Raw genomic sequence first — 456,149 nt, forward strand, 5'->3', positions numbered from 1 at the left:
GTAGCTTGAGGCCACTAAAGCAGTGCTGAGTTTGGTCTACAAGGGACATGCTTGTCTGCAGCCTGGCAACATCCAACGTCTGTCTGGCCAAAGGATCTTGCAGAGTCACACTCTGAAGGCAAGCAGATCCAAAGCCTTAGAAAAAAACATTCAGTAAGAGCCTTTTTCCAAAAGGAAAGGCATATTTTAAGAATTTTTTTTTTCAGCAGCAGCAGCAGATATACAATTTCCTAGCTGCTGTAGGAGAAAGGGAACAGGCAGCTCCTTTGCCCACTGCAAAGGGGATTTTTGCCTACCACGGTGCCAGGTACAATTGTTGCTTTGCCATGTGAAAAGGAATAATGGGAAGAGCATGCCCGAGCTGGGCTGAAGGGCACTGTAGCCTGTAAAACGTGCTGTGCCTTCACTACTGCTTCTTACAATAACCTCCGCTCAGGAATTAGGGATGCTTGACTTGGAAAGAAATCCTCATATCAAAGCGAACTCCCCAGCAATGGTGCCGGGCGCAATGTCAGACAGCATCAGCACCTCATTTACACCAGCCACCTCACTGTCTAACTAAATTGGTTTAGTCTTCTGCCCAACCACAGCTAAATCAAAACATGGTACTCCGGCTGCTGGCAGAGTGTCCAGGCAAGGGGGCTGTGCCAGTGACACGAAATTGGTTTCTAATTGATGCAGTTAATTCAGGGCATCCATTGTTCAACCGGGTCTAAAATTATGTTTAATTACCCACGGGGATTTTGGGGAACCAGCAATGCCTGCATTTCTTTCCAGTTCTCTAGAATACACAATGCACTTCCTACTCACAGTGCTACACATTTTTGATATGAATGAAATATATTCTCTTTTACAGCTAAAAAGTGTGCCTGTCAGTCCAGATCAGAGTCAGTCCAGGATATAGTCACAAACCTGTCAGAATCAGGTAGGCAACAGGCCAATGTCTAGGAGTGGTATTTGTCCCTGTTAGACTAGAGAAACTCACTGCAACTGCAATTTTATCCCCAAAAGAGCACTGTGTGACCACAGCTGAATGGGGCTGTTTTTCTTCATCCTGCCAGGGTGAACCTCAGGCAAACAGAGAGGATTTGTGCCACATAACAGAAGCCTGGGCAGCTCTGAGTGTGTGATAGAAATGTAGAAATAAGTAAATATGAATGCATCCGCACACAACTAATGCCCCGAAAGGACACCTGAGCTAAACATTGTTGGTTGATTTGCAAGCGTGATTTGGACACACTGAACGCCGATTGTTCGAACTGCTTGGGCAGATAGACTGAAAAAAATCCTGCTAATTCAGGTCTTCTCCAGCCACAGGGATTATAGAAGTGAGCAAACTCTTCCCTGTATGAGGGGTCTTGCTCCCTCAAGTGTGGCGTAGTTTGGTTTTTCCCTTCCCAAGCCAGAATTGAAGCACACAGGCAGGAGCTCAGCAGGGCTGGGGGGATGCTCTCGCCCAGGGAGGAGGCAGCTGCCAGCCAGCAGGTCCGCGCTGCAGCGCTCAGAGCAGGGCTGGCACCGGGAGTAAGAGTGTTGGCACCCCGACACCCTTCCCTGCCTTCCCGCACCCTCCCCCGGCACCCCAAGGATCTGGTCCTCGAGCATGTGTGTGCATGTGCGGATTATGCTACTGATGCTGTTTGTATTCAGTAATTTTTTTAAAGCTCAGTGATTTAGATTGACAAATGTATTCTGATTTCCTAATATGTTTTCTTCACATCTTTGCTGTGTTTTTCCATAAGAATTATTCTGTTCAGCAGCTCAGGAAAAAACAATCAACAGCTAGAAGGTATATTCCACTTCAGATTTTTGCACAGAATTACAATGCCTCTTCTTTTATTTTTTTTTTTCTTCTGAAAAATGTATTTGTGTCTGTGTTTTCCCCACTGGCACTATCCTGTAGCTCCCTGTTTAGCTTGATATTCCTGTACCCCTCATGTTTTTGTTGATGTGTTTCCATAAGGTGTACCAGGTCAGTCTGCCATGATGGCATTACTTTTGCTCCCACTTTTTTCCTAAGAGTTACACTGTTGTTTAACAGCCTCTTCATAGAGCACCTCGAAGGCTCTTGATGTTTGTATTGCTGCAAGTGCATAGCGAAGCCCTCTTCAAACACAGCCGTTAGCCAAGAAACACTGCGAGAAGGGCAGAGAACTAGGGAGAAGTGGACATACTTGCACAAACACTGCAAAAGGGATGAGATATTCTGGAGCTGCTGGGTTGAAACATTTGACTGCATCACAGGCAGCAGATGAGGACAAATTTGTGACTTTTCTGCAAACCTGTGGGTTTTCACTGTAACTGAAGATGAATGTCTCAGTGTGTCAGGAGATGAGAAATCTTAGAAACACCAACAGAATACCAAAAACATTGCAAGGAAACGGAGCTGATTCAGTTTCTTGCCTTACTTAGTAATCAAAGAAGTTGCTTTTGATAGCTTGCTAGTGAAACAGGCTTTGTCATTTTTCTCCCAGAAATTAGCAGCTTTATTTGAATTACCATAAAGATGCCAAAACCATGCAGGCAGTGGGATGACTGCACAAAATGCATTTTAGGACTGATTAGGGCTGGCCAAGCCCCCAGCTCCAGCACATATCAATCGGAGCCACCAGCCTGTGCTCGTAGGTCCCATAAATGCGGAAACCCAGCTAGGCACTGGTGGGATTTCTGAAAAGTGCCCAAGAGAGTGCTATTACATCTATACAAGTTGAGCAGGTTTGTGTGATGGCAGACAAGTCATTTTGCAGTAGGTAATTAAAAGCATTAGACATTGGTATAGAAAGTCTGTGTGATGAGTGAGCTTTGCTGTCTGGGAGCTATTTCCAGCATGACGGATGCAAAGTTATTTGAGCATGCTAGGCAGAAAATTCCTTTTTTAATCCATCATTGGCAAGTTTTTGTCCTGATACTACGAACAGGCTAGATTATTTCTAGAGATGGTGCCTAAATTTCTGTTTAGAGCCAAGTTTCTGGACTCTACAGAGGGACAGATTTGCCCTGCAGGCTCAGGGTGGATGTACGCTTTCTGTTTAGGACGGGAGATCCTGAAACAGAGCACTGCTCCGCGCTGAACCCCGTTCAAAGACTGACAGTCAACCAAGTCTTGTGGCCGGCTCCAAAGAGGAAGAGGGGAAAGAAGAGACACCAAGACCTTCCCTGCAAAAGGCTCTCTGCTCACTGCTAGGGCTTGGCTGCAGAAGGAAAGCCTGCTCATTAACAGTATAAAAAAAGTGTCGTGGTTTAAGCCCAGCCAGTAACTAAGCACCACACAGCACCAAGCTTGCTCACTTCCCCCCCACCTGGTGGGATGGGGGAGAGAATCGGGAAAAAAAGTAAAACTTGTGGGTTGAGATAAGAACAGTTTAATAGAACAGAAAGGAAGAAAATAATAATGATAATAACAACAATAATAAAATTACAATAATAATAATAATAAAAGGATTGGAACATACAAAACAAGTGATGCACAATGCAATTGCTCACCACCCACCGACTGATGCCCAGTTAGTTCCCGAGCAGTGATCCCTCCCAGCCCCACTCCCCCCAGTTTATATACTGGGCATGACATCACACTGTATGGAATACCCTGTTGGCCAGTTTGGGTCAGCTGCCCTGGCTGTGTCCCCTCCCAACTTCTTGTGCCCCTCCAGCCTTCTTGCTGGCTGGGCATGAGAAGCTGAAAAATCCCTGACTTAGTCTAAAAACTACTTAGCAACAACTGAAAACATCAGTGTATTATCAACATTCTTCTCACACTGAACCCAAAACATAATGCTATACCAGCTATTAAGAAGAAAATTAACTCAAAACCAGGACAAAACGTTATTGGGAATTTCCTCTGGACCGGAGTGCTGACACTCCAGTGCTCAACAGTCACGAGAGCACAAAGATTCTCCCTATGCGATAAATCATAATGCTAATGCACTTGTCCATTTTTTCCCAGAATTTTATAGAATGGTCAAGCTGCAGAGAACTAAAGAAATCCAGATCCAAGCCTTCCTTGTCTCAAGTGCTCTAATCGTGCTGCTCTGACCTCTGCTCCTTGGTTTATATGCTAATCTCTGCGCCAGATCCGCTCTGCAGAATTACTCACATTCTTTCTGAACTGCACCCAGCCACCACAGCCCACCTCGTTTACTGTGTGCACCCAAATGATAAGCCTGAGATGTATTGGTGGGTCATATCCAGGTTTACTTACAACATGCATTTTCTATAGCCCACCTGCATGCGCAGAAGGGGAAGTCACTTCACAGGCTGCCTGAAAGGGGAATTGTGACCAATGGAAACAAGAATACAAATGCGTACCAGAATACCAAATGTCAGATTAAAGAATTTTGCACTACTCAGCAGCAGTTTAGCATACTTTGTTCAGAAGGAAAGTTCACAAGACTCCATCAGCTTTTTGGTGAACCTGTCTTATTTGAAATCATGAGGGACGCGCCGTGTGAAATAAGGGCAAAGGATTCAGAAATGTGGAAATCCTGCTTTTTGCCACAGGCCCTGGGTACAGAGGAGGTTTATTTTGAGGAGCCCGCAGCCCCCAGCCCTTGCAGCAGGGTGAGTGGCGAGGCGCAGGGCACCTGCCGGTGCAGGCTGCACAGCTGCCCCTGCGCGGGGCACTCTGCTCCCTGTCCTGGCCCCGAAGGTTTATTCCTCTTCATAAGGTCTTGTAACTCCCACCCAGGGGCAACTGTCTTCATCCACTCCCTTGAGAAGTTTGACCGTTTGCCCTCTCCCAGAAGGCAGGCTGAAGACCAGCCCTTGCTCCAGGGCTCTCAGCAATGTGGCGAGTACAGCCTCGAAGGCAGCTGAGCCTCCTCTGCTGGCTGGTAATGCTGAAACAGAAAATATTGACTGAACGAGGGTTATTCTGAACACAACATGAACGTTTCCTACTTAATCGCACTTCAGTTTTTTGAGCATCAGTGCTACAGATTACAAATACACCTTCCATCCTCCCGGAACAGCCACCAGACAACCTGGGAGGCAGGAAGGAGGAGGGTAGGAAGCCCTGTCGGATAAAAAAAACCTAAGGCATGAGGCAGACTGAACGTGCTTTGGGCTTCATCAACAGTTTTGCTCTCAAAATGAGTCTGAAGGCTGATATCTGCACAATGGTCTTGCATGGTGCCATCAGTCCCTCTTCAGCCTAAATTCTGGGTAATCCTTATTACCAGAGCGAGCTCCTGCACTGACTGCTGACGGCTGCCACCGTCTCTTTCAGTATCACATCACGCTCGAGCAAACTGAGGTACTGCAAGACCTTGGAGATAGGAGCTGTGATCCCTGTGAAAGTGTTTCAGAATTTGGGCCAAATTTTATTTGCCTTCCTGGTAGGAAATGTCTGCCATGGCACCTGTAACCAGGAGAGCAGGCCTGAGTGACAAAGGACATTAATTTTCTTCTTTTAACGGGTGAATAAAAGGAAAAAGACATTAAATAAAGACAAGGTGGAAAAATGGCCGATTTGAGAAGCATAATAGATGTGCGATTTTCTTAATAATCCCACAGAAACTGATTATCTCAGTTTACTGCTAGTTTAAGGTGAAACTCAAAAAAATGACGAAGCTGTAGTCATAACCATCACTTTAGAGGGGGATTATTCATATTATATTATAGGGAGCAGTGAATTACTAAAAAGCCTTCTTCATGTCCGCATTGCTGCAATTACTCCCAATTACTGTCACTCACTCTTGTAAGGGATTTCTTGCTGCTGTGTCCTCTGCGAGGACAGCACCGCAGCCCCGGCTGGCCGCACCAGCCGGGCAGTGCTTCCCGCACGCCGCCGGCCCCCCGGCTCGCTGCTCCTGCCCTGGGCTCGCTACTGTTTGGAGCAGGGCTTAGCCAGGTGACCGGACCGGCTTTGCACAGGTGGGGATGGGTGAAGAGGGGTCAACCCCGTCTCCTCTCACTGCTATCACCCACTGCATCCAGCCTCTCCTTCGTTTGCCCTCGGCCTAATTACAGCTCTGTCCTTTTGCAGGGTTGACCCAACGCCAGGGTAGGGAAGCAGCCCCTGTGCCGCCCCTCAGCCCCGGGAGAGTGGCGGGCGGCACCGAAGCCTCCATTACGTGTGCTCCCGCTTAATCCTGGCCAGAAATGAATTGTCCGCCCCAGGGAAGCGTCCATGTTTGTGAGAAGGTGCCGGCTCTGTAGCAGCTCCCCTGGCTCAGGGCTGGGCTCCCCCGGTGCAGTCTGCTAATTGCCTCCCCTTGTCACGGCTTTCTTCTCCCCTTCCCCTGTTGCTGGTTTGAGGAACTCCTATTAACTTGGCTGATTTCAAGACCGTCAAAAAATTGTCTTGAGGCTCGTCCACTTATTCACCCTGTTATATCTCTCCAGCGTCCAAAAGCTGTGGGTAAGGGTGAAGGAGCAGTTGGAGGACTGGGACCAGCTTTCCTCTGTGATAGTTACAACTCGCCTTCCCAAAGACTCGAGCTCACAGGGGCATGGAGGCTTTTACACCTTGCGATACGCCGCAAATGGCTCCTGCCACCAAGTCCTCCTGCCTGCGGAGCCAAGCTCAGGCGCCGCTGCCCTGGTAATGGTGGTGGCTCTGGCCGCTCGCTGGCCTTTGCAGCTCTCCTGCCATGGCAGAGGCTCACCCGCTTGCAGTCGTGGCCCCGTGCCCAGTGCCGGGGCTCCTGCATCCCCTCCCCATCTGCCGGTGATGGGTGGTAACCTCTGGCATGTGCCAGTGACACGCCGGTGTTTGCATTACCTTGGCTAGGCAAGGCATCTCAGAAACTAGGAGTAATGGACCATTTAACTGCCAATATTTACTGTGGAAAGGCAATTTTTTTTGTTTTGTTTTAATCTGTATCTGCCGTGTCATGACTGAAAACAGACTCACGCTTTTGGAGAGGAAACAAAACTCACTCCTCTCTTCATTTTTTGTCTTTTTCTTTGAAACCCCAGCTCCTCTTTCCCTGGACAGCCTCCTTTGGTTTTGGGAAGATCTGGGCATTGATGGGACAGCAGCAGCTTGGCTCACACTTCCCGCCCAGATTCAGACTTTTAACAAGAGCCTCTTATTAATGACAATCATTACTGGGGGAATTTTTTGCACTTACTTCTGTGGCTGCCCTGGTAAGGACAGTTACTAGGAAATACGTGGCACTGATGTGATTTACCTGGATGTTGCTGCTGCTGCTGATAGATTTGCTTTTCTATACTCAGATGCTGGAGCCTGTTTTTCGAGGTTTGTCCAGGGATAGAGGACAGGAGGAAGCCCTCTGGTTCAGCGAGGTTTGGTCTGCAGCATACACAGCAAAAGCATACACACTCCGTGCTGCTGCCGGAGCCGGCCACTCTCTCCACTGAGAGAATGCCTTAGAAATGGCTGTTCAGCCACATAGGGTCGAGGGGGACAAGCGCAAGGAAAGGTGGAGTCACAGCCTGACACAGAGCCAACAGTTTGACTCCGTGCAGAGACCCACTGGCCAGCCCCGAGGACCTAGGAGCGGCACCTTCCTGCTGACGAAATTGATTTCTTCCACGCATTTACTGAAGGCAGGAGACACTGTCCCCTGCCAGCGAAACCACTGCTCAAACCAGGTGGTCTCCTGTTAACCTCACAAACATCAGCTCAAAAGGTATGAAATCCCATTGGATCCAGGCATCGTCTGCCTCTGGGTGCTGTCGGGGGCTGAAATCAAATGTCCCATAAATGCTGGCAGGGAGCTGAGCCCGACCAGCCCCCAGGGCCTGTGCCCAGGCGTGCAATCCTCCTGCCCTCAGGACAGAGCACCAGCTCTCGCCAGCGCCATTTACTGGGGCGCTTTACCTCTGACTTGCTGTTTTCAGCTCTTCAACGTTTGCGCCGTTGAAGTCCTGGCGTGAGCACCAAGGCTCGGCTCTGGCTCTGGCTCTGGCTCGGGCCCGTCTCTCCCGGCTGGCAGCTGAGGGGCGATGCGGCACGGGGACACCCCTCCAAAACTCACGCGTACGCAGCGCCAACTGAAGAAGAGCCCTTGCCCCGACCTGCGCTCTTTGAAGAAGAGCTGGGATCAGTGCTGCTCACCTCCTGGTGTACATTTTTGCAGGATTTGTCTTTTACCTGTCATTTCCCAAGAGGGCTTGTGAGCTTCACGAGCACCCGATGAGTGTCGGGGTCCTTCCCCTCCCTCCAATCCCTACGCCAAACCAAACCTTTCACCTGTTACCCCAAAAAGTCCTTACCACCCAATAAGCTTTTCCCTACCTCTAATCCTCTACACCTGCAGTGTTATCCCACTCCCGCTTTCCTCAGGGTCTCCTGGTCACCCTTCTGCCTTGCAAGCTTCCAGGCTGTTGTGTGAAAAGATGGGAGAGCCAGGCTGGGATTTTCGGAGGTGCTCAGTTTCCAGCGACACCTCATAGGTATTCAGGCTGCCTTCCTCCTTGCTGACGAGCCTTGTCTACAGAGTTTTCCTGCATAAAAAACTGCACATGTCAGAGAGGAAAGACAAATGACGATAGCAATAATGTGGAAGAACATCCTCTGAACATCTGAGAGGGCTGAATTCATGAACCACTTTTATCAAGGCGTACAAGAGGCACTTAAATATTAGCTGCTGCTTATAAATAATACTGGTATGTTAAATACACACATATTTTCACAGTTCTACAAAGCGAGTGATCTCTGTTTGCTTTCAACAGGAAATCATAAAGTAAAAATCCATAGGCTTATATCAAGCTTATATTATTGTCCTTTAAGAGTCAACTGACTCTATAAAAATGACTGTTTTCTAACGAAGATATCATTAATTGGATTGAGTTGGCAAAGTTTAAGTGGCTTGTCATATTTTGATTGCTATGCTGTGCTAGAGCTTATTGATTTTATAGAACAGCCTGTAGATAAATGTAATGATTAATTTCGTTTGGTTTACAAGACCAGAAAACTTCTATGCAGAACTGGATGCGCTATTTTATATTTATAACCGCCTGTACCTTACAGGAGCATGGGTCTAGCTGTGAAGCCATGCCACGTGGCCTGGCCTTCCTTCATTTCTTATTTACTCAAAAGAAATTCCATTTTCCTCCCAAACCCATGGGGTTTTTTCCCCGCTCTTTCCTTTCAAGGGCTTTGGAGAGATTATTTTTCGATCTTTATTTCTTGGGTGGGGTAGGGTGGGTGTTACTGTTTTCTTGCTGAAAAAAGGAATGGCTGTTAAGTTTTACTCCATGTTTCTCTGTTTGCGAAGCCATCAGCCGCAGGTCCGAAACCTGGGCCCAGCTCATGGACCTGCTTCTAGGTCAGCGCTTGCCTCGGGTATGAAGAAGTTGGTTCCAGGCACCCAGTGCAAAGCCCTGCGTGTCCCGGGGGCCCGGCGCACCCCCTGCTCTGCCTCAACACCCCCGGCCAGGCGGCAGCCGGGGGGGGTCTCCCAGAGGAAGGTGCAGAGGAGCATCGCTGCCAGGGTCTGCCCTCGCAGGCTTCCCCGCGCCCCCAAATCCAGCCCCCGGGAGGGGGGACGGCCAGGCTGGCTGCTGGGGGTCTGGCTGCCCCCCAAATGGGGCAAGCCGGAGCTGCGATCCTCTTCGCACACACCGCAACGGGGCTCTGCTCAGCGCGGAGCCCGGGAGCTGTTTTTCCCGAGGCTTAGGGGCTATTTTTAGCCCTTGCTACTGCACTTGGTGTCGCATGGCTGCCTCCGAATTACTTGGTTTCTTAATTGGAGGAGTTGATGTAAAGGCAAAGTGAGGGGAAAGGAAATACCAGCAGCCTCCCTGGGGACACCCTGCCAAGCCTGGGGGTGACAGTCGTGCTCGCTGTGAACTGTCTCGGCACGTTTTTGTACCAGCAACACGATGAATTAAAAGCATTTCGGGCCTTAATTTTTGTTCAGGTCTGGTGTTCTCCTTCCTTGCTGTTCTAATTGTATTATTGCACCCACTGCTGGCAAAGGCTGAAAACTGCATTTCTAGATGCTGCTGGTCATTCTTCCTATTTGCACAAGCAGCTGAGAGCTTCTGACAATTAAGCTCCAAGCCTACACATTATCTGCAAGGTACTTAAATTTAAATCAAAGTTTTTATTTATATGTTTGCCCTCAGAATGGACTGGTATTGAATTCCTGATCCACAGGGTGTTTAATGCATCTCTGGATATCACCGGCACAGCAGAGATCTTTGAGTAGCCTAAGTTGACAAGAAATAAAGACAGGGAAGTCACTTTGTATGGTCTGGATGGTAACTGCTAAAATCATATCCCAATAAGTACTCGTGCACCTCATTCCTCTGAATCAGCGCTCTCTTCTGCTCCAAACAAACACAGATGCTCATTTCTGAGTGATCTTGGGAAATCATGTACGCCAAGCGTGTTTGAGTAGCTACCTAAAAGAAAGTATCTGGATCGATATGAGAACAAATAAGAGGTAGCTGAGGGTGCTCAAACCAGGCCACCAACAGTACAGTTGCTTAAAGTTAACCCCTCTGAGGGGGCAGTGGGCAAGATCGCCAGTTCTCCACGTCACTCCTAAACCACACAGCTGGAGGGAAAACACCACCCAGTATTAAGCTAAAATCCCCTCTCCCACCGAGAGCCTGAGCCACCCACGTCCCAGCACACACCACAGCCTCCGTGGCACTGCCCTTCCTCCAGCGGTGCCCCGGGTTGCGGGGCCGAGCCTCAGAGGAGCCTTTTGGCTCTGCTCCCCTCTGGCTGCTCCTCAGCCAGGCGCTGCCATGCCCAGCCCCACGGGTGGTTCCGAAGAGCGACTTTTGCCCCGGCACGTTGGTCCCGGTGAGCGATGCTGACCGAGCTCGGGGTGGCTCCAGCGGGCGCGGGGTCGGCACGTTGAGGATGACGGGGACAACGGCCGGGGCGGGAGGCGTCCCCGCTCCTCAGGCTCTGCCTGGCGATAGCTCTGTGCTGCCGGGAAACCCGCTGCCACCAGCTTGCGATTTCCATGCCAGCAAAGCAAAGATTAGCGAAACCACCACGAGAGAAGCGCAGCATCGCCAGGCTCAGGCAGAGGGCATGCCTTCCCCCGAGGGCCTGTAGGACGCCAGCCCTTGCAAAGGGCACCCCATTCAAATGGTTATTGAAACAGCGGGGGTATTTTGTCCAGTGCTTGCACGTCGCCATCCGCAGGCACGAATGAGTCCAGGCTGGAGGGTGCAGCTCAGCGGCAGGCTCGTCCCCCTGCTAGCGCCTGGCCGGCCACGGCCACGCTCCCCACTCCTTCTCGCACTGGCGGCTGCCCCAGCACCAGACCATTTGAAACATTATCCTGAATAACCGGGACGTCAGGAAAATTGTGAAGCTACGCTCGGCCTGGGGGTCGTCACCGCTCAGCTGGGCACCAACTGTGAGCTCAGGGCTGAGCGGTGGCACAGGAGTGGGGCAGAGAGGCTCTCGCCAGCAACAAGGGAGCCGAGGTGAGGAGCGAGTGCCCTGGCAAAGCCGCCTTTCCCAGTGCTTCGCCCCCAATCACACCTCGTCGCTAAAGCTGCCTCCGAACATGTCCATCAACCTGCAGGGGTGACTACCACGGCTGGCACTCGCGCGATTACCGTGCTCCTTGATCTAAAAATACAGTTAAAATTTTGCTTTTGAGATATACTGTAAAAATGTCAATTTTAAGGGCTTTTTCACAACAGGGCAATGGTTCCTGGTAGAGCTGTAATTCAGTTCCTGCTCCAAAGGGGACGGGGAGCGGCAGTGCCTGCGTGCGGCACTCACAGGTGAGCTGGAAGGGGAGGCGGGAGCTCAGCCGTGCCAAAGGCAGCGGCTTCGGCAGCGGCGCTGGACAGAAACCAACCCCAGATATTTATAAATCACTGTGCTTTACAGGCAAATTACTTCTCCTTGGATCAGAGGAAAAAAAAGTACCCAGGAGGGGAAGAAAATCCAACTTTTGGGAGGTTATCATGGTTTCATCCCAGAACATCTGCCAGCCCTGGTGTCAGCGCAAGGCAACAAACACATGGCATGAATCCGGGAGCATAAAAGATGTGTCATTGCAAGAAGGAGTAGGAGGAAAATAAAGCAAGTTGACAGCTCACATCCTGTGCCATAATCCTAGAAATTGTTAATATTTACAAAATTAACAACTAATATAACCGATGACAATCTCACTCCTCCTGGTTGTCATGAGGATATTAACAGTTACCACCCGCTCCAAACTGGAAATATTACCCGTCTCTGGAGCTCCTGCTGCTCAGCATGCATGGGGATGGCACAGACTCGCCCTCCCAGCTTTCATACCAGCACCAAGCCATGAGCCAGTGTGGAGCACCCAAGCATTGCCGGGGCTGGAAATGCCTCCTGACCTCACTCTGCTCCCTGGGAGGGAGCAGGGGGTCTGGCAGAGCAGGAAGAGGGTTTCTCCCTCTCTCCATCTCCTCCAGGAGCCCAGCACCCGGCGCTGTGCACTGCAGCGTGGTGGGGAGACCCCGGAGGATGAGGATGGGGAGGATACGTGGTGCCAGAGGGGGGAGACGCGAAGGCTGCGCTGGCTCGGATCGTACCTCCGAACAAGTTGCCATTTCAGAAGAAATGCCCATGCTGCTGGTGTGATTTGCCAGCTGTAAGGCTGGCAGCTAATTGATGAACAGATGCTATAGTGCCATTTCCTTAATAGGAAAGACCTGGCTAAAACCAAAATAAAGATGCTTGAATACCAGTGACTCCATGGGAAACGTATTTCCAGACTAACATCATAAAAAGGTGAAACTTTAGAATCACAGTGCTGTTGCCCACATCTTTTTTAAATAAGAAAGAGAATAACAGCAATACCCAAGCTCTCAGAGCTGAGATTTTTTGGTTGTGTTTTTTTTTCTTTTTTTAACTGTTCTCTGTCCATCAGGAGGACTGCAGGAGGCAATACAGGCTTAACTGACACTGTAAGTACAAGAAAACCATGGATGGTGCCTGCACATGTGAGATTTCTGGCTTCATTTTGCCCTATCTTTAGCAAGGAGCATTAATTCCCCAGGCTGCTCTTTGCACAGGCACAGCATATTGGTCTTACAGTAATGTTAAAAAGTTTTCTTTGTCAAGGTGCATTGTACGCAAAAAAATTGCCAAAGTCTTTCAAGTTCACCGTATGCAAAATCAAAACTGAGAATTACCTGCATCATTGTTTTCAAAGAGCTCCCAGGTGCTGTAAAGCTGTAAAAAGCAAATTTTCTTCTCACAGGAATCATTTTCTCCCCTTGAAGTGGCATGCTGTTGGCTGTATGAGAGGTTGGCCCAAAGAGACAACCTGAACGAGTGACCGTGAATGAATGGATGGCAAAAAAGTCCTCTTCAAGGCACCCTGAGATCAGGGACCTCATTGTCAACCAGGCCAGTGAAACAATATTGACCAGTGGAGCAAAGAGCTGGCTTTACAGAGCTCCATGCTCCAGCTGGCACAACACAATTGCTCACCTCGGGACAGCACCCAAGGGCTCACGGGAAAGGGCCTCAGTTTGATGGATCCTCTGGAGAAACGACCATGGGGACCATCATGAGCTGTGATGCTCATTAATTGGTTCACTGCAGTAGGACACAGCAATTCCTTTCCTTGAAGTACAGCGGGGAAATAAATGTGACCCAGTAAAATGAAACAAGCTGTTTTTAAATATTAAAAAAGCAATGACTCTAGAGAACAGATACACAAAATCACCAAACTCACATTAAAACTGTTGTGTTGTTTGCTCTAAGAAGCTGGTACCTTTTTAAAAACACTAAAACATTAGCATGTTACATCCCAGATGGTTTGCTTTTCTTCACCATGTCTTTTATTCTGCCCCGAGTCTCTGAAGAGCACTCCTTTTCCCCCCATTTTGTTTTCTGTTTGTAAAGCTTTATACATTTCAGTTTTTTGTCGTTTTCTCAGATCATTATCTTAATTTTTCATCTTTCTTTTCAAGAAACTTCTTTTTTCCCCATCTGCCACCATCTTCAGTATAATACTTCTCCCTTTAGGATTTCTTTTATCCTTCTCATCTTTACGCCTTTCACTTATTCTTCCCCAGACCTTTCATTCTTGCTTTTGCTTGTCAAAACTGTGTTTCTTCCTCCTTCATGGGAGAAGAAGTGGGAAGGTTGGGTGGATTTTTTTGCTATGAACACCCAGGAATGCTCCAATCAATACTTTGAAACCCTGCAGAGGAGAGCTTGCACGAGTCTTTCAACACTTTCAAAATTTGCAACAGCAGTTAATGGAAATCTGACTAATGCTTGAAAATCAGCAGCTTATTTTAAAGTGGTGCTGTAGCTTCCCACCAATAACATTATCAGGCCTTCCCCAACAAGCTTTTATTTTTACATCAAAGACTACTCCATGCTTTGAAACCCTTGTAGCCCCGTAGCAACTTCTCTCTTTCTAAACCCCAAGACACAGAGCAGGTGATGGATGCAGTCTCAGACACCACCCGGATGCCTTTAGCTCTGGCTGGATTTCTGTTCAAATCAAAGGAGAGCCGTATTGCCACCGCGCTCATGGAAAACCATGTCCAGGTGTACCCAGGGAGATTTCAGAAGAGCAGCGAATCCAGTTTAGTTGGCAGTGAGCGACGTAAAATGTCTATAAGCCTGAAAGCAGGGATCTAGCCATGGCTCCAGGCACCTGCCAGGAGAGCAGCGGCTCAGCCCTACGGGCATCGCCACCCCCGAGGTCTGGGGTAGCATTCAGTGCCAGGGAACAATACTGGGGGAAGGATCTGGAGCCTCTTCACCCCTTCCCGATAGATGTGCCCTTGCTATTTATTTTGTTCCAAAAGGAATTTGCAATAGTAGTTTGGGGATCTTCTGACATTTCACTGACATTTCTTCAGGGCTTTTTGTAGGATGATTATTATTGTCATTAGGTACCCTCACGTTTTAATGCCTACACTAGATTTAATTGTGTGCATTCCAGCCGGGGGCCAGTTTTTGCTGTGAATTCTTAACACGCATCCAACCTAGTGCCTCCACGGGCCTGTTTCAGTTGGACCTGTGCCCCTAGACAGATCACTTAAGAGGTCTGAAAAATCCTCTGCAGAGCTTGCAACAGATAGAATTGACTGTTCCTGACAAGTCTACCATTTTTACTGTTTTCCATCTGCCTACCAAGACTGCCTTATTCTTCTGAAGTACCAAAGACCACTTAAAATGTGTCTAAAGCTTGATGCCAACTTCCTATCCCTGCTTGCCAATTCAAAAAATCTGTTGCAAAATATATGTCAATACATTTATTCCCAGACTAAGGCAACCATGTATTACTTAAATGCTGGGGTAATCCTAAATGCGATCAAAAGGCCGGTGCTGATAACAGAGTCTTCAGATACAAAATGGCTTTTGTAGAAAGTATCATTTCTAGCACAAGGCATTTAAAACCTTTTATTCTCTCACTGAGCACAACAGGCCTGTTTCGGCAGTCTGGGCATGTTTCCCGGCTTGCTGTCCCTATGGCAGTCGAACCTCGGCAATGGGTTGCTCCAGTATGAAATTCATGAAATCGGAAATCAAGGCCAGGAAGGTCTGACACGAGCGATCTAGGTATGAATATCTGTTCTTGCTCCTTGAGTTTCCTGGTTGGCTTTTGCTCTGCTAAGACTAAAATTGTTTGGAAATCCCTGTCTGTAGATTTTAGGTTTTTCTTCCCCACTGGTAAGACCTGAAGCTATTTGAGATGTTAAACAATTTGCAGCTTCTGAGCTTGGTTGTGGTGCTGGCTTTGTATGGATGAATATAGAAGCTGTGGCATTTTCAAAAGCCATTTGGAACAGCTCTTAAATACAAGCACTTTCAGTAGAGATTAGATAAATTATTTGGGTTTTCTGCCTAAAAAAACCCCCCAAAACCCAACCTTAAAAAATTGGCAGAAATACCATTTTCTTCAAATGACAAAGTTCTCTTTCCCCAGATTGAGGCTGGCAATTGGCAGCTCTTTACAAAGACAATTTTTTTTTTCTTTCCTCTCTTCCTTCCCCTACTCCTTGATTTCAAAATAACCTTCAAGGCAAAAAAAAGCAGGACATAGCAATGTAAAAAAGAAATAGAAACTGATTAAAATTTTTCACTCCTTGAACAGAATGCTTTCCATTTTAACTAACTTGTATCAGATAAAATGCTATCACATTCCTACACAAGAAATTAACACATTGCAGGAAACTGGACACATACGTTCCTCAAGGAATTCGCTATTCAGAAGTCCTACTGAAGAAACTGAAACACAATACAAATAAAGACCTTTATTAAAATAGCTTGGAATATTATATGAAATTTAATATCATATAATATAGGTGCAAAACCCCTGATATTGACAGGACGTGATACATGTGAAGGGAGGACATTAATATACATATAAATAGAAAAGCTAAAATGTGTTTGACAGTGATATATTAAATGGCTACATAAATGTGACCATAATTAGGAGAATATGTAATTTTGTATTCCTTAAGCAGTATCTTCTAAAGCAGTATACATAGTAAATTGCTTTTACCTCTAGTGTCTGCTTTCTTATGAGTAACAGGAGATGCATAGGAATATTATAGGCACATGCAAAAGCAATGTAAAAGATATAAAAACAGAGGCAGAAGCCACAGACTTATTTGTTCTTGGCTGCCAGAGGCTTACGGCTGATCTTCTTTGACTTGTCATTGTTCTTCTTTGGAGGTTCAGGATTCGCCTGCATGTGTCTGCCATAAAGACTGTAAGGAAATGAGACAAAGAATATTTGTGATACAACCATTAAACACAGGCTTTTACTCTGCAGCATGTTAAATAATGCATCTAGTTACCAGAAATAAAAAAGGAAGGTCATTATATTTATTTTGTCTCAACACACTGAATTTTCTATTATATCTCATGCTGCAGTCCATAATATTAGGTTTTTCATGACTTATCGGGAGAGTAACATCAGGAAGAGCAGGCCTTTGGAGCAGTGAATGAGCAATCAGTTTTGCCTTCAGAAACTAGCAACCTTTATTCTGCAGTTATGGGATTAAGGCTTGGAAGGCTGCAAGGATGTGTATTCAAGTCGACAATAACAAAAATTGGGTTGAACTGGAGAGATAGAGTGCTCACTTAGAGCAAAGTGAGCATCATCCCTAACCAGAAAACCCAAGGGCTTGATAATGTGACAGAGAGCAATGGTGTCACAGCCGCCTTTGCTGCTCACACATGATTGATAGTACTGGGACAGCTACCAACACATCAATGCCACGTTACTAAGTACCACTGATTAAATGTTGACAAAGTATCCTACAATTAAGATGGCTAGCATTCACTGCGAAGCTAAATAGACTACATGGCTGAGAGGATCTTGCTAAACATCACATAGTAATTAATAGATAATTTATGAGTAATCCTGATTAAACTAAATTAAAAACCTACCCAAAATAAACACAGCTCAAACTTAACTTCCCCTATTGACATAAAGTGCTTTTTGAAGACGTACTTTGCGGGGGTGTCAGTGCATCTAGAAGGGAACAGGGACGAGCTTTGTTTCTGCTCATTCAGCTGTATAAACACTGGCAATGTTGACACCAATACTGAAATCCCTCTGAAGGGTGTCCCCCTGCTAATACTTAGGCCTGATGCTGGTGAGTGTCCGCCCCAATCCCATACGAGGCTGTTGCCAGGATCATCTACCACTTGATAGGAATTCTGCTACTAAAGATAATGGCACCAGTTCCCACAACAGCCTTCCATGTGTCACTGCACCTCCACCTTTTGGTGGATTTTGTCAAAAAACAGGACAGATCAGGGGCTTGGGGTTGAGAAACTCTGAGTCTTCCTAGAATTGCCTTTTGATGTGTCAAAATAGGGATGGGTAGCTGTCAGCACTGTCGCCACAGAACCCGGGTCCTGCATTTTCACGTGTCTGGGGCACGCAGAAGGTCCCAGCTGTGGCAGGCGAGCTGCACTGGTCCATCGCACGCACCCTCACGTGCACTCTCCCCTGCTGCAGTCCGTGTATGCAGCTTGCACGTCTGTCCAACCCTTGCTGCAAACAAGGACCAGGTAGAGATCCTTTTGCTACTTTTGCTTAGTCATGTCCAGACAGACTTAAGTTACTCATGATACGTTGGTGCTTATCCAGAAAGCATGACCTGATAGACAGTTCTGCAGCGGGTATCACCCTGAGCGGGTATCTCAGAGATAAACTGACTCTTTATTTACAGTGACCTCTTTTGCTTTGCAGGCTGAAACTAATTTCAGCAGAGGACGGGCCCTCCTTCTTCTACAGGGCCTGACGGACTATACAGTCAACTGTATGCAAGAGACATTGAACAAGGATCCAAACAGATAGAAATACTCTCGAATTACTGTGCTGTAAGCCATGGCCATGGAGGGGCTATTTATGTCAGATACAGAGAGATTTTAGCCAAGACATACATTGCTCTGTAGAGCTTCCTGAGGAGGGGAAGTGGAGAAGGAGGTGCTGAGCTCTTCTCCCTGGGAGCCAGTGGTAGGACGTGTGGGAATGGTTCAAAGCTGCGCCAGGGGAGGTTTAGACTGGACATTAGGAAGCATTTCTTTACGGAGAGGGAGGTCAAACACTGGGACAGGCTTCCTAGAGAGGTGGTCAATGCCCCAAGCCTGTCAGTGTTTAAGAGGCATCTGGACAATGCCCTTAACAACATGCTTTAACTTGGTCAGCTCTGAATTGGTCAGGCAGTTGGACTAGGTGATCGTTGTAGGTCCCTTCCAACTGAAATAGTCTGGTCTGGTCTGGTCTATTCTATTCCATGTCAGGAGGTTAAAAGCTACCACCTGCTCTGAGCTTTATTTCGCTGTATCTGGAAGATACTTCAACCCTGGGGTTCCTGGACTGCTGGGATTAGAGCTTCTCGTAGGGTGGGGTAGAGAGGCAACACTCGCTTTCACCTCCTCAGCAGCTGCAGTTTTACATCATGCTGCTAAACAGGCTGCTGTCAGGGTGCACTGTACCCAAAACAGCCTTGCTCAAGGAAAATACAACTGTAAACTATGACATTATTTCACCTTACTGAAATTTTATGTGTGCCATCACCTGCTGTCAACATGGGATCAGATCCCATTTCCTGATGAACGCAGGGAGCCCTGACCCTCCGTGATAACTGAATGCTTACTATTAGCTACAATACACATATTTTATTTTTCATAAGAGATACAGCCCCAACAGCACAAGGCTATATTTTATCTAAGTACACAGTATGTGTACTAATCAAATAACCATCCTAAATAACTGTCCTGTTTTGGAAGGTGTTAAGTTAGTTGAGGGAGGAAAGACATGGCAGGAGATGTTTTGGTATCAGGAAATACTATCATTGTGGAAGAGCACAGAAGTGTCATTCATGGAGACTGTCCTATCGGAAACCTATCCAGGGTAGAAAAAGTCAGGGAACAAGCACCATCTTGTTCTCAACAATATGCGGCGCAGCATTTGAACCACTGTCAGCAATGATTTTGTAACTCTGAGAAGTTAGCAACAGAGAAGTGGAAATGCATGCTCAAATCTGTGAACACCAATAGTTAGTTAAATACTAAATTAACATTCAAGTTGTTTTCTGGCTCTAGAGAAATAATGCTACATTGGAGTAGAATGTAAAGTTTTTTCATATAGTAAGAAAAGGCCCCTTTAAGAGCTGCGGACTGGGACTTTAAGTACCAAATTAACAGAGAATTGACTGATCCACTGTATCTGAGCACAAAAAAACTTCACAGATGGGAATGGAAGTCCCCTGCCCCTGTCCTGTCTTCCACCTCCTGCTGCCCCACAGCTCCTTTGCCCTGTTAGTGCCAAGCCAGAGAGGACTGTAACAGCAGCTTTAGTGGTTTTCAGGTGTTACATACCCTTTTTTTTGCTCAGGTTGGTTTAGGCTCCACTTTTTTGCTTTGGAAACTATATGAATTTCCCTCTCAGATGACACTTCAGGCATTCATTCTGCCTCTCATTTCCTGCTTTCTCAGGGCAAATCTTCAAGTTTGTGGACTGGCAGAGCTCAGGTTAGTGAACTTTTTCTGAAGTAAAAGGGTGTGGTGTGAATTCCACTGACTACACGGATGCTTTTGAAGTGCAGAAGCTGAATATTGACAATTTTGAATGAACTTCAGAGTTCCGGTATAGTCTACTTGGGCAACGCCTTTTGACTGTGAAAGGTCCAGTGGCCACTGCATGCATCAAGCAGTAAAAATCCCAATTGACCTCTAAGTATTTTTAGTAGCAGTTTTTCTTTCATATTTACTCCTTATGATATTCAGTGCTATTGGTACTCCAGCAATTCCCTCCACCCCATGCAAATACTACGTCAGCAGTAGTAGATGTGTGTGAGGTGCAGACATCTGCAGCACTTTTACATTCTTTTTACTTATTCTCAGGTCCAACCACTTCTATCGGCACATGCACTGAATTTTCATCCAGGAAAATAATTATTGGGTTTTAAAAAAGCAAATCAAATATATCTACTTAGGTTTCTCTGGCAAAATTTCAAGGAAGTTTCAGCCGCACATTGCTATCTCAACTGAAGATAAGTGCTTTACAATCTATCACAGTAGTCTGCTATGCAAAGAGCAAGGATCAGACGTATTTAGATTATACAAGCCTTCACAGACAGGGACTCTCTCTTGTGTTTGCACACATCAAATACGAGGAGACATATGGTGTCACAACAACATTTAAATACAATAATGACTGTGATAATGCCTCTGGGACAGAATTTGCCTTCTGTTACACTAGGGAAAAGAGAATGCACAATTTTCAATGAACTTCTGGTACAACAACAGACACCACTTTTATAGCTCCCAAGGAAAAAAAAAAAAAAACCAAAACAAAACCAGAGGGAAAAAAAACCCAAAAGAAAAAAACTAACAGAGCTGATCCGCACAGAGACGCAACTATCTGAATTACACGAGAACCTATAACCCCTTGGCTGTAATAGATGTGGAGTTTACATATACAGCCCTTAATCTCGATACCTACTGGAAGGATAGAGCCACAGAAACCATAGCTTGCACGTCACCGTCTGTCAGCCAAGCTGTAGTAACCAACTGTGTACATGTTCTTGCTCTGGCATCACTGCGAAGTCAAACGTGTTAGGCAGAGACACTCATGCACCGTCCTCAGCAGCGAAGGTCAGCTTAAGACATACACACAGACAGTTACGCAGCTCAGCTGATGGATGGTAATGTACTAGGAGATGGCACCTTGACATTATCTGTTTGTACAACTAGACCCTTAGCAAAGGCAGACGGCCTCCATAAACAGACAAAGGAATATTGAGGCAGATTGTGGCTACTGTTTCAAGGCAGATTTGTGAGGTAAATGCTGATAATATATTCATGGCAGCACCTCCACACTTGGTAGTTTGGAATGTCACCTGTTCATGGGGCTGGTACAGCTCTGAGCAGGACACTACACACAGCTTGCAGACCAAAACCTCAGCTGAAGAATAAAATCTGGAATGCAAATAAGTATTTGAGATGTTTGTGGTTTGCAGCAACAGTCAGAAGCTAGTTATTACAACCACAGTTCACAAACCACTGAACCTTTGTAGACTTAGCAGCTACAGTATTGCATGCAGCCTTCTCATTATGTTAAAGTGAAAGGGGAGATTAAATGCAAGACTGAAAATGCAGAAAGCCCTCAGATAGAGATTTCCAGTTGCTTTCTTTCCTTGTATATATTTTTCAAAGCAAATATCTCTCATGAACATAAATGTTTCTTCGTATGCAAACAAACAAAATCTCCCTGCATTCTCTATCTGCCCCACTGGAAGGAACAAATGAGAGCACTACGGCTGCTGCAGCAAAACTAACAATATCAAGTGAGAAAGATGCTCATTAAACTTCATCATTCTGTCTACTTTAATGATGCTTTTACTTAATAAAAATTCCCCAAGCAGTTGCAAGGATATTAGGCAAGGTCTTTGGTTATGTATCAGGGGTCTAAGCTGTCACTAGCAAGCATGCAGTTCAGGAGGGGCATTCCCAAGAGGAAAGAGTGAATACAGCTTTCTTGTAATAAATTCAGAGAGAATCAATAACCACAGCCTGCCACATTACTTAAGCATTTAGGCAAGTAGGTGATCCTTCTAAATTAAACTACAAATTGCTAAATGTTGCAATTTACAGCATAAGATCAGGCATGGAGCCTTGTAACTTGAAAGCTTACAGTCTTGCTACCAAAATCTCTGAATTTAAAAAAGAACCATAGTTAAAATTCATAAAGTTCAATAGAGCCACTTTCAAAAACCAGCTTCAGCACAATTGCCTCCAATTTTTTGCTCTTGTACAACAAAACATTCACTATCTGAAGGCTACGTGCTCCCAGAGATGAAGAGTGAACTTGTGTGTAAGCTAGTGAACTAGCGTAAAGTGTTTGATGCACACATTAATTTTCTTGAATTTAAGCATTTTGAAAGAGGATTTCAAGAATGAGCCATAAGAAATAAATTGCTTTCACTTTATGTCTGTCATAGACCTACAGGGTGAGTATGCAGTATGAAAAGGACACACACAGTTAAATACGATCCTGGAGAGATGCCACCTCCAGGTATGTACCATAAGCTGAGAAACAAAGGTGAAACATTCCAGCACTGCTCGCTTGGAGCTCAGGTTCAGGCAGGTATTTAATGCTCAGACACAGCTTCAAATGTGGGTGTTTACAGGACCTCAACAGGACAGTCCCCAGCCCCAGCTGCCGAGGCAGGAGAGGGGAAAGGCTGAATCAGTGGTGATATCACTGGAGACCCAAAGCTGAAAAGAAGTGCTTGCATGACTGATACTTGCTGGCTAGCCTGTATTAGTTAAAATTCTCAAGCGCTTACTGCAAGATGCTTTTGCCTTGGCAGTTTTTGCATGGCTTATTGCTGCTCTGGTATCCCCTCTGAGCTACTGAGACTGGCCTTTTCTCCTGTGGGAGCTGCTAACACGTCACCTCCTCAAACCACATCTTCTCCTAGGAAGGGGCCTGATACTGGGGTTTAATTTGTCAGTAATGTACCAGTGAGAGAAAATAGTGGGGGTTAAAATTACTTTGCAAGTATCATATTATTTTGGTAGTTTACCAATAATTTATTTTTATTCTCTGTGACAAAAGTCAGATGATTTAAATTAAGAGGAACATTGCATGGGTAAGTGAAATGAATATCTGGTTTCCTTGCACACTCGGATGGCAAGCTGCAGTTTTAGGATTCTTAATAAGGAAGAACAGACAAGAGTGACTCATTTTATTCAGCTAATTTTTTGCCCCTTGTTTGCGAGTGCTCTGAGAGCAGATGGCAGCAGTGTCAGAGATGTTCATCATCTGAAGCTTTCTGCAAGTTTCTTCAAAAACTCAGCTTTGGCCTATCATCTGTCTGTGTACCACCTCACTCCTCATGCTCCGACATGGAGGCAGTGCTCACTGGTTGAAGGGGGCAGGCGCTGGCGGTGCTGCGTGCTTGCTACACTGCAAGAGCCTCTGGGCTACTAAACCTGCTGCTCTTAATGTGTTGTAAAACTGCTCCAGTATTTTTAGGTCTGTAACAGTTTGTCTTCCTGTATTGCCCACTCACACTCTGGTATGCCTAATACTTCAGACTGCCCCAAATCTCCACACCCTAGAGCCCAGTCCCAAGACACTGTGAAGTGTAACAACCTGCGGTATCTTCCTGTTCCCTCCACCTACCCCAATAACCTTCATAACCCAAAGCTCCTGCAGTTTGCCCTGGCATCACCCTCCCTAATCCCCCCAAGTCCCACACTTCACTTTTCAAAGAGACTTTCTGCATCACCAGAAATCCCTAGTCCCCTCAAGTGCTTTCTGGGGTCTTCACCCCCAGAAGCACTCTGCAGGGGAACTGATCACCTCTTCCCATCTCGGATTAGCTCTTTTTAGTAGCTAGTTTCAATTATTGGAGCCCAAATTAGGTAAGAAGGAGAGGATTCAGTACAGGTGGAGAGCTGGGTATCCAAGCCTGTGTTGCAGTCAGTGGAGATCTGGCTAATGAAGCCAGTGGAGTAGACAGCTTTTTGGGTGACCAAATACAAGTGTCTGCTGCAAGATGCTTAGTTGCTATACTCTGTTATAGATTTTCACCAAATGCAGTGGACAGTAGGCAGCTAGCTGACATGTAGACACTCACATTTAGATATTTTAAAATACTAGATGAAGTCTGCCCAAAGCAACCGCTCCCCCTCTGTTCCCACTTGGCACGCTCTCACAAGGTGTTAGCTACCTTACATTACAGACTCTGCTGAGTCATACAGTCCAATGTTGACTTACTGCAAATTCCTGCCTAAAAACACTCCAATCTCAATAAGCAAAAAAAAGTATTCTGCCAAAACTGTCCTGGAGCTCACCATCTCAGCAACTGTGTTGAATGTGCATCCAGCAAAATAAGCCCACCCATCCCATGTGTCTCCTACCAGCCACTTCACCATTCAGTTCCTCACAGGGCTCCCTTCTGCCGGATCCCTCAACTCCAGTCTTTCCTGTTTGCATTTGCTGTGTCATATATATATGAAGAAGAGAAAGACTCAGCCTCTACGTGCCATATTTCCCACCTTCTTTCCCTACAGGTTACTGTCAGATGGATCCTGACCAGATGGACCTCTGGCCTGAGCTCAGGAGCTCCCTGTGACGCTCCTCACAATAGCATCATCAGTCCTGCTGTGACGACTCAGCAGCCCAAACACAGCAGTTGTAAAGAAATACAGTCCAGTCGGACGTGTAAGGAGACACCTCAGTGGAGATGTGTCTGTGTGGGAAGATTTGAGCCAAGGTAACTATGATTTACAAACACCTGCTCTCCTATAAGGCTGGCAGTTGCTGGATAATTTTAATTCTGCCAGACACGTCAGCTCTTAAACTGGTTAATTTAACCCCTTGTATTGGTTTTGTGTGGCAAGGTTTTGGTAGTGGGGGGGGTTACAGGGGTGGTTTCTGTAAGAAGTTGCTGGAAGCTTCCCCTGTGTTCGAGAGAGAGCCAATACCAGCCGGCTCTAAGACGGACCCGCCGCCGGCCAAGGCCGAGACAATCAGTGATAGTGGTAACGCCTCTGTGATAACATTTTTAAGAAGGAAAAAGTTGGGACAGGCAGTATACGGCAGCCAGAGAGAGGAGTGAGAACATGTAAGAGAAACAACCCTGCGGACACCAAGGTCAGTGAAGAAGGAGGGGGAGGAGGTGCTCCAGGCACCCGAGCAGAGATTCCCCTGCAGCCCCTGGGGAAGACCATGGTGAGGCAGGCTGTCCCCCTGCAGCCCAGGGAGGTCCACGGTGGAGCAGATATCCACCTGTAGCCCGTGCAGGACCCCACGCCGGAGCAGGTGGATGCCCGAAGGAGGCTGCGACCCCGTGGGAACCCCGCGCTGGAGCAGGCTCCTGGCAGGACCTGCGGATCTGTGGAGAGAGGAGCCCACGGAGCAGGTTTTCTGGCAGGACTTGTGACCCCGTGGGGGACCCACGCTGGAGCAGTGTGCTCCTGAAGGACTGCACACCGTGGAAAGGACCCATGCTGGAGCAGTTCGTGAAGAACTGCAGCCCGTGGGAAGGGCCCACGTTGGAGAAGTTCGTGGAGGACTGTCTCCCGTGGGTGGGACCCCACGCTGGAGCAGGGGAAGAGTGTGATGAGTCCTGCCCCTGAGGAGGTTGAAGCAGCAGAAAACAACGTGTGATGAACTGACCGTAAACCCCATTCCCCATTCCCCATCCCCCTGTGCCGCTGGGGGGGTTGGTAGAGAAGCCGGGAGTGAAGTTGTGCCCGGGAAGAAGGGAGGGGTGGAGGGAAGGTGTTCTGAGATTTGGTTTTATTTCTCATTACCCTACTCTGGTTGATTTGTAATAAAGTGAGTTAATTTTCCCCAAGTTGAGTCTGTTTTGCCCGTGACGGTAAGTGGAGAGTGATCTCTCTCCTGTCCTTATCTCGACCCACAAGCTCTTTGTTATATTTTCTCTCCCCTGTCCAGTTGAGGAGGGGGAGTGATAGAATGGCTTTGGTGGGCATCTGGCAACCAGCCAGGGTCAACCCATCACACCCCTGCTTCTTTGAACTCACCATCTTGCATGTTAAGGAGAACTAATTTTCTTTTTCCAGAAAGAAATTCCAAGTAGGTGTTAGGCATTTCTTTAATTAATATACAGTAATAGAAGAAAGCCTTCTCCTTATATTCTCTGAGGCTAGCAGCCTTTTGAAGCAAGTACTTTAAATGTGAGGCTTGTTAGGGCAGCACAGCTGGAAGCTCATAGAAACCTAGAAAAAAAAGAGTCTTTTGTAAAGGAAAAGGATTTGCAAAACTGGCTAATGACTTTGCATACCCAACTTGAAAGAGCTTGCAAGAAATGTGACTTTTGGCAGAGAGGTTTTGAAAGCACATGGAACACCAGCATCCGTTTTCTGAAAGTCAGACCTATCTAATACCTAGGGAGCCCAGCACTGAAAATCTCAGCTGTGCTACAAAGCCAGACACACACAAGGAGGACCTCCATGAAACTGTCATGAAGATGGGAAGGAGAGGACGTGCTTATGCTTATTTCTTTAAAAACAGAGGCAAACATGAATTAAGATTTCATCTAGAGAATCTGTTATGCTGATAAAACAACCACCAGCTAGCCTGGTATAATGAGACAGCAGACTGAGACGACCAGGGAGAGAACGATTCGTTTCTGCACTTGGATAGTCCTATCAGACTATGTCAATCATGAAGAATTTCTCACCTGGGACTTGCATCTTCAAGTGCATCCAGGAGGGCTGATCTCCCTTCTCACGCTCCATTTCAAATGGATTGCTGACTGGTTCAGCCTACATGTGCAGACCAGTCCCTGGATCCACCCCAGGCACAGAGAAACTTCCTAGGTCAGAACCTAAAGTCCTCACGGCTGAGAATTCCCACAGATTGCAGCGGAATACTTTTCCCCTTGTTTTCTTTTCACAGATCAAATGGTGCTTTCCCACTTATGTATGACCAGAAAAAACAATTTAGTGCCAGGCAGAGGCATCAGCTGTAAACCCTGAGGGCTGAGGTATCCACCAGGACAAATGACATCCTCCACCTAATGAATCAAAAGGAATTAAGAGCCGCAGAATCTGCACAAGCAGGCTCAGCTTCTTTGGCAGAAGCCCGCACAGGTGGCTGCAGAGAAAAATGCACCAGCAAGAAGGAGTAAGACTACTCAAGTGAGAAAGAAGTGTGTTCTGTTCACTGGAGTCATCTGTATCATCACAACCTTTGTCTCTATGTATTTGTAATTCCGTGAGCATGCAGTAGATAAATCAACAGTTTGTTCCATTTCACCAAACCATGTTGCTGGGACCATATTCAGGGCCACCTGCCTGCTCTCAAACTAACCTTGGACAGGCAGCGAACACGGTGCAGAAAACATACTGGCACACAGCACAGACAGCTTCCTGGAGCCAGCCGAACGGATTCTTCATTCTTATGTTATTTTAATGTTGTTGTGCACATGGAGTCCTTTGGGTTTAAGCAAACCAGTGCTCATTTTCCTTTTTGAATGCTACACTAAGGGGCTTGCTGCTCAGATAAATCCCCTTACATAATCTTTATTATTGATTTACTACATGCATTTTGCTGTGCACCTAATTAACATTTAAAAAAAGGAAAACAGAAGGTAAAAATAGCTAAGTGCAAGCCAAGGAACTTTCTTTAAGTTATTCTACATCTGGCAGGTATGTATTTCTTTTCCAGTAACTAGACAAAGTGTACCAATAAAATGTATAGAAGGGACTCTGGGAAAATACTGATACGCAGAGTCTCTTTTTTTGAGCAAAACTGAAGTGTCTGAGTTAATCTGAGCCTTCTCTGCTGCACACTGAGCATGACTGACTTCACTGGCAGTAGCAGGGAGAACATTCAGGGGACTGCAGTTCTCCATACGCAGGGTTTATATAGCTGCCCTGCTCTGCTGGGCTGGCTCACGTGCCTCTGCCAGGGTGTCTGTCTACCTTCATCATCCCTACTGGCTGCAGGGCCGGCTGCCTAATGGCTCCTCAAAATAGACACAAAGACCAAAGAGTGACGACGGACACAGTGACATGGTGGGGAACTCAACCAACCTAACCCTCCTGAATCACCGCTCCCGAGACCCTCAAAGGTGAAGGACTAAGCCCCGGTCCCGCTGCACAACCCACTTGCGTGACTCAACACACTCTTTCTGGAAGGCTGTGCAGGCTCTGGAGACCACTGTGTAAAGGGGGCACAGGACTTACTGTGGGATGCTTAGGGGGAGTCTTGGGATTGAGCAAAAGTATTTAAGGATTATACAGGACTTATGAGATGTTTAGGGGAAGGACCAAGAGAGTGGAAAGGAGGGCTCAAGATGGATGGCAGAGAACAAGCGCAGGAAAATGGAGAGAGGATCAAGTGGGGAATAAATGAGGCCAGTCATATGCAAGCAGGAGGCTGGCCAGCACGCTTGTTTGGCTAAACTGCACCAAATCACCTCCAAGTGGAGGTGTGTTCTACCTAAACCCCGTTTATAACTGTTTTCTGTGTGAGTGTGCTCTCTGTTCTGACAACATGCATGCATGACCCATCAGCAAAGTTCAAGCCAGGCTAGCTGGTCACTAGGATGGACTGAGTCCTCGACACTGGAGAGACCAAGGGCCTGGGATCAGCTCCCAGGGAGGCTGAGGGGCTATAGGCTGGTAAGACTGGGTCTGGGGGCCTGATACTTGAAATATCCAAGATTTGGGAGCCAGGTACCAGAGGGATCCCTGACATAGGGTTTTCCCTGAGCAATGATGCCTAGAAATGCAGTCTGGCTGTTGTTTGTCCTCTCTGCGTTTATGTGGCCACCTGTCCTCCCATCATGCTAATCTGTTCATGGCTGGCCATGTGTACACACATGTTCTGAATTTGTGGTTAGCCTTGCTACTGGCAGGACAAGGGAACAGCGATATGGAGCAGCTGGTCACTGCTATCAGTGGAGAAACCCCCTGGCTCCTCCAGCCCACCGGATTTAGCTGCACAAAAGCACTACCAGGAAAAAGGTGAAGAAATGAGGAAACTCACTTCACCTTTTTGACACAAAGGACCACATCTGAAGTGCTACACATCACAGACAATCCAGTTTCACCCAGTCACCTGAGTCAGCTTTGTTTGACACATTTTGTATATACTTTCCAGAAAGGCTGTTTGAGCCTTCTCAGATTGAATTTTTGAACATGCACAACAGGTCAATGCAAATATTGAATTTTGCCATCTTCCTCATGAAATCTCTTTCCAGTTCCCAAATACAGCCCTTTCAACTCCTCCCTGGCCAACACTGGCACAAACATGCCAATGATGTCAATCTTCCAGATACTCTAATGAGTTGTGCTCAGACAGGTCCACATACGCACAAAGGAGTAAGGAGATTCAAAGCCAATTTCAAAATCATTGTCACCATTCATGTTAAAATGCTGGAATTTTGAAAGCCAGAGATCAAGTACTTCATTATGGAAGCAAAAAATATCAACAGAATGGTTTTCCAGTTATATACATCTACTGCGGAAGACCAAAGACGGTCACACAGATACCATGTAATAAAATGATACAGACTATTCACCCCATTTTCCAGCCAGTTTTGAACAAAGCATCACACCATTAATATTTGGCAAACAATTATTGAGTTTTAAGCAAATCTTTGGCGTTTTTCCATGGCTTTTACTGTGCCAACAAAGCTGTTCCAGAATATTTTCAGGAGGGACCTATGTTATGTGGCAGCCAATAATCTTTATGGTAACACTGCAATGAAAATGTCGCTTACTGTAATGAGCACAGATCATAAGTTAAGCCCCCAGCTACCTTTCTATTATTTTTCATTACAGTCTTTCTGGGTTTGTTATGCTTCAAGAGTACTCAGGGAATTACATCAAACTAGGCTCACTAGTCAGCTCTTCATTACTCAGACCACACTGAAACTGAGCAATCAGCAAACTGAACCAGCTCCTGAGGTAACACAAGACACTAACATTTGTTTGAATATTTACCATTTCTTTTTTAGCTTGTCCTTTCTTAAAGCTCTGTTCTGTAAATAAACTTGCCTACGGTTGGAGGTCATTCTGAAACAACAGGAAAATCACATATTTTTCCATGCCATTAACACCTTGAGCGAAGGGTTGAGCTTCCTTTTGTCTACCAGAAACAAACTGTGTTATATTCATGTTTTCCTGACAGCAGTGTTTCTCCTAGATTTGTGTTCCATAGCACTGGATAAGCTGGGTGGGACTACAAGTCTCACTTGCTATGTGAATCCTTGTCCCTGCCCCATTGCAGATTTTTGCATTGGCTTCCTTCCCTCTTGCAAAGCAAGAAGCTGACCACCCCTTTGGAAAACAACAGTTACACTGACATCAGTAAGTTCTGGTGTCATCCAAACCATACAACTTCCCAAGTTGCTTTCAGTGTATTTCAAGGCTCACAGCGTGAAGAACATAGAGCCTTTTGAAAGGCCACCTTCTTCCCTGATGTCCGTCAAGATGAAATGGTAACACAGTGTCAGCCTCATTTTGATTTCAACAAAATCAATACAAGTTTTGCTTCTGATTTCAGTGGATGCAGCGTTTGGCCTGTAATGTCACACGATCTATTCCTGAGAACTGAAAATCCACTAGTGCACACCGTGCAGCACGGGCTATCCCTTGAGGCAGGTCTCATCACAGTCTTCTTGGAAATCACCTACATTTCTTATTTTAACTCTCTCCTGAACACAGTGACTTGGGAAGTGCAAAGACCTCTAGATTACTTAAGAATTACAACAGAGGTAATAATAATTTCTGTTGCAATTAGTGTTAGCAACTGAGGCATATCTTGGAAACTGCAAAAAAACCCATGGCTTTACAATGTCAATCAAATAGCACATTCTTTGTTATTTAAATCTTCTACACATGGCCATTATTATCCATGCAAGCAAACAGGCAAACTGCACCTGCATTACAGCTTACAGCTCCAAACTGTACAGCAACGTATGAACAACATAGGCTGGCTATGAACACTGGAGTGACAATTACGTCTTCTCATCAAGTGCTAGCAATAGCTAGGGCTAATGAGTCACTCTGTAAACTTCTTAATGCATGCATTAACCAAAATAGTTTCTCTTACAAGGAAGGTGGGATTATGCATACAAATACGATCTGGTTTTGCTGAACATCTTTTTGCCATAGGTAGGCAGCACTCATCCTAAATCATTGGTGCTTACGTATGCTTATGAGTTAGAGGAACAAATACGGAACTTCTACATAAAAGGACAGGAACTAGTTTACTCCATCATCAGACATTTGCAAAAGGCACCCACAGGAGCCTCCAAGAGTGATGCAAAATAAACTAATGGTTCCACCTGCTTCTGGGCAAGAGGAAAAGAAACATGGAGTTGAAACCACTTGCGATGAAGGCAGAAAGAGTGCAACAACGGGGAGCCAAACCCCAAGTTGCAATCTTGGAGGATAAACTGCAGGACAACTACTCTGTGTTGTCTTAGAAACATGTTGGAAAACACATTGCCAGGAGGGCAAACATGGCCCTTGGACTACTGTCCTTACTTTCTGGTTCCTCAACACACAGGCTACTAACATCTTTGCCAAATCCCAGCCTATGCATGCAAGGTAGCAAACAGGCACCCCCCTTAGTTGTGAAACTGTCCTAGTACTCCCCAAGCCTGCGGCACGGAGCGCATTTATGAGAAATGCAGGAGTGCAAAAAGCATAGTGGCAAAAGATTTGTCAACAGCTCTCTGTCACCAAGAAAGCACTTCATTAGCCTGTCAATTGCACAGTGTCTAGGAGATACATTTATTGACAACTCACTGCCAATTGATCCAACATCTATACAAAGCTCTTCTTGTGCAATGAGCTTGCTGACTCACATGATCATGAGCTCTATAGAGAACTAATAGCCGTACTAAGCCCCAAATTGCTCCAATTTCTAAACAAAATGAAACCAAAAGTGGTAAAATCCCACCAACACCTCAGCAGCTAGACCATATTCCCTGCTTCCAGCACAACATTTTTAAATGAGATTCATTTTTTATACACTTCATAGGTGGGGTATGAACCCACGGTGAATAAAAGTCCTTATACAAAACACTGTTTTTCACTTTTATGGCCATTTGTGCTTATGGGATTACTTTTGAAATACAGGGAGCCTGCATCTTCTGCTCCCTCAATTTAGCATGGAAGTACCCAGTGATGTTCTATTCTGTAGGCCAACCAACTTCTCTGTGTGGTTGGGTCCCTCAGCCTCTCATCAGGTTCGGATAATGCTGCGAATGGCTAATTGATCCTGCAGTGGCTTTAACAACTCGCAGTCACTTCACACAGCCAGCAGCATTCCTGCAGCGCACACGCTCCTAACCCTTGCTTGCTTTGCTTTGTACTACCTGTTTTACTACTTCATGATAATGCAGTGTCAAAGACAGCAGGAGTAACCTATTCTAGCATCTCCATCTGGCACTATATATCAGACTTGTGCTGCTCTGGTGGATTAGTTTCAGATCCCCGTTGACAGATCAAAGGCAGCAATAATAACCACAAATCAATCCCTCTTTAAGGCCTAAAACATCTTCTCCCTCACACAGGATGCCTCATTTCTTCACCACCCCAGAGCCCTTATAAATAGCAACTTTGCCTAGACACAACAGTCGTATGCAGATACTCAGGCCCTGAAGAATTTGGCGCTGTGTTTTCAGCTGCTTTCTCCTATTCACTGACAAACAAAATGAGCAGCATCAGTAGAGGGGCTCATGTGGATTAAACACTCAAGTCCCTGAAAATCAGAAAGCTGCTTGGTGCCAAAGTGAGGACATACAGAGAAGATGGCTTGCTTCCTTTGGTCTCATCTCAGGTAACACATTTTCCAGCACCCATCGGTGAGACAGTGCTGTATTTTCACTGAAGCACCCAGCTACCATCAGCTCACTGCTCAGTGCTCTAAGCTGACCAACAGATGTTTTCAGAGCACATGTTCAGATACAGAATAGATGCATCCCCAGTTGAACAAGTGCACTGTGGACAGGCTGCTTTCTAGGGGTGTTTCCTGACAGCTTACCCACTTGATTAGCACATGCTGTAGAAAATAGGACTCACAAGAAAGGGGATTCATGAGGTTTGAGATCCACACAGCTGCTCCAATATAGGGGGAATATGTGGTCCCTTTCACAACAACTGTGCTTGCATTCCTGAGATCGCACTTGATTTCTTGATGGTCATCTGTTAGGTCTTAGCTAAGGCAGTGGGAGTTAAAATATGACTCAAAGGCTAGGTATCAGCTCTCTGCCTGGCTATGCTTTACTGTCAAAATGAGATTTTTACTGCAAGAGAAGTAGCTTTTGTTTGCACCCTCTCTGTGACACCTTCATGGTGACAATGCTGTATTTACCATGATGTAGCTAGGCAGTTCCCTAGGACTCAATTCACCCAGAGATATTGTGGCAAAAAAAAAAAAAAAAAATCTGTGGCTTGGATTTTACGGGAGAACAGCTATTATGCTGTAAAAGATATACCTGCATGGGCAGTGGAGACATAAACTCTTCCTCTTATCTTTAAGTCTTTCAGTCTTGTAACTTGCAGTTTGAATTATGTCTCCAAAGAGACTGCAACATCAGCTAGGATAGCAACAGTTCAACATTCCTACATTTGTCCTAAAATGAAACCCAGAGATAAATAGTGAAAATGACAGCTGCTTAAAGAACTTCTGAAATTCTTAAGAAAAATGTATCAATTAGAGGCAAACAGCCACAAATCCTCTGGTGACAATATTGCATACTAATACAGTTTGCAAAGCCCAGAAAGACCTATTTCAGGGTTACCACATAAGGGTGTGACGGTCGGACAAATTATAGTCAATGTCTCAAACATTCGTTAAAGAACTTTGGTGGAGAAAACGGCCTCTGTAAAAATGCTGGAGTTTTGTGAACAGGACAATGTGGCCGGAGGAGAGGGCCCCCCGGAGGGTGGGACCGCGCTTCTCCAAAGCCGCAATTCCTTATCTTAAGTGACCAGGAGAAGGAGCACAGCATATGCGCCTGGAGGAGGAGGCCCCACGGAGGATGGGACTGTGCTTCTATCTTAAGCAGTCATGCCAGCAGAAAAAGAGAGGCAACTCTGCGATGAACCCCCCCCCCCAAGCTCTCCGACCGATTCCAGAGAACCCCGGGAATGAGACTGCGCATGTCGAGACCATCGACTAACACGCTATAAAAGAAGGGAGAACGAGTTCTCAGCGCGCGCCCTCCAGAACTGGATCTCTACGCTGGCTGGACCAACGCTGGACCCAGGACTGGTGAAACCCTTTCCTTCTCTCTTTCTTTCTTTCTCTCTTTCTCTCCCTCCCTCTTTTTCTTCTCTCTTTTCCACAGTCCCTACACCTCATCCTTTTAAACATAAACCGTTGACCAAGTCTGAGACTAGGAGTGGACCTAGCCGCCCCTGGGCTCCTCTCTGAGAAGGAGTCCAGAAAGCAAGGGGGTCTGCTCTGAACCTCGTGACTCAACGGGAGGGCTCTCCTTCTGACACAGTTTCATGTTCCCTTTTCCATTTCATTTTTCTATACTTCCCTTCTCTTCTCAAACAGCGGCTTAACGACATGTTGCAAGGTTCATATTGATAAGTTCACTTGTACTTGGGCAAGGTTATCTAGGTTGAATAAATGTTGATTGTTGTTTGAACTCCCCTGGTGTCGTTTCACCTTAATTCTGACAAAGGAAATCCACGAACCTGAGTCGCTCCAACTCTGGGACGCGACAAAGGGCCCAATAAACATTTTGTCCTAAAATTCTTCTGAATACAAAGTACTTTGATCCTGATTTTTTCAGTATTCAATTAAGATACAGTTCTACTCAACTGACTGTTTATCACTGATAATTTTTTTACTATACACATAAAACTAGAACATTGTCTCAACATATGGAAAATGTGGATAGTACATATTGCTCATAGCGGCACATAATTTTAAGAAGAACTATAACTGTACTATTTCTAGATAATTTATAAACTATGACAAAGATGCATGCTATTGAAGAAAAATGGCAAGCCTATAAAAAGCTACATGTGTTTGAGTCAATCAGTATAAAGAGTATAATTTTTTTCTTATATTATGATTCTTTTACATGCTAGTGTAAGTAGGAAGTCAGAAAGATTAACCAAAGATGAAGAAAAAAAGACCATCCTCTTCCTCCCACTACTAAGCTTAGAAAAATATCCTAAAAAGAAAAAAAAAATACACTGGCAGCTTCTAAGACAGTTTAATAAACCTTGGGGAATGCCTTAGTGTTGAATTTGGTTTCCCGGTAGTACCTAAAGCACTGCTACTAAAGCAATACAATAAAGTTTATGAACTTGTCTTTACTGCTGCATAACTTATCTCTGAGAAATGATACTATGGCGAACAACTGCTCTCTATGAATCTCTTCGGGGCTTCAGTGAACTGCAGTTTTTATCACAGCAAGTAAACTGGATCAAGATTAAACTCCAAACCAAAATATATGTCACATTTTTTTTATTAATGAAAAATACTTAATTCAAAAGTTAACCACTACTATACTCAAGTGTTTTCTTATCCTCTACGTCAACTTCCCAGCTAAAGTGGTTTTGAGATACTTTACACTGAAAATCAAAAGAAACAAAATCCAAACCCACTCATATTTCTTTCTATTCAAGAAACTTTCCCTTTTCTTTTTTATTAGTTTCCTGCCTAACAAAAACCAAATATATCCCTTCATAAAAAAAACCCAAAATGAACAAAAACCCCCTTAAACCCCAACAAAACCACACTGCAAATTCAAAATAAACTTAATCAAAACCCAGTAATCAAAGCCAAAGGTACACTGACTTCACCTGGTCTAGTGCTCACAGTATAGCTTGCTCAGACCACTCTTCCAGCACTGTAGTTACACTGCTCTAGAAAATGTTTATTTTTGGGGTGCATGCCTTCTGTCAGGACAGCAAGTTAACATGACTGCACAGCTGTTTAGTTACCAGATTTAATGTGATGCAGGCACGGGAAATCCTAGCCAGAGGAAAAAGTTAAAGAAAAGAAAATAGATCAATCCATTTTTGTAATTAAAACAAACCCAAACAAATCAGATGGTATAAATTGGAAGGTGTAACTACACAGAGGGACATGCATACACGTTGCGGAGAAAACGTTGTCGTCACTCAAAGCTCACAAGCCCAAAGCTGACACAAAGAGTGGTGAGGAACCAGCACAATGGAAGGGAGACCCACAGAATAAGGGTCAGCCAGTATCTCCCACCAAGAAAGTATTAGATCAGTCTGTAGAACAGCTTTGTAAGAAAACTGGCAGATATTCAGCGTAGCCTCAAAAAAACAGCTGTGCTGAGGGACTGATGACCTGAGCATACACTGGGGTAGTTTTCATCCCTGGATGTTATGATTGTTAGCAGAGTGGCATTTCTCCATGTGTTTGTCTGTAACAAGATAATTTCAGGATGCTGGATTATTTGATGAATTCCAACATTTCAGGCAATGTTCTAGGCAATGGGCAATGTCATATTGATTTGGTGAAAACAAGAAAACGAAAGGGGAAAGGTATATATACGCATAGGGTTTGTGACCTCTTGCAGTTAGTTAGCAGATTCAGCTGTTTCAGCCATCCAAATCTGTGAGTAATGGCCTATAGATCAAAGAGCCAGTGGATGGCTGCCATCTTCTTCGCCAGTGCTAAGGAACCCCCCTTTCCTCCCATATCCTTGCAGCACTTGCTCCCAGTACAGTTTAGAAATGCTGACACCCAGAACAAATTGCCTTAGGGATGGGAAGAAAGTAAGAGCTAGGGAAAGGACGCAAGAGAGGAAGGAAGAGCTATGAGGACAAAAGAGGGATAAAAAGACACACAAAGCGTCACGTATGGAAAAGCAGCTGACCTTGGCATGGGAAAAAGAGGTCAACACCAGTATATTGCAAGAAACACACAGGCAGCTCTCACTTTGGTGAACAAAAGGAGCATGGAGTGAATGAAGGAAGCGTTCAGACCACGTGAATTCAAGGAACCCTTATGGTATAGAACAGAACAACATGGGGGGTCCTTGACTGATGTAAGGAGCATGCCCCCTAAATGCTGTGCAAGTACTCCTTAGTCTATGTTTTTCAGTACCCTTAATTCAAGACTAAGCACGTTCAGCATGAGCACAGACTGCAGCAGACCCTTCCCCATTTAAACATACATGGTGCTTGTCACTTCTCCACATCCATCTTTCGGTCACATTAGCTCCGTTAATGAAAAAATAAATGTTGCAAAAGGGAAGTATTAACATAACCAATACCAAGGACATTAATTTTAAAAACGCTATTTACTTTGTATCAGAGTGGTCATATATCTTGATCCTGAGTAGTTCTTAGCCTTGTCCAGATTCTGATTCCAGGCTACAGAGACAAACTCTGTCCTGACTCTTCTTCCTGCCCATGATTCATTCACTTGACATCTTTAGTACTGCATCCACTTGATGGGCATCATGTATTTAGTAAAAGACAATAATTCTTATTTAAGCAAAAATGAGTTTTTTAGTGCAAATCCTGGATAGTGACTTACTGTGAAGTGTAGACACAATACAGCTCAAACTATCTTCTTGAAGAGAGAAGTCACCTGGCTCCAAACACAACAGTTGGCCTCATACTTTTTGAAAAAATTTGCAGTTCCATGACAAGAGTGGGTGGGTCCCTGGTCTCAAGGAATAAGCAGTAGGTTCAGTGAGCTGCCTACAAGTATCACTCAGCATCTGGCTTTGAAGATCCATGTTACATCCTAACAGCACAGATGCAGGACCCTAGTGAAGACACTTGTGCAGGTAACTCATCTTCCTAATCTGTTCCCCTAACACAAACCAACCACAGATGTCAACTGCATTTTCCCTGAATCAAGAGAAAAAAAACTACAGAGAGCACAAAACTACTGCCAAAGCACAAGGAAAAGGCCAGCCCACGGCTACTCTTCATAGTTTTTTTGATTTGCCAAGAGAACTAGGCAGCCAGCATGGGAGAGCCTGTGCAGCCTCTGGGACACAAGAGTGGTGCTCTCAAGGCACAGAGTACCTGGGAATTCTCTCCATAGCAGTCACTGTTAGAATTAAAGCAAATATTTTCAGGAACGGGAGAGGAAGCAGAAGCAATTACCCTGTCAGGAAATGTGCCAATAGATAACTTGGGAATAACCTGCATATGTGTACAAAAGGTGAGTTTATTTCTGCTGCGTCCCTATCCATCCAAGCCATGACTTCAGCTGCTCGCTAGCAGACACCGGGCAGCCTCGGTGCTCTCATGCACTCATACCACATTACTGCCCGTCTCCCAACGGGGCTCTCTGGCAGACGTCACTTGCTAAGTTAGCATTACTGAAGCCCCAGCTGATATTCTCTTCAAAACTCCTCTGCTCCTCCCTCTCTCAGTCACTATGGCAACGCCCATCATCCTGCAAACAGCACCATCCGACTGGGGGCTCGCTCTGCACTCATTCATCTAAGCTGTTTTAAGAATTGCCTCTTTTCCCTGTGCAACATTTCTAAAAACCGAGTTTTACTCCCTGCTGATGTCCCCACATCTTTGACACAGTTCCACTAGTTCCACTGCCCCATGTCGCAAACCCACGGCTGCCCCAAATGCAGTCCCACTCTGGACTAGGTAAAAGAGCCAAAATCAGAATCAAACACAGAGCATGTTGTGTGAGTATTTCTAAGTAGACTGGAGGCAGACTGAGGACCTTCTCTTAAAAATCCTGGTTCTTGTAAGCAGCCTTCCATTTTAAAAGCTGTCTCTGCTAAGTAAAGGCATTGAAGATCAGCTGTAGATAGCCAAAATAAAAACAGTGAGACAAGGACAAAATAGCAGGCTTTCCTTTGATCTAGATTTTTTCCAGGCTACATCTTCCTTACTTGCTATTTTGTTTAATTAGGCTGTGACTATATGTTATTATTCCTCACATTACACCCACTCTGTATTTACATTAATCCTGGCCTGAGAGAAACAACACAATTTCATTTAACTTGATTCTGTTCTTACTGATTTTTTACTATATTCTTGAAATATTATTTCAGTACTGGCAACTTTAGATGAGATACTCTCACAGCCTTTCTGAATATTTTTTTTTAATTTGGAAATTATTTTTAGTAAGGAGGGGAATACACTTGTGGTGTATTTTTTAATTCTGCCAGAACAACGAACAACAGGCCAAGCGTTCACAGCCACAAGATAAAATAATCAGCACATAAAATAAAAACAGTTAGAAGGAAGAAAGACACTTTTTTGAAGGAGTTTTCCATAATTTTTTTCAAAATCTAGTTTAATAGTACTGCTGTTTACGTGTATGGGGATAAAAACTACACATGCTACAATGGGAGATCCGTAACTTCTCTCAATACATGGGAGAAAACAACATTTTCTTTCAGAAGGAAAAAGTCATTTTCGTTGAGGCAGTATATAATTTTCCACACACAAATGTGTTCATCCAAACCCAACCTACATGTCTCTGTACCTTATGCTCAAATTTTCTCTCACTACATTCAATACATTAAGTGCTGCCTAACTCCCACCTCCTGAATTCAGCAAAAAAAAAGATCATTTTTTTCTTTAAAAAAACACCCTTTGAAAAAGAATGTATTCTTATTGTTATAGCCTACAAGTTAGAGGCTGAAAACAGCCATTAGTTAACAACCTACCCATTACCCTGTAAAGTGTTAACAACGTCTGACCACTGCTGTAAGGAAATTGCCCAAAGAAAAGGGCAGGGCACACTCCCTGATCCACTCTCTTCTGGAGAACAAAAATGTACCTGGGGTTTACCACTCAAAAAGCCTTGCTCTTTTATCCTCCCATGCTGGCTAACCTTTGCCAGCCGGCAAATGAAAGGGTGGGCCACAGCACGGCCAAGCGTTTAGCATCCCTGCACACACTCATGCATCTCGGTCAGCATCTAAGATCCTGGAAGCTTGTGTACCTCTTCTGGAGCCACCCCACCACCTTATGGACAGAGAGATGCTTGAGATTACCCACCACTGTACTCAGCACACTGAAGACTCCGCACCCCTTATGTGCTTGAGCAATCAAGTCAGAGTGTTTGCTAGTTACTGTATTAAAAGAGGGGAGGAGATGTACTGAAACTTGCACTCTTCTAGAAGCGCGAGGAAAAGAAACGATCCAAAATTGCTCAGAATCATTTTAAAGCCTGTTAGTTCAAGCTATGATCCCAAAATAATATGATTCAAATAATTCAAAGTAGTCACAGAGTTTAGCAATGCAGTGGTATTAAAGGAAGCGTGGTCTACGCGAAGGAAACATGGTGAACGAAAATCACACAAAGGAAACCCAGAGTCCTAAGAAGAGGACAAGCAAGAAAATACAAGTTGGTTGTGCCTTTGACATTTGTCCATCATCCCTCTCTCCCACATACTGATTGGTAATAGGAGGAAAAGGCAGCCAATATCGTTTTATATCCTATCCTTTGATTATTCAGTGTCCTTCATTTCTGCTTTTACTAAATTCTCCATTTTTCTGCTATTGCTGCACTTCCTCCCTATTTCTTCCCTTTGCCTAATCAGCTGATTATCCTCATTTATCTTCCCTGTCGAGAATCTTGGCTCTTCCCATTTCTCTTCCCTTTCCAGCTCGTCAGCCTTTGCCTTCTTACTAGTCTTCCTCCTGTACCACTTTTATGCTTTCTTCCTTCTTTTCCCTGTTTCTCATAATTTTATCACTTCTTTTTTGTTATATAGGATACTCATCTTTCCATCTGTGCTCCCTTTTTGCCTCTCAGGTGGTTGGATCTGAATAAGAGTGACTGTTTTGAAACATTTAAGTAGGAAAATGAATGACTCTTCTTAGTATTTTCCTCAGCAGATGGACACACACTGTACAGAGGGAATCTGCTATAATGTTTTAAGGTATTTCCCTGGATCCCATATCATCGTTCAAAAAATATTTTAAAAGTATTTAAAAAGGATTTCATATGAAACATTTCATATAAATCTTTATGTGAATTGCAATAAATTCCATTTTTTTCCTTAAAAAGTAGGCATGAAATAAAAGTTATTACTGACATCTGTCATATTTTAAATTCCTTTATAAAATTTAGTAGTGGCAGCAACAGATGTAGCATAAAACACTGTGAAACGATCTTCTTAATAGAGCATCCTTTAAGAAAAGCAGCTTCATCATTGACAGTCATTTAGTAACACAGAAGGCAGTTTCCCGGAAGATATTTGCTGCTGTTATATTAGAGGTAATTAAACTATAAAGTGATTTATTTCTTTGCAGCCATGTAATTGAACTTTCTAAAGCCATTAAAGATAGCTTACAAAAGTATCAGCAGATACGGAACATGATTATCCCCAGTAAAACTGCATCTACAACACATAGAGCCACAAAAATTCTACACAATGCCATTTATTGGCAAAACATTAATATATTAAGCCACAAAGGACAGTGCACTAAGAGTAGAAATGCTGTCACCAAACGTATGTCTTTCCTTCAACCTCTCCCCAGCTCTCCCTTTCCTATGATTGACAGTGATTTTCTGAGAGTAGGCATTACCTCCAGGCAAGAAAATCTGTGTACATAAAAAATAGTTTTACATTAGTCCTATTGCAGCACTATTGATTACTAAAGGAAGCTGTAGGCAACAAAATATATATATTTTTTAAAAAATGTGTATTTAAGAGTGGGAAAAAAACCCTATGTATAGAAATTCAAAGGGGTATCAATGTCTCACATATTTTCCCCACCATATTAACTAATCCAGCAAAAAAGATCCTTGATATGTCATTTGCTGATTGATGAGCACAGAGAGCTGAGACCCGAGCACGGAATTTTATTGCTGAAGACATTTTCATCTGCAGTCAAATCACCAGGGAAACACTTTGTCAAACAACTTCATTCTGCAGGGAGACTTTGTGACAATATTGGCAACTTAGGAATTCGTTCTGTTTTTTTCCGATAGCATCTACCTGTCTGTGTTGAGAAATATTTACAGTAGCACTGCAATTCACGGAGATGTCCAGCTTAAGACCCAGGAACAAGTGGTTCACATTTCATTGCAACAATATGTAGAAAATAGATGCTCACAAGCTCTATTTTTTAAAATATCTATATATCTATATATAAACGATCCAATATATTTTTGGCAGAGTTTAATACCAAACCCCTGTACTCTTATAATAACAACTGATCTTGCATTGAGCATCTGCAGGGCTACAAATCATTACTTGTTTCCAAGAGCTCAAGTACCTCTTTTACCCTTTTGGGTTTTTTTTTTTTTGGCAACTGGGGGGACTGAATCAAACAAATGCTGCTAACTTTTATACCATCAGGTTAGGCAAGATGTTAGGCTTCCAGTAGGACACCATGGGTTAATATATCTACACTTTATCCTCTTGCTGCTCCCAAAATTGCTAAGGAATCTGAGTCCTGCTGGTTGTCTTGAAGCTTCTAATTATTTTCTGTGTCAAACAAATTCCCAGGTTTCACAATTTTTTTACTGTGGTGGCAGCAAAAGTGACCTACTATGAAATTTTCTCAGCTGAGTAATAGTCATTCGGCATTCTCAATGGCTCAGCTACGCTGTCCACAATGGGCTAAACCTGATAAATCCAGAAACAGGTAGCCCCAATCAGGATTTATGTATAAAAATCTACGTACAAATCCTTTGTCCATAGACGAGCATAAGAAAACAAATGAATGGCCAAACAAGATGGTTAAGACTACCTGGAATGTGATGGAGTGGGGGAAGCAAAGAGTGTCACAATTTCTCTGTAGATACAGGGTTAGAGTTTCTCCTTGTGATTTTAGGGTTAAATCCTCTAAGCCTCATTGATAATTCTGCATCTGAAAATGGGGGGTTAAGCTGAACAATCATAATTTTTCCCAGAGAAGCTTCCCTAGGTACTGCGATGCCATTTTACCTGGGCAACCTGCCAATGGCATTGTTCCACTGGCTAATTTAAAGGATGGGGGATCAAGTGTTTAATACTAGCTGCCAGTCAGCTTGCAAATAAAAAGGCTTTCATCCAGCACTGAGCAACCATTTCCACCATTCCTGTCGCCACAGGGTCCACTCAAACCCCTGCTGCTGCCCATCTTCCTGATGCTGCCTTTTGGAAACACACACAGATTTATGCTTTTAAAAAAACCCACCATGCCACATTTATACTAAGCAAAAACAACATGCTGAAATATGCTCTGAGCAGGTTACCACCAACTTCATTACCTTTTTTTCAGATACGAACACATTTTAATAGTTAGTTCTTTTGAAACATACCTCTCTGTGTCACCTACTCTTACTGAAATCCTCAGGTCAAGTCCCAACTCAAGACAAATCACCCCCTCTGTTTCTAGATAAATTCTGGCAGGGATGAAGGCTGAATGATTTGGTGTGAGATTTTAAAATTGCAACTCTTCATACCTGCTGTTTAATTTGCTCTTTTTTCAAAAAAGCTGAATTAAAAAAATCCAACACATTCTTTCCTACACCATGAACAGCTTAGTAAAAACAAGTGGGTGGGTCTTTTACCAGCTAAATTACTTTGTGAGTAGAGCCACGTGCCTAACAGTCTTGCCTGAGACCATCTACACATCTTTCTAAATGACAGCTGTGCTCTTCTTACAAGGGACAAGTCCCCAGCACTAAGCTGCTTTTGCAATGGCTGGTGAGGGGAGCACCCAGCACACTATTCACTTTTCCTTGGTGTGAAACGTAGAAATGATTCTTTTGGGAATCAGCCTGACACTGCTGGTCTTTTTCTAGCAGATCATTTGTAAACAATTTTTTTCCCTGGATCTCTGCTTTGTGAACTTTGGCTTGTTGATCTCTAGCTGGTTACTACAGCTTGAAAGTTCAAATGGCAGGCAAATAAGCATAATTCAGACAGCAATGTAATAGTTCTTACACTCCAGAAAACAGAGCGCACAAGGACAGGTTCACTGCACACCTTGTCCAGCTGAAGAGGAAGCACTTTTCCCTTTCTAGTAGAGCATATGAATACAGCTTGTTACAGGCACTGCTGCATTAATGTGACAGGTTTACAACGCCTTGGCTTGCTCAGCAGTAATGATCTTCCAACGTCCCTGTCAGATCAATGCATGGCTTTCCTCGGGACCCACTTACTGGAACACTGGTCAGGAGGGAACGTAACTATGCAAAACAGCGTCCAAACCAGACGGTTCCACCAGAAACTGCTGCAGTGAGAGACATGGGGCTGTTTACAAAGTTCTTTGATTCAGTGTGTTGGAAGGATGCACAAAAAAAGGATGAAACAAAAAAGTGTTTGAGTGGAAGCGGCAAACAAGGGTTTTGATCTTTCTTTTTCATTTTTTTTTTAAACACTTCACTGTTACAGTCTAACCTGGTGAAACTAAATTTCAATAACAATATATGTGGTCTTTTTCTTTTATATTTAAGCCATTAAGTTTTAATCCTCTTGCTCTACTCAAGAGTAATAGCTGTGAACAGCATTGCTATTAGTCCAAAGGGAGTCCAGAAGGTTCTTCATAGTTCATTCATAGTTACCTTAATCACAGATGCAGGCCATATAAATAAGAAGTAATTTCTTATTTTAAAACTATTATTTTTTGGACAGTGGAAAGTTTATCCCACAATTTGGAAGTTGTTTCTCAAGGAACTTCATTTTTGCAGCTCAGAATTACTAACGTGAAAACACCTTCTTTCCACTTGTCACACTGCACTAACACTGCACGCGTCTGAGTCCCGAACATGGCTTCACCGAAGTGACGCTGCCTCTTTCAACCCTACCTTCTCTAAGATGGAAGACATTAATACCTTACCAAATCATGCTAACATTGCTCCACCTCAGGAAGCTGAACCCCAGCTTCTCAAAGAGATGTCAGAAGACTGCTGCTATGGACTTATTACCTATTAACAAGCTTTAGGGCACAAATGCTAGTTTCACCTGAAATGCATCAGTTTAGTCGTAAAACAAGGCAGCTTTACAATAATTCAACAGCAATGTATGTTGCCATTCAGTGCACACAATCTCTTAATAATAATTTACCTTCCTGATCTGTTTTAAAAGAAAGCAAAAGCCGGAGTGCTGGATGGCAAGAGCAGCCAACATCAGGAGGAAATGAACAAAGCCGGTGCTGTCTCCTTGCCAGGGTCCCACGGCTGGGGGCAGTTACACAGTGAAGGTCATAACTGAGCAACTGCAAACGCTGCACTTTCAATCCTGCTTCAAAACTATTATTTAATCCCTAATATATATTGCTATCTCTATCTGAACACCAGAAATAGTATGAAATTAGGACTCAGTACTTATTCATGAGATCAAATTTAAGCAATTTTTCTTTTCAGGATTACAGGCTTAATTCTCCTCTCATTTGCTCACACACAGAAAAGAAGCAATTCTGCTGAGGTCAATGTCAGTGCAAGAAAGGGACAAGTCATTCCTTAACCACAGGTCTGTACTGAAAAGGGAGAAGCAATTCCCAGCCAAAGTAGCACAGACAACAGCAAGCAGTGAAGAAGCAGAGCTATGAGCTTCAGCTGCACAAGACTTCTGAGCCTTATGTTGTTGTATCTTTGCTGTTATTCTTACTCATTAAAGCCAGCTCGAATACATTCTGGCACGCTGAGGATCAGACTTTTCTCTGAAGAACAGACAAAAGCAATGTTTGAAATGTGCTCTGTTTACATGCCATGGGGCTCACCCCTTCTAGGTGTAAGGTGGAACATCATGATGGCGCTTTCACCTCTTACGTCAGTGGGCAATCTCTCTCTATACCTTTAAGAAGTTAAGAGACAGTGAATTTACAGTATATACATTTTTACATGTTACCCTTTTCTTACATTCCAGGGTAAAAGATCTAGCTTTTGACATCAACTGTCAAGACTGTACTCAAGAATTTGATGAGTGGACTGGCTACAGTGATAAACAAAGAAGTCCACAGATGATTCAGAAATGTTACCCACAGAATCAAGTCACATTGGTAACATGTATAGTGTGTAAAGACACCAGCAGATTAGATTAAAATTCTAGGCACTGAAGGCCTACAAGGAGGTTTAAATTTAATTAACAGGATACAAGATTCAGCTGGACAGACATGAACAAAAATAGACAAAATGAAATGAAACCCTGAAGCTCCCTCCTCTCCACTGCAGAAAACAAATGGGGGAAAAAAAAAAGCCATGGATATTTTACAGGTATGAGTAGTAATAACGGTTTCTATATTCCTTTTACTTCCCTGTGAGTGAATATTTTTTTTCTGTTCTGACAGTGACAACTTTTGACAGACAAGAATACTCTTTATCTCTGTAAGGTACCAACTTAAACTGCCTCTTAGGATGGCTCAAACACCGATGAGTACCACAGAGTTCGGGGGGTGCCAGACCTGAAAACCCCTATCAAAATCTTGACAATGAACACCAGAGCCTCACACCTATTGGCAATCAGCCAGACAGATGAAGGAATCACTATGTTTGCAAGAAATTTTATCCAGAAGTACAAAGCCAGGATGATAGTACAAAGAAACCTGTCAGCCCATCAGACAATACACTTCAGAATCAGAAGAGTGACACAGCAGACAGGTCACACCGAGCAGCACAGCAAACAGCAGCAGCTGAACGGCCAGGACCACCACCCCGGGATCTGCAAGTGAAATAACACGTAGGTAACAACTCTTCCCCATACCTGCTGTCACTCTTCTCTGGGAATGACTAAATTTTAACTTGATGGGATCTGAAGAAACCTCACCAGAATGGAAGAAACTTGTTTTGCAAAGTTTAAAACACATTCCAGCTTTAAGGAAAGGAAAGCATGAGGAGGCCTGGATAATACAACAAAAAATGAATGGAGAACTCAGTTTTACCAGTCTCTATTCAGGAAGAATTAGCAACTTTGTCTTGTAAGACACTATGACCAAATGAGCTCTGACCTCAGAGGACACAACTGACCTTGAGTATTAGATCTATCACTAATACACAGTGATACAGCTAGGCAACTTTTTTTAATCAGCCATGCATCCCCAGAATACAGGAACTCACCGACCGTAAGCCGGAAAAAAGCGGGATACAGAAGCCCACACTGGGCCAGAGGATTCGTCACTGGGAAGATCCCTTTGAGACAAGATCTATGTGGTATGAAGTAGTATGCTGGAGTGCCAATACCTCTGTTAGACTTAAGCAGCCTGTGAGTGCTGAAGAACGTGAAGTGAGCTTCTCCTCTGCATTGCATCTGCTTACTGAACTGCTAGGGCTTTAAAACAACATCTCTCCTCTGTCTGCTTGTCCAGCCCACTCCCCAAAACACCCCAGTAACTCCACTGAGGCACGCTTTCCCTCTGCTGGGTGCCCATAACCTTCTCTTGGAATTGACTTGGGGAATTTGTGTCCAATGCTTTTCATCACTTCTTAAGTACTCGCCTCCTCTAATTTGGCAAATCTATGGCACTACATGAAGGGACTTCAAAGGTCAGAGCTTCTAAATTATCTGGATCATGCCTTTGCTGCTTGAAAATAAGCATCTTTTCTTCCTTGAGGATTACTTTTCTCCTCTGCTTGGCTGCTACCAGCATGTAATAACCATCAGGAACACCTGTTGGGGAAACCAGCAACTGCCCTCAAAAATGCAGTGAAATTACTGTTCTTCTGCAAAGAGGATTTTCTAAAAGCTGGCTATTTAGGCCGCTTCCAGCCTGCACAAACACTCTTCTCCAGCAGGAAACGCAAGAATTTTTCTATATCAGGATCTCATCTGTTTCTCTGAAATTCCCCAATCAGTACTTAAGAATGAGGTAATTTTTTAATCAAAAGCCTATTCTGTGAGCTGTCTGCCCTCAGGTCCATCTCATTCATCTCTCTGGACTTGGGTTTCAGTTTTCTCCTCCAAAGAGGTTAACAGATTGCTGTAATTGGATGGCCCCAAGAAAAATGCTTCAAGCACCAGAGTGGCTAGAAACAGAACCCAGCCCATGCTCTGAGCAATGAAAGATTTCCCCCTTATTAAATATGGCTAACAATGTGTTTTAAGTACTTCAGGGGAAAGTATGATCTAAAGAGTTAATTCACTTGTATCTTGCTATGAGAAGGTCTTCCCTGGCATTCAGGCTAAAACTGTCCATATCCCACTTGTAATAAGCTAAAAAAAAATTACTGACTAGTGTTTTCATCTTTTAAACATCTGTAGACTGTTATGATCCTGTAATTAACTTCCTCCCCTTACTGCCTTACCAGCGACTAATACTGCCACAGAAGCACAGCTCCTCATGTGTCTTCTGCTTTATTTGTAAGCCTATCTCCTCAATTATTTTCTAAAATTACTTCATGAAAATGCACAAATAAGAAAAGATGTCTTTACTGACCTCTAACCTTGTGAAATCTGTACTGTATTTTTCATTACTAAGAAAGCACACCTGGTTCTGCATTCTTTCTGTGTTTTGTTTTGGGTTTTTTTAGTAGGATTGTAACAAGGTCACAAGGTTATCTTACTGTAATTACAACAAGCAGAAAACAAAACAACTTTCAACTAATCATTCATAGTCAGTTAAAATGGACGTCTGAACGACATGCAAAGCTATGTGAAGCGTCATCTTTTAAAAAGCATATTTCTGTAAGTGAAAACCTCATCGAATGTCACATATATTCCACCACAATTAAGACTTCTTGAAATTTCAATCTGAATATGCTTTATGCCTTTTAATTCTCAAAAGAGTTGAAATATCCGTGTAGAATTGGTGAATATTTATTGAGAGTTAGCATAATACTGAATAACCAAACAAGGGTAAATATATATGTGCAATCCTCTGTGATGGCTGTGAAAAAGAAACTATTTGAAAACCCCTAAATACCAAATCAGATTAGCTTGTAATACTGAAAAGTCTAAACTGAAGCCTTCCATATTTTAACAAAACTGAATATATAAACTCTGCACTGACAAAAACTCCATTGTTATCTGTTGATACCACTCACAGATAAAAATGGTCCCTGGGATGGCCCAGCACCACACAACGGCAACCTATGGTATGCAGAGTACGGAGAGTAAGTCCCACAGTACCTAACATGCTGAATCGAAGATGATACATCTGGACAATACCAGTTAAATCCATAAATACGGTGACTCACTGGAAGGATAATAAGATATCATCTCTTATTGAATCGGGATGTGCAATGATGGATACCCTAAAGAATGATGGATACGCTTCAGTTAGAGAGAGAATTTCTGCTAGACATAGGCATATCAGAGGCAGATCTGAAAAAAATATTTACAGCCTTCAGATGAAACACAAATATTATATCAAAAGCATTTGCTATATTATTTAACCCAGGCAAAGATATAAAAACACTTTTAATGTGTCATCTTTTAAAAGCAGGTCTTCCAGAAAAATCCAGTTATCCAAAACATGTTTCTTCTCTTTCCTGATGCTAGGAATGCATTAATCACAATTGCTTCTAAGAAGTGGGGTTTTTCTTCTCCCTTTTTTTTTTTAGGGTTGGGGCAGAGTAGCGAGGTGAAAAGGACAACAGACCCATTAATTAAATTACACACACACACATACTCTTTTACATACAGACTGTCAAGGAAGTCAAAAAAGATCACCATCACCCAAGTGTGAATAAAAAAATGTAATTATATTGAGAGTTCCTGTTTTAAAGGCACCAGAATTACCTGTCACACCACAGCACTGTTCTGCGGGTCTGAGGGACAATTGTGAAAGGCATTTGTCAGTGAACCGATTCACGAGAGCTACCGAACCAATTCACACAGGAAAACTGTTTAAACTGGCAGCACCTATAATACAATTGCACTGAAAAGAAGAAATATTTGCTCAATGTTTGAAGTAAGACAGGAACAGAAGACAGCAAAAAAGCTTTCTTAAAAATGTTAGAGCAATCACCTAGGACTCTTATATCAAGCAGAGGGGAGAGCTCTGCGGGAGCAGAAGCACCAGTGAAGCATTTGTCCCACATGAAGCCCTGCTCCCAGTGACATTTCCGTGTGTTGTTATTCACATGCCAAGAAATTCTTGCAGTGTGCCAAACCAAGGGTGCTTACTCAGGAGGACAGACTTAATGACAAATGTTACTTCTGCAAGAACACATCCTCCTTAAAAGCACTGTCTTTAAATCTAACTACAGATCTAATATATTTGCTAGAAACTCTGCTTGAAAACCTGTGATTTCCCAAAACCTTGCTTTATGATTGCTCCTCTTCTCAGACAACATTTTTCAGCAGGTTCTAAAATAGCCTGGCGGCTTCCAACATAAAAACTAAACATATCTCCCAAAGCATCAAAAAATATAACCAATAGATAAAAACACTTTATCTGACTTTTAAAAATACTGTTGTTGGAGTTACAAATCCGGGAAACGTAAATAAGAACTGGGGCCACTAGGTGTTTTTAAAAGAAAACTATTTCATATTGTTATACGGTTGCTTTGAAGCCTCCATAACTCTGTCAAAACAGAGGTGAGAGATTTTATGGGTACTAGAAAAATATTTCTTAAGTTCTAGGTGTTTCAAAACTTGCCTAAAAAAACATATGCATGCTGAACATACATGAAAATGAGATGGACGAAGGCCCCCTATGTTATCTAAGGTGCAGACTACAGTTCCAGCAACTGCACGATTTGATGAGCAAGTCACCACCGGTATGCTGGGCTGTGGATTTACAGCTCCTGAGCTGCTCCCGCAGGAGCTGCCCACACGTGTCCTCCAGCCACGCAGTAAATGGCAGGTGACTTTCACTGGCAGGGTAAAGCACCTTTGCCTCGGGACACAAGGGTGTGTTTTGGCAGGTCTCAGGGAGCAGCTGGTACGCTGGAAGGTGGCGTGACCGTTCATCTCACCCTTACTCCGAGCCTCAGCACTGAAGAAAGGGCAGGGAAGCACGCTTGTAGCAGCTGAGGTCTTCAAAAATAGCTTCCAGCCCAAAAAGCTGAACTGGCGCTGAATTAATCGTAGCCTCTCAGGCAATGCAGCAGTTGCAGAGCGACTCTATGTAGACCACGGGTCAGCAACCTTGCACAAGTGGGATGTCAGATTGCATGTATTCATCCCAAATCAGTAGAAACCCAACAGGTACCAGAAGATGCTGCATCTCAGAGGAAAACAGGGCTCTCCTTTTACCAGCAGTATCTATCCTTTGAGGAGGAGCCAGATCTTCTGAGACGACAACTTGGCGGGGAGCAAGTGCCAGAGACACTACTTCTCTGGGACACCTCTCAGCACACTACAACTGCTAGCACCTCTTCTGCTAAATGCCACTTGAAGTACATGGCCCTCTTTGCAATATACTCTTACACAGACCATGTCGAACAGACGGCTGACATAACATGAAGGTGCATGGGCAAGAGGAAGAAAAACCCACGCAAAGGGGTATTCTCAGCCCCAAGTCTCAATGAATCTCCTCTTTGGTATGTGTCACTCCCTCCTCCTGTCACCCACAGGTGACTTCTGCACAACCTTCTTCTAACTCACATCTTCTCTGTACCACTGAATAATAACAGCTTTTCTGCCCATAGAGCTTTAGGAGGATCCATCTCGAATAACCTGAATATTATGCATTTACCCAGAACACGAGTACTCTGGCTGCATGCAAGGAATGTCCAGGAGACTGAAATGCAGCTCCTTCCCCAAAGCAAAAATTGTGCCTGGGCGGTAATGGTGTAGCCAGATGCAGTGCCTGGGTCAAGTGATGGCATGAGTTACAGACCACTATTCCTACATACACAGCAGATTTCTGTGTCAGTACAGAGGCTGTTTATAAACTGCTCTGCAGATACAATATTGCGACATCGCACCACTATACAAATCAATGTGCCTGTTCCTGTCTGGTCCATGCACCCCAGTTTCTTTTCTGTGGGAATAACGGTGAAGGGGATATGAAGAGAAGTGGTCTTGCCTTGAGACAGCAGCACAATGGGGCTGGGACACACAGCTGGACAGGGAACTTGGAGACTCAGGTATAACATCCAGCACTTTCTCTGGCACACTAGTCTGCACATGTTCATGCTGCTGCCATGGGAATTAAACAGTAGAGGAGATTCTTCACAGCCTAGGTGTTCAACTAGCTGCACACTAAGCATTCACCCTTAATATACATATTTAAAGACTCTAGAAGAAAGAGGAACAGGATGTCACACGTAAAATTTCTTTGTACATCTTCTTTTGTTGAATCCTTTTAGCAGCATTGTGTGCTATGGACTGCAGAACTGGATGAGCCTTTTTTGACCCAGCACAACCATCCATTCCTGTGGCAGATCCTCTTCTCTTCCAGCAATCAGTTTTGGAAAATTCCTGAACTGGGGTCACACCTAGCATATCTTATTTAACAGGACTTTCTTCCACCAGTTTGTCTAACTCCTTCTGGAACAAGTTTATGCTATCCATCCCTACAACTGAATGACATGTGATAAAAAACAATGCACCTCCCTCCTTCCTTCTGTTTGTTTTACGTCTGTCCCAAATAATTTCTCATAATTCTTGGATTGTAAGAAATACTGAGTAAAGTTCCTTATTCATCTCTATCACGCTACTTATCATTTTATAGCTCTCTAACACAACCTGGTTGATCATTTCCTTCCCAGGATGGAGAGTTCAAGTCTATTTCTGCACATTTGTATTTCTTGTCTTATACTTATCCATTGAATACACAGTTTTCCAGTATTAGTTATCCTAATTAAACGTCTTCCCTTCCTAACTAGGTAAAGTCACTGAAAGCCTATAAGCTCTGAATCTGCAAGCCTTCAACTATTTCTGGTATAAATCTGATCCAAAGTTGTAAATTTTGTTTTGTCACCCAGTGGACTCATTCTTCACTGTTCTTTCTATATAATTCCAGGCTGAAGAGATTTTGTTATAGTTTTACAGATGTGTACTACACAAATCACTTTTAGACACAGGTATGCATAATCTTAACCTAATAAATATTTTGAAAGTTATGGAATATGAGAAATTGTTTTACAGGCTTCAATTGGCACAATGACTTCTAAGAGAAAAACATTTTTATCATGACTGCTCACCTAGAATACAATTTCTGCCCAACAAAATCCAACAGAAAAAAGAAAGAATTAAGAATTCTTTTTTTTTTTTTTCTTTTTCTAAATTAAACAAATCCTTATGTGTCACGATCTCCTTGCTGGGCCTTTCTAGGTTGTGCTGCCCTTTCACTCAGGAACAGACTCAAGCTTTTGCTGTGAAATAAACAAAAAGTATTTCCCAGAGGAATAATTTTATCCCTCTCTAGGTAAGTGTCCCCCCCACTTTTACATTCCCCTATTACTCTTGAAAGACACTGACAGCAGACGGAAGGCTCTGTCACACAAAAATTACATTTGCAGAGGACAGGAATTCAATCTTGTAACACCTCTTTCTGACTAGATAAAATTTTTGTAGACCCTCTCCTAAAATGGAAAGTGTTTTTCTCTTCTAATCGGTTTCATCTTTTGGCAAAACAAGCCTCACAATTTCAAAGGAGGATTGCGAATGAGATGGTTTATCGGAGAGGAAGATGATAGCTACTGGCTTTCTGACTGCGAGAAAAAAAGGAACACAATTAAAACATTAGCTACCTCCTACTGAACAGAAAGACTACAGGAGACAGGTATTTGCCAGAATATCTGCTAAGACTAAAACCATAACTCTACCTTGTTAGAAGTTTTATAAATAAAACGAGAAAAAACTGAGTCTGAAAGAGAAATTGCATTAGGTGGAAAACAGTGTTTTAGGCTGGACATAACACACTTCTGATCGTGGAATTGATCTAGTCCTATTGCAAGCAGAACACTTCAGTTAAGGACAAACAGAAATCCTGCCAGGGCTGTCCCAAAATATTCCTGTTCTGTAACAAGAGATCCACCGCAATATAAAACATTCGTACTTCAGAGTTTGCACAATTACTCTGAACGTGCTTCACTAACAAATAAAAACACTAAAGAAAAGTTGATAAATAATTAACCTTTTTTTTTTTACTTAGGGAAGGAGAAATACTACTGAGCAATAAAGAAAACCTGAAATAAAAAACCCAAGATAATTACCAAAAGAATGTCTCCCTCAGCAACAGTGAAAAATAAGAGCAACTAAATACGCAGTTTTCCTATAGATGGCATATGTAAAATTTGTATGCTATTTTTTATATATACTCATTTTACCAAGCACAGTTCCAGGTTAAATAAAATAATGCTATTTGAAACAGTTTACATTTGAAATGTCTTTTTTTACTTTAAAACACCCTGACACAACAGTCAAGTTTTACAAGATGATAAAACATGTCTGTTATTGAGAACTACTCTTGAGAGCATTTCTACAACTTCATCTTTGTGTCCAACAGTGTACCTAACGCTGAAGTCTGACAAACAATACCTATTTGTCCATCTCTTACTGTTTAAGAGGTTTAATAGTATTTTGTGTATGTAACTACATTACATACAAATACTTTGTCGTTTATTTTGGTGGTGATGTATATAGAGTTTACTGATAGCCACAGCAAATACGATATTTTTGGAAAGTAAAACTACAATTGCTTATTCTTGAAGCCTGTATTTTACACCTTTTTGAGCATAAGCAGATAAATTTTCAGTGTCACTGTTCTGAGATTTCCTGCTATTTTTATTTTCTACTGACAGAATATTCAAAGCTGACAAATGTTGTAGAACAGACATAGTTATTAAAAGCTTCAATTTACAGCAAATAGTGACAGTTTGCTTTTGCTGCTCATAAACCAAAAATCTAAGAGGTGTAAATAGAACGAAGGTGGCAACAAAACACTTAGATAGTTCTTTAAATAATTCTACAAGTAGCAGTGATACAGAGTAACACACTTGCTTTCATTGTGTGCATCCAACATCATCAGGTTTATGGATCTTGAAACAGCCCTTTTAAATTTGGCTTATATAAAAAAAAACCCAGGTACCATACACCTAAGTGAACAAGAAGACAAAGGATAAACTGTACAGCATATTTAAGCACACCTCTATGAACTGCTGGGCTTTGCTGTGAAATACCTTTGCTCTTCTTTACTGAGGTTGTGCTTATGTTTGATGAAGCGGTATCTCTCACCTCTCTGGCTTTGGTCCCTAAAATGGTTGTTTCTCCTTCCTCACTCCCCTCTCTTCCCTCACCATAAAATTTGGGCAGCAATTAGTTTTTCAACACTCAGAAAGTTTATATTTATCTTTCAATAACTGTATCAAATACTTTATTTCAGCACACAGGTCTCTGAATCAGATTAATTTTAAGCCCTTTTGTGCAACAGTGAGGTATTTGTCTGAGATGATGAGGAACACTGGGAGCATGGCACTCCCTCTGCTTAGAGATGGCTATTCAGATACATAAAACATTCCTGGTATTAAATACTGAATTGCTGGCTGTATATCCTGTAAATTAATAATATTATAAAGTAGAGTATAAAGGATAAAGAAGGAAAGCATACCTGCCACTTCATGGTAAAGACTGGCAGAACTCAACTATATCGAAGAGAGCTGTAACACTTTGTATTTTGGATGTTGTGGCATTACTGCACTTCCCAGTGCACATGGTCTGCCCAACCTCCACACCTGCATGAAGGCTGAGGCAGCCAGAACATGTTGGACCTCATCTCACAAAGGACCTACAGCAGGTCTGTGGATGGGCAGCATCCCCTGCGGGATGGAGCTTAAGGTGTTCGATCTCCCCACTAGCAAAGAGTACTGGCACAAGAAAAGGCAATTTATGGAGCGGCAGAAGTGAAATATGGAAGACTAAATCATCTTACCCAAGCTGAGATCATAAATGAACACGCTGAGTAACTATTCTGTGATTGCACTGTCCTATGGCCCTAACATGGCTAGTGTGCACAGTCAAACAAGTCTGATGGTACATTTAACTTTTTAAGAAATCTCCCTTTATTTCTTCCCCCTAAAACCTTTCCACTGAGCTGGTTTTTTCCACATATGCAACTCTAACTCAAAAAAGGCCTCCCTGTGCTTGAAAACCCATGTTAGTAAGTCTGCATTTTGCACAACTAACACTAAACAGCTTTGTCTAAGTTTTCATTTCACTGCACTGTGAAAAGTCCCAGCACAAACAAAGCACAGCACACACTGCCTTGCTCTCCAATAACTTAAAAATTCCTAGTAAGACTGTCCTGGTTTCAGCTGGGATAGAGTTAATTGTCTTCCTAGTAGCTGGTACAGTGCTATGTTTTGAGTTCAGTATGAGAAGAATGTTGATAACACACTGATGTTTTCAGTTGTTGCTAAGTAATGTTTAGTCTAAAGTCAAGGATTTTTCAGCTTCTCATGCCCAGCCAGCGAGAAGGCTGGAGGGGCACAAGAAGTTGGGAGGGGACATAGCCAGGGCAGCTGACCCAAACTGGCCAAAGGGGTATTCCATACCATGGGATGTCACATCTAGTATAGAAACTGGGGGGAGCGGGATCACCGCTGAGGACTAGCTGGGTGTCGATCAGTGGATGGTGAGCAATTGCACTGCGCATCATTTGTACATTCCAATCCTTTTATTATTACTGTTGTCATTTTATTAGTGTCATCATTTTAGGACAAGAGGAAATGGCCTCAAGTTGAGGCAAGGGAGATTTAGGTTAGGTATTAGGAAAAATTTTTTTACTGAGAGGGTTGTCAAACATTGGAATGGGCTGCCATGGGAAGTGGTTGAGTCACCATCCCTGGAGGTATTCAAAAAGCAAGTGGTCGGGGTACTTCAGGACATGGTTTAGTGGGCATGGTTAATGGTTGGACTCGATGATCTTGAAGGTCTTTTCCAACCTAAATGATTCTATGATTTTATGATCGTTATCATTATTAGTTTCTTCTTTTCTGTTCTATTAAACTGTTCTTATCTCAACCCATGAGTTTTACTTCTTTTCCCAATTTTCTCCCCCATCCCACTGGGGGCAGGGGGGAGTGAGCGAGCGGCTGCGTGGTGCTTAGTTGCTGGCTGGGGTTAAACCATGACAAAGACTCATTTTCAGTACATCAGGCTTGCAGGAAAATATTTTTTACTTTAGTTATAATATGCATGGTAATTGCTCTGAAGACTGAAACAATAGGTGTTTCAAACAAAACACCAAATTAGTTGTTGATTTCACTGGGGAAACCAATTTAAACACAGATGAGTTCTGACCAATGTAAGTTGCAGCACGTTTCAATAACTAGCCATACACCATCTGTATACCATGGGATGAATAAAAAGGAATACTTAATACATACCTTAATAAGAACAGCAATCTTAAAGTTACATATTTGATGCGTCAATTTTATTTCTTACTTTCTCCTAGTTATATTCTCAGCTCAAAAAAAAAAAAAGTAATGTTGACTAACAAAACAGTGAAATTCTATTTATTTCATCTTTTCACACTGAAATTTTTAAAGATGACCTACAAGAAGACAATCTTTCAGGCTTCGTTGCTGCTTCCAAAAAATCCCCAAAGGAAAAATCTTTTGAAAGCCACACTTGACAAGAGCAGAAAACCACCTCATAAAGTAGCAAGCATGCTGTGGCACATTTCTCTACTTTAAATACTTATTTTTGCTTACTAAGAAACTTGAAAGTTTTCTCTTCACATTCTTTCCTGACAAAGTTGTGTTTTCAGCCACATGAGCAGACTGTAAAAGCTCTTAACTTTTGCTTTAAAGTAAATAAACTCTTCTCCCTCTTCTATGTTGAAGAGTCTTCAGGGTTGGGACAGAAAATTATTTTTTAAAAAATGAGAAAATTTACTGTAATGCGTTATGTGTGGTTCACACCTCCCTCTAGCAAAACATACACTATAAAGCAACATGATGGGCCTGAAATAAGAGGACTGCAGTTCCATGACAGAGGTTAAAATGATGGAGGTATTGACTTGCAATGAACTCTGCTGACTGAGAAAGCTGGAAGCAAACCAAACCTGCATTCCAGATTTCATGTGGCCTTTAGAAACAGTTGCTGACCAAAATTACGATCTCTCTGCTGAAGCACTACCTGCCCCCCCCCCCCCCCCCCCCCCAAAAAAAAACCAAAAAAAAAACCAAACCCAAATCATAGTGTCAGGTCTCTTTTTCCCTTCTGGGATTTGATGTCACTAGTTTAATCTTTGTTCATTTAAATATTATGTATTTACATAATATTTATGCACCTAAAGCACCACGGACAGACCTGAAGATCATCCAATTCTACATAGCAACAAAGAGGGTGCTAATTAATTATCACTTCAGTAGATTTTTAGGGAGAAGGAAAGCACAAGGTACTTTCTTTTCTTCTTTCTTTTTTGTGGGAGGAGGGAGAAGGGGAGAAGAAGGCTGAAGGAAGGCCAGACTTTGAGAACACAATAAGAAATAGAGTCAGAAAAATAAGGCTGACAGGACATTGAGAACTCATCTGCTTCAATCTTCTGCCTCATGACAGGATTAACTCTAGTTTGTCTTGAGATCTTTTTAAAGATCTCCAGTGATGACAGAAGTCAATCTGAGTCCAATTTTTTTGTATTATTCTCACTCAAGACCACACTTTTTTCCCCTTCCTCTTCTTCAAAGATTTGTAAGATATTTGAAAACATTTAAATATTTACTTCTTCAGGGTAAACCCCTGGACTTTGTCCATCTTTCCTTGTAGGTAAACTTTTCTAGCCTTTGACTTTGCCTGTTCCTCTGCTCTGGAGTTTTCTCTAATTGGTTCCCATCTTTCTTGCAACTGGGATACGTACCTTAAAATAGGGCTGATAGAACTGAGTACAGCAGGTGCATTACTTCTCCTATGTCACCTAAGACACTTCCCCAGTGATGTGGTGGCATTTGCTGACCCTCTGTGGTTCCAGAGCTCATTCTGCAGATCCAGTGCTCAGCAGTAATTCCCAACCGTGTATTCCTGCAGCCAGTACTTTATACTCAGCTCTGCTGAATTTCAGGCTATTCTTTTCAGGACACAGTAGTGGCAGTAGTATTTATATTTCAAATATTATTTTATTTCCCAAAATCATCAATGGTGGATTTTTTTTACTGTAACTCTGTCTCCTGTACTGTTACCTTCTCTTCAACTCTCCTAACCACTTTATCATGCTGTCATGTCTACAGAAAAAAATACTTGTCTGCTGTTCTCAAATACACAAGTTCCAAATTTTTCAGATGAATACTTTCTTATACAAACAAACTGTATGACTAAACAGTAAGTAGGCTAGTACAGTAAGTAGAAGAAAGAGAAAGAAAAACAATGTTTGATAGAAACACTGATATACCTTGTCCCTGTTATTCATGATATCATATATGTCTTCATTTTCTTCCTTTATTCTTAGCTAGCAACTGCTTATATTGCAACCTCAGGATCAAGCAGAAGGGAATGTGCTTTAACCTTTTGTATAGTAGAGCAAGAACTTCTCCCAAACAAGCAGGAGTGGAGGAAAGAGAATCTGACTTGCACTATATGAGATGGGGTTAAAGACAGCCTCCAGGAAAACTCTGCTTTGGAGATCTGCTGAAACATCTTACTTCTACAGCAGTACTGGCTATTCTAGAAAAATCAGCCACTGCCTTCCTCTAAGTTTTCTTTACTCAGGTTTGGCTCAAGAAAGAGGCTCAAGAATTGAAAATGCTCTCAAGCATTCATGGTCATTCTGAAGGGTCATTTTCCAATGCAGATACTTACACTGATCCAGTGAAGTGCTAAAACTAATGGCCAGCAGGTATAGGCCTGGCAGCTGTAGGCATCTATAAGGGAATATATAGCTATTAAATGAATTATATAACACCTCTGATTCAGGTGCCCTGTGCAACAAGCATAGTAATGACAAAGAGGGATTAGAGCTCTAGAGGGTGTAAAACTGTCATGAAATAAAACACAGGCTGGCTAATGTGAATAAAGTCTTGCATGAATTAAATTTTGTTGCAAAGCCTTGAAAATTCATCCATCAGAAATTAAACAAATTTTGGAGCAATCAGGAGTTGAATCCTGATGCTGTTTCCTTCACAACACTCTGAAGATCTGGCCATTCCCCACTGTCCAGATAGCAAAGAGCATCATTTCCCTCTGCATATGTCACTCCTTTCCAGCCCATACCAGAAGTTACCAAAAATAGTTTACCCTTCTTCACCGCATTGTGCTCAATTTTCTGTTTCCCCTTAGTTGGTTCTGCCCAACTCCAACCTGATACAAAAGGACCATCTTTTTTTCACCCCCTCTCAATCCCATGTCCTCTGCCCTGTCAATGATGTTAGCTTTATTGTCCCACTTACCCATTTGCCACATAGAAAACTCCTGATGGTCTTCCACCAACCCATGTGTGGACAAATCTCTCCTGACATGCTACGGCAAGGAATTACCCCCTTAAAACCCAGCATTTTTAGTGAGGTCCCATTTATATTGGGAAGCATCTAAACAGCCATCAAAAATGTTTATTCCCTCTGACATTGTTTTGTCTTTCAGACTCCTCAGCTCTCAACATGAGGAACTGTCTTGTATTTGAGTATCGTCCAGGACATTTTGGTAGCATCCAAAATCTAATAATTACAACAGCAATAAAAGCAGTAACACATTTCAGATGCTGTCCTTAGAGATTTCATGTTCCAAAGGGTTCAGCCAATTAATGGAAAAATCAATGTTGCCAGTAATTGCTTTTAGAGTTGGTTGGTTCAACCCCTTTGAATATGATGGTTACATTTCCACCCACTGGGTAAACAACCATGATAGAAAGCTCATTTGCATGATTTTGAGAACACACCAGCACAAACTGAAGTGATCTGCATCATTTGCAAGGCCTACAATGTGATGTTTTTTTCAGTGCATGTGCCAACATTAAAACCCCCCTCTCTTGCAACTCAGTATGGGAGCAGGGTATTAGGAAAAAACCCCTAATAGAACCCTGTCTTTTTAGCTGTAACACATTTTGAACTTCTTTACCACTTAGTCGAGAAAATTAGCAATCAGTAGAAATCCTAAAGCGAGACGGATGGTTTAGTTACTGTCAGTAACATATTTCAGAGGTCTGTAACAAATAGCAGCATCAAATGAATAAATAATGTTCAAAGTCTAACAGCCGGCTTCCCTAACAGTGTGAAAATATGTAAATGTTACATCGCTTTACTCTTCAAACTGGCTCTCCTTTCATTCCTCAGAGACTCTTCTGTCAGAATAACAAGCTAAAAACAAAATATGAATGACAAGTGCACATACTTAGCTGATTAAGAACATAGAGTCGAACAGTAACCATATTAATCTCGTCTCTCAAAGAGGCTGTGTGAATTCCAGGCAGAAATATTGATTTTGATCTAGTCTACTGCAGCGTAGATTGATAATCGGTGTTCAAAATCTATGCGGGAGTGCTTTCCTCCAAAATGGCAATCTTCAGCACTTTTCTTAGTTCAGTTGGACACCTAGAATTTTATACTTAAAACCCATTAACGCTGTCAAAATCCTCTGCTATTTCTATACATCCTTGACAAACATGTGACTTGTGAACTTCCAGTATATACATAATCACAGCCTAAAGACATAAGAAAACTGTAAATGTTATCAGTGACTTTACTCTTGATCTGGATTGTTTCAGTGAAGCAAGTATTTATTACAATGAAGCAAATTCTTTCTCTAGTGCACTATTGTCATGCTGGCTTGCCTGACTGTAGTACTGCAGTGACATTACCCCTCTTATGTCCCCAATGCAGCTCAACAGTGTCACACCATCCCCACTGTCCCCTTCCATATACCACACACCTGCTGTCACGCTACAGGATCCTAAACTCATTCCCAGTAATTCATCATTCTCTTTCCTGCACACCCCCCTGCCATCTCACAAACCACCTCACCAGACCAATGCTCCTGAAGCTGCTGTTTAGCACTTAGAGGAGTAAGATGCAGTGGATTCCTTGGTACACAGTGGATCACTTCTGTACCAAACAGTGGCTCTCACCTCCCATTGCTGTTCGTTTCTACATGATGATGCCTCATCTGAGAAGTTATGGCTGGTCCAGCCAAAGTGGTGGTTCTTTGCTGGTATCCCTACCTGCGTATTAGCAGCACAATTTGATCTTAAGTATAATAAATCCCAATGAAGCCCTCAATGAATCAAAACCAGTTCAAACAGAAAAAAGACCTAGCAGTTAGTGAACTTCCAGAACTTGCTAGTATAGGAGACTGTGCTGGCAGACAGTCTCAGGAGCTTCAAAAAAGAATGTGATAAATTCGCTGACAACAGATCCATAAATAGGTGATAAAAGGAAGAGTCAGGGATGTACTCTCCATCATCACCCCTAAGACAACGACGCTGGATGCTGGGAGAGAACAAGGGGAAGGTACTGCAGGTAGCAGCCAGTCTTGTGTGTTCTCCCTGAACAGTATCTCCTACCGCCTCTTGGGGGGAGGCTGCTGGGCTCGATGGGTCACGGGTCTAACACAGAAAGTCTTTTCTTATGTCCTTAGGATGTCCATTGTAGAACCTGGGAGCTGAAGCAGTCAAACCACAGGTAAGACTAGCCACAAATGAATGATGCTGTAAAGGTTTTATTCAGGAGAAAAACCCAATATATTTGTCTGAAAAGGTCAAGAATCATTATTTTATATGTAGCTATGAAAAACTCTCAAGCTACTAAATGAAAAATGAAACAATTCATTTAGAAGTTTCACTGTGAAAGGTTAGGAAAGCAGTTGCCTAAACTCCAATTAGTACCATATCCCGTGATTTTGACACACTAATTCACAAAGGCCCATTTTAATTAAAGGAAAAACGCCAGGTCGCTTTTGTTGGCATCATTAGGTGGGAAAAAAACCCACAACACCCAACAAACCAACAGCAAAAAACCCCAGCAGGCATGAGCAGCTGTTTACCACTCTATAATGCCATAAATAACAATTACATTAAATCAGACTTCAGGAACAAGGCCCAGAGTTTGAGCTAGCGTTACTCTTTACTGACTTGAAAAGTTTCTGAGATTATAATGGCAAGAGCATTAAGCATTTCCCCTCAATGGAGTAGGTTCATAGGAAAGCAAAGGGTGTAATAAAATTAGTAACAGTATCTCATTGGCTGCTGTTACAAAAGGACTGACCAAGGGTAGTTACTAGCCCAAATTGCGTTGGTTAAAAAAAAAGACTGAAAAACTTTCAGCCTTCCCCGGTAAAACTGATGCCATGTTGTTATGAGGGGGAAAAGGGCTGTCTGCTCTCTGAAGGAGAAAAGAAAGGTTAAGCTTTCCAAGTGGTCCATCTTTCACCTCCAAAACAATTGTGCTGACAGTAAACCTTGAGCCTGACACTGCCCTGAAACCCACAGGTAGTAGGAAGTGTCACTGCTTTAGCAAAGAAATTAATACCACTGGCTCACTATTAGCCTGTAAGCACAAACCCGTCCTGGTCTCTCAGTAGCTTCCAGCCAGTCTGCCTCTTTTTATGTTGGCTACCTAGAGAGAAACTCCCTCCAATTACAAAACTCCCAGAAAGTCCATCAAGTATCTTTTATCTACACTGCTTGTGCTGGCAGAACAGATCGGTGAGGCTGTTTGGACAACTGTGTGCTTCTCTTACACTGCCACCCAACTAGAGGTGTAACATGTTGGACTGCTTACAGAGAAAATCCCTTTGCTAACTGTAGTGCAAATACAATTTCACAGAGGGTTTGAGGCACTTCGTCATGTACTGCTTCGCTGCCTGGCTGGGTCACTCCTCTCAAATTATCAGCACATAGTTTGATGTTTGCTGCTACTGGGCTGTAAGGTTTTGGAATCCAGTCACTTCAGGTATTTGTCTTGTCCGCTTGCTATTACAAAAACTTCTAGTAACCGCCACCTGGGAATTGAATTCTGTTCTCACATCACTTCAGAGAGGCAAACCTGGATGTACACACCATTACAACACAATACCCTTAGACGCATGGGGGTAATTTGTGAGAGGAGTTTTTGTTCTGCCCGTGACATAATAAAGTTGAATAGCACGTTCTCACTGTGATCCTACTGGCATGAACCACAGTATCACACACTTTCTGCATAAGAAAAAGACTTTTCATGCATTATTCTGCTGAAAAGTTAAAACAGAAGGCAGCCCCCAAAACCTGGTACAATAGTCCCAAACATTTGAGTACAGGAATTAAATGAACAAATATCACTATGGAAAGATGTTTTGCTTAGTTTACATAAGGGTGAGCTCAGACAGAAAGTGGATGAATAGGCTGGCTAAAAAAAAAAAAAAAAAAAAAAAATTTCCTCAGATTTCTCCTTATGGTTGCTTACACTTGGCCAGAACAAACAAATCCAGCCAGAAACCTCCCCAAGAGAGATAAAGTAAAACACATGTAGTCGCATTTTCTTTCTTCTAGCTTTTCTTATTTCTCATTTTTTCCCATTTTATTTGCAGCTTATGCCTATGTGGAAGACCTTAATCTTGCAACAAGATTCACTGCACCACTTGGAGTCCAAACAATTTTGATGCTTTGCAAAATCCTTTGATAAACAGAGAGAAACTGCACTTCTTCGGGAACAGAGAGTGCACAGCTGGGACTGTGTCTTCTGTTTGAATGTAAAGCAACTGCCATACCTCAAGCATTCCACAGGCAAACCATGGTCACAGCAGCAGCAGTCACAAAGCGATTTCTCATGGTTAGTTTTTGAACTAACGTGGTTTTTTCTTAAACTGTTTTCTGTTTAATCGTAAGTGGGAATCTGGGTGTATTCCAGCAAGATATAAAATGCTAATGTATAAAAAGGGACTGTTCCTTTATTCTCCACCAAGACGTATTTAATCAAATGGAAAGTGTCCATCTGATGGTTTGTGCAGAATTTCATTAGCCTTTAATTGCTTTTGACAACTAGTGGAAATAATGCTGCATCACCATGCAAATGGCAGTACAGTAACACATTTCTAAGGTATTCACCATAAAGCAAAACATTCCAGTTACAGTATCAGACTCCTTTGGCTTTACACAACAAGCCCCAACCAACTTAAAACTGTTCTACACTCCTATATGTGGAAATGTTTTAAGTTAAATTTTTCTTTCTGAAAACTAAGCTTTTTCTTCTTGTGCTCTTCCAAATTACTTAAAAAAGTTGACACAATGAGATACACAACATGTCTCACCTTGGGTTCTTTCTGGATATTGGTACAGGCAGACTTTTTTGTTTGAATTCTGTTGGAAATAAAGATGTCTTACCTGTGTACACAAATTAGCCAATGGTTCGTAGAACAGCCACCAGATAAGGTAACTGTGACTATCTTATAATCACTCTAACTGCATATCAGGCTGGTGGAATGCCTTCCCGTTTTTTTTTTTTTTTTTTTTTCTTTTTTTTCCAACAAAAGAGACTTGATGCCCTGACAAATCCAGGGGAACAGCTGTGAGGCACCACACACTCAGCAGGTATATAATTGATTTTTATAACTTTGCTGGGACATCTATGAGGAAGGTTATAAAACTGCATTGCGAACATGTTTTGTCTTTAAAAGCAGCAATTTAAGTAAGTTGGGTAAGCTGGAGTATGGATAAGTACATGTAGTTTGATTAAATGCATATTCTAACTTTTTCAGTGTATATCCCTTTTTCATCTGAATAAAACCTTTTTTTTTAAAAAAAAGGCAGCAAACAATTATATGTAGAAAATATGTATTGCTACTAAACCCTTTTAAAGTATTCTTAAATGTGAACTGCAAATATATGTTTTTAAGAGATGCTGATAGGGGTTTTGGAAAATGCCCCATGGATCATTCTAAAACTTAGACAAATTTCATTATAATGTCATGATAAAATGATTCAGATAATGTATTGAAGCAAGACATAAGAATAGAGCAGTTCATCTAGGCAGCAACCAGTTATGAATAATTTTAATAAATATGCAAAGACTACATTCTGCCACATAAAACAGCTAGTCAGTTGTAAACCTGCAATACATTTTTAGGCTATAGTATGTGTATATCTAGAATTAAATAATTAATTATGATCCCCATGAATATAATAATCTGGATTCTGCAATATCTGCATTTTGCATCAGTTCCTCCCATGATTCATTTTGATCATCTCAGTATTTTACCTATGAATATTATTTTTACAAATTTATTTTTAACACCATTCATATTTTTATTTCATGCCAATAGAATTCTACACTGCAATGCCCATTGTTTTCTAAATCTATCCTTCTTCCTAGAAAAGAATAAAATGGAACTGAGTTAATGGATGCATCTGCTGAACAATACATAATTTCAGCACTAAAGTAAATATATACAGAAATATGGGAGAATATTTATGGATAGATGTGAGTGCAGAGACACATACACCATGAACATTTAAACTCACAACTTGTTAGAAGTCTACCTCTCTCCTTCTAGCAGAAACACAGGGGGCGTTTTAGCTTATCCTAATGCAGACTCCCTACTTCTCCAATATGTATACTCATTAGTGCTCATGCATATATTCCCATGCCAATGTATGAACATTTGAGTGAAGCTGGTCTTTCCAATTCCCAAGTCCACTGTCTGTGAAATTTGTTTGTGGAAAGGAAGAATTTGTGTGAAATATGTCCTAGTGTTATCCAATATCACAAACCAATCCTTTACCGGGAAAGAGAAATTACTAACCTTCACCCTTGTTACGAGGGTCCCCTTTTCTTACACATAAACATTAATATCTTTTTCAGTGAGGAAGTAATGAAAGCAACTCACACTACTTACTTTGTGAACATAGGTAAACCTGGCACTAGTAAACCAAGTTTCAGAGGAATAAAACTAAACATTAAACATAACAAAGCAATGAAACTAAGTTTATGAATAATACCTAGATTAGTGGATACAGGAGTTGCCAAGCAGAGGGAATATGAAGTTTTAATTACCATTCACAACATCATAAGCCACAGAATACCAGGCATTTATAAGTCTATAGGTAAATATTACTGAAAAAAATATTAATCAAGCAATGCAATACTTATAAAATTCAACCTTCAGAAAAAGGAGCAAGCACTGGTACTGCCATAATCCAATGGGACTCCAAACACAACAGCAGTATGTAAAAGGAAGACGTTTATCTTTGCAAACTGAAGTGTCAAATATTTCTGAGTGTTCAGGTTACTGTCACTAGTCTAATAAAATGCATCTGTGGGTTTCAAGTTGGTCCATAAGAACCTTAACCTGCAAACTCTCCTCCATAAAGAATGTGGGATGTGCAGAATATTGCAACTCAGACACGTATTTGCCACCTCCAAAGCTATGAATCTATGCAGTGAATCACTTGGAACTGATACACGACTATCAGCCAGATTTTGATCACAGGCACTGCTGAATCTCTAGGGCAGTCTAGTTGGTAGTGTGTCATCATATGAACAGGACTGTACTTAAGAGGAAAGCAGGACAAATCAACTTTTCCAGAAGAGATTAAAATCTCATTTTGGCATGTGTCTATAGAATAGTCTCAAAACTGAAGCAAAGAGTAAACAAATTAATCAAAATCTAAATTGTGAAATGCCAGACTGAATTTCCAAGAATTTCACCCAACTTCAGAAAGAAACTATTTTGTTTCAATTCCCAGACTAAAATTGCAAATTAAAGCCGATCAACAAAGGAGTAAATATTATTAATTAAATAAAATGCAAAATGGCTTGGTGGAAAATTTGTAGACAATATAGCATGATTTGATGCACCCGTGAGTAAAACTGTTTTTGAAATATCCCTCCCAGTTATATCAAAAGTATCACACAAGAGACCACCTCAGATGGCATCAGGTCAGGTACAGTAAGTATCCAAATACACTGAACAGAATTCATCCTCACTAGCTTCTAACAAAAATGCAGGGTATAAGAGACAACCACACAAAAAAGAAAACATCATCTGTCCCTCAAGTTCTCCATACTACTGATCAGAGCAGCTCTTTACCCTTTCCATCAGTGGTAGGTCCTACGGAAGGGGCTGCAGGATCTTGGACCTTAAGAGCAAGAACCCACTCCACTTGAACTCTGTGTGCTGAAGAAAGGGTAGAGCTTTATGCTTTTGTCCCATCTATGGCACTTGAGAAACTTCTAGCCAAGTTATGGAAAATGAAGGCCTGGCCAGATAGATTTTACACTGGGAATGAAGTGAACAGAGTAAACAGAAACTGTGTGCTCTAACACCAGTTTACTATTGACTGGCTAATTTCTTACCAGCCATCTGAACTGCATATTCTCCACAGTAAAATGGATAAACGATTTTGTTTACTGTATATGCGTTCAGTAGCCTGGTATGACCTTTAGGAGCTTATGGCCCTAAGCTAAAGTTACCTTGTGTTGAGATCCTCGAGAAGAAGTCACTGTATAGAAGTCACTAAAGCTATACATGAAATCTGCGACAGACACAGGACTAGGATTCTAACTTACACCTTGTCAGCTTCCTGATACCTCTCCAATTTATAGAAAGACTTGGATCTCAAACTCTCACTTCACTATTCATCCAATGGATGCTTCCAAACTTACTCTGGGAGTGCTCTGAAATACGTATGTATTTCAAGCAAGCCTCCTGAGCTACTGTCCAAATCACAGCCTTTCATCCACAATATTTAACATCTCTATTAACTGTAGTTTTGTATATTCCACCACAAAGCTGTCCTAATCCTGGACCAGTCCAAACTCCAGTCTGCCTTAAAATCAAGACCAGAGAAGATTAGTCCTTTCTATTCTGAATGCAAACGCTACCAAGCAACAGCCATATAAAAGGTACACAGAGAGATGGTTAGTTATTTTGACATGTCAATGACAAATACATCAGCTCTGAACTTTCATGTCTCATTATAGATTTGTCTCAAAAATAAAAAGAAGATAAAAATCTACTCTTGAAGTAAGATTCACACAGATGAAACTGTAGGTAGGCTGGTAAAGAGAGCTAAAGAAAATGTGCAGCTGCAGTCACGTATTAGCATTGATTACCGGATGTTATCATTAGTTTTAAAACCACCACACCTTTATAGCTATATCTGTAAGAAAAATAAGAGAACTATATCTAGTTCTCTTACACCTTACATACACTGCTAAGTGAGCAACCCAGAGCAATCATTTTCAGCCATAACTCACTTGAATTGGAATCAGACCAGGGAGATAAACTTTAAGAGCTACAAGACAACAGTGTTTCTGTAAGTCATTGAACCCATACACAGCCCAATTTTCAGTCATACTTGGGACTACAAACACAGAAAAAGACAATGCTGAAGTTAAATACGTTTCTCCTGTAAAAGCATGCATTGGGTGAAAGAGGGAATAGTAGGGTTTCTTTTGTGTCGTTCACAGTTCTGTATCACTTGGTAGCCATCCAGAAACATCCTTTCTGGTTATTAACACAGAATAAATTCAATCTCCCTTGAGTTATTTTTTTATTAGGCAAAACATATGAAAGCTAGCTACAAGAACTCCACTAATGAGACTCGTGTATTTTCAGCATCACCAGATTCATGTGAAATGCACAGGCTGTCAGGATATTTTCCCTCCCCCTATTTTCTGCACATAGACAAATCCAGACTTGCCATTAGTTCACCGATGTTGGGGAGGTTTTATTTTTAAGTTCTTAAAAGCACTCGTGTTCTCTTCATAGGAGGTTTGCTTCATTTGGTGCATGAAGTGAAAAATGCACGTAAGGATCCAGGTTCTCCTCCTCCTGCCTTTGGACACACTGGTGAGGGGCTGATGTAAGCAGCCCCTGCAACTTAAACTTTTGCCAGCTGGGCTACCTCTTCTATGGCTGTGCATCACTGTCCTCGGGGCTAGTGCTGGCGGTCAGGCGCTGAGTTCAAGGAGATAATTCAGACTAAACCTGCCAAATTAAGTGATTAGTTTCCAGCTGTATCAGCTTCCCAAACCTCCTTGAAACATGGTCACCCAAGAGCCAGTGCTGGCCTGGGCATGCGGGTGGGAACGCACAGCCCAGGGTGGACACACAGGGCTGGCATCACTCAATTGCTTCAGCAGCATACCACCCGTGGAGTGGTGGCCAAGGGCCCAGCCTTCCCCTCTGGGCCTCAAAAGCATGACTTAGTTTTTTGGTGAACTGTCTTGGTCCCTGAGATGCCCTCTTGACTATAGGGACAACCCAAAGCGACTCTTTCATCCTCGTGACTGCTTGACATGCCTACGTTTGAGTACTGAGGTGAAGCCAGGCTCCATAAAACAATTACATTTGCCATTTTCATCATCCCCCAAATACCCGCCCTCCTCTGAGGACAGGGCTACCAGCTTGCACATGGATTTGCCTGCCGACACGTTCACGCCAGGAAGCCAACAGCAATTATCAGGGGAAGGTGAAGCCACCAGCCACTCTCCCCATGCCACCACCAGTATGTTCCTACCACACATCTGTGGCTACATCCCCTTGCTGTCAAACAGGCCAGCCGGGCCAGGGAAGCCCATTGCCCGTGCACAGACTGGGGAGGAAACTCAACCACTCCAAATGTTAAATGCAAGAGCGTTTTGTTAAGACAAGCACTTTGCTTTAACAAAAAGATAGATTTTGGAAGTTTTAAGCTCTGGCTTTACTTGGTTACAACGACAGCCCCAAGAAGCATGACTGGGAAATTCTTCTTAAAATAACAAACAAGAAACATGCAATCTTTTCAGAGAGTAGGAAGATTACTGTATCAAATAAGACACTAGAGGTTTAACTGGAATGAATATCAGAGCTCCTTATGCAACTGGATCAGAGACTGAAGCATATTTGCCCGTACTGCTCGCAATGTACTTCCATCCCACCCTACTCCTGAAGTGCACATGATCTACTTCAACTAACTATAAAAGTTTCAGATTTTAATTAAAGTTCTATATTACATTTTACACACAAGTTTCATGCTTTACAAGAACGGTGCTAACATGAAATATACATACACATATATAAAAAATTGAAGGAAGAAAAGCCTAGCACAAAAGGAAGCAATTGTGTCAGTGATGACTATTTTAATGAAAGTGTAAACAAAACCTCTGACCCTAGCAGTAAATGCAATACACAAGAGTCAAAAACATGTAGTCTTGAATGATCTTTTACATGGCGCTTTGTTCACCCTATTAAGATGCTAGTTGTTTCTTTGATTTATCTGATAATAAATTTTTGATGACTAGTGAGTCTCATAAAAATTGCTCTGGTGCTGACTACATTGATTAATAAGCCCAAAGAATCGAAACTGTCAGAAATTCATGTGCAAGAGTAAATTACTGCCAAACATACATTAGATATTCCATAAAATATAGAATAAAAAAGGTTGATTTGGTAATTTTATCTTGCATCCATTTGCTTGATATAATTTATATTCAGGATCATCACTGTCAGTCCTTGCATACCTTTCCTTTTTTTAAAGTCAACATTAGAGTAAATCTAAATTTGCAGAATATCAAATGCAATAATCAAAACTAACATTCAGAATTTAGCTTGGAAATTATATCCTGTTGAAAGGTGACTAAAATCAGTCTTCTCAGAGTTGCAGCTTTTGTAAGTAAAATTCACTTGTATTTTAGGAGTCAAAACTGGCACACATATTTCCATGCCTAAATCCCATTCTTCCAAAACTGTGGTATCTCCTTATTGGGGCTTCTGGATGCAGCAGGTTGTTGCAATGCATCTCTGAAGAGTCCTGGACTCTGTGGTCCCACTCTCTTTCCTGGGATAACTCCCAAAAACATTTAACGTGCAGAAAGTCTCACAAAACTAGACACTGGAGCAGGCCAGAGGTAGGGATCTGTGTATACATATGAATAGAGATCAATTTCCTCCTCCTGTCAAGGGGAACCACACTTACAGCACTGGGTTTAGGATTTGCTCCATTTACTTCTGCATATATTTAACATCATGTGACAACATTTTGTTTGCATGATATATGATTGTAGGATTGAAAACCTATCTGATTATAAATTTATAAGTGGGCTTTATGGATAACAAAAAGGATTCAGGGAATCACTGTTCCCCATTCAGTGAAATAAATGCTGCTGTTTACATCTAGCACTGGAGCCAGCTTCTTAAACCATTTGGCAAAACTATGAAGAGGGCTAATATCTTTGCATTTATTATTATTGCTTTGGTGAAGCTGGAGCAATTGAAATGATCCGTATCCTAAGTAATTCTACTTACTGCTTATGCTCCTGCATACTTAACTTTAGGCTATAATTTCTTCCCCAATTTCCCAACCAAGTGTAATAAAGACAAAAAACTACAGGATATTTTTTCCTGCGATATTTGATACAAACTGATTTTCAGTATATCAGATTTTTAGGGTTAAATTATTAATGTGGTTAGGTACAGAATAGAAAAGAGCCGTTGCAAAGCTGTAGTCCGAAGGACTTGCCTAAACAGGACCTAAATCTGACTATCCCCAGCTTTAACAGTAAGACATTTCTTGTTTGGACAGAGGAACATGTTGAAACGCAGGACTGAGAAAACCTGTGTCATATACAGTAGAAGCTCCTGATTTTCAGGTTATACTTTTCAAGAAAAAGTTAATTTTAATAACAAGAATTTAAAATTAAATCTGATCACAACCATTTTCAACACTGTGCCTTAGGTATAAGGGGCTGTAAAAGTGCATATAAACCAGATGGCAGTAATACCTGCTAAAATAAAATAATGGCTTTTAAAAAGTTTATCAGAGCTTGCACTACAAGTGGCTCCAGCAAATTATACCAGAATCATTCCCACCTCAGCCTTCCACTGGATAAACAGTTGATACAGGCAATCATAAAATTAGGGACACTTTTCTATCTAACTGATAGCCCTCACCAGGAGGGCAAAAAAATTGCTAAAGATCACACAAAACCCTCAAATAATGCGAGACTGAAATAAAAACTGGAGTTCAATAAAAGCCAGCATGTAATAAAACAAATATGACTGCGTAGAGAATAGAAATTGCAGACAGTTCTGCTTGATTATAAAAGCGCCACTTTTTAATTTATCTCTCAAATAAAACCAGCAAATGTGTGCAGTAACTCTTCTTGTTTGGTTGTAAAGAACCAATCTGAAGAAGAAAACAAGAAAGCAATCAACTGAACTTTGAAGATTACAAAGGGTTAACAGGCTTACCACTACTAACTGTTAGCTACACAAGTTTTCCAGAAAACTCTTATTGCTACCAACATGTTTTCCACATCAGTTCTCAATTAGTATTGTCTGCCATTTCCTATTTATTATTCTCCCTGTTGCAGTCTTGAGGGTATTCTTTAAAATGCTTTATTCTTTTTGTTATCTACTGTAAAGTCCAAATTCTGTTCTCTGCAATATCCTCACCATAAAAAAAAAATAATAATTAGGTGAGGCACCTTCAGAGAACATCACTCAAGTTTCTTAATGCATGCATTTTGGACACACTTGTTGCCTTTGGTTAGCAACAACACTACCCAGAAATGTTGAGAAAACCCCTTGAATCCATTGGAGATGAGGAGCTGGACCCACCATGTCCACAGCAGCTAGAGCAGCAGAGCACACTATTGGATACAAGGCCTTAAAATTGTGGCAGTTCTGGTAACATCTAAAATCAGGCAATAGATCATCACCTTTCGATACTAGGCATAACGTATTAAAAGCCATCATCGTTCATACAGTAACTTTCATATTGAGATGTTGCTCCAAAACACATTTTCCCAGAAAGTATCCTGAAGCAATCAGAGGACACTAAGAGAAAATGAATCTGCTACTTTCCCTGGTAGCTTGCCCTAATAAGCATCCTTTTTACAAGGTTGTACCTTGCCTTCTTTTCTTAATCTGCTTGACGTTTGTTCACAAATAATTTTGAGGCGTCTGTATTTAAACAAATTTTTAACATCCCTTTAAAACACCAGAACTGAATTCAGTATCAGCCCCAGCTGATGTTGAAAATAATAAGTTCCTATTCCTGTACTCACTAATCCAAGGCTTCTTTTAGGCCTTTCAGATATAGCACCGAACTGCGAGCTGACAGCGCACTTCAATTATATGATGTCTCTTAAAACATTTTTCAGAGCCAATTGCTTTCTGGAAAGCAGTATTCACTCCTTTTTATCACCTCCTGTAATCATAACCACAACGTGTGGTATATCCTGCATACCTCATTCACAGATACTTAACTCTTCTCTGAGCTGCTTTAAAATAAACTATGCACAGACACAGTTCATTACGTGATCCAGGACAGCCCGTATTTTCACCATTGTCTTTCACCAACTTCCAGGTCATATAAAATTTCTAGTCAGAAATGACTGTATATTTGCTTCCAAATACCTGAGAAGAACACTGAACAGTTCCAGGTCAGATCTCTGTGGAGCTCACCAGAAATGTCCTTGTTGGTAATTATCTCCCAAGACCTATCAGACAGTTGTTAATTCTTCTTAGTGTTTTAATGAAATTATACAGTGCTCATTTTCTAATGAGAATGTTGTGCAGCTGTACAAACTAAATGTTTCACAAAATTCTATGTAGAGTTGCTCTGACCAACCAAATTTATAATGTTTCTTTAGGAAATAGTTCTCAATCACATTCATGCCTTTTTAAATCTTCACTAGTAGAATGCCATGTCTCTTCCTCACTATTTAACCAAAAATTGATGTCAGAGTAAACCAGGTCCTAACAACTCAGTTTAGTCTTTCGCCTTCCTTGATGTTGGAAGGATACTAGCACTTCTGTCACTTTTTGGCATGTCCCCGACACCAAGCTTTAATTAAGACTGAACTTTGGTGAGACCAGACTCTGTCAGTCAAGTCTCCAAACCTTCTGAGTGCATGTCCACAGGCCTGGAAGTTGAAAACCATTTCTCACAACAAAATGTTGGTCAGGCTTCTATTTAGTGGAGTGAGATATAACTCACCTTCCCTAGAAGATCATCCTGCTTGCACTGAACATAGAACAGAAGCCTAACAGAACATGACTTTCCTTCCTTCACCATTATTAATAATCTGACTGTCATAATTAAGAAAAGGACCCATTTCATTTCTAGGATTTATCATAAACAGATAGCCACAACCAGTCTCTCCAATGACTAAGAGCCTAACAAGATAGATACCACTTTGGATTGGCTGTCTTTCCCACTGCACATACTTTATTCAATCCCACCTATCATTTTTCCTGCTCAGGGTGCCACTTTCCTGCAGCTGCACATCTCACACTTTGCTTGCTTGCTTAGACCCCAACCTGTCCTCTAGGCCAGGTCCTTGACTCTGTTTCTCACCAGTTTCTTTGACACATCCCTACCTGTGTCTCATTTTGGATTTTACCATAATTACCACTGATTTTTAACTCAGCTACTGATCTTGCCTTGCCCTACCTGTAGTTAGACGTAACTTTGTCTTGTTTCCCTACTCAAAGCCTGTATCCTGCTGTCACTGTTTCCCTACCTTTGGTTTCAAAAAGTCCTCAGCTTCTGCACTTTCCTCACTTCTTCATTCCAATTCCGCTTCTAACATAGCCCTAGACATCTGCCCCAGTGACTTAAGCCCTGGACTATCATCCTTGACATGGTAAATGCATTACTGCATAATATTCTAAACTTTATATGAAAGTTCACAGCAGAGGGAATGGTAGTATCAGTAGTTAGACCAGTATTTATATGTGCAGTATCTATATCTGTCAGATACATCACTGATAGCTTTGTTTTTATTACATATCCATCTTAGTAATATATAAACACAAATACACAGAGATACTGTTTTTTCTTGTTTATCTTTCAACATGGGTTTGAGTTTGCTCTTCTTTAGGGAAGAGTTACAGATTTGCATGTAAATGTTGTCTAAAGATGTCAGGACTCTGAGTAATCTATTTTCTCTGTTGGAAATAATGTACTAATATATTTATCAATTTTTAAAATACAGCCAATAAATACAACATTTGGTTGGAATACGAATCAGTATTTTCATATAAAATATACAGTACCATGCCTTTGATACAACAGAACCAAACGTAAATGACATTTTTATATTTCCCCACATCAGGTTGGTAAAAGTTTTTTATTGGTTAATTAAAATCTTTTACTGGTACGTGATCGAAATGCGTGAATCAGAATTGTTAACAATTGTTTATTTCTTAGCTATGATGGATCTTGCTTCCTGCCATCCTTTGAGGGAAGCTTAATTTGCCGTGAGTTCATCTTCAAGGGAGATGCAGCATCTCGGAGAATCTCACCTAAGGTAGATCACTGAGGTCATCTCTTTTCCACTATTTTTACCCAGTCTTTGAAACCACCCTAAATTACATGAGGTCACAGCTACCACTGGCACAGATAGTGCATCTACATCAGGGGCCAAATGGTAAAGATGCCAGGCTAAAAAGTCACTGAGATATAGAAGTGAGCTCCAGCAATGGACTGTTGGACACATAACACCATCTTATTTCTTGTACAGGGCCCAGAACAACCACACTGTGCAAATGAGAAAGGAAAATAAGTACTTACTAAAGGTTCATCCTACGAGCACATGCACAAAAGCAATCCCTCTAGGAACAATGAGAATACCTGTTCTAGAAGTATAAATACTTGTAGAGCTGAGCCTAAGAGAAAACTAATGCATGAAGCCGCCTATTCCACAAATTACCAAAGAATACTAGTGACAAAATAAAAGAAAAATATAGAAGAAGAATAGCATTTATTATGGCCTATTTTTCTAGGGTAGTCAGAGGGTAGACTCACACTATCCAAGTTCTTTAAATCTTCATTGACCTCTGTGTGTCATACGAACAGCTGAGGCATCTAACCATACTCCTTTGAATCAAATCTACGTTAGATGGTTAAAGCAATTGATCTGTGTTCCTCTCTGTGGTCTTCATTTCCCCCAGAGCATCAAGAATACTCACCAGCAGAAATTACTGCTGAGATCATACTCTGCTCAATTTAGTTCTTTTTGATATTGTTAAAAGGTTAGATGACTGGATAATACAAGTTATTTAATTTTACTTAGAGACAGCCAAAGAGAAGCATTCTCTCTATGCATGTCTTCAGTCTAGGTGGAGAAAGGAATATTATGAAGATTTTTATAAGCCCAAATGAATTTTTCCTAATGAATATGTTATTTATATAATAACAAGTAATTATTAGGTTATTAAAAAATTTTAGTAATTTTAAACTATTGCACAAAACTGTCATGCATGTTTATTTAAACAAGTTATTAGATGCAGGAATATGCAAAATAATCTTTTGCCTTATTTATATTAACAGACAACAGAGCTTTGTCCTCCTTAGCTTAATGTCAATTGCACTCTGCAGTTATTTTAATATATGGTGGGGGTGGTCATCGGAATTTTTCACTCAAAAAATCAGGAGACATGAATACAGGAGCACAAAGGTCTGCCTGCATCACAGACATGCTGTCCTCTGCCACAAGCAATCACGTCATATACTCCTGCTCAAATTGATCAGTGCTTACTTTGAAACAAACAAGATTTTGGCCTTCACTTCTTCTGTCAGAAGGCTATTTCTATCAGAAGGTTATTACCTTGCTCCCTTAATAATTAGAGACCTTCCTTTAAATATACACCTGACCAGCTTATTTGTATTTGTTCTTATGTCCACCATTTTTTTAATGCCTTAAATGAAGTCTCTTCCTCCCCCTCTCCCTCCCAATGACAGCAATGATCTCTGTTATCAGTCTTTGCTTTGCTAAATAAACAAAATACCTTTTAAAACTCCTCTTGGCTCTTCATTCCTTTTATCATCCCATTATCCTTCCTCACTTTGCCTGTTCCTGCCTGAATTCATCTTTCTTGAACATGATGACCAGAACTGCGTAATATTTCCTTTTCTGTACTAGAAAATTTCCGCCCTCTTAACCCAGCTCTGGAGGTTGTGCTTCTCTGTCTCTTCCCCTCACTCCGGCACGTCACACTGGTGGCTCACAGAAAACCTGCAACTAATACACCCAAGCCTTCCTCTTCATTTGCTAATTCCTGCTGTGTGGTGTGCTGATTCTCTTCTGTGGTGCTAGCTTTGTGTCATCAGCAAACATCACTTAAATACTCCTGCTTTTTGTGCTAACAAAAAAATTGAATTCTTGCAGGTCCATGACCATGCTGCATAAGTAACACCATTCCAGCACAATCTCTCCTATCAGTTCAACCTGCTGATGCCTCCACCTCAACTGCTGGCAATTCCCACTTTCCCAGCATGCTTCCCAACCACCAACACATGGATTTTTCACTTGTTTGACCTCTTTTCTACTCCGTGATAGGTAGTTTTACTGATCATCACTTTTACGTCTTAGACAGCCCCAATCACACAGCTGAAATAAAACAGGCTTAACAACTGTGGAATAAGAACAGGATTTATTTCAAGATACTATCTGTATTCTAGTGCATTACTCTGAGTATCTTGCCAGTCTCCTCTAGTTGTTAAAAATAAATGCTGAAATACTCTTCATTAATATAACCCAGAAGAAGAATCTCTTACTTCATGACCAGTGTCTGCTGCCCTGGAAGCAGCTGCTACATAATAGTGGGGGTCCAGTACAACAATTCATTCTCAAGAAGAAAGCTGGGGAGATTGTCTCTAAATAGAGGACTGAATCAAGAGTGGATTTTTCCAGACTGTCACTGCCGATGAAATGAGGTTTTCAATTACAATGCTTAGCACAGAGCAGCCTGCCCAGGGAAACCTATGTTCCAATGCTGCCAAACGATATATGCTCAGCATAGCATTTATCAAACCATTTCCTCTGCTAAGAGTTAATGTGTCAGTCTTTAAAATGGCTTGCTCTTCTACTGCCTTTCCTGATGAAAATGTGGAAAGTGCAACTTCCTTTCACAAAACATCTTGTTGAGACTCTTGACTCCAAATTGACTGCCTTGTGTGGAAAAACCTGCTTTCTAGAAACTTAATAAACGGTGACTGTTCTATCATAATTCTGCCTCACTGGAATAAGGAGGTCAAACAGGGACACAGCAATCATTAAATAAAGTGTTAAAATGTGACTGCTGGGTTCAACGGCAGCTTAAAAACGCTAGAAGTCTGAACGCTATTCTAACCACTCAGGACCCAGCAAATTATTTTGTTTTAGCTGAGATTACACTATCAGGTGATGATGACTGCAATAGACTCTGCTGTGATAAAAGCAAAATCACTACCCTTTCTGTTACAAGAACAAACAGGTAAAGAGCAAGTTTCACATGAAGATTGATCAAGAGCACATGATTAATCCCAGAAATGTACCCAAAGAGCAGCTTTCCAGATTGACTTGCTGTAAATGCCAGCAAGCAAACCCACCCACTGGTACCAATTGCACATCTCAGCTTCACCTCATCTTAATGAAATCACTAATTATCTTACAGTGATCCTGACGAGCATCACAGGATTTCCATTCTTCACAGGAGCTTAATTCACTGTTTTCTTTCAAACATTTATGTCTGTCTGCACTTGTCTAAGTACATTGTAACCACTAAATCATACAATCCATCATTTCTTTGTCAGTACCCTAGACAGAGAAGACCCTCTGAGAATATGCTTACAACATAAAGGTCACTTTGAAAGTTGACTAAAGGCGTGAATAAAAAGTAAAACATTTAGTTAAACCCTTTGAGGAGATGAGGTTGCCATTACCCTTTACTGTTTGAGCAAGTTCTTCAAGTGCTTTTCAACACTATCATGACACCACACGGAGAATTTAATGGCACCTTCTGAGTATATATAGAATCAAAGCCAAAATTCAGCTTACTAACTTAACTTTCAGAAAGTTAGTACGGCAGTCAGAGATTAAGAACCATTATATACTTGGCAAACTGACCTATTTCCAAATGATGCTGTCACAGGATGATATGTGCAGTGGGTGTATTTTAGCCAACAAAAGCCAGCAAGTGCCAAGAGCTGCTGAATTTCCTGTTAAGAATTAAGAGCCCCTCCACACACATTTTCTGCCACAATATACGGCCCATCTTTTTGTCAGCACAAGTCTTCCTTGAAAAATGAGGGTTGAAAAAAATCACCTGACATCATTTCTCATGAAAGGTAAGGAAATTAAAGGAAATGAAAGAAGCTACAAAGTAAGAAGAGCTGATCTGAGGGTCCTATAGGCTAACACGCTTCTGAAGTAAAGTGCAACTCCAGTTTTATACTTGGTGCGTGAGTATCATGTAAAACAGGAGTGTGAAAATGTAAAAGTATGCGAGACAAATGACATTTTATCTTTAGACATAATCATCCCTCATGGGTGTCATCCCTACTTACCGATTAATCACCAGAGCATGAATATCCTAAGACAAGGCTAAAAATGGGGTGTAATTTTTCACTAAATATGCTTGAAACAGCCAGTACATTTCACAAAGTAAAGAAGAGGTTTGTGATCTATTTGCTAGTTGCTTCACAAGTGCAGCCTCACAGAAATCTCCGATATTGACTGCAGTGTACAGTTATGGCTTGTGCCAGCCATCAGTAGAAACCTCAAGGTTTAGTAACGTGACTGCAAGTGAGTGCATTGCCAAGACTTGCTGAGTTACCACTTTGTGGCTGAGATAACAGCAACTGAGTAAATATGATGTTCTAGTCATTGCAAACACAAAATAAACTGTATTAGCATAAACCCACTTAGTGAAACATAACTTGCTAAGCCCTGAAACATGGCACTTGCGATTTTATGAGCATACCATGTCTTAGCTAGTTTAGATAATATTAGACTTGTAAACAAAGTAAAATCAATATTTCCAATCAGCTGGCAAAAGCAATGGGCATAGGGAGACAATTACCATCTCTGGAGCTCAAAATCCATCCACCATATAGATGCATAGTTCCTGGTTTATGAAAGTACCTGAAAGTAAACTTACTGATCTGTTTGTCAGCTGCTAACATATGTGAGCTGTTCTCTCTTCTCAGTGTTGTAAGTGAAGTTATATAAACAGCATTCTATCCAGTCACCCATTTAACTGTACTGCTTTGTTTCAGGGTAAAAGTTAAGCTGGCTGGGTCTATCACGTTGCAAGTTAATTTTTAAATTTTTCTGTTGGCTGAATGATCAAAAAAACTCCCCAAGAGCTCAATTTTGCTTAGTTAGATATCTACAGAGAAAATTACTACATTCACATCTCAACCTTGTGATTTGCTTAATGAGAAAAAAGACAGAGTACCTGGATATAGGCTATGAAAGAAAAAGGAAGTTGAAGGTGGTGTATAGTTGTTAGTGGGAAAAAGATAAAAATTTCATCACAAAATGGAGTTTTCATTTCTTCTGTGTTCACAGCTTATTTGCTTTTGTGCACAATAATGCTACTAGACCTGTTACTTAGATTACACCATTGCTCATGAGTTTTAACACCTAAAATCAAATGCCAACAGAAAAATGTCGGTAGCAGGTGGCATCCAAATAATTCTCAGATCACATATTGAAAGGAAACTGGAAATAAAAAGGACAATCTTTTTCAAAAGGAAAATCCAAAACTCTCTCTTTCTATCATGTGAAACAAGTACAATCAAGAATCAAAAGAAGTTGCTACTGGGATTCTAACAATATTATACAGATATTTTTAATTTATGTTTTGAATATAAAATGGTGAAATGCTGAATATAAAAAAATGGCATCTAATTATTAACATCTGCATACATGTGGTTTTCATCACTAATCTTTGAAAATAATGACATTTTAACTGAATATGCTTCTAAGATCAAAATAGAAGCCATGAATGAGCCATGGAAAGATTTATGATCTTATTTTTCCCCCCTATTAATGGGTAGAGTCTGATTTTGCTTACACTGTTAACTATACAGGCTTCAAATATTTACTGTGGACAAAATCAAAATCAGCCCATTAGCCAGTAAGACACTGTTACACCTCAGCAAGGAACAATAGTTAACAATAGTTAAAACAAAGAGCAATAGTTGAGGCAAATGATGAATTGGAGAACCTTTTACGTCAATTTTGATTGCACAAGGAAAGTTGCCAGAGCAGTTTAATATGTCCACAGTTGTAGTTTTTGGTTTGTTTTTTTTTTTTTAATTATAGATACATAACAACAGCCCCCGCAACCCCCAAAACTGAATATGGGTCAAATATTCTCAAAACTGCACTTCAGTCCTTGAAACTTTGCTGTCATCATGATGCCCAGCACTGTCCCTGTGAGAACTGCATGAGGGTCTCTAATCTATATTGCTCAGCAAACAGAAATATAAAATTGGTGATTAAAAAAAAATTACAGAACATTATCAAGAAATCTAGATGCAGCTACACAATGGACTGTGGGGAAGGGATGGTCTAAGGAGAGAAGATAGCTGTTTCCCTACACCATGTCTGTAGTACAGAGTACTACTGGAAGAAGGGTGTTGCAGCCTACTTAGATCTATGAATAAATCTATCTTGAGAACACATATTACAGCATAAATATCAGGACACTTCTGAGACACACAATTTTTGTAACCACTCTCCCATCTGTGATCCTTTTCACTTAAGTTCTGTAAATGAAGAACAGCCTACAAAAGCCATTGCTGGATCATTTAGTTTCATATAGAAATTTACATCTCAGTTAACTGGAATCCCAAAACCTTCACTTGTGAATACTTGCATTTGGTAATTGAGTTCAGGTTGCTACCATATAAAAAAATTGTCAGAAATGCTTCTAAATTATTAAAATATATTTTTTACATAAAGGGGAATGCAAAAACTAACTTTCCAAACTAGAGGTTGTACTGTCTGTTGTACTACCTATTGCTTCTAGAAGACAGCATCAAGGTTGTTGTCAGACACTTGGAAATAACTTCCCATCTAAAGTTTTGCTGTGGACTTGTAACATGGAAATTTTTACTGAAAAGAAATATTTCAATTCACTGAATGATTAAAGACATTATTTCCTAAACAAATGCTTAGTATTTGTACACAGAATTTTGAATTAAAATGGAAAAGTCCCAGTATGAGGTTTATTTTTTTCCAGTTACACTGTTGAAGAAAGTACTAGTATCTGAATTTGAATTACCAGGGTTGTAGACTTTTGTAAACCAGTCCTATCAAAACAGGTTTGAATTCTGGACATTTCTTTCAAAATGTAACAACCTGCATCCAAAAACGTTAAAAAGTATCTATTTCAATCTATAAAACCTTAGTGTACATACTTAAAATTAGTACTTCTCAAAGGCTTGTAATGCTTGCTCTTTTACAGCTCATGTTACTTAATAGCTCTTAGAAATGAAAAACAAATGCAGGACAATATCAAACAGTCTTTGTGCTTTTCTAAAATGTCTAAATCCCATTTAGCTACCTTCTTGTCAGCAAAATTCCTTAATATAAATGTACAGGTTTGCATATTTGCCCTGAATACCAAGTTACTGCATGGATTATGAAAGAAGGGTGTAGCTGATAACACTTTGCCTAACACACTACAGGAGAAAAAAAAAAAAAAAAAAAAAAAAAAAAAAAAAAACCCCAACACAGCTACAGTATACTTACTATTTATATGTTTCTGAACGAATGTATTCAAAAACATGAGATACTCCCAGCTGGAACTGGTCAGCAATAGGGGTAACCCAAGGATTGTTCTCTGCTTTGAAGACTTGCTTTTGACCAGTCAAATCCAAATTACCTGAAAGGGATTAAACAAAACAGCATATGAATAAAATTCAAAATATGAAAAATTTGAAAGAAATATCTTGCTGTGAATATGAAACTCTTCATTCGTTTCAGAGAGTATAACCATAATAAAAGCAAATATTTCAGTCTTAGTGGAGAGGAACAGGAGGACACAGTAGTTCCCACCATGATGGATACAGTTCCACCCTGTTCATTTCAGTGCTACTACATATGGCACAGCAGGATTGAACTCAGCCCACTGCATATAATATTTATTCATCAAATTAGTTTTAAGCAGGACTTAATAGTGCATAGGTCTTGGGCGCTCTCCAGTACGGCTTGCAGGAATGAAAGGAGAATAATGCTGTGGCAGGAGTTTGCTCTGATGAAGCTTAGCAATGCAAAGCATTTCTTGATCACTGCTCCAAGCATAATGTCAACAAGCAATGCCCAACAGACTTTTTGCCTTCCCAGTGCCCAATGTGTTGTTTGTACCAAGATCCTACCACTGATCTGTGGTTATAGCTCTCTATACAGAGAAAAACAAGCAAAAAACATCATTCTTGCAACATGCCAGTTTTACCTATTCTGTTGACAGGAAGACTTAAGAGACCTGTTAGGGGTTTGCTTGGGGTTTTTTTTTGTTTTGTTTGTTCATTTTATAAATGTTTACCACCCAAAACCAAAACAGTACATGCTCTACTGAAACTCCTCATGACTATGGATACAACAGGCTGAATTCCAGGACAGTCTAGCCACTGAAATATTTTCTTGTGCTCTTTAAATTAAAGTAAGAAATCAGTGTTACATTTTACATTTATTTTTGTTAATTTTACAATGAAGAAAGGCCTACACTTCCCCCAGAAAGCTAAAGTAACAAATACAAAAAAAAAAATCTTTAACTATAGGAAACAAAACAAAGAAAAATTACAAGGTTTTGAAGACTGACTGAGCCAAGCTGTCAGAGAAATCTGAAATCAACCTGATGTGCTAGCTTTTCAAAACTAAGAGCACTCATGTAAGCTGCATGAACACACATGCACGCTACAGGAGCTGCTGCAAGCTGTGTGCTTGCTGGCCATTTCGGTTGCATGGTCTACATTACAGCTAATCCTTGATGCGTTTCTCTCCATAAAAAGGGTTAACACAATTAAAGACAGACCATTATACCGTGTGAAAAGATGTCATGCATCTCATATTGGCCTACCAACAAGTTACCATTACCTTAGCAAGCTCATCTGTCAGCTGTCTGAGGCCTGTTCTTTTGAAATAACAACAGGCAGGGAGCATTTCACCCCTGTCAGTCAGGCGGCAATAGCCCTTGCTGCCTCACGCTTCAGTGCGCCTCGTTAGGAGCCTCGCACCCATCTCCTTTATTAAGGGACTCTGCAGCCCTGTTCTAACAAGAATCAGGAAGCAGGATTAAGTACTGTGACAAAGAGGACCTAATAAGCTAGGAACTGGTGTGTCTAAATCTATGCTGGCTCAAGGCACAGGCTCACGCTGCTCGCTATTCAGTTTTCAGGCACAGGCCACCGGGGAAGCAAGCCAGCACTGTGATTAGCCATAACCCTCTGACCAGTGCTGCTATGAAGATCATGTGTCACTCAGGGGCTTGCTTTGCAATTGCAAATTGGATTTTCCATTTTATTACCTGCAAAAAAACACATACATTGCTCTCCAAAACTACCAACGCTGTAAGCTCTCCCTTGTAATTACAGCTCTGCAAGTACTGCATCAAGGTAAAATGATCAATCTGTGTACAACTAATAAAAATAGTTAAATTTGGGGAGGCAAGCTCGGCCCAATCATGGGTCAAATTCAGTGTTGCTTACAGGAATAAGTCACACATTCCCAAAATCTCAGTAGCCAGGGTCTCAGCTGAATCCTCTCATCCCGAGCTGTGTCAGAAATTTATCGCCCAGGGAACACTGCCGTATGTTTCCATCCCCGCAGCGCACTGCCCACTTCCATTCCAAATACCACATGGCCCATTTCAACGTAATTGTAATAAATACTATTCTATAAAGCCAAAGAAGCCTTACAGCAAAAAGAGGACTGCTCAATCAAAATGAACTGTAGGTCCCCATGCCAAAGTAATCACATAATTTTCCTCTGTCTTCTGTTTCTCCCCAAAACACTCTGGGGGCAGGTACAGATATTACTTTTTACCTTCAGAGGAAAGAGGCAGGCAGAGGCCCTAAGGGTAAAATTAACCTAATTACAGAGGAAATTGGGGCACCTGGAAGTCCACCATCTGCCCTGAAATCCACCCCCTCCCTGCCCAGGACGTCCCTCTGGGAGCCCTGCCGGCAGGAGCTGGCCTGGCAGCCCGTACCACCGGCCACCTACAGCTGGAGCGAGAGGTCAAGCTGCCACCTCACAGCCCAGGGTTTTTAACTGAAGAATTTAATCAAGTGTTGTAGTGCAAAAAGCAACAACCCATCTGCCCTCGTGGCAAGCACCAGGCAGAGAGTGGGTCCTCCTCTGCAGAAGAGTAAGGGAGGACTGCCTCACAGAAAGCAGGAAGGACAGGGCACCCGACGCTTTAAACTCCTCCCCGTTTGATACCGAAATTTCCATCGGGAAATGAGGGACAGAAATGGGCAGAAAGTTAAGCAGGATAAGAAGTCTCGGAGAGCCTACCCCACCTCATCAGCACTAGGGAAGAAATAGAGTCTAACACTTCTGCCACAAGGCAAGTCACTTGAGAACAAAGAAATTATATAACTAAAACGGAGACAGGAAGGAAATGTGTCACTCCTGCATCACCATACGTTGCTTGGGGCTGTATCCTGTGTCCTTTCTGTGCTTACAGCTAAATCATCCGTGAATCAAGGGCTTACCTAATTCTGCTCTGGCTGCAGGACATCCAGGAGTCCCAAGCACGAGGTCAGTCTCAGTGACACCTCAGGAACAGTATGTGGTGGGGTAACCAAACACACGGGAGCCCTGCGTGAACCCTTCTGCCCCACTGCACCGAGATGAACCCAGCAGCATGGAAGAGATGATCAAACCTGCCTGAAGCAATGGCTCTGGTACCAGGCTCACCGCAGGAGTGCTATGCAACTGGACACCTTGCAGATGTGTCCCTGTCCCCTCCCACCCCCAACCTAGTCTCCTTGCCTAGACCTTTTTTTACGGCAGCGCTGTGCTAAGAAATGCTGTTATTCCACCCCTGCAGCACTAGAGCCATGGACCAGGGAAAAAGCCATGGCAGATGCGCCTTCATGCATATTGTCTAACAGTAGCGTCAGCAGAACACTATCCCCAGGCCTTTAGGAAATTTATATACTGTTCTGCTACACAGATCACATCAAAGCCCTCGGATATTTTTAGTAAGCAAAATACAAAATTGCCTCTAGTAAAAATCCAGTACTGAAGATTCAATCACAAAATGCATTAGGGTTGGAGATTGCATTGGTTATTGCTGGTTAGTTCTTTCCATGCACATCAGCCTATTAAAAAATATTTGTTTATCATCTCTAAAATTTGGCATAACTAGTAGATTAGAATTGTGTTTCTTCATAACGGACTTAAAGTTCTTGCTATTTTGCCATACTGAAAGCGATCAACTCCACTGAAATGCATTACAGTCACATGCTTCTGGTAAGAGAGGAGAAGGCTATCTTTAAGACTAGTCAGCACAGCCCCTTTCCTAGATCACAGAAATGTTTTTCAAATTATTTTTGAGTGCTTCTAAAATTATTCTTATAAATAAATAATGAAAATTATATATCCCAGAACCCAGGTCTAACATGCTTAAAGAACTTCTAATTTCTAAGCCTGAAGGATACTTTTTTTTAAGCTTTCTATCTTGAACAGACATAGATCTCCATGTAGGAAGAAGGCAAAGTGGACATATGCTGCTACCAGTGAGCAGACACTGAAAAGAGAACAGAGTCTGGAAAAGAGAAGAAGAGAAAAAGGTCTAACAGCTGACTGCTGTGGACGACCTGCACAGAATGACCAAAAGCCTTCTAAAAGGAGCCAGCTGTGTGGTCTTAGAAATACCTGATCTTGGCTTTTTTTCTTCTGTCTCAGCACTCATTGTATCTAAAGATGATCCTGAACCATTAAGTTTGATTGGACCAGTGTGACTGAAGCTCTCTGTTTAACCCACCTTAAAATGTTCCTATGCCTAACTAGTAAGCTGTGCAGACCTGAAAACCGTCTGCTACCCAGATCTCGTTAGCTGCCACCTGCAAGCTACAGTAAATAGATCTACACCAAAACAAACCCTTGAAAATCCAAGGGCAAAATCAAAATATGCATATTTTTAATTTTAATGTATTCTAACTTATGCCATCCATTTATCACTACTTAAATTCAGAGCTCCCACAGCCATGGGTGGACAGAAGGGACATCTCGTATGACAGTGGGCACACCTCATCCTGAGTGAAGTTAAAGGGAAAAGGCAGCTACAGTGTCCCTGCACCTCCCTCAATAAATCTATCCTACATTTGCTCTAAAACATGATAGTTAATGTTTTTTGTTATTTTCCTTCAGTGCTGTTGAAGTAAGTGGTTTGTGTGAACATTTGTATTTTGCTCAACTGCCTGCAAAGGTCAGAAAAGAGCTCATAAAAGCAAATAAAATGCTGCCTCTCACAGTCGTGTTTGCAGAAATAAGTGTCAGAGCCAGTGATAATGCTACCTATCGCTTTGACCAAGGGTGTCTCCAGACTTCCCAGGCTCCTCCTGTCCATTAGATCTAGCCTGCAAGCACGTCTTATATGCAACTATAAGGCCCTCACCCTTTTGTGACGTAGGATACATGAAGCCTATAATATTTACCTAATGTACGTATACTTACGGTATAGTAAGGCACGACTAGTGTACATAGGCATTACTTCACTACAAACAAAAGAAAACAGAACGAACACAAACCTGACTTGTCCTTTCCACTCGAACGCCCCCTGGCAACACTTTAAACACTTTCAAAAATTAAAAGGTGAAATAAAGTAATTAAACAACTCTGACATTTGAGAACTGAACATTGGCATTCAGGATAAGAAACATGATCCTAGCTGTAAAATGCCAGATCAACGCTTCTTTGCAATAGTTTAAATTCATCCCTAGTGGAGCTTCATTAAAATCAATGAAAATAATTTTTAGCCTGTATACTGTTGTTACACATCTGCGTCCCATTGATACTCTGACTCACCTTCCAGCCTACACTCTACTGCGCTGACCTCAAGGAGAGTCCTCAGGCTGTAACACACCCCTTTCAGTGATTACTCTTAAGACTGCAATTTAAATGTGCTTTCCCTTTACAACACAAAGGTCTTACTCTCTCACTGTTGTACATAAGGACAGGAGGAATAAAATTAGTTGTATTGCTTTATTTAGATATAAATACCCTTGAATCCTGTTTTATTAAATGCTAAGTAAGGGATCAATCCACTACACCAAATTTAAACTTAGGTTGTATGTAAAAATATGTCTGTCCTGGCTTGTTATAGATTTGCTTTACACTACAGGGCTTATAATTTTTATTACTTTCGTGGCATGTGCTTTGTCTCCACAGAGAGAGAGATTGGTTTAAGCGTAGGGGTGGAAGAAATATCATGACTATTATGTCATAAAAATGATACCAAAGCAATATAATTGTGAATTATGTCTTAAAATCTATGTTAAAAAAATGAAAATACATACTGATTTCTATGCCACAAAGTGTTATCAAAAGCAAATGATTTTTACACCAATCTTAAGCACATGTAAGCTGTGTATTGGTAACTCCTATCATTCCTATAAACAAGTAAGATCATCTTTGCTTTGAAGACCTCTATCATTTTTGAGGGATTAGTCACAGAGAGAGTAGATTTAAACAGTAGTTATAAAGGAGCAGTAACACAACAGAGAGCAAAGACTTCTTGTACAAAAGTGAAGTGTGACTCAATCTTTTTGGAACCAGTAGAAATATTCACAGAAATATTCAGTATGATAAACAAATCTACAGCTCCATAGCATATGTCAAAAATACACATTTGCTTATTGATGAGTTTCTTTGCACTAAAAGAAAACCAGTAAATCTAAACCTAGACAGAAGCATCTCCAAAAGATCAATCCCAGCAACACTTTTGCCCTCTCGCCCCTACATTCTTGTACTGGAGAAGGTCTAACAGTATCACTTGGAGTCACCAAGCACTTCAGCATTTGTGGTGGTTTTACTTAACAGGGGAAAAGGTTCAAGTCTCAAATATCAAGAAGTCAGATTCAATACATACAAATAAACCAAACAAATACTCCAGAGCATCCATCAGACAGAAGCAGGCTGGAAGTCTTCCTCTGACTGCATTCCTCACCACACAGATGAGAATGTCTGTAGCCTCACCTGTGAGCGTTAGACAGGAAGCCCCAGGGTAAGAGAAGGCTGAACGAGCAATCTGAAAGCCAACCACCGAAGCCTAAGCCCATCCTCAGTTTTAGAATTATTTTCAGGGACAAAAACCAGGAGTGCCGATATTGTAACATCACACATTATTCTAACAACTTCTCAGATGTAAATGAGAATTTCCAATAATGAGTTCAGAGATTAGACCCCAACTTGAATGTTTGCTTGAATACATCTAACAGTAGATCTCTGTCAGTTCAGTAATTGAAGAATTTAACAAAGACATTTCAAACAGAAAAACACCTAGTCTGAAAAACGTCAGGAGATGGAGACTCTGCTAGTGGTGTCTTGTTCAAATGGTTCATCACTGTTAAAATGCATTCTTTATTTCAGTGCTGACCTGAGCTGCCTTAGTTCTCAAACACTGCTGCTGCTTCTGCCCATCTACATGGCAGAAAGATGACCTGTGCTTCCTTCTCATGGAGTTAGTGAGGATCGGCAGCTAAGTCTCCTCTCACTCTTCCCTTTGATAGGTTAAAGACTCTCATTATTCTGTGTGATTCCAGAATAGCTACTCCATTTGCTTCAACTCTTAGAAAAAGGACCACAGCTTAAATAAATAAAGTAAAAGCTGACTAACTAAATCTTGAATTCTTTACCCTGGATGTAAAGGCGAAGTGGTACAGGGCAAACTGGTATTGCCTCAGCTACCGCTATTAAAATTCTATGGGAAGATGATTTTACTCTCCAGCACTGTCCCACCTCAACCTTCCACAGAAGAGTTTAAAACAAAGCGAATTTAGACCTGAGATATTTAAACAAAATTCTAGCATCATAGCAAAGGTCAGCCAGAATCATTATACCAAAGGGTAATGGGGAGTCTGGCACAAGACTTCCACTCCAGAATGTGACAGGACTGAAGATGAAGCCTGGGAAAGACAATAGAATGGATGAAATGCTGAACTTCTTCTTTAAACCACATTTCAGGTATTAAGTACACGCAGAATATAGATTTAACCTGGCTGGGCAAACTCACATTTTCAGGTGACAGGAGGAGTGGCTAACTCTCTGGGAACAAGGGGAGAGCCCTGGCAACTTCTACCATCACTCCACACAACAAACCTGACCTTAGCAGGACAACTAGTAGAAAGAGTAAATAATATTAACATTCACAGATGAAAGCCACAAACCAGGAACTTATTCAATGCAGCACACAAAGCAATCCTAGCCAAACAACACTCTGCTAACGGCTTGTACTTCCACATGACGAATCACGCTGTTTCAACAGCCAAAATCCACCACACACAGCCTTCAGGTACCAAGGCAACCAGCCCAGCTGATGCCGTTGTGTGGGTAGTACGGCAGAAGAAACAGCATCTTGACAAAAATCCAAGAAATTACTTCCAAATGTTTCCTATACTCGTTCTAAAATTATTTCAAATTACTTACGACTCGATTAAGTTCATTTCTCCCACATTCCTAATGTAAGAGAGAGACCATTTACTAGAAGACCTACAAGTATTGCTAAGTTTCATGGATTCCTTTCTTTGAAAGGTGACACATTGTGCCGAAAATACTATTTCCTTCACTGCTCTGCGTAACAAATGTCCGGTGCTGACTGGGATCTCAAGGGGCAAACCAACAGTCACTGCTAAGTGTTCCCAGTGAAGAAACCCAAGAAACACACTATGTGGCAGATGGTTTTTCGAACAAAGGGAATTAACGTGATGTCAAAGTAGTTTAACATCAAAGACGTTTTAATGGCACAGGAAATATTACAGGTTTAGAGGATCAGCATCCCAATTTATTTTGAAATATATTGCACATTTTTTCCAATCTCAGAAACTCCCCTGGGATTCTCAATTACACAGAAATTCAACAGAGCATTCTCTCTTTGAAGGGTCCCTATCAGACCAAAATCTAGTTAATTTAAAAATATGAGTTCAAAAAGGATTCATTGTATTGCTTTTGCCCCGCACCTTTGAAACTTCCATTCAAACACAGGTTGCCAAGTACTCAGAAAAGCGAAACCACTTTTAAGTACTATGGAACACGTGAAATGAACCAAATTTAACAACAAATATAACACTTGCTCAGATTGGCTCTAATTACAGTACTCTTACCTACCACAGCTCTGATGGAACAGATGAAGTATTTGCTGACAGAAACATCATTATTATGCTGATGGTACTTAGAGTACAGTCAACATTAGGAAAGCCTACACACACACTGTAGTCATCTGAGAAGTGACAGTAGGACTTGCATATTTTAAAAACTAATGTAAGATCAAATCTGAATCTCGGCAAGTTTGGCAAGAATTACAGCAGTGTAAGGAAATGAACGCCTGTGGTGTAAATCTAAATAATGGGCTATAGAAAACATCTTTCTGTGTATAATGAAACTGCAAAGTTCTCATCTCTTCCCGTACACCTTAATTCCCATCAAGGACTCTGTGGAATCAGCCTGGTTTCTAACTACAAAAAAAGTGGTGGGGTTTGGTGGCAGTGTTTTTTTTCATATTTTAACACAAAATAAGCCTAAAACGAGAAACACAGTTAGAATATTCACAAATTTTCAGAGATGCTTTTCTTATATAAAAAAATCTGTCTCTGACCTATCTTGCTACGTACATTTTTCTATTATTCCTTAACTAATAACTGCTACATCAGTAGTCCTAGAAAACAAGTTATTTTGTTTATCCACTGGTAAGTTTAGTAAAGGTCCTTACTTTCTTACACCACCTTTGCCTTAGTTCCAAAAGTAGAAACAGGTGGGTTTTTTTAAAAATTGCAAGGTATCAATTAGTTGTTCCAGTGCTCAGAGCTGGTGCCCAAAGAGCCCCAGGATGTTCAGGCTTCCAACAGGCACCACAGACCTGTATTTGCAAGTTTGAGCAGGATTGTGTTATGACACAGATAGAGTGCAGTGACAGTTTATACTGAAATAAGAAAAGTTTGGCGTTTACATCAAGTATATTTAGAAAAGAAATATCTTTTGTGAAATAAGTGATTCCTATGTTTGCACATGTCTGCTATAATTACCTAAGTAAACTGCTATTTCGATTAATATTAACTTGAACAAACAACTGCAGCAACTACTTTGCGTAATATAATATTCACTCACAAACTCTAGAATCATTTCAAAAGGCTAAATTTTAAAATGCCTTCCTGTGATGGAAATATTGAGACTTTTGGCAGGATTCCTTGAACTTTCCATTTAAAGCCAATCCTTTATCCACTGAAGATAATTTAGCTGTTCAAAATGAAAAAATTATGAAAGAATTACTTAGCCATTCTGACATACAGATTTAATTTACAAAACGTTTGACTGTCCTTAAAAATGAACATGGCTACTTACCCCATCAAGTTTTTTTTTTTTTTTTTTTTTTAAAGAGCTTCAACTTTCCACTTTTCAAGTATGTACCTACCTTCACAGTTTTGATAGTGTCTCCCTTTACCTGAGGAAATTATTTGATAAACTAGACAGTATTAAATAGTATACTTAAAAGCCATTGATGCCAACATTCAGTTTTAGAAAAAGAGGATGGTAATTAAAAATGCATCCTTAGAAATCACTGTTCTTCCCATATGCATAAACATGAGCAAACTCCATGTATGTGTGCACAAACGTGTGTTGGAGGCAGGGTAATGAACACAGTCAACATTAGAATCTGGGTTTTAAAAATCATGCCATTTGTTTTCACACCAAAAATGCAAACCTACAGATAAGCTAGTTATATTCTCTGGGTGGCTATTTACATTTAGCTACAACTTTGTGAATTTAGCTACTTTGTGAATATTCTGCACCATATACTACTTTTACACTGCTGACTCCGCTAAGAAAATCTTTTGTGTGGCACATATGGGTCCACCCAGATGACCATACAATGAACTTAAAACACCATCATTGATCTTACTAATTGCATCTGCCACTTCACGTGGTTCTTGCTTCTACTCCGCTTTCTTTCCAAACACCATTCCAATTGTTAAATGGTCAGAATACACAAAGTGACAGATTTAGTGCTTCCCTGGCAATTTATATAACTGACTGCAACTCTGTTTTTGCAGTGAATCATGATTTATTTGTCTCGCAATGCAGCACATAACCTTTTAAATGCTAGGGAAAAAAATGCCAGTGCTTCTTTAAAGTTTATATATGACTGCCCACCACCATTCCTCATGAAAGCATTTTTGAGAGACAAACGATAAAAACAAGCTGCAAATTCCACCCACCTACTCCCGGCCATTTCCTGCGTTCATCACTCACAAGTACTGTATTTACAGACAGGCACCCTCACGGAGAGCACCGGTGCACTCTTCTAGACCTCTCTTTTCCTCCTGGGCAAGAATATTTTTCTTAAATTAGTGATAGGTATTCTCTGCTAAACACAGAGGAGGATAATACTGATCTCCCCCAGCCCTCTTACTGGGGCCACGCTCAATCACATCAGGTGAAATTAAGAGCAGGCTGCGAGGCTTTATTTATTGGTATCTCTCTCCATTCCAAAATTGTGATCCCAATGCCTGTCTGTGGCCTTTTCTCATACCCTACTCTCCATGCCTTCTGCACTTATTTCTATTACCTTTAAAAACCAGTTTAATGTACTCCTCCACTTCTCATTCAAATACACTGTTTTATTCTGGTGTTTATATTGTGCCCATCTCCCTGGTAAATGAACATCTAATGACTCATTGGTGTCCACCAGTGCCTGAACTAAGCCAGTCAAAAGCCTTCAGCACCTTTAATTATGAAAGTGATAATGAGAGAAGAAAGATTGTTTACTTTAAGTGGAACAGCAGTACCTCCAATTAATGCAAATAGGACCTGCTCATTGAAAAGCTATTTATCCAACATGCACAGCACAAAGTATTTGCATAGTTCTCCTTACATTATAATTCAATTTTAAAAATGTAGGAGGGACAACTCAGAAAGCAGATAAAATTGTTTTCCCCTCAGACGGCGACTATGGAATTAGCAGTCCATTCATTAGGGTGTAACACTCACATACCACCTTTCATTGGCAGACTTTGAAACTGTCTCCAAAGGTGTGCTTCTCTAAATTGCCCTAGTTCGCAGAAGAGAAAACAGGGCTGCAGAGATGAAAGGACTTTTTCTAATCATTCAGCAGATTCATGCTTGCCTGTGGCCTGCTGCTACCTGATTTCAAACAAGCCCTCCAAAGCTCAGCCTGGTGCTCCATTTACTGAAATCCATTCCCTAAATGTTTGCCTAGATATTTAAAAAACAAGCAAGAACATTGCTTTGCACAGTAAATATGCTTGCAAGTTGCACAAGTTACAAATCTAGACTTCAGTGTAATGTTCTCTGGAAATACACCCCAAAATCTAGACTATTTTAAATATGTGACATAGTTCTAGTGCTACACATGGCATAGACTGCAATAAAAATTATGCCAACCGATCATGAATAAGCATCTTGGGCAAGACCATAAAATGAAACATTTGTAAATTAATACATGAAAAGAAAAGTATAATTTATAGAATAGCATATGAGTAATAAAGAACAGAGGTGACAAGGACTTAAGCTGTGTCAGTGCACCTCATCCTGACCAGGTGGGGCAAAATTACAAGTCCTTTTTCTATATTGTTCTATACTGGACACAAATGTTAACTAAAAGGAAAAGTGCTTCCCTTGGCCATCCTGAGTTTTGCAGGTCAGCACAAAATAAACATCAAGAATTTTGTTTCAAACATTTCCATTTGGTTTGGACAATAATGGTAAAACCATTTGAAGTGAATTTGCTGTTATGCTTGTAAGGCAGCAGCTTGTTTAGGACATTTAATTAGCCACAGAAGTTGGTTAGACTCAGTGCAGCATTTAACTTCCACTTTCTAGAAAAAACGAAGGCTATAATTTAGGAAGCTACATAAAAGTATATTTGCAGATACTACATGCTTCTGAACTGTTATTGCTGTTGAAAAAGACTTTATAAATAAATATGACACTGACAAAAAGCTAAAGAAGGACCTGTGTCAAGGAATAAACATCTGAAATTAACAAAACAAGAACAACTTTCATGTACCAGTGGTGAGGAAAAAAAAAAAAAGCAAAAAAACTCAGCATCATATAGTCCACTAAATTGATAAAGACAAAAAACCCACGCTGGACAAACAAATAAGAGTCAAAATAAGCATCTCCCCCCACTTCATAGAAAAAAAGCAGACACTTTCCTTTGCTGTATGAAACAAAAAGCATAGATTGCACACTACCATGCTTATGCACACAGCTGCTACATTCTCTAATGGGTTCAAGCAAGTTATTATGACAACAATTTTGCTTTGTCATGCTAACTTCGGTCACTATCTTTCTGAGTTTTGGGAACTATTATTTGGAAGGTACTAGTAAAACCAAAGAAGCTTCCTGTACTGGGTTTGTGTGGCGGGGTTTTGGTAGCGGGGGAGGGGCCGCAGGGACGGCTCCTGTGCGAAGCTGCTGGAAGCTTCCCCGGCTCCAAGTCAGACCCGCCTCTGGCCCAGGCCGAGCCCATCAGCCACGGTGGTAGCGCCTCTGGGAGAACAGATTTAGGAAGGGGAACTGGTAGTGAGTAGGGGGACTGGAATGTGAGAGGAACAGCTCTGCAGATACCGAGGTCAGTGAGGGAGGAGGGGAGGAGGTGCGCCTGAGGAGGTGGATGCCCCTGCAGCCCGTGGTGAGATGGCAGGCTGTCCCCCTGCAACTGGAGCAGGCTCCTGGCAGGACCTGTGTCCCCGTGGAGAGAGGAGCCCACGCCGGAGCAGGTTTTCTGGCAGGACTTGTGACCCCATGGGGGACCCACGCTGGAGCAGTGTGCTCCTGAAGGACTGCACACCGTGGAAAGGACCCACGCTGGAGCAGTTTGTGGAGGACTGTCTCCCATGGGAGGGACCCCACCCTGGAGCAGAGGAAGAGTGTGAGGAGTCCTGCCCCTGAGGAGGAAGGAGCGGCAGAGACAACGTGTGATGAACTGACTGCAACCCCCATTACCCGTCGCCCTGCGCTGCTTGTGGGGGGGGGGGGGGTTAGGTAAGAGAATCCGGGAGTGAAGCTGTGCCCAGGAAGAAGGGACGGGCGGAGGGAAGGTGTTTTGAGATTTGGTTTTATTTCTCATTATCCTACTGTGATTTGATTGGTAACAAATTAAACTGATTTTGTTTTTTTCCCCAAGTCAAGTCTGTTTTGCCCTTAACCATAATGGTAAGTGATCCCTCCCTGTCCTTGTGTCGACCCACGAGCCTTTTGTTATATTTTCTCCTTCCTACCCCACCGGTGGGGAGGAGTGAGTGAGTGGCCACATGGTGCTTTGTTGCTGGCTGAGCTTGAACCATGACACTTCCCTATATAACAGTCCACAATAACAAGAAACAAGGAATAAACCCTGTGTAACAAGTATTTCAACAACAGGTAATTGATGCAGCTACATTATTCCCAACAAAAATATTTTATGACAATCTTTAAAAAGATCTGAAACCTCAAATTCTGGCTTGGGGCAAACAGGCACAACTTCTATTGAAGTTAATGCCCCTCACATAAAACGGAATACTGCAATACAAATTCAGCAAAATCAATACTTAGGTTTCAAAGAAAAACTCTACCGTGTAGGTTGAAAGAAGCCACTTGTAATCATATTTAAATGGCCAGTATCACAAATTCAAAGTACATCAACCAGCTGTACCTCTTTAAGTGAAAAAGCTGTCAACTCACCAAGAAAGGTAAGCTACTGAAACAGAAAAATGAAAAATTCCTCTAATTTAGCTATATTTTACACTAGTTGATCAAACTTCCATTTTTATGGGCACAGTCACAAAAAAGCCACTAATGCCGCTGTCATTTTTGCTTAATACAATTTTGGCTGATCCAAATAGTATTCTCAAAACCCAGCCAGAGACAACAATAGCTTTGCAGACCCGGTATTCACAATATGTTATACAAAGCAAGATGCTATATACAAATTGGCCATCAGGTGTACTAATACACAAGGAAAACATAACATGTAAAAAACTAATAAAAACAAACACCCATCGTCTCCTGGCCCCTCCTGCATATCCAGTAGGAGTGAAAAAGTGAGTGTTTCTCAGAGGGAAGTAAATATTAGCAGCAATGACAACTTAAGCATAATCATTTCCTAGAGTTTAACAACTAGTTTCGTTTCAGAGGAAACAGAGTACACCATTATTGCTATTATTCAAATAAATAAATGATCATCCATACTCTTACCTAGTTCTGGGGGCAGCACAGTAAGACGATTTCCCTGGATATGAAGTTCCTTAAGCTGAGTGAGCTCACCAATTTCTTTAGGCAGTGATACCAGGTCATTGTCTCTAAGACTCAGCTGAGAGTGAATATAAAGTAGTCAGAACAATTTTCAGTTACCATAAAGCAGCCTAAAAAGAACTCTACTCCCTCTGTCCCCACCTTTCTCCTAAACACTCAATTCTTCCAATTTATTTACAAGTGTCTGCTGGTAAACAAGAAACAGTTCCAGGTGTAGTGGTCTATTCCTGCAAACATACCCTACTACTCCTCAAATTGACTAGTTTCTATTCCTACAAGCATTGCAAAAGTGAATTGATTTTCCAAGAATTTAGATAAATTACTTACTATCTGCAACTTTGTGAGCTTCCCAATATCTGGCGGCAGGATTTCAAAATCGTTGTCACTTAGATAGAGTGCACGCAGGGTGGCTGCAAATTAAATAGCAATATATAAACAGGGTGGCATATAACCCAACCATTTGAGGTCTAATCAATAAAAGGGAGTCAGGTTTGATTAATAATCCTGACTTGGTGAAAAGCCTTTGACATACCCAGGGCTCACAATAATAACAAGCGGGTCAAACTTAGATTTACTGGCTTATTGTATTGTTGGTGAGTTCAGGAAAACATCTATATTCAAAAGGACTGGCACAATTAACAATTTCTACAATAGCAGACTCTGGCAGGTTCTGGCATATAGTCTCAATGCTCAGCTGTCAGAATACAGTCATTACTCTTTATTACCCCCGATTCTTATTTATTACATCAATTTGCATTCTAAACAAACATTTAAAAAATCATCTGACTTTTTTGGACAAATACACATCTATGTTAAGCTCTATAGAAAGCACAGCCTAACACTAGGAAAGAGACCTTAAAAGAGAGCAACACAGAAGACTCAAATTGTATAATTTGTAATTTCCATGCTTAGTCTCTACAAAAATTCACAGAAAAAGAGATGACCCAGCACAACCATGTAGCTTTCTATTACTGAATGAGCATACATGACAGTTTGAAAAAAAAAAATTAAAATGGAGACTCAAAGAACTGTTGGGTGTAGTGGGAAGGAAGGTGGTCAAGTCAGCAAAACCTCTCCTCCCCACCAGAGAGGAGATCCCATTTGTCTTACGCGGTTTACTCCTCCTCCTCTTTTCATTTCATTAAATGTGACCATTTTTAATAATGCTGACTTAAAAATTTCCCTCTGCCCAGTTACAATCACGAGATCTCTCAGCAGCACTGCTTCCTCTCCCCTCGCCCATCACTTTTGTTGCTAAATGCACTGATCCTGAAGCCACTTCAGGATAGTACACTGAAAAGACCAGTAAGGTAGCAGAATCACTGAAATCCAGAAAGTGCCAGAATTCTAAGTTGCTTAGGCAACCATAATGCAGCGCTTTTGCACATATGGATTACAATACCTTTATTTTAACTCTCTGTGTATTTTTAACATGTACAAAGGTCAGCTTAGCTCTACCATTCCTGTGCCAAGCTTTGTAACCTTAGCATAATTTTTAACATACTGGACACTTCAACATCCACATGCTGTTAAAACTATTTCAGTAATGAACCATTAGGAACACAACTGTTTCCAGAGACAACACACAACAGTTGCCTTGCAAAACAGTTTACTTTCCCCTGAGGCTTGCATGCTTCCATGAAGTTTTAAGTTTCAACTGAGTATGGGACCCAAGGAAATATTACTCAGAAGAAAACTAATATACCATTACTAACCAAGTCTTCTCATGTCCAATGGTGTCAGGTGACTGTACATCAGTGATAAATATTGCTGAGCTATGTAGAAATATTCAAGAGACATTCGAAGAAAAACATAAATATCAGAAAAATTCTGTTGGAGTTTGGACTCCATCAAATAAATTTCAACTGCAGAAAGCAAAGCACCATATCATGAAGATTTGTAGAGTTTTTAGAAAAGTTTCTTACTCAGATAGAAGAAGTTTCCTGGTAGAGAATTTTCATTTAAGTTGTTGTAAGTCAAGTCAAGAACCTCTAGAGCTGGTAAAGAGCCAAATCCCCTTGGCAAGGTGTTTAACCTGTTCATGCTGTAGGTAAAGAGAAAAAAACAGAACATGACATCAGTATTTACTTCATCTAGTGGGAGTAATACAGGCAACAAGTGTTTAATTTCTAAAAAACGTAATCTACACCAAGCTTCCCTTTTGTTTTGAAAAGGGGTTGATGCTACAAGATATTGAGCAAGCCTTTTGTGATGGAGACCTTTTTTTATCTCACTCCCATAAATATGCCCAAAACTCATGCACTCGCAAGGGATCCCGTCTGTTATGTCAATCAACAGCCACACCTGAAATGGGAAGCACAAATGAGAGAGGTGCCACAGTGCTATGCTCAGCTTAAACAGTGTGCCACAGAGAAAGCTGGTCCTCGGTAGATTACTTGTCTTCTAGCTAAGCTACAAATTACCCTTTTGCACATCATCTTGACCATCTGCCATTCCACCATACCACATAGTTCTTCACCACGGTACCAAATACAAAGAGGAATACCTCAACTGCATGGTATTTATGTTCCTTGATAACTGCTGCTCAAACCCCTTCTTAAGAACAGCAAATTTTTGTCACTAGATAACTATTGATGCACATGGAGTATGAAGTAAATGTCAGTCCTCTGATTGATGAGGCTTAGCCTAAATATAGCTTGTTCAGCCAGTCTTAGAGGGTTTAGGATAGCAGTTCCCACTGGCAACAGCCAGAAGAACATGGGGAAATCTAACAGAAGGAAAAGATTTCTCTGATAACCTGGAGCAGACAAGCTACAGAAAACAGTAACTTTTCTCTGACCTCAGAGGGCTTGAACAAGGTGATCCAGATAATCACTAGAGCTGCTGCGATGACAAAGGCAGGCAAGGAGCTGGAGACTATATTAATAGAACCTTACTGTTTGTGTTTGAGCTAGAGCTCTGGCTGGTTATCATATGAACAGAAAAGAACGACGAGCTTATTATTCATATGGTCTCTACTGCATGTACACCAAACATACAGCTTGCGTGTATGGATCTTGCTTCAGTTGTCACCTGGGTTTGAAAGTGGAACAGAGAAGATAGGCATCTTTAGGAGGAGCATGCAGAGGTAGCTATTTTGAAGAACTGGATTTTATTCTTCTGTGACAACTGGAAACAATCATGACTTTTCACATGTTATCTCTAAATATATTCTGAATTTGACCCTCCTTCTGATGCAAAAATGATAAATAGTAATAGCCAAAAATGAAGTCAAGAGGAGATGTAATGTATGAAGCATGATGTAACACTAAAAACTATGAAAACTCAAGTAGAAGTATTGACAAAGTTGGGTACCCCAAAATAATAAAGACTTCTGGCTCTAATCTCTGGGCCTTCCCTCCCAAATGCAGTGTTTGTCAAACACTGTGCTATGCTATGAAATACATCTGTAGGACAGTTAAGCCCATCTTCTAAAAGTTCTTTGGACACTTAGAACACAAAAGCAGCTGCACCTCCAGACTAAGCATGATGACTACACATCCATGTGAGCAAAGGCAGGAGAAGCACATACATTTCTTTTACAGACGCTCAGATACTAACCCCACCTTTCCTCTCCCACTTTTGCATAAGTCAGCCCCACCAGAAGAACAACATGTAGAGATCAGCTCTCTGTAGCTAAACCCTAGATGAAATCCTCTTCCTCCACATCCCCCATAAGGGTCCTACCAGGGACATGCACCTAGTATTTCTGTTGTAGTAGTAGCTATTAAAATACAGAAAGGCATTCTCCACTCTTGCTACTGCAGACTTGCCACTGTTTTTAAAACTGTTCTGTATATCAAATAGGACTAAATAAGCAGCTCCTTTTTCACTAGTAAAAAGAATAACTGGCCCTGACTGCCTTTCCCTTTTGTAAGCAAGGAACAGGGAGAAAAAGAGTGTTCTCCCTATTGACAACAGGCAGAATGGTATGTATTCTTTGGCATGGAAAAAGAATCAGCTGAAAGTCCCTACCCAGCACTATTCAGCCCTGTAGAAGTTCAAACATTGAGCTTGTGCCACAGAAACTGTGCCACAGCTGCCTTCCAATTATTTTTTTTTTAAGCTTTCAGTGCAGCAGTACACGTTCCCTCTTTCCACCCCACCGCTTGACCCTTCTGCACCAAAATCCTCCCCAAAATAATCTACGCTTTTATTCAAGCTTCCCCTCCCCCCACAGAGGGCTGTTCTGATGCCCCGTGTGTACACATGCACTACAGATGACAAGAGGGTTTCTGGGCTATCCCCCAGCAAACTACTAAGGCAGAACAGTTTCCTTTTCACTGACTCCAAGGACCTCTGAAGCAGAACCCATTTTGCAGAGCTCAGGCTGGCCTGTAAATCCTGTGCCTGGAAGATTATGGTTATGGAAGAAGGAGCATTAAGAAGGAAGAGCATTCAATCTACAAGATCTTGGGCCACATGACAACGAAGGTGGCAACTGTGGTTCCAGACCTAAATGTCTGCTGGTCTTAACCCCAAGTGGACTTTTGCACTACATTTTTTCCATTAACAAAGACCAGTATTTGAACTACACTAACACTTGTCACCACTTTAATCCATGGAAAGAGCCCAACTTCTTCCTCCTTCCATACACTTCTATATGCCATTTAAAAAATATGGATTTAGCCCCGAAGATATATAGAAACCTGATAATGAATTAATATTTGCTCTGAAAAGCAATTCCAGGTTCAAACAGATATTAAGGCATGCTAGAGATCTAAAGTGACCAAATAAATACCACAGAAGACAGATCATCATGAAAACATTTATTGGCATTCCAATGGTTCAAGATGCAATTCAATTATCAGAACTTTACAAAGGTATCTAAAACAGGATACACAGAGACTAGCCAAAACCATTTGGTATTGAAAATAGTAAAAAAAACCCTCAGTTTAAGGTGTTCAGAAGTTTGAATTTATAAAATACATTCTTTCTACGAGAAGCCTATAAAGCTAAGGCTTACCCCCACCAGTGCTTTACTAAGTAGCTTAATATGCCCAGTTAGTTTTAAGAAGGTTCTGTGCTTCACATTTATTTTCTTAATTCAAGAAAGCCTTCTGCAACTGTAGCTATTATAAAGTATCAACAACTTTACTAGAATATAATATCTGAACACTCAACATGAATGCCTCTGGCTCAAATTCGTCAATACTAGCTCTTCAAATTAAATGCACACCACATTTAAAGATCTGCTGCTTCTTTTACAGGTTTAATAGAAATTGAAAATTTCTTTAATCCCAAATTTAGGACTTTGGAATTAAAGTCCTAAATTAACATGGAAAAACTAGCATTTAGGGGTTTTTTGTTTGGTTGGTTAGGTTTTTTGTTTGTTTGTTTCACAAAGCAGAACACAAAATAGAGCCTGGCTCTTATGCAACAACCACAGAATTAAGAGACAGTTGCTAGGCAAGTAAAATTCAATAATTGTGAAGTCTGACTTCAGTATTAGATGAATGTGAGTAGCTGTTGCCCTTAAATGGTTATCAGTATACCAGAGTAAGTGCTTGATCGCTTTTAAGTATCCGATTATCTAGGACACTAGCCAAACACTTTGAAGCCATAATTGTGAAGTTATCCTCACAAACACTTTCAAAAAGAAACTTAGTAGCAAAAAATAAGAAGTTTCAGCTTCAGTTGTGACAACATCTGACAGTACCTCTTTTACAGCAAATTTTTGCATTAAGATACGCACCCAAGATTCAGGTGTTTGAGCTTCTGAAGGCTGCTGATCTGTGTAGGCAGCTCCTCAATCTGGTTGTTGAAAAAGTTGAGCACTTCTATGTTTCTCAGGTCTGCGATGTTTGCTGGCACAGCTGTGGGATAGTTTTCACAGTGAGAGACTGCAATTCGAGCAAGCTACCTAGACTACAGATGCTCTACTAGCACCTGTCTTTTGCTCTGTTTGTACAGTGGCTGATGGTAGAAACAGCATCTAATAGCTACTGCAATAAAAGCAAAGTTCATATCAAAAACCCTCCTATCTAGAATCTGTTCCTATTGCTGAGAGCAGTCACTTTGTACTCTTCAGAAAATTACTACCAGTACTGTAAGATATTTTGACTAACAAAGACCATTGCATAGAGAGACAAGGACAACAAATGCTCTCATAGACTAACTGTCATGGTTTAACCCCAGCCAGCAACTAAGCACCACGCAGCCGCTCACTTACTCCCCCCCCACACACAGTGGGATGGGGGAGAAAATCGGGAAAAGAAGTAAAACTCATGGGTTGAGATAAGAAAGGTTTAATAGAACAGAAGAAACCAATAATGATAATGGTAACACTAATAAAACGACAGCAGTAATAATAAAAGGACTGGAATGTACAAATGATGTGCAGTGCAATTGCTCACCACCCACCGACCGGCACCCAGCTAGTCCCTGAGCAGCGATCGCCCTGCCCCCAGTCCCCCCAGTTCCTATACTAGATGTGACGTCCCATGGCATGGAATACCCCGTTGGCCACTTGGGTCAGCTGCCCTGGCTGTGTCCTGTGCCAACTTCTTGTGCCCCTCCAGCTTTCTCACTGGCTGGGCATGAGAAGCTGAAAAATCCTTGACTTTAGACTAAACACTACTTAGCAACAACTGTGTTGTGTTATCAACATTCTTCTCCTACTGAACTCAAAACATAGCACTGTACCAGCTACTAGGAAGACAATTAACTCCATCCCAGCTGAAACCAGGACACTAACAAAGATAAGCGGGCCATCATCTGAGTTCATGTAGCACACACAGGTCTCAAGAGAGCAGAGCCTAAGAGACTTGGATCATTTCATTATTTGAGTTGAAAAAATACAAGTAGTTACAGCAAGACAACAGTTTTATTAAGGGTCTTTAACAGCAAACATTAAATAAAAATCCATTTTTAGCGATGGCCCATTCTGCTTACTGCTTAAATAATCTAGTATCCAAGTTCTTGTCCATTTAAGATACAGCAAAATTTACAAAAGTAAGTTCACCCCTAAAAGATGAACTGTTCAGCCAAGCTGTTCCATAAGTGAATAACTAACTCATCAATACACATACATGGCTACATTGGATTACCAACAAATCAATATCTGGTTATTATCCAGAAACATGAAGAATAAGGCAGAAACAAAATATGAATATGCCTGTGCAGATGAGGTTAAAAAGCTATTCAGATTTGCATCTTTTCCTCCTTAAACCTAGTGAGATTTAAGCAGACAGATGAGGTTAACAAAAAAGAAGGTTGGCAAACCACCTGCACTGAAGCTTGCACCTGTGTTCAATATTCACCTTGGTTCAGTCTCAACTTTGACTGCATCAGGAACCCAGAGAGTGCACATCTAACTAATTAGAAGTTTTTATGAGGCCATGATTTTCTTTTATTTGTTGGCATGAGGCAATCTCAGTCTTAAAATGGAGTCAATAATGTTTACAAAGCAGAACATTATAGTATGTCACATTTACTAGATTATAATCTTAATTACATTGTGAACAATAACAGGATCCCTAACAAACACTCTAATTACACTACATAAATATTACTGTTGAGGGTCATATTCATTGCAGGAGATTTTTAGCAGACTTTTTATAAAGTCACTAAGGCAAATCTGAACATTTAATAGCCCTCCCTTTGTGGTATTTTCCAACTGGTCCACGCATATTTGTCACTCAATGATGGCAAGAATTATGTGCCTTCAGAAAGTAGAGTAGTGAACTACTACTGTTGTTTGAAATTATTCCCAAACAGAAGTTGACTGAGGATTTTAATTGACATAATTCAGCTGTTTCCAGCCTCAATATTTCACCACAACAGTAATTACCAGTATTAAAATGTTTTCCTTTCAGAAATTAGACTTTATAATTTGACTTTGATGAGATGCACTGGACTGGCAAACAATGTTTCTGCTCTTCTCAAATAGGTACTATGTTTATGCAAGAACGGGAATCAGAAGCATTAGCAAATACAGGTTTTAGTTTAGTCAATGCCTACTAAACAATGCTGAGACCAAATGCAATTCTCCTGAAGTTATACTATTGATGCAATTAGTAAAAACGCAGTCTGAAGGTTTTGGCCTTTTGGACAGTCTAAGAGATTACACTCTCCTAGAAAAAAACAGTGCAACTTAACATTGCAAGTTATGCTAAATGTAATGCAGAGCTCTGTTGTGGGAACATTAAAACAAGAGCATGACATTCACGAGGTCAAATTTACCAAACCTATAGTCAGCTTGGCTGCCTACGTGTCAATTCTGTATTTCAATTATTCAGGCTGAAAACCATCACAAGATGATCAAGAAATTAAGAAGCTATTATCCAAGACACTGAAAGTTCTCAAAGCAAACTAAAAAAAGTACATCTTACACCAAGGACAATACTATCACTACAAACACAGGAGGCCCTCAGAACTTTTTTGATCTTTCTGTGAAGCTGGACTACAGAAACTGTCAGACTACAGAGACAATTTGTTAGTGCTACCCTCATGCGAGGAAAGCCAGCAACACCTGATGTGCATTTCAGTTGAATCAGTGTTGGTTAATGGGCACCTTATATTCAGTCAGTCCTATTCACAGTGGATTTAGTTACCTAATGACCACTTGCATCATGGAGTAGCAGCAAAGCTGTTCCGCACCTGTGAACAGACCACAAGATGGGGACAAGCACCCTCCAAGCAGTCTGACAGAGTCCAAACAGTAAATGACATCAAAGCAAAAAGCTGGACCCAGTCACTGAGCTACCTTGAACTAGCAACACTGATTTAGTCAAATACCTGTCTAAACCAGCTTATTTCCCCCCCCCCCCCCTTAAGAATAAATGGATTCTTAAGCTTGTATCTCACTTCTGACTTAAGCTAGGAGACTGTGGGGAGAGGAAGAATCATTTCAAGCAAGAACATGAACAGTTATCTTAATTTTAAAAAAACAAAACAAACCAAAAAACCCCCACCCAAACCACAAAATCCAAAAAAACCCATGAAACCACCCAGAAAAAGATGACACCTAGACACCAAGACAGGAAGAAAACGCCTTCCAGAGATTTGTTCATGAAGATTACGCTTGCGCTGAAGATCACAGCATCAAAGAGAACCCTAGTTTCGATGGGTTACTACACAGTTAAGAGTCTCAGATTCTACCTACTCATCCCACTTGCAAACACAGGGCAAAAACTCAACTTCCATTGGCTAGTTTATGAGAGGTTTTTAATTTGATTTTCTTTTGTCAGGGCACAGGTGTGAGTAAGTGTCCCTAGTGAACAATAGGAGCTGTGTCCTTGCACACTGTCTGCTAAGTTTCTGATATCTGTATAATTCCCACATACTGTATTCCGTGTTGTGAATCACACTTAGGATACTTTATATCATTATTTTCTTCAAGCCATACTAATAGCTGCATGGGCAAGCAGGCTGAGATGAGAAAAATGCTAAAAATTTAGCAAAGGATTTGAATGAAATACTTTGTGTCTCACCCTGTTAAATCAAAATAAAAAGCCCTAATCCACAACTGTATTTTTTGGTTTGGATGGAGGGGCTGGAGGCATTCCATGAGAAGAAAAAACAGAAGAGTAGGTCAAGACCAGGCTTGTGGTAGAGGAGAGAGGACTTTTTCCTGTAACAGCTTATTTTCTGGTCCAACAATTCAGATTAATTTGTAGTATGAATGAATGCTCTCTTGGATTTAAAGAAAAACAGAAGACTGAAATTAACTCCTGTACTGGTCTTGTAGCTAAACTGCACAGGTTCAGTACCTTCAGGTCTAAAGATGAGCAGTGGTCAAGCAAGGCTGACTAGGCATATTATGTTCTCTGTTCTGAACTTTACACAACTAAGTGCATCCTGACTACCATCCCACTGTTATGTTGCAAAATTCTTCCCATATATATAGCAGACTGCCAAATACCAAGAAATTCATGTTCTGGCAATACTGAATTCCACTCGAGTCACCTTCTCATGATGAGCTGTGAGAGTGAACTGTCAGCATCCTGGTTCCATTCACCCACATATTTACAGTACAATCCACAGTGTCTTAACAACTCTTCTAAGACCATCTGCTGCCCAGTGTCATTAACAACTAAACTCCCCCTCAGCAAATGCTAGTAAAATTTGGCAGCCCAATGCCTTTGCATTCTTCTGTGAAGCTTCAGTCACATCATGAAACCCCATTCATATTAAGTCTCACTTCAAAGACCAGGAATGGCTTCCTTCCCTGCCTTGTTCAATACTGGAAATTGCATACAGTGATTCACTATGACAGCTATAGACTTCACCTTGATTTCAAGAGCTTGGCTGAGTGAAAGAGACGGTCTACAGGCTCCACACCAAGGAATAAGAGGACTTTGTTCGCGCTCCTGGAAATAAGGATTGGCAACTTGTTATGCTTCAGAACATTTAAAAAAACCAAAATGCTCTTTTTTGCCCTGAAGTTAGTGGCAATTCTTTAGGCACTAAAATATATTCTCAGCAGAGCAGCCTTTCACTCAAGGCAAGTTATTACATTTTATTCCTACATAAGCAGGAGCTGTTTAAAAGTTATGATAAGATTTCCAAAACATACATAAGAAGGATTAAATGCTACTATTCAATGCCTATGTAAACCCACACCTAAGTGTCCTGGATGTGGACCTTCGTTCTCTCTCCACACCAAGAACCAGAAGCCAACACCAGACATCTATCTTTACTACAGGTCTGGTGTTGCCCTCTGTTGGAGAACAGATACTGGGTTAGATGGACCTTTTATCCAAGGCAGCTATCATGCAGAGCAACATGCTAAGAACATTTAAGTCAGTTAAAACAGCTTGGAGTTAAGTGTCTCGCATGTAACCCCTTCTCATAAAGCAGGAAGTCAAGCGGTTCTCATACCACCACCTAGAACTGACTTCTAGATCCAGCTCCTTTTGTACACCCAACCTCTGACAAAGGAGGAAGAACACAGAAAATGGGAGAGGAGGAAAGGAAGTGCATTTTTTTCCCTCCAGTTCCACTCTGCCACTCTTTAGTCATTCATCTAAGTTTCAATACAATTCCTCCTGTGGTGGCAGTGCCCTTCATACAGCTGAAAATGCACAGGCTTCAGAAAGTCTCCATTTCAGCAAATGATCTCCAGGACTATTTCTCTTAAAAGCTTCTGTGAAGCACTGGAAAACAACAGGAATCCTCACAACTTCAAAAGTAAACAAACTCAGATGTTTGCAAGACTAAGTCTCCATTTGCTTTTCATCTAAAAGATGAAATCTAGGTTGTTGGTTTTTTTTTAATTTAGTACAGACTAACATTAAATCAAACATTTCTGAAGACACTCTTAATAAGAGAGACCCATATCAAAATTTCCTTTACAATTCAAAACTAAAATATAAAACATTTTAGACAAGGAAGCTCAGATGAAAAATGTGACAAGTCAGTAAACTACCCAACTGGACAAGTGAAATGATTTTAGTAAAAATGTAAGTCTCCACGAGAGGAACACATGGTATGTAAACTGAGTTAAACATTTCAGTTCATTTATACCTTAACACTGAATGTTCAAAATAAACCTTGTCCCACTGCTGCTTGGAAAATCATATCTGTAATACCTACCTATTCATAAAACTGTGCACAAGCAAGCTTATGATCTCCTCAATAAATATGATTCAAAGGCTACAGAAAACCGCCCATTGAGTTCAATGGGTTTTGAATCAGACATCAAGTGAAATAAGAATTTTAATTATTTAAAATATGATCAGTTTCTTTGGCATTCACATCTTTAGAAACTTTAAGCTGCAGAATCCCTGTTTTTTCAGTATGTTTCTTTAGCTAATGAAGTAATTTCACAGTACCTAGGAACATGACGTTCAGTAGTACTCCAAACCTTTACAGGTTCTAAGGGAATATTTATCCAGAAGAGCTATTAAAATAGCACTACTTGTCAGAGAAGAGATTTATAAGACTATGCCAGTTTCTCATTAAACTCTTCCATTTAAAAGCTGGTCAAGAGTCATATGTACACAGTAAGGAGAACTCAGTACAGACCTTTCAGAGTGCTATCAGTCCATTGTAGATCCCAGGTAAGGTTTTCTTGCAAAGAGCAAGAAACTACTAAAGCCTACAGTAAAAATCTGTGGCTACACAATATAATAAACCCAGTTCTGCAGACTGTTGCTAATCCAGTTAGAGTCAACAGGAACTTTTAATGAGTAAGGATCCCTTAGAGTAAAGGTCATAAAGACATGAAATGTTACTCACATTTCATGGGGGAGGAAGAATTTAGAATACTAAATATATAATGCATTCTGTGCATCCAATATAACTGTACTCGTAGAGCTGGAGTCATGTTTAGATTAATTTGACAAGGGTTCTGTTATACTGAGAGAAGCAATCAGCTTCACCAAAATGAAAGAGGAATTAGCAGAGGGAGAACACAACAGTTTTCGTTTTAAATATTCATAGGCATGCTGATATCATACTTGGCAGTTAACTGGAGAGAATCCTGATCCCAAGTGAAGCATACAGTACTTAATTTACACACTATGTAGTTCAAGTTTCCCCTTTTGCCCACCCTCCAACCTCTTCCAAGATGGATACTAACCTTTCTCACACTGAAAACATTAAAAACAAACTTGTCTCCTTAATCTTCAGCTCTTTCCAGAAACCAGCAGAGTTCTTGTTTACAATTATCCACAGAAGCACTGCAGTTATGAAAATTTTCTTATGAACATGTTTAAATTATATTATAGCTCACCGATGTGCTACTGGGATAACAAAGCAATTTATCAATAAACAGTTTTAATTTAGAAGCCACAGTCTAAGGAGAAGTGCTGTGAGCACAAGAAAGGCTGAGAAGATACTGGGAATCAAGCGACATCTAGTGAAGACAAAGGACAAATCTGTTCTCCTCTGAGAAGAAAGCTTAAGATGCACTTCAGAGTTTGGCGAGATACTAGAAACCAGGGGCTAAGGTTAGGAAGGGATTACTAGATTGAAAATAAATCACCTAACAGCAAAGAACTGAAACCACACCAAAATAGCTCACAAAAATCTGATGTTTGTTGGCTTTTTTACAGCAGTAAGGAACAGTACTGTGAGGGTGGGTATAAAAATGCAGATATGAACATGGCCCTTCATTTCTACAAATAATTTTGAAGAAAACAGAGTATTAGCCAAGCTTTTTGAATTAGTGTGACATGCAAGTACTGTAGTGGACCACAGCATCTTCAGCTTCAAGAATTGTTTTGTGAGGAGTGCACAGTTCATCCAAGATGCTTTGCTATCTTACTCTTACGTCAGGAGAAAAAAACCCCATGCGGTACACCAGGCAACAGTTGAAGAACGCAGGCTACATCCCCTTGTTACAGGTCAGATCATCTGTATGCGTCGATATTTTAACAGCAGGGAATGGTTAAGAAAAATAACTTCTGCAGTACTACAGAACTTTAGCTGATAGTGTTAAATTGAGATTTATTATTAGGCTTCCACCAAATGCAATTGCAAATGGTCTTCACTACATCTCAGTGAGTCTCCTCCAGGTGTTTAAGTTGTTTCAGAGTTTCACACTACTGCACAGTAGCTGGCTTTAGTTAAATCAAAGCAGCTGAAGTTCAGCATGCTCACCTTCCCCTCCCTCAATATTCTCCTTACTTCAGTCTATTTCACATGCTTTCTGCAGTTCACAAGAGGGACTAACCAAAGATGCCCTGAACATCAGGTCTTGAACAGATACTATAGGTTACCCCTCACAGGTCAAGGTCACTTCAGTCTCTTACTCAGAATACCGACATGCTCGTGTGCTTTTAGCAGTGCTTGTTTACAAAATCCTGCTTTCACTGTATCTAAAACAAATAGTCCATAATTTCATTTTGTTTTATTGGACAGTATTAGTAGTTTACACTTTTTATATCACTGAAATGTTTTTAAGAACTCCCATAGGACTATTTTTCACTGCTACTTGGATCAACTGACTCTACCCCCCATTCAGCATCACAGACTGCCATGCTGACACCGTTTATCAGAGACACCAGCCCATCCTCTAAACACACACAGGAAGAGGCTGCAGTAAAAGAGCTCACCACTGCTCAAAAGCAAAGTCAGCACATGTGTTTACACATGATGTTCTTGTTCCAGCCCTCAGAGCTGGGAATGAATTAAACTCCCTCCTAATTTGGGCTCCCTATACCCAGTACTTAAAGCAACTTCTTTGAGTCCATAAGGTAGAGCTCCCTCTGCACTTCTATGTTAGCTAATCCCAGGCTTCAGCTGACTGTATGTTTCATTTTTGAGCTACAGCAGATATTCCTCCTAGACAAAAGAAACCATGTTACCACAAATTGCCCATCCTCAGATAAAGATCAGGAAATTATTTCACCCTAAGTGTTATTTCACTCTACAATATTTTTGACACAGGGGAAAAAAAAAATGGAAAGAGTAAGAGGCCAGATGGGTGAGTGGTCTGAAGGGAAATGCTGTGTCATTATCCACTTCAAACAACACACACCTGATTGATTACTAGAAGAACAAAAAGAATACATAGAAAATAGAGTACAAAACCAAGTATATAAAACTAAATCTAGTTTCCCCTCAGTCTAGACCAAATCTACCTTTCACCTCTGTCCTTCAATATTAGCAACAAAAAAATTCCACTCAGCTTGTTAGACAGTAAATTCTTTAAGATGATAGAAAATTAGCTCTTTAATGAAGTGAGTTCACTTGTGCAACATTCACTAGCTTTGAAAATGCCAACTTGAAAATAGTCTATACCTGGCAACAGGATTTCCAACAATTTTACATTACAACCTGTACATACACATGGAGAAAGATCATTTATATGGGGCTTCCACAAAAAAAATTACAGCTATTTTAAGCCATTGGGAGATACGTGAAGACACAAGAAATTTGTACTAAAACATGTCAGAAAACATTGAGACTACAAAAGGAGTTAATATGTTTGCAGATGCCTTTTAATAAGACAACAACAGCTGCTGAAGAACTATGTTAAAGACAAGTGATTTGTGTCTAGTGCCATATTTAGTGTGTACGCTTACTTATTATGCAAAACTAACTTTGTTGCCATACAGCACAAACTTTGACAATTTCATTGACACATAAATTGGGATAGTTTCAGCATGCACTCTTTATACCATTACAGCACTAAACTCTCTCATAAATTATTCTGCTTCATTCTCCCAAAGTTTCTTAAGACCAAAATTTATATTATTTAAAGCTAAAATACTCTACCATCTGTAGTTTCTCAGAACCAAAGGTTTGGGGTTTTTTTCAGGGAGAAAAAAAAGCTAACAAGGTATTTAATCTAAATATTTGTGCAGAACTCAGATGTCACAAATTTAGTAAGGCATTATGTATAGGGATCTCCTTCTCCCTCCTTCTCACATCCCCCTGTGCACTGCATTCATAAAGATATTTCCCTTTAGAGATCCCTGCACCAGAAATAGGAAGCAAAAACAAATCAAAATATATAATGAAAATTAAGGGCTTATAGTTAATTTAAAGCACCACTCTTAAGCACAGTTGAGAGGCCACTGTCAAGCAGAAATCTTGTGCTTTGGACACAACCCTAGTTTCGCTAAGCAGATAGCTTACCTGCACCATTGTGGGGTATATCATGTCAGTACAACAGTGTGGAATGACTTACCAGAAGGAAGCAGAGGCAGAAGCAAAGTAGAGGAGAATACAAGAAGCAACAAAGAGTAAAGAGTATATGGGCACCTAGTTCCCCCCAGAAGTCAGCAAGTTGCTATATAAATAACTTGATACCAGGCAAATGCAAAGTGTCAGACAATACCAGTGGGAGACACCATAACATGTTTCAGCAGTCTGAAGAAGACAAAGCAGCTAGACTGGGAAGGAATTCAGGACAGACAGATGCAGTGTTGCTGTCTTTGGACTACCTCCAATACATCTAGGTATACAGTACAGCCAGAAAGGTGACTTATAAAGGAGACGCCCCAATATAAAAACGACACCAAGAGATTTTAGCAGCATGTTAAATAAGATCAAGGACACAGTCAAGAGGGTTAACAGCAATGAAGGGACAAGCTTCTGTGCTGGTCACACACAGAGAGCAAGACAATTTAGAAGGTGATGATAGAGCAAAGAAGCAGTAAGTTGTGTGAGCAGAAAAAAAAAAGTTTTGAACTGCTCTGCTGGAAGAAGGCAAAATCCACAAGGAATATGAAAAGGGTGACTACGTGGCTGTCAAAAGAATGCAATTAATGAAACACAGCTATTCTGACAGGATCAGAAAGTGAACTCAGAAACAAAATTCAGGTGTGGAAATGGGAACCAGCAGCAAAAAACTAATGGATCACTTCACAAAAAGGAAAGGACTAAAGGTGAGTAAAGGATTACACTCAAGAATCAAGGAATCAGCAACAGAAAAAGCAGAGGACAGTATAGGACAGCAGCTCAGAGGAAAGGGAGAGGAGGACAGAGAATGTGACATCAGGTAATAGAGGGGAGGTTTGAGAAAAAAATAGTTGTTACTGACCTCTCATCATTCAGACATTTACTAATAATGGGCAAGGAATCAGAGCATGAGAGCAAAAGGATAGAAAAATCATCAGAGTGAGATATGAATAGCAGACAACCTTTGAGAACGTTTAAATGCAGCACAAGAATATGGTGAAGCTGGCAAGCATAGGATCACCTGAGCTTAAGGAGACTGAGGAGAATAACAAAAACTAAGCTGCTGTCCACCACTACCTACCAGGCAGGCTGTATTGCTGCCAGGAGCACAAGCGCCTTCCCACGAGAGAAACTGCTAAAGATGTTTAAACAGTGACCTCTAATGGACAAATCGTATAATACCGGTATTTCTACTGACAGCAGATACACGAACTCCAGGCACGATCAGATGATGACACAAAAGCTAGAATCTCTGAATAGATTCTCCAAATTATTACAACATCAATTAATCATCTCAGGGAGTCAAATAACTGTTACAGTAGTTACAAGTCATCAAAAACTTACAGCATATCCCAAAAATAAGTGAAAATAAAACATGTCAAGTTGGCAGTGTAATAGCTGTGACCGTACTGATGACTGGTAAATTGTACGTGTTGTCAATGCTGAAGTAACCTTTAACATCCCAGCCTGCTTTCCAGTCACGTCTTCCCCTCTGTGCACTCCCGGGTTGGACTACCTTAGGGTTAACCTAAGCTTCTGAGAGCTCTTCAAGCACACTTCCTATTCATGATGTAGTACTGGGATTTTAATTGTCAAACTTCACCAGCATACCAAATAAGGATATTAAGTGTCACTATACTAGAATGTGAAATTTTGCATACGCTTGAAGCAGCTGGAGAATACCTTGAGTTAGCCTAGCTATCTAAAGTCTACAAGTTTCAGTACCACTTAATGGCAAAATAGTTCACAAAAGCTGCTCTGCAAGGAAAAAATAAGTCGGGTAAGGATAAGCCACAATATATATGCTCAAACTGTTTCCTTTAAAAATGGGAGGTTTTGTATTGCTAATTCTGCTCCAATTACTGCTCACTTACAAATCTAGTGGCATAAGGGGACCAAAAGGTGAAGCCTAATCTACCCTGCCAACTTCAGTTCAAGCCTGCAAATGTACCTTTTTTTTCCAGTCAAAGACAGCCATTTGGTGTTCTAGTGCAACCAATTTATTAAAAAAGCTAAGCCCTCAAGACAATGTGATACACAAACCTCATTCCCAGATGGAAAAAAAAACCAAAAAAAACCCAAAACCAAAAACCTCATACTCGGTCATCTATTTTACACTGTCTCCCAGAGCTCCAAACCATTCTGCTTGAAATGACATGGGGCAAGTCCCAGAGTAGGAAAGACAGCCAAGCTTGGCAACATGCCTTTCTTCTCCCTGACCTGGGCTCCCTGGACATCCAATATTCTGCAATTCCCAACTTGTGCCCCAGAACCATTATGAAACCACAAACTGTAGCTGAAGAGGTTTGAACAAAGTAGGACAAAGTTTGATTTCAAGAACTTCTATGACAAACTCCTTAACACAAAACTTCAGAAGCCTCATGACAGTCCACACTGTTGGAAACCAAGCACAGCATAACATGCAACTGGCATGGCCACCCCAGCATCAACCATGGACCAGCAATGTAAGAGGAAACATGATGGCTGGCTCTGCAAAACACACAGATCTACACCAACACCTTAAGTTCACTTTCGTTCTGCACAGCAGTGTCAGAAAGAACAAGTGGCCAGAATTGCTGCAGACTTCAAGAGAAGTTACATTCCACTTGAACTTGGGTGAAGCAGTCCTAAGTAGAAGTGCACAGAACAGTAAAATGGATACCCATAAAAATTATTACTGTTGCACAAAAGATGTGGAAACAATATTTGTGATTGACCACACTGATCAAGCATGGTTTCTACAGAAGTATGTCCTGTGGCTCCAACTCCCTCCGTACCCCTCCAGCACAGCTACCCTAATTCCCTACCACTATTCATGTCCTATTAACAATCCCACTGAGCAGGAGGTGAATGTCACCTGTATGTCCCCCAGCTACCATCAAATGACATGGAACAAAGACAACTTGGTCACACCTACCCAAATTAATCCACCACACTGAAGGGCAAGTCTCTATCATTCAGCCACTCATTTCCACAAATTTGATGAACATTTGTCAGGACTTCTATTCCATTTATTTTGAAGTTAGCCAACAGGTTCAAAAGACACCTGGGTCAGGATCAGATGACCTATGCAGGCTAATAACATAAGCATGACTGTCTTTAATTTTGCTTCTCAGCTGTATACTGGATGGATCTAAAAACTCCCAGTACAATACATGGAGACACTGGCCCGTATGTCTACATTGAGTTAAGAAAAAACACACTCACTTTCTCCCTCTGCTTTCAACTGGATTGTCAAAGGAGACCCCAAAGTGGAATCAACCCAGGTTTGCCACTTAGGCAGCAACTGGTTCAACAAGACTGCAGAACCGCAGCTGTTCAGCTTCCCCCAGAGTTTTGCTTCTGATTTTGAAGCACAAAAAGTTCTCATCAAGCAGCAAAGGACAGACTCAACTGTTTCAGAAGTTACCTAGAGCAGAAGCAGCCAGTTCAAGAATCTTCCATTAGCACAGCACCAGACAGCTGGAAAAAATCCAGCCTCTGATTCTCCACAAAAATCAATGTGGATTTGAGTACTTCTGATAATGAGTGATTTAGACATGTAAATGCACAAGCACCAACAGTATGAATGGCATACTAAAAATATTAACAAAAACCATGCCACAAAAATATTCTAAGCAATGTGATGGATTTAATGGTACTGTCCTCATCCTTGCTAATGAAACTTTACTTACTTTTAATAGAGTTTGCTGGCAAAAATATGAACTATGGTTACGTAAAAATATGCATATCCAGTTTTTACATGTATTTATTCTTCCAGATAGACATATTTACTCTAAACAGCAGAAAAAAAAGGAAGCAGAACACTCATTTAAATGGCAGAAAACTAGTAGAAGATGCTAATATGACCTTAGTGTAGCATGTCAAGTGTCACTGCCACCAGCTTCCTAGTCATTTTAAGAACAATCTGCTAAGACAATTAATTACATTGCTTAAAAGATTAGGTCAACAGTGTCAAATATGAGAATATGAACTTGAAATTTAGCCTTTTAAAAATGCGTGCTGTCTATTTAAATGTCTACATCAATTTGTGAAAGAATAGTAAGTTACAGACTTGATGAGCTACTTCTCAGGAGAAGCAGTGGTTTTACCTTCCCATAAAAGAAATCCAAACATAGCAATTAGAAAGGCTGACAGAATCCCTTGGCTGAGAGAACAGATATACTTGCAGCCTGCTGATCTAAGGGCTACTTCAGAAGAAAGCAGTAATTAAAAGTTGAGATTTAATCTAACACAATTTTAGAGTAGTGGCAATCCTTAAACTGGTATTGTGAAAACTAGAACTGCTTTAAACAAATGGTGTACTCTGGATTTTTCTTGAATAGTTAAAGTCAACGTGAACACATCCTTCTTGGACACCTCTTCTTACCCTATCTTTCTCCTTCCCTAGCCAGGTCTACAGCTAAGACACATAGCTAGGACATAGGTTAGTTACTTAGCTTTTAACTCTGGTGCTCATGGTGAAGCATGTCACCCTCCCCAGGCTCAGTTCTCAAGACAGTCAAGTTTACCATGATGCAAGTCTCCTTGCAGGAGTTTCAGCCTTTCTTCTCTTCCTCAGAGCAAGGTAGATATCTGCTACCTGCCCAGCCAGTTGTGTGTTCAGCTGAACTCACCCTTTAGGTACATTTAAGATTTGTAAGGTGTCGCGTGGAAGAGATTATTAAGTCCTTGGAAGTATGTTAGCTTTCAGAAGTTGTAGGATTTTTACAAATCCCAGAGAAAGCATAGTCAAGTTTACCAAGAGTAATGCTTACAACTTGTTTCATCCTTGTGCCAGGTAAGCAGCCATTCAGACAGAAGATACCAGAGCAAATAATCAGCACCAGAGAGAAGTTCTGCCTGGCAGCACTAGGTACCCAACTTTGTATGCGTTGTCTGACCACAAGCATTAGATAGAGGAGTGCAGAATGAACCACTATCTCAAGGTGCCCGCAACCCTCCAGAAGCTGCAGAGAAAGCTGAAGTGGCTGGATACAATTAACTGCCTAGCTTTTAAACAGCTCAAGTTCAGAGACAGACATCTCCTTGCAGTGACCTAAGGGAACACAAAAGCCACCAGCTGGGTGGCCCTGTAGTCCAACTCCATCAGTGGCTGGTAACAGATGCCAGATCGCAATATGCCAAAAGCAAGTTTACCATAATTTTTTCCCAAAACATTCTCTCAGCTTCCAGCTATTCAGAACTTCATGACTTTCTAAACCTGGGGTACAGCTGTGTGTTTAACAGTGATGCTTATGATTTTCCCTGCCTGAATTTTCCCATGAATTTACCCATCAGTTATCATTTACATGTTAGATGGCTGGAAATTGCTGGTCATATTTATAAATAAATTGAGATTTCTTTGAAAACTACAATAGGGACAAAAACAAATAGCAAGATGCCAGTCTAGAAGACACTATGCAATCAGAAGCAGGGCCTAGAATAACTAATTCATACTTCTCACAGCCACTCATATAGTGCCCATAATTTTAACTATTTATACTACTACAAACCCTTTAAGCTACGCATTAGTACCCAATAAACTGCATCCAGAGTAGAAGTGTTTATGTGCTAGAATCTAAGAATATTTTAATTTTTTCCCTCATGCTTAATCCTCTGCAAATGCTCAGAGCCTTAAGTGAGATTTTTGCATTAATACATATGTTTTAAATAACACATACCATCTTACAGCTTGTGCAGCAAGTAGTTTAGAGTTCAATAGGCTGGGTTTTATTGGTTTGTTTGCTAGGGGTTTTTCTGTTCGTGTTTGGTTTTGTTTTTTTTTAAACCCATCTCAATTTGTAGAGCTTTCCTTGGGTACAGCCTGGTACATGCCAAAGCACCTACCCAGTCATCTCATCAACACACACTCCCCTTGCAGGTTCCATTCCCCTCCCCATTTCATGCACTCTTAAAAAATTCAGTTCCAAAAAGGGAAGGATTGGTTGAAATAGAAATCCACTGTCACATGCAGAGAACAGACAAGGACAAGGAGAACACCAACAATACCAACACTTTTCTTCTCTTTAGAAGATGCACAGTAACAGGGATCAGATGAAACTCACTGCTTGTCTTTCAACAACCAAGCAGCAGGAACATTTGCACAAGACACTGATGGGTAAGCCTGAAGCATTCTCCTACAAAAAAAATATTTTTTTTTGCCTTGCAAAAGTCAGTCTGATATCTGCCTCCACTAAGTTGAGTCTCACATTTATGTTGCTCTCATGACATGTTATTCACCAACACCTCACTTAAGGGCTTCTTTAATATGGGAAGTAGGATCCACAATGTAGTAACTGAAGGTGGTGTGGGCAGTACAAGCAAGAGAACTTACACTCAAAGGATTTTTTTTTTTTTTTTTTTTGCAGAAGTAGACTGCTTGACTTTCATGCCTGAAGCTCACATTCAGTTGGCCTTGCTCACATATGTTTGGTTATACATATAATGCAGTTGAGTTGTAATTTATTTTTACTTGCTTCACCCAAATTAATTATCTATGTACCAAAATGCAAACTGTATCATTTCAGATACAGTTAAAAAAACAAAATCCAGAAGTCCTCACCGAAACAAAAGGACTTCAGAGCCATGGTAGGGAATGGATTTTTGGCTGAACTGGTAACAAGACTGATAATTACAGATCTTCCAGTATATGGCAGATCTGTATTGAAATTGGAAAGGCATGTTGAACAATGGCTGCTAAGTCACATTCTCATTCTCTTTATTTTTTTAAAGTGCTTCACCAAGAAGCACTCTTAACAGTGACATTGTGCTCTATTAAAAAAAAAAAACCAAACCAGGAAAAAAAAAAAAAATCAAACTATCAATGTCAGCTTTTCAATATTGCTCAACTGCCTGTAATGAAGTCCAAAATTAGGAGTATACTTACTTGTAAGCTTGTTGTGACTCAGAACCAGCTGCGTGATATGAGACAACGTAACTGCAAATGAAGAGAGAAAGAAGTTAGTTTATGGACATGGCAACTGAGAGCTTGTAGCTGTTCCAGCTAAAACAGCCAAGCTGTTCTCTCTGCTCCAGTAACTCCAGATTCATGTGCACTGTCACAATAAACAAGACAAGCTCAAGACTTAAGGACACACCCAGCCACTCCTCTGCCCCTTTACTTCACGTTTCTGTTACTGCATCAAACACAACTTGAGCAGTGAGTACTAGTGCGCCCCAGTACAGATCTGGTTCTGGGCACCCAGACACCTTTCTCATTTCCACCCTTTGAATCCTTCCCAAGGAAAAACAGATAGGTACTCCAACATTTACCCCAACAGAACACATGCCACAAGCAATTACATTTCTGCATGTTCCCAATTAATTATCAAGTCAGTGCTAGATTTAAGTCCCAAGTACCAATAGCTGCATTTACAGCCTCGCATCCATGAAGCACAGTAGCTCACTAGCATCATTGTTGCATGGCGAATGGCCAGATGACAACACACAATATTTACTGAAATTAATTGAATGATCTGACTGATCAAAGCCCCTCAGACTCCACCTTAATGAACAAACGAGCACAGGGCACAGGCAGCTACAGAGACTGGCACTCCCCCTACACTTCACCCTTTACATTTCTTCTTACCTACTTCCACCCTTCACACCACTACTGCTTTCCCTAAAAGCTCCACAGCCCACAATTGACAACAGTATCTGATTAGAAAAATATGCTAAATAGTCAGAGGATAAACTCGCACCTTGAAGGAGTTCTCAAACATCTTCTCCCCCCCGTAAAAAGTTTGTTGTATTTTATCAGAACTAGAAAAATGGGAAGATTTTCCTCCTCTACACATTTTCCTTACTTCCAGTGCAGCCTCTTCAAAACAGGTCTAGAAATTACCTTGCTGCCCCTCCTAGGCAGCTGGGAATTTTTCCAGCCTGAGGGACAGCTGCAGTGCTACATCTCTCATCCCTCAGCTTTCCTCAAGCAACAAACATCACTAACATGAGCCCAGAGACAGCCCACAGGGGCTTTGCTGCCATAGGGAATGAAGATATCCTGGTAAGCATGTGTGAAAACTGGCCATGCTAATCAATGCTTACTAAATTGCAAGTTGGAGGAAACAGCTTGGAGAGCTTTTACTTACTGATATACCAACCTGTTTCAGCTAACCCTTGAAAGCTCATGACTTACCACAGACAAATACAACCTTAGCAGAATCAAAGCAGTCACTCAAAGGTAGAAGCAGATCAGAAAGTGCAGTATAAAAAAAAAAAAAGCATCACCACAGTTCCCTGTGCAATTGCAGGTTGTGGAGGAAGGAAAGGCAGGGAGGAGAAAGGAAAAACAGTGTACCCACCCTAAATTTCTCCTAAAATATGAGCAGTCTAAGTACTGCCTGCACCGCCTCACAAAGCAGAACAGAAGGACAGAGAAAGAAGCCCATAGAAAGTCTGTAAGAGTGTTGTAGAAAATACAGCACTGAAGGGCAGACAAGAGCAGCAGCTTCCATAAAGAGCTCTAAGCTTAAAACCATAAAAGGCATATCAGCATCTGAACCATAAGCAACCATTTAACACTACTGACTCCTTACATATACAGCTAAATATAGGAATGCAATTTACACAAAAAAATAAGAGAAGATACTGGAGATAGTTACAAGCTTGTGAACAAGTGCCTAAGTACTCCTCACGCGTTTATTTCTCCTGGTTTAGATATTTTAATAGCTGTGACATTCAGCAAAAGTCAATGTTTCACAGGCCCTTGATTATCCAAGCCTGACTAGTAAGAACACAACCACCAGAAGGGCAACCCTACCAGTTGGCATCCTGAGATGAGAAGTGCTCTAGTCTCCAGCTCCACAGCAACTTAATCGAGATCAGAGCCAGATCCAATGCCAGGAAAAGCCATATTTTCCTGCATTTAACTTAAGAAACAAGTCATTCTAGAGCTCTGAGGCTTTGCCTAGACTCACCAGCATCAACAAGAAGTCAGCCTTGCTCCACCGTATTTAAGAAGCAATGATTTTCCTACCAGGCAGTGGAGTTACCTACTCTGCCCTAGCCTGTTTCCTGCCACCCCACAAGAAGAGTAATGGATATCTTCTGTATTACAATTCAAACGGCTTGTGTGCCTATCCACATAATATCCTCCGGTCCAAGAGGGCCCTTTTCCCCCTCATAAGCTGATATAGGAAAGATCCAATTAGTCAAGTACTATCTTCCCCAAGACTCAAATGTTCAAATAAGTCCTAGGTTATCAAAATGACAGGAAAAAGCACACAACACATACCAAAGACTTCCATCAACTTTGTACTCTCAGTCCCTCTCACAGTGGTAATGGTGAAGACTAGCTACGTCACCATGCCTTTACAACTCACCGTGCCTGCATGTCAGGTAGCTCTGCATGTTAAGGACACCGAAGAGTGCCTTTAAGGCTGAAGTGTGGAGCATTACAAAGAGCAGGGCTCTGGCTGCGGGCACCAGTATCAGGAAATGGCATTCCAGCTTTGTTCTTGAAGATTTGGGGTACAGGAACATTTCAGAACTTTTCCTTTGCCCTTCCCATGACAGTAGCATTGGAAAGTAAAGATTTTGTTTAATCTGCTTTTTAAAAAAAAAAAAAAAAATTCTTGTTTTTTTTATACTGTACCAATTTGCTTCTACCTCACTTTACAATTTGTTTTTAAAGCAGAGAAGCTGAACTAAAGTAACAGAACAAGACCAACTAACACCACCTCACCTCCATACTAAAAAGTCAGCATCTCGCCACGAGCACAACAGACAACTGGACTCCTAACATGTGGGACCCCTGCACTGCTGCTGCCAGGCGAAGGTCTGCAAAACCCATGCTGCACTGCAGGTGCAGGGACTGGAAAGTCAAATCGGGCAGCCACGCACAGAGTGAGTTCTAAGAGAACATTTGTGCAATTTCTTTTTTCCTTTGAAGTTGATGCTTCCTTTGATATATTAAAGCAGAACGAAGACTGAAGCTGTCACCACACTTCTGTGGCCTTCCCCAGTTCATTCCAGTTTTGCACAGAGCTTTGCCAGCTTCAGGACAGAATCCAAAATTCAGATAATCTGTTCTTTCCTTTGTTGGAGTCCATAATGAACTTCATTGCATTAGAACCAGCAATCCACATTACATGCCTTCTAATAAGCAGCTAGACTGATTTGAGAAACTACATTATGAAAGGTTCAGATTTAGTTCATACATCCACCAATATGATAGGCCTTTCTCAACTCTTTTCTGTCTACAAATCACCTCTTCTATGAAGAGGATATGACTTCTATAAATGACTATTTGTTAACACTAAGGCTAGATATGTCCAAGGTTATCAAAATAAAACAAACTCTTCAAGGCAGTGGTAAGGAAGTAGTCCTGATCCCCATCCCCACCCCCCCATGCCCCACTAAGTGAAACACCCATTTAAAGCACACAAATCAGAATGACAACTGAAATAGACTAAAAGAAGTGCTTAGGATTTTCTGCTTCTGTGCTCAAGATGTAATTCAATGTTTAAAAGAAAAAACATACCAAATAAAATTTATAACTCCTGCAAGAAGCCAGCTTATGAGGAGACACCACTTGCATACAACTTACACCACAGCAGTATAGTCACTGAACTGCACTAAGCGCTAGACAGTAGAACACATGCAAGTATCTGCTCTAGATCACTTACAAACTGAACTAAGAAACAAGAGAGTAAGAAAAGGAAGTGTTTTACTAACAGAGAACTGAGACAGACTCTGATTAATCCATGCGTATGCATATGGTGAACCTTTCCTGCCATGACTTCATCATTTCTATACATAGGAAGTGAGGATGGTTACTCAAGGGCAATTAAGCTTTGGGGCTGCAGACTCAGGTCTTCTGAACAGCAAACTCCTGCTGAATTTAAATATCATAAAAAGTTATGTGCGTATTTAGTTTTTAAAGGTAAGCCTGCTAACTAAACCATCAAGCCACATGTACTGCTGGCCTTTAACAACGCAAGCTTACAAGCATTATTCTCACTACTCCCTCTCCGTATTTGTCACATTGCTGTCTTCTTCAACAGAGCCTATTTTCAGCAGAGTTTCTTCTCACGTCTGTACAGAATAGAACAAAGTCCCAATGTCAAGAATTTCAAGGCCAAAATCCCTAGACCAAAGACATTTCAATAGGGACTTTACTGTCCAAATTCGACTGAAGCCTAGACACCTTGTCTGAAACTCCACTATGTCAGTCCATTCTGATGTGTGACAAAGAATCCCATTGCACCTTTGATGTGCAAAGCAGGCTGACTTCCCCCAAAGGAATGAAAGAGGCTCTGAACTACTTCCAGCAGCATTTTAGCCACACCTAGACAAAAAGATTTTCAATCTTGAAAGGCCCAAAGCTACCACCAGTTCAGAAACAGATTTGCAAGCATTTTAAGAAAGGGAGCCTAGACATAAAGTGGCATTTGGTCACTCCTTACAAGTAGGGGAATTTGCTCACTTACATTAAACTGACCTGTACAAAACAAACAGCCCCTGGAAATACCAAGTTTTCCAGTACACTGCCACTCACCTACTCCTGTGAGGACGACTGTGCTGTGGAAACAGCTGACTGTGGTTTTCCTCATCCTATATATAAAGTCAATTCTGCATGACAACTGAACTATCAGCTCTTCTGATAAAGACATTTGTCTTAAGCAACTTATTAACATCCCCAAGTAATATCTACAAAGCTGAAGGAGGCCTGGTGGGGCCATTTTGCTTTGGACATATGCAGCTCAGGTAAACGTAACTAGCAGGACTCACTGAGGATCACTCAACAGGTCAGACCATTCACCCCGAGTGCCAGTTCCCTGAGATTCAAAGGGCACCACGATTCCCACCGGGAAATTACTATAACCTCTCTAGGATGCCACCGGAGGAGCTCCTAGACACTAAGAAGGACTGCACTTGAGGACTGCAGACCTCAGTTACCTTACTGTTAACATTACGGTAATTAGCATACAGACGGTAAGTTATTTTGATTTCAAGAATGCACCAAATATCCACACAGAAGTTTGAGGGTCAGGATACTACCATTTTGCCACAGCAGTTTACTTGCATAGTAATTACAAATTCTCGTTATGGTCCCAGTCCCATCATTGCTTCAAAACAGAGTGGGTCAAGGGAGGAATGTTTAAGCTCTTCCCTTTTGGCCCTATGTCGTGGTTTCAGCCCAGCCGGTAACAAAGGACCACGCAGCTGCTCGCTCACTCCTCCCGCCCCCTCCGGTGGGATAGGGGGGAGACGGAGGAGAGAAAAGAAAAAAAACTGGAACCTCGAGGGTTGGGATAAGGGCAGTTTACTGGGACAACGCAAAAAAAGTTACAACAACAACGACGGTACTAATGAAAGAGTATACAGAAAAGAGTGATGCACAGTGCAACTGCTCACCACCCGGGACCCGACGCTCCGCCACTTCCCCCACCGAAAGTCGAGAGCAGGAGAGCCCTCCCCCCGGCCCACTCCCCATGTATATACTGGGCATGATGTCACATGGTATGGAATAGCTCCTTGGCTAGTTCAGGTCAGCTGCCCCGGCTATGCCCCCCCACCTCCCAGGTTCCTGTAAAAATTAACTCTATCCCAGCTGAACCCAGGACACCCTAGTATCAAGCCTTTTCATATACTGCTACCATACACTGCAAGTTAGCTTTACATAAAATATTTAGATGACAAGACTTTTTTTTTTTTTTTTTAAGGGAAAAAAAAAACAAACCAGGAAGACTCCAGAGACCTTGCTGAACCAAGATAAGACATTTTCTGTTCCATCGGAGGAAGTTAACGCAGGACGAGCATTACACTATCGTACAAAACAACTTAGAAGTAGCCTGCCCCTCCATCTTCTGTGCTTTGGTTATTTTAGGAACAGACAATTATATCAACACTAAATTTCTGATAAATAATTCTAGGCATGTTAATTCCTACCACACAAGCATGTACTTTATGTAAAATATGAATAGCTTACAGATGGAATGATAACAAGAGCAAATTAACACTTACAGAGTAAATAGGATTTCATCCAATATTCCTTCCCTGACAACAAGACTACAGAGCAGCAGATGTCTCAAGTTATTTGGGCAAAATAATTCCTTAATTCATAGCTTCCCCATATCAATCACTTAAAGATACATAAATGAGATATTAGAGACTGGTCCCTACTCCAAGAACAATTTCATAATTGTTGATGGCTGTATAAAGTCATCATAAATCATTTGTTTTATTGCATGCCTGAACAATAAGAAAAGCCTTTGAAGTTTAACTGTTTTACACGGTCTTCACATTACTATGATGAGCTAAAGCACAAAACACCTAGATCAAGGGATATTTTTAGCCTCAAATGAAACCTCTTTCCTACAGAACATGTTTGAAAAGAGTTTTCTCATATTACATTTCTGAAAGCCTTGAAAATTCAGATGCTCTGAAGGCCTGGAGCACAATTCTAGTTTGTACTTTAAGTCACTGGGAGAAAACACAGAAGTGCTGGGATCCGAGGAATATTCCAAAAATAGAATTCAGCTTCTAATGACATTAATGAACTCCTGAGCAAGCAGTGGTTCAGCGACCACTGAACTTTTCTTTGTGAATCTGAACACCACATTATAAACAAGGTGATAACTCCACTCTCCCTTTACTAAACACAAAAGCGGGAAGAGATATAGAGGTTGTCAAGCTTCTAGGTCTAAGCTAGTTTAAGACAGTTTCAGATACTGAGCATCAATCTCTACCCAAAGAGGAAGAGTATTTCATCTTGATTTGGAAAGAGACATTGGTATTTGACAGAGGCAAGTTTGGTCTGTTTTGTCTCTCCCACAACTGCTACAGACAGTGGAAGTCAAGGCAAAAGAAAACATGAGTGGCTGCCCTCTATCATAGCAAGTCATTCACTAGACTGGGAAGAGAAGCCAGGAGAGAATCCCATCCAAGCCAGGGCATATATTCCTCTTTCCCTTTTCTCCTCTCTGCCCCCACGTAACACAAGTGTTCATAGAAAACTGATGATTATTTTTTTTGTTAAACACACATGACAAGAATAGGTCTGCACCTAAAGGAAAGGGATTGGCACACCAAGCAGATGCTACACAGTGCACTGCTTCCAAATCCTTGTCTCTGCATTAATTCTATGTGAATTAAGTTAAGAAAGCTTAAGTATTGGTCAGTCCACTAGCCACTGCAGGAAGTACTAAAAAATGCAATGGGACAAGGCTTGGTCCTTTTCTTGAAGAATAACCAAGGCTAATAGGGAGCAGCTTACTTTAAGAGTTACTGGCTGCTCTGGGAGAGGCGTTTGCAACCATTAAATAATTATGCGAGACAAAATCCCTATCATGGGCTATTGAACACAGTAACTCAGGAGTATCCTCCAACCTAGTAAGTCCCTAAGTTTCAAATAACCAAAAACAGGGAAAACACCACCACCATGTTCCCTCCAATCATAACCTAAACTTCCCCTTATCTCTGAACATCTACTAGTGGCCCTCATTAAAGACAAGATGCTGTGAAAGAACAGTCACTGGGCATGAATCACAATGATTGTTTTTAACAAAGATCTTTATTTCATGGAAAAAACACAGTTTCTGAAAAGGCAAGCTTTAACACTGCATTGCACTGGAAAGATATCCAAACACCTACAAGGGAAGGCACCAGGCCAGACTCATCTAGCTTCTCTGCCAGTTCTGAGAGCCAGAGAAACCCAAAACACCCAATCTATACTAGAAGATCATCCATTAGGAGTCAGATGACAGGGTTAGAAAACAAGCAAGTTTAACATTTTCTCAAATCATTACCTAAAATTCAGAGGTAATACCTATCCATTACTTTTTTAACAGGCATATTTGGAGGAAGTTATTGGTTCTCCAGATGGAAAGTAGCAAATACCTTGATGACAAAAAAAAAAAAGCCAAAAAAACCCCACCAAAACACCCAACCTATAATGCCTTCTCTGCCAGAGTGCAGATTAGCTGAAAAAGCAAGAAGGTCTCAATTAACTTGACAGAAACCAGTCATCATTCCTCCCCTCCACTAACTTCCATCTCAAACTGAAGGCCCCAAATCCCCATGCTAAATCAATTCACACGACATGCACCAGAAGTATCTGCATACAGACTTCTCTGAAGCAGTGTAACCAGGGTACCACAAGTCTACGCTTCATGTAGGGAGCTCCCTGCCAAACAAGCTCCAGATGCTTAATTAGCAACTTGGTATCAGGGACCACCTGTGAACCACAGTGTCCCACATTTTGGTCCCTGACCCTGCCTGCACAACAAAGCCAAAACAGTCTTTGTACAAGAAAAGCTTTTTTTACTTCAGCATTACTGATGTGCTTCAAAATTACCTTTTCTCCCCCACCTGAAAGATCAAAGGTGGCTAATTAATTACGTGTCTTAGTGTTGATAGTAGGCACCAAGTCTACTTAACAAAAGCAACAGTACTCCGTGGCTGTCCCATACTCTTAACGCATTAGTTTATCTGAAAGGGCTAAGTATAGTTCTGAAAATGGGTCTGTGGTTAATGCAAGCTAAACAAACTACTTTGTCTCAAACAACTGTTCACCCAATAGAAATACAGTGAAGCTTTCTATTTAACATGAGTTCATATATCTGGGCTTTACAATGTAATCTTCCTGAAATCCCATGCACAACTCATAAGCAGGAAAAGAATCAGTAAAGGATGAAGACTTAAGCACAGAGTTTTGCAGAACTAGGTTGTGTACTTAAGTCTTCATCCTTTACTGATGTGACTGAAGAAACTTCGGTCTGCTCCTGACTCTGCAGACAATGGTGAGTCTGTAGCTAGCCATACGTTTCCCTGAACTTATTTCCATCATGTAAGAGTTACGTACACTTGCTCCTGGTTGCCATCAAGTTTAACAAACATAGTAAAGAGCTAAACCAGGACATGGTTAGAGTTTCAAGTTCGTTGGTTGTTTTAGATTTTGCTTTTTCCTCATTACATCACGCATTCAGAAAAATTTCAGCCTATGGCACACCACAGCCAGTTACAACTTTAACTCGCTGCCTATCAGCTGTACCATAACATCATACGCACTCTTAGCCAAAGCAAAAGCAAGGCAAAGTTACCTGCCTTGCTCTTCATCTATGTGCTCTCCAGAACTGTGACAGTATGTCATTACTGGTATGCTGCATTTGCTGTAATTAACTTAGTTAATTGTAAGTTAATTACAGCAAATGCAGCATACCAGTAACGACATACTTGTCACAGTTCTGGAGAATGCGTGCAGTCATGCAATATCCAAAGTACGGTATTACTGTATCTGTAATACAGCATTACCTTACTCTCCTTCAGAGACCAGCCATGCCTAGCTCCAGGCTACCGTCACCCCATCCCTTTCAAAATCCAGCGGAGATGCCGCTTGGCTGGCGGCGTTCCTGCTCCGGTAGCAGGGAGAGGCGAGGACGGACAGGAGGCGAGGTCTCCCCGCCACCCGCGGGCCAGAATGACGGCGGCGAGACGGGGAACGGCAGAGGCGGGAGGCAGCCCCATCTCCCCACGCCGGTCTCTCGGTGCAGCGGAGCCGGGCCTCTCCCGAAGGCGCTGAGGGCTCGCCGTGCCGCTGTCGGGAGCTGGAAGCGGAGTGCTTCCCCCCGCCCACGAGCCTCTCCCCAGGGCCCCGATGCCCAAAGCCTCGGGTCGCCCTCGACACAGGAGAGGCTCGGGTAGCCCCGCACCGCCGAGGGGCCGGGGGAGCGGGGCGGCAACCGGGCCGGGCCGGGCCGCCCTCTCCCGCGCCCAGGGCCGGCAGCGGCCCCGGCTCCTCCCGGGACAAATAAGGAAGTTTCCGCGCTCTCCCCGCCCGCCGCCGCCGCCGGTACCTACAGAGGCCGGGCACGTCCAGCATGTTGGAGATGCCGCGGTCGCACATGTCCACCTCGGGCTGGTTCTTCTCCCGGCTCTCCTCCACGATCTTCTTCAGCGACTTGGACATGGCCTGGGCGGGGCAGAAACGGACACCGTGAGGCGGGCGGCGGGGAGTCGGCCGGGGGCGGCCCCCACCCTGAGGGGCCGAGGGCGGCGAGCGAGCCCGCCCGCGCCGCTCCGCTCCGCTCCGCGCCGCTCCGCCGGGGGGTCCCGTCCCGTCCCGCCCCCTCCCAGCTGAGCCTTGACCGGGATGCCGGCCACCCTCCCACCCCCGGGCGGAGGGACAGCCCCGCCGCTGCCCCCAGGGCGACTCACCGCGCGGTGCTGCGGCGGGACGGCAGCCGGTGGGACGGCGGGACGGCGGGCGGCTCCCCACGGCCACACGCGCCTGCCACGCCCCGCCACGCCCCATCCCACCGCCTCCGGCTCCCCGCCCTCGCGCGCAGGCGCGCCGCGGCCTGTCTCCGGGAAGCGGAGGCGCTCCCCGCGCCTTCTAAGGCCGGCCGCCCGCCCGAGCGGTTCCGCCCACGGCTGGGAAGGCGTCGAGCCAGTCAGCGCGCCTCCTCGGTGCACGCCCGCTGGCCATTGGCCGCAGGCGCGGGAGGAAGGTTCGCTGGCCAATAAACGCGCCCCGTAGGTGATAGCGGGTTTTAGGCCGCAAGCCGGTGGGGTTCCGCCTGCGCGAGTGCGGCTTTGGCGCATGCGCGGAGGCCCGCCTGGGGCGGCGGGAGCGGCGTCCCGCTGCGGGGGCGGTTGGCCGGGAGCGCGGCCATCGGCAGCCGCCTGCCATCGCCGGGGACGCGGAGCAGCCTGCCCGGTAGAGGAGTGCAGCCCTGTGAGGGCGCTGCCGCGTGGTGCCCGCCGTCCTGTCAGGCGCCGGTGACGGGCGTGGTTGCAGGAGCTGGCGGCTTCGGAGAGGAAACTCGGCTTCGTCAGTGCCGCCGCTGCGGCGGCGGCCTGTTCCTCAGCGGGCTCGCTTGGGTGCTCGTACCTCGGGGCAGGCGGGGGAGCTTGGGTTACCGCCGTGCCTGAGGCTCACCTGTCTTTTCCTGTGACAAGCCTCGCGGGCCTACGCAGCTGTCTGTTCAAAATACGGTGTTAACACCCGTTCCCGTTTCTTTGGTGCTTGGAAAGCACTTCACAAGCAAAAACCCGAGAAGATGGGCTGCGGTGGGTGTGGCACCGTTTTGCACAGAGGAGAGAAGCGCCTTCGGGTGCCCTGTCCCATGGAGCGTGCCTGGCAGCCGCGGCTCCTGCTGCCCTGGCAGGGGTCTGGGAACCGGCAGGGCTCTGCTCGGGGCGGTTGGTGAACTCCCAGCTAGTCGGCAGGAGAAAGGAGAAGCTGCAGAGCCATGGAGCTGGAAAGCTCAGGCTCCTTAGGAACTGACCAAGTAGGGTTTCAGAGCACTCGTGAAGTTTGGCAAAGGCTACCTAAGGCAAAAGACGTCATTGCAAAAAAATGGGGGTTCATCGAATCAGTGGTTTCCATTTCTTCAGGTGTCCTTGTGGATTTTCTAGTCGGCTCTAGTTGCAAAACTAGTCACAAGGCTGGGCCCAGGTTCCGAGCACTTTTAATTGACCTTGTCACCATGATGCTGCAGTTACAGCCTTACTGCTTAGAAAGTATTTATGCATATAAAATCTTTGGTAGGAGTTAAGAAGCTCCTGCTTCCTGTGATTCAACAGATACAGAAGCTCAGAGCAATTGATCACTAGAAAATGAGTGAAGGCCAGGCCACCCATTGATAGCCACAGCCTTGAATTTTGCACGTGTGCTCCCTATGCGCTACGTGGTGTTGCTTAGAAGCCTAAAACTAATATCCACAGAAACCAAGATGATGAATGGGAAGGCACCTAAACCAGCAAATGAGAAACGCTGCTGGAGGTGCAACTGTAGCTTTTCCTTTTTTAGGAATGTAAGGATTCAGTTCTGGGTTGCAGAATTGCAGCATGTTTATCCCTAAATGGCGTCTTGAGTCCTTTTCTGAAGTTACAGGCTGCTTCCGGGTCTTTCATACAAAACGCAACTGGAAGAACGTCCTTTTATCTAGATTGCTCAGCAGAACACGCAGTCACTCAGATGTACAAGACAACAATGCGCAGTTCCTTTTTTGTCTGCAGGAACATGACTCTGGATCCCTTTCCTGTCTAAGAAAATGCCCTGATTGCCACCAGTCAGTTGTCCCAAAGACCTAGGTGCTAGCATGTCTAGTGTTCTTGTTTCATGGAGAATGACTGCAGGTTTCATTTAGTAGCAAAGGCTTAGACAGATTTATTATAAAATATAATAAAATATATAAAATATATAAAATATGATAAAATAACTTGCTTATTCCAACAAACAGATAAAGCACACATGACTGTGACAAGACACTCACAAAACGGTGTCTTCGTGACTAATGAGGAGATCACCTGGCTTGTCACTGCTCCATTTGTGCAGTGATCAAAACAATAGCCTACTACGTTGCACATGGCCTGGATGTCCACATTTGACCCCTACCATAGAAGTACTTAATTACTCCCCACTTAATAAACATATTGCCATTACTCCCTTTTGTCAGGTTTATTTTTTACCATTCATCTAATTTCATTTTCCTCTTGTATAAACAGTTCATCTATCACTCGCACCTTCTATGCCATCTACATTGGTTCCTGTTTTAGCAAACCTTTCATCTGAGTAAATGCATTAATCAATACCCTGCTCAGGTCTGCACTGGATTTGGCAAAAAGGAGTTGCTGTCAACCCTTCCTTTTAAAGCTTCTCAGCTCCTCATGGAGCACTAAATATCAGTGCGATGAGGAGTGGGAAAGTAAGTACACATGCCACATTGTCCAAGGGTCCGGTCGTTCCCCGATCTTGAAAACTTAATTTTCAGGTTGTTCCATCAGCAGTCATACTCATGAAGAGTAGCTTCCTGCAGGGGGCCTATGCCGCTGCAGTCACCCCACCTCCCCTCTCTTATCCCCTACCACCTCCTCCCAGTACATCCAGTTCTTCCGTAACCCCTTTGACCCCAAATATCCTTAGCTCCCTCTACACCCCCAGCTAGAGGCTGGTCAGCATGTGTCTGAGGACTGGCCGGTGGAGCCCTCCCCACATGTACAGCAGTCGAGCTCACAGTACAGGCTTTTCCACTTTAGGTCTCGCTGTACTATCCAGCTATGGATTTTTTGCTTATGAAACAACTATAAAATATCTTTGATATCTGTCAGATTTGTTCTAAATTTGTCACTTGGCTTAAATGTTTGTAGAGCAAATGCCTGAATTCTTTGCAGAGGCTGGCATGTGCCTTCTGTCCTTAGGACAGCAGGCTAAAGAAGGTGACTATGAGGTAGACATACGGCCAGGATCGTATGGCAGAGCTGCAGCTGCCGTGTGGTGGTAAGAGGAGGGAGAAGTTGCTCCCTGCACTGGTTCCCTCCAGCCTGCTCCGGCCGGGCAGCGAGCGCTGGATGTGCCTTCCGCTGGCCCCTCTCACTGTGCGGGGGAGCAGCAAGGGGACGAGCGGCTCTGACGCTGCCCTTGCTCTGGCTGTCCTAGGTAGTTCTTCTGACCAAGGAAATGAGGTTTTACATTATTAATCTATTTTTATCCTTTTTTTTTTTCCCCTCCAAGAAAAGCTATACTAACGGTCAACATTAATGCAGAGTTAGCATATCATCCAAACAGTACAACAGCAACATGCACCTGCAAAAACACTTATGTACTGTTAGGCACTGCTACTAAAAATGGATCCATCAAAATTACAGTAATTATGTGTGATAACTGCCACACAATATTTATTTTGCTGATCTTTGCCTTATAAAAACAAACTTCTATAAAATTTGGCTTCTATTTTTATTATCAGATAATAAACATTTTAAACATTTATTTGTTTGTTAGTAATCCTGTATTGTTGCTGTTGTTACTGTGAACAGTAGTCAATGCTATGAATTTTTGTTACATTTCATTTTAATCAGGACTGCAGAGTAACGCAGTGGTTTTAGTTTGGCAGCTGACAAAAAATAATTACACTAAATATGTTAATTCTGGTGCCTAGGACACATCTTGAGTTACTGTGGGAAACTGAGACACCTCCTCCTTTTCTTTATGAAGTGAGTGAAAACTGTTTTTCAGCCAAAACTGCTTTGTAAATTTAACTAAAATTAGCTAATGTTTTAAACTGACCAGCACCGCAATTTCTAGTATTTTAGCTGTATATCTTCTCTCTCCTTTACTTCAAATAACCGTAGCCCCAATGATCTCATTCTGGTATTACTTCTCATTTATTGTTTATAAAGAATAGCCTTGCCACATGGGAAGAGCAATTAAAAAATCTTGTTAAGGACCTTTTAGTGCTTATTCTTCAAATCCTAGTCTTCGGAGTGCTTACCATTCATATGTAACTGTTTCATAAAACATACCTTTGTATAAGAATAAGTATGTATAGTAACATGCAGAAGAAGATTTACACATAATTTAAAAATGCGCAGGCTCTAGGAAGTGAAAACACGCATATTCATTATCTGTGCTTTGTCATTGACGGGGGGAGGTTGTTTGTAGTCATGCAGGTATTATAATATGGACATGCAGCATTCACAACTACGATGTTATCTATAAAATAGACAGCAATGTGCACAGATGTAAAAGCAAAGATATTCATGGCAGTATTGTGAGATGAAGCCATAAATCTTATTAAACACAGATTTTGTCTTCTGAATTCTACACTGCAAAAAACACATAGAAGTTTCATGGAATAATTATTTTTAAATTATCTGTTTAGTTGTTCCTGTTTGCTTTTGCTGTGCATTTATTTTAAAGCAAGTGTTTTAAATGACTCCTTACCTTCCAAGACAGAAACATGGCTTAGCACCAGCTCTTTCCTCTAAGGACCTCCACTTTAATACTTCTGCAGTGGTATTTCTGTTGTGGTTCCTCATATAAAAAGTTAGAGGACAGCAGTGGGTTACTTTGTTCCTGTTTTTTTAAAGAATGGGTTTGATAATTTACTCTAATTTTAGACTTTGACTATTTTTGGCAAGAGTCAGTTGGACTAGATCAATTGAACCTTGTACCAGCAGCTTCATTCAACAGTCTTCATGAGCACAAATTCTCTGCTGGACTTTCGTTTTTTTCTAAAGAACCTCATGCATTTTACTCATCTGTAAATAAAATTATGCACGGGTATGGAGTATTTGTAACATTTAAAGATGCACCAAGCATTAGTTATTGTTAGATTAAAAAAAAAAAAAAATCTTGCAAATCTCTCTTCCTCCCATTCACAGTGCTCTTTAGTCTTTTCTCCTGCAGAAGTTCAATGCTTCCATAAAATTTGTTTGACGTCGTGGCAGAAAGTCATGCCAAGAGCAAGTATATATCGTATCAAAAAATGTCTGAAAACATTTAATGGTTTAAAGTGAAACATGCGTTTTCTCGTAGCAAAATCGATCTTTTTGAAGTACAGATTTCAGCAAACTCATCTGTTTAACTGCAGTTCCCCTCTAGAGCTTTAAGGCCAAAGGTCGTGTTAACCAGAATGGCTTCATGCACATCACAGATTGGCAGATCGCATCTACATACTATTCACTAAGTCAACAGGAGGCCAGGCTCAGCGCAGCGAGCGGGGGGGACTGGGGTGTCCTTGGGGAACTCAACATCGTGTCCATAAACTGTATGACGTGTGGCTCATACCAGTCTCAAAAAGCTACTAGTGAACTTCATTCATTAAAACCATGTACAGGTTTCTGTTGTTAGTTTACGCTCTGTCATACTCCTGACAAGGCCAAGGTTTAACCTGAGAACTCATTGTCTGTCAGGGCGTGATCCACTTTTAACAACAGAAATGAACGTACCGCAGAGCACTACCTGCAGTGGCAGGGAGCTGTTTGGGGGAGACATGCCCTTCCCTTTCACCTGTGGTTTCCAGCTGAGCTGTACTCCAGGCTGGTGAAATGCCGAAAATGACAATGTTCTTGCCAAGTTGATTCTCACCTAAAACCTGATGCTTCCATGACCAGCCACCTAGCAGCAAGAGACAGCAGCCAGATCTTGAGGGGATTCTCTGTCCCGTGCCAACTGCACCAAATCCACAGTGATTGATAGGAAGGTCAAAACCACAATGGACCTTCATAAAGCCCCGTGATGCTGCCATCCACAAGGAAGAAATGAAGTCCTCCTCATCTCTGTAGGCAAACAGCTGAAGCCATGCTTGATTGTACTTGCACTGTCTTATACACTGCTATCTTTAGAGCTTATTTTGTAGCTTTAGCTCCAGGCAGTTCAAACGTTTGTTTTCTTTGCTCCTTGCTATCCCCTTTATGGGGTTTCTAATAAACTTTATGGACAACGATTGCATCGTCTCTTGATTCCAAATATGAAATCAGTTTGATGTGGATTCCCAGCCAAAGTTTTCTGGGCCACTAATCTGAAAATGTTTAATTTGACTGTATGGTCTTTTATATCTTCCCTTATCAGAGGAACTTTCTGTACCTCCAGCAGCTCAGTAGGACATAGATATCTCCTAGTTTCATCCAAATGCAGATATTTCTCCTTTTTCTGTGTTACACATTAGCAGGAGTATCACCTGTACATAGGTGAGGTTTTTCTTGGTCCTTGGACAATTCTAAAATGCTGGCTTACATCTAATTCTGTTGGCCAGTGGGACTTCACAGGTTTCTCTCTTTCTAACTTATTACCAGATGATTTTGAGTTGTATTTTATAGCTTGCCTTCTACCTTTTTTCCCTTTTTGTCTGTTTTGTGTTTTTTAAATTTTATTTTAACCAGGATGGCTTCTCAGTGGCTATAAAGTTTTGTATGTTTGTGGAACGATGGCTTTTTCGGCATTCACTGGGAAATCTTCAAAGTGTTCCTAGATTTTGTTAGAACTGCCATTAACACTTTAATGTGATTTCATAATTAATTATTGCAACAATCACGTAAAGGAGTTACTTTCACTGCGAGTAACTCTTTGTAATGAAGTGAGAGTTCTAATGAGGCCCGTGTTCCTTTGCTGCGGTGTGAATTCCTCTTGCCTGTCCATCGCAGGTGACATTCAGGAAATTAATTGGTCATTCGTTCTGGGTTGTGACAAAAAATGTTTCATGGTGGGTATCAGTGTCCTCTGTATACCCTGTCAACAACATTTTTTATGTATGGTGTGTGTTAGCCTGGGGAAGGGAAAAACTAATTCTAGTCAAAGGTCAACTGATATTTTTATGTCTGCCCTATTCTGAAGTTATATCTGTTTTATAAATGTCTAGGAAGTTGCCTACAAGTTGACTAGAAAGGTGCAGCTCTGGGCCCCCCAACACAGGAAGGACATGGACCTGTTGGAACGAGTCCAGAGGAAGGCCATGAAGATGATCAGAGGGTGGAACACATCTCCTATGAAGACAGGCTGAGAGAGTTGGGGTTGTTCAGCATGGAGAAGAGAAGGCTCCAGGGAGATCTTATTCGGCCTTCCAGTACCTAAAGGGGGCCTACAAGAAACCCATAGAGGGACTTTTTACAAGGGCATGTAGTGATAGGACAGGGGGTAATGGCTTTAAACTGAAAGAGGGTAGATTTAGATCAGATGTAAGGATGAAGCTCTTCACTGTGAGGGGGGTGAGGCACTGGAACAGGTTGTCCAGAGAGGTTGTGGGTGCCCCATCCCTGGAAGTGTTCAAGGCCAGGTTGGATGGGGCTTTGAGCAACCTGGTCTAATGGAAGGTGTCCCTGCCCATGGCAGGGGAGTTGCAGCTAGATGATCTTTAAGGTGTCTTCCAACTCAAACCATTCTATGATTCTATGAGAGTTACTAAAAGTCTCACAAATTTTTTATATTCAGTTGTAAAATAGATTTTGAAGCTTGAAGATATAACTCAACAAATATAATCACGGCTATTTGTGTATACTGAACATCAGTCTTTGATCCTGACACTACTTCTTAATGTGGTTAAGATTTAGTAACACAGCATGTCCTTACTGTGTTAAACTTCAGTGAATGCTTGAGTACTTATTCAGCTGGGTTCTTATACCTAACACGTGGTATTACAGAAAGTTCTTCGGCAAAGTTATCTGTGTAAGTGGTTGTAGGACAGGGGCCATTTTTTTAGCAATTTCTGATTTTATTCTAATTTGAATAAAACTTTAGCTAACATTTTCAAAGGTGCTTGGGACAAACCCACATAATTCTATAGAACTAATTAAAGACAACTTCATATCTTAGATCCTCTTATCAACTTCATGTTGAATATTTTGTGTTTAAGTTTTATCCTGGCTAATTCGCTTTTTATAGCATTAAATGTAAAACTTCGAAATTATGTAGAAAAATATAAAAAATATGTTTCAAAAACTAGCAAAAAACTTCATTTTCCAAGTTGGGTATATAATAGTTTATTTTCAGTACAGTGAGAGATCACATTTTTTGACAGAAATCTAAATTCATAACAGTTACACTTACAGTAATTTTTAAAAGGCTGCAATTCAGCTGCAATTATCATAACCGGATTTCAAACTTACTTCATGATCTAAAGTCTCTTCAGTATAGCAAGGAATTGTAATATATGTCTCATAAACAGTGTTCTAGCTTGTCCAGCTTAACTGAAATCCTGATGGTAAAGTCACATATTCAGCATGAAATTTTATATAGACTTGATGAGATGTAGCAGTAAATGGAGCGATGTTTGTATCCTAAAATTAAAGACAAGAAAAATGAGAAGCTTTATAGAACATCAAGATCCTTTGGAAAAGCCAGTCAGAGAGTTACAACTGAGGTACAAATTGGATCATAGGTTGGAAGTGACCTCAGGTCTGTGCTAGATACTGCTGTTGCATTTCTCCCTCAGGGTATTACAAATATTTAAATCACAAATACAACTAAATATGGAGCAAAATATCTTCATACCTCCCACTAGATGTCACTGTAAGGTCTGCATTGGAATGCTCCTGAGGTGCCACACACCCCTCATGCCTTCACTTCCACTCATCTATGTGGAATTCATGCCAGAATTGGGGAAACAGTCTTGAATATGAAATAGTAAAGATTCATTTTAACCACTTACAGGATCAAAGACAGTAGGCAATACATACCATCCCACAGTACGGCCCGGCTGGGGGATAGCTGGCATCTGGCCCATTGTAAAGGATCAGATAGTTGCTACTGCAATCCCCTGGGTCATCGATGCTGATGAAATCAAAGTTCACTGTGACAATTCGTCCCTTGGGTGCAGTAATGGCCCACTCACAATCAGTGTTGTTGTGGTAAGTTGCCGGGTAGCTGGGACTAGCAAATGAGCCAGTGCTGCCGTATAATGTTCCTCCGCATCCTGGAAACAGACACTGTTAATTAGCTTAGAAGGCTTAGTTTCACAGGATACTGCACGGTGTAGTACATTAGTACAGTAGGACTGAAAAACAGAGAGACACTGGGAGCTGGAACAATGAATGTGGATAAAGGCATTATTCCAATAAGAGACAAAATTGAGGCTCTAGCTTCAGCAGCCCGAGAAGAATATGCAATGGGCATTAGACCATCACTGGATATTAAAAATCAAAACCAAAACCCCAAACCTCTTTGAAACAGGAACCAAAGTCTTAAATCTGTGCCTTGGTCAGTTCAGTTTCCAACTACTCAACTAGAGATAAATTCTCTTTGGGTGTTCTTTGGAATGAAAAGTAGTGAATCCTCATCTGATAGAAAAATACAGAGAACAACTCAGAGAAAATAGTCATATTAAGTAAACTAAAGGCCATTTATACCAAAATTCAATCTCCAACCGTGGGCAGAATCTGCAGATGTCCTGGGAGAAATGCAAGTTTATAGAGTAAGAGTAAGCATGTGCAGATCATGCCCCAGATTATTCTCACAGTCTCCAAGAAGTTTCAGCTCACAGCTCACAGAGGTGGCATCTTTGTATTTAATAGTCTTTATCAGATGTCTTCCATTAACTTGTTCAGGTAGCCCTTGAATCCATGTAAATTGTAGCATTCTATGGGATGGAGCTCCACAGCTTAACTGCGTACTGTGTGAAGAACTGGTTTGTTTGGTTTGTTTTGAACCTACCACCTCCTGGCTTTATCTGATGGCCTCTAGTTCTTCTATGGGAAAAGTCAATGAACAGTTGATCACTATTTATCATCAAATATCACTCAATTTTATAGACCTCCGTAGTTTCTTAACCAGATTAAAAAGTCTCCGCACACCTCATACAGAAGCCATTTTTTATGTTGAGCCCTTAGTTATACTGGATTCTTTACAAGAGGAGGAGACCAGAACTGTGCACATCATTCAATTTGTGTGTGAACTATGGATTTATACAGTGGCTGTCCATTTGTTCTCTCTTCCTTTCCCAACAATTCCTAGCACTGTGCTGGCCTACTTAACTATTAGTGAGCAGTGAGCTCTTGTTTTCACAGAACTATTTTACCCCCAACATCTTGTTGCTAAGTACTAAAAGTCAACTCAGAGCCCATATTTTTGTAAGTAAAGTTAAGATTGTCTTTTTTTGCCCATGTTCTTCAACACTTTCCTACACTGAACTTTATCTGCCTTTTCATGAGCAAGCCACTCAATGCTGTAAGGTTATTCTGCAGTGCTTTTCAGCTGGCCACGAGCTTTCCTACCTCCAGTAACTTAGTGTCATGAAGAAACTATTACCCAGCTATTCACTGCCATTTCATAAGCCATTTATGAATGTCTATGATATAGTCACTACATAGCATTATAGTTAGGTTACTTTCTTGGGGCAAATTTCAGTGCTCTTCAGGCTTAGCAGTGCCTAGATCCTAGGGCATGTCACAATTAGACTTTTAATGGAGTAGGCTGGGTCACCACCACCACTATGTGGATCCCAAGATAGATGTTCCTGATTATTTTTGACCTCTCAGTGAAAGAGGTAGATCTTCATCTCAAGCAGACTACATCATCTGAGGTTGCAAAAGTCACCATTAGAGAGAGGGAACTGCTTCCATCACATAGAATGGATCTTGTCCCACTGGTCCTGAGGAAAAACTACCTCTCTCCAGTGACTGAATAGGGTGGACAACAGCTTAAGTGTTGATGAAGCAGGGCCCAAACTGAGCAGGCTGAATTCCACATTTCTGTATTTTCCCTCTATGGACAATTGCTAAGTGGAATTACTTTGTAACTACAGCCTTACCCGTTGAGGATGAAGTCCATGTAATTTCATATCCATCATGAGCCCCTGAAAAATCACTCTTGAAATGAATGTAGACAACGTGATTTTGGGGGAAGATGGGACTGGGCACAGTGTTGCCACAGAACCTGCCAAGTAGTGGTGATTGCACATCACTCCCATTTCTGACCTTCAAGGGACACAAAGAACATTGTCAATTTTAAATCCCTATGCCAGTTATACACCAGTACAATTATGCAGTGATACAAGCACAGCACAAACTATGTAGTGACTTGCATGCATACCATAACTGTCATTTTAATACTGTTATTTTTCCTACTATATAGTCTTGTATAGAAGGAAAAAGAGATCATTAACCAGTCTGTCTGATGTTTGTAAGTAATTGCACAGAACAAGTACCATCAGAAACAGGTAGCTAAATTTTATGGAGTGGTACATCTCCTGACTGAAAAAATTACTTGCCTAGTAGCTAAGATGTGCTTTTGCAATTCAAGCCCATGTTTTACTTTTCATGAGTAATGTTAATATTCCAGATGAAAAGATTAATTCTTTACCCTGCAGACCACTCTTTTCCCTGGTCACGTTAAGACACAGATCATATTACATAGTTCAGATTTAATCTGATTTTTGTCTGAGCTCCAATAACGCTGGTGCTTAGATCCATTTGTTGAGACAGTAAAGAGGATATGAAAGGAGAACTAAATAATGATGCTTTCACAGACATCTGATTATTGTCATCTGACCAGTGAATAGGGAAACCTTCAACAAGCGTGAAAGGCCAGAGTGGGGATTGTGTAGGAGGATATGCTTTTTATTGACACAAAGTACCTTTGCAAGTATCCTACACTTGTTACTAGAGCTCCTTTTTTTTTTTTAAAGAAAAAATGTATTTTGAAAAAAAATTATTTTAAGAAAAATATCAAGCAGATGGAATCTACTGCTGGAACGAAAGCACTTAGATTCATGGCTTTCTGTTCTGTTAACAGGCACAGATGTTAATATTGGATGAAAGCAATCCTGGCTTGCTCTGTTAACTGGGTAACAGCAACAAGAGCTGGGTAAAGATGAGTTAGCTGATAATGAAACTATTTATTCATTGGTTTTGGAACTACTATCGTGTGTATTGTTTAACCTCTTACTGTCACATCTGAGTACCTTTCACCATAAAATTGTAGCAATAAATTAGTCCCTAATGTCAGCTCAGCTCAGGCTTGATCCAAGCTTATTAAAATTCTTTGAATTCAGCAGATTTTGACACACGCCCACAAAATATGTATATTTGCTTGATACCTCTAGGAAATCACGTGAACACTGGATGCTGTCTTCCAAGCTGAACGCATGGAAAAAGAGAGAAATTGTGTGATTCATGGGAGCGCGTAGAATGATAGAACAGTCCATATTATTGGGGTGATGACCAGGCCAGCCAGGGCTCTTCAGGTAACCAAATGGCTGGTTATACTCTCTGCTGCAACCTTGAGACAGAAAACGAGAAACATGTAAGTGTTTCAGATCTCTGTATTGCTTCTCACTGTATGCAATAAAAAAAGAGAATGGTAGGTAGATTTTTTAGACATTTCTTCAAGCTTACCTGTAGCTTGATAGGTAAATCTGACTCCATTATTAATCATATATTCATCTGATTTGAAAGTCACAATGGCTGTGCGAGCGTAAGAATAAAATTCAGGGACTGGAGAAGTTTCAGTGCCACAGAATCTATGGACCGATCCTTGGCTGTGCTGGAATTCAATACATGTCACAAGTTACTTAATGATATAATTCGGTTTTCTACTTACTGAACTTGAGGTGAATAAATGTCGTGATTTAACCCCAACCAGCAACTAAGCATCACGCAGCCGCTCACTCATTTCCCCCCCACCCAGTGGGATGGGGGAGAGAACCAGGAGGAAAAAGGTAAAACTCATGGGTTGAGATAAGAACAGTTTAATAGAACAGAAAGGAAGAAACTAATAATGATAATAATAACAATAATAAAATGACAATACTAATAAAAGGATTGGAATATACAAAACAAGCGATGCACAATGCAATTGCTCACCACTTGCCAACCGATGCCCAGTTAGTTCCTGAGCAGCAATCCCCCCAGGCGAACTCCCCCCAGTTTATATGCTGGGCATGACGTCACATGGTATGGAATATCCCCTTGGCCAGTTTGGGTCAGCTGCCCTGGCTGTGTCCCCTCCCAACTTCTTGTGCCCCTCCAGCCTTCTTGCTGGCTGGGCATGAGAAGCTGAAAAATTGGTGACTTCTTAGTCTAAACACTACTTAGCAACAGCTGAAAACATCAGTGTGTTATCGATAAACATTCTTCTCATACTGAACCCAAAACATAACTCCATACTAGCTACTAGGAAGAAAATTAACTCTATCCCAGCCCAAACAAGGACAATAAATCTCTCAACACTTTCTATACCAGTTATGCAATGCATTTTAAAGTTCTCATGGAAATCACTTAATAATGTCTCAACATTTTATTTGTTATATATTGTTTATTATATCTTCTCTCAATTATTGTAAGAAACAAACCAAATCTAACACGTATTTTCATGCCAAAATAAGAAACAATGAAAGAAGGTTTAGAATAATATAAAACAAGGGACATCATAAACAAGATTTTTTTTTTCCGGTGCTTTTTACAAACCCTCTTCTTATGAATATTCATTTTTAATACGGTTCCTGGATGCGAGGAAGTACAATTAGTTATGAAAACTTGCTGTTGGGCAGTATTTTCTGGGTGTTAAGTTTGGCAGCTCTGTTACTTGGTGCAACTGTGAAAAATTGTGTAACACTTACCAGGTCTAATTCAATGTGTGTATAGCGTGCTTCCATGAGGTCTGTGAACCAATTAGTTAGCACACCTTAAGTGGGGCACAGTGCATAATGCTTTGGATATGCCCCTCACATAGAATCATCAATTAATTTATTACCAAATGGTGAGTTTCTTCTCTCTTTACAAAGAGTGAAGGGAGCTGAATGTGAATGGGGAATGGTATCATCTGTAAATTTCTTACTGTTGGTGAATCCTGGAGCTCTAGGTAGTTCCGAGAGCAGTCCTGGCCAGAATGGAGGTGGAAGGCCTCAATCACCACCCTGACTTGCTGATGCGGGGGGGCATCAATGACCCAAGTACAGAGAGTAAATGGTGGGTATTCATTTGGGAAGTTAGGAGATGTGGCAGTCAGGGATGTAGAAGTTGCATTATATATTCCTCCACACGGTCCTGTGTAAAACAGTAATAAATGCATCATAGAGTGGAAACCTTTCCAAGTGACAAAGAATATTTATTGAGCAAAATTACACTGGACAATATACTTTTGTATTTACCTGTGAGTCTCTAGAAGAAAAAAACCCTTAAGTAAAACACATGCTAATGCTGTGTCAATGTATGTTATAAAACTCAAATAAATGTTTGTTCCCTATAATATCAGCATATTTGTTAACAATCTGTGAGTGTTCCTGTTTTGCACTCCAGACTGACAGCCATCCCACAACCAGCCAAGACCAAACAGAATTGCACTAGAGTCTAGCAGTGCTGCTTTTAGCTTGCTTATAGATGCTGTGCTAAGGACTCTTTGCCCCTTCCTGACCCCTATATCTAGAACAAATTTTGATTATTTATTATTTAAGCATGTATTTCCACAAAAAAGTCACAACAATATACATGTATACATATATATGTATACTTACGATCCACTGTGGCGTAGGTAGCATTGAAACCCTCCCTTTCCACAGAATTGTCTGTGATAAATTTCACAGTCAAGGAATTATGGGTAGAAAGAAAAGGAGCTGGCACTGTAGATCCACAGAATGTGCCGGCTAAATTGGCATTTTCATTATTGCCATCATAAAGCTGAAAGAAGAAATGTATATAAGCCACTAATAGTTCAGGTGCAACAAACAAATAAATAGAATAAAATTCTCTGGCCCCTCCTGACATCACAATTTCTTTTACTTGAAAGCACAGTACGTGCTCTTGTGCTTTAACAGGATGTTCTTGATGACTGTAATTATTCACTGCCATATTAACTAATTCTGTTGGACAGTGTAAATCTCATTATGGAGCATTCTGGTCCCGTCTCAGCAAATGTATCAAAAATTTATTCTATTTTAATTTGGCATTCTGATTTCTTTTTTTATATGTAATCTCAAAGCGCTTTTCAGTGAGAAAGATTGATTTTATTCACCAAAATGTAAAATTAATTCCGTTTCACTGAGCATCTCTAATGCTCAACAGGATCTATAACAGTAGTTGGTGGATCTTGTTTAGCAGCATTCTGCTAGCCTACGTTTCGTATGCTCTTCTCCAAGAAAATGGCTTTCACAGGTGAGCATTGAGCATCAAGACTTATTTATTCAAAATTTTGTAAATTAAAGTCCTTTCAAGTAATTGTGTATGATAATGAATCTGCAAGTTTACTTTCAAAGTGCTTAAGTTTTGTTTTGTTTCTATTCTGTGAAATAAATACTCTTTTATATAGGCAGTCTAAGACCAAAAGTGTGTCCCCATAACAATGTTAAAACTCTTACTGGTTTCCAAAAAGGCAAGATGTCATCTGGAGTAGTAATCTAACCCAATGAAAAAAGTTTTAATTATATTAAGCACTTTAATTTCTTCATAAGACCATTTTCTATTAATTAAATTTTAGCCTCATGGAGACGATAGTGGATTGTATCTCACTGATATTTTCATGTTAAAATACACAGCTGTCTTACTTTGACGTAATCGTATCGGCAAGTCTGAGCAGACTGTGCTTCAAGCACGAATGAATTGAAGGTGAGGTTGACCAGTTTGTTTACAGGTGCAGTTATGATCCATACACAGTCCAGATTTTTCTCATATCTTCTGGTCACATTGGAGACTGGAGAGCCAAATGTATAAGCTGAATTTGTCAAGTAACCACCACAGCCGTTCTGAGGTCCTGTTGAAGAAGCAGAAGCTTTTCAAAAGCAATTCCTGGCATTTATTTAATCTTCAACTCTTTAATGCAAGCCAGCAGCTTTTTTCTGTGCTACAGAATTTTACTGTCCTGTCTTACAAGGAATATCTGAATGATTAAAAGGCTTCAACACAAATAGCATTAGATAGATACAAATCACAATTAGATTTGGTAGAGTGAATTAAGAAAGGCTCATGTCTTCTCTTGAATGTAAAATAAGTATCCATTTTGAAAATGTAGCAACAGATTTTTTAAAAGGGACTGTAAGAAGACGGGACAGAAATTAAACAGAAGAATGGTGGTTAGAAGGCCTTTTAATGTAATTCTTACCTGCTGGTAAGAATATTTGGACAGTAGGGGGCACTGGGTTGTTGACTTTGAAAATCTGGTTAAAAATTAAGTTGCTCATTTTGGCAATATGACCTCGTTCTGGGGGATTGAATTTGGCAGCCTGACGCTGGGACCCAGACTCATATTCAGGAATCTACCTAAAAGGGACTTACTCCTGGAAGCGTTTTGCTTGGTGGGAACTTAAAACCCCTCTGAAAAGCAGGCTGCTTTTCATTTGGATCTCCAGACAGAGCTAAGTCCCTTACTGTACTTACATGCTGTGAAAATTCAAACCCTATAATGTTTTCAGTCACATTGAAAGAAATTACTTTTGGACAAAAGCAGTTATTAGAAGATCAGAACCCTTTTATTGCATCTAATTACAAACAAGCAAAAAATACAGACCATCTGAAGGGACTGGTTTTTTACTTATCTTTTTTCTTTTCCCTGTAGTTTGATTTCCAGAGGTTGGACTGGGCTAGTAAATCTGATCAATTTATTTACTTTATGCTTCCTTCCCCAGTCTCTGTGAGGTCTCCTGGCCTCTTATTTAACTCAGGAATTCAAATTGAGTATGGTTCATACTCTTGCTTTTGAGTCTGAGAAAAAGTTTTTGTAAACTGCACAGAGCAAAGTGGTAACTGCAAGGAGCCTGTTGTCTCCCACAGCAAATAATTTTAGGAGAATTAGATAATAAACGAAGCTACAGCTGTGGCTAAGCAACATGAATGGAGTTTCAGAACTTCATCTGCATGTGTAAAATATGCCTGTCTGGCTGACATACAGTGACTTAACCTTGACACACTGATATATTTCCAGGCATATAAAACTGCACCCTACTTGAGCTACAGTATTACAAAAGATCACTCTGGTGAAAAATCAGCATCCAAGTATCAGGATTGCATCAGTAACGCAGGACTGGAGAGAACCCTGTCTTGCAAGACTGTAATGGTTAAACCAGAGTGACTAAGGCTAAATGTCATCCTGCTCCACTAACCAAAGCCAGAAAAACCCCACCCTAAAAAGAAGTTTGCTTAAAACCAAAATCTTAACAACATGAGATTTAAGCTTTTGCTATAGCTAAAAATGAACAGAAGAAACTTATTACAAAGCAAAAAAGTCAGGAATTAATAGATTCTAGTCCAGTTTTGTGGGCTGTTAATGAAGTCGGAAACTTGGAAAAGTGTTAGCATTCATTCGAACACCACTGCAGAAGCCGACAACAACAGTGGGGAAAATGCGAGCAGTAAATCACGTTCTTACAAACAGTCTAGGAAGGAGGGAAATGTCAGACAAGAGGGTGCCTGGGCCCTAAGAGTGCAGTTTCACTATATTTTTCTCTGGGTTCACCCTTCTGCATGATTTATTCAGTCCCCCTGAAACAATCTTGTTGGGGCTGTTTCCTGCTCGGCATTTTGGACACCATCTACTAAACATAACATTAAGCATATAATCATTAGGCATAGATCATAGTCCAACCGTCCAGCCCTGCAATATTGAATCTGGAGTGATATACGGGTCAGACACCTTACAAAGCTCCCCTTCACCCTTTTTAATGTTAGAGTTGCAGAGATGCCAGTCAGATCATTGCAACAGGAGTCAGGGAATTGCCACAGAGCCATGCAACAGGAAGGCTGTCAGTGCTATTGGACTGTCCTTTTTTTGGATATCAAATGTCCGGACCTTTGCAATGGTGCACTTCACTGCTAGCTGTGCAGCTATAAAGACAGCTCAGATGACAAAAAATACAGATGTGGGTAAGCTATGTTTGTACAGCACATAAAATGGACCTGACAGAGAGAGAAATAGGCCAAATCCTCATCATGAGAAAATTAATTCTAGCTAGTATAGCCAGTAAGAGTATCTAAGGGAGATAAATAACTAAAAGTATGATTTACAGTTAATAAAGATGAGATTTCATCATCAGTTTTCACAATGCTTAGCCCTCTCAGCCAGGGTTGAGTCAGCTGCTTACAGGACAGTACATTATGGCTAGACTGGAAGCCAACCAGATATCAAGTAGCACTGCATCAAGTCAAATAAAGAGCAGCCCTTGTTGAAAAATCTATCCAACTTGGTGCTTTTCAGTACTGATCATCTGATTGTAGCCACTAAAAGTTACAGAATAGTGAAGTTGTGTAGATCTAGGGAACACCCACAAGTAAATGAAGAACTAAGTGCTTAACACGAGGGAACTGACACTAAGAGAAAAACTATTGCACTGCATTTTAGCCAGGACACAACTCATCGTTTTAAAAAACAGCACCATTTCTGAAGAGAAGGCCAAATAGTAGCCATCTGGCCTGCTGGTGATCATTGATGGAATGATACTTATCACTGGCTAACACAGCCGGAAAAAATTGTAGCCAAAATTTAGGCAAAATCTGGAACTGAGATGTCTGTTAATTTGTAGAATAGACTGTTAGATATTAAAAGGTAAACTTGATAAAAAGAATAAGAAATGTACCTTACAGAACAATTTGCATATGAGCAGATGGACTGACTACATGGCTTACTGTGTTTTTCAGTCTCTGGTTTCTTATTTAAAATAAAAATCATAAGGTCATCATAAATCAGATTGCAATCTTGTCCCTCTCATAAACAGCTTGCCAGAGAATACAAATTATGAGAATAACTAGGGCACACACTGTCATCACTAATTGCTTTTGGTGGGAAGCATTAACGAAACTAAAAGGCTGAAGGACCATTCAGAAAAGAAAGAATTGCAGATCCCCTGTGGCGAATAAAAATAATTACAGCAGAGAGCAAGCACATGTTTCTCTGTTAAGAGTTACATCCTCTAGATAGGGTATGAAGATGAAGATGAATCTTTGAGGCTGCCTGCCTTTGAAGCACAGCCAGGGGTAAGATTCATTTATATGGGTATGGATGCAATGAAAAGGAGCCTACTGAGTAGTTTTAAATCTATCAGAAACAACTAAACCAATGACATTTCAAAACACAATGATCTAATTTTGCTGCCCTTCCCTTGCTAAATGAGCACAACAAACATCTACCAGAAGGCAGCAAAGTTCAAAGAACTGTTCTAGTTCTGCCTGAACAGTGATGAAAATCCTCTTCCAGATTTCTGACTCACGTTTGGTCTCACCTAGAAGCATGCCTGGGAACTCTAAGCTACTCTCTGATCTGAACTAAAAATCAGAATAAGCAAGGATTAACTCTGCCAAGACTAATGCTTCTTTCCTGATTGGTCTTATTTCCAGTGCAGAGGAATGGCTGGTCTAATTGTGGCTGTAATTATTAGCCTATAGCTTGTTTGGATCATGGCTCAGAAGGATATAGGGCTGGAGGGAGGAATTGTACTGTTGCGCTTCGTCTCATGGCTGATACTGAAGGTTGGTAAACCTTCGCAAGCTGAGCTGAGCTGTTCCCATGTTTGGCAATCACTGTACAGACATTGAGACTTCGTGTGGAAGCAGGACCCTGGCAGAAGTGGCAGCCCTGACCACAGTGCCAGCAATGTTTCAGGAGGAGACTTCTGAAAGCACAGGACTCTTTTTCGTCCTCAGCCTAGTCTTTACACAGAAAGGGTTTCTGACTGGTTTGATGGCCTGGCAATGGTTCCAGCAGTGACATTTAGGACTGCAAGTCCCCAGTCTCCTGCTTTAGCAGGATTTCATAAATGCAATCAGATGAAGTTCATATTCTTAAGTTTTTAGACTCTTGGCTGATCCCAAATATGACAGTCCAGACATGGTCTTTGCCAAGCCTGCCCTAGTTCTGCAAAACTGTCATGTATGTACCATCCTATCCATCTCCTCGATGCTTGTCTGGGAGACCAAGGGCAGACATGCAGTCTGGCCTCATTCTAATACTTTCTAATACTGCATTAGCATACTTGTTGGCATCACAGCCACCCAGGCCTTTGCAGATCTCTCTTGTGATACGAATCAGAAATGTCTCCTCACCCTTTGTTTGCATGCACCGGAGTACAGATTTTCAGCTGAAGCAGTCATTGACTTTAGTGAAGCTAAGACAACTTATGCCAGCAGAGTTTGCCCACAGTTGTGGGAAGTGCCTTTAATCTCAGTACCCCATTGGCTTTTAACTGTTTAGTCACCTACAATGTTTAATCACTGTGTATGAAAATTATTTTTCACCTCATTTTTTCAGATCAGTCAGAAATTTCATATTTAAAAGTCTACCTCTTTTTCTGTCTATCCAGTTTGAGTATGCAAACCACTTCTATTTATTATGCTTTGGGACAAGAAATGTCACAGACATTAAATAACTGACATTTCTGAGAGGCATTTGTAGACTATCCCTTAGCTCAACAGTGGTATTCTTTTCAGAGATATTGAAGAGATGTATTTCAACACTGCAAGTGCTTTCTAAATTTAGTCAGATTTCAAGCCCAAAATTTTTAGCCCAAAAATACATTTGGAAACAGTCCAGGGATTGTGACTTATGAACATATATTCTGAGCTTGTTATAGATGTTCTTATTTTCATAGACTATAATAAGATCAAGAAAAGATATTATTAGCCACGACTTATTCATTATTTTAATAGATTAAGCTAATCATAGTTAAGCTATGACAGTGTAATGAATCTGAAGTGTGTAATATTAACGTGTAATATATTTGGTAAAAAATTGTGTGAACCAAAAGCCCTAAGAAATTTTTGCAAGAAGTCTTGTGAGTTTCAAGCAATTTGCTTCTCAGTTAGACCCTCTGCAGTACCAGGCTCTAAGTCCAGGTTGCGTATCTTGAGATACACTCCTGGAAACTGGTCCTAATGGGCTGTGATATCTCTGCCAGGCACTGCTGCTTTTCCAAAGGCATGAGAAGATCTAACAGCATTCACAGGCCGCAGTCAAGGACACATTCTTCTAAGATTTGTTTTTGTTGGAGGGAGGAAAATTTGCAGGAAAGCTGAGATTCAGCTGTGCTGAGTCCTTTCCCACCTAACAGTCCATAACTGCTGTTGTCAGTACAGGTGCCTGGTGCCACCTACAGCAGGTGCTAACATTATTTACATAAATCAGTGCAATGAATTACTTCTGGTGGTATAAGAATTTAGAAATGACTCACAAAAGAACACCTAACCCTGACATATGCAATAGAATAACCAAACCAATATTTTACACCTTATATTGCCCATTCAGAACTGGGGGGGGTGGGGGGAGTTCAGCAATTCTGAACAACCCCAAAAAACTCCGCAGCAACTGCACATGCTGAGCACTGCTGAAAATCTGTACCTAGGAACTGAATACAGAGTGAGCCAAGCTTTCAGTTTGCAGGGCAGAAGTGGACTTAGAACTATAGTAAGCAAATTTTTTTGTTGATAAAATAAAATAGCATAAAAATGCTGTGAAAATTCTACTGGATCCATTTTTTAATAGTACACTTTAATTTCATTAGGGGAGAGCATAACAGTAAATCCATTAGTGATAGACACTTAGTGTACTGTATTCCAAACAGGAAACAAGTAATTCAATACCCAGCTAATAGAATAAGGGAAGACAAGATACCTCCGGGTGATTTATCAGGTAAGTTACAGACCATTTTGTCAGGAAGAAAAGCATATAGATTATCATCTATTTCTATTATATGCCTACTAGATTATTTATGTCAATTACCTATTAATGCATTTTTCTGGGATATCAGAGAAGATTCCTTTTTCCAGCTATTTTTCTTCTAAACTCTACTCGCTTAATTTTTTTTTTTTCCTGTGTAAAATGATTAATATTCATTCAATAGAAATGTTCATTCAAATAAAAAGACAGAGGGATCCTTGAGGGAAAAACTGGGAAAACTCAGGACAATGCAAAGGACAGGGTGTTTGAGGACTTCACATTCCAACAGCCTAATGGTTGCCAAAGGTTTTGGAGGCATTTCTTCTGCCTTAGAGCCTACAACATTAGTTTTCTCATTGTTGCCACCCTATTCTTCTTGCCTGTCTATATCCATCTGGTTTTCCTCATCCTGTGTTTAAATCAAAATCTCTTTGTGACAGCAGATTGTTGCTTTATTCTGCCTGTGCAGTCCCTAGCGCAGTGGAATCACAGCCCATGAGTTCATAAGCCCAAGGTAATGCAAACAAGGGATGACATTGGATTAGTGCAGTACACCATACTGCTCTTTCACAAAGTATAAATGTGAATTTCTCCTGCATGCTCACAAGAGATAGTATAAAAAAGGGGAGGGGAAAGAGCTGGCTACAGCTTGAAGTCAAGCAGCATTTAGAGCTGTAGAGAAAAAGCAGGAAATCTTCCTGCCTTCCTCCATCCTACCTTCCCCAGTGTCCCAACTCCATTTTGGTTTTGCCTGTATTGTGTGAAGAAAGCTCAGGAAGAGCTTTCTGACCCAACCCACTTATCTAACCATGTGTAACACTTCGCTTCTTGTAAATTCATATGGCTTCCTCAGACAGCCCCCATGAGCAGACCTGCCTTTCAGAAAACCCCTAGATCCTTCTCCAATGGTTTAGAATGTGATATGTTTTTCATTACTGAGACAATGGAGCTATGTACGCGAGCACAGAGAGCTGCCAAGGAGAAATGATGTGCTGTTAATAAGGTCACAGCTACATCTCCCAACAGGGGTTGCTGACTCTTTAAAAACAAGAAAAAACCCCAAACCCTTATATATCTTCTCAGCCTTTGTATCATAAGCCTCAGAGGGATCATAAATTGGGGTGAGAGGGTCACCCCACTGCTGGATGGGAATAGACAGAAGCTCCATTTATCACCAAAGTACAAAGTGCCTGCTATCACAGCAGGAATGGCAGAGGTATGTGCAGGGTCCGTCACTGCAAGCCAGGGTCAGCAGAAAAGCTCAGGTCTCCCCTTAGAGCTGGAGAGATAATCAGGAGATCTTTGGCCGAGTCACAAGCTCAGTACACGCAGACCTTATTCTTTGGGGAGAGATCTTAGCTTTCGTTCCTTCACAGAGATCTCATGTAACCAAATGCCTTAAGCTGGTATTGATTTATCTCTTCTCATCCTTTTATTATTGCCTAGAGGAACACACGCTCACTGTGGAAGGGAGGTATAATCTCATTTTACAGACTGAAAACAAAGGCAGAAAAAAGGTCAGTGGTTACTAAAGTAAGAGTCGTCTGTCTTTCCACAAATCTAACACTTGCAGCAGGCTGGGATCTTCCAGTCACCCCAGTTCACCAGCTCAGCCTGAGAGCACCTCCAGTGATTCCAAAGATAAGGCCAGTAAGTGCCAAACTTAGCAGCAGAGATAGTGAAATTATAAACCCACCAAACTCCACCAATAAGGGCCATATGTTCCCCTGCCTCAAATGCACCACATCACTGAGTCGGTTGTGACAAAGAATGCTGGTTGTGAAATGTGCACTTAACATTTTATTGCACAGCGTGTGGAGTAGCAAGGTGAAAGAAAAGACATTTGACAAAAAAGGTGAGATGTTGCTGTACTGCCAAATTAATACTATTTCATACTTCCTGTTAGTCTCCCTTTTCTGACTAGTGGGGGAACATTCAATATTCTAGTGGGTACAGGATCAGTGATGCAAACAAATTGTTTTAATTAAAACAGAGCATGTTTTTCTACAGAAATTTCAGTGTTTAACTCTTGGAATGCCTGGTTACTGTCAGTCTTGGTAGGCTTCTGTGAGTTTCCTACTTCATCTTCTCTCTTTCCTCCCACCACAATGGTTATCAGATGGACTCCCTACTAATAAAATTCACAAGAGAGAAAGAATAGATAAAGCTGGATTTTGGCTGTACCCCTGAGAGAAGCCTGATCAGGAAAGAAATTGTAAGAGCTTGTGAGGAAAAGAAATAGTTTAGTTTGCTACAAACCAGTGTACTGTTTCTGCTTGCTTCTTTCCGATACATAATCAGGGTCACTCACAACATTAAATAAAGAGCAATAATTACGTTTTCAGTTGTGCTTCCCTAGGGTAACTACAGAATAATGCGCTCATTGCCATCCAACAGAGAATGAGGCTTCTTGTTTCTCTACAGATACCATCTTCCTTATAAGAGATTTATCATTATTAATTGTCATCTGATTGCATTTGTACTCTTACAAAACCACATGAGGTTTATCTTTTGACAGACATGAGGGAGCTTTTCTAAAGCACCATTTAGAATAACAAGCTTTTAGATCTTCATGGTTTTATTCTCTTCCATTTGAAGCAGAATCTCAGACCTCATCGTACAAAGATGTGTCACAGATTTTCCTGGCTCTATTTTTTAGACAAGTCAAACTGGGAATGTTTATAGGAACGTGACTCATGTTTTCCTTTTATAATATACTTTTCTACTTTTTGGCCATTTTGTACTAGCATGGGGCTGTCAGGATCCTTCCTAAGGACTGTGTGGTTTAGTCCTTGTGGCTTGCTTCCCACAGTGGAGAAAGAAGACCTACCATTAAGCATCTCACCACCATGGGCTCTTCATCACACAACCCACATCTCTGCATGGCCATCTTTTCCAACTTGCAAATCCATTGCTCCTCAGTAACTCCTGCAACATGACAACCTCCCTTTCCTTGGGATGTGCAGAAATGTGCCTCCAAAACTTAGCCTAATAGATGTCAAAGTTTATTCATAAAAGGCTTCTCCTCACTCTAGGAAATTATCAGGCATGGTACTGACTTGAAGAGCTTGGCTTGTGTTCTGTTGTGTGCTTAAGCAGAATCTCTGGCAAGTTGCACAAATAAATCTAAAGTCAGTGGCTAAAAAAAATTGACTATATGCCAACAAGAAGAGCAAGAGCTTGGGGAGTTCCTGATGATCTCACCCTGGAAACATGAACCCTGCTGCGGGGGATCTCTGACAACAGATACCTAATGCTTTCAAGACAGCAACATGTGAAGAAACATTATGTTACTTGAAATAACAGTCCACAAAAGTGGTCTTAAAGATTCTTGTAGCAATTACTTGGAGTGAAGCAAAGGAAGAGTTAATAATAGTGATGACCATGAGGTTCTGTGGGAATGTTTTTCTTGGCAAAGCCTGTAGAACCAGTTATTTTCCTTATCTGTAAGTACTTTCTCAGACTCTATCAAATGAGAAAGTCCCTGGCTAGGGGTTGGGAGGGGATTCAATGACTCAGCAGAAGGCTATGTTTGTTCTGCCACAAAGGCCTTTCATTCTGAACTGTCTGAGTACCAGCTTTGTAAACTAGACAATTACTTCTTTCTAGATCACAAAAACCATTGAGTTAATTACCCGGGAAACTAGTAGCAATGACATGAAATCAATTTACATGTAATAATTTGTTGCTTATCATCTCTAAACAATTCAGATGTTACAAGAAGGTAAAAAATTCCTTTTACACCTTGAGCTTAAAAATAGACTACTGGGCTTAAACCCTTTTTTAAGGCAATAATCAAGTTTTGCCCCTGACTCTTGTGTCCATCAAAACATTTAACATCCAGTGCCTTCTCACTATGATCCCATTTATGTTACGGCCAGTTAACCAGACTGATCCACAAAATCAGCAGAGATCAGCACAATGGTACCTGGGGGGAACGCCAGTCTTAACTAGTCTTAACACTTTAGTTTTTAAAAAGCTGAGCGGTGAACTGCAAGAAAATGGAAATGGAGGATGGATGGAAAGGAGGCATCTTTAGGGCACCACCAACCTTTGACTACAAATGAAAGAGTTCTCAGGTATTGCCAGATTTCCTCCAAAAGAGAGGCCTTTGCGTGCCGCTAAGCCTTCAGTCACCCAAGAAATGCCTGTGCCTTTCAGAGAGGCAGGGAAAGATTAGCAAAGAATAAAAGGAATCTGTTCAGAATCAGAGCTGGAATGCAGGGATTCCATAAGCCTAGTATTTACCTTAGTTCACTCAATTTTGACAAAATCAGAAACATTTTCCTGCTTCCAGCACCCCTAGTGAGTGAGACCGTAACCACTCCTCACCAAAGGAAATTACTTACCAGCAGATTCTTGGGGTTACGAGTCTGATAATAGTCTTACCTAAGGTCTCCCTGAAAGATGCTTTCCATCCCCTGCCTGCTCCAAAGAAGTCAGTGTTAAACACCAGGAACAAGTTATTACTGGAGCTCTTAATATTCGGAGGCAGTTCTGAGCCACAGAATTTCCCAAGGAGAGGAGCATGGGTGTCTGAGCCATCATATACAGCCACATAATCTTTGTAGCAGGAGGGAGATATTTCAAGCTGGAAGCTGTTGAATCTGTAAAATACACATGGAGCTTTAGGTATCACACTCTCATTTCTATTCCTGTGTTATGTGTGTTTTTAGTGCTTAAGGAAAGGTCCAAGTAATAGCAATAGCCAAAGCCATACACAGACAGATACCACAAAACATTTCTTTTAAGGCACAAGCAAGCAGAACTATTAACTGCATGGCAAAACACTCCAGCCAATCAACCTCAAAGAAATAGTGACCCTCACCTGCTGGGCCACTTGCAAGGCAAACTGTCAGCACACCTCAGCTTTCTGTGAAGCAGCAGACCTCCCCTGTGCAAACATACCCTCTCTCACTTCCGCAAATTGCTCAGCCTGCAATTTCCTTGGGCACATGAGGGGCGTATAAAATGCAAGCTCAGAGTGCAAACCAGCTGGGTCTTCCGCTTAGTTGGGAAGTGTTCTCTTAATTCACAATCAGCATATATGTTACAGAAGAATGTGTCCATCTTTTAATTTCTCACTGGCAAGGTTTTGCGGCAGCCATATCCCTCTTTTAGGCAAGACAGCACCCACTCAGAAGTATACTCTTTCTGGGTGGGTATTATTACTTGGGCTGTAAAGTGATTCCAATTCTAAATTCTAATTCTAAAAGAATTCTTTTTTTTCTTATATCAACTCACAGGAGTCTCATAACTCATCAAAGGCTGACAGCATTTAACTAAAAGCATGAGCTGCATTTTTACAATTTCTTAGTCCTCTTGGTAACCAAAGCGGGAATTTAAAATTGTGGTGATGTTTTGCACATAACAAGTTACAGAGGAAGATGTAAGGGAGCCTGAGGTTGGTAAAGGTGGCTTCAGTAGCCATTTCTCATTTTAGTTCAGCTTTCCCCTTGGAAAAGGAAAGACAGAGAGAAAATTGTCAATAATTGCTGCCTTTAAGTGGAATCAGAGACCCCTCTGTCCCCTTGATGACAAGCTGAACTTGGATTACATACTTGAGCGCCACTACTTTGCCATATCCAACTGTGATGTAGTATGAGCAGTTCATGTTGTTGTGATAATCAAGAACTGAATGGGTTGGACTGCTGATAACACCAACAGAGCCATTGAAAATGCCACCACAAGCTGTAGGGGAAACAGAAAAAAGAGTGATTAGTGTCTGAATACTAGCTTGGTCCTAATTCTCATATTTCTTGCAGGAGTTAAGCCATAAGGAAAGAGAAGCCCTTGATAAATTAGGAGCAGTCTTCACTGTCATGCCTAGAACTGTTAAATGTGGAGATGTCTGTCAGGTTGTGCTCTGCAGTGGAAGGCTAGTCAGTATCGAAGTAACAGGTTGTTACTAGTCCATAGCAAATGGCAATGGCTCCGTGTTTGTGCAGTAAAAGACTGAGCCTGATTTCAAGTGTGCTGCAGTAGGACCAGGGAGCAGTGGGATGGGGTGGGTGTCCCATGCAGCAGCATAAGTGAGGTGTGTCTGGAGTAGCTCTGCACCCATTCTAGCTTGCCAAGAGAAACCTGGCTGATATGTAGGCAAAGACATTCCCTCACCCAAATCCTGGCCCCATGGAAGCCTCTCGAAGTTTGGCACTGACACAAAAGCAGCCACAATTGCGCACATAGCCCTGCCCCTGACTTTTCTGGAATAACTGTACATGGAAGGTCATCACCTCTCCACCTCCCGGCTGGGCTGGGGCATTACTGTAGCATTTGTTCTGTGCAGAAAGGCAGAGAAGAGTCGCCAGGTATCACTAACCATGGGGACTGTTCACCTTGTTCACCTCGTGCTGGGACTTGCCAGCAGTGGGGGGGGGGGGCTGAGTTGGAGGACAGCATACTTGCTCTCTGGCTGAGGAGCTAGTTAAACTCTGCAGCTGTGAACTAAAGACACTGCTTGGCTCCTCAGGGTTTCACACCATGGATGCTGGGGAGGCCAGGATGTGGCTAATGTTTGTTCCCAGCTTCAGTGCTTGCGGGAACAGAAACTATTATAAAACCAACTCTAATCTCCATTGTAAGCTTCAGCCTTTATTTTATAATCTTAACTTGGCAAAAAAACGTTTCCCTGCGTCCTGTTGATAAATAGCTCAAAGCCACACACAACTTTTCATGTTTTAAAGGACATGCCATTGCCAAGGCCAGCACCTTAACCAAAGGCAGTCCCACACAGGGTGCTGCTGGACGCAGAGCCCCTGGCTCCTCAGCTGGCGGCCTGGAGCACTGGCAGATAAAGGACAGGAGCTGGAGGATAAAGAATGAGCGTTATTCTACAATAGGAGGGGGAAGGCTTTTTCTTTTTTTTTTATCCAGCAAACAATACAACTAGAGGGAAGAGGAATGTTAATTGCTAGAATCTGCTTTGTGTACAGCAACAATCTAATAAGGCTGCAGTCATCTTTCTCAAATGTCAGAAGTCACAAGTCAGATAGCAGCAACTGACTTGAGTGAGTTATGAAGGTCTTTTCCATGAGTAACTGCACATTGTCATTTCTCAGTGCCATTGCCTCTGTTTTATCTGTATCAGGCCATTCATTTTACATAAAGAATTTAGCCTTATGCTTTTTGCTGTGGCTTTGAACATGAGGAATATATTAAGGGAAATACCAAAGTTAAGAACTCACACTTCTCTCTGCAGTTAGAAAATGAAATAGCTTTCAAAAATCAAAGTACTGTCTCTATAAGTTAAACCTAGAAAATACTAAAATTGATTGTGAAAATAAAATTAATCTTTTGGGATATTTATATTTGTGCAGATATAAATTCTAAACTCAGTTGGAAGCTTCTTTGTTTAATACATATTTACTCTTTTAAACAAAAGAGATCTCACGTGAATGACAAAAATTTTTGGTGAAAATATTTATTAAAAAAGAAAAGTATACCTAGATCCCAATTTTTATTTACATTAATACCTGGCACTGCAAAAGGGTCATCAAATGGAGGCATATAGCTGGATACATTTAAAGATCCTGTTCTGCTTCCCGTGTTGTATAACATAGTTTTAGTATAACTGAGAACCAGACCATTCTCCTGTATGTGATAAAATCTTTTACATTAACTCAGTTAAATAAACTGGTGATGTTTCTCCTTAAACATTATTTTAAAAAAAGAAACAAAACCCAAACAACAAAAAAACCTGCCAAAATGGGTTGCATTTCTTTTCTACAGCAAAGGAAAACTGTTTCAGTTTCTGACTTGGTCTGTTGTAGTGTCTTGAAATGAGAACTGTGAGATAACACATCAGTCAGTGACAACATGCACCAAACAGTCCTGTGTCCGGGTCCTGAGAGCTCTCCCGGGCAAGTGAAGAGGGAATATGAACCATCTACATCCATCTAAGATATTCCCAATGTGAGGTACAGTATTTCCTATGCTGAACCATTATCCAGCCGGAATATTTCCACCGCCTAAAGCACAGGACAGTGGCTACTCACCAATTGCTCTGTATCTGGCCTGGAATCCAAAGCCTGCAATGTGGGAGTCGGTGTAGAAGTTGAGCAGCACAGGTCCAAAGACACTGACTGGGGCAGGGAGCTCATTACCACAGAGCGTGATGAGAGGATGTGGGGTAACCCTCGTCCCACTGAAGATGCTTATTCCATCATAAAGACAAATTCTGCTCAAGAGTGCTGGGGCTGCATGGACATATAATGCAGAAGTGTTAGCAGCATATTTTCCATGTGATATACTGAGCTGTAAGTATATAGGTCTCACACAGAATAAGAATTAAATTTTATATTACTTTCCATTTCAGGATCTGGGATCTCATTTGCTTGCTGAGGAAGCAAAGGTCAATTTTTAAAGTGCAGAAAAACTGAGGCAGAAAAAGGTGAAGACACCTTGTATATAAGACATCAGACCGGTCTCATTCAATACATCCTATCATCTGGAAAAGGCTCCAGGCCCCTTAAGTTTGTGGGAGTTCATATTTGAGTGAACACCATCTATGAGGAGATCAGAGGACCTAACAAAAGCATGGATCTCCTCTGCACATCAAAGCAATGTGCCTTTTGTTACAGGCAACCAACTGCCTAGTATTTCTTTCCCCTAATGTAGAAGTCAGCACTCAGTGCAGGGAATTTTAAATCATTAAGAGTGAGAATTTGGGAAAATGAAAAAATAGTCCATATACTAACATGTTTCAGAGCTGACTTCTTTCTCTCTGAATTCCCTCAAACTTTGGAGTACCTAAACCCACATTCTTCAGCTTGACTCAGAAGACAAAAAAATGTAAATTTAATCTTGCATTTCGCCAGTGAAATGCTGCAACTGTGGCAGTCAGTGGAGATTTGGAGATGACTGAGCAATAGGAAAAAACCCAAATATTTTCAAGAGCAATCTGCTTTAGGGGGCAAATTGGTGTGGATATTAGGGTGAGTGAAAAGCTGCCCATTCAAAAGCACCAAGAAACACAGAAATGGGGAATGTAGCATTCCATTATTTTTCCCCCTTGGTATTTAGTTTCTCCTTTGCAGTTAGATTTCTGGAGGAATGAGCCATCCTCTCTGACTCCCTGCCCTACCTTCCTGACTTTCTAGCGACCTCACCATTTGCAACCAGATTCAACTGAGGCGAGAGGTCTCAAATGTATTAAGTTCATATAAGTTTCATGAAGGTCAGTAGCTGAGTTACGAGTGCCAGAGGAATGTCCCCAAAGGACAAGCTGTGCTTTCAGTGTGAGGGCGGTGAGTTCGGGCAGAGACCTGCTGAGCACCAGCCACGGGGCCCTGGGAGCTCAGAGCCATGTCACCACCTCCCTGCCCAGCTGGGAGCCATAAGCATGGGGAGAGGTTGGTGGCACCCAGGGTGGTACCACCAAGGGAGCTACGGTGGGAGCTAGAGAGGTTTTCTATCATGTGGGAGCAAGAAGGGAGCCCCATGGGCTATGCAGGAAAGCTGGATTAACGCTGTCAGTGAAAAATACAGCATACATCTACTGAAAAATGATAATTCATTAGTTGTTATGCTTATAGAACAACTTGATGTTTTCTTTGTCTTCTTCATCATCATTTAGAAGCATAATGGAAGCTGGGGTGTCACATGTTTATTGAGGTTGAGTTATCATGTCTAGCAATCTGTTAGCAACAATGGGGCAGTTACTTAAACTGCAAAGGATTAATAGGGAATTACCTAAATTTAACAGGAGAGACACTGAGACTACTGTTGGCAGCAGAGTGATTCCTGCAGATTGTCCAGTCAAAACAAGCTGCTTCCTAGTGTTGTAGGAAACAGGATGACTTGTATTGAACAGGATGACAAATAGAATGGAGTGATAATTCTGTTTCACAGGAACAACAGAGTGATCCCAGCAGTCAGATATATTTTAGATCCTCTCTGGAGTTTTAATTTAAAAATTCCTTCTCTCAATGAAGACAATGTATTCTAACATGCTTTACAATTATGCCAATAGGGAAATACGGTGCTTGTCTGACTCTAATAAGAGTAACTAAGCTGAAAACAACCAGCCACATCAGATAGCTGATTACAATGTTAATAAAATAATTAATTAAAAATATTCTTCATGTCCTACCCTATTATGAGAATACTTGATAATATGATGCAAGTAAAAAAACCAATCAATTTTAAAATAAAAAGAAATGGAAATAAAAAAGAAATGGAGACAAGTGCAATTTCAGAATGGAACAGATTTGAGAAAGCAACTCAGGTCTTTTTCTGAAAAGACTTTGGAGAAAGGCGTGAAGGGAAATGGATTTCTCAGCAAAGCAAAGGTCCACAATACCTGTCACAAGTCATTTCAAACTGCTGCACTGGAAAGAATAAGATGGTTGACATAGGACTGTAAGCAAAAAGCTTAATTTCTAGCTTTGAATCCTCATTGTTTGGGCGGATATAATTTATGACCCATGAATCCTGGCAGGACTGATGGTTGTTTGATCTCTATCCTGTAACTCATTCTCTTGTTCACACTTTTCCTTAATTTCTCACCATACTAAATGCATTATTCCATAAATAATCCCCAGCCTCAGATTCCTCTATTCTATCTCCTCATGTCATACTTCCAGCCTCTACACATACTCAGCACATCATCAGAGATTCTTCTCTGTGATTTATTTCCTCTAATTCTATCATCTTAGATCTTTTCTAGACCAATTTCTGTCCCTTGGACTACAATGGAACAGCTTTCACAAGTCTCCAGAGATCTTTCATAGCCGGATGTCAGACCCACAACCTCTTTGAGCTGACAGGCACTTTCCACATAGCTAGCACTGTTTTTCTTCCTAGAACCTTCTTTACTAAAAGCTTTTGCTCATCCTTCTGGTATTACTGTAGTCTCTCTTCCAATTCATCCATGAGGATTCAATGAGACATCTCCTCTCCTGTCTTTCTCTCTTTATCTCCACATTAGCTCTGTATAATCTCGTTTGCAAGGACAGATGCAACTACTATCTCTATGCTGATGACCCCATAAGTCTACTTCCCTCCTCCAGGCCTCTATCTGTTCAGGCTAAAATCTTATTTCTGTCTCTCAACAAACCCATTCAATAGGACAGCTTTTTCCCCCTCTCAAGTCTTCACTTGCATCTTCTTTCTTTACAGCCTCATCATTTTCCCTGCCCTCATTAGGTCTGTGTCTATGGTTTGGATCTCTCTGGGTCTTCACATCCAGGCTAGATGTAAATATTGTCAAGTGTTTCCAGTTATTATTTTTAAGATAAATTCCTTCCTATTCTTCCATATAGCTATGACTCCCACCTGAGAAATAGTGGGTTTTCCAACATGGATACTATACCATTTGTTCCTCTAGCCTCAGCAATATTTCTTCCAAATACTGCTGGAGGGATCAATTATTTGGCCTGATGTTATGAACATAACCCTCTTGCTTTGAATTGCTGCCTATGTTTGCTTTCAAGGCCTTTCGTTTTCTATCTGTACTCTATTATTTCTTGGTACTGCTCAGCACTGATACATTGACTCCTGCCTCCAAAGTTCACATGATAAGAGCTTCAGTTGTCCTTACCTTGCATTTTGAAATACACCTTTGTGTTGTTTGCTTTCCATTTAGCAGAAATTTCTGTCCAGTCTCATTATTCTCCATAAAGTCGTTGATTTGATATGATGCCTGCACAAAAACCTTGAACAAATTTGGGCCCCTAACTATCTGATCCCTAATAACAATGTCCTCTTTCCATCTCTCTGTTTATAACCATAGACTCTGTTTCATTTTGTATTGACGCAGAACCTGTCTTTTTCTTGAAGTTTGTAAAACGTAAAACAATGAGGTTTTGGTTCACAGCTGTAGTTTCTGGTACAAATGGTAATACAATTAATAATTGCAAATGTAGGAGAAATATTACGCAGATATATACTGGTAATACAATTAGTAATTACTAATGTAGGAGAAGTATTACACAGATATATACTCCTGCGCAACATATTAACCAGCTCCATAGCACAAGATACTATTTTGAAAGCAAGGAATTACAAGTCTTTCATATATATATATATACTCTTTCAAAATAATCTGTTGCAAAACTTGTCTATTTTCTGAATTGCCTAGTAACAACTGAGAAAGCAGATAGAGAAGACTCCAAAATGAAGCTGTGACCCTATCCCAGATTGCAAAATTACAGTTGCATGTTTAAAAAAAAAAAAAAGGAGAAATAAAAAAGCTATTAAAACATTTTTCAGGTCGACATGGTATCAACACAATGCAGTTGTTTTGTATGGACAGAGTATAAATACTACAGAATTCTAAAAGCAGATATTGCAGGAGGCCCACATCCATTTCCCCTAATTTTCCATGATTTGGAACTCAGACTTTATTGGATGTTATACTCATACTTGAAGAGTATTACAGCCATTTAATAATACACTACCATAGCTGTCAGAGGTGTATTTGTAGAGACATTCACCTGAATAAAGCTTATGAACAAAGATGGATGTGATTAATTATTTCTTAGATAGTAAGTCTACTACTAATTCTAATATGTTAGATTTGTGTAGAACTTTGATCCAAGGAGGGATGACAGATGGAAGACATTTATCACTGTTGCAGAAGTGGGGCTGAGAAAACAAACTCACCCCCATTTGTTTGGTTCTTTATAAAATAACCAAACATGACAATGCAGGTGATACTACAAGAAGCAAGTGGCAACCAATGCAACTTCATGAAACAGGCAAATCAAAAGAAAGGTTCCGTAACCATATTCAGTTTGGCACAGGAAGAGACATTCTTCAGGCTGTAAGGAAATCACAGAGACTAAGCCAATCTCCATTCCTAGGTTTAATCTTGCCTATGTTTTGCTGCCTAAATCTTAAGTATCTTGTGTAAGCTATTGTCTATGGCTTCCTGTAATAGTCAATGGGTAAAGAGAGTGAGGGAGGCCTTCAGAAGGCAATTCATTCCACCTGTACAACATATTTGGCTTTGAGTTTAAAGCACTTTTCCACTTCACTATAGGAGGAGATAAATCTAGATGATAATCTAAATTAGGTGTCTATTTTGCGGGGCTCAAAGTCAGATAAAACCAATTTTTCTACCTACCAGGAAGCAGCAAATTTAGATTAAATTTTGATCACAAAATCAACAAATACAGTTTCCTCCAGTTCTTTCTTGCTCTGTTACTTGCTATATTTAGTGCTTAATACATATTTAATATTTAGTATATACATTTTTTGTTCATTTGGTTCCAGATACTGACATTGTATAACTGCTGTGGGTTAACTACCTCATTTGGAATCGTTCTTTATAATCAGAATAGGCATCTCATCATAATTGAAAACATAACTACTCTACAGCAGAGGTCTGTGACTAACCCATGAAGTCATTCAATTTTGTACCAATGTGTCACTGCACTATAGCCAATTACATTCTGCCTTCTAATTTTCTGGAAAAGATATCTCAACCAGTTAAAGTCAATGAGATATGTATGCCTTACAGGCATTATTTTAGATACTTCATTTCATTACTAAACAACCATGAAAAAAACAATTGGATTTCTTTTGAGAGGTCAAATAGGTAGTAAATTATGTTAATTGGACATGTAGCTAAACTTAAAAAACCCAGTCCAGAACATCTGTACTAGTATGGTTAAAATTTTAAAGGCCATATTCAGCAACAGTCTAAGCAGGTGCAATGCTTCCTTGCATATGGAATAGCTAGAAATGTTTTTAACAAATGCTGTCAAACATTGTCCTGCCTTTGCAAAAGAACTAAGGGAGTTCACGCTGGAAACCCTTAGGCACATGTGTTAAACATATTCAGTGGGACAGCTGAGCATACTTTTTCACTTCTGCGTGACAGTCTGCAAGATAGTGGTTTCAATCTTCTTTCCAACTTAAACCCAGGCAATTTCTCTTTGCTACAGGGTTGTGTTTTAAGATTTTGTGAAAAATATTAATAATCAGCTGCTGGAGAGTGTCATATTTCCATTTTTATAACCAGATGACCTTTAGGTCATATCCACAGTTCTTTTCTTTCATATGACTGAGGACTTTTAGTTTGTGTAGCCTAAGGAAGCCTATAACGATAAAGGAGCAAATTGGCCTGCAAGAAGTAGAATATTTTTAGTAGTTATTTAGGTCTATGTTTATTTTTATGTCTGTATCATTCACCTCTTTGCTTTAACCTTCTTAATAATAAAAGCTTTAATCCATTTATAAATTAACTGAATGCACAGACAGAATACAGACCAGTAATGTACTCACAGAGGTGTAAAAATTGGCATCATCTGATTCAGCCTCATGTTTAGTGTGTCTGCTGAATAACAATATCTTCTACATGAAGAAATTATGTCATTTCTGTGGTTTACATTTCATTTAAAAAAAAATCTTAAAGTAGCGGTTTGTATTAGGATATGAAAAAAATATTTCAGATAGATAGAATCATAGTCAAATAAAATCTTTGCCTCAGATCTAAATTAAGTTTGGACCATAATACTTTTGAATTCAAAGTAGTTTGAAAGCTTAAAAGGAAAATAAAAGAAGCATATTTTCTGACTTTATTGTTTGGTCTGAAGAAAAATTCAAATTACACACCCCAGCTTAGTAACAAATCACTCAGAAATCTCTTTGTCTAGGTGACCTCAAGAGAACCAAATTAAGATGGCCTTAAAATATGTGATGCTACCCAAGTAGTTTGGACATACTGATTCCTCTGTGTTATCATGACATCTCCACCCATAAAAATTTGGTCCTATCAAAGTTGGGAAAGTTTTACCATTCACACCAATGAGACCAGGATATTATACCTGTTATTTCTTGGCTAAATGCTGCCAAGTTTGAAAAACTCAAGAGGGACTTTTGTTCGTGGGTATATACAGTGTAACAACTTTTACACGTTTTCAGTTACTGTAGTCTTTCACCTAGTTTCCCATCTATATGTTTGTACATCCTTGTAAAACACCCGAGTATATTTATATCCATTTTATCAGTAAAGGAAACAGAAGCACTGAAAAGCAAAACAGCTGGCCTAAGATCAAAAAGGTTAGGCAGGAACAAAGACCAAATTGGCCACAGACGCTTTTATACTCCAACCACCCAGCAAATTCCTGACTTCATTGCTGCACAATATTCAACAGGTGAGATCTAGCTTCACTCTTCTGGAACACTTCAGTGACACAAAACTGAACCCCGGAAACTATCTCTGTAAATGTTTGGCTGTAAATGATTTTCAGAATGGACCAGCAAATTAAACCATCAACCATTTTCCATGATAGAAGACTTGCATGTTTTCAAGTAAGAAGTTACACTTCATAGTACATACTGAAATTATGAAGTACCAGTTACCTTCCAAGTGGAAAGTCTCAAACTCTAGGATCACCAGTGACTGTGGTCCCTGGTCTATGATATAACTGCAGTTCAAGTTGTTATCATACTGACTAGGGTAGTTAGGAGAGACGATACGACCTGCAGGGCTGGTGAAATTTACTCCGCATCCTGCAAACATAAATTAATAAGACACAGTTATAATCCAGGTGATAACATCATTCCAGTTTTGCATTGAGAAAACCAATAATGTACACAAGGACCTCATCTCTCCTTAACAGGCTGGTCAAAAAATCAGGGGGAGTAGTATGTATCATGGTAGCAAAAGTAGGTCTTACACATACACAGAGCAGTGGTTTTGGGAAAAACAGGGCCTTCCTGCCTACAGCTTCACACAGTATCTTGGAGTGTCTTGGATAAGACCAGGCCATAGCCCCTCAGCCCACTGAACAGAAGGACAGAGCACTGCCGTTCTTATGGGTTTGGAACCTGCACATTTCAAAATTCCTTAGTACATACAAATGTAGCTGAATTGGATGTGGCATTACTGGGGGGACATCAGCAGTTTAGCCTCATTTGAAAAAGCCCATGTTACCCAAGTGGCACCATTCTTCCTTCGTGCCTGACAGCCAGGAGGATGCAGTCTGCTGCAGGGCAATCTCTGGGTTGCTTTGCTATATCCAGAGGCAGGAAAGGTTTGCCACCCAGAACTTCTCAAGCACACAGAACTGTTCATTATCATGGAGCTCCTTCTGATCCTAATGATTGCATGGCCTTGGGGTTTCTCTTTATTTTAAGCCACAGGCTTAAAAGAGTGCAGTGCACAGTGAGATGCCGGTATAAGATTAGGAACAGACATATGAAGCCTGTGATTGTCTCCACTAAGAGGTTGTTAGTTGTTACTGACAACATTAGTGCAGCCATTATAAAAACAAAATCAATTTCAGTTCAGAATTCTGTATACTTCAATAGTGTCTCCATCTAAGCACTTAATTTCTCACTGTTTTAATCTGAATCCAGTGAAAGGAAAGTGGTTTCCTTTGGCAGCATCCTACAGAAAAAACCCAACCAACCAATGGCAATTGAGCACTGCCTCCTACACTTCTGGTGGGTTTGACCCTCACAAAGCACATACTGTGGTTAAAGAAATGGAGAGGCCCACCCAAGAAATGCCACTTGACCTACACGAGATGCAAATACAACAAAGCAAAGCAAAGCAAAGGCCAGAGCAGGTGGTGAGGAGCAATTTCTTCTCCTGAGAGCAGTTTATGTGAAGGGCATGGGCTACACCATACACAGGAGAAATTACCGCAGTTTCAGCATGTGCCTTGAAAAGAAGAACAGAGATAAAAACTCTACAGGAGCAGATCCTTTTTCCTTTTTAAGATTATAGGTTTAGCTTCCAAGCAGTTTAACTACAGAGAAACAAATTCTAAAAATTTAAAGCCTATTCATTTCTTGTCGGCACACTGAAAAGGCAAAGGTGGCTAAGAATAACTACAAAGTTACAGCTGCATGGAGGATCTTTGGCAAGTCCAACACTGGAGCACACAGTAGCTCCATTGCGTTCAGTAAGGAAACTCTTGGTTTCAAAAGCTGGGCAGAGGCTTCAATGCCTTGTTGGACTGATGTCTGAATTTCTACACACAGATCAAACTAATCCAAAATGGACTAACAGAGCAGCCATCTGGCTTTAATATTACTTACTGCTTATGAAAGATGCAGAGAAACCTGGCCCAGGAGCATCCTGAGACTGAAATACTGTAGTTATCACATTGTTTGGAGCAACAACAGGATCAGGAGCTGAACTTCCACATCCTGTGGTTAACAAAGCTGCTGCTTCTTCATAATTTCCTCTCCACACCTGACAAGCCCAGATTGGAAACAATTTAGTGTTTTCAAAGCCCATGTAGTTTGTGGGAACCCACCAGGAATTGCATATGCAATTGTTCTTTCCATAGACTTAGCATAGGATTCATCTCACGCTGAATCTTAGAGATCTAAATTGGGGGTAATCACTCTCCATTCACTCTACAGTCAGTGGAGACAAAAACACTTCTCCAAGGAGTGAATCACAATGAATAACTTAGGTTGCCAGGGACCTCTGGAGGGTATCTGGACTTCATTTGCTCAGACCCCTGCTGATAGCAAAGCCAACATAGATCAGGTTCAGGGAAACAGAGAAAAACATTTTGTGCACATCATTACCTATCTCCATTTCGTTTCTGCTAACTTATCTCCATACACCCTGTGAATATGAATATCTATGTATACAATGAATTATTAAATGCAATCCTTATATTATTCATAAGTCAATAAAAACCAAAGCTATCATGCTAGGGTAATATAGAGGCATCAGACTGGAAGATCTGTATCCTTAATATCTAGTCTTGTTAATCAAAAATTATTCCCATTTTTTGTTATGTTACATTCACTTGTTCAATGACAACTATCAAATCATGTAGAGAGTTAACAAAATAATATCATTCACAAAAATATAATAAAGAAATATATATATATTACTTCAACTGTACCAATAGCCAATTTAAGTTCAATCAAACCATGCATTCAAGAAGCACATGCAGGTTTAGGTAGGTATTTCAGTGAAACCGTCTTCAGGTAATTACTTAAACTTGAGGCTCACAGTTTAAGCACTGAATTTCAACACACATATAAAATGAAACATAGGCATAAATGTTTGGTGTCTCTGAGTGCTTAAATAATTTCAGGATGTTTATTGCCAAGGATTTAAAACATCTGCTTCAAGAAAAAAGAAAAGAATTATTTACTCTGATAATAAATTTATTCTTCATCGTTGTGTTTGAACAGTTTTTTTACTGGTACTTTATACTAAAAATATATTTTAAAAATAATATTTGATTTTTAAAAGAATGTGTTTGAAAGCAGTCTAGTGGCACTAGAACAACTACATGAAATTGTGATTGCTCTAAGCAACCATCCTAGAAAGGGTTACCCAAGGGTTAGTCTGTAAGTGTTAGGCATGTGAATCACCTCATTCATCTGGCCAGGTGTTTGAGGCAATGGATGCTTAAATGATTAATATAAACAGTCTGTGGCCTGGCCAAGATTTTGCAAAGTCACTGTTGATTTTGGATTCCTCTTTTTTCTTGCTCAGCTTGGAATGAATGGAAAAAACTTACACCTGTTCCACATTTTTTCATATCCAGACACCTTCATAAGTCTCAAATTGGACATTCAGAAATGGAGGTGGACATCACCAAAAATTTCAGATTTTTTGCTATGGAGAAAAACTCCAGTTGACATAGTTTTGACCATGTCATTTAGGACAGTTTAGAAATTTGAAATTAAATCACCTTAACTGGGTGGCATTAAGACTTTCATAATAGTAAAATGTATTGTAACATATTACACCAATTAATCAGTGGAGTAGGCTATGAAAAGACAACTCTAATAGTATTTTTTTCTACAGCCTTAAAAAATGAGTGCAACTGTAGTTTGTAAGTTAGTAGGTATAGATCAGATGTACAGCTGCTCAAGTCTTCCTACATGTCAAATTATGTTTGCCCTTTATTTCAAGTGGGAGTTGTACTGCTGCAGAGAAAATGAGCACAAACCCACTGAACGTATGCCAAATGCCTGAGAAAAAAATGACACTGAAAAATTCAAAGCATGTCCACTCCATTCTATTGCTTTGAAAACAAGTGGCTCTTGACAACCTATGAAAGATAAGAATGCTATCTTTGTTTTTGAGATTAAAAAAAAGAAGAATTAGTGCAACTTGGACAGTTTATACACTTATAAAGAAGTTTTGTAGAATTATAGTGTCACATTCCTGGTTTTTTTACTCACTGGAGTAATTGAAAAGGTCTTTTCATTACACTATATTTTCTCATTATTTCCTGGTTCTGAAGTCATAAGTAATTTTTTCATATTTTTCATTTTTGGGGCAGCATGTAGAGTGATGGGGATCCTGCTGGAGGTGGAATTTCAAGAACTGATAAAAATTAAAAATATATACAAGCCAGTTCTTAAGGCATACAGAAAATTGACTGTATTAGTACAAGGACTTCAGTTTATATTTCCTGAATTTTATGCCTTGACAATCCTAACCATGACAATTGCAAAACAGGATTCTGGAATCATGACTTCTTAAAGCACTGCTCTGTTGATCTAATACCAACAATTATTTTACCTTCACATAACTGTTCTGGCAGCTTCCATCACTATCTGGAACCTGGAAGTTACTGTGGAAGTTCATCTCCAAGTGTTTGCTTTCATGCGTAATGATGGTCCATGTGCATCTGGTGTTCACGGGAAAGTTTTGAGGCCAATGAGGAGACTTGATCATACCACTATCTGAATGAATGATTCCACCACATCCTGGAAAAAGTAGCAATAGGTGGGAGAAATGTTCAAATATTTCCCGTTGGTGTCAGCTTTGAATGATTGCTTGCCTCTGTGGCTGCAAAAGTGAGAGAGGAAAGCCCTGACATCCACTCAAACTTCATTTACCCCTCTTTCAATTAATGTTCCTTCTCCCACCTCTGCAGCAGGGAGGTGGTTACACTCTAGGGAAGGACTCTCTTTGTACTTCATTTTCTCTTCACAAGTTCCTTCTCCTTGCCAGTTCATAACCTTTTGCTCTGGTGGCAATTAGAAGTGAGTATTGCTTAGAGAGAGAGTAAGGGTCAGAAGTACATTAATGAGGAGCTTCTCTCAAGACCATGCAGGTTCTTTCCCACACCCCACAGCATGCACATCATGACTCACAGCCATTCAGGAAAGCACCCTAGGGAAAAAACCTCAATCTACTGCTGAATCCTTTTTTTTTTCACTCTGCAACATGTGAATATTGCAGTTCCACATGTGAATCTACTCAAGCTACATCCGTTTACCCAGGGCAAAATGGTGACTCCTCCTCCAGCCCAGGCAGCCCTGTGGATCTCAGTGGGATTATGGAGAGGGCTGACAAACATGCCTTTAAAAATTGTTAACAGATTCATTTATAAGGGATAGCTAGTCATGGCTCTGTGGCAGCTCATGTTCTTATACATAATAAGTTTAGTTAATTTGAAACATACTTGCAAATACCATGCCAAGAATAATTTACTAGGGCTATGTGTACAGTACTAGCAACCCATTATTATTTCAGAGATGATGTAGTAACAGGATGAATAAAGAGCAAAAAAAGGCTTATAACATTCTACTTTTTTCCTTCTTAGTTAAAAAATATATATTAGCTTTAAAAGGAAGACTTTATTTTTCATTCTTCTATGTTAGAATGGCAATTGTGTTTAGAAGGATATGAGGCCAAGTTTTGCTCATACATACAGAATGTAAACCCAGAGATTCTCAGTGGACAAATGAGAAGAAAGCTGAGGAAAGGAAACGAGGTATATAAAAAAAGAATTCTTCTTTCACAGAGAGAATACTGACTATGCACATTGCATATGTATGTTAGCGTCTACTACATCATTGAAGAGTGGCCTTTCTTGCACATGAAATCCCAGTGACAATAGGGAACAGCGTCAACAACCTGTGTGACAGTGTATATTCACACAAGCATGGACTATTGATATATTTAAGAAGACATTCCATCAACTGACTGTGTGAATAGTGCTAGATCATTAACCAGTGGAAAGCTGATCAGCATCAGCCAGAAAGTTTGCAGCTGGAGGTGACACTAGGAAACACATTGCCAGCTCTGTACTGAGGTAGGAAGGCACAATGAATTCTGCCCTGCCACCAGCCAGCACATCTACACTTGCCCTTAGTCATCTCCTGAAGGACAGTGTGCAAATGGTGAGCTACCTTTCCAACCCCCCTGCCCCAATCCAGAAAGATGATAATTTCAACAGAGGGAAGGTAGCTTTTTAAAATGTGCCAATTCAATCCTGCATGTGTACCACCTTCAAAAGTGTACCAACATCTCCACTAAAGTGGAAGAGTTTTAGGCTGTTTTCACATGTGCTCTTTGAGAAGTTCTGTCTGCCTCTCTGTTTTGAAACTGACCTCTTTCTAGTTTTAAGTGTTTAAACCAAATCAAACTGTGAAACAATTGTTACTCAAGATGTGAAATGTCTCATAGTCACTGACGATAGATAGCATTGCTGGGAGGATAATGGGCAAGATATCAATTTACAGACATCAAGAAACTGCCAGTGGGAGGCTTAAAAAGTACAAAATCAGTCCAAATTTCATTTCATTGTGTGAGATCAGACAACACGGGTTTAATAGTTGACATTTTTAGTGCTGGCTTCTCTCAGGAATGCTGAAGATGTTGGCATGTATTTCTGTTGTTCTTTAATGCAAACTTAATTAAAGAGGAGGAATCCTATTTCATTTTGTGGTTGAAAAGTGCTGTATAGGCATGATGTACTGTATGATGTTAGACCTGAAAAAATCAGTATTTTTTTTCTTACCTAGAGATTCTGCTGTCCATGTTGCATAAAAACCACCTCCTTGAATAGAGTGGTCAGAGTTAAAGATGATGACTAGCTTGCTGGAACCAGACCGAATAGTCCCAGGGGATGTGTTTCCACAATACTTTCCTATGACAGGAGACCCAGGAGAGCCGCCATTGAGGATAGTAACAGAGTCCCACTTACAAAGTGAATGATTTTCAACATGGAAGGCTGTAAAAGCAAGCTGCAACACACAAAAGCGACATTCAGAAGCTAACACTAGCCACACTAGCGGAGGGGTTGGAGCAATTCCAGCCAGATTCTGTAGCCATCCTAGCACAATGATTTCTGGGTATGCTCAGAAATCTGACCCTCAGTTCACCTTGATGCTTTCCTGCAAGTATTGCTTAGAGTCTTGCCACTATAAGTAACAGCAACTACTTGGCATGAAGACAGAAATGGAAGAGGAACACACAGGTTCAAAACTGGCATTATTGGGACTTAACCATGTGTTTGAAGCTAAGTATGTGGTTCAAAATGGTCTTGAATATGTACAGGTGTTGAACCACTTTCCTGCTCTCCAAGCTTCTCGTCATGAAATCTGAAGTTGCACATTCAAATATAAGTAGCTATGTAAGCCGAAAGCCTTGGATTTTTTTCTTCCTATTATTTTAAATCAGAATACTTAAGAGTTGCTAAAAAGAATGCTAGTTTCCATTAAATCTGAGAGAAACAGTTTCATGTTTGGTTCCTGTGGGCCTGGATGCATCACATAAATAGACGGGGCTAGGCAGGCAGCTTCTGACCCTGTCTACCTCCCACACTGATGCTGTTTGTCCTTGGAGCGATATGCACACAGGTGGGATTTCCAGTTCAAAGATTTAGATTGCTGACCTAGTAGACTCCTGGATTTGTTGATGTTGAAATACTGATGTACACTAATGACTGCCTGGCCCTCTTCCAATAAGTTTTTTTTTACCAGTTCCAGGACTGGGATCTTTGTGGAAAAGTTTAGCAAATACATAGTACTTCTTCCTGTAACTTTTGTGTGTATTCATTTCCAAAAGAACTCTGCCTGAGGCAAAGACCAAATACAAATTTAGCTCAAATGGTTTAAGTTCAGATCTTTACCAGCAACTGAAACTGGCAGCTTATACTGGAAAAGTTTAGTCTGCCTTCACTGAGGGGGCTGCTACTCAGTTCTTTTAAGATAGAAATCTACTTACATCTGATTAAGACTAGTTCTGCTTTAAACAAATTTGTGGATTAAATAGAAATTTTGTGTTCTACTAAAATAATCCTGTATTCCCTGAAGTAAGAATCTAGGCAGTGGTCAGAACATCATGTAACAGAATAATTAGGACTGAGTTTGCATTTCTAAGAAACACCTTGTAGCTGTAAATAAGGAAAACTTGATAGGGAAATTAGTGAAAAATATTACATATGAAAATCTGCAATGTGTCTTTACAAAATTGCTTTTCAGATATTTTTCTGACCTGGACTGCAAATGTCACTGATTGGACATGTTCTCCAAACGATCAGTCAAATAATTCAATGAGTGAAGTTTAGCACTGCTTGATCATAAAGGTGCTTAAACTGGTCTCTCAGCAGTTTGGCTCAAGAAAGTAGCACCTCAGGCAGCCTGTTAATAATTGCTGGGAAATAAGAGTAGCATCTCATTGATGTGATTTATACCAGCGATCACATTATCTTCCAGACTAACCATTAAGAGACAAAAGTAACTTTCTAGTGGCTTGTAACTTTTCTGCAGAGATGAGAAAACTTCAGCCTCATGTTTGTTCTCATGATACTGAGAATATCCATGCACATCTAACGACATGATTTATTTTAGTTTCCTAAACATAGAAAGTAATTGTTTAAAGGAGAAGTGAGTGCTATGTTTTGAGGTCAAGTTAGACTAGGATCCTTCTGCTTTTCAAAAAGCACAATCATCTAGTTTGGTTGTGTTACCTTCATTTCCCCCTCTTTCTTAGGTAAGGCTGATGGGGAGATGTTTCATTCTTCCACATTTCTGATTTTCCAAATTGTCTCAAACCTGTTCATCAAGACTCAGAGGGTGTTTCTCACACTGCTAGCTGCTCACACAATCATGACATTGTGTTACTCACAGTGATGGTTTCACCTTCAGGGGCTTCCAACAACCAGGAGCAGCGATTCAGATTGCTGTAAGGTTCTGGGTAGTTAGGACTTGAGATAACTCCCCTTTCACCTGACTGTATACCACCACAGGCTGAAGAAAAAAAGTAACATTTCAATACATTTTAGTAACTGAACACTATAATCAAATGAGTGGAAGATTATTCAGCTTGTAACAGCACTAAAATATGTTTAAGTTGGACTGATATAGGTAAGGATGAACAATTTCTCTGGGAAAATCCAAGTTTTAAAATCTGTCATTGAATAGTGAGTAAGCAGATGTAATGACCTTGAAACTTTGCATTTATTCTGATACTTAACATAGCTCTGCAAAACCTTTGCCAGCTGACACAGCTGCCTCTTCCACCTTATCTTCCATTTATTTATCTCAGACTCCTAAGCAAACCAGTGCCGTTCTTGGACCAACACTATCAAGTCAAAAACTTGCTGATGTGTCTAAATAAGCACCAAGGCTAAATCCAGCTGTGACAGGAAGAATAGTTGTGCTGGCATGTAAATGGCAAAGTGGTGTAATTTGCACTGATATGGCTTTAAGTGGATTTCAAAATGAGTGCAAAGGTTCAACCAGCAGAATGCATTTCAGCCACTCTGGAGGCCTATTTGAAGTAAGTCAAACTTGGCTGGTGTTACCTGTTACATCCCTATTCCCAAGAGCAACCGGCTGTTCTGAGTGTTGTACTGCATTGCAAAAACTCAAATGCGGTTCAGGGAATGGGAACAGTGAGGCAGCAAATAAATCTGAAAGTTCAATTGCTAGCATATGTTTGCTTTTGATAGATATAAATAGTGGCAGGCACTGTGTAACTTTTGAGGACCTCTTTGAGAGTTAATCCCATAGTGTGTATTCTCAGTATCACCAAATGAATGGCAACACTCCCTAGAAGTGCCTCATTCAGCAAGGGCAACAGTCTATCAAGCCATTTACCTTCAAATGTGTAATGGGCCAAGAATCCTTTATCTTCTGTGTTTTCATCGCTTACAAAGTGTACCCAGATCTGGGGGGCAGCTATGACTAATGGCACAGATGGTGCAGCCTGACCACAAAGTCTGGCTATTAGCTCTCCATCAGCATCACCTGAGTAAAGAAAGAAAAAAAAAATACACTTTTTGAATCCTAAAAGAGATACAATAACGTAAATGAATACATAGGGCAAACATGCATTTCATTTTGACTAGAAAACAGAGAAAAGTACATATCACACTTAATAACTGGCTATTTGTTATGGGTATAGGTAGAGTGCTGCAGTTCATTGCTGGGATCTAAATCTCGATAACGAGGAAGTTCTCTCCAAAGCTGTATTAATGATCCTGTTAATATCTTGGGCTCCTTCTCTCCCCTCCCTGCCGTCCTGCACACTTTCATTTTATATGACTCATCAGACCCGAAAACACAGAAAGTGCCCCAAAACTGCAAACGTTTTGGGGCAGAACAGTGGGAAAAGATGGCCCAAGGACCTGATCACGAGGAAGCCTATTAGGCCTATGTGTTTGTGACATCCTCATTAAAGTCAACAGGAATTTTGAGTTTTCTACCATATAGTGATGTGCTTCCTCCGTGAACAAGCTGTCACTGCTGTATTAATAGTGGGCATCTCTTTCCTAGGGAGCTCAACATACTGTTCTCTGTATGGCAAAAAATGCTCAAATTTGCACATCATTTGCTCAAATCATTGAAACCTAAAAGGAAAGCACAACATGGGACATTGCACTTCTGTGACACTGAATGTTTGCTCGTGTTGGTGTAAGATCTTATCCATCACATTGGTAAAAGTATCAGCTTCTGTTTATTTCTGACATATTCTCAGGAGAAGGAAAATAAGCGTAATGGTGCTCCTCACGACATCCAAGCAACGCCATGGCTAAGTTTGCTTCTCTAATAACAGCAGGCTGCCGGTCTTCAAAGTCTCCATTCAAAAGCAACTCCTAGCTCCACGCGGAGTGGCAGGCTGTTCTTGTGAAGAAAGCAGTAGAGCAAGAGGAAGAAACTTTGGGCACTTTTCAAAGCCCTTTCACAGTTATTCCAAGTAACATGGCTGAGTAACTTTATCTTTCTGTCATATACAGTGACACAGCCACTATTTGAAATGCCTTGAAGCACAGGGATAAAAGGTGGCATATAATAAAATTCTATTAATGTAAATTACACAGAGAAATGCTAAAACCTGTCTTGTTAACATGCACTAAAAATGATAGTGAGCTGTACAAGCAGAAGATGTTCATGATAAATTATGGCTTGGGAAAATATAGTACTAACTACTTTGAGCATTAAAATGTGAAGTGTACTTCTTGTTTTTTGCACTTCTTACAAGGTGATTGACTATGTGACAGATGTAACCCAGGTTACTCAGTCTCTACAGTGTGAAAAATTACACCAATCACTGCTTTCAAGAATGGCCAGCTGGCCAGAGATCTAGACTGTTGATAAACAGAAAATGTAAACAGAAAGATTGTGCTGTAAGATTTGGTTCAAACTGAGGGAATGGTCCAAAAGACAAAATCAAGACTCTTCCACAAAAGCCAAAAGTTAGTTAAGAGTATATTTCACTGCAGCAATATGCTCAACTGTACTACCACATACAGACTGCATGCACATGCCTGATAATTTAATAACTTAATATAAAGACTTATTCTAAGAAATTTCAAATATTTGTTTTACCTTTTTAGTTTAAAAATTTCTCAGTGAATACACAAAGTCAATTCCACTTTTTTTTTCATTCAGTAGCATTAAGTGTGTTGCATGGGTAACTCAAAAGAATTTTACACATCTCAGTTTCATTTGGGGTCTCTCGGGTGACTTACTGTTGAATTGGACCTTTCTCCAATTTCACATCTGCTGTGTTGAGAGTCTTAAACAGCACCTGGCTGAGGTTAGCGATATTCTGCACTATTTGCATCTCAGTGTTCATTAAATGTTACTTGTCAGCGTACACAGCTGAATTAGGGCATTCTGCCTTTGTCATGACACTGGTTGTGAAACTGAAGATCCATTAATATGGCCAAAATGAACATTACTATTTAGATGGCAAAGCTGTGTAGAGCAAAATAAGACTACATTTTTGACTCTTTCCTTTGATTTTGTTGCCTGGAGGCCTGAGGTTCACAGTAAAGTGAGAGTAGTGGGAACTAATGAGTAATGGACCAGATATATTTTATTATTTGTTTCTCTGAGTTCTCTTTCTATTATTTCCCAGCTCCAGTGCATACATGGGAGGGAATTGTTAAGCTACACAGCTATGCATGCTTTGCCTCTACAGAGGACAAACCAATGCTATACAACTAAGAGTTCATGTTCAAATGAATGCAAAAAAGGATGTAACAGATTCCTGATCTTAATCCCCCCAACACCTTTCAGAAACGATCTCCTCATAAATTAGAACCTGCTCTCTCTATTGGGACTCACAGATACAGCCTTTCAGTGAAGAAGACAGCTGGAGCTTTCATACTACACTTGGCATTAGCTGAGTGACTTTCATATGACATTTCCAGTTGCTTGTTCTTATGAATAGCTAAAGATGCTCAAAAGTGCAGAGCTATTACTCATGCATTAATCCTGTGATTGTTTTCCTTTTAAATGCTTTAGTCTGTATTTTGTGATACAGTCTCACAGGAAATATGGATTTGGTTTTGGAGAATCATCTTAAGAGTACAAAAGTGCAGTATGAACTGGGTATTCAGCCCAGAGGCTATGAATAATTAAAACATTCTTTACTCCACTCCTGCTGTCCCTGGAGATATTTCAGGAGCAGGGAAAGAATGGGCTGTGGACCAAATAAATTGTTTTGATGACTCCCACTTCTCCTGGCTGCCATCTTTCAAGGGAGATGAAGTGAAATTTGTATTGTCCCCTGTAAAGAGACAGTCAGGTGTGTGTTGCAACCACCAAAACAATTTATCTCCCCAAAACACCTATCCAGTTTTCCATTTTCTCCCCTGAAAGAAAGGGTGACCAAATCCATGCATCCATTGCTCTGGCAGTGAAATCCCACTCCTGGTCTAGGAGGCAACATGGAAGGCATGCATGTGAACACTCTCTCAAATGTACAGATCCTACAACAATCACTGTCTGCAAATATACATGAACAAGATTTGGAAGAAACACAGTTGCACAGCTGGAACCTCGATAGGCTTAATCCATTCTCCCGCTGAACATACAAACCTATTCGTAACTCTAGGTAGTCATACTGGCAGTCCTGGTGATGTTCCAAGTGGAAATCCTCAAAAGAGATATATATGGATGAATTATAGTGGGAGGGGTTTTCAATGGTCCATTCACAGTTCAAGTTACTTGTGTAATTTTTGACACCATCATAACCAGGAGAAGAGAAATTGCCACCTGCATATACCATCAGGGTTCCACCACAAACTGCAGAAACAAAATATAATTTTTTAAAAAATAGCAATAATTCTTGTACAAAGATAAATCTTTCCCCTATTTATTCTGATGTGTGCATGTCAGCAAGCATATGTACTGATTAGACCAAAACTTTTTCCACCTTCTTCCTTTTTTATAATTTACTGCTGTGTACAAGAGAATTCTTGCCTAATGTCCTGGTATTTATTGGCAAGCCTTGAAAAACACATGTGTAAATCAAAGAAACAATTATTCACAGTATCAAATAAAATATTTCAGCAGCACCATCAATACAACAAGCATTATTTAACATTTTGATAAAATCCCACTGCAGCTGCAGTTCAGTATTGCTCAGCTCTACCCATTACGTAATTCTAGACTTGAGATTTTTCTGGAACATACCCTCAAGAGCAGTACACTCATGCTACAGTAGAATTTTGGGGGGGAGTTGGAAAACTAAGTTCAAAAGACCCAAGGCTGTAGTAGTAAGGCTCTGCCAGCTGCCTCCTCTCTGGAGGCTGAGCTTGCAAAAGTAGGTTAGCTGCACTCTTTCACAAGCTACAATAAATTTATTACCCCCCTGAGTAATAAGGAAGCACTTGAATTATTCAAGTTGTCTATGGCACTATGCTTTTTGGATCTTTTCATGGAATAAGGCCACTTCAGACCATGTCTTACTCAAGACTAAGTATAAAACAATAAATCAGTAGTGAGAGTAAGGACTGTGATATATAACAGAGGTTGTTCTTTTCATTTGAAATTTTAATATAACAGGCACATGAAGTCCGTAGCTCCCAGACATTCCCCATTTTTTTACATCCTTTCAACTAATTAAAGATATGTGATCTACTCCCACCAAAGAGATGTAAAAGAGAAAAAAGGTATCAGAGGTTTGTTGTTTGTCTAGGTAATTCTTTGACTTGCACCAGTACTTTAACTATGAAATGACTCACCAAAGATCAAACAATTCAAAAACACACACTACCTGCATCTTCACTAGACATGTATGAGACACTGAAGCCTCTGGTTGCATGGGACATATCTGTCACCAAAATTACTTTCATTGTGTTTCCAGAGGATTTCACCTCAGTGCCTGGATTTACCTCACCACACAGCTTGGCCAGCTGGGGAGAGTTCTGTCTGAGGCCATTGTAAACCTGTTGGGTCAAAATAAACTCTTATGAGATCAAAATCCAGTCTTATAAGCATGTCCTGTATCAATTAACAGTGCTTCATATCTTTAATACAAGGTTCATTGATGTCCATCACAGCAGGTTAGTTCCCAGATCTACTCAAGACATTGAACAAACTTCCATTGCCTTGAGTAGATGAGGGTCTGAAGTAAAACATCAAAAATACCTTGCTTATTTTGGCAAAACACAAATATATCCCCTCTCTCTCTTTCTTTCTTTTTTTTTTAAAGAAATTGAAAGAGTTTTATTTGAAAAAATACTGTATTTTAGCTCAATATTTATATCTTCAATCACTTCATAATGTCAGCTACTGATCATATTCATTCCATTTCAAACAATCATCTTTGTAGTCTTGCTAAAGCCAACATCAGCTTTATCAAAAATCTCCTCCAAAATATTTGGTGCTGGTGGGTATTTTTGATTAGTTCAAACATTTCACTTTCTGATGAACCAGATGTATTTTGCAGTTTCTTTCATACAGCCTTTAGCCTAGGAGTTAATTTCCTTCTTTCTACTACTATCTCAGCAGTGCAAGCAAGGCAGAAGTGATGCTTCCCACTGAGACTTGGAATACACTACAGTGCTGAAGGCACAAAAGCTGGCAGGACAGAGCTTCCTTTAAGAGATCATTACTTCATTAATCGATAAAAAGCCAGCTCCCCATGGTTTGTCTAAAGCATCTGTGAAGGAAAGCAAGGGGAAGATCATCTACAAATCACAAGGGAGAGCTACTTCCCCCCCCTCACACTTGTGCATGGGCTAGTTTCTGATGATACTGAAGCTACTTCTTGTGTTTGCACTGCTAATCTGAACAAATAGGAAACTAAACTAGATCTTCCATTCTTGCAATTTCGTAGAGGAATCATATTTTTGAGGCATTTGTACATCTGACCAGGTCCAGTTCTGTGTGCCAGGCTTGATTTTTTTGTTTGTTTTTTCACTAAATAACCAAAAATCTAAAATAACCATGATAAAATAACCAAAATCTATCTTTTAGGAGATGGGGGCAATAAATAGGTAGAATTTCCTGGGGTTTCCCTTTCTTTCTTTCAGAATATGCAAGGTCCAATGTAGTAGCAGCTGTTTGTTTCAATCTCTGGCTTTCTCTCTTTCTTTTTTTTTTTTTTTTTTTTTTTTTTAAATTGACAACAGTAAGTAACAACAGCAGTAACAACCTCCAAAGTTAAAAGAGACCTGGAAGTGACTGATGGACTTACTGTCCACAGAGAAGAGACATTGAAAGCTTTCAAAAACCCCAGAGCTTTTTCCATAATAGATAAAGAGCCAATTCCAATTATTTTTTCAAGTCCTCCCCTCTGCCTGGACCACAATTCCAAAATTTCCATACTCTAAAACAAGCAGATGAGTTTAGACGTTCTACAGAGCTAACTTTCTCTCATTTATCTGTTTTCCATGGATTAAATTATGTTTTGTCTTAAAATCAGATGTAGACCTATAAATGACATTTCAGCTCTATTACGTCCATTAATGCTCCATAAAGGGATTAGGAAGAGCATTTTCTGCCTCCACGCCCAATACTCACAGCCACGTAATCTGATGAGCACCTCCAGTGTTCTTCAGTTTTCATATCATTAAAGGTTAGAGTCACACGTCGGCCTTCCTCCACTGTGATCCTCCATTCACACACTCGATTATGTGGGTATAGGTTGGGATAGTTGGGTGAAGTAAATGTTCCAACAGGGGCAGTAAAATCCCCACCGCATTCTGAAATACCCAAATATTGGGACACTTCTTAAAGCATTGCTTATAGAGTTATAGCAAAAAAACATTGATAATGCAAGAAAAAGAGATCCTGAGAGGTTGCTTTGATATGCCTATCCTGTCCATATGTTTGTCTAAACAGCTAAGTTCCTGCCAGTCTTTATCACTCAGACATAAATGTAGTTGAATATTAATTAACCATAGCAGCTCCTTTTAGTCTAATTATTAATATTCCCTTCTCTGAAGGGCTCATGCCAGGCTTCAGAAACCTGAGTGACCCACAGGCGTTGATGTCAAGTGATACAAGCCTCTAACTGTGGCAGGACTGAGACATTTCTGCCTTTCAGATCACTGGGCAGTGCTACACAGAACGAGCAGGGTCTTAGAGTGGGTGTTGATGAAGGATGTGTTTTTTCTCTGCTGGTTGACAGAGGTAGAGAAAAACTTCCAGGGATTTTAAGCAACACTTTTTCAGTACAGTTATTTTGTGGTTTTCCTATCTTTGTTATGAATATCAAATTGTGCTCTGAGGAAAGAACACAAAAGGTCTTGGGTATAGAGTGCGTTTTTCTTCTGAGACTAATGGTATAAATTTACCAGCTTACAGTTAGTTTCCTTTTAAAATACAGAGATACAGTTTAATGGAGTGCAGTGGGAGATTTAGTCCCTTTCCTCACCCTCACAGACTCCTGCAAAATAGTCTAATCTGCATATCGACCTGCATTAAATTTTTGCTAATACAGTTTCTCTTCTATGGTTGCATAACTGGGTCCTGGAAGTGGAATAACATTCTTTTGGAGTTTGTTTCCCCATCTGTTATTTTATTGCAGAAGCAGACACAAAGAATAAGGAAGCTTTCAGCTGAGCTTTTAAATGAACTGGAAGGAGTTAAGAAGGGTTGGCAGGAGATTTTTCAAGACCACTACCACAAATAATTTCTTAAAAAGTAGCCATATTTTGGCAGGACAAGCATTGCATGGGCACTAAAGAATTGAAAGAGGAGTGTAATGCACGAGGTCTATGGCCTTAGTCCTGCTCAGAGCAGCCCTTTGAAGTCATTGTGCTCAGGACAAGAGGCAATGGGCACAAATTGAAAGACAAGAAATTCCATCTGAACATATGAAAACACTTTTCACTATGAGGGTTGTTGAACACTGGAATAGGTTGTCCAGAGAGGTTTTGGAGTCTCTATCCCTGGAGACAGTAAAAACCTGACTGGCCACAGTCCTGGGCAACTTCCTCTACTTGGCCCTGCTTGAGCAGGGGAGTTGGACTACCTCATCTCCAGAGGTCCCTTCCAACCTCAATGTCTCTGCATTTCTGTGATTCTGCTTGAAACCTATTGGTTAAAAACTATTGGGTTTATGGAGATTTAAGAATACCACTCACCTCAGAGGGACAGAATAACATAAAGGAAAATCACAGCATTTCTTTACCTGCCTCCTCATCAAGAGGGATGTGGGGAGGGTATGTTAAGGACATCCCTGGACTGATTGCTGGAGAGAAAAGGTGTGGAAGAGTGTGCTTCATTGTGTGAGACCTACCACTGATGGCAACATCCATTACAGTGGGAGACTGCTTGCGTCTCAAAGTTTCAGACTGGCTAAGTAGTGATCAGAGAGCTCTATTCATACTTCCCCCAGAGTTTAAATTTAAGAGCAGATACACACCACTCCAAGAATAAGTGATCTACAATATATGCTGTATTAGTGCAATTATAGTCTGTGGTATATGTTGCTTCCCTGAAAGTAACTTGCAACCTTACAAATCCAACCTTCAGTACTAGAATCAAAGCGCAGTCTGAATCCTCCGGCATTGACTGATCCATCAGTGACAAACTTGACATAAGCAAAACTGTCAGAGGTGTCCACAGCATCAGGGAGAGTATTACCACAGTACCTGCCCAACAAATGTCCTGCAAAAATCAAATACAGGAAGACAATTTTATATCAATATATTATTTATAGTTATATTGAAAGATCACTTCCCAATTTAACCGGACAGGCAGGAATAAACTAGTAAAATCAAGTTCTTGCTGGGAAATAGAAGGGTTTTGTTTGCCTTTGCTTCAGCAAGCAAGGCAGACAGAAGCAAATACTGTACATTGAAAATGCTCACTTTATACCCAAAGAGAAATGCTTTCAGGAACCTCTGGTGAGGTTTCATAGTAATACTAGGGAAGGTAAGACAAACACTGAAATAATTCTCAGACCAGAAGTGTTGTATTCTCGGATCTCCACAAAGTCATTTGTGCACTCGGAGGAGTTTTGAATATCCAGGCCTTCCAGTCTGATAGTAAGATAGTGGCCCCTGGGACCCTGCAGAAACCATTCACACAGCAGGTTGTCTTGATAATGAAGCTCAGGATACCCCATGCTTTCAATGATGCCAGTTTGTCCTATCACTGTCCCACCACAGGGAGCTGCAAAAGGAAGAACATTGCTTGGTTGACTGAAGGACCTCACAGAGATGACCTTTCTCCTAAATAAGACTTAAAGCTAAGGCACAACTGACTTGTTCTCTAACTGTGGTAATAAAACAGGAATTGCCTTCCAATTAAAAATCTTCCACATTCTCCTTATAATTCAACCAGTCCTAGTTTGTTGTGGTGTTGGTTTTTTTTTTTCCACACACCCCCTCCCATTGCAAGCAGCCCTTCCTCTCTATCACGTCTCTTATTAATTTGAATAAACTCACAGATTTCAAGGTCTATATCTAATCTCTACCCATGGCCATATTTACTAGAAAATCTTGGAAAGCTTTATCAGATAATTATATGGAAATTTAGTTTATTAAATGTGGATCTAAATTTTTGATGACTGACAAAAGTTGACTGCTTGTTTGGGCCTACAGCTATGGTTCAGACTCCTCTTTCCTGCAGTCCCTTCCTGTTCACATCCACTCCTTGTGATGCCTTGATAAGGGATTACTGCACAATTCAGGAAACAGCTATTTATTTTTAATTTTCTCTCTCTGAAAACTCATTTCTCCATGGTACCTGCAAACATAAGTTCATAATACTAAGGCTTACAGCAAATAATATTCCCAAGTGGAATTTATTGGATTTTACAGTGTATTCTGTGTGTCTGCTAGTTACAATCTTTTTGTGGCAATAACAGTTCTGTTCATGCTGTCTGCTCTTCTGAGTGATTAGTCCTTTGTTCCAGGATGACTGGCATGCAGCTGAGATACTGTAAATCTGTTATGGATAAATATAAATTGTGGCTTCATATACTAACAATGTTTTATTGCAAGTTGCTTCAGTTTTCCCATTCCTAAATATAACAGCACACTATATTGGCTTAAGTGTTTGAGACCTAACTCAGTCAGCAAAATTCTGTGTAAAGCAATATAGTCCACCACTTTGCCTTTGAGAAATTAACAGTCCTAGACTTTCCTTTATGAATGATACTAACATAAGAGATGCTATTCTTTGAAGATTATTAACACTGTCAAAACCAAAAAAGTAGTATATTTCTGAATCTGATCAAAGACTATTTTTTATTTAATTTTAAAACTTTGCTAGTGTTTTCTAATCCTGTTTTTGCAGCTTGAGAGCAAATAATTTTAACGTATTTCTTTTCCCAGCTGACAAATGATGGTTCTTACTGTTCGTTCCTTTTTCAGTCCATTGTTGTGCTGCCCCTGTTTAGCAGCATTGTTATTATAGATTGATTTACTTTTACATAGAGAAGCTCCTAATTTGTTCTTCTCCTGCCAACTCTCAGCTGATCTTTGCATTTCCCTTCAGGATCCTGCTCATGAAAGTGACACTAGTTTTGCATGCTGAAAATGAAATCATGTTACATGACTTTATCCACATCAACCTTTTTTCCTACTGCCCCTTTGATAATTGTCTTTGACAAGAGGTTATCCAGTCTTTGTTTCCACTGCTGTAGATCTATGAGCACTTTCCTATTCCTATGTCCATAATTTTCACCTCTTGCTAGGTGCAGAACATGCTGCTGTTAACCCTTACAGTGATTCTGATGCCTTAGCTTTAACACTAATTGAAAGAGGCACATATCTGTCAGTCCACCTCGTATGCATGATTTAAGCCCTATTACAAAAGCCTGACACTTGAGACCAAAATATTCTCTAAAATCAGATAAATAATGCAAGCATTACCCATGGAGTATTTAGCATTGAACCCCACGTGTGTGGCACTGCTGTCAGACCTGAACCTCAGGTACATGACAGCTCCTGAGGATCTTTGCGAGCCTGGCATCAAACCTCCACACAGCTTGGCAATGATGGGCGCAGTGGAGTCGGCGCCGTTGCGTAGCTCTAGGTAACTGGAAGTGCAGCTAGGAAAGGAGAGAATTTTCTGTTCAATGTATAGCAGTAATGGTTTAAAATCACTTCAGTATGTGCACAAAGCCATGAAGCTGTAGTGAATTAGATCAGTTTCCATGCAGTGTGACGAGAACAGAATCAACACATTCATAATCAATGATAGTTATGTAATATTTGTATCAAAAGAAGTGCTAGAAACATTGAGAAAGATTCATCCCAAATCCAGTCTATGATCAGATCAGATCTGACAGAAGCAAAGCAAGTCAGCAAGTCCTGGGGAGGAGAAGTATGAACAGCACTGATAAAGTAGTTGTGACCATCTTTAACATATTTTTTCTGGCAGCATTCAGATTTGGCAGATATTCCCTATTAAGTCTCATTGATGACTGTTGAATTAAGGAACAGACATAAGACACATGAAGGGAATGAAAATTCAAATCTGGGGGCTTGCTTAGGTGAGCATAGAAGGACCCAAAATATCTTAAATAACAGCCTTGCCTTCAGAATGGTGCAGTGTTCTGGGAAGCCAGAGAGAAAGGACACCTTTGGGATTCTCCATCCTGCACCATTTTTTCTGGACATGGTCTCACAGGTGAGGCTCACCTTTGCCATACAGTGGTTCAGCCCCAAATCAATGAAGTTACATCAGCTGGAAACTAGGCCTTGTTTTATGCCTCAGGCAAGGGGTGCAAAACAGGTAGACCTATTGCAAATCAGCAGACAGGCAATGGAGGAGGGAGACAAATTGTTGTGGTGGTAAGCCACTGGATTTAAAAGGGCCTGAGAGTCAAAATGACTGAAAATCTGAATATGAAAAGATTAGAGGGCACAGATTTTACAGAAAGCACCTTTCTGCCATGGATGCTTCCTCTCTGTCTGTTGTATTAATTTCTTTCATGCACTGCAAAGTCCTAGGAAGGTATACCAGCAGCCTGATAGCTTCAGTGATCTCTCTCAAAAATTTCCTAACCACTTTTGATTGTATATCTGGAAGTGTGCTCTGGGAGGAATTAGAGAAAGTAACAGGGAAAGAGGAACCAGAATGGAATCTCTGAAGAAACACAGGCAAAATAATGTGGATGTATACTTTGATGAAGGTTCAATGTAAAACTGATCTTCAAATTGCAGCTCTACTGCATGTCCATTAGGAGCAGTTATGGTCCAGACACAGTCAGCATGCTGGGGATAATTGCTTGGATAGTTGGGTGAAGATGTATATCCACTGGGGTTGAAATCATTGATATAAATATTTCCTCCACAAGCTGGGAAACAAAAGATCACCAATAAAAACCAACATGTTAAGGAAATGGGTGAGGCATCAAAAATATGAGTTATCACTATACTCCAAGACAATTTCCTTTCAGTGTCATATAGTTACAACAAAACCAAACGCATTTTACTGCTTACTGTGGGAAAACATTTTAATGCAGAAGAATCCTATGTTCCTGTGCTTCTGCTTACCCAGCCCTCCCCATTTCCAAATGTTCAGGGCCCTGAATTAAACTGCTATTAGTTCTTCCTTGGATTGCTTCTAAACCAAGCAGGAAACATATTGCTTGGCTTGTTCCTACTCCAGTTCCCAAGAGCTAGAAAGCCTACAAGTCAGACCCATCAATGCTTGTGAATCATTTCCCACTTCTGCTTTCCAAAAATTAAAATGTCTGTTTGAGACAATAATGAATGTGTGAAGAATACCAGTCAGAGCAAACATGAGGATTTGTTCAGGTCCTTTATCCTACAAAAATATCTTTATTTTGACCAGAACCTTTCTGTCAAAACCCCCCACTATGTTCCGGCAATACTGGTTTAACACAGGGGTTTAGTCAAGTTTTATAAATTGAAGTGGTAGAAAGACTATTGTACAGCTTCACCTATTCCCTTCATGAATTCCCTACAGTAATGCTACGAACGATTCTTTGTGGCAGTGGGGAAAAGTAGGCAGAAAACAAACACTTAAAAATTTGAGTAGATTGACAGGTTGCCTTAGTTGTGTTTAGTTATACTGTTTAACAGGAGGTCTCCCGGTGTCCCAAGTGGCATGTGTATTAATACAGTGGAACAACTGCAAATGCCAAGTCCCTAATTTACCCTTGGGAACCGAGTCTCTATTTTTTTCATTCTGTCAAGAAATGTTAGCTCTGGCAGGGAATGTTATTTTCTCAGCTAAGAGTAAAACTTGTGAGAAATGTTACCACCTTTCTAGACACACTAGCTTAAATCATTCCTGACATCATTTAGCACTTGCACTGGGTACTATATGTTCAAAATAATGTTCTTGTTTCCAGGTTTTTTTTCATTTCCTGTATGAATTTTTAATATCTCTTCCTAACTATAGATGCTACTTCCCTGCTAAAGTGTTCCCCATAAGTTTTTTTTAAACTTTAATGTCTCCAGGTTCCATGACCTGGAGCTGCCTGTCTTTGAAAAGGAGAAATTTGATAGTACGATGAGAAGTCATGCACTAAAGAAGGAAACAGGACATTTTTGCAGACATCTGATTTTACCAGGGTTGGGACTTATAACAAGAACCTCCTTTACAAGGACAAACTCCAAGTTATATCCATTGAGTTGCAGAATTTAAGTTTATTTCCTAGACTTACCCAGACTCTTAGCCTCGTATTTCAGTTTGAATCCTTGACCCTCATTCCTGCTGTCAGAAATGAAGTGAACAAACAGCTGATTGTCTGTGGTGTACATGGTAGAGATGGGGCTGCTTCCACAAAACCGTCCATTCCCTCTTCCGGACACCAAAGGTGGGGCAGCATTATCTAACCCATTCTTCAGCTAGATGAGAAATTGCTAACGTCACTCAAGCAAACAGCCCTGGAATGTAAACCTTGAGCACACACCATCTTAACGCTTCCAGCCATGGGGGAAAACAATAACCTAGTGATTAATTAATACACAGCAATAAATAAGAGCGAGAGAGAGAAATAATCTCTGTGATATTTCTTTTTGGTATTTCCACCCCCTGACAACCTGGGCCACCTTACTGACACTGAAATCAATAAGATTCAATAGCTTTAATAGCTTTTTAGGATTTGGTGACCTAGCCAATAACCTCACCTCTACATAATCTCCAAGGCTGCAGGAAGTATCCTCACTCTTAACCTGGAAAGGCTGTTCAAAATGCACAGCAATGATAAATCCAGAGGTTACCACTACATGCCAGGAACAATTCAGATTAGGAGCATAGTCCTGAGGGTAGTTGGGGGATGTTATCACACCCCTGCCTGTGTGCAAATAGCCTCCGCAACCTGAGAAAAAGGAGTTGAAGCAAAGAAAAAAATATTAGCATCAACTATTCACATATTCATTTAGAGAAAAACCCTATCTCTAAAAGGAAGATGTGATAGTTAAAAGCAAATGGTGAAGCAAGTGTATGAAGAGTTGAGGGGCATAGAGCAATGCACACAATGAATGATCTACCAAACACAAGCTAGTAGATTGCAAGATGACACACACCAAACGTCTTGACAGTGAGACTCTGTTCTCAGAATTAACAGACGAGTAAGCAGGCAGCTATGCCAAGGACCTCCCGTGGCATGAGCATATTGTTACACTGTCTGAGTATACATTGCTTCTAGCTATGGACCAAACCACCGTCACTTATTCAAGTTGCCAGTCAGAAAAACTTCCCCTGGCTGTCCATTGTTATCATAACACCTTCCTTGGTGCCTCAACCCATTCAGGAATCTGTTATCATCCCTGGGTGCATGTGGGAGGAGTGCCACTGGAAACCGCTGACACTCCTGCTGGAACTCACACAGCTTTCTGCATCTGTGTCTGTCTGTTTTGTGCCTCTGCTTTGCGTCATTTACTTCCCTCTCTTAGTTGGGCATTCTTTCACCCTGCAGCTGAGCTGTTATAAACTTAGGCATACACTTTTCTTACTTCTGAAAAGTGACTGCTCTGGTTGAATCATGCTTTGTTGTATTATATCGTTAGGAAAACAGCAAATTTTACCTTTGCAGGGTCAGACGTTTATTAAGGAATATTCATGAGGTGAATAATCGTTGTGCGATTAATTAGCTAGACTGTAGACACCTGTTAAAAATGACAGAGTCTTTTCTTTCCTTACCCCATTGTTAGCAGCAAGGCAGACATTTATCTGGGAGAGAAGAGAAACAAATCTTACTTTTGTGATAAGAGGCATTAAACCCAGCTCCAGTGACGCTTGCATCTGACGTGAAGTGGATGAACATTGCCTCTCCAGTTGATCTTATTGGTCCAGGAGGTTCTCGTCCACACAGGGTAGCCAGCACTGGAGAAAGACTAGTGTCTCCTGAGATCAAAAGAAGACATGTCAATGTTAAACCCAAATCAGTTCACATGTGCCTGCTGGTTGCTGTGGCTCACCCTTTCAGGCAGGTGCTTTTCAAGATCTTACAGATTTAGAAATATTTTTATAAACCAGAAAATATTTTGCTAGACTTTGCTAGTTTTATTTTGTCTAGGAGAACGTCTCAGCATAGAGGAAGAATACTGATTTAGAGCATGTTCCCATTGCTATCTAGATTTCTTAAACTCAACAGACATGAGAATTCCAGGTACTGGGATCTTGGGTATCTATTGCATGCTGTTGAGGTAGGGCAAGATTGGCTTCTCACCGTCTTGGATAATAAGTTTGTCATAGTTGCATGAGCTGTGAGATTCTATGTCTAAGGCCAGTATATTGAACTCCACAGTGGATCCAGGCGCTCTGATAAGCCACACACAGTCAGCAAAATTTCTGTAATTCATGGGCCAGCCTGGTGAGAAGAGGAATGAAGGTGTTTCTTCAGCTGTTACAGTCCCTCCGCATGCACCTGTCATGTACAAGAAGACAAAAATTAAAGCATCCTCTTTTTAAACTGAACACTTCCCTAGTAAAATTTAAGATGACAGTCCTATAATTAAGCACAATAGGGGCACAGTGATGATGTGTGTAGTCACAGGAATGCATTTCTTCAACTTCAGTTTGGACTGGGAGTACAAAACCTGAAAATCCTGACCTATAAGGATGTTCCTGTGCTACCTGGTGCAGCAATGATTTGACCTATTTTACTATGAGGAATATCTAGCAAAAGAGCTAAAAGCATCTACCACAGTTTAACACAGGTTGCATATCAGAAAGGAATGGTGCATACATAACCAATAATACATAAACAATTTAGACCCTCTTGAAATTGAAGTTCTTTTCTTTCTCCACTCTTAATGTCTCAGCTATATGTTTAGATCAAGATGGAGTCCTTGCAGGGATATCTAGTGGCTCAGTGCTCTCCCAGAAATAAACCCTTTGCATACTGCTACTATCCTGCAGAGCCCCAGGGATCCTTAGTCCCTCTGTCCCCAGAAATCTGCCTTCAGATTTAGAAAGAAGACATTGCACTATATCCTAGTTAGTCTTAACTTTCTCTTGTTGAACTTGCTCAGAGTATACCAATGGTACAAGAAGTATATTCCCTCTCCTTCCAGGAGCTATTTGTCAGAGGTACAGGATCATACTGAGCATATTCTCTTTATTTATGGATATGAGATGCATTATAGTGAAAGATTTCATATCACAATGGCCAGTGATTTAAGAATGGTATTTCAAGAGGGACACTTTTTCATGAAAGCATATAAAATGTTTAGTTTTCATGAAATACCTGTGTAAAGAAAAAAGTCCCTCTACCAACACGCTTATTTTTTAAACACTGTAAAACAGTATATCTGGGAGTCCCTAGAAATTGTTTTTAAAAGCTATTAAAATGCCTAATTAAAATGTCAATGAAGGAAGTTGTTGGTTTGGATTTTTTTACGTAAAGCTCAGTATATCACTGGCTATGTCACTTTTAACCATGCAACCCACTGAAAACCCACCTCTAGCAATGGTGCGTGTACCAGCAGTAGCATCCACTGCATACCACTCCAAAAGAAAGCCCTTTCCAGTCACAGACGAATCTGACTGGAACTGGATTGTCATCGAACTGCCAGAGGATGCAAAAGAAGCAGGGTCCGCACCACAGTACGTTGCAATAGGACGAGAATGAATGGTGGGCCCATCATAAACCTGCAGAGGGAAGGAGAACGCTGCCATTCCTCACACAGGCAGATTTTCATCCGCCCCATACTCAGCAAATTGCCAAGGAGAAAATTACCCTCTTTAAATGAGTGAGGGATCTTTCAGCAAATCCCAGTTACAGAGAAGCCTCTCTTACAAAAAGCGGAACAAAATCTCCCTTTCCATTATGTACTGTTAATTGTGAAGCTTTCACAGAAGAAGGATCTGAATGGAAGCCATCAAATTCAGCTCATTCCCCATCACAGGGCTGCTCTTTCAGGACATGGACTGGCTTCCCCCGTTAAAAAAGTCCACTGGTACAATCTTGTTCCTTGCTGAGGAAAAAACCAACACACTCTGCAGGAAAAAAGGGCATTGTTGTGGGGTTTTTTTTTCCTTTTTCCCCCTGAGGAACACATATATTTTAAATTCTATCAAATAAATATGCAATAATATGTTTTTCATTTTACATATTTATAAGCCACATTCTCAGCTGGTTAAAAGATGCTTGTCTTCTGCCACCTTTCAAACCTATTTGTGTTCTTGTCCTCTTCCCCCCAGCAAAAAATGTCCAGTAGAGAAAGCTAGGAAATATTAAATAAACATTAACATTACATTGAAGATTTGATCCTTGAGTCAGGTTAAAGGTCAGGCTGATTCACACCCACTGAATGTCTAGCTGATTTAAGAAACTCATTTTTCTTTCAGAGGGACAGACAAAGAAAGGCAGGCTGAGTTAGAAGAAAGAAGATGCCATTAAAATCTGACATGATATGAAGGAAAAAGTTACATTTCTGGAATTAATAGCAAATTTAGATATCAGTGAATTAATAATAAATTGAATATACTGAATACATTGAAATAGTATTAACTTTCTTTTTCCCAAAGATGAAAGAAAAGGATAATGAGTGAATCAGCTGGTTAAAAAACAAAAACAAACAAACTAAAAAAGACAAGAAGAGATTTACCCTATTTAACTAAGTAGCTATGTTTAGCTAAGTTCAGAAAGAAGTTGTTGCCTCTATTGCTCATTTTCCTTAGCACCACGTATGCTGTATTTTTTAGCCTGGTAAAAAGGCTAAACTGTATTACAGGAGACTACAGAAAAAACAATCAGACAGGAAGAGGTACCTTCCTACTGCCAACAGCAAGTTATTGATCCAGAGAACAAAGAAAGTGCAAGTAAAGGATTGTTCCTTGTAGGATTTTAAAATAACCTTATTTTTAGAGGCACTGAGATGTTATTATCATTGTTGTCCTCAACTGAACCAGCACAGAGCAAAGTTCAAGCTGGTATCTGACCTGAAATCCTTGGATTTGAAATTTGTGGACTTATTTTTAATAAGTTTTAAACTTACAGATTTGAAATACTGTTAGGGAGCCAGAGAGTATGTAACCCTTCCTATAGCTAATAATTATTGGAAAGACGACATAGCAAAAACAATAAGCCACTCCAGATCCTCGGAAATTCTTCCCATTCCTCTTGTAGGTTTCTCTATTTATCATTTTTATCAAAGTTAATTGAAATAAAGTAACTTCTCACAATGAAATCACCTTTAGCTTGTCATAACGGCATCTGCGATGATTTTCAATATCCATCTGCAGGATACGGCCATGGATAACTTGTGAAGCATTAACAGTTATTCGCCACTGATAATTGGAATTGTGAGGGTAACTTCTGGGCCACTGTGGTGAAGCTATTTGTCCTCTGTTTCCCACAATGTCATTTCCATACACTGAAAAACAAGAAAGAGACAACTAATGCCTCTAATTCACATAGATTAAAAGAAGCATTGGGGCCCAGCTGGGAATATAGCTTTAATTTCAGCCCATCTGACTTAATTTACTTAGGACTAGACAGCACTGCGAGGCATAGACTTGTGTTTCAAACAGTCCTAGGATGCACATCTAATTATTTTCTTCTTGTGAGGGATGCAGTGTGCCCTTATCTGAAGGAAATTACCCATTCGAGCCATGTGGCTCTAAATGTAGGAGAGGTGGGAAGATGGCACATCTAAATTCCCCCCTGACTCTGCCTACTTCATGTTCATTTCTTCTCAAGAAGCATTAAATAATAAATTTTTTTTTTTTAAAAATGCCTTTGTGTGTTCTGGTGAAAAATGGTTCTGATTTGATTGAGCTCTGAACTATTGATAATTCCTTTTGAAAATGAGTAGTAAAAGTCTCAAAGTAAGTAAAATTAGTAGAAGTTTAGCTTGCATAATCAGAATGGCTGGGGATGTTTAGCTTCAGCTGTCTGTTCATGCAGCAAGTCACACTGATGTTTGCAATGGTCCCTTGAAATTTTAGATCTATAAACTGGCATCATTTTCTTTTCTTCTAATTCTGCTCCCTGGTTGATGGCATCTAGATCCAAAGCAGAAGATGGACACTGTCATACTCAAAAAGCAAAATGGAAAGCTGGGAAAGCAATGTTTTTTTCTTAATTTATCAATTGCCTAATAAAAGGCAACATAAGCATTAAATACCATTGCTCGCTCTCAGGTAGCAAAGAAATATGGTCAGATACTTTTAACTCCAACAGGCTACTAGTAAACTTGGGTTGTCATAGAAGTTTTTAGTATATAGCTCTTATTCCTATCTTCACAGCCCAATACTGCTGAAGGAAGAATCTGAAAACCAGGTGATAAACTGTTAGAAAACAGTCAACGAAATAGATGACTTTTTTTTTTTTCTGTAATCCATGGAATTTTTTGCTTCTGGAAGGATAATATGATCAATTTGAAAAAATATTGTCTGTTATGATAATTTAAAAAGATAGAATGTCATGTATAATTCTTCTGATTGTTATACTTACATACACAGGAGTTCTGTTCTGACAAGTTTTAGAGCATCCTTTTACATTCAGCAGATATTTTACAAAACATTTTAAAGTGAATTCACAGACGTGCTGACTTCAACAAGCATTTTCTAATAGACTTTACAGGGCCAAACGTTCACATTTTGGAAGTGTTATGAAAGAACAATAGTTTTCAACTGAATAACATTTACTTACAGTGAGAGAATGTGGCCTTGAAGCCAACACCAGTGCCTGAGCTGTCTGAGACAAATTTGACCCACAGGACATATCCAACAGTAGATGTATAATTTGAAGGCAAAGAGTTCCCGCAGAATCGTCCTGCCAGCGTGCCTGTATCATTCCCTTCACGAATCTCCAGGTAATCTTTGGAGCATCCGCTACTATCTTCCACCTGAAATGTTCTGTTTCAACAGCAGTAGAACAGCATTAGCAGGCACATGACTGGCACATACTTCAGAGTTTGCCCTGCCAGGTCACAAATCCCCCTGTGTCTGGTATTCTACTGTAACAGTTAATAAGAAGTCAGCAACAAAACGCTCCAGAACCCAGAATTCACTGATCATCACCTGGCAGGGGTCTTTCCTTTCTAGCCCCTTATTTTATGACAGAGCTTCAGTTTGCAAAGTTATATTTTTTAAAGAGTTCTCAACCCCTTGTAATATTTTTTTGTTCTACACAGCAACAACCATGAAACACAGAAAGCCCCTGCTATATAAAACAGATTTTTAATATAAGCCCAGGTCAGACTATTTACTGGGTGCACATCTGTTGGGTGCAGAGAATACTTCTAGCCTTGCAAATCAGTTTGCAATTCCTTCATATGTGTTTTATTTCAGTACACTCTCCGGTGAGAAAACAAGTTCCAGAGGCCTAGGTTCATTTGTAGTTAACACCTCAGAGCTCAGAAATCCCTTAGAAGTTTCTCCAGAGTAAGAAAATATTACTGCTTCTCTGAGTTTCACATAGCTGGGTGCACAAAATAATAATAAGGATTGCTATGAACACTTCTAAACCAATTTTTACCTTAGAAAAGGAATGGGATTTAGAAATAAAATTATAAATTCTAAATTATTGCACCAAGATGAATGCTAAATATATTCTAAAAATCATTATGTTATTCTAAGTGAAGTGCTTTGATTCAATCCATTATACTTTTCAGAAGCAGGCTATAAATATATAGTAAAGATTCCAGAGAGTGCCTCTTATAACCAATGCCCCAAATATTTATGCTTTCTGATTTTCTGACAACAACTCCTCCCTTTCAGTCCTGAATATAACCATATGTGTTCAGTGTACACGTGCTGTGAAATGGTTCCAACTGCTCATCTGGATATACTTCAGAGTAATTTAAAGCTAAGCCGCAAACTGCAAGACAGGGATTTCTGTTCAGACTGAGCTGAAGAAAATGAATGTCTCATGCCAACAAAACTTTATAAACCCCTAATATTAAATTAAATAAAATAAATACTGCTTTCTAACACAATTACTCCATGCTTTCCAGTATTTTCAGCTTGCCTTTCAGCTATGCGTAACTGAAGAAAAAGAGTTTACATCTACTCAGTGTCACTTTATATAACTGAATGTATGTTCCACCGATAGTTTCTGCTTCACACTAGATTTCTGTTTTGGTTCTGAAAAGTTGTTATTCATTATTTTGTAGCAAATATTTTGGAAAATGTTTTCAGGCTGTAGTACTTTTTCTCTGCTTCAGTGAGCAAAGGAGGAATAGAATGTCCTTTTTATTGAGTTAGTGAATCAGTATGTGCCTAACAAATTGCACCTTATGCAGTCAGCATGTTATTGGGCAAATTTTCCTTTTGCCCTGATTAACTGTAAATGCAGGTTTCAGAATTACTTTTCTTTTCCTGCTGATTCTTGATAAGCTTTGCAAAGGGTCACTGTTCTCTTTCTTGGCAGCAGCCACTGTTTGATGCCAGGAAACGGAGAGGCTCAGAAATTCACATCATGGGTAAGGAACAACCTAACGACCCTGGTAAAGGACTCCACATTGTTCTGTGGATCATGCGTGACTTTCCGGTCAGAAGTCTTCAAAGGAAAGTTACTCTGGTGAAGGGAAAACAAAATTCCTTCAGATACTCTCCTGGTCCCTGTTGTACCTCCACTGCTATAATTGTTGGAGAAATTTAGAAGACTTTAATATCAATCCTAACCCTACAGTCTGTGGAGTATCTGCACCATTTATATTACTCCACTACATAATAAATACTACAATGAGTCTGGTAGTAAGGAAATAGTAGGAATTTCCTTTGTAAAGAAAAGGCAGAGCAATGCTAAATTTCCTCTTCTTGTTTATAAGTGAGTGAGAACTGGCTTCTTCAGCATCCCATGTTGCTCAAACAGTAAACCAACTATTTATATAATACTGTATATGCCTTAATATAAGCAATGACTAAGATGGGAGAGCAGTGATTGCAAGTTGCCACTAACCACCGCTGTGTTCTCTTTCCAAGCTACTCTAAAAACATGTTTTAGCTTTATCATCTGGTAATTACATTTCCTAATAAACCCAGAGCATCCTTCCTTCAGGTCTGTTAAAGGGCTGAATAATAACCCCTGGCAATGCATTTACATGAAGGACAGCTGGAGACGGTTGCCAGGGGAGCTGAGGATCGTCCAGACACATTCGGTGTTGAGCGGATATGGCTCAGGATAGCCAGGGCTGTTGAAAGCTCCTCTGTCCATGTGGAAAGTACCCCCGCAGGCTGCAACAAGAAGGAGACAGCAGAGGCTTGAGAAGGATAACATAAAAAAAAAATACCTTGACAGAGCCAGAGCATTTGCTAATGAACAAAGCATTTCTCCTTGTCTCCTTGTTCTTTAGCTTGTTGATATACTTGCTGAGACCTTGGCCAAAAAAGAGGAAGTGCAATAGGGGATTTTTAAAGAGGGAATGTCAGAGAGACAAAGAGACACAGGATCTGTTCTTTTTCTTAAAAGTTGGACGCATAAGGTAGCAACACCTGTCAGATGGACTTACATGATGATGATGCAGCATAGGTGGCATGGAAGCCCCTGGCAGCAATGTTATTGTTGGAGATGAAGTTCACCACCAAGGCATTACCAAAAGAAGTGATAGGATGTGGTATAGTAGTGCCACAGTAACGGCCTGAAAGAGAACAAGCCAGAGAGAAAAAAAGGAGTGTTAAGCATGTAATTACTGCTGCTAATTTAACATTTGGGGGTTAATGTCTGACAGCAACCAGGAGTAATTGTTGTTGCTTACAATTGCAGTTGTCAGTTCAATCTACATAAAAATGAAATACTCCATTTCATTAGCACAGAACTCAACTCTGGTGGCAATTTTTTTTAACAGAGGAAGGACCTCCTGCACTCCAGGCACCCTAGTCACTGGCTATTCTGTCACTGAGCTCCTTTGTGTTCACTCTATCCAGAAATTACAGCCTAATTGGAAAAAAAAAAATCCCATCAAATATATCTGACAGTAGTTTCCATTTCACTCAGTTGGTTTCTGATGAAAAAAACAAGTGACAAATAACAGACCAGTTCTCCTGTAATGGATTGTAAAATGGGGATTAGGAATATGAATCACGATCTAGGAGAAAGGCATTTGACAGCAAAAAGAAAGATAGCAGCTAGTATCCTGATCGTCTTGCCAAGTGAAAGCCAAGGGTAGGAGACCAAAAAATGAATTCTGCTCTTCATTACAAACCATTTAAATTGCATGCAGCCCCACTCCTGCCAAGGGAGCATATACAAAAGTAGAGTAAGGGAGAGCATAATCAGGCACAGATATTCCGAATTTCCTGGAAAGGAATTTGAGGCAACCCTGGGGATGTGAGGGGAGACAGGACCACCCTGTGTCCTGGGCTCTCTCATGGCTTCCTTGCAGTATAAGCACTGAATTTTGCTGCTCCAGACTGCTGCCACTTGAAGGTGATGACTTGGGACAGAGATGTCAGGAGAAAGCTGTAGAAAATTCAGGAACAAGCAGAAAATCAGGCTTTCCGGGACTTGAGGAAAATCCGTTTTCTGCTCCCATAAATCTGCAGCTTGCTTTACCTACGTTTAGTGTGGACTGTGCTTATGAGTGTGGGTTACGTTATGGTTTTGTACAATTAGCTTGGAATTCAGTTTAAACTTAATTGCTTGGTTCCCAATATTGTTCAGCTAAGGAGGAAGGAAAACAAGTCAGAAACAGAAAACATACAGTCAGAGCCTGGGAGGACTGTGCCATTCACACTGAAGACTTATCCTCCATCCCCAGTCTCCTCTAGCCAGAGTGGCCAAGGAGCTTCCTTTACCAGAGAAAATCCATGAAACAGGACGCTCACAGAAAACCTTCTCCTGCGTACCTTGGGTGTAGTTCTATATATGAAATAAACAAGGGAAAGGTACCATACCTCGAAGAGGAGCCTCGTAGTTATTCCCATCCAAAATCTCCACAAAATCAGTTGTACAGTTTTGTCTATTGTTTTCAGTATCGAAGTCAGTGAATGAGAGTGTGACGTGGTTGACTGGCAACAGCAAAGAGTGAACACTTAAAAAGAAGTTTGGCATTTCACAGAGAACTAATTACATGTAAACAAATGTATGATCTTTTCTTTTCTCCCCTGAAGTCAATCAGTCCCTATAAAGTGTAACATCTGAAGTAGTTTAATCCCTGATATGTGGAGTGAATTTGATGGAAGTGCATTAATCCTTACAAACCTTGCAAAGTTCCTGGTAAATCTCTTCATATTTCAGTACTTTCTAGTACAATCAACATCAGAAGTGTAGGATTTTACACATACACATGAATCTAAGTTTCCTAATATCTGAACAGCTTAATTATATACTGAAAGTGTCAGCAAATACAACATGGAAAATTTACACACATTCAGAAACAAAACTTATTTCTACACATCCGTGACCTTCTGTCCCTTTGCGATCTATGCCATAGATCCAGACAAAATGTGAATTGATGCTGCCCTGCTCCAGGCTTAGAAAGAGTCGGTTCTTTCATCGTTTTGTAACATTCCACATACATCAATTGGACTGGTTAAAGGATCATTAACTACCCTCAGCTATATTTGTACAGAATTGGATTTTCCACACCCTTGGACTGCAGGCTACGTCCTGAAAAAGAGAATTTCTGACTCAGGGTATTTTTTACTCTTGTATTGCTCTTGCTTGTCTGATTTGAACAAAGGTGAAGTCACAACTGGAAGAAGAGAGGTTGTCCTCAACACCAGTCTGTGATAGTAGTTACTCCTGGCCTTAGAGTTCCTATGCAGCTTGAGCAGGTCAGAAAGAGTCTCACGATTTAGATGATAACTAAGTTTTCTACCACATTGACCAAGCCTGAATTTGACACAAATATTTTGCTTTTCACTGGGCTACAATTAATTAGCCAGGATAAGCTGAAATGACAGACATGGACTCAGGCGCTGCATTCAGCAGGGTGCCACTGACTGGCATTCAGCTGTACAGTCTGTGTGTTAGGCACTCTTTTGTGTCCTGTCTGGTCAATCAATTACAGCTATCAATGCAGGTCCTCAGGATACAAAGCAAAAAGGAAAAACACAGTGGGTGGCAAGAGCAGGAGACTTGTCGGCCTTCTCAGTCAAAGCAGAGCAGGAACTCTGCTGTGGTTTGCCATTGGCTAAATCTATTGTATATGGCTATGCCCTGTAATGCTGTGTGACTGGTGTAATGAAGCCACGTGTACCTGTACCTGTAACTTGTGGTACATGGTGGTCCTGGCAGTAAGTGGAGGAAGTCACTACATATATAGGCTACCTCTTATACAGCATTTTTCTGGTCTCTTATACTGATGTAAATCAGGAGACAACATTTAAGTATGAGTTTTCAACCTGGATCCAGGAAAATATTTTCTTTAAAAATAAATGTTGTGTAGGTGAGAAACGGCTTTGATGATGTCCTTTTCACGTCTTTGTATAAGAACCTATGCTAAAAAAAGTATTGCTTATCTCCAGATCTTTGTTTTGGTGTTTTCTTTGGCAAATTGATTTTCATTTTATAACTTAGCAAAATAAACTTATAAATGTGGTTGGAACATTCTAGGATTTTAACAACAATGGCTAAGTATCAGATGAACAACTGAAGTACAGTAGTTGCTATTAAAACCAAACATTTATTTTAAATTATGTTACCAGGATACTACTACCCAACAGCAAATATTTTTTAGGAATCTTAAACAATGTAAAGGTAATATTGGGTACTAAAGGGAATACCAGCATCTGATGGAAAATATTTGGTGTTTTATGATCAATCATAAATGTGTTTAAAATTAGACAGGAACATCTGAGGGTATATCTATGTGCATAAGACCAGTTTATTTATATTCTTTTTTATTTGTATTTTAAATTGAAATTCCTCTGTACCTTTTCTCATTATTTAATTAAAATCTCATTTTCTTATGTTAACATCATAGACTCGATCTAACACAACTCTGGCTTGAAAAATACAGACCAAAATAAGAGCAGCTAAATACAAGTGCTTTAATTACATATAAGCCCTTAGATGTGAATCCAGCTTCACACAGTATTCAACACCTCATTTATAATTGCAACACTTCGGTCACAGTAAATCAGCTAAGATGACAAAGTTGTAAACTGTTTTCCTCACCATGCACTAAATCTACAGTAAAATCAGATTTAGGACAGATTAGGAGAGCTACACTCTCCAACTACCAGGATGCAGAACTTCCTAGAGAAATAAAGGAGGAATTTTGTATTGTTATTACAGAAAAGAAGATGAGGATGTTAGTCATCCCAGCTAACTATAAAAGACGTTTTTACTTACATGGTTCCTGAGCCTGAATAATCCAGCTGCAGTTCTGATTGTTTGGGTATTTGGCAGGATACAGAGGAGAGGAAATTGCTGCCCCAACTGAATCTGACTCTATGAAACTTCCGCATGCTTTAGAATGAAACACATACACACACATACACACGTAGATATTTATATACACAAAACACAGATTCTGTAGTGAAAATGAATGCATAAAATGTAATGTAACATGCTACATCAATGTGAAATGAGGATAAAATTCAAAACAGTAATTTATCAGAAAAAGAGACTTAAGGACTAGCTCCCAGCACCATGTGTACTTTCTTGACCTGGATCCTCAGGCTGTGCTGCACCTGGATGACCATCTGAGAGAAGCCATAGTAACTTGGGAACAGACCTTATCTTTATCAGCTCCCCGTAGCCCAGAAGAGCAATTGTGGGGCCAGAAAAACTTGGTTTCAGGGTAGTGCAATCATACACCCATTTCTCTGATCATTTGCCTGTGTTGGCAACTAGGAAGGAAAAAATCATAAGAAACCCTCCGGAACCTTCCAATGCCCAAGGATGGCATCACACTGCATTGGCATGATCCTCTTGTGAGCTGCATCAACAAAACTGCAATTGTGTGAAATGTTGCACATGTGCAAGAGCTTGGCTAACTGTGTAACTTTGGCTGACAGTGCTGAGTGCTGCCATGCCTCATTTCTAAGCATACTCACTCATCATAAAACCCCAGATCTGAGTTTAACACATAAACAGCAGGGTAGGGAGTTAGGCACCAAAGACTAAGATTCATTTATCGTGCTGTGCTGCCTAAAACATTCAGCAGGAGATGGGACTTACAGGGTTTTCTCAGGAAGAGGGAAGTTGGGTTGCCTACATCCTAGGTAGGGAGCACTTGCTCACCAGGCATGTTTTGTACAGGGCCTAATCCAGTCAATGTGCTCTGAAAATGTTTAACAGATTAGGCTTTCATAGCTGTTAGTCAAAAATGCCTAATTAGTATCTAACTAGTACCTCAGTAACTGGGGTTCCTGAGATTTTTGCTGATGCAGACTCATCCTTTCCTTTATAATTTTTCAGATTATCTTCCAAGGAAAAAAAATTTCTCAGAAAAGTACTCATTTATAGTGAAAAGAATCCTAAGAAGAAAATGAGAGAAAGGGATTTTCTTTGCAAAAACTAAATGGCTATATCTTGGGGAAAAATGTTTCCAAAGTTATTGTGAAAAAATGAAAGAAAATCACCAATCGTCAAATAGTATGTAATTTAATGAAAAATTCTGCCCAGTTGGTGTCATTTTTTATTAAAAAAGAAACCTTGTAAAATACCAATTAGTCCTTCACAAATTGGATAGTTGATGTTTGGCAGGGTTTGCAGGCCTGAATCCATGGACTTCATCAACAGCACCACACAGAACTCTTTTATAGCTTTTCAGATTCGTGCGCATGGATAGACATATAAAATGTTATTTTGTCACTAGGTCTGTGGAAACTGCCAGTTGCACATTTTTCTCAGGACAGTTAGGGGTAGCTAACCCTCTAGGGAGGAGGAATAAGAGACAACTGATGTGTGCTAGATGCCTTGCTATAAAAAGTACATTTTTTTTCTCCAATCAAAGAATCCAAGATGATCCTTAGATTTTAAATTCTTTACTCTGTAATTTGGAAAAATTCAGTCCTGTTAAAAATACACACTGGTATGCTGCATGTATAGAAGCAACACTTCCTGTTATCAGCTGTGCTAAAAACTGTGCCTAATACAAACAAACTGGTGATTAGATAAATTTGCATTAATGTAAATGAAGAAATTACCTTCAGTAAAGCGAGCACGGAAGCCCCTGTGCTGGGTTGTTGCATCAGAGCGCAGTCGGATGTACATCAGATTTTTGGAGGATGTGATAGTAGGAGGATGCTGTTTTCCACAGAGTTTTCTAAGAAGTGGTGCTTCATTGTTAGCACCATCAAATACCTATTGTGAAAAGTTTAAATGGAGTATTTGGTTTCAATAGGAGTACTGGGAAGACTTTTATTTCTCTCCCTCTCTTATATTTCATACATTTGATCCTGACACAGCCCTGGTATGGGCAATGCAAACAAACTATGCATTGCTTATCTTAATTCTGTGGCCATTTCAAAAAAATACATGTATTTGAGGCTGAAGCTCCAGTAGCCTTTATAACAAAAATGCATCAAGTAACCATCTTCCTCTGTGTGTATCTGGTATGGAAGCAACCTTTAACAATCCAGATATCCCCATATGTTTATTGTTTTCTGTTAATGTCTAACATGAGTTCCTGTGCAGCTTTTATTGATTTAAACCCTACATGTTGCATCAGTAAAGACTTCTAAATTGGCCCTAATGTGCAACTAGTGCACCAGTGGGAGCTATGACTATCTATAAAAAGAGAAGACACTAGGATTATGTTTTTTAGATACATGTACCTAGCATCAAGGATCAGAGTCCATATATCTATGCTTTATACTAGCTTTAGGGTGCTGAATTACACACATATACAGGAAGTGCTATTTAAGCAGATGGTAAAGAAAAGTAAAAAAAAGGGAGGAAGAAAGCAAAGACGGTTTTACAAAACTTCACTTTTAATTTTGCCACAAATGCCTGCCTTCTCTTTTTTCCCTTTACAGCTGATAATTTTGTTTCCTTCCTCTCTGTTTCACAATCAGGAAGAGAAGGATAGTGAAGTTAAAACCAATGAGTTTCTAGATTAAGCAACATCAAAATTATAACAAGAGAAAATACAGAGGTGGAAAAACAGCCACAGTCTCAAAGCATCCCACTAATCTTTCTTAGCACTCCAGTAGATGTGATTTGTTGCTGCTCTGTTCGGACCCATGGGCCAGTGTCAGAGCCCTTGTGCCTGATTTCAGAAATGATGAGCACTGGAGCCAGGAGCAGTTGCATGACCCACAGAGGAAAAGCCTTTGGGCTACTGGGCAGCAGCAAGAGTTTAATTCAGTTCCTGTTTCAGCATTAACATCTTGCAGTACCATAGGCACGTCATTTAATATAACCTGTGACTCAGCTTCCTATAGCAAAACAGAGAAAAATATGGATAAAAAGGTGGATAGGAGGACTGGAAGATATTGAGGTGCTAGGATGTTAAAAGCTATATAAAAGCCCACTTTGAGCAAAATAATGCCATTGGGTTAGAAGAAGAGTAGTTCTTATTAAGATTGCCTTCTTTTACTTCAAAATGCCTCAAATTCCAGCAAGTCTGTGCAATGCAACACCAATGAATTAAAAATTTCTAACTAGACTGTGTAACACAATGCAATGTTTCTGCCTCCAGTATTCAAAGGCCTTTGAGAGCATTAGTGAAAAAAATATATGAAAACAGTAGCTGAGAGAAAGGTGACCTGTCTCAAATAAACCTTGGAGCTAAGAAACAAAGGACAAAACTCGTGCTTAATCCGCTGACATACCCTACATAGCCAATGCTGTATTCATGAATTAAACATTTGCCCTTGGGCCTATAACACTAGCTAGCTGTGTGGGACCTTGTGACAGAGCATTAAGTGTACTGTGATGTCTGTAAAAATGAATACCTGGTAGAGAGACCCAAAATATCCATCCATTCAACCTTTTCTTCTCTCTTGGTATCCTGCCACAATCAGCCTTTTAATACATAGTGTGCAGTGTTTATTCTTCCTCTGCACATATATTCTGTATATAAATCAGACTGCCTGGAGTTAAAAACCACAAACCATGGAATGTGAAAAAAAGCAACGACTAACAAAGTAACCCTTAGGAATTAAGGTACTATCTTTGCCTAGACAGTAGTGAGAGGATTTTATCTGAATGCTAGAACTGAGAATAAGCATTGCAATGACAGAGAGTAAAGAAAGGCCCTGACTACAGTTCACGTAAACTGCTGGTTTTGATGGATCTGTGCCACTCTGCACAGCTGAGGATATGACCGTTGACACATGGACTGCTGTGAGACTCGTGTAGTTGAGCTGTCTCACTTAGGAAGGTATTAAGGATGAGTAACATAAGAGTCTAAGTAGGCATTTCATTTTAAGAGCTTTCTGGAATAAAGAAGTCTTTCTGTGGTAATACTGGGAGAAGGGCATGAAGTCAGAGGAATGTTTTCTAAATCAAGTGTATTTGCTGTTTCTGGGCAGCTTGCTTGAAGAACAGTACTGTCTCCTCTGTCAGAAACCCAGAAATTATTCCTAGACTTTACACTTGCTAAAAATCTGATGCAAGGAACAGTTCAGCATAAGCATTAGTGATATACAGCAGCAACTCTTAGGAGTTACGGCAGCTACAAGTTAAGCAGGAACAGTAACACATGGATATTGTATGGCTGCATCATTTTTGCTAACCTGGTATTTATTATCTTAAACTGTTTTATAGGGAGGATTTCAGTCTTGAATCTAGATCAGAAACCACAATATTCACACACTAGTTCAGGAAAGAGTTGTGTCTCTCTGCTGCTTCTTAAAGTTATTTTGAAAACATCTGAGAAATGCATTTCTGTGTCTGCATGTGTAAAGGAAAATGATGCATCTGCTAACTTAAAAGCCAAATTTTCATTTGCACTGTGCATAGCAGCAATTTGCTCTTCTCTTCCCTTTCCACAATGTACATAACTGAGTGACTCATTGCCTTCTTGTTCAAATGCGTCCTGCATTTTGCAAAAGCACGTGACAAAAAGATATTTTTTGTCTTCTGAGCCATAAAAACTCCACATATTTCTAGCTGTCCTCTCTTGGAAGATCCTCTCTGCCAGCACCTGCAATAAATGAAGTCATACCTCCTCTCTAGCTCCCAGAGGCTTACATTTCTACATTCCTGTGTGCTACTTGTTGTACTGCAACAGGAAAGAAAAATAACATTTACTTAAACAAAGCCACTGAAAAGAACAAACTATTTCTCCCTCCCCTTTTCAGTGCCTTGTGCTACAAGATCTGCCTTCCAAGGCACATCCTCCTCAAGTCTCCAAATACTTGAAACTCTTACTGACCTGCACTCCTGGTGTAGCGTCAGATATAATACCCGTTAAACACATGGGCAAGAAATAGAGGAATTAGTGCATTCACTATTTCTTTCCCTCTATTTTCCCTCAAAGAAACAAATTTGTTTGTTGTAAGACACACTCTCCAGATAGAAATGGGCTGATACACAAAGATAAATTAAAAATTTATTCCTTATGTATGGTGACAATGAGAGCAAAAATTCTTCTCAAAGATCTTATGCTTTCTACAGAATATAATGGAGTTATATTTGAGATCAGAGAAAGTAAAGGCTATACGTCCTCATTTAGCAGATGAAGAGTTGTTCACCTGTTCTGAGAACAGATAAGGTACAGAACTGCGGCATAGAAACTGAGGAATCAACTAAATTTAGGCAGCTAAGTGAATGAAGAATGTGCTTTTTGGTGGCCTGGACTACGCTCTGTGCACTCCATCCATTGACAATAGAGGGAGCTCAGAGCAGTTACACCGTGGATTACTGCTACGGGTTTAGAATTAATTTAGCAGAATCTGTATCTGTGCTCAGATTCACATGTGGAATCATTGAGCAGAACTGAAAAACGCACTGGGCTTTTTGGAGTTGCAGCATAGCCAAGAAGCAGCAGGCATGAGTATTTTCTCTCCCTCCACTTTGCTCACATAACAAATGTGCAATGGAAAACATTACAGGAAAAAAAAAAATACATCTTCATGTGTTCTCCATAGAAAGGAATTTATGGTAGAAGTACTTAAAAAAAAAAAAATCTCGAGTCATAACTCAGGGAAAAATGACTGGGTCTAGAAGGGGAAGGATGAAGGAAAAAGCCATTGGTACACTCAAGGGTGGAGGGGAGCCCCAAGAGAACTCACAGAGCAAATAAAATCCATAAAGATAAGTAAAAATTTAAGAAATAGAAAAGGGTGGGACCACTGTGTTACTCATACACAGTAGTTATTCCTATATTAGAGAGAGAAAAACAACCCACCAACTTCCTTAGCTGCCCATATTTTCCATTTATGCAGATTTTGGAACACAATTCCTAAACCATTCATGGTCAGACATCTACTTATGTATTTCCAGGCACTCTCTGTCCCTCACTCTCTTCTCCTAATACTGTGTGAGGCATATAGCAAGCATTGGAATGAGATGAACACAAATCACATCCAGGTGTTGGTAACCAGTGATTTTCTGCTTATTGGCATACCAGATAGAGAAAGAAACCCCATCCACTCCTTTCTTGTCCTGCTGGTCCCCCTACATTAACACTGAAGAGCTCTGCTCTACCTCATACACCACAGCCTCAGAACCCTTCGTTATCTGTTAGCTTCAAATCTGCATTCTCCCTCATCCATTTTCAAACCACCCTCCACTTGGTGGACAGTGATTGATGCCTGCATTAAATTTAAATCTCCCTCCCTGCTCACATTGCTGCTTCAGTTGTGTTTGCACAGCTGTGGCTGACAGGCAACTTCCTCCTCCTCCTCCTCCTCCTCCACGCCCCCCCCCCAAAAAAACCCCAAAAACAGAAGCAAACAACAGATACACATACGGCAATAGAGGAAAAGGGGTGTCACTGCACTGCAATCGTCTGCAAACATTGCTCATGCAAAGAGCTCTGCCACAGCCATCTCCTCTGCCAGCTGAAGGACTGATGCCTTTCAGTGATTAAAAACCCAGTGCCTATATCCGGCCTATAAAGGTAATGGGTGTTGTGTCTGTAACTGCAAGGAGCTCAGTACTCTACAAAGTGTTTAGATAGGTACATACATCCCTTGGCATCAGGTTTAAAAAAGAAACTTGTATTTCAGGTCTTTTCAGAATTTAGCACTTAATTTGTGAAATTTTTTTTGGCATTTTTGCCAGTACTGCCGTTTCAGATGGCCTGTGTTTCTGTCCAGCAATCTGATTTTCTACTCCTGTGTGATACCACAGAAGACTTGGAGATTTTTCCAATAGATTTTCCCTTTCAGTGATTCCCCCTGATGAGTTAAACAATTTAAATAAAAAGACATAACCATATTTCCCTATGCTTCAGAACCAGAAAAAAAAAAAAAGAACAGTCATTGTACAAAGATGCTTTGTGGCCAAATGAAATCTTCAGTTCTGCTCAGCAAAATGGGGACACATTTCCTTTTTTCTGGTTCAGCACAAAAAAGCTTTATGAGGCAATGCTGTTAAAACTGATGCTGTTTTCAAAAGAGTCCCAGCTCATGCCAAATTGAGTTCTCTGTGAATGACAGTTTATCAAGGAGAGGAGAGCTGGGTTTTGGGCTACGGCCACTGTTTTATCTGCCTGGTACTAATCACACATGCCTTTATACTGAGTGTCATCATGTCCCTGCTCCCAAAAGGCCAAGTGGAGACGTGGAGATTTCTTCGTTTTTGTGCACTGATAGAGCAGCAAGTTGAATTTCTGTGACATCAACAAAAGCCTACAAACCAACAGCAATGTGAAGCTTTTAAGAGAGCAGTGGCTCTAATGAAGCAATTAAACAGACAGCTGAGGAGCACCTGAATACACAATGCACACATAAAGAAAACCAGCCAGCCACAATCCCCTCTGATGTAGACCTCCCTCTCTCCTGAGTTTGTAACAGGGTGTGGGGCAATCTATTATATATGTGGGCAGTCCATCCTATAGCTTGGAGCAAGCTGTGGTAAATTGAGCTATAAATGGAAAAGGGTGTCATAATAACAGTCATCTATGTATGAGGTTGTTCCTGCAGTACTAACTACAACTTACACCACCAAAAGGAAAAACGTGGTGCCAGGATGCAGCATGCACTGCCTTCAAGAAAAGATCCTTCCAAATATAAGTGGGAACCTGGAAGAATGCAGAAATGCATTCGTGAAGCTTGCTTCATTGCTGAAGCAAAGGGAACTAGATGATAACTATTTAGCTGTAAATTTAAGACTTAGCTCATCACTGAATAAATATGACTATGCAATTACCAGTCTGAAACCAACTGCAGCCTAGGTTGCACAGTAAGCTTCCTCTTTTGCAAGCATTTCACCAGACTCATTAAGGAAACTGTTGAAATTTCTATTGCTACTTACTGCAACATTGTCAGAGTCACACCAAGGGTGATTTTCAGTGTCAAAATCCGTGAAATTCAACAGGACTCTGTGGCTGTAATCAACTTGGATAAGCCAAGAACAATCTGTGTTGTTCTTATAAGGTTGAGGATAGTTTCCAGAATGGATTTCCCCACTGGTAGCTTGGAAAATACCACCACAGCCTGAAAAAGACATAATCAGTTTTAATCACAAGCTTTTATGCTTAGCGAGATTCCACCCCTTTTTTTAAACAAGGGAAGAACACCTCCATCTTTATATTTTCTACATTGAACTTTTGTAAGATGAGTGCTCCAACTGTTGAAGTGTCCTGTCCGCAAAAAAAATCAATGGAAATGGCTATCAGGGAAGTATAACATTATCATTATTGGTGAATATGCAACAACAACGCTTGTGAGTAATGTTTCTTTCTAGCCCCAGGCTGGTAGTAGATGTTGTAAAGGCTGAAACATTAGTGCTGGTATTCCTCTATCCTAGATACTGTAAAAGCAATCAAAAATATCATTCATACGAATGTCACAGATGTACCTTACTGAGAAAGCAATGACCAGGCCTAGCTGAGCACAGGGGTGAGAAAACCATTTCTGAAAATATCAAGACAGCTAGGAGCTCCACTTTCCCCGTTAGCAGTACAACAATTGCAAGACTGAAATTTCTGCTTCTCTACCCATGCAGTTGAGGGCTTCCTGAGAACTCCACCCTCAGGTATTTCTAACCAGAACAGCTCCAGTGCTCATGAATATCTAAATAGCCAGGAATGATGCATTCTGTGCGGAAAGTACCGGGGCTTTCAATAGGACTAACACAAACAAATAGAATTTTATATGTTGTAAAGGGACGGAGGAGGGTGAGAGAAAGACAAGGACTGCTGTAGATGGAGGCAGCCTGCTGGAAGGATAAAAACTATACTGTTATTGCGTTCTGGTGAGTGGGTATTTTAGAGGCTAGAGGGGGGTTGGAGTACAACAGGCAAGACGCTGTAAACGGATAAGAAAGCTTCAGGTGGCCTAAGTAGACAAAATAAGCCGCCAGATCTCGGAAGGGGATTAATTCAAAGGATGATTGTAGACTTCTTTTATTAAAAAAAAAAAAAATCTTGTGCCTTTCTCATAAAACTTGTGAGCATGGAGAAGTATAAACCTTGACAAACTAATGAATCAGTGTACTTAATCAAGCAATACTGCAAAAATTAAAATCTGCCTCTCCTCACTTTTCATTGCAATTATTTTCTGATAATTGGCCTTTTCATAAGAACTCCCATGTAGAGACATGTGGTTGGGTCTTTTAATCATGTCTCTTCTTTTACTGATTACCAGTAAAGCTTTGAACAAATAATCCCATGGAGGACGGATGAACCTTACAGAGTTCAAGTATTTACTAATCACTCCAAATATTTTTGGAGTCCACCAAGTTCTCCAACTTAAGCCACGTTCTCAGATATTTTTCACTTTACAGTTTAAAACCAAAAGCATCATTCAGCTAATAAAGGACTCTGTGTGGGTGAGTGGGTGGGGATAACTGCTAGCACGGCAAAAGTTCTTTTCTGATTACAGGAATGTCTTGATTAATTACACAGAGAAGAAACCCCAACAAGGTAGACTGTTACAAAATACCTGAATAGGCCTAGATTTCAGCTAGTTGAACAATTCTTTCCTCTGTGTGGTTTTCAGCATCTCTTAGTGTTACCAAATCCAGTAACACCCAAATTCTCCTTCAGTTTTCAGTCCTACGCTGCTGTTTGACTACTTTAAATGCTTGCATGGCTGATCCATGATTCTCAGACTTCCTGAATTTCTCCTGGTATTAATCAGTATACTCACCACCTGGATTTTCTTGCCAGGAGGCATTAAAACCTTTCCTTGTCACTCTGCTGCATCTGTCTTGAAACGGACAATGGCTGAATTGCCAGTAGTAGAGAGTTGCAGTGGGTTCTGTGCTGATCTTGAAACACACAGCTGGGCTAGTCTAGGAGAGAGGAAATCAGGGCCACCATAGACCTAGAAATGGAAGAAACACTGTCAAAGTTTTTCAAAGAGACTGTCTGACACACAGAATACATGAGAACTGTTTAGCTAGGAAAAAAAAAAAAAATCTGTAGGTATTGAAAGTGATTCCACATTTTGAAATGTAAAGTAGTTAATAAAGTTATTTTCTCTGCAGGTTTACTTGGTATCTGAACCACCCGGCGCAAGTATGAAATTCTAGATAATTTCAAAACAGCCTTGCATTAAATAAGAATTTTCTGCTTTGGGGACTTTACCACATTCTTCTTCTCTCATTCCTCCAGGGTGAGCACCTTGTTTCTGAGGAGATATAAAACCACATTTTTTTGTGTGCTTGTGCAAACAAACTGTATCTCTTTGCAGGAACTTGTGCTGATATTTTGCACCCATTATGTTTAAAGGCACAGTTAAGGCTGATTTTTAAATTGGGGCTAGATTTCATCACTCTTTCTGATAAAACAAAAAACATTGCAATTTTATTGACTTCAATGGCAGAATCAACATCCAGACTATGGGATTTTGGTCAAGTAAACTACATTTTCTTTGGAAATAAGGATATATATCACACATATTTCCCACGGAAGACAGGTTTTTACTTTTAAGAGTGATTATTTCCTACTCAGAAGAGTGTGCCTCAGGCAGTTATAAACCAGAAAACCAACACTCTTTTCATCAACATCATCAGCAGTATTGTGTATTCTATAATGCATTTTTAAACCAATTCAAGTGAATTAGATGGCAGTGCTGAAACCTTGTTAATCCTGTTCCCTTTTTTTCCCAGAGAGATGTGGGATTTTAGTTTGAGCCCATTTATAACTGGTGGAACTGGCTTACCTTCCTTAGTCTTCCCTCTCAAAGCTGAAGAAAACGCACATGCTTCAGTGCAATTTTCAAAATCAGACATATGATTTTGGTGCCTAGTGCCTTCAATGATTGAATTTTCTAAGCTTCTTAATGCTAATGAAATGTCACCTGATATTAAGGGTCTCCCGCCTTCCATTGGTATGTCCCTGGTAGGACAGCAGCTGCTAAAGTCAGCTTGACAGTAACCTCAAATGTGAAAACTGTTAAAGAGATACATCAGATAATGTGCTATTGTCTTTCAGTAACTGACCTAGGAATAGATAGCTTCTCATTGTATCAGCATATATTATGTATAAATCCTAAAGCTAAACTAGAGAATGGCAAGTTCTAACAACAAAACCAGGGAATAGGAAAATAAGGCAACAAATCCCATCAGGATTTTCCCACCAGTAGCATCCCAAGTCTGCACCAATATTTTATTAGTCTGGTAAACATCAAAAAGGTCAAAAAAAGCAATCCATGAATCTGTCTCAGAATGTGGCAGTAAGAACCAACCTTCCATATGGTCCCTTTGCCTCTGATCTCTTCTAGATGAGGGGAAACTCAGTATTTTAATAAGCTCTGCTGGATACTTTTTAACCTCAAAAGAAGTTTGGGTTCTGTCCAAGCTAAATATCTGAGCAAGTTTTACAAATAGCTGAGCTAGTCCCACCACCTCCAGGGCTAAGTGTAGTGCATTCCTACATAATTTGATTGGTCCTGTGCTAACTAACTGCTCACAGTGCCTGACACTGCTCTGCGGTTAGAGGTATGAGGGAAAGAGCTTTTTTTTTAACTGCAAAAAATATTCAGTGACTCCAGGGTAATGTGAGATCTCAGAAGCTGAAGCTTGCCTCCCCAGAAGAAACAAGGAATTAATTTTTTTACAAACATCATAGTCTGTTAGATGTTCAGAAGACTGTATTTTGTTTTAGTGGCTGAATACACAGGCTTAATAGCTTAAACATTTCAATTTTGACTGAGACAGCACTTTTTTGCTTTCTGCAGGGAGGCTGCATGACTTGAATGGATAATGGTTTCTCTGTCCAATCGATTGTCTCAAGGCATTCAAGAGAAGTCAGAATGGATGAAATCACAGCTCAGATTAAGAATCTGTAATGAAGCAGTCACAGTCTGGGCAAGAAGCATGTTTGCCCTCTGGAAGCTCAGTGTCTTTAGCAAAATCTTACTGCCTGGCTGCATGTGAGGCCCAATGACAGCTGCATTTGTCAGAAGTCTGTTCAAAATCTGAATTTTAAAATGTGTTTGTGGTACACTCCCTGAGTCAGAGCCACAGCATGAGAACTAGCAGGAACACATGCTCTTAATCATCTAAACCAGGCCAGAGAAGCTATGTGGCAGAGGAAACAGCAGGAGTTTCTAATATGCATCTAATAAGCATCATGGACCAGCCTCTCACATCATCCCTGGTGCTCCCTGGGGCCATCTGCACACCATGGGCAAGGGGACCAAACCCAGCTCTGACATAAACCCTGCTGATTTCTGTAGTATTACCTCAGAAATGAGGTTGGCCCAAGCCAAATACTTAGAGTTGACCTGTTGGAAGAAAATTAAGGATAGGGAAGAAATATTGATGGAAATATGAGGTTTGTGGGTCTCCTTTGCATTGTTAACCGTTCAGCAACAGCCTTCTGCACAGTTTCAAAATAAAAAGCACAGTCAAAGGCATGCTTTTTACAGTTAGGAGTGTATTTTCTTTTCTCCTTTATGCCAGTTCAATTAATCGGATGCTTTCACAAGGGCTGGAACAAAAACGAGTTAGAGTGTTTCCATGACAAAAAACAATAAAATGTTACTTTTGGCTACAAAGAGGAAAACCAATAGTTACCACATGAAAAAATGAGAGGGAAAAGAGAATGGATGGAAAGAATGAATTCCAGGGTGTGGTTCACAGACTCACAGGATGTCTGAGCTGCTAACAGATAAAAATAAAAATAAAAACATTTAGTCTGACCAGAGCACCTGATCCAGAGATAAACTGATGTTGGATCACATAGCGGGGATGCAGGACACTGCCATAAAGCCCATGGTTTTAATCTGTTCTTATCGTTTGCTTCTGCCCCGTTAGCTCTATTTATTGTTAACAGTCAGCATTCCAGAGTTATGAGCAACAGAAAGCTGTTTTTATGTGGTTGGTCACACTCATGACACAGATTTTCTGGGAATAAAACTGATCCCTGTTCAGATATAACTGCCAGCAAAGAGAGAGCCTGGCTTTGACAGAGAATTAAGAATTATGGTAATACTTGATGTTTCTGCATATTTAAATGAGAAGATTAGAGCATCTAATAAAGACTTGGAAGTGCAATAGATTGACAGGGTTCCTTCCTTTTCAGCTCAGTACTACATCTTGTTTTGGCAGAATATATTTCTAGTTTACAAAAACCTGATCCATGTTAAAGATGTCATAATTTAACAAAGCAGGCATGGTCATTTTTCTCTATGTATGTATTTTCAATAGAAGCCATTTAAAAAATATTTTTAACTCTTTTATTGTGTCCAAAATGATGGCTTCTATTTCCATGAAACATTTCTAGAAAACATCTTTAAGAACAACTTAAAATTTGCCTCTGGATGTTTGTAAAAGGAATGGAATCTGATGGGGAAGAGAGAAAGACAGAGTGCAACAGAGTCATAAAAGAAACAAGGAGGAGGAGGATTAAAGGAGAATGTGTCAAACACTTGAGCATGCAGAATCGATGGGGAGAACTGGAGGATTTCACACAAAATTTTTACATAACTATTATTGCACAGTCTTGGTGAAAAGTTTGGTGAAAAGTATGGCAGGACTGGGATACTGACATGGAAGGGACAGCCTGTTTAGGAGGCATTGTCAAAGGAAAGGGGAGACAGTTGCTGCATTTTACAAGAACAAATATGCTTCAGAAAAATGTGCAAGAGAGAAATATTCAAGAAACTATGGTATAAAAATGAAGTTAGCAATAAAGGTGTTGCAAAGGGAAAGATCTCTTAGAATTTTCCTACAATTCTCTGCCAGGTCGAAGGGGTGAGGGAGTTTCTAAGCGAAAGCTAAATGCATCCAGGCGAGCAAGTTTTGTGATTACTGGGGAATTTTTATTACAAGGTAATATATTTCAGAAAAGCAACAGAAAAGAACACAAATTACTGCAACGTTCTAAAGACAGCTTCTTATATTAGAGAGAAGAGAGAGTTAACGGGACAGGGAGGGACAGCAGGGTGCAGAGCTACTTTAGTACTGATTTTGACTTCCTGTTAAAACTGGAAAGTTATTTGGCTTGAAAGAAAACAGGAAGCAGTAGAACTCACTATTCAGAGATAAGGAAAAAGTGAAATCAGGAGAATAATTATGAGAAAAAGCAGACTTCAAAACCCAAAGTACTGGTAGACAGGATACTCTTGGGAAGATAATGTGACAGTGAAAGAAGTTTGGAACCTTAGTGAGCACTGAAACACACTGTGTCAAAGACACACCAGGAACCTCTTTTTTTCTAACACTTTTCAGACTTTTGTGTGTGGTCTTCAGCTTGGACATATGTAGACAACTACAGGAAAGAAGATGACAAGATAGAGCGGCTCCTGAAAATGGTTAACGATGTTCTTTTTTTTCCCCCACTAAACCTGAGTCATCATTTGTTCTGTGCAGACTATATCAATCATGCTGTGAACGTGTAATTTTATAACAAAAGCAAGAAAATATGTATGTGGCAAGGTACATAATGCTCCGCCAAATGCCTCCAGTTTGGCAGGGGAAGCTGTTCACTGCCAGGCAGAACCTCTTTATCTTGCACTAAGACATGAATGAATTTTCCCCAATAAGCTGATTTACATTAGGTTATCTGTCAGCAGATCAGAGACAAGTGTTGGGAACTGGAGGAGCCAAGGTTAGGAGACAAGTAAGTCAGAGGCATCCCAATTCTGAGGGCAGGAAGGCAGAGAAGTTCAAACAGCAAGGCAGGCATCGGTGCTGCTGAATGAGTACAGTTGGAAAGAAGTAAAGCATAGCAACTAAGTTTGAAGTGGTAAAAAAAGAAAACCTAAACCCTAAGGTGAATACCTTGCTCTGGGACACAGAGCAGCAAACTGTAGGATCCTCTTAAACTACTTCTTTAAGCAATTTGTGTCCAGTAAGCCACTCATTGGTTTTAGGCCAGTTCCCCTGCTAGTCAAAAAGTTGACAAACGAATGATTGCCAGCCATCTGTACTCTTACTGGATTGTGATAGCTCCTGGGTGACCACCTGCAAATGTAGGCATTGTCCTTGCACTATTCAAGAAATGGTCAACCACAGCAGACTTAGATTTTGTAGCTGTTTAATGGATTCCTCTGGGCAACAGAGGCATAACTGAAGCATACAGGCAGATTAGCTTCAATCTAGTTATTTTAGGCACAAACAACAATGAAGCTGCAATACAACAGACTTCATCAAAACCCAAACCAGCCAACACAGATCACTTACTCACAGGCACTGGTGTCAGCAATGTGACATGCAGTCATATCTGCCAATGCTGCTGACGGAGAATTCTTGGAACAACTTCCTTACACCCAGATCCTACAGAAGTCCCAAAGTCAATAGGATACTCAAAGCACAGTGTCCATTTTGTCAAGACTTCCATTCCATTGCTAAGCTAGGGAAGCCTGTTTCAGAGCCAGAAAGCTGGAGTTAAGTTATACATCTCTTATACAAATGCTCAGCAATCATCTAACTGGCAACTGTATATTTAGGACATGCTTTGGGATGTGGGTTAAGCCTTGCAGGAATATTGCTAATGAGTTTGCACTAAGGACCACAGGCTGGAGAAGGAGAAATCAAAGCTACAAAGGTGAGAATAGACAACAGTGAGTATGTGTAGGTGCTGGACAGAAAGTTGTCTAGCTGTATGCTGGTCACATATCACATTACCCAGGAGAAGATGAGAAGAAAGGCCCCAGCAGAATAGTACAAGATCTCTTAATCAATCTTTTGGCTTCATTACAAAAACATACATATGTCACGCATGTATTAACATTGAAAGACCCAACAACTGTACCTGTTAGTGATCTCAAATGTCTCTAGTGGGAGCGACCTAGAAAGTCTATACTTCTAAAGCATTTCTTTCTGAAATTATTTCCTATCCCTTCTTCCTGCACTGGAAGTCTATTCAAATCTGTCAGCTGGGATTGGTCACCCGGCTGCTTCCCAACATGAGCACAAAGATGTCATATATAACAGGACCATCCAGTCTTATGGGTCTCTTAAAGGTCAACAAACCCTTAGAGATGTCCCTTTTCTCCTTGTTCCACTACCCTAAGCTGACTAGGACTCTGCCTCTTCTTTTATTCTTTTTTCTGAATACAAAGATTCTTCATAGTTTTCAGCACTTGGGGTTATAAACCTCTCCACTTCCTTGGAAGGTCCTACACAAGGTCTCACCTTAGTTATCCCCTCAGTGTTCCATTATCTTACTTTACACTAGGAAATTTTATCTCCATGGCATAGCACCCTACACTTAGTTCTTTGTAAAAGGTGGACTTTTTAAGACTGAGTTTTTCAAAGCAGTGTTGTCTCTTGTTAGGAACTGTACAGTGCCTAGCATCATTATTGATTAAGGTATACAGACACCAAATGCATAAAAGCAAAAAAAAAATAAGACCATTGTGGCTTCTGTGACAACATCTGTGGAATGTAACTGTAACCACAGCAGAAATGGGAAATTGCAGTAGAATCATTTGTTCTGCTCCTGCAGTTCTTGGGATTATCTGCTCCAGACAGAAAAGCGTGTAACTTGTGTATTTTTGAGGAGTAAATCTAATGCTCTTACCTCCAAAACATCGTAGTTGCAGTTTGCATGATATTCAATGTCGAATTCCTGAATGGTGAGTTGAATGCTGCTACCAGGTGCTGTGTGAATGTACCAGATGCACTCCCTACTGTTTGGGTATCTGTTGGGGTAGCCAGGACTGTGAAATGAACCAGAAGGGCCAGAGAGTTCTCCTCCACAACCTGACAACACAGCAAAGCAGCCCATCAGTGAGGGGCTCTGGAAAAACTCATTGACAGCTCTGCAATGAGGACAGTCATTAGCACCCATTTCATGCACAAATGTATACAGGGCTTGAGGGTCTGCTGTATCACAGGGAACTGAGGTCTAGCAGGGAAGGGAAACTCCGGAACAGCAGGCTGGACCTGCTGGCACTGCCCATGCAGTAAGCACTTCACCTCCTGTGTTGGTATGTTTCTCAGCATCTGCTTTGACAGCTGAAGAAACTGAGACACAGAGCAAAAACAGTGACATGTTTTGTATTGGCCTCTAACTTTGATCAGTTCTAGAAAGCTGAATCAGATCCATGCTTAGCTGGTACTGACCTCAACTAATACACAACTAAGTTATCATGGGGAGGGCTTCCTATTGTTGTAAAAATGCCATTTTCCACTGCTTTAGAAATCATAAAATTAAAGACAATGCAATTTCCCTCAGCCCACTGAGCATGATTACAGGCTGCCAAGTCACAGTGGATAAACTGGCTTTCTGACATTTGGTGGATTTAATGTTCTTTTTTATTGAATTGTAACTGTGCAATTGTAAGACATGCCATGTTTGAAAAGTTATGTATTTTCTTTTCAGATAAGAAATTATTGTCCTAACCTCACTTCCCATCCCCTTGGGTGATTAAGTTCTTGCATGTTATGAGCTAAATTTAAAAAAAAAAAAAAAGGATGCAAAACAATGGATCATATGCAGGCCCTGATTTGACAGCACAAAGCAGCTGAACACCTGAAACTGCAGTTTTATCATTGCTTTACGGAGATGTAGCAACTGTTGCACTTGCCTCCTTTTGTTGAGTTCTGGGAAGACGCTCTCCCTGACCCAGTCCCTGGGTGCATGTGTCAAGCAGGGTGGGAAGGCACAACAGCCCTTCCCAGTGTCAGGGCTGATTTAGATCAGCTACATTCACAGTGAAACCTCACCTTTAGAGAAGCCAGTAGGGTGTCTGTGTATCTGTCACATGCAGAAAGCAAGGGAATTGTGTGTTTGATCTGATTTTATGTGTGTGTTGCCCTGTCTTGCAGCAGCATTTTTTTTCCTCTACATTACAAGCCCCCAAGTGCTTCATTTAGGCACTAGCTAATCTTTTGCTTACACAGCTTTTACAGGGTCACTCGAGCTTTGTAAGTAAAGCCTGCACTCCATTAATCTCTTTGGCTTCATCTCCAGAGGGAAGGTTCTGTCACATAGCAAAAAAGCCCCCAAATACTTAATAAAACCGTCTAACAAACCATGAGTTCTGCATTCCCAGAGGCAAATACTGTGGTATGTCAGAAGTGATAAATAGCATCTGTATCAGAACTTTTAGTTATAGGAGATATTTTATAACATAAAACAAATAAACTACCCCTCTGAGCTGCTCAACTAATCCACACAGATGTGTAGAACTCCCCTAATCTCTATTAAATCTATGCATAATCTGCAACTTGAACAAGGTATCCTTGGCCATTGCTCTGCTTAACGTTTTGTTTTTTTTTTTCTTCAGGAAGCTATAAATCAAGATCTTCAATTAAATGCAAGTACTTTCCTCAACACCTTCTGTGACAAACTTGTCATTATTGAAGGGTGGCTGCTAAGCCCCAGAGGCATTTGCCATCATCTCTACCACGGGGTCTTTCAGCTCCTCACTGAAAACTTGAGTTTGGCTTTGCCACAGTTGGCTCTAGGACTGGATGGCAAAATACAAATCTAAAAGAGGAAAGAACAGCAGGTCTGAATGGGAGCAAAGCAATAAGAAGCTATTTTAAACTAAAAAAGAGCCACCTAAATGCAAATGTGAGGAAGACTCCAGCCATGCCAGCGATGTATCACAGATCTCTGTCAGACTATTACCCAGTGCTCACCGGAACACCACCTTTTAAACACAAGAATTCCCACAATTGAACAATAGTTAGCTATAACCCAGGAAATCCTTTACATAGGTGAGGTTGATCTCACTGGTGAATCGGCACGGGCTTAGTTCTTCTCCCTTTTCCCCCACCTTGCTGCACAGGATGCTCCATAACCCTGAGGTGGTTTGCCCTGCAGCCACAAAGCTACATTACCAAGCTACTGGATGTCTCAATCAAGGAGTAAAAGAAGCTTTTAAGTGTATTTAAAACCAATCCTGCCTTCATTCCCTCTGGAGAGAAAAACAGAAAAATATAGTGCACTTATTTCCCCGAGGCCTGCCAGCACGAGTGGGTAAATGTTAAGTCCCTGAAACTTTGATATCCATGAATATTTCAGCAGAGAGACAGAGAGGAAGAAACCCTCAGTGTAACCCACCACCCCATTTTTTTTCCCAGTGCCATCAGAAGATGGCCTAATTTTTCTCAAAACAAACCAGGCCATTGGATTTTTACAACTGGAAAAAAAAGGCGTCGGCGCGGGGGGGAGGCTTACAGCTGAATTTGCAGGGTGAGTTACTTTCTTTTCCCTCAGCAGCAGGAATGGCACGGCCGCTGAGGACAGACTTCAGGAGAGGGAAGCCTCCTCGCCAGCTTGGGAAACAGAAAGATTTCTCAAAAAACAGACTTGATGGCTTGGCTCCTGAGGGGGTGGGAACGGGGAGGCAGGGGAGTTTCATCAGGCAAGAACAAAGCCAATTGCTATTTATCTCAGCCCGGAGAAAGCTGGGAACATTTTAAAACTAAACAGGCAGTTATGACTCAGCTTCTCCTACTAAGAGTTTCCTGATAGCCACAAAGACATGTTTTTTATTTAAACTCAAAATGGCTCAGATGAGTGGAAAGCTTATGTGCTGCGCTTTGAGGCACAGATCTTTCTTTCTATGCAACCCTTGCAGGTACCATTCAAATTACACTCCCTCTCCAGAGTGGTTTATATTTTCTCTAAGCTCAATCGATATTCTCTGGATGAGGTATGTGAAACACATAAGACCGTCAAACTGTTGTTAATGTGCCATTTCTTTTCTTCCAACTACAAATGTTCCCAGAAATGGCTTTTTGTTAAGAGAGAAGTGATTCTTCTTAAGTGCTCCAGTAAAATGGAGGCAAAGTTTAGAACTCTGATTCATTTCTTATAATGAATGTGCTGAATTCATGTTGCCAATCTCTTATTTATTGTTTGCAAACAGATTAGAAATTGCTTGAGTTTATGCCTAAGTATTCACTGACTCATAGCTGAATAAAGGACTCACTGATCTTTGCAAATACGTGAACTTCACACCTGAACTATTTTAACTGACCTGCATATGCAAGCAGAAACGTCCGTATCAGAGCAGAAGCATAATCTCTGAACTGTCTGGCCAACTGGCAGAAAGTCTATATACTATGTTTCTGCTCTTATATGGATGACGTAAAAATCAGTTCTGTTGTGCTTTTTTGGAAATATAGATGCTAGATGATTTTAACAAAATATTTACAGAAATACTTGAGAGATTAAAACAAATGTTCCTGCCTTTAAACTCACTTACTACATCTATGGAACACTAAAATGAGAAAAACTCAAATAATGATAGAAAAACTTTTTTAAATGCTTGCAAATGTTGTATATGAAAGATTTGCCCAGTCTTAGAATTAAAAAAAAAAAAAAAAAAAAAAAGAATTGTCCAGGAATACTGTTTCAAAATGAGAAGCGAACTTTCATTCACCAACTTTGCAGCTTGTAGCTTGGTTCCTGGAACATTATGGGTCCTTATTATTCACAAACTTTTTGTCCTGAATATTTTAAAAAGGTAAAATTAGAATTTGATCCTTGATTTATTCAGTGTCTTCCCCATTTTCATTAGCCACAAAATTCTTGTAGCATTATCCCTTTCTTTGATTGGATCAGAGATACAAGCCATCAAGGAAAACTGAACTGCAAGTATTTTTCGTATTATTTGTGCGTCACCTATGAAGACAGATTCCCTGCCTTAAGATGCTTATACTAGGCTTTGAAATCTGCCTTGGCAGATACTTAAAATAGTCAGAAAAGATATCAAACAAATTACATTCATATGAATGGTGTTCAGGCTGAAGATGTAGATGTAGATGCAGATGCAGATGCATATTTATTTATATACATATATGAATATATGTGAATATATGTATGGATATTGCATTTAAAAGGAAAACTTCAGGAGAAATGCCAGAAGCATTTTTGAAGCATGCATTTGTATGTACCATATCCTTTTCCTATTTTTTGAGCAAGCTAAGAAATACATTTTGATTTAACCTGGAATGTAATTTCCATACAAAAGTAGCCTGCCTATTTTATTAAGATATTGAAATAGGAAAAGTTTAAATGATGATGTAATCATCTTAGCTAATCGAACTTCTTCCATCTCTGGCATCACCATTAAATGAATACAAACCTTCTCCCAATGTTTACATTTGTCTGCAAACATCAGATTTGAGTTTGCTTCTATTTAAATAAATGGAATTTGTGCTGTTTATGGCAACAAAGTAAAAAAGATTTGGTCTTTAGGGATAAATAAAAATGCGGAAGCAGAACCTATAAATTGCTGCATGACTTCAGCTCTCACTGAAATAATAGTGAATAATCTGAAACCATTCTGTTCCTAGTGAAACATCTTTAAAAGTTTTTCTCAGCACAGAAATACATGGTCTTGCTGTATGTGGACAAATACACAGACGGCTGTGCTGCGGCAAAGTTTCTTGCAGCTGAACTGCATACGGCGTATGCTCTGTTCATGCAGACCTCCGTGCAGTCATTTTGGAAACTTCAGCCCTGCAGTTAAACTGAGAAAAAAGTGGGAGGGGAGATACTCTTTTAGTAGTGTAAAGGTCCTGGAATTCCCTTGAAAAATGCTTAAAACAACTACCTAACCTGGTGTTAGTTGCTAGGAAATCAGACAACAAATAGAAAGCTCAGGAAACATATTTGGTGTCTTTGCTTTCCTCTGGCTAAAATCTAAGTAGTCATTGAAGATTGTGCAAGGGATGATTTATAGATCTTTCCATATTACTGCCTGTCTGGTTAGCAGATGGTGTTCATTAACCAAAGAAGAATCCCTATTCTCATAAATAATTATAGCTGAATAGAGAAGTAGTAATCTGTGGAAACCTCTATTATTTGCAAGGTTTTCAGATTTATTCATGGGTATGTTTTAGCCACATGCTAGAAAAATCCTTTCCATAAAATTTAAAGTGAACTGGCACTGTTCCTGTAAAATCAGAGTTAGGGAAATGAAAGGATTCGGAGTTGTTCCATTTGTTGTGCTCATGGTGAAATACTTCAGTAAATGTTAACTGACTTTAGCCGCAAGAAGCATGTAGTATGAACATTTGCCTGTACTACACTAATACTTGCATGAAGTATAATTTGGATTTGATTCTGAAATCTTTTGCTCTCTTGAGTTGGTTTAGTTCATAGAATATTATCCAATGGAGCAAGTGGGATAGTTTTTGTGATGAGGGTTTATGCGAGAGAGTAAAAATTCAAGTAAGAAACTTTTTTTTTCTTCTTGCTGATTTGCTAATCACTTCTGTAGCTTTAATTGTTACTGTTTTATCAATCTCCTGAATTCTGGTATTTTCTTCAACATGTTCCAATCCAAAATCCGTAAGATGGATAATAAATAAAGATAGACTACTGGGACCCAGAGACATGAAGGCAAATTTAGACATTTAAACAGGAGCTGATACTGAATGGCCACAGTTCCCCTATCAGCTGCCAGTGTTCAATGTTAAAAAAAGTGCCATTTTCTAGCTCTTAGACATTGATTGAACTGTTCAGCAACAAGCATTTTAAGAAAATTTTGGCCCTTATTCTTATGTCTTAGTTTGGGGGTGGGGGGAGGTCCAGTTTGCTGAAGAAATAGAAATTAATTCATCGTTAGCTCTCATAGAGAACATATCTATGTTTTTAACAGCCAGACTGCAGTACAAAAAGCCAGCTCTGAACATAGTAGAACCCACAACTCAAAACAACTGCTCAGGACTTCAAGAAATCAGACCCTGTGCATCCTTAGACTTAATGTGACAGAAAGACATTGAAAAGGAATAGTCATTTTTGAAAGCTGAACGAATGGCAATTTGTCAAAGGCTGCGCAAGAAATCAGCAACAGAGCTATGATTCAGGCTTAGGAAATCTGGGCCTCAGCTCCCTCATTGACCTGCAATGCAATATTCTCTCCAGCAACTCTAATGGATGCCTGGCAAAGTCTGCAGTGAATGGCTTCTGCATCCTAATCTAATCCCTGTTTCTGTTATGCTTCCCTGAAGAACTAACAAACTATTTCACATTTCACCTGACACATATACTGAAAACCCCAGTCTTTAGGTATTGTATGCCTTTTAATAATTTTCATCTTTTGAAAATACAGACCCAGACTATTGAAAACTTCTCTTCTCATGAACCAAGTGGCTTTCTCCACACCCTGTCCATCAATCATTTCTTAGGGAATTCCAGCAGAAAGAATATGATGGTGAAGGAAAAGAGCAATACAATACTTTAGGGCTACATAATTCTTTTCTCAATAGTGTTCTTTGCTTCTTTATTAAAAGGGGAATTAATGTGTCACAGGAAACAGAATAGTGGACACAAAGTTTGACTATGCTGAGAAGAGCCAATTGAATTTATAAACTCTACTGACAATCAAGCAGCCAAATGAGTACGCTTCCAATGTAATGTAGATGTATATATAAAGCAGTCAGCTCCTACATGCACACTGCTTAATAAGGTAAGTGGCGGGTCTAGGAAATATGTGTCTTCTCAGACAGTGACAGTTGTCACTGGTGTAATTTTGCACTAAGAGACCTTTGCCCTTTTGGCCTCCTGATTTTTTTTTTAAGGAAAGCAATTCAATTGGCATGCCATCTTTGCAATGTCCAGACTGTTAACAAGAGTTTGTTGTTTCTCAAAGGGCCAGTATATGCCCCCAAATATATTTGCCTATATTAAGCTTCCTAATAAACAGCAGAAGTGGAATGGACACCTTGCAGATTCAAGCTTTCCTCTGGTGAATAATCCTCTTGAGGCCTTGGGGGCAGAAGAAAACAGTGACTTAGCCAAATCAATTCTAAATCCAGCCTCATCAATGAAAACCCCTTAGATGAACGGTGTTATTTCAGAACCACAACCACTTTTAAATTTAATTCTTTGCACCAGAGCTTTCCATCCAAGTCAAAATTATATAGGACACGTTTAAGCATAAATAACAGCATTCACCGAAGATCAGTTACTAATTCTGTCTTTGGGAAAGCCTAAAGACTGGGTTTCCTTCAGCAACCCAGATCAGCAATTCAGCAACTGAAAAGCAGTGGCTCAGCACCTGGAAAGATAAGATGCAAATGTTTCAAATAAAATCACTTCACATTTGTGTCATGTGTGGCAGAAGGGTCTCCTCACGTCAGCTATCAATGAGGTAAGCTTTTGGCTTTTTGTGATCACCTCGTAACTGTGAACAAAGCTGCTGGAAAGAATGTCTGAAGTGAACTGTATCAGGCACACGGTGGCAAGTGTAAGTGCTGCTCTTTTTTATCACAAAAGCATGTGAATGTCCTTGATATATATCTCATAGATGCTTCAGAACTGCCAGTTAAGGAGCACATGGACTGCCTGAGAAATAGTTCACAGCAGCTTGAACTCTAGAGCACATGTTTGTCAGTTAAGCAGAATTGAAAGCTCTTCTCTCAGCCATATATATATATAGCCTTGTTATTTTCTTGTCAGGTGAGATGTTACCAGATACAGGTTTAGATTCTCTTATGGATTAGCCCTCAGGGAAGAGGGGACCTGAATGCTTCACTCTTAAATACCCAACTCAAAGGCTGCATCTCCTGATGAGTTCCCCTAGACAAGGAGACTTTCTCCAATGAGCTTTTTTTGTGCCTTTGAAAGATTTTCAGAAGGGAGAAGCAAATGTAGCACCCGGACCATAGTAACATATCTAATTTTATCCAGTCTAGGGCAACGGTGTGTACCTAGACAACATAGCCACCAAGGGTAAGAGGAAAACCCATATTTGTGCATGACACCAATCAAGAAAAAAGGAAGCACTTGAAATGAACAAAAAGAGGACAACTGTGGTCAGCTCTGGAGGCGCTTGCACTCATATTACAGGCTGTCAGGAGTCGCAGCTGTGATGTTCAAAGACAGCAATGACATTCCCTAGGAGCCAGCCCTATCTGAACCCACAGATCCTGCTGTGCTGCTTAAACACAGCCCCACATTAGCAGTCTGGGCCCTGTGCAGCGCTAGGCTGCAGTTTAGTGTCCAGGAATTAACAGAGGGGCAGTGCTGTCTGACAGAGAAGTGAATGTGTCAGCGCAGAAAAGGAGTGCAGGGGGGTGGGAGAGGACTGGAGAGTCCAGGAAATGTTTGGAGGAGGGTGTGGAGGGAAAGTGCAAGATTGCTTACCGTGCGGGCAGATTCTGGAAAGGTTTGTGAGCTTTGGAAAAGCAAGTCAACGCTGCACCATGGCTACTGTATGGAGCTGATGTCATTTGGCTGTGCATAAAAGCCTTCACTTTTTCTTCTTTTGTTCAGTCCCAGAATGACATCACCTCGAAGCACAAGAAGGTACCTTTGTGCTGCAGCACTTCCCCTGCTGGCTGCTGCCACACATCTCACTCCTCCCACATATGTCCCTCCTTTGCCCAGAAATGCTCCTTGACCTCAGCTGAATGCAAAACACCACTGTCTAGTCGACGAGAGCCCTTTGGGAGCGCGCAAACGCCAACAGTCTGTGGTAGCGTAGAGGAGCTCCTATTCAAACAACCTATAGCATGCTGTACACCTCAGCAACCCACAGTGGGGCCTCTGCAGCTGATTTCAGCTGCTTTACAATGCTGTCAAAGCTGAATGGTGTGAACTGATTAGGCAGACAGGGCAACTGTGGTGATTTAATTATTTTCAAGGTTGGATCCTCTTTGATGGGATGTACAATGGCACACAATTTAATCTTGTTACAGTCCAATATTGCTGTTAAATAAGCAGAGTGAAAAAGTTGCGTTTGTAGCCTTACTTAAGAAGAAACTGCAAACATAGTTTGCAGTTGTACAGTCATTAACAGATTTGTTTATAATTGGCGTGCATGCTTGCTTATTTAATGAGGCCTGTGACAGTCTTCGTGACATGAAAGAACAAGAGGTAAAACACCCAAAGCACATCCTGGCCTATGTTATTTCATGCAGAGAAGGGGGGTGGGAGGCAGCTGGAAGTGAACGTGCTACCCAACAAAACAAGCACCACTAAAGAAAACTAGAGAGAAGTCTGCACAGAAAACACAAGTCTATAGGAATGGGGCAAACTGAGGGCTGAGTGTGTCCCATTAGAAACCCCAAGTCACCCACAGTTCCCCTGTAATACCATGTATCTCCTGTTCAGTACAGAAATTCTGCAGATGCCCATCATCCCTGTGCCTACTTGTGCAAATGAAAGCATGTTTCACTAACAGCCCTCAGTCTCTGATCAGGTGATATTTGAAGGTGTACATGTGCAGAAACATCCACTGGGAAAGCATTTGAGGAATTATGAGGAAATGCAATGTTTTTAGAGCTGTAATAGGTTATTTCTACTTAGCTGACTTTGGGTGGCATAAGCTGGGACTCCATTACACATACAGGGAAGAAGGAAACACACCTTCCCAGAGCAAATCTGGCTAACTTACCGTTAACATGCCACAGCATCTGGAACCCACTTCTAGCATTCAGTCCATCGGAATAAAACTCCACATGAAGGCTGGTCCCTGTAGTGGTCCCTGCCAGTGGAAGAGATTGTCCACAGAAAGTGCCTATCAGGTTGGACTGTACATCAGGTCCATCATAGAGCTGAAATGAAATAAAAAATATCCTAGTGAGCAAAAAGCAGCTTCCTAATTCTTAATGTTTTGTACAGGATGTCAAAGAAAAAGCAGTGAGACTTCTCGCACTGGCCATGTTTGCACAGCAATATGAGCTCTGGGGAGCGTGGAAAGATTTGGATGGAATGCTGAGCAACTATAACTACAATATGTCTTTAGACCCAGCTGCACACTGTGTACAGTAGGAAGGTTTTGCTCTTTCTGTTTGGATGTGTATTGGGTGTTGCTGGGGAAGAAGATAAAGGGCAAATGGCAATGAACTGAAATAGAAAGAAAAAGGGGATGTCACGGGTCTGATTCAACCATGCATCTAACATGCTCAGTGCCTCCACACCCCTTGGTGACAACTCTGTTTACATCTTCATTTCTTTAAGACAGCACTCAGGTGATTTCAGGACTAACTGATCTTGTGATGGAGAAAACCAAGCAGTCAGCATCACCAGGGCCTCCCAGAGTACTGAGCACAAACTGAAAACCAAAAGCAAAGTCCTCAAAAACCACAAGACAAACTTCACATGTGTTTATTTGTTGTTTCATGATCTTATGCTAGTGTCCTGCTTTGGAGGAGCAGTGGACTGAGCCATGCTTTCTGAAATTTTGTACTTAGAAACACTTTCTGTTTGATCTCCTAGTCATATTTTACATGATGGTATTTTGACAGTCAGTGTGTTGGCAGATGTAGCCAGCCTGAAAATCTTTCTGTTCCGCAAACATGGATGACAAATCTTCCATCCCACACTTAAAACATCATCAGGTAAAAAAACCCAAAACAAATAAAATGCTGAGGAAATATTCCTGTATTTAAAACTTGACATCTGAAATTAGTCGTATACTCACATTTAAATGAAAACACTTAATACATGTTTTGATGGGATGATAGTGGATGCTTAGAGCTTTTAAGCCTCTTTACATTAGTTGTCTCCAAACAGGTTTAAAGGGTCTTTCAAATTCTAGTTTTGTGACTTTTTTCAAATCCAGTAAATCACACTGAATATGCATCTATATTCCTCATCAAATACCCCAATGCTCAGTGTCATTTTTCAGGGGTGAGCGGTATAATTTTTGCAAAGCTGGTAAAAATGAGACATTTTAGCTAAATTGCCTTTGACTGATGATATCAGATTGCCAGTTGTTGTCAAGTTAGGAGTTGCTTTATTATGTCTACTTTTGTTACTAAGATTCTTAAAGTTTAGAAAAACAGCAACCCTTGTGCGTTGTTATCACTTTGCCACAGTTCATCCGATCTTCTGTTTCACAGAGCACATCTTCCTAACACAACCCAGCAAATCACTGGCACAGAAACCATGTCTGAACATTCTCATTGTGAATTTTTGGCATGCTTCCTTTCAGAATTTCAACAAAAACTTTTCTCTGTTCTGAAGCCATCACCGTAAAGTTCTCTCTGTGCAAAGAATCAAATCTATGATCTGTAGAAAAACAGCCAAGGTTTATTTATCTTTGCTCTCTATTCAAATCTCTTTTCCAAACATCTGATTCCACTAAGAATTCTCCTACACTCAACACCCATAGTATGGAAGTATAATATTACAGTAAATATTTATTAACCAAGTTAGCTACTAATTTTTGCACATGTTTTCTAGCAGACTTACATATGGGAATGAGTAATTAAACCCTCAGCTTTTCTGTTCAAGATGTAGGTCTTGCAGAACCTTCAGAAATCTTGTGGTTGATTTAAGACATAGTTGGGGCCAAGAAATCTAGTCAAATTGTTTCAAATCCTCAAGCAGACAGTCTAGTTTGAATGTCTTTTTTTAATAAAAAAGAAATTGGATGTTGTTCAGCCAGAAGTTAGGAGCAAATTGCAGGAATAATTCTGTGGTAATATTCCATGGCCTATTTTATGCCTGATGACCATGAATCTTTTGGGGTTTCAAACCTCTAATACAATGAAAGGCTCAGAGCATGAGGAGAGTATTGGAGCTTGAGAACTATCACTCCATTTGGTATGATTTCTTTAGGCGAAAACAGAGAAGCCTGAAAGTTTCTAATTGCAGACCCATTGCTGGTAGTTCTTGCAAAGCCTTGATCAGATGTGTTTGATAATAGATATGAAATTGTCATAAAGATTAGATGTTAAGAAGTTGAACATCCATCTGTACTCTTTCCAAATGTAAAGCTTGAAGGACTGCCTGACAGACAGATGAGCTGTCCCATGCCCAGAATTACAGTTATGACCTTCCTCCAAGCCAGGCTGAGCTTTACACATTCTTTTATGGCTTAAGTTCAGCAAAATGAAACAAAATCAGATCCAATTAGATTTTTTAATAGTACTACTTCCTTTGACAGCTTTGTGGTATATACTGCTCATATTTCTGTGGCTTCAAGCCATGGAAATCTTACACCAAAAAATATGAATGGTGAAGAATGAATCAATGTGGAGATCATGAATCTGTGCTCTGAATTGACGCAAAACCTATGTTAAGATACATATTCAACAATCAGCCATTAGCTTTAGTGATTACAAATTAAAAACCTTTCTAAAGAACTATGGACTAAATCATACCCAGAAACTTTCAAATCAAAACAAAAAAACTAACCTTCATGAATCTCCTGCATCTTTGATTCATCAAGGGAGTGTTATTTTTATCTGAGACAGCAAATGTCACATTTCTATGTAATTTCCCCTGAAAACACTCTGTCAGTTTTTTGAGACACAAAGAATGGTTACTATGGCAATCCCTTCATGCCACGCTGCCCTGTGGGTCTGGGTTCAGAGCAGAGTTTCGCAGGAAATTCGAGTGCCTGGCCAGCTGTAACTCATTGAGAGAGGCAGAACCGCGACTGCTAGAATTACAGTAGGTTTTTTCAAGATGTCTTTCATTTCTAAATGAAGGGAACAGCTGTGTGTTTTCACAGGGCATTTTGAACTTCTCAAACCACATTTTGCTCTCACACAAATACAGGCAAATGAAACTGAAGCTGAATGCAGATCTCACAAGCCGCAATTTCTCTTCTGATCTTTGAGATAGTGTTTCTTGTCTAAGGGCCTGCTTTGTCAGCTGTGCTATCCTAACTGCTGCAAATCAAGGGAATGTTCTTCCCCAGGCTATATGAGGCAAGGTACTCCCTTGGACTGTGCAAGACAATTGAATTTTGGGGCAGTTTTTTAGCCATTCTGGTACCACGCTGACTCTAGGAACCAGGGATTGGGCTCCCTCCCAGTTCCTCATTGGGAAGAAAGTGCTTGCTCCCTTTCTGTGTAGATATTTGTTTTGTAGTTTATTAATTTGTTCAGACCTTTTACCCTCCATCAGAAAATCCAAGGGCTTTGTAATGATTTTGGCAGACACTCCAACAGGCAAAATATGCAAACAGCTGCAGCACATGTTCAGATCCTTAGCCTCCCCTCTTTAACTGAAGTAGTTGCCCAGCAGCACCCAGAGCACTCCATTTCATCAGCCTGCACCCCGGCACCGGGCCCAGGCAGGGATGCAGTACATTCAGATGAATTATTAGGCATGGGCTCAGTAACTGTTATGAGAAACTCCTTATCAGGCTGCATAGGAGCAAGCATATAGGCTGACACAAAAGTAAGAAGGGGTGGTACTAGCTCTCTAAGGGCTGAATCAAGTGACGGGACTGCCCTGCAGTAAAGTGGCAGCTGAAAACCATCTGCTGTGTATTGGAGTGGGGCTGGGACAGCAGGGCTAGCCAAGGCTGCAGGAAGGGTACGGCTTGGGTAGCTCTCCTAGAGGAGACACCATGGTCACCAGTATTACATTTTTGCTTTTCTGACTCTTCAGCCTGGAAATATGTCGCTGACACCAGTAACAATGCTCTGGAGGTCACAGCTGTTAACCTCTCTCTGGAGGAGCAAAGCAAAGCAGTGTGACCTGCATCACAGAGAATCTCATCGCCAGAACTAGAGCAAGGGCTCAAGGACAGCTGACTGGAAAATGGAGTTTCCGCTTCATGGAAAGAAATAAAGATCTCAAACAAATGGGAGGAAAGAATCTTTGAATGTGTTCCATTTGGGCATACTCGAAGCAGGGACATTTTTCTAGCCAAGGACCTTGTCAAGCTTATTCATTCTTGCAAAGTGAGACTGGCAGGAGCCTTCCAGACAGGTAGTGGCACTCCATCTGTTCAGTTTTCCTGGCAGAAAACTGATTTTTTTTTTTTTAGATCAAAATTTCAATTTTCACTTGGAGAACTTTATTTCTGTGAAAAGGCACATTTTTTCGTCAGGAAAATCATTATAAAGGAAAACCCCCCAACCTAACCTGCTCTGGAAAAAAGCTGCATACATACATACATTAGTTAGGCGTAACACATAGTCTCAGTCCAGAGATGACGGGGTCTTTAAAGATAAACTTTCAGTTTCATACGAGGGGAAAATTCATCCTATGAATACTGACAGTTCTCGTTTTATTGTACTGTAAATAATTCTAGTATCAGATGTCATTATTTCATTATATGAGTAATTATATCAATAATTGCTTCAATTTGAGTCTTGAAACAATTTGTTTGCAGTCCAAAAGCCTTTTTACAGGGACCAGCAGCAACAGCCCTGGGCTGTATTTGCAGAACTCAGGAAAGGAGGTTGTACCTTGGATCAGACCAGCATATCTGCGAGTGTCCCACCCATTGCCAGAGACTCTAGGACATCCTCGAAGAGCTATTCTGACACACACAAGTATCCCATTCCTCTTAGAAGTGGGAAACCTGATGAGGGATTGTTTTGAATGATCTAAACACTAGAGGCAGTGATTACAGGTATCTGAGCAGCTCTTCCTGAATGGGTCGTTTTTTGGAAAGGAAATTTTGATGGCATGGCAACAAATATGTTACCAGAAAACAAAACCAAAAACCAGACAATATAAACGTCATCTGTCCTAGTTTCAGCTGGAATAGAGTTAACTGTCTTCCTAGTAGCTGGTACGGTGCTATGTTTTGAGTTCAGTATGAGAAGAATGTTGATAACACCGATGTTTTCAGTTGCTGCTAGTAGTGTTTAGACTAAAGTCAAGGATTTTTCAGCTTCTCATGCCCAGCCAGCGAGAAAGCTGGAGGGGCACAAGAAGTTGGCACAGGACACAGCCAGGGCACCTGACCCAAACTGGCCAACAGGGTATTCCATACCATGGGACGCCATATCTAGTATAGGAACTGGGGAGTGGGGGCGGGGAATCGCCGCTCGGGGACTAGCGGGGTGCCGGTCGGCGGGTGGTGAGCAATTGCACTGCGCATCATTTGTACATTCCAATCCTTTCATTATTGCTGTTGTCATTTTATTAGTGTTATCATTATCATTATTAGTTTCTTCTTGTCTGTTCTATTAAACTGTTCTTATCTCAACCCGTGGGTTTTGCTTCTTTTTCCCGATTTTCTCCCCCATCCCACTGGGTGGGGGGGGAGTGAGTGAGCGGCTGCGTGGTGCTTAGCTGCTGGCTGGGGTTAAACCACGACATCATCCAAGTAACAGAATGCACTCCAAAGTGAGATAACCATTAATTGTTAAAGCAAGAATTAACACAAATAAAACTAATCCATTTCCAAGCAACACATTTCCTTCTAGAAGAACTAGAGTGTAAGCTTAAGAACCTGCAGGTCTGTCAGCCAGAGAAAAAAAACCCAAACAAACTGAAGCTCCAGGATGTGGCACATTGTCCTAGCTTAGCACCACAGCGACATAGTTTTCCTAGAAACAGAGACTTAAGACTTTGAGCGACTTACTGTGTGGAGCCTTGTTATTTCTGCACAAACAGGAGAACAAAATAAGGTTATGTTTGTGCGTGCATGATAAGAAGTGTTTGTAGTTGCTTCTAGAAAAAAGCCCTCCTTAAGAACTCATTCTAAATAATGTTTTAATATGATTATTTAGATAAGTTTATGCCCTAGACGACCTTTGATAAAACTCCTTGCTCTGACCACCATAGGCAACTTTCTTGTCTCCACACATTGACACACTTTCACTAATTAACCATTTTATTCCATAGTAAAATGGAGTTTGACATCGTGCATCACTAGACATATAGGCACACTGGTTAATCTCGCTGGGATTATCTAACATATGGAAATGTATAAATGTCTAGTTTTTTAATAGTAAGAGTTGTATCTCAGTCTATGTTTTGTCTCGTAACCTGAGCCTGAAATACTTAGAGCCCTTTGAAAGTTTCAAGCAAAGTTAAATTCCACATTGGACTGCAATGATATTTTTAAAAAAGAATTTTTCATCTCTTACATTACCACTTACTACCTTCTCAAAGAAAACAAGAATTTCTAACTACAGGCAAATCTGCTCATTCCTGTCTTTATAGGAAAGGTTTATTTCTGCAAATGATACAAAAGTAATAATTTTCTTTAGCAAGACTGGATTTTTTATAACAATGTAAGAAATGCAGTGTGTATCTTTGAATGAAATTTTAAAATTGTTTTAGATATAAGAGTAGGAGACAACTGCTTTTTACCTAACCGCCATGCTGTCTGGATGGAGAAGGTCTCAGCCACCTGCAACGGGGCAGTCCTGGATTCTCACCCATGCATGCCAGATGGAGCAGGCTGAGCTGAAAGCAAGGCAGTCCAGTGCAGGAGTGTGTCCAAAAAGCCTGCCTTTCAGCTAACCACTGTGAGTGCTTTGACCTCAAATCATGGCTCCGTTGCCTGGGGCAAACCCAGGCTGCCCAGGTGTCCTGTTCCTGACCCTGTGCCTCTCCCTGAGGTACAGGCAGATATTTGCTGTCATGGCCAGCATCCAGACAGGTCCTTGAAGCGTCTCTCCTGCCTTTGCTTACCAAGGGGCTGCTTGGGGATCCATGTCCTGGTGGCAGTGGGATCACACATGCCTGGTCACAAGGCTGTGGCTATTTTGGTAGAGTGCCTGCTTTCCTCAACGCCTCAGAAATTGAGGTGGCTCCTCTGCAGCAAGAATCCACTCGTGGTGGTGGGAGCAGGACTGCTTTTGAGCTTGGGACAGTAATATTTCCAAAGTTATTCTTCAGCAGAAAGCTGCTACTGTGGGAAAAGATCCTTACAAAATGATGGGGCTGTGCCTAGGGACACAGTAATCGGGGGGGATGGAGAAGGTGCATCTGCCCTGAGAAAGCCAGGGCAGGTCTGAGCAGTTTGCAGCGCTGCTGACTTGTGTGCAGGGCTGAGTGCTGCTCCTTACGTGCTTTGCCAGCCCAGATGAACTGAACTGCCAGTGCAAGCAACATCACACTGACACCATCAGAGGCCAGAGAGGGCAGGATCCTCTCTGGGAATTCCCCCATTTTAGAAAATTTGCATCATGCATAACTTTGGCAACTGAGGAGAGCTGCAGCTTGGTCTCGGCAAATGAAGGTGGGAGAAAAGGGAAATATTCCTGCCTCTCAGGCTTTCAAGAAAGCAAAACTGCCTGCTCATGGGAACAACAGGGAGGGGAGGGACAAAACCTTCCTCAAAGTCCGGTGTGGTTTTCTGGAGGCTTCCCTTTGATGAGGGGAAGCTTTGATCAATTCAGATGGGGTTCCTCCAGCCACCATGTAGTTTCATACCGTGATGCCTGCGCTGACTGGGATAAGCCACTTCATTGCACAGACAGTCTCACAGATGGTGGCCAGCTTTCCAGCAAAATTTGGAATATAGAAGAAGAACAGGAGAGAAAAATCCAGCTGCAACTAGATGAGTCCCAAATGCCCTTTCCCCAACAAGGGGCATGCACACTACCATCATATGGTAATATTTCACAGTCACTTCACTGTACAGTGCTTTTTTCCTGAAGGTACAGGCAAAGTCACATTGCTCTGAGCTGTCAGGGTGTGGAAAATGCTGAGTCCATGAAGGTCTGACTCATTTTGTGAGTCCAAGAGCAGAGTCTGTCCTGGCTTCACTCGTGCTTCTTGTCATCTGAAGTTTCTGTAGGCAGCATGCAACCCCTTCATCACTGACAAATTTAGCTGTCTTGAGGCGTGGGGGTACTTGTGTGCATTTGTAAGTCTGCTTCTAAGTAACCTTTCAAAGAGCAAAGCCAAAGTGTACTTTGATTCTGGCAGTGCAGGCAATTGGGAAAACAAAAATCTGAGCCCTGAGCCGGTCTTGTCTAGGGTGGGCAGCTTTTTGGCCCAACAGTCTCCTTCTGAGTATCCAGATCTCTCACGGAAAATCAGTGCAAGGGCTAAGATTTCCATGTGTACCAATGGTGAGGCCTGCCATAGAAACCCAAGGAGAATTGTCGCTTTTATCCTTACAGTCTTGCACTGAAGGACTTCTTGTGGAGGCCCATAAACCCCTGAAGGAATTCAGGGATGGGCTGGCGTACTGACAGCTTGCATGGTAATACATTAATGGATACCACTGCAGTCTGGCCAGCAGGCTGTAATTTGATGTCTGTGTGCAGAACCTGGATGGGTATATTTAATATATCATCTGCTTCCCCAGGGTGATGTACTACTGGTGACATTTTGTAAATCAATGCATGGCCATAAGCAAAGCCATTCTCTGTGCTTGGAGAATTCCTGCAGCACTTTAAAAAGACACACTCATAAATAAAATGTAATAATGTTAATGTCCTAGTATGTTTTAAGCATATTTACTAATTACAAGTACAAAAGGGAATAAAACCAGAAACAGGGTAAGCTTTTTTTTTTTCTATGATAAGCTAATAAAAAAAGAGGATGACCAGCTGAGTGCAAGCTACAATTATCTAATGCAGTATTCCCTGATGGACGAAAAGGATATTATGGCACATCCCTGGAAAGTTACTGTGGTTTAAAAAAGAAAAAAAAAAAGGATTTATCATGTTACTACCAGAAGGAAATGAAACAGTTCTCAGGAGCAGATGCCATATTAATTACCGTACTGATTTGATAATATCCCACATATAAGGGTGCAATGGTATTTTAACCACTCTGAGCCTAATTGCTGAAAGAGTCTGGACTGCTTAAGTACACTGGCAGTAAGCAAGCAAGGAAGTCCTTTATTCCAAAGAGGAATTCTGACCTGCCCTGCAGAAGAGGGAAGGCTACTGTTGTTTTCAGGCAGTCGTTTGCCCCCATAAGATGTTCTTTTGCATTAAACCCAATGATAATTCCATCTTTGCTGCTAGACTAATGTGCTACACAGACCAAAGGGGTGAGACTCAAACAGAGAGCTCTGAAACTTGTCTTGGCGCATGACACAATTTTGCTATCTGCTTATCAGGCTGGTGGCATCTTGCAGAAGGTCTTCCCTGTACTTATTAAAAGCAGATGCTAAACAGACTGGACTTCAAGTGACAGTTGTACTTTTTGAGCAGAAGAACATAGAGGGAGATTGTCACTGAAGGACAGAAAGATTAGTGGTTTTCAAATGACATTTTTCTAAGATAAGAAAGGAGTACATTTCAATCCTACTGCCTGACTCTGATCTTCAGGGCAATAACATGACATTCTCCTTACTTATAAAATAGCTTTGCCTCTGTGGATATTATGTTCTGTCATACTAAATAAGAAGGTAATTCATCATTAAAGATGGGAAGTTCAGCTAATAACCTGGTGAATGTAGAGGAAGGAATGACATTTCTATGTCATTGTCTGCAATATCTCACTGGCTACAGCCTGATGACTCCTCTAGAAAGACTAATGTTAGGTTATTAAGCCAAGCCACAGCACGCAATATAATTTAAAGACCATCCAATCTAATTACAGTTAGTGCAGCATCACTAGGAAACAGTCTGTTATTTGGTATGCCTTGTATCATATCATTGCCACTTCTGTACATGTCTTTATCAGAAGCTATTCATCACATATTCTTGAAAACTTCTCAGTAAAACTCCTTCCAAAATGTCACACATCCTGTGAGCATTACTAGCCATGAGCCAACATCCTCCGACAGGCCATGAAACGCTGCATACTGCTCATTTGTTGAGAAAATGCTCATATGAGATTCATGCTAGAGACTGACATTATAAAAAAATGCACTTTTCCCTCCGTCCCACACTGCCCCTTCTCAGTTTCTGGTACCTATGCACAGGGGCAAAAAATTGCCATCAAATCAGAAGAACAGGGCTTTTTCCTTCCTACTTGACACAGGTATAAAGAGTTGTACATGCTGAAGTGGTGGAGATGCAGGCCCTGCCCAGGCCAGATCGAGTCAGAGTCACCCAGGGCTCCCTGTGGAGAATGAATGCTCACCATGAGTAACACCAGGCAGCTGCTGCAAACAGCGGTCTGGCTCACAAGAAGCATCCCATGGTCAAAGGAGAAAAGGAGCTAGTTAAGGCAATAAATGGCTGACTTCTCATTGTACAGCTATGACTGCATTTCAGTCTGGGACAGCCACGCACTGTACTTGCATTTACTTGTACTCTTTGGACATCTATCTTTTTCTTTGTCCCGTATTTGAAAGAGTTATTTGCTCTAAGTGATGATAATATCTTTGGTAACTGACAAATGCTAGTAATACCTGTGTGTAGAAACTTTTGGTTTTGTCATTATTCTACATATTTAATTTCTGACTCATATGTGGACTAAGCCAGAGAGAAAATAGCAAATTAATATATTCTGTGTATATCAGACTGAATTAGTCACAAGGCAAAATGCTTTTCTTGTATACTACACGTGGGTTTGGGTCAGAAATGTAAGTAAGTCATAATTAATCACGAAACTGAAGATCACGCCCTCTTCCAGTATGGAGGCTGGGACCAAAACCAGAATGTCCAGCAGGCCAGGTCCAGCAGTACTCAGGAACGCAGCTTGCCTAGCCTAGCTGTCCCTATCCCACCAAGCACCATGATTTTCTCCTTTAAGAATTCAGAAAGATTTCAAAAAAATCAGAGCTCTATTTTGAGACATATGCAATGTCATAAAAATATGTCCACATGCATTAAATCTGCATCTCCCACTGACTTTTAAAACCAGCTTTGCTATTTTGTTTTTTTCGCAACTGCCATTTCTTGATTGTACTCTGTTCAGACAGGTCAGCTCTCTGCCATAACACCTCTGCAACATTTAATCTTGTCCTTCTCCATCACATATCACTTTCTCTTACGCCCTCTACCACCACCACCACCACTGTGATCATCACCTAATCCAACCTAACAGCTAACTCTTGTACTTTCCATCCCCAGCCTCTCAGCAAGTAGCAGCAAATATTGTCACCAAGCCTGCCATCTGCTAGCTGCCATGGAGCACCAGGCTGCTACTGTCAGGGCTGCCACAGAGCTAAAAAGACAAATAGAGTGTTGCTGCCTGCTGCAAAGGGCTGAGGTGGGAGACATGCTGCCACCAAACACAAAAGGAGATAGGAAAAGGGGCACTTAAAAGCTCCTGGGGAAAAAGAGCACCTGATCAGCACCAGTGGCCACTCCAGTTTGTGAGTGCAGCTACATGGAAACTGAGCAGCAGCTTCCCATTTCCTCCAAGTAAACAGTGAAGGGCTCTGGCACATGGTCCACACACCACGCACTTGGACTACAGGGAACAGGATTATACCTCGATTTTGCCAGTGTTATACTCAGCCAGGGCATCAGAGCTTTCCCCTTTTAGGCTTCTTTGCAATAAAAGAATCTCAAAACTAGCATGTGGCAGAAAAGTAATTTATCTTAGCTGAACAGCTGGGGGGGGGGTGTTTATTAACCTTTTTTCCAATTTGCAGTGGCGTCAGATTCCACATGGATTTCAGACAGAAAAGTCCCAGATATCTGCAGTCCGCTTAGAAAGTGAACTGCGCGCTTGTTCCAGATGATTCCCCCTTTCCCCTATACCACAGAGCACTCACAGCCTTGCCAACATGCTCCCCTTTCGCAAGATGTAGGCTGGGAGCAAACACTATTCAGTTCCCTGGCTGGTTTAACCTTGTTCTCTTTTTTACACTATGGCACATATTTGTGTAGCATGCAACAACCAAATGAGAACATCTTTTCCAAGTGGTATTTCTTAATGGCATTTGAGAAAGATTTGTAAGTAATGTCACATGAATTGCAAATTAAAGCCTTCTTAACACACTTCCATGACTCTGTTTTTCCCTTGCATTTTCCTCTTTATACCTCTTTCAGTCTGTATTTTCTTTGATTGGAAGCACTGAAAAATTGTTAAAACAAAGAGTGCAAGTACTTTTCTGCTCCCTGTCTCCTCACTCCCTACGATATGTTTTATTTCAGTTCTTTTAAGTGCTTTGGATCAGGTCCTTGCCTCTGGCACTATTCCTCCAGCCTTGACTTATGTCTAGAATAGCGTATTCTGGCAAGTCTCTTGCTCCTCACTGGCTGGCTACTGTGCGCAGGGCTCCTGCTTTCCATGGATCAAGGGCTTAGGCATCTTGAGACTAGCACTGGCCTCTCCACTTGGCTCCAATGTTTCCTTTTCAGCCTCCTCACAAAAATGAACCAGGGCTTAACAGTTAGTTCTCAATACAGTGCTCCCTTGTTTATTTTCTTCACATGTCTATTCCTTCTTTCCATTCCTGGCCTCAAAGAGAAGAAAGCTGGAAGAACACCACTTTTGCCAGTTTATTACCAATTTTGAGCTGTAAAAGCTGGCATAGTAAGAAGGTAGAGGGAGCGAGGGAGTACATCTAGAGGGAACAGATTAGCCCATCACCAGGCCTGCTGCTGGACCTTCTGCAAGACCCCAATGTAAGCAAGTATCCCCAGAAATGTGGGCACTATTCCTTAGCCCGCTCTTTGGCTGTAAGTAGTCTTCTTTAACACTTCTCTAAATTTCAGTTCCTCTTGTGTAAAACCTAAGTAGAGCACAGGGGCTACGTGCTGGCATGCTATACAAGGGGGACATCTGAAGGATGGATTAGTTCAGCAAAACAGTGGCAGGAAATTGTAATCCTCAGTATAGCAATGATCATGACTACACTGTACTTCCCACCATACTGAGAGAAAATATCTTTTCAGTTGTCCTAGAAATAAAATTTTTGAGGAAAAAAAAAATAAAAAGGGTACTGGACTTTAGATTGACTGGATGGTTTTATTTGGCTAAAAATTTCTTATTTTGTTTTTGGGTAAATTCAGTTTCTTTCAGTCCCTTTAAAGAAGCAGATTAATTATGAAAAGGAAAATATAAAAGGAGACACAGCAACCCTCCCTTTAAAAGTGTAGAAATAACACATTTTAAAGTTTTTGAACATTCCCCACTCCTTCTTAGATAAAAACAAGAGGAAAATAATTGGGCTCATTGCCTTTTTGCAATCAATTTACTAATCTCAGGATTACTTTTTCTTTACATGAAGCTGGAATCATGACACTTCACCCATAAAAGCCAGTGCATCTAATTTAAGGTGGTAGCTAGAATCTCTGTAGCAAATTTAGGCACCTGCAAAGTGATCCATCTTTCCTATTGCAGACACCTGTTTTAAGGTAGGATGAAGTGATCTCTGGCAATGCTTCACTCCCTACTGATCGCAGAGGAAATAAGGACAAATGATTTGGACTTAACACTTGAGTTTTAATGGCTAAATTTAGATAAGATAAATTTCCCCTTGGTCTTCCGCATCCTTCTTGTTTTTCTTTATTGGCAAAGATCTGATTTTTCTTGTTTCTAGCATCTGGGTACATACCTTCAAGAAGTCACGGTTACAGTCAGTTTCATCTTCTAAATCAAAGGCTGTGAAGCTATAGTTGAGTGTGTTCCCGTTTGTAGTTTGGATAGTCCAATTGCAGTGCTCATTTAATGGGTAATTATTTGGATAATTTAAACTTTCCAATATGCCATGGCTACGATTAACAGTCAGTACTTCGCGGCAAACTGAAAAAAAAGTTATAATAAATTATATTTGTGCAGTGCTTATTAACCCAGTGTCTCAAAAAATTACTAACTGAAGTTATTGATAGCATTACAAGGTGAGAAATACTTTTATTCACAGATTAGAGAAGAGAAATCATGCAGAGATCTGTGACCTATTGAAGAACATATTGCATGTTGCAAACAAAATCCAGAACTTCCAAACTTGAATCACTCAGTTCTGTTACATCCTCTTCTGACACTTGCACACTCATCAGTATATGTAGTACTTTTTTTTTTTTTTTGCAGTTTTCTTTAATTCTAAATACATGGTTATTCCTGAAACATGTTTTCTTCTATTTATTTATTTTTTTAACTAATAATAGAAATTTGCCCTTTCATTTGAAACAATTTGGGGAGGGTGCTCAGCAAAGATTAACTAATGGATTGAAGTTGTTTATTTCAGCAAACTGGAAAAAAATTATAATCTCTGGCTAAAACAACAAATGGAAAGTACACTACTTGTATTGATTTTCTAGCTCCAGGAACTGGAATTGAACATGAAATTCTTTAAAAAGGAGCCATGATTTTCATTGTGAGTCATCCAATAGAATCCTAGCATAAGCACTGGACACTCACCTGGAATAGTGAGAGCTTTCCTTGAAGTGCAGAGAAAATGAAAAAGAAACTAAACTAGATAAAGAGTGAAATTACAATTATGGCATTAGGTCAGTGAGTCTCATTTTCCTGTATCCAACTTTTACTAAGGACAGAAAATATCAATGTGGCAATCCCTTGTCTGGAGGCAGCATACAATGTATATTGGGAGCAGACCAGTGTAATGCACAGAGAAGAACTGGGCAGGAGGTGGGGAGCAGGACAGGCTGTTTGCTTTGTACAGCAAATCTGCAGTGTTTGAACAGTAGAAATAGCTGAGATTCACTTATAAAACTCTTCTATTTTCTGTCACTAGGGATAATACACCTACTTCCTGTAAATTTTTTTAATTCTTTCCAAATGATTTACAAAGCAGCAAGGTCTGTGTTTTTAGGACTTCAAAATGCTCAGGATACAGCTGAAGGTCAGGGTCAGGTGGAGTGGAGCTTGTCTGCAAAGCTACTCTGAAGCATACAACTGTTCGAAAGGACAGGATGAAGAGCACAAAATGGATTTTGAAGAATACGAGATGGGTAAAAGCTGCTACACCCTGCCATCAAGATTTTATTAGAAACATATCAGACACAAAGGTGCCTTTGAATGTTAACTTGATACCATGTTTTCCTTTGCAATATTTTCCAATTCATCATTACATTTTTTTCATGTACACATAAATGCATCTGGCATCTAAGCATCCTTATTTTATACCTCTACTTCCTACATAATTTTAGCTTTTGGGCAAGCCACTGAAAGTTTTCTCTGATGCATCTTTGGGAATTAAATATGAATGTAAAAAGTGGATCACTTTATCTGATAGCTCAGGTTCTACATCTGAGTGCTTTGAAAGTGCTCTTTCTGCTTAATTAATGAAAGGGCGGGAACCCTTTTCTAATATATCATCTTGACTTTTCAGTCTGAAAAGTACATGGTAGATGAATCTGTGATATCTTTAAGGAATAAGGGAGCCAAAGCTCCCTCACTCTTCTAATTGTTGTATGTGCCATGTGTGGATGAATAGCTTTGTTTTTTTCATAATCCATTTACTATTGTCCAAACCTAGGACAACTTAATGTCTATAAACCTACAGCAATCCCTATCACTTGGGCATGTCATGTTTAGGGTATGCAAAGATGCTTGCAAATCATTTTGTATGTGGTGAAATTCCATATCTTCCAATGTGCATTTAACCATATATGCTAGAGTGTATAAGGAGAAAAGTAAACACCGGGATGATATTCAAGGTTATGACTGGGAACAAAATAACTTTAATTTGTCATGTATCTTCTTGGATTTTTCTCCAAATGTTATTATTCTGATATTTCTGGGGTAGAACTATTTTACAAAAAAATGTTTGCAAGAAAAATGTGACCTTAACCATAAGATATAAAAAATGAAACTTTTTGAAGTGTTCCAGGTAGGCTAAATGATCCTAAGCACCCACAATGATCCAGGATGTCTGAGGGTAACTCACTTATTGTTTGCCATCCTGCCTCAAAAGCAGCTAGAAGAACAGAGAAGCTTGTTCTATCTGCCTTCTCTGTTAAAAAGTCAGGAGACTGGGTGAGCAGAAGAGCAAGAACAGCCCAATCTACCCTGTTATGGACTTCCAGCACTTGTTATTCTGAGTAAATCTGGAGTGGTAAGTGTCACTGGCACAGGTAATAGAAGTAGAGGCACCTCACCAGCTTTCTTCTAGGCAGGAGATAATCTCCAACACGAGTAGATGGGCAGCTAATTTTTAGCTCTCTGTGCTCTGTGACAGTAGCAGGGTAGAGAATCTGGGTCAATAATAAGCTCTATACATTGTCCTCTGCTCATGAATAGGTAAGATCATGAGCTGCAAGAAGCAGCTTCAGGAACAAGCTGAACTGGAGTAACATGTTATTCTCATCTTCTTTTACTTACTTACCCTGTTTGTATTTGGCTAAAAAACCTTCACCTCGCAGACTGCTACCGGTCCTTAGTTTTACATACATGCTGTCTCCACTGGAATGGATGGGTTGTGGTATCTGATTCCCACAAAATTTACCTAGCTGTTTAGCATTACTGCTGTTGCCATCATATACCTTAAAAAAAAAAAAAAAAAGAAAGAAAATAATTTAACAAAGCTGACAGCATTACAAATCCGAGTAATTTCCCCATGACAAATGTCTTAGGGAATTGTTACTGGGTATACAAGAGGTTAAATTGTATTTCTGCTCAGAGGAAGCCTGACAGGCATTTCAGAAACAAGCAAATCAGTGGAAAACCAGGAAGCCAGTAACTGAATACTGGTGGGTTTTGAGGGGCTTACTCACCAAGAGGGGAAAACTGCACTCCATTTCAACTCTATTAAATACATTCAAATAATTTATCCAAAAATTCAAATATGAAATTTGGGATTAACAATAGGGTTATCAACACTGTTGTGCCTTTTTCCTTGTAATTTACTAAGAAAGCATACTAAGGCCTTGGTCCAAAACACAGCAGGTTTAAAAGATATAGACAGATTCTTGTTTCAATGGCCTTTTTATCTAGACATAAATGCTTTTCTTACCAGCAGCTACACAGACACTGCTGCCTTACCTTTCACTGCTCTGTGATATGAAGGTAGCATGTCAGCATGGAGCTTTCCTTTTCTGGGTCTGTTTACTTACAAATGTTTGAAGACCAGGACCATATGTTTTTTCCTTGCCTGTGTATTCATCATACTCAGCTGCCTCCTATGGAGCAAAGTGTCAGAGGGTACATACCGCAAGGTAATCAAAGTTGCACTTTGGGTGATATGCTAGATGGAACTGTTCGAACTGGATTTTGAATGGGGTTCCTCGGCTTCCTCTGAGCAACCAGTAGCATTCTGAATTGTGGTAATATGGCATAGGGTAGTTGGGAGACATGAAGATACCAGAAGCTGTCATCAAAGTCCCACCACAACCTGCAAATGGCAAAGAAACCAAACCAACATTTAACACCTAGAAGAGCAGAGAAGTAGACATGATGTATGATATTCACACTACTGATCTCCTTCACATGCCTTGAACATCTTCAGTGATGCCCGAAAAATCTGCATTTAGCCAACAGTGTTGTAAGCAGAAGAGAGCCCATAGCACCTAGAAGTATTAACTATCTAATTGGAAGAGTGCTCCTCATAGATAGCTAATCTTCAAATAGAAACGTCTCCATTAAATTCTTGGTTACTGCTATTGTGGTTTAAGCCCAGCCAGCAACTAGGCACCATGCAGCCGCTTACTCATTTCACCCCCACCCAGTGGGATGGGGGAGAAATTCAGGAAAAGAAGTAAAACTCGTGGGTTGAGATAAGAAAGGTTTAATAGAACAGAAAAGAAGAAACTAATAATGATAATGATAACACTAATAAAATGACAGCGGTAATAATAGAAGGACTGGAATATACAAATGATGCACAGTGCAATTGCTCCTCACCTGCCGATCGATGCCCAGTTAATCCCCAAGCGGCGAACCCCCCGCCCCCACTCCCCCCAGTTTATATACTAGATGTGACGTCCTATGGTATGGAATACCCTGTTGGCCACATTGGGTCAGCTGCCCTGGCTGTGTCCTGTGCCAACTTCTTGTGCCCCTCCAGCTTTCTCGCTGGCTGGGAATGAGAAGCTGAAAAATCCTTGACTTTAGACTAAGCACTACTTAGCAACAACTGTGTTGTGTTATCAACATTCTTCTCATACTGAACTCAAAACATAGCACTGTACCAGCTACTAGGAAGACAGTTAACTCTATCCCAGCTGAAACCAGGACAACTCCTTTCCTAAACATGTGAGAAAGTTGATGCTATATTATATCTAGGGAATAGTATATCCTTCCCTGTGGAGAAAAAGAAAGCCCAAGGATCAAGAAAGTTGTATCCTTGATCTTAACAACATGAAAATATGTTGCTATATAATTAGCAGACAGATTTTAGAAGATGGGAAGCAGAAAAGATGTGGGGGGAAAGGTGAGAAATTAAATACAAATGAAAGATCAAAAATGAGATGTGTAAAATGGTATTACACTTGATGCAGTTATTTTACCTGCTGATGTACCATCCCACTCTGCCGAAAATCCCTTTGCTGCGCCAAATGTGTCACTTACAAACTTTATCCACAGCTTGTTACCATGAGAGATTATAACAGGAGGCAGGTCTTCACTACAGTATTTTCCAAGAGGAGGAGAAATTTCATATCCTCCATCTCTAGAATGATATTGAAGAAAAACCTTGAGTCAAAGAGGGAAACCATGAGAAATGTTAACAAATCAAAAATCTTGGGATTCTTTCAGGCCTGGGAAACACTAATCCTGCTCTTCATCTTCCACAGCAATACAGCTACCAAATACTGGAGGAGTCCTGCTACTTGCAGTAAGTCCTACCACAAGCACCTGCTTGCTGGGTATGTCCACTCTCATCTCAGCAGCCTGTGAAGAGTCTGTCAATACAATGTGTCTCAAGTAGACTTGATGCTGCAGAGGCAGGACCTTCTCTATATTCTACAAGGTCGCAATCATAGGTGTAACCAAAGGTAATCTATTAATTTGAAGAAATAACAGTTTGCTCACTTCTCACTGTTTAGCCTGGCACAAAACCAGATGAGCTGACCCATTAAAAAAACCACATGTTTATTTGCCACCACACAAATGGGAACCCATTTCTCAGAACAGATATGGTGCATGTTTTGAAATATTTTCTTAGCCTTCAGAATTGTCTCTACAACCACTTATTTCCTATTTTTAAATTTTAAATTAAGTAATATTTCCAGTAATATTTTCTAATACTGTAATCAGGATGCACATCTAATGTTCTGTTTTGCTACCTGCGTATGTCTCATGGGTATAAAAAAGGCAGTGACAACTTGCTTGTCACTTGCTTTCTAACCTTATCTTTAAGCACTTTCATATTACAAATACCCTACAGGTCATTAGGACAATAATAAATACATTTGTATCTATATATGGGTGTGATATTAATATGATGCTTTTTAAGTGGACAGTAGTACTTTCAATTACATTTTCACAGGTTTATACCTGCTTTTGAGAGAAATTTCCACTTAGACCTTGCCACTCTGTTTTCTTGTCATCCTCCCAGCTTAAACTGCTTGCCGCTGTCTCAGGTTACTTGCAGTTGAAGAACTGTGCCAGAACCTCCCCTCACTTGCATCTTGGCCTCTGCAGCTGTGGTCAGAGGAACAATTTTCTTAGTTGACTGAATGCAGTTTATCAGAGGACACCTCAGGACAAGAAACCAGAGTGGCACCTCACCTAAGACTTATCTAGCTACCCCATGTAATGGTATCAGGTTTGATGACACATTCTGGAAATCCAGTTATGGGAGCAGAAATGTGCTGAGTTGCACTTAGCAATGTTCTGGCTATACCTTAAAACCTGTTTAATGCTGCTGAGCTCTTCACAGAGACAACAGAGTTAGATTTATGCAATAAATGAATGTTTTCAGTTCTCGAGATGAAAAAGTGAAAAAACCCACAGTTATAATTCAGGTCTACCCCAAAGTAAGGTGCTAACTATTAAAGCTAGGTTGAATTTAATCTCAGATAGTTGTTTTAAAATGAAAAAAAATGAAACACTTCGCATAGAAAATATTGAAAAAAAACTTTAGGTTTTTCATAACTTTCTCCAGTTTGTATGTACAGCTGAAAACTACCAGCTAATTCAGCAGGAATTCAGAATCTCAATACTGCAACTTCAGCAAACAGCTTTTTGTTTCATTCTAAAAAATAAAACACTACTAACTGAGGAATAACCCATACAGAAAATCAAGTATAATGTTCAGAATGAGTTTTATCACAGTGCTCACTGAGGTCATGGAAACTCATGGCATGCTCAGAGTGAAAAAACACACTGGTGTTCTGCAGACATGGTTCTGCTGGCTCATGAGGACAAAAATGGGTGCACTGACACCGCACAGTGCAGATCCAATACAGCAACACAGCAGAACGGGTGTGTACTTGGTGCAGCTGTATTGTAAGTATGCAGCTAACCTTCCAGCAAATATTACTTTCTTCTACTTGTCTCTGTCCTGTAAAATTTACTAGAAATCACCATGCTAATATCCTAACTTTAATGGTGATGCCAGTATAGACAAATATAGCAGATTATGTAAATGTTCCTAGTGCTGCATCATAGAATAGCTGCTGTTTAAAGATGATAAACATAAAACAGAATATAGAATCATAGAATAGTTTGGGTTGGAGGGGACCTTTAAAGGTCATCTAGTGCAACCCTCCCTGCAATGAGCAAGGACATCTTCAACTGGATCAGGTTGCTCAGAGTCCCGTCCAACCTGACCTTGAATGTTCCCAGGGATGGAGCATCTACCACCTCTCTGGGCAACCTGTGCCAGTGTTTCACCACCCTCATCGTAAAAAATTTCTTCCTTGTATCTAGTCTAAATCTACCCTCTTTTAGATTAAAACCGTTACCCCTTGTCTTACTGCGACAGGCCCTACTAGAAAACGTCTTTCTTACAAGCCCCCTTTAAGTACTGAAAGGCTGCCATAAGGTCTCCCCAGAGCCTTCTCTTCTCCAGGCTAAAGAACTCCACCTCTCTCAGCCTTTCCTCATAGGAGAGCTGTTCCATCCCTCTGATCATTTTTGTGGCCCTCCACTGGACCTGCTCCAACAGGTCCATGTCTTTTTTGTACCGAGGACCCCAGAGCTGGATGCAGTACCTCAGGTGGGGTCTCACCAAAGCAGAATAGAGGGGCAGAATCACCTCCCTCGACCTGCTGGCCACACTTCTTTTGATGCAGCCCAGGATATAGTTGGTTTTCTGGGCTGCGACTGCACATTGTCAGCTCATGTCCAGGTTTTCATCCACCAGTACCCCCAAGTCCTTCTCCACAGGGCTGCTCTCAAACCCTTCATCCCCCAGCCTGTATTGATACCAGGGGTTGCCCTGACCCAGGTGCAGGACCTTGCGCTTGGCCTTGTTGAACCTCATGAGGTTCACATGATCCCACTTCTCAAGCTGTCCAGGTCCCTCTGGAGGGCATCCCATCCCTCAGGCATGTCAAATGCACCACTCAGCTGGGCATCATCTGCCAACTTGCTGAGGGCGCACTCGATCCCGCTCGCTATGTCATCGATGAAGATATTAAACAGTACTGGTCCCAATATGGACCCCTCAGGGACACCACTGGTCACCATCATCTCCGCCTGGACATCGAGCCATTGACCACTACCCTCTGGATGTGACCATCCAACCAATTCCTCATCCACCAAACAGTCCACCCATCAAATCCATATCTCTCCCATTTAGAGAGAAGGATGTTGTAGGGGACCGTGTCAAAGGCCTTACAGAAATCCAGATAGATGACACCTGTAGCTCTTCCCTTGTCCACTGATGTCATCACTCCACCATAGAAGGCCACTAGGTTGGCCAGGCAGGACTTGCCCTTGGTGCAGCCATGCTGGCTGTCTTGAATCATGTCCCTGTCCTCCATGTGCCTTCGCATAGCTTCTAGGAGGATCTGTTCCATGATCTTCCCAGGCACAGAGGTGACTCGGTACTACTGACAAGTCGGTAGTTCCCAGGGTCCTCCTTTCTACCCTTTTTTAAAAGCAGGTGCAATGTTTCCCTTTTTCCAGTCACCACGGACTTCACCTGACTGCCATGACTTTTCAAATCTCATGGAGAATATGTCACAAAACGGGCAGTAAAACTCTTTGCTTCTGCACTAAGGAAAACAACCAGAATGCAATGCATGGCAACACAGTCCACATACTCCACTTGCTCTGAAAGCTGGAATTTACCAAGTGGGAAAGCTGACAATGGAGCAGGATTGGAGGAGAAAAAAGTAGCCTTTAAAATTCTCTTGTAAATCCTTTTCCCACATTGACAGCGCAGGTGTATAGTTAAGTCCATAGCTTCTGAACATGCCTAAGTGTATTTGGACAGCTTCCATGGTTATCAGTAATAAGGACAAGAGAAATAATTAGGCTTGCCTTATTTCTACATAATCGTCTGAACAGACTTTATTCCCGTGCAAGGTGAAGTTGGTGAATCGCAGCACAATCCGTCTGTTTATTCCCACTGTGATGGTGTATATGCACTCCATCCGGACAGGGTAGTTATTGGGATAGTTTGGAGATGTTAGCACACCAGTTTCAGTACTGTACTTGTGTGAGCACACTTTAAAAAGAAAAGAAACAAGTATAAATTAATTTAATATGTATGCTAAATTAACAGGAAATTTCTATTTTCAACAGATAAAGGAGCAAACATCCTGTTCTCCTGCGCATTATAACTCTTCCTGGACATATCTTACTGCTGAACGTCATCACTGTAAAGTAAAACCAGAATCCAGCTGGGATTTTCTATATTTGAGTTGATTTGTTCAGCTTTTACCAGAACACTGTTTCTGTAATAAATAGGCAACATAAGAGTAGTTCCAGCTGCCTAAGTTGTCTTTGACCTAAAACCCAGGTAAACAGAGAAAGGAAACTGAAAAGTTTATCATGATCAACACAAAAGGTAGTCTTCCTGAATTTCTGAAAAGCAGTGGTGGTGGAAACTGAATGCAGCCTCTAGCTACAAGGAGATGCTATACTGTTCTCAGGCATTCCCCACGATCAAACCTGGGAGATGGGGACTTTATATCTAAATTTTTTTCCCATTTTCTGGGCCATAAGTGACAATCAGTTGGAAAATAGTATAACTGTTAGACTGTGAGGACAAAGCAGTTCTACTCAAGGTCTTATGCTAAAATAATCTACATCAATTCTTTTGTGAGCACTGTAGAAGCATCTTGGTATTATGAGCTGGAAAGAAGAAAATAGTGTGGACTAATGCTGAGCCAGAACCTGAGCAATAATTAAAAAGAAGCTCTTTTGAAAGGACAGACATAAGGACTAGGGATAAAAATATCTGCTATACAATGGTACAGGAGACTTATTTTGGAGACAATTGTTGTGTATTAGTTGATCACAGTCTGAGTAAGCTTTGTGATCTGGCTGCAGAAAGGGCAATAAGAAATGTGATCCCTGTCAGATGTTTTCAGTTGAAACAGAGAATCTTGATGCCACTGCACAAGGTAATGGTGACATGTCACCTCGAAAAATGAGGATAACCATGGTCACTGATGTTCTGGAAATCAAATGAGAACAAGTAAGGCAGAGGTTGTGGAGATAGCAGGAAATTAGTAATTTAGTAGGCAAGAGACACCAGAAGAGCTTAACTTGTTTAGCTTAGCAAGTGCAGGAGAAAAAGAAAGAGATAAACATCAAGAAGGATGAAGAAAAGAAAAATAGAACACATTCTCAATGATAGTACAAGCTCTGAAGTTAAAAACTGTCCATGAATACTGACACACAGAAATTAGGAGAAGGTTTCTATCAGGAAGTGAGTTTATGGAGCAATCATCGAACCAACATAGCAGATGCAGAAAGGGGAAAAAAGTCCACTGTTTTTTAAGATAGAGTTTGATTAATTTAATTAAGAAGGGGATCACCTTATGTATCTCTTGGCAAAAAAAAAATAAAGGTGGGGTGGGGGGAGAGGCATAAAATTGTGGGCTGGATTTGATGACCCTGGAGACTCATTCTGGTCCTCCATTCCCGTTTCAGGTCCTACAGGTTGCAACTATAAAAATGAAAGTAGATTTCTTAAGTACTTTCTATCAAATAGGCAGAGTTAGACTAATTATAAAGTACAACTGATAGAGTAAGCAAAATATTATGATTAACTTTATACTCACTTAAGCTGGTTGCCACAGATCTCTGAAACATGTTTTCTAGCACAGCATAGCTGCAGTATAGTAATACTTGTGCTTAATACTTCAATATGAATAATAATTTAGGGGAAAGGGATGAAATTACAGTTCAGGCCCTCCATGTCTAAGGTTGGTCATTTCCATGACTGTTCTCTATCCATTCTAACTACTAAAATGCTTTTGCTTTTAATGGTGTCTTTTTTAATGGTGTTTTGCATTCTTGGTCACCTGGAAGGCCTCTGTTGAAAATGTTTTCTGTGGAATAAATACCCCCAAAGCTAGCTACCAGACTCAAGTTCCTAACTCATAACAACAAGAACAAAGAAAGATGACACAGAAACAGGCTAATAATTTTCTGCCATTGGGTTGTACTTTGGTATTGACAAGTCAAAAAGGTTTCATGCACTCGTTTGCCTAAAATCATGATCTACTAAAGTCTTTATCTAGAATTTTAGTCGTTTGTGTGTTCCATCACAGATATGCTCTAATGTATGCATATAACAATCAGGTTAGTCCTGGTCACCTTAAAAACTTTGTGCTGCTTTATAAGTCCTTATAATGCCCTTGCTGTGCTGCCAGCTCCCATGGTGTTTCATGATATGTAGGGCTTATCATCAAACCCCAGGTCCTTAAGTCATATGATTTCTTGAGAACCCTGCCTGCAGGGTTAGAAATCAGACTTAGAAATGTGATCCAAGTTTTTTTCTAACAGCTCATTACACAAAAAGCAATAAAAAAAAAAAAATAAAATGTGTGTATATTTATTAGGTTACATATTTTTAACTAATTATTTCCTCCTGATTTTGGAAGGTTAGGTGTTTGACTCATGCACATTTAATGGTTAGAGCTGTTGCAATACTGCTATTCCTTATTCACTCAGAGGCTGAGACCATGAACACTAGCTTTCAGCCTGGAGAATATTAAAATTGATGTACTAGATAAGGGCCCTTAGGGTAAAATTAGCAACACAGAAGCCAAAATATTTTTATCAGCCCTTTTAAGAATAATTTCCACAGAACTGTCCAGGTTCCCTCCCTCACCAAAGTTTGTTCTCTTGGGAGTAATCCATGCAGAAACTCATATCCCAAGTGCTGTATACTGCTCTACACTTCACATAACAATCTTCTTTGTGATCTAAGGGGGAATAAATACAGAAGGTGGAACAGTGACTGCCTTAGAAATGTCAGACTTCTCGCTACAGTGAAATAAATCCAAGTGTAGACTGAGCATACACTGCTATGAAGTTTAGGAAAAGCATAAATGAACCCATGTTTTTTGACAGCCAACTCTCTTCTGGTAACTGGATTCAGTTGTTGTGTTCTACTTTCAGCAGGAGAGCTGGCACTCCCCTTTTGCACTCACTTCACTAACACAGCATTTGGGGGTGTGCTTGGGCAGTAATAATTCCTTCAGTGAACACTTTTAGCAAAGTTAGCAAGAAAGAAATACTTTGACTCCTTTGCCAAAGTTCAGAATGCAGCCCAATGCCATAATGTGATTATTATATGCCTGGAAAAAATACGAATTCAGTTTAGTTTGAAGACACTTATTGCAGCTCATGAAAAACAGAAGAAGGAGGAAATTGTCAAGGACAATTACACATCTTGCTTTGCCAGTGTGTGAGGTTTTGAAAGGTATTCAATCTGCTTTCTGATTTTGGTACTGAATGTGTTTGCTCTTCTGAAAAAAATGCCATAAATGGCAGTAACCCACTGTAATAGCCAACAGAGGAGAAAAATGCCAGCTTTTGTACCACTCACTCATGCAATCATGCATACTGCAGAAAATTATAGCCATGTTTTTTCCCATAAAGAGATATTCATCAGTTGCCACAATTCTAATTAATCAAAAATAAAACTATAGTATTGTATGTAAAATGGGAGTTTTCTTTCAGTCTCACTCTGCCAAAGGAAAACTGGGATGCCTAACAATTAGATCTTTATGTAATACTATGCATGTTTAGGAAAAAAAGGAATAAACTCTCACATGAAGTATATGTCTCTCCACAGGCAATGGAAAACCACATCTGGACTTCAGGGCCTTCTGTTACTGCTGCTGGCAGATGCTAACAGGCTTCATTTTACCAAGAAGGCACAAAAAGGTCCTTTGTAGCATTTCAGACCCAAACTCCTTAGAAACACCGGGTACAGCTGTTCAAAAAGAATCTCTGGCTCTCTTCTGCTGATTTACACATAAACACACATACTATAGAGTTGTAGACACATATATAGGTGTATACAGGCAGACTAATACCCTGATCAAACATAACCAAGTTAATTGGCCTAACAAGTTGTCAGTTGCCAGCTGATTGAGCCTTTTTCCTGGGACTCAGGATGAGTCAACATGCCCAACATGCATGCAGGACTTCAGCTTTTTTTTCTCTTAGCTCAGCCTTGTTCAACCATGCCCTTTATCTCTGCACACACATATTTGTCAGACACTACTTTCCATTCTTGTCTTTGCTTGTTCAGCTAATGAGAAAAGCCAGGCAACATCCTCCTACTAATTACTGGGTTCAGTCAGCAAGATGGAAACTGAGATCTCAACTTGTACTCAGCTATCAATAAAGATGACAAACAAATCTATACATCACATTCAGGTGCACATTTAAGTCCATGGGTTTACAAATGTTTTCCTTTCTTTCCTCATCCTTCTCAAACTGACTTCTCCATTCAGTCATTGTCAGCTAACATATACCACATAATGAAGCTATTTAAAACCAAGTTACTCCTCTTGATAAATAATATCATTCACAATTCAGGATTATAAGGAGACAAAATCTTATCTTTTACCAAAGCCAGAGAAAGACGAGGTATAAAAACTCTATCAGGACCTAAAAACCTTGTAAATGCTGACTTTTCTCAGCAGAAAGGATGAAATGAAGTCCCTTTAATGAAATGAACAAGTGAAAAACAAAAGAAGAAAAAGAAAAAAATCCCCCCCCCAAACCCCAATTCAAAGTAAAACAAATAAATTTCCACTTACTTGTGAAGAACTCAAGGACAATAAAATACATACACTGACTCTAGTGCTATTCCTGTTGGAAAATTTTGGCCTGGATCTTTCAAGACCCTGAGCAACACTTCCAGGAAAGACTGAGCTCTTTCAAAGATTTTTCAATAATTTTACATGGGTTCTCTGTGGTGTGGTCAGCCAAGATGGGCAAAAGAAAACCCTAAAATCTGTCATAACACTTATATGGCTGCTGTGACATTGGTCTCTCTGGTATTTGAGACCTGGACTCTAGGAAATAAACCCAAATATTACTTTGCTTTCCATGTGACTTTCCCCTTTAAAAGACAGAAAGACAGCCAAGAACTAAGCATCCAAGGTACAGATAGTTTAAGTGGGCAATATACATTTTAAACAACTGAGTGTCATGTGGGCATGTTTGACTGAAGGATTTCCATTTGTATTGCTGCCATATAAGCTATTTGCAGCTACTAGCTGGCAGACTGCTAAAACAGTTGTTTGCACTTTATGGACCATGGGCATGGCTGTGTCTTGTGGCATTCAAATTTTTTTGAACAGGAAATATAGCTTTGCCATTATTTTCAGGCTACTTTTCAACTAATTAATATATCACAGATAAGCCATGCTAACAAAAACATTGTTTGCTAAGATGCATGGACAGGAAAATTAGTTTTGTTTTACACAAAAAATTTTTTTTCACTCCTACTTATCCTTTTTTTTTTTTTACTCCTATTTATTCTTTTTTTGGAGGATAATCTTGTCCATCTTTTCAATAGCTCATTCTCTGTAAAATAACTTCAGGCAAAATCTTATTGAAATCTCTAATATGAACCAGAACAGGTCTGGCCAGTTCTAATATTGGTTACACTCTAGCTGGCTAAGAAAACATAGCTCAAAAATATGAAGGAGTTTTACTGCACAAGAAACATTATTAGAACCATATTTTCCTTAGCAGAAAAATGAAAATAGGCAGCAGATGTAAAGAAAAAAAAAAATCCATAGCTTTGGTAAATCTCTCAGATATGATTATGTTCAGCAATTTGCTACCTTAGAGTAACTGGATATACATAAGATGAATATCAGACCTAAACATCTCACAGTGGGAAAACTAAACTTGATATGATTTCAGGGAAGCGGGGATTTGCTCCTCACAGCAAAGTCCACGTACACAGATATGTTTGCCTTCTCTCAGGCCATAGAAACTTCAAAACACTTTATTCTTAAAAAATGAATGTTAGCAGTCCAGTATTTATGACCACCTTATAGTACTGCTATGCTTGTACTGGGACCAAAAGAAACAAATCTCTGTAAAGAAAACAGATTGTAGTTTCAACTTCTGTATAAGTTTATTACTCTCAGTTTCAGTAGTTATCTGCTACTTTGCCACACTTACACAAACTATACTGGTTGAAATGAAAAAGCATTTATTCTAGAGATCATAGTTCTCATCTGAGTGAGAATAAATTGAGAGTTAGCCCAGTTTAGCTGAAGAGTAGTAAAGATATCTGCATTCATTATGGGAAAAACAAATCATACCTGTTGTTTAGAGTTTGGATGAAGATTTTATATAGTTCTAATTTCATATAAACATTTTTTACAGTTTCTAGTTATTAATAGCATTGAAGAGAAAACAGACTTGCATTTTTACGACATAGTTTGAAATCATTCCAGGGACAGTGTTGATGCAGTTTGAACCTCACATGATGCAGATAGCAGTGCTTTGGATGAAAGATAAGAAAATCCATTCATCATGGTGGTGGTAAAGGAGGGGAATATGGAAGAGAGGAGGTAGAGCAGTGAAGTTGGAAGGTACAGAGATAACTATCAAAGCCAGAGAAACAGATAGGGTTACTCAGAGGCAGAAATATAGATTAAAGTTGAGTAAAGAATATTTTGATCTTGATGAGCTGTGAGAAGAGATGCTATAAGAACAGTTAGGAAGGAATCAAATCCACCCATGAAATATTAATCTGAGGTAAAGTAAAAGAAAAAATGTCACATTAACAAATAACAATGATACTTAGAGAAGTTACAGTTTGCAGCTGCAAAACCAGGCTCATTAAAGACTTTATAAGGCTGATTGATAATTTCACAGTTTCTTACTGATAAGAACTCAGGTTGCAAACTACGGAATCTTTCTTGGAAAGTTTTTTAAAAGTAGAAATTGGGTTTTGGCCTATTATTTTCTAACAAACAGAAATTTCCTCCTTGGAATAGTTCTCATTAGATCTTAATTGTTTTTACTGGCTTTTGGTTTCCATGCCAGATAACTCAAGTATGAATGAAGGCAGCTGAGAAAATGGATTATTTGGATTTGTAAGTTATCTGGTAGTGAATAAAAACACAGTGGCAAAATCTGTACTGGTCTTGCCTACACACATGCTTGAGAGATTAAATAATAACCAAATTTTCCAAGCTGTCACCAAGAAAGCAGTTATTTTTCACATGGTAGAAATCGGAAATTTTGCTGGTTTTAAACAGGTTGGAGAAACTCAGAAAGCAGGAAGAATAAAATTATTAAAGAAACTAAGAGCAAACAATGAGCAGCCATTGGTGGTTTATGGCTGCATAGATGAGTATTATGAATTTCTGGTATTCATCTAATAAATCCCTTGTAGTCTGCAGACACACACACAAATGACCTAGAAACTGGTTATTGATAGATAAATAACCCAGCTACAAATCTATTCTCACTTTTACTTTTCTTCATTGTCCCACTCTGCCCCTTTTGTGGTTTAAAAACAGGTTTTGTAGGCAGAACTTGTCCCTCTACCCGCATAAATCCTCTTCTACTACAGGTCTGTCTTTAGCAGGGAGGGAAGCAGTAGCAGACCCATGTCTATTGGGTCTATGAAACTGGTAGTTACAGTCTTTCATCAAGAGGCTCCTTTTTCAAGTGCAGTTCAGTCACTGCTAAAATGCTCTCAGTGCTAGAGAGAGGGGCAAACACTGGATCAGGTATGGTGGGTTCAGCATAGTCTGAAAGCACAGATGTGCTTGATTAGAATTCGGAGTAATTTCTCAGTTTTTCTCTGCGTTAGAGAACTAAGGAAGGAACCGTCATTCTTCTCTTTAGTAGTCTTTACCCCAGTGATGTATGTCATGACCCCTTAAAAGGAGATACTTAAAGGACAGGTTTAAGGCATAACAGGAGCCTTGAACTCTTGTGGAGACAGAAATGGTGTACTCTTGTCGTAATGAAAAAGACCCAGCTTGTTCTTTCAGGTTATTTTGCTGCTTTATCAAATTTCATCCTATATGACCTTTCTCTGCCCATCATCAATACTGCACCTTAATAGGGACTAAATTAATTTTTATGGCACCTGAGAGTCTCCCATTCAAGTAAGCTGTCCACAATTGCTAAGCTTCCTAGATCACACAGACTCAGCTCAGAACGGACAAAGCAAATTCAGAAAATACTTTTCCTAAATAATTCACGCGGTTCTACCATGTCAGCTCTTACTGGCTTTTTAAAGAAAACAGCAGTGTTGCTTACAGAAATTGCTTTCTGCTTTCCTAGGGAGGAAGAAAGCTTGTGAATAAAGCAGGATAAATACGAAGGGGTAGAAGAGGCACCAGGCAGTCTTCTGTTAACACAGAAAATAATGTTTCTGTTTCTTGTAGTGGTTATTTACAGTGACAGCTGAAAATATACCATTTGCATAATGAACAGACTGACATATTACCTTTTGATGCATTCAGGGAGATGTAATTAGCTGAGAAACCCTCAGATGCAATGCTGTGATCGGTCACAAAGTACAACATCATCATGTTGCCACCACTAGTGATGGATGGTGGAATTGATCTTCCGCAGTATCTGCAGCAAAAAGATGCCCCAAATTGAATGGCAGTACTTTATGAAGCACCTGTATTACTGGAAGAGGATTCAGCTTTCCTGAGCAGTTTGAACAGCTATGCATAGGCAAATCTCTCCTTTGGATGATACAGATCCCAGCCATATACCCTGTATCATAGGACTAAATAGCACACTACATGTACAAATCTAACTTGTGTGGCAAAGTCAGAGAAGAAACTGTTCATCAAGTTGTCAAATTCTTATTGAAATTATTCTATGCTGTACCTACAACATATTCTGTTCTTTTGTAAGAGTCAGAGTGGCTGGCCAAAGACTAAGGTTGCAAAACGCTCTCCATTATGACATTAATTTGCTCCTTATTTTCCAAAATACTGCCGTGTCAGCCAACTACTTTACAGCCTGTAGATGCAGCTGGATACTGTTCCCAAGTAGTTCAGATGTTCTTGAATTCTAGGGCGGCAAGAAAACCCTGTGTATACCCCAACTGGAGAAGGGGAAAAAAAAAAAAGATTCTTCCCTAAGATAACATCACATATCAAGAGAAATTGAAAACAAATTCCTATAAAATGCAGATTTTGGTTTAGTTTTTGCTGAGATCCAAATGCACAAACTTTTAAGTAATCTTTCTTTCACTTATGCAAGTGTTTCAAAACACGTCTTTTCCTGGGCACAGATATACTAATGCTTTTGAACTTATTTCCCATACATCAAAATGTTAATGGAGCTGGACAATGCCAGCTATTGAAACCTGTCCTTAAAAAAGCTATCTTTTTGACACAAGTTAGGTTGTCCTGGTATAATATTTATTAAATGTGCTTCTCATTCCATGGTCAAAGAAAGCAAGCTGCCTTTACTATCCTAGGCAGAGAAATTGCTGCTATTGTTTCTGTAATGCAGAGAAATTAATCTACACACAGAATTTAGGGAAGAAAATTGGATGTTGAGGTCTACAGAACAGTGCTCACTCTACAGTAATTCAACTCTGTAGGCTAATGGACATATTCACCTTCCCAATTTTTGCACAGTGGTGTTGTCATATATTTCAAGATAATCCTTTCTGCAACTATAATCAAATGCCAAGTTAAATGAAGTGAATGTCAGGCGGATAAGGTAGCCGGGCTGAACGTTGATAATCCAGGTACAGTTAATACCATGTGGGTAGACCTCTGGATGACCAGGACTTGTAATGGTTCCTTTTGGTTCAGTGAGTGTCTCTCCGCATACTGTAGAGATTTAAAACATCAGGTTAAATGATATATTTATTAAAAAGTTAGGCACTTATAAAATTAGATATTTTTCTTTCTGAAATTTTATAGTCTTTTTTTCCTCAATGCATACTACACAGTAACTGATTCAGAATTGATCTTCCATTACACCCTCATAAAACTTGATGGCCAACTGTTTTCAGAGTACAGGAAAATTTGGAAAGTTTCAACACTCTATACAGAAAACAACAAAAAAATCCTTACCTGTATCTAACGGCCAGTACTCAGCTCTGAAGCCAAGGTTGGTAAGAGAGGAAGCTCTGAATTTGATATAGAGATTGTTCCGTGTAGATTGCACTATAGATGATACAGCTGTACCACAGTATTTCTCCAAAAGAGGAGAGTCTGTGTTGTTGCCATCTCTGACCTGAAGAACAGTGTATTCAAGATATCCCACACGAATTTCTATTATATTAAAGTTTTAAGCATAAATGAATTCATAAGAACCACATAAAAGACATCCTTAGCAAGTCAAACCCTACCCTTTCTTCAGCATGGTTTCTACTACAGGTACATAAAATGCAGCCTTATGACTGTCAGAGGAGCATTCTCCCATGCAAAGCATGTCAGATGGAGAAAAGATGAGACCTTATGCCCTCAACAGTAAGTTGCACATAAACCTCCAAAACCAGGTCTGTCTATCTAAAGACACCTGATATTCATCTCTGATTATCAAAATGGTCACATCATCTTTGGAGAACCAAGAAAAGGTTTAGGATCCCATTATGAGCCTGGAAAAGCTTTTATGACTGCTGTAAGAAGTGCTTGCCTGTCAAGCACTTCTGTTGTAGTGGAAATGAGTATGAAAATGAACGTACAGATAAGAATCCATCTACTATTCACAGTAGATGTGTATTATTCTTTACCTCAATGTAGTCCGAGTCACAAGCGGTTGTATTTCGAATGTCAAAGTCGATAAAGTTAAGAATCACCACTTTGCTAGCTGGCTGGGAGATGATCCACTCACAGGTCTTTGGGTGAGGGGACATCCTGGGGTAGTAAGGGGAATGGATAGTGCCTGCTCCAGACAAGGAGCCTCCACAGGCTGCCAAGAGACACCAGGAATCAGTACTTGCAATGAACAGTTTCACAGAATGTATAATGTGATGTCTATCAAATATCAGTATGAAATTAGAAGAAAACCACCCCTAAAAACCTATCTTCTTAACAGCATCTACTACAGATCATCTTAGTATTAAGAATGTATTTAAAAGAATATATTGCTATAAGTATAGCATAAATATGTATATACAGAAGACCAATTTAACTGTGCCCATGAAAACTAATGGATTTGACTCATTTGTTTCACAGACACAGATTTGTTGGTGATTAAGAACTAAAAGATAGGAAAAATGAAAGTAAAATTATTTAGGCAGAATTATAGCTGTATCATTTTTGGTATGTTAGCAGTAAGTGATTTATCATTAATAGTAGCTATGAGGGTTGCATTTCCAAGCATGCTAGGAGTGCCTACAACAGACCTACTACAGACATCATCTTAGCATTTCTAAAAGTAGCAATAAATAAATAAACTGACTCTATTTTTTTCTTTTCTTTCTTTTGAAGTCTGTCTTCAACCCATTATATGGATAATATAGCACGGAAATAACTGAAAGTGTCCAAATTTTAGATCAGTTCACACTGCAAGTTACCAGTTCATCTTACCAACTTGATAAATGGCTCTGAAGCTAGCCCTTTGCACAGAAGGATCAGACTTGAACTTGATCCAGAGACTGTTGCTGGTAGAAGTGATTGGTGACATGAGTGTACTATGACAGAATTTGTTAATAAGAGAAGACATCTCACTGTCACCATCTCGAACCTAGTCATCGAAAAGAAAAAAAGAAAAATGTCAGATCATAAAAGCCTTGGGATCTGATATCTGGATAAAATTATAATCTCACAAGAGCTGCTAAATAACAAAAGGAATAACTATTCTACTTATTTATAAGAGGGACAGAGCCATCACAGTAACTAGCACAAGCACATGATTTATGAGAGCTCAAAGGACTGGATGATCAGCACAGAAGACGCACGCATGCTACTGTCACAGGACATTAGGGTGAAACAGATCTTCTCAGCTTTAGTACAATTTAGGTCTATGCTTCCAAAAGTGACACCTTTAGTATGAAAGAGACAGGTAAGTTGCTCGCCAGTGACAGCTATGAAATTTTTGCCAACACGAAAATCTGCTGGGGATAAAAAGGGGTATTTGTGTTTTTCTTGCTCTGGTCATAAAGCTTCTAGCTTCTTTTTTCAATGGCACTTCTCCAGAACAAGCACATGTCCCACCACACCCGTACATCAGTGCAGTGGGACAGCTCACTAACAGGAGATGCAACTCTGAGTCCCTAAAGCAGTAAAGAGGTATACTGACATCTTTCCATTACTTTATCTGAAGGGTCCAATGCACAATAATGACAATGAAGCTGTATCAAGGAATCACTTTCAGCTTTTACCTTCTGCACTGCCACTCTACTGACCTCAATCAATTGCTAATCAAGGAGAAATTTATCTTTTTTGTTTTCCCAGAAGTTGATTATAAATCCTGATTATCAAGGGGACAAGAAGAGAAAGAGGTATTTGGATCTCTGAAATTCAGGCACTGAACCCGCAGTCCATGGGAAAGAATAGGTGCATCCCAGGGACCAGGCAGATCACTGGTATAGCTAAGGAGCAACGAACACCCTCAGAGGTGCCCAAGAAGGCAGCCAACAAGCTGAGGTCCAAAAAAGAGTTCTGCTGCTGTTTGCCCAGGCAAAAAATGAAATTCTTCTCCCAAAGATTCTGCTAAAAAGAAAACAGCTCTTTTCTGCTGTAGAAGTGGTGGTAGCTCATACAGCTGGAGCTGCTTTTAAATGCACCTATATGCTGTCAACCCCAAAAAATCATTCCAGTGAAATCATTGGCAAAGCCAGGGACACCCAGCTTTCAGGTCCCCCCTTCAACACCTCTTCTTTCCTGTATTCCAGCTGTATTCCTTCATGGACTGGGACAGAAGACAGGGGACCTTTGTCAATGCCTTGGTGAGCAGGCAATGGCTGGCCTGCTTGCCCAGCTTTGGCAAACTCCAGCTCATGAGATGCCTTTCTGACTAACAGATATTTTTAATTTCCCTGAGACTTGAGTTTAAGGTAACAGAATTATTCTAGATTTACAGCAGAGCAACTGAGATCAGAATTTGTGCTGGAATATTTAGAAAATCTTTGGACAGCAGTGAAAGTTTCCAGATGTATAGTTCACAGGAGTTCACATTTTTTCTTGAGCGGATTCTCCATACATTTTTGGTTTATAAAGCCCAGTGAGTAATGATAAAAATAACAGGTTCTCTAAACTGTGAGTAATGTCTCCTATTGCCAATTAGAAGGATGGCAAGGAGAAAGAGCTGCCTTGGCTAACACCTTACCTCTGCAGCATCATGTCACAGTCTTTCTTAAATAAGAAGTTTTATTGTCTCTAGTTTCTTATTGCAGATTCCTGGTCCCAGGCTGTTCCTTCCTCAGTAAGAGACTAAACATCCCTCCCTGAGCAAGTGTCTGTGAGCTGTGTCTGGCCCTTGTGGAAACTCTGCAGGTTTCCTGGTATCACCAGGGATGGGAATAATCTGCGCCTTTTCAGAGTGACAATTGTCAGAGAGTGACTTTTAAAGTAATTTAAGCATCCAAAAGCTATCTCCCTAGCTGAACTTCATTATACAACCCAGTGAGACAGTATTTTAGAAAAGCATATGTGGAAAATCAGGCCTTGATAAAAGAGCACAGTGCCTTAGCTGTACCGACTGACCCAGTCGGAAAATGTCGGTCCTGTTTCTCTGCTCTGGTCTGAGCCACTGAGTGAGAGGGCAGGAAGAAGAGGAGGACAGAAAACACAGGGAAACCGAATGGCTTGTGACTGATCAGCAAACAGCAAGGTAAATGCCTTGCTGAACTAACTCAAACTGATTGCGTTCAACAGAAATGGTTTTGTTTCTCTGGCTGCTGTGAATTTAGCTGCTGTTCTGCCAGCAATTAGGCAAGAGGAGTACCAGGCCAAACAAACAAAAGCTGTCTGTTTTCATTAAACACACTTCCCCTCTCATTTCAGAAATTAATTGCACTTCATTCCAACCAAAGTCTCTGAATTAGAGGAGGAGGGAAGGGAATGATGTCAGCACAATAACATCTTTTAAAAAGAGATTAACTGCATGGAGCTCACAGGGGCCTATTCCTCGCTTGGTCAAGAAGAGATTAAGCACAAAACCAAATCCCACTGCCGCTTAACTGTGTAGCCAGCAGCGCAGGACCCAGGTCTGCGCTGGGGCCGCAGGGCTTGCTCCTACCTGCTTCAGCTGCGGTGGCACCTTCGCTAATCGACTGGGTGACTGTGCCCCGTTTGTTTTACTTCTGTTTACCTCTGTGCGGTACAAGCACACTTTTATACTGCCAGCAGTACCCAGCAGTCATTCCATGTATTTGTGACTGTATGGAGAAATACAGGCCAGGTATGACAGCAGACGCCTTGAGACGTGGCGAGTTGGGGTGCAGCGCAGAGGGGCACAGGGACATGGTGACAGGAGGAGGGGCACAGGCCACCGGCATAAAGAGCTTGTCAGGCCCGAAGGGCACCACCAGGACTCACTGGCCCAGCCTGCCCTCCTCTGGGGCCCCCACACCCTGCCCACGGCCCAGGACCCCCTGTCAGCTCCCCAGGGACACCAGTCCCTGCCCCAGCGACACCGCAGCAGGGCTGGTCTCCAGCTCCCCACAGGCCTGCCCTGCCCGGCCATGGGCTCTGCTGAGCCAGGCCCACCCGCAGGCCCACGTCCCAGCCTGACCTTGGCCAATCCCCATCCCTAGGGAGCTGCCCAATTCCTGGGGCTGCCTTGCTCCCTGGCCAGGGCGGTGGGACGGGCCCTGACGGTGAGACCCTGCTCTGCCCCTCCGGGGAGCCCCCATGGCCTCCGGGAGCCCCCGGCCTCCACGGCACCGTGCCAAACCTCACCCGTGGTCAGCTAAAGGAATGCAGACCTGGAGCTGGACAAAACTGGGTTTAGGGATAACAAAGAAAATGAAGAAGTCATACCTAGCATACTTAAAAGGCACCATATAGTAGTACATTTGGATGTAACATGAAGCTGCAGACTGATGAAGAAAGAGCTAGGTGTAAAAGCACTTTAGCAAACATAAAAATAACCTCAAGTGGATCCTAGATAGCATCAACATTTTTATTGTAGTAGTAGTATTATTACTACATTTTCCATATAGAAGCATTCTAACTGTACTATTATTTTTCTATAATATTTAGATTTAGACTAATAACAATTCTTGAATTAGCCTTCTAAAATTTCAATTATACTAACAATAAACTCCTGGCTTTACATATACATATATGTACATATGTATGTCTATATAAACATATATATGGTGTGCTTCCTTTTTGCCCCAGAACAAGATTTTCAGTATAACACCATGACTCCAGAAAATGCTGCATAGTGGCTGGGGCATTATTTCCATTTTTCTTACATTTGGTGTGCATTTACCAAAAGTCCAAACTCCACCTTAATCACATACAGCTGATTAAGAATTAGTGTTAAGCTAGACAGATTTTCTTGTTCTCTTATCTTTGCTTCATTCTGAATGTACAGTTCTACTCTTTTAGCCCCTGTGACTTTGGGACTCTAATAAAATGGTATAATTAGTCCTTTGATTAACATCTATTTCTGCAGTGGCCCTTGAGACAGAAATTAAGTGGCATGGTTTTGTACACACATGTAATCAACCTTCCATATCAACTGCTTGAGAGAACTCACCTCGATATAATTTGATGAACAACCAGTGTGACTCTCCAGCTCCATGTGGGTGAAGTTGAGGTATATTTTTTCATCCTCTGGCTGTCTGATAATGTAGATACATTGTCGGTTGTTGATATATGGATTAGGCCAGAAAGGGGACATGATAACCCCTTCACTATCCATGTAATTTCCTCCACAAGTTGGATCTGCTATAGTAAGAAAAAAATATATTAGTTGAGATACAAGTATGGTAACTCTTTCAGTTTAGGCTGCCTCTGTACAATGGCTGCAAATCAAAGAGGCTTTCTGTATTATTAAATAGCAAGTGTTAATTCATAGAATCATAGAATCATTTAGGTTGGAAAAGACCTTCAAGATTATCGAGTCCAACCATTAACCAAGCCCACTAGACCATGTCCTGAAGTACCCTGTCCACTCGCTTTTTGAATATCTCCAGGGATGGTGACTCAACCACTTCCCTGGGCACCCCATTCCAATGTTTGACAGCCCTCTCAGTAAAGAAATTTTTCCTAATATCCAATCTAAACCTCCCCTGCCTCAACTTGAGGCCATTTCCTCTTGTCCTGTCTCCAGCCACCTGACAGAAGAGACCAGCACCCACCTCACTACAACCCCCCTTCAGGTAGTTGTAGAGAGTGATAAGGTCTCCCCTCAGCCTCCTTTTCTCCAGACTACACAACCCCAGTTCCCTCAGCCGCTCCTCATAAGACTTGTGCTCCAGGCCCCTCACCAACTTGGTTGCCCTTCTCCGGACACACTCCAGCACCTCAGTGTCTTTCCTGTAGTGAGGGGCCCAAAACTGAACACAGTACTCGAGGTGCGGCCTCACCAGTGCCGAGTACAGGGGAACAATCACCTCCCTGCTCCTGCTGGCCACACTATTTCTGATAATTACATCTATTTGTATGCTGTTGGCTATATCTTGGGAATGTAGCAAACCAGCCTTTAATGTTGAATTTTACTTACCAGGAGATGTTGTATAGAGGATGTGGAAGCCTTTACCAGTAACTAAGTCATCAGAGTGAAAGTGAATCCATGCATATGGACCAGTGGTTTGGAGTGGGGGTGGAGATCCAGTGCTACAGTATTTACCAAGGATGGGATCTTGTGGAAGAAGACCGTCTCGAATCTAGACAGAATGATAGATAAGTGTTTAGGATTATTAGATGTGTGCCATCTGTGAACACTACCAACACTCTTAAAGTTATCTTGGGGGCTCCAGGAGGTGTTGTAGATGGTGGGTGTAAGGAAAGCTCATAGGAAGTTTCCTCCAAACACACAGGAACCAAGAAACAGACCTACCAGGATAGCTGTGATAGTGCTCCTAGGAGAGTCATCAAGGGTTTTGTGAAAGGGAAAGAAAGCATCAGGAGATCTCCTGTTGAACTGTTTTCCTGAAATCATGTTCTGCATTGCACAATTTTGGAGAACATGCTATTCCAAACCATTTTCTCATTTCCATGACTGGGTATTTGTGAATTCTGTAACCATTACTTTGCACTTGAGAAAAAACCCTAAGCTCACACATCAAGTCATGGACTGTACTATAATATGAATCTATTAATCTTGGATCCCTTTCCCTAATAGTTTTCCTTAGGTTGATTGATTCTCTGTGGGTTGACATTTGACAAGGAGTTTGGAGGCTGAACTTTGTAAGAAAGTGAAAGCTTCCCAACAGGTATTTGGCCTGAATCCCATCCTCTTTAGTTGCAAGACTTCCACTCACTTCAGTGGAGTGGGATATCATCCTCTTTCTGTTATACTGCCTGTATCTGAGTGTGCATTGATGGCTGGAATAAGTAAGTACAAATGGACATTTCAACCCATGATTTAATTTTCAAACAGTCCCTTTCTGTATGTACAAAAAGTTTTGAAATATCTTGTTTTGCAATAACTTAGCCATAAAATGTTGTCATAGTTCACAATTAAACTTTACCTCTAAATGGTCGTAACTGCAATTTTCATGGTGTTCTAGGCTTAGTGTGCCAAAAGCAAATGTGATGAGGAGGCCAGGACTGGTTGAGATGGTCCAGAAACAGTCTCTGTTTACAGGATAGTTACCAGGGTATCCTGGAGAGCTTATTGAGCCGTAAGTACCCGTCAGTTCACCGCCACATTCTAACAGAAAAGAAACATGGAAGAACAAAGTCTTTAACACTACATGTCAGGTCAGAAGATGAATTCTCTTGTAGTGTCAAAACTAGGTACCACTTTCGGATCCAGAATAAATTAAAATACAAAGAGCAAGCCAAACAAACAAACACGTTACTTCTTTAAATTTTACAATTAATTCTGCAATTTAGTTATAAAAGCAGAACTCCAAATATTTCCTGATTAGCACAGTAAAAGAAAGATTCTTTCCCAGTTAGGATGGAAATATCTTTAGGAGAATGATCAAAAGCACTGTGTTTTGGATTGGATTTACAAAATCAATCTGAATTTCTGTACTTTGTAAATAGTCTCCATGCACAAGACTGTTTTAACTAAAAAAAAAAAAAGTTAATTACAGGGAAGGCTGTTTTATATAGCTGTAATAAAAAACCCCATCCCTCTCAGCATAACAGTTGGGTTGTAAGGTTAACTTGTGTGTTATACCTAAGGAGTAGCTAGTTTAGTCACATCTATACATCTCTCCCTTCTTGCTTTTTTTCTTTTTTTTCCCCAAAAAGATCTGTTTTCACTTTTCATTATCCATATTCGTCAATTAGTAATTATCTATCTAATAATGTTAATTGAAAGAAAAAAACCCACCAAATATCACATTAAAAGCATTTCAATAAATATTTATGGAAATAAAGAAACCATTTCCCCCTGAATTTTCTATACTTTTTATACTGTATTGTTCTTTCAAGACACAACCCAATGCATCATTTTGTTTCTAGACAATACACAGAACACTGAAGTGAGTTTGACCTTTCACAAGGTGATTTGGGGTTTATCTCTAGAAATGCACTACCAGGCCTCCTGGAAGAATTACACAAGTGGCGTTACCAAGAATTCAGGCAGAAATGTACAGCAAATCATACCAAAAAGCTCATGGATAATTTAAAATCAAATTCCCAACACTCTATCATGTTTGGAAAGCATGGTTCAACCTCTTTAGCCTCTTGTAAATTGTCAGTGGCAAAAAAGGGTAGCTTGCCTGTTTCAAAGTACTAGATACTTCTGTGAAAAAAGAGAAGTAATCAGAAGAATGGCATTTCCAGAAACACATGCTTTTTGGGGGTTTCCTCACAGGAGGTATAAAGCAGCCTTAAAAATCAGCAAAAGTTATTCATGCAGAGGCCCAGAGTTGGAGTTTAAATATTTTAAAATTACATGTGTGTCTACATTTCAGCTTCACTCCCTAGTAAAATACTGTCCTACTGCTCCTAACGTTTCCTAATCAAAGGAAATGTCATTCATTTTGCTCCAATGCTAAATTACATGATATTTCACCAAACTTACCAGGATCCCAAGATTCCCACTGAACAGTAAAACCTCCAGCCGTAATGGTGTGGTTCAAGTAGAACCAAAAGTACAGGGAGTTGTGGGAACTGAAAAGCTCTGCAGGACGTGAGGAGCCACAGTATTTTCCCAGCATATGCATTGACGCTGAAGGCCCGTCATGTATTTGAAGGAAGTCAGAGTTACAGTCAGTACTTGTCTCCAGTTGGAAGAATGGGAAAGTAATATGCAGGATCTGACAGGGAGTAGAAAAATAAGAAATGTCTTTTTTTCCATCTGCTGAGACAGTGTTTATGCAGTAACTCTGCATAGAGCAGATGTATTTGTTCATGGAACTGTGAGATTCTACAAGCTTTGAAGCCATTATGCCATTTCCTGAAAAGTTCCAGGAGAGAAGAAGGTATTACAGAATCTTAAGGGTCAAAAGAAAAGAGAGAAGATAGATGGGAAAGAATTTGGACAGGTAAGTTGTCTGGAAAGAGCATTATTTCTGTAAACTGAGACCATTTGCCTGTGTCTGTTATGTATGTGAAATATATATGTGTATATATTTCAAGCCATGTGAAAGGCTTGAAATACAGCATAAAATACTTTATTCCAGGTTTCTGATGGCAGTTTTCTCATCAAATAATTAACATTTCTCATCCTTGTTATGGTTGAAAGTACTCTCATGAGAGCTAAAAAAATGAAATTATCTTTTTTTGCACATATAAAATCAGTGTCTCATAAGCCCACTCTAGATACTTAGTGACATACACAGCTTTATGTATGTTCAGATTCCTCACTGATGTGCTTTCAGATAGCTCTGCTGAAGACAGTAGTGGTTCTCAGGCTTAAAGCTGAGGATATGTCACATACATACACAATCACTAGCAACCACTGGTTTATAACTACTTAATTCATTCCATGAAATGTCAAAAATAGATCAAATATTTAGATCCCAAGAAAGAAGTCCCATGCTAAAGTGTGAAGTAACATATTTTGTAGTTGTTATTTATAACACAAGTGGAATTGTTAGCTGCAGATCAGAATCAGAATACACATTTGAATGCAATGTTTAAAAATTAATCCTTAAAAAAATTCAAATGCTGTTATTACACAAAGCCATTGACAATATGAACTCCACATTCTACATTTCCGAGCTCAGAAATCAGAAACATGAAATTGCTCTGTGGTCCCTTAGCTCACAAACCACCTGTGGAGCCTATCAGAGCAGAGCCTTTCTCGTGCAGCTATTCAGAGATCACATGCTAAAATAGGCACCTTCTCTAGCTGGTGGTAGGTGAATAAATTCTAACCCTCAGCTGCATAGGAAAAACCTTGAAAATGTAACCCAGGCAAATTCTTAGGCTAAGCAGCCTGAAGGCTTGTGAGAATCTGAAACTTACTGTTTTTGAAAAACTATTTATTCTGAGGGGATTGGATCACAATATTGGAATAAGTGGCATGAAGGTGCCACATGTTTGCTCTGATGAGCTGAGGGGTCCTGCAGAGTGAGGGTTTCTTTAACCTGATCTCTATTTTACCTTGTTGGGAGTAGTTTGAATAACCCAAGCGCAGCTGACCCCACTGTTGTACCGCTGGCTGTTTGGGCTGTTAGGGTAACTGAACGTCCCCCTGAGGCCTGAGAGATATCCTCCACAAACTGCAGAAAGAGAGAGAAAATTAAACAGATTAACTTGTGCTATTACTATACAGACTTAGACAAAACCTAACTTTCTAGCACAGCTTTGGCTTTCAAAACATTTAAAACAAGGGTGAAAAATACTCCTATAAAAGACTCTACAGGCTTTCCTCTAAACTGGAATGACATCACAAAAAAATGAGAAAAATTACTCCCTGAGAGAAAAGTAGTTCCTGGAAAAAGAACAAAGATTTTCAGCTGGAATATGTGGATACCACCAAAAGATGTTGATTCTGTCTCAGGAACATGTCCATAAACTAGTTTGTTTGCAGAAGGCTACCTCCAGACTGAATCTTTAAATTTTTCACCTACAATGAAATAACATTTTGAAGCTAACATGAAGTAAAATTGTCATTCTCAGTAGTGGTGCATCATAGAAGTTATCCTTCAGATGTTTTATTGTCCCATTTATTCTTTTTGGTCAGATTTCTGGGCCTGATAATACCTCTCATGATACACCATGGCCTCTTCTCTCACTGAGCCATTCAATGAATGGGGACTGTGAACTGGGAATCCCAAATAGTAACAGAAAAATATGTGCTTTATGCACCCAAAATACAATGCACATATAGCTACAGTGTACAACAAGCAGCTGTAGTTTAGCATTGAACTGATGCTAAAGAAATATTCAATTCTTAGCAAACTGAAATGAAGTATTTTGTTTCAAGGAGTGGTAAAAAGAATATAATTTTGTTTGAAGTGTCCATCTAAAATATTTCACCATTTCTCATTCAGATTCAGAATTATCGTGCCATAAAATATATCATTTTTCCCTTGATTAGGAACTAAACCAAAAGTTGATACATTATAATTGCTCACTGGATAAAAACTGGTTTTCTACCCCTTCTGTTATGAATGGTTAAAAATCTTTTTTTTTTTCCACATGTGCTTAATAATAAAACATTACTGGTTAGATATTTAAGGAAAATAAGAAAGAGCTTGAAGTAGCTCTAAAGTAGAGCAGATTTCACAGGGGCTCAGTGAAAGTTTTACATTCTGTATTCTGTGAAAAGTTAATCTGCTTTCTTCACAGAAATCTGCAATAAATATGAGCCATCTGACAGATGGCTGCCACAGGCATGCTCACTGGAATGCTATCCTGACCTTGTTTAATTAAAATTAATGGCAAAAAAAATCCCAAACAAACAGAAAAAAATGATAGTAAGAAGAAATGTTAAAGGCAGGACCTTGCAGTCACTCCATAAAACTCAGAGTCCCCCATTTTCATGGATAACATTTCTTTCATTAATTTCTGTTTGAAAACTTTCTCTGGCTTTTCATCTTGACTAAAAACGTCAGGACCTCTCAGCTTCGCAACAAATGCAATAGTATGCACAAAAGAGAAACATTAATACATTCCCTTGTAAATCTGCTCTCCTTATATCAGATCCTCTTTCCCAACCAGCTTACCAGACCACTTTCTCAGGAACAGAAATCTGATTTTAGGATGTCTGGTGTCTAGTCAAGGCCAGTGGGCCTGCAGATCAACTTCATTGTTACTCTCCTACTGCTAAACAAAGCAGCTATAAACAAAACTCATGGAAAACTCTGACTTCAAGGGACTTTGGATTGGGACCTGTAATCCACCGAGAAGACGGCTCATTTTTTCCATCATAACTTGGTTCTTAATCACATATTAATCATATACAGCAAGCATCTACTTGCTGAAGCCTAGTGGCCCGTTTCTGCAGAGGAGGAGGTCCTGGCCGTACCTTGCTGGGCAGTCTGGCACTGTGGTCCTGTCCAGGTGCTGGTGCACTCGCAGGAGTAGCTGTTGACCCCATCGGTGCAGCTCCCCCCATTCTGGCACGGGTTGCTAATGCACTCATCAATGTTCTCCGTACAGTTAGGGCCTGTCCAGCCTGCATTACACAGGCAGAAATATCCAGAGATCATTGCCTACAGGTATAAGCAAATGCAATAAACTCAGTGAGCATGGATCATCTAAAGGAATCAATGTAGTTGGCAGAAAGACTGATATTTACACTTATTTTATATGGAGATACCAGAGCAAAGAAATAAAACCGTTGGAACTTAATGGCCTTAATGGTCACTGGTGAATACCAAAATAAACCTAAAGCCTAATCAGATTATCTAGCTCTTTGCTTTTTCTATTAAGTTATTTCTTTGCAGGGCTCTTTCAAATTACTTTCTAAAAAGTCAAAATCTGTATTCATTTAGCCATTCAGAAAACTGTTTGCTTGGCTTTGAAATGATCACCCTAGAAACAAGTTAATCATATTATCTAAAATTTATAAATAGAAAGTCAAGATAATAGTGGTTTATAAATCATTTCTGTCAAGCTTCTCTGGAAAGTCTGCACTGCAGTTATGTGGGCTGTTAACTTTCATTCTCACCCTGAGGGATGTTAAATGAGAGCAATTTTATTGCCTTCTCTGCATTATTCCTTATTCTGTATGTCCCTTTTCCATTTCTTTTGTCTCAGCCTTTACTACTTCTCCTTATAATCAAGTCTTCCCATATCTCTAACTGTTTTAATTTCATATGTCCTCCTTCCTTATATTTCTTGTTTTATAGACACGATTTTTACAGCTAAAGCAGAACATGGTATTCCAAGGTACATGCTAAAAATCCCCTCTTTGATGACATACAATCAATATGCTATATTCTCTATTTCCTTTTGCATTCTCTGTCCATGTCCTCTGTGTCCTGAACAGAGATTTTCAGTATGATGGAAGAGGATTTTGATGTGTATTTAGGGCTCCGAATGCTGCTTTAGAAGGCAAAAAGGTTTTTTCTGATATGCATTGCCTGATATTTAATTAACATTACATTTCATCTGTCATTATGCTGGCCAAATATAGCTTTACTGTTCCTCTATTTTATTAGATGCTTCTGTAGTCCTATTACTGAAGTATCTGACTGTGTTATTATCTTTATGTAGTAGTTTCAGCTGGGATAGAGTTAACTGTCTTCCTAGTAGCTGGTACAGTGCTATGTTTTGAGTTCAGTATGCAAAGAATGTTGATAACACGCTGATGTTTTCAGTTGTTGCTCAGTGTGTTTAGACTAAAGTCAAGGATTTTTCAGCTTCTCATGCCCAGCCAGCGAGAAAGCTGGAGGGGCACAAGAAGTTGGCACAGGACACAGCCAGGGCACCTGACCCAAACTGGCCAACAGGGTATTCCATACCATGGGACGCCACATCTAGTATAAGAACTGGGGAGTGGGGGCGGGGAATCGCCGCTCGGGGACTAGCGGGGTGCCGGTCGGCGGGTGGTGAGCAATTGCACTGCGCATCATTTGTACATTCCAATCCTTTCATTATTGCTGTTGTCATTTTATTAGTGTTATCATTATCATTATTAGTTTCTTCTTGTCTGTTCTATTAAACTGTTCTTATCTCAACCCGTGGGTTTTGCTTCTTTTTCCCGATTTTCTCCCCCATCCCACTGGGTGGGGGGGGGGGAGTGAGTGAGCGGCTGCGTGGTGCTTAGTTGCTGGCTGGGGTTAAACCACGACAAGTAGTTTGTAGCTATGATTGGCTATAGTTGTATGTTAGGAAATATTTAGGGGAAGATGTCATATCTTTGAATAGACTGACTAAAATAAATAGTTTCTAAATAGTCAGAAAAAGTAGATTAGATCTGGGCACAAAAGGCCCTTTAAATATCTGAGTGAAAAGACAATAGGTACCTACAGAAGAGAGAGAGCGAGAAATGCTGGTAAGGGGTGGAGTGGAGGTGAGGGGATCGTCTCCTTTCACACAGAAAATGGGAAAAGGGAAAGGTAACATATCATAGAATCACAGAAACATTTGGGTTGGAAAAGACCCTTAAGATCATAGAATCCAACCATTAAACTAACACTACCAAGTCCATACTGTATGTCCCATTTCCCTCCTGCCTCCTAGGATCATCAAAAGGAGGATATCTGCAGACCAATGTGGAAAAATGGGATCAGACCCTACTGGAACAACAAATTTACTGTTTGTGAACATTTCTCCAAAAACATCCTCCACAACAGAATTATTGAAATCCCCAGGTCTGCAGCGTAGACTTCCCTGAGCACAGCACACCCCAATGAGGAAGCCAAAAGACCTTCATAGGGTCCATGTGGACAAACTAAATGGTCGCTGTGCATGAGAATGAATTCACACAACCAATCAGTAAAGGTCCAAAACACTCGGCTACCAGCAGGAGTACAACCAATTCCCGTGAAGCACCTTTTCCATATCCATATAAACAGCCTGAGACTCCAGGGGAGCTCTCACAAGATCAGTCTAGGAACACATAACTAACTATACTGGATATTAGCAGTCTGAAGGTCAGCAGAGGTACTGGTGTACTGGTTTTGTTATCATGGGTGATTCCTCCGTGACCCAAGGTGGTAAATTACTTCCCTCTCCCACCAGGGACAGCCATTCATCAATTCTCCCCCCCCCCCCCCACCCCCCCCCCCCCCCCCCCCCCCCCCCCCCCCCCCCCCCCCAGCATCCCATCGCTAGCCTGGTGTACCAGCTACAATCTCTTAGGTTATTAGTGCCAAGATTGCTGCCTCTACTTCAAACATAAAGAAATGGCTTGTGTGCCCTGAAACTCTCTTTGTTTTCCCCAGGTATATCCATTGATCTCCCACTCCCCGGTGACCTTGCCTCATTACCTTTAGTATGTCTGCACTCAGCTTTCAGTCTCACCAGTCTCCCTGTTGTTACTGGTTATAACTACGTAACATTGTCACTAACTGTGAGGAGCCTAGCACTTACCAAGCACTGCCCATTTGCACAAGGGTTTTGCAGCTGACAGATATCACTGAAAGGAGAGCACCCGTTCGGCCCATATCCACTTCCAGTGTACCCAGATGTGCAGGAACAAAATGCCATTGGCCCTTGGGAGATGAGACAAGATACAGAAAGTAATTTGGTCCTTGTTACAATGACAATACCAATGACAGTAAAGGTCCCTGACATTTTGAAGCACAGCCTTTATATAATTCTAACTTATTTGATCTTTTGACACCTTCCCTGGACAGTGTCCAGTTTGACCATGGAAAGATCCCTGGTGTTGCTTTGCTATGGGTACCTGAGAGTCCAAGGTCACCTTTGTGGGAAGCGGTGGGAGTAGCTGAAGTGTATTTATGGAAAGGAGAAGAGCAGTAAAAGCAGCTGAAATTGGAAAACCGCATCAAAGAGAAATGGTGAAGATCTCCACGTTTTTATGATGAAATCTGCTCTTTGGTGAAGCCTAAATCTATTTCTGTCAGTGTTTGTGGAAAGGCCTGCTGGCTTTAGCTAACCTGCCTGTAAACTCCTTTGGGTGAGGCAAAACTAACTGTGGAGAAGGGGCTGCAATCTAAATATGTGGCTACAAAGTGGACTCAGCCTAACCAAACCCTCCTTGAGATTCACACTGGTATTACTTACAGTCGTTAAGAGAGCATCGTACCTGGAGCTGAGGTACAAGTAGCCAAAGGATGGCACCCTCCATTATTTATTGAGCAGATATCAACCTGGGTACATGTTTGTCCATCTCCCTCATAACCTGTTCAGAGGTAAATTTCAGTTAATCTGCAACAAACTACATTCTCTGAGAATCGACAACAAAACAATCAACTAGTGAGAAAAAGACTAATTTATGGTGTAAAAACATAGTCTTCTGCAGTTAAAAAAAAAAAAGTTGAGATTGCCGCTGAAGTAAAACCTGGCATATTTGTTGTGGTTCCTACATTGCAGGGATAGATTCTAATTGTAACTAAACCCTCCCATGATTTTTAGAAAAAGGGTATATTAGTGCTAGCCAAGTATATGTGAGGTCAGTGAGGCCATAGAAGCTCAGTGCTCTCAGCCACCATGTGCTGCCCTCCCTACGTGTCTGCACCCAGCCAGCCCCGACCACCTCCAGGCGGAATTCCCGCTGCACGCCAGAGCTGCCCTTGGGTCTCAAACGCAACATCCAGCTCCTCTCGGGAGGCTCAGCAGGACCAAAGCACTGCAGCACGACTCTGCATGGCCAGAGCTGAGGTCCACTGCACCACATCAAAACTTGTCTGAGGCCACGTTTCCAGCATGGTGATAGCCCTTCAGCGCTCAGTAACTGAGAGCCTTCACTACCTGCAGTTTATTGCCATTTAAATAGCAATTGAAAGGTCAATTAGAAACACTTTTTCCTGCTAGTATTTCTCATATTGATAGCATGCATTTCATAAAGCATTTTAAATCATAAACCACAAATTATAAAGATGTAAGTCACAACTTCCACTGCTCGACCTGTACTGCAATGGAAACACTGCCTTCTTAGACAGCATTCAGAGCGTGACAATTATCAAGGCTTTTTAAGACAGACAATACAGCTGATTTATGGCACACAGGATACTCTTTCAATTAATACAGACAATGAAATTACTATCATAATTATGCAATCCTTGTTTCCCATTGATAAACTTATAAAGGAAGTACTTCGTCAAATCAAGGCTCTAATACTAAAAAGGGGTACCTAGTACAAGAGAAACAATTCAGAGGATCATCATTAGAGACATACTCTACAAAAAGCTCATTAATAGCTGAAGCAGTTTGAATGTACTTGGACTTTGCAACCTGTATTACAGTATTGTTTTGTGTATGTGATACTTCTTTATAAAAAAACAATCTTCAGCTCCTTAAGTCTATCATAAAACAGGCTCAAATGTGTTGAATCTTCATCTTTTAAGCCTTTCCATAGTTTTATCAACAAAAAACCACATTTTACCTGGTGGACAGAGCCCACAGTGGAAGGATCCCATTGTGTTGACACATTGAACCATCGGCGCTGTCGAGCAGCCTCCGTTATTACTTTCACATTCATCAATGTCTTGGCAACTGTAGCCATTTCCTTGCCAGCCTAAAAAGAAGCACGGGAAAGACATTAAAATAGAAAATGCCTGGCCTTTTCACTTTCTTCTTTGAACAGATCTTTTCATAGAGCAGAAAAATATGACTTTTGAATTTTACTTCATTAACACAAGAGAAGACCTGTCCCTCTCATAACCGATGAAAATTAATAATGGTCTGCAAAATAGGTTGCAAACACAACAGGGTGGAGATGTGTGTGCAAGAATGTTTTATTTTAACTGTATTCTGGATATTCCAGAATCAAACACACTTTAACCTACAGAGGAGGCAGTCCTGGTCTAGTGCACACATGTATAATTTGCAGCAAAGCTTTATCATAACTCTGGTTAAATACCTCAAAAACTCCTCCTATACACACCACCTACCCAACTCAGGAAGAGGAATCATAGGTTATATGGCTTGAGGAGACAATTAGATTTTTATATTGCCTTGGGGCAGTGAGCATAAGGATATGAAAGTACCTCGGACCTATTACATGAACATAAAAGGACATGATGGACATGAAGGTACCTAGGGACATGAGGGTACATCAGACCTATTTAGATGCTCAGTTTAGGATGGTATAAATCATGTGTTAGCCTCCACTGCCTGCGTTATCTAGATAAGACATAACCTGCAGGCATTTATTCTCTAGAATACAGACCAAAGCATTTCATGGAGTTACTTTCATCTAGATCCTGTGCCTGTGCTTACGACATGCAGGCAGTACTACCTCCTGCCACCCCCTCCCACCTGAGACCATGGAAGGACATGATACCTGTGGGGCAGGGACCACATGAGTAGGAGCCTGGTGTGTTGTGGCACTGCACAAGGGGATTCTGTGAACACGGATGATTAGGAAGGCTGCATTCATCTATATCAGCACTGCAGACAGGGCTGCCAGGAGGGGACATCCAGCCAGTGTCACAGATACAGCGGTACTTGGGCTGCCACAGCAAACATCATGTTACATATTTAAGACAGTGAGAACAGTCAAGAAAAGGGCAGGAGGAGTTCATTTTATAAAATGTCTTTTTAACTATAGCAAGAAAGATTTCAGAGCATTACATGGTTTGCACATTCTGTTTTATAAGTTGCTTTGGTAGTTTTCTCAGTCTATTTCTTCCTCTGCATTTACCTATTTAGATTACGGAAGCAACAAGAGGCGCATTCATTATGTTCATAAAAGAAACCTGTAATTCACCCCAAAGCTCCCAGAGAAAATGAACAGCAATTATGAGCTGTACATAAACATAATTAAAAGTCATCAACTTGCTTTGTAACCAGGGTAAACAGATCAGCGTAAGCAACCTGAAATCAGCTTGGGTCTTTTCTTTTAAGCAAACTGTTCAGTAATCTGTGCAATGTGCAGCACTGACATTAAATTGCAAATATATGTTTTCTTTAAGGAAAACAGTTTTCTCTCTAGTAAACTTTACTAATGGCCAGATTTCAGCATTTAACTAGCTTTGGTCCAATTAAAGCTAATGGGAGCTTCATTGTTGACTGTCACAGGAGCAGACACTGTTAAGCCAACACTGAACCCTTTTGAAAAGCTTTCTCCACAAAAAATGGGCAGAAAACAAGTAATGAGTTGTGAAAACTTTTATAAATTGAGAAAATAAATTATTTTATAGCATAGCATGAAGAATATGTGGTGTATCTGGAATGGTGCATGGGTGTATAGAAGTGTTAAGGAGCACAGGCCTGGCAGGGTAGTTTTGGAGGGCTGCTCTGAGTGGAAAGAGCCAAAGCTGGCGCGTTCCATATGTCCCTTTGGAGTGAACACCCTGTACCCAAATTTTCTCCCAAAGAGAATGAGCTGGCTTGCTCCAGAAGGCTCTTCAAGTGTAGGTTAGCAGTGTATCCAGCACAGACGCTTGGAGAGCATCTGGAGTCAGAGACTGAGTCCAACAAACCATGAGGAGCACCAAAGACAAGGAGCAGCTACCCTAGCCGCTATGCAGCCCTGGTGGGTCCCAGGCCACTGACAATAATGTTCCACATGTATGTCTTTTCCCAGGAAAAACAAGATTCATGATGTTTGTACTTCTTAATCTTTTAAGTAATAAAATATTCTAGCAACTTGGAAGTCCCCAAATAAGTAAGAGTATTATGCTTCTAATATGACTCTGACTTATTTAAAGAATATTCCCAAGCTCCCTATGGATGTAGTAGATCTGATACTGTGACAAGGACCTCTAACAAGACACAAGGCATTTTCAATTCTTTCTGCTGTGCTTGGGACAACATTTCTTGCTATTTTTCAGCAGCAGTGTGTGCTACAGTTTTGTGGTGCTCAGCATTTTGTTGCTTATTCATGCTGTGCTGTATAGTGAGACTTAAACGTTGTTCCTCACCTTATTGGGCTGATCTCTGTCTGCATCTATGCAGATGCCATGTCCACAGAGTGTCTCAGATCCTCCCTGGCAGTCATCAAAGTTCAAGGCACAGTGAGGCCCATAGGTTTCTGGAGTACAAGAGCAGCTAATGGTGAAAGCAGACAGAAAAATCAAAACATTGCCTTTATACAGCACTTAAAGATCATATATTGCCATAGTAAGAGATCATTCCCCATTCTTTTAAATATGTAGTGTTCCTTATGAAATCCATCTATTTAGCTATACTGACTATCCCATTAACAATCACGCACAGACACAAGGCTCCTGTTCAGCAGACTCAAAAATCATGTGGGACTTGTGCATATCCATGACTGTCTGACCCTATGGGATAATCCACAGCCTTCTGTTACATTCGTAAGTGCAAATCCAGAAAAAAAGAAACGTCTAACATGAGACTTAGCAGAGTATGTGCCTGGAAATCCCCACTTCAGTCAGAGAGCACCTAAACCTTGTGTTTCAGTTTATGAGCCTCATATGATGCTAAAACCCTACCTCTAGCAACATGCAGAAATGCCATGTCTGGCCTGTACCAGGGATCAGGGTAACTTCACATCCACACTTCAACACACGGCAGTTGCTGTCTCCGCAGCAGCCCAGCTTTCAGGTGAGTGTGGCGGGCAGGAGGAGGCATTTGGGGCTAATGGGGTGGGAAGAACAAAGTAGTGGTCTGAAGGGAGGCATTCTATAGGGAGGATCTGCCTTGCAGGCTGCTAGCTGCATCGTGTTGTTATTTATAGGGCACACCTTAGTCACAGCACTGTACATATGCGGTGGAACTGAGATTCGGAACTTCTAAGCCATCGGATAACATTTCCCTTTTCTCTGACCCTTTATTTCCACATGGACCAAATCTGAGGCTGTGAAATACAACTGAAAGGGACCTAAACCTACAGAAAGTCTCCTATCAGTTCATTAGCTTTTTATTAAAATGACAGTGAGACATTTATTTGGATGCAAGTTATATGCTGTGATGTCTGCTCCTCACAGAGACATATGGCAGGTACACACCCCTGTTGAATCGCTTTTAAGCTGGCTAATGAAAACTACTCTGTAAGAGCATTTATCGGCAGAATTTGAATCAGGGTTTTCCAGTGCAGCTGACCTGGACCTTGGAGCAATTTATTAATAAGCTGCTACTGTCCCTGCCAGGGTGTCACATGCTCAGTTGAAATAGCAGTTTGATAAGCCAATTGCAGGTAACTAAATGCTGCACCCAGGACAAGAAACCTCGATGAACTTAGGCTTAAAAAAAACCACAATAGCTTAATGCTTAACTGCAGTCTGCAGTACTGTAAGACAGCATGTTCATTATTGTAAGAGAGGGCAGATAGACCAACACCATCTCGCCAATGCAGTAGCTCAACCTGGGCAAGCATGGAGGCAACAGGTCAGGGAACCAGATCACCTTTGTATGTTCAAAGTACATTCATAGCTTCATGTTCAACTCCAAAGGACACAGCAAAGCAATCTGACCAGCCTCAAAGGAGGACAACAACCGCACTCTCCTGCCTAGTCTGTCAAAGATTAATCTGCTACCCATCTGAAGTTGCTTAGAGAACAGCTTCAAGAAGTAGGTCATGCTGCAAGGAGCTTCAGCCAAATTGCGATGCACTGCTGCTCGGCACTGCCCTGGTTCTCTCCCATCGCTGATGGCACGTCGTCATGAGGCCCCTGTTATTTTGGTTCTGACGCAAAAGTCTGATAGACCTGGGGACTCTCACAGCCTTTCATCCAACTAATGCAATGTCCCATTAAGGTGTCAATCAAGGAAGGCGTTTCCTGAGTACCCGCTCTTCTTCCTCATACTTTAGTGCTTTCCTGAATTACAGCCTGAAGCATGCAGGTAAAGAATCTGAAGGGAGTGAAGACTGCATTATGCTCCATTTCACAGTACCTTATCCAGTACTCCCTTCACCTGGTGTTATCACTGGGAGCTATGGAAGGTTAAATATAACCATTTTCTTTACCCGCAGTCCACATTGGTGTATATAACTACACCAGAACAGGAGTGGGGTGACCTGGGTTGCTGGGCCCCAGAAACACTAGTAGCAATTCTGTCACAGTTGTTGAAAAGAGCCGTGTCATGCTCTACCTGGGGATGGATTTAGCATCTGGGGAGTACTCAGAAGACAGACAGTATGTGAAGGGAGACTGTGAAGACAGTACAACGGGCTTGGGGAAAGGCCTCAATAATCCTTCCATAATCCTGAGGGCATAATGCAAAATCAGTAATATTAAGATCTGGGTGACTTAAGAAAAGGTCTTAGTTCGTTTCAGGAAGCACTGATTCAGCAAGTACCAAGGAGGGCAAGAATTACATTGGGGAACACACTTACAGGAATCATGACTGTACTAACACAATGACAACACTTGGAAGAAAGGCAGAGGGTTTGTTCTCTCAAACCTTAATTTAGTCACACACCTGTACACCACATCTCTGAGCACAGTAAGAAACAACAAATAAAGGAAGGCTGCTTTTTGTGTCATTTCCTTGACAAATGTCTGTGTTGGGGACAGCTGCAGGCAAGCTAGACACATCCTTTAAAATCAAAGAAAAGCTGACAGGAAGCATCATATACCAGTGACACCTCAGCAGGCTCTGTGTTAATGCTGAAGCGTGAGGAGCACTGCAGGAGAACTTCCCTCGTGTGAGCTTCTTCCAAGAACTGACAAAGCACTATAAGCCAGTGTTACACCAAGGAAATATTTGTGGGGGCTAAGATTTTTGTGCTGAAGCAAGGAACAAAATGCTTTGCAGAAAGCTGTGCCATGTTCTGCAGCCTGCTTGTTCCCATTGCACAGGGATAGCTTTGTATTGTATCTGAAAGTTATTTATTTACCAGATTATTTGACATTTTGGAAAATAAGACACAGAACGTTCAGGCTGGCTTGCCCTGTAAACAAGAGCATGTTTCCTAAGGAGCTGGTCACAGCCAGAGGAGGATATGCTCCAGAGACCTCATCTCTAAGGGCCCCGCACACAGGCAGCCCAGGCACCCTCCTGGCCAGCCAGCTGCAAACAGTATTTCTACTCCTTTTCTGCTTGGCAGCACTGTGCATTGCTTGCTCTGCTGCAGTCTCAGCAGTGCCTGTATTTCTGGAGGGGGTGAAGGCATTTCTGAGAGTTATGCGGTGTACTGGAATGCCAGTGATCAAGGGTGCCCATATATTCAGGAGGTTTCCAACAACTCAAAGCCTTTGCTGGGCCAAAGCTGTCCATCTCCATCTCTTCACTCCCTTTGGTCTCAAAGGGTAGGTGATAATGGAGGGGTGATAACGTGGCTGTGCTAGGTGGGCATGTTGGCGAGTGCTGGTTACAGACCAGCATGTCGCACCTCATCTACATGAGGTAGATGTAGCACCCAGCATGATGGTGACTCAGCATGTCACCACCCCCATCTACATCCCACGGTGCAGTAAATTTCCATTAAATCATCTGCACCTACAACAGAAGACCAGGTCACTGGAGCCAGTCTCCAATTTGCAGCCTGCTTCCCCAGCATGGCTGTGTGACAAATCTGGTTCTTGCTGCTCTTCTTGTGTCAAAGCGGGCAACAGCTTCAGAGAGCCCTCTGTATCAGCAGTGGGCTCGGTGTACAGTGTATTAAGGATTTTATATTCTCTCAGACTGCAAGGGATTATAGCGCATAGATACTAAACAGACTTATTCTTAGAACTTGTGCTGTAGGTGTGATACGGGGTACAAAAATAGCAGCATATTTTACATAGCATTTTTGTATCTAGTTTTGAAAAGTTACCTGTAGCTGCCTGGTTTGTTCTCACAAGTGGCTCCATTCTGGCAGAGTAACCCTGTTCCAGCATAAATCTGGCATTCATTAACATCCTCTGAACACAGGAGGCCCTAAGATGAAATGGAAAACCAGTTTATTTTCCAAATAGCTGAGAAATGAAGCAAACCATGGAGCCAATGTTTAATATAGTTTCCAAAGATATACAAACCATGGGCCGCTATCAACACAGCTTCCCTTATGAAACATTATAACAAAACTCTGGTTTTCAGCTGTGTTTCTGTGACCCTGGTTATCAGTCTGATGGGGGATAAAATATTTCAGATGTTTGTAGAAAGCATATGGACAGCATAGTACTGTCACCCACCCCACCCCCCCCCACCCCCCCACCCCCCACTTCCCAACTTGCTAGCAAAAGGCTCAGAAAACTTTCTTTCAAACTGTTTCTGTCAGGAGATGCTGTTTTATTAAGACTGAAAGCGCAGCAATTTTGAACCAAATCTTGCTGGGACAACTTTCAAGCTGAAAGCCTTCAGAAGAAGATACAACTTTTCCCTCTCTAGTGCCTGTAACAGCACCATTAAAACCTTTGCCAGTAAAGTGTTTGGATTTAAAAAACTCAGAATGGGATTGATTATTTATACCCCAATTTGCCTTATTTGTTTGAGCTTAAATAAATATCCTTCCCTTCTCCCATTCTCTCTCTATCCTTGCGTAAGATCAACAGCAAGGCACACAGTTCAGTTCACTGCTCAGCAAAAACCAAAGACTAATTCTCTGCTGTGGGAACTGCCAAGCAGCATTGACTTCATGGGCCATCACCTGCATATAACAGTGCAAGGTCAGGCCCAATGGTTTGGGCTTCATTTTTTTGGTATATATTGATACTGTTGAGAAGCAAATGTGTTGCACTCCAACCAAATGATGATTGTGATACTGCTGCTTTGCTGTTCAGTATATCTTATTCTGTCCTGAGCAAGTTTAAAATGCTACACTTCATCACAATTATACTAAGCCAGGTGTATCCTTACAGTTAAAATACCTGCTCTGTATTCAAGGAGGCTAAAGACTCACCTGCCAGTTGCTGGGACAGAGGCAAAAGAAACCATCCAGCAAGTTTACACAGGTCCCTGAGTTCTCACAGGGGTTACTACTGCAGGCTTTCCTCTGGATAGCCTGAAACCCAGGAAAAGAGCAGAAAATGAGGTTCCTGCTTATTTGGTGTTCCATTAGCATTTATTTTCAAGACAAAACTTTTGTTTCCCCCCGTTTTTTTTTTCCATTCTTTCTTGGGTACACACACACACTTCTTTTTCAGTAAGGTTGATTTGTAAAGATTTTGAGCTGTTTTACTTATCCCTGTACAAAATAATGACTAATATGATTGGGCTAACACAGGATGGTCAGCTGCAAGCACTAGGATGCGAAAAGCCCTGTAAGAAGTAAATATTAATAGGGAAGGTTCTTTGGTAGCAGGCTGTGACTCTAGATGGAGGGTTATCTTGTCTTCTCAATTCCATGGGTGACTCATCTGACAACTGCTTTTACTGGCAGCTGTCGCTGTGGCTTGTCACAAGCTCAGTGGAGAAGCAGGTGACAGTTGAAAATTAGCTATTTCCAGTACAATACAAAATCCAGTTTGAATTCTTCAGTCTTTGTCTTGACAGATCAGTGAAGGAAGAGTTTACTTCTCTTTGGTATCTAGTTGTTGTTCTTCAATCTACAACTGTTTTTCCTTTAAGCAATGCAGGCTCCTACACAGTTTATATTTTGTAAGAAGGCATTTCACCTCCTTCACAAATCTTGGCTTTTTTTTTACCTCCTGTTACCAAAAAAATTTCTCCTGGGTAATGCATGAGAGGAAAGAAATCATTCAGCTATTTAATCAGTGTAATCTCACTTTATCTACTTGGGCTGGGTTTTTCTTTTTTGATCTTTAGTTTGCTTCCCATTTACTCACCTGCTCTAAGCTTTGAAGTTTGTCGTCAAGACTTACGATCTGCAAGAAAAATGCAAATTACGTTATGCTTGGTATGAGAGTGACCACAGAGGTATGTGCCAGATGCTGGTGGGCTAACAAAATATTTTCTTTGGAGAAAAGAGAACAGCTGGTATGTGAAACCAGGTGACAATCAGGTTCAAATCAGGACCCATTCACTGGGATTTTGGTGTTTTAGGCTGTTCAGAAAATGACAGCTTAAATATGTCCCTGTTTGGCTCCAAAAAGCAAGACTCAGTCTTGTGAAGATGTATGCAGGTGCTTAACATTGAGAATGTGAATATTCCAGCAGACTGTTCAGGTGCTCGTGTGCGTGCGAAGGATGGACGCCTGAGAGAGTACACCAAAAGCCAAGAAAACGTTCACTACATCTCAGTGGATTGTAACCAGAAACAGCAAGCTGAAACTGAATCAGGGAATATGATGGATACATATTAGCACAAGTTCCCAAAGGGAGGTCTCTTAGGCTGTAAAATATTTTCCTATAAGGAACTTGTGGCAACACTGTTACAAAAGACACTTAAACCATGTCAGACAAAGGTTTCAAAATCTTCGGTTGGAGCAAAATCTTTAGTAGCAGGGAAGAGAGAAAACTACTACATAGGTCTTTTCTTTCCACTGCAAACCCCTATAGCCCATTTCACCTATGGAATGGAATGGCTGCGTAACAACTATAGAACATATACGGTCCATTTCCTGAATTTAGTGGGATTTCACTTCCATAAATATTAGAGGATATAGTCCATAGAGATGTCGACAGTGAACAAAAGAAGAACCCTGGTAACTGGAAATTATGGAATTTACAGGAATATTTCCATTGTCTCCAGAGTTACTGCATAAGTATCTCAACATTAAACATAGACTCTGATCTGATGTTAAATATGGACTCTACTCCAGTTCCCTGAATTGGAGTCCAGAAATACTAAAACGAATCAAGTAACAACATTAATCTGAGGAATGGAAAACTGGGAATGCTGGAGGAGGGTAACATAAGGGTATGGCTCACCTTGGAAGTCAGCAGGGCAACTTGCTGGGACACATTCTGAGAGGCACCACTGGCTTTTTTAAGTTCTTTAATCTCTGTGTTACTTTCTCTCACCTAAATTTAAACAAACGATAATGTGAAACAATCTTGGCATTTTCAAAAGCTTACAAACACAAACAAGTTTTGCTTTTTCAAAAGCTTAGGAAAGTTTTGTTCTTGCTTAACTTTACTCTTATAAAGTCCACTTAAATACAGAGAGCTCTGTTACATACACAATTCAATCTTTTAATTATTTCCTGTAATGGCATGATAACTTTACAAATCTGCAATAGCTTACTTTCATATTAGAGTGCTGACATAGATAATATGAAAAAAAACAAACATACAAAACACATCAAACATTTGGTAAGACAAATTCTGAAGGCAATTAAACTATTAATGTGCAAAACTGAAAGCAAAAACATATTAAGGAAAAGTAACTATATCACCTGACTAAAAAGTTCTGCAAGGTCTTCTTCATTAATTTTTATTTTCCCCAGTGGTCCAGTTCTAAATTCAATATTTTTGCTGGAGCCAGCATGGAACACTAAATTACCCTGCTCTGAGGACAAACGAGGCCTGTTGTATTACGGAAAAAACAAAGAGATCATTTAGTTACACATATCTGCCAAAGAGTATGTAAAAAAAGAGCTGCAGTAAAACCATTCTGTTCCCGTTACTGGCACTTAGAAGCCACCATATGAACAAATGCATTTGCAAGCAATGGTACTTACTGCTCATCATAAATGGTTCTTTTCTGCCTCTTTTTTTCATAGTGGTTTGATTCACAGCTCAATCCAGTAAGTAATAATAATGCAACTAAAAGCCCAGGAGCAGGAGCAGCCCAAAGCATTGCTCTCCTCCAGCTGTCCTGCGTCTGAAGTGAAACCTCCAGTGCTGAATTGTACTGTTGCCAGCCCAGATGCCCTTTGTTCTCACACAGCTCTTTATTCACAAGGTGCCCATTCTGCTGTCTTGTCTTGCAAGGGTCAGCTTTATCTCAGGTATCTTAATTAAAGATTGACAGCATGCAAATCTTCTAGACATTAAACGCATTTTTCTCTTTTTGTCTTTTGGTTTCAGGAGTTTTGAAAGATTATTAATTGAAATCTGCCTGTGTTTTATCGTTATGTCTTTGACCTTTGTACAGCTGTGCACCCCTGTATCTTGGAGCACCTCGTAATCTGCAGCTGGCTACTGTGGGAATGGCTCGATCTCCCCACATGCTGCACAACACAGGCGAAGGAAAAATTATTTGGCAGCACTAAAGGACCTAGATTGCTACCAAAAAAACCAAAACCCCAAACCCCACATATAAAACCCACAGTGGCTGGCAAGGAATATTTGTATTGAAAGAGAAGCTTCCAGACAGTAATGTATTGGGCAGATGACACAAACAAGTTAGCAGTACCAAACAACATCCAATGGATTATAACAGCAAAATACAATTTTAACCAAATATGGTTGCTCTGACTCAAGGATGACTCGGTCCCCAGATGCTGGGCAGACAATCACACACCAAGGGGACTCCACTTTGTTTGGCATGTGTAGGCTGTTTTCATTGCACACACTAGGGCTCCCAAATTCAGGGTCAGCCATAGACAATGCAGAAGACCAAGGAAGAATTCAAAGGAGGCTCAAAAGTAATAAAAAATGCAAATTAATATGTTCTGAGAGCCAATATTTGAATCTTGATCCCATTTTCCTCTACCCTTCAGCAGTACCTCGCAGCATTCTCAGAAGAAGTGTCTCACCCAGATGCTTGTCAGTACTTGTCTCTGATGCCCAGGCTGTTGCTACTGGACCCATGACAGACAGGGTCTATGTCCCACCTCCCCTTTGCTTTTGCCAGAGTCTCCATATTCCCCTTGCACAAGACCTTGCTGTGCTTTCCTCTCCCTGCTTAGGGGAGCTTTATGTATCTTTTCCTTCCCCATGCATAGGAGCTACCTGAACCTCCAGGCCCACCACTATTCTTTTTGATTTTCCTTTTTGTTTAGTAGACAAGTCATGCAGGTTGCTCACATTTCAAAACTCCACTGAGCAGAAAAGTGTAGCAACAGTGGTAACTGCTCTTGCTCGAAGATAAGAGTAGCCATCATTCACTGAACCTTTAAGCCCCAGTCCTTCCTGGAGGCCACAGAGCTCCCGCACTTCCTAGCCCTGTCCAGCCTTCCTTTCTGCTCCAGTTTGCACTTGTCACCTACAGATGTCCCACAGATATGCAGGACATGCTCTGGAGCTGGGGGATTGAATGAACTCTACAGCTTTCATAGACAGAAGCATTATGAGGTCAAAGCACCCTGGGAAGAGATTGGATGTGGTGACAAAAAGTAACGTAACCTCAGAAAGAGACAGATGTGGACTGTGAAAATGAATGTGAAGCCAGGATAGCTCATGTTTGTGGTACTGCCACAAGTAATAACTTGATCTTTACTGTGAATAACTATAGTGTCCAAGATTATATCAGCTGCATCCCACCACCTCCACTATTTTCTGTTGTGTGCATAAAGAATATTTTTTTATTACATTTTATTCTCTGTGGTTTTAGAAACTTATCTCAGAATTCAGAACAGCATGAGCCTGCTGACCATCTTTCTTGTGCTCACACAGACTGTGATACAGGTAACCCAACAGCTACTGCTGCTGCCTAGAGATCTGGAAGGGCAGACGTGAAGCTCCTTCTGAACCCACAGGGGACAGCCCATCCCATATGCCTACTGGTGCAGTAGCAGCAGCTCAGCTCACTGGATATTCACCTGCTCAGCAGCAGCCTGTGGCCTCCAGGAGACCAAGTCTACCAGCTGTTGATGCCAGAACAGAATAACAAGAGGAGGAATCCCCAGGTGTTCTCCTTTACTATCACAGGGGATAGTGTTTACATGAAAATACAGAATTGTATCCTCAGTTGCTGAAAACTGTTACTGCTCCATTCAATCCAAATGAGCTATGATATTTTACGACAACAGAGAACCTGTCCCTCCATGTTTTTTTTATTTATGCTCTTTGCTCTGAAACCTCTGTTCAGGAATAGAACATAGACAAATTATCGATGTTTCTGTCTAGTCAACAGGACACCTTCTGCCTCTGGGTATCCTGGTACTGTCCATTAAACTAGTGCTCACTAACATTCTTCATGTCAGTTCTGATGTCTGTCTGGTTTTTTTTACTCTTTTGGTTTTGTTTTGGGTTTTGAGTTTTGTTTTAACAGTTAACTGAGTTTTTATAACTGTCAGTTGCATGTCAACTTGAAGAAACTATGGGCCAACTAAACCTGCACTTCTTAGCAGGCTGGCTGAATGTATGCATACCTCAAGGACTTTCTTTCACAAAGTCCATTGCATGCTGACAGTTTTCAGCCTGGACTTTGGCTGTGACCCACAAAATCCTTCCTTTTCTCTATTGATTTCTTTTGCATACTGAGTATGCATTGCCCCTCTCTGCTGCCTGTCAATCTTTGATTTAAGCTTCCCTTTCCAACTCATTAACTCCAATTGACCAATGAGCAATAAACCACAGAGAATAGGGAGAAAGCTGCTAATGCAAGGAAGAAGAAGAAATTCACCTTCTCTTCCTACAGGCTTTATAGTTTAGAAAATGGTTGACCTGAAGACCAAGTGACTTTGACTATGCACTGATTATAGGATGGAAAGAGCTCTGGACATCTATCTAAACTTTGCATGACACACTATTTTCCATTTCATTAGACCATCCAGATTTTAGTTAATTTACTCTATTCCTAGTGAATGCACCTTAGGCTGGCCAAGTTGGGAAATCTATAAACCATCTTAAGGAGAAAAATAGGTCCACACCTTTTAATTTCACTGAAACATGTTGGATTGAGACATCATTTTTGGAGGAACAGAATGGAAACCTTGCAAACATCTGGCATAAGAATAGGGGCTGTTCTTTCTAAAAAGAAGAGCTGGCACAAACTCCTCCTCCTGGGACAGATCATTCATTACCTCACTGACATGATGGCTGAGGAAACACCTCTAAAGAGTATAGGTTGTGCACAGATTTGGCAGGAAGTAATGGAGCATTTGCCTCTAATTCTAGTTGAAGTTTATCCCATACTAGCAGGGACTACAATTTACCACCATCTTGTGTAGCTGTCTGAAATGAAATGGTGGTATCCCTCTACTTTTCCAGCAGTATGAGCCTGCAATGCAAAGACGTTGCTGTAGAAGACAAGAGTTGACTCAGATTATGGCCAAAAATTCAATATGCATTAATTGCACCTAGGAAGTCAACTCAGATGCAAAGACATGACACAAGTCTGTGACAATGCTCCCTTTTTATGTGAGGGAAGGAAAACTATTGGTGTGAATCCCAACCTGGCTAATTTTTTAATGGAAGACTAACAAATAATCCTTTATTTTGTTCTGTAGATGCAAAAATGATCCCAGCTATTCAATGTTATGATTCAAATATTTGCAAATAATTACAAATCCAGCCCTGTTGTTGGTTTAATCCCAAGTGGTGCACATTTACCTGAGTTTCCCCTCAGCTGAGCTCATGTCTCCCAGTACTTCCATCTTCACTTCCCTGGATCCTCTTTCATCTTTCCTCTTTCTAATAATATTCCAGTGTTCAAAAGTGACACACAAAGAATCACTGTTACCTCCATGGTACAAATGTGCAAATCGCTGGTGTAAACAATGCTCCTTACTGAATTCAGCACTTCCTATGTGTCCCCATAGCTCTGAGACAACCCAGCACTAAGCTGGTATTAGGCCTTATATGGAGGATCAACAACCACAAGGTTTACATCAAACAAGGATTACTCTGAGAAATAATGTTCCCCTCTCTGTCCCTTACCTATAACCACCCATCGTTGCTTCCTTCATTCTCTTTACTTGTATCTGGAGAGTTTTACGGCTGCAGCTCCTTCCCCAGGGGCTGCAGCAGCTGCAAGGCTCCATTTCCCACACCACTCCTTAAGGATTTCTTTTACTTGTCAGCATACTGCCCTCTGACACCTGCTTAACATTTTGCTCCCTCAACACAGTTGATGAAGTTAATAAGTTACCTGCTGACAAAGTTAAACTAAGTGGCCAGGAAATCTAGGTTTTCAGTTTTTAATAGCAAATAACAAAGAGATGAGTTTTGATTTAGTTAGCTACTTCAGCTGGAATTGATCTAATGTCCCAATTCTCCCTGGGTTCCCTTATCACAACGAAGGCAGTTATAACATATATTAGTTTTTTAGTTTCATTATGAGACTTGTATTTTGGTTCCTCTGTCTTTTTGATTTTTCTCCCTACACATGGTGTTTCTACAAACCACCAACCACTTTGATGCTTCCTATTTTCTGTTTCATTCTTTTTTGAAATTAGGTTCATGAAAAGTTTCCACTCAGTTACATTGGCTTTGTTCTTTTCTATTGATTATTCCACTCCTTTTAGCACATTCCAATTGCTTTAACGTACACTGGAGTTATTTTTAGGGACTTCCATTTGCACAGTCACCCTTCTCCACTAATAATCCTAAAGCCATGAATGGACCTGGCTGCACAACCTCCCTCAGATTCATTCTGTTCTGTACTGTTGGCTTTATTGAGAGGCTTAGATCTGAGATAAGTCCATAAATCATTTGCTGTGTATTAATGTTGTGATTACAAATATTGGCATTCTGTCACCATACAAATATAAGGAAATAAAAGTGGTCATACTGGGTTAGAAAAAGATCCATCTAGGTCAGTACCCTGTCTCCAACAGCAGCCAAGAGCAGATAGTTCAGAAATGAAGGGTGCACGAAGGGGCATGCACATACAGTACCTCTCCTAGGTACTCTCTTGGCCTCCATTTATTTGCAGCTTGGGAACTTCTTCAGCCAGAAGTCTATTTACTCAGTACTCTCAAAGGATTCTTCTTCCATGAACTTGTCCAGTCTTCTGAACTCTTCCCATGCTTCACCCTACAACACATGTACAATGAATGAGTAATGCCACATGGTAAGTAAGATCAATATACAGTCAAAATGTCACTCAGAAATACTAATTCTAAGTAGAATTCCATTTTTAAGTGTAATATTTATAAACAGAATGGGATTAGTTTCTTTTTTTAAATGTACACAGGGAAAACATTTAAACTATTAAAAACTATTTATTACTGTCTAGGTATGAGAAAATACCTCAGCACCATCAGTGTGCTTTGCTTCCAAATGCCAGGTTGTAATTTAAATATGTTTGAGTTACAACAGCCCAGGTCATGGACAAAAGCATAAGACAAACATGCTCTCAAATGAAGCTGGGATTTCAGGATGTATTCCTGTGTTTAAAATCAGAGAGGCTCCCCACTGAAGGAGATTTTAGGGACTTCTTTGCTGCAGAGTTTTCTGAATCCCAGTGAAGGGTACCCAACCAGCGTGGCCGCCTGAAATTCCCTCAAACAACCCTCTCTCACTAAGAGTGGTGCATTCCACTCAGTTTTAGCCCTTCAACTGTGCTTCTTGCTTCATCAGAGCTCTTGCCAAAAGATCTGTTGTCCATGCTTCCTCCCACTGTCAAAAGGACCAGGGGAAGGAAAGTCAAAGAGAACAACCCAGTTGTCTTGCCTTTAGAGATGGCTGCCTGGTCATTTAAGGCCACATATTTCTTTTCTTCAACAGCTGTATAAATTCCCCAAACCTTGTAATCAACTGAAGATAAAAATAACACAAATCTCTTCATGCTCTTCACAACAACATTTAAACTGACATACTATCACTACTCAGTATTTCATTTTCCCTGGTGCCTTGGATATCAGTTATCTATTCAAACAAGTTGTTATGAAACAAGCATAAATTTCTCCTAAGGAGGTTGTAACACTAGAATACTCATGTTTGCACAGGCAAAAGGAAAATGGTTGCTGGAGTTCATTTGGGCCTCTATGCCTAGTTTCTTACACTTTCACATTATTTTTCCTTGGATATTTCTTTGACCATTTCTACTTTATACACTATTTATATAAGGCTGTCCAGAAATGCACAGTGTTCTTAACCAATTCTTACTTTGTCTCCTCCAAATCCTTACTAATATGGCATATTCTTTAAACACCATGCAGGAAAAAAATACACAGAGCATGTAAGTGGCTTCAAATATCTAAGAGGCAAAATACATTAAAGTGCTAAGGAAAAGAAATATAATTCAGTATTTATACAATAAGCCAACAGAGTGTTAAACCTCAGTATGAATAGCAAGCAAATAGAACAGAGAAATCAAAGGGTGAGCTCAGAATGAATAGTTCATCCCTGAGATGTAACACATATTTGCTAGATTTTCTATTTATTTTTGAAATGTGTGACAACTGCTAAAAAAGAATTGTACAGTCATCAAAGCATTGGACCTGTTCAGATTTCTATTGAGATGTCTCTTTAGAAAACAAAATGGGCTTACCCATGACTAAGTTTAAGACATATGATAGTGTTATCACAGATCAATGTTTTTCCAGCCTGTAATACACAGATTCCTGACAATCTTTATACTCCTCCCACAAGGGTCAGCAAAAGGTGAGATAAAAAAGCCTGTGGGCAGGAGCCTTACATTCATTACATGGAAGGATGCACCTCCACTGGAAAATTTTGAGTTCATGTATCAAAAAATATTCAAACCCACTGCGTTAAACAAATGGTATTTTAGTAACTTCACTGCTACACAGGTTTCTTCATGAGTATAGGGCACCCCTAGATTAACTCAGAGAAAAACAAGCTTATGTAGGCAACACATTCTGTAAGGCAACTGGCAAGCTTCAAAAATGACTGCATAAATATGACAGCACCTAATATGACATCCTTTTCCTCAGTGGAGCTCCTCAAGTTTGAGGGAATGCAAACACATCTTCTCGATCAGATAATGAAATGTGCTTCAGATATGCAGGAAAAATGAGTTACAAAACCAAAAATCAGATTCTGGAAATCTTCCATTTCCAGAGCTGTCTTCCAGATTTCACTCATTAACCTTTCAGCTGCTTTTGTAATCACATTTCATTGCTGTGAAAATGCTTAAGTTGAAGTTGCAAGTGCAGCACCGATGTAGGCTGAAAAGCACCTATGATTAGGACACTACACGGAAAAGGAAGCAATGTGATCATCAAGTAAGGTCAAGCAGGTGCAACCCAGCAGAGCTCAGTAAACGAGTCCATTAATGACAAACTGATGGGATAATAAGCAGTCACTTGATTTAGCTGCACTGGTATTACAGGGTTAGCAGAGGTAAAATACACAAATATATATTTACAACTCTGAAATCTGTTCTTTCAAAATATCTCCTTTAGAAACAGCTCGGAGTAGCAAACAGATTTCAGTCTTCACAATCACATTCAATTAAAATTCACTGTCAGCATATAACAGGCTGTATTGCTATATCAGTTTTAGATGCAGCTAGATAACTTTCAACTTACACTTTAATACTGCTTGCTTAGGAGTGGCATATAAATCATTAAAACATGTTTTATAGATTGAGTTGAAAACTCATTGTTAATAGTAATATTTTGCCAAATATTATTATAGTGAGGCAAAATGAACAGACTATTTACATGGTTTAGCGAAAGAAATCCCATTTTATATGTAAAATTTATCTCCTTTGTTTTCATTTCAATGTTTGGATCATGTTAGATTGCAACAGATCTTCCTGTTGTCAGGTTTCTCCCAAGAACAAACCATATAGCTACTAGTTATTGATCTGGCTGATAAATCTACCCAATGACCACCATGTAAACAGATAACTACGGTTCATAACACTGTCAAAAACACACTTGCTCTTCGCAGTTTAGTTGTAGGCACAGCCTAACATTAGTCTAGTACTTTTTTGCTATTACAGTACTACAAGAGACCAGGTAAAGACAGAGGCCGACCTCATCCTTCTCTAGAGTCTAGTCCAGAGCTCTTTTAGGAGAATACATTTTCATTTCTCTTTTATAGGTGGAACAGCCCAAGCAGTCCAAATGCTCTTGGAGAATAAGACAGGCTGAAGTAGGTCAACCCAGGCTTTTCCTGGTTTAACAGTCCAGAAACAGCATGCAAATCAAGACTGAAGAAGAAATACACAAGGAGTCAGCATAAGATAAAGTATGGCACAAAATAACAAAGGACTACAAAAGTAGTCCTTTTCTTTTCCAGAAGGACTACAGCAGATGAGAATAGCTGCAGTATCTCTACAGCAGCTCTGTCCTCTACGGTCTTTAGTTTCTCCTGCATTACCAAGCCTAGATGCAATAACACCATGACTGTTCCTATGTCATCCCATAGAGAAAAAAAAAAAAAACAACTTCAGGATTGGCAGCTTTGATAACTTACTGCTTTAGTACTACAGGAACTATGATCAATCTAAGAAATCCTTCAGTTTTGTGACACACCAGCTCCCTAATGGATGCTTACTAAGTATCATCTCGCCTTTTCCTCCCTCAAGCTGTTTTTTCTCTGGATACCAATATAATATTACCTGCAAGGACAAATAACAACTGGAACACATGTTTCTTTAGAAGGTTTTCAGTTTTTCCGTAATTTTCTCTATTGTTTCAGAGATATTAAACTCACAAGACTTGATGATTAAAAAAACATTCAGTCCAGCTCTATGAGATGGTGTAAAACTGTGGCACTCTGGATGGCCATATGCAGTGGTTTCATCCCAACATACACTTCTAACCCTTGCACTACTATCAAGTTTTGTGAAGAAATCTTCAAAAGAAGCCCATATAGTTTTTCTCCAGTTCTTATGCCACAGGAACCTAAACATGGAGCTTTTAAATTTCTCATAGAATAGTTTGGGTTGCAGGGGACCTTTAAAGGTCATCTAGTGCAACCCCCCCTGCAATGAGCAAGGACATCTTCAACTGGATCAGGTTGCTCAGAGTCCCGTCCAACCTGACCTTGAATGTTCCCAGGGATGGAGCATCTACCACCTCTCTGGGCAACCTGTGCCAGTGTTTCACCACCCTCATCGTAAAAAATTTCTTCCTTGTATCTAGTCTAAATCTACCCTCTTTTAGATTAAAACCGTTACCCCTTGTCTTACTGCGACAGGCCCTACTAGAAAACGTCTTTCTTACAAGCCCCCTTTAAGTACTGAAAGGCTGCCATAAGGTCTCCCCAGAGCCTTCTCTTCTCCAGGCTAAAGAACTCCACCTCTCTCAGCCTTTCCTCATAGGAGAGCTGTTCCATCCCTCTGATCATTTTTGTGGCCCTCCACTGGACCTGCTCCAACAGGTCCATGTCTTTTTTGTACCGAGGACCCCAGAGCTGGATGCAGTACCTCAGGTGGGGTCTCACCAAAGCAGAATAGAGGGGCAGAATCACCTCCCTCGACCTGCTGGCCACACTTCTTTTGATGCAGCCCAGGATATAGTTGGTTTTCTGGGCTGCGACTGCACATTGTCAGCTCATGTCCAGGTTTTCATCCACCAGTACCCCCAAGTCCTTCTCCACAGGGCTGCTCTCAAACCCTTCATCCCCCAGCCTGTATTGATACCAGGGGTTGCCCTGACCCAGGTGCAGGACCTTGCGCTTGGCCTTGTTGAACCTCATGAGGTTCACATGATCCCACTTCTCAAGCTGTCCAGGTCCCTCTGGAGGGCATCCCATCCCTCAGGCATGTCAAATGCACCACTCAGCTGGGCATCATCTGCCAACTTGCTGAGGGCGCACTCGATCCCGCTCGCTATGTCATCGATGAAGATATTAAACAGTACTGGTCCCAATATGGACCCCTCAGGGACACCACTGGTCACCATCATCGCCGCCTGGACATCGAGCCATTGACCACTACCCTCTGGATGTGACCATCCAACCAATTCCTCATCCACCAAACAGTCCACCCATCAAATCCATATCTCTCCCATTTAGAGAGAAGGATGTTGTAGGGGACCGTGTCAAAGGCCTTACAGAAATCCAGATAGATGACACCTGTAGCTCTTCCCTTGTCCACTGATGTCATCACTCCACCATAGAAGGCCACTAGGTTGGCCAGGCAGGACTTGCCCTTGGTGCAGCCATGCTGGCTGTCTTGAATCATGTCCCTGTCCTCCATGTGCCTTCGCATAGCTTCTAGGAGGATCTGTTCCATGATCTTCCCAGGCACAGAGGTGACTCGGTACTACTGACAAGTCGGTAGTTCCCAGGGTCCTCCTTTCTACCCTTTTTTAAAAGCAGGTGCAATGTTTCCCTTTTTCCAGTCACCACGGACTTCACCTGACTGCCATGACTTTTCAAATCTCACGGAGAGTGGCTTGACAACTACATCAGCCAACTCCCTCAGGACTCTGGGATGCATCTTGTCATGTCTCATAGACTTACGTATGTTCAGGTTCCTCATGTGGTCACAAACCTGATCTTCTCTTACAGTGGGAGGGACTTCGCTCCCCCAGTCCCTGTCCTGCAGCCCATCCACTTGAGAAGTGTGGGAAGAGAGGCTGCCAGTGAAGACTGAGGCAAAAATGTGTTGAGTACCTCAGCCTTCTCCTTGTCCATTGTTACCAGTTTGCCAGTCTCATTCATCGGGGGGGGGGGGGGGGGGTATGCTTTCTTAGACCCTCCTTTTCTGGCTGACATATCTGTAGAAGCCCCTGTTATTATTCTTTGCATCCCTTGCAGTTTTTATGTCTTTTGTGCGTACGTTTTTGGTAAGGAGCAATGATCTTATCTTATCCTGAATAATATCAGTGAGAACAGAAAACAGGCAAGTTATTGTCAGGGTTGTGATGATCTTGAAATATTTTTATTCAGGTGCACCTAAAATCATTCCAGACAGATGCAGTTGAGTTCCAAAAATCTACAAGTATTTTGAAAGGATGAGACAACCATAAACTAAGGATGACACTGTGTCTTCTTAAAAATCTTATACAAAATACTGAATTCAACAGTCTAATTGGCTACAAAAAAATACATCAAAATTTCAGATTATATATACAATAAATCTTTTAAGAATGGATCACTGATATTTACAGCTGAAGATATTTTACATGTAGAACTTGGTCTCTGCACTTAATTAGAACAGCTTTTACATTTACAGCCTTTTTATACTGCACCAAGAGGGTGCTTTTAAGATAAAATAAAATAGTCTTATCCATTTTCATTGAGGTATATGTAAACACTGTTTTTTTTCATTTTGCAAAATAAAAAGGACATATTTAAATAAAGCAATTAAGTCTTGGAAACTTCCATTTAAATAAAACACCTCTACAGTGCAAATATACCATTAAAGCAAGGCATTAAAGACATATCAGAACTGTTTAGCAAAATCTCTAGGCAGATATTTTGGTAAGCTATGACTTTTGTTCAGCTGTCATCAGCTTTCTCTTGCAAGATGGATGTATTTTCTGTCACCTTTCCGTACTCATCAGATTCAGGTTCTAAATTATCCAAGTAGAATGGAGATCAATTTTGCCACCACAGGTACATTGAGGCTGTTTCCCAGAAGACGGTAGCATTGCTTTATTGTTACTTTGTCAGGAAAGCCTAAAACAAAAACATACAGTGCAACATCATTAGTTTGGGTTTGTTCCTAGCTTTTAGTCTGCTTGTTTTTTCAGTGAACAGTTCTTAATGCAGTCACCACAGATTACAGCAGGGTTCACCCCCTGGTCTAAAATTCACAAAGTTGCAAAAATAATTCCCAACCAGTTCATTGGATTCATACCAGTTCTTCCATTAGCAGTACTGCCATCTCTGAAGTTTAACAAGAAGCCTCAAAACATTGCTCTATTGCGTAACTAATGCCGAACTATCTTCTCTTCGTGTAGCTCAAAAAATCCAGCAGTCTCAAGGAAGGGCAGCAGCACCTAAAACACTGTACAACCGCTGCTCTAGAGAACATCCACAGAAGAACATGGCCATGGCAGAAAGAAAAAGTGATGATTCTGCAGATGGACTAAACTGCATTTCTCAATAAGCTTTACATTGTACTTCCAATCTGAGCCCCTCTAACCAGTTGAGGCAAATCAAATGAGTCTTGCAGTGCAATATACCACCAGTACAGATTAAGCTATGAGCAAGGCTTATTCAGTCAGTGATAAAGCAGCTGAACAATTTTCCATGTAATTCAATGCTGACCCTGTCAAATGCACTCAGAAATAAAGACAGCATCTGAAATGTCCTTCACATCGTAAGTGCATGGACTGGCAGAAAGAAGGGAGGCCGAGAAAAAATTAAACTGGTCCAGCTATTGTGAAAGGGCTGTGCTGTGTATTGAGCACCCAAAGGTGAGCAAGCTTCTGAGAATGAAGAAGTTGCCAACAGCCAGTTGGCCTGCTGTAACTGTCTTTGCTTACACTCTTAGCTTACTCCAGCTGTGAGCTAAAGTGCATTTACTTCAACTTGAGTGAAAGATGAACAGCAGCGGTGATTCAACCATTAAGGTCATTTGCTAAGCTGCTGAAACTTGATCACATTCAATTATTTGATCATTCCCCAAGAAGAAAACCTAACTTTGAGCCCAAGGTCATCAGCAGCCATATTAGCTTTGATACATCAACACACTGTGTGTGCAAGTAGCGATACCGATGTTCTGAAGTTTTCATAGCACTTCAGAAAAATCCGCTTTCAGGGATCGCTCAGGAGAGAACATGGTTGGACAGCTGCTGAGCCAAGGGTGGAAAGCTGAGGAGGAGGTGTCTGGGAGGAGTTGTTCCATCCTTTTCTGCCAGTTATTAATGCCTCGAATGTGGACTGCTTTGGTAAACACATCTTCTGCCAGCTCCATCCACTCTGCCCAGCTTCCTGGCACTCTCATTTGGGCAACCGTTCTTCTCTCTTTGGAACAATCACTTGCACCCCACACACACTTCCTCAGATGGAGTTTTCACATTATATCACTGACTAGGGTACAGAATATACACGTTTTGAAAGCATATATAAAAATAAATACATATTTATGCACACACACACACGCATGTCCACTTACAGCCCAAGAAGCTTATCTGAACCCTGAAAATTTCAGAGTTTCTCCTTCTGCCTCTTGGCAGCTGAAAGCCTGAATTAATTTTCAAGGCTCACTGTCTCCTTTATCCCAAGCCTCCTCCATCTGCGTGTTAACATTATCTTGCACCTTCTATCTTCTTGCCTCAAGAGTAGCCTACATCAGAAGGACAGATTTAACAACTCATAGTACGATGGCACTTGCTGCACAGCTCTCACCGTATTATTTAGGTCATGCATGCTACTGGATGATGTTGCGGTCTTGGCAACACACACTGCCATATTGTGCTGGGTTTCTGCTAGGCTGCCATTTGTTTCCTAGTAGCTTACATACATCACTAACAGGAAAAATGGAAAAGGCATCCTGACATCACCCTCATGAAAGCAGGTCACAGGTGCAAGAATGCTCTGATCACTTTTAATGATATTGGTGTGGGACCCACAGCAGTGACTAAGACAAATGACTGCAGCATTTCATTGACCTGTAGTGCAAGTACTATTTATACATTTAGACGTTAAAAGCACAAATAAATCCATTAATGTTAAGAACGAACAATGATTTTAACTCTGCATCTTACGTATTGGAAAAGGCCATTAATTTGTTAAAACATAGAACCATTTAGACACAATCATGTTTCTTCTGGTAATACTGTAGCTACAGCTAGTAACGCTATGTGTTACAAAGTTTCCTGACATTCTCTTCACTTCATTTTCAGCTTCTAGTTTTCTGATTCTTCAGCTTCTTGGACCAACAACATATTTGCAGTGGGTACATTTCCAGGCTTTCTGTTGTTGAAAATTTCAGCACAAATGTTGCTGAAACTACAGAACACAGGAGCAGAGAAATTATAGCATATTTCCCTCTGAAAATACCACACTTCACAATAATTACTTGAAATTTAGCATGGGAGAAATGCTGTCAGGGAAACACCCTTTACTGTTGCCATAAAAATAGCAACTTTCAAAAAATCCCATAGCTTGCAAATCCTCAAAAGAAACTTAAGATTATAGTACCTAAATTCACCAGAGGTTTCAATCAGCCTAGAGCTGAGTAACACTTTTTTTTAAAGTACAAAGAAGGAAATATCTTAGATTAAACACAAAGGAAACAAAACGTCGGACTTGTGACTCATAGCAGTGGGAAAAACTTGCTCTGCCTATGAATCAGGAGTATATGTGAGAGGAAGCCACTGGATGAGAGAGGCTTATGTGTTGTGAAAGTTGGACAAGTAATATAGTGAGGCAGGGAACTGCAAGAACTGTAAAGAAGGTCCTATGATTAAGGCAGAAGGGTACTGCCCTCTGAGAGGTGGAATCTGTCCCTGTCCCTCCCTCTGCAGTTCCCAGGTGACAAAAGACAAGTTTGCTAAATGAGCACTTCATAGATGGTGATGATCTGGATGCTCCTCAAATTCAGAAGCCTGACTTGTCTTGAGAGTTCAGTTCTGGTTTGCAAAAATATTGAACCTCACAGCTGCCCCGAAGATGAGCTCTGAACAGAGAAAGCATGATATCATTCCAAGCGCTCTGAAATAGTGAAGGTCAGGTTTCGCAAACTGATCACCCTAAATTAATGGAGTCTTCCAAATGTTAATTTCTGCATTGTCTCGGTTCTCCCTCTAAAATATAAGCAATATTAACCCCGCTACACCTCTCAGTGATGTTGCAAAGACTGATTTAACATTGGGAAAACACAAGCTGTATTTTTAAAAAAAAAGGGAAAATGGGCAACTTTGTGCTCAAAAGTGATCTTGAACAGAATGATAAATCTATACAAGCCCAATCCAGCCCTGTTTAGCTCAAGTTTCTTTACATCAGCCTACATCAATACGGAACAGAGCTGTGCTAAGAAAAAGGCTGCCTGCCAAAAGAACTAATCTATTAAAGAAGAGAGGCTATGAAAAAATCCTGCATGTTGGCATGCAACTCAACACAGCACACTCCTGCAAATACTCTTAAACAAGTAAGCTTAGTGCTGGCAACTGTAACATTTGACTTTGCAACCTTAATAATGTGCTTTTGAATGTAGTAATTTTGAATATAACTAAGTAATAAATGAGAAAACAAACTAAAACTGCAAAAGAAAGAAATATATAAAACTATTAGCACTCCTCAGAACTCTAAGTCACTGAGGAAGTTGAAAAAAAATATAATCAATTACTCAAGGTCAGTCGTGTCTTATTCTACGGATTCTTGTGTTGCTGAGACAATAAATTGATCTGATGTGTCAGCAGCAGGCCAAGCTCCTTAGTAGGTAGTAACAGCTACACTTTCTTGCCTCCCTTTCTTTACAAGGGGAATTCTGGTGAATTTATTTCAGGCTTAATTCTGGTTGATCTGTGTGCAATGTACTGGTATTGCTGAGTCTTGTTCCTTGACTCCCTCTTCTTCACAAAAACAGTTAGAAAATTAAGTAACTGACCAAGGGCTAGGACTGCCTTTTCTAGAAAATAGAGATGACTTAAAAGATCATTAACTGAAGAGTTTCGTTACTCCTAAACAAAGAAGTATCTGTACCTTCTGAAATTCCCTTTCTGTCAGCAGCTGCAAATGTGTGGAAGGGAGAAAGCAAGCAGCTCAAACACTGAGAACCACTAACAGAGCTCCTAAACTGGCAGGATATGTTGACTTACCACAGTTGTGAGTAATGTTGGCTGCTGAGTAAATAGTTTCAACTTTACACAAAGGTATTCCTTCATTGCTGTTCAGTAATAGAGCATTTCTCACAAAACTTTTTTCTAAGTTTATGAAGATAAACCTAACCACAGAAGCTGGCTCTTACAAAATATAAAAAACTAGTGGAAATTCAGAAATTCAGAGTTAGCCAAACAGCATGAATCAATCATAAGAATTAAATGGTCCAAAAAAAAAAAAGCAAAATAAAAAGCACGGATTAGTCCCCAGTAAAAAAACTACATCAGCATTTCTGAAGAATGATGTAGAAATGGGTACTTTGCACCACATACCAAATTCGAGAGGGAATCCATGAAGATTTGCTATTTCTCTTGGTGTAAAGTACCTCAGTTTTAGTGTTGACAACTTCATAAGCTTCTCTTCTTCTGGTAAGTCCTCAATGTGTTTAAACACTGATTCAAGCTATGAAGAATATTCAAAACAACAGATATCACTGACACAGGCCAAATACGTAAAATTCAACAGTCACATCTTAACAGAATATTTCTTTAATTATCACAGTGCCAAAGACAATAGCGTGTTTTGCTTGAAAGTATAATTGGTGTTGTATTTTTGCAGCTATTATCTCAACACATGGACTTGCAAGAAAGAAATCAATGTTGCCATGAGGGCATTCATCATTTCTTCCTCCAGTTACAAGCTATACCAATACTTAATGAGGCAATCAAAGGACTATAAACATTTGTTAATGACAGGATAGTGACTTAATATAACTCAATAGCAGACCATCCACACAAATTAAGCTGTATGGATGCAGCTGTTTTAATACATTTGCTTTGAGATTATCCCCAATTCCAAAGCTGCATTCTTCTTATGCTTACAAATGCCATATAATATTAGTGAACAGCACAGAAGTGGTGCAGGAGGCGGTGCCTGTGTACAAAACAGGCTGTGTGAAAAGTATCTTTGAATGCTGATTCACCGATACATTTATTATTACCTTCCCCAGTGCCTAAATACCACTTTGTGGTGAACATAGTATCAACAGTAGAACTTTTCAAAATACTATGTCTTCTCAGATAAATAATACTTTTGAAATTCAAACATGTTAAACATTTGACAATATTTACTGGATCATCTATGCACAAAAAATGGCACTAGATTCACAACACAGTACTGCAGTTTATCCACAGAATTAGTAATTTTTAATGTTTTCATGTACCCCTGTGAAACCTCTGTACGAAACTACAGATAACAAAATAATAGCAACTCACATTCTCCACACAGAGGCACACACATATAATTTTGATTTAAATAAACTGTTGTTTAGGAACATAAAGAAAATCAATTGGAAATTCAGTTGCCATAAAATGTAGTTTTAAAAGCTTTTTTATTATAATATTCAGAATAACAAACCAGAAGACAGAAAAAAAATTTAAAACAAATCTCGTATCAGTTTTAAAACAAGTCTCAAATTTTAAAATGTCATTCTCATATGTTAGTCTCCACATTCTTACCTGTACATCTACTGCTGTCTGCAGAACTGAGCCTGTCCCTTCCACATAGTGTCCATACCTTAACAAGAACAATAACAATCTTAATTTAATATTTTCATCGGACCTCCGTACTGACAACTGCAAAGATACAGAGAGGTTACTTAGGTTCCTTTGCCTTGATTAACAAATAGCATCCTGGACAGATAAAGCAAAAGGCCTTGTTATTAACAACGCTAACCCCTGGAGTGCAGTAGCTTCTGAACATGCTCTCCAGGGATGAGTCTGCAATCAACGCACGAGGGTTTATCCACACTAATGACTTATATAAGGCAACTAGGCAAATATACAAGGCCAAGGAATTCAAGCATAGCATCATCAGAAAGGGCCATCTACATTGCACAAACCAATTTTACATTAAGGCAAAACGTGTTAAAGGCCAAATGGTCCTAGGGGGTCAGATCGGCTCTCTGTATTCAAAGGAGGACCATTAGTGTGAGCCTCCAGCTTTTATATCAATCCATTAGGAACAAAGTGGTTCAGTCAGGTTTAACTTTTGGTTGCTTGTGGGTTTTCCACAGGGGGAAGGGATAAGGGATGGCCAGGCATCCATGCAGAGCAGTAGAAGAAAGAAAGAAAAGAAAGAAAGAAAAAATTAAATCCAACTACACAGTAAGAAAACTTACATTCTAAAACCATACGATAGCTTTTTTGGATGCTTTGTGGTTGATTGCATAACAACATGTTTACCCTGTAGTCTCTTCCAGGCTATCATTTAAATATAATTATGGGCTTTCAGAAACATGCTCTGCTGGTCTAACTATGATGGTGTTTGAACGTCCTGAACAGAGAGAGACTGAAGGAAGTCAACAGATGGCTTTTGCACTATGGAACAATTTCGGAAGATCCACTGCATTAGAGAGATGCAGTCTGCATCAATCATTAACAGATACTATTCTCTATTTTTATCTGTGCATCTGTAAAGACAATTATAAAGGTCTTTTGCTCTACTTGGGGCCCATTCTAAAGCAAGGCACTGGAACAATTTTTGTTTCAAGCCTTTCTAATTCCACAATGAATAAAGGAATACTCTCCCTTCAGCACAGACACAATGACCCAGCATGGCTCAATCTTGAGAATTTCTTCTTCAGTTGGAAAAGCTTACGAGTATTTCTGCCAATATCAGTGAGAGCAACACTCATTTCAAAATAAAGTGCTTGCAAATCTTCCTTAGGATCAGAACAAAAGGCCCTAAACACTGATGCAGATTAAAAACACATGGAATAGAACTGTGTTGTAAATACATCACCTTTAATTGGTTAGTTGCATTCTGAAAATTCCCCAATACCAAGTTTAACAATGTAACACACATAACACTGAGGAATCCTGATCATCATCTTATACAGCATCTGATCATATTTCAGATGAACATATCTGAGCCAAAATAAATAAATGATGATAAATTTCAAAGTGGTATTTCACAGTTTTATTGGGGGAAAAGAATCTTTTAATATGATCCATGTTATATAAAATACTCCAGTTTAAATAACTGGCACTAGAGTACAGAACTACCACCACCACCAAAATCTAGTTGGTGTAGAAGTGGTTTGGGGGATGGGGAGCAGGTAGAGTGGGTTTTTAACACAGATGTGGGCAGATGGCCAGCGTTAGCTGGATTGTTATTAATAATTATTGCAGATGCTGACCACAGAAAAATTAACATTCCTACCTTAGACTTATAACATAATTAAAGATGGGAATTTTTGCCACAGTAAAAAATGATGCATTGATTTTCTGACATTTCATTACCAGTTATAATGAAAGAAGTTGGCTTAAGAAATTACAGTCTTCAATTTTCATCTGACTCAAGATTTCCTCCCCCCCTTTATTTCTGTAAGCTTTCAAAAAAACCTTTTAATTTCATACACATAATATATTATTTCTGGGTATATTGTCTCCTACATTATGACTAACAAAAAGGTAATTTCCACAATGCTAGAGAGAGTTTCTGTAACTAATACTACACTATTTTAGAAGGTATTGCTTCTCTTGTCAATAGCATATCAAGAATTTACAAATAAGTCCAGAACGAGTATATCTAAAGTAGTAGTTTTCATTTGCTCTGCCCTTTAAAATGGACAATTTCCTCTCACAACTTCAGTCACCACAAATATACTCCTAGGAGAAACCATGGTGTTCGTAGTCTCAAGGAACTCAGCAATCATTTTCCAATTGCCTAGGAGTCCAAGGTCAGAAGGGAACACAGGATCATCTGCTGTCTCTCTCACATGTCACAGGCCATTAGATTTTGCCCTCTACTCCACCAAAGCCTTTCAGAAGACATAGTGGTATGACGCAGGCAGAAAGGCAAAAAAACACTGATGAAATATCACTGTTTGAGGTCCCTGAACTCGCAAAACCTGGAGAAGGCATATCCGGATTATCCTCAATACACAAACCTTGCTGGAAATACCTGAAAACCAATCAGAACTGAGGGAAATTTTTCTCCCAGTCTCAAAGCTGATGGTGAGTATGACTTCTAAAAAAGACACCAGACAGGCATCTCAGTGGAGGGATTCTCTGTACTACTTGGAAGTGCTGTTCTGCTCCATTCAGGGTCCTCTTTCCTAGATCTCATGCTTCAGAGAAACATAAAAACAGAACTCCTAGAACACATACAGCAGAAATTTATTCTTGGCCTCAGAAAGTGACCTGGATGAAGCCTGAGATGTAATTATAATCCTTCTCTTAATGCAGAGCTGTAAATGATATGACCACATTGAGAACCATGTTGGAAACCTTCATTCCCAAAGGCTCTTAAAAAAGAGAACAAAGACAGTAAATCAGATTCCTATGTTTTGAGCCAAGAACTACCACAAATATCTGGCCTGGCTCCTTCCACATCAGCAGAAGGGCAACAGTCACGTTCCATGTCAGATTTCCCATCACTATATATAAAGACTTCCTATTAACTACTCAGGAGCCTCCTTCAGTGTGATTTTGATAAACATGACCACAAACTACCATGACGTATTCTAGTGAAACCACAAGTGGCCAATTTATTTTTGATGACAGTGAAGGCATACATGACATACATAAGAGATTATTCTGGCCTAAGGTTATTTGACTCTTCTAGTTAAGAAACAGATTCCATGAGACGCCGACTCCCCCACAACTCAAAAGAGTGAGGGCCTAAAAGGTGTATGTCAATGAGAGCTGGGGGAAGGGCTTTCCTGTTGCACAAATTTTGAACTTTTGAAATTCTTTCTCTTCTCAGCTTTCTTATTGTTAAAAAGTTAAAATCACAGAATCTGCAGGAACTCTGTCAATCTGACAGTCTAATTTCTACTAATTAAAAAAAAAAAGTTATAACTAGCTTTGACTCATCAACTAAGTCATTTTGTTTAAACATTCCAAGAATTCCAAAGAAACAAACTAATTTGAAAAATTCACCAATATTAACATTTCCCACAAACTTCCAGGCTCCAGCTGCCATTTTCCAATACAAATGCATTCAGTGGAAAAGGTCCTGACCGGTTGTCTGCAGAGTTTCAGAACACTCACCAACCTCTGGCAGTCAAACTTAAAATTGCAAGGTACGAATCAGAAAACTACTAGACAGAAAAGCACTGACGTTCTGCTCCATCAAATATAATTTGTAATGCAGCAACCTAACTGGTTTTATGATATATGGCCAATCCACAGCTATTCTGACCTACACAGCTGAAAAATCCAAGAAATCAATAAATGTACAGTGAGACAGTTTTAATGAGGAATGGATCTGTCAAGCATGACACTTTGTAACTTCATTGAGCAATATAAAGAAATTCATTAATGAATCAGTACTATACCAGTCTACTGGAACCATATTTCCGCAGGGGTAATTAAGCTTCTGTGAAGGTCAACAACAAATGGCACTGTCTTTTGTGAATGCCTTTTTGGAGTGGGCACATGATGTTCTGCCAGACAGATTCTCATGCTGGCATTTCACTGGACCAGGAAGCATGCTATATAAGGAGATTTTTTTTCAGAGGCCTGGATTTTTTTGATGAAACAGCTCTCGGTGTTTTTACAGGACACAAGCAAAAATACACCTAAAATTTCAGAACATGATTCAGCAAGACATTTTCTTTGCAACTTACCCTTTTGTAAAGCATGTGGATCTCCGACAGGTGGGTTTAACGATGTCTAACAAGAAAGCATAGCGCAATAAGGAGTTCAGTGGTAAGAAATACCGACTCATTTCTTCATTTTCCTCTTCCAAGAAGTCTTTTAGCATTTGAATAGAAGAATCATTGTCCTGATCATGTTTCCTTTCCATTTCTTTTACTGTTTCAAGCTTAAAAAGAAAGGCCCCTTTCGGTAAACTCTTCTTGCTGCTGCAATCAGGACCAATGTCTGGATCCAGATTCTTCTCTTCAGAAGACAAGGAAGAACTAGCTTCACCCACTTTGTCAATGACTTTGTCCTTGAATAAGTCTTCTAGATCCTGATCTGGAAAACTTGTCAATACCTAAAAACAAATTGTGAGAAAAAAATTAAAGAACTGCATTTGACAAACAACTTGATAGCTGACTCTGTAGTGAGTAAGAATTCCTTCAGAGATACTCAGAATAAAGCAAATAACCATTTCATGTTGTTTTCATGAAGATTTCAAAAAAATGTTGGCATCAAGATTTGCTGACCTACCAGCAATGATGTCAGAAACAACCACAAATAATTGCCTTCGCAAAAAGACCTTTCCAAGGGTGTGAAAACGGTAGCAGAATGAATTGTTTTCTAGCCCACTATCAGCCACTGTCTCCCAACTGTTTAAAGCCACCTAAGCCACTGGCATGCATCTCAGTTCTTAGAAAACTCAGTATTCAGGCTGAAAAAGAGACAGAATTTAACTTTTCTGTTGATACCACTTATCCCACTCCCTATTCATCAAAACACACCACAAAACTGAAAATTTAACCCTCTATCTTCATGAAACAAAGCAAATTCAGGTAACACTAATAGACTCACCTGACCAGGAGCTTGAAAGGAAAATGGTTCTTGGTGAAGCTTTGCAATTAGAAAATATCGCAGCCTAGAATTGGGAATGCCAAGCTGTAAGCAAAATCCACAAGCCTTTAGTCCATGTGATAAAGAGAGAAAAAAGTGGTCTATAGCATCATACAAGTTACCTGCCTTTATATACAGCAATAGAACTATGACGCTCTAATATATTTTGCAACTTCAGAGATATCAGTACTAACTGATAATACCTAAACACTTACAGCTTCCATACCTAGGTATTTTCAATGAAATGAGCAGACAATTATTCTTTGTACCTCATGGTTTTGACCTTCTCTGTAAATGAACAAGAATGTAAACAAACTTTTATGTGAGGTAAAAAGAAAAATTACATGCATCACGATTTCTTGGGACAGGTACTACCTGTTTTCTAGGCAAAAGCAAAATGGTGTCTTCTTGCCTTTTTGAACAAGCAATTATAAGTCATCTAACAATGAAACAAATGCACCACAACTGGTTTTCAAGCTACCCTTTATCAGCATCTCTCAGGTATATACAGCACTTCACTGATTCCATTTAGTCTTGCACAATTCTGAAATCTCTCTCAACTCTTTTTTCAGTTGCCAGGGAAATATGCAAACAAAGCCCCTCCTCCCACAAACACAGTCACATTTTCTGTGCTGGGAAATTCACAGGCATCAGCACTTCTGAAGCAATGAGGCTCCTGCAGGGAAAACCACCTTCCTGGTCATGGTGTAAATCCATGCCTTCTTAAAAAATATCAAATGGTAGCAAAGCAATATGGGACTAGGATCTGAACAATAACAGCAGTATGATTATGCCAGTATACTGGTAAGAAATCAGAAGTCATGCCAGATGACTTTCTCATTCAAGAGTATCTTCAGCTCTGGGCACAACTCTTTTCTAATACAATAGATCATTTTCAAATGTTCTTGGGCTCAGTGCAGTTTGAACAGTTAAATAACATTAGAGCATTTTTAGTACTCACACAGGTTGGAGACAAGAGAAATTCTTGATATTTAAATCCACATGTTGCTAGCGTTCGCAGGAGTTCACTTCTGGCAGTAAAAAGAATCAAAAAGCAATTACTCCCTTCGTACAACCTCTAGGCCCTTTTTTATCCTAAATAAAAACACATTGAAAGCAAGAGCTTAGGTACCAAGACATTCAGCACACTCAGTGAAAGAACTGGGCAGACAATTACAGTTATGAAGTCATCCATTTCCGAACTTGAGGAGACAACATATGAAGTTCAGTGTTACTGTAGCCAAAAATGACTACTACAAATTCACAGGTCTCACACACCTACTTTGGTGCAAACACCTTCAAAAATATCCCATCTCTAGGACAGTACTTATAGTGTGTCAACAAGGAAAATAATCAGAGGACAAGACATTCTCTTTATTGTGAATTATAAAACAGGAGATTAAAACCACTACAAATAGCCCACTAATTCCCTCTGTTCACATACATGGCATCAGCTAAGCCTCACAAAAGGGCTAACTCAAGGGATGACAAAAATTGGTGGCTTTGATAATAACAGTGAGGTAGGACTGTACTTTATAAACAGTGGAAAAATCACTGAAATGGAAATCTTCTTAAAAAGACTTGTCTCTTCTATTCCATGCAGACTGCACTAGGCTGGAACTATACTAAAAGCATAAGCTGTGACCTGTACCTGGTACTGTATGTGACACTGCACCCCAAGTGTCATATGAGAAAGCAAGCATTCTGACTGGGGTGTTTTCTGAACTACAACTTGTTCCAAACATTGGCCAGCAAGGCATAGCCTGGGGAATTGCAGGATCTACAGCAGCAGCCTGCACCTCCAGCAAAGTGTTCACGTGTTCACAGAGGACTGCCGCACACTTAACCAGTGAGCACGCTGAACATGTCTCCCAGCTGCCTGCCATATTCATTAAGGAGCATGATGTGCAGGCTGGCTGCTCTCTTTAAGCTTTAAGGAATGCTACAGAAAGATCCTACTCTATTCCAGCAAGAAATGAGAAGGAAGACCGCAACCCCCTCTCTCCTGCTTTGCCCACAAGAGAGGAGAATGCTCCTGCTGTCATTAGGTAACCTTACTGACAACTTTCCTCTTCCACATTTCAGACAAAGATTATAAACAGTCTTCATACTACATCTCTGGACCATTGGATGGCAACCCTGAATGACTGATCATCTACTATCACCAAAGGTACTGAAGAAAGCCTCTATACTGTACTGTGATCTTAACACAAGATACCACAAGCTCCTGTCATGGATAAAAACCCAAAACCTCTGAGTGCTATACCTATTGTTATTTTTCTTTGAAAATTAATATTGACTCTTTCCAAAGGACACAGCATTATCAAATGAAATCAATGGAGTCAACTTGTTAAAACGTATTTTATCTGCTTAGAGAAATAAATAGTTATTTAGCAAGTTCCTTTCACAACCTAAGATTTTCATTCCTAAATTAAACAGCTGCTAGCTGTCCCATCTCACTATTTTATTAACTTAAATTCTAGGAAATAAAAATCCTGCCTTCCCCTTCTAAAGAAAAAGTGATTTATTAACAACTAAAACCTGCATAAATTAGACTTTACCTCGCAGAAGAGGATTCAAATCCTTTAACATTTTCTAAAAGTAGGTATTTTGGAAGCTTCTGAAGCCTACGAGGAAAAAAAAAAAAATCAACAAATCAGAGTAACAAGATGTAAACTACATTACATTCATCCACAGATTTGTTTAGTTACGAGAAAGATTAAAGTATTTCCACATCACGCTAGCTGTTAAAGTTTAGCATCCTTACAAAAATGTACCTCAACTTCCAAGTTTGCCTAGATCAAATCATTCCCAACTGAATTAAAAATGTGGACTGCTGGTAATTATAAAAAGCAACAAAACCTACTTATGTTCAGATGGACTGCTGTACCCCATGCATGTACTTCTGAAAATGCTTACCACTGTCATTTCCTAAAGCATAATATTATTATTCAACAGATCGGTATGTAATAGGAAGGATAATTGTCGGGGGAAAAAGATCACTATTTAGCCATGGAACAGAAAACTTTTATTTTAAAGTGCTTAAACCTGAAATCAGTGTCAAAATGTCACATCAACTTTAGCGGTAACACATCAGAACCAGTATTCATCTAATTGCTTTAAGAAATACGACACATTTAGAGCTCAGACTGCAGATACTCTCAATTTTCTATACTTAACTTTTTCATTTTGAGGGGGTGGGGGGAGGGCAGGGGAAAGAGGTTCCTGAAGTTTAGCAAGATCAGTGCAGAGGTCTGGAAAAAGGCTCATTCCAAAACCAGCATATTAAATCTCTGGAGAAAGGAACATGCCCAAACTGTGTCAGGGACCATTCTAACAATTTAGAAGCATAGATGATTCAGATTCAAGTCTCTGGGAACATTCCCTGGCACTGATTAATTAGTAAGGCTAATGTAGACATAGTATGTCTGTCACACATTGGGATCTCAGAACGGCATATAGAAACAGGATACTAATGCCACCAGACAGCAGCGCCATGCTTATTTAAGTCAGTAAGTGACTTTGGGCTTCCACTGCTACAAATCACAGCAGAATTTGTTTTAGCATGTTCTTAACTACCATCAATTAAAGACATTCACATGAAGAATTAAAGAACTAAAGCATTTCACAAGCAATTGGAAAATGTACAAGATACTACATCAAATTTAAAAATACTAAAAAGAACAGTAAAAAAAAAAACTACTAAACTGAAAAAAGCAGAGGCAGCCAAATTCCCTGCAAAGGAATGGAGAATATATCTGTTGGTATTTTTACCCACACTCAACATCATCATCACCTAGTATGAAACTTATTTTTAAAGTAATGAATCCAGAGCATAGCCTAAAATACAAGAGCTCATACAGGATCAACAGATCACAAGACAAGTAATCACTATACAAAGAGTATGTGTTAAGTACTTGGCAGGTATTAACATTACAAATGTGTCTGTAAAAGTAGTGCTTTGAGTCTTAGCATTAGATTTCCGTGGGTTATGGCTTGGACAGGATAAACAGACAGTATCCGGACCATTTGGGTCAGACTTTGTTTGTTGGCTGGGTGCTCCAAGGATTTCCCAGGTCTTTCCAGATCTTGAAACTGGACTTTCCTTATCTCTAATATTTGTCTTCCCAGGCTATCCTTGAGCCTCATTTCAGCGACACTTCATTATAAAAGGCTGAACATCAGGTAGGAACAGCCAAGGGATGAGAAATTGTTTTATAGTTTCCATAAACTGAATGCATGCCGTACCAATTTAGAATGCAAAGTGATAATTCCTATATTAAGAATTTCCCTTTTTTGGGCTGAAATACTCCATGTTCAATGTCTGGCAAACATGTCATATCCAAAAAATACACAAACACTATCTCAGTAAAACACAAATCTATTGGAACTTAGAAACTCTGCAGAAGCCACCATCTTGAACATATTACAGACTGCTTACTAAGTACTCCCTCAAGAAACAACCTGCCCAAGGGAGATAAGGGACATCAGCAGGGTCTCATGGCGTGTTGAGATAAAGTGCCACAGCCAAGCCCAGCTCCTTTGCATCGTCATGACGAAAAACATATGTCCTACAGTGTCTGAAGTTTTGGTTTTGAGAAGGAAAAGCTTCTGCCCTTTATCCAGCTAAGCCCACAGCAACCAGGAAGCAACATTTCTATATTAATGCATAACAGTGCCCCAAAAGCAGCCAGCCTCTTAACTGTGTCTCAGTTTAATGGAAAGGAATACTGTGGTCAGGATTCCCTTAAAGATAAGTAAGGTACTATTATTCTGACAAATTATGAACTTACACACTATCTGCTGGTTTTAATTTATAATTTTGAAAGGTCAGTCTGGAGGACTGAGTTACGTTCCTTGTTCCAGAAAAGACATCCTTTGCAACTTTTGGAAACCCACATTATCTCCCTATTTTTGTGTCTCTGCTAGAAGCGGGGGACTAATAATAATCTTGCTTTTTACCTATTAATTGTCTAACTTAAAAGGCTACAGAATCTCTATTGTGTTCTGTTTTGTGTTCCCTGCCACCGACTTCTTAGGTGATCCCAGCCAAGCCACTCAGCCCTCCTGTGCCTGTGTTCTCTATCTGCTCATGATGAGGGCAAAGAGGTAGTCCCATTTAATGTTGCTGGCTGCAAAGAAGTTGTTTCTGGAAGAAGGATGAAGACCCTTTTCTCCCAGTGTTAACAGCAGTTTGAAAGAAAGGCTGCTGTTGGTACTGGTTTCCTTCTGTGCAGAAAGCATTCATTAAAAAAAACAAAAACAAAACAAAAAAAAACCAAAGACCCAACCAACCAAAAAACCCCAAACAAACAAACAAACAAAAAAAAAAGGGACAGCCACACCTCCCTTCATCCTCCTCCAATTCTGAGAGCAAGATTAACCAATGAAGGAACATGTAGAGAACAGCTGTCCCAGTCTCCAGCAGAAGCAGGACTGCCAGAAACAGTAAGCATCTGGTGGACTGTAACTGATGCAAATTCTCAGGCTCATGCCAATTGGTGCCCAATGGACATCTCAATTCAGAAGCAGAGATTTCCGCTGGATAATCTCCCTAAGCAACTGCTTGCTTCACTTCCCCAGGAAGGGTTCTTAGCGCTATGCATCTCTTCCCCAAAAAGACTACAAGCATTACTTGGAGCAGATTTTAATGCTCTCAGTAAGAACAATTTAGGCAGCGAAACCCACTTTGTTTGGATTTACTGTTTCAAAATTTAAGGCATAAATAATAAAAATAATTACAGCTATTTTATTAGGAACTGGGGTCTGACCAGGCACAAATAACAGATCAACACAAAGACAATGCAGTGCTATTTGAATTCTTTAGTATTACTACTCAAAACAAGAGATTATACTACAAACCAAAAATACACAATCTGCCCCAAGATATCTAGAAGCAGCACCAAGAAGACAGAATAGACACTTTAAGAAAGAATGGAAGGGGATGAAAGATGTATCGTATTGTGCAATCAATAACATATTTAAACATACTTTCAAATGTTACCTATTCAAAAGGTGACTAAATGTTGAATCAAAGCTTTTTTAACCCAGTATTTCAAACAATTTTCATGTTTCCACAATGCCCATTAGCAAATTATTATATTACCTACTCCCACTTCTACATAAAGTCAGTCCAAGTTTGACGTTGAACTGAAGATAACTCAATTTTTTTCATTTATGATACAGCCACAGTTTAAACAGACACACAATAAAAAGAAAACCAAACCATGAAAGCATATACAGTAACTATGAGATGATAATGGCATTAACAAAATACAAGTATTTCTAAGTTACATATGATCATGTGAAAACAAACAAGTAATAAAACACAATACTAGTAATACTAGTAGTACCCCTGTAAAACATCATAGATGACTTGTCCCACTGAAATATAAAAGACCTACTTAGTTACAACAAAGGCTTAAGAACTGAGGTAGAAGTTCATTTATACCTTGGAAGAATATCAAGGATATAGAGAAAGCTCTTTGTCCGTGGATCAGATACATCACCTTGCAGGCCAAGTCTAAGAAAGAATAAAGAAACAACTGTATATTACTTGGAGCAGTCTGACATTTGACTTACATTTTTCTATAGAATGCTGACACTTTTTGCTTTGAGTTTCAAAAAGGGATTCTGCAAAGCTTGTGTACAGACATAAGGACCTGCTCACAGAGGCAGCGTCCTAAGAAATGCTCTGAGGAATGAAAGTCTGCCTGCCTCTGGAATCCATCAGCTCACAGCAAGGTTAAAATTGAAGCATTCAGTAATGAAATCCACTCCCCAGTCTGCAAAGCATTTAGCATTCTGGTCTTGTCCAGCAAACCCCTTGAACATACTTGGCTCTGAAAGAACAAAAAAACCCCACTGGGTTCCTGGGAATAGCCTGCTATTTTACATTGAATATATTAAATTATTTCTATGAATTAAAGCCTCAGTGCTCACCATTTAGCAGGATTGAGCCCCATGCAAATAACTTTGTAACCAATTTTGCAACATTAAACTGTACAGCTCATGTAGGTTATAAAAATGATAACACAATTGCAGGCCTGTGTTCCCCTAACTTATACTTGTGTTAGCTCTTAAAAAAGAATAAAGCCTTGGTACAAGAGCTTTAGTGTGTCTCTAAATTAATTAGTCATACACAGTTTTTTCTTTTCACTGTATTATTAAAATAAAATTTTTTTTTGAAGGAATGATTGCTATATACATCATAGATTTGCACAAATACATTTTTATAGACCAGCACCCTTCTAATCTTAGACCATTCAATAACACATACTTTCTCACACAAGCAGTTTCATCACCATCAATACTTTTTCATGAAGCTACTATTTTGCGTAAGTACAGTTACTAGAATCTTACCTCCACTGGTCACTGCTGTCAAACGATATGAATTTGAAACTAATTGACAAATAACATCTCAGTAAATTCTGTTCTTAATCAGCAAGACATTTCTCTATATCATCCACAAAATCATTTCAAAGCCATTATCCTCCTAGTCTTGGCTAAAATAAAAACATTCCTCAGAATAAACTATTTGTGTGCGTGTGCAATTTTCAAAGTACAAACAAAACTAGATTATACTCTTAGTCTCAGGCAGAAGCGAGAAATTCCAAACGTCCTTCTTTTCCCGAGTTGCCTCAGGAAAAGGTTAGATTGATATTTAAAGGGAAAGGAACCACTCCTAAACAGCAAAATCTTTGAATTTCACTATTAGAGGAACAATACAGTATGCAAAATAGGTGCTGTAAGAAGCTTAGTTAATTTAAATTGAAATATAATATATATTACAAGAAATGTGACCAATTATTAAGATTGAAATTGCTACATTTCTTTCACTTCAGTAAACATCACGGTGAACAGAACTACAACATTTTTGCTTAAGAAGAGAAAGGTACACAGATGAACCACACATAGTTTCACTCTTGAGAACATTTCTCCTTTAACATTACATACTGTAATAACTGCACTTTTCTCCAAAGTGTGCTATATCTACCTTGTAAATGGCTGACAGGGAGGACTCATCAAAATCATATCAAAAGATAATCTGTCAAATTCTTTCAGTGTTATGCCCTGAATAAGGAAAAAAAATAGAAGAATGTTGAGTGTTGTAAACTGTATGAAACTCTCAAGTCATCTTTCAGATCAAACTACCCCTCTTACTTCCACTATATGCTTCACCTAGCAAAAAACTACCTCATTTGACCTCATAATCGCTCATTTGACCTCATAATTTCAATCTTTTCTATCTTGGCAAACCATACAATGCAAATATGCATTAATTGCTTTAAATATAAATCAAAACCACTAATGACGTTAGCATCTATACATAATCATGAGGGTTTTATCTACTCATTCTTTCAGAAGAGGCGTGTAGTTGCTCTTTCAGTAGATCACATCAAAATACTGACTAGTTATTTCTCCCCATCCCTACTCCAAATAAAGTATCCTTATTCAGATATGAAGTCTTTGTACATCAAAACTTTGTACTTAAGCTGGTGTCTTAAAGCAAATTCAGTATCTTTTACTGTCATATTGTAAAACTGTAAAAGAAGATTAAGAAGTATACTGCAATTTCTACCTAAATCCAGGCAAAACAGCACACCTAGTTTGCCCCTCAATTATTAAAACAGAATCCCATTTTACCTAGTTGTTCTTCAAATAATTTGGAAAAAGGATAGAATCCCTGAAACATTTGATCTGTTGAGCCCACAAAAAAATGCCACTGTCCCATCCAGTATTTTCTTGTGTTCTACTGAGCTCAACTATAACTACAAAATGAAGGCATGCCTCCAAGTAATTTAATTAAATTCTTTCAAAATACATGAAAATATTTTTTTAATCTAAAAATATTTTTTTGTCATTCCTTTATTGGTGGTAAACATTCCTCTTGACATTCACGTAACCTTTCTTGATGCAGCCGTCAAGACTTTCAGGAAAAGACTGCAGTGTGACTATCCCTCTAACTTCAACAAGCAACCATAGCATAAGAAATCGAAGTTATTGTAAAACTGCTATATTCATAACAACATAAATTAAATCTTTTTGTTTCTCTTGTTACTAATAAGGACAGTGAAGACAACTTACTTCTACAAGTGCCAGACTAGAGTAAAGAGACATTCATTACTCACCTCAATTGTCTTTGCCCATAATGGTGTGCTGGGAAAGTTGTGCTTATAAACTTCATTGGCAAGAGTGTTCACATCAACAGCAGCAACAACTTCTGCAGATGTGCAGCTCTCTAAAATTAAAAAAAGAATTTGAAAACTGTAGCTTCTCTTTACTACTCTTGGAAAAAATGCATTTGTTCAGTTGCGTCACAGCTACACTCAAAAATAAAAGGGAAATTATATGATCAAACTTTGCTGTGTTGTCCTTAAAACTTTATATGAAAAATATACCGTGTTTCTAATTGTATGGCCAGTACTTGCCTTCCTTATATATCCAAAAATGGAAGCTAATTGCACACTATTTGTGGAGTCACACATTAACTCCAAACAGGGCGCATCTCTACAACGTTCCCACCTGCACTCAGCTGGTCTCTGTGGCCACCAAGTTCCTCAGCTATAGGAACACATCCTGAGTCAACCTGCCAAGCCCCCCTGCCACTGCCTGAGCCTCTCCAGCCACTGACAACTTTCAGGAAATAAATGTGTTATTTTACAAGTATACTACTACTCACTGTGAAAAACTGGCACCAATAAATATGTTTGAGGTACGTCTACTCTTGCAATAAAAATTTAAGAAGTTGCCTGAAAAACATTTATGCTTATATTCCAATAAAACCTTGGGCCTTGAACACAGCTGCTGCCTCCTTTGAGTTCAAGGCCCCCAAAATACCAAATGCTTTGAAGGACAACATTTGGCAGCTCCTCTTCTCTTGATATCAAAGGAAGTACTTCTGGACACTTAGAGGTGTTATTGAAAAGAAGAGATCACAGTGTAACAAATCTACTGACAGCTAAAATCCTGAAAAAAAATACACTTAAAAGAATGTAAATAAGCAATGGTTAATTTATAGAGTAATAGAATAATACACTCTACAGAAGCCAAAGACATAAAAAGAACAGTGTTTAAACCACTGCCCATCATGTCACACTATTTATTATTACTAACCACAATACCTTCACTGAGGCTTTTTATCCACAAAGATAGGCTGTGGTCACTGTTACAGCCACAGGCAGAAAACAGTGACCATACATCCCAATATACACAACCAGTTTCAACCACCAGGAAATTTACATTATGATCACCATTACAAAGCCCCAGATGAAACAGGCGATTTTAAAAAATCTTTTGTAAACCAAAAGAAACAAGGTAAATAGCCACATGCCTTTGAGTAGTCTCACAACATGCTCAAGTAACACATTGATAAACGACTTCATGAGACATCTTATGAATTACTGCTAGTCAGCTAATTATTTACAGTTTGAGAGGATGAAAAACCAACTATGATATCCCCAGTGGATTTAATTTTGAGTGATGCAGTTATCACCCATCTACTATCTTTCAGGTTTTCAAAGTCATCTTAGTCAAAACTAAGATGAAAGAGAAATCTGGGTATTGGAAAGGCTGTAGCAAACATTTTAACAAAGGCCAGCCTGGTTCTCCTGGGTTTACTTGGTGCACAGTAAGAACAGGATTTTCACAAGAAAAAGATTTAGAGACAGCTGCCCATTAAGGGTCAACCTACAAATCATTATTTGCAGTTACTGTCTTGACATTTTGACCATCAATTGTAACTAAAGTATTTAATACAGGCGTATCCAGGAGGACAACAGAATGACTACACCTGAGATTACAGAACAGGTATGTTAACACTGACATCTAGCGTGAAAAGAACGTCACCTTAACAGGCTGACTGTCCCAATTTACAAGCATATTCAAAACTCAACACTTTCATCTTCCTAAAACAAAGCTGTAACACCTAAGTAATAGGAACAAACTTCAAGTACTGTTTAAGAGAATGCTTTTCTCATTTATTCTTTCAGTTCTTAGAACATGTTGTCCTGACAAGCTGATCCTTAGGGTGTGTTCCAGGCACTCCAGAAGAAGAAAAAAAAAAAAAAAAAATTAAAAAAAAAAAACAAGAACTCAAATTATTATCTAAATTAACATATAGTTTAAAAATGACAACTGGAAAGGCAGGCAGTGTGCTTTCTCTCACAAGTCATGATTCAGACACTCACCCGTTTTACTAACATCAATTCAATCCCTCCCTGCATACATACATGAAAAAAGTAGTACTTGGGATTTGCATCAAGGGACTTCACAGGCCAAAATACTGAAAGAGAGGACATAGCTAACAGTAATTTATTGAATCCCCCTGCGATACAATGTTCAGTCTAAATCAGAGATGTTAATCTGCATGGAAAAGGGACAGGAGCTTTTCCTGAGCTATTCCACCCGACATCCTCTCTTCCCAATTCAAAGACCTGATAATTTTTCAAAGCTTCTCCTCCTTTTCACTCAAAAGCTGTGGCTCACTTGGGAGTTCCTGTTACAGAACAGACTCCCTCTAAAAGCTGATTAAGCGTATTTGTGTGGAAATACCCTGGAAACGCATGAAGGAACTCGAGCAGACAAGCAGATCTCACACATCCAACCTAACAAAGAAAAGCTTGTGTAAATTTCAAACAATGCAAAAATGAAACATTTTTAAAGAATTTCTCCTCCTGAAATTTAAATAACTTTGATGTCAAACTGTGATGTTCCATTTTGCTATAGCAATTATATTTATTACTTGAAAATGACTGTAGGAATGTATCATAAAAAAAATAGAAAGCAGAATCTAAAAAAAAAACCATAATCAAGACTGTATTTAACTATCCTCACTGACAAAAGGCCCAAAAGCAACTCGGGAATATGAAAACGCCCCTGAATTGCTGACTTAGTGAGATGTTAAATCAACTCCCCAAAATATATAGAGGAACTTCATTACAGAAACAGACACAGCTCTGGAGACTTTTTTTTTTCCCCCAAACAAGTACGTCCAATTTTCAAAAAACAGCCATTTAATAGAATTACAACTATGCAGAGAATAACTTCATTTTATGCAGACTAAAGAAAAATAATACACATTTTCTAAGTGAAATTAAGTAGCTGTTGGAATACTTGATTTGCAGTACTCCTCAACACCACAGTTTTTGAACTGAGACTTCCAATTTCTGAATGAGATGTTGTAGCTCAAAAGGAAGCCACAGACATGATGGGGAAGTTACTGAGGGAGGTCTTATGGCTTATTTTTAGGCAGAATATAGTACTCTCACTTGGCTGAAAGCAGGTGAACTCAAATTTAGGAATCCTATTAGGAAAGTACTGATTTTGCACTTGAGTCTTAAAACCACTAGCATCCACACAGCAGAAACTCTTTAACTGTTATTTAAATTGCCTAAAGAGGCAGCAATCAAACTTTGGGTCCCTATTCTCTATTTTGTTGTACTCGCAATAGTCACTAGAGTGAAAGGGATGCTGCTGTAATGAATGGAAGGTGTGGCATATGAAACAAAGGAAGATGGGATGTGTGCAATAGCTTCTGATTTGGAAAAAACAAACCCAAAGAGTGTCATCTTCAAACACTGAAAATAAAGTTTCTGACATTACAATATCTGTCCTTTTCCTTTTCAGAATCGATTCCTTTGTCATGTGTTTCTAGCAGACCTAAAATTAACATAGATCTGTTTATATTCACCACTGTAGTTTTGTAATAGAATCATCAATGTCAGCACAGCACATGAAATACACGGTGTTACACCAAGGGCAGAGCCTGGCAGATCTGAGCATATTGGAAAATCAGAGCCAGAACAATTATCTATTCTAACAGGTATATGGAAACAGATGGGAAAGGGAAGATTAGTCACATGTTTTGTCAGTCCTGTTTCCTTTTAAAACAGAGAGCAAAGATTTAATTTAGGAGTCGTCAGCTCTTGGCTGAAATGTTTAGGCTGAACTGTCCATGGCTACAGTCAACAGGACTATCAGTAAACTTGATACTTGCTTCCTGCAGGATACTTAGTAACTTTTTTCACTGCTCTATTTGTACAGGATTTGTTCATGTTCAGCCTTACAAACCATGCAAATTTACATTATAGCACAACTGGCACCATCCTGAGCTATGAAGAGCTACATTTTAGAGAAGCAATACATGAAAGTGAGTTTAGGTTTAAAAATTTGCTCAAACTGGCAATGTTTTTGTTTTGCATTGTGCTCAATCCTAAAGCTGCTTGCGAGTTTTGTCTCCTTTGCGTCTCCTCCTGAGATGGCTATGCTTAGTGTAATTACACACACCAGTTTATTATGCTGTGCAATTCACAGAGATAACCAAATAAAATAAATAAACAGAGATGACAGAGTACAAAAGACTCAAATTCTTAGTCTGTAAAATTGAAATATAACAATTGCAGAGGAAAAATATCACCAACTTTAGCGCTGCAAAAATCACGTGGTTTTTTTTTTTTTTTTTAAATGTCCTTTCACTTTTCATGCACAGAGCCTTTTTTCAGTAACCTGGCAGATTACAAATGCTTGTGGCAGAGACCTGAAACCCATTTTTCATGGGAAAACTGCCTAAATTAATAAACCAGTTTAAGTTTGTTTTGGTTGGGAATGAGGAAGAGTAGGCTGTTTGTTTGATGGAAAGTTGCTAAGGAAATTAATTTGTAGCCATAGATTTTCTAAAAATAAAACACTTTTTCACTGCAGAAACTCTGCACCTTATATATAAGGAATACATTCACACACACATATATATAAAGTATCATAGGTTTAGACATACATGATCTAAACATCAATCTTTATAAATCTCGCAAAGTTTGGAGCATAGGGCAGGAAGAAGAAAGAAATGCACTCCCATCCCTTAGCTGCCTCAATCTTTCAAGAGTGTGAATATGAACAGACTCGCTGACTTCTGACTTTAATCAAGCTCAACTTTCTAAATCATATCTTTTTGCATGCCTTTGCTGTTAAACTTAAAATACTATTATACAGCATTCAAAATCTAAAACTAGAAATTCTGCATATGCTGAATTATCTACAGCTAAAGAAACAACACAGAGCTAGGCAATCCCCAAAATTTTTCTTTTTCAGTTTTGGACTGAAATCTAAATTCAGGAACAGCCTTCTTTTCACTGTCAAAAAGAACCTGATTCAACTATGTAACTATGTGCTAATAACTTCTACGTACTGTTAATAGACAAACACTTATGAGAGAGTATAAACTTCCGTGAATTTATTAAAACTCAATTATTTCTTACTGTAGGCAAGGACAACCTGAAAACCAATTGCATACTACTTGGTGCCAAATGCATTCTACTTTTAATGACAGCTGCCAAAACAATGAGCATCCTCATCCAGCAACACCAAGTATATGCCATCCTAAAACTAAGTTTATGAAAGATCACAGCCAAAAAGGCTTCCAGGTAGAAAAGGCAGTGTCAGATTTCCTGGAAAATACGTATTTGCCAATTGAAAACATTGGCAATTTCAAAGAAAAGTAGAAAGTTGGACAAGCTCTGCTAAACATAACCGGCCACAAAACTGGCTCCATAACACAGCCAGGAACCAACACTGAGCCAGAACTTGCCAGGACTGCAGAATCCCTTTTGTAGAACAAGTAGCTTTCCTGGGGTGCTGCCACTGAAGTATTTCATGCTCTCTCTCTCTTCTACATGTTTCTGTTATTTTTCTTGGCTGTATAGATCCACTAGAAACCATACCAAGAAAATAAAGTATTATACGTAATCTTCATCTCTCGTGTATCTGATTTATGCAAGCACTGGCAAAATGGAGGGCTTGCTTTCAAGCTTCAGATTTATACAGAAGAAAAACCTTCTATTTCTGTACTTGATTTAAATGGAAGATGCCAATCTGCCACTTGCTAAATGATATCCAAAAAATTGTATCAGAAACATTTTCAAATAACATGGTTTCATGTACACATATAGGCCTAAAACATATACGAAACCCTGTTATTATATACAAAAAGTACTTACAGAGGAACATTCACTTTTTTGTTTGATTTCCACATAAAAGCAAACACTTAAATCCCCCTTGACTTTACTTTGTTCCTTTATAAATTGTATAAGAAAACTGAATCCAGATGTCTGAGAGACTTAAAAAGAAAACAGCAGAAAGGATCAAAATGCCTGACTCTATTAGTATTCCTGAATGTAATTCAACTCATCAAAACCAGTTTTATATAATGACCTGTCATTAAATACTCAATTCAGTGCAAATTGCACAGAACCCTTTTTCTTCAAATTGCCTGATTATTAGTTTTAACAACACTAAACCAAGATTTTCATCTAGAAGTATACAGTTTGGACTTTTTCGAAGAGAACACAACGCCTATGGGCCGAGTTCTCATATGCTTCCCAGAAAAACAAGCACCAAGATTTGAAAAAAAGTTAAACCAACTGTAATGCAAATAGCATTGTATCTATATGCTTTGCAAATTTCAATTGGTATTTAACAATTTAATACTATCTAGGGTAATTTACACAGATAATTTAAGTCTCCTCTTATACACAGTCCCTTCATCTGCTTTGGCTGGTATGACTAAGAAGAATCTGTGTCTCACTTCATACTCGGTATAATTTCTTCAGTCAAATATAACCCAGAATAACAGAAATTAAAACATGTACTGACACTGATGCAGTTGTTCAGCAAGTTCAGAAACAGCGAGCTTGGCAATAAACATACCTTTTTGGGAAATAATACAAGGGGTTTGGTTAATTCCTTCACCCTCCAAACTACACAAGATATAAATGTGATATATGCTCTCAAGCCTTCATATGCACAGTAACTATCTACTGGATACAAGTTTACAGTATTCTGATAACCTTCTAAGGCTGCGTTCCCAATACTCCCATTCTTTTAAGTGTTTTGTTGTGTTGTAAATGACACTTTCTTAGTTAGCCATCCATAGGCTATCACATCTGGCATTACAACTTATTAACTATTGCAGAACACTACCAAACATTCAAAAGACATCTATTGTTATGTTAAGAACAGAGTTAGATAACATTCAGTAAAGATTTGTTACATATATACACACACCAACACATGACAAATGTGTTGTGAGTGAAGGACCATGGTGTAGGCTAAGTTTCAGGAACCAGTCCACTTTCTATGGAAACATGGAAATTGTCTACAACATGTAGATAGTTCCCCATCACTTCACAAACCAGACTACTAAAAAAGTAGAGTATTACTATTACAGCTATATACACAACATACAATGTCTAACACTCTCTCTTCATTCCACAAAGACTGCAAAATCTGTATTTCCATACAAAGATATATTTTGTTCTTAATAATCTAAGGATGTCTCTGGAAATAAGGAAAATGCATCCCTACAACAGGCAGTTAGGATTATTTATAGTAACAATGTAGGTACATATTTCGGTATGTCATGTATTTTTACATATTACATATATGTAAAACATATATATACATTCAGGTAGAAATTAGATAGAAAAAATGTTGCACTGCCAACTGTGAGTATGTTTTAAGTCAATGAACAATGCTAAATGGATTCTACTCTGTAAGCATAACCTTTTAATATTACTCAGCTCACTGGAAAATTAACAAGATAAGTTTTCACCTGATTTTTTATGAAAATGCTTTCTGTTGTAAATAGAAGGGCTGCTAATGCTTATGAAGGCTGAAGTATTTGAAGGATTGTAGGTACAATTAAAATTATTACGGTCATTCTCTTAAATTGCACATTTTTTTGTTGAAGCCTGTACTTCGAAGTACAAGGCCCAACGTACTTTACAAAGGAGATCAATAGAACTAGCTCAATTATTTATTTGGGAAAGCCAAGTCACAGAGTCTACAGAACTTGCTGAAGGTCACCCAGGCCATGCTTTAATACAGCAAATTCAGCTCCAGAGTTCCTTGTAGATAAAAACTACCCAGGGCACATGGTCTAGCATGAATTCACTATACCAGTTTTCATATTTAGAAAACGTTATACCAGTCTCATATATGGATCACGTATCAGCTATTCACCTAACTATGCGCCACGAAAACGAAGTCTGCGTGCACGCCTATGGGATACCCTGGCTAGTTTGCCCGAGTATCATCCTGGGCGTCTGCATGATCCCGATCCCATCTGCAGCAGGAGTTTGTCAGTAGAAGACAGAGCACATATTAACAAAGACAAAATCACAGCCTTCCCGGGAGCAGCTGCCCGGGCCGAAGCAGGACCACAGATCCATAATTTCCATCCCAGCGTGCTCCAGGGTACCTGGTGCCACCCAGCAGGCCGCGAATGCTTTCAGGCACTGCTCAGTTTACAGCCACAGGTCCCCAGTGCAAACACACTGCTAGCCAAAACTCAGCCGCCAATGCCCAATGCTGCCAATCACCCCCAGGCAGTCCCTGACAGCAGGCCCGTGAGACAGCCACCTCCCCCGGCTCCCTTTAACACCAACCCCGCCGCCATAAGGTCACTTTCCTGTCACTGCAGCGCGGCAGATTGTGTGTCCGGGGCTTGGGATGAGGGGACCCCCTCCCACCCCATCCCTTCCTTCCACACGGTGCTTGTGCAAGATGGGGGGGAGCGGCGCGACATGCCCGGCCGGGGAAGCGGCTGCGGGAGGAGAGGGGCCATCTTAACCCGCCCCATCGAGAAGATGGCGCCCTCCACAGCCTCCCCTCAGGGGCCGGGGTCCCATCAAGAAGATGGCGCCCTAGGAGGTGGGGGTGGGCGAGGAGGCGGGCGGGCGCACGGCGGAGCTGCGGCGGCAGCGAGCACCGAGGGACGCGCTGGCGGCGGCGGCCGCTCGCCGGTACCTTTCAGGGCCTGGTGCATCCCCCCGATGCCACTGTAAAGCTCTAGCACCCGCAGCGGCGCCATTTTCCGGCGCCCGGCGCAGCACTCCCGGCGGCCTCCCCGAGCGCCGCCCGCCCGTTCCGCCGCTCTTTCGTTCCCACCTGCCCGCCCTCCGCCCTCCGCCCTCCTCCTCAGCGCCCGCAGCTCCCTGCACAGCTCCGGAGCAGCGGCTCAATTTGGCGTTGCTAATTGCTCATTAAACCCCAAAGCGGGCTTAGGCCCTGGAGGACGAAGCCACCCGCTGGCATGACGGGTTCTGCTGCCCCTGAGGCCGACGTGGGGCCAATGGCAGACACGGGGCTGATACTGGCTGGCAGCTCTGCACCCTCCTGGGAGTGGGGGCTCAGGAGAAGGCCTTTCTCCCCGCCATCAGTCCCTGTGGTCAATGTCTCCTCACAGGGGCAGCAACGAAATCCCCAGCTCCATTGCCCTTCCTCAGGCCCTGCTGTGCCACCGCAGGGTGTCCAGCGCCTGCCGAGAAGGTGGAGGCCAAGCCTGGCCGTTAATGTCAGGGCAGCAGGGAAGGGCAGGCTGGAGGCCGAAATTAGCTCGGGTGGCTTGCACCTGGCCAGGGCACAGGGAGAGAAGAGGGATGCAGGGCGGCAAAAGGGGCTTATCCCTGTGCGGGGGTGTGCATGCTGGCCTGCTGTCCAGCTGGGCAGCTGATGCGAATGGCCCTCGACAGTTTTATGGGCCTAAGCATTTCATGATTTCAGTGTGCAGTGATGTTTTTGAGAAGTCATTTCAAAGCCTGCACCACTGGTGGAACAGGAAGGAAGGAAATAACTGATGAAACTGTTCTAATTTGCCCCAATACTACGAAATTGCTGTTGCTAAATTGAAGAGGCAACTTAAAGACATTGTTGCCCATGAAAAGTAGTTTGTTTTCAAAACAAAAGTTAGACAGACACTATAATGTGGGTTACCCACCACATACAAGTAGACGCTCACCTATGCCTCAGTTTGCAGATTTAGATTGTAAAGTGAAGATGAAACATTAAAAAAAAAAAACCAAAACACCTCAGCATGTTTCTCTAATAATTTCTTGAGTTAATCATATTTTTGCGGAGCCTCTTAGAAACCTGGTAAAAATAAGGTAGATTTGAGGAATATTTATTTTTCCTTAGAAGCTGCCTCATACAGCCTGTCATAGCTCCTACCTCTTGCCTTTCAGTGGAGGAAGAATTTTTAGCTGAAACTGAAGGGCAAAAAAGAGAGAGATCTGCTGCCTTTCAATATACTTCTCCAGAATATGGGACACATCAACTGCGGAAAACAGTGGAATTAGAAACAAAATTTCAAAGTAAGAATATTGGTCCTTGCCAGCTTTTTCAAAACAGTTCTGTCATTCACCTGTGGATCTTCATCATCAGAGTCTGGGGCTGCTGCTTTCTTTGTCAGCCATGGATGTAAGCAGGTGACTAAAACAAGAAGTCCAAGGTCTACTTTAGAATTTCTGAAAGGAAGTGAGGGAGGTTGCCTGCACAGATGGCTGACGGAGAACTGAGAAAGGTGGGTGAATCACATGGCATAACAAAAGCAGGAATGTGCCAGCTGGAGAAAACAGTCATGGGACAAAGACGGTGAAGGCTCTGAAGAAGAGGGTTCAAGATGATGAAGGTGGCTACAAAGAGCAAGGCTGTTATCAGCTACGAAGACACACTTCGGTAGAACCCCTTCAAAATACAGATGCAAGGTGAAGGTAAAGAAAAAGGCAGCTTTTAGACTACTGAAATTAGTAAAGCTGATGAATGAGTCTGAGCTCCTTGTATTACTATTTCAGCAACATCACAGCAATGCTAGATACTGTGATGAGTGGCAGCTGTAGGCAGCTGGGAGCAGTTCGTTTATTTGGAGCTGCCCAGTACCTGGAGCAATTAAAGCTACAGAGGAGCTATATTTCCTTATATCAGACAGGGAGACAGCTGAGCCGTGTTTTTCCTCCCCTTTCCCTGACTCCAAGGTATTCTTGCCATTCATGCATGGGAAAGGTGGAGTCTGATGGAGAAAGCAGAGATGTCTTTGCTATACTGGTGGCAGTAGGACATTCCCTGCTCAGGGGAAATTCTCCACCTCCTCCACCAGTGTAGTAAACTGGAGAATCTGATCAACACACCTCCGCTCTAGCAACAAGGAAACTAATTAACTAGGTTGGGATTTTATTGGCTGCTTCTTGCAAAGAATCAGAAACACCAAAATTTCCCTAGTGCTCATTTTTAAACAACTGCCAGTAGTCAGTTTTATAATTCTGTATAACTGTGTCTGCCTTAACCTGGTTCTCAGTGTTAATTGACAGCTGCGAAAAGGACCAAAATGAAAACAGGGAATCTGGAAACAGTTACTTTTAGTGCTCTTCCCTTTATAAATGTAAAGTCAGCATAATAATAACAACCACACTTTTTGGATCAGACCTTACATAACAGTATTTAAGGTATGCTGCTTATTTCAGAGACTGGGGCAATGGCTGAGAAGTGCCAAGATCCATGGCCACTCATATCTTTTTCCTTACAGAAAAGCTGAATGATTGCAGAGAGAGGATGAGCCCCGTGAAAGCAATTGTTCATACTTCACTCAGAATATCTTGCTAACACATGCTGCCACTGCCATGGGGCAGGATAAACAGTTGCTCACTCTTTGTCTTGTGACCCCAAAGCAGCCACATGTCTGCAAAATTTCCCAACTAGATCTCTCTGACATACTGAAATTGGGATATTTTGACAGCTCCTTCTTTGTCTGCTCCGTGCATATAGGATGAATAGGATTCCTGTAAATCTCAATGAACATTTAATTTGATTAACAGAGGATATTAATAACAGAGTTGAAGTCCAATGTCCACTTCTGGACTCTTCAACATTTTTTAGGACACAGGTATGGGCTGTTTCATATATCAGTTATGGCTCAACAATATAGCTGGCTTTAAATAACAATTGATAGGCTTTTCTAAAAAGACGTTAATTTATTCTAAATGAGCACATCTATAGAACTATGATAATGCATTGATGAAGAAGCTATTTTCTTGACTCTAATATATTTATAGTAAAATATATTTTAAGCAAACTGATCATTTAATGACATTTTTAAAGCTGTTGACATAGGCATGTGATATCAGCATTTTCATTGAGACAGCTTTTGAAAACTCCTACCTCCTAGCAACTAGCAGCATTTCCTCAATGTAGAAGTTTCCAAAGTTTGCCCACATCTCTGATGAGTGGTATGATACAGGTAATCATGCTAGATCTGAAACTGTTGCCCTAGAAACCTATAAACACATCCAGTGAAACAGCTACATGTGGTAAGAGGAACACGCAAATGAAACCACTGCAGTATTTTCTCTTCTTAAAATGCTTTAGAATTGTTAAAAATGTTACAATTATCAATGCTGCCAAACAACATCACAGAAACATGCAAAAACCACCGCCTTAAGATTCTGCATTGTACTTGGCAACTGAAAGGTAAAATTACAAACTATGACTGGACTGTATGTCTACTCTTTTCCTCAAAGTGAGAAGAAAAGATTTTCACTGTTGTGTTTCTGTAATTCACACCAGCAACAAATGCACACAACAAACCCACACAAAACATTTTATAGGCATCTTAAGCCTTCTGCAGTTATCTGTTAACTCTTCTCCCTGCCCTTCCATCTGCAGCAGAGCAGACTAACATGCCAGCAAGGTCTCTGCCTGCACCCAGCTGTGAGCAGGAGGTTGCCAGTCTGCAGTGCCTGTCACAGGCTTTTATTGATGCCACAATACCGCAGTAGTATAAACTGCTTGAAGTTTCCTTTGAATGCAACCCCTCAAAGTAAGGCTAGGTAATGGAAGCTAGTAGACCCGTAGCTGTGAAGTGTTTGTGAGCCTTTCTTCTATATTCAAAAAATGGAGAGAGAGAAAACTCCCCCTCTGCTGATCCACCAGATGTTTAAAAGTGCGTTCACAGTGATCAGCCAAAACTTCAATACAGGCAAATATTAATGTTGATGGCTGAACAACAAACAATGCTTCTTGTGTCCGAATGTCCAGTATAACCTACTAAATACTTAAGTGAGCATCAGGAAGAGTATACAGACATCTCAGCTGTCTAGAAGGGAAGCTCATGTTCTGGGTCAGAAATCGCTGTGGCTAGGAAGGAATGTAAGGCATGTCATACCCTCGGAATGCAATCACTGAATTGAAAAAATTCACTGAGAGTGTCTAGCATAAATTATTGTTTCCATAACCATTGGCCCAGTAGGTTACTAATAAAACTGAAAACCTTTTGCAGTTTATCAAAATGGATCTGTACTGGATGTAATGTTTCAGGATGGAATTTATCACACTTGGTTTCTGCTGAAGTGATGCTCAGCAAAGGTAGCTGTCAGCCACAGACGTGGCACTTCTGGGAAGCCTGCTGGGCCATGCCAGTATGGCTAACGAAGCCTATGATTTTCATTTATAACGCCACGCATCTGCAAGACTAGAAATGAAACCCACATCAAACCAGGTTTGTTAGCCTCTCCCAACACGTTTCTAAGAACTCTATACAGGGGAAGTTTATGTAGCTGAAATTATTTGGAAGAGTCCTCAGACACAAGCATTTTTAACCTTTCTCTTTTCAAATATGTTAATCTCTCCATTTCAGGATTTTATTTTCAGGTTCTGGAGCTATGTGTATACACTGTAGGGAATAAGGAATAAAAAGATATTGCTTCTCTAATTAAATCTTTACTTTTCTGGTTTAAATAAATTTAAATCTAAATAAATCTGGCCTGTTTGTTATGTTTGGCCTCCAGTGGTCACCCTGGCTGGATGAGACGCATATGTTTACATAATGTTACTGACTTTCTTGTTGTACTTACACATTCCAGTGCTTGATGAAAAAAAAAGGATAAAAAAAGGCTAGTATCAAAAAAAAAAAAACCCAACAAAAAACAACCAACCAACCAAATATATATATATATATATTTTTATAAAACCTTTGCTGGACTGAACAAAACAGACTCTGACCTCTGTAAGGCCCTCTGCAGTCAGCTAAAAGATTGCTGCTGCAATGAATGTGTTTTGAATCAGACCTTTGAAGGGTCACAGGAAGCGGGTGACAGCAGGCACGGAGCCAGGCGTTCTTAAAGGAGGGATCAGTTCAAGCCGCTCCAGCGGGATGAGGTAATGGCATGGGAGCTCCCAGCTCCCTTGCAGGGGCAGGAGGAAACAGCATGGTGCCTGCTGCTCTCTCTCTGGGGGAGGGGGGATGAGGGAAAGGAGAGAAAAAGAGTGCAGATGGTGAGCCTGGATGTGCCTCTTACCTTTTTGCTTAAGGCAGGAACTTTCATCTCCGGCATCCCCATATGATTTGCACAGCCTATAGTGTGCAAACTGAGAAAGACTTGTAGCTGTATGTTAGCATTGGTCATGCCTTTTGCTTACGAGGCCTTCTAGTATCACCTAAAGCTTCTGTATACCACAGACTTGTCTTTTAAGTAGTTCAGCCCCTGCCCAAACTTTGTTTTTTTCATTCAGTCCCATGTGGTGAGTTTAATCTTTGACTAAGGCTGTAGTTGGCACAGGAAATGAGATCTCTTATGCTGGTCACCGTGGTGGTAGGATTTCAGTAGCAGGGTGTTTCCTCCAGAGAGAAAGAAAATCTTTAATGCAGCTGCAGCAGAGCTGTAACTGTGGACTTGCTGAGCTATCTTGAAATTAGATAAACCACAACTGCACAAAGGAAGTACCGTAAAATCTGCCCAAGAAGCTGAGCACTTGGTACCTAGGCAGCATGGAGGTGTCTGCCACCCTGGCTATATTGCTGGCACTTTGCAAATGAGTTACTTTAAAGCTAATTTAAAGCTATTTGATATCACTTATGAACTGCAGTTATGGAATTGACTGCACTGTAAATATTCTCCTTCTCACTTTGGATGTGGCTACAAATGTCTGTCAAGCATACCAATATACTAAAGCTTAGTGGCTGGGACATAGCTCTTTTCTACCAGAAAGTGTCTTGGAAAACAGTCTGTAAAAAAGCACAGATTTGAAGAAGTTGTGAGATTTTGTAAGGATAAACTGAAATGAAGGATAAATTGAAAAGTTATTCTGCAAAAAATCCCACCTAAAATATAAAAGTGTCATTTTTGGCTGCTACGTCTTTTGGGGTCCCTTCCCCCAGTTAAGTATTGCCTCAACTAAGAACAAAAAGCTTTGCATTTTCCTAAAGTTGAAACAAACCTTTTTTAGAAAAATGGCTATGAATTTAAAATGTTATTTTTGCTGAGACAGTCTGGAGAGAGAAGCCCAAATAAGCCTAACCTAAATGAGCCAAGAAAGCCTAGAATAGTTCTTTCTGAAAAAGAGAAATCTTCTTGCACAAGAGATATTCAGTATGGACTGGCAGTGTCAATATTCAGCTGTAGGGAGTTGGGCTGATTTAAGACTCCAGCAAACATGTTTCACATAATTCATAAGAGAAATACAATGGGAAATTGTTGGAATTGTCTATCGGGAACCCTGCATGTCAGATGAAGTCCCTGAGGATGATTTCATTGCAGTTACAGTGCCAAGTCAGATGTAGCACTCATCTCCTATGGTATAGGACACAGTTGTTCAAAAACTAACACAATTAAACTCAAGTAATTAATTAACCTACACTGTGCATAATTCCCATTGTCATTACCAGTGCAGGTATCACATATATTGCAGTACAATAGTATTATATCCTTCATCTCCAGCATAAATCTCAAGATTCCTCTTATCAGAAAAGTTGATTATTTTCAGAATACAACTGCAGGACAGTGGCATTATTACCATATTCAGGGTAAATCATTCCTGTGTCTTTGAAAGATCCTGACATCTGACCTGCATGTTGTTTCATCCTGGCATGCTTCGGACTTACGTGGTAGGCTTGGTAACTTCCATGTCATGGAGTTTACGGGAAATGCCTGATCCATGTCAAATAAACAGCCACAAACATTGGCAAAAGTCTAAGAGTCAGCAAAACTAAAGCATCTACAAAGCTCCTAAATAGTTGCTAGGTCCTTCCTCCTGTCATCCTGCACAAGCTCTCTCCCACCCAATGACCGTATGCAAGACCAAATTCTCAAGGAAAATTCCAGGCAGATAGTGAATTCGTCTTTCTAATGGGAAGTAGGACACCTTTCCACCTGAAAAAATACAGATGCCTCCACTCTTCCAGATATTTGCTCTCTTCCTTCTCCAGCCATATGCACCGTCTGCTCTACACATATTCAATAAAGTTTCCACTCCATTCCCTGTAGCCCACAATATTTTATGCATACTATCAGCTTAAATCTGGATCATCTTCCCTCCTCAATCCCAACTGGACAGAATATACTCATGCTTGAAAATTGGGCATAGAGCTAGCATGAAAAAACAGCTCGTCTTCTTAGAAACTCAGTCTTCTCAGCTTTGGGGTGTGTGCACCACCGCCTCTTCCTTTTGTAAGGAGCCAAGTAATCCCAGAATGGCTAACACAATGTACGCTCAGTTTATGAGTCTCATTGGAACCAAGGATTTGGCACAAGAACTTGGACTGAGGAATCCACTAAAACCTTGGCCCTCGAGGAGCTAGTACTGTTCTGCTTGTCCTGGGCACCTCAAAGGAAGAAGGGAACAATTGCTGCATGCAATTAACGATTCCATTGCTGTGTCCTGCCTCTTCCTCAGAAAGAACATCATCATTTCCTGGTATATCATGGCAAGAAAACATTATGCTATTTATGCTTTGTGTAAGTGATGGAACTGGGGGAGAGAGAAGAATGAAATCACTCCTCAGATTTAATTGTTTTTTGGCTAGAGCTCTTTAAGCAGTTTCCTTTGAAAAAGCTTGGCCAAAAAGAAGTAGTAAATGTCTAACTGACAGGGTTCATTAATGGCATATTAGAATCACTTCTTTTAGCTTTTTCCAAAAGAGAGAATGGATGGATGGATGACTCATCTTTGAAAAGGTTTGCAATCTCAAAATTTAAAACAGCAATCCCAGAGAGATTAATGTTATGGCTTCCCATTGTAATGTGACAAATGAATGTTCATCCGTGCTGTTGACTTCTACTTGTGCCAACAGCTTACTGCAGGGATAGCAGCTGAGCACTGTACTTGATAGCAAGCTCAAGATAGCGAGGTCAGCAATGTGGCAAAGGACAGAAAGAATCCCCGCACATTATACAACATTTTGCATAGTGCTACTGAAAGCTTAAGCTGACTGTAAATTAAAACCCTTTATCTGATATTTAAGTTAAATAGTCTTTGTAAAGTGCTTATCATGATCCTTGAATAGTTCCTTGGTCTTTAGCAAAATACAAATTTCACGAAACAAGGACAGCAGAGAGCTAAAATTTCAAATTATCTATTTTTGGGCACCCAAATCAAGAGTGAGGGACTTTGTGTATTCTGGAAATTATTTCTGCTTAAAGAGTTTCAGGTTGAGCATCAAGCCTCAAACCATGCCAAACCTCTTGTCACTTTGGAAAACCTTGGCCTTTATGTCCCAGTCATTGCTAAATGTGTTGCTATGCTATGAAGTGAAGTGAGACAGATGGAATACTTAGGTTGTCATCCTTTTTTTTAAGGGATGGATTAAGTAAATTGCTACACCTATGATAGAGCTGAAAAACTCTTTCTCTTCCCTGTGTCGCTAGAACTGTGCATGGTGTTTGCGACAACTGTGGGACTCAGGGCTGAGGGCTGTACTGGCTTTGAAAATGAGTACCTGATTTGGTACAGAAACGTCCTGTCCTGATACAGAAAACATCCTATTCTGGCAATTAGAAACCATAGTAGACGGAACTTTATGCACGACAATAATAATTTTTGGAAATATAAGTCATGCAACTGGGTGGCATGAGTCATGTTCAAAACACTTCCCTAGTGCTGAAACCCCTGCCAGTTTCATATAGTTCATTTTACATTAACATATAATATTGCAGAGAGACTTGGTTAGTTTTGAGTATAGAACCTAGTCATTTCCTTGAAAAAATCAGCAGCTAGTCACACCAGTTTGATATGCTTTGCAACACTGGCAATGACTGTAGGCAACATAATTTTAAAAATAAATTTCATAAAAGAATTTGCCAATTTCTTTCTTAAGACCGTAATTAGTCAAGGAAGTTACTCACAAAGGGAGACTTCAATGCCTGGACATTTAGGTGTTCTGCAGCCCAGTGGTGTTAAAAAAAAACAAACCAGCTTCTCCCAGGCAGCGTGCAGGGAGACATATTTTTGTGGGTTCAGAAAAATCGGCCCTTCCCTGGATGCACCAGCCTTTCTTTGGGGCTCCCCATTACACTTAGCTCTCAGATAGAGGGACAGACTGGCCCCAGCTGAAGATTTACAGCCAGAATCCATTTTTTGGAAACAGGAACCTTTCTGTTTTCAAAACCATAGCAGTCTTCGTCTTTTTAGACCACGGCTGAAGGAGGAAGTGCTCTTTCGGACTAAAGATTACAGCACTCACTCAAGCGATAAGCCATAGCACTTGCTGTAGCTGAGCATTGCGGAGAGTCCCTTCTGCTGTAGGGCGTTAAGAGTCTTTCATATCCTCATGTTAAAGTGGGTCCCTTTTGCCTGGAGTTTGTTCAATATTCATGGAGCAGAGGAAGCGTAAAGGAATGCCTCTATGGCCACATGCAAGCCAAGGCTTAAGGTTGCTGTATGGTACTGACAACAAAAGTGATTGCATTTCCATAGCAGGATGTTTTTCCTGGTTATTTAATATTTATAGGTCATTTTATACCTCCAAGAAGCAGAAACTTTACTAAAAGTGCACAAATCTGATTAATTAAAGTATTCACATCTGTTTAGTCAAAGTCTATAATACCTGGAAAGCACACTCAATATTTGGACTAAATTTCTCAGTTTCTTACTGTTTAAATAAAGTGGCAAATCAAAAAAAATGTGAATGCCATTATTTTCAGCAATGTTTTCAGACCAACAGATATTTGTGCAAGAAAGTCAGAGAAATTCTGACTGTTATGAGGACTTCTTTGGTTTTAGTGCAACAGATTTTCAGTATAAGGCCAATCAGGCAACTGTACCCGCTGCCTATGCACACCCATTTTTCCTGTTAATGAAAGTTAAACAATCCAGTATTTTTTGCTACACTTATAGGGCCTGATTCCTTATTTCACTCTTGGCGGTGAACAAATACATCAGTTCTCTGGCAAAAAGATGAAAAATGCCAAAATAAATTTTGCAGTGTGAACTGAAAGGCTCAGAATAAAAACACATGTTTCTTTTTTTAAGAGTGCCATTGGCTTACCTCTGATGCTACATCTGTAGAGGTAAGTGGTATTGCAAGCTGACTAGGCAGCTGCCTGACTGTGTACTGGAATTGCAAATGAAAGCATTGCAATAAACAAAACAGATGACAACTAATAGTTTATGAATAATCCCCAGCATGGTGTTTAGTGATGCTGTTAGCTGTCTGTCCTTCATGTAAGAATTGATCAAGATCCTGACCAGCCACAGACTCTGAGAGTCCCATAGTACCTTCCTTAAAATTAGGCTGATTTCTGTGGTTTCATTTCAATTCAGAGAAGTACACTTTCCATGATTTTTATAGCTAAACTGAGATAGTCTTTCCTGACAAGTACTGTGGAGATCTTTTCACACTTCAAGAGACCATTTCTTGTTCCCCTTTGGGGTTTGGGATGCAAATGTGTGTTAAATTTATTACAGCCTTGTAAAAAACTTAGAGCTTCCTCCATTTATGCATCTGTGCAAGTGTCAACCAGCAAAAGGCACTTAAAGGTTTACTGTAGTCCTGAAAACTGACAATATCTGAACATTTCTAGGAAAATTTCATAGTGAGAAACAGCAATGAGGCAGGTGGCCAAGAATACATATGGCAGCAGTGACATAACATATGGAAATTACACTTCAAATATGGCGGTGGAGGGGGTCATCTTTATTTACTAAAACAAACAACCTCCTTGGATTTTAGGGGCAAAGCAATTTCTGAATGAAGGATGACTGTTGCTTGTGTGTGCCACTAAAGGTTCTGTGGAGTATAAATAAGTTGTGCTCAGACAGGAAAAACAGATTGGGCACAGCGCACCTTTAAAAAACCAACAATCTGCTAAAACTATCACTACTTCTGAGTAGTAAAGCATCTTTAATCTGTGAGGCTGTTGCTTATGTGCTGCTTTACTTTTTTGCCTGCTCATAGAAGGAGTGTGTACTTTTGTGCTGGGGCTCACAAAGGCTTACGGCTCAAACTTGATGGCTTAAATAAAGAGCTCTCAGAGGGCTGGAGAGCACAACAGCATCCAGGCTGGGCTGCGGGTACCCTGAGCCTCAGGAATGCTGTGTGACCTCTGCCTCCTATTCAGTGGGTGAATGGAATGAGCTAGAGCCCAGGACTTATGCTGCAAGCACTTCAGTGGCTCAACCTTGTCAGCTTCATTTGCTTGACTAAGCTTCACTGAATAAAGGAAATTAAAACCTCAAGGACCTACGTTGAGATACAAAGTGCATTCCTGCACTTCTGGTTGCCATCAGAATGAAACCAAAGCACAGTTTCCTTTAAAAAAAAATAAATTCTTAGCAAAATATACGGGCTCCAATTCTTCCTTGTAAGGTACAATACCTCAAGTACAATAGCTGAAGTGTAATAGCTGACTTCACTGTGAATTGGGATGTGAAGATTACCTTCCTCTCTGCCCAGTGTTTGTGTTCAGGTTTATCAGAATTTCCAGTGAAGATGTTTGCTTCTGCAGGACTGCAAGTTAAAAAGAATTAAAAATCAGTGGTAGTTTTGCATCCCAAAAGAGCTGAAGTAATACGTTACAGATAATACCTCTACGTTATATTGGTCACTTCTCACAGCAGAGGAAGATGTCCCTTACCTGATGTGTCAGGGCAGGATTAGAGAACATGCTCCGTGCTTTGGCCGCTCAAGTTTTAAATTATCTAAATGAGAGAGATTCTGTCATCTCCCTTAAACGACTTCTGCATTCATACTGAAAACAATCTGCTGCTACTCAGTCTAAGTTTTTCTTTGTTAAATTTTATGCCATTGTTATTGCCCTGTATTACCTACATACATTATTCATCTCTACTGCTAGCAGCACAATTTTGATAGTAAAATTGCTCTTGAAAAGCTGGGATTTTTGTCTGGCCTTTGAAGCTACTTACAAAGGTTGTCTAATGAATAATTATAACTTTACCAGGTGCTTTCCTAAGACACTGATTGTGTGCCTACTGAAATTAATAGCAAAAGTCTGTTGGGTACCACAGTGCAGAAACAAACCTTCGTTAAAATCAAGCCGGCCACTATCCTAGTTATTAGAAGGATTGCATGCAGGAGCAAGATCCTGACTGCAGCTCTTTCAGTCATGTACTCTCCATACTAAAAAAATAGTTACCGCCGGGATCGTTGTTACAACAATGGCAGAATTAAGCCTTACTGGTGTAAATGCTCACCCAGCTACAGGGGAAAGACATTTAGCCTGTAGATGTTGTGTCTTCAGCACAGAAGTAGGAGCTAAGATTGCTGTCAGGGGAGGCAGCTAACGAAGACACAGATATGTTATTTTTTCTGCCTGTTTATTTTGGACATTTGGCAGCCCTTTGTGAACAGTTAGCATCGCTCTTCCCCGATCTTACTCTCTTTCAGAAAGCTCAGGAAGAAAAGAAACGGGTTCTCAAAAAGATACAACATACACGTCACACCTATAGAGGGTTCTTTAACGTACGTGCCCTGGGTTACCCGGGGTACTTTTGCCCGTCCTGTGGCACAGCACTAAACCTGCCAACCCTCCCGCGCACGCACCCACCGCCCTAACTCTCGCAGGGGGAGAAGGCGAGGCAGGCAGAGCTCAGCGCCCGCTTCCGCGAAGCCCAGCATGCCGCTGCTCTCACCCCCGCCCTCCCCGGGCGCGCCGCGCCGCGCCGCGCCGGGGTTCCCCCCGCGCCCCCACCTGCGGGCCACCGCCCCGCCGCGCCCTCCCTCCCTGCCGCTTCCCCTGCCTCGGCGGCTGCCCGCCCGCAGCCCCGGGGAGAAATCCGCCGGCCCTCGGGGCTCGGCCGCGCCGCGCCGCCCGGGGGAGGCAGGGGTGCTGCCCGCTCCGCTCCGCTCTCTCCGCCGCCCTCCCCTTCCCTTCCCTCCCCTCCCCGCCCCGCCCGCCCGCCTTTGTGTCCGCCGCGGCGGCGGCCCGCAGCGCCCCCGCCTCCCCTCCCCTCGCCCCGCCGCGCGGCCCACCGGCCGCCGCCCCCTCCCCGCGGGGCGAGGCGCGGCGGCGGGCGGCGCGGCGATTGGCGGCGGGCGGCGGGCGGGGCGGTGATTGGCGGGGCGGGCCCGGCGGCGGGCGGTGGCCCCTCATAAGAAGGGGCCCGGGGCGAGGCCGCCGCTCTTCTTCGCCCGCCGCGCACTCGAGCCGCCCCGCTCCGCTCCGCTCCGCTCCCGGATTACAAAGCCCGCGCCGCCGCCGCCATGAGCATCAGCACGAAGAACTCCTCGTACCGCCGCATGTTCGGCGGGGGCAGCCGCCCCAGCACCGGCACCCGCTACATCACCTCCAGCAGCCGCTACTCGCTGGGCAGCTCCCTGCGGCCCAGCACCGCCCGGTACGTGTCCGCCTCGCCCGGCGGCATGTACGCCACCAAGGCGACGTCGGTGCGGCTGCGGAGCAGCATGCCGCCCATGCGGCTCCACGACTCCGTGGACTTCTCCCTGGCCGACGCCATCAACACGGAGTTCAAGGCGAACCGCACCAACGAGAAGGTGGAGCTGCAGGAGCTCAACGACCGCTTCGCCAACTACATCGACAAGGTGCGCTTCCTGGAGCAGCAGAACAAGATCCTGCTGGCCGAGCTGGAGCAGCTCAAGGGCAAGGGCACGTCCCGCCTGGGCGACCTCTACGAGGAGGAGATGCGGGAGCTGCGCCGGCAGGTGGACCAGCTCACCAACGACAAGGCACGCGTGGAAGTGGAGCGGGACAACCTCGCCGACGACATCATGCGGCTGAGGGAGAAGTGAGTGTGCGAGGGGAGGGCGGGGTCGTTCGGGCTGCCGGCGCGGAGGCAGCCCCTGGGCATCCCGGGCTGGGCTGGGGGCGGCGGGAGTTTGGGGGGACGGGGACGGGACCCCCAGCTCCCTCCTCAGCGCTGTCTCGTCCCTTCCAGGTTGCAAGAGGAGATGCTGCAGCGGGAAGAGGCCGAGAACACCCTGCAGTCCTTCAGACAGGTTTGCGGGGGCCGCGGGCGGCGGGGCGGGGGCCGGAGGGAGGGAGCTGCAGGAGAGGAGAGCCGGAGGTGGGCGGTGGTGCCTGGGACGGGAGGATGGGGCTGTAGGAGTTTGCTTTCCTCGCACAAAGGAATTCCATCGGTTCTCACGCAAACCCTCCTTGTTTTCTTTAGGGGGATGCTGCGGTCTGAAGGGAGGGGGGGAGGAACTATTGTCTTGCTTTATCCAAGTCTAGCCTGGTTTACAAAAAGCGCTCCGACGTGGAATCGCTTTCCGATCCAATAAAAGTGAAAGGGGGCCATCTGCTCGCTTGGCTGAAGGGTATTAATGGTTTCTATGGGATTCACCGTGGAATGCAGATACAGGCTTTATGGCAAGTGTGGTGGCAGCAGATTGAAATAATAGATCCCTTTGTGTCGGAGGGGAGGGCGCAGTGGGCTGCATTCTTACTAAATGTGTAATGGTGCGGGCATATTTCTGGCCAAAAGTGTCTATCGTGCGTATGGTCTAGTTTTTACAGAAAACAGAGCTCCTTTTTAATGAATCACTTCGGTCAGTGCGTTACTGGACAACAGTTCCAAATCTAAAATTTTTCATATGGGTGTTGTCTGCTGACAAGAAGTAGACAATTTGTTCCTTGGGGTGAGGTCACAGCAGTCAAGTCTGCCTCCTCTGGATGTCCCTTAAGAACATAGAATTTAATCCTCTGTAAACAAAGATGTTAACATAGGAAACAAGTTGTGTTAGAGTTTAGTCTCTGTAGGATGCTATGACGTTATCCAGATAAACTAAAACCTACATGACAGCCAGAACCAACTGTGCAAACAGTGTTCAAAAAGTGTTAAGCTCAGGTTTTCACTTGTGCAAATCCAGCTTTCAACTTTTTCGACTTGGATTAAGCCTTGTTTGGACTAGAAGGTATTTAGGAATGTGCCTTCTCAAAACAAGGTCTCTTCCCTAAAACTGCTGGTGTGAAACAGCATTGCTAGCATTCCTCCTGGCTGGAAGTGACTGCCCTTATCTCTATGCAGCTGGGCACGGGCTGATTTCATCCCAAAGCTCTTCATAGGCATTAGTAGATGTCACCATTCAGGAAATCATCACTTGATTGTCAGTGTTTCCTGGGGCAAGGCTTTTGATTACAGTATATTTATAGTCTCTGAAGGAGAGCAGGTGTCTTTGTGAGATACATGTGGAAACCAAGATACCTACTCCCATTCAGAGTCTGGGAATTCAGAGTCTCCGCTGGCATTCTGGGGACGGAAGTTTGAAACAGAACAGTTTGAGATACTGCCTTAACTTCAGCTTCTGTTTTTTCTGAGTGCTAAGCTAATTTAACGTAGTGTGAAGTTCCATGCAGGAGCATTTAAGTTAAGTTTTAGAGAACCTAATCTATTCTGATTCATTGCTGAATTCAGTTGAAGGATCCTTTGACTTAAGTATGAAAGATCATTTAAAAGCCAGCCTTAATTGGTGCACTTCAAGGCATGTCTACCTCTATTTCAAACCAATTAAACTTTTTGAAGGTTCTAGGCTTTTAAGTGAATTTGGCTTTGTGCATATCCCACATTCATTATCCCTCTTTTCCCTCCACCGTGAAAAGGGGTTGTTCAGGAGCTCAGCCTCCAGCAGATCTGTGTGTGCGGTACAGTCAGAACTGGATCCATTTAATCTCCTGAGGTGTAGCTTATAGATAAGAATTGCAAATCATTGTCTGTGGAAACACTACACTAAACCCACTCGTGACATAACTGGTGCCTGCTAGTGTGTTTGATTTGAACAACAGTAATATCTAAATTTTCCTTACCGTGAAAGGGTGGGCTTAACATGCAGCTTGTGAAAACTAAATCTGTTTCAGTATAAGTATTGTTCTCCTGCAAGTGAAATTACATTCACAGAACACTGAAGTTGAAACATCCTGTTGTGCCTCCAATTGTAAAGAAATGCACAGCTTTTTATTAAACCATTGTATTCTTGCACCAGAAAGTTGTATACATGGATTTGGAACATTTCAGCAGATACTTACTGTTCTGATGTAGCATCAAATTTACTTTTTACTTGATGGAGCAGTTGTATACTTCAGTATTTTAAAGAAAGTGAACGAATAATTGAACTTAAACTTTGTATTTCCAAAAGCTGCCTGCTTTAGAGACTGTTCAACTTTTATGTACTGAGTTTTAATTTAATTATTATCCTGAACAAAGATGAGATTTTACTCATATGCTGAGGGGTGTACTACATAAAATAAACCTAGGGGTTCAGAGAGTTCTTTCCTTTGGGACAAAACAAGCATCACAATTAGTGAGAAAGTTATTTACTGCAGCTTTGCCAGCTGCTGTGGCAGCAAGGAATAGGTCCTGAACCTATGACAAGACTAACAGGGCTGCTCCTGGCTAACATGAGGTTTGTGTGAAGTAAACATGGATGCTCAATCCTGTGAACTATGTGACTGGCATTAAAGAATCTCCTATGATAAAATCAATGTGTAGTCCAGTTGCATGTATTCATGCCTTACACTTTGTTTGCTCAGGCTACAAGTAGCTTATTTATGTGGTTCTCCATACACCTAGGAAATACAGGTACACTGATTCTTCACTCCCAACTTAATGATAACGTATATAGTAAAATACATACCATATATTCAAGTGATTTCAATTTAAGATGCTTTCAGTTTAAGCTCCTAAAAATCCTGTAGCTGTTCAGTTGTCCTGAAAAAATTAGTCTTCAGGATGCAGATTTCAGTAAAATCCATTGGAAACTCTTTGGATGTCTGTCTAATTGTATAAACATGTTGTGTCATAGCCATGTAATTTCCTTCCAGAATGATTTTCATTTTTTTTTTGGGGGGGGGGGGGGGGGAGCGGAAACAAATGAATTAAGGAATTCTTTCTCTGAAATGAAAAACAGAGCTGATGTGACCTGTGTGGGTGTAAAACTGGAATTGATAGGGATGTTATGGAATAACACATCGAAGGGATGTTCTGCTGGATAAAGAAAACAGAATTCTTCTGGAGCAAGAACCTTACCCCAGAGTAGGAGTGATGCAAGGAGTGGCTTTCTAGGAGTCTAAAGAAAACACTCCTTATTTCAAAGGTGCCATAATAGTGAGAACTGCTGATTAGGAATGCTTATGCTTCAGACAATCCAAAATAGCTTTAGTGTAAGCTGTGAAAACCTGATATGTTAATACTGTGTGAACATAAGCATGCAGCGTGTATGTAACTAGTATGAAAGGAACAATCGTCCCCTTTGCAAACAAATTGCCTTGCACATTTAAAATGTAAGAAGTTACCAATCAATGTTTAGTCTTAAGTTATGTTTTTGAACTAATTCAAGCTGCTCCCATGTAACATTCATGGTGTATCTTCTGTTATGCCTTAAATGAATTTTTGCTGTTGATTAAGACTATCTCCGTCCAGCAAAAGGTGTAGTCTTTGCCAGCTGCTGTGAGGGTGTAGCCAATGATGATTAACTCGATTTGCGTTTATGCTCATACCTTCTTTTTCTCGAGGGAGATCTGTTACTTGGAGAAGTAAATGCTTGCAGTTCCTGTATGTACCTCACTAGCTTTACAAATATGCTCTCAAGCTGTGGTCTGTGGACCCAAAGGGCTCTGTGGTTGATCACCAAGGAGTCCATAAGAAATAAACAAGAAACTAAGCCCACTGATAGGCATGTAGGCACATGGGTTGCACTTTTAAGCCCCACTGGAAAAAAAGAAGTTTGCAAATTGCAAGACTAACTCTTTTTCAGTGTAGTCAAGCTAAAAGAGCTTATTGCTGGCTTCTGACCCAAGTACCCGCTTCATCTTCAAGCAGGATTTACACCCACCATGATCTGTGTGTTCTTGATCATGCTTAGCAATACATTGGCAAAGATGAAGTAATCTACATATGCTGTATAGTTTCCAAAATCACAATAAAGGTGCATATAGCAGTGTCTGAGGCTAGGGTAGGAGGTGGCAAAAAGGTGGTTTTCACAGCTCTTTATTTCATATTGTCTTGCCAAAAAGCTCAGATGTAGCATCAGTCTGTATGCTACTGAACTTGCCTTAAAAGACTTTTCTACATCAGTTTTGTAAGACTGCTAATCATTCTTCTCTCTGGTCAGGATGTCGACAATGCCTCTCTGGCACGTCTTGATCTTGAGCGCAAAGTTGAGTCCCTGCAAGAGGAGATTGTCTTCTTGAAGAAGCTTCATGATGAGGTAAGCTGAATAATTGGGTCTGTGATTAGATGCTGGTGGTCTAGCGAGTAAGGAAGCTCTTCACTGGTTCTGGCCCAGAGTCCCCACCTGTGTATGTTCAGTATGTTGTCGTGTAATAACACTGAGTGTCTGCTTCTCTCTAAGGAAATCCGAGAACTGCAGGCCCAACTCCAGGAACAGCACATCCAAATTGATATGGATGTTTCTAAGCCTGATCTTACTGCTGCCCTGCGTGATGTTCGCCAACAGTATGAAAGCGTTGCTGCTAAGAATCTTCAGGAAGCTGAAGAGTGGTACAAGTCCAAAGTAAGTCAAATCTGTTCAGATGCATCAGGCACTCGAACTAACTGTACATAACAGCTTTGCTGTAGCACATGGTGTTCCCTCTGTCTCTCTACTGGACATGAACACAGCCATGGCACAGGGTCTTCTTTAAACTCCTAGTCTGGGAAGAGTACAGCTGAAAACATTATTTTGTGCCATGAGTACAGCATCAAAGTAATGGGTTCATACGTGGAGACTTTCCTATGCTTGTACCTGGAAGCAGATGTTGGATGAAATACTGGAGAAAGGAGTGAATGAATGGGTGAAAAAATGATGAAAAGATGGGAAACATACGGGGTGGGGAAACAAATACGAAAGGTTTAACTATGAATTCCAATTTAACAATTAAAATAGAAAGGCATTTTAAGAGTAATGCTAATATTTAAGTGGTTTAGGTGTTAAGGCTTGTAATGGCTTCAGTTGCCCTCAAATGCTGTGTCCAAAAAAAGTCTGTTACACCATTTCTGTTGAAGTGTTAGGCTAACCAAACTGGGGATTTCCACAGTTTGCAGATCTCTCTGAAGCTGCTAATAGGAACAATGATGCCCTGCGCCAGGCCAAACAAGAAGCTAATGAATACCGCAGACAGATTCAGTCTCTCACCTGTGAAGTTGATGCCCTTAAGGGAAGCGTAAGTATAAGACAGCAGTTGTTGGGACATTCTTACCTTTGCAGCTTTAAGCACTGCACTGCAGTTTAATTGTTGATAATAGATGTGAATGCAGCTGATCTCCCATGCAATACAGCAGCATATTAGTACTTTTTGAGAAGGATGCTATGGGCTCAGTTTGCCTGCATGGACTACAGTGCACTGGTTAGATTGATGTACTGAACTAGTCTTCCTGAAGGTATAAACACTGAGTTTATTCTCTTGCTATAATATTCACTGTTTATGTAACACTTTCTGGAAGTGTTTATGGCTTGTCAGGTACAGCTGAAGCTATAAAAAAAGCTGGAGGAGCAGTGGAAAGGAGGTGCAAATCTTGCCGCTGCTAGAACCGACTGCCTTAAAGGCTGGCTTGAAATGGATTTAACAGTGTATAGTACACCTCCAAATCCCCTCACTGAGGTCTGCCTGCATGCTGACTTGTATTGCATGTGTTAAGACTTACTGTAAGGGATTGCTTTGCCACCTGCTAGAACAAATACATGGCACACCTCAGACAAAGTAGCAGAATAACCCACCTTGAATTTGCAAGGGGAAGATAAAGAGATGACAAATTTGGGATGTGTCTGGGCATTTTCAGAAAGGATGCTAATGTAACTCAACTTCCCTTTGTTAAAAATTTGAGGCTGGGTAAGAGTGGCTGAATTGCAGCAGTGCTCAACTTCATTATTCTCTTCCAGAATGAATCCCTGGAGCGCCAAATGCGTGAAATGGAGGAGAATTTTGCTGTTGAAGCTGCTAACTACCAAGACACTATTGGCCGCCTGCAGGATGAGATTCAGAACATGAAGGAAGAAATGGCTCGCCATCTCCGCGAGTACCAGGACCTGCTGAATGTAAAGATGGCTCTTGATATTGAGATTGCCACCTACAGAAAACTGCTGGAGGGTGAAGAGAGCAGGTAAAAATCATGTGCAGGCACTTTTCTAAACAGCAGTTACTAGAAGACACTCTATACCCATGTCTGACTTCACCCATTTCTTTTTTTCCTTCAGGATTAACATGCCTATTCCAACCTTTGCTTCCTTGAACCTGAGAGGTAAGCTGTTTCTGCTCCTTCAGTTTAGATGGCTGTTCTATCATTAGCAAAAGGGTCCTGGATAGTTCCTTTTTCTCCAGTATTTGAACTTGTATAAATGCAGTTGCATGTGAATGTTTTTCTATAGATAACTAGACTATTTGCAATTACTTAATCTTGGATGGGAGGAGCTACTTTGTTTCTGGGCACAGATATTTTTTAAATATCTGTACATAGTGAGTGATGGGTTTAGAAGCCTGCTGAAGGTGCCTTAATGGGAACAGGGAGAAAATAGAGAAGATAAGCTTATTCAGAGCAGGAGACTTCTTCATACAGTAAATGGGGTCTTCATACACTAAACTAGGATTCTGAAAGTAGACACTAAAATCAATTACATGTCACTTCTTTGAGGAGGCACTTCATCTAGACTATTGATAATAATACATTTTCTTCTGCAGAAACCAACATTGAGTCTCAGCCAATGGTTGACACTCACTCAAAGAGGACACTTCTAATTAAGACTGTTGAAACTAGAGACGGACAGGTTGGTGGTAACTTTTGATTTTATTTCTATCACAGCTGCTTACCTTAAAATACTCTTAAGTTTGTCTACTGGTCAGTGCAGCCTGTATATGGTAGTAAGTATGGACTAGAACAGCATCTGGCAGTCCAGGCTGCATGGCTGAACATACAGATGTAGCAAACAGGCTTCTGTGGAAATGATCACAAAATTCATCTGATAGTCCTTAAGTGGCTGATGGTTACCTGTGTAGTGAGTATTTAAGTTCAGCTGAGTAAGCAAGTTCTCAAAAGATTCCTCACATCACCTGAGGAAAACACGTGGCAGTAAACAGAGGTACTTGTTTGGGACAAGATACTGTTTTCAGACTAAGCCAATAAAGCTTAAATGGTTTTTGCACACTATTTACCAACCAGAACTTCTCATTAACAAGTGAGAGTCAATACCCATTTGTTCATGTTTCTGTGGTACTGGATATTCCAATTCTAACTCTAAAAAACCCAATAATCTTACTCCTAAAACTTAATACAAGTGTCTCTGTTTTTCAACAGGTTATTAATGAAACTTCCCAGCATCATGATGACTTGGAGTAAAGCTGAAGTGAAGATGCATACTTATTAATGCAGGAGAAATTCTTACCAGCATGATTTAAAAAGTCCATGTCTTAAAGGAAGAAACAGCTTTCAAGTGCCTTTCTGCAGTTTTTCCATGAGCGCAAGATTATTATGCTAGGAAATAGGTCTTAGATCTTGCAAACTGACTCTCCCTGAAGGATTAGAGTTTACAATGGAGTCTAGTTTACAAATAGCAATATCTTGTGCTGCAATACTGTTTTTAAGTATCTGAATTCAATAAAACTGCTTTTTCCAGCACAGTATGAGCAACCTGTCGCTACTTCAATAAATCTTTGGAAAATGGCTCTTGATGTGTTCTAATTTGTTAACTTCATGACTTTCTGGAAAGCCATAACAAGGTAATGCTGGAATTACTATACGGTTGACATCTCCAGTACTGGTTGTGTGGAATGCTGTTTTTTTCAGTTTAACTAGATAAACTGTCTTACTCATTTATTGCTTAGGTTTTGGAACCAACTAAAATGGACTATAACTGGCAGATGCATAATGTATTATGATATTTCTTATCACTTGAATAAAATATGATACTTCAAGCTAATAAAAATTAATCTTGCTTCCTTATACTAGCTAACCCAGTTACTAAGAGCTAAGAATGCCCAAAATGCCTTAAAACAGTTCTATAAAATGTGGTACTTAAGTAGCTGTGAAATAGTTCACTGGGGCCCTTATCTGAGACAGCACCTTTGCAAAGTTAACAGCTGACTTGGTGCATTGACTTCATTTTCCAGGAAAGACTAGTTCCCAAAGGCTTGTCTGTATTACAGAAGCTAAATGAAGGCTTCAGATGGAGTAGGGGTTAGGAGAGGTATTCAAAGGGAATGTGTAGAAAGAATAGAATCATTTAGGTTGGAAAAGACCTTTAAGATCATCAAGTCCAACCATCAACCATGCCCACTAAACCATGTTCTGAAGTGCCTTGTCTACATGCTTTTTGAATACCTCCAGGGATGGTGACTTAACCACTTCCCTGGGCAGCCTGTTCCGATACCTGACAACCCTTTCAGTAAAGAAATTTTTCCTAATATCCAATCTAAATCTCCCCTGCCACAATTTGAGGCCATTTCCTCTTGTCCTATCTCCAGCCACCTGACAGAAGAGACCAGCACCCACCTCACTACAACCCCCCTTCAGGTAGTTGTAGAGAGTGATAAGGTCTCCCCTCAGCCTCCTTTTCTCCAGGCTAAACAACCCCAGTTCCCTCAGCCACTCCTCATAAGACTTGTGCTCTGGGCTCCTTGCCAACTTGGTTGCCCTTCTCTGGACACACTCCAGCCTTACTTTGCCTTACTGCTGACTTGATTCCAGCATTTAAACTCCTTTAAAAAAGGAGAGCCACCATTGCTCAGTGTTCTCTGCTGAACATCAGCCTAAGTGCAGCAGAATGGGGAAAAGAAAACTCTCATGTGGCCTACCATAACCTTCCAGGAGGCAGAAGTGAAAGGTTGAAGTCCTCTGTGAGCACTTAAACTTTCTTTTCTTCTGCAGAGCAAGATACTTCTCAGATTAAAACACAGTCAAACCTCAGCACAGCTCTTGCCCCACAGAAGTAGCTACTCTGTTCTGCATCGCTCCTGTAAAGCCTGCTTCCTGTAAGCTTTCAGTCGTACAGTTTTTGTGAAATGAGTGAATGCAAACTGGAGTTGTTCAGTAAGTATGAACTGCATTCAGTGCTCATTCAAGGTAATGGTAGTAGTTCCATGTTTCCTCTCCTCTCCTCTTCTCTCTTTTCCTTCCTTTCTTTCCTTTCCATCTCTCTGTCTGTCTAGTGTTTCAGTGTTGAGCATACTTTTTTTGGCTCACAAAGAGTGCTCACAGTTCTGCCCCAGCCAAAGACTCTTGCCTTCTCTCTTCCCCTCCCTGCGACAGCTCATTTTGGCTGTTACGTCTGTAAATGACTGGTGCTTTTGCTGCTGGCAGACTGCACTCAGTGGGAATACCTGTACAGAGGAAACTGCTGCAAGTCTGCTCTGAGGTCCTGAAAGCTTGGTTTACATGTGAGGTTTAAAGAACTCAGGACACTGGATGAGGTCTGACGGCAGTATGGTGGAAAGCCGACCATCAGCAGTGGTGGCAGGGTGGAGGCATCGCTGTGCCTCAGGCTGCAGGGTGCTACCCCATGGCACCAAGCTGCACCACACTGTCAGGCATCTGGGCACCTCATGCAAAGCCGTGAAAGTACCCAAGGAACCGAGACCTTCAGAAAACTGCTTACAGGAAACCGCTCATCCTAGCCCAGTGTGAAACCTCCCAAATCTCGCCACAGCAGACAGGGTGCCCAGTGCTGCCTGTGATTAGCGCACTTACAAGGCTCATGCTCAAAGTCCGATTTGCAGGTGCAAAATCCCACATGTAAGTGGGTTACTGGGCACTTTGGGACCGCTCTGTTCTACCGTTAGTCAATTAAAACATATCCTGTAGACTCTCAATCACCTTTAGGCACCCACGGAGCATGGAGAGACTTGTGGTTGATGTCCCTGTCATAGGGCTGTTGGTGGCAGTCACTGAGGAGCCATGCTGTGTGGAGATCGTGTCCTGCTGGGGCACACTTGGTGCTGGGAGGCTCCTGCTCCCAGTCAGGGCTTGCTTATGCCAACTGGTGGAAAGGGAGGTGCCCAGGGGATATAAATTCCCACATTTGGAGAGGATGAGCAGCTGAGTGACTGGACAGAGAATCTCACTGGTGCCGTAACGGCAGGTAAGTGTCGGAGATTTTAGTCGCAATTCCTTCCATAGGGGAAGGAAAGCCTGGATATGACTGCAAAATTTAAAGTCATTTGCATACAATAAACTGCTCTAAGAGACATTTGCTTGAGTGCAGTCACGCATGCAGAACTAGAAAGTGCCAAAACTAAAATTACATCTTCAATCTTCATTTGGTGCCTTTGTGCTCATGCATAATGCTACAGATTTCAGCTGCAAGTTCATGGACCCTGCCTCATTCAGCGCACGTACCCAACAGCACTTCAAGAATCACCACCACTCACTGCTAAAGCATTTTCAGACCTCCTGTGTGTGTGTTCCCCCAGTTTATTTATTTATCTGCTTTAAAGAGCCTGAATTTTCAATTTCCTCTAGGGTACCCTCTGCTGTTCTTCATGGTTCTTTGCAACACCCCTGCAAGAGGTGGGGTATTATCAGCCCTGTTTCACACATGGGGCCATGGAGCAGAGCAGTCAAGCTCAGAAGTGGAAGCTAACCTCAAGGGTCTGGTGTGACATCAGTTAAGCACTGTGTACTTTTAAGGCACTTACCGATTTCAGGTCCAGGTACTTTCCCAGTCTGGATCTCAGATCAAGTTCCCACAAAATGGAGCTCAGACATTCAGGGGCACCAATGCAAAGCACAGTTCAAGTGAAATTCCCAGCCTCGGCCAGGAAAGCTATAGCACAAGCAAGAAAAAAAATCCAGTTCTCCAACATGGTGTAGACCTACCTTAACCGTAGGACCCTTCTCTCTCTCTCCAGCATATTGCATCCTTCATTCCACAGTTCCCTTCTGCAGTAAGGGCAGCAACGCTCTTGCTAACAGGCCCCCTCACAACCCAGTCCAAGGTCATTCCCAGGCCCATGAACTGGCCAGAGGTAAAAGCTGCTTACGGGCTTCTGGCTGCAGCAACCAAACTCATCGCTTCAGAAAAGGGCAAGTCCACAGCAGCCAAATCTCTGCACAGTGGTGTGTGATAGTTTCCACACAAACTCCTCAGCCTGACATTTTCGGCCTGTTTCTTTTCCAGAGACGTATTGCAGCTGTCTCCCTGTGGTGGATTACGTGAACTGCAAGGGGAAGACAGGCTGTATGGAGCGTTTCTCCTCTCTGGTGCATCCTTGACTGCAGTGCACCATGCAGGATGGTATGGCCGCAAAGGGAAGAGATGCAGCTTTCTCTAATAATTGCTCTGTAGTTATTCTCTGCTACTGGCTGTGATTCTGAAGTCCAGGAAGACGTCTCAGACTTGGCAGACAGCAAATAAGAACATGTTCAGGATGGGGAAGGGTGGTGGGTTGAACCTGGCCAGCAGCCAAGCACCCACCCAGCTGCTTGATCAGCCTCCTCACCCCCAGTGGGATGGGGGAGAAAACAGGAAGAACAAAAATGAGAAAATTTGTGGGTGGAGATAAAGACAGTTTAATAGGTGAAGAAAAGAGGCGGGGAACCCCAAGAAAAACAAAGGCAATCACACACCACTCGCCACAGGCAGACAGATGCCCAGTGGGTCTCCGAACAATGGCCACCTTGGAAGCCAAAACCCTTCCTTCTTCTTCCTTTACCTCAGTCTTTATCGCTGATGATTGAGCTGATTGAGCATGATGTTGTATGGTATGGAATATTGCTTTGGGCAATTCAGGTCAGCTGTCCCAACTGCGTCCTCTCCCAGTGTCTTTCCCACCCCTAGCCTATTCATCGAGGGGGCCAAGTGGGAAACAAAGAGAAAGCCTTGATGCTGTGTAAGCACTGTTCAGCAACAGCCAAAACATGTGTGTCACCAATACTGTTTTAGCCACAAATCCAAAACACAGCACCACAGAAGCTGCTATGAAGACAGTTAACTCATCCCGGCCAGACCTAGTACAAGAATTTAGCAGAGGTTCAGACAGGTGCATGTGTCTGCACCTGGCACCTGGGTGGAGGCTATGTATGAGGGCTGAGAAGGACCCAGATTCGAAGTCCATCTTTTCCAAATTAGGAGCAGGGTTTTAAGCCTAGATGTCCCAACATAAGACACTCTATAGATTTTATGGATGTCCAAGAAATGTACATGCTAGAAAAGCTCTGCCCTTTTATGTAACCAGCTTTATTATACACGGCAAAGCGAGTAATATGGGGTGGTTTTGCTGGCTGAAACACTCCACATGCAGACCAGGCTTCCATCCCTAGCTAATGTTTAAATACTGTAAAAATACCTTGGCTCCCACCTACTGCAAACTAATACAATCATATTTTTAAAGCTTATTTTGCAAATTGGGGGTGGGAATTGCAAACATACTTCTGCTCCAACAGTCCTTTGATAATGCTTACTGGAGTGCATTACAGGTTTGCTGTCCCCAGCTTTCCCCATCAGACCTTAGTGCATGCAGCTGGGAAGCTGTAGAAGTGCAGGCCTGTACCACTCCTGCCAAACGTAGCACAAAGCACTTTCCCCGTTCCTTTAAGCTAAAAATATTGGACTGTGATCCAGGAGGGATCTGAAGTGGTGAATTCTTGCATTGGTAGGATATGCTTCTATCCTGGCCAAATCCTGTTCCGGTGTTCAGTTACTCTCAAAGTGAAAAAGTTGTTCCTTATATTTAAGCAGTATTTCTTGTATTTCTAGTTCATGCCCATTGCCTCTAGTCCTGTTACTGGATACCACTGAGGACATCCTGGCTCTATCTTCTGTACTCCCTCCCTCCCAGGTGTTTATATGTATTGATGCAATCACCCTGAGCCTTCTCTTCTCCAGGCTGAAGAGTCCCAGCTCTCTCAGCTTCTACTTGTATGTTGGGTGCTCCAAGCCCTTCATTGTCTTCATTGGCTGGACTTGTTCCAGTACATCCATCTCTCTCTCATACTGGGGAGCCCAGAACTGGACACAGCACCACAGAGGGGTCTCACCAGGGCTGAGCAGAGCAGAAGAATCACCTCCCCCAGAAAACTTAGCTTCGTTATAGCAAGCTACAGTGACTGGTCATGAAAAGCATCCACAGAAAGTGGTGACCTTAGCAGATGGGAGGGTAAATAAAGGCCAGAGCTCTACAACAACATATGAAGAGCCATACTGTGTCAGACCAGCAATCCACCTGGTCTCCTACAGTGCTTGCTGAGAAAAAGGGCATAAGAAACAGGGCTCCAATCCCTGGAATAGCCTTCATTTTCAGGCAAACAGAAGTTCAGGGGCTTTTTGAGCCAGTGGCTTTATCCAGATCAATAATGAACTTGTCTGACCCAATTTGAACCCTTTTATTTTTTTAGCTTCTAACAGCCTGTATTTCATAATTTGACAGTGTACCCCAGAAGAACATTTTCTTTTATTTTTATCCTCACTTTCTGATAATTTTGTTGACTTTCCAGTAGTTCTTGTGTTATGAAACATAGCAAATAATCATTCCATGTTCAACCTCTCCATGCCACCCCTCACTTGACAGACTTCTCTAGTAGCTCCCCTTCAGCACCTTTGCACATTTCTAACATTCATAGTGTCTTCTCATCATGGAGCCATCTGGTAACTCTAATAATCCTCATGACTCTTCTCATTTTAGTTCTGCTATATACTATTTAAAACAAGGTGAGTAAGACAACAAGCAGTCTTCAAGCCATGTGCATTGGAGCAGCACAGAGTGACATAATGGGAACTCCTGTTTTATGCTCTGTTACCTTCAAAGTAAGTAAAAATATCCCATCTACTTTTTTGATCACTGCTCAGTACTGGGCTGATGTTTTCAGAAAGTTATCCACAGTGACTCAAATATCTATTTCCTCAGGACTAATAGCTACGAGTTATTTTTTTCCCCTACTTTGCCATCACTGTCATTAAATTTTCATCCACTGTTTGATCACCCAGTCATCCAGGACTGTGATACCCTTCTGCAACTTTGAACTCAGCGTCAATACGGATTGCCTTTAATAATCTGTACCAACCAAAAACTTTTGTCAACCTACTAGTCATGCTTTGTGAAGTCACTGAGGAATATATTGAACAGTAAAATCTAGTGTGCAAATACTTGTGGGAACCAAGTGGCAGCTTCCTTCAACAGTGAAGGCTCTCCATTATTTCTGTAATTTCCTACTTTCTAGTTTAAAATAGGGAGAATCAGCCCTTTGTATTTCTTAGGAATCTGCAGCGATTGTTTCGCAGAAGCTTTTGACAAAATCTTCCATCTGCATCACCCTTACCCACAAAGCTTGTAAAATCCTATAGACATTTCCACCAGATCCATGAGGCATGACTTCCTCAGGAAATAATGCATGTGGAATCCTACCCAGCAGAGCTGCTCTTACAGTTCCTCCTGATTTTGCCAGGTAAAAACATTAGATTTATTGCTCTATAGATTTTGGCATCACCCTGGAGCCTTTTTTAGGGTCTGAAGTTATACTGGCCATTGACTATTCCTCTGACACCAGATGCATTGCAACTAGCAAATTAGCAGTTTCATGCTGAGTTACTCCAGACCCATTTGATGGTTGCCATCCTGCCTTCATCTTACCTGTCAATGTATTGATTTGTTTCAAAACCTCTTCACTTTGAGATTGTTCTTAATCTGTTACAGGGGGCTCCTTCACCTTGTTCGTAATAAGCTGTATCATGCAAGTTTTTTCCTATGGTTTTATCTTTGCTGAGTATTCCTTCTACCTCTTGACCGTCTCACTTGAAGCTGCACTGAATTTCTGACAGACAGCATGGTTTGGATGTGTTTGAAAGTGCTTTTTATTAGCAACTTGCCTCTAGAACTGGTATTTGATCAATCTCACTGGTGATCTACTTTTCATTTGCCAGATTTTCCTGGCTTTCCCATTTGGACATGACTTTTGTCAAGTTCTAGTAGTTACCTTCACGGTCTGATTTAATTGGGCTGGGGTTTTTTGTGAGGTTTCTTTTCTTTTCTTTTCTTTTTCTAAGAGGCTTTCAGCAAGATAGTAGGCAGTTCTCAGTTTAATATAGTATCTCAAAAAGTCTCTTCGTGGCTTATCAGCATTTTCAATCTTTTAGCTTCTACTTTTTTTATATATATATATTGCTGCCCACATTTGAAGAAAGCTCGCTTATGAAGTTCAGCTTCATTAAAATGGACTTCCAGGTCATTTTTCCTTCCTGGCTTGATTTTGAATTTCAGTACATGCAACTGCTACATCCTCTTCACCACTAACCTCTCCACTTTCCACACAGGCTGTAAATTACTTGTCTCTCACTGTCCTTTTCAAGATATGTTCGTAGCATTTCTCTCCTTTAACCCATAATTATTTAGCCACCTTTTCCTTTAGGTAGTGGGGTTCCTGTGTACCTAATTAACTTGGAGCAATTGCTTTGAACTTCATGGCATCTATTAGTTCAGACGTGAAGAAGAGCTTTCAGATGACAGCTTGTCAATTTCCCCTCCCAACTTTATTAGATGGACTAATAAAACACAGGGCCTGTATCCACAAACCTTGACTTACACTGTCATCAGATGAATGGGCACTGCAGGTGGTCCCCACAGGGGCTGGCAGGGCAGGGCCTCACCGTCCGGGGCCCGTCCCACCGCCCCCAGCCAGGGAGCAGGCCAGGCTGGTGTGGAAGGATGGCTGGGGCAGCGCCAGCCCGGGGCATCAGGCACCTCCATGGGGAAGGATATGCCTGATGTAGAGGGTGTCTGCTCTGATCTGGAAAAACAAGTAGACGAGGCCTTCTACAGACAGCTAAAAGTAGCCTCACATTCTCTGGCTTTGGTCCTCACAGCAGACGTTAACCACACCAGTATCTGCTGAAGAGAGAACACAGCCTTGGAGGTTCTTGGAGAACATTGATGACAACTCACCGACCCAAATGATAAAGGATCCAGCAAGGAGAGGTGCTCTGTTGGACCTCACACTTACAAACAAAGAAAGGCTCACTGGGGATGTGAAAGTCAAAGGCTGCCTCGGCTGCAGTGACCAAGAGATGGTGGAGTTCAGGATCCTGAGAAGAGAGAGCAGGGCAAAACCCAAGATCAAAACCCTGGCATTTAGGACAACAGACTTTGGCCTCTTCAGAGATCCACTTGAAAGACTCCCATGGGATAGGACCCTAAAGGGAAGAGGGGTCCAAGAAAGCTGCTTGATATTCAATGATCATCCCTCTGCGCTCAAGAGTAGTCCATCCCAAAGAACAGGAAGTCAAGCAAAAATGCCACTAGGCCTGCGTGGATTAACAAGGAATTCCTGGCAAAACTCGGATGTAAAAATGAAGTATACAGAAAGTGGAATCAGGGTCAGGTAACCTGTGAGAAGTATAGAGACACTGTCTGAGCATACAGACATGGTTAGAAAAGAGCAAAAGCCACCCTAAGTTGCATTTGGCAAGGGATGTCAAGAGCAACAAGAAAGGCTTCCATAAATGCATAAGGGCCAAAAAGAAGACTAGTGAAAATATGGGCCTGCTGCTGAAAGGGGCAGGAGTCCTGGTGACACAGGACATGGACAAGGCTGAGGTGCTGAATGTCTTCTTCACCTCAGTCTTTGCTAGCCAGACCCGACTTCAGGAATCCCCGGGGACCAGGGGGAAGATGTACCCTTGGTAGAAGAGGATCAGGTCACAGAATACTTAAGCAAACTGGACATACGCAAACCCCATGGCCCCTGACAGGATGCATCCATGAGTAGTGCTGAGGGAGCTGGCTGATGTCATTGTGAGGCCACCTTCAATTACTGTTGAGTGATCATGGTGACTGGGATAGGTGTCTGAAGACTGAAGGAAAGCAAATGTCACTCCTATCTTAACGAAAGGCAAGAAGAAGGACCCAGGGAACTACAGGCTGTGTCTGATACCATTCCCCTCACTAGGCCTGATCTTGACCCTCTCCTTGGGTTTGATGTCCTGGCCTGACCTCGGCCCAGCCCCAGTACAGAATCACAGAATGGCTGAGGTTGGAATGCACCTCTGGAGGTCATCTGGTCCAACCCCCTGCTCAAGCAGGGTCACCTACAGCCAGTTGCCCAGGTCCATGTCTAGTTGCGTTTTTAATAAATCCAAGGATCGAGACTCCACAACCTCCCCAGGCAACCTGCACCATTGCTCGGTCACCCTCACAGTGAAAAAGTGTTTCCTGATGTTCGGAGGGAACCTCCTGTGTTTCAGCTGGTGCCCATTGCCTCTGGTCTTGTTACTGGGCACCACTGAGAAGAGCCTGGCTCCATCATCTTTACACTGTCCCTTCAGATATTTGTATACACTGATAAGAACCCCCGCTTCTCCAGGCTAAACAGTCCCAGCTCTTACAGCCTTTTCTCATATGTGAGATGCTCTAGGTCCTTAATCACCTTTGTGGCCCTTCGCTGGACTCGCCACTATGTCCATGTCTCTCTTCTGTTGGGGAGCCCAGGACTGGACACAGCACTCCAGATGTGGCCTCACCAGGGTGGTGTAGAGGGGAAGGATTGCCAGAAAAGCTGTCTGGCTGCAGTTCATGCACCGTTACACCAGCAGTGGCAAGGCTGTGGAGGGCAGCACCCTCTGAGGACAGGCGGGAGCTGTGTGGTGATAACGTGAAGGGGCCTTAGCCCCATAGCCCTGTATTAATGTCTCCCTGTAGGACCCCAAATATTTTGTTTGGAATTTGTTAGAGCCACCATTGCTTGTTACCTTTGTTATGTTTATGTTCTTTTTTTTTGTCCTGCTTTTTCATTTTTCAAATGAGAAATATATGCGTAGTGTTGAAGTTGTATGCTGTCATTCTTGCTTCTCACTTGATTTCTGGGGCCCTTGGTACTTCCATTGATCCCTTAACTTCCCTTCAGTCCCCCACAGCAGCCTAAAGTTCTGCACAGAGGCAAGCAGACCCTTTTCTTGCAGAAGGGCCCAACACTGAAGTTTCTGGGGATACTGCAGAAGGTCCTGCCCTGTTTTTTGCTCCTGACACAAGACCTCCACCAAGACTTCAGATGAGCAGAGGAGGCAGCAGAGGAGCAAAGCCTCCCTCCTGTTGTCCTTTGGCTGCCTGGCACTCAGCTTATCAAGGGCACATGGGAACTCCAGCTTCATATGAGTAAAGACCGAGACCCTCACTTACACCTTCACTGGTCGGTACCTCCAACACCAGGAGAGCAGCACTGGCTATAATGCAGCTGGATATCCTGATGCCAGCCATGACTCAGCCATTGTAACCTAGCTAGAGCCCATAGGTTGGCCTCACTACTTGACAAGCCCCTGAAGGACTGGGAAGAGAGCTCTCTGCTGACAGCGTACTCATGGGCCCTGCATACACCACTTGAAGATCCCGTTTGTAGTCCCCTCACAGGTGGGTCTCTGCAGGAGGTTCCACCACTTTGAAGGGACCAGTGAGTTGGACCACAGGGAGAAGGCAATTTTGGAGCATAGCCTGGCACATCTTAACTCCCTGTGCTGCTGACCTCCCAAGCGGTGGCACTGAAGCACATGGTGCTCAGTAGAGCACGGAGGCAGCATGTGTGTAACTCAGTGTGCATCACTGCTCAGGAACTGCAAGGCTCTCCTTAACTCCTCCAAAATAACACAGACATCCGCAGACAAAACAGTAGTCAGGAGTAATAAGGTAGCTTCAGAATATGCACTAAATGCAGTGTAAAATGAGAACATGAGCCTTTATCTGAAGAGAAAAAGAGGCTTAAGAGCAAAAGGGAAACATTTGCAGAGCTACTACTGATAGAAAGCATCTTGCTTTAATTCCTAGATTGAACACAAAGAACCAACTATAGTAGATATTTTGCTCTTGCAGAATATTAGTGGTTGAGGCATGAAGTTAGTCTTCAAAGGGAAGTGAGTAACATAAGTACTAACTGAAAAGCCAGCATAAAGCAGTATACCAAAAGGAAGACATGGGAAATCCTCACTAATGACATCCGAGGAAAGTGGTGAAGGAAGTATACGGCTGTGATACTAAGTCTGAGAAGGTCCCCAAAAGCAGATCAAATAGTCCACCAAGGGCTGGGGATTGTCTTGTATAGCACCATGGACTACGGACAACCAAAACCAAGAGCAAGGTCTGAATGAGGGAAGTCCTTCAGCTTCTGTGCACCCACCAGACTGAAAAAGCTTCCTGGTTTAAAACACGCTAGACTTTTTGTGTCCTTCCCTTGCTTGTGATGGTTCTCACATTGCTGCAGCTTCCAGGCTGACTGGTATTTGCAAGCAAAACAACAGGCATCACAGGCTTCTCGCAATAAATCAGAGTCCCTTATATTCCATAACATCAGCTTCCAGTTGGAGAGTTGCACTTTACTACTTCGCACTTTGAGATATGTTGACATTAAGGTAAGGTATTCTGTGGGTAAAATCCTATATGAATAAATTCTACAGGGTTTATTTGCCTGCGGTCTGAACAGAGGCTGCTGGAGCTGTTAAGGGGGTGAGAAGGAGACAGCAGCAATCTAAGCAGACGTGGTAGAAGTGTCACAGGACCCAGAAAAGACAGATTGCTATAGGCTTGGTTATAAAAGGTTTGAAGAACCACTATTTTATGCATGAGACAAAGCAAAATACTGGGCTTGCCTTCTACCTTTGTTTAATCTCCTTTCCATGTACACAAAGCAATTTCAAATACAGGATTTGCTTTTCATCTTTCAAATATTATTTCTGTTCGTCCAAGAAGCTCTTCCTCAAATGCACTGTATATCACTGGGGACCTGCTCCACACTCCAAATGTTTTTTTCATGTAATAAATACTTGACATTTAGAAAAATCGCTTCTAAATTTACACAGTGCAGAGCTCATGGTTTGAGATTACCCTCTAAACACCCTGAAGTGCCAGGCGCATAAATAAATATCTTTGCAAATAGATTCTCATTTATTAGTTTTGCAAGTGTATTTTCACTTCCTGGAGATGGGTGATTACTACAGGAGAAAAGAAGCAGCTCTGGTTTAAATTAAATAGTAAGAAAGTGCAGGAGGAAGGCCAGTAAAAAATGTTAAATTCTCTCATTGTTCTTTTGATTTGTTTTCTATCTTTGTAATTTAAATTTCATAATAATGGTACTACACATTAAAACTGTCCAGTTGTGCTTTATGTCATGGCCAACCAAGCATAGATCAAGCTGTGAAACAGCAGCAAGAGATAAACTGCAGTTTTTAGAGAGAGGAAAAGCTGTCTGTCTGCAGTTCATGCATGATCTCCATCATACAGATCATAAACGGATCTCAAGAAGTAGTGTATTTACCCCCATAACACTACTGGGACAGGACGAAGCATTGCTGTCCCCATTTTGAAGAGGGAGTAATAGAGGACTAAGTGCTTGGCCATAGAGAAATCAAGGCACTGCTCTCTACTCTTGCTACATGGAGATTAAAAAGAAAAGATCCCTACAAAGGCATCCTTCCCTCTGAACTGCAAAGTCTTGCCTCATTTGCAGGTGTGTGGAAAGGAAAGACAGACTAGACTCCTGATGGCCACAAATTGATTAGCATCCCTTCTTACTATCACAAAAGATCTGTGGATGGTGCCTGTGCTGCAGAGGCTGGAGTACTGATGCAGTCAATGGTGCCATGCAAGGATACAACCATAATCAGTGAGCAAGGTGATCCGTTTGTTTATTTTAGCTGTCAGAAACCTAAATCTCTCATTCAGATTGGCTCTCTGTTGTCAGTGGAGACATAACAGCACCATGGTGGATGGGATAAAGGTCTTGTTTCCAATAGTCCGCTGACTACAGAAGGCAGCTACGTCAGCCCAGATGGTTAGCCTGGAGCACGCTGTATAGGCCAGTCTCCTCTTCTGTACAGGCTGAGCCTTAGCAGCCAAAACCACAAGGGACCCAGGATCCTTGGACATGTGCTCACAGCCCTTGAGCCGAGGGCCTTCAACTCAGGGACTGCCTGTGTTTTTCCACGGAGCCTGTGAGTCAGTAGCAGCGATGACCATGATGATTACAGACTTTTGTTTTGGTCTGGATGTACCAAAACATTGTTTCTTGGCCGAGTCAACATTTAGTGAAACTAAAGTAGTTTGTCACTTTTTCTGGCAAATGGCAGATGAAGCTGTGTGGAACGGATTGAGTGTGGAGGTCCCTGTTAGCACACAATCATGCTTTTGCTACTGCTTACCTCTTTCTCTGAGCATTGATAGCCAGATTCAAGGAATATGCTGCCAGTCAAGCTTCATGACATCCTCTCCATTAATGTTGTATTACACTGAGAACTGGCTATTACTTACCTCCAGTTTTTGGTTCTCTCAGGAAGATCTAGCCCATACCTCCCAAAGCCCCTCAGACTCACAATTACTTTATGTCTTGCTAATGAATTTATCCAAGTGAAGCAGTGACAATCCCTAAGTGAAAGCAGTTTTACTTGCACTGCTAGACTACTGAACTAAGCTAAAGCCAAGGTACAATCAAATTAAACTATTTTTAATGTATCTATTTAGGGCTGCACAACAGTTTGAGTACACAAATCCAACAGTGATTTCAACAGTGAACATTTGATAAAGAGCTTTTTCATTCTGATTTACTTCTTACAACCGTGAAAATTGTTTCAGAGATCAAAGAAATTAAATTCACTATGTTTGTTATTCACAAAGGTACAGATTCTTTCAGAGAATCCTTATCAACCTGATCCCATTATATGCTATCTCTAAGCGATGTTACACAGTCTGCTACTTAGCTACTATTTCCCTGGTCATGAAGTGTAATGCCACAGGTGTAATGATCAGGTCATAGACAAGTCTATGACTTTGTATGAATAAGATAGATAGCAGCTCAGTCTGGGCTTGTACCTGCATTTCACCAGCACTGCAGTCCCTTAGGGTGAAGAATCAAACTGCAGACATTATGGCCCAGCTAGTCACCCCACGCTCTCTTTATAAACCAGGGAATCTAGGGCATGATTTATTGCATCCTGACGTGGATACCTAAAATAAGCCAGATGAATTATTCTCCACTTCTCTCCATAGACCATAAAGGGAACCTACAGTGATGACTTTGAACTACAGTGATGACACCCACATTCAGTTACATGAAGACCACTTTTGGCCTCAAAATGCACCTACTTCAGTTCACTGCTAGACTATACAACACTGAACTGCCGCGCTGGGCCACATTCCCCCCTCTTCTTTTTCTTTTCCCCTAGTCTGAAGTCACTTTGCAGTGATCTTCCATCTCAGCTGATCTCTTGCTGTCTGACTTTTGAAATTAATGTCCTCAGCAAATCATTCAGCTCCTGCGGAGCACATACAACACAATCAGTATAATTACTTCATGTCACACCTCAGTTGTCACTTCACTTTAATGGACTGTAAGTTAAGATGAACTTGGAAAGTGCTCTGAGTTAATGCTCTTAGAGTTTCTATTTTAGGTTCTTCTGAAAGTTGTTAAATATATTCAGAAAAAGAGATTTCATCCTTGAGATTATTATCTATATTATAGCAGAATGAATAGGACCAACAGAGTTCAGAGCTCTATGATTAAGGCACTGTTAAAAAACATTCAATGCAGATAGGGAAAGGGTAGGACAGGAATGATGGGACTGATCTAATAAGTGTAGGAGTTTATGATGTAGAAATTTATATATTAAGTAGTCACCCTGTCTATGAAGTAGCATCCTGTGCTTATGGACCATGGAGCTTAGCATACAAGTCACCCTCCCTTGAATTGGAGGCTGTGGTTGGCAAGATGAATGCCAGGCTGTTTCCTTCTGCCACCCCACTCAGCTTTACAGCAAGGTGAGATGCCCAACAACACTGGTAGACCTGTGTCACAGCTGCTAGATCTGCCTCCCACTCCAGCCCATTCAGTTGTTCAATGTGTCTGGCTTTTTAAAAGGAAGTTATTTTACACCAGCATTTGATGGAGAACTCTGTATTCAATGTCAGAGTACTGTAATCTCCCATTTTAGGTCACTGCCTCTGCCACTTAATAATCGCACCCATCTCATCCTTCCTTCGTAACATTTCTCCATGATGTATCATGCATGATACATGCGTGATGTATCTTAAATCTTGTCTCTTCTATTCCAATGCCTCAGAGAACATCATTGTCTTTTTTGGATCCAGCTTTGAAACCTTTCCTGAGAGCGTAACAACTCTGTATTTTGGAAAAGTAGAACCAATTCATTTAAAATCCAGCTAGGGTAAGAGTCCTTTTGCTCCTCTTTTATACCATAATCCAGCTTTAGGATATTTGCCAAGGCAGCATGCCGCCTAGCTCAACTCCTTCCTCTCCTACAGGTGATTCAGACCCATCATTCCTACCTTCCTGGCAGGAGTCCCAGACACCCAGCTGCTGACGGGACTGGGGGAGGATCGGTAGCAGCCTGCAGGCAGGAGCTGTGCCCCTGCTCTGTTAGAGGGCAGAGAAAGCAGGGGCTGCAGCCCACTCCCGGGGTCCTGCCTGGGCTTACAGCAGGTTTTCCACAATGCATTATTGTTCGAGGCAAAGTATCAGTTTTAGAGGGGCAGCTACTGAGTGTCTTTACTCTGTTACAACTCCACACATAATACAAGAGCAATTTTCGTCCTTACAAAGGAGATTAAAAGCTAAACAAAAAGAACTAATGCCCCTGCAGGCTTGGAGTTACACAAGCAGAACTGTGCTTAGAATTCAGTCAGATTATTTTTGCTCTAAAAGTCTCTCAAAATACCTAATAAAGTAATTTTGAAGATGAAAGTTATTCTAATACTTTTATCTTCTTCCCAGCACATCCAGCATTGCTTCCTCCAACGACAGTGGCAGGACATGAGCTTCTAGACTAATTCAGCTTTGCTTCCCTGTGCTGCAGAAGACAGACAGCAGATTAAATTCAGTCCTCGCTGGGCTCTCTCTTTTTTCACTTACATGATAAAAGAGTTTCAGCTGCACTTATATACTTAAGAGCTAATGCTTTCATTATGGTATCTCCATTAACCAGATGGCTCCATCTATCTGCCTGCACAGGCCATGAGACCTTAACACTCCTATTCACTATTAATTGGCTCTGGCCGCAGAGTGAGGGTGACACAGACACTTGATACAGGAATGGAAGAGGCAAGCTAAAACTTAGACGTGTATCTCAAAACTGGCACATTCAGATACCAGAACATGGGCATACCGGAATCCTTGAGGAGGAGGTGATCTCCCCTCTCTGTTTAAAATGCTGATGGTCTTCCTCAGCCCATATGCGTGTTTTCCTAGCTGATGGCTGTGATGTGGCCATGACCCCAGTGCCCCTAGCCCACCGCCATGGCTTTCAGCTTGTGGACTAGACTTTGGACATTCTCTTCTGGACTAACCCAGTGCCCTTATGTTGTAACATCTTCGCATGATGCTTTTTGCCTAACAGTATTTTGAGGCAGGAAGAAAACCTAACCTGGTCTCGGACAATCTTCTTGCTCCTGGGAAAATTCCTTCTTAAGCCCTTCTAACACCAGTGACCATGTTTCCCCCATGGCAGGAGTGCCATTTTCATGGGAGATGCTCTGCCTCTAGGAGAATGGTTTGTGCTTGGTGTGATCCAGAGGTACTACAGCTGTTTGACAGGCATAATCTCAGTGCATAACTGCTTCCCTCCCGCTCTGCTCTTGTCCAGCCAGCTTTTCCCAGACTGCTCCCCTTCCAAGCAGAGGATGAGGAAAAGGCAATGCTTTGTCTGGGGCAGTACTCACTTATTCTGTACCTGGACCAAGCAGTCCTAATCACCAGGCAGTGCTGCTCTTTCAACATTTAGCTGTTCATCAGCTAAATATTTGAGATGGCTAAGCTCATTCTAAGACACTTACTTTCCACAGCAGAAATCACACTTCTGCTTTAGAAACTGTTCAGATTACGAGGACACATTTGCATCTGCATCACTCATAGATGCAATTCCAGCTGTCAGCACAGCAAACAAAAGAAACGCTTTGGTTCTGATCATCTGTGAAAGAAAGACTCACTACAGGAAGGAGGGAGGCCACAAAGATCCAGATCTTAATCTTTGGGCAGAAGCCACTTGGTGCTCCGTGAGGCCAAATAAAACCTTTCAGTTCTAATCCTCTGTTCTGGCTGCAATAAAATTTGGCAATTGCAGTTCAGTCCCTAGAGGGCCCTAAAGGATAATAGTCCACATCACGAAACAGCTGCAAGTACATATTTGACTAGATTTGATGAGGCAATGAGCTTCAATTTGGAGAAGTCACAGTAAGCAGCACAGAAGCTATACGGCCTTCTGGCCAAAAGTAAAAAGTAAATGCTTTGAGGGAAAATGCTTTCTCTGAAATTCATCTGTTTGAAATTTGTTCACTGCAAGTATCTGTGTAAGTGACCAAAACCTATATTAAGAAAAAACATAAGCCACTAAAACATATCTAGAGGTCTACTAGGTACACATCTACTAGACATGTACTCACAGTCAGTACTTTGTATGAAAAACTTTTGCATCAGTGGTTTTAACATTTTCAGTTAATCACTGTTTTCAAAGCGTTCAGTTATTTTTAGAGATAGTTTTCAAATTTAATAGCTATTTTTAGAGGAAAATGGTAACAATTTTTGTTTCTTGTTTGGTTCCTTTCCTTGTTTGATTTTTCTTCAATAAATAATTAAAAAAAATATTTCAAGTCATTAGAATTAACAGAAGAAGATGGTTAATTGTGTTGCCATACAAGAACAGGAAAGACCGAAATTGCATGAAGGTATTATTTAAGCAATATGTATTTATACATGCACCAATGCCCCAACCCCCCATACCTGTTTTTAAGCACAGCTTGCTTTTTTCCTTGTACAGTTTTAAGGAACTGTCCATATTTCTACCGGCAGTTGCTAAAGCTACTGTAGAGAAATCAGACTACTGCATTTTGTATGCTGCTGTGCCTCAGAAGACATATTTTTGAGTGTTAAGTCTCAGGAATTCAAAAAAGAAAAAAAAAATCACAATTATGCCTAATAAGTCTTTATTTCCAAACAGAAACTGCAAAAATATTCTATTACAGAACAGGTAACAAGTGCCGAATTCTAAGTACGCGTTATAACAGTGAAACCGTTGCCTCCTTGACAAAAAAATCATTAGGCACTTAAAACATGAAAACAAAGTACAAATTAAATCAGCCATAACAGATGACTCAACAATACAAATTCATCTTGGTTTTCTGTAATAAAAGCACACACACGGTTGAGGGGCTTTCTGTGCCTCCTCCTAAATCCTGCGCAGGGACACTTCTAAGTTACGCTGCACACATTCTACTCAGACAATATCAAGTTCACATCTGAAAACATAAGTTCAGCACTGAGAGAATTTGAGAGAACCTTTTTGGAAACAGCAGTAGCAGAGCCTACACTAGCAGCTTCACACAGAGCTTGGCGCATGTGGAGGAGCACAATTATACCAGCTCCAAGGGGGGATAAGCTCTGCTTTGACAATTGCATTGAAAAGAATGGAACCAAAATGAATGAAAACAATACACATTTTAAGAGACAATGAAACCTCTGGGCAAAAGCTATCACGGAAACTTTATGCAATTACATTATGACACATGGAACAGTCTCTGAAAAGAAAAAACATGCATTTGCCATCCCTTAGGAGCAGCCCTGTGTAGAACCTCTCCACCTATCTCCTCACTTGCAGATCTTGAAATAAATCAGAAGCAGAGGTGGCCTCTTAGACCCACCTTAAAAAGGTAAATCTAAGCAGCAAGTGTCCCAATGACTAATGAAAATACATTCTAGAAATCAGTCAGATACCCTTAAAAATGATTTTGCATTGTATCACTGTTTTTTTAGGTGACATTATGTAACTTGCCCCGCAGTTTACTCTCATAGCATAAAATATAATGAATATTTTAAATAATTTTTATTAGATACTTAAAGAAAAGAATATTAAGAATATTAACATAAAGAATACATATGAAGCTACTATATAAAATGTGCATATAAAACATGCAGAAATGTCAGCTGATACACTTCAATTTCACAAGAATTTAAGAATGGGTTTGTACCATAAGCACTAACAATAAATACACCAAGAAGGAGGTGTTTTTAGGGAATCATCTCACAGCTGAGCCAAGAGCTCAGAAGCCTAACAGGTTGTTGAACTACAGACTTGCTGTGAAGAATCTCGTCTTGTCAGGGACTAAAGTGAATAGTGAGGAATTTAAAACCAGCAATATTGTCTTAGACTAGACTGTCCTGTCGCAACCATTAGCATGATTCACTCTGATGGCCTTACCATGATACCATGAATTCATGGTAGGATCATTAAATATTTCCATCATGCAATTGTCTGTTTTCTCCCTCACTGGAGAAAAGAGGGATGAAAAAAAGACAAGACACAACAGTACTAGGTGCAGCAACAAATGCTGATGTATTGCTGAAGCTACTCCAGGATTTAGCAAAAGACAGATTTGACTGTTTATTTGATGGCAACATGAGGATGCCACTCCTTCTTGTATTTAACAGCCAGACTGTTTTCATGCTTAAACCAGTATTTGCCAACACCTGCCACCAAAGGGCAGCTATTGCTCACATGCAGAGGTACATGAGCTCAGTTATCACACATCACAGTACTAAGTTTACTCCTTGGTCTACGGCAAACCCAAACTGATGTACTCCCATCGTGTTAAGCTCTTGTCATATTGCTTGAATTTGCTTGACACTGAGAGCGCACTGACAGGCTGCTACCCCAGCTGGACTAGTGCACTGTAACCCAGTAACCCGGGGTTGTTCCCCTGGTGGGCCAGCGTTCCCAGAACAGGAAGGTATTCTGAAATGCGACTTTATGAAAGGAGACCACTAAATAACAGCAATAGTTCCTTTGTTTAGTGGCATGCTGCAGATCGTTTCATGCTCTACTTGACCATTATGATAATTTAGAGCCAATTAAGAAATACTTTATGAAAATCTGAACAAAGCTTAATAAATATAAATCTGCCCACTCATTGTGCACTGTAGCTGAAAGGCCCAAATGATTTCTACAGAATACCCTGAGAGATCAGCAGCCTTTGAAATATGGCTGTCCAGAAACTCAGAGAATGATGATGTTCCTGCCTAAAATGACAGAATTCAAAATCAAGAGAGCCAGGCTTTATATGGTAAAAACACATCCCTTTGTCACTGTTCTCGGCTAGCAGACCTAGAGATGAAATAGATCAGCTGAAGTACCACAAGATGAAGGATTACCTGGCTGTGAATATTTCAAACTAAGATATATTTAACGAACAAGCTCATGTGTAAGAAGTCTACTGCTTCAGGGCATGCAATGAGTGGCTATCAGCTGTTTGAAATAAAGCTGTTTCAGAATAAAGCACTCCACAGAATATTCCTTGGGCTTGATCTCGCACAGACTCCTGTACACAAGTGGACGTGTGCTTTGTAGACCCAAAACTCCGTGGAGGAGCTACTGCACGGAAGTTCAGGATCTCACTCTGCAGATTTGTCACATGACAGTGAGCGACAGGACTGAGAAAGATCTCCAGGTCAAATGTTTTTTAAACCTAGGTTGCCATGTCAGGCTGTAGCTCCACCAAAGAGTCTGTGCAGGCTCAAGATCTAAGTGATCAATTAACCCAGACCAATTAACTGATCCAGATATCTGCACTGGATAAAATCAAATAATACATAACAACAGGAATATTTTGCCAGGAATTTGGGAGCCCACAGAAGGTGCTAGGTCACCTAGATCATTTAGTTTCTTTTCCTGAATCACACAGGACAGAGAATTGCATCTTGACTCAAGCATGGCAATACATCAGACATCTCACTACTGTACAAAGGAAAGAGAACCAAAGTGAGACTAACTGGTCTCAAAACCGCCAGACCTTGCACAGCTCTGTTCTCTGCAGATGCTGTTTGAAGTGCTGGGATTAGCAGAGACTGAAAGCATAGGCGTGCTGAATAACGAGCAAGTTTATGCAAGCTTACTGTCAGTGAACTGAGAAAATAGTATTTACAGTCAAAGCTTTTTTTTAGTTATCATTTCTGAACCTGCTGGTGGTGAACAGCTTGTTAAAATGACTGTAATGGGGAAGAGAGAAGGGGGAGCAATAATCAACCAGTGTAGGTACCTAGAGTCCTTAGTGTAGATACCTAGAGTCCTTAAGCACCTTCTGTCACCACAGGGAGAGATGGGCTCCTGCCCACCAGAGCAGCTGCTGTGCTGCAATCCCCCCTTGCAGGAGCCCATCTCTCCCCTCTGGCCACGGAGGCCCCCAGAGATGTGACCTTCCTGAGGTGACCGAGGTTTCAGGGGACCACTGGGCCTGTCCAACAGCCAACACATAACAGACGGCCCCCATTGTGTCCTTACAGTCCCACCTGCATGGTCTCACCCACTCCTTTGCTTGACTCTGAAATTCCTCTGGCTCTGTTGGCATGAACCAGTTTTCTCTTTTTGTTGCCATGCTAGGTTTTTGCTGGCTCAGTGTGTCAAAACAGCTCAGTGGAGGATCAGACAGGAGCCGGAGATGGCACGAAGGAAGGAGTGCAGCGCAAGAACGAGGACTGGACTGCGTAGCCAGCCATTACAGCTTAAGTCACTGTGGAGCTACAGCCCAAATTTAGCACCTCCAGTTAGGCAATGTAAATATCCCACCATGCTGACTTCCTTGTGATGTAAACCAAGCCATTTGAAATATGTTTTACTATGCTGCAAGCATAGCAGTGTTTGATTCACAGCCATACAAACTCCCTAACAGACACTAAACAGGACTACATAAGGCCCCACAGGGGGAAGAGAAATAACCAACTCAAGGCAGCACTGGATCCTAAAGGAAGATGCAACATTAAAGATTCAGAGGAGAAAAAGGAATAAAAGCAGCCAAGCAGGCTTTAATCTAATGATGATGTGAAGCAGTCATGTGCAAGGACACTGTCAGCCTCTGCAAAGGTACAGTGGAACTATTAGCACGTTGTCAGTGTTTCTATCTTTAGAAAACTATTTAATCTCAATATTCATTCCACAGCATGTGACAGCATTGGAGGCCCACAAACCCTAAAAATTATTATTCCTCATGTGAAGTAGAGGGAATGAAAGGCCCTTCCTAACCTTTGGTCAAGAATCCTTCATAAAAACTGCACTTGGCTCAGTCTTGCCAAAGCGTCATAAACATCTCCAGCGAGGTACAAAATCCATTTATTCATCATTAACCTGGCACAGATGTAAAATAAACAAGAAATCACAGGTGTAAAATAAATAAGAAATTGCAGATGTAAAATAAATGAGAAATAATTTATTCAGCTACCTGAGAAAACATCCACTCCCACAGTGAGTGTACTTCAGCAAGTCTTGATCAATCTGACTGTATCCTGTCACACAGAAATACCGCTATTAACTTGCCCAGCCTGTAAACAAATTAACACGATCTAGCCACCAAGCACACAGCAGCAGTAGCTATAATAAAGCCGAGTACAAGGTCTGTGCTTCTGTGGAGTGAAGTAGATGCAACTAACAGCTCATAGTAACTTCATGTCTGAAGCAAGGCCTGAGAAAGCTACATTAAAAATAGGTTCTTAATCTAAAGTCTAATAGGGTATATTTTTATTCTATGAGGAGTTAAGAGTATTTGTAGATAGGAAAGGTTAACAATTCCTCCATGTATTTCTTGTCAGTCCTGTGCTCCACACAAATCACTGTCAGCTTTGAGACCATAGAGGATCAGGTCTTCAGGCCAATGGCAAGTGTAAACTTCACTGAAACAGCGCTAAAAAGTCAAAGTGTCTGTCCATGTTACAGAGCTTTCTGTTTGCTCTCATTTGTGCGTGCTACATCACTGTCCTTCAGTTAAGACCTCTTTTCATTAAGGAAACTAGAATAGGTTTCTTCTTTTCGGCTAAACTGCTCTTAAAATGCATTCCAATAACCTTTCCATTTATTAACACGTGTGTTATAAATAACATGGCTGCACAGAAATAGTCCAGACACACAATAACTTCAGCTCTTTACAGTGTGTCATGGTACACTGTATATACATTTATTCACTGAGATAATACAATACTGTGCTAACTAACAAACGCTTTTGAAAAACATTGCTTCTCCACTGCAAGTAAATTTCATTTTCTCCTCTCCACATCTTCTACATACACACAGCCAGGTTTTGCCACTTCACTCATGCTGAGTAGTTCATATAATTTAATCTGAGCAACGAATGATACCCTTTGCATCATCTTTACATACACACAAAGCACTTGCAATTGATCTGGATACAATGCAAGATCCTCTCAGTCTCCAAAAGATGTATGAATTTTTCCAAGTCAAACCATGTAGCTGCTACACAGCCAAGATCATCTCATTGCACTAAACTAGACTGGAATAAGTTACAGTCCTTGCCTGAACACAGGTGCGTCTTTGTCTCTCTGGATGAAATATGATGTGGTTCACCCCAACCTAGGCTGTTTGCATCACCCAAAGGACAACTACATCACTTTGCACAGCTTCCAGCTACAAACACTCAGGGACAGTCTACGTGAGTGATTTATGGCATAGGAGGAGCTCTTTTGGGAGCAAATTTGTCTTTGATCTATAACTAGGGTCTTGCAGTAGGCAATCATCCATAACACTTGTAACATGGATGCAGGGTCTTGCAGCAGCCAGCTCTCTGCACATGAGCAGCAGATGCCTGTGGCCAGAAACTGGCACAATTTCACTGCTGGTGAAGACAAAATGTGGATGTGTGGTGCTGGAACCACACAGATCACAGTAAATCAAACCTGTGTGCTCGCCTCTTTCAGTCACCAGCTGGGAACACAGATGTACCCATCAACTCAATTCTGATGACTTTGTTTCTGTTAAAAGCCCTACTGATATTCAGAGGTCCACTTGTGTATTAGTGGTGTCATTCGATGCCCCAAAGCCCTATCTATTTTTTAAAAACTTTATTTTCAAAAATTGACTTTATTGCTGATATGTGCAGCCAGGATTTATGGATGCTTCTGCTTGGGTAGGAGTAGTATTGGATTCTGATACCATTATCTTGGAAATGGATCAAGATGATGAATGTGTCTCAACTAACAGACCTAGAACCATAATGATTGATTCTAATACTTTCAGGATTATTTATGTCATTATAAAACTGCTGCAAGGTAAGCCTTCAAATATTACAACAATATAGAAATGCTCTTATGAAGTATCAGTTTAAAAGTTTTTTTGAACCTTATTTTATAAGGCTCAATTCATTTAAGTAGGATTTTTTTTGCACATATAATCCTCAATGAGTGGAATATTGAATGCTCTTTAGATCAGTTGGTTGGGGATTTAATGCTACAGTGGCAAAAGGAGTTTTAGTAAACAAAATACTCGATAGTATCTGACTGTAAGAAGGACACTCTATCTTTGAACCGATCATTCAATAGACTCTCAAAAAAGCCACTGAAAGTCTTCTTTTAACAGAAACTGGTTATTAAAAATTTGTTTGGTTTGGTTTGGTTTTTTCCTTGCAGTAAAACATAAAAGCAATAACTTACAAGCAGCCATAGCTAGGGCAACAACTGCTTGTCATAGCTCCTGTAAATGTTAATGTGATTCTTTTCATTGGGCTGATATTTCACTTTCTCTTGTTGCAGGATGTTGCTCCACAGGTATTCCTGGACCATACGGAAACTGAAAGCACAAGAAACTGCATGGGTTTTAAATTAAGTGACTGTAGGTTCTTTTCTCATATATCCTGGTATAGGAGAAGAGCTTGAGGTTGATGTAAGAGGAACATTCTTCTAATAATGCTTAGTGTAGTTTCCTTATCTGTAGTCACATATTGATACGACAGATGTTAGGTGAAAAAGAAATAGAAGAAATGATAGGTTTGGTACCTATCATTTTTCTAATGAATGGCCCATCTCATACATCAGCCGAGATACAGAGCTGGGATTGCAGGAATGCCTGCAAAGTCATGCCCTACCAGAACTCTGGGGATTGCAGCATGGAACCTAGTTTATTGTCCTCATTTGGAGCTGAACTGGACCTTAGACAGGAACACAAGCAAGAAGAGGGGTTTAAAAACAATTATACAGCTCTGGTCCTTCAAACACTTGTTCACAAAATTAACATCATTCACATGAGTGATCCCATTAAATCCACAGCATTATCTATTGCCCGCAAAATGAAAGCCCATAAACCACTTGACTATCTCTAACCTGAGGGATTTTTTCATCTGTGCACCCTGGGACAAACTAAGAATGACATAGCTCTGAATTAATTACTCCTCTTCTCATCACCTTTCTCACGTAGACAAATGCTAGTGTTTACAGGATCAAGTTCTCAATCAAAAATGTTCACTGCCAACTCATGCAGCTACCATACAGAGCCTGTATCACGTGATATTAACAAAACCAGAGAACTTATGTAAAAATAGTTTAACGATACTTTAAGAAGCAAAACATGATGAATGTGCATATTGCCACCATCCTGAGATTGTGCTTTGCTATAATTGAACCAATAGTCAGGAGTTTCATAATTTCCCAAATAAATGTTATTTTGTATTTAAAAAAATGATTGCTCAAAATTCAGAAATGTAGCAGTCACTGTGTGAAAAAATCACTTTCTTTTCTCCCCAAGTGTAAAATATTTCTCTATTGTACTAATGCAGTTTAATGGTCACAAAATCACATCAGATCAAATCCAACACCGAACTGCTGAGATACACACAAATTGTCTCCTTAGGATCATCACCCTGGAATTAAAACAATAAAATATGTTATTGATATTTCTTGTATAGTAGGAAAACTGCTTGTTCTATTCAAAATAAGCCAATAGCTTAGTCTTCTGTGTATGCATTTCACCTTCTGCATCTGTTTTTTCATCCTTATTTCAGACTGGGAGTCTGTGACATTTATTATACAGCATCACAGGCTCACAAAATTCTCCTGGGTAAGCTAAACTGCTTGTGCCTGATCTAGCTCAAGCATCTGCTCTTTCTAAAGGAGGACTCTTCATTTGAATACCCCCAGAACTTCTCACACTTACCCCACCTGCACCACCCTCTTCAGGCTTCCTAAGCTAACCAAGGCTGGGTGTAACAAGTATCTTCTGCTAATCTGAATATGGATACGTTCTAAATTATATTATTTTACTCATATTTTGAAATACCTAGAGATTGAAACTATTCTGTTTCTTCAACAGGCTAGTTCTGCTGTGGAAAAACAAAACAAAACCAAACAAAACCCTTCTAGATCTGTAAATACTTTTTCATTTGATTTGAAATCTAACATAAATTCTAATTTGATTTAATCTATATTTTTCTATTCTGGTGGTTTTTAACTAAACCAGAAGCAACTTATCTCCACTTGTTTCATTACTGACATTATTCTTAACACTAAAACTTAGTTAGTGGCTGAACACATGAGCAAAGTGTGTGCTTAAAGCTATATGGCATGGGTACTAAAGCAGAAGACCTTTCTTTCAATTGTTGTATACATCTAATAATTTTACGCTGCGTAATATTTGCCCAAGTCAAGGATAGGCTGAAATCTGTCTGCCTGACAGGAATCCAGAGGTGTCCTTATTTTCAAAATGTGGTATCATTTTTCTCAAGGTAATTAAAAGTGAAATGTGGGGCAGTTCATATTTCTCCAGCTACATTGAGACGCCACAAGCATAGAAGAATTTCAGCAGAATTTAAGCTTATGTTGGTATCCTACTGTTATAAATAGGTTATTTATAACAATTGTATTTATAAATAGGTTATTTTTAACAGTATTTATCACTTATTTGGATTGCAGCAACTTTCAAGGTTAAAAAAAAGATCACACACTGACAGAGTTTGGAACAAAATGGTTCTCTGATGTTAATTCCTGAGCAAGTAAGCAGGCAGCCCCCTGCTTTACAGGATGCTGCCCTACTAGCTCCACCTTGAGTGGAGGGCTACACTGCTGCTGTCTCTGTCAGAAATAGATGGCTTTTAATCATCTGGTTGGAATTAAAAAGCCCAGACCCAATATTTACTTTCCAGGTAAGATACACTCACCCTCAGTCGAAGTTTCAGCAGTTCTTACTCCCTAACCACCAGCACACCTCTGCTCAACCTGTCCTCCTTCAGTCCCTCTGCTCGGACAATTAAACACTACTCTCTTCCCCAGGCTCAGGGAGTCTCAGTTTCATTCTTTCTTTCTATGTTATTTTCTGTTGACTAACTCCTCTGAGCAGCTGCTTGACGTTACTGTGCTGTATATCAAAGCAACACATACTCACCTTCCCTGCTGTTTCTTTCTAGCAAATGTAAAACCTGAGGGATTCTTGGTCAGACAAAATTTGCATTTTAACCGGGCTTCTGGGCAATGAAAGTTTTGCCAGCCTGATTAATTTATCATCTGACAATTTTTCTAATCAGATTTTTCTGTCTATTTTTAAATATGGATCAGGCCATTTCCCCTCCTTGAACCTATGTTTACTTGAAGCTAATGACATGCCCTTCAGGCTTATCAGGTTAAACCAATGAACAAACAAGACTTCCTTCAGCTGCAGGCCATAGCAAAAATGATTTGGTAATTTAATACAAAATAATAAAGATCATTATTTTAATTGCATTTCAAGATTTTGCTGATGTCTCATTTTCCATTTTACCATCTGTGATAGGTATGCATCTACTTTAGCAAAGACATGTACATGTCTGTTGAGCATAATCATAAAGGTGCAGGAGCGGATATTAAGGCAGATGGAGTTTCCCACATCGTTCAGCACAAGCTCTACAGGGCTCTCATATCTGACAATTCTCTCTATCCAATAAGAAAAGTTCACCTTTACAATGGCAAGGATGGTGTTTAGGAGCAATACTGCCAAAATGATTCATTGGGATGCAGTTATGCTCTCCCCATACTGTTCCAGAACCTGCTACCTGCTTGCAATATAGGTGCTTGCAGAAGAGCAGCTTCCTTCACTTCTTATTTACAGCAGCAACATTTTGTGTCCCAGTAATCTGTGAGGGAAGTTCTGCCCGAGACTTCTGTGGGCACCCAGTGGTGTAAGGAACCTTCAGCTACACACTAACAGGAAACACCGCGGAGCAGGGAGAAGAACATAAAAGGGAAATTAAAAAGAGAAAGGAGATTGTTCAATTTTTAGAAAAGGTCATTTTCAGTGAAATATAGTTATTATAGAATTTCAATTATCTCTAATAGTTGATAATAGTAGTAGAATGGTAGCTCATACTGAAAGCATTTAATTTCTTTGGTTTTAAAGGGCTTACTTTTCTCTCTGTAAATGTAAGTGTAAATTAGGGCAGCACAACTTATCCTTCTCGTTGTTTTTTTCTTTACAGCTTACTTTGCTAATTTGGCCACAGAAGTGCTTTTCAGTCTGTCAAGCATGGACAGCATTAATTAACCCATACAGATGCTTAAACATTTTTGTGGCTTCTATCTGGTTCTTTCTAGATTAAATATTCATAAAGAGCTGCCTTTCATTTTCTTAGCTGGTGTAGTTACTACAATTAAAATTACATGGTATGTCTCCGGCGATTTATATTATAGGAAGAATAAATACAATTGAAACCGCAGGGTATAAATAGCTTAGCCACTAAGAAAAATACATTATGTATTTCTTAACCTTTCCAATATGCTGCAACTTTTTTCAAGCAAAAAAGCATATCTCAGCCACATGAAACTGCATACACATACACCTCCTCCTAGATCATCTCCTTCCATGGACTAGGAGAATGGATTCACTAGATGACTTCTAGGTCCCTTGTCACATGTTTTATATTATTCTAATTTTATATGAAACCAGTTTATTTTTCTATTTCTTCAAATAAACTGATACTGAATAAAATTGTGCCTTCTTGGTACTAGCAATCTGCTAGTTTAAAACTTAGCAGTCTCTGACAATGAACCAACTGTGAATGTATCTTTGATAGCATGTTTTCTAAATACCACCAAAGGATATTTTCAAATACATTTCAGAACCTAGCCAGAAGAAAAGCCCTTAGCTTTTGAACTTAAAATTTCTGGCTTGAACAAGATGATGCTATTTTAATTTATTTAACTTGAGTAATACGGTCATAAGATTACACCAGTCCAATTAAAACGTATTGTATACAATGGCAGTTCTACTGTACATTTCACTTACTGTCATATTAACTTGAACCCCCTGGAAAAATAGAGTTCTGTGAAAGGCAAATCCAACAACAGTATTGTGAGCTGGGGAATTTCTGAATTAGCTTAAAAGATGAAGAAGTATTTATACAAATTGATCTTACTTTGTCAACAGGGCAAATCAAGATTGAAAACATGCAGACAAATCTTTTCAAAGTCATCTGTAATCCGTACGTGGTAAATTGGCTCAAGGTCAGAGGCCAGACTCTGTGCTGCATTTCTCTGAGGCAATACACAGAAGGTAGAGGTCCAAGGGGGATGGGACAGTTAGAAAGGACAGAGCAAAGGGAATGACACTTCATCCTATATTTGTAACTCCCAGATTCTGAGCTGCCTCAAGGTAAAATCCTCAGCAAGATCTGCTATAGTGTATGGCAGCTTCCTCACTGCTGTCCACAAGCTGTTCCGCAGCCCTGGGCTGCGAAAGCATGCTGCTCTAAACTTATCTTTACCTAACAAGAGGGAACAAGGGCGCATACGCATGCTACTCCTTCATGGGGCAATCTTAATCCTTACTTTGGTCTCTGTATATATCTGGAAAGGCTGTGCCAGGATTAGGTGGCTTCTCTTTGTCCTGGTCTCGGCTGGGATAGAGTTGATTTTTTTTCCAGTAGCTGGTATAGTGTTATGTTCTGGATTCAGTATGAGAATAACATTGATAACACACTGATGTTTTCAGTTGTTGCTAAGTAGTGTTTAGACTGAGTCAAGGATTTTTCAGCTTCTCATGCCCAACCAGCAAGGAGGCTGGAGGGGCACAAGAAGTTGGGAGGGGACACAGCCAGGGCAGCTGACCCAAACTGGCCAAGGGGATATTCCATACCACGTGATGTTATGCCCAGTATATAAACTGGTGTGAGTGGGGGTGGGGGGATTGCTGCTCGGGAACTGACTGGGCATCGTTTGGTGAGTGGTGAGCAATTGCACTGTGCATCACTTGTTTTGTATATTCCAATCCTTTTATTATTATTGTCATTTTATTATTGTTATTATCATTACTATTTTCTTCCTTTCTGTTCTATTAAACTGTTCTTATCTCAACCCAAGAGTTTTACTTTTTTTTTCCCGATTCTCTCCCCCATCCCACTGGGTGTGGGGGAAGTGAGTGAGTGGCTGCGTGGTGCTTAGTTGCTGGCTGGGGTTAAACCATAACACTCTTGTAGATCATAGTATGTGACTGCCCTTAATAAAGCAATTCACAAAGGAGGCTGGTTTGTGGGAATTTATACCAAACCAAACATAGGTTGGTGGAGACACATATCTGAGATAAGGAGGCACTACTGTGACTGTGAATTATGATGATAATATGTATTTAGCTATGCTTCCCATCTAAAGTTCACAATTAGAAAACATTTCTCAACCCTGTGGTACATTATATTTATTCAGGAAACTCCAACCTTTCACTTATTTATGAACACAACTTCACTGAGTGTAAGATAGAAATGTCTCTCTAAGGAAGAACAGACCCACACTGTTCCCAAAACAAGTTTTCCCTTGACACATTATTTGGATAAAGACATTTTATGCGGTAAGAATGTGACCTACCTTTTTAGTCTGATTCACATTTACCAAACTGCAACTTCAAAATGCCTTTGCCATGAAGCTGAAGGATCTGGTTGTATTCTTTGGGCATTGCATGGAAACCTGGTTTAGGCAGCTGGTTGTCGTAATAGTGGTGGCTAATTGGCATCTTCTCTGTGGATTTTGAGAAAGGCCAGAAGCCATAGAGCTTCACATTCTCACACAGCTCAAGAGCAGCACTAGTGATCATAAAACCAGATGATAACCGGTAGGCTTTCACACCCTTAGTTCTCCAGAACTGGGCAAGACTTTTCAGATAAGTGGGGTGAAAAAATATTGCCCTTTGGGTTGCTTTGAACTCTTGCAGAGTGTGATATACTTTAAAAGAAGTGGCTGTGTTGCTTCTGAAGGAAAATGCTGGCAATAAAAGAAAAGCATCTCCATAGACCGCAATGTTCTCCAGAAATTCTGTTTTCTTTTCATTTAGTTTGTTGTATCTGCAAAGTACATTTTAGGAAAAGAGTGAATGGAATGTACTATTGATATAAATATTACAGACCAAACCAGCACAACTGCACTTGCATATATGAATTATGAACTCTGCTGCATCAGTTCAGCCTGTCTACATTGCAAATTTATACCAACCTGTTATATGTTGTCACATGTGCAGTTATGAAAATCTGACTTTATTGTATAATAAGAACACACTTCATAGGATTGAACTGGCAACACGGGAGCTACTGAATTCACTGCTAATGAGACCAGGACCTGTTTACAGAATTGATCGATTCAAGAAATTTCAAAGGAGAATGCAAAAAAAAAATTCCTATTTATACTTTCTCTGCTTAAAAATACATGCACTATGGTATGTACTGCATGTGTTTGTGAAATGTGTTTCTTACGTCAATAGGTATATGATAACCTCTCTTCAAAATCTGGGTGTCTGCTCTGTGTGGAAATACAAGTATGCATGCGAGCAGTCTTGGAGTGTTGAAGATTAGTGTGTGCTCAAGTTTTGCAGGGTCTTACTTGCTTCTGGTATGCTTTTAAAATAGCATGTCTATTTATCTCCTTTGACTACAAAGGGAACACATGGAGATCTGTAAAGACTTAGAGATCTAACTTCACAAATGAAGGGGATTTATCCTCACATTCTTTGGTTCTCCAACAGCCAGGAAAGACACTTAGTTCTCACCATTGGATAATTCCATGCTCCCAAATATTGAAAAGTGAATTTCCAGAGTTATCCAAGAAGTGATACAAGACACAAGAGGGTCACTCAACTTGTTTCCTCTATAGATCTGAGTTGTCTGAATCACCTGAACATATGGTGCTCACACCCCCTTTGGGATTCAAAGCACTGAATCCTCTTTTGTAGGTAGTTTTCTATCTGAGCAGTGTATTTTCACCTTTTAAAGGCTACCAGAGCCCACTTTTCACAAATGGCTCCAGCAGAAACTGGAAAACTTGGTTTCATTTCTCTTCACAACTTGAGTAGGTTCAAACCCTCTTCTCATGCAGCACTTCAAGACAGAGGACAGCAGCCACCGCCATTTCCATTCAAAACCCTCACGGAGAAGTTATCAGTTACTTCTTGCACAACTGAACTCATGCAAGGAGTGATACACCCCTTCTCAGCCTGAAGGGGTTTAAGCTTACAGCTTCTGCTACCCAGAAAAGTACTATTACCACCAGACTCTGAAACAAAATGAATGAGAGAGACTCAGCCCCTCCTATTGATCTTGGGCCCCTGTGCATGCAAGAGTCACACAGCCAAAAAAAGCAAGAATTGCCTGAGTCTATGTCTAGGAAGCGTGGCTGAAGGGTGAACTTCTGGCCTCTACTCCAAGAATCTTCTCTTTTTCTACTCAGTGTAAAGTTCATAAAGAGCCTTCAGGACAGAATTCAGATCTTCTTCTTCCTTAGCTGGAAACCTGAACAACTCAACCTCGTCTTGTTTTCCTTTCCAGCTCTGCTACTGTAGGGTGCAGTGTAGCCCAGCTCCATTAGGAAACGTAAGAACCTTGCTTCTTTCTTCCAAGAGAGTTCACCTACATTATACACCCTGACTGACACAGTTCAAAAGCTGATTAACCTTAACAATAATAACATTGGACTAACCCAGTACCCAAACACAGAATTAGAAATTAAAGTGAATAAAGTCAGAATAAAGTCTTCTGAGAGAAGAAACAAACTTAGTTCTGCTAAATGGTGCCAAATTGCTTCCTGCTACTCCTTCAAAAGCATTTACAGTGTTCTCTGAATATTTAAATAATTAATTTTTTAAATTCCTAAAGTCTTCTCATAATCTCATTTTGTACTCATGCAGGTTTAGCTCCTGTTTCCTTCAGCGTAACTCCTATTAACCCTAGTGTGGTTTAATTTGGCTAAAAAATGAGTGCAGCTGTGGCAGAACACTTTGATCAAGCCCAGACAAATTGTGCATCAGGTCAGTAGTCACCAATAATGCTGAGTCACCAGACAGTTTTCCTTCCTCATATTCTTGTGCAACCCCACTAACATCAATGAGCTAAATCTATTTTTGGGAAAGCAATAATTCATCTTCATTTAAGTCAAAAAGGGCTGGGTAAGCATAGAGGTAGTTAGTACTCACTGCAAAAAATCAAGTTCTATCCTTGAATCAATGACAAATGCCTGTTAGTCATTTCTATGCTCACTGTACTTTTTCCTTCTTCCTTTAAAGGAAAAACAGAAAAAAAAAAGCTTTGCCTGGTGTTGTCTATTTGACAAATACAGATATGACAGACAATAAGATACAGTAAGATCAGTAAGCAGTAAATAACATACCACAGCAGTCCTTTTCGTAGATAAGCTGCAGTTTCAGCCTGCTGAAGATGTCAGATTAGTCAGCCTGGCCTTATTTGATTTTCTTTTTATCAAGCAGGTGAAAAAAAAAACTTTGCTGAGAAAAAAGTGTGTGAGCAGCTTTCGTATGGTTTGAGAAAATGGATTACAGAAATTGGGCCTCCATTCAGGAAATAGCCTTCATCAGAACAGCCTCTAAGCACATTACCTAAGAACATGTGCTTACAGTCCTACTGATAGAGTCGGACACACATTTCCAAGCTTTCCTGATTTATGATTACAATTCCTTTCCTATGCTGGGGTCATGAGGGTCATGGGGGGAAAAGAAGAGGCTTGGCCTTGCAATCATCAATTTTACTCTGTCATAAATTGTGGCCTGGTGCCAACCAAGGCACTTGCTAATCTGGGTATTTTTGACTCCTTTCTGCTACAAAAAAGGCCAGGTTTAACAGATTTCTGTTTAGGCTGGTACGTATTTTACATGGGAACTAAGGCTTAATGAAGTAATCTGCATGCACTGCTCTCTGTGCCGGTATCCCAATGGATTTCCAACAAAATCTAAATCATGTCAAACAATTATACAATATAGCACAAAACCAGATTTGCAGTAGTACTTACTTCTGAGCTATGATACTCGGATTAACAGTCACAAGGTTTGTTTTATTGCCAACATCTTTGCTAATGCTTCCCATGGTTGGAGGGAGGTTACACCTGTAATTGAGAAACATTTACTTAAACAGATGCGCACCAGAAATGCTTACAGTTATTATTTGCGAATTCCTCTCCTGTGCAATGACACTTTCCCGTCAGCTCCCAGGGATATCTAAGCACTTTACAAATATTAAATAAGGCTTACAGCACTTCTAGTAAAAATACTTAATCTACTGTACAGATGGTTAAAATAGGGCACAGAGAGCTCATTTTCATAAACCGTCTCACAAATCAGGAGCAAAGTTAATATCCCCAAAGGAGGTATGAATACCCTATGTTAGCCATTAGGAAATATTGCTCCTCCTGCCTAAACAATGCGTTTCTTCTGAAAGCCTTCTATTATGTCTTCTAACAACAATGGCATAACTTGCCCAATTGCAGAAACGGTTGTTTCTGGTAAAGAAAGGTAAAGAAAGCATTTTTTAAAACTCAGTCACTTAGTAAATTTAGCATCTCAGTATGTAGATTTCCCATTTTTATTAAGATATCTAACTGGAAAGACTTTGGTTTGATTTGTTTTTTTTTTTTAATTTGAAAAGCCCAAATATTAGTCAAAAGTAGGAAAGCAAATAAAATCCAGCAGATTGTGTGATTCGACATCACTGAGAGAAGAACCTTCACTCTGTTACTCTGTTCCCTTGCAGGAACTACAAAGTGTGAGACATGTACTCGGAGAGTGGGCCAAATTACACTCTGAGTATGCCTGGTTTTCTCCACAATCTGTAGAGGGAGCTGAAAAAAACTACTTAAATTAGATGCCTAATAGAAAACAGAAGGTGAGACAAATATCGGGGCAGTTAAATAACTGCATTAGTGAGCCAACCTAAGGCTAAGTAAATCCTTTGTTAAACCAGAGGTAAAGGTAAACATGTGACATTTAATACCAGTCTTTCTTATTTCAATTTCAGGGTTTTCTTTATTCTCTTCTCCTGATTAAAAAAAAAAAGAAAAGAAAAGAAAAAAAAAGTTCCCTCTCCTAAAGGATGTTAAATGAACAGAAATTTCAGGTTCTCAGATAATCATGTTTCACATCACTGGCAAGGTATCTTTGCAATCATAGATCATACATGTGTCCATATAGTCCTCTGTACTTAGGAAGTAGCATTCTGAAATCTACAAAGCAGAAAGAGTATCCTTAGAGAGGCAGAAATAAAGAATTGTCAAGATCCTTCCTCATTGCTACAAACTGGCATTGGCATGCTTCCAAGCCTGCCAAGTTTTCGGTAAGGCGAAGCAGCTCTTACCTAAACACAAAGTCAGAATGATCGATTTCAGCTCCACAACTGGAATTTTTCAGAATGCCTCCATTTCCAACCACAGCACAGGTCTTGAAGGGGTAGACTGAAAGAGGAGAGGACTGCAAACAAATAAAAAGATGCAGCCAATGCCTTATAAATCTTTTGATTGTTTCTTCACGTCTTTAGTCATTTGTCCTTGCAGGTTTAATCCGGTAAATCCCAGTGAAAGCATTCACCATTTAGCAGACAGGGTTGCCAGGCCTGGACAGCCAAAAGCCAAAAATAGGCACCAACAGACTGAGAGCTGCTACTTCTGTCATCAGTACTTTGAGGGAATAACACTGGATTGTTAAAACTGGACGAATATCTTTTAAATACACTTAACGTAAAAATTACCTAGTAGTGGACTGAATCCTTGAAAAGCTAAGGAACTAACTTGTACTAAAGATAATTTAAATTTACCCAGTTTCCTTTGCACTGTAACAGACTGGGGTTGTCACATAGTCATTGAGTTTGTCAGCTAATAGAAGGTAACTTTGGAAATGCTCATTACTTTGTCATCGCACAATTACATTTGATGTAAAATAATGAATGTAGGGGAACCTGAAGATATTGTAAAGGATAATCAAGTGCCCTGGCTTAACTCACGGTGAATGTGACGACTCACTGAAGAGGTTACTGTTTCTGGCTGTTCACCCTCTGTACTCCTCTTCTTGTTAGAGGTTGCTGTCTTGCAGTGGCAAAGCTGAATGGGACCTAAGTGCATCGACTTGTGAACCAGCACAGATCACAGCCTAGCAAATTAATGTAAATTGTTGGCTATTTCAGTTGACATTAATATAGTTGGCTGTAATCCCAGGGTCTCAGAAACATCTCATACATCTCATTCACCCTCTCCTGCTGTGGGAGCACTGACATTCAACAGAGAGGCCAACAGCTGGGCTACTTTGACTGCAGAAACTGAACCCACTGGTAAAACTGAGTCGAAACTTGCTTACACAAAGCGTTATCCTTCCTCCTTCTCTCATCAGCTTGCCCAAAGAGAAGCAGGAAGGGACCCCGTTACGAACAAGGCAAAAAGTGTGGGGAAAGTGGCAGATATCACGTCGCCTGGCAATACATTACAAAACAACATGTTCAAATATTTTGTTCAATTCTGAAAAGACAGTACGAGAACACAAAAGCCAGACAACTCTGGCTAGCTTAGCAAGTATATGTGCACATAAAATATACTACTTTTTGCTTTCATTCGGTTTAAATTTGGAACCACTGTAACCTCTATTGCAATGAAGTTTTTAGTGATTCACAGCAGCATTAGAAAGGACAAGACTCATGGTGGCTGAGATCTCACAAATCAAGAATGCCAGAGATGGGTAAGAGGGCTCCCATGTGCTCTTATTTTCGAGAAATTAAGTACACCTCTGTGCCCCTCTTTGTCTGGTCTCCAGAGCTTCTATGTCTATTTTAAGTCCTGAGCTACAATATCTGATTCCTTTGCTCAACCTGTGTTTCTGGCTGCAAAGGCCCTACCTCAGTGGGCAACAAAACTGGTGAAAGGGCTGGAAAGAATGCCCTGTGAGGAGTGCATACGGACTTCAGGCTTGTCTAGTTTGGAGAAAAGGAGGCTGAGGAGCAGCCTCATTACTCTCTACAGCTTCCTGAGGCGGGGAAGTGGAGAGGGAGGTGCGGATCCCTTCTTGCTGGTATCCAGTGATAGGATGCATGGGAATGGTTCAAAGCTGCACCAGGGGAGGTTTAGTCTGGACATTAGGAAGCATTTCTTTACTGACAGGGTGGTCAAACACTGGAACAGGCTTCCTAGAGAGGTGGTCAATGCCCCAAGCCTGTCGGTGTTTAAGAGGCATTTGGACAATCCCTTTAATAACATGCTTTAACTTGGTCAGCTCTGAACTGGTCAGTCAGTTGGACTAGATGATAATTGTAGGTCCCTTCCAACTGAAATATTCTATTCCATTCTATTCCATTCTATTCCTACTCCATTCTATATCAGGTTTACCACCAAAATAGCTTTCATAAGTTATATGCCCAAGCCTGCACCAGAAATGGCATGGGAATACGAAGGAACATGAAATGCTGTTCAGACTGAAATGCCTCTGAAAATGGGAATGGGAAAAGCAAGGCAAACGTTCTCAGAGTATTCACTCCTGAATTCAGCTGGCTGCGAAGCCAGGCTGCAACTTGTGTTCTGTAGCAACTCTACCTACAAACTGATCTATGATACCCTGTCCATGCCTCCACCACTGCAGAGGAAGGCTAAAAAAAAGGTCTTACGAGGTGGATGAAGAAGTGCATACAGAGGGTGAAGTGTTTCTTCCAGAGGAATCAAACAAAGCAGCTCTATGACTAACCCAAAATATATATGATACTGCAATTATAATAACAGGTAACGATACGGTTCTTACCACAGGCAGCATCTTAAAAATGTCCTCTGTAATGAGGATGGTCTTTTTACTGTCCACTTCGTAACTCATGTTACTTCCCAGTGGGCTGTTGTTTTGAGAAGCAATAAAATTGTGAACTGCATCACAGCAGGAAGCTAATTCTGACCTGCAAAAAACCCAAACAAAACCTGCTCAAAGACAGGCAAATAAGTAGAAAAGCAGTGGTAGAGAACTAGATGAATGAAAACCAGTTCTAATTAACTAAGCAACAAAAGGCTATATGAACCCTCTATAATGTCATTTCCCTTGACTTGCTTTGCAGAGCAAGTCCATTTTCACAGCAAATGTTCAGAAACTAATCGGACCGACTGTTTTTTTCTCTTGGTCTCCCTTTTCCATCCAGAAAAAGTAGTAATCGGTCTTCTCCTTATTATTAATTGCTAAGATTATTATAGAAACACTGAGAGACTTCAGTCCCCAAAGAATTAACAATGTGATTTCAATCAACGTAGAACAAGTGATTGTAAGAAACTAGAAGGCTGAAGAAAGAAAGAACCAAGGAGGTGAAAGGAATGGTGATGGGAAGTACTGGCTATAGTACTTAGTGAACAGCTAGATGATTACAAGCCAATTAATTAATAACTCACTTCTGCAACTGTTCAGCACAGTCTTCCTGAGCACAGTATCACAGATGTTAAATAAATTACATCACAACTCGCAAATAAAGAAGACGGGTATCTTTGTGGTAGAGACAGATAGCCTAGCTGCTCCCCGAAATACCTAGCAGAAGACCTTAAATAGATAAGAGTGCAAGGGATTCACTCAAACTTTATGTAGGAGTGAAGGCTATCGCCCATCTTACAATTGCTGTTACCTCCAAACTTCTAAAATATTATGTGTGTAAACACCCTATATTACTAACAGTGAAATGCAATGAAAAGCATCATCAGACCATTTAAAATCAGACCTGAAACGCTGTAATTCATTTTGCTTTAGGGAACAATGTTCTCTCTGCTGCCACTGGATCCCATTTTCAGACTTAAGGCTGAAATATTCATGGCCAGACATTATCTATCAATCGTTAGGACATAGCTATCTGATTAGGTGAGATACTAAGAGAACTACTAACCATTTAGAGAAGAAAATTCATTGGTAACAGAATTGCCTGGAATTTTGAAGAAGATAACACAGCAGGGAAAATATAGTAATTCCTGTCCTAACACTGCAGGGAAATTGTGAAGAAAAAAAAGTACAGTTAAAGCCAGAGGAACAGAAAAGTTTTTTTTCATGCTTTTTCAGTGAGAGAGGTAAACCAAACCATTGGAACTAGTTAAAACAATACAGGCCAAATTCTGGCTGAAAGTAAGCTGACTTTAATAGGGTACGACACATGTAAGAGAAGTTGCTTCATTTGACTTTATCAACAATGTACACAGAGCAAATATTCTAATAATAATATAATTTTATTTCTGATGGAGATGAGGCAGTCTAGCACATGGAAGAACCCAAGGATTATGCTTCCTGGAAGACAGGGAAGAGAATGAACACTTCTCACTTCTCTTGAAATAATGGTCAAAAAGGTGGTGGGGGGAGGTTGGGAAGGTTTGTTTGATTCATACACAAAATACCAAAGGAAAGAGTACCATTTCAATTGTCAGATGGCTTACTGGTATGTATTAACCTGTTTTGAATACTGAGCTCTGAAACTCCTCAAAGACAAAGCTTCCAGATGTGTGAGGAACACTGGGAATGACTGAGTGCTGGGATGGCACAGATCTGAAATAATCTTACTAGGAGAGTTACCAGGAAATATTAATGGGAAATATTACTCCTGAGGGAGGAAACAGTCGGATTCAGATTTCCACAAGCCATGTTCAGCTCTACTCCCTGAACACAGTGATTCCCACTGCCTTGCTTGAAGCCTTAAGAGGCGGTGGCGGGGGGGTCTGTGATCAATGAAAACCACTAGGTACAAGGGTGGGGATGGAACTGAGACTATGCTCTTGTGGGTCAGGAGGTGCACACGTGGTAAAAACAATTGCTCTGGGCATATAGTGTCCTATTTTAAACATATGGAAAAATACAAATGGAGCAATGAGGCAGGAGACTCAGATGATTTAAGTCTGGGAACACTGGATGTTACTGAACCACTCTTTACTAGAGTCCACTTGCTTTTCTTTCTTGTACACTTTTTCCTATAACCAGCTCTTTCTAACCTTAATATGGACTGCAGTAATAAGAGGATTCAGATACAACGTCAGGCCCTGAGGGCACCACCAAGCCTCAGTACCCCTGCCCAGCCCCCCGGGGCCACCTCCGTCCTGCCCATAGCCCAGGACCCCATTTCAGCCCCACAGAGCCATCAGTCCCTGCCCCAGCAACACTGCAGCAGGGCGGGTCTCCAGCTGTGCCTATCCCATCCCCAGGGAGGTGCCCAATCCCCGGGACTAAGGCTGCCCCACTCCTGGCTGGAGCCTGCTCTGCTGGCCAGGTTATTGTGCTTGGACCCCACTCCCTGTCCCTTAGGGAGCAGCAGTCCCTCACTGCTTCCTGCCAATCACATGGAGATAAGGAATCACAAAACCAGTAATTTTGATTTCCTTGAATTTTTTCTTAAAGTGCAGTGAAGCAGGCCTAAACGTTATCTCTGTCAACCACAGGATGTTCAGAGGAGAAGGAACAATGTCAGAATATTCTTGCCCAGCTTTAGTAAAACAGCTGTTTTGTGTGTGATGGCTACCAGCACCTGAAAAAGCAAACTGATGATAGATAACATTCATTAATACAGGTGACGTAAAAAGCATTTTTGCTTTTTATTACTCATTCCACAAGAATGAGTGCTTCAATAAAAGCAGAAACAGTCTGGAAGAAAAACAGGTATCAGAATTAATAAGAAAGTAATAGTTTAAATTAATATTATGGATCCACTGAGGAAGTAGAACAGAGCCAGGCTAGTTCAGAAACGCAGTGAGAACAAGAGAATACATACTGATTAATGATATACATTCTTATGTTACCTAAGAGCATATGTGCTAAAAATTTGGAGGTAACAATAGAAAACTCTTACTTAGATCAAATCATGACACAGAATCCCACTGTGCCCAAGCATCCATGTACAGAGCACCAGTGGGAATGCATGTAACCTGCAGACAGCAATACCCACTGGCAATATATTTAGTGATTTGTTCATAAAGGATTTTATACAAGCTGTAACTCATGGTACCTCTACAACTGACAGCAAACAACGAGGAAGGGGTAGAGACTGGGCAGTTCAATTGTCATCATAGTATTAATGTCATATGTGGTCTCTGTCATGAGGTAATGACACTCTAAAGAGCATGTACTTCATGAGATTAAGACATGTACCGTACAAGCCAATTCTTTTAACAAGTGCTATATGTAAGGTGTTGCAAAGCCAAGACAACATTTTAGCTCGTGTATCATGCCACCTGGAGAGAGAGAAATTGTTTAAACCCACCTTACAAAGAAGTTCCTAACTAGATGGTGGGATAAGAGCCAAGGGTCAGAATCTTAACAGCACCAAACAGTACTACCTTAAAGCCAAACTCTGCATTTTCTTTGGAAGGGTAGAAAGTGAACCACATTGTCTGTTCTGAATAGGAGAAAATGCTGAGATATGGGGGCAGCTCTTGGAAGATGGGATGTTGCTCTACAGGCTGAGCATCCACCTCAGATACATGTAAGAACATGGATGTAGCTTACAGTAAGAAGGTTTAAGTTCCACTTGTTAACAGAGCTGCTAGACTTGGGGGTTGCCCTAGAACAAAATGTTTTTATGATCCAGTCACAGCATTAGAAGTCCAGAGTGAAGGAACCTGGAGTCAAAGTACCCAAGTTTTGCAGGGCTCTAGATTTGGAAAGTACCTCCTCTAGAGTACAGGTTGTTACTGCCAGTTTCTTATTTTGGAGGAAGCCCTCTCCCCAACATTTCTCCTGCAAGCAGCTGGAAGCGGAGTGAGACCTAAGAGCTATTTTTAAATCCTGAGGCATAACATCAACCAGAGATATTCCTTATGCCAAGATAAGCAGAAAGGGAGTTGATTGCATTATCTGGAAATTTCACTTGTAACAAGTAAGGAACAAAATCAGTACCTTGAAAAAGACTACACCATTAGGACTGGTAATACATACCTCATAAAACTGAATAAGTACAGTCATGATAGTCTTAATCAATAACCTAACCGGAATGGTGTGCTGCATTTGTCCAATACGAACAAAACTTCACAGACAACACAGAGTCATTGTTGCACTGGAGAACATTTTTTGTTGCTAAGCAGACGCTGTTGCTGAATTTTGTCCTTTGTGGACCAAGGATGCTGAGCCCATTTTTGTATTGAGGTCAGCTGGGATGGAATTCTGAGTCCACATGGCATCCAGATAATTTCTTCTGGTTTGTGGCTGCTGAGAACTTAAGAAAATCTTGGTTTCTGAAGCAAGTTATCAAAGTATTGAGACAAGCCAAAGGAATAATGGTGTTTCCAACTTCTATGCAGCTAGTCCCCACTGAACTGTGGGCAGTAATAGAGGACTACTGCTTTGCTTGTACATGTTTCCAAACTCCATCTGCATAATGCAAACACTTAATATGGATAGTACACTATATTTCGTGAAAGTCAGTAAGTACCTGCAGGATCTAAGTAAACTGATGTAGTCTCTTTGCAGCTCCTGTATTAGCTCTGTAGCCAAGAAGCTCAGCCTGAACTATTGTATCCCTTCTAGCAGCAAAATTAATTAGCTCAGCTTGGTTCTGCACTAATATGAATATATGCATTTTAGCTGGTTCAGCACTTGCGTACAGGCTGCATGTGCCCGCTGACAAGACACAGTGTGCACACATCCTGAAAAGACTGCAAATGTCTCAACATCTTCATTCTAACAACTCCATTTGAACCAGCCATAAGAGCTAAAGCAGTCAACAGTTAGTCAAGGGCAAGCAGAGTTTCTCAGCTGGTCCAAAAGCTGGCACTTATCCTGTGTGGAATGGGAAGAATCTATAATAAGGGTGAAATTTGTCTTTATGCAAAGAGGTTCTGCAGAGTTTAAAAACTCCCCACTCCTCCAAACTACTGATACAAGCACCAAGAAGACCTTTCATTCATCCTCCTGCAGTAAGTAGGATGGTTCTTATTCAGAACACCTTCCTTCATTACAAATGCTTAGCTAAAGTAATTTTATTTAAATGTTATATTTAAAAATATTTTATTCAGATATATGTCTGGTGTGAAAAGGCACTTGCTTCTGCACCGAAACTTTACACAGCCTCATACTTTGGGACACAGGAAAGAGAGTATACCACTAGAATTGTCTGCTCCAGCCTAGAGCTGGACCACTGTGGTTAACTGGACCACACAGTTAACCGTGATCCTCAAGGGGTTGCAGTACCCCCAGGGGAACATGAGCCTGCAGAATCTGACAAAACTGTGTGAACTTTATAGGATTTCTTTTGTGTAGACTACACTTCAGTGTGATGCCAGTGCCTGTAGACCTGGGGCCAGAGGGCATTCTTCATTGCCGAGGACAGTGAAATATTTCACTGTCATTATACATTAGACTAAATTGAGGTGGGAGGAGGGGAAAAGTGGATGGGGATGGACACTGCAGAAGTATCAAAATATGCAAAACATTGTTCTAAATAGTAGATACTCAACTGTCTTCTAAGGCCACAGTGGGGAGGGTGAGGAAAATCATCTTAATTTGCACTAAAGAACGCTTAAGTTCAGTATGAGGAAGCACTGAAACAGGTTGCCTAGGCAAGGTGCAGAATTTCAACAACTGGAGATTTTTAGTAGATACCTGGCCAAACTTCTTTCAGTAACAGCCTAAGTCCATTTGATTCTAAGTCACCTTTTACAAACATCTGTACAAGTGAATGTTTGTTTACAGAACGAATATCATACCAGTCCTGTTATAAAGCACTTACACATTATCCACACCAGCAACGCTGACAGACATATCTCTTTGTGGATCTTCAGTTACCCAACACACATAAACACCACATAAAAGAGATAACCAAACACAAAGTAAGACTAGCAAATACCTAAAGCTGTTACTCGTGTAAGCCTGATGCTAAGTTTATTTCACAGCACAGTTTGTAATATCATTTGAATAAAGGGCACAGTATTCCAAGTAACAAAAGTCTGTGGATTACTAATAACCAGAAAGTCTATGCTTGTCTAATAGCTTGTTTTAATAGTTCACCTAGCTTGGGTATTTGTAATCATTAGTTCATGTGAGCTACTGTATTGTACATGTGAAGACAACAAAGACTTTGAGGTTTCATACTGAAGAGACTGTCATGAAAGTACAGAGAAGAACCCACAAAAAATTCGACTATGTAAGAGCAAAATTTCAAGGGTGCAACTACAAAGAGCGAGACTACCTTTTATCTATGTCCACTGCTGTAATATTTTATAAGGAACAAACAATTATCTTATTGTACTGCACTGGGGGCTCTAGACAATGATACGGGTTTCTCCAGGCTCTTGTCAATCCCAGTCAATAGCATCAAAGTGCAGTGAGGCATATTATGACATATTCCAATCTTTTAGAAAAGAGTGGTTAAATCTGATATCTGAAACAGAATGTGTTGAAGGGGAATGCTTACACTGACCGCCCTTGAACTGTCTATAAATGAAGTAACATCATAAATTCTAAGACTATGAAAGCCAACAGGGTTGAATCTGAAATCAAGGCTGAATATGTAAAAAGTGTAATAAAATTTTCAAACCAAAGACTATTTAAAGAAGACATAATTAACTCAGTCTGATCCAAAATTAGGTTCCCCTTGTAGGAATCCTCCAACCTTTAGGAAACTATATAGTCTGTAGAGCAATTAAAAGATTCAACCATTTATCCAAATTGTCACCAATTACCATCTCTCCACCCTGCCTTTTTCTCTTCTGAAATAGAAATGTCTCTGAGTATATGCTACTGATTTTACATACGATCTATTAAACCTATGCAGCAAATGTATTCTGAAATCACACCGTAATCTCAGAGTTCTGCGTATTTTCTTGTATACCAGAATGGAAGATTTCAGCGAGTACAGTGGAATTATTGATCTGTTTAGTGTTAGGAAAGCTATTGATTATGTGGCGGTGTGAGCTTATGTAAGCATAAATTGACCTTGCAGGGTATTTTATTTGTGTTTCAACTGTGGTTCATTGCAGCACATAGATGTGTTAAACAATACTGTTATATATGTTAGAGTGTAGCGCACTACAAATTAATCTCTTCAAGAAGGAGTGTGGTTTTATAATCTGCAGGAATGTTTAACACACACTTTTCAGAAGAGATATTAAAATGGGAAAAGGGTAATAGAGGTCGAGTGGAATAAAAAGCAGGAGGGGAAGTTACAGGACTAGGAAAATGGGTTGATCTTTTAACTATTCTTTTCAAGACCCAGGGTTCTTTTTTTTAAAGTAGCAATGTTTTCTTTTAAAAAAAGTTTAAAATATTTTGGTGGGGTGGAGCAGTGTGCCAGCTAAACTGCAGTGTAACGTTAGGGTGTTTAAAACTGTATGTTACAGCTAGGAATCTCCTTCTCCCTTCATCATCAGATGCAAATAAGATTTTTCAGGAATGGTATTTCCATGGGTAGCGGGCCCAGTATCTACAGCTCACATAGGGCTATTCCAGTGTGATACCACTCCTGAAGAACTGTTGCATTGCTTTGCCAGGCTCCAAGCTCAGCGAGATAGCCCAGAAATACAATGCCCAGAGGCTTCTCTGAAACACAGCATCTGCTCAGCCTTTCTCCATATCCTTCCCTCCCTCCCCCCAGTCATTTTGAGGGCTCTTTTAGCTATTTGTTAGCTTCCAGCAAAAACAGGAGTTGCAACTATTTGGAAAACCTGCAGATTATTTGCCATCATGGGTATATAGCCCAAATGAGAATAAATCAAGCTTAAAAGTCTGTAGAGCAAAGAGATGTGGAGGTGTAAAAAACAATTACAGCTTGCACCCAATTGGGCTCTGTAATTTGTTGCACTAATGAAACATTTCTTTTAAGTGGAAAACCTTTGAAGAATACTAATATAATAATTAATATTCAGGTTACCTAGGGAACCTGAGACTCTACTGACTGTAGCTAGAAGAGCCTTTGCTGAGGAAGCTACCCAGCACAGCTTTTTTCTGGAGCTTTAAGAATGATGCTTCCAGGCAGCTGTGAGATTATTTCCCCCCCCTTTCCAGGTTTCTACCAATCCTCTCTTATAACCAAGAAACCTGAGGACTTGCTTTGTCTAAAACAAGTTAGAGCTGATGTAAATCTGAAAAGTGAAAGTGGGCTTAGAAACAAAGGGATAATGTGGAGATGCTAGATGATTGTAGAGCCATAAAGAACAAGAGAAATAAAAAAAGAACAAGAGAAGCACAGCTGAATTTCATAAAGGAAAGGTCTGAATAAAAAAAAAACTTAATAGTTTACTATATGTCAGTAGCAGTAAACATTGGAGAAGACTTTCCCTAAATCACTGTTAGTAGGATGCCGTTTAGACCACTTCTGGTATAGGTACATCCCCTTTGCTAGCTTCTGTTGTGAAGGTAGATAAAACCTCTTTAGCAATGGCTGATAAACACTACTGTGGGGCACAACAAATCTTAACTAGATTGCAAAAGTAATGAACCAAGTGCTTGCACTTGCTCCTCTGAGGGCAGCCTGAATCTCGCAGAGCTGATGTCAGCATTACAAGTACTGAAATAAGTGAAGGGCCAGGAGACTGGTTCCCCAACAGAGGCTGGACAAAAATCTGCCAGAGAAGAGTGACTGTAGATATGGGAGGTATTAAAGAGAACATCATGGCTTGTACTTGCCTCATGATTCTTCTTGATTTTGAGAAACGCATGGGTAAATATCACGTAGCTGTCAAGAACCTCTGACCACTGCCAGACAGCAATCTAGCCAAGCGCATGGGAGCCTGCAGAGCAGAACAGCTTTAGAGGAAGCCATCTGGAAAAGGAAAAGGGCAGTTCTCCGACAACAAACGGACACAGTTTGCACAGCTGCATGGCAAAGCTGAGCTAGGTAGTAGAGGGCCAGCCTGGAATCCTGCATTCTGCTTTTTGTACAATGGGTTGGCAAAAATACTGTGGTTTGTGCCATGCATGGCTGTCACCTGTAACCCTTTTGCCAAATACAAAGACAAGTATTTCTTTCCTGCATTGCACTTCTAATTCATATTCTTTTATTTGGACTGGATCTGCTGGGAGTGCAGCTTACAAAGAGAATTGATGTGTACTCATTGGCACACAGTGCTGCCTTCTAGGAACATAAGAGTTACTGGCTCAGATCACATATTCCTTTACTCCACTACCAGTATGATGGTAGCCAACAGCAAAAGCTGCAAAGGAAAACACAAGAAAGCTTCTCTGAAAAATTCACTACCCCATGGGAAGCTACTTTTGAACCTTATTAATTAGAGGTTAGTTTATGCCCTGAAGCATAAGACATTAAATCCCTTATAAATACGCATGCCTGTTCTTCAGAACTTCAGGATAATAAAGAGATGTCATACAATTGACACCACACCTGAAAAGCATGTTAAGTGTTCACCCCATTTAACAGATGGGCAAACAGGGAAAGAAGTCAAGCAGCTTCTCTGCAGTCTAGTCAGCAGGCAGACTTCTGGTGGCACTGGCAGGTGAATAATACAACACAGGCAGCTTCAAGCTCTCGTCCTGAAGGTGGCTAGCTGTATTACCCAATTCCTGCTGCACAGCCCATCTGAGATTAATTTCCTCTTCTGCAAAATGGGTGTGTTTATCTACCTACTTAATGAGATTTTTTAGAAATGAATAATATTTGTATTACACAATTATTATGCATTACTGACACTAGGCAAAGTTAGAAAAAGGAAGAGATGTACTGCCAAGGGATTATTAATTCATTTATTTCACCGCATTTCTAGAAGCTTTGTTCCCCATAGAGCTCTGTCAATGCATCATTTCTCAGCTAGAGTGTCCTTGCAAAGCTAGTTCCAAGCTCTTGTGCTTAAGTCTGATAAATAAGTTTGGGAGTGTTGTAAGCATGGACTGTACACAGATTTAGTCAGTAAATTTTACACTGAATTTGTTTTTCCCTTCTTTTAATCTTTTTTTTTTTTAAAGCCTCTATTGACCAACTGCTAAGAGCCTTGAAAGTCTCCAGTATGGTCTGGGAGCAAGGACAACTGTAAAATTTTAATATCATATTTCCATAGAACAACAGAGAGAAGAGGAGTTGGAGAGAATGGAAAAAGAAAGAAAAGACTTATGCAAAAGCACACATCTTTTGTAAAAGAATCATCTGCAATGCCCTAAACCAAAGTACCAGTCCTTGGTCATATCAACAGAATTTTTGGATGATATCAAAGCAGATCAGATTTCATAGGGACAGAAGAATACACAGTACTGTCATCAGAATTGCAGCATGAGTTGTGTGCATATGAACTAGCTAATACCCTAGCTAGTTTGGATATTAAAAAGCAATGAAACCATAACAGCACAGCCCTTGAATGTTGACTAAGTAACAAGAGTTTATCCAGCCTGTGCTGAACCATGGCTTTCAAAGGATTTTTTCACTTGGTATTTGAGCTAAGTTAAAGCTAGTAAGTTCACCTCAATGTACATACAGTCCACATTTTCTAGGTGGCTTAGTGCACCCCACAGTTTCCACTTTTGAATATTTCCAGTCTGATCATTGGTTGTATAACAAACCTCAGCTACTTATGACCCACACTCCTTGCTGGAAGGCAAAGACAGCAAGAGGAACAGTAGGAATCTTGTACTTAAAGTCCAACAGCCTCACATGAAGAGATAGATGGTGTCTTGTTGGATTCCCATAGGCCTAGAAGATGTAGAAGAAGTTGGCCCAGTGGAAGGGAGATTGCAGAAGCAATAAATGAAGCTGGAACAAGGAGTGGTTACTCTGCCACTGACTCACACACCTAGCACAGCAGAAGAAGGGGCAAATTGCTGGTAAGTGGTGGCTGGTCTATTCAGAAGGAAGAGAATTTTAAAATAAAGTTGGAAAACAAAAAGCCTAAATGTAGCAGGGTGATGAGCAGATGAGAGCAGCTTTACCTCTTGTAGACTCTGTATAAGACATATGCCTGTTCTGAAACAGAATGGGCTGCTTCTACAGCTCCTTATCATGCTCTGGTATCTCTGTGCACAGCTAAAGCCTACCTCAGTTAATTGAAAGTTTTTTAAACCTTAACTCTATGTATTCTACCTCAACTTTGGGAAAAACCATTAGTCAGTTATGATACACAGCAAACACAGCAATGTTGCACAAAAAGCTTTACCTCCCCCCACCCCCCTACTACTTCTTCCAAGGGTATCATGTTGAGCATGTAGATATTAAGTTTTCAAGGCTAGTTAACTCCAAAGAGTTGGAAGGTATGTCAGTTTATTTATTTTTAATGATTATGAGAGAATCTTTAATTCTGATCCATGTAATAATGTAATTCAAGACAGTATTTTGCCCCAGAGAAAATAGGGTTGGCACAGTGAAGCTGTTCTCTAAAACCAGCGTGATACATTTCCAAATGAGAGTGGAAGCTTTTCAGGGATCACTGTCCCTACTGAGCATGTACTTATGTGCCATCCCGAACAAGGACAGATGTAATCACGTGCTTACACGCTCAGGGGCCATGACATGCAGCATCAAACCTAATGAGTGCCTTGGGCACTTCTGTAACAGAAGCAATAGTCTTGGGGTAAGAAAGACACTGCTTCATTACACAGTCTTTTATGAGTGCCAGATCAGATGGACAAAATCATATTACTGATTTTTTTTTTTTTAATACTGTAGGTTTTGCGTCAGGAATACTTTAATCCATTCTACTTAAGTTAGTTAACTATTCATTATAGTGGATACAGGTGAAATGACTTCATTTGTGTAGTTCTTTTATCCTACTCAGTTTGCGCAGTTGAATTCAAATAAAGAGGAGGAGTCCCAGCATCAAAAGATTAATAGAAATGTATAGCTATGAATGCAGTCTAAAAGTAATACAAAATTATATTTTCAAAAGGGAAGATTTAAACTTATGGCTTGTTAGACAAATTGAGGGTAAACAGTTTTTGTAAATGAGACAATGAAAATTACCTGAACTTCGTAGATTCTTCTGGTCTCCTTATCCAGGTGCAGTTCTGCAGTTTTGTGACTATGTGAAGATAATAATCTTCTGAATATCTAAAAAAGGCAACAACATCAAACACTAGAATATATATGTATGTATATTTAGAAACAGTCTCTAAAACATTCAAATGATGCATGTGTTAATAATAATGTGCATGGTGCATATATAATAGATTGCTTTTAGAACTCCATGACCTATTTTATTTTTGTAATTTGTAACAGTACTATCCTCATTTAATTAGCATGACCTATTAAACATCTCTTCCTAATAGTGATGTCCTAATGAACTTTTCTTTTCAGAAACTTTCAAAAGTACACTGGTTTCAAACTTAAATATTTGACCATAAAAAACTTGAAGTTACTAGAAATCACCTCAAGTGCAAAAGTCCAAAATAATACAAAAAACCTCTTGTATTTGGTGTTTTAAACTACAAAAATGTTTTGAAATGTGACTCTTGCAAGCCAAGATGAAACATTACACTTCTTAGGCCTTTTCTTTCATTTATCTTATAAAGTCCCCAAAGCTCAGTTCAATCATCTAAGACCACAGACCGATATTTACAGATGTAAGATTTCCTTCAACTTATCTCTTAAATAAAACAATCTGTTGTTTTACATCAACTAGCACTTTGGTTACATTGGTACATGTAACCAAAGAGCTTTCTGCTCCTTTTAAACCCTTTCAAGAGATTTAAATTTGTCCATATGTGAAATACTTCAGAACATGGAAGTCAAAAGAACGGAGACATTTCTTCCCTTATAGGTTCAATGTTAATACTTCTCCCATTTGTGCTTGGATCCTAATGTGGGCTTTTAAAAAACACTAACTCTGACTTATGAGGAGGGCTGGGGGAATGGGAAGAAGAGATGATATGGATGCCATGACTACAAACTCACGTCTCCAGAAAAGATCTACCTTGTATTATTTTAGCAAAAATGGCTTAGCATTGGCCCAAAACCAAATGATCATGAGTTTATTTTAGCTGAAACTTAGAAGTGTGTATTTTGAACCGTTTTACAAGAGTTGGGATGGCAAGAAATGTCTCTTGTTTTTAAATGGAGCATGAGAATTGATAAAAAGGAATATAAAAAAGGCTGTGGCAGCTTGCAGCAGCAGAGGTCAACAAGCCAAAAGCTTCTTTCTCTCTCTGTGTTCAACATGCTTTTAGTACCATAGCTTTATGGTAAACATTTGAAAAAACAGATCCCACTTTTTGTTTGCTTCATAAAAGTACTGCAACTGCTAAAGTTAACTTGTTTATCTACCCCCGAGTAAAATCATGTCCCATTTCCACGTGGAAAAAGAACTGAAACTTTTAAGAGGAAAATTGCATTAGAACTAGTCTTTGGCTCAAGTTTGCACTTGTGACAACATATACAATCTTAATTCTCCAGACTTAGCAAACTCTTAAAGGAACTAGATGATTGTGACTAAACTGATTTTACTGAGCCCTTGCACAACTCAAGAGAGCAGGAATGAATGGGCAGAAGTGGGAGAAGAGCGAAAGTAGTTTCACTGCAGCTGTAGCTGATCTGACCTGGTGCAGTACATTCTTCCTCCTTCCAGTCCAACTCCAAATCCGCCCTCTCCCTTGTGCCACTGCTGGTACTTACTTGACTTCTGTTTTGTTCTTCCCAGCTTTTGCACTTATCAAATGCCTCCATAGGCCACTTTAATTTACTGCCATGGCAAAAAAATAACCCAGAAGGAAAAAAATAAGCATATGTATTTTCTTCTTCTTTAGTGTGTTAAACTAGATCAGGAAAGATTCCAACAAATGCCACAGCCAGTATAAGCAAGGAGTGATGGAAGCAGAGAAACTGGGAACAAGGCCTTCTTATTTTGGCAGCTGCCTGCTGGTATGTTGTATTAGCAGCCTTGGAACTGCAGCCAGAGAAAAAGGAACTACTTTCTTGCTGAAGCTGCTACCTAAATTGGCTCATCATGGGGTCAGACAAGTGTCACTACCAGTACAGGGCAAGACAGGGAGTGCGTGTAAAGGGAGGATGGGATAAAAGCACAGGACCAAAATAGCCTATGCTGATGTTGAATCACTCATCTAGTTTTACTCCTTAAGGCTAAACAATAAATAACCCTTAGATGCTGGGACTTATGGAAAAAGTCCAAAAATTAATAGGATAACAGGGCATGAAGGGTTACTTAGGCTATCTTTATCCAGGAGAAAAAATATAGAAAAAGCAAATTCTAGCCTAAAGACATTGAAAAGATGAAGATCAGAGTCAGAAATGAAAAGAAAAATTACCATCAGCTCAGAAAGAAATTGCATAGACTGACAAATTATTAGGAAGTTACAGGGAAGCATTTGGTAAGGAGAAAAATTGAAGCATCATCCATTAATGCTAGTTCTGAGGCCCCATGAGAAACACGGGCACTCACTGTCAGAAGCTGTGAGGACCTTCTTATACATGTAACAGAAGCTGCACTTAGGGTAAAAACACCAATTACAATGCAAGAACATTGCTGCCTTTCCACTGCTGTCTACTCAATGGAATCACTCTTGCTCAGAGGTGTCTAAGCTCACCAGGTCACCCAGAAAACCACCACTTACAGGTCTTTACAAGGTAGAACAACACCTCTGCTTGCCCTATGCATCCAATTTTGCTCCTCTTGTGACTTACAAAGACACTACGGACTGCCAGAACTCATCTTTGCCAGCACTGGCACAGCACCACAAGCAGCGGAGACATCCCAGCAGCATGTCCTGGGGGACAGGAGCTCCCGGCTGCAGCAGCTCTGCAAGGCAGCTGCCACATCTGCTTGCACCGATACAAGGCTTCCATGAAACAAACTCTACTTGAATACAGACAATATTCCCACAGATTAATTTTTTTAAAGACTCAAAGTGAAGCTCTGGGATTTGCTGCAGCTGGGTTTACAGCCCAGAAAGCTTTGTTTTCCTCTCAAGAAGCCTATTTTAGCATTTCCTGCTTTAAAGAAGCCTTGGGGACTCACTCCTCCAATGGAATCAGTCCAGAAGGCCATCAGAATATCATTTCATGGCTCTCCTGTAACCCAGAGAGTCCTCTTCTCCACTGTTCCGTTTTAAAGAGCTGGGACAATATATATATTTCCACTGGCATCCAGGAGCTTACAGCACATATTCACTGATTCTAAAAGGGTTTTATTATTAAGATAAAAAAGCTCAGCTAAATTAACTATAAAAATACATGGACAAGACAATAATTACAGTGCTGAGAATAGTGAATGAAACATGTTTTGTCCTGTTTTTGCCTGCCACCTGCACCACAACCATTATAATAACATGCTGTTGTAGAAAACTGACTTATACTGCATGAGCCTTGCTGACAAATAACACGTGGAAGGTGTCATTTTTTGCCTATAGTACTTGTCAGGTACGCAGTGACCTTCTACATTAACTGCAGTGGCTAAGGTGGAATTATTATGCACAGTTGAGGCATTGACAAAGTATAAGTATCTTCTAATTTTTGGCAGATATCTAAAGGACAACAGCAAGGACAGAAGTGTTGAGATAGTAGGGAGACAACAGGTAAAATGTCAGAAAGAGAGACAGATGAAGGCCCACTAGTTACTTGCTAAAACTAAACACCTACTTGAAAAAAAGCTATTTGAATTAGAAGGAAAATTGGGCAGCAGGACTGAAAAAAGGAGATATTCCTACCTGGCAGCTTATGTTCAAGAAAGAAACAAATGAAAAGAAAAACAATGGCAGGAAATGCAAGAGAAAAGGATGATCCCTTTTGCCTTTGGACACTTTAATACCACCAAAACAACTATCAGTTTTTAAAGCCCTCAGGAGAGTGCGCATAGGACTTGCTCTAGAATAAAAATGGAAAAATGCCAGCAAAATTCAGCATTTCAGACTCTTTATCACCACCAGCACATACCTGCTATAATAATTACGTCCCACTTACATAGCATTTTTTACTATCAAATAATTTGACAAGCTTTAAACTAGTAATTTTTTTCCCTTTCTGCCAACTTAAGAGGGAAGAGTGTCCAGAATGTCCCCGAAAGCCTAGAACTGCAATATAAAGCATTTATATACCATGTCTCTGGGTCACACTTTCAAAAAGCAACAAAGATCCCTGCAGCTCCTCTCAGTGAAGGGCAATGAGTTGCAATATTCACAGCATAAAGCAATCCCTTGCTCCTTTGTTCCAAGCATCAGTTTCTCCTCCCACCTGCCCAATTCATCTTCTGTCTCATTAAATGGTGCAGCTCCTTTCTCTTTAGCCACAGAATAAAGGTCTCGCACTTCCTAAAGTTTCTCCTACAAGCTCAGCTCCAAAACATTTTAGATATGAAAAGCATGTCTGTATTACTGCAGCCTGCACAGCTTTGTAACACAGGGGATAAAGAACGGCATTTATACTGCCATAACTGGATTTTGGAGGCAATGCAGTGACTTGTTGTCCTTCTCTTGGTGTTAATCACTCAATTTTTCAGTCAACTGTATTCTTTGACCTCTGTTTGCCAGTCTCTGTTTCAGCTCTCACTAGCTGCGCATCAGTAACATAGTGGTCTACCACCTTTGAAAAGAGTAAAACTTCAATGATAGTGTTGCTGATGAGGTGGAATATTGGTGGGAGAAGAAGTTATAGAGGAGAAAAAAAAGAAAGAATTAAAAGAGTAAAGACAGAATGCTGGGAACATGGTGACTTAAAAACAGGTGAAAGATCTTAAAACTCAATGAGAAAGCGAGGAGGGGGCAGAAAAGACAGGAGACGTTTCAAAATCATGATTTAACATTGTTTCTGTGTTAAGGAAAAATTTGACTTCTCCAGTCCTTAGAATGGGGAAAGGCACAATTATTTTTAGTGGAGCTTTTGTTTCTCATTCCATTTCTTCTCTTCACAAATGGGGGGGGGAGAGCTTCCAACTTTAAAGACACCATGGCACATAATTTTAAGCTGAAACTTGGTCCTAATGGGAAACCTTTCTTATTTACAATGTTTTATTTATTGGTGCATCCATATAGGCAAAATGTTACATGTCAAAAGCAATGGGCTGCTTCTCCCATTTTCACTGTAGAAAGTGGCAAGGAATTTGAGCAGGGCTGATAACAAAGATTCTTTTTCCATGTCAGGAAAAGACAGAAGAGCAAGTTGAAACCCAAAATTAATTTGGGGTGTTTTTTCAATATATCTAAAATTGAATTATTAGTTTCCTGCGAACTAGTTATTATAATGAGTGCAATTAATTAGCAAGTTTTTATACTAGTACATTTCCATACTTACTCTAGTGAATATGCTGAAAAGAATCCATTAACTGAGGTTGCTCATAGCAGGAGTTTTCACCAATCAGGAAAAAGACACTCAAGAATGAAATTATACCTCAGAGATTCTGTTCAACTTTTTTGTGAATATCTTGGAATAAAATGTTGCTAACTGGCAAGGAGAAATCTTGTTGACTTATATTGTGAAAATAAAAAAAATAAAATCCAACCTCGAATAAATCTAATTCATGTGAAAGACAAAATGTAGGCAAACATTGGTTGAACAATTTCAGTTTCCTGTTGTATAGCTCCACATTAATATAATTGCGAATTATGTAAAAGAGGACAATCTTTTACCCTTCTATTTAAAACAAACAAAGCAGAAAGCACAGCAAACACCTACCTTTTCTTCTTGATAGATGATGACAAAATGTTGTCCTGAATTGCCTTACATTTTGAAGCCTGTTCAAACTGGTAAATTCCATTTTTATTAACAGTTGTTCTGTTGGGGGGGGAGGGGAGAGAAAGCAACAAACTTTAAAAGAGAGAACATATTCTGACAATGCCGTCACATTTACTTTGCTATGACAATAAGATTAATAACTGTTGATTTAGCTGAAAACATTACCAAAGAAATCTTATTGACTTCTATTGTGAAGCTCTTGTATAAAAGGGGAGTTTGCTGCTTGTGTCTATAAAATATTTGATTCTTTAAAGTAACCCTATTTCATAGTCTGAATTTTATTTTCTGCTTTACACTGTAATCAGAAAATGTAATTAAAAAAAGAAATTAAATGGGAAGCCTCTTGAACATTATGTTTTGAAGATATTTAAAATATTCATCAGTGAAATATTTAGCAAATGTGATTTGCTAAAGTTGTTGATGAAGTGCAATATTCAGAGCCAATATAATATGTACAGGAAACACCACAGGTGAAGTGGATCTTTCTACTTGGACCTTAACTTATTGACTTGAGCTTAATACTTCCTCCCTTGTTTATTCTTTATTTACACAGTGAGAATAAATATTTGTAAAAGGAACCAAGGCAAGTGCCAGACAGTGATCTTTAATTCCTGTTGTCTTATCTTCACCAAGCTCCTTTGTGGTCCTCTTGCTCTGGCAGTCCCAGTAGAAGATTGAGCTGTAAATTAGTAAATGACTGAGATACCAAGGTCGTATTCCATTCACCTCAGTTCACCCTGTATCTAGGTTCAATCTCATACAATCACCCTCTTCCATCATCAACCTTCTGCTGTGCATACTGTCATTTACCATGAAGGTTTTTTTCTCCAGCATTTTTATTTTCCTTGCTCCTCAATATCTTCCCCTCTCCCCCCTGCCCTTTTCCTTTTGGGTTCTTTCCACTGATTCACTACTTCTGGAGCACTTGGACACTGCAACCTACTTGTCCAAACCAGAACTGGAAATACAGAAGACAGATGCTGTGTCATTCACCCCTGGGTGTGAGCTGCAGCAGTGAACAGAACCCATGCTATTCTTAGAAACACAGAACAACTGAGCCATCTCTGTACAGAGGCACTCAAAGAGAAAGGGTCTTCCTGCTTTGTACACAACGCACTCTGCTTCTGAACCATCATTCCTTTTACCAACAAGGACCAAAACTCCATTGCCTTCACCTGTTAAAACACAGAGACCACTTATCAACAAGATTTCTGACAAGCTGATTTTGAAGATCTTACTTGGAAAAGATGCCATTTCAAGTCATGGAATCACAGAGTGGCTGAGGTTGGAAGGCACCTCTGGAGGTCATCTGCTCCACCTCCTGCTCAAGCAGGGCCACCTACAGCCAGTTGCCCAGGACTGCGTTCAGATGGCTTTTGAATATCTCCAAGGGTGAAGACTCCACAACCTCCCTGGACAACCATCTAAGTGCTCAGTCACCCTCACAGTGAAAAAGTGTTTCCTGATGTTCAGAGAGAACCTCCTGTGTTTCAGTTTGTGCCCATTGCCTCTGGTCCTGTCACTGGGCACCACTAAGAACAACCGGGCTCCATCCTCTTTGCACCCTCCCTTCAGATATTGATAAGGTCTCCCCTGAGCCCTCTCTTCTTAAACAACTAAAACCTTAATTCAAATGAGAAGACGACTGACTGAAGAAGAAAGAGCAGAATAAATGCTTGTTTATTTTGCCACTGAACTGACTGGCATGTTCATAGCTATGACGGGAGGAAAAGGAACAAAGCGCCTTTCCTTCTCTTTCCATTGCCCATGAATTTTCTAGTGAATCAGTCACTGCATAGGAGCAACTCACCCAGGATGTAGGCTGCAGAGGAGAGAAATCAGCTCTCTCCCTTTCTTTCCACCATCAGGAACTTCCTCCCAGTATACATTTAGTGCCCCTAAGGAAGTATGCAGTCTGCATGCCCCTGGTTCAGGGCAATGGTAAGACAACACAACATAACCCTCTGTCCTTTCAGTTCTGCGGTGACTTTAATAGATAGTAACAGCTGGCACTACCTACTGAGAGCTCCTTGGCTGATTTTGCATACAGCTCCTTACCAAATTCTTTTTCAAGGAGCGACATACAAATGTGAGCGCAGACAGCTCTTGGAGCACACAGTTCAGAGCAAATACCTCAGCAGATCTTACATAGTAAGTGCCAGCAAATATTCTGCCTACAACATTTACACACACAGGTTTGTGGCAGCTTGGTCTGAATGGTTTTGTCTACACTGAAGAACCAGGTGGGCCCTTTCACAAAAGAACCCAACATCAGTTCCCAAACAAATTTAGTTAGCACTAAATCATGTTTCCTCTCTCTTGCTTCTTTAACTCAGTAAGCTCAAATAATTCTTCTGCAGCTGCAGCTTAAAGTAAGAGAAATGGCTACAGGCACAGCTTAGCTGCATAAACAGCACCTTAAAAAAAGACCTATTGATATCATGCATGTTACTGCTGCAAATAAGTCTTCCATTACAACTAAAAATGAAGATGCTGGATGCTGATTTGAGAAGTGGCCCCAGCCCTTCTGAGCCACAGAGGATAACTTCTTTAACACATGAAGCTTGCCAGGAAGACCAAGTCAGGGCAGGCGGTTAGGTTTGATCAGCTTGCTGCAAGGTGTGTTTGCAGGCGTTGTCGGGGAACCAACATTCTTTCACAAGTAGGTTTCAACTGTGTGCAGAGAATCATTACAAGGTCCTTACAGCTTCCTATTAATTTATGTCCTGAGATCAGCAGGGCAGTGAATAAATATTCTCTCAACCAAATACAAGCTTTACTCAACAGACTTTTAGTCTTTTTAAATTCATAGCACTAAGATCAACTGAAGCAAGTTGCCTCATTTTTTAATACGTAATTGCTTTTTATGCACACATTTTCAAGACTTGAAAAATTCAAAAAGGAAGAAGTCAGATAAAAAAGAATGAGCAAAATAAATGCCTGTTCTATTTTGTCATTAAATCCTGACAATCACTTTTACAGCCATCAAGGGGAGAAAAAAGGAATAAGGAGTCTTTCCTTCCCTTTCCATGACACATGTAAAGATTGGGGAAAATGGCACAGCTGTGGGGAAAGCCAGACACAAATTTTAATCCAAATCCTTTATCTATATAATGCGGGCATAAGACAGATCACCAAAGTGCCTCTTCTGTGGCTTTTTCCACACAAAATTTACTCAATGCTCTTTATATGGTGCAAAAAGATACAAAAATAAAACAAGACATGCAAAACAATGACTCGTTTTAGTAAAAGTTAAATTTCTGAATTTCTGTTTCACTGTCAGAGAGGCCTCTGCTTCACATGAGTGAAAGATTTTTGCATTCAGATAAGAGGGGTGTGCAAGGGGCAGTCCAGACTTCTACTACATTATTCATTGCAGAGTTGTGCAGACATCAGACTCGGATTAGATTTCTCATCACTTAGGACAATTATGCTAGGCAACGTTTATCACTAAAGGAATTTACCTGACCTAGTAGATGACAGTCTTCGTTCAATACTTAGAACTGCACTAGAACTCCTGCAATGAAATCGGATAACATGCCTAACAATGCAGATATCAGGCTACATTCAACTAAATTTGCAAACTCTTAAGCTAGATGAGAACTTGAAGTGGAAACCATGTTATGTCCTGTTGGCTTGAACTCATAAACCTGATGAAATAGGGAAATTTCTGCTGCATTTCCCTTAGGGTTGAGATGTTTCAAAACCAACCTCACTGGCCAAAATCTGAAAAACAGGTGTTTTTTTTAAATCATATACAAATGGCTTGAGGACCACATACTTCCTATGGTAATTCTAGGAACTCAGAAAGTACACCATCTGTACTTTACTAAATCCACAGTAGATTAAGACTATGTGCCATATTTATCAGCACGGTGTTATTCTACATCTGGCTCTCAGGAAGACAGCAATTCCTTAAACTGTAAACTTCTTTAAAACAAGGATTGCACCCATCGTTAGAATAAGAAATAGAAAAAATATATGGGAAGTCCACAGTCCCTTTTGCTGCACCTGTAGCATTCAGTCCTGAGACTATAGGGAGCCTTAGTCCAGGGAATCACCGGACAGACAGGTACCTCAGTTAACATGGGGTTCTGAGGGAGCAGTGATACAGGGAGGGAAAGAAAAGGGAAGCCCTTTAAAAACAAAACCAAACTCAACCTCAAACAGTTATCAGAGTAGGAAAATGGATGGACATAAGATGGATGAAAAAAGGATAGGGGTGAAGCAGATGGAAAAAAGAAATACAGTGCTGTGAATTATATTATAACATAAAGATATGCTCAGGACTGAAAGGTCAATCTTCCAGAATTCCCACAAAATCAGCTGGAAACAACTGAAAGAATGTGGGGTGAGATTTTCAAAAAGGGTTAAGAACTGGACTGTCTGGCAGCACTGAAAACAACGAGAATTGCACCCCTAAATTCAGCAAGAGTTAAGTCCACACAACATAAGGAAAAATCCCATTCATTGGCTTTATTCACTCAGTGCCCAGCAGAACTAGTTGTTGCACTTTTTCCTACGGCTTCCTGCTCTTGTCCGCCTGAAGCAGCACAAGGACCTCTGAACCCTGTTCCAGCTGAGGATCTCCAGCTAAAAAGGGTAACTTCTGCATGCAAAACTGCACATTTATATCCTTCTACCAAAGTGGCACTGAACAACACTATCCAGATTGTGAATACCTTCTGTCTTAATCTCTCCCTTGAAGAGACTAATTTATATTTGAATCTCATAGTCTATTAGTTGAATACTATTAAAAACCCGTAATCCATACTTCCCTAGGAAGGGTGCTCTTAAGTGCCATCTTTGACACTATTTCAAATGAATCAGATGATAAGAAAATAGTGATGGTTTTAAGGTTCACAACACCTTGATTAATAAGGCAATACACAATTTAAATGCTTGGTGAAATGGACTATAAAAATGGCTTTATCAAACCATAGGAGTAAGAATTTGTCTTGTAACATTAATCACAGTAACTGTGAAAGAGACTGATCCTAGTATCCTTGTTCAAGTTCCCATGGAGGTTTTGCTTATCTAAGGAATGCTAAATCAGGTCTTTGAGACAAGCTGCATTTTGAAATTATTTGGAGGACCTTCCAGTGCAGGTATACATAACATCAGATACTTTTTATTTATAAAAATCCATAAACCACATGACAGGTAACATGACAAGCAACATTCAGAGTCTCATGGTGGGTAAAGTGAAAAGAATAAGGTACTTACACTAAAATGACGTTACAATAGTACACGATAGACAGAATGACAGAGCAGTTTCACTTGAATCAAGTAAACAGAAAGAGGCTGGGAAACCTTTCACCACTGTCAGAACATAAATGTGTCCTGGCAGCAGCTTTCAACTGAACACCTATTCATTTAGACAGAACTAATACATGAGGCATGTGTTAGAAATGCACTCCTAAAATATGTCTGCATGCATCACTTGGGAATGAAGGGAAAAAATACTAAGAGAGCAGTAAAATTAGTGAAGTGGCCACCAATGCTGACTATCTAAACTGTAACAAATTATTTGTGCAATATACTAAGCTACTGTTCATGACTGTGGTAATAACCTGTCTCTTCTTCCCCTGCTGCCTGCCAGAATGCAGTATCTTGACAGAAGACAGAATGTACAGGTCTCTGTAGTACAGTTAATTAGGTATAGTTGTTTATTCCCCAGGCCTGCATGAAGATCTGCTACTGAGAGAGGAATTGGAGAAACCAACACTATGGAACACTGTATTAATACTAACTTGTTTACTCATAGCTCCTCAATCACTTCCTCTCACTGTTCAATTACACCAACAGTCTCTACACTGTGCTTGCCTTGGACCTGCGAGGACAGAGAGTAAGATAGGGAAACAGTAGGTGAATGCCTTAAAATTGGCAACACAAACAGAATAACAGAGTAGTGGTGGTCAGTTCTTCAGGGTACTGCTGCCTTGTTATTACTTGTATATAAAGTATATATAAATAGTGCTTGAGAAAACTATTTTCACTTCCCTTGTAGGAGCTGGCATTCTTTATCTGCTATATATTCCTGGGCAGTACAAAAGGAGCTAGAATTTCTGCCCAAGCTTAACATTGCACACCCTGGGCCTCATAACAACGAAAAGACTACCTAGCTCCTCTTATTATATCACCTTTGCCTGATAAGCACTAGCAGTACCGAACCCTCTATTTTGCTATTAATGCTGTGACTATACAAACATGCCACCACAAACATGGGGAGGGAGGGAGGGCCAAGTGTCTAAAGGTGGGACAAGTGCAAGACTACTTCTTTTGGTTGTACTCTTGGTTTAAGCAATTTTAAGCTGTACTTGCAGTTACAGCTTAAAAACTGAGAGGATGGTATGAGGCATAGGCATGAGGATTTGCCAGAGAAACATAGTATTGCAGTGTAAATGATACTGGTTCCACGAATAAATTTGGGGACTACCAGAGAAATCTTACTAACAATGGCCTTTTTTTTTAAGTAAGAAACCCTACTAACAGGCACAGTAGGCTATGAAATAAACCCAAGACAAAAACTGGAAGTCACACTGTAGAGGCAGTCACATCTTTCGAGTTATGTAGTACTTAACAAGAAAAAGTGGTAAGAAGTGTCCTGTAAAAGACAAACGCATCTTCAAGGTTATTTACTAAGACACAGATCTTCAGAGAACTTTAGGTGTCTGGTCACCATCTAATTAAACACTGCTGTGCATAATAGCTGCCTAAATATCTACGACAGTCTGAACCAATCCCCTGCTTTTCATCCTTTCATCCTTCAGTTTCATCCTTTTAAAAGAATTACTCAAAGTAAAAGAGCAGATTAGCTTTCAATATTGCGAGGCAACAGAATAATAGGGCCTTAGAGATTCTTCAGGAGATGTCTGGTTACAAATATGCCTCCAACAGCAAAGTAAACCATGATAAGAAGAAAGATTAGCTTGCAATTCTGAAGATTGTCTAGCTTACTTATACTTAGAGTTCAAAAAAGCATAGTGCCCAGTTTTTTTTTCTTTTTCCTTTCCTGGATCCTCCCACCAAAGTTGGTGAGAAAAATCTTTGCTTTCCAGAAAAATGCGTGAAACTGATGAAGAGATCAGACTTGAACCTAACATCCGTGCACATCCTCTTACTCTTATGCAGGAAAGGACATTGCTGTTAGCAACACAGCAATGCTATTCAAACTGTCAGGGTACTTCAGGAGAACCATACTTCAGGAAGTCTGCACCAATAGATTGTTCCTAGTTTTATGCATCAACATACCAACGTAGCCTAAAATTCACTAACCCCTGTACAATCTATTTTAATGAGGGACTGTTCTGTCCTTCTGCTATACTCATGGATACTGCGGCATAAACCCACTGCAAACTGGAATCTAATTCCTATTGACCAGACCATCCATCCCCATCACTGAGGGATTGGTCTGAATCTCCTGAATGAGTCCAGATGCTCTCTGGATCAAATCTCTCCAGCATGGCCCTCAGCCAGGCCCAGTCCAGCTGCTGCCTGGATCAAACCCCTCCAGCATGGCTCCCTGCCCAGTCCAGCTGCTCTCTGGATTAAGTAACAGCTCCTGGTCAGTCCAGCAGCCCTCTCTCCTTCCTCATATGCCAAACATGCACCACAAACTCCTGTCAGGCCAGCTTACTGAGCGTAGTCACTCAGGTGAGAAAGAACATCCTCTCTTGAATTCAGCCACCAAGCCATCCCTCCAAAGATACTACGGTTATAGGAGCTAGAGTGAAATGAAACTTTCTTTGATGAATAATTTACTTGTCACACTTTTGCAGTCACTTAGTCATGAAGAAATACAATTTCAGGTTGATCAAAACTAGCTCCAGATTGGTGCCAAAATCCTCCAAGTAGATTAAGAAAAAACATGTATTTAAAATCTCATGCTCACTTGCCTTATTACAGAGATTAAAAACTGACCCATACATGCCATGGATTTTCAGCCCTCTTCGGTATGTGCTGCTTCCACTTTCTTTGCCCCAGTTGTGAGTATACTAACAGCAGATGGGAAGTAGCTAGACTTCTGTTCTCTGAAGTGCTCTCTGGCAGCATTTCTAGTCAATTTGACTCCATGTTTTAGCACACAGAGCTGAGTGGAAGGAGACTGCAGCTCAGAAACTAGCAGGGAAAAGGAAGAGTATGAGAAGATGGGGCAGGATGGAACCACAGACACAACACAAAACAGAGTGGAGAATGTACTGACAGTTACAAAACCAAAGCAGAACAGAGTACGTACCGCAAAACCAATAAATTGTAAGGAGCGGAAAAGAAGGAAAAAAAGGCAGAAAGGGAAAAAATGAGCACAGGAAAGAGAAGCAGGCTAGAAGCATGTAACAGCAGTTAGAACTCTGCAAATGTTCCTGTTCATTTTGTTTCACTCTAATTTTGAAAGATGTTATAAACTTATAGCTTGTGAAAGTTCTAAATTTTGAGACAGGGAGCACAAGGTTCTCTCATGGGAAACTTGTAAGAAACCTACTGTTAGGGTACACTGCAATGGTTACTATGACTAACGTCACTTGCATTCACTTAGGAAAAGCATATGTTGTTTCAACCTCAAATTCAGTTAGATTGGGTGAGATGGCGGCCTCAGTAAGGTTAACTGCATTGTCACCATGGACTTCAATATAACCAGGACATCACAGTTCCCATTAAAGACCAAATTCCCAAGTTCTAATTTTTATCATGTGTTTTGAATCATAATATATATTAACATGTAATAATCATTGGAACTGCAATGTTAATGAGGCCATATAACGTAAAAGAGAATAGCAACAATATTTGCAAACTACTTCTTACATAGTAGTATCTCATGTGTGGATTACACCACCCTCTTCTGCACTGTTAGTTTTCCTACAGTGTGTGAAGACTCAAGAGCATGAAAACACAGTCGTTAATACTGAAGCCTGCACATAAGACATGACTTGTTTCACAGCTAATTTTACCAACTATTTTCATATTAAACTTCACAGTATAAAATAACAGGCTGTAAAGCAAAGATCTACACTGATCTAGAAGATCAAAACACTGGATCAAGCAAAAGGGCTCCCACGAAGTAAGATGCTACACAACATGAAAAAGGCTTCATATGTCTCGCCTTCATCCTATGGATTTTAAAGGAGAAATCTGTATTTTTAACTAAATACGCATTACAAAAACGGTAACAATATAACCCAGCTCCAGCTCCACCCTCCTGGAAAGAAGAATAAAAGATACCTGGAACATGCCATTCAGCAAGGACTTTATGCATCGTACGTTAACAAAACTGCCATACGCAACATTTTATTGGGCTCAAAACCAACGGCAGCGTGACAGCTGTCACTAAGAGGGCCTATGAACAAACAATTTATTACAGTTAAAGTGAATTTTCATTTTCTCCGTCTAGTGAGTCTCCAACACTCTCTCTGATTAAGCTGCCAAAACAAAAGGAAGAATGAATGGGAGCAAAGGCAAATTTCTGCTTCTGTAGACCCTTCCACACGGACCCACACGACCCGTCCGCGAAGGCGGGCAGCCCGTACCTGTTCTCGGTCTGAGGAAGGGACGTTAGGGGGGACCTGAGGGCTCGCACCACTTTCGGCGTGACAGTAGCTACTCCCGCGTCCTCCTCCCAGCCCCTGGCAAGCAAGACGGGAAAACAAAGTTGTCAGAACCAGCGGTTAAGCATCACCAGGCGTGAGCGGCGCCGGTCTCCTCCCCACGAATCGTTCGCACGCCGCGAACAACGGAGCCGAGCCCAGCCTGCGCCGGGGGGCCGCCGCGCCCCTCTCCGGGCGGAGGGCGGCGGGGGGCTCGCCACGTCCCGCTCCTGCTTCCCCAGCCGGCTCCAGGCACTCCCGCCCCGCAGCCCCACCGCAGCGGGCGAGGCCCCCCCCCCGGCCGCCCTACCTGGCGCGGAGGGGCTGCTGGCCGCCCAGGCGCAGGAGGCAGCCGCCGAGCAGCAGGCTGCCCAGCGCCGCGGCCAAGGCGACGACAGCCCGCATGGTGCGCTCGGTAGCGGCGCCCGCCGCAGCTACGGTCGCCCCATAGTATTTAAGGGAGGCTGCGGGGAGGGGGAGGCGGCCATGGCAGCCACGGGGGCTCTCCGCCCCGCCCCTCGCCCGCAACCCTGCGCCGCCGCCATCAGCCCCCCCCCCCTCCCACCGCTGCTCGGGGCCCTGCCCGCCGGGGCGGCAGGGACTGGTCGCCGGCGCGGCCGCGCTGAGGGGCCGGGCTTCCCGCCAAACTTTCCCCTCAGGCGAGCGGCGCGGCGCTCCCCGGGCAGGTTCCCGGCGGGGTTGGGGGGGGGGGAAGCGGCTCGGTAGGGGGCTGCCGCCTCGGTTTTCCCGCTCGCTGCCGGGGCGGCGGTGCCGGGGGAGAGGGGGCGGCGCGGCTCGGCGCGGCTCGGCTCAGTGAGCTGCCGCGGCCTGAGGGCAGGACCTGGGCGGCCTTTGCTAACGGCCGCTCGGGGCCATCCTCGGTAGCGAAGACGGCGGGGCGGTTACCTTGCGGCGCGGGGGAGTTAAAATACTGCCGAAACTTTAATTGGGAGGGGCGGCTGCGGTGCCGGAGAGCGGGTGGAGGCGGGATCGGTGTGCGGGGGTCACCCGGCAAGGAGGTGGCGGGGGAGGCCCGGACAGCCAGCCCTGCCCCGTGGCTGGTGCAGTGAGCTCGCTTTAATAGCTCTTTATCTTATTTATAAATAACATTCAATGTGGTGTTTGGTTTGGTTTGTTTTTATAAAATGTATTTGCACTGGTTTTGGAACAGAAGCGCTTCTGTAGTAAGTTTGCATCTTTTTACCTAATTGTGCACTTGGTGGTGTTTTCACAAGGCCAGGCATTGCTATGAGAAACCTAGTGAGGGGACATGGTGCCATTAGTTAGGCCCTCTTTCTTAAGAGAGTGGGTAGTAGAGATGCTGTTACCTTACAGCAGTCTTTTGGTCATGAGCCAGCTGACACCTCGCTCTTGCAGATTCTTCCCTATCCTTCTTCTTTTCTGTGTCTGCAAGCGTTCCCGTAAGCCTTGGAGCTGCTTTTCTTATGTTCTCAAACAATGGCTGGAAAGCCTCAGAATAAGACCTCTGCTGCAGCTATATAAATAAAGTAACAAGGGACTTGATAGTGTGACTGGTAGATTTGACAATGAGAAGCAGCATGCCTATGGTCCAGCAGAGGAACAGTACAGCACCAGCTGTGATGGGGTGTGCCAGGAAGTATCTAATTATTTTTTTTAGGGCATTTGTTAGCTCACTGGCAAGCAGTGCTGTGGGTGCTGGTGAGAGGGAGCTAGAAGCAGTTGCAGGCTGCTGTCACTGAGGGGTAGCAGGTATCGGACTGGCTCAGTGCACAGTCCCCCTGTGAGCACAGCTCAGTTGTCCTCTTGGCTTTGAAGTACTTAGTCATAATAGAGAAACAAAGCCAATGTTAAGACTTCTGAAGAAGTTTGCTGTTTTGAGGTTGTCATGAATCATAAATGTCTTGAACATGAAGGTGTTTCACCACCATTTCTAAAAAAAACTTGCTTCAGCTTCAGGCCTATCCTATAAATCCAGTTGACATTGTGTATGAACATGTAGGGGCCAACAGTCACATTTTTCAAGGCACATATATGTTCACTGGTTAGCAGATACTAGAAATCTCAATCCCACTGTTACCTCTGTAAAACTTGAAGGCTCCTTCTGATGTTAGTGGATATTATCAACTATTTTATAATGTCCATTAAATATTCTGTGTAAAACAATAAATCTTTCATTTTAGAAAGTCTAGTGGTATTCAGTTTCAGCTCTGAATGAAAGATGACTAAGAATTACAGTTCAGGAAACTATGTGGTTTTTTCCCTCACTGCTATTTGCCTCTGCAATACAGTTTTCCCATGAGTCCTGAAGTATCACTGTCGGCTAATCCATGGGAAATTTAGTGATGTCAGTGAGGACATCGTATTTCAAGTTAGAGGTCTGCTGCCAACACCAGTCTATAATATCAGTAGAGATTTTTTCCCAGATCAGAAGGTTAATCTTTGTGTCATATTAAAGTTCTTGCAAAGAAAATGGGAGGATTATAAAGCATATCTGTTTAAATTAGATTTGGCAGTTGGTGGCTGTTGTTTACCAACAACTTTACAAACACTTATTGATTGGTTGTCACAATATCTCTAGGTGTTACTAGCCTTAATTTCCTGGCAGAACAGCTTAGTAGAGAGTTTAAGTGACCTAACTAAAGGGTGAGATGAGAATCAATGGTAAATCAGGATTCAAATTTAGGAATGCTGGATTCAAAGATCAAGTTTCTCTCGTATCACGTTGCCATGTCAGAAGTGAAGGTGTCAGGGAACATAATGTAGAGGGTCAAAATGATAAATGCACAGGTACCAAAGATGCCACACAGGAAAAGACAAAGATTGAACAGTGTACACTGAGACTGAATCCCATTCTGTCCTCCTCCTGACAGCTGGAAGCTGCTGCATCTTGGCAGCATCCCCCAGCCTCTAATTCCCATTAGCTTCTGAAGTCAGTGGGAACTGATAATTGCTGGCTTGCACAGAAGGAAGAGATTGCTAATCAGCCAGGTGGTGTCATGATGACTTTGTTGCTGAGTTCCTACAACCCTACTTAGCTGCTAATTTGGAAAAGTAAAACGTAGCCTTGGGTATCATCCGTGAATGGCTGCTGCTCCCCAGGTCGACAGGATTGCATCTCAAAACGAGTCGGGTGGTGGTGCCTGTAGGGCTGCTGGTCACATGCAGCTAGCTTAGCCTTCTTATTTCCAGCAGCTAAATCATATTAAGAAGCAATTAATGTTCATTATATACTTTCCTAATGCTGCCTTCTCATCTAAGCAATGGCTGTCATAGGGATATTAGTTATTGCAAATAGGAGAGGAAATGACTGGTACAGTTAGGAAGAAGAGAAAGGTAGTAAAGATATTCAGTGGAACGGGAGTCCCGTGTTGTGGCAAAGCATGAGAGTCCCCAGAGTAAGGTGTTGGTGCGAGACTACTATTTTCGTATTTTTAGCGTAGCCATCAATGTGAGTGCTTTTAGCAAAAAAAAATCCAACAAACCCACAGAAAGGAAATATGTGTTTCAAACTGGGAGAAAGCCATTGGTTCATTGAGTTTCACAACTTTTTCATTTATTTCCACCCACAGTTTTGGGCAACATGGTTTACATAATGATAAACAGCAAGAAGGGAGGTGCTGTCTGCCAGACTCCAGGACATCAAATTGTCCAGATCATTTCACAAAAGAAAAATGGCAAAAACCAGTGAATTCCTTTACCCCATTAAAAAAAAGAAAAAAAAAAAAAAAAAGTCAAATCCACCCCCAGTAATCACCTTGTGTGGCTGTTGCTGCTAGGCTTTTTCAGTTTTGCCTTAATGTTTTTCACTGTTTTTTCAGGACGGGATTTTGTGTCCTATAACTTACAAATTAAACTTTATTAAAATAATAATGTAATGACTAAATTCAGCCAGCAAACAGTCTGTTGAGGTCTACATAAAACTAGCTGAAGTATTAGGTGTTTAAAAGCAGTTAAGTCAGGACATATGGAGAAGTCTTCAAGATGCTGGACATCTCATAAGATGTCACGCTTACAGTGGACTTGCCTCTTGTGCACAAATGTTTTTTCACTGTTGTAAACTGGCTATGATTTTTATTTGTCAGAGTAAGGTATTGTGTGTGCTTCACCAGATTCCTCTCTTTAGTTCAACCGAGTAACCAGCTTTTCCTCTTTAGCAATCATGATCCTGCCCCGTGGCAGATAAACATTCGTTGCCAAAAATGCATCTTGTAGCATAAGCAAACTTGAGGCTAGTGACTACTGAAAATCAGTGCTCTACTGCCAGCCACCGTGCAAGGCTTCATCCAATTAAGGGCACCAGGGGCATTGAAATGCCCAGGATTGTAATGCAGTCCAGTGTTTATGCTCTTAAAGAGGCTGATGGGGGGAAGAGGATCTGAATTCTAGTTAGATACAAAGGCGGATTTCCATGCAGAAACACCCAAAACTTGCAAGTTGTTAACCTGAAGGGAGAGATTTTTTTTTTTTCCCCTGTTCTCTCTTCTTCCTAAATGCTCTCAGCATGAATTCTTAACATGATACTATAAGAAAGGCCATACTGGGTCAGGCTAGAACAGTGTGTTCTTCAGGCAGTGCCCAGTAGCAGACTCCTAGGGAACTGTGCAGTGATCCATCCCTAGGATCCTTTCTCAGCTTCCAGCAATCAATGGCTCAGAATTTCTGAACCTGAGCTATCTGTGTGTTTAGTCACCTCTCCGTGATTTTTCTGTCATAATTGTGTCTAATTGCTTTTTGAAACCATGTAAACTTTTGGCATCAACAGCAGCTTGTGTCAGTGATTTCCATCCAAGCTGAAATCCTTCCCAATTACAATTAGCCCAGGAAGAATTTGCGAAGAAAAGTCTCTGTTGTTGTTTGGAAACTCTGATCTCTTATGCTAAAGGACATGAAGCGGTAGGTATTCTTTTGCAGAGAATTTTACTACACATTGGACAAATCAGCGCTGCTGTTAATACAAATTCACAGCATCCATTGCTAGAATTCAGAGTGAGTTATTACAGATCATACTGTGACTGCAAATTAAAAATAATGCATGATACTCAACCAAATCCTAATGGACCAATGGCACAATGTCAAATACATCAGGAGCAAAGACTTTTAATACTATTATTAAAACCCCAAGCAAACAAACAAAGCAAGTAAATCAGCACTGACAAAAATTGTTCGAGCAATGTTTACTCGTCATAGATCAGCATGCAGACTGACGGTACAGCTCCCAGCGGTTCTTAAAATGCCTGCACGGCTGAAGGGGGAATATGCCTCCAGGGATGTCGCATAATGGAAGGGTTCTCATCAGGCACTATGGTTGATGGTTGAGGTAATTACGTCAAGCTAAACATTTCTTTCCATCAGTGAGCATGGCACAGTGTGTCCAGCTGCTTATCTGTAGAAAAATCCGATTTGGGATCACATGTTTGTTGAAGCGTGCGTATAAAATACTCAGCAATAGAAATGAGGGGCCATAGTGGAGTTCAGAGTCATCCTTAATGATACGTGTGATGGGCTGCGGTGGTCAGTCAGCATCATTTATGCTTATGGGAAATCAGAGCCATAATTTAGGAAAATAAATAAATGCATGATGTAAGCAAATAGCAGGGATTACTTGGAAGAAGGAGGAAAAAAAAGGGAGGGCTGTATGAGGGCCTAATCTTGGGATGGGAAGATTATCTATTGAGTTTGATCCAGGATGGTGGCCTGACAGCCCAGCTCCAAACTGGTTTCTTGGGATCACAGTGCACTGAAAAAAGCTAGAGCTCATTTTTTTTTTTTTGGAGTTCTTATGTTTCCTTTTTTGAAATTCACATAGAGTACGGTAAATAAAAAAAAAAAAAGGAAGCATCATATGCTGATGCTTGGGGATAGACTACTTCGTTGGTACCGAAAAATACAACAGAAGTGATGCAGAGCACTGTAAACTCATAGATTTGAGGGGTTTGGAGGAAGGAAGACAGGACCTCTGTCTTTAAACTGAGAAAAAGCCATTAACCCCATTAAATAGAGTTAAAAATATGACTGCCCAGACTGTAGCCTAAACCTGTTCTCACGTAAGACTGATTCTCCCGGTTTCTTCTGCAGTAAAAACTGTTGAATACTCCATAGAAACGTTATCTGCTGCGAATCCTCATTTTCCATGTTCCATGATCAGGTGGTACTTAAGCTGTTTGCAGCATTGCGGAGTTAATGATGATAAGGCTGTGGTGCAGGTGAGGTAAGGGGGGTGCCAAATGGGTGCACCGGGTGTGCCGAGTGCACCTGCGTGCAGCGGCTGTGCCCAAAGGGAGGGACGTGGGGGTCTGTGGTGGGGGCAGCTGGACAGGGCTTGTGACTGTGGGATGCCCTGCTGAGAAGAGGGCATCGCCTGGAGGAGAATCCGTGTCCCAAAGGTCATGGGGCAGTGTAGGAAATTAATCATGAGGGTGCTTGAGAGCCAGGGAGCCAGCTCAGCAAGGTCTTTTAGCTCAGACACAGCTTTAAGCGCATGAATGTTTCTGTTAAACTGGGGCCAGTCTCGTGCCTCTGGCGAAGCACCTGCAAGAGTCCTCTGGAAGCTCAATGTGTCTCTGCAATGAAACATCAGTGTTTACGCAGGGCAGGGGGCATATCCGTGCAGTGATGGGGAAAAGCAAGACAGTCACTGAACGTTCAGCACGCCCTGGGAAGAGAAATGATGTAGGAAAATAAGCCATGGGAAAAAAAATACCTCTTAGCATCAGGGTAGCCTTCCTGTTTCAGGATCCTCAGTGAAACCGAGGGAAAAAGAACTCTAGACAATTCTTTATTTCTGTTTGTCTAGTAACGTCTCGAGCCATTTATAAACTGGCATTGAAAACCTTTACCTCTAAAGAGAAATAAGTCCGGGCTACTTCAAGAGCCAGCAAGATACACAGGCGTTTGGGAAGGCTTATTGTAAACTGGTGTTGTCTCAAATGTCTTTTCTTCCTCCACTCTGAAGTAATTTTCTGTCTGAATGAGACCAGTTGCAGAATGGAGTCCAAAATGGGCCAAAACACGGTGGGATTCATGCCGACATTTGAGAGAGCCACCTCAGCCGGCGCATGAGCATTGCTGTCCTGCCAGTATGGGAAAGGCGGTGGGGGGAGGGGGACTGGGGTCGTCCCCGGCAGCCGTGGAGCAGCACAGCCCCTCTCTGGCATGGGGAGCAAGTGAGAAACCTCGGATGGCCTGTGCCATGGCCGGGGTTGCGAAAAGTGGTGGGCAGAAGCCAAGGGAGGGAGCTAGGACTTTCTCCCTCTCCCAGCAGATCATCACTTGGTCTCAGCTCTCTGTCTCTGTCCTCTAAACATGTAGTGCTAGGTACAAGGCTCCATCCCTACAGTGAAATCCTTTGGTATATAAATATAATCTACCCTGTGATTCACGCATTAATTTAAAATAACAATTCTTTTAAATGTTACCTTCTCCATTTCAGTAAATATGCTGATGTCCCGTGCCTCAGTGACAGGCCTTGCTGATTGTATTGCACTCCTGGCTCACTTTCATTAGGCTCTGCAAATATGCTGCCATTCTCGCAAAATCTGTGTGCCGGGTGAGCCAGAATCTCTCTTATGGTCCTCAGATAGCCACTTATATATTTGTCTCCCTCTCAATTACTGTACTTCCAGAGAAAGCACATTTTGGTTTATTATTATCCAGTGCTTTCAATGGCCTGGCAGGAGCAAATTAAGGTCTAGCAGAGGAGAAAACCAAATGTAGCCTAGGAAAAGTGAGTGCTGTCTGAACAGAAGGGATCGATAAATATTCTTATATTTAGCATTATTTTCAGAACAGGCATTCAGTACCTAGCTCCCAGGTGAGACTTCTGCAGCACATGCTCATTTTCTTCTTACAGATTGATCAACCTTATTTTTAAGCTTAAGAGCTTAACACCCATAGTACTTACTTAGAGACCCACTGTGTAAGGAGCTGTTAGAAATGGCCCCGAAGTTAACAAGTCCAGCTAAGCAGACTGAGCTCATAAATGTATGGTTTACATACAGCATTTCTGAGTCTTCTTTATTCAAGAGTCTTGGCATCACCATCAGATCTGAAGGAATCTAAAAACGTATTAGTGTTTGGAAGGAGGACCCAAAGGGGAGAGCAGGAGCGAGCGGGGGAAGACAGAGGCCCCGGGCGGCAAGGGGGTGCGTGGGGAGGGGGCTCAGTGTGGGGGACAGCTTACTGGCATGCAAGGGTGCGTGGAGCCCTAAGGGCAGAGGGGAGGGAGGTTGAAGGCATTTTCAGTGAAGGGGAATGCTGATGCTTACCGTACCATTATCATATGCTGGAGATATGTGCATTTTAAATACCAACATTTAAAATCCTTCGCCTTTAATGTCGTGTTTGCATATTGCATGAGTATGCATTTGACCAAATAGCTGAGCATGTGTAAAAGGCGATTCTAAAGCAAGGAATCATCACTTGAAACCTGCAGCTGGAGAAAATTTATTCAGGCTTTCCAGATGTACTCAGGCTCAGCTTGGCTGTGCTTAAGAGCAAACTGAGAATTTAACAAGTAAGCAATATGTGATTTTATTGATAACTGTTGGTTATGGTCATGAAAAACTGAATGAACCCTGCTGACAGCTGACCAGAGGGTAACGGACAGCAGCAAGGTGACAGAGCAGCACCTCTCTGAACTGCCCCAAACCATGCTGCCTGGATCTTCCTCGGGGATAGATGCTGCTTCAGCCTCTGCACCGCTTTTTTCCTTCTTGTGTGACTCACTCTTCAGTAACGAGTATGGTGCAATAATTTGCGGGGGGGGGGGGGGGGGGGGAACCAACAAAACCCATCTTTTCAGCAGGGATGAGATTGAGACCACAAATTCAGTCCACATTGGAGGAGTTGGAACAAGCTCCCTTTCTCAACCTTAGTGAACAAAATTATCAGCACTCAATTGCATGTTTTCATTTTTGTGGCACGTTAACGTCTAGCTAAGGATGAATAACACGTAGTGGCAGGTATCTGAAAGAGCTGCTGTATGGGATATTTGCATGTAGCGGACTGAGCCCTGTAAGACAGGAACCAATGGTCGTCATGGGGCCTGTTTTGTGTCTGACCCAGTGATGTACGTCAAGATCTGAAGCAAGATGATCTCTGGAAATTAAAAGGTGGTGAGTAATTCAAAATTGTGACATATTGATTTCTTTGTTCACACACCATATCATTTGTAAAGCTGTAACACAGCACTATAACTCAATGTTTTGCTCTTTAACGACTGGTCAGTAGCCCAGTTATAAATACTGTTTTACCATTTACTGACATTTTGTATTTATTGAGCATATATTTTAGCTAGACTTGTAAAGAGAGTGTAGGACGTTTTTAATAAACACAAAAATATTTCAAGCTAAACAAAAGCAAGAACGCATGACTACAGGAGTACACTCCCAATGCGTGATGAGAAGGTGCTGCCAGCTCTTCTGCAGGAAATTGGGGAAGGAGGCCGGAGCCAGGGAGCTGTGAGTGGAGCCTGGAGAATTGCACTGGTAGGGCTCCAGTGCGAATCCGTGCCCTGGACACCCACTGGCTGAGGTCCTGAGCCTCATGTGAAATGAGTGGCGGTGCTTTGAGCTGCCCACTCGTTTCTCCCACAGAAGGCATCACCCTAACCACATCCCACAGCAGCTGTTGGAGGGGACAGCAAGGAACAGAGCTGTGTTTTCCCCAGGCTCTGGGTGAAGAAGCACTGAATGAGCTGTGGGGCAGACACATAAGGATCAGGTCACTCTTGTTTTTTTCTGGTTATAGCAAACAGGCATTTTTTTTTTTCAGACTATAGCATCTGCACTCCCAGGTCAAGGTAATGTAACAAAAAAGTGACAGAACTCCCCCTTTGACTATACTGATCTATTCTGTAATCATAAGGTTAAGATTGTATTATTGGGAGCTTCTGTTAAATTCCTGATTCTGTATTTAGTCGCTTCTCTTATATTTAAGTACAGAGAACATTTTGGAAAATTAAGTAAGTTATTAAATACAAACTTAGCTTCCTGTTCACATTTTGTTTTTAAATAGCCTATAGATACTTTGTTTTCCTAGGCAGGATGTGAAATGAATAAATGATGTACAAACAAGCTGGTTTTGCCAGTTATAGGTACAAAAACCTTGTGAGGGCTTCTGGGTTTAAAAGGAAGCTGAAATAATATATTTTTCATGGAAAACATCAACCTCATTAGATCTATTTATTTAAAAGATCTTTAACAAAGACAGACACAAAAGTCTACTTTTATGGGACGCAGCTGGGACACCATGGCTGGGTTTCATATGATCAGATGCAGTCACATGAAATATATACATCCACATCTAAACCATTCTTCCTGACTCCATTTATACTTAATGGAAAGATACTCACTTCTGGGGAGAAATTTCTCTCATCCAAAAGTGAACATATTTAAGCTGAAATCTCTTACCATGCATATAAAATGATACCAGAGAAACTGGTTCAGCTACGGGTGAGATAAAGCCCTCCTCCCTGACAATGAGAGGTATTTAGGGGAATTAAAAGCATTCCTGTCCTCATCTGAAAGCACAGATTGTTTCCTTTATTCAAATGTATTGTGCTATGAGGTGGCGGCAAGCTTTTAAATGAATATTTCTTAGGTAGCCTGGTACACAAATTCTACTGAAGACACAGGGTTGAATCAAGTCACATTTTAACATGGACTAGGCTTGATAACTCTAGGTTTTAATTGCACTTGCATAGGAAAAATAATTTAGAGACTTGGTACAGTGCATGCCCTCATGTCCTTATTGACATGAGTTATCCTATCGATGGACACCCTGGTACATTCACGCCGCCTACTTCAATTTCCCCTGAAATTCGAGCCAAAATTTGCCTTTATCTTCCCTTTCCTTTTCATGTAGAAAATGGCTGCCACACTCTCTCCCACATCACCCTCTACCTTACAGCAGGGTGGGATTTTTGAAGCACTTGCCACTGAAATCAAAGCGAGTTTTACTGTTAAATTCCCCAGAGAGCATAATTAGTTGGTAGGAACTACCCAGAAAAATCCTGCCCCCACCAGAGTAACTCATCCATCATCTGTGAAGGGCTCTGGTACCCTGAATCTGGACGGCACCGGCGTGCAGAGCACCACCAGGCTTGTTGCTCACCGTGTTTCTATTAAGAAGGTCACACAGCGTGTGCTTGCTTTGGTAATTCAATTACCAAAAGCCCATTCTCTTCAAAGTTATTCTTCCCCCAGTTATCAGAGACTTGGAAAGAATATTGGGTTAAATTTTTATTTACATTCATGAGGAAAAAAAAAAAATTTAATGAAAGGCTAGGTGCCATAATGTTACAGAAAGCTGAAAGAGGAGCAAATCAGTGAACTCGTATTCTGTCAGGCTGAGCATGCTCCTTCAAGAAAACAAGCTGCCAGAGGTTTTGTAGTACTAAGCCATAAATGTGCAAGGTGATTATAGCAGATAAAGCCCCCGAACAGAGCTTATGAGCCTGGGCACAAAGAGTGCCGAGATCCGCAAAGCGTGGTGAGTACAGATGCAGCCCGGCCACGCAGGAGGCCTTCCCGGGCGGCATTACAGCTGGAATGTCTTACTGAACAAAGAGGAACTAAACTCCTCAAAAAAAGGGTTGGCAACAGTATAAAAAAAACTCTTAAGCTGCAAAAAAAATAATTAAAGACTCGCTCTGCAATTCCTGAGAAATTACAGTCAAATTAAAGCAGGGCAAGAAACCTGTTTGTAAACCCCTCCTTAGAACCTGTTTCAAGAACTTTTCTTTCTTGCATTTGAGTCATTATACTGAGTTACAGAAGTGGAAGTGTTAAAAGAATTTCCATCATGCAAATCATTCAAAGCTATTTTAATTTCCTAAATTCCTCCTTAACAAGTAACTGTTACAGGGAAAGGGAACTAGTAATTAATGGAGATGGTGCTGTCTCAGGAAACATAGTGAGCTTGGCTGCACAAGAGCTTGTTTCATGATTCTCCAGCTATTACCTTTTCTCAAAATGTATTTATTGAGGAGCCCTATCAGTTTGAAATAATAGTTTTCATAGGATTTCTTCAATACACATGCTGTTCTTAATTTGAACAAAACAGACATTCTTTGAGTAGCTGTCCGATACTTTAGTCTATGCTTTACGTAAATAAATTTTGTATTTTTACATGAGCTGGGATCAGTAATTTGCCCACGATATAGCAATGGGTTACACTGCCATGGAATGAAAAAGCAAACAGTTTGGTCATGAGTTTTAGCTTCATTGCAAGCCCTAAATTAAATTAGATTATATTAGGGGTGATTGCCTTTCCCTGGCCAGGATTAAAATGTTAGCTGCTTTGGAGATCAGGAAAATATTCCCAGGACAAAATCTCAAGAAACTCAAGGATGCCTGTGATTTAATTATGCATCTTGTGCTATTTAGTGTTTTTCCCACTGCTCATTCACCGGAGTCATGAGATTCTGAGAAGCTGAGCTTTTTCTTTAAAAACTAGATTATCAGTCCTTAAAATTGCCGAGGGAAAAAAAAAAAAAAAAAGGAAGCTCCTCAGTGTTAAAGAAATCAGAGAGAAAAAAGATGAAATATTTTGGAAAAATTGATGTGTTCCTGTGCAGGTTTTGAAAAGCTGTGTTTGATAATATCAGCCATTTCTTCTTTCTTTAGCAGTGGCAAGCAACTAATACTGACAAGAGACCGTATAGTTCACGGGGATCATTTTTAAACAGTTTCGCACTGCCTGGTCCTTAGAGGGAAGCCCCAAACAAATCAAGACCAGGCAGAAGAGCCCCAGGTCACCTGGAGCAGCGCCCTGAGCCTCCTCCATCCCCGCCACAGCAGAGAGCGAGTGGCAGACGTGCCAGGTAGGAGGGATCTGGCACAGCTGGAGCTGGTGCCTCCTAGAAATGACTAATATTTGCAGTACTAACAAATAACTCGATGGCAACTACCCTCCGTCAAGAAGCAGTATTAATGTTTTTCTACAGATTTCACAGCCATGCTCGTATTCTGGGACCAGATGTTTACACCAGGCTGTCCTGAAGGCGAGAGCAGACGTGGGGAAGGGGGGCCCCGGGGCTGACACACATACACACCGTCCCGACGAGTACCGGGTCTTTGCCTCCAGAATGAAACCTGGGCAACAACTATGAGACATTTAAGATCGTAACAACCACCGTGTGGGTGTAGGGTAGCCTCAGTACCTCTCTCCAACCATGTCCAAGAGGAAAAGCATAAGGAGAAGGGGATACAGCCAGTAGGCTTTCCCTTAGCGTAACCCCTCAGCACTGTGAAATTTCTGAGTTACTGGTGATCTCTGGAGTGTCTTGTTAAAAAACTTAAGGGGTTCCTCTTCCAGGAATTTGTCTAAACTCCTCTCAAACTCACTTGCCACGTGGAATTGAATTCCACACTTTGGTTGGGCATTGTGTGAAAAAAAAATAATACTCTGTAATTTCATTTGCATTAAATATCTGATAATTTCACCATGTGATCCTTACGGTGTGCAAATAGTGACTAACACTTTCTCATTTATCATCCTCATACCAGTCATTGATTTAAATATCCTTGTCTTAATGCTTCTTAGCTGATTAGCTCTTTTCTATTTAATTTTTTTACATCTGGAAGCGATTCTCAAGAATTTTGAAAAAAATTTAGAAACACAGCCTATGAAAAATCCAATTTTTCCAGTATCTGTCTTTAGGACAATTTTGTATTGTCCTTGGTAATTAATTTGCCAATACTACATGCCACATTTCTAACAAGCTCTTTTTTGCACCAATTCAAAATACAATAACAGGGAGCTGACTGTCTTTCACCTGTGGCTGAATAAAAGCGTTGAAAAATAGCCCAAATCAGAACAACAAAATTAATGTTTTATAAAGGAAAAAATGTTATATGAGATTGTATCTTTTACCAGCAGTAGGAAAAAAAGCAAAGAAATACCACTTCAAGGTTTTGTAGAAGAGTCTCATTTGAAGGAACTATTTATAGGTGCTGCATATTATGTTAATTTGGCTTCTCATGACATACAAAGGCTTCCTTTGAGAGCTTTTATAGTAAAAGAAGGAAGAAAGCAAGGGGCTCTCACAAATAGAGTTATGATAAAAGCTGCTGTCATTATAGCAGATCATCAGAAAGAGAGAATGAAATGGTGAGACGCCATTCATTACTTTGAGAAATGCTTACAAACAGCTCCTGGTTAGGTAGGACTAGCTACAATATTTATGAAGAGGGATATGTTATCAGAATAATGCAATTTTTCCTCTTTGCAGGCTGTTTACAAACTCATCCTGATTTCTGCCAGTGTATTTGTTATTTGCAAGAATTCATTCAAACACCTCACTCAAAACAGTAAGAAAGAATGCATTTCTATGTGAGAATAAATTTCATTTCCCTGAAATGTTGTTGGGGGTTTTTTTTTGCATAAATGGGATGTGGAGTTTTCAGCTTGTAGACTGTATGCAAACAGGTCATTTTAAGTGGGTTATTTTCATTGTATTGAGGTCATTGATCACACTACTTTTTTAATACTGCATGGCTGTATGCATGAAAAACAAGCTTTTTGACGTGGGAAAACAGACCGGAACAGATGAACTATTGACAGTGAATATAAATAACAGGTAGCAAACAGAAAGGATCTGTGCATCATAGAATTTCAGGTTATCTTTTATTTTTGACAGTTTAAAGAGGACAGTGGCACCCTGGCCACCTTCACTGATTGTTTTATTCATAAAAACACAATTGGGGGGGGGGGAGAAAAAGAAAATCTTTACAAATGAATGTCTGCAAACAGCAAACACAATATGGACAGAGAATAAATGTCATGTCAGAAATTATGTGTTCATGGATGCTGCTTTGTGGCCAAGTTCTTTTCACTCCCATTGCAGACGGCCGTCAGAGTTAACCCTTTGCACAGTGAAGCAGTCCCCTCACAACGTAGAAATCCCCTAGAAATGTGGTGTCGGAGTAGCTTTATTTAAAAATATCAACAAAACACTAGAAAAAAAAATCACCTGGAGCTTATTATGACTCCTTATTTGCGTCAAGATGTTTTTCCATTAGTCCGTACTAGCGGCGTTAACCAGACGACGCCCAAAATACCAGTTGCTTTGGAAGCGTTCGAGGAGCAGCTCACATCCCAGGTATACGGCACCGCAGCGTTAGCCGCCGGACAGCTGCTCTGGCTGGCGTTTGCGGGGAAGGGGAGGGAGGCAGGAGGTGGCAGGCCGGCTGCTCGCCCGCCCGCAAAGTCCCTCCACCAGCTGCTGGGGTGGCCGGGGAGCACCACGGAGGGTTTGCCTGCTCTGAGCAGGCACGCAGCGCTGCCCCAGGGAGCGGCACGAACCACGGCGGTACTGACAAGGCTTTAAAAATTAATTGTCTGCACACCAGATTCGTCAAGCGTATCACGTTTTGTGTATTGCCCGCATAACGCGGACACGTAAGTTAAGAGCTGAGGCTCGGAAGAGCTGCCCCCTGTGCAGGTGCTGCTGGCCACAGTGGCTCTGCCAGCTTGCACGGGGATTTGGCTGTGGTATGCACTACCTGGTGTTGACTTAACGTCATCCCAGATGTTAGCTGAATGAACTCACACCGTCAGATCACATTTTGGGCCGGGAAATCTCCTGCATTTAGACCAGATGTAAGGATGTATGTAAAGCCACCTCACCGTGCCTTTTAATTCTTTCTCCTAGCACTAGTCTGCAGTCAGGCTGGAGACATGTAAAATCAGGGGCCTCATCGTTTTTCAGATCAGGGGTAGAAAGTAATAAGTAGCTGCCAATTCAACTATATGCCTTGAAACATCACCATCACACTCATCTCCTTTGAGCTGGCAGCTGATACCAAGACTACAGAGTCAAAATTAATTCTTCTGGACATATGGTTAAGTCAGCATAATTTCTTGTCTTATCACCCCCGTTCCTCAAAGGCAGAGGCAGGGAGCATCCTGATGTCCTGCATCCAGTTACTTCCATAACTCCCAAGGACAGAAATAATCTTCTACTTCATAAGTCATCATAAGGTGCCCAACCAGTGTCACCCGCACTTGGACAAGAGGAGGAGACAGCAAAATAGCCACGGCTCCTCTGATGAAACATCCTTGTACACACAGATGCTGCTCCTCAGCTTTGTCCCATGCATTCAGGTTCGTAAGTAGCTCTGCCAGATTCTTCCTGTGAGTCTCTCCCTCCCACACTAATATCAGAGGAAAGATGGATTTTCTGTTTCATTAAGTTTAGGAGAGTTTCCACCCATCAATCTCCATCATGTGCCTTGGAAGCCGGCTCTTAATGCCTAATAAAACATTTCTATGTCTAGGTATGATTGCAGCTTTCATGTTATATGCAATGAATTTTCCTCATCAAGACTTTAATTTAACTCACATTACAGATTTGCTTTATCTAATTCATAATAGAATACTATCTAAAGAATATCTCAGTATAATTTGAAATTAATATAAAAAGGCTGCAGGCTTTAATCCTGAGAGCCCAAGGAAGTGGCTCAGACACTGACTTCAGTAAGTATTTTGGAACTGGAGATCACAAGTCTTAATACATCCTCTCCCATTAAAACAACTTCTCAAGGTTTAAAAAGTTACTCAAGCCTGGATTACTTGCTGAAAAGTAACCCAAATTTAAAAAGGGACACTCTCTTCCTGCAAAAGGACCTGCCTTTAATTTTTATTCTAGCATTGTTCAGGGTGGGGGGTGGTGCTATTTAAACAAGCTTAATTCTGCTAGGATAATGAATTCATTGATAATCTTCTACACAACTATCTTTACCCCACTTTGTCACTGAGCCACTCTGAATTTTCAGTTGATGCAACCAGATAGAATTGAATTGGAAAAAGCTGACATTTCCAAACGTGTCCAAGTAGGAAATGATTCAGTGGTTCCAAGGAGCAGAGCCAACTGTGAAAGACCATTTGCAACACGATATACCTGGAAGCCTAAGCCACCCTTTTGTTTTATGAGCTTCTAATCTTCCTATTTTAATGCGTGGTGCTTTCCTTTTCCATAGGAAGATTTTGATCACATGCTGGTTTCTTTTGCATCTGCTGGGAAGAATTTGCATTATAACTTTCTAGGGAACTCATCACAAGAGCAGCCAGTGGTGCCTGCCCACTGCAAACCCCACTGGATCCCAGTCAGCCCAGGACAAGCTAGCAATGTACGGTGAGGCATACATCTAAAGAAGCTAGTCAGTGACTGAGTTGTCGTCATTTCGATGATTAGACTTTGACCTTGGATTCAAAATATTAATTTGCATTTGTCACAGGAGTGGTCATTGAGGTATGCGAGTCGTGGAGGCTCATTTTAAAACAGCCTATTTTGCAGCATATTGAGGTATTGTATGCCCTGGGAGAACAATCAAAGGCTTGTTTTACCTAATAAGGAAACTGCTGAGGCACATGAATAACCACACTGTTTTCCAATACATTTCACACCGATTAATTTTCCAGTTTTATGAAACAAGCTGCGGTTATCTTTGGGTCAGGTTCAGTGAACCAGTGCTTGACTTTAAATAGAAAACTACTGATGTCGCCAGGCAGATGTGCGCAGGCACTCAAAAGACCAGGGCTCCCATCAACACTGAATGACAGCATCCTCTTCAATCTCCCTCTTGTCCACCTTGCTTGCTTCTGGCTACAGAAATACCAACTTCCCTTGTAACTAAATGATATTTTAATTTGATACTTAGGACATTTTCATTTAAGAACTTAGGTATCTGCCCTGCAGAAGTTCAAGTCTCATAAAAGAAAAAATGAAGTTCAATTTTTATTTTTTAATTCCTTTTCTATGCAGATTACAGGTTTTTCTGAATCGGGTGCTTTGTCGTATAGAAGCTGAAGATGTGTTTGGCAGGCTGGCTGAAGGAACAGCTGAGCTGTTTTCTCCTCAGATGGTTTGGTGTTGTGACTCTGTCCATGAAGAGTGTTCCATAAACTACCAATATTAATATTAAATACTTAGTCTTCTCTCTGACATCTGCACATCACTGTTGGCTTCCCTATTGTCATTAAATAATCCCAATCTTCAGTCTGTCATCTAAAAATTGCTAGTGGCTTTTTCTTCTTTAAACTGCCACTGAACTGCCCAAAAAACCGTATCGCTCTCCTTTTGCAGCATGCTGGTAATTTCGAGTGACACTGAGATATTAATTAATGGCCTGTGACTGAAGTATAGAGCTCAGACCTTTTATTTCAATCATATACAAGCACTTCTGCTTTTGAACTGCACTTTACACTTAAATATTCAAATCTCCCTCTCTGATTCAGAGCTTTCCTTGCCAGCAGCCATGGCATCAGTCCTGGCTGTTTGCACAAAGAGGTAGGAAAAGTGACATTTACACTTACTAAGAATCACGTTTCTTTTTGACATAATGGAGCAATCTGTAGGCTCTTGTAAAGCCTGTTCTTTTGCCCCCTGAACTCCCTTTTCGTAATTACAGCATTAGCAACACTCAATCAGTACACGATCAGACTGACAAATTCAGGAAGGACCTCGGCACTCACATTCTACCTTATTTCTGATTTGATCTAAAATTTTATTTATTTTTCAGGAACTTTGCAGTGCTACAGTAACAATTTCTATAACGTCATCGTATCACGTCTTACTGAGCTGGGACTAGTTAGTAGCTGGGTGAGAAAAATCACAAATAAATTCAGCAATGGCTACAGGTGATTCTGAAAATGGAGCTGGGAACATTTTTCCACCCAGCTCCTGTGTACAATTAGGATATACATTAGTGAGGAATGTAAATGAGAAATAAAGCAAAGGTCCTCTTGGACAACACAGATAGATAAGTGAATATCCCAAAGGCATTACTAGAAAATAATAGAGACTATAATATATAATATAAATAATAGACTCGATGTCATCATTGACTCCCATCGAGCAACACCTCTCTCCTTTGTCTGACTATTTCTAGTGTTGCTATGCTTGGTTAGATGCACGTTAGTGGTGCTAGGCACCACATTCCTGAGAAAGTAATTCATGCTTCTAAGATGCACAGTCAAGTCTTGCTTATGTTAAGCCACTAGGAACAGTATAAACATAAAGCTCACGTCACTTACCTTTTCATACTCAAGTGCCGGCGTGCCCGCAGTCCCCAAGAGAGGACTGGCGCGCACGTTGCTGTTCGGAGGATGAGGACAGGCGCCTGTGACGTGGCTGCAGGACCCTCACCCAGGGACTTGCACAGTCCCTTCCATTGCTGTTCCCCACGACACGGCATATGAGCACCATAACGCTCTACCTAATACTTACGTATGCCTGCCAGGCCAGAAAGCCACACACAGAGATCCTTTTCAAAGCAGTAGCAAAGGGTGTTGAAGCCTCTCACTGAGACCTGCTGGTCTGTGCGGGTAGAAAGGCTCCGGCATCATATTGACAGCACAGCCAGCAGCCAGGGCAGGATTCCACACATAGGTTTAAATGTTCTTAGCGTGAAAGGTGCCGTGTAAGTGTCAGTCATCGTGTTCGCTGCTGACAGAGGGTTAGGTGACTCATTTTATTACCAAGGCTATTCCTAGAAAAAGAAAATGTAAGTAAGTGCCTTAGAAAGGGAGAAGGGCTCCAAGTACAAGAAATCTTATAGTCTTTATAAGGGCGCATTAGGTATCTCAATTAAGTACCGATGAAACCCTGAGTGATTAATGATCAGAGGAAATAGCAACTGGTTTATGTTACTGGATGTGCAGTATCACCCCAGGACTCAGCAGGGGGATCAGAGACCTGTGGTGCCAGAGACCAGAGGCGCAGGCACAGGCGGTCGACGTTTTCCAGAGTTGTGGATCTGGGGTATTTTACACATTGTTAAATGCTGCGTGAGAAAGTCTTCAACATCCTAAATAGAGAACTCTGCAACAAATACTGCTTTGTTTCCCATGAGTACTAATTCACCTGTTACCAAACTTTCCTGCCCAGAGGAATGATTTCCACTCAGCTGTATTGTTAGGTATTGTTATATATTGTTAGAGAAGTTGAGAGAGGGCGTGTCTGCGCTAGTATTTTGCACTCAAGAGACTATGTTTTTAAAGCCCGCCACCCTATCAACCCTATTTTTGTTTGCTTTGTGGAGTGGACTGAGGGTGCACAAGGTAGATTGCTTTCAGATTAAATTAAACCAGAAGACGTGCTTCTGGACTGTACCTAATGTGCTCCAACCACTAACGGCATTAGTAACCTCCTCCATCCCCCTCCACCCCCCCGCCCCGAATAGTGTGGACATTGGATCCTCAGTGCCAACTGTTTCACTCCACAGATCTACTCCTATTGCATGGCACTACTTGCCAGTGTGGGTGGGTATCCATTCAGACACTCCAGCCAGACTCACGCTGATTTATGCCTCTGCAGATCTGGTCAGCAATATGGGGTCTCTGCTGCTTCCGATTCAGTTGGAGCATGTCAGCTGACACATCTTCAGCCTTGCAGGTTCTAAACTTCAAAATCCGCAGGCTGAACTCACAGATTGTGTGTCAGGGTGTCCACGCATTCCTCCTCATATACTCCCCCACAACCTCCAGCTCCTTCCTTCATGATTCCCCATAACCTTTCCTTACCACTTCTTTATACTGGTGGATGCACTCAGCCCTATTCCTTCCCCAGTTATAATTTGAAATCATGCAATGTAGCAAAGCACAGAGAAGTTAAAATCCATTGAGTTAGCAGACTTGAGAGACGGCATTATTACGCCAGAAAGCATTCTGGATATTGCTCAACAATTATTTCACCTATTTCAGTTACTCTGCATACTGCAGATGTGTTTCTATCTTCTCCTCTGCATTTTCATTTTCCCCAGAATGAACAGATTCAGGAGTAGATGGCTGCCTGAAATCTGAGGACTGGCCAAAAGCCCATATTCAAAAATTGCTCTATTTCAGACAGAAAAAAATCCATCAAGGTAATATATGGACTTGAAAACTCAGCTATAAGCACCTGTTCATCTCTTCATAGATGAAGTTCAGTTGAGTGCATCTTGCTTCTAAAATTGACGCTACTAGGAATGTTGGCTCAGAGTAAAGGAAATGAGCAAACCCAGCAGCTCTGCCAAACTCAGTGCTATGAATGCTGAATGTCTTGGGAGCAGAGGGAAGACTTCTTATTCACCTCACGGCCACTGGCAAATTTGACTGTCATATTTCATTTTCCATTCAGACAGAGGAGGGACATATCAGAAAGAGTATTCATGTCTTGACCTGGGTCTGCACAGAGAGGGGCTATCAGTGATAGGAGGTCTTAATGAAGGGCTTTATATTTTTCATGAATGAGGACAAGGTTTTCAGGTGTGAGCAAATTGTGGTCACTACAGTTAGAAGGGAGTTTTGCTGTCAGGTCAGATCTCCATGCTGCTGCCAACTTCTTTGCTGCTGCTGCTGCCCCTCAAAATAGTTTCCAGTTAAGGACATGCTAAAAAGACAATAATACGAAGACAAAAATAAGTAATTCGCTAAACAGGAAACATTTTAGGAGTGTGCTCATTGAGTCAGAACAAAAATCCCTGACCCACAGTACTTTGACCCAACCTTCTTCTGAGATTTCCAGTGGTAGAAAACAAGGCAAGAACCCATCCTTGACTAAGCAAACTGTTTGTTAGGTGCTTTACAAGGTACTTAACCCATTCTTATTTCCCTTGCCAAAACCCAGTTTTAAAAAACAACCAACTAAACAAGTAGGACAATACAGTTGTGAAGCTGTTTATCCAAGGCGAGAAAGGACTATTTCCCTGAAGCCTGTGACCCAAACTGAGGTCTGTTTGCAAAGTCTGTAAATTCGGACATCACCAAAAGTTGTTGCCAACTCCACAGAATTGTGGTGCCCGGCTTTCACTGAAGTCTTGGCTTGATGAAAACGTTTTTGTTCCTCATACTCAAAAACTAAACATTTTTTCCATGACACAGTTTGCTTCTGAAGTGAGCAGCTAGAGACTCTCCAATGGAAATCGGTGCAGCTTCGTCAATGTCAAGGGAAGATCTAACCCTCTGCTTCGGTAGCCTGGAGAATGGGACATGAGAAGATTCCTGATTGAAAAATGTGGCTTCACTAGAAGACTGGTAAACAAAACCTGTTTGTTCAGGGTTTATTATAGAACTGCACAGCCACATGAAAGATGCAACGCATCTTTGCTCTGTGCATTGATCTATCAGTTGCGAAAGTGTTCAGATGTGGCCAGGAGGAAGAGCACGTTTGTGTTTTCTTTCAAAGTGCACTCTTGCTTTTGTTGTCCTGATTCACTATTCTTAGAGACGCTTGGGGCCCAGAGCCTTTTCAAGTCACTTTTCTTATTTACTTTCATTTGCTGATCATCCCAGCTCCCCCACTCTCATTCACTCTCAGGTACCTCCTGCTGCTGCTGCTATTGTTGTCAGCTATTGGAAAAAGAAAAAAAAAAAGCAAAGCACCCCTCCTCCCAGACACGTTACCCTCCATATTTCACCTATAGAGGCTGCCTTTCACATCATTAAATTGCTTCATCTCCTGCTGTCAGTTACACCTGCAGAGCTTTTGGTAGGTCCCTGTCTCTCCCGCTCAACGTGGCACATCTTTCAAAATGGCTGTGATTCTTAACTGGGACAATAACCGTTTGTCTCTTTCATCTCTATTGTCTCAAGGCTTTCAATAACAACCTTTCCAATAGTTATTTATTGCTGCTAACAAAACACCAGTCACTAGTCGGGTTCATCCAGCAAATGCAGAAGAGCACATTTTGGGAGCAGCTATTAGGGTAGCAGTGCAATTTTTCTTGAGTTAATGTGAGTTGTGGGGCTTAACTCTGTCTTGCACACATGTATCCATCCCCCACTGGAATTTAAGAATCGTCAATCTCCAGAAGCACAGATCCTCTTCACAGTCACCTTACAGCTCAATTTTACTGCTTTTTTTTTCCTTCCAACTAGTATTTTTACAAACAACTGAATATCACCTTCTGAGAAAGGTTTCGTATTTTACAACTATCATATTACTTCTTCTGTCAATAGCTGAAATAATTATCTCCACCTTTTCTAGTACAGAGGGCTATATTACTGTTCTTCAGTGTCCAGAATATTTCTTTAAAATGTTTCTGGCTTACCTGATCAAGTGAGTGTTTTTCCTAGAGTGCAGGTGTTTATAGACTGTGTGTGCTGTGCACATGAGGACAAGGGGCCATGACAGGGACTGAAACAGGCCGGCTTGGAGCAATCCTGTCAGAGTTAGCTGCCTGCAGGCAGGCTGAGAGTGGGCTACATGGATTCCTCTCCCTCCCTCGTGTACTATTTCTTCACATTGTCTTTATTTTTACCTTTTGTTGTAATAATGACTCACTGTGCTTAAAAGCTGCAACTCTGAATTCTCCAAAAGCTCCCAAACCAAAGACGACTCCTTCATACAAGGAGTGAGAGAATAAACAAAAGTAGATTCAAAAATAGAAAGAACATTTTAGAAAAAGAAAGAAGTACTGCATAGTGTTTCATGGAGAGGCAGTTAAAACTGCCAGAAAGGTGACATTTTCCAGAAATGTAGCAGCAAGGGCAAAAAGCTCAAGTGACCATTACCTTTTCTGGGAAGGCAATAGGAAAGAAAGATGGCCCCGAGGTGGCTATTTTTTTAAATATTGCTAGGAGACGGGCACTAGATTTTCATCTATTCAGGTTTGCATACAGAAGTGTTGAAGTCTGAGCCAGTGATCAGGCAGCACAAAACATACTAAAGGGGTGTATCACATCTGGGAGAAAGAAAGTACTCTTGAAAGGTATCACCTTTAAAAAAGAAACCAATCACAGGGGAAAAACTTCTGAGCCACGTATAGAAGGTCTGTAACGAAACTCAAAATACACCATATACTGTTATTATAATCACTGTGTCAGGAAAAATTGTAATGGGGATCAGATATCAAAATCAAGGGGGAAAAAAAAAATCTAATCAACAGTCCTGATTTAACCTGTGAAAAAGCAGAGATTATTTACCATTAGCAAAACAGAACCAGATCTGATTGCAAGAGTTAGAAGGAACAGAAGACTGTATTACAGTACAGAGGGTAACTAAACCCTAAGTCACTGAAGGACAGAGGAAAATTAAGGAATTCCAGAATTTCTACAGGCCAGACTGAAAATCACAGTTGGAGTCAATGTGCACCTGCAGCAATCTAAAAGGTCATGCAAGGTGTGCGTGTTTTAAGCATCCAGACTGTGGCCAGAACTGTTATATTTGTAGGGAAAAACATTTTGTAAAAGCTTGCAGAGCAGGATTTAATGTACCTATAAAGGAACAACGACTCATTCACAGTCTATACAGTGAAAAAGAATTTTTCAAAAGGGAATGATGTGAGCAGAACATCAGCCTGAATTCTGGAACCCCTGTTAAGTAAAGGTTTGTATCAGCTTGATTCTGGCTTTTGAGCTAATCTGAGATCTCAAAGAGAAAACCTCATACTGCTGAGCACAGACATGGTGGGCACAGAGAGAATGGCTGCCAGGGTGGGTGTTCAAGAGCTCCACGCAAAAAGGCAATAACATCTTGAAAATTCATTTTTATGGAATGGAATTCTGCATCTCTTCTAAGGTAGAAAACAGGTCAAATACCCAGGCTCATTAAAAAGCAAAAGGAAAGAGTCCATGAAGACAGAAAGCAAATGCACAGATAAAAAGAACGACGGACACAATAAAGGTCTAGAAATGGCAAACAAAAAGTTTAATTCTGAGCAAGCAGACAAAGGACAGAAATAAAATAATAAAAAATACCGTTACCATTAAACATGTAAAAAAAAGAGTCTTGTGTTTTAGGCATAGTGTTCAATATAGCATGAAATGAATTTATTTATGCCAACTATATATATACCGCATCTGGATTATTATTCCCATTACTTAGAAATAGCACTGTGACAATGCAAGACACGTAATCTCATACTTATCTATTGGCCTCCACATACCAGCTATGCTAATGATAAATAATACACTACCACATGATTATGATCATTTCAGATGCTTTTCAAAATAGTGTAAACTACAGTCTAAAGCCTTCCTGGAAAACAGTACTGAAATTGCCAAAAGGACACTTGAAAAGACTGGTGGGTAAAGTCCTACTAGATTGCAGAGCAGTACTTGTGGGACTGGGACTGTGGCTTCTTGTTTAACAGACAGACATTACCTCCTTACCCAACAACTGGTCTTAAAAGCAGGGCACTAAAAATCCTTAAAATACATTGAGAAAACAACAGATCAAACAGAAAATGCACATCACAAAAACCTTTGTAGTCATGGGAAGATGAATTTATACACGGGTGTAACAGCGAGCAACCTCTTGAGAAGCTGTTTCTTACCCCAGCATAGTGATTTCTGAATAACAAAAGACACACAGCTAGAAAAGGAAACCGGATTAGTTCCTTTCAGAGATAAAGGAGGAACAAGAGGTATGCCCAAATCACAGAGACTCAAGCAGAAGGGCTGAGAAGTCAGTCAATAGAACAGGCCAGGGAGGAAGGACTGAGCAGAGCTGCGCAGGGAACGAAGGGAGCATGTCAGGGACTAATGCCCGTGAGATGCTCTGAATACCCATCCAAGACTAACTCAAAGACTGAGTAGGTTTAAGTTACTAGCCACAATATTGACAGGCACATGTTGATTTTAAGCAGTTGTTCAGGTTGGTTATAAGCAGCCCGACAAGCGGGGGGACACAGTTCTCCCTTTCCCATGGATTTTTCAGCCTGGATGCTGATCCCCTTCCACACTGCATTTGTGTTGTGCATCTCGCAGAATTTCCACTGTTGACCTTTCTCTATTCCCTGTGATAAATTACTTGGAGGAACAGCCTTTCTATACCTTTTTCTTTCGTTAAGATGTTTAAGTAGACTCATTAAGTATAGCATTTGGACAATACCCAGGCAGCAGAGATGACCTCTTTTCTGTTAGCTAAACAGAAGTGCAGACAGAGTGCAATTATCTTTAGACTTGTAAGTGTTTCAGGGGAATGCTAAGAGGATTTCACAGTAGGAAATTGGGAGTTGCAGAAAAGGATGCTGCAGGTGAAGGCAAGTCAATTGTTTGCTCTAGTTTCTGAACCGTGTGTCTACCTTACTCTCTCAAATTCTCCTGGTCCTTCTTCGACTTTTAGAAGTTAATGGTATTTATGTTATGAGTGATTAGGAATGACATATACAGAACAGCCAGTCTTAGCCTCGATTCCTATGGATTTTTATCCACCCACCATTTCACCACAGACCCAGCTATTCCCTATTGCCTTTCTGCCTCAGCAGCCCCAATTTCTGCTCTCACATTCCTGAAATCCTTGCTTCCTTTCGCATCCCTAAGTGCCAGCTAGAGAGGCAGCAGGTTGCAGTGGCTTGTCCAGGGCCCACTGGTGCTGGCAGGGCAGCCAGCGTGTGCACCACAGCGTGCTTCAGCCAGTGGCGAGTCAAACAGAGCAGCTACCTGCCCAGCTGCTGCTGCTGCCTTTCTTCTATGGTGATGCTCACTTGGGTCTTCCTTCTCTATTCAAGCACCAATTTTCTAAAAAACTTTGGGGAACACAATGTCTTTGAGACATTACTGCCTCTTTTTAATGTGGCTGAAATTCACAGCTGGGTTGAAAAGCCACCGGAGAGAGGGCAGGAACAAGCATGAACTGAAAGTACAGTCACATATGCATCACTCTTTAGGAAGCCTCTAAGAGATGCAGGACTTTTAACTTTCTCGTAGACAAAACCTTCAAAAATATGGGATTGATTTCCTCCTTTAGATATCATCTGCAATGTTTTCCTCCATTTGCTCCAAGCGGGGCTTATAAGTCCTACCAAGTGATCTGTTTTGCAGTTTCTTAAGTCAAAGATATTATGCAGCAGGGATACAACCAGTCTTCTCCTGAAGGGGCAGCCTACAAACAGTGCAGACGCAGGAGGCCTTTATCAGTATACCTGCAGGAATACTGTTTGCAGAGCCAGGCACAGTATGCTGTCTCTACAGCCAAAGAGGCTGGAGTGGGATTCACCTCAACTCATATTAGACATCTACAAAAGGTTAAATGAACTGAGCTCTGCAAGTGCCCATTTGTCTCCCCCGACTCTAAAGGGAGACTTGGGTATCTACCCTGGCCGCAAACATCTGCAGCATAAAAATCTAAAGTTAGGTGAAAGGAATCTTATCTTAGACTCCAGCCAGTAACTTCCCTTTCATTTTACTTCCAAGTAGCAATATTCTCAAATGGAACAATACAGGTAAACATAAAGCAATATGGCAAGACATTATTAAAGCACAATCTTGCTATAAAATACATGGGCACCAAATAAATCTGTCCTTTCAGTGACAAAGTTGTCAGCGTTATCTTGACAGGACACTATCATTCAGCTTGCGAATGCTGAAGTTCCAGTGGAGTAAGAGAACTGCACTTCATTAAAATCCATTTCTCAGTACAACTACTGCCAACACCATGAGCTGTCTCTGCAATTAAGAAAATGTAAAATGATCCCCTGCAGAGAAGAGTACAGTAGCAATGAAGGGAACAGAGTCAACTCCAACCCTAAGCCAGCAAATAATTTTCTTTTTACAGCTTCCCAGAAAGGACTTGGCAGGGGACACGAGCAGACAACGGAGCACAGTAAATTGGTGAAGACTTTATCATGAAACTACTTCTCTGTCACGCTGAAATGCATTTCACTGAACTGTACTCCACAAAAATAGATTTTGTATTTATATATGGATGTATGTACATATATACGAATATGACTATATATGAATGCACGTATTTCCTTCAGAAATGAGTATTTTGTAACTAGCTGGAAGCTTGCAGCTGTCACTGCTGTCAAGAGTGACCACTTCTGCCTCTTTGCCTCATAGAAGGAGCATTACCAGCTAGTCACTGACACCACTTACCCTGGCAAACTCTGAAGTTCAGTTCCACGATGTGTTTTTCTGCTAGATTCTCATTATCACACATTCTGATCTGCCTGAGGCAGCTATTAAACCTTGTCAAGTCACAGCTTACATCTTGACTGTGAATCATATCTTCTTTTAGCCCAAATTACCTCTGCATTTCAATATTCTGAAATAGATACTGTGCAATTAAAGCATTTTAAAAGCATTGACACTTACAGCAGTAACTCATTTTGTTGTTTTCTGTCACAAAAGCTATTTGTCTGCAGATACTGCATTATTATCACGGTTTTTAGTGCCCCCTTTAGTTTTATGTCCAATAAACAGCATCAATCCTTTGTGAAGACAATATAATGTTCTCAGTGTCAGAAGGGACTCACACATAACAGAGAGGAAAAATTGTCTTCGCCATAGCCTTAAACCAAGTAAGGCCTAGTACAATGAAATGAGAGAGTGGCTGAATTTCTTTCAGCTTTTCAAAGAATGGTCTAGAGAGATGTAGTTTAGAAAACTTAAAGCAATATAGAAAAGAGAAATACACATGATGTGTTTTATAAACATTAAGGGCCATGTAACAGCTGGTGTAAACCAGCAGCTTAACTTTCATGGCACTACACTAATTCCCACCAAATGACCATCTGGTCCACTTCAAGTGTCAGAAAAATCTGGGAAACATGGAAACCTTCTCAGTTTCCCTCAGATATGCAAGATCGGCATTTATACTTTGGAAGTAGCTTGGGTTTACTGTGTACTGTTGTTAAATCCCACGTTCCTACTCTCTAAACAGTTCTTGCTGTCACTTCATCCTTTGTTTTCTCAGCCAATTTCTTGTCTGTCACAACATTAAGCCTCTTTCTAAGCTTTTGAGAACAAAATACAGTTCTTTTGGCCAGCCACACTTCCCACAGGGCATAGTGGTAAAAAATGAGATGGGTGAACTGTTAGAACAGGGATTATTTTAACTCCATCTACACTCCCAGACTGAAAGCGATGAACCACTGCAAGAGTCCAGATTCACAGCAGTGGCTGGGTTTTCTTTGAAGATCTGGCCCCTCTATCAGAAGGGGGTTGGAGGCTACTCAGGTCTGAAGCCAAATCCTCTTGGCTCCTCTCTCCTGCAGAAGAGATCACCTCGGCAGAGGTGGGTCTCAAATTGGTGGATTGCTAGCAAAACTCTGGCTACTTCAGGGATTTCCAAAGGCTTCAGGGAAGTGGCTGTGTAGGTGTTTCAGATGGACCCTAGAGAATTTTCTAGCTTCAGAGCTGAGCCGAATCAGGGTTAACCTCCTGATGCACAGAACAAACCAAATACTCCTTTGGAGGTATGCAGTACAAACGCAGGCACAGCTGCCCACAGGAGGGGGAGTTAGCTGGTTCCTGGTTCAAGTTCCTTCCACTGTTCTCCAAATTTGAAGTCAAAGGCACCAGGAGAGAAAATAGGTGCCATGACATGTCAGAAGATGTTTCCATCCCATTGCTTAAATTGGGAAGAAACAGACTAATTCAGGATAAAAGATTACATGGTGTAAGTGACAGAGTGGGGTAAATTTAATACAGTGGAATCTCATTGAATGCAACTGTATTTTTCTCAAGTCTGGGATGAATTAATCCTTTACCCCCTTCTCCTCCAGGAACATTACCTCCTTTTTCTGCAGGGCAGAAGACCCAGAAGATCTTTCCTCTCGATTTAGCGACCGTGTGTTAAGCAACTGAGGACTGTTCCTTTCTGTCCCTTGCTGTCTGTGGCCACTCTCTGCTTCCCCAGCTTGGCAGGCTTCACTCTGTATTGCTCCTTCCACAGCTTCTTTCAGCTGGTATCTCTAAAGCCTGTCCTTGGCAGCCGGCTCGCTCTCCACCTACTGACCCCATTCTGCCAGGGCTGCAGTCCTGTACAGCAGCTGTCTCAGCGTGGAAGCCTCCGCCACCCGCTCACAGCTGGGGGAGGTAACACGGCTTTTCATTCACCTTCTTCCACCCTGCTCCCTATACCCACAGCCTCAGTCTAAGGACTTGGAGACTGAGCTAGCCAGGAATTTCCTACCAAAAGAATGCATTTTTTGACAGAAAATTGCATTTTCACAATATCAAACCTAAAAGGTTTAACCTAGAACTGGTTCAGAACAAAATCCCTCACTGTTTCCATCTTTGTTTTTCTACAGTTCTTGTTCTGAAAGAAATGCTGGTATTTCTAGCATTTGTCCAAATTAAAAAAGAAAAATATCACCATTTCCCATGGACTACATATTCAAATTTTGAACTATTCTTCTTAGAAAAGCTCTTAAAAGGAGTCAAGTCTTCAAATCTGTCAAGTCAGCATAATGCCACTGAGGCACAGCAGTAGAGGATCTAGCCCCATGATCTGTATCTCCAAACCTACTGTGAACTGCAAACCTACCCAGCTGTGCCATTTTAAAACCTGATCTCTTAAAGGCTTTTCTAAATTGTGACATCCTTACCATGCTCCATCTCAAAATGTGTTATTTGCAGATGAAACCTCTTGGTAAAGAGTATACCTAAGGAATAACAGCTATTTAGAGCTCAGTGTACTTACACAGTAATTCTCAGTTTCCCACTGAAGGGGAGTTGCAATGGGAAACGACACTGGTTAGCCTGGGTAGTGCTCTGAGGGCATTTGCTATCATCATGAGACCAGTAACTCTCTTCCTGCGGTTTCTGAGAGAGAAATCCTGAAATAATAGCTTGACTGCAGCTGACTCTAAAGCATGCCTAATTATCTCATTCAATATGCACCTGTTACAGGTCTTAGAGTTTCTAGTAAATATTAAAGTAATTTATCCCCTTTCTCCAATTTGAGGTTTCCAGGTTTCATTGTAGATCTCACAGCTTTGAAACTATGCATTCCTTGATCAAAAAAACCCCATGCTTACCATTACCAAAACAAAGGTAATACCCTGTCTCAGCCAGAGGAAATACTAGGTAATATTACTTGGGCTCTGAACATTTTTGAGTACAACAGTCACAGCTTCACAGGGAATTATGAAATAGACACTGAAGAAAGATCATCACTGGAGGGATGCTATGGGCCTATAATGGGAATATAAATGAATAAAGGTTAAAGCCCCTTGAAAGGTAGAAATCTTAGTATTAGCACAAGCAACCTTGAAGGTTTAAGCATCACCTCTAAAGTGAAACACATGCAGTCATCTTAAAGCAAAAAGACCACCCCAACATCCCTTGGGAAAAAGAGCTTGTGACTGGCTTCTCAGCAAGCACTTATTAAAAAACCATCCCTGAGCAGATTCCCCTCAAACTGTTTCACAGTCAGGAAACTCTAAGACCACTGTTAGTGACCAACAGTTTTACTATTCCTCAGAATTGTTGGTCTGACATTCCTCCCACAATTGCCATGAAAGACTGCAGTAAGGAAGGATAGGTCCCATATTTTAAGCATGCTGGCCCACCTGCATAGCTTGTATTTCTCTTTCATACATATTTTATTTTGTGTAATGAGATTTCATAGTGCAGAATGAATTAGAAGATACAGGCTATGCTGGAAAAGACAACATCAGAAAGATGGGAGACAGGACTAAATTAGCTGCCAGAACTATTTACAGAGGGCACCCAAAACCCTGAATAGCTTTACTTCTGCTGCTTGAAACATTCATGCACTCAGGATGGAATCAGATCAGAGCTATTTCTTCCAAGAAGTTCTTGACATCTCAGAATTAAACTACATTAAAACACGGGAGGAAGGTGTTAATTCTTTTAACATGTAGAAAGCAGCATCTGCAAACTGTGCAATTGCAGGCACATAGCGTGCCCAGAGATGAAAAACAAGAGCAGATATATAAATGGTACCACTCATCAGGGAAGCATGTCTCATGTGTCTTCTCAATACCAAGGGCTAAATAGCAAACTGTTCCAGTCACAAGCACAGCAGCCATCCAGGAGTGACTGACTCAGAAACACACAGTCTCCTTTTCAGTTCCCTAAACATATATGCTACATACCACCCTCAGCTCATGGCTAAAGCCACCCACTCTTCATCTAACACAAAACGTTAGCTCCGTTGTTCTCTGCTGGCTTTCTGTCTTCTGCACCCTCTGCCCCCTAATACTTTACAGACCATAGGAAGGTGATTGAGTTATCTCCAACTTAGTGCTGTTTAACAGCTCAAGGATTGTAGCAATCGCAGAAGTGAAACAAGAGAACTAACAAAAACTTGACGTTATTTGCAAGAGATCTTGTGATTGTTCCCTCTCTGTCAGTAGCCTGCACAGATTGGAAGGAAGACAAAAAGGGAATCACGCTTAAATACTGAATGCATTGAGAAAGACATCCTGAACTACAATGCTCACTTCAGACAGATGGTGAAATCACTGTATATTTCCCATAAACATTTGCAGCTAAGAGTTAAAGCTAATGATCAGGGAAGTGGACTACAAACCTGCCATAAACTCAAGGAACTCACATATATGCCAACCACAAAAACCCACCGACTTCATATTCAGTAGGTAATGGTGTAATTAGTTTGTAAGTAATACACAGGCAGAAACAAACAAACAATCAAAACCCCAAAACCTGTTCACACATAACAGACATTATTCAGGAGGCTATCACATTCATACAAAATATTAGTCTTTAACATTTTATCTTCATCCTGCAGTTATGGGGAGAATTAAGTTATTTCTAAAGAATGTTGCCATTGCACCAATTTAGGAATATCACAATGCAGTGTTCTTCCAGCTGCGGACTACTGCTGGCCTGTAAAAGAACAGGGCTCTGAGACAACTGAGAAAATCATCTAGACCATGTACTCATTCACACACAGCAAAAAATATTGTGGGAAAATAATAATCTAAAAAGTAGCTTAATTTTGGTTTCATGGCAACTAAAAAATATCATGGCAACACTGCCTAATATGGCTCTTAAGGTAAGACAATCTTCCTATTTAAGAGGGTTGAGAAATGGAGAAACCCTGCCTTCTTTTTTTCTGACCCAAGTTTCACCTGACAATAACACATTTCTATCAGTAACTACTTATGTCTATTGATCTTTTTTTTAAAAAAAGGTCTATATCAAGTATGAATGCAGTGACATTTGTAACATAATAGACAACAGCAGACACTGCCTACGGATCAAAGCTGAACAGGCAGACCCAAGATTTGAGCTACTCTTTCCATCTGAGAAAAGTTAGTTTGTGCCTCTGCTTTCTTCCTGTTAACCCTAAGATATTACCATCTTTTTAAAGATTCAGTACCAGCATTTAGTATCTGGGCATTGTTCTCTAGATTTCCAACTCCTTTTCAAGCACTGTATTGTAGTAAGCACAGATAACAAAATAAATAAATAAATCCTCATATGATTTAAATTATTATTTCTCCTTAAGAGTATGAAAATGTGTTTATATCCCATGAACTCTTAAATAAATTTTCTATTTAGGAACCTCTAGAGGAATTTTTTCCAGGGTCTTTTTTTCTTGAGTGACATAACCTTTTGTTAAGAGTTTGCTGCATATGATGTGAAGATTGGAAATTTAAATCAGTCAATGCCCAGACAGAGATGATCACTGTAAAAGACTGCTGACAAGAATTCCAGATTGTTATTCTCAGCAACATCACCTCACTTTGAATGAAAACAGGAGTGATGTTAAATACTTGGCTTTCAGTTGGCTGCAAGTGTTGGCTGCAAGATACACAACTGTCACCACGTGAATCCCAGTTTTAATAGTCTTCCCAGACTTAATCTACACAATAAATTGTAATCTGCTGCCTTCAGTGCTCAAATTTGTTTCTTTCCTTCATGAGTTGAAGGACTATTGTATTTTACAATGCAACTTCATACAGGATAAATTAAGAGGCACAAACATTTGACTGCACATCCAGGATTCTCTTCAGAGCACAGGAGAGTGCTTGGAATGTGAAGCAGTACACTCATCTGAATCTTTTCTTGCTCGTCATTTGCAAGTTGTTCTACTGAATCTGGAACAGCCGCTTAAGGGCAGGCAAAGTGCCATTTTATGAACGTGGTATCAGCACAGACCGCCAAGAGACTACGTATGGAAATCAAAGTTGCTCAGTGACAGCAGCATTCCGAGCTAGCAATGTCCAAGCAGCTGGGAAGGCTGATCTACCCTGCCTATTTTTAATGGGATGTGTCACTGGGCCTAGATTAATTTCAGAAATAAAAGATACTTCTGCAGATATGTGAAGGGAGTTTCTATGACTCTGCCGAATTCAGATTAGTATAATGCAATAGTAGCATAAGGCTGGAGATTTCCTGGTCTTTTAGTGCGTTCCACAGGAAGCAGTGCTGGGTGCAGTTGCACTGTAAAGCTGGGAGGCAGGCGAGCCACCATGCAACAGCTAATGCACAACAAGCACGAGCTCTCTCCCAGACAGTGCTAACAGAGACTTTTACATCCTGGTAAATCCAGATTTACACACAACAGAATATGTGAATGTCTATGTTCCCTCATACTCCTGTTGAGATCAGTGGATATTCTTCCACTAGCTTCTACAGAAACCTGACTGGTTTAACATTGGTAGAGGGCCAGGACAAGTAAATCCTGTCCTGTAAATTTAGATCAGAAGACCACTTCTGCGACTTTCAGATTAGATCTACGTCTCCATTATAATACATCTGACTAACAGGATTTAGCCTTTGTACGCAGTTAAGCTCCTTGGGGTTACAACCACTTGATTCCTAATTCAAAAGAAGTAGGTGTGAATGCTCACATATTGCTTTATCGCACTGTCATAGCAACAAAATCCTCATAGCTGCAATGTCATTGTTAAGTCATGTAGCAAAGGACAGCCAGAGGATGTTCACTGCCTCCACCCCCCTCAAAGGTTAATAGCACAAAAAAGCCCTGTTTCAAACACCGAAACATCCACTATTATAATACCTATTTCAGGACCACTGTTAACGCAATTGTCTTCATACATGTTGACAGATGCTATACATTCTCTTTATTGCCCTGTATTTTTCCCTCTTGTTTGATAAACCAGTATTACTAGTCAAACCTACTTCTTTTTTAATGGAATATATTTTAAGAAATATAAAAAGGAAGGCTGGCTAATAATAAATATGTTACAGGGGACCTCAAGATTAATTTGTGAAATAGTTCCAGATAAAAAAGTACAGTATTTGTAAACACATACCAGTCTGGTGTAATATGCTGAAGGTTTGTATGAACCAACTTCTACATGCCTCAAAAAAAAAAAAAAAAAAAAAAAAAAAAAAAAAAAAAAAATCAAATAGAACATAGTTTAGAATATGTCTTTTAATTGATGATGAATTTCTACAGTACTACAGTATTAACAATCTCTAAAACAAATACCTGAATCTATAGCTCAACAAAACTTATAATCTTTGCAAATAAATAAAGTTATTAAAAGTATCATATTGTATTATTTTCCTGTCTGTGTAAACTGCTAATGATAATGCATTTCAGAAAAAATAACAATAATGAGCAGCTGCGGTGCATTTACATTATTAAGAATCTTTAAGTACAATTCTATACATTATATGCTTAGATAAGTATTTCTGTACTTACACTTTAACAAAGCCATCAACTGAAAGGACATAAAATACATTCAAGACTGAACAGAGAAGCAAGGGAGCTGTGAATAAAAAGACAACATGTTTCAGTTGATACAACATGACACAGAAAGTATTGTACATTTTGGAACTCAAAAGCCACTACCAGTTGCAGGTCAGAACTTGACAGCAAGTTCCTATGAGAGGGCTAGAGTTACCCAACGTCCAGGTTCTCCACAGTTTCTCTTGGTACAGCCTTAAGTTCTCTTGTCAGACTTACTCACTTTTGTGACCCAAGAGTTCACAAGACAGGTCTTCTTAGTCTGGTAATTCATAAGGATGAATCACTTATTGACATCTATAAAGCCTTCAGTCCTACTGAAGGCAATCAAGACCCCTAAAACGGCATCAGTGGCACACAGTACCAGGCACTGAACCAAGAGTACCACTCACTATTAAGGTGTGCTGCCATGAAAGCAAGTTTAAGGAGCTATCCTTGGCAAATATTAACCTGCCATTTTAACAGCCCTGCAAAGCTTAGTAGGCACTAACAATACTGCAACTCACTTGAGCAAGAGAACACAGAGCTTTGCAGAAACATCAGGTGTTTGTTTCTTAAACAGTCATTGTAACAAACAGAATAAAACATTTTAATGGGCTACAGTTAATCATCCACAAAAAGCGTATGTTCAGCATGAATTTAAATTGTAAACTGATAATAAATAATACAGTATCTCTGAGCACATTTAAAATACACATTATGAAATAAAATTGAATTTTCAGAAAAGCTTTCAACCTTTTTGTTCAAAGACACATTTAACGAACCCTTCATAAACAACTGCAGCCAGTTTGCCTGCCTGAAAATTTTGATTTATGAAGCCCTCCTGCCTAGTGCAGAACACTTATTTGTATTAACTTTCCTTCCTTTTTTTTTTTTCCTAAGGCAGATTAAGTAAGTGCTGATTTCACAAAACCTGTTAATGTAGGAACTACCTTAAATTATAATTTATTGTAATGGTTGTAATTTGTTTTCATTCTAGTTTAATAATTATATAAATACCCAAATATCCACTAAATTAAGCTACTGTGAAGACTGTCAGTACCACAGCCAGAGCAGTAGCTAGACCTAGATTTAAAATGCATCTATTTCTTCCTGGATAAGAAAACGTAGGTTCCCTCTGGTCACAGAAAAGGCCTCCATGCACCTCCCTGTTAAGTAGTCATTGCAATCCGTCCATTAACATGAACGTGGCTACATATTACTTTCAATTGGAATTAGAAGAAGCACACTGCATCATTTCTCCAAGGCTGTTTATTTTGAACTAAACTACTGAGAGCAGTGTGGCATAGCTATCTTGGCATACCACTATTTCAAGAAATACAGGCTTTTAGATAGTAATAAAATAGCTGAGTGGAGCAGAAAAGCCCTTTCTGTAACACACCCTTTGTGCACAGAGGTGCTCCCAGCTGATCTCCTGAGTTCCCTGTGCAGAAGGTATGACAGCACATTGAGCTGCTTCTCTTCTCACATCCTCTGTAGTGAGAGGTGAGAGAAATGATGCCTATCAACTACTGTTCACAATGGCCTCAGTGACCCTCTTGGCAGCTAATGTGGAAGATGCAATTTCTCAGCGTCATATTCCTTTGTACTGCCCATGCCCTGAGGCCAGGATCTGGCCTCTAGACATTCTGGGCAGAGCTGTGAAACAAGGTGATTCACCCAATCTGTCCCAAACAGCCTTTCCTGGTGGGAACAGTGTGTGAGTGTTGGGGGGAACCTCAAGAAATCCAACTGCTTTCAGCTGGAGTTTATAAAAAGGACAGTGTGTTAATGTTACTACCTATAGTAGGAAATGTCACCTGATGAAAAGGAATCTCTTTCCAAATGCCTATTCCTATGTATTGTCATTAAAAAAGCTTCATAAGGTCATACTCTGTATTAATCCATTCCAGAAGGCATATATAGCACAAATAAGAAAACACCTTTATATGAACAATGTTAGAGACTACATAAAAACACTAAAGACACTGATGTTTGAATACATTCCTCATCTTTCATAAACAGGAGGATTTCAATGCTTTAAAAACTAGGAATATTGCAGAGAGGAAGACAAAAAAGACAGGTGTCAAAAAGAAGTTGGAAAGAGAGCACCATATGAAAATCATACTTAATCTTTTATGTCCATTTAACAAGCTAATTAAATGTTTCACGATGTTATATTGAAGTCTAAGCAAGCTACCTAGGATAAAATCCTGGCCCATCTGAAGTCAATGGTGAGAGGATTTTACCTGCAATTCTCACTAGCTTTGAGAAGATATTAAAACAAAAGGTATACATTGAGGCTTCAGTGAAAGGCTTTAATACAAAAAAAGAATTGGAAGAAAAGAACGTGTTGCTTGTTTTTTTTAAAGTACATGCCATGTAAACTCATCTACATGGCAGTCTCTTTGGCCTGTGAAACATTGAATGGAATACTCTAAGTAAATTTTAGCTTTATTTTTATTCATTTATCAATTAGCAGGACTCTTCTGTAGCTGTGAATGACTTAAAATTTTATCATGACTTTGTACACTGTTGCTTTATGAAAGTGCAAACCCAAGATTTTAGCAAACAGTGCTGTATTTTTTTCATATCACATGTACAAAAGGATATAAAAATAACTCCTTGATTGACATATGATAATGTCCTTAAGGCACAATGAAAACAAATATTATACAGTATTATAGTGCAGGTATTCCTTTTATTACAGGAATAGTATCTGTAGGATACACTCATCTGATTGAGGATTTCAAAATCACATCCATAAAGTACCCAATGCATTTTCAATGAATTGATAGCTATGGTCTTCAGTGAGCTGCCCTGACAGTAAAAAAAGAGACACAGAACTTAATCTAATCTTAGCTACTCATATTTCATCACACTCTTCTGCTTGCTAACTGAAAAATATTTCTAAAAACTGCCATGATGTTCCTCATGGATCAAAAAGCAAGTGAAGTTTATAAAACAGTACTCTAAGAACTTTGGACAAATACAACTGCTAGTCTGAACATGTGTAACAACTGTTTTGTGATTCAGTGTTGTAAATGTAGTTTATATTTTAAACTTCTAATAATTTTAGCTGCATATAGAACAGAGAAGTAAAAAGTTAAATTATAGCACCTTGCATGAAATTTCTTCTAAAAAATACAAAGATTATACCTTTTAAAATTGTAAGAAATACAACTATTCTATCTCAAGTTCACTATGCACCTGTCATTTAAAAGGAAACTAATTGACATGTAATGAAGACATGCATAATTATCACAAATTTAAGGCACAAAATGGAATTTGAAAGTTAGGGATGTAGTAAATCCTTGCTTTTTCATCAAATTACCAGAAAAAGGTGTATCTACCATTTTCAAAAAAGCTGTATTATCATAGAATCATTGAAGCTAAAAATGGAAACTGCCTATTCAATTGTCGTTCAAACTCTTGCCAAAGGAAGATTATTTTCCACTACTGCATTACATCTAACTTAAAACCTTCCAAGAAATTGTATGCGTTGATAAACACTACTGTGTCATTCCATAACCCAACTGATCTCATTGGTAGGATCTTTCTCCTGATATTGGATATTTACCTTGTTTCAAATTTATGTAATCTGTTCTAGTTATACCTTCATACTTAGAAAGCCTCTTTAAATGTATTTGTCACATAACAAAAAATTATACATACTTAACGACTCAATCTTTCTGACTTCTTTCTCACTTCAACTAATTTTGTTACTGTTCTCTGACTTTTCAGAAGATTGACTCAATTTCTCACCCCTGAGGTACCCAAAATATAAGACCATACTCC

The 456,149-nt window shown here is 40.9% G+C and overlaps 5 protein-coding genes and 1 long non-coding RNA gene across 22 annotated transcripts; 1 reads left to right on the forward strand and 5 right to left on the reverse strand.

Moving 5' to 3' along the window:
- Positions 1-16,134: 16,134 nt before the first annotated feature.
- On the reverse strand, positions 16,135-135,120 carry RSU1 (Ras suppressor protein 1). 6 transcript variants are annotated; one of them, XR_005932045.1, is made up of 10 exons: positions 130,497-130,617; positions 130,140-130,251; positions 120,223-120,273; positions 103,474-103,594; positions 99,704-99,822; positions 98,106-98,188; positions 97,722-97,836; positions 83,052-83,184; positions 37,175-37,338; positions 16,564-16,608 (listed from the first exon to the last, which is right to left on the reverse strand). XR_005932045.1 is itself a non-coding variant. In XM_041122300.1 (10 exons), the coding sequence occupies exons 2-10, from the start codon at positions 130,246-130,248 to the stop codon at positions 68,775-68,777; spliced, it is 744 nt and encodes a 247-aa protein (XP_040978234.1). In that variant the 5' UTR covers positions 130,249-130,251; positions 130,497-130,617; the 3' UTR covers positions 68,760-68,774. The 6 variants fall into 6 exon arrangements, 5 of the variants coding, with proteins under 5 accessions (XP_029865917.1, XP_029865918.1, XP_029865919.1 ...); XM_041122300.1 differs by lacking the exons at positions 16,564-16,608; positions 37,175-37,338 and adding exons at positions 68,760-68,784; positions 70,127-70,129; XM_030010057.2 differs by lacking the exons at positions 37,175-37,338; positions 130,497-130,617 and adding an exon at positions 135,007-135,120 and having other exon boundaries at positions 16,135-16,608.
- A 3,413-nt stretch (positions 135,121-138,533) lies between these two features.
- On the reverse strand, positions 138,534-289,835 carry CUBN (cubilin). Its single transcript, XM_030010136.2, is given in 68 exon segments — positions 138,534-138,836; positions 139,236-139,471; positions 141,305-141,470; positions 142,592-142,773; positions 142,890-143,037; positions 144,331-144,539; positions 145,007-145,169; positions 146,033-146,238; positions 156,514-156,731; positions 157,686-157,815; positions 160,122-160,322; positions 167,437-167,586; positions 169,123-169,279; positions 171,590-171,777; positions 173,820-174,045; positions 175,931-176,052; positions 176,905-177,054; positions 180,136-180,342; positions 181,316-181,487; positions 183,067-183,248; positions 185,020-185,160; positions 185,458-185,667; positions 187,374-187,552; positions 188,629-188,803; positions 190,142-190,325; positions 190,608-190,798; positions 191,680-191,826; positions 192,152-192,349; positions 193,386-193,575; positions 195,121-195,302; positions 196,583-196,788; positions 198,978-199,110; positions 199,386-199,514; positions 200,770-200,883; positions 203,174-203,290; positions 204,976-205,132; positions 211,199-211,380; positions 213,037-213,082; positions 213,085-213,213; positions 219,864-220,045; positions 229,651-229,810; positions 243,331-243,518; positions 246,061-246,217; positions 246,884-247,065; positions 248,180-248,340; positions 252,105-252,291; positions 260,530-260,660; positions 261,667-261,883; positions 262,130-262,292; positions 262,792-262,970; positions 263,591-263,747; positions 267,714-267,904; positions 268,683-268,845; positions 269,653-269,834; positions 271,164-271,398; positions 272,690-272,808; positions 274,560-274,746; positions 277,574-277,695; positions 278,253-278,348; positions 279,552-279,683; positions 280,452-280,620; positions 282,034-282,160; positions 285,834-285,937; positions 286,899-287,000; positions 287,785-287,823; positions 288,830-288,922; positions 289,297-289,426; positions 289,582-289,835. Coding segments are annotated over 68 exon segments (10,905 nt in total). The 5' UTR covers positions 289,701-289,835; the 3' UTR covers positions 138,534-138,728.
- A 10,682-nt stretch (positions 289,836-300,517) lies between these two features.
- TRDMT1 (tRNA aspartic acid methyltransferase 1) lies at positions 300,518-342,576 on the reverse strand. 10 transcript variants are annotated; one of them, XM_030007522.1, is made up of 11 exons: positions 329,713-329,838; positions 321,045-321,154; positions 319,910-319,986; positions 318,365-318,436; positions 314,475-314,540; positions 312,875-312,944; positions 311,875-311,958; positions 311,007-311,377; positions 306,889-306,946; positions 305,704-305,833; positions 300,518-301,279 (listed from the first exon to the last, which is right to left on the reverse strand). In XM_030007522.1, the coding sequence occupies exons 1-11, from the start codon at positions 329,774-329,776 to the stop codon at positions 301,179-301,181; spliced, it is 1,203 nt and encodes a 400-aa protein (XP_029863382.1). In that variant the 5' UTR covers positions 329,777-329,838; the 3' UTR covers positions 300,518-301,178. The 10 variants fall into 10 exon arrangements, with proteins under 10 accessions (XP_029863382.1, XP_029863379.1, XP_040978009.1 ...); XM_041122075.1 differs by lacking the exons at positions 300,518-301,279; positions 319,910-319,986; positions 329,713-329,838 and adding exons at positions 302,901-303,559; positions 341,386-341,455; positions 341,583-342,576 and having other exon boundaries at positions 311,875-311,979; XM_030007521.2 differs by lacking the exon at positions 300,518-301,279 and adding an exon at positions 302,901-303,559.
- A 496-nt stretch (positions 342,577-343,072) lies between these two features.
- Positions 343,073-351,573, forward strand: VIM (vimentin). The gene is made up of 9 exons (XM_030007518.2): positions 343,073-343,710; positions 343,861-343,921; positions 348,032-348,127; positions 348,272-348,433; positions 348,957-349,082; positions 349,799-350,019; positions 350,114-350,157; positions 350,595-350,680; positions 351,208-351,573. The coding sequence occupies exons 1-9, from the start codon at positions 343,169-343,171 to the stop codon at positions 351,247-351,249; spliced, it is 1,380 nt and encodes a 459-aa protein (XP_029863378.1). The 5' UTR covers positions 343,073-343,168; the 3' UTR covers positions 351,250-351,573.
- An 18,213-nt stretch (positions 351,574-369,786) lies between these two features.
- Positions 369,787-417,734, reverse strand: ST8SIA6 (ST8 alpha-N-acetyl-neuraminide alpha-2,8-sialyltransferase 6). 3 transcript variants are annotated; one of them, XM_030009558.2, is made up of 9 exons: positions 417,333-417,734; positions 416,966-417,061; positions 407,382-407,480; positions 401,727-401,813; positions 389,639-389,783; positions 387,222-387,334; positions 385,885-385,977; positions 382,465-382,937; positions 369,787-379,812 (listed from the first exon to the last, which is right to left on the reverse strand). In XM_030009558.2, the coding sequence occupies exons 1-8, from the start codon at positions 417,425-417,427 to the stop codon at positions 382,469-382,471; spliced, it is 1,197 nt and encodes a 398-aa protein (XP_029865418.1). In that variant the 5' UTR covers positions 417,428-417,734; the 3' UTR covers positions 369,787-379,812; positions 382,465-382,468. The 3 variants fall into 3 exon arrangements, with proteins under 3 accessions (XP_029865418.1, XP_040978557.1, XP_029865419.1); XM_041122623.1 differs by having other exon boundaries at positions 369,787-377,504; positions 417,333-417,728; XM_030009559.2 differs by lacking the exon at positions 407,382-407,480 and having other exon boundaries at positions 369,787-377,504; positions 417,333-417,731.
- A 13,879-nt stretch (positions 417,735-431,613) lies between these two features.
- Positions 431,614-436,577, reverse strand: LOC115339996. The gene is made up of 2 exons (XR_003922886.2): positions 436,236-436,577; positions 431,614-433,161 (listed from the first exon to the last, which is right to left on the reverse strand). It is a non-coding gene; the product is annotated as an uncharacterized LOC115339996 (long non-coding RNA).
- Between the last annotated feature and the right edge of the window lie 19,572 nt (positions 436,578-456,149).

The sequence above is a fragment of the Aquila chrysaetos genome, chromosome 3, assembly GCF_900496995.4.
Source record: "Aquila chrysaetos chrysaetos chromosome 3, bAquChr1.4, whole genome shotgun sequence".
In the NCBI taxonomy this organism is placed as follows: Eukaryota; Metazoa; Chordata; class Aves; order Accipitriformes; family Accipitridae; genus Aquila; species Aquila chrysaetos.

What these genes read in the sequence shown, in the direction of transcription:
- RSU1 (XM_030010057.2), bottom strand. An exon ending in GAGTCACAACAAGCTTACAA is followed by an intron (nt 103,595 to 120,222) that starts GTAAGTATACTC and finishes ACTATCCCACAG; the next exon opens with CTGTGCCAGCAAACATCGCA. An exon ending in CGTTCAGAAACATATAAATA is followed by an intron (nt 16,609 to 83,051) that starts GTAAGTATACTG and finishes ATTTCCTTACAG; the next exon opens with TCTTTATGGCAGACACATGC.
- TRDMT1 (XM_030007520.2), bottom strand. Translation starts at nt 329,776, where the DNA reads ATGGCGCCGCTGCGGGTGCTAGAGCTTTACAGTGGCATCGGGGGGATG. An exon ending in TATGGGCAAAGACAATTGAG is followed by an intron (nt 319,987 to 321,044) that starts GTGAGTAATGAA and finishes TTCCTTATTCAG; the next exon opens with GGCATAACACTGAAAGAATT. An exon ending in CCTTTCAAGCTCCTGGTCAG is followed by an intron (nt 311,378 to 311,874) that starts GTGAGTCTATTA and finishes ATTTGTTTTTAG; the next exon opens with GTATTGACAAGTTTTCCAGA.
- VIM (XM_030007518.2), top strand. Translation starts at nt 343,169, where the DNA reads ATGAGCATCAGCACGAAGAACTCCTCGTACCGCCGCATGTTCGGCGGG. An exon ending in ATCATGCGGCTGAGGGAGAA is followed by an intron (nt 343,711 to 343,860) that starts GTGAGTGTGCGA and finishes CGTCCCTTCCAG; the next exon opens with GTTGCAAGAGGAGATGCTGC. An exon ending in CCCTGCAGTCCTTCAGACAG is followed by an intron (nt 343,922 to 348,031) that starts GTTTGCGGGGGC and finishes CTCTCTGGTCAG; the next exon opens with GATGTCGACAATGCCTCTCT.
- ST8SIA6 (XM_030009558.2), bottom strand. Translation starts at nt 417,427, where the DNA reads ATGCGGGCTGTCGTCGCCTTGGCCGCGGCGCTGGGCAGCCTGCTGCTC. An exon ending in CAGCAGCCCCTCCGCGCCAG is followed by an intron (nt 417,062 to 417,332) that starts GTAGGGCGGCCG and finishes CTTGCTTGCCAG; the next exon opens with GGGCTGGGAGGAGGACGCGG. An exon ending in GAAGAATCTACGAAGTTCAG is followed by an intron (nt 389,784 to 401,726) that starts GTAATTTTCATT and finishes GGTTTTTTGCAG; the next exon opens with GTCAGAATTAGCTTCCTGCT.